This window comes from Didymosphaeria variabile (assembly GCF_027946475.1).
Source record: "Didymosphaeria variabile strain IMI 356815 chromosome Unknown scaffold_3, whole genome shotgun sequence".
NCBI classification, from domain to species: Eukaryota; Fungi; Ascomycota; class Dothideomycetes; order Pleosporales; family Didymosphaeriaceae; genus Didymosphaeria; species Didymosphaeria variabile.
Genome location: NW_026611622.1, coordinates 2930061 through 3475478, shown reverse-complemented (window position 1 = coordinate 3475478; position 545418 = coordinate 2930061). Strand labels below are relative to the sequence as shown.

The 545418-nt window shown below is 50.2% G+C and overlaps 156 protein-coding genes and 2 non-coding genes across 158 annotated transcripts; 77 read left to right on the top strand and 81 right to left on the bottom strand.

The window, feature by feature from the left end:
• Window positions 1-4270: 4270 nt before the first annotated feature.
• Window positions 4271-5047, top strand: N0V89_004465 (uncharacterized protein; the record flags this gene model as incomplete). Its single annotated transcript, XM_056213250.1, has 1 exon — window positions 4271-5047. The coding sequence occupies one exon, from the start codon at window positions 4271-4273 to the stop codon at window positions 5045-5047; it is 777 nt and encodes a 258-aa protein (XP_056073558.1).
• A 752-nt stretch (window positions 5048-5799) lies between these two features.
• Window positions 5800-6792, top strand: N0V89_004464 (uncharacterized protein; the record flags this gene model as incomplete). Its single annotated transcript, XM_056213249.1, has 1 exon — window positions 5800-6792. The coding sequence occupies one exon, from the start codon at window positions 5800-5802 to the stop codon at window positions 6790-6792; it is 993 nt and encodes a 330-aa protein (XP_056073557.1).
• A 97-nt stretch (window positions 6793-6889) lies between these two features.
• N0V89_004463 (uncharacterized protein) lies at window positions 6890-8607 on the bottom strand (the record flags this gene model as incomplete). Its single annotated transcript, XM_056213248.1, has 6 exons — window positions 6890-7018; window positions 7071-7109; window positions 7476-7539; window positions 7592-7946; window positions 7993-8083; window positions 8149-8607. 6 exons carry the CDS (start codon window positions 8605-8607, stop codon window positions 6890-6892), a joined length of 1137 nt encoding a protein of 378 aa, XP_056073556.1.
• Window positions 8608-11365: 2758 nt separating this feature from the next.
• KAR3 (kinesin-like nuclear fusion protein) lies at window positions 11366-13921 on the bottom strand (the record flags this gene model as incomplete). Its single annotated transcript, XM_056213247.1, has 4 exons — window positions 11366-11539; window positions 11595-13219; window positions 13306-13428; window positions 13888-13921. The coding sequence occupies 4 exons, from the start codon at window positions 13919-13921 to the stop codon at window positions 11366-11368; spliced, it is 1956 nt and encodes a 651-aa protein (XP_056073555.1).
• Window positions 13922-16627: 2706 nt separating this feature from the next.
• Window positions 16628-18563, top strand: N0V89_004461 (uncharacterized protein; the record flags this gene model as incomplete). The annotated part of the gene is made up of 5 exons (XM_056213246.1): window positions 16628-16733; window positions 16782-17956; window positions 18008-18157; window positions 18203-18301; window positions 18351-18563. 5 exons carry the CDS (start codon window positions 16628-16630, stop codon window positions 18561-18563), a joined length of 1743 nt encoding a protein of 580 aa, XP_056073554.1.
• A 1124-nt stretch (window positions 18564-19687) lies between these two features.
• On the top strand, window positions 19688-20769 carry N0V89_004460 (uncharacterized protein; the record flags this gene model as incomplete). Its single annotated transcript, XM_056213245.1, has 2 exons — window positions 19688-19722; window positions 19776-20769. The coding sequence occupies 2 exons, from the start codon at window positions 19688-19690 to the stop codon at window positions 20767-20769; spliced, it is 1029 nt and encodes a 342-aa protein (XP_056073553.1).
• A 2900-nt stretch (window positions 20770-23669) lies between these two features.
• Window positions 23670-25310, top strand: N0V89_004459 (uncharacterized protein; the record flags this gene model as incomplete). Its single annotated transcript, XM_056213244.1, has 1 exon — window positions 23670-25310. The coding sequence occupies one exon, from the start codon at window positions 23670-23672 to the stop codon at window positions 25308-25310; it is 1641 nt and encodes a 546-aa protein (XP_056073552.1).
• A 405-nt stretch (window positions 25311-25715) lies between these two features.
• N0V89_004458 (uncharacterized protein) lies at window positions 25716-26483 on the top strand (the record flags this gene model as incomplete). The annotated part of the gene is made up of 1 exon (XM_056213243.1): window positions 25716-26483. The coding sequence occupies one exon, from the start codon at window positions 25716-25718 to the stop codon at window positions 26481-26483; it is 768 nt and encodes a 255-aa protein (XP_056073551.1).
• A 394-nt stretch (window positions 26484-26877) lies between these two features.
• N0V89_004457 (uncharacterized protein) lies at window positions 26878-30943 on the bottom strand (the record flags this gene model as incomplete). Its single annotated transcript, XM_056213242.1, has 3 exons — window positions 26878-27545; window positions 27602-30216; window positions 30516-30943. The coding sequence occupies 3 exons, from the start codon at window positions 30941-30943 to the stop codon at window positions 26878-26880; spliced, it is 3711 nt and encodes a 1236-aa protein (XP_056073550.1).
• A 698-nt stretch (window positions 30944-31641) lies between these two features.
• N0V89_004456 (uncharacterized protein) lies at window positions 31642-33431 on the top strand (the record flags this gene model as incomplete). The annotated part of the gene is made up of 2 exons (XM_056213241.1): window positions 31642-31791; window positions 31824-33431. The coding sequence occupies 2 exons, from the start codon at window positions 31642-31644 to the stop codon at window positions 33429-33431; spliced, it is 1758 nt and encodes a 585-aa protein (XP_056073549.1).
• A 285-nt stretch (window positions 33432-33716) lies between these two features.
• Window positions 33717-35223, bottom strand: CPA1 (Multifunctional pyrimidine synthesis protein CAD; the record flags this gene model as incomplete). Its single annotated transcript, XM_056213240.1, has 2 exons — window positions 33717-34988; window positions 35041-35223. The coding sequence occupies 2 exons, from the start codon at window positions 35221-35223 to the stop codon at window positions 33717-33719; spliced, it is 1455 nt and encodes a 484-aa protein (XP_056073548.1).
• Window positions 35224-37554: 2331 nt separating this feature from the next.
• Window positions 37555-38457, top strand: N0V89_004454 (uncharacterized protein; the record flags this gene model as incomplete). The annotated part of the gene is made up of 3 exons (XM_056213239.1): window positions 37555-37828; window positions 37880-38100; window positions 38155-38457. The coding sequence occupies 3 exons, from the start codon at window positions 37555-37557 to the stop codon at window positions 38455-38457; spliced, it is 798 nt and encodes a 265-aa protein (XP_056073547.1).
• A 526-nt stretch (window positions 38458-38983) lies between these two features.
• CEL3A (glycoside hydrolase 3) lies at window positions 38984-43954 on the bottom strand (the record flags this gene model as incomplete). The annotated part of the gene is made up of 11 exons (XM_056213238.1): window positions 38984-39381; window positions 39431-39637; window positions 39686-40101; window positions 40153-40456; window positions 40508-40707; window positions 40760-41186; window positions 41239-41436; window positions 42695-42993; window positions 43177-43515; window positions 43575-43816; window positions 43871-43954. 11 exons carry the CDS (start codon window positions 43952-43954, stop codon window positions 38984-38986), a joined length of 3114 nt encoding a protein of 1037 aa, XP_056073546.1.
• Window positions 43955-45464: 1510 nt separating this feature from the next.
• cdc42 (GTPase Cdc42) lies at window positions 45465-46284 on the top strand (the record flags this gene model as incomplete). The annotated part of the gene is made up of 4 exons (XM_056213237.1): window positions 45465-45484; window positions 45540-45659; window positions 45762-46140; window positions 46195-46284. 4 exons carry the CDS (start codon window positions 45465-45467, stop codon window positions 46282-46284), a joined length of 609 nt encoding a protein of 202 aa, XP_056073545.1.
• Window positions 46285-46961: 677 nt separating this feature from the next.
• On the top strand, window positions 46962-50070 carry N0V89_004451 (uncharacterized protein; the record flags this gene model as incomplete). The annotated part of the gene is made up of 4 exons (XM_056213236.1): window positions 46962-47490; window positions 47537-48600; window positions 48755-49681; window positions 49735-50070. The coding sequence occupies 4 exons, from the start codon at window positions 46962-46964 to the stop codon at window positions 50068-50070; spliced, it is 2856 nt and encodes a 951-aa protein (XP_056073544.1).
• Window positions 50071-50678: 608 nt separating this feature from the next.
• Window positions 50679-53180, top strand: N0V89_004450 (uncharacterized protein; the record flags this gene model as incomplete). Its single annotated transcript, XM_056213235.1, has 3 exons — window positions 50679-50684; window positions 50958-52554; window positions 52612-53180. 3 exons carry the CDS (start codon window positions 50679-50681, stop codon window positions 53178-53180), a joined length of 2172 nt encoding a protein of 723 aa, XP_056073543.1.
• Window positions 53181-54646: 1466 nt separating this feature from the next.
• N0V89_004449 (uncharacterized protein) lies at window positions 54647-55530 on the top strand (the record flags this gene model as incomplete). The annotated part of the gene is made up of 2 exons (XM_056213234.1): window positions 54647-55214; window positions 55268-55530. The coding sequence occupies 2 exons, from the start codon at window positions 54647-54649 to the stop codon at window positions 55528-55530; spliced, it is 831 nt and encodes a 276-aa protein (XP_056073542.1).
• A 216-nt stretch (window positions 55531-55746) lies between these two features.
• N0V89_004448 (uncharacterized protein) lies at window positions 55747-56850 on the bottom strand (the record flags this gene model as incomplete). Its single annotated transcript, XM_056213233.1, has 3 exons — window positions 55747-55899; window positions 55953-56020; window positions 56340-56850. The coding sequence occupies 3 exons, from the start codon at window positions 56848-56850 to the stop codon at window positions 55747-55749; spliced, it is 732 nt and encodes a 243-aa protein (XP_056073541.1).
• A 5936-nt stretch (window positions 56851-62786) lies between these two features.
• On the bottom strand, window positions 62787-64684 carry N0V89_004447 (uncharacterized protein; the record flags this gene model as incomplete). The annotated part of the gene is made up of 3 exons (XM_056213232.1): window positions 62787-63238; window positions 63279-64310; window positions 64468-64684. 3 exons carry the CDS (start codon window positions 64682-64684, stop codon window positions 62787-62789), a joined length of 1701 nt encoding a protein of 566 aa, XP_056073540.1.
• Window positions 64685-69618: 4934 nt separating this feature from the next.
• N0V89_004446 (uncharacterized protein) lies at window positions 69619-70506 on the top strand (the record flags this gene model as incomplete). The annotated part of the gene is made up of 2 exons (XM_056213231.1): window positions 69619-70335; window positions 70387-70506. 2 exons carry the CDS (start codon window positions 69619-69621, stop codon window positions 70504-70506), a joined length of 837 nt encoding a protein of 278 aa, XP_056073539.1.
• A 1113-nt stretch (window positions 70507-71619) lies between these two features.
• Window positions 71620-73840, bottom strand: N0V89_004445 (uncharacterized protein; the record flags this gene model as incomplete). Its single annotated transcript, XM_056213230.1, has 4 exons — window positions 71620-71992; window positions 72704-72999; window positions 73055-73746; window positions 73795-73840. The coding sequence occupies 4 exons, from the start codon at window positions 73838-73840 to the stop codon at window positions 71620-71622; spliced, it is 1407 nt and encodes a 468-aa protein (XP_056073538.1).
• Window positions 73841-74591: 751 nt separating this feature from the next.
• Window positions 74592-76368, top strand: CCT8 (T-complex protein 1 subunit theta; the record flags this gene model as incomplete). Its single annotated transcript, XM_056213229.1, has 3 exons — window positions 74592-74650; window positions 74711-75081; window positions 75137-76368. The coding sequence occupies 3 exons, from the start codon at window positions 74592-74594 to the stop codon at window positions 76366-76368; spliced, it is 1662 nt and encodes a 553-aa protein (XP_056073537.1).
• Window positions 76369-76892: 524 nt separating this feature from the next.
• Window positions 76893-77654, bottom strand: ISY1 (NineTeen Complex (NTC) component; the record flags this gene model as incomplete). The annotated part of the gene is made up of 1 exon (XM_056213228.1): window positions 76893-77654. One exon carries the CDS (start codon window positions 77652-77654, stop codon window positions 76893-76895), a length of 762 nt encoding a protein of 253 aa, XP_056073536.1.
• A 1461-nt stretch (window positions 77655-79115) lies between these two features.
• Window positions 79116-81015, bottom strand: N0V89_004442 (uncharacterized protein; the record flags this gene model as incomplete). The annotated part of the gene is made up of 2 exons (XM_056213227.1): window positions 79116-79205; window positions 79528-81015. 2 exons carry the CDS (start codon window positions 81013-81015, stop codon window positions 79116-79118), a joined length of 1578 nt encoding a protein of 525 aa, XP_056073535.1.
• Window positions 81016-81707: 692 nt separating this feature from the next.
• On the bottom strand, window positions 81708-84506 carry N0V89_004441 (uncharacterized protein; the record flags this gene model as incomplete). Its single annotated transcript, XM_056213226.1, has 1 exon — window positions 81708-84506. One exon carries the CDS (start codon window positions 84504-84506, stop codon window positions 81708-81710), a length of 2799 nt encoding a protein of 932 aa, XP_056073534.1.
• Window positions 84507-85677: 1171 nt separating this feature from the next.
• CWC24 (RNA-splicing factor) lies at window positions 85678-86610 on the top strand (the record flags this gene model as incomplete). The annotated part of the gene is made up of 1 exon (XM_056213225.1): window positions 85678-86610. One exon carries the CDS (start codon window positions 85678-85680, stop codon window positions 86608-86610), a length of 933 nt encoding a protein of 310 aa, XP_056073533.1.
• A 977-nt stretch (window positions 86611-87587) lies between these two features.
• N0V89_004439 (uncharacterized protein) lies at window positions 87588-91939 on the top strand (the record flags this gene model as incomplete). Its single annotated transcript, XM_056213224.1, has 4 exons — window positions 87588-89364; window positions 89424-89803; window positions 89883-90495; window positions 90876-91939. The coding sequence occupies 4 exons, from the start codon at window positions 87588-87590 to the stop codon at window positions 91937-91939; spliced, it is 3834 nt and encodes a 1277-aa protein (XP_056073532.1).
• A 226-nt stretch (window positions 91940-92165) lies between these two features.
• N0V89_004438 (uncharacterized protein) lies at window positions 92166-93674 on the bottom strand (the record flags this gene model as incomplete). Its single annotated transcript, XM_056213223.1, has 2 exons — window positions 92166-93417; window positions 93667-93674. 2 exons carry the CDS (start codon window positions 93672-93674, stop codon window positions 92166-92168), a joined length of 1260 nt encoding a protein of 419 aa, XP_056073531.1.
• Window positions 93675-94524: 850 nt separating this feature from the next.
• Window positions 94525-95259, top strand: N0V89_004437 (uncharacterized protein; the record flags this gene model as incomplete). Its single annotated transcript, XM_056213222.1, has 1 exon — window positions 94525-95259. One exon carries the CDS (start codon window positions 94525-94527, stop codon window positions 95257-95259), a length of 735 nt encoding a protein of 244 aa, XP_056073530.1.
• Window positions 95260-95926: 667 nt separating this feature from the next.
• On the bottom strand, window positions 95927-97446 carry N0V89_004436 (uncharacterized protein; the record flags this gene model as incomplete). The annotated part of the gene is made up of 2 exons (XM_056213221.1): window positions 95927-97234; window positions 97285-97446. 2 exons carry the CDS (start codon window positions 97444-97446, stop codon window positions 95927-95929), a joined length of 1470 nt encoding a protein of 489 aa, XP_056073529.1.
• Window positions 97447-99375: 1929 nt separating this feature from the next.
• On the bottom strand, window positions 99376-100089 carry N0V89_004435 (uncharacterized protein; the record flags this gene model as incomplete). Its single annotated transcript, XM_056213220.1, has 2 exons — window positions 99376-100013; window positions 100083-100089. The coding sequence occupies 2 exons, from the start codon at window positions 100087-100089 to the stop codon at window positions 99376-99378; spliced, it is 645 nt and encodes a 214-aa protein (XP_056073528.1).
• A 2648-nt stretch (window positions 100090-102737) lies between these two features.
• Window positions 102738-103358, bottom strand: N0V89_004434 (uncharacterized protein; the record flags this gene model as incomplete). Its single annotated transcript, XM_056213219.1, has 1 exon — window positions 102738-103358. The coding sequence occupies one exon, from the start codon at window positions 103356-103358 to the stop codon at window positions 102738-102740; it is 621 nt and encodes a 206-aa protein (XP_056073527.1).
• Window positions 103359-104521: 1163 nt separating this feature from the next.
• Window positions 104522-105901, top strand: N0V89_004433 (uncharacterized protein; the record flags this gene model as incomplete). Its single annotated transcript, XM_056213218.1, has 1 exon — window positions 104522-105901. The coding sequence occupies one exon, from the start codon at window positions 104522-104524 to the stop codon at window positions 105899-105901; it is 1380 nt and encodes a 459-aa protein (XP_056073526.1).
• Window positions 105902-107258: 1357 nt separating this feature from the next.
• N0V89_004432 (uncharacterized protein) lies at window positions 107259-108304 on the bottom strand (the record flags this gene model as incomplete). The annotated part of the gene is made up of 2 exons (XM_056213217.1): window positions 107259-107353; window positions 107539-108304. 2 exons carry the CDS (start codon window positions 108302-108304, stop codon window positions 107259-107261), a joined length of 861 nt encoding a protein of 286 aa, XP_056073525.1.
• Window positions 108305-111654: 3350 nt separating this feature from the next.
• On the bottom strand, window positions 111655-114507 carry N0V89_004431 (uncharacterized protein; the record flags this gene model as incomplete). The annotated part of the gene is made up of 3 exons (XM_056213216.1): window positions 111655-111711; window positions 111771-113057; window positions 113104-114507. The coding sequence occupies 3 exons, from the start codon at window positions 114505-114507 to the stop codon at window positions 111655-111657; spliced, it is 2748 nt and encodes a 915-aa protein (XP_056073524.1).
• An 852-nt stretch (window positions 114508-115359) lies between these two features.
• Window positions 115360-116367, top strand: N0V89_004430 (uncharacterized protein; the record flags this gene model as incomplete). Its single annotated transcript, XM_056213215.1, has 3 exons — window positions 115360-115525; window positions 115726-116154; window positions 116207-116367. The coding sequence occupies 3 exons, from the start codon at window positions 115360-115362 to the stop codon at window positions 116365-116367; spliced, it is 756 nt and encodes a 251-aa protein (XP_056073523.1).
• Window positions 116368-117425: 1058 nt separating this feature from the next.
• On the top strand, window positions 117426-119422 carry N0V89_004429 (uncharacterized protein; the record flags this gene model as incomplete). Its single annotated transcript, XM_056213214.1, has 3 exons — window positions 117426-117630; window positions 117767-118032; window positions 118313-119422. The coding sequence occupies 3 exons, from the start codon at window positions 117426-117428 to the stop codon at window positions 119420-119422; spliced, it is 1581 nt and encodes a 526-aa protein (XP_056073522.1).
• Window positions 119423-120417: 995 nt separating this feature from the next.
• Window positions 120418-125011, top strand: N0V89_004428 (uncharacterized protein; the record flags this gene model as incomplete). Its single annotated transcript, XM_056213213.1, has 3 exons — window positions 120418-121060; window positions 121116-124277; window positions 124329-125011. 3 exons carry the CDS (start codon window positions 120418-120420, stop codon window positions 125009-125011), a joined length of 4488 nt encoding a protein of 1495 aa, XP_056073521.1.
• Window positions 125012-125892: 881 nt separating this feature from the next.
• N0V89_004427 (uncharacterized protein) lies at window positions 125893-126813 on the bottom strand (the record flags this gene model as incomplete). The annotated part of the gene is made up of 1 exon (XM_056213212.1): window positions 125893-126813. One exon carries the CDS (start codon window positions 126811-126813, stop codon window positions 125893-125895), a length of 921 nt encoding a protein of 306 aa, XP_056073520.1.
• Window positions 126814-127162: 349 nt separating this feature from the next.
• On the bottom strand, window positions 127163-128700 carry N0V89_004426 (uncharacterized protein; the record flags this gene model as incomplete). The annotated part of the gene is made up of 2 exons (XM_056213211.1): window positions 127163-128669; window positions 128696-128700. The coding sequence occupies 2 exons, from the start codon at window positions 128698-128700 to the stop codon at window positions 127163-127165; spliced, it is 1512 nt and encodes a 503-aa protein (XP_056073519.1).
• A 303-nt stretch (window positions 128701-129003) lies between these two features.
• Window positions 129004-129288, bottom strand: N0V89_004425 (uncharacterized protein; the record flags this gene model as incomplete). The annotated part of the gene is made up of 1 exon (XM_056213210.1): window positions 129004-129288. The coding sequence occupies one exon, from the start codon at window positions 129286-129288 to the stop codon at window positions 129004-129006; it is 285 nt and encodes a 94-aa protein (XP_056073518.1).
• A 1344-nt stretch (window positions 129289-130632) lies between these two features.
• On the top strand, window positions 130633-131792 carry N0V89_004424 (uncharacterized protein; the record flags this gene model as incomplete). The annotated part of the gene is made up of 2 exons (XM_056213209.1): window positions 130633-130681; window positions 130732-131792. The coding sequence occupies 2 exons, from the start codon at window positions 130633-130635 to the stop codon at window positions 131790-131792; spliced, it is 1110 nt and encodes a 369-aa protein (XP_056073517.1).
• A 293-nt stretch (window positions 131793-132085) lies between these two features.
• N0V89_004423 (uncharacterized protein) lies at window positions 132086-132983 on the bottom strand (the record flags this gene model as incomplete). Its single annotated transcript, XM_056213208.1, has 2 exons — window positions 132086-132526; window positions 132567-132983. 2 exons carry the CDS (start codon window positions 132981-132983, stop codon window positions 132086-132088), a joined length of 858 nt encoding a protein of 285 aa, XP_056073516.1.
• A 1200-nt stretch (window positions 132984-134183) lies between these two features.
• ALP1 (Basic amino-acid permease) lies at window positions 134184-135788 on the bottom strand (the record flags this gene model as incomplete). The annotated part of the gene is made up of 1 exon (XM_056213207.1): window positions 134184-135788. One exon carries the CDS (start codon window positions 135786-135788, stop codon window positions 134184-134186), a length of 1605 nt encoding a protein of 534 aa, XP_056073515.1.
• A 1048-nt stretch (window positions 135789-136836) lies between these two features.
• N0V89_004421 (uncharacterized protein) lies at window positions 136837-137481 on the bottom strand (the record flags this gene model as incomplete). The annotated part of the gene is made up of 2 exons (XM_056213206.1): window positions 136837-137208; window positions 137266-137481. The coding sequence occupies 2 exons, from the start codon at window positions 137479-137481 to the stop codon at window positions 136837-136839; spliced, it is 588 nt and encodes a 195-aa protein (XP_056073514.1).
• Window positions 137482-138830: 1349 nt separating this feature from the next.
• Window positions 138831-139455, bottom strand: N0V89_004420 (uncharacterized protein; the record flags this gene model as incomplete). The annotated part of the gene is made up of 3 exons (XM_056213205.1): window positions 138831-139119; window positions 139170-139265; window positions 139319-139455. 3 exons carry the CDS (start codon window positions 139453-139455, stop codon window positions 138831-138833), a joined length of 522 nt encoding a protein of 173 aa, XP_056073513.1.
• Window positions 139456-141123: 1668 nt separating this feature from the next.
• On the top strand, window positions 141124-142042 carry N0V89_004419 (uncharacterized protein; the record flags this gene model as incomplete). Its single annotated transcript, XM_056213204.1, has 3 exons — window positions 141124-141186; window positions 141238-141396; window positions 141446-142042. The coding sequence occupies 3 exons, from the start codon at window positions 141124-141126 to the stop codon at window positions 142040-142042; spliced, it is 819 nt and encodes a 272-aa protein (XP_056073512.1).
• A 759-nt stretch (window positions 142043-142801) lies between these two features.
• On the top strand, window positions 142802-143633 carry N0V89_004418 (uncharacterized protein; the record flags this gene model as incomplete). The annotated part of the gene is made up of 2 exons (XM_056213203.1): window positions 142802-143486; window positions 143587-143633. The coding sequence occupies 2 exons, from the start codon at window positions 142802-142804 to the stop codon at window positions 143631-143633; spliced, it is 732 nt and encodes a 243-aa protein (XP_056073511.1).
• A 146-nt stretch (window positions 143634-143779) lies between these two features.
• N0V89_004417 (uncharacterized protein) lies at window positions 143780-146224 on the top strand (the record flags this gene model as incomplete). Its single annotated transcript, XM_056213202.1, has 2 exons — window positions 143780-143786; window positions 144252-146224. 2 exons carry the CDS (start codon window positions 143780-143782, stop codon window positions 146222-146224), a joined length of 1980 nt encoding a protein of 659 aa, XP_056073510.1.
• A 740-nt stretch (window positions 146225-146964) lies between these two features.
• N0V89_004416 (uncharacterized protein) lies at window positions 146965-148300 on the bottom strand (the record flags this gene model as incomplete). Its single annotated transcript, XM_056213201.1, has 2 exons — window positions 146965-147793; window positions 147840-148300. 2 exons carry the CDS (start codon window positions 148298-148300, stop codon window positions 146965-146967), a joined length of 1290 nt encoding a protein of 429 aa, XP_056073509.1.
• A 641-nt stretch (window positions 148301-148941) lies between these two features.
• On the top strand, window positions 148942-151014 carry N0V89_004415 (uncharacterized protein; the record flags this gene model as incomplete). Its single annotated transcript, XM_056213200.1, has 3 exons — window positions 148942-150089; window positions 150193-150311; window positions 150356-151014. The coding sequence occupies 3 exons, from the start codon at window positions 148942-148944 to the stop codon at window positions 151012-151014; spliced, it is 1926 nt and encodes a 641-aa protein (XP_056073508.1).
• Window positions 151015-152971: 1957 nt separating this feature from the next.
• Window positions 152972-155446, bottom strand: N0V89_004414 (uncharacterized protein; the record flags this gene model as incomplete). The annotated part of the gene is made up of 1 exon (XM_056213199.1): window positions 152972-155446. One exon carries the CDS (start codon window positions 155444-155446, stop codon window positions 152972-152974), a length of 2475 nt encoding a protein of 824 aa, XP_056073507.1.
• A 4186-nt stretch (window positions 155447-159632) lies between these two features.
• Window positions 159633-163243, top strand: N0V89_004413 (uncharacterized protein; the record flags this gene model as incomplete). The annotated part of the gene is made up of 7 exons (XM_056213198.1): window positions 159633-159635; window positions 159688-159753; window positions 159807-159865; window positions 159917-159935; window positions 160004-160232; window positions 160284-160300; window positions 160352-163243. The coding sequence occupies 7 exons, from the start codon at window positions 159633-159635 to the stop codon at window positions 163241-163243; spliced, it is 3285 nt and encodes a 1094-aa protein (XP_056073506.1).
• A 793-nt stretch (window positions 163244-164036) lies between these two features.
• Window positions 164037-165560, top strand: sgf73 (SAGA complex subunit Sgf73; the record flags this gene model as incomplete). The annotated part of the gene is made up of 4 exons (XM_056213197.1): window positions 164037-164064; window positions 164211-164360; window positions 164408-165010; window positions 165061-165560. The coding sequence occupies 4 exons, from the start codon at window positions 164037-164039 to the stop codon at window positions 165558-165560; spliced, it is 1281 nt and encodes a 426-aa protein (XP_056073505.1).
• A 3119-nt stretch (window positions 165561-168679) lies between these two features.
• N0V89_004411 (uncharacterized protein) lies at window positions 168680-169713 on the top strand (the record flags this gene model as incomplete). The annotated part of the gene is made up of 2 exons (XM_056213196.1): window positions 168680-168685; window positions 168751-169713. The coding sequence occupies 2 exons, from the start codon at window positions 168680-168682 to the stop codon at window positions 169711-169713; spliced, it is 969 nt and encodes a 322-aa protein (XP_056073504.1).
• Window positions 169714-170204: 491 nt separating this feature from the next.
• N0V89_004410 (uncharacterized protein) lies at window positions 170205-171633 on the top strand (the record flags this gene model as incomplete). Its single annotated transcript, XM_056213195.1, has 2 exons — window positions 170205-170210; window positions 170248-171633. The coding sequence occupies 2 exons, from the start codon at window positions 170205-170207 to the stop codon at window positions 171631-171633; spliced, it is 1392 nt and encodes a 463-aa protein (XP_056073503.1).
• A 3254-nt stretch (window positions 171634-174887) lies between these two features.
• N0V89_004409 (uncharacterized protein) lies at window positions 174888-175394 on the top strand (the record flags this gene model as incomplete). The annotated part of the gene is made up of 2 exons (XM_056213194.1): window positions 174888-174890; window positions 175005-175394. 2 exons carry the CDS (start codon window positions 174888-174890, stop codon window positions 175392-175394), a joined length of 393 nt encoding a protein of 130 aa, XP_056073502.1.
• A 1894-nt stretch (window positions 175395-177288) lies between these two features.
• Window positions 177289-178195, bottom strand: N0V89_004408 (uncharacterized protein; the record flags this gene model as incomplete). Its single annotated transcript, XM_056213193.1, has 2 exons — window positions 177289-178051; window positions 178191-178195. 2 exons carry the CDS (start codon window positions 178193-178195, stop codon window positions 177289-177291), a joined length of 768 nt encoding a protein of 255 aa, XP_056073501.1.
• Window positions 178196-179069: 874 nt separating this feature from the next.
• On the top strand, window positions 179070-180459 carry N0V89_004407 (uncharacterized protein; the record flags this gene model as incomplete). Its single annotated transcript, XM_056213192.1, has 2 exons — window positions 179070-179317; window positions 179370-180459. 2 exons carry the CDS (start codon window positions 179070-179072, stop codon window positions 180457-180459), a joined length of 1338 nt encoding a protein of 445 aa, XP_056073500.1.
• A 341-nt stretch (window positions 180460-180800) lies between these two features.
• N0V89_004406 (uncharacterized protein) lies at window positions 180801-182725 on the top strand (the record flags this gene model as incomplete). Its single annotated transcript, XM_056213191.1, has 3 exons — window positions 180801-181013; window positions 181065-181466; window positions 181985-182725. The coding sequence occupies 3 exons, from the start codon at window positions 180801-180803 to the stop codon at window positions 182723-182725; spliced, it is 1356 nt and encodes a 451-aa protein (XP_056073499.1).
• Window positions 182726-183149: 424 nt separating this feature from the next.
• N0V89_004405 (uncharacterized protein) lies at window positions 183150-184627 on the top strand (the record flags this gene model as incomplete). Its single annotated transcript, XM_056213190.1, has 2 exons — window positions 183150-184006; window positions 184063-184627. The coding sequence occupies 2 exons, from the start codon at window positions 183150-183152 to the stop codon at window positions 184625-184627; spliced, it is 1422 nt and encodes a 473-aa protein (XP_056073498.1).
• A 1006-nt stretch (window positions 184628-185633) lies between these two features.
• On the top strand, window positions 185634-187307 carry N0V89_004404 (uncharacterized protein; the record flags this gene model as incomplete). Its single annotated transcript, XM_056213189.1, has 1 exon — window positions 185634-187307. One exon carries the CDS (start codon window positions 185634-185636, stop codon window positions 187305-187307), a length of 1674 nt encoding a protein of 557 aa, XP_056073497.1.
• Window positions 187308-189432: 2125 nt separating this feature from the next.
• N0V89_004403 (uncharacterized protein) lies at window positions 189433-190735 on the top strand (the record flags this gene model as incomplete). The annotated part of the gene is made up of 2 exons (XM_056213188.1): window positions 189433-190416; window positions 190481-190735. The coding sequence occupies 2 exons, from the start codon at window positions 189433-189435 to the stop codon at window positions 190733-190735; spliced, it is 1239 nt and encodes a 412-aa protein (XP_056073496.1).
• Window positions 190736-191496: 761 nt separating this feature from the next.
• On the bottom strand, window positions 191497-192607 carry N0V89_004402 (uncharacterized protein; the record flags this gene model as incomplete). Its single annotated transcript, XM_056213187.1, has 5 exons — window positions 191497-191651; window positions 191747-191863; window positions 191921-192140; window positions 192224-192464; window positions 192540-192607. The coding sequence occupies 5 exons, from the start codon at window positions 192605-192607 to the stop codon at window positions 191497-191499; spliced, it is 801 nt and encodes a 266-aa protein (XP_056073495.1).
• Window positions 192608-248208: 55601 nt separating this feature from the next.
• Window positions 248209-249005, bottom strand: mrpl16 (39S ribosomal protein L16, mitochondrial; the record flags this gene model as incomplete). Its single annotated transcript, XM_056213186.1, has 3 exons — window positions 248209-248372; window positions 248420-248893; window positions 248951-249005. 3 exons carry the CDS (start codon window positions 249003-249005, stop codon window positions 248209-248211), a joined length of 693 nt encoding a protein of 230 aa, XP_056073494.1.
• A 313-nt stretch (window positions 249006-249318) lies between these two features.
• rfc1 (DNA replication factor C complex subunit Rfc1) lies at window positions 249319-252817 on the top strand (the record flags this gene model as incomplete). Its single annotated transcript, XM_056213185.1, has 4 exons — window positions 249319-249390; window positions 249472-249572; window positions 249622-252423; window positions 252475-252817. 4 exons carry the CDS (start codon window positions 249319-249321, stop codon window positions 252815-252817), a joined length of 3318 nt encoding a protein of 1105 aa, XP_056073493.1.
• A 595-nt stretch (window positions 252818-253412) lies between these two features.
• On the top strand, window positions 253413-254257 carry N0V89_004399 (uncharacterized protein; the record flags this gene model as incomplete). Its single annotated transcript, XM_056213184.1, has 2 exons — window positions 253413-253582; window positions 254131-254257. The coding sequence occupies 2 exons, from the start codon at window positions 253413-253415 to the stop codon at window positions 254255-254257; spliced, it is 297 nt and encodes a 98-aa protein (XP_056073492.1).
• Window positions 254258-254797: 540 nt separating this feature from the next.
• Window positions 254798-254938, bottom strand: N0V89_004398. Its single transcript has one exon. It is a non-coding gene; the product is annotated as a tRNA-Asp (tRNA).
• Window positions 254939-255539: 601 nt separating this feature from the next.
• MRS6 (Rab proteins geranylgeranyltransferase component A) lies at window positions 255540-257473 on the top strand (the record flags this gene model as incomplete). The annotated part of the gene is made up of 4 exons (XM_056213183.1): window positions 255540-255613; window positions 255672-255790; window positions 255841-256956; window positions 257136-257473. 4 exons carry the CDS (start codon window positions 255540-255542, stop codon window positions 257471-257473), a joined length of 1647 nt encoding a protein of 548 aa, XP_056073491.1.
• Window positions 257474-258765: 1292 nt separating this feature from the next.
• N0V89_004396 (uncharacterized protein) lies at window positions 258766-259684 on the top strand (the record flags this gene model as incomplete). Its single annotated transcript, XM_056213182.1, has 2 exons — window positions 258766-258768; window positions 259115-259684. The coding sequence occupies 2 exons, from the start codon at window positions 258766-258768 to the stop codon at window positions 259682-259684; spliced, it is 573 nt and encodes a 190-aa protein (XP_056073490.1).
• Window positions 259685-262351: 2667 nt separating this feature from the next.
• On the bottom strand, window positions 262352-262865 carry N0V89_004395 (uncharacterized protein; the record flags this gene model as incomplete). Its single annotated transcript, XM_056213181.1, has 2 exons — window positions 262352-262455; window positions 262505-262865. 2 exons carry the CDS (start codon window positions 262863-262865, stop codon window positions 262352-262354), a joined length of 465 nt encoding a protein of 154 aa, XP_056073489.1.
• Window positions 262866-263665: 800 nt separating this feature from the next.
• SMC5 (Structural maintenance of chromosomes protein 5) lies at window positions 263666-267256 on the bottom strand (the record flags this gene model as incomplete). Its single annotated transcript, XM_056213180.1, has 6 exons — window positions 263666-264044; window positions 264095-264702; window positions 264759-264886; window positions 264983-265007; window positions 265055-266872; window positions 266924-267256. 6 exons carry the CDS (start codon window positions 267254-267256, stop codon window positions 263666-263668), a joined length of 3291 nt encoding a protein of 1096 aa, XP_056073488.1.
• Window positions 267257-267590: 334 nt separating this feature from the next.
• FUM1 (fumarase fum1) lies at window positions 267591-269088 on the bottom strand (the record flags this gene model as incomplete). The annotated part of the gene is made up of 3 exons (XM_056213179.1): window positions 267591-267777; window positions 267825-268842; window positions 268890-269088. 3 exons carry the CDS (start codon window positions 269086-269088, stop codon window positions 267591-267593), a joined length of 1404 nt encoding a protein of 467 aa, XP_056073487.1.
• Window positions 269089-272965: 3877 nt separating this feature from the next.
• DBF2 (serine/threonine-protein kinase dbf2) lies at window positions 272966-275071 on the top strand (the record flags this gene model as incomplete). The annotated part of the gene is made up of 4 exons (XM_056213178.1): window positions 272966-273518; window positions 273569-273993; window positions 274041-274920; window positions 274971-275071. 4 exons carry the CDS (start codon window positions 272966-272968, stop codon window positions 275069-275071), a joined length of 1959 nt encoding a protein of 652 aa, XP_056073486.1.
• Window positions 275072-276638: 1567 nt separating this feature from the next.
• Window positions 276639-280173, bottom strand: NEW1 ([NU+] prion formation protein 1; the record flags this gene model as incomplete). The annotated part of the gene is made up of 4 exons (XM_056213177.1): window positions 276639-276683; window positions 276757-277211; window positions 277263-279450; window positions 279505-280173. The coding sequence occupies 4 exons, from the start codon at window positions 280171-280173 to the stop codon at window positions 276639-276641; spliced, it is 3357 nt and encodes a 1118-aa protein (XP_056073485.1).
• A 1443-nt stretch (window positions 280174-281616) lies between these two features.
• Window positions 281617-285916, top strand: RAD7 (UV-damaged DNA-binding protein rad7; the record flags this gene model as incomplete). The annotated part of the gene is made up of 7 exons (XM_056213176.1): window positions 281617-281657; window positions 281792-282164; window positions 282217-282600; window positions 282650-282738; window positions 283898-283982; window positions 284035-284761; window positions 284811-285916. The coding sequence occupies 7 exons, from the start codon at window positions 281617-281619 to the stop codon at window positions 285914-285916; spliced, it is 2805 nt and encodes a 934-aa protein (XP_056073484.1).
• Window positions 285917-286535: 619 nt separating this feature from the next.
• N0V89_004389 (uncharacterized protein) lies at window positions 286536-287313 on the bottom strand (the record flags this gene model as incomplete). The annotated part of the gene is made up of 4 exons (XM_056213175.1): window positions 286536-286888; window positions 286939-287022; window positions 287123-287136; window positions 287276-287313. The coding sequence occupies 4 exons, from the start codon at window positions 287311-287313 to the stop codon at window positions 286536-286538; spliced, it is 489 nt and encodes a 162-aa protein (XP_056073483.1).
• A 300-nt stretch (window positions 287314-287613) lies between these two features.
• On the top strand, window positions 287614-288465 carry N0V89_004388 (uncharacterized protein; the record flags this gene model as incomplete). Its single annotated transcript, XM_056213174.1, has 1 exon — window positions 287614-288465. One exon carries the CDS (start codon window positions 287614-287616, stop codon window positions 288463-288465), a length of 852 nt encoding a protein of 283 aa, XP_056073482.1.
• A 134-nt stretch (window positions 288466-288599) lies between these two features.
• Window positions 288600-289075, bottom strand: N0V89_004387 (uncharacterized protein; the record flags this gene model as incomplete). The annotated part of the gene is made up of 2 exons (XM_056213173.1): window positions 288600-288877; window positions 288970-289075. 2 exons carry the CDS (start codon window positions 289073-289075, stop codon window positions 288600-288602), a joined length of 384 nt encoding a protein of 127 aa, XP_056073481.1.
• A 264-nt stretch (window positions 289076-289339) lies between these two features.
• Window positions 289340-290626, bottom strand: RFC5 (Replication factor C (RF-C) subunit; the record flags this gene model as incomplete). Its single annotated transcript, XM_056213172.1, has 4 exons — window positions 289340-289367; window positions 289419-289742; window positions 289793-290415; window positions 290537-290626. The coding sequence occupies 4 exons, from the start codon at window positions 290624-290626 to the stop codon at window positions 289340-289342; spliced, it is 1065 nt and encodes a 354-aa protein (XP_056073480.1).
• A 375-nt stretch (window positions 290627-291001) lies between these two features.
• Window positions 291002-292150, bottom strand: N0V89_004385 (uncharacterized protein; the record flags this gene model as incomplete). Its single annotated transcript, XM_056213171.1, has 2 exons — window positions 291002-291709; window positions 291776-292150. The coding sequence occupies 2 exons, from the start codon at window positions 292148-292150 to the stop codon at window positions 291002-291004; spliced, it is 1083 nt and encodes a 360-aa protein (XP_056073479.1).
• A 1176-nt stretch (window positions 292151-293326) lies between these two features.
• Window positions 293327-296138, bottom strand: STE11 (ATP binding; the record flags this gene model as incomplete). Its single annotated transcript, XM_056213170.1, has 3 exons — window positions 293327-295606; window positions 295657-295814; window positions 295871-296138. The coding sequence occupies 3 exons, from the start codon at window positions 296136-296138 to the stop codon at window positions 293327-293329; spliced, it is 2706 nt and encodes a 901-aa protein (XP_056073478.1).
• A 2268-nt stretch (window positions 296139-298406) lies between these two features.
• On the top strand, window positions 298407-300305 carry N0V89_004383 (uncharacterized protein; the record flags this gene model as incomplete). The annotated part of the gene is made up of 3 exons (XM_056213169.1): window positions 298407-299105; window positions 299152-299254; window positions 299302-300305. The coding sequence occupies 3 exons, from the start codon at window positions 298407-298409 to the stop codon at window positions 300303-300305; spliced, it is 1806 nt and encodes a 601-aa protein (XP_056073477.1).
• Window positions 300306-300840: 535 nt separating this feature from the next.
• Window positions 300841-301635, top strand: N0V89_004382 (uncharacterized protein; the record flags this gene model as incomplete). Its single annotated transcript, XM_056213168.1, has 2 exons — window positions 300841-301202; window positions 301251-301635. The coding sequence occupies 2 exons, from the start codon at window positions 300841-300843 to the stop codon at window positions 301633-301635; spliced, it is 747 nt and encodes a 248-aa protein (XP_056073476.1).
• Window positions 301636-301886: 251 nt separating this feature from the next.
• Window positions 301887-305897, bottom strand: N0V89_004381 (uncharacterized protein; the record flags this gene model as incomplete). The annotated part of the gene is made up of 5 exons (XM_056213167.1): window positions 301887-302772; window positions 302908-302979; window positions 303034-303348; window positions 303407-303516; window positions 304092-305897. The coding sequence occupies 5 exons, from the start codon at window positions 305895-305897 to the stop codon at window positions 301887-301889; spliced, it is 3189 nt and encodes a 1062-aa protein (XP_056073475.1).
• A 719-nt stretch (window positions 305898-306616) lies between these two features.
• On the bottom strand, window positions 306617-307227 carry TRM44 (tRNA(Ser) Um(44) 2'-O-methyltransferase; the record flags this gene model as incomplete). Its single annotated transcript, XM_056213166.1, has 2 exons — window positions 306617-306994; window positions 307075-307227. 2 exons carry the CDS (start codon window positions 307225-307227, stop codon window positions 306617-306619), a joined length of 531 nt encoding a protein of 176 aa, XP_056073474.1.
• Window positions 307228-308066: 839 nt separating this feature from the next.
• Window positions 308067-309612, bottom strand: N0V89_004379 (uncharacterized protein; the record flags this gene model as incomplete). Its single annotated transcript, XM_056213165.1, has 2 exons — window positions 308067-308403; window positions 308459-309612. The coding sequence occupies 2 exons, from the start codon at window positions 309610-309612 to the stop codon at window positions 308067-308069; spliced, it is 1491 nt and encodes a 496-aa protein (XP_056073473.1).
• Window positions 309613-311778: 2166 nt separating this feature from the next.
• Window positions 311779-313431, top strand: N0V89_004378 (uncharacterized protein; the record flags this gene model as incomplete). The annotated part of the gene is made up of 5 exons (XM_056213164.1): window positions 311779-311902; window positions 311952-312014; window positions 312064-312146; window positions 312193-312590; window positions 312642-313431. 5 exons carry the CDS (start codon window positions 311779-311781, stop codon window positions 313429-313431), a joined length of 1458 nt encoding a protein of 485 aa, XP_056073472.1.
• A 2250-nt stretch (window positions 313432-315681) lies between these two features.
• Window positions 315682-316379, bottom strand: N0V89_004377 (uncharacterized protein; the record flags this gene model as incomplete). The annotated part of the gene is made up of 2 exons (XM_056213163.1): window positions 315682-315867; window positions 315915-316379. The coding sequence occupies 2 exons, from the start codon at window positions 316377-316379 to the stop codon at window positions 315682-315684; spliced, it is 651 nt and encodes a 216-aa protein (XP_056073471.1).
• Window positions 316380-317910: 1531 nt separating this feature from the next.
• N0V89_004376 (uncharacterized protein) lies at window positions 317911-320230 on the bottom strand (the record flags this gene model as incomplete). Its single annotated transcript, XM_056213162.1, has 7 exons — window positions 317911-318017; window positions 318072-318219; window positions 318443-318646; window positions 318697-319101; window positions 319640-319903; window positions 320095-320118; window positions 320168-320230. The coding sequence occupies 7 exons, from the start codon at window positions 320228-320230 to the stop codon at window positions 317911-317913; spliced, it is 1215 nt and encodes a 404-aa protein (XP_056073470.1).
• A 366-nt stretch (window positions 320231-320596) lies between these two features.
• Window positions 320597-322034, top strand: N0V89_004375 (uncharacterized protein; the record flags this gene model as incomplete). The annotated part of the gene is made up of 8 exons (XM_056213161.1): window positions 320597-320643; window positions 320690-320868; window positions 320916-321028; window positions 321082-321198; window positions 321249-321321; window positions 321370-321473; window positions 321545-321822; window positions 321872-322034. 8 exons carry the CDS (start codon window positions 320597-320599, stop codon window positions 322032-322034), a joined length of 1074 nt encoding a protein of 357 aa, XP_056073469.1.
• Window positions 322035-330307: 8273 nt separating this feature from the next.
• On the bottom strand, window positions 330308-330524 carry N0V89_004374 (uncharacterized protein; the record flags this gene model as incomplete). Its single annotated transcript, XM_056213160.1, has 1 exon — window positions 330308-330524. A coding segment is annotated over one exon (217 nt), but the record flags the coding sequence as incomplete, so codon positions are not given.
• Window positions 330525-335179: 4655 nt separating this feature from the next.
• Window positions 335180-335938, bottom strand: N0V89_004373 (uncharacterized protein; the record flags this gene model as incomplete). Its single annotated transcript, XM_056213159.1, has 1 exon — window positions 335180-335938. One exon carries the CDS (start codon window positions 335936-335938, stop codon window positions 335180-335182), a length of 759 nt encoding a protein of 252 aa, XP_056073467.1.
• Window positions 335939-337711: 1773 nt separating this feature from the next.
• N0V89_004372 (uncharacterized protein) lies at window positions 337712-338317 on the top strand (the record flags this gene model as incomplete). The annotated part of the gene is made up of 4 exons (XM_056213158.1): window positions 337712-337735; window positions 337787-338116; window positions 338167-338194; window positions 338247-338317. 4 exons carry the CDS (start codon window positions 337712-337714, stop codon window positions 338315-338317), a joined length of 453 nt encoding a protein of 150 aa, XP_056073466.1.
• Window positions 338318-339043: 726 nt separating this feature from the next.
• Window positions 339044-343489, top strand: N0V89_004371 (uncharacterized protein; the record flags this gene model as incomplete). Its single annotated transcript, XM_056213157.1, has 6 exons — window positions 339044-339692; window positions 339738-339842; window positions 339893-340159; window positions 340412-342781; window positions 342829-343175; window positions 343232-343489. The coding sequence occupies 6 exons, from the start codon at window positions 339044-339046 to the stop codon at window positions 343487-343489; spliced, it is 3996 nt and encodes a 1331-aa protein (XP_056073465.1).
• Window positions 343490-344913: 1424 nt separating this feature from the next.
• N0V89_004370 (uncharacterized protein) lies at window positions 344914-347338 on the top strand (the record flags this gene model as incomplete). Its single annotated transcript, XM_056213156.1, has 2 exons — window positions 344914-345136; window positions 345258-347338. The coding sequence occupies 2 exons, from the start codon at window positions 344914-344916 to the stop codon at window positions 347336-347338; spliced, it is 2304 nt and encodes a 767-aa protein (XP_056073464.1).
• A 958-nt stretch (window positions 347339-348296) lies between these two features.
• Window positions 348297-349056, bottom strand: ATP7 (ATP synthase d subunit; the record flags this gene model as incomplete). The annotated part of the gene is made up of 4 exons (XM_056213155.1): window positions 348297-348326; window positions 348382-348468; window positions 348519-348914; window positions 349045-349056. The coding sequence occupies 4 exons, from the start codon at window positions 349054-349056 to the stop codon at window positions 348297-348299; spliced, it is 525 nt and encodes a 174-aa protein (XP_056073463.1).
• A 400-nt stretch (window positions 349057-349456) lies between these two features.
• EGD2 (GAL4 enhancer protein) lies at window positions 349457-350240 on the bottom strand (the record flags this gene model as incomplete). The annotated part of the gene is made up of 3 exons (XM_056213154.1): window positions 349457-349790; window positions 349841-349899; window positions 350001-350240. The coding sequence occupies 3 exons, from the start codon at window positions 350238-350240 to the stop codon at window positions 349457-349459; spliced, it is 633 nt and encodes a 210-aa protein (XP_056073462.1).
• Window positions 350241-350925: 685 nt separating this feature from the next.
• On the bottom strand, window positions 350926-351484 carry N0V89_004367 (uncharacterized protein; the record flags this gene model as incomplete). The annotated part of the gene is made up of 3 exons (XM_056213153.1): window positions 350926-350976; window positions 351050-351307; window positions 351359-351484. 3 exons carry the CDS (start codon window positions 351482-351484, stop codon window positions 350926-350928), a joined length of 435 nt encoding a protein of 144 aa, XP_056073461.1.
• Window positions 351485-351852: 368 nt separating this feature from the next.
• N0V89_004366 (uncharacterized protein) lies at window positions 351853-353906 on the bottom strand (the record flags this gene model as incomplete). Its single annotated transcript, XM_056213152.1, has 3 exons — window positions 351853-351980; window positions 352764-352955; window positions 353009-353906. 3 exons carry the CDS (start codon window positions 353904-353906, stop codon window positions 351853-351855), a joined length of 1218 nt encoding a protein of 405 aa, XP_056073460.1.
• A 243-nt stretch (window positions 353907-354149) lies between these two features.
• N0V89_004365 (uncharacterized protein) lies at window positions 354150-355642 on the top strand (the record flags this gene model as incomplete). Its single annotated transcript, XM_056213151.1, has 2 exons — window positions 354150-354232; window positions 354421-355642. 2 exons carry the CDS (start codon window positions 354150-354152, stop codon window positions 355640-355642), a joined length of 1305 nt encoding a protein of 434 aa, XP_056073459.1.
• Window positions 355643-356068: 426 nt separating this feature from the next.
• On the bottom strand, window positions 356069-357054 carry SAR1 (COPII coat GTPase; the record flags this gene model as incomplete). The annotated part of the gene is made up of 6 exons (XM_056213150.1): window positions 356069-356385; window positions 356434-356543; window positions 356597-356635; window positions 356684-356704; window positions 356759-356784; window positions 356836-357054. 6 exons carry the CDS (start codon window positions 357052-357054, stop codon window positions 356069-356071), a joined length of 732 nt encoding a protein of 243 aa, XP_056073458.1.
• A 5107-nt stretch (window positions 357055-362161) lies between these two features.
• N0V89_004363 (uncharacterized protein) lies at window positions 362162-363260 on the bottom strand (the record flags this gene model as incomplete). The annotated part of the gene is made up of 2 exons (XM_056213149.1): window positions 362162-362604; window positions 362651-363260. 2 exons carry the CDS (start codon window positions 363258-363260, stop codon window positions 362162-362164), a joined length of 1053 nt encoding a protein of 350 aa, XP_056073457.1.
• A 4962-nt stretch (window positions 363261-368222) lies between these two features.
• Window positions 368223-368921, top strand: N0V89_004362 (uncharacterized protein; the record flags this gene model as incomplete). The annotated part of the gene is made up of 1 exon (XM_056213148.1): window positions 368223-368921. The coding sequence occupies one exon, from the start codon at window positions 368223-368225 to the stop codon at window positions 368919-368921; it is 699 nt and encodes a 232-aa protein (XP_056073456.1).
• A 260-nt stretch (window positions 368922-369181) lies between these two features.
• N0V89_004361 (uncharacterized protein) lies at window positions 369182-370032 on the top strand (the record flags this gene model as incomplete). Its single annotated transcript, XM_056213147.1, has 2 exons — window positions 369182-369655; window positions 369706-370032. 2 exons carry the CDS (start codon window positions 369182-369184, stop codon window positions 370030-370032), a joined length of 801 nt encoding a protein of 266 aa, XP_056073455.1.
• A 964-nt stretch (window positions 370033-370996) lies between these two features.
• On the top strand, window positions 370997-373424 carry N0V89_004360 (uncharacterized protein; the record flags this gene model as incomplete). Its single annotated transcript, XM_056213146.1, has 5 exons — window positions 370997-371031; window positions 371082-371481; window positions 371535-371606; window positions 371656-372030; window positions 372396-373424. The coding sequence occupies 5 exons, from the start codon at window positions 370997-370999 to the stop codon at window positions 373422-373424; spliced, it is 1911 nt and encodes a 636-aa protein (XP_056073454.1).
• A 6830-nt stretch (window positions 373425-380254) lies between these two features.
• N0V89_004359 (uncharacterized protein) lies at window positions 380255-385128 on the bottom strand (the record flags this gene model as incomplete). The annotated part of the gene is made up of 2 exons (XM_056213145.1): window positions 380255-384827; window positions 385007-385128. 2 exons carry the CDS (start codon window positions 385126-385128, stop codon window positions 380255-380257), a joined length of 4695 nt encoding a protein of 1564 aa, XP_056073453.1.
• Window positions 385129-385550: 422 nt separating this feature from the next.
• On the top strand, window positions 385551-386098 carry UBC13 (Ubiquitin-conjugating enzyme 13; the record flags this gene model as incomplete). Its single annotated transcript, XM_056213144.1, has 3 exons — window positions 385551-385715; window positions 385741-385873; window positions 385923-386098. The coding sequence occupies 3 exons, from the start codon at window positions 385551-385553 to the stop codon at window positions 386096-386098; spliced, it is 474 nt and encodes a 157-aa protein (XP_056073452.1).
• Window positions 386099-390122: 4024 nt separating this feature from the next.
• Window positions 390123-391133, bottom strand: N0V89_004357 (uncharacterized protein; the record flags this gene model as incomplete). The annotated part of the gene is made up of 1 exon (XM_056213143.1): window positions 390123-391133. The coding sequence occupies one exon, from the start codon at window positions 391131-391133 to the stop codon at window positions 390123-390125; it is 1011 nt and encodes a 336-aa protein (XP_056073451.1).
• A 3133-nt stretch (window positions 391134-394266) lies between these two features.
• Window positions 394267-395741, top strand: ARG4 (argininosuccinate lyase; the record flags this gene model as incomplete). The annotated part of the gene is made up of 2 exons (XM_056213142.1): window positions 394267-394321; window positions 394402-395741. 2 exons carry the CDS (start codon window positions 394267-394269, stop codon window positions 395739-395741), a joined length of 1395 nt encoding a protein of 464 aa, XP_056073450.1.
• A 431-nt stretch (window positions 395742-396172) lies between these two features.
• On the bottom strand, window positions 396173-396443 carry N0V89_004355 (uncharacterized protein; the record flags this gene model as incomplete). The annotated part of the gene is made up of 2 exons (XM_056213141.1): window positions 396173-396367; window positions 396423-396443. The coding sequence occupies 2 exons, from the start codon at window positions 396441-396443 to the stop codon at window positions 396173-396175; spliced, it is 216 nt and encodes a 71-aa protein (XP_056073449.1).
• A 1652-nt stretch (window positions 396444-398095) lies between these two features.
• N0V89_004354 (uncharacterized protein) lies at window positions 398096-400691 on the bottom strand (the record flags this gene model as incomplete). The annotated part of the gene is made up of 2 exons (XM_056213140.1): window positions 398096-400625; window positions 400687-400691. The coding sequence occupies 2 exons, from the start codon at window positions 400689-400691 to the stop codon at window positions 398096-398098; spliced, it is 2535 nt and encodes an 844-aa protein (XP_056073448.1).
• A 2424-nt stretch (window positions 400692-403115) lies between these two features.
• N0V89_004353 (uncharacterized protein) lies at window positions 403116-404990 on the bottom strand (the record flags this gene model as incomplete). Its single annotated transcript, XM_056213139.1, has 4 exons — window positions 403116-403405; window positions 403461-404032; window positions 404527-404585; window positions 404646-404990. The coding sequence occupies 4 exons, from the start codon at window positions 404988-404990 to the stop codon at window positions 403116-403118; spliced, it is 1266 nt and encodes a 421-aa protein (XP_056073447.1).
• Window positions 404991-414386: 9396 nt separating this feature from the next.
• On the top strand, window positions 414387-415719 carry N0V89_004352 (uncharacterized protein; the record flags this gene model as incomplete). The annotated part of the gene is made up of 3 exons (XM_056213138.1): window positions 414387-414762; window positions 414829-415538; window positions 415591-415719. The coding sequence occupies 3 exons, from the start codon at window positions 414387-414389 to the stop codon at window positions 415717-415719; spliced, it is 1215 nt and encodes a 404-aa protein (XP_056073446.1).
• Window positions 415720-417749: 2030 nt separating this feature from the next.
• GIN4 (serine/threonine-protein kinase gin4) lies at window positions 417750-421941 on the top strand (the record flags this gene model as incomplete). The annotated part of the gene is made up of 5 exons (XM_056213137.1): window positions 417750-418396; window positions 418446-419198; window positions 419252-421242; window positions 421304-421579; window positions 421724-421941. 5 exons carry the CDS (start codon window positions 417750-417752, stop codon window positions 421939-421941), a joined length of 3885 nt encoding a protein of 1294 aa, XP_056073445.1.
• A 1173-nt stretch (window positions 421942-423114) lies between these two features.
• RPL24 (60S ribosomal protein L24) lies at window positions 423115-423948 on the top strand (the record flags this gene model as incomplete). The annotated part of the gene is made up of 3 exons (XM_056213136.1): window positions 423115-423165; window positions 423307-423450; window positions 423664-423948. 3 exons carry the CDS (start codon window positions 423115-423117, stop codon window positions 423946-423948), a joined length of 480 nt encoding a protein of 159 aa, XP_056073444.1.
• Window positions 423949-424489: 541 nt separating this feature from the next.
• N0V89_004349 (uncharacterized protein) lies at window positions 424490-425859 on the bottom strand (the record flags this gene model as incomplete). The annotated part of the gene is made up of 2 exons (XM_056213135.1): window positions 424490-425376; window positions 425430-425859. The coding sequence occupies 2 exons, from the start codon at window positions 425857-425859 to the stop codon at window positions 424490-424492; spliced, it is 1317 nt and encodes a 438-aa protein (XP_056073443.1).
• A 914-nt stretch (window positions 425860-426773) lies between these two features.
• On the bottom strand, window positions 426774-428108 carry N0V89_004348 (uncharacterized protein; the record flags this gene model as incomplete). The annotated part of the gene is made up of 1 exon (XM_056213134.1): window positions 426774-428108. One exon carries the CDS (start codon window positions 428106-428108, stop codon window positions 426774-426776), a length of 1335 nt encoding a protein of 444 aa, XP_056073442.1.
• A 1619-nt stretch (window positions 428109-429727) lies between these two features.
• On the top strand, window positions 429728-431474 carry N0V89_004347 (uncharacterized protein; the record flags this gene model as incomplete). The annotated part of the gene is made up of 3 exons (XM_056213133.1): window positions 429728-430460; window positions 430525-430801; window positions 430853-431474. The coding sequence occupies 3 exons, from the start codon at window positions 429728-429730 to the stop codon at window positions 431472-431474; spliced, it is 1632 nt and encodes a 543-aa protein (XP_056073441.1).
• A 1037-nt stretch (window positions 431475-432511) lies between these two features.
• On the top strand, window positions 432512-432847 carry N0V89_004346 (uncharacterized protein; the record flags this gene model as incomplete). The annotated part of the gene is made up of 1 exon (XM_056213132.1): window positions 432512-432847. One exon carries the CDS (start codon window positions 432512-432514, stop codon window positions 432845-432847), a length of 336 nt encoding a protein of 111 aa, XP_056073440.1.
• Window positions 432848-433282: 435 nt separating this feature from the next.
• Window positions 433283-433368, bottom strand: N0V89_004345. The gene has a single exon. It is a non-coding gene; the product is annotated as a tRNA-Tyr (tRNA).
• Window positions 433369-435235: 1867 nt separating this feature from the next.
• Window positions 435236-436704, bottom strand: DPH1 (Diphthamide biosynthesis protein 1; the record flags this gene model as incomplete). Its single annotated transcript, XM_056213131.1, has 2 exons — window positions 435236-436467; window positions 436527-436704. 2 exons carry the CDS (start codon window positions 436702-436704, stop codon window positions 435236-435238), a joined length of 1410 nt encoding a protein of 469 aa, XP_056073439.1.
• A 2877-nt stretch (window positions 436705-439581) lies between these two features.
• N0V89_004343 (uncharacterized protein) lies at window positions 439582-440976 on the bottom strand (the record flags this gene model as incomplete). Its single annotated transcript, XM_056213130.1, has 4 exons — window positions 439582-439700; window positions 439860-440276; window positions 440327-440470; window positions 440523-440976. 4 exons carry the CDS (start codon window positions 440974-440976, stop codon window positions 439582-439584), a joined length of 1134 nt encoding a protein of 377 aa, XP_056073438.1.
• A 967-nt stretch (window positions 440977-441943) lies between these two features.
• N0V89_004342 (uncharacterized protein) lies at window positions 441944-442438 on the bottom strand (the record flags this gene model as incomplete). The annotated part of the gene is made up of 1 exon (XM_056213129.1): window positions 441944-442438. The coding sequence occupies one exon, from the start codon at window positions 442436-442438 to the stop codon at window positions 441944-441946; it is 495 nt and encodes a 164-aa protein (XP_056073437.1).
• A 752-nt stretch (window positions 442439-443190) lies between these two features.
• N0V89_004341 (uncharacterized protein) lies at window positions 443191-443910 on the bottom strand (the record flags this gene model as incomplete). The annotated part of the gene is made up of 1 exon (XM_056213128.1): window positions 443191-443910. The coding sequence occupies one exon, from the start codon at window positions 443908-443910 to the stop codon at window positions 443191-443193; it is 720 nt and encodes a 239-aa protein (XP_056073436.1).
• A 774-nt stretch (window positions 443911-444684) lies between these two features.
• Window positions 444685-445418, top strand: N0V89_004340 (uncharacterized protein; the record flags this gene model as incomplete). The annotated part of the gene is made up of 2 exons (XM_056213127.1): window positions 444685-444762; window positions 444810-445418. 2 exons carry the CDS (start codon window positions 444685-444687, stop codon window positions 445416-445418), a joined length of 687 nt encoding a protein of 228 aa, XP_056073435.1.
• Window positions 445419-445665: 247 nt separating this feature from the next.
• ARG8 (acetylornithine aminotransferase) lies at window positions 445666-447224 on the top strand (the record flags this gene model as incomplete). The annotated part of the gene is made up of 3 exons (XM_056213126.1): window positions 445666-445806; window positions 445860-446099; window positions 446151-447224. The coding sequence occupies 3 exons, from the start codon at window positions 445666-445668 to the stop codon at window positions 447222-447224; spliced, it is 1455 nt and encodes a 484-aa protein (XP_056073434.1).
• Window positions 447225-455511: 8287 nt separating this feature from the next.
• N0V89_004338 (uncharacterized protein) lies at window positions 455512-458706 on the top strand (the record flags this gene model as incomplete). The annotated part of the gene is made up of 4 exons (XM_056213125.1): window positions 455512-456012; window positions 456072-456395; window positions 456801-458564; window positions 458623-458706. 4 exons carry the CDS (start codon window positions 455512-455514, stop codon window positions 458704-458706), a joined length of 2673 nt encoding a protein of 890 aa, XP_056073433.1.
• A 901-nt stretch (window positions 458707-459607) lies between these two features.
• Window positions 459608-460090, bottom strand: COX12 (Cytochrome c oxidase subunit 6B; the record flags this gene model as incomplete). The annotated part of the gene is made up of 3 exons (XM_056213124.1): window positions 459608-459706; window positions 459763-459875; window positions 460045-460090. The coding sequence occupies 3 exons, from the start codon at window positions 460088-460090 to the stop codon at window positions 459608-459610; spliced, it is 258 nt and encodes an 85-aa protein (XP_056073432.1).
• Window positions 460091-460371: 281 nt separating this feature from the next.
• On the top strand, window positions 460372-460901 carry N0V89_004336 (uncharacterized protein; the record flags this gene model as incomplete). The annotated part of the gene is made up of 5 exons (XM_056213123.1): window positions 460372-460482; window positions 460539-460554; window positions 460622-460684; window positions 460738-460750; window positions 460814-460901. 5 exons carry the CDS (start codon window positions 460372-460374, stop codon window positions 460899-460901), a joined length of 291 nt encoding a protein of 96 aa, XP_056073431.1.
• A 573-nt stretch (window positions 460902-461474) lies between these two features.
• N0V89_004335 (uncharacterized protein) lies at window positions 461475-461990 on the bottom strand (the record flags this gene model as incomplete). Its single annotated transcript, XM_056213122.1, has 2 exons — window positions 461475-461615; window positions 461667-461990. The coding sequence occupies 2 exons, from the start codon at window positions 461988-461990 to the stop codon at window positions 461475-461477; spliced, it is 465 nt and encodes a 154-aa protein (XP_056073430.1).
• A 328-nt stretch (window positions 461991-462318) lies between these two features.
• SEC31 (protein transport protein S31) lies at window positions 462319-466275 on the top strand (the record flags this gene model as incomplete). Its single annotated transcript, XM_056213121.1, has 5 exons — window positions 462319-462527; window positions 462573-462692; window positions 462744-465826; window positions 465882-466180; window positions 466228-466275. 5 exons carry the CDS (start codon window positions 462319-462321, stop codon window positions 466273-466275), a joined length of 3759 nt encoding a protein of 1252 aa, XP_056073429.1.
• A 385-nt stretch (window positions 466276-466660) lies between these two features.
• On the top strand, window positions 466661-467448 carry N0V89_004333 (uncharacterized protein; the record flags this gene model as incomplete). Its single annotated transcript, XM_056213120.1, has 2 exons — window positions 466661-466666; window positions 466771-467448. The coding sequence occupies 2 exons, from the start codon at window positions 466661-466663 to the stop codon at window positions 467446-467448; spliced, it is 684 nt and encodes a 227-aa protein (XP_056073428.1).
• Window positions 467449-470404: 2956 nt separating this feature from the next.
• N0V89_004332 (uncharacterized protein) lies at window positions 470405-472949 on the top strand (the record flags this gene model as incomplete). Its single annotated transcript, XM_056213119.1, has 5 exons — window positions 470405-470899; window positions 470948-471494; window positions 471752-472527; window positions 472576-472801; window positions 472855-472949. The coding sequence occupies 5 exons, from the start codon at window positions 470405-470407 to the stop codon at window positions 472947-472949; spliced, it is 2139 nt and encodes a 712-aa protein (XP_056073427.1).
• A 331-nt stretch (window positions 472950-473280) lies between these two features.
• On the bottom strand, window positions 473281-474491 carry N0V89_004331 (uncharacterized protein; the record flags this gene model as incomplete). The annotated part of the gene is made up of 4 exons (XM_056213118.1): window positions 473281-473734; window positions 473783-474056; window positions 474105-474338; window positions 474392-474491. The coding sequence occupies 4 exons, from the start codon at window positions 474489-474491 to the stop codon at window positions 473281-473283; spliced, it is 1062 nt and encodes a 353-aa protein (XP_056073426.1).
• Window positions 474492-486681: 12190 nt separating this feature from the next.
• On the bottom strand, window positions 486682-487661 carry N0V89_004330 (uncharacterized protein; the record flags this gene model as incomplete). The annotated part of the gene is made up of 2 exons (XM_056213117.1): window positions 486682-487443; window positions 487584-487661. 2 exons carry the CDS (start codon window positions 487659-487661, stop codon window positions 486682-486684), a joined length of 840 nt encoding a protein of 279 aa, XP_056073425.1.
• Window positions 487662-490126: 2465 nt separating this feature from the next.
• RRG9 (Required for respiratory growth protein 9 mitochondrial) lies at window positions 490127-490882 on the bottom strand (the record flags this gene model as incomplete). The annotated part of the gene is made up of 1 exon (XM_056213116.1): window positions 490127-490882. One exon carries the CDS (start codon window positions 490880-490882, stop codon window positions 490127-490129), a length of 756 nt encoding a protein of 251 aa, XP_056073424.1.
• Window positions 490883-491319: 437 nt separating this feature from the next.
• On the top strand, window positions 491320-492812 carry N0V89_004328 (uncharacterized protein; the record flags this gene model as incomplete). Its single annotated transcript, XM_056213115.1, has 2 exons — window positions 491320-491366; window positions 491417-492812. The coding sequence occupies 2 exons, from the start codon at window positions 491320-491322 to the stop codon at window positions 492810-492812; spliced, it is 1443 nt and encodes a 480-aa protein (XP_056073423.1).
• Window positions 492813-493754: 942 nt separating this feature from the next.
• N0V89_004327 (uncharacterized protein) lies at window positions 493755-494513 on the top strand (the record flags this gene model as incomplete). Its single annotated transcript, XM_056213114.1, has 1 exon — window positions 493755-494513. One exon carries the CDS (start codon window positions 493755-493757, stop codon window positions 494511-494513), a length of 759 nt encoding a protein of 252 aa, XP_056073422.1.
• A 167-nt stretch (window positions 494514-494680) lies between these two features.
• N0V89_004326 (uncharacterized protein) lies at window positions 494681-496280 on the bottom strand (the record flags this gene model as incomplete). The annotated part of the gene is made up of 6 exons (XM_056213113.1): window positions 494681-494932; window positions 495303-495321; window positions 495382-495660; window positions 495806-495819; window positions 495868-495951; window positions 496038-496280. 6 exons carry the CDS (start codon window positions 496278-496280, stop codon window positions 494681-494683), a joined length of 891 nt encoding a protein of 296 aa, XP_056073421.1.
• Window positions 496281-496821: 541 nt separating this feature from the next.
• On the top strand, window positions 496822-497507 carry CYC1 (iso-1-cytochrome c; the record flags this gene model as incomplete). The annotated part of the gene is made up of 4 exons (XM_056213112.1): window positions 496822-496837; window positions 497092-497123; window positions 497177-497335; window positions 497388-497507. 4 exons carry the CDS (start codon window positions 496822-496824, stop codon window positions 497505-497507), a joined length of 327 nt encoding a protein of 108 aa, XP_056073420.1.
• Window positions 497508-498578: 1071 nt separating this feature from the next.
• PDK2_2 ([Pyruvate dehydrogenase (acetyl-transferring)] kinase isozyme 2) lies at window positions 498579-500130 on the top strand (the record flags this gene model as incomplete). The annotated part of the gene is made up of 5 exons (XM_056213111.1): window positions 498579-498620; window positions 498675-498699; window positions 498749-498945; window positions 499000-500015; window positions 500067-500130. 5 exons carry the CDS (start codon window positions 498579-498581, stop codon window positions 500128-500130), a joined length of 1344 nt encoding a protein of 447 aa, XP_056073419.1.
• Window positions 500131-501433: 1303 nt separating this feature from the next.
• Window positions 501434-502180, bottom strand: N0V89_004323 (uncharacterized protein; the record flags this gene model as incomplete). Its single annotated transcript, XM_056213110.1, has 1 exon — window positions 501434-502180. One exon carries the CDS (start codon window positions 502178-502180, stop codon window positions 501434-501436), a length of 747 nt encoding a protein of 248 aa, XP_056073418.1.
• Window positions 502181-504568: 2388 nt separating this feature from the next.
• On the bottom strand, window positions 504569-505495 carry N0V89_004322 (uncharacterized protein; the record flags this gene model as incomplete). Its single annotated transcript, XM_056213109.1, has 3 exons — window positions 504569-504775; window positions 504827-505402; window positions 505466-505495. The coding sequence occupies 3 exons, from the start codon at window positions 505493-505495 to the stop codon at window positions 504569-504571; spliced, it is 813 nt and encodes a 270-aa protein (XP_056073417.1).
• Window positions 505496-505839: 344 nt separating this feature from the next.
• On the top strand, window positions 505840-507770 carry N0V89_004321 (uncharacterized protein; the record flags this gene model as incomplete). Its single annotated transcript, XM_056213108.1, has 5 exons — window positions 505840-506143; window positions 506263-506428; window positions 506557-507121; window positions 507246-507273; window positions 507445-507770. 5 exons carry the CDS (start codon window positions 505840-505842, stop codon window positions 507768-507770), a joined length of 1389 nt encoding a protein of 462 aa, XP_056073416.1.
• A 115-nt stretch (window positions 507771-507885) lies between these two features.
• N0V89_004320 (uncharacterized protein) lies at window positions 507886-509316 on the bottom strand (the record flags this gene model as incomplete). Its single annotated transcript, XM_056213107.1, has 2 exons — window positions 507886-508256; window positions 508320-509316. 2 exons carry the CDS (start codon window positions 509314-509316, stop codon window positions 507886-507888), a joined length of 1368 nt encoding a protein of 455 aa, XP_056073415.1.
• Window positions 509317-510600: 1284 nt separating this feature from the next.
• EGL2 (Endoglucanase EG-II) lies at window positions 510601-511662 on the bottom strand (the record flags this gene model as incomplete). The annotated part of the gene is made up of 1 exon (XM_056213106.1): window positions 510601-511662. One exon carries the CDS (start codon window positions 511660-511662, stop codon window positions 510601-510603), a length of 1062 nt encoding a protein of 353 aa, XP_056073414.1.
• Window positions 511663-512269: 607 nt separating this feature from the next.
• N0V89_004318 (uncharacterized protein) lies at window positions 512270-514581 on the bottom strand (the record flags this gene model as incomplete). Its single annotated transcript, XM_056213105.1, has 3 exons — window positions 512270-513954; window positions 514082-514435; window positions 514494-514581. 3 exons carry the CDS (start codon window positions 514579-514581, stop codon window positions 512270-512272), a joined length of 2127 nt encoding a protein of 708 aa, XP_056073413.1.
• Window positions 514582-515075: 494 nt separating this feature from the next.
• Window positions 515076-515782, bottom strand: N0V89_004317 (uncharacterized protein; the record flags this gene model as incomplete). Its single annotated transcript, XM_056213104.1, has 3 exons — window positions 515076-515540; window positions 515598-515655; window positions 515727-515782. 3 exons carry the CDS (start codon window positions 515780-515782, stop codon window positions 515076-515078), a joined length of 579 nt encoding a protein of 192 aa, XP_056073412.1.
• Window positions 515783-516053: 271 nt separating this feature from the next.
• On the top strand, window positions 516054-516818 carry N0V89_004316 (uncharacterized protein; the record flags this gene model as incomplete). Its single annotated transcript, XM_056213103.1, has 1 exon — window positions 516054-516818. The coding sequence occupies one exon, from the start codon at window positions 516054-516056 to the stop codon at window positions 516816-516818; it is 765 nt and encodes a 254-aa protein (XP_056073411.1).
• Window positions 516819-519210: 2392 nt separating this feature from the next.
• On the top strand, window positions 519211-519993 carry SHB17 (Sedoheptulose 1,7-bisphosphatase; the record flags this gene model as incomplete). The annotated part of the gene is made up of 1 exon (XM_056213102.1): window positions 519211-519993. One exon carries the CDS (start codon window positions 519211-519213, stop codon window positions 519991-519993), a length of 783 nt encoding a protein of 260 aa, XP_056073410.1.
• A 1421-nt stretch (window positions 519994-521414) lies between these two features.
• SPO22 (sporulation-specific protein 22) lies at window positions 521415-525206 on the bottom strand (the record flags this gene model as incomplete). The annotated part of the gene is made up of 16 exons (XM_056213101.1): window positions 521415-521717; window positions 521773-521948; window positions 522004-522298; window positions 522346-522483; window positions 522539-522708; window positions 522755-522846; window positions 522892-522964; window positions 523123-523447; window positions 523499-523721; window positions 523770-523805; window positions 523855-523906; window positions 524000-524087; window positions 524136-524209; window positions 524258-524516; window positions 524580-525094; window positions 525146-525206. The coding sequence occupies 16 exons, from the start codon at window positions 525204-525206 to the stop codon at window positions 521415-521417; spliced, it is 2880 nt and encodes a 959-aa protein (XP_056073409.1).
• Window positions 525207-525746: 540 nt separating this feature from the next.
• Window positions 525747-527704, bottom strand: RDS2 (Transcription factor; the record flags this gene model as incomplete). Its single annotated transcript, XM_056213100.1, has 5 exons — window positions 525747-525822; window positions 525871-526067; window positions 526117-526883; window positions 526939-527203; window positions 527429-527704. 5 exons carry the CDS (start codon window positions 527702-527704, stop codon window positions 525747-525749), a joined length of 1581 nt encoding a protein of 526 aa, XP_056073408.1.
• Window positions 527705-528551: 847 nt separating this feature from the next.
• N0V89_004312 (uncharacterized protein) lies at window positions 528552-532088 on the bottom strand (the record flags this gene model as incomplete). Its single annotated transcript, XM_056213099.1, has 7 exons — window positions 528552-528827; window positions 528883-529824; window positions 530315-530611; window positions 530661-530852; window positions 530936-531534; window positions 531665-531787; window positions 531959-532088. 7 exons carry the CDS (start codon window positions 532086-532088, stop codon window positions 528552-528554), a joined length of 2559 nt encoding a protein of 852 aa, XP_056073407.1.
• A 1315-nt stretch (window positions 532089-533403) lies between these two features.
• Window positions 533404-534926, top strand: N0V89_004311 (uncharacterized protein; the record flags this gene model as incomplete). The annotated part of the gene is made up of 2 exons (XM_056213098.1): window positions 533404-534798; window positions 534855-534926. The coding sequence occupies 2 exons, from the start codon at window positions 533404-533406 to the stop codon at window positions 534924-534926; spliced, it is 1467 nt and encodes a 488-aa protein (XP_056073406.1).
• Window positions 534927-537675: 2749 nt separating this feature from the next.
• On the top strand, window positions 537676-539054 carry N0V89_004310 (uncharacterized protein; the record flags this gene model as incomplete). Its single annotated transcript, XM_056213097.1, has 5 exons — window positions 537676-537967; window positions 538022-538288; window positions 538424-538535; window positions 538597-538778; window positions 538846-539054. The coding sequence occupies 5 exons, from the start codon at window positions 537676-537678 to the stop codon at window positions 539052-539054; spliced, it is 1062 nt and encodes a 353-aa protein (XP_056073405.1).
• A 2685-nt stretch (window positions 539055-541739) lies between these two features.
• N0V89_004309 (uncharacterized protein) lies at window positions 541740-542374 on the bottom strand (the record flags this gene model as incomplete). The annotated part of the gene is made up of 2 exons (XM_056213096.1): window positions 541740-542155; window positions 542209-542374. The coding sequence occupies 2 exons, from the start codon at window positions 542372-542374 to the stop codon at window positions 541740-541742; spliced, it is 582 nt and encodes a 193-aa protein (XP_056073404.1).
• A 1279-nt stretch (window positions 542375-543653) lies between these two features.
• N0V89_004308 (uncharacterized protein) lies at window positions 543654-544446 on the bottom strand (the record flags this gene model as incomplete). The annotated part of the gene is made up of 2 exons (XM_056213095.1): window positions 543654-544235; window positions 544285-544446. 2 exons carry the CDS (start codon window positions 544444-544446, stop codon window positions 543654-543656), a joined length of 744 nt encoding a protein of 247 aa, XP_056073403.1.
• Window positions 544447-545418: the final 972 nt, after the last annotated feature.

The following is a 545418-nucleotide window of genomic DNA, read 5'->3' as shown; positions in this document are numbered from 1 at the left end:
CAGTGTGCGCCTACTGCATGGCAGTGCATGCAAAGCATACATATCAACCACAACCGATGTATGCGATTTCTACTGGACAACCTGCCTGCCAGCTCCACTTCAATCTATCTAGCGCCTCGGTTCGTTCGGCAATCTGCGTGAAACTCCGTTGTCCGCTACACCTCCTTCACCCAGCCTCTCAGTACATGTCCTTGCGTCATGCGCGCATTTCTGCAAGTACGAAAATTCTGCCTCGTGCGACATTATAACATTCTCTCTTCCCGGGATATGGATCAACATATGTAGCAGCGTGAGGATTGGCCCTTTTCTAGAAGCAGGCTAACAGCCTCCGTTGTGCAACAATATATTCCAAAAGTCGGCTAGCTGGGTATTTCCGAACAAGGAATTCTGGTGGCTCAAGCCGAATGTTCCGCGTTTACGAGACGCACGGGAGGATGCAGCGATCGTTGCAGCGATCGTTGCAGTAGCAGCTCGCTCCGGCGTGTCTCACCACGAAGCTCAATATCAAGAGCGTCCGCAAATATTGTGGGATTTTCATTGTTTTAGTTAGAGATGCCCGAGAGGATGCGCACAGGATAAGAGAAGGTACAACTGCGTACTAGTGCTGCAACATCAGAATCGGGCTACCGTACCTGCTCACGGAGGAATTAAGGATTAATCGTGCCGATAATGCAGCTCTTCGCTGAGTGAGGATTCCGGGTATTGCGCACGCCGGACCGCTGAACGGCTGTTTCTCGTCCGTGATGCCGTCTGGCCACCCAAGAAGGTCAATAATTAAGTCTGTATCAATCCTCACTGGGCCCATTTCGAACGAGAAAAATACTTGTGCTGTTGGACTCCTCTCTATGCCTCGATATAGGTAACATGATCTACTACCTGTGATCAAATGCATATTCGGGTACTCTCCACATCGTCCTAGATCAGACTCAGACGTTAACAAGATCCAGAAACCACACACGGCCAGTTCTGATCCGAAAGGTAACTTAGGAACGACTCTGAATGTTAGAGATTATCAGTACCTGTTAACGCAGCGTACACAAACTTGTTACGCTTGCGCCAGTAGAGCCATGATAAGCGGAGTCTGCGTATCACCAATCGCGTGGAAAAAGCATTTTTCTCCAAACCAGTAACATATTCGGCAGCGTCTAGTAAGACCCTTGACGTGCCCTCCTGACTTGGTTGTCAGAAGGGAACCAACAGCCCAGGGAGCTTGCCAATCCTGTCTCACTCCACACCGCTGCACTTTATGCGCTGCACCCACCATCACACGACTTTTTCAGTAGCGAACATTGCCCAGTGGTATCCGCGATACGTGTGCGCGTTATTGCCGGAGGAGCTCACATGGCTGCTACAGCATCCTCAAAGATGACTATTCCCCACCAACCAGTAGCAGAAAACCCACACGGCTTTCAAAGGTCTGAGCTGCACCGGCCACCCCTACCATTTCCCGTGTATCAATGACCGCATTCAATAAATCACTCGATCTGGAGCCTCCCAGGTCGATAGACTTCAGTAGTCATTCGTCGAAGGCACAACATACGACTCTGATGAGTTGGCTGAAGGTCTTTCATAGTTCCGAATGCATGCCTGGAAATTGATGCTGCAATAGCCATCGAAGACACGCTCGTCCGAAACTTCTCGGCACGGTACCTCAGTCTGCGGCTACTTCAGCCACAGTACGTATATATGAAGTTTGATCCTTTGCAAGCAGTGGGCGTTACAAGTAGACGCTGAACTACAATGAGCAAGCCAAGGTTTCGAGCACCGCAGCTTCCGGGCAGCCGCGGCCGCCGACTTTGTACTTGCATCCCGATCCTGTGCATGTTCCGATGTCTCTGGATCGTAACCCGGCGCCGCACTCGGCATGCCGCATTTCGAAGGTTGAACAGCGGCGGTTTCGCGTGAAGCAGGTCGGTGCAACCAAAAGGCGTTGGTATCCACGAAGTCCTGCGGTCGATCGGAAGATGAAAGAAACCATGCCCATCCTCTCAATTGCTTCGTACGGGGCAGTGTGCCACGTGCAACCTGGGCTGTTCGACGAGTTTAGTGGGTTTGCCAATGAGAATCCAACGAGGCAGCATCCCACACCAAATGGTAGGCTGAGCAGTCTGAGCCAGGCACGGGCATAGGTAGCCCAGCAGTCAGGCATGCCGCCTCCGCGAACCGTGTCCACGGTTCTTGCTATGCGAAGCTCCGAATATCTCTTTAGCACGGCAAAATTGGTAACGTTGAAGACTTGGGCCCACGCAGAATCTGGGCGAAGGGATGCCTGCAACGGGAGCCAAACACTCACACAAATGACATGGCTGGTTTTCAAAGCGCTTTGAGTCTGTACCACCAGTTTACACTTATCGATACACGACGGTCGTGCGGCGATCAGCAAGCAGATGCTGTAACATGACTGCGGTATCCGCGGCCAAAAATCACCAAACGAGAATTCCTGGCTGCATACTCGGTTTAACCTCCGGTATTCTGACCGCAAGTGGTTATGCGCATTGGATTTGCATCACATATGTGAAGCAGCACATTACGCAAACCTCTTGAGGGATACTGGGGCCAGGGTGTGTGTGGGTCGAAAAAGGATTTTGCGCGATATGGGAGCTATGTGTGCCGACACAAGAAGATCGCTGGCAGCCTCTGTCGCACGAATGCGACCATCCGACGCAAAGTCTGGTCCTTCAGCTCAATTGCCATGGCATGGAGATATTCGCTCGAGTATCTTTCATGTACACGTTGCCCCAGTCAAGGAAGGGTATCTGCCAGCAGACTGGACGACTGCGCAAAACACGGCGCGCAATTGTACAACAGCGCCTTGCGGCAGACCCGAATCAAGGGACGAGTAACGGGCCAGATGTTGCTTTGCGCGTTGGCGCCACCTGTTTCCAACTCATGTTGCTATCCGGCCATGCATGGATGCACAGAGCGCTCTTCTCCTTCGCGTTCGCGTTCCCTAGCTCGAGACTTCAGAAACCTAGCATCTGCGAGTTGGTCCGAACAAACGAAAAGCGGCTTGGGCAGTGGTGTGGACTCGCGAAGACGTGGAAGCGAGGTGGTGTGCGATGTTGTTATTCCGCGTTCGGACGTCGGTCCCCTACGTAATCGGGTCGTGATGATGTGCACGCCTGCGGACTTCCCTCCAACGCGATAGGTGGGAGCATGGGGTTGCATCATGCCCTTGCTGGCGCTGCAAGACATTTCAGCTTATGGGACCTTGCTTGCCACGTCGAGGCATCTTGGGCCAACACTGCTCTTCACGGATGCACAGCAGGAGAAGCGACCAGCACCAATCCGACCGCCGACGCACCAGGCCTGAAGCACTCGTGCCTGCATAGCGTCGAATACCTCGTCCAGCAGGCCGAGGAGGGCTTCGCTGGGAGCGCTCGTCTGCCACGTCGCCCGCAGCGGCCGCCGGCAGCATACTTCTCTTCGCTGCACCTCTCTCGCGCTGGGCGTGCCGGCAGTATTCTACCTTGTTGACACATGCCTTGCGGCCATCCCAAGGCCCCCAGATGACGGCGACGGCGACGTGGATTCAGGGTCCTGTTGCTTCCGTACCTTGACGGCGAAGCCCTCGGATGCGCGGCGGCTCGAGGCATCCAGCGTCGGTCGGACAGCTTCGTCTTCGCATGAGCAGTATGTATATATAGGGACAGCTCACTAACATGTCGCCTGCTGCTCTCCCGCGTCGGTGGACGCACCCGGCTACGCCCTGCCCTTCAGTCAGTCCCCTCCCTTTCACTATCGGGCTGCTGGATGCGGTGCTCGGCGTGCTGGTGCCAGCACGAGCACCGCAAACGTGAATTGGCATAAGCACATTGGGGCCATCTGTCTGACGAAGGCCTGGCTCGCGTCTCTCCTTTCGGGCTCCCACGATACTCGCGAGGTGCAGCGCAGTGGAGATTTGCTGCTGACAGCGCGCAGGCTTACTGCTGCGCGATCCTTGCGCACGAGTAACGAGTCTAGCAACGAAGCGAAGAAGCGAATGATCTTCGACTCAGCGACGTGGTACAGAACATCCACAACCACCAGTCGGCATCTTTGGCGGGGACAAGTCCACGTACCGCCGGACGCAGAGCTACCCATATACCGCCCACGGAGCGACCGCGCTTTCGAGCAAAAGCAGGACTCTCCCTCAAGCCGCAGGCCCGGCGCATTCCTTCTTGCACAGTACATCCACATTCGCTTTGCACGCATCCCAGAAGCAATGCCGCCGGACAGTTCGTCGTTTACGGCGCTAAACTGCCCCCACGATGCCGTACTACCTGAATATATGGGGTTGTTCAGCCTCGCCGCGCCGCCCAATACGGACCTCTGGCGAAAGCCACCATCGCGAGACACCTCGACGGCGCCTATTCTCTACACCGCCTTGCGCAACCCCTTCATCGCTGCCGAAGTCACTGTCGCCGCCGACTGGGAGCTGGAGTGGGATCAGGGCGGGCTCGTCATCTTCGCAGGCGCGCCGCCCGGCCGTGTCGCGACATCCCCCAGGCCCGACGCCGATTCACCTGCTTCTTCCACCCCGTCGGCCGCACCCAGTAATAACGCACAACCGCCCACGCAGGCCCCAAGCGCCCAAGCGAGCCCAGCACCCACATCGCAGAATGCGGGGCAGCACCCCGGCCCCGTAGCTACTACTGTCGCACAACCACAGGCTCCACCGCCGTACATGCCGCCTGCACCCGCCTCCAAATGGGTCAAAGTCGGCCTCGAGTTCTGCAACGGCGCCTGCCACGCTACCTCGGTCGTCGCAACCTCAGACGGTGCCGACTGGGCGCGCGCCGATATTGTTCGCCGGCCGGAGCTGCGCGTCAAGATCGAGCGCATTGGATGTGCCTTGTGGGTGTGGTACGAGGACGAGCTGGCCGGGTGGAAGAAGCTGCGGGAAGTGACGTGGTTCTTCTGGGGCGTTGAGGACAAAGCTGTCAGAGTCGGCGTCTATGCGAGTCGGCCGGCTAACTTTGGGACGAGCATGTACGAGAGGAGGCAAGGGTTTACTTCGAGTCCGAGGAATTTGTGCGTCGACTTTGAGGGCTTGGAGATATTTTGAGAGTGCGACGAGGACGGTGAGACGAGCTGTGGTTGGGCGGCTTTTGCATTTTGCATTGCGTTTCGTTCTGTTTCTTTGATTCGTCTCGTCCTCTCGTCTCGTTTCGTCTCCCCTTGCTGTTGTCATACCTCGCATCACGGCTTCATTGTCTCTTTGTAATTTCGCCTCTTCGTGCCTTGTCTATTACCTAGCATCTTTTCCCTTCTGTTGTATGTATTGGGTACTTCTTTCTCATTCACCTTCGTCTAGTCCTGCTTACCCCCATGATTACACCATACCCCTTTTCCATTCTATCATCTCATCATTCACATACCTACACGCGCATAGTGTTGTCAATTCGACTTGCGTAGTAAAATAGGGAATTTTCCCCTATGCCTCGGCGTTGTCGGAATCAATGTATTCGGTATCTTGACTGATCCTCACACTGTCTTCGTTCTTATCGTTTGGCTATCTGACATGTGCCATTCGAAGTGCTCTTCGGCTTGCACATTGTGATGCCGATCAACATCCTGTGAGGACGTCATAGCACGTCACAGCATCTTCTACTATGTGTGCGGCTCAGCCCTTGCTCTTCACGTACACGCCGTTTGTCGCTGAGTCGTGATGCTGGTGGGCCTCTACCTAGAAGACTTTAACTGTGACAGTGACGGCGTTTGTCGCAATCGGATAGAAGCAGTACATACGCCTGCATAATTTTGCAACTTCCTAGTTGCTCCTTGGAGAAGCGATCATTGATCGCTCACTGTTGCAACATGCGGCTACAATTTGTGTTTCTCACCGTAACTACTTTCATGCTCATCGGCACGCATCTGGCGGAGACTGTGCGCAAGATTAACATCACTACGCTCGTCAGCGTAGGTAGTCGTACGTCTAGTGACCATGTCGACCCTCAGGATAAGCGAGATTCCGACGCCTCTTCCACCGAAACAGACGACTGTAGCGCGCAGATCGTACCCATAAGCTGTTTTGCTGTTACCAAGAGCTCTGCTTCAAGTGCTGCTTCAAGCAGGACATCGAGCACGATATCAAGCACGAGCAGCACACCCAGCACGACGGTGGCCACGCCGACAAACTCAACATCTACCACGTCAAGCGCGGCCTCCACCACTACAAACAGCGCCGATCATCCCAGAGATTGCTTTGAAGCCGGCAAAGTTTGCGCGGACATGTTTGGCAATATAACCACGCTCTGGAACGTACTCCCCGCCAACGTACCCCCGTCTAGCCTTGACAAAAATTTCACCAACATCTTCTGCGACCCCATAAGGCGCGAGGAGCGCGAGGAAGTGCAGATGGTCCATTGCCGCGCATGCTCCGATGTTGACTCCAGCACGCACGACATCTGGGACTCCTTCGAGAAGACGGTGAAGGGGTTCTGTACTGCTCCCTCGCCCTCCTCCGTCTATGTGCTGTCCAAGAAATTGCTGGCTTTTGCAAAAGATCTAGTGATTGACCCGTTGGGCGTGCAGCCTGAGGGGTTTGATCCCGTCGTTGAGTTCATGGTCACAGAATGGGAGTGGCTGGGGGCAAATAAGACGACAAGTACGGATACGGCGACAACGACCGGTGGAGGGGGAGGAGGGGGAGCTACGGCTGTGCCCACGAAGGGTTTGAGCCAACTTCCTAATAATTGGCCTTATACGAGGGCCGCGGTTGCGAGGAGGCCGGGCCAGACCGCTACGTTCACGGTTACCAAAGAGGGTGGGGAGGCGGAATTTGTGGTTGTGGAGGAGATGCTGTGGTGAGTATCTCTCCTTTCCTGCTACCATCTTTATACCGCTTACGTGCCTCCGTTAGGAATCCTCGGCCGCTGGACGGCGTGCATATGATGCAGAATCTCACTCAGAGCATCATAACGTCGACGGAGGGTGTGATGAGGCCAGTGTCCAGTTTGGCCAGCTCCAGCATTTTGGAGACGTCGGCTGAGGCGGTCTCATCATCTTCGTCGTCATTGTGAATCAACGCTATCAACTCGACAATTATGATATGAAATTAAGACTTTTGGGCATAGCTTCGAACGTACCTCACAACGCGGTCCGTAGAAGTAGCACCAGGTGGTGAACTGATTCGTGTGCGCTTAGCTCAAGAAAAGTAACATAAAACTGTGCCCTATCTTCTTTGTAGGTCTCTACAACCTATATGCAATACTTTTATGAGCTTGAGAAAGGACTCTATTCAGCTATAGCTAAACCACTACTTAATCACGAAAAAATTTAGCCGGGTATTTGAACATGATTCTCTAAAATGTGCTTGCGGAGCTAAGCGGGCAAAAGGTTCACCAACTGGTGGTAGTCATAAGTTCTGATCGGCAATTATGTTACACCTTGATTATCACCTTTCCAACGTGCTTCCCCGACTCCAAATACTCAAATGCCTCTCTCGCTTCACCGAACTCAAACGTCCGATCGATCAAAGGCCCCAGATTCACCTCCTTCTCTTCCAAGAACTCGACTAGTTCCTGAAAGTCCACCTTCGAACCAACTCTTATTCCTCTGTTGCATTGTCAGCTTCGCTGCAGAACAATTTGCCTGTACAAACACTCACTGTATCCTGGCCAACTTTCTCAAGACCAGCATAAGCGCACTCGGATCCCACTCCGCCTTCTGATCATTTAGCATTCCCACCAAAGAAACCATCCCATGCCTGTTCCTCAGGCTTTCGAGATCAGCAATCAGGGAGGCGGCGCCCATGTTGTTGATTACAATGTCCACGCCTTTGCCGGCAGTGAGCTGCTTCACTCGCGCAGCTTGATCGGGATACGTTTTGTAATTGAAGCCCTTAATGAGTGGGCTGAGGGCAGAGATGCTGGAGAGTTTGGCATCGGAAGAGGAGGTTATGATAGGTGTAATATTGGCGACGGTGCAGAGGAGCAGGGCGAACATGGAGACGCCGCCCGTACCTGAAGGACGTCAAGGTCTAATCTTATGGATCTTGAAACAGCTCACCTTGAAGCAGCACAGCAGTATCTGGCTCGGGTTCTTTCGGACGGTCCAGCGCCGTCCACGCGGTGACGCCTGCGCATGGAAGTGTAGATGCCTGTACGCATTAGTTCCTTGCTTCGCAGCCTTTAAACATGCATGTACGTCACCAATCAGACATACCTCTTCCCAGGACAGATAGCCCGGCACCTTCACTAACACCCCCTCCTCAAAAATGACATACTCGCTCAGCACCCCTGGCCCCGCCGCCTGTCCCGTGACACTTCCCCCCAACGTCCTCACCTCCCCATCTCTCTGCTTTCCATCCAGATCGTCCAAGTTAAAACACGGACTCACTCGATCGCCTACCTTGAAGTCCTTTACAGCGTCTCCGATGGCAGCTATTTCGCCGGCGCAGTCCGAACATGGTCGCCCGGCGTTTTCGTGGTCGGTGGGGTAGCGTCCACTGAGCATCGCGATGTCGCGCCAGTTTAGGGAAACGGCTTTCACGCGGATGAGTACTTCGTGGGGCAAGAGCTGCTGGGGAAGGGACTGGGTATGGAGTTCAATGGAGCGTGGGAGGGATCCGGAGGTTCTGCGGTAGTCGCGGTAGGTTGTAGGAAGGGCTTGATTAGGCGCCATGGCTATGAGCAGTTATTGCGGTAGATGTATGTTCTGTCACGTTGCGGTATCAATTTCAGAATTTCGGGAACCTTGTCGTATTTGTATAGTGTGTTCATGCACATCTGTTGACGTAGATTTGTAAGGTGTGTAAGTCGACTACTTCTTGAGGTATAGTTCTGACTTCCGAGGACCCCGCTTCTGACCAAATGTAGTCGCCTACGACATGGTCCCGTAGACTTCTGTTGATAGGTGTTTGGCACTTTAGCTACGTGAGGTAAAGGCTAAGCTTCTCCAAGCGAAGTAGCCGAGCTAGGCATCTAGGTAGCTAGGTAGCTAGAATCTCAACAGAAGTCTACGGTATTTGTCTACAAAAATAACGGACTTAACGTCCTAAACTCCGTCACGCTTTCCTTTAGCTACACCAAGGACAAGTGCGATGAAAACCTTCCTCCCTTTACATCCGAATATCTACCAGTGGCATACCGATAACCCATAATACGATAGAGGTCCCATGCTGCGCCTACGAGCACGGCATTTGCGAATGCTGACAGCTTCGCAGTTACATCATAGACATATACGATAATATCCCCGGTAACTTCATTCCTTTCCATCCAATCCGCTACCAGTAGCGTGTCCGATCATCCGTACTATGGTGGATTTCCCATGCTGCGCCATTCCCAGGGTGCGAGCCTAGAATGGGAGCGTCAAGTCAACAAAGCTGTACAATGCTCGTCATGACAACTTCAATGAATTAGTAAATGCACACAAGAGGGCAAAATAACAGAAGAGTTCAAAGCTCAGACTAGCGATTGTTTGTGGGTTTATTTAGGCTTCTATCTCTGGAGCCAACATGCGTTACAGCAACATGCTGCGCAAGTACTATAGAGGCGCACAACAAGCACCTATAATACCGAGAAGTCGCTGAAAATGGTGGGTCCTTTCGACTATTGTGGAGCCTTTCAATCATTTTAGTATTCGGCAGAATATGATGCTCACCGCCCTTCTTCACGACTCTCGACTGCCACTATCGCTTTCGTCGCCAACAAGGACCTCCATGGAGCTTGACCTGCTCGGGAAGGAATACAGAAGTAGCTCGAAAGAGCCTGCGGTATCGTTCAGTCAACGAGTTAGTGGAGTGAGAATCTACTTAACATTGATGTCAATTGTTTCTCTCATGGATTGTCTAGCATGCGCTGTCGGCGGGGTCAAGGTGTTATCGTCAGACCTAGGTGTGGTCGAAGAAGAACCCTGATTGACGTCGCCGTTGGTGCTTTTATCGGAAAGAGTATGTTCGCCCGCTGGGTTGGCAGCATTTTTTGATTGAGTAGCTGGTTTCTCACCGGATATGGCAGTGGAATTGTTGGCTTTAGACATGTCGAAGAATGAGGAAGATGGAATGTTCTTGAAGAAATTGACGAGACTGAGCGTCGGAATCTAAGGTGTGTAGGTCGAGGGAGGTCGGCATCTGAAACTTTTGGCTATTTAAACCTTTTCCAACCCAATGGTAGGGCGTACCTTCGAACTGGCTACGCGCTGTCATTACGTGCCAACCGCGCTTTCAGATCCGATAGCAACCTAATCAGAGAGAGCTTTTCTGGATCAAGGCAAATGCTGGCTTTGCTCAACGTATTCAGGAGACGGAATCTACTGCTGACAAGGATATCCAGTCCCTAAGTAAAGCTACATACGAAGGCATCAATTGCTTCTTGCACAATTGACATGAAAGTCTGGAAGCACATCTCTCACATAAACCGTTGCCGTCCAGTGCGATTAAGTGACACCGCGCTTTATTGGTTAGAACCCACTTCGGCTAATGCTCTCGAATGGGCCCTGCGGTACACTCGTGAGGTGAGAAGCTCTCCGGCCACGTTATTGGGAAACCAATTAGAAAAGAAAGCTCGAAGTTTGAAGAATTAGTGCGGTCAACAAGTGCCCGAAAAGTTCAAGGCCGCTTTAGCAACAGCTGGCCCGCACCTTACGCGCCTCGCTTTCTGGGCTACACGCCAGAGTCGTAGTACATCATCCGGGAGGCACTATTAGGCGCTCAATCGTATGATTGGGGGCTTGAAGGTTTTAGCAGCTTCCTACGCTTCGTATTCGACGTTGATCCGAAATCCTTAAAGCAGCAAAAATTTACAAGAGAACAAAGAAAAGGTGCTTTTCCATGCCTCATTGGATCTGAGCGCCCGATGCAAATGACAGAAGGGCGGTTAGTGTCAGCAAAACCACTCCCCTGGGACCCGTGTGTACGGTTCAGGAAGCAGATCATGCTCCAAGTTGTTTGGCCGGGGTGTGTCAGTCTGCCCCATCATAGCATCACGTGGATAGTCATTTCGGGAAGGCTTCTCTGGTCGCCTCTCATATCTGCCCTACATAGTTGCTTTATACTTTTACCGGCTGCTCCGCTCATGTCTCCAGATCATTCTCTACACTCCCCTGAACACTCAAATATCGTGTTTCACAGCATCAAACTCCTTCCCACTTAAGCACAAGGGTCATGAACGGCAAAAGTGGTTGAATGGCAGGACGTTCTTGTAGATTCTTTCAAAGGTGTCTTGTCCCAAATTCATGATCGCAAGCAAGTATCTCCGCACGCCGAAGCGCTACACTAACGCCATTTACACTGTGCAGCCGTGCCAATCCATCCAGTCCGATCCTTCACGGGCCCATGCGCATAGGCGACCTGAACACTTCATATAGTCGCCACGATGGCGCCTCCAAGCATGGTCAAATTCACAAATACACCAACGCCAGACCCAATTCCACAATCAGGTCTCTACCCGCTCGCCTTCGTCTGCTTCTTCGCCGTTCCAATATGCGTGTTGTGCACCTTTGTCGCAAACTTCAAACTCGTAATCGTCTCCTGAAGATGCGCCTGCAGCGGAGATACCATAACGAACATGAGCGTCTTACTGTTGCCACCGAGCGAGTATTGCAGAAGATACGTGAGCTGTCACCCTGTTAGCATCTCCCCCATCCAACACTCCATGAAGGGGTAGACTTACTCTCGAATTCCTGTACGGAATATGACTCCCCTCCTTCGACGACCCAAGAGCATTGATCACGTCACCCAGACAACTGAGACTCTTGTTGATATTCTGGGTCTCCTTGAGGCGCGCACCCTCGGCTTTGCTGTGGTCGAGACGCTCCGAGCCAGCGAGATCAACGAGGTTGAGCGTGCCCTCGCTGCGCTCGCCTGTGACACTGTTCTCCCCCACGAGCTTGAGTATGAAGACTGAATGAGAGCGGGAAGACCGCATGTTCGCCTTCGTTGCTGCGACGGTCCTGTTCTTGTCGGCTCGCTGTAGGATCTCTTCTACGCGGTCTGGTCCGTCTAGGGGTACGGATACCGCATTTTCCAGCGTAGTCTGCTTCTTTGCGGCATCGTGGCGCACTTCGATCTTCTTTTTGTCGAGGTCTTCGGAACGGCCGAGGAGATCGTTGTAAGTTTCGTTATAGACTTCGACGAAGGAACCCTCCAATTTGTATTGCCAGCCCTTCTCTTGCAGGCGTGTGGCTTCGGCGTAGATCTGTGCTGTGGCACGGGGTATCATACCGTCGGCAGAAGACATGGTGAATGTCTTTCCAGAACCTGTTTGTCCGTAGCAGAAAATGCACACGTTGTAACCGTCTAATGCGCTTTGTACCAGCTGGCTAATTTCTTCGAAAACTTCTGCATTTTGCGATGTAGGGCTGAACACACGATCGAAGGCGTAGGCGTATGTCTGAGTGATGTTTGTGCCCATCGCGCTGGTCTTTTCAGGCCCTTGCACCGCAACCTCTTTGCTGTCGGTGTCTGCATCAGGGAAGCCAATCTTCGCGGGACTGATCTCAGAATCGTGGGTAGGGCGAACACGGCACATCACTCTGATGTTGCCTTTAAGCTCTTGGACTTGATTGTGAAGCTTGCGTCGTAAGGTCTCTTCCTGGCGAAGTTTCTCCTGGGCTGCTTCGGCGATGGCGAATGCCTCTTCCATTCGGCGATGTAATTCGTTATATGCCGATGATTGCGCCTGGCTGTCGGATTCCAGGAAGTCGATCTTCTCCTTCATGGCCTTATTTGACGCTTCGAGCGTCAGGTTGCTGGTGGTGGCGTTGGTGAGTTGACCTTGCAAAGCATTCCTCAACATCCTCTCTCGGTCAAGTTCGGATTTGGTGTTGGTCAACTCGCCTTGTAGCAGCTGGTTCTCGCGTTCCTTCGTATCAGCTTCGAGCTTCGCAGCCCTGAGCTCTGAATCGAACTCCTTCTGCACGTCATGCTTCTCTCGCTGTCGCTTGCCGCGCTCTTCCTCTAGCTCTGCCTTAAGCCTTTTCTCCAACGTTTGCAACTCATCTTTGTGCGATTTGAGGAGCTTGTCAATCTCGGCCTTGAGTTCCCTCTCCACCTTATCTACAATGTCTTTGTTCTCGTTGCGTGAACGTTCAAGCTCTCTCTTAGATCGATCACAGACATCCTGCATGTCATTTTGACACTTCCGTCGGAGGTCGTCCAATTCATATGTGTGACTTCGCTTCACGTTGTCCAGTTCCATTGTGATTGTCGAGTTGAGACTCTTCAGATCGGCCACATTAGTTTTGTACTCTTCTAGTAACCTTTTGTATTCTGTGATGCTGTCTTCCAACGCAGCATCTGGTGATTTGAGTCAGCAACAATGTCGGAATCAGCCTACACTCTGATGTCGAGTTAGGCCTGAGTATAGTCGGTCCTGCACTTACTTTTAGTTTCGTAGAGTTTGATGCTCTCCTGAACTTTGGACTGCTTATCCATGTCGATTTCCATTTGTTCCTTCCACGCTGCAAATTGCGCTTCGAGTGAGGCTACGCGGTCATCATCGAAGACTGGAACACGGTCATTAGTATACTTGTTCAGGTACGGTGTGATTGGAGTCCGCGGCCTTCTTGGAGACTTGATCAATGGTACAGGAGGGGGTAGCATAGCCCGAACTGGCGTATGCCGAGGGATTTGAGACGGATAAGAAATGTCCAGATCCTTGCCGACATTTGTGCCACGTCCCATACGACTTTCACGGCCTTGATCGCTTGGAGCCCCCAATGTGAGCGCTCCAGAGCCTTTCAAGATATCGTCGCAGTCGGTATCGGCAGGTTCGTCTGGCAATGAACATTGTGGACGCAGAGTCGCAGGAGATGAGATGGACCGCTGTGCCGACGGTCGAGGCCGACCCCGAGGTACATTGAGGGAATACATGCGATTTTCGGATCCTCGTGATGAATTCTTCTGCACTTGGAGCATACCCAGGCTCTCTTTGGGGTTTGTAGAAGATGAAAGAGGGTGCCCACCTTGGGGGTCTGGTTCTGGTTCATGCTGCGCCATTGAAGTCGCAGGACGCTGAAATTGCGACCTGCTACGGTTGTGATTGCCGTAAGATGACTTCGGTCTCGCAGGGTGCGCGCTAGCTGCTCTTGCACCATGGCCAATGCTGCTGCTCGAGCTTGCGGTCTTGTGCTTAGATGCTCTGGTCGACGCGGAACGTGAAAGAGAGTTCGAAAAGCCGCGACTCCCATTGCTGACGGTGTGTTTGACGGCGTTGGCCGTACGCGAAGTTTGAGGCGCGGCAATCTTCGAGCCAAACGACTCGCCGGCGCGTTCAGCGAGTGTCTTTCGTTGCTTTGATTCCGGTTCAGGAACTACAAACGTCAGATATCGGTCGAAAACACGTAAGGACAAGCTTACGGCCACTCGGTTTATGTTTAATGCTTCCATGAAGCGGAGGGCCCATGGCGCTGCGGCTGTTCTGCGCGGCATTTGTCAATTCGCTGAGGCCAGTTGCGCGTGGTATACTGGTGGGCGACGTAGGATCTTCTTTGAAAATCGTTGGTACCCTCGACGGTGGCTTCAAGCCCGAGGGCTTTGCGAAAGTCTGCAACTTGATTGTGAGCGACGGCAGAGCTGCACAGCAACGGCGTACATACCTGATTGTCCGTCGCGGTGTCCATTGCGATTGTATCCAAGCCTGGTTTCACACTATAATGTCTATTAGCAAAGCATGTTCTGTCCGCGCGACGGTCAAAGAGACGGCGGTGGTGGTAATCGTGTTGGCGGATCGCATGTTTAGGTACGGTTCCAACGTAAACACTGCTATCCCTGTCAATGCCAAGAGCGCAATCAGCTAGTCCCAAAACGATGTGGGCAACCGCAGTCTCAGGTGAAGACGACGAAACGAATGTCCTGCGCCTCTGCTGTCACCTTGCGAATTCTGAATTCAAGTTTGCGACGAGTCCAGTGAGATGTCGATGACGATTTCTGCTCGCAATGCTCGCATGCGATGCGGCCTCGAATGGATATCATCTTGAATGTGCATGTGCAGAGGCGAACAAGTACAAAAGAGCATGGAGAACGAGGTGTACGATCTCCATTATGTCTACCTCGATCGACGATATAGAATGCCCATCATATGATCTCTTGCCATAATCGTGTCGCTCTTACGAATCCATCTTTTGTGGTCCACTGTCTTACGCCCCGCATTTTACGCATTTTACAGCTTATCACGACTGCAAAACTTGGTGCGTGACAGGGGATGGATGCTATGAGAGTAGAATGCAAAGCTGACTGTTCAAGATGGAATTTGAAGAACAGTAGGACGGTGTTGTGGAATGGTAAGAGTTCAATGTCTCCCAGGCGAGGTGGGCGATAACATCTCTCGCCCGTCTCTATGATCACGTGGGGACATGCGCACCTGCACCTGGGCACTGTAAGATGTGCTGCAGAAAGGAACCAGAGCATTGTACCTCGAATGGACATGCAAATAACAGTATACTGCCAGATGGATGTCTCATCAAGGTTTCCCAAGACGATAGGCGAGGTTTTGTCGTAGATGGACTCCATTCCATCATCGAACGATTCCGCCGCTGAGCTCGTGACCTTCGACGCATGGAAGCGTAGGGATCGGCAAGTCTCCCGTGTGACTCGGACGTGCGCCGGACCGCTGCTCACTCGCCACAGGCTGTGAGACCGACGAATCACTGCCGGCGACAGGCGTCACATGCGCGCGTTGGCTTGGCGTGCCGCAAAGCCGGCTTCCATGGACAAACACCAAAGGTCATGGCGAGGTGCGGAGTGCGGTCGCGACGGTGCTGGAGGTTGCGGGACCGAGCCACACACAGACGGGACAATCGCTGCGGGTACCGGGATCCGGCGGTTGAAGTGGGCGGGCCTGCCCATAGGCTGGAGTGAAATGGCTCCAGTGCTAACCGCCGTGCTACGAGAACAGGCCCGTCCGTGGGCTGCACAAGCGGCCACAAACCTAGACATGGAGTCGAGACGACCTTGCCTTCGCGGCATCGGCTCCTTATGCACCAGAATGCAGGGCGCAACGCTTACAATGCCTCTCTTCACGGGGCGTTTGATTGCAGAAGACGGACGCCGCAGCATGCGAGTCTGCCACGGCGTGCGATCAGCATCGCCGTGGAGCGTCCAATGAGGCGCGCAATGGGAAGTGCAGCGGGCGTGTCCAGAGGCCTGGCCAGCGGCGGCTGGGGTGCCAGGATGAGGTGTGCTAGAAGCGAGTCCAAGAGTGCCATAAAGAGTGCGGCAAGGTCCCTGCCACGGCGGGAGTGGCACACACCTTCAGCTGCCACGAAGCCCGTCGATTCGCCTCACAGTCTATCAACTTGTCATTCTCCCGAGTCGCCGCATAGCTGCGCTTTCCCCGGAATCGCACGTTGCCACAGCGTTGATTGCAACTTTGGTGTGGGGGACCGCTGATGACAAGCTTAAAGTGAACACTCATTTCCGCTTAGCGAGCTAGCCCAGCCTCGTCCAAGACGGCAGCGATCCTGAGCTCCTTACACCTTCATCCGCGTCCTGCACACCTCCGCGCCCTCCGCGACCGTCGCTCAGTCTCGCGCAGCGTCCAGTCTTATTCGCCGTCGAGACTCGCATCGCCTGCGACTCCGAGTTGCGCTTGCGATCGGTTCAGCCCCCAACGAGGTAATCACCACGCGACTACACGTAAGGAGCGACCGCATCCACAACATCATACCGCATCCGTCGCACATCTGAGGCCCCCGTAGCTCAACCATGAGCCACGAGCCATCCAACCAGGCTGCTGCAGACGCCTCTGAGCAGCCGTCAGTCGCGAAGCCCGCCGCGAGCGACGTCACCACCCAGCACGCCAACGGCACCGGTATGTAGAATGCGCAGGCCCTGCTGCGTCGGCACGTACTTACGTCAGAGCTTGCGCTGAAACCCCATCTAGCATCTAATACCATCCCCGCAGCGCCTTCGATAACAGCTCCGCCGCAGTCATCTTCCGAGGGCGACAACACATCCAAAACCATCGACGGTGCCGAAGCATCTGCAGCACCCGAGGACCAGCCCAAGAAGAAGCGTTCTTTCCTCAACATTCCTCGCTCCAACTCGCAATCGAACGAGGAGCAGACCCCCACCGGTACCGGACTAAGCGGCGCAACCGTGGCGGACTCGGAGAGCATAGGGCGAGGCTCGAAGCGGAGCTTTCTGGGCAAGCGCCGAGCGGGAAGCACGGCGAGCAGCAAACGATCGCAGCATGCCGCAGCTTCGGAAAAGGCTGAGCCGCCGCCACCTGTCCCGGTAGCGGAAAACCGCGAGGGTTCGACGAGAAGCAAAGCGAAGAAATCGGGAGGTCTGCTATCGTGTCTGCCATGCTTTGCGCCCAAGGACGCAGCTCCAACAGGAGAAACGACAGAAAACGTCAAGAAAGTCGAGAAGGCGCCGCCCTCGCGCAACTCGCAGCCTGTGCACAAGGGTGAACCGACGACAGAGTCAAGTACTGCAGACTCAAAGGAGCCTTTGGATGAGAAGAGTGCTGGTGAGACCCTGGGTGCAGGTCGTGAAGGGTTACACAATGATGGTACGGCGGACACACCATCCCACGACGGTCCTCCCAAGATTGTGACAAGAAGCTCGTCTAAGAAGCAAGCAGAAACGCCACTTCCACCATTACCTAACCAGCCTGGTACTTTGCAGACGGGACCAGCAATCAGTGTTCAAGGTCCTACTCCCGGAACGACTCCCGTGCAGCCGAGGCCGTCCCATGAACAGCAACAGATAATACATGACCGGACCGAGTCACAGGAGGAGAAGGATCAGGATATTGAGATGAATGATGTGCCTCTCGCCTCAACTGAAGTACGACATGAAGGCGACGAAGCTTCTACCGACGTCCAAAACGACGTCCCGCCCAAGGTCGACCTTCCTCCCCCCCCGCCACTTGAGCAACGTCAGATTGCCGTTCACAATCAGACCTCAGACACCAGCATGTCTGAACCTCAACAAAAGTACCTTTTGGGCCCCCTAAGACCAGAGTTCAAGGGGAAGAAATGTCTGGTACTGGACTTGGACGAGACTTTGGTGCACAGCAGTTTCAAGGTAAGACCCGCAACGTCGAAACAGTATGGCACAGTTCTGACCTCAATATAGATTCTGGCTCAAGCCGACTTCACCATACCTGTAGAAATTGAGGGCCAGTACCACAATGTCTACGTGATAAAGCGACCAGGTGTTGATCAGTTCATGAAGAGGGTCGGCGAGCTGTACGAGGTTGTGGTATTCACAGCTTCCGTCTCCAAGGTACGTCACTAAAATGCGCAATCAAACAGGCCTAACATGCTCTAGTACGGTGACCCTCTCCTTGATATACTTGACATTCATGGTGTTGTCCACCACCGCCTTTTCCGAGAGAGTTGTTACAACCACCAAGGCAACTACGTCAAGGTAAGCTTATACTCAGCTGAGCATGCAACGTGACGCTAACCGCGCGCAGGACCTCTCACAGATTGGCCGAGACCTCAAGGACACCATCATCATCGACAACTCCCCCACGTCCTACATTTTCCATCCGCAACACGCCGTCCCGATCAGCAGCTGGTTTTCTGATGCTCACGACAATGAACTTCTCGATCTGATCCCTGTGCTCGAGGACCTTGCCGGCGCTCAGGTCAGCGATGTCAGCTTGGTGCTTGATGTTGCGTTGTAGGAGTTCTGTTGTCATTTCGATACCCACTGTTGATCTTCGGCCGCGTCATACTTAAACCCGTACCCGGAATCTGGCCATGGCTGGACTCTGGACTCTATCCTTCGCCTCGGAAGAGCATCCCTTGGGTTCCTCTTCCGTACTGTACCTTTTGTAATAAGTTGTAATCTGCATAATGGGGTGGTCATGCATGCAGCATCTTGGGAGGCCGCAGAAGGAAGAATTGCATCTGTTCTTCTTTGCGATACACCCCTCAACCGTGCTGTGAGCGCGTCCCATCTTCAACACGATCATCTTCACCAAACAATACCCTTATGTAGCCGCCAAGCAGATCGATTTTGTCCATACAAAAGTACCTACCTTATACACATAGTCGCATTTTGAAAAGAGGAGACAGCAAAAGAGAGGGAGCTGGTGGGACTGAAGGCGTTTGGGAAGGACTGCCTAATTTTGGTATTATCGCTTCATGTATACCCGCTACTGGGTTGCAAGTAACTATCACATCTCCTATGTACACGTTCCTTTTCTTCTGAGTGTTGCTTTACTAGCATGGCTGGCGGGAGCATTTCACATATTGTTGGCTTACTTTTTAGTTGTGGAATCAGCGTGTTTGATCGGTGTCAGCCCGCCCTCTACTGATAGCATTTGTGTTGTTGCGTTTTTAATTCAGAGGTGGTGAACGTTGAGTAGCGCGTGGGGATGCATAGAAAGTGGTTGAGGGCTTGTAGTAGAGGTTTGGCTCAAAGAGACTTTAGCAGCGCGCAGGTAGTTGAATACCATACCAATTTTGAATTCGCTCTCGCTCGTTCCAACACGTGCAGTCTCAAGTTCGACAACTGCAGGACCAAGGGTGGCGGGGATTCGAAGTCTTGGCATACGCCAGCAACCGAATTTCACATGCACGTAGCAAGCCCACAGTGAAACATGACTCGCTGCTTCTGTCATCGTCGACCGGTGCCCATGCGACAGAGATAACTTCAGGCGAGCTGCATACGAAGGCGCGCCCCCTGCTGCGCTGAGACCGACCCAGCTGCTATAAACCTGTTTGCCCCACGCTGAAGCTCATGGAGCGGTAGCGACAGCTTGGAGTGAAGTATCGCGGGCAAGAAAGACATCGAGCAGCAGTCATGGAAAAATACTCACAGTTTCGGGATAAGGGTAGGTCGCTCAAGCTCAGCTGCGTATAGTAGAGGAATTGTTCTGACAGCGTGACAGGCACCGCAATCGCACCCTTCCTCCCCGTCCCTTCGCCCCCGCCAACGTCCTCTGGACCCCCATACACGCCCTCCTCTTCGCCCTCCGCCTCTTGCCCGTCCTCTCCCTCTCCCTCTCCTACTTCCTGCTCCTCGAGATCCTCCCCATCCCGACCATAATCAAGAAATGCGTCCTCTGGCTACTCCTCGCGGTGCCAGGCGTGTGGTGGGTTGACCTGCAAGTCGACGGCGTGAAGCGCGGTCGCCTGTCCGATAAACAAGCTGCCGGGAGTCTGCCGAAGGAGGGCGACATTGTAGCGAGCAGCTTCACGAGCCCGTTGGACCCGCTGTACCTCGCTGGTATATTCTGCCCGGTATTTGTAAGGACGTGGCCTGGGGAGAAGGGCGTGCAGGTTATTACGCTTTGGGGTGCGATATGCATGGCGTTTTCGCAGCCGCAGCTTGAATCTCCCAAAGGCGTGGAGCTTGTGCAGTTGAAGGAGCTGAGTAAAAAGTACCCCGACAGCATCATCTGCGTGTTCCCAGAGAGCACTACTACGAACGGCCGGGGTATACTCCCGCTAAGTCCGGCGCTCTTGACCGCAGGATCCAAGACGAAGATTTACCCTGTCAATCTGCGCTACACGCCTGGCGATATCACCACACCCGTGCCTGGCGGCGCTTTCAACTGGGTCTGGAAACTCCTGTCCAAGCCTACACACCAGATGCGTGTGCGCATAGCACGACCGATTTACAATTCCCCCTCTATCGACACACCGAGTACTACGAAGAGCGAGAAGGCGAGCGGCGTGGATATGGGGTACGAGACAAACATCTGGGATAGTCCGCATTTGCGGAATGGGGTGCATGTTGGAGAGGAGAAGGGAGATATGGGGCAGCAGGTGTTGGACAGGGTGGGAGAGGATCTAGCACGACTGGGCAGAGTCAAGCGTGTGGGTCTAGGTGTTAGGGAAAAGACGGAGTTCGTTAAGATTTGGAAGAGTCGGAGGAGGTGAAGGTTTTATCGGAGGCATGGATCCATAGAGTGGTGTTGGAATGATGTATTTATAGGTGCTTGCGAAAAGATGGGAGACGTCATCTATCTATAACTCTCGATGGCGGTAAATATGAGGCTATTGATATGTACCCGATCCCTTAGTCGATGGTGATTTTGCGGATCCTGGCTACTGGTCTCTACATGCAGTGCATGTCTAACCCCCGGTGCACCCGCAACGGTACCGCCTTCCGCACCTTACAAACATGTCTGAAGTTCTAAACCGAACACACGCGACCTCGGGAAGTCCAGCTTCACATGCACACTAACTACATTGGTCCCTTCCAGGAGGTATAAGTACCTTCTCGGATCCCTCTATACCGCACCACAGTTCTACCGGCTTCATGTACTAAAATTTGCAATGGAGTGCACCCATGAGGCCCTCTAAAACGAGAAGTGCTTCGATCTGATGGGAGTCCAGTGCGCGCTCGGCAACTCGCCAAAACCGTCGGCACCTGTGACATATGCGCGTTCGCGTGGAGCTGGTCCAAATTGTCAATTCACAATCCGATGTGCTTGGGTTCAAAGGATTCTGTCATGGCACTATGTGCTTGGTTGAGCCGATTGAACTCTACTTGCGCACTCCCTCCAGACGGTATCAATGCCTGCTCGAGCACTTCGCTACAACACCACATGTCCTCTGCTTTGAGCACTAAAAAGACGGTTGGACGAGGAGCGTGGGATGCTCTAAAAGCGGCACGCATGCTCACGATGGGAGTCTGGCGCGTCCCCCGACGTGAACTAAAGGATTGGACAAGAATGCTACCTTAGGTAGGTGCTCGTTTGTGGGGCTGGTCCAAAGTGTGGACTATGTTTGGCTTGTGTTTTGTGCGAGGTCGTGTCCCAAGACAATTCCATTAAAACCGATGTCCTTGGTGGTGTTGTCGAAAAGCGTGGTTGGCAGCCGCGATGTCCTCGGAGGCGCCTCCAAGGAAAATCATGTGGGCAACATGTCTTTCTGTTGCTTCGGCGAAGATAGGCATTTAATACGTCCTCGACTCCTTTGTTCTTGGCCACGATTCCACTGCTTCTGAGCATAAAAGCAAAACTGAGACCAATCTATGAGGAGCTCTAAAATGCTACTTGGCATTGGCATAGGCGTCTGGCGCGTCCTTTGCCCTGACCAAAAGCCATGGATGACTACTTTATGTGGCCGCCTGCGAGCTGCTTCAAAAACGGCATGCAGCTTAAACTATGTGCTTTGTGGGAGGTTGTCCTGAGAACAATTCACTAGGTGTGCTATGTGCTAGGGGCGAGGCTGTCGAAAATCGCCGTGGCCAGCGTGATGTCTTTGGAAGAGTGCATAGCGAAAGGCACACCAGCGCCATTTTATTTCGGGTGCTTTACGAAGGTATAAGTACTTTAAGAGGATATTTGTGAGTGGGATGCACTTCTTTCTGGTTTCTGCACTCCAAAGGCTCACAGATTTTAAGTATGAGGCGCTCTACAAAGGCGCATGCGAATGGGACATGGAGCTGGGCGTGGCTTGGGGCCAACACTTTTCAATCAAAATTCAAGAAGGTACGGAAGCATTCGCTTACTGGAGCTGTCCAGAAACCCAAGGACCCCAAGTTGATGTGTTTGGTGGGAGACTGGGTTGAAAGGATACCTTCTCCGGATTTTGCCAACTTGATGTGAGCTGGAACGAGCTCTACGCGTCCGCTGTCTGCGGAAAGTATATATACCTGCTTAGTTCCTTTCTGCAAAGACACGTTGTTGCAGCTGAGTGGGCATCAAAGCCGTGAAATTTTAGACCATGCGGTGGTCTTAAAGATACGATCGCATCACACCATGAGACTCGGGCGTGGCTTGGAGTTACTCTGTATAGTCTAAGAAGCATAGGACGAACAGGACAATGTGCTCGGTGGATCTTGAGCAAATCATACGGAAGAGATTGCCATGTCCTCTGCGGAGTCTTGATTTCAAAGACTTTCCTACAAGCGACATGTGCTCACGTGGAGATGGTCCGGTAAACATTCCTGCCAATTGCAAGCTTCAGTACCTCTAACAAGGTATAAAGTCCGCCTTGAGTGCTCAACTTCAGGGCACACTTCTATCTCTAGGCACAGAAAGAAGTGCTATTCGACTATATGGGGTGCTCTAAAAACTTCTTGACAACAACCCCATGGAGCTAGGTGTGGCTCTCCGTTGACCAATTTCGTCTAAAACGCAACATGAATAAGAACAATGTGCTTGGTAGACTTGGCCCAAGATTGCGAAGAGGAGACCTGATGTGCTTGGCGGGAGAGTGTGTCTCAAACATGCCTGACTATTCAGCAATGTGATTGCGGGGAGGTGGTCCAAATCGACCCACACTGCACAATTTATAAATGCCGTGGATCTGGGCGAGTATAAACACGTTCTCGCTTTCTCCTTCACGAAAAGACACTTGAAGCTCAATGAGCATTGGAAAATACGACAGCCAGGTAAGATGGAGTGCCGCATTTCGACGACTTCTCCGTCGTTGCTTGACGTAAATTTTCTTCTTCTTCGAAGCACAGGCAGAGGGAAAGAAGTTGCACCCTCGGTCTGATTGGATGAGCTCCTTCGCTCTCCTACCATCACTTCTGAGACAGCTCAAACTATGCCCTCCACCCAGGTCTTCCATCTCGATTAACGTCGGGATTATTGCTCATCGATGTCGATACACTCATTTCTTCGCTCGGAACATTTCTCGCATGGGTTACTATCGGCTAATAACGATCACGTGCCCTCGTATACGGACGCGCTTTCTCGCGTATCCCTGTCAGCCACACCCATCTGCAGCCCACAGGGGTAGTCCGGCGCCGCAGCAACGTACAAGTTCTTCTCGATGCCTTAAAATCTCCACCTTACGCTGCGTTCAGCGCCTGCGCGCGCACAATGGCTTCTGCCGTCGACATAATAACGTACGTCGGCATCCCCCTAGCCGTTCTAGGCGTCCTCCCAACCATCTACACAGCATGGAAATCGTTCTTGACGCTTCGTCAAGTCACACGAATGCTACACAGCAATGGTGTCACGGCCATTACGCGTTCGGCGCTTCTGTCCGGTATAGTGGAGGTAGAGATTCCAAGGAGGAGCATTATCCCACTGGATCGTAGTGATCCGAAGTACTTCAGCTTGCGAGAGACGCCGAGCCGTTTGAAGGGTGGGACTTGGACGCTGTTTGAATGGAAAGAGATGGTGATTGGGGTGAAGAGCTATAGGTTGCAGTATCACGACGAATTGGCACAGCCGCAAGCTGAGATTGACTTTGAGGCACTAATCGCGTTCCTACTGGACCGAGGCGCGGTGCCTAGCCATGCGGGATGGGCGGATTTGAGGGGCGCAGGACTATGGACAGTCGCAGGTACGAAGCTACTCGTCAGCCCGGTTGGCGAGGAGGAAGTTTTGAGTGTGGCATTTAGCGATGACAGCGACGGTATCCTCAGCCTAAATCTGAACTGGAAGAAGGAATGGGATAATAGAGGACGAGACAGTCTGCCACCTTATTGGGTTAGAGTTAAAGCACCGAATGGAGAGGACGATTTGCTAGCGAGAGTGAACGAAATAGAAGAGGCTAGCAGAGCAGATGGCACTACGGAAGAAAAGAAAGGCGCGTTCTTGGATGATGCGAGCGCTGTGAGCGAAGACATTAAGCTGCAGTGTTCAATCCGCGTCAGGATATCTACTGCAGGTATCCAGGAATCCTACTATGACGACGAGTCGAGACGAAAACTCCAACTACACCACCTCCGCCCTGCTCCACCATCTTCATCATCAGCTTCAACAGCAGGTTTCTGGTTCTGCTGCGCAGCCACGGCCTTCCAAGCACCCCAAGGCGGCCTCTGGTCCTTCTGCATCCCCCAAGACGTCCTCGCTCTAGCCCGACGCTCCACGGTCCCTTGCGGTATCATGGTCCTCCTCGACACGATGAGCGATGAAGAAGTCCCCGCATGGCGCACCCCGTACAATGACCAAGCCGAGCGCCTCGAACGGCAACTCAAAGCCCAGCAACAAAGCCACGTGCTGCTAGAAGAAGGGCGGCTCCCCCCTACACAGAGGGATGCAGCAAGAAGAGACAGATTGCAGAGAGAAGCCATGGAGTTCCACCACGACTTCAGGAGACGGATGCTGGTCCAGGAGGAAAGAAGAGAGGCGGAGTTGTTGGAGGCGATTCAGAGCCAGAAATTGCCCATTGGAGTCGTTGCGGGTGCTAACTTGAAGTTTCTTAAGAAGCAACTAAGACTCAGCTCCGTGCCCACGCTGGCCTCGGTTGTGGAGCATATTCTGTACGGCATGCTCCAGGACAAAGCCTTCGCTCAGCGGCTCAGTGTCATGCTTGAACTATGGAAGAATTGGGCACAATCAGGGGGAATGACAAAGAGTCATTACTTGGCTGTGAAGGAAGATCATGTCACGTTTGCGTTGGCGAGCTGCTTGCTGGCCGTCATGCGCGACATGGTCAGCGAGCCTTCGGGAAGCGTGGTAGGTGATTTACAAGAGTGTCTAAGGATGTGGAAGAAAGTCAGGCTCGGGTGAAGCATGGAAGCCCTGAGGAAGTGGAGGGTTCGGGATTAATTTACTGATGTGGTGTTGAAGAGTGATGCAGTATGTGACCACGCTCATATTATACCCTTGTACAATAGTTCATTTATTTGTACGCTTAATCTAGCTCTTCCGCGGGCGATCGACGGCCAAAACGCACGCCAGTCTGCTCATCGATATGCATATCGAGACCGACACATTCACAAATTATCTTTCGTAACAAGCGTTCGTTCAACATGCTCTTCACGTCCATCCTCGGATGGAGGTTCGCACTCATCCTCACGCCAACACCGCAATGTCTGTTCTTCAATTACCTCCTTGATCAAAGCCTGAATTTACTATTCTCCTTGTCTTTGCTTGCACTCAGGAGCCTCAACCTTCGACATCTCGCCACGCATCATGTCCACTAACGACCGCCAAACATTCGAATGTACCATATGCAAGCAGCACCATAACACCGTACCCGACCTTCTCCCCACCGGCCACAGTGGCCACAAACCACACTGCCTCTTCTGTCTCGCCCACACCCTCTACCGTATCATCATCCCCGCCGCCCCCGTACCCCGACCCACACCCGAGCAAGCCGAGAAGAACAACATCATCAAGACGCGGAAAATCGTGCTCTGCACCATCACGCCCGTCGTAGTCCTCGCATACTTTGCGTTCCGGTGGCAAGCCCGTTTATGGCACCACATCGCTACCGGCGTTGGCGAAGGTGTGGAAAGGTGGCACGATCGCGCGCTGTGGGTCATGCTGTGCATGGTCGTGCTTTCGCCCTGCGGGTTTGTGATGGGGTTCGTGGGGGCTGGGGGATATTATATGTACTGGTGTGTTAAGAAAAAGCGTGCGAAGCGCAGGAAAGCCATCGGTACTACAACTGGATTGCATGCTGTACGCCTCCAAGACCGACCCTTAGCCGACCTCCGATATCAGGATCTCAGGGAAATGAATGAGCCCATCAAGATCGTCATCACGCCGCCGGAGTCACCGCCCCTGCGTGCGAACAGAATGAGTCAAATGTTAGGTGTGGTTAGTGACGTATTCAGGAGCGGATACGATGGGAGAGCAGTGAGGAGGGAGAGTTTTGCGATGGAGGAGCTGGGTGAGACGCAGGAGGAGGATAGAGATGCGGGAAGTAGGCCGACGACAGAATGGCCCGTCATGTAGCACAATGCTGTAGAGCTCGGATACTTTCTTGACAACTAGAAACATGCGGAAGTCTTTCTTCGGGATATATAGATTTGGTGTAAACGCTATGGAACAGTGTGCCGTACGGCCCAGACGATGTCTTCCCGACATCTTGTCAAAACGCAGAGAAAAGAACTCCCAACCGATGCAAGTCATGCGTATCTATACAATGCCATCGCTGTACAAATTGCGGCCCGGTGAAAGAGCCAAACAAGCGCTGTAAAACCATACAAGGCTCGGGTATCGCCAATCGCACTAAGATGAAGTTTCACTCAGCTAGGGTCAGTCATGTGTAGTACATCGCCCTCATCTTCCTCGTCGGTGAGCTCCGCTGACTCCCCGTGAGAGGCTCATCGCTGCAGAACAAGCATTCCTACGTCTGCTCCTCGCGTGGGCTCCTGGTCCCTGTCTCCCTCTCTCGCCTGACCGCGCCCTTCAACGCCCTCAGTCTTTCCTCCGTAGTCTTGATCGCCTCATCGATCTGGCGCTCCTTCATCCCTTCGGCGACTAGACGACTCTGGATCTCTTGGCCCTGCAACACTCCTCCCGAAGTCACGGAGCTATGAACGCGGTCAAGTGCAACCCGCTCCTCAAGCCATTTCCACAATTCCGCTTCCTCGGATCGCCATATCTGCTCGTAGGCCACTTGCCGCTGGGCGGTTGAAAGGTGAGTGTGCGGACCGACGTGCGAAGCTGAGGAGCGGAAGAACCATGTGTAGATCAGGAGAGCGCCGAGGATGAGAATAATGTTCTGGGTAGTGAAAAGGAGGTCGATGATGCTGACAAGAGGACCTGGAAAGAGGCTGCGAAGAGGGTCTAATGGGCCCCAGCTCGGCTCTTTAGGTTGAGCGGCGGCTGGCGTAGCTGCCGGTATTGGTACGGCGGCCTCATCCGAAATCTGGTTCTTTGAGCGTTTCTTTCCTTTGCCACCTTTGCCGGCCGCTTTTGGAGCAGCGTTTCTGACGACTGCTGTGCGTAGCGCAGCGCTGAGTGCAGTGGCGTAGGTCATCTGGCCATCGTTCGCGCCCTTTTCAATCGGACCTATACACGTCAGTATGGCTAAACCGGGAAATATCTGGCTGTATGAACAAACTGACCCTTGAGCCAACTCTTGCCGCTCCATTCCACAGCGAATGTCATGATGATCCGTGTGCTGTTGTTGGGTCCCCACATAAGGCAATACCTCGTCTTCACCAAGAACACGTTGCCGCTTGGTACATCTGGTGTCTGTGTGCTGCAAAGTACAGTGACCGCCTTCTCCAAGTTGTACTGCTCCAAAGTCGAGTTGATGTTGCACCTCGTCTTGCTAGGCCCAATGCCACCGCCGAGGGGCTTGGTATATGAGAAGGTCATGGCCTTGTGGTTGTCGTCCAATCCCTTCCCATCGTCTTCAAGCTGCAGATCTGTTGATTTCTGGTCTTCAACCAACCACTTCTTCATAAAGGCCCCAGAAGCAGGACCAAACATGAGACTGTAAACTTTCCCGAGTGGTGCGGGGATAGTTGTATCTATGAGGAGCTTGTCGTAGTGCTGGTCGTTGTCGCCACAGTCAGTGGGTGCATGAGTTGCAGCACCCGGGTAGTCTTGAGCAGTTGGTGCTGCATTTGCTACAACTTCGGCCGGGTCAACGAGCTTAGCAGAGCCCCCACTGACGGCGTGCGCTATTGAGGCACTGGGTTTGCGACTCTCGCCATGTATAGACTCCTGCTCACTACCGGCAATGCTTCCTTCGCCCGCTTCAGTAAAGCTACCAATGCCGTCTTCTTCCTCATCCTCATCGTACACCTCATCTTCGGAATCCTGATCGGACCCTTCATCGCTGACGACAGATTCGGCTTTTTCTGTCTTGTCGCCTGTCCCTGATCCATCGAGAGCGACGCCGTTGAGCGACGACTTCAGGTTGGGATGTGAGATTTTCCAGATTCCGATAATTAAATCGTATGTCGAGTCTCTAGTAAGAAAAGACGCAAAGACGTTACGCGCGTGCAGGGTCTGAATCACTATCGCATTTGGAAACACGACTGCAGTCGACTTTTTCTCCACCGAAACGACTTCATCGAAACTGATCACCAAATTCGTCACCCAACCAAGAATATTGCTTGAAAAGCACAGATGACCCTCCGAAACGTACAAGCGCCCTTGCAGAAGGATCTCTTTTTGAAGGGCGGCGCTGTAGTCTTCGATTAAATAATCATCTTCGGGAACACTCTTAAATAGGGCGTGGAAGTCCTTGTTCCGTTTGGAAGAAGCAACAGCAAATCCAGTTCCATTGAGGCGTTGTCCACTCAGCGATGCTTGCGGTGCCAAGGTGTGTGTGCTGGCGCCAATTGCAGCGGCTATCGTATTACCAGTGGTGGCGGAGCTGCCCCTATGCCGTCTTCTTCGTCCACCACTTATGCGGCTTCGAATACTGCCCTGACGCTGTATAGACGCCGGCGCTGGAGAATCAGAAACTTCTGTTTGTCGCGGTGGAGACATTGCCCCAGCTGATGCTGTAGTTAACCCTGAGTTTGTGGTGAGTGACCGGGGCCTATCGCCATTGACAGCTGTCGATGGTTCTGCAGCATATGCGGCCGATACCGCCTGGGCCGCAGCCATGTCTGCTGCCCTCGCCGAAGCCTCGTCAGCCTTCAGAGGCAAATGTGTCGCGGAAGACATAGGACTTGGATCCGAGCTATCCGAGATTCCAAGGTGTGCCAGACTCAAATTTCCGGTTCCAAGCGTTTCTACAGCGAGTTTTCGCTTCTCAGTACTAGCACTGTCCGTTGGCTGAGCGTTGTCAGGGCCAATGACCTCTTCTCCGCCTGTCTCTTCAGCTCTTTTGTCGTCTGATTTTGGCTGGGTCGTGGATTTATTCTTGGTTTGGTTGGCGCTGTTGGCGATAGTAGTGCCCAGTGTATTGGCTGCGTTTTGTGCTGCTGAAAATACAGAGGAGAAAAATCCACTGGGAGACTGAGGCGGAACGGCAGTACCACCAGGGGTCTTAGCTTCCTCTATTGTAGGCGTTAAAGGCGCTGCGATAGAATTGGACAGTTTACTAGGGGGATTTGTGGCTGAGCGCGCTCGTCTGTGGGATATCATATTACCCGAGGGTGAGACGACCACATTCGGGTTTGACTGGGCAGAACCGTGCTTACCCCCGTTCTTCACGCTTGAGGTTGACGCAGGGGAAGCAGGTCGGACATCTGTCGGTGTCGGTGGTGTCACCAGGGTGGTGGGTGCATCTATCAGATTTGGTGGGGTCGCAGGGATTTGGGTGAAGATGCGTTGGGGGCCAGGTTTTGGCAATGACGATGTAGACTGAGTGTCCCTATTGTCGTGGATCTGTGGTGGTGATGCCTGAAGCTCACTATCATCCACAAGTCTGGTGTCCCGCTTCTTTCCTCCGAAAAGCACTCCCAGGCCTCCACTAGTGCTCGGTCGCGCAGCTTCAACTGTATCGGACGGCGGCTTTGGAGCGGTTGACCGTCGTGCAGGCACAAAAGCTTCTTTGAGCTTGTTCACGGGTGAAGTGCCCCGCTTGGCTGAAGCAACGTCGATGGTCTGAGCGTGTCGTGGGGTTGGCGGCTCCTCGGAGGAGGCGATAGAGTCTATAAGTGTGGCTTCAGACTGCGCCACAGAATCGAGGGTCTCAGAATTGATCAATGGCGAGGAAAGCGTGAGATAGCCGGCGTGGGAAGGGTGCGGTGATATACCAGGCCGTACTGGGGAGCTAGCATGTGTTAGCGATGACGCGCAAGCCGAGTGCGTAGGTCACGGAACAAAGCAATAGCGAGTGCAAAGTCCGGACGGCGCGGATTATCAAGGGTAGGAAATATAAACGATTGTCGGAGTAGAAATGCTTGCGGTGACGATGTGGGGAAGTGGAACAAGGCCAGAACGCTGTTGGTGAAATGTGTCAAAGCTCTTGCCGAACTGCAGCTCCTGCACTTGGCTTCGCCCGAGACGCACCTGCCACAGTTTCCGCGACTTCGAACGGGAGAGAATTAAATATAGCACAGAAACACTTACGATTCTGTATCTGAGTCTTCGATCAGGAGACTGCTCGGAACACTCTTGTGAAGCCCCAACGACTCCTCGCTCCGGAACCGCGGGTCGTCACCAGGTGCCCTGATGATGGGAACGTCCGGCAGGGGCGGCACGTCTTGGTTCAATTCTCCCGGAGAGATGTCGTCCTGCATGGATTTGCGCCGTCCTTTGCGACCTTTGAACATTCTCGACAGCTTGCGGCGGTGCGAAGACGTCTCGCTATTAGCGTCTTCGGAGCCGCGACTCTTCCTCCTGTCAAACACGCCGTCGCCAGAACTCTGCAGGTCGCTGCCAGCATCGCCGTGGCCGTCGCTGCTTGTGACAGATGTCGCAGAGGAGCTAATGTTGCCTTTGGAGAGCGCCCGGTGTACGGGCGCAGCGAGCGAGTTGTCTCTGCTATTTGGGTCCATGGATGGCGTCGTGCTGCGCGCCCGTTCGACGGCTGCCATTGTATTGTAATACTGTTGTCTCAATGCGCAAAGGCTAGGCTGAGCTCAGAGAGTATCCGACGTATGGGCTACCATGCAAACATAGCGGTGTGTAAAAGGGACAGGTTGCAGCTTCGTGGATCTGTCGTCCTGGGTGGACTGGAGTGGCTTCGTACGGCTTGTATGCGATGTTTTGCGGTCTTTCTCGCAATGCGACCGTCAATCGGTCTCGATAGATAGACAAAGGTCGGTCGCACTCTGCTCAGCAGTAGCAATTATATTGGTGCAGGGTCCCTGGATCTGGGGTAAGGCGGTGGTTGGCGGTGCTGTTGCGGGGAAACCAATATAGCGATCAATGACCGGTGCTCAATGAACCACTCCTAAGGGTCGAGAGAGGTGTGCGAAAAGATTCGGTCCGTATGCAGCAAGTCACACCTGGGGCGAAGAGAGAGGGACTCGGTCAGGTCGGGCTTGTTCAGGCGTATCAGCACAAGTGTTCGAGGATGCGAGGCTGTGCCACAGCTGCAAGTGCCACCGCAGGCGTGATCTGCGTCATGGGTTGCTTGGACTTGGACCCTAGTGCACCACGGCTTCACCGACGCCAGATGTCACAAGTCCCAAACCTCGTCCACGCGTAATTTGCAGCGACTGCGACATGAAGCAACTCGACCGCAACAGCCATGGAGTCTGCGCCCCTTATCAGAGCCCAGGAGCACGTCCGCAACGCCTCCGCAGCGACGTATGCCGGTGATCTTGCACGCGCGGGGCAGGAACATGAGCTTGCTGCTGCTGCCTTTCACGAAGCCTTGAGCTGCACGACCAACGCTGAGGTGCGTACGATGCTGTCTATACTGCTCCCCAGGCTCACGTTTACCAACAGTCCCTGCGCCTCATCGCTCTTCTCGAAAACAATCATCGTACGCACGCCAGACGGGTTAAGGAACCCCCGCGCAAGGCAGAGAGGAAGAAACTCGAGGCCGCAAGTGGATCTACAGAGTCTACCACCGCTTCACCACCGCCAAAGAACCCAACGGGTCGAGCTGCCTCACCGCCTGCATCGACTACGTCCCCAACACGTACGCCATCCCGTCGCCGCCTGCCACAGTCGTCCATCGCAAGCAATCTAGCCGAAGCGCGTGGCATAGGTCCGCGTCGAGGTACACCCAGTAATGCCTCAGTCTCTGTTACAAATGCGTTGGCTGGTCGCAATGAGCATGCGTCTACACCAGTGCGGGACATGCTCTCGCGGAAAGCAGAAGCCAGCAAGCGGAACGAATCGCAACCGTCTCCCAAGCAGCAAGAGGAAGTCGCTACCACCAATCAAAGTACCTCCTCCGCCACGGAAGAAGGTTTCAGACGGTTCTACTCAGCTTTTGGCAGTGTCATGTCCGCTATCACACCTCCGCTGGCTTTCACAGCCCTCCCTCTAACGTTTTCCCCTGCAACCTTCGACCCCGAACCTCCGATTAAGGAAGTTAAGCCTTCCCAATCAAAGAGCAGGAACCACTCTCCCGAAGCCGTCCGCACCGTCAAATCCTCAGAGCCCGACCTCGCCGCCCTCATAAGCAAACCTGCTCTCCGCGCCCTCCGCGAAGACGGTAGCGCCCCTTTAGGCCCGAACGAATCCTTCTACCTTGTCCCTACCTCCGGCGGCACCGTGTCCTACGCCAATATACTTCAAAACCCCAATGCACCGCGCCACCCACATCATGCAGCCCAGGACCCACATCTTGCGTCTATTGATGAAGCGGACAACGAGTCCAGTGGTCTCCGAGGCTCCTCGCACGAAGAATTCGTCGACGCCCGCGAAACAGTAGGTCCGCCCTCGCCAACAGCGTCGCGTCGTCCTCGCTCGCGCGAACACACAGGCACAGGCGCGGGTGTGACCGCCATGCGAACTATACCCGCAGGCCGCGGCTCAGGTCTCAAGACATTCGAGGAGATCAGCCTCGAGAACGAAACGCTGAAAGCCACCGTCGATAAGCAATCCAAGCGCCTCTCCATGTGGGAAACTACTTCGCAGTCTTCGTACAACGCCCTGGCGCAGTCCTTCCGCGCCCGCAAATCACCATCCGATCCAACTGCACTCGCGCAAGCCCTCGCCATGGGCGCCAATGCCATTCCGCACCCACTGCCATCGCCAACAGCTACCCCCTCCGCACCGACGCAATCAGATCCGCAGCTTGCGAAACGCCTCGCCGAGCTGGAAGCGCAGGTTGCGGAGCGAAATGCGAAGATGGACGAGCTAACGAAGGATAACGATAAGCTAGAGCGGGAAAACAAGAAGAACGCCGAAGTTTTGGGGAGGTACAGGGATCAGTGGGAGAAGTTGAAGGCTGGGGCGCGGAAGAGAGATATGGAGAAGAGGGCTGCGAAGACGAAGACGGCGAGTGAGGCAGCCAAGGAGGATGAGAAGGTCGAGGAAGAGGAGGTGGTCGAGACGGAGGAGCCGGGCTTTGGGAAGGCATAAAGCAAATCTTGCATTAGACGAACACGGCGTTGAGGTTGAACTTGTGATACCCTTCTATATAATTGCAACTGTATCTATAACTTCGTGGCATGTTCACAGTGGAGAAGTCACATGTGCAAAGCATTGCAAGTCATTCAGTTAAATCATGAATGATCATTGTGAAGAGCCCATAGCTAATATATACAAATTTCCCTTTGCACCCAACAGACATAAGAAAGCAGACCAGAAAATTCCCAGATGACTGAAACCCATCGCTGAGGTTACGCAAGACAATCGCCGACAGATTTACGCAGCGGCAGCGATCGGTTGAGGAGCCGGAGTACCCTTCGTGTCCATGGTAATCTCCTGAAGATTGCCAACAGTGTGGGCGCCCTCAGAGTCATCGGGGTGTGCAGGGTGCACGCCAACACGCTCCTTGCTGAGCAAATCCACCAACAACGGACTGGGCTTGTTGTTCCTGTCAGAGAACATAGCCTGCTGGTCCTTGTACTTCTTGACGCTCTCGATGTACTTGTCGAACAGGTATCCAGAGTCGAGCGGTCCGCCCTTGGCTTCGGGGTGGAACTGCGCGCTGAAGATGGGGCGGGTGTTGTGAATGAGGCCCTCGTTGGACTGGTCATTCAGGTTGGTGAAGTACTCCCTCCAGTCTGCGGGGAGGGTCGTGGGGTCGATGGCGTAGCCGTGGTTCTGCGAGGTGATGTGGCACTTTCCGGTGGTGAGGTCGAGAGCCGGGATGTTGTGCGCGCGGTTGCCGTACTTGAGCTTGATGGTCTTAGCCCCCGCAGCGAGGGCGAGCAGCTGGTGACCCATGCAGATGCCCATGATGGGGAGCTGAGAGCTCTCGAAAAGCTTGCGTAGGTTGTACACGGTGGAGGTGCAGTGGGTTGGGTCACCTGGTCCATTAGAGATGAAGACACCGTCGAAGTGGTGGGCGACCTTGTGGATCGGGTAATCGAAGGGGAAAGCGGTGACGCTGGCTCCGCGGGAAACGAGGCTGCGTAGGATATTCTCCTTGACACCACAGTCGATCAAAGCGACGTGCATATCGCCGAGCGAGGAGCTCACGTGGAACGGAGCCTTGGTGCTGACCCTGCGGACGAGGTTGATAGCCTCAGGGTCAACGAAGGCCTCATCCTCGTCGGCGTCGTACTCTTCTCCAATGGTAATGCGAGCCAAAGAAGAACCCTGCTCACGGAGGTATGTGACAACCTCACGGGTGTCTACGCCGGAGATGGCGGGGATGCCCTCGCGAGCGCACCATTCGGAAAGACTTTCGACAGCGGTCCAATGGCTGTGCTTCAGAGCGTAGTCCTGGACAACAATTCCAGACGCCTGGATGTGAGGAGACTCGAAGTGACGGAGCAAGCCATGCTCATCACGGGCCAAGGATGGCACACCGTAGTTGCCAATCAAGGGCTGAGTGAAGACGAGGATCTGACCGCGATAGGAAGGATCGGTCATCGACTCGGGGTATCCGACAAGCGAGGTGGTGAAGACAGCCTCACCCGACATGTTGACTTTGGCGCCAAACGACTTTCCGGAGAAGATGGGTCCATTCTAAATGGCGGTGAGTGACGCGTTCATGATGTCCAGGTTCGGGAACCCTTACCTTGATTGTGAATGTAGCCCTCTCAGTAGAGATGGGGGTGGCCTTCCGGTGAGGCGTAGGGACCTGTCGAGGTGTGTTGTTCTGAAAAGTAGCCATAAAGCGAGCTTGTGCTCGGTTCTTTGTCGCTTGTCCCAGGACACCAACCGACCTGACTGCGGTAGGCTTGAAGAACTGCAACATCATCTTGAATGGAGGTTGTTGTGAGTGAATTGGATGTTGTAGCGGGTTCTTAAGGAAAGCTCTTAGTTAATTGAGGCCTTCCACAGGTGGTCTATCAAAGTCGTTAGTCGGCGCCACAGAGGCGTGTTCGCTGGGCAATGGCATACCAGAGATGTAGTCCTGTGGTGACTCAATTAGCCGTGGCCTTCAAAGAGGAAAAGAAGAGATGCATGATGAGTTGGTCGATCATTGAGCACCATGGCCGTCGGCGCAGGCGCAGAATTGACGGTGTGCGTTGATCCGCGATAAGGGAGTGACGGAAGAGTCATTGTTCACGTACCTGGGAAGTGAAGATTGAAACAGCACGCATAAGCGCGGCGAAGATTCAGTCGGTGTATATCAGGACAGGGCGGGCACGATGGACCCTATGGAAGAAGTATGAGCTGGAGCTTGCGATGAAGAATGAGAGAGTGTGCAGACCCCGCCGGCGGTGAGTTGAGATAAACCCTCGCGCTAGACCAACGGGCGGCCCAAGCTTTGCGCGTCATTCGTAAAGTTTTGCTGTAAAATCCGCCATCACTCCTTTAGCGTCTTCTTGATTGGACATCGTTCGCAGCGGGACCGGCCCGAGATTTCATTTTGATATGCCACGCGCCCTCCGATGTCGAATTGTCCGCATCGGCGCCAAAGTTTGGCCGCGACAGTGTGCCGGCGTCTTCATTGTGGGGAATGCTAGCGCACATCGCATGGGGTGCAGGACTCGTATCGTGGAGCTTTTCGGAACCTGCTTGTTACAAAGTACCCTCCTACAAACACAGCGTTGAAGTATTCTTTGCACTGGGTGACGCGTTGACAGTCATGATACTTAACCTTTCAACGAGGTGAAGCCATGGCAGGAATGACGTGGTGCGTGGCGGGCCTCGAGACGGATCTTCTACTACTCGATCCAAAGGCGCATAGCGATGCTCTTCGTCATGTCGAGGCTTCTCAAACCACATTTTCTCATCTGGCTACCTTTCCATGGAAAGTTTATTGTTTAACACAACTTTGGTGATGACTTATCTGGGTTGTATCAGACTGTAAAGTCGAGATAAGCTTTAATCACAAGGCTGTCTCGGTCGTCGAGCAACGACTTAGACCATGGAGAGCCCAAGCGATTGGAAACTGATGTGCTAGCCATTCCTGAATGCATTGTGGCCATCAACATGCGGTAGATCTTCCATATATCCACGGTGTCGCCAGTTCAATGCATCGGAAATTGTTGTCCCTACGAAGGCCAAGCTTTGCTCCGAAGGTTGGTAACACTTTCCGGCCCGGCTCTCTGACCCTAAGATTGGCAACAAGGAGCGCACCATTTTGGGGTCGAATTGGTTATGGAAGGATTACATCTACGTATTCAAGCAAAATGGTTGTCTGTCTAAGTTTATGACTAAACTTTGGGCGGAACATCTATACGGTTGTTTTGTAGAGGATTGATGCTGAGAAGTTGAGATGTGTGCCTGTTAGCGTCTCGACTTCGGAGAAGAAAATTTCTCCATCGCCAATCTTCTGTTAAGACCTTTCAAGAATCAGTATCTTGAGACAAATGCGTTGCCTTCGATTATAATAGATCTTGTCTCTCCTTGTCCTACATCTGAGACATGCGTAGAACGTACCTTTTACTAGAAGGTTTCCAGTCCCATGGTATGTTCTTCTCTCCGTAAACTTTGCCCTAGCTCATGCTACATGGATAGCTCAGAAGACATTACATCGATAAAAAATTCCCCTTAATTGGGCTCTTGCAGAATCGTTTCAGCTGTCGATGTTTTCAAATGGGGACATGCATCAGTCAAACTAACCAGGATTCTTATCTCCCCGGTAGTGTGGTTTGAAACAGTGTAGTAGTTCGAGAGGATCTAGTAGAAATGGCAATTACGGGAGACTACGTAGGTATCTCTCGCGGGGCGTAAAAAGCCGAGAACAAGCACTTGGCACACAGCATCTTTATCGCGACGCAACACAACAGCGTAGCATGTTCATCTATAGTCTTCCTACCCAGTATTCTTGTACGTCAGGAGAGTAGTTCCTATGTTTTTGATTGTCTTAATTTGCTCTCATTGTGTTATTGTAGGTAGAAAGGCGAAGTCGTTGAAATTCGACTTATCATGCCCTGCAAGTGACTATATTCTTTCTACCCAAGTCTCGCCAAGGTCGGCGCAGCTGTACAATGCGATCCTTCCCGTACGGGAATCCTAAAACAGACAATCTAGCACCTAAGAAATCGCAAAGCGGATTTTAGCCGGCGGGGTGATGAATAGCTCAGCTGAGTGATATGTTGGCGAATGTTCTTCACTCTCTTCCTTATACATATGCAGAATGTCTGCGAAGCTCCATGACTTCTTTACAAGATTTAGGCATGGCGCATACGCCCCTATCACCAGTGATGGTAGCAACGAGGAAGCGGGGTGTGTTGTTGAGGACGATAAAAGTCCGCTGAATGAGAAACAAACTTCACTCGGAGGTTATTCGCGATCTTTTGTGAAGCCGGTCCTGCAAAGCTTTCTGGTACTCGCGCTTATGCTCATTTCGTATCTGCTTGGCACATATTCATCAACGTTTGACATACAGTCGACTGGCTTTATCCCCACAGGTACGTGAACGACTGTCACCATCACCGACTGATTTGCACTGACGACTGCAGTCCCTCTCAAAATTGGCGCAAATGTCTTTAGTGAAGATCATGCTTGGGTCGGCCCCGGCAAAGAATCCGACATACTCTGGGCCGAATTATACCAGATCACCTCCGACGACAAGTTCATCCAAATCGGAAACCCTGAGACGTACGGCATAGCTCCCGGGCAACAAGACAGCAATGGTGTCAATTTCTACTCAATCAGCGTATATCATCAACTTCACTGCCTGGTAAGCTCACCCATCTACCTTGCCCTACGATCACTGCCTGCTAAACATGTACAGGCCATGTTCCGAGCGCTCGTCTATGACGAGTCCTTATCACAGATTGATGGAGATCACAAAAGAGGCTTGGTCCATGGTTTGAGCCAAAACAAAACTTGGGAAGATTGGTATCACATTGGGCACTGTTTTAATTATGTGAGACTGGCGATCCGCTGTACTGTGGATACTACTTTGGAGTGGCCGCCAGGGAAAATCAAGCCGAAGAAAGATATGGCTACGAGCAAGGGAAACAGACAGTGCAGAGACATTGATTTTTTGGATAACTTTGTTGAGGAGAACAAATGGATCAATCCTTCAAATTAGTCTTACGAATTGCGAAGTACATACAATGATCTATGAGCGCTAATTCTGCAAATTTTGCTTATAATCCGGTGCAAAATGACGATAACCTCGCTCAAGTGTGAACGCGAGTATGTGTTAGTCGTTCAATCCGTGAGATCTCCACGAGGTGGAATGCTGTTACGCATTGGATACGCTAGGGCTGCAGACCGAAGATCCTAGCAGCCGGAAGCGAAAGTTGAAGCAAAATGTCTGGACCCAGGCTTCCAGTGGGCTACCAGTTTCAATTGGATCTACCAAGATCCGCCTAAGGACTAGGGAGGGTGCAAGAAGGTATATCCTTGAAAAGAGGAACATCCGGCCGGGAGAGCTATTTTGCCGTCGCCATACTCTTACTTGCGTATGAGCAAAGTCACTTGCTTAATGTTTCTTTGATGAGATGAACCGATACGATGGGCTTCAAGAGGGTAAGCTAGTATGGACCTGGTAACCCAATGGCATTCCTTCGTTATCCCATTCCACATAATCTCCCCTACCCTACTAATCTAATCTAAGTAGTAATCTTCCCCGTTAACCTAACATCCCTCGAACTACTCCCCACAAACACCCCAAACTCACCCGTCGGCACCACCCACTGTCCTCCATCCCACACACTCAGATCTCTCCTCCTGAGCTTGAAAGTCGCCGCGCCGCTCGCTCCAACAGCCAGGTTGATCTTGTTGAACCCTCTGAGCTGCTTCGGCGGTGCGCCCGCGTTTGCGGGATATCCGATGTAAAGCTGCGGCACCTCCGCGCCGGCTACTCCTCCACTATTGGTGATCTTTGCGGTGACGGTTGCAACGGTCTCGAAGAGGTCGGCTGGGCCGCCAGGGGCTTTGGTGCCCGTGGCGGGGCCGGCGGTGGGGGCGCCAGTGATGGCGAGGGCGTCGTAAGTGAAATTCGTATATGCTGTTGAAAGTTAGAGAGTGTTCTTCAGATACTGGAGAGAGGAACATACAGAGACCGAAGCCAAACTCGAAACGCGGCGTGATGTTGTTCTTGTCAAACCTGCGGTAGTCGATGAACAGATCCCATGACGCATCGTCACCGCTCGTTACAGCAGTACCGTAGTCCGAAGGCTGCTTTGCAATTGTGTAAGGCAACTTGCCACTAGGGGATGCGGCGCCATAGAGAATGTCGACCAGGCCGTTACCTGACTCTTGACCTATTAAACATCAGTACTGTGTTTATGGTGCATTGAATTTCAACCAACCTGGCAGTCCAGCCCACACCACAGCCACAACGTTCGGGGTGTCGATGTACGGCTCGAGGATTAGGGGTCCAACGCTGTGAATAACAACGATAGTCTTCTTATTGACAGCTGCAACAGCTTTGACGAGGTCGTTGCCGTTGTGCCACGGGTTGAGGTCTTTCCTGTCGCCAACATTGCCTTCAACGGTAATGTACCCTTCTCCAGAGTCGGAATTGATGTGCACAATGGCCACCTCAGCGTTCTGAGCAGCCGAAGCGCCTTGCTGTGCATTGTCGGTCGTCGACGTGGTGATAGTGGTACCATCTTGCTGAGCTTGTGTTTTGATAGCATCTAGGGGTGCGATGAGGTAAGGAAATTCTATGGCTCCACTTCCCCATCCTACGGCAAGAGTACCGTCATTGCATCCACGGTCGGCACTGTTGCTAGGTTAGCTTGAGATCGAATTATACGAATGATCTTTGGATTACCATGCGTTCGCACCCTTCGGCGCTACAATCGAGTCGCTGCCGATCACAGCGATGCTCTTAGGCTTCTTCAACGGCAACGCATTGTCCGTGTTCTTCAACAGGACGATGCCATCACGCGCCATTTTCCGAACATTATCCTTGTGGTTGCCACCGACGTTGTAATTTCCGATCTTCCATGAGTTGAATGTCGCAGTAGGATATCCTTTGTCCTGTCCAACTTTGTACCACGCTGCTAGGATGCGCTTGACCATGTCATCAACCCGTGATTGCTGAACTTGGCCACCTGATACTGCAGATTGGAGTGCTTCGCAGGTGTCAGTTTCTTGAAGGATGAACAACGAGATTGCTCGCTCACCTGGGCCCCAGAGGACGTTGCCTTTGTTGAAGTCACTTCCGGGCATGGTCATATCCAAGCCTCCGTTGGCGCTGCCGGCCGTCGTGTGTTGGGCGTTCCAATCTGACATGACATAACCCTTGAAACCAAGCTCGTCCTTCAGCAGCTTATTCATGATTCCTCCGTTCTCGCAGGCGTACGTGCCATTAATCTTATTGTAGCTAAATTGTTGTTAGGATTTCCCGCACTTATGACCGTTTCATCTGTACTCACGAGCACATTACGCTGGCCACCCCAGCCTGCACCGAGTCTGCGAAGGGCCACAGATAGAGTTCATGCATGACCCTGTCTGGAATCGCGCTGCTCATGGTCTCACGGTTTCTCTCCTGCTCATTGCCAATGTAGTGTTTTGCGCAAGCTTGTACGCCAGCCTCCTGCATTCCCTGAATCGTCTCTCTCATTGCAATTCCAACAAGATAGGGATCAGCACCGAAGCCTTCCCAATTTCGTCCACCCGTTGGAATCTTGCCCATCGGTCCAGCAACAGGACCAAGCTGTACATGGATACCGAGCTGTTTTGCCTCTTGTCCGAGGAAGGTTCCGCGTTCGCGAATCAGATCGACGTCCCAGGTTGATGCTGCATGGATACCGGCTGCGAAGGAGGTGGCGCCATTGATGTAACGGACCCCGAGAGGGCCATCTGGTGCAACGTCAAGATCTATTGCAACCGCTTCGCTGGCAGTACGCTTTACCTTGCAGACAGAGTGATGGGTATCCGATCGAGCCAGCTGCTTTTGTGTTTCCAACACAATTACCAGCTTGCCAACCGGTGCCGCTGACTATTCCGACCTTGTCACTCAGGGAGAGCTTGGCAAGAGCTGTCGTGGCCTTCGCGTATGCATCGTCCCAGCTGATGGTTGCTCGTTTTGATGGTTGATCGGAGGGCAGAGCTACTCAAGTATTAGTACAAGACAGATTCGCAATATTAAAGCAGTCCACGCCGCACCAGAAACTCGCGACACTACAGTCAAGGTCAGCAGAGGAATCAAAGGCCCGCGCATTGTATATAAGCAAAGTCGAAACCCTTCAAAATCGACTTCGTACACAAGTGCATGTGCGCCATGGCGCTCAACAGTTTAAGTACCAACAGTTACTCAAGAGCGGAGATCCACAAGCCGACATAGTTGCACGGAACAATTGAGCCCCCTTGGGCGGCACCGAAACCTGAGTGACCACATGCTGAGCGGCTCAAATCTCCAAGAATTTCTTGGAAGCGATGGGTATTAGCTATATTGCGATCATGGCAGTCGCTCGCTGGGTATATTGAAGCCTCGTATGGATTTAAGCTTGTGGCGGCCCGCTGCTCCAGAAGTTCATTGGCTGACAGGGGTCGGTATATATACGATCGACGGCTAAGAGACGTCATCTGAACATACTGTATCAAGGACGAATGAACATCGTCACCGGTTGAGGGAATGAGTAATAGTAAGATTATTCCTCATTAGCATGCGTTATGTCGCCGCTTGGTGCTTCTGCCAAACTATGTAGGACCGAGCGATGACTATAACAATATCTGCCGCCTCCCGAAAATGCACTTTCTATCGATGCTAGGCGGGGCTGGGGTTGTGTGGGCACCGAGACCAGCACAAGGCTGATGTTTGATTGTACCAAAGTGGTACCAGAGGCTCGCAAAGCTAGAAAGGAAGCTCAAATGTCTTACTACTATGCTTGTCTGCCTTCATAGGCTAACCTCAAACTGAGCTTCTCGTGATACGCAATCATTGGTTAAACCGAAGAAAAATAGGCGCAGTTAAAGACATCATTCTACTTCAAGATTAGTCTTGCAAATGTACGTATGTCTATCAACACTTACAATGCCTAATCATAACGCTAAATTTGATATCCTGTTTTCACTTATGTACTTCATCCATGAATGAGGTGTGAAAAGTATGTCGACTTCGGGTTTGTCGGTGGTTCGATGGCTGTGGTGCGGAACAGCTCACGCGTATTCTCCGTACATACAATCGTCATCGACTTTCAGACAATAAGCACACGACGGCCTCTCTTCTGTGCACTTCCGTTTCCTTGACCGACAATTGAGGCACCCGTTCTTCGAGCGTTGTCTCGGACCCGGCGCCTCATATTGACACGTCCACAGTCCCTTGAGGCACTGGTTGCAGGTGGGCTTCGCTTCATTGCAATTTATACCTTTCTCGCGGCAACGAAGGCATTTGCCTTTAACGGGCTGCACAGGCTCCGAGATTAAGTCTCCCACCGGCGCCTTTTGGCGCGCTTTTGAGGGTGACTTCGCTTGCTTTGACTTCATTTTCTTTTTCGTAGTAGATCCGCTTGCTTCCGATTGAGCTGCTTCTTTTTTACGTTTCTTTTTCGCAGAGACTTTGGAGACTTCGGGAGATGCAGAAATGCCAGAATCCGGACCGTGAAACACAGAGTCCACCTCCACATGATGATCAATTTTGCTCTTCTTTCGTTTCTTTAGCTTGGCGCTGTCTTGCGTACCGTTGGCAATTGTAGTACCATTACTCGATGTAGTTCCAGGTAATTGACTGAGGGTGAAAGTTAGCTTGGTGTCGAGCTTCTGGGCCGAGCTCGGTCGTCACAAGAGAGCAGCTCAGATCGTGCGAATGTCATTCTGCCCCTATCTCTGAGCCCAAGGGAATGGTACTTACCTATCGTGGTTTGCTGGACGACTCTCGACATCTCGATGTATCGGGTTGTGGACGTACATCACATTGACAGCCTCACGCTTGGTCGAGAATCTTACGTGTACCGCACCGCCACAGTCGTACATCGGTAGCCTCGATCCATTTGTCATCTCCTGGTTGTTGCCGCTATCAGCGTCTTCTGGATTGTTATTCTTTTTCTTTCCATTGCTCTTCCGGTCGCGATTCTGGAGACTGTCCAGGCAGACATATTTAAACCTGACACCGTCGGCCCCGTCTTTGTTCCAGGCTTGACGCTCGGTGTATTTGAATCCGTCGATTATCTGGATTGACTCGATGAAGCAACTGCATAACAGTCAATGGATGCTAGAGACCTCGGGGTTGATTGTTGCACGTGACCGTACCGAGCAATGGCCCTTTGTAATTTGAGCCTCTCCTTGCCCTCAATTCCATGGCAGAGAGCATGTTCGACAGTGATGCTTTGGGGATAGTCGGCCGGTTCGAACAGGGTATCAAGACGTGGCTGCTGCGTCACAGGCACTGTTATTGTGGATGCTTTTCCGAAGACAAACTCGGTAACAATGTCCACAGGAATAAGACTAGCTGCGTTCTTCTCGAACTCGTTACGTAGAGCGCCATCCAAGGACTATATCGAAATGGACTTAGCCACGACTGCATGCATAGCGGGAGGACTTGTTACCTCCGAGGATGGGCAGCGGTAATAGACGTCGGGCTTCAAACCGCGGTGATAGCGGAGATCGAGTTCATCATCAAGATCGTCCATAACGGCGCGCAGGGAGTTCAAATTTTCGTCAATGTCACGGATTGTCTATCATTTCGTATTGACGCGTTGGGAATTCCTTGAGATCGGGGAGCTAGCCGATAGGAAAGCATGAGCTCAAGTGCCAAGCCACTAGGTGAAACGAAGCTCCGAACCGAACCCTCTCTCCGAGCTGACAGCGAACCCGACGGTGTTGTCACGGATCTGCACACGTAGAGACCCTGCATAGGGCTTTTCACGCGACTTACTGCAAGACGCCCTGAGGTCGTCGAGATGTGCAGGCGCGTCGCGGAAGTCGATGGCTGAGGCGTGGGCCTGATCACGTAGCGCAGGAGCGTGCTGGCAATCAGGGTCTGGAACCCAAACTAAACGGCCAATTCACAACTGCTGGAAGACCCTGTTCACAATTTTCGGATGCCAGCTGTGCACATTCGCTGTTTCGTGCCTTTGACGAAGGTTCGGATTTTCATGCAGTGGGGTAGCATCGAAGACGTGGATTCCTCATGTGCTGTCCAATGCATCGTATACGGACGCAGGCCACGCAACCAGGACGCCTCAGGCATCTTAAGATTGCCAGACGTCGCTGTGTAACGCCGGTAATACGAATCGTCCCACACTCAGACGTCCATCACAGCATCCAATCTACAGCATAAGACACCCCCAGCGGTCACACGAGGTAGTTTGTTCGTCCTCAAGTTGGAGCATCAGCCACAGGTTGTTCGTTTCTCCTTCGGTATGCTCCGCACGGACACTTATACACTGTACATACATATACGTAGCACTTGACGGTGCTTGCTACATTCATGTTTTCTTGACCTCGTGCAGCTCGGCGCACTTTAAACAAGTGCATCTAGCACCTCGCCGTGGCTGCCAAAATGAGTGCTGTTACGCGTAAGATGAAAAGGCACGCGGGGAGGATGCGATTTATGAAGCGCGCACATCAGGCTAGGGGTCCCGCCGAAGCTCAGCGGCCGTGCATCTTGCTTGGCCCGACCTCCGCTGTACTGCAGCTCTCAATCATTCACTCTCTGCGCCTCGTAGCGACAAGGCAAGCCCTGTCGAGCGCGAATTCCGAAAAGTACTCTTCAGCTTCACATCGGTACTCCGGTCGATCGCCGCGTCACGTTGTTGGCACCGCCTCGCCCGCTTCCTTGTTCCAAACGCCCTCGGCAGCCGCTTTGAAACCTCGACTCTTCCGACATTGCGAGTTTCAAGACCGCAAACTTACGTAGCACGCGCCTCTTGTGGTCCTGGGAAGACTCACAGGTATGCTGCCGCTGTTCGCCAACGCCACCCGTTGCTGTGCGGCGTGACCCATACTGACTGTTTGGCACCAGGCGCCCTCGCCCACCACACCCCTCGTTTGGATAGCCAACCCGTAGCCTTTGCAGCCGCCGAATTATTACCCAGCATCTTCTATTACCCTCGCACGCGACCGTAGCCATCCTCCCACAGCTGCCGCCTGACGCACTCCTACCGACATCCTCCCACAGCACAGCCCCCCTCTCACAACATGGTCGTCGCAACCATAAAGTACGTGCTAGAGGGAAGTCAGCATGCAGGAATGATCACTGACTGGCCGCATTAGGTGTGTCGTCGTTGGAGACGGTGCTGTCGGCAAGACATGTCTCCTCATCAGTTACACAACCAACAAGTTCCCCTCGGAATACGTTCCTACCGTGTTCGACAACTATGCCGTCACTGTCATGTGAGCCTCATCCTCGAGATCCTGCAAATCGGTGCTCCCTCATCACGCTGCATACGACCCAAAGCACCCCCCATAGTGGAGCATTGACTGATTGAATTGTAGGATCGGTGATGAGCCATACACTTTGGGACTCTTCGATACCGCTGGACAAGAAGATTACGATCGGTTGCGCCCGCTATCATACCCCCAGACTGATGTATTCCTTGTCTGCTTCTCCGTTACCTCGCCAGCGTCGTTTGAGAACGTCCGAGAGAAATGGTTTCCGGAGGTACATCACCACTGCCCTGGTGTTCCGTGCCTCATCGTTGGCACACAGGTAGATTTGAGAGAGGATGCATCAGTCAAAGAGAAGCTCGCTAAACAGCGGATGCAACCTGTACGACGGGAAGATGGCGAAAAGATGGCGAAGGATCTGGGCGCAGTCAAATATGTGGAATGCTCTGCGTTGACGCAGTATAAGCTTAAGGACGTTTTCGATGAGGTGAGCTTCCCCTTGATCTAGTATTCTAATTTTGATATGCTGATCTCAATGAAGGCTATCGTGGCAGCGCTCGAGCCTCCTACAACGAAAGAGGGAGGCAAAAAAGAAGGAAGAAGGAAGGGCAAAGTGTGCATTATTCTCTAGAAGGTGAACCGTTGATGATACTTCTATTCTCTACCAATCTTTTTGAAGGCCTGGCGTGATTTTGGATACCTTGCGGCCGGAGCCAATGAGTAGCGATGTTTCTTTCTTATTTATGAACTTGCACCCTATCCTTCTTCCAATTCAAGATCTCAAACATATCCCTTCTTTTGCCGCTATACCATGTTCTAGCTTACTATGCTGGTCTAGAATGGTGCGTGCCGGGCGAGGGCTGCCCTCGACGAGATAAGGTGAGACTGCCGAAAAGGCGTATGTCCTTTCTGGCCATTATTTTCCGTCACATCTTTGTTTACGTGCGCTCGCGTGCGTGCGTGCCGTTTGTTGTTGGTTGCCCCGGACGAGGGTTGTTTGGAGGTTTAGTGAAGACAGCGCACTATGCGGGCGTAGACAAAAACATCTCGAACGCGACGAACATCGTCGCGACACTCTCTTCCGCCCTTTTGCGCCTCTCTTGGATAACTGCTGACACCCGTTCTATTGAGCAGAATCTAGGTCTGCCGCTCTTGTGGTGGTTTATCTCAACCTCACGCCCTAGGCCTCAATCCGGTATAAAAATTCGAGTGAGCGCCCCTCATTCGCGTCTCTCCTGCTAGGTTCCAGTACTAACAAATAGACCTGCTCCTTCCGCTGCTGTACCCACGTTTGTATGTGCAATAGCTATGGCGTCACCGTATGAGACGCAGAAGAAGCGTCCCCCACCCATCGAGATACCTCAATCGTATCCGCAACGCCAGATTCCGGGCCCCAATGCTTTTGCGATTGCTGAGCGGGCCGCCGCCGAAGAGCAGCGAAGGCGAGCAGAAGGCGGCCAACAACTACCAGTGTCTTACTCGAGCAGACCAGGTCATGGCGGTGAGCAACAATGGGGGGCTTCCGCTGCTGATGGCCCTTCAAGCCTAGTAGTCTCTTGCTCAAACTCGACGGCTTCCAAGCTATCGACGAAAGGAAATCACTCGAACCTGGTTGATCACGTCCGCAAATCGCCGCGGAAATCAGCGTCCGTGACAAGCCGCTATGAATCAACAACGCAATCTAAGTATAATGAACGGAGCTATCCTAGCTTCACATCTACTCAGAGGCAATTCTTGGGTCTCCCCGAAGAAGCCACGTCAAGGGCTGAGATCGAAGCACAGAAAGAGCGCAAGCTTTTCAAACTGATGGGTCAAGTGCCTGACACGCCAACAGACGGTAAGTCGCTCTCACGGGCACGAATTATCAGAACTAATTTTGCAAGGTACTGCGCCTGCGTTGGACAACTATGTGAGCATCAACGACCTGAGACCGGGCAGGATCTCTCAAGTGAGCAAGCATTCAGAACAAGAGATCGTCACTCGAAGCCCGAAGAAGAAGATCTTCGGCGTGAGCATACCATTCTCTTCAAGGCCCGTTGTAAGCACTGGACCGACACCGCCGATGCCCCTGAAAGCGGCCAGGTTGATGGGAACGAGTCCATCTGGGAAGAACAGGAAGTTCTCCCCCTTAGCAAGGATGGCAGCTGGAGTTTCCGTACCGAGATCGGATACATCCAAGTCTCTGCCTTCGAAGTTGTTCAATCAACCCGTTCGTCACGGCCGTCGACGTAGCCCCGTGCAGTTGTCGCCTAGGGGTCGAACAGGCCGCAGGCCGTCTCCGCCAAAGTCCCCGGCGAAAGCGACCGTTTTCTCACATGAGCAGACGCTCGAAGCGCTGACAGGCTCCGGAGAGGTTGAGGCTCCACCAATTCCGCCGCGCAAAGATTCACTACCTCCGCACATTCGACAGCTTTTTCCTGATCTTGATCGTAAAATCGAGGCTTTAAAAGCCATGGAAAACAAATCTCCTCCGCGCACCGTGAGTCAGCTTCTTCGACCGCCAACACCAGAAACGGAACCGGAGGACTTCCATGACAGCGGCATGAAGCTGTTTCTTCCTTCCGTCCTGGAGATAGATCCTATTCCTTCAAAGGGTGGTGGAAGCCCCAGCAAGTACTGTCCTCCGGGTACCGCTGACAAGCCTGGGTTCGTTGAAGGTGAACCACTATTCTCTGCCCACGGCGTTATTGCGTACACAACTGAGGAAGACGAGCCGAGTCACAGCGCTCCGCTGAAGTCGCCGGACAACACCCCGCTCTCTGCTGTGCGTGCTGAACATCGCAGTGCTCCAGCGACTCCGATCACTGCAACCACCGCCTGGCTCCATCGGAGGGCACCCCAGGCGGACGGCGCCCCGCCTGACCAACGTTCGCCGAAGCTGGAATACCTTCTTCCTACTGTTTATTCGCCACCGAAGCCTGCAGTCCGCAAGAGTGAGGCCCAGCAGGTAAGTGCCCCCAGTCGTGCCTTCCTTCACACGCAGAAGCGACAAGTGCCCCACCTTCACCTTCCCATCAGATGGTCACCGTCCTTTACTTCCCGTTTCTCCGCTTCCTGTTCTACTTTAATTGACGCTTCCAACTGACTGACTGATGGCTCAGACTGAGGATCCCTTCCAGCCCACCGATCGACCGAGATCTGACACTCACACACTTTGTTCTGAGCGTGGATCAATCCCGATTGTCTTCCAGGGCGACGTGAGCGAGATTGATCCACATTCTGCTACAGCGAGGTCGGTTTCACACGCTGCAAGTGCATCTCCCGTGCTTGCTCCCAAAACGTACGGCGACGTTAGCAGGCCCGATCCCGCCGCGCGCATCATGGAGGAGCTGCGAATCAAACCTCGCACTGACGGACCTGCGACAGCCCCCACGCATGGCATTCTTCAACCTGAGCACTCATCTTCGCGACTTACAGACATGCTGAACGGTATGAGTCCTAGCAGGGCTGACTTTCACGGATACGACTCGTCAAGTGCGGTCCCTAGTCCGTTGCACAGAACTCCACAGGCTACTCAGGGCGCAATGGGTCCTCAGCAACCTGCTACCAACGTATTCATATCCAATACAGGTCGGACTCCATCCGCATTTCCTACTGCGCCTGTACCGCCTCCACCGAGGGCCGGGATACCCCTACATGACCACTTCTTCATGACAAACGAGCATATCGATGTGGTCGCCATGTCTATATATGACTGGGTGTCAAATTGCAACGATCAGGCCAGCAAGTCAGCATCGTCCAAGCACGAGCAGCTCAGGACCACTATTGAGCAGCGATTTGATGACATTAAGTCGCAGATCAATTCTGTCGGTGAGAAGGCCGATCATAACGGCAACCAGAGTCACAATCTCAGCGTTCAGCTGGACAAGCTTCGCGACTTCATTAAGGCTGAGGTCGTGGAGCCTCTGACTGCGCAGACTGCGAAAATGAACGCGATGGACCATGGCATCAAGGAGCTCCATAAGGCGGTGCAGGATCTACAATCACAGAGCCAGGCATCTACAGCTACGTTTCCGTCTCCCCACCAGGTATGCATCTCCTGTGCCGCAACACTTTCACCTTTACTGACCTCGACGTGTAGTCAAAAGAATCGTTCGTCAATTCGCGCTCGCAGCCCTCTTTCCCGCCCTTTTACGATGCCAACGGCCCTGGCAACGGTCCCATTCCTCCAGTGCCCTCAGGTCCACCTGGCTTTGGGCGTTTCGGGAATAACACTCAGCTAGGCCGTACAGCCTATGGTCGCGAGAGTAGGGAGAATAGCAGCTACGCGTTTCCCAACACCGGCAACCCTTATCATTCTGCGGGTACTCCGTTCATCAATGCTTACGGAGGAGGGGGGTACCAGCAGCCGATGAACAACTACCCTTCGGTGCATGATCAGCAGGCCTATGGGTACAACCAAAGCCTGCCAAAGTGAGAAGTTACAAGCAATGATTTGCACACTGCTGACCGCGGAAGGACAACGTTTGGTCAACCGTGAGCTTCGTACAGGGCTAATACTGGTTCCAATACCGTGAGTCTTTCACGAGATAATTGATGATCCTCGGACAGGGACACAAAGTCGAGCACTGTCGGCGTTTGTATTGCCCATGCTAGGAAAACACAGCTCGATCTTTGATTATGGTTGGGCAAGGCTGACATTGCAGCAAGGTGATGTCCCGGCCGGTTTGTACTCTATTGCGGATGACGATCTCCTACATTGGAGGACGGTCTTGGCCACGAAAAGTTTTTGTATTATAGTTTCTTTGGAAGAAGGCATGGCGTCTCTTTTCGAGTCTCGACGCTACCACAGTAGCGTTGGCCATAGGGCGCCCTTGGCGTCAGCTTTGGTGGAGGGCACGGATGTCTGGGGTACTTCTTCTCGATTCACACTAAAAAATTGACGCATGCGTGCAAAGATGCAAGCGGCACCGTCTTCTTTACAAACGGAGAGCGGAGCAAGTGATGTCAGTCTACCACAGAATGCCTCTATCGGTCCCTGGGCGAGGTTATGTGTGGATTCAGTGCGAATGTGCAGCCCTGGAGATGAACGTGACCTGCATATTACGCCTAATCTTGGCCCACCAGTCTAGTCTCCGAAAGCAATCGTGCCCAAATCAAGCAATCTTATAGGTCGGGATGCTTTTGATGATGCGCGTGGAAGCAATGTTGGGTTGCACAGGGCCGTAGGGGTAGACTGAAGGGTCTGGAGGGCACAGCAGACAGCAAATATGTGCGAGCGAGAGCAGTGAAGGTGAAAGTGCATGTCACAGCTATCTCCAGACTATCGACATCAAGATAGCCTTGCACGCGCCATCGCAATAGGCAGGCGTCCGGACAGGCACTTTGCTCGCGGCTAACCCGAACCGTGAACCTGCGGCGCCACCGAACCATCCACGCGGTGAGCGAAACACGACGGTGCCGCCGCAGCGCTCCATCAACACTGCGAAGATGACTTCGCAGCAGGGCCGCCCTCTGTCCCCCACCCAACTCTCCGCCCTGGCGGCCCCTCGTTCTGCGCGCATCGAGTCACACGCCGACTCGCAGAATGCGATAAGCAACTCCTCTATCGCGCTCCACTCCACCGGCAATGCAACCTCGAGTCACTTGAACGCGCACCTCCCGCCTCTCAACACGCACGACTCATCCGACCCGTCGCTGCCACGCTTTCACATCCGCAACCCCTCCGCCCACGGCCTCTCCCTGAACACCGACGTATTATTCATGAAGGCTGCTGAGCGCCTCGCGAACGAGTCGACGAACGAGGAGGGCAGCACGGGGGAGTCGCTGCGGCACTCGGCCACTGCGCCCATTGCAATACAGGAGGGCTATTTGCGGAGTACCTTTTCTGCGGGGAGCATGACCGGATCGCTGTCGCCTGGCTCAGCACTCTCGTCACCCGCATTGAACGCTCTGGTCGACCTCACTCCGCTTCCCTCGCCGCTGGTCATGAGTGATTCGCCGGGATCATGGACTAGGGGCGGCGTTTCGTTTCGCCCTCGCTCAAGAGGCGCGTCAGGTTCGTCACGAGACGACTCGTTCGCCATGTTTAGTAGAGGAGGAGCCACCTTGTCGCCCTCACCTTCACTGAAAAAGAAAGGATATCAAAAATTGAAGACCGCCGGAGAACAGGCAGTCGATGCAAGCATGCAGACCCAGCACAAGAACGAGGCAACTCGCGAGAGGAACAGGAGCCTTAGCGAGTTCAGGCCCGACACCATGCACAATATCGGTTCGCGACATGTCACGATTTCAGGTGTAGCACCCCAAACGTCTCAGCCCGATGCAACGTTCGAGTCTCGACTCCACCGCGAGGCATATCTGGCCGCACAGCGAGGCCTGGTACCAGCCACAGTTCCTGCGGGTCTGCCTACACCACCGGCTAGCAATCGGAGCGTCACTGAGAGTGAAGAGGAAGAGGTTGGAGACGACGACAAGATCGACTACATAATTGTGAGACAGGGCCCGCAGATGGCCAAGAAGCTCTGGCGCCCAGTACGCCAGCTTGGTCAGGGAACATTTAGCAAGGTCTGGTTAGCAACAAGCGAGAAGCGTCCAGCCAGCGACCCACTTGATGAGACCACACTCGATCCCCGCAAGCTTGTCGCCATAAAAATCGTCGAGCACGGTCCGGCAGGCGGCGCGGACGAAGAACGCGTAGAACTAAGCCTGAAGCGGGAAGTTGAGATGCTCCGCTCGGTCTCTCATCCTTCGCTCGTCCATCTACGAGCGTTCGATAATGGTGCATCGCAAGCGCTGCTTGTTTTGACCTATTGCCCCGGTGGTGATTTGTTCGACGTTGCCAGCACGAACCGCGAACTACTCGGTGTGGACCTCGTTCAGCGTATATTCGCTGAGCTGGTCAGTGCTACGCGATATCTTCATGACAAGCTCATCGTGCATCGCGACATCAAATTAGAAAGTAAATTACACCCGTCCCGTCAGTCTTCCCCAAGCAACATCTACTAATCGGTCACAGATGTCCTCCTTAACATTCCCGTCTCTACAGTACCTCTACTCAAGAACCCACGTTCACATCCGTACCCCATTGCAACACTTACGGATCTGGGTCTCTCGCGTCGTGTTCCTGCCCCGCCGGAATCACCTCTTTTGACTACTCGCTGTGGCAGTGAAGATTATGCTGCTCCTGAAATACTCCTAGGCCAGCCATATGACGGCCGTCAAACTGATGCCTGGGCGCTCGGTGTCTTGCTCTATGCGCTAATAGAAGGTCGCCTACCATTCGATTCCCCACCTGGCAAGCCTGCACGCAGCCGGCCTGCTCATCGTATCGCACGATGCGATTGGATGTGGATCAGGTTCGGTGACGATGACGGCGAGTGGGACACGGAGAAGGGCAAGGAGTGGGAAGGCGCGCGAGCTTGCGTCGAGGGTCTCCTGAAGAAGGTGTCACGAGGACGCAAGAGCCTTGAAGACATTGAGAAGATAGATTGGGTGCAGAACGGCATCCAGGTGGAAGGCGGTATGAGACGCAGGATTGAGGATGAAGAGTCGGAACAGACCACGTCCGACATGAACGTGAGGTAACCGTTAGTAAGGTTTCCTTACTGCTAATTCAACGCCATCGCCTACCACCATCGATGGCAATATGACCATCTCTCGGCGATGGAAAGCCCTGTATTAATAATGCAGTCCCTAATGGGACCAAGATTTCCTTGAGTTCATTTCGATTGGAAGGAGGAGGTCTGCACTTGGCGGGTCAGGTATCGGTGGGCTGGAGGACGGAACATAACGAGATACCATGGGCGGTGGGACACACGGTTCGATGAACGGGATGGGACGGACGCCTCTGGTACTCTTGGTCTGGTCACTCGCCCTGGGACACGCTCGCTTTTTTTGCTTGATCGGCTTCAGCCATTTTCTTCCTTGTACCTTCTACATACTTCGCTTTGATATCCCCTTTGCTCTTCTTAGCTATGCGTTGGGGGCTTGTATATCCCTTCTCGTCTTGTCGCTTCTGCTCCTTCCCCGCCGCCTTTACCTCTCTTCTGGCATTAGACAAAAAGAACGTTTCTACTGGGCTCGGGCTTGGATTCTCTATTGGATGGGAGGATGTGTGTTGGTAGTAGTCACTTGATTGAAAAACAAACAGAACGTCAGTGTGGAAGATAAGTTCCCTCGTACGTCTGCCAGTGATGTCTTCTCGTTCCACTTCCACGAGGACGGAGCGATCTAGACTTGTATGAGACAAGCTTCTACGGGACTTGATCTTGATGCTCACATGACTTATCTAGATTGTCCAAGACTCGGTTCTTCGCAAACTCCAGATCATGTACCTAGCTGATCTCAGCTGCTTTGTTGTTGTACCGCAGTAGCTGAGGTGTAGCTCTAGTCCGCATCCGCCCGACGAGATTATTGCCTAGCTTCGTAGCTCCACCACCACCAACAAAGCAATCCCCTTTCCCCAATCGCGGCTATCGCCCAACCTGTGGCGTAGGCCGCGTGTTAGGCGATGTACCCCTCTTTGTGACGCCATGTGTGGCAGTGCGCGTACGCTACGCGACCAAGCTTTCTGCTAAGCCTGCCATTGCCCAACCGACAGCATAGTTACCATCTGTCGGCAGCTGAGATGGTCCTGATGCTACTCTCCATCTGGCCAAGCCACCTCGTAAATACCGCGCAAGCTCGCGCAACCTGACGGCCGACCCGAGATGCAAGGCATTGGCGAATGAGACCAAGAGCTATGCCACGGTCCTACTTCCACGTGCGGTATCGAGGCGATAGTTCGGCCTTGTGTGACGAAATGCGGCCGGCGGGGTGACACCCTGCTGATATGGCACCATCCAAGCTGACAGTAGAACCAGCCTGATCTAGGAAACAGGTTTTAGGACTAGCACTTGGGCTTGACTGAGGAGGGGTGGATGAGGGGTAGCAATTGGGAGGTTATAAAAGAGGGAGCATGTCAAGCTATTCCCAAGTCTGATCGAAGCAGCTTACTCTTCTCTACCCTCACCCCAAAAGAATCAGCTTTCAGATTATAGCAAACTATCAACATGTCGGGATTCATGGACAAGGTCAAGGACAAGGTGAAGGATAAGGTGGGCAAGAACAACGATAACGACGACTCGTACGGCTCAGGCGGCCGCGACAACGACGACTCGTATGGAAGCGGTCGCAGGGACGACTCGGACACGTACGGGAGTGGCCGTCAAACCGGTACGAGCGATACTTTCGGAAGCTCCGGCCGCGACAACGACACCTATGGAAGCTCCGGCCGCGACAACGATACCTTCGGCAGCTCTGGCCGCGATACAAGCGATACTTTAGGAAGCTCCGGTCGCGATACAAGCGATACTTACGGAAGCTCTGGCCGTGATACAAGCGATACTTATGGGAGCTCTGGTCGTGACAAAGACACCTACGGAAGCTCTGGCCGCGACAACGATGCCTTTGGAAGCTCTGGACGCGATAATGATACCTTCGGCAGCTCAGGCCGTACTGGTGATGATAAGATTGGTTCATCTGGACGTGGCGATGACTCTTACGGCTCCACGGGACGTTCTGGAGCTGGGGACGACAGCTATGGATCCTCTGGCCGTGGTGATGTGACATCCTCTGGTGGTAAGTCTATTACCTGTCCAACAAGATCGACTTGTCATGCTAACAATCGACAGGCTTCGGAGGCGATTCGACCACCTCAGGAGGATACGGCTCGAGCCGCAGAAATGACGACGACAGTTTCGGGGCCGGCAAGACAACTGGTGACTTCGGTCAGTCGGGCGGTGATAGCTATGGAGGCAGTCGCCGCACCGGAGATGACGACTTCGGCAGTGGCAACACAGGCTCAGGCTTGGGAAGCGGAAGACAAACAGGTGGCGACAGCTACGGCCAGGGTGACTCCTACGGCAGCGGACAACGTCGTGATGACAACTACTAGCTTTGTGGTTGGTTCCTTCGCCATTATTGATGACCATTACGCGTCTCACTTTGTAGGCTTCATGTAGCAATCAAGTATATTATCAATGCACTTGCTGGTCTCTGGAAGGACCCATAAATCTGTCTATACTTCTTGAACATTAGGTCGAAATTGCGGATCCCTTGATTACATACATGGGTACAGCCATTTCAAGTCATACTTTGTGTGACGGAGGGTTCAGAGGACATATCTGAATCCCAAAGCCCTGCCTCCCAAAGCTGCCCCTCCAGATCCACCGACACTGCCTTCATTGTCAAGAACATCACGAACCGCGAGCTTCTTGTTGTCTCTCTGTAAAACTAGTCGTACGACCAATGCCAGTATAGCAACCTGAATACATAGTCAGTAGCAGGTTATTCTAATGCAAAATGGTAAAGACCTACAGAAAGAGCAACCGCAGCAGTCGCACTACCGCCTGGAAGATACCTTGGCCCATCCGTAGATGGATACACTAGACAACCAAGGTCAGCATATGAAATCATGATAATAGAAAAATAAAAACGCCGTGGTTTTCATTCTTTGCTTGATGTGTGTTGGATTGAAAAGCTTACTGTAAGGCCCATAAATGTTTGAGCAATTCCCGATCATGTTAGCAATTGAAATGCATGCTGATCTTTTGACCAGAGGGCGCGGAAAACTGTTCGAGACCCAGGTGAGGATGATCTGATAGGCCGAAACGGCACCCATAGGCATCAGAAACATCGCGAAGAATCTCACGCCTGATGCAATTCGTCAGTGTAACATGATGCGAAGAGCTCGGAGCTGCTTACCAGTGTTGAGTGAAGAAACGACAATGATGTTTCCCACTACGGATATCAGCATTAAACAGAAGATGTGTATGCTTCGGTCGTTGTATTTTCCGGCAGTGTAGGTTACTACGAGCGAAACCAGGAACGTTCCGATCCACACTGGCGCAGTGATGAGCAATGTCTCAATGTTCCCATAGCCAAGGGTCTTGACGATCGTCGGGAAGAAGTACTGGAAGGACTGCGACAGTAAACTTATGTGCTGAAGCAAGGTGAATAGGTACAGTCGAGGATCTTTAAAGGCAAGTATGACCCCATCTTTGATGGATGAGGCACCTCCCTCGTCCGACTCTCCGATGTCATCGACCAGTCTCCACTGGGCATATGCTTTTTCCTCGTCGGAAAGCCATGTCGTTGTGGCAGGATAGTCTGGGAGGATGAATGCCGCTGTGATAGCAACACCAATAGTAATGACTCCTTCTATGATGAACAACCATCTCCTGATGGTATTGTCAGCCTGGTTCCGCATGAGCATGATATGGAATACTACCTACCATCCAGCAATGCCGTGAGCACCACTTAGATTGCCCAACACCCCTGCCCCAAGGAGACCACCAAAAGCATTCGCTAACGAGGATCCCGCGTAGAACCAAGCGATTCGGTGTGCCAACTCACTACGAGTATACCATGATGACATGAGAAAGATTGCACCTGGGAAAAAAGGTGCCTCGGCGAAACCTAGAAAGAAACGGCAGGCAATAAGACCGCCAAATGAGTGGACCGCGGCCTGCGATGCCGATATCGTTCCCCTTGTACAGTGAGCTTGCTGCCAATAGCGAGGTAATTATATCAACAGCTCTTACCAGATTGTCATGGCAGTGCCGAGGTACCAAGAGGGACGCAAACGCGTTATAAGCAGGTTCGAAGGTAGCTGCATCAACAAGTAACCGACGAAAAGGATACTAGTTGCCAAATTGAAGTCCGTCCCCTCCATTCCTGCAACACATTACTTATTTGTGATGCATTATCGGGGAATCTCTTACCCAAGTCGGCCTCTAACGTGCCCAGTCTTGCTTGCGATAAATTGCTATTTACGTTCAGCTATTCGATGTACCTTCTAATGAGCTGTAACCATGATTTGCCGTTGAAAACTTACTTTCGGTCTAAGAAGTTAAGGAGATACCTGTCGTGGAGTTAGACTCGGGTGTGATGGGGCCAAGCATATCAATATGATCCAAGACCTGCGTGATTCCTCTCGCTACCAACCGCGCACCAACGGAGGATGGAGCGTGAATTCCTAGCTGACTTACATCAATATCAGCAATGGCAGCAGGTGAATGTCAACCTTCCTCAGGAGCTTCTTCGTAATATTAGAATGGTATTCAGGCATCGAGTTAGCAAACTGCATTCCGAGAGTTGCAGCTGTGTCGTCTCCAGGACCAATTTTGTGCTCAATACCATGCACTTGGGCCTTGTCGTCCCCATCCGCGGTAAGGTCGGCCATTATGTAGGGACTCGATCCTGAAATCTTTGTATATGCTTCAGAGGCCAAGGGCGAGATGAGCAAGTTGCACGTCGATAAATGATATGAATGAGGCTCAAGTTAATTTATTCTACAACAGGGAACAGCACTGAGTGAGCATCCGCACTTCTTGCCGTCATTTCGCGCTAGTCTTCGGGATCGGGGAAGAAACAAGCGAAGAGGGAAGCAGAGTGTGGGGAATGCGGAGAAGCCAAAGACTGGCTAAGCTCTATCACGACTCAGAGAACCCACTATATCGACGCGGGCTGCGATACTATTTGTTGCGAACCTTGATCGCTGTATCACATGTACACGCGCGAATCCGTCATCAGTCGAAAGATCCAAGGCGGCGAGGATAACCTCGATGCGAACCGACCGCTGCCCGCCTAAACGCCGTCTCCTCGGTTTACCCAGTTAGGACATGTCCCATTCAACATCGGAGTGTCACAAGATGATCGAGCAGTACAATTGTCCTTCTAAGCGTTGTATTATTATCATTCCTTGAGCATCTATGAAGGAAACGAGGATTTCGGCAAGAATGGCCGCAAAAAAACAATTGCGAAACTACAAAATGTTGTACAAAGCGTATTATCTGAACTTCATGGCTTACTCCCTGGTACCTCCGAGATAGGTAACAAATTCCGTTTACTTTTTCGAACCAAAACAACAATTTGTTGGCGCCAATATAGGAACATAAGCATAAGTACCACTGGAATCGCGACAGTCCAAAACACCCAGCCTCTTGAATTTCCTGGAAGGAAGTCTCCGCCCATGGAAAATATCGCTGCAACCGTGGATAAAGGTATAAAGAGCATGGTCAGTACGGTGATTTTGGATAAGCTTTGAGCATTTGCATTGGAGATGCGCGCTTCTTGGATCGTGATGTATTGCAAATATCCCGTTGCCAATGAGTTCGTCAAGCCGTCGACCACACGTGTAAGGTCCTGGACCGATCTCCATCCGTCGATCTCCCACTGCGATGGCGTCCATCCCATATTCGGACTCAGCGGCATGTTGGAACTGGTAGGTAGACCAAGTGCGATCATATTGTCTTCAATCTCGCGACAGAAAGCTTTCATAGCAGCGCAGCTGCCCACGACGAAATCGAAAAATTGGTGGTGCCATCTTGACAGGGGCCCTTCCGAGAAGCTGGACAGAAATTTCTGTTGCATTTGACATTTTTGGAGTCGGAATAGATTTAATTGTCTTCGTCGCAGAAAAGCGATCAATGTCGCGATGACGAGTTTGCGGGGAATCTCCACGGCGGACATCGGGTCTGTTACGCCTTTGCCGTCGTCATAATCATTGGACAACATCATATCCAGTGTATCATCGAACAAAGATCTATACTCCGGTATCTCGTAGCATCTCGACCACTCCAACACCTTATGTGGAAGTTCTTCTTGAACATGCGTCTCAGGGTATAGGAAGTGCTTCGGTATCGAATCCTCGTCTCTCAGTCTGGATCGCAGAGGCGCTAGCTGCATCGAAGGAAGGCAACGGACGAAACCTTGGAGCGGAGGGTCTACGAGGAGAACCGCGTCCCAGGAACCATCTTCGCGCGGGTGAGAGCTCCAGAAGGACATCTGATGATGACTTCGGGGTTCATCGTAGAAAGGCCCTTTTGGGTCGTACATATTAAGGTAGCGAGAGACATTGGTGTTGAAGGCGAACGTAGAAGTGTTACCTTCTGCCCCTGGCGGAACATTGATTTCAACTCGATTTGAGGTTGCATAACGCAGGCGAAACTGAGAGCTAGTGAATCGGATGAATGGACTCCGGTGATTGAATGCCGACACCGCTGGGTCGTCGTATTGGCCGGCAAAGAAGCTTGGAGGTATTCTTAACCGTGATCCTAATGCTAAGATGTAGTTGCAAGGCAGATCTTCTAAAATGAAGAGTCGCCGTTTCCCTGGGTCTTTAGAGCCAAGGTCCAAGGTAGACGAAGTATCGAGAAGGTAATGCCTAAGCTGCACCGAATTCTGGAACGAAGTACACTTAGGCTGGCATCCTCGTTCGAAATCGAGGACGGCACACCTTCCGATCTCTCGCTCGACCGGAGATTGATTCGGGATCGCTTTCGCAAAGTTTGGGAAGAAGTCTCGGATTCGATTCTGTATCAATCCCATGTACTCGGCTTCATCATCATCAATGAAGGTAAATGATGATGCAAAACTGGAGGTACTCGGGTTGCAGGCCTTGTGTCCAACGGTCATGATGTGAGTTGTTTCTTAGATTCAAGCACCTTCAAACAAGAATTTCAACCTTGTAAACGTTCCGAACTCGTCGATGTTGGTTGGATGTTCGATTATAGGATATTACGAGAAGAGGAAAGTATCGCAATGAATGATACAATCCACCATATTGGCCTGACAAGGAATGCAAAGCGGGACCGTCATTATAAGGGACCGTCCTTGAGACCAAGAACACCTTGGGAACCGTATGCAAGGGGCAACTCCTGGACACAAGTGCGTATAGAGGCGCAGTCGTCGCGAGCATCTCTTCGGCGCAAGTCCTTCGATAGGGACAAACTCCTCGATTTCAAGTTAGCATTTGGAAAGTTTGCGATGACCAAAAAGCATTAGCTGTTGGGGTTTCAGCCATCTGTACCTTGGATTGGACCTTAGCACTAAGTTTTGTGCTTCGGTGGATTGGCCCTTCGCCTGCTGGTAAGGCTGAAACAAGCCACACTCTGAATCGTGTTTCGATTACAGTTCCAACAACGCCACAGAATGAGACAAGTACAAATTCTCAGGACGAGCTTAATTGTTTCGCCCCAAATGGCAAGCCGTCCATCGACCCCCGGACATAGTTCAGAGCATGATGATTACAACGTTTTGGAAGTAGGCCGTTCCAATATGTCCACTTCAGGAAGTTTAGCTGGACTTTATGCTATCACTTGATCTTTTGCTTTCCGATGAGGCGATTACAGTACGCAAATAGGCATCAGGCGTCGTTTGAAGGTGTCCGCGTATGTACATAGTTGAATTGTGGCGTAATCAAAGCTTAGAGACAACTGTTTCACTTTAGTTAGGGCTAATCTTGAACACCGTATGCTACACCAGCATAACTATACATTGCCCGAAAACTTTCATGCCAGTCCACCTCAAGGCTCTCATCAATATCGATAACTCGTCCTTTCGAACAGACAGACTGCCGTTCTGATACACTGGCACTACCCTCGAAAGTCTTTCTATGTGCTAATAATTGGGCTTTTCACAATGTTCGTTATTCCAGAATGCGCGAAACATCCTTCGAAAATTTGTACTTCCGCCAGTAGCATCTGCCGAAGATTCCTCTAAGCTCTCATCCCTCGCACCTATCGGTGACTAGTTCGACTCCAGCCAGTCTTTCCTCCAGGTAGCTTCATCCATCTACTCCAAGCGAAGATTTGACCTCGGTGAGGTATCAAGCTCAGCCTCGTAGGTTTTTGGAACGCCTTGGTACCCTCGCTCCGTTATGAAACCTGCAAATGTCATGCCGGACCCACCTTTGACATATGATCTCCAAGCTTCGATATCTCGGACGCTCAGTGCCCACCCCCACTCGAGCCATGGGTACGACGATGCGCTCTGGCAGTTACGCATGTCGAGCACAACTTGAAAATCCCTTGTACCCATTCTGATCTGCGCAGCTCCTTGCTTGATGAAGCGAGCAAATTGGCTGTCAAGACCCATGATCACGCAGTATAGCAGCTACGAACGCGGAGATGTGTTCCCCGCGAGCAATCGTAATTTGGCACGTGTTCATTTGCTGTAGTGTGCATAAGCTATCACCAACTTCGAGGATCGTGAAGACTTATTCATCACTTCAGGCGAAAGTTCGGAGCCTCTACCCGAGTCTTGAAGGGCTTGACGAGAGAGAGCGTCGGAAAGAGAGGTAATGACTGGGTTATCGTTGTAGTGGATTTCAGCACACTAAAAGCGGACCAGAAAACATAACGTGATCATTTCTAGTGGGCAAAAAAGGGGTTCACTTTCGGTGTATCTCAGTCTGGGTGGATGTTTGGCCACATGTTCATCTGCGCAGACTTGGATAATCTTATAAGCTTCATCATGCACTGTGCGGCACGTTACGAGGATAGCCATGGGGAGACCCCGAAAGATGACGGTAACCGTCTTATGGATGTTGTCTGCGTTGGAGGTCTTCAAGGTATAGTGCTTGATTTGCATTGGCAAGCGCCCGTATCCACATCGTTTTAGCGAACTACGTCGGGTACTGCAACCTTACGAAGAGACATTATAAAGCATCAACTACTTACACCGTAAGACGGTGTCTCCTTCGGCAGGTTTAGAAAACGGAAAGCCGTCACGCATTGAGAAACGACTGCTGCCATGGTGGCGGTAGCTGGTGCTCGTCGCCTCGTATTGGAAAGGGAGTGTCTGACGAAGATGAGAAGGCTCTAGTAAGTGAGAAGCGTTTGGGGCAGTTGTGGGGCACGTGAGGTAAACCATCATGTTCACCTACAGCACTGCGCTTAGATTCGATGCACTGAGTTAACCCAGGATACCCAATTGCGCGACCGAAAGTATCTCAAATATCTATGCCTAACTGTATCATCCATCCCTTCAGACAGCAGTACCTGGTTCAATTTCAGTCCATGAGCAGTGGATGTTTAACTGTATTTCTTGGTTCGAGAAGTTGCCTGTGGTGTCGCTACTGTGAGTCGAGACTACACATGTACCGTATGCAAAAGTGAAGTGACAGCAGCCGTGGACGTCCCAATCCACCTACAAAAGCGCGTCACACTCTTTTCAAAGGACTCATCCCATCGTTCGTCTCTGGATTCAACTAGTCCAGTTTTTGATAAGTATAACTACGGGTACATCTTCTTCGTGCCTGTAGATTCCCAGCAACATGAAGGGATTTATCCCAGATAGCCGATCTTGACGACTCTTCCCTTGCTTATTTGTTTTTCGATATACAACAACACAACACCTTCATACCACCTAAGGCCCGCTTCGCCACCCGCCACCCCTTCCACGTCCTCTGAACCCTCCTCTACCGCCCCCTCGTCCTCCTCTGAAGTCTGATTGTTCCGTCCATGGGCCAAAGTCCCCACCCGCTTCGACCACACGGTCCTCGTCATCAAATGTAAACCTAACCTTCTGATCGAGCCTACTCGCCTGGATACCGCGACCCTTGCGCTTCTCTTCAGGTGCCCAATCACGACTAGTTTCCCCCTCGAGGTCCCTCCTCCGTGCATCCGCGCGCTCATCTGAAACAGGAAGAAAGTACAGTTTGGGTTTCGTGGCCGTGGAATTGAACAGCTCGTCGAGTGTTTTGAATGACGCCTCGGCATTCTGTCTCGTTTCCTGCGTAGGCGCTGATCCAGGTGCTGCAACTTGGTGGCTTGCCCTTCGCGGGCCCTTCGGCGGATTAAAAGCCGCAGCTCCAGCACCTACTTCCTGGAAAACAGCTGTGTATCCCCCCCTCTTCACTCTCTTCATAGACGACCTCGAATTTCTTCGCAGGAATGGGTCGACCTGCAGCCCGCGCTTCCTTCTCCGCAGCCATGGCATCTTCTTCTTCCTGGATCCACGCAGAGCATTTCTCGTCGGGCACGAAGTCTACCCAGAGGTCTTTCCTATTTCCCTCGGGTGGCCAGATTGTGCCGTGTAAAGAGGCGCGAACGCGGGAAGCGGCGGTGGTGGAGGCGAAGCGGACGAGGGCGTGAGTTTTCATATTGTCGAGAAAGAGGGTGGATATGATGTCTGGGTCTGGATCTGCGGAGGGAGGACAAGCGAGGGTGACGAGATGTGCGCGGAGGGGTTCTGGGCGGAGGGGGCGCATGAGGTTGCGGATGTAGAGGGAGGGAGTTGCGAGGTGGAGGGCTGGGGTTATGAAGCGGTCGTCTGGGAGGTCTGTCGGTGCGTCTGCTGAGGGTGGTTCGGAGGTTGGCTCGAGAAGTTCGCGATAGCGGGGCGCTTTCTCTTTCTTCCCCGAATGGTCTGTCTCTGACTTCTTGGATTCGACTTCTGGTTGCCCACTGCGTTTTTCTTCTTCCATAGCCTTCTCGTCGAGCTCCTTTTCTGCCTCTTCGGGTGCCCGCTGGTCCATGACCGTGTCTTCGTCTACGGCAGGGGCAACCACGTGCACAGCATCTTCACTCGGCCTTGGCTTTTTCGCGCGTACTTCCTGCGCTGATAGTTCAGGCGTCAGGCTCCTCCTCTTACGCTTCCTAGTGTCAGCCTCAAGCTCCTCCGTATTCAATCTTGACTGATCCGCAGTCGTGGTTGTTGATCGCTCGGATATAGAAAGCAGCTCTGGCTTCTCTATTGACGGCTTTTCGTCCGGAGCGGGTGAAGGTGTCTGAGTAGGTCTTGCGAAGTCGGTTGCGTGTGACTCGGTGGGTATTTGCACGGGCTCTGCTGCTACTGGAGCGGGTTGCGCATCTTCCTGAGACGCGCTAGCCGCAGCATCTTTTTCTCTGAGCGTCTGATGCAGGGTCTTCTTGTGCAGCCTCTGGCGCGCTCATTTTCGGCGAAGCTTCTGCTGCCTCTGTAGGTTGTTCGGTCGTGGTAGGTTCCGGCGCGGCTGCAGCAGCTTCATCATCCGCCTCGGGAGGCTCTAAAGACGCTTCTCCTATCGCAGGCTCTACAATGATATTAGCAAGCAAATCCCAAGCACCGTACACGCGCGCCTCCGACGTACCTGCTGCCTCTTCCTCCTCAGCCTGCGCAGCGGCCGGCGCGTTCTCAGTCTCTCCTTCGTTCGCATTCTCTACATCCCACTCCTCAAGCTTCTCGATGATCTGCGCCTTCCTCGTCAACCCCGTGCTCGGAATATTTCTGTCTTTGAGCACTTGGCGCAGCTTTGCGACGGTTTCTTTGTTGTAGTCTGTCATCGTCGAGATGCTAACCAATTGCGAGTATGTGAGAGATCAGATCAATCGCATGCGAGCGATAATTGAAAAGAAACCGAAGAGTTGTGCAGAAGTAAGAACGTGGGGGTTGGAGCAGAATCGTGTTGTGGAGAAGGCTCAAGCTTGTGACGGATGCAGCTCGGCGTTTTGAAGCACAAGGCTGGGGCAGCGCGTCAGGGTGCGCTAACGGCATGGCTTGCATAAGCGCAAGGGCAAGCCACGCTTTGTGTGCCACAACGATCTTCAGCCGCCTGAACCGTTTGAAGGTACAGGTAAGCAAGCATGCAATGTCGGTCCAAGTTGCTTTGTTCGATCTAAAGCGTTGTCATGAAGGAAACTGACGCAAGTGCAGATCTCGGTAGATCCGGGCTCGAATGAGTAATTAGCATCAATAATGGATTGGTTCAAATTGTTAGTTCCCGAGTTTGATGCTCAAGAACTGGTTCCTATAATCCTACATCTTATTCAAACATGTCGTACCAGAACCTGCTCGCCATAGCAATCCTCATGAGGGTATCCAAATGCAATCCGGGCCGTCCCAAGACCTCAACCCAACCTAACGCCTGCAATGCAATGTACCCGATAATCAAGAAACCAAGCGCAACTGCTGTACGCTAGAGGAAACCAAGTCGTTGATATGGTTCCCATTCAAATAAAACCATTTGAAGAATAATTTTCGGGTGGTGGCCGGTCCCTAGGTCGTGCGATGTTCTGAACGTTCTGTCCATTCACACCGCCAAACATATCCCAAGCTTGGTTGTTGTTATACGTCGGTTGCGGTTGTTGATGCGGAGCTGGACGATAAGAAGTCTCTTGACGATCATAGTATGGGTTTGTCTGCATACCCGGTGACACTATGCCGTGTTCCTGTCCAGGCGTCGCAGCCGAGGAATGGCTGTACGAGTTCCCATATCGGTCGTTCGTGCGGTGGTACGGGTCCGACTCCTGTCTTGACAAAGTCGGGTTAGTCTGTGCATTAGACAAAAGGCCTGCACGGTCAGAGTGATCAGACCGTTGTACGCCTATTTCCTTGTCCAACGCCGTTTCGGTCGCAGATTCTCCATTCCCAGCAAAAGTAGGCCCGCTATGATACCCGGTGTCGGTTGACAGCGGGTCGAGCTTAGTTTGATAGGATGGGTCATCCTTGCGATGCCGTGCGCCGACGAACAGCCAGCGGAATCCACGTGCACAGGCTTTGACCATATCCCACGGGTTGAAGGTGGAAATAAGCGCACGAGCCGGGCCGTGAGCGTATTTCTTCGGCGCTTTGGGAACTTGGTCTTCACCCGCTTGTGGGAGAGGCTCGTGACGTCGTGCAAGATCATATGGTTTCCAAGGGAAGGCGAACAGGTGCAAAACCGCGAAGATAGACATCTCGACACATGTCAGCATTGACGGGATACCGATCCTTAGATCAGGTCCAGCAATCTTCTTAGTCGCTTTAAGAGGCCCGCTGTCGGCAGTCAAGAGTGATATGATCCAGCTCTGCCAGAAACAGAAGAAAATGACGAGTTTGATGCAGAGCACCTTCATGAAAGGTCGGTGGGGGGCCAGGTCTTCCTTGAGCTGGATGTAGAACTGGATCAAGCAATACATGGCGATCGTAACGGAGACGGCTTCGAAGCCCGCGACCCAGATATATGCGAATCGGGGATCTTTGGAGCTCTGGCAGTAGCGGCCAAAATGTTGGGTAATGACGGCAACAACTGTGAAGAACGGACGGATGAAGCAGTATTGGAAGATGCTGAGCCAAACAACCTAGTCGCTGTCAGTAATTGATCTTCTCCCACATTACGGCTAACCTACATTGAACCAGGTGAGTCCGCTTCGCGGTCTGCGCAGCCAACCCTTGTCCTCGCCGCCTGTGCACTTCTGCATCCAAGTCACTGGCCACACCCAATTCTTCGGTTGCACGCTCCGGAAGTAGTCCTTTTGTTCGTGTAGATTTGGTGCGATGTAATGGCACATCAAGGTAAAGAAACTCGCGATGGCGAATGCTTCATAGCAGTCACGTAGAACCTCGAAGTATACGGCTTTGTGGTAGTATAGGTAGCTCAAAAAAGAAACGGCGGCATAAATGGGTATCATAAGTAGGATCCGTATGATGCTGTTTTCATCAGTCGAGGTCTTGCAGCCCATGAAGTCATACACACTGTTTCTGTTCGTATGGTTTCAAGTAGTGCGTCGCATGCCGCAAGATCAAGAAAAAGGCTATAGCAAGTGCGAGTGCACCAAATGTCGCAGAAAGGATCAGACCGAAGTGGTGGAACGTAAGGCTCTTCCATAATGGTTCCTCAACGACTACGATGCTGTCAGTCCAGCTATCCGCGTGTGCAGTATCGGGTCGGCTTACTTGTCTCGTGTTCGAGCTTCTCGCTTTCACACTCCAAGCGCTTGCCCAGCTGGTGCGCTGCTCTGGCAAAAGAGCCGATGATGGGTGCTGCCTCAAGAGGATCGGGCGCCTCTCTAGCGAATATGCGGGTAGCCATGCTTGTAGGAGGGCGTGTAGAGCATCCGGTCGTGAAGGAAGCGGTGACGCGGGAGAGGAATGCGCGTAAGCCGGCGCAGGAAGGTATGCGCTTCGTAGTCCCGCGCGGTCGTTTGCAGCGTACACTTCAGGTTTGAAATGCGTGGAAGGACGTTGGAAACAATGCAGTTCGCAAGGGGTCCAGTGGGTTTTGGTGGTGGAGAACCAAGTTAACAAGGAGGCTTTGAGGAAGGCGCGAAAGGTGACGAAGCAGCGGGTCGCAGCGCGCGGCACGTTTCACGATTGGGCATGGCAGGGCACTTGTTATGCGCCTATAATGGGGATCAACGGCCCTGCAGGGGGCGCAGCCGCCACAGGTGGCGCTACTATTTCGATGCATTCAATCGTTTCTGGTAGACACGTTGCGACGTGAATGCTCAGGTGCTGACCGTACGTCATGCGTCAAGCCTTCACAAGCCTGCGGGGCGGCCATGGCGCTCCTGGGCTGCATCGCGGAGAAATGCTTAGCGCTGAACGATAAGCAAGGTAGATCTCTTCCTTTCTTCGGAGGGTGTGCTCTACCCTCCATGTAAGAAAACACGCTGTGGATATGTCCGTAGCAGCAAGACATGGTCTTCAACCGTGCTACCCTTGTAGGCAGATTGCGCCAACGCCTTCACTGCACGCCATCTCACGCAATGAAGCATGTATCTCATAGACGAAAGATTATTTCTTGTCCGTGTGCTGCGATCTATGTTCGAATCGCACCAGGCACCTATCTGTCGCAGCTACATCTACTACTTCCATGACCTCGCATTGCTGAGAACGTCTGCTCAGCATCTCCGTCCGCAATCAACAGTCTACCACGAACGCTTCAAAATGACCACGACAGACCAGGCCACAATGGAGAACGATCCGCATGGGCCGCTGCACATAGGCTCTGCTTTTCTGTGAGAAGGCTCCGATGAGCCCGCATTCCACCGCACCTGCCTCAGCCACTTCGCGAGGTCCTCGCCGTACACCAGGTAAACTCTCCTATCGAATTCGTTAGGCTTGTTTTTTACGGTTTCATTCTGAGAAAGATAGCGAAAACGGTGCCCTCAGACATCCAAGGAAGGTTATGCGCTCATCGACTTCCAAGATGGGTTCAAGTGAAGCTAGCGTGGAAACTGCGAATGTGGAACATTTTTCATCACAGGGCGTAGGCAGTACTGAAGAGAGAGAGTGTACTTACAGCCACGTATAGGCCAGCTCGGAGGCGCTGGTAGGACTCTTGGTGTCCAATCCGGTGGGAAAGGTGAGTGTCGAACTGAAGAAAAACCATGCGCTAAATAGTCGGTGGATCTCGGTGACCAAATAGGTACCATTAGGCGATTGTCACGTGACTAAGCCGATGCTAGCTCCTAGCTCCGTCCTCGAGCTCACTGCAACCACATCATCAACACACCGGCTTCTGATGAATTCTCGGCACATATCACTCAACATTGGCCAGCGACATCTCCCAAGACCTACCATCAGTTGTTCCTGCGCCGATACACAATACAAAAGCCTTGATCCTGGATGGCGCAGGCTGAAGTCCGTACCAATGTTTCAACTCCGCCGCGGCTCGTAAAAGTACTACCCTCAGCGGCCGTAACCTCGTCTCCGCACCACTAACCACTATCTGCTTATGCTTAAATTTAAGATTGATCCACTTGCCCGGGGTTGGGGGTTCAATCCGGGGCTTGGCTTGCCACCTGACGATGGTGGGTTGTTTGAAGGCGGAAGCTGCCAAGCAGAGGCTGCCATGTTTAGGGGCTAGGGTCGGTTTGTCCGTGACAAGAGGTGGGATCACAATGGCCTTTCGAATCCTGTTCCGCTCGTTCATCGCACAACATCCGTGGGCACGCTTAGGATCTAAGCCGCTTTGCACCACATCAGCCCAGGTCACAATGACGGCCTCTCTTCGCAGAGCTTTTCGCTGTCAAACTCGGAAGATACTCTACTTTCTCGGTACATTTCTATGCACTCCGGGCGATATCCCAGCGTACATCTGGTTCTGATCTACTTGCAAAAGCGGACATTTACACACTCTTACTATTTTGGTAATTGCTACAGCGCTTGCTCGTGTCAGGCAATCCTACGAGATCTTGGCTTGCACTGCCCCTAGGTCTACCTATACGAGCATGACAGCCACGGATGGGCCCGTGACCGAATTAGTGTATGAGAATGTCTCCAGAGACACCAAACACGGCGTGGCCAAGCGTGACAGCGCCAAATGGTAGGCCTTCACCTTGCCTTCATTTCCGTTGCGGGCTGTGAGTTCCTCCAGCCTGATATACCATTTATAAAATGAAGGTAGTCCTCTCCATGACTATCTCATCATCGCCTTTCATTCTCCAGCTTCATTCCCTTCGTTTTCGTGATATTCAGATACCCCATTTCGTTCTTTCAAGTCGTTCATTTCGCCATGAAGCTTTCCACACTCGCTCTAGCCGCTCTGGCTCCTTTCGCTCTCGCAGCAGACTGCCAGAACGAAGACTTCGACCATGACCCCCTCAACATCTCCACCGCAACTGCCAAACGCGCCCTCAACTCCCTCCGCACAAGAGACCTCCAGCAGGTCGACATGTATTGGCACATCCTGGTGTCCAAGAACCCCGAAGGTGAGGACTGGGGCCCCTCAATCCAAAGCCAGGTCGACTTCCTCAATGCCCACTACGAGCCATGGGGTTACCACATGAATCTCAAGTTCACGACCTATGTGATTAGCGAGGAGTGGGCAAAGGACATCGATGTCGATAAGGAGAATAAGATGCGCTCTCTGCACCAAGGCGACTACCAGACGCTGAACATATACCTGGTCGAGGGTGCGGGCGGCGGCGTCTGTTCTCTACCCGACGGCTCTGGTAACCCCATCAGTCAAGATTTGCTTGATTTTGATGGCTGCTTTGTGCCGCTGGAGGTAGGCAGGAGCGCGACCAGCGGGACGTTGGCCCACGAGATCGGGCATTGGTTCGGTCTCTTGCACACCTTCCAGGGCGGATGCGACGGCGATGGTGACTACTGCGACGATACAGCGCCGCAGAATGAGGCTAGCCATGGCGCTCTGGCTGTCCCTGGAGACTTGGGTAGCTGTCCTGCTCAGGATCAGTGTGGCAAGGGTCCCGCTAATGTGAAGAACTTCGTAAGTTTGCCATCACGGTATAAAGGTTGTCAATGGCTAACACACAAGCAGATGGACTACACCGACTGCAGCCAGGAATTCACTCCCTGCCAAGGCGGACGTATGAACGTAGCCTGGTCACAATATCGTGTGGGCAGAGCCTTAGCTGAAGGCGTGCAGGTGAAATGGTAGAAGAGCCTCCTTGGCCCCGGTTTTCCGGGCAGAACCGCGGTGTTTCGTTTCAGCTTCTCGTATTATTCTTGTCGCATGTTTTAGCTTGGCTGCCTGCATGGTAAAATGATTGGGGGCTAGACGTCTGCGCGTTTCACTTCGGGGTGTAGCTGCAGGCCATAGCCACTTTCGATATGTTATACCACATTTGCTGCATAGCGATGGCGTTTTTGGACTTTTACTATGTGTGACCTTGGTAGTTTCCGAATTGAGAGTATCGACAATGAAGGCCTCATCCAATATAAATATAGTTTAACACGGCTTCACAGCCTGGGAAGTTGATAAGACTACCTTGCAAAGCACTTCACGCAGATAGTTCTTTTATTGATGGAAATAGTGCAGACGCCAGTCGCCACCCTCCGACCCCTCCGACCCTCCACTACCCTCCCCAACCCCTTAATGGCCCAGCCCACGAGCGTGGCTTCGGCCCACATACGGATTCGGTTTCCTCAACATCCGGCTGCAAGACGATGTGGGTCGTCTGCAGGTCCTCGACCGCTCCTCCAACTCTCGGATAGACGTTACGCCCACGTCTGGCGCGCTTGTTGTGAATCTTGGGAATTGATGAGGAGGTGGAGTAGGGGTAGACGTGTGCCAAATTCGCTGAGAGTGATTAGATGGAAGAGTTAGGGGGAGGTAATAGTGTGCCGTATTCCTTTACGGCGAGCCTGACTACCGCTTGTGTCCTTGAGAAGGGTAGAAAGGAAGGTGTGGGAGAGATAAAAAATTATAGCCCAGTTACCGTGGGAGATTGGATGCAGGGAAGGCACAGAGGGATACGATTGGGAAAGGGAAGGAGATCCCCTCCCCAAAGACATAAGTTAGCTCAAATAAATAACCTGAAGTATAGATCATGACTGCGTAGTTAGAGAAAGAGACAAATAAATGAAAGCGGGAACTACTTTAATGCATTGCTCCATACGCAGGCATTGACTAGAGCTCCACGACAATCTTCTCGAAACTAACCCCCTTCATCTGCCTTTCCATCGCTTCCTCACACTTCTCCAAACCCCTCCCCACAACCACAGCATCCGGCTTTGCCTTCAGTACCACCTTCTCTAACACATCACTAACCTACCGCCCCCGCACTGCCTCCCCTATATCCCTATCCCTCGACGGAGTGTTGTCCGCCCAGAGAAGCTCCCCCTGCGCATCCTCTAGAATCCCCGGCGGATTAGGCTGCACGCCTGACAACCGCCCGCCTAGCGCCTTGTAAACAAGCGTCCATCCAGCCGCAGAGTCTGCCGTGGAAATACCATCCGCTACACCAAGATACTCGATGCCTTTCAGCGCGGAAAGAATGCCATCTGTGACGCTGGGGGGGTTGTAGTTGAATACCGCATGTACGCCAAGTGCCTTCACTTTATCTATGTTTTTCGCGCTGCACACGGTGACGACGTTGACACCAGATGCTACTGCTAGCTGTACGGCGACTGCGCCGACGGAACTAGCGCTGCCCCAGACGAGGACGGATTTTTCACTGTCTTTAGGGGTGGAGGGATAAGGATAGGGTAGACAGATGGTCTTCTTGTTATAGAGGACGTTGGCGGCCGTTGATATGGCTAGGGGGAAGCACTGAAGCGTCTGTGTAGGAAAGAGAGTGAGGTATCTTCTGCATGAGCAGACCATTCGTCACTGAATAGAGTTAAAAGGCGCCATTGGAGAGGTTGTTGGTGAGAAGGGAGTAGTGACGACTGGTTAGGTCGAGTAAGTATACCAGTCGACAACTGGCGAAGGGAGCCGGCCGTGTGCATACCTCTCGTCCGACGCCTTATTGTTGGGGTGCCAGCCACGTGCCTTGCTTCCAACAATGCTCAACAAGGTAACTTGATGGTAGCGTCGATAGACTCGGGTTCAAGCGACGGGGCGAGGCTAGAGCGGAGAGGGCCTTTGGGATGGTGCTCACGTGGTGGGGGATGGCAACAGGCCTGTGACTTTGTAGCTTCAAAGGACGGAAAAGAGGGGGTTGCTGTTTTGGTGATGGTTGATGAATGGTATCGACACAGAAAGAGACGCGAACGATGAATACAGAGGGTCGAGCTCGGGTTTGGACAATGCATTGCTATGCGAGACAGATTGACAAAACAAACCAGATACTGTACAGTTTTCTACAAGAACTTTACCTAATTTACAACCCGTCTATCGCGAGCTGGATTACCGCTCAGCCAGCATGTTCTTGATCGAGCGCCAGTAATCTTGCTCCACCTCCTTCTGAATCTCTTCCTTCGCCAGCCATTTGAAGTCTTTCAAGCCAAGTTGGTTTTCCTTAAGGTTCGCTTGTCCGGCCATGATCCGGATCTTCATGAAGAAGGTCTTGAGGCCGAGCTCGTTCAGACCCGCGTCTGTCTTGAGCGACTTGGTGTAGTCTTGCTGGTAGTGGCCGATGGGAACGTTGCCCACAACCCAGGTGTTCATGTTCACGCCTGCCGAGTACTCGAGAACGCGGTGTGCGGCCTGTAAATCATTAGCTTGGTTGATGTGAAGATGTGAAAAGTGTGACGACGCATACCTCTTTCAGCGTCTCCTTCTGTAGCCTGTCCTGCGGGAACATCCATCGCCCCTCCTTGTCCTTTACAAGCAGATACAGCGTTCTCTGTAGCGCACGGTTCAAACTCTTGAAATCGTTTTTCTTGTCGGCCTCGGTGATTCTTGACATGGGTCGCTCAACTGCCTCGTGCTCGACCTTCTTCTGCGTGACAGCACTGCTCGTAGTCTCACTTGACCCTGGCGGTTGGTCCTCGGCACCAGTCGTCTCAGCATCTTCCAGTAGCCTCTCCACCTGCCAGTTGAAGTCGCTCTCCTTCGCGCCGACGAGCACTTCATCGTTCCATGCCTCCTCGCCGTAACCCTTGTATCGACCAATGTCCCTAGCGGGTGTTAACCGCTGCTTTATCTTCCGCTTCCATTCTCGATCCGCGGGTGTTCGATCCTTGTAGTAGAAATATCTTGTGAAGGGCAATGCTGAACGCTCGTTGAGACGACGTTGGTAGAGAAAGAAAGCGGATTCGAAGGGGTGAAGGTCGCGTGTGATCTGGGGAGGGCGAGAGAGGACGACACCGGCATTAACACCGTATGCGGTTTGTGGAGATGTTTGGGCGACGGGAGGGATGTGCTGAGCGACCTGGTCCTCGGTCTGAACAGCGGCTGCGGATGCGTAGTTGCGGGAGAGCGTGTCTCTACATGAGCGGCATATTGGCTTGCCTGTTTCCATCAGCAACAGCTTCCTAAAGCCTCAATTGAGATGCATACCTGCTTTGGCGGCAAGGCGCCTTGTCGTCTGGTGTCCGGCGTTCATCTGGGCATGACCGTGTCGCGTTGTAGAATGCGCTGCTGGCCATGCCATCTCGAAAAGTTTCGGGACGGAGGTGCATTGGGCTTAGCGCGGATCACTTAGTCAGCGGCATCACTCTATTTTCTTCTGAGCCGAGCGTGAGACGCTCTCTTCTTCAATCTCATGGCACCTATCCTTATCCCCAGTATACTCTACAGAAATGAGATGTTGGTCATTTACCGGTGCCTAGAACAACTGAACAGTCTTTTTCGCTAGCCGTACCTTCAAATTTGTTCAAGGTGTACAGCTAGATAGATCCTGCTCACATTCAAATCAGCGTTTTGACGCGCGCCTTGCTTTGGGATAATCTGCCTGCATCAGGCATATTGCGTGTTAATCGTTCTCGTATGGATTAATCACGCTATTGAAAGCATTCTTTATGCCCGTATGCATTGTCACAGTCTCAGCAGTGAATGTGTATGTAGTTGACAGTGCGGGATAAGAGGTTGACGAGACGTGCCTGTGCACACTCGAGCTCGTGCGATATAATCAACAGGATCTCGCCGAAGTTACAGTCGAGCCGAACGCGGTCAAATTGCCAGCATTATCTAGAAATCGACGCTATGCAACTGCCCGCCGTTCGAGTTCTGTCTTTGTATAGATCGGCGAAAGTCCGCGCCGACGCCAAGACCAATTTTTGAGAAACAGAACGCGTCCCGCGAAGCTCCCAGGCACCACACCGCAACCCCTCAGATACCCCTCTACACACCCCAAAATGTCCCTCTCAATACCAAACGCTCCGAACGCCGGGCTCTTCAAGCAGGGCTACCAGAAGTATACCTCTCCAATACCCCTCACCTGTCTTGCATACACAGCTAATCACCCCCACAACAGCTACGATGCCGAAGATGGAGCAGTCATCCGCAACATTGACGCATGCCGGACTATCGCCCAGACCGTTCAGACCTCGCTCGGACCCTATGGCCGCAACAAGATTGTCATAAATCACCTGCAAAAGATGATATTAACGAACGATGCGGCGACAATACTGCGGGAGCTCGAGGTCGTGCACCCTGCGGCGAAATTGCTCGTCATGGCGTCACAGCAGCAGGAGGCGGAGATGGGCGATGCGACAAACATGGTCATCGTCTTGGCCGGCGAGCTGTTGAAGAAGGCGGAGGAGTTGATACGGATGGGTCTGAAGACCAGCGACATTGTACTAGGATATGAGAAGGCACAAAATGCTGCACTACAGGTTCTGGAAGGTATGGCAATCACGTTGAGCGCACACATTGGGATCAAGCTAATTCGGGTTTTTAGAGCTTGTATGCGACAAGGTTGACGACATCCGTTCACAGGAAGAACTTAGCAAGGCAATCCGCACGGTCGTCGCAGCTAAACAATCTGGTAGTGAAGACTTCCTCGCAGACCTCGTCGCCGAGGGCGTCCTCGCAGTCCTCCCCAAGAACCCTGTCAACTTCAACGTGGACAACATTCGGGTGGTAAAGATTATGGGAGGCAGCTTGGAGCAGAGCAAGGTCGTCAAGGGCATGGTTTTTGCTCGGGAACCCGAAGGCAACATCAAGAAGGCCACTAAGGCGAAGGTCGGCGTCTTCTCATGCCCCATCGATATCTCTCAGACGGAGACCAAGGGCACGGTGCTACTACACAATGCGAAGGAGATGCTGGATTTCACAAAAGGCGAGGAGCAACAGATCGAGCAAATCGTCAAGGAGCTGCACGACTCTGGTGTCCGTGTCGTAGTAGCAGGCTCCACAGTTGGCGAGCTCGCCGCGCACTACCTCAACCGCTACAACATCCTTGTCATCAAGGTCCTCTCCAAATTCGAGCTCCGCCGCCTCTGCCGCGTCGTCGGCGCCACACCGCTCGCCCGCCTCGGCGCCCCTATGCCCGACGAAATGGGATCGGTCGACATCGTAGAGACCCTCGAAATCGGCGGCGACCGCGTGACCGTCTTCAGACAAGAGAACGAACAGACCCGGACAGCCACCCTCGTCCTCCGTGGCGCAACCCAGAACCACCTCGACGACGTTGAGCGCGCCATCGACGATGGTGTTAATGTAGTCAAGGCAATCACCCGCGACGCGCGCCTCGTCCCCGGCGCCGGTGCAACCGAAATGCAGCTCATCGAGCGCATCAAGTCGCTCGCGGACCGCACCCCAGGTCTTAGCCAGTACAGCATCCGCAAGTATGCCGAGGCCTTCGAAGTCATCCCGCGCACGCTCGCAGAATCCGCCGGCCTCGACGCCACCGAGGTCCTCGCCCGCCTGTACGTCGCACACGCCGCGCAAAAGAAGAACGATGAGTGGACCGTCGGGGTGGACATTGAGAACGATGACGGCACCGGCACGCTGGACGCAAAGGACGAGGGTATTTTGGATCTGTGGGTCAGCAAGAGCTGGGCTATCCGGTTGGCGACGGAGTCTGCGAGGACGGTATTGAGTGTCGATCAGATTATTGTAGCGAGACAGGCAGGTGGGCCTAAGATGCCCGGTAAGGCGCAGCAAGGGAACTGGGATAATGACGATTAGATGGAGGAGTAAGAACAGCTGTGGTATGTGTATGATGATAACCTGAATACCATGAGTCGATGGCCACGATCGTCGCGATGAAAGAAAGACTCGTTGCACGCTGAAGCAACATTTGGGATTGAGCTGTTCAAATGAGACCAAAGCAAATCGTTGACAGTGCTTTCGAGAGCCAATGTGAGCGTAGAGGTTGAACCGTGAGAAGTCATAGGCACATAATCGAAGACAAATAATATTCAAGTCCTTTACATTCATGCTACGATCTTACAAAGGAGAAGTAGCTCCGGTTTGGAAGACGGCCTGCCTGCTAAACGACGCCACACTGGGGCGTCTACTATATATGTTTCGCCGTTGCGCTATATTTATACAGAGTGAAAGTCGTCGAACCCTCTCCAACCCATGTAAGAATGAAAGGGTATCAGTCTGTTCAACTTTTGGTCCCTTCGTGTGGGAATGCAGTAAACCCCCTGAGAACTCCGGATAGTCGTCGAAAATGCAGATAATTTGACCGGTTCAAGTGTCGTCGTTCAACCCAGCTTCTCCAATAACTTCCTCTTCCGGCGCTCGATAAGCTCGTCATTGACCTCTTCGAGCGTAGGCACACTCCACCGCGCACCATCTCCCGCGTCGCCAGGCAGATCCTCCCACGGCTTCAGCTCCCTTCCTGGCTTTGCATCGATGTCATCGGGCAGCGCTAAAAAGTCATCCCACGCCTCCTTCTCCTTCGCCCTCTCATACGCCAACAACGTCCCATCCTCCTCATCTAAATTATACCCATAGTACCCCGCGTCCACCCTCTGCCTCAGCTCGCTCCTCTTCTCCCTGTTTTTCGCGGCACCCTCGTCGTCCTCCGGCCTTTGCTGCCTCTCGAAGAGCTCTTTCACACCAGGCAGCTCCCTTGCTCTTCCGAAATAGCGATACCCCTTCCCGCCGCCAGGTACTTCTCTCCCCTCCTCATCCAGCACCCGACCCCCGCGCATATAATTCGGCCCGCCCATATTCCGTATCTGGCTTTCCCACATGTGCTTCTCGCGCATCAACTTATTAATCTCATCGTTCAAGTCGCGAATCTGGTAGTCTGATAGTGCAGGGTCCTGGATCTTTGTCACTTTGCGACTAATTTCCTTGAGGACTTGTCCGCGCCATTTCTCACAGACTGGAATCGAGGTCACGCCTGTGATGAGCTTGGGGCGCCGCGTGCGCGAGATGTCGATTATGCCTGCTTCGGCGGCTTGCGCTGCGCGGAAGCGGAAGAGCATCGAGTGCGCTTTTTCGCTGTTGCGGGCCATGATTGCGGTGGGTTTGGAGAGTTCGGGCTAGATGTATTTCGTGGTGGTTTACGATTCGTGTCTTGGATTGCGCGATCAGGTCGTTCGGCGTGTGGTGCGTGGTAGAGAAGTATCGCGTTCGCTCCGTCGGGGATGTACGTCGTGCTATTGCCCTCCCCAGCAAGCCAACCTCTTCCCTGTTCCGCCCTTTCCCTATTGTAATGTGTGAACACAGAGTCGCTGCCCGCAGTCGCCGAATGAGAAGCAGTTTACCGAGAAGGCAAGGAAATATGCGCCGGTGTGGACGGTGACAGTAGGTTGATGTGAGGATCGTGTGGTGACGACGCGTTGAAGTCGGTTGGGCGAAAGTTCGACAAGCGCGCAGGGCGGTCAGTTGGGGCAGAAACGGCTGGTGTTTGTTTGACCCTGCGCGCATGCGCCTTCGAATAGCGCTTTACCAGATTGGGTGCCTATGTTCATGCGATGCGCTACACGTCATCTGCTCTAGATTGCGATAATGATGTGGCTGTCGTCCATAACCCCTGAGTAAGGCACGCTTATTAGGTTACGATTCTCCATAGACTGAGAGCCCATGGGGAATGGCGGTACAAGACTGCTCTATGGGCCGAGTCTGATAAATTGTAGTCGGGATCACAAAGTGTGTGCACGGTATCAAGCAGTCGATATAATGACTTCCGTGCAACGTTGGTTCGTCTGCATCCACTGAAGCCAGCTTCACTTTCACTGCTTGCAACAAAACGTGTTTGCAATTTAGATCTTTCTTTCTCGTTCACCTCGACCCCTATTCTGACAATCGTATCTTTCACAGCAGTCACCACTTCCGCCCTCCGAAAAAACATTACCAAATCTCCCTCTCCCCTTACACCTCCCAAAAACAATACATGAAAACAAGTAAACGACAGACACGAAGCGAACCAAACGCTAGAAAGGAAAAGATTAATGACAGGCTTGCCAGTAGACTAAAAAAGAGTAGAGCAAAACAGACACGATGTAAGAGAATCATCAGTCATGCTTCTTCGCCGCAAAGGGCAAGGCAAAAGCGGAAGACCAGTTCCATCCCCATTCTACCCTCTGAGCCCAGCTCCGGACAACCGAACGCCAGTTCCAGAAGAACAGACTCTGGAATTCCTACTTCCACTGCCGGGAGCCTCGAAATCGAAGCCACACGAGGAGACAGCACCCTAAAACCGAGAGCTGAAGAGATAACGACAAAGGAGACCGGGGCGCAAAATGCTTCTGGTTTGGGTTTGTAGTGACTATAGGAAATAATTGACTGTCAGTCAACAGGTATAACTGGTACGGCGCTGCCAAGGAACAAATACGTTGCAAGAGATGCTTCTTAGGGAAAATAGAGGTGATCGGCGAGGAGTCTTAACCCGCGGAGGAGTGCTGCGCTTCCAGCTCCGTTTGGTGACGTATTTGCTCGTTTCGCGATTCGGTACGCGACTGAGAACGGGGAGCTCACGGAACTGATAAACGAGGGTCTGGAATGGAAGCTGCCATGGCGGCCTTTGACGGTGTGAGTGTGGAGTGATCCAAGATGATGTTTACCTATAGTTATGTAAGCAAGCAAGTCTTTTCTAAATGAAGTAATTAACTTACCATCGCAACAAGCTCTCACGTCCACCAAGCGGTCTGCAGCACGCTCATTTGACTCAACCAGTTCTCGGCTAAGGTCTGCAGCCGAATTGGACGGCTCCTCGTATGTAGCAGCTTCTTGTGCACTTCCCCTGCTGTACCTGCTCGAGAACGAGCCCCGCATTGCCGAGCTAGAGCGAAGCATAGTACTAAATCGTCCGACGACTGAACTCTGCCCGGGTTCCGTTGATGCAGGTCGTTGACTTGAAACATGTGACTGCCTGAGCGTCGGTACCTCAGCATGGTAGGGAGAGGAAGTGCGTCGAGTGTCGTAGGTAGCATAAGAAGCCCGCGAGCGACCAGTTTGACGGGAGGAACTCCTATATCCTCCATTGAACTCGCTCTGTATCTCGTTAGGTTCCGAAGGTTGACCTTCGTCACCATCGTCGGTTCGCTTGAGCAGGTAGAGAAGGGCGTTGAACCATGTCTCGTGGCGCTGGCTGGTAGTGGCAGTGAACTTGATAGTCCGACCGGGTGAGACGACTACCAGACTCTTGATATGAAGGCCTGGAGGTAGAGGATTATCGTCAGAAACTTCATGTACCTCCCGAATAGCCACACTCTTTGCTTTGAGCTGCGCTCTTCCAGCAGTTTGCGGGTCATGTTCGCTCCAGTACAGGGTACGCGTGTACGGATGCACCCAGAAGAAGCGGCGATGACGAGTCTCGGACATGGTTTCGCGCCCTGTCTTTCGCGTGTACTTCCAGAGGAACTCGCCACACATGGTCTGCGTAATGGCCTGGATCATGCGTGGGTCTGTCATGCTGGGGTCTAAACCGGTCTGGCTAAAGGTCATGTTGGCGGGAATATTGAATCGGTGATCAATCTCAGAGCTGAACGAGGACATCGAAGATCGACGCGTGACTGGCGACGTAGCGCCGCTCCGGGTTTGCGAAGGGTGTCTGGGACGAGGTGTAGTACCACCGGCTCTGGGACTCGCAGCAATGGCTTTCGTCCTGATTGACGGAGTCGAGGGCCGGTTCCTGTAAGCCGAGGCTGGCATTACTGGCGGACCCATAGCGCCCGGTGCACTTGGGGTAGTGGGTGTTAACAGTGGTGGTGGCGATTTCAGAGCAGCTGCGGCAATGACTTCCTTATGATCTGGTGGAAGAGGTGGGGGAGTACCAGTACGCGAGCGCATGCTAGAAGAACTGCCCGGACGTCGGGGAGCGCGACCAACTTCATTAGAGTTGCGCCTTCCAGGCGATGCAGGAGGAGACATATTTTTCTCTACACCAGCCCCTGCAATGGTACCAGAGTGTCGCTGGCTTCGGGCGAGGAGGAGCCTATCGATTTGCTCCGCAGATACCATTGTCTGTGTTCCTTCATCGGAAGTTACACCCTTGGAATGCTTGGGGAAGGGGTAGCCATCCTCAACGCTACGATCCCTTTGAACGTTCGATGAGATCTGGCCTAATGGCACGCGTCCGTCTTTGCTAACTGGACGCTGTGCTTGGGCATCTTCGGTCTGTGCTCCAGACGAAGAGGTGATCATTGGGATGGGGATCTTTCGGTGGGCTGTCTGTGGTCTCGAAGGAACGTCTGGCTCCGTTTCCAGCGCAACGATAGCAGAGACCGATATCGTAGGAAGCACGCGGTTTGCGGTTGAAGGCCGACTCGGACTTGGGAGAAACTCTGGCAACGTCGGCGACTCTGGCTGTGTGTTGTGCAGGATAGTGACATCAGAGAACCGATGCTCGGGGTAAAAAAGGTGCACGTGCATTCACAGGTTCTGTGTGCTGGGCAGCTATCGATCCAACGCCCCACGGTAGGCGTCCAGGCTCGTGAGGTACAGTTGTCTGGTGGGTCACGGGGGACAGTTGTGGGAGAGCTGCCTGCGGCAGTTGCACAGGCTCAGTAGCTACAGACGAGTGTTGAGACAGTGTCGAGGCGGCGGCGGCCGAAGGCTCCGTAGTTTGACGTGACATTGTCGAAAACTGAAAGGGTGTTGATTCCGGTGCTGCTGGCTCCGTATGTTGTTGGAACAGAGAAGAGATGCTTGACGGCGGTGGTGTTTCAGCAGTTGGCACCGTAGCTTGATGCGCAACAGGTGCGAATTGTAATGCTGTAGGACGGGGGATATCCTGGGGTTCTGTGGCTTGAGCAGCAACCATTGACAGCTGCGAAGGTGCAGGTCGCGCCGACTCTACTGGGACTGTGCCTTGCGAGAACAATCCAGACATTTTCATTTGAGGCAATTGTGGGGCCTCTGCTGGATGAGAGTTTTGGCTCGATAGCGAAGACAAGCTCAGCGGATTTTGTCTTTCCTCCACCGCATGCACCTCCCTTGAACTGGTCTCATGGCTTTCTAGGGGTTCTGTCGGTTCTGTCGCTTGCGTAGAAGTGGATGAGACGAAAGATGACAATGCGTACGATCCGCTTGGGGAGCGAGACTCAACCGGCTCCGTTGCTTGTCTAGCAATAGACGACACACCGAAAACCGGGGGGAACTGTTCGTGTGACAACAGGTGACACTGGGTCGGTGCCCTGAACCGCGAACGATGACATATTGAGCGATGGCGGTAAAGGAGACTCTGGAACAGTTCCTTGGCTTGACACATTAGACATGTGGAGCGAGGGAGGAGGAATGGATTGCGGAGAAGTATCTTGTGCTGAAACAGTAGACACGTGCAACGCAGGCGGAGCGTTATGCTGAGGGGTAGTGTTCTGTTCGGATAGCATAGACAGCTGTAACGATGCGATAGACGTCTCGCGCGGCTCTGTTCCCTGTGCAACCATATGTGACATGCCTAAGGATTGAGCAGGGATCGTCAGCGGCGTCGTGCCTTGAGTGGCAAGCGTAGACAAGGCAAATGATGACAAAGGTGCCAACTGTGGTACGGTGCCCTGAGTAGCGTAGGATGACATCGCAAGTGATGGGGTCGGCGTTGACCGCGGCTCTGTGCCTTGGGTTGCAAGCCCTGACATACTGAACGACGGCAGAAGCGCGCTCAGGGGCTCGGTGTGCTGCGCTGATATGGAGGAAGCATTGCTAGCTTTAAACGGTCGAGGTGGTGTCCACGGTTCCGTCATCATGCCAGAATCGACCATTGGCGGTCTGGATAGTATGACGGACTGCAGTGGCGAACTGCGCAGCGTGGACTTTCTGAAGGCTTCTGGAGAAGACTCTGGCGACAGTACACTGGATCGATTCGGCGTGCCCTCCACAATACTGCCATCATCACTTTCTCCTCCACTCATGTTTTCCAGCTCGGCGAACAAGCTCTTGCCCTGGACCGGCGTGCTATTGTTGCTCTGAACGAAACTCGAAGGTGAGTCCCTCACTGCAGGAGACGAGTCCAGGAACATTTCCTGACTTGCTCGTGGCGTGGATCTGCGATACGCACCGGAGCGAGACTTGACCCTGGAGCGGAAGTTTTGAGGCTGCACAGGCGTCCTCATCTCCTTATCGTCCCATTCGTCACCAGAAGTAGAAGCCGTGCTTTCGTATGAGTCGCGGTGTGACATTGCCAGCGAAGACGGTCGTTGTCGTATCGTACCCGTAGTCGATGGTCCAGCCTCAGTCTCTGTCAGATCGTCGCTGCTATCGCCATCCAGGGTCTCCGCTCCAGTCTGGAAAGCATCGGTTTCCGTAGTGGTTCCATCGCGCTCATTGGCGGTCTCGAATGCAGCATCAGAGGTCTCGTTGGCAGTCTCGAAGCCCTCGTTAGCACTGGTCTCTGCAGCAGAACTGAAGCCTCCCCAAGCACCGGGCACAGCTTCAACTGATCGAGGTGCTCTGCTTGGCGTGGCAGGTACACCATCTTGCTCTTCCCACTCATCGTCATCTATGACAATCTCTTGGCTTCCGTGTCGGAGAGCTCCGAGGCGATCCGGTCTTGGGGGCTTCTTGAAGACGTCCTTGTCGTTCTTCCTACGCTTGCTAGCACTTCCGGGACCGTTCAAGGTGTTGCGGTTGGACTCAAGCTCATCACGAGCATCCTGAAGCATGCGCTTGAGCTCGATCTTCTCCGTCTTTTCTCGGTGGATGTTATTTTTGAGCTGTTGAATCATACGATGAGCGTGGTTGAGAGAGTGCTTGAGGGTTTCAGACTCAAGTTGACCATGGCGAGGCGTAGGCTTGATTGGGGACGGAGGAGGCGAGTGTTCAGGTGTTATTGTATTACCACCATCTGGATTCTCGTCCGGAGAGGTATCTTCGGCAGAACCTTGCTCTTCCGCGCGCAGGCGGTGCTGGACAGCCCGCGCAAGTTCATGGTTTTGAGTAGCCAACTCCTCCATTTTGCGCTGAAGAGCTCCGCGTTCCGTTTCTCCCATGCTAACATTTCGCCGCAGGCCTGACAATTCGGTCTCGTGTTGTTTAAATTTCAGCGCATGGTCATCAGTGGCTTTAGAGTATAAGTGCTTCAACTCTTCAAACTCCCGCTCGAGGGTTGCCTTCTCGGACCTGGCGAGATTGAGAGTGTGACTCAAGCGCTGCTCTCTGTCCGCAGCTGCTTTGGTCTGCGTCTCAAAGTCGCGCAATTGGGTCTCCAAGTTCCAGTTGACATCCTTGAGCCTAGATTCACTCTCGTCAAGAGTGCGCATGCGTTGCGATAGTCCCTCCACCTCAATCTCCAGTTGTGACCTGTCCAGGTTGGCGGCCTTGAGAGCCTCATCTTTCTCGAGCAGGACGGATTGCAGGTCTTTCAGTTGCGCGAGAAGCGAGGTGGAAATTTCCGTAGCCAGAGCAATATCATTAATTCGGCTCGGTTGTTGATTTCTCTGCTTTCGAGACGGAACGCTGACCTTTGTCGGAGATTGGTGTCCTTCACTAGTGAATTCCGAAGCACCTGCAGTCGCGTTCGTTTCTCCACTTGGCACCCTGGACTTTGGCAGAAATGCGCGGGCAGTCTCCCTGCCAACCTCATTGAACTCCTTTTCCAGCTCGACGAGCTTCGAACGTAGCTCGGGACCAATATCACTGGCCTGCTTTTGCTCTGCTACTTCCCTCAGTCTGTCTTCCAACTCCTTCCTCTGTTGAAGAAGCGCATTGCCCAGATGTGACGTTTCTTGTAGCCTGCGTGTGGTTTCGGCGAGGTGGGCCTGTAGCGCCCGCTCGGCTTGCGCAGGTGAACCGCCCACGTACAGCGATGACTTGTCGAATGCGGCATATCTATGCCTCTGGGCGTCGTGCGAGCTCGTAACGAAGGGATCCGCGCCGTTGGGGTCCTCCACGGCAAAGGCGCCTGGAGGTGGATTCGCTGTTGCCATTAGTAGTCCTGGAAGTCCTGCGCTTAGTGGCCCATCGCCCGAAGTGCTGATGGCCACTCAACTGGGGAGCGGGGATCTCGCAAGAAGGCTTGTCCGGGCAGCGAAGGTAACTAGGACTGGGTCCAGACGAAGCGGAGACGGGAAGCGATTGAAAATGCTACTGCCGTCGCAGTGCCACCGGCGAAGTGAAGCGTGTGGGTAAAGGTGAAAGAGTGTATGTCGGTCTGATTGCTTGGCCAGGTGCGACGCGCAGGGCAGGGGCAGCCGACACCGCGGTTGCTGGAGGAGCACTGGAACGCGTCGCTGTCACACAAGGGTCGACAACTGTATCGCGTCCCCCGCAGCGCTTAGAGAGGCAAAGAGAGAAAGGAACGGCGAGGGCAAGGCAACGGCAGAGCAGCGGCAGAATCAGCGCGGAACGGGTGTTGTTTTGCATGGACGAGATGAGCGTCTGTGCGCGACTTGCAAGGTCCGCCAGCTCCACCAAAACAGCCCGCCGACGCAGCATCAATTGGCTGTCGGCCGTTTCCTTGCGCCTTCGATCGCTGAGCTATCCGTGGGGTGCTACGCCATAGGCCTCTTCAAGGCGCTTGGGAGGGAGAGATTCCTCCAGCGCTGCTATTATTGGTTTGACGCGATCAACAACAACGTGTATACACGGACTAGTTTGATGACTCCACTACACGCGACCACAATAAACACCATCCTTGAAAGGGGCCGCCAGCAGTCCATCCTGGTCGACATGTCCGCAACCCGAACGACATCATTGTTTGTCTGTCTGCCCGCAGTTGCCCGAGCCGAAACACGTCAACACCTTTGACAGGTGCCGCCCAACATGGGCATGGTCTAGCAAGATGTTGCGTGGTTGAGACATCACGTGTCTGTCGACATCTTGATCAAATACCAGAGGGGACTCAGATAGGTAAAACCCACAGTCCCGGCAGCTCGCAAGCATACCGCTCAAGCTACATGCAACCCCGCTCGACAGTCGACAAGTGATTATCAACCATGGGACGGCAGATCGGCGGTGGTGAAAGCGGCGACGCCACATTTAGTCATGAGCATGAGCGTGGATCTGTCAGCCACAGGCGTGGCTCGAGCTTTCCATATGCGCCGACCACCTCGACAACTGCATTTAGGTGTACGACTCCTCCCCAAGACTCACCACACCATGGCAGACACAGAGGTACCCGTTGTCAAGTTCAAGAAGCGAGGTGCAAAAGCAGCACCCCGAAAAGCTGCGCCGCCGCCACCACGATCCGACTCGGATTCTTCAGGTTCAGATGATGAAGGCGAAGACGGTCGCGTCGTAAAGAGGCGGAAGGTCAACGACTATGCGCTAAAGGCTTCCACCGCAGACCGTCCGCTCAAGACAGCGATCGAAGGCACAACAAAGTACGAAGCCAACCGCGCCGCCGTGATAGAAGCCAACGACGACGCCACCAAAGCGTCCAACTGGTACGAGAACGACAACGCAAACGATGCGCTCAGCTCAAAGAATCTGCTCGGAAGCACGCGCTCGCTTTCAAGACCACAGTCTTTGGTTGAGAAGGATCCCAATGCGCCGGAGCGTAAGGTTGGGCCGCAAAAGTCGTCATCAAATGTACGCACAATCACCATGGTGGACTATACACCAGATGTGTGCAAGGATTATAAGCAGACCGGCTTCTGCGGTTTTGGAGATGGCTGCAAGTTTCTACACGCTCGTGAAGATTATGCGGCAGGTTGGAAGCTGGACAAGGAATGGGAAACGTCAAACAAGGGCAAGAAGCCAGGTGGTACTGTTGTCGCGTCGGCAAATCGCGACGGGAAGAAAGACGAGGATGGCATTGACCTGTCAATGCTGGAAAAGATACCATTCGCATGCATCATCTGCAAGCAACCGTACAAGAACCCTATCATCACAAAGTGTGGGCACTATTTCTGCGAAGCATGCGCTTTGAAGCGGTATCGCAAGGATCCTACGTGCGCAAACTGTAGCGCAAAGACGTACGGCGTATTTAACGGAGCGAAGAACCTGCAAAAATTGCTCGCTAAAAAGAAGGAATGGGAGGACAAGAAGAAGGCTGAGGCAGAAGCGGAAGCAGCGGAGAAGGGTGATTGAATTGCTTGGACTGGAGCGCGCTCATAACGCACTATCAAGTAGTATCACTGCGAACCTCGACAACATGATGGAGATACACATACCCCCTCATCTAGCTCTGCGCCCATCAAGGACATTGCAGACATCGAAAGGTTGGTCTGTTGGCACGAGGTGCCTCGAAGGCACAAAGATTCAATGGGTCCAGAGAAAGCCTTTGGAGTAGCTAGCAATGATATGACGACGGCAGACTCGGGCCGCGAATGAACGCAGTTGACAATATACTTTGACCTACTACAAGCCGTTTGGTGACGTTAACATGCACTCACTCTCCACAAAAAACGTAACAGGTAAAACACGTCTCGTGACCCTGGCCTATGCGATGGAGGCTGAATGTAACCAAATCTTGGATTAACATCATAGATGGTGAGTAGCGATTTCGAAGGTCTCGGGCTTCAAGCTCGTCACGCGATTTCGCATTGTTTTGTTTGGGACGCGTTAACGTCATCCGCACCACGACTCATGGCATCGGCTCCAACTCCACGTTCCCTCCATGGATCAGGTCTACGAGACGCCCTCGTTCCGTTCATCGGCTGCATTTCAACCGTGTTCCATTCCTAAGTGCGCATCTTCATCAATTGACGTACCGGAATTTGTGGCCTTTCAATCAATGTTCTTGTGCTGCCCCGCTCCGGCTAGATCAAATCGTCCTTCTGGTTTTTGGACACGGCGAGAACTCAACAATACGCGTGGACCACAGTTCGGCTAAACCCTATATCGCATCACCTTTGCGTGCTAACATCGAATCTTCAATCCACCTAGAGTAATGTGCATCACGTTCTAATAGTATCGGTTTGGGTGGCATCTAGCTCGCTATGGCTGATCCTGCTGTCTGCCGGGCGCGTCTGCTCTCGGACTTGTCTGGGCAGACTCTATGCGACAAGGAAGCAACATCCCTGGATGGTCGTCTTTGCGCTTTTCACTCCCGACAATGTCAGGCCATGTACCGCGGCTACAAGAAGCGCAACCTGGAGCTCGACGCACTTACCGAGAACCAGCCGCCTTACCTCGCCAACACCAAGACATCGATTGTAGTGCAAGATTTCAAGGACGTCGAAGATGAAGCCACTCTCCAACAACTTCACGAGTATCTGTTTAAGAAGTATGTCTTGCTCGACAGAGTCATCAAAGCTCGTAAGCTTCACCATAGCCACTTCTACGCTGTGGACATGGACTACGGCCACGAAAAGTACCTGACGAAGCTTCTCAATGACAAGCACGTGATGGCAAGAGCTTTGGAACGCCTTGGTAAACGCGGTGCAGAGGTTGTGCACAGAAAGAAAGAGTGGCTCGGTTGGGTCAGGATTCGCCAAGAGGAAGAAGAAAGCCAGCGTGAGAACGAGAGCAAAAAGGTCAAGCTCGAAGCTCTGCTCTTCAAACGCCACGAGAAGGATCTCCAGCGTCAGCAACGGGAGATCGCTGCCAAAGAGGACAAGAAACGTGAAGAGGAGTATCTACATGGCGCATTCGAGCAACGTCTATCTGAAATGTCTGAAGAGGAGCAAGATGACTGGGACCCAGTTCAGGATATTTTCGGCTACGAACGCGCTAACTACGTCGACCTGATCAAACTCTTCCTAATGCTTCAAGATCATAGTACCTCGACTGCGCCGAAGGAGGATGGTGACCTCACTGCTGCAGCTGGACCCAGCACGTCCGAGCCTGAAAAGGAGAAGCCTCTTTCTAAGAGCGCGAAGAAAAGAGCCAGGAAGGCCAATGCGGAACAGAAGAAACTTGAGGACCCCACTAAACCATCATCTGACGAGAAGGGGCCCAAAACCATTGAGATGGAGACCAGATCTCAGATGCGAGATAGGCTGCGTAAGCCTGTCAGGTATGAGCGACCCATGGGATTCTACACACCCTCGCCTAGTGGACCCACCGGTATACACGCCGAAACAAAGCCTATTCCCGAGGATGAGCTTGAAATTTTACTGGAAGAGGTCGTTGAGGTCAAGCATTTGCTCTTTTGTCGGCTCCTACTGTCTCACGCAACTCTACTGCCGATCGCACTTCGATCGGATAGCATTGAGGATTTCCTGGTCGATGACGATGTGACTCGAGAACATTTGCGTGATCTGTGCCTGAAGCTTGAGCGTCCAGGCCTGCAGGATGTTCGAGATGCTTGTGCTGATTTTGTACGTGGAGAAGACAGAACATCAGAAGAGCACGACGCAGTCAGACCGGAGGACGATGACGACAATCAGAAAGACAACATTCCAGATAAATATGCTCTCAGATTCCGCGACAAATCCCGTCTCCCAGAGAAGTACCAGACGAAGCGCGAAAAGGCTGCCAGGATTGCTAAGCAAGAGCAGAAAATTTGGGGTCAAGAAGGAAAAGACGCCATAGTGGAGTTTGACGATGACGTGGATGAAACCGGTTATGAACGCAAACGAACGCGCATCAAAGTGTGCGGTCGCTACATGTACAATTATCCATCCGAGAAGGCCCTTGGCCGCGGTGGATGGTACCACTTCTCCGTCATCGCGAAGGACTCCAGTTTGTACGATGCAATTGAGCTCTGTCGCAATTGGAATGAGTTCTTTGAACTCAACATCCTTGCTATACATCATTACTTTCCGGCGCCTAAGTGGACTAGGTTCGTGGGCGACATTATGCGCCAACAGCTGCTACAGCTTGGTTTTATCCCGTACTTTGTGAGTGACCACGCGGAAAAAGTGACCCATTACTTCCAGACTGGCTCTCGTGGAATGGGTATGTACATCCTCAATCGACACTTCGGAACGTTGCTGACCTGCCCTTTCTCTTCAAAGCCCGTCGTTCTCATCAGTTCACCGAGATGAGAAACTTCATCTGCGGAAATATCAAAAGAGATGATGCTGTCAGCCGCCGCTTCATTCAGTACCTATCCATGGAGACATGGGAGATACGCGCTCTGGTCCGTGACCGAAAGACAGGCAAAATCCTTGTTCGACCTCCAGAAGAGGAATTTTGGCTCCTCCGCGAGAAGGCTGGTTGGGGTCGCGCTAGTAAGAACGAATTTGAGACCATCATCGAAATTGGTGCCGAATTCTTTGAGACCGTGGAAGACTCCAGGAAGTGGCATTTCGGCTTTGAAGAGTACTACGATGTCTACGTCTGGGATGCAGACCCTGGAAAACCCTACTTTGCACTGCAGCGCAGACTTGAAGAGGTAAGTACTATATATCTTGTTGTGCAGTTTGCCCTAGTCACTTGGATGGCGTGCAAGTACTTGATGCTAACTTCCATAGCTTCTGGCTCGAGCCATCCGCGTCAAGGACGTAAAGGACATGTTCAAGATCTGCGCTCCAATCTTTGAATCAATTACAATCGAGAAGGACACCTCGAGGGTGCGCTCGATCAAATCCGGGGAAGAGGTCGAGACCATGTGGGATTTCCTGAGAGCCAACGCGCATGCGTTTCAGTACAATCCTGGCAATGAGAATCCGCAGACCATGAATGAAGGGATCGACCAGACATTCGTCTACACTGAGGCGGATGAAATCGAAGATTCCATTCTATTTCCTGAAGAGGGTACCGGTGAGATGAAGGACAACGTGTTCCGAGCGAATCCGAGCTTATTGGAGATGTTCGAGAAGAAGCCCACGATCGACCTTCGACGCTTTGCGAGGGACCTCGACTCTGATGAGGAGCTATCGGAAGACGACACCCTGGGTAGTGACGACGGTTCTGACGTCGACGCCGTGGATGACGATGGTGATGAAGACTGGGAGACCGATGAGGATGAAATGGACGAAGACTCTGACGGTGACTTCGATTACTCTTTTGCAAACACAGGGGATGTGGAGACTGCGATGGAAATCTTGGAGGACCAATTCAGGTCCAAGACAATCTACGCAAGAGGTACGTTACCAAGTCGTGAATTTAGCGGTTTCCAACCCAAGCAGAGATGTTTGATAACTCATCCAATGAACGCTGCACGCTGCTAATGTCGCTCAACCATGTGGGCGAACCCGACTATTTCCTCTCTATTTTCAAGAGCCCCGCGTCTGCTTATCATATACCGTCCCCTATCAGGAATCATCCACCGGATCTTATGGCGACCATGCGCTTGAGTATGAGGCGAGTCAAAGAATATCATTCTGATGACGATGCCATGGAAGCGGATTTCATGGGGATGTTGGACCGTGAGAAATCAAAGGTGATACAGCCGCTCGGTCAATGGTAACACTTTACCCCCACTGACATATAATCCAAGGTATTCAAACATAGTTGGCATCAAGGCGACCTATCGCACAACGCTATGAGGAAGGAGATCCATTGGCGATTCATGGCTTCCGTTATGGACGACATCGTTATGACCAGTCTCAATCGCGGACCTTTCGAACTCTGCAAGTTCATGGAAATGGCACCTCTATTCGCGCAGGAACGAAGAATTGTCGACGACGCTTTCAACGCTTACGCTGCAATCGCGCTTTTCTTCGACACCCAAGCCTTTCTCAACTCGGAGAAGGGCCAAATGTTCAAAGACTCCAACCTCATCGACCAAGTCGAACGCGCAAAGTACGTCCCCGACCGCCGCACCCACAAATCCAACAAAACAATGCCCAAATCTTTCTGGGAAGGATGGGACCGCCTCCGCCGCGACAACAACCGCGAGGTAAACGACAACACCTACGATATCGTGCCCCTCGAGTGGCGCAAAGCCATGCGTCCCGCTATAATCCGTCTCTTCAAAGCTGGCATCATTCAAAACTCTTACGCCGATGGCGCCGACGGCTTTGCAACCGCTGGCGCTGAGCCAGGACACCCACTAGATCTCTACATCGATTGGCGCATGAACATGCCCCGCGCACAGGTCCTCTCGCACCTCGTTGACCCCACGCCCTTTGACCGCGCATACCTCCTCGACAAAGCACGCAAGTTCAAGGAAAACCACCATTCAGCGTGCTTTTCCGCACTCCGCATGTGGTCCGCACCGCACTTCTACCCGCTCATGCTCGGCATCGATAAGCGCAAAATGGTCGCCTTCCTTGACGACCGCGAGCGCCTCTGGGAATTCAAGTTCATCCCCAAGGACATGCCGTATAGCGAGTGGAGTGTCCATCAGCAACTGAGTTTAAGGCTGGAACCGTGGCGTAAGATGCTGAGGAATGAGAAGGTAATTGTGGCCAGGGATTTGATCTTGGTGATGGGGGAGGATAGGGGGGAGTGTAGGCGGTTGAGTGAGGGGGTTACCTGGGCGGTTACGACGAAGCCTTGGAGGTTGGAGATTGACTTCTGGAGGAGCTTTGTGGGAGTCGATCTGAAATTTCTCGAGGACTTGGATGAGAAGTGGTTGGAATGAGGGGAATGGGCAGGGCTTTAGTGTTGTTGATCTCAATTGTGAATGGAGTCGGATCTCTCAAGATTTTTTAGATATGCAAGTATGAAGTCTGCGATTAGCTTCCATTTACGTATGCATAAATCCATACTAAGGTCGTTCATGATATCGTATTCCTCATTCACAACTTACACAGTGCAATATCGGCACTAGAATCCGCACGATCAAGCCCGTTGTTTATCCCATCCACCTAATACTCCTTAATATGAATCTGCTTCACCTGATTCACGACCCTATCCAACAAACTCACCAGCTCGTCCGCCACGAACCCCGGCTTATCAACCTGCACAAAATGCCCGCTCCCCACCGCCACAATCGGCCCAATCGCCTTCCCCTCATCCGTAATACGCGTTAACCCCTCGTTATACCGCTGCCACACAGGATTCACATATGTCATTGTGAGAAGTTTGGGCACCTTCAATGCCCCCTGCTCCGTTTGGTCGGCGAACGTTTCCCAGTCATGACCCACGACCGTCATGTAAGGTCCTTCGCTATGATATCCTTCTAGCTTTGGGGAGTCAGCGTGAGGCAGGAGAGTGGCGAGGTTGCGTCGGCTGAGGCCTTCGCGGCTGGGCACATCCGGGTGAAACATTTTCGCCATGTTAATCCTCGCGCTCCTTACATCCTCCTTCTTCGTCCCAGGAGGTAAGATGTTGCTATCGAAAGTCGGGGCGTCGGGGTCGGGCCATATCGACACGAAATCCGTGTTCGCAATCACGCTGTCTAGGAAGAGGAGGCCTAGCACTGTGCCAGGGTAGGTTTGCGCGAAGAGACGTGCGAGCGCGCACCCGATGCTGTTGCATACGAATATTAGGCAGGGGAATTCAGTGGGGTTCGAAATGTCGAGGTGTTCTTTCCAGATTTGGAGGGTGAATTGGCGGAGACTATGGACGACGCTCTGTACATCGTGGCCATGGGAGGGTCCTTCTTGGGAGGGGTCGTCGGGATCGCGGTCGCTATCTCCCTGGCCATAACGATCGTAGGTCAGGAGTGCTGGATAGGGGAGCCGGTTTGTTATTCTCTTTTCGAGAAATTTTTGCAGAGAGGCGTCCCAGGAGGCGCGGGGCTGGACCATGCCGTTGAGAAAGACGACGAGAGATTTGGAGAAGGGGTTGGGACGGTGAGGTCTCGAGGCGGAGGCGGGGTAGTACGTGTAGGCTATCTTTGCTCCTGGTTTGCCATCTAGTATGCAGGATGATATCTCTGGGTCTGGAAAGGGGGGCAAGTCTTCCTCTGAGGACTGAAGTGACGGGTTGTCGTCATGTGGCGCTAAGTGATGAGTTAATGGTTTCCGGCTCATCGATGCTTCTAGAGTCCCCAGCTCTTTCACAATGGATTGTTTTCGTGTCATGAAATGTTTTGCAACTTGTGTGATCTGGTATTGCTTGGATCGAAAGGCGTGGGAGAAGTCTGTGGTGGGCGTTGAATTATCCAAATGCAGACTAGGCAAGCAAGCGTGATGCAGTGACGCGCAGCGGAAGAACTCGGGAGTCTCCAGAACGTACAGCAGAGTAGATTAGTGTTACAGAGACTATAGAAAGGAGGAAGTGGAACGTTGCTCGCGCCACCCCCTGCGCCGTTGTTTGCGCCAGTATATGTGTGGTTGTGATGCTGTTGTATTGCATGCCCCTCATGAGGCTTGACCCCGCGACCAAGAAAGCTTGAGCGCGGGGGCCGATCCTTTGGTACACTCCGTCATGGCCAATAGTGGCCAGGCGTTTATCAGGCATCCTTCAGGCATGCCACTTTGGAGGTGAAACCTAATGTTGATGTTATGCGGAGAGACATTCTTAGCCTCTCTTTGTTGGTCAACGTGGGCGATGGGTAGATCCGTGGGTACCAAGATACAGCGTACAGAGGTTGGGCTTGATGAAACAGGTCGTCGATTGGAGGCTATAGCGCTTCGACGATCAGTCAGTACAAGACGACTTCCGATGTTTACCTCTGCAAACGCTGAGTCTGGACTATCCCATTCCTGGGGCTGGTCCGTTCACGACGTGCCAAGGTTCGCAAACAGACCGGGGTGCATGCAGCCCTCGAGGCACAACGTTTCCATGCTCGCAAGCACAACAACTTGCCGAGTGCCATTCACAAGCAGCGGGGGAGCAAGCGCTCCCATAAGCCAAGATGCGACCGGACGCCCACGTGTGATGGCGCTGTCGTGGCATGTCAAAACACCCAGATCCAGACATGCAAGCGATCAGCGACCATCAGGCACAATATGCAGGCCGCTCGATGACGTTGCACCCGTGGGGAAGGCTGCTTCCAGTTCACTCCCCATACTGACATGCCCGCTAACAGCGCCCGCTCGACCTGGAGAAGCCTCCACAGCGACACCCCAACAAGCGCGCAGCATTAATCTCCGCCCGCCCTCGATCCGACGTCAACTGCCGCTCGCTGTCGACTCACGATCGCGCCCGATACATTCGCCTGCATCGCGATCGCGCTCCCGCACGTCACCCCAATCACGGTAACCCGCACCGTAGTAGCTCTCCGCACGCATAAGATCCCTCCTAGTGCCGGGTAGTGCGATAGCCAGCCGTCATACGATGGTACATTACGTCTCTCGCAGCAGTCAGACCGACATCCAAGGCCTCTGCAAAGACCCGGCGCCTCGTCCGCAGGCGCTCATTTCACCTCAAGCCGCCACAGGCACACCTACACCACCGGACGACATGGCCCTTGATAAGTCGCAGTTCCCCGTGCCAGACGCTCCCCAAAAGTCATACCCACCAACGGGCGACTACAACACAACCAACATGCAGCCCAGCATGCTCCTCAAGCGCAAAGCGCGGCCCGTCCTGAAGGCCCGCATCTCCATACCCGGTCCAGCCATATTCGACGAGAACCCTCGATCACCACCACCCACCGAGGCTGTAATGTCGCCTCTCCCCGCCGCGAACAAACTCCACGCCGGCCACACACCCATACTACCACGCGCTCTCTCGCCCCTCCCACCTTCCGAAGGCCCTTCCTCCCCCGGCGAAGAGTACCTGAGCGGCCCGCTCACGCTACCTCCACAGCCAGGCGACGGCGCAGACGACACCATATCGCTGCACGTGTTGGATCAGGAGCTGGAGAAGCTACGGATTGCGCAGGAACGCTCAAGCTCCCGTAGTGATTCTGCGGAGCCGGAGGGAGAGGTTAGGCATGAGGACGACGCTATGCCGCTTAGCCGGCGGACGTCGAAAGAAAGCCGCAAGACGCCTCCCGATGAGGTTATTGATGGCGTATTACTCAAGAAGCAGAGGATGAACATGGGCGCGCCCTTGGGGCAGGCTTAGAGAGGTGCGAGTAAGGGATGCGATCGCGTGTTGAATATATGTTGCAAGTTGATGCAATTTGGTGGCGAGTCAGTCTGAGAGCGCGGCGCTGTTTGGAAATAGAGAACATCGACGCGGAGAGTTTCGTAAACGACATGGATATTTACATGGCATAACTTCGGGTTGCGACGGCGTTTATATTGTGGTAATAGTTGTTTTGGATGCCAAAAGTTCGGCTATGAAGGTTACAGGGAAAGGATGATACCCGCATCCCCGTTTAGATAGGTAGGCTAGAGAGAAGGCTTGAAGGGCTGTTCCCCTTCGTTTCCGACGGCACACTGAGTGCTCGCTCGCTCTACGAAATCCAGTTTTGTAACGTGCGCTATCGCGTCATTTCGGACTGCCAACGTATGATCATTTCCTCTTCCGCTCTCATCAGCTATATACATACACTACACACCCGTACCTGCAAGAAACATGCTAACGCATAGGTCAGAAAGCCACCCAGCAATTCATGAAAGCGCAATACAGCACATGAACCGCCCAGTAACATACTGTTTTCTTCGCTCTAACGCCTAGTAACAGAGCATTTCATTGTTGACTGATTAGAGTCAACGGGCTCTCTTCAAGCATACCCCTTCTCCAGTGCATACACGCTGTGGTGGCCCGCTCATCTCGTTGGGGCGTCTCAAAAGTCCTCCATACTCCCAATAATATCCATATCATCATCATCCCTATCGCTCCTCTGCTCCCTCTGCCTCTGCTCCCGTTCTTTCTTCTCCTGCTCTTCCCTCTCCCTCCCATTGACCAACCTCCTCCTCTCTCCCTCACTCAGCCCCGCCTTCTCCGCCGCCGCCATCCTTACGCTCAGCGGCCGACTCTGCATATAACTCTCCATGTAGCTCGCCCCCAGACTGCTGGGATACCCTAGGCTGCCTGTCTGATCAACATCGTCGACGCCCGAGCCTGAAATCCCGCCGACGTACGTGCTGAACTCCTCCTCGGGTTCGTTGGCGAGCTCGGGGGCATCCGCGTAGATGGGCGCTGCGGAGGCGTGGCGTGGGATCGTAGTCGGGTCGCTGGGGGGCGAGGGATCGAGATAGGTTCGTGTGGTGGATTGCGGAGGCTCGTATTCGAGATGGGTGTGTGAGGGAGGCGATTGGCAGATGGGGGAGTGCCGCGGCGAGTCGGGGAGGGTATGGCCTGTGTGCTTGGTAGGCGAAGCGCTGGGGAGACGGGAGGGGAGATCGAGGCTGTGGTGTACGGGGTCTTGGTGCGAGATATGTATGGGAGCGTCGTCGCCACCCATCAGCCGCGGGTCTATCGTGTCTTCGAGAGAGACGGTCGAATTAGAGGCGCTGGAGGCAGTGGTCTCGCTGGGCGACATGAGCTGGGGTTCCGCGACTTGGTCTGCTGGCAGGACAGTTTGGCCATCTATGACTAGGCTCACGCGCTTCCTTCGGCGCTTCTCTCCGCTGTGTCGCAGCGAGGACTTCTTGATTGTTGGGCGTTTCGACTTCTTGGCGGATTCTGGTGGCTGGTTTTCCTTCTGTGGTTCCTTCCTATTACTGCCACCCTCCGTCTCCATTTTGTCGCTATAGTGACTCGATGATCCTGACTCGCGCTGTATCTCTTCGACATCTCCCGTTGACGATTCCGATTTTGCCTGTTTCGGTGGAGAGCTCCCGTCAGCCGGGTCTTTCTTCTTATGCCGTTTCTTCTTCTCTTTCTCCTTGGAAGTCTCGCTGGCGTCGAGCAGAGGCAAGAAGATGGGCGTCACAAGCCCAAACAGCTCCTTCTCCCGCTTGTGCACCTTTGTCCGCTTCGCCTTCTCCTCCCGCTTCGACGACTCGGCAGGCATTTCAGGGGATTGAGCGGGTGAGGGCAAAGCGTGATCTGAAGGCGCATTCGAGTCGTGTGAGTCTGCAGGTCGCTGGTTCCTGTTCGCGGCCTCGTTTGTCTCGCCGCATTCCATTTCACGGTACTGTGCAATGAGCTAACCGAGTTAGCCCAGTCCTTGTCTCGCTAAATACAAAAGATGCATACCTCGTGCTGGTACATGTCCAGCTCGTGCTGCTTCTGTTTCATGTAGGCATTGATGTCGGCCTCGAGGCGCTGCTTCTTGGACTCAATGCTGCGGGCGAGGCTTTCTAGTTGCTCGGTCGAGCAGCCTGGGAGCTCGGCCAGGCGCGGGTCGACTTGCAGCATTTGCTGCGGGTACCTGGGCGTGGGCTGATGACGGGATCACGGGACGGGTGCGCGGCGAATAGCACTCGGGTTATTGTCTACGGCACGGCGGCGGCGACTGATTCGGCGGCGGGTGCGATGTTCTGCGCGCGTGTCAGTTGCCTTTGGCGGCGACGTGAGCAGGCTGCCGCCTTTGCGCTGCGCAGCATGTACCGCTGGGGACGCATTCGGGAAGGGTCTTGGTGAATGGGGCGGTCACCGGACTGGGCTTGTGGCTGTCGTACCTGGTACTTCTGACTCTGATAGCCAAAGGATGCGCCGGCGGGCTCACGTGGGGCGCTCTGGCGGGGCGAAGCAGGCGGCACAATCGCGGACTCGAGGACGTCTTGTGCAGCGCAGCGTTCCGAGGAGCGTCGGCGATGGCAGCAGGTAGGAGGGGTGTTGTTTTCTCCAAGCACCCTGGGCCTCGGTCGGAATCGGCACACGATCTGCTCTGCTGCACAGTTGGCGGTAGTGGGGGATCCCGGCTTACTAAGGTGGGGCGTTGGAGAAGGTGCAGCTGTTTGCCGTCTTCTGGACGCGCGCTTCCCCATAGAAAACCACGACGGCCGTCTCACGACCTGCAACAGCCTCTTGTATCCCCTCGACAACCTCCATTATCAGGCCTCGATCTGCACGCAAAACGCACAGCTGTCCTCCCAGCCTTCACCGCTCCGTCGACCCGGCTAAAAGACCCTGCGTCCTGCTGTTCACATGCCACAGCACTTCCGGTCCACAGGGCGTGGTCCAATGCAGCTACCCGGACGCTCTCGATGCACCGATCAGCGGCCCGCTGTAGCTGATCAATTCCGCTTCATCCATCCGTCCCCTCGTGTTCCTGCCAAGTACAGGTCGATAACGCACCTCTGCTGCTGTGCCACCGAACGGTATGCACCATGCATGCGCAACGGAGATGCGCACTGTTGGGATGGCAGGGACGAATAGCCTTGTGTGGCTGTTGACGTGCATGAGCGTTGAGAGAGCTGACCGGCGACGATGTAGTCACTGGGTAAATGTTCAAATCCCCGTCTCGTACATGTGCAGTGTGTCCCAGGGTGATATGCATTCGGATATGTTCTAGATCTCTCTTGGCATCGTAGCTTCCGGCCATCCATGGTATACCGTAAGTTTCTTGTGCGTTAGAACAGTGGTCTTATCAGTGAGAGGGTCGAGACTAGGGCAAAAGCTACCCCAAGAGGAGCAACACGACAAGTTGCAACGTCATTCAGGGCTCGAAGGCGGAGCCGCCGACTATACTGTGGACACGTCCTGCGACTGTGCCATAGTTGACGACGGGGTCTGGAAAGTCAGTAAAGAGCGAGAGACTTACCGAGTCGTTCACGAACAAGCCGTCCGGGACAGCATGTGCGAAAATACGCTGCTGCATGGGATGGGGATCTCCGCGATCGCGAGCAGAACGGCACATTTGTGGAGATACAGACTGAGGAGGAGGTTCGACCATGGGACATGATTTTTATGAGGATGAGGTAGGAGCGCTTATGTAGCTCTCGGTGAAGGCGTGCTTGATCGTCAGCTCCGTAAAGGGCACATTATCATTGGCAAACAGCTGATCCGTGTCACACATACGAACCTAGTGCATAGATTTCAGCATTGTAAAGCTGCCACAGATTGCAAAATACCTTCAAAAGATATAGAAACACTGGCTAACATGACTTAATTGTTGCACTTCCTCGTCCTAAGCTGCCGCACTAACGCGATACAGACTTGTCATTGGTTGTACATCTCAATGCATCTGCTCGTCTGATCATGTCCATCGACTGAAATATGACGATTTGGTATGTCAAGTTAGTGGTCGCGTAAAAGGGCTTGCTCCTTGTGGAGGCAATGTCAACGCATGCCGTAAGGTACGGTGAAAAGAGAAGAGATGGCGCGGTCTTATAAAATATCGGTCTAGTCTTCTCTTTCCTTTTGTGCGTCAGAATGAGATTCTGAGAAAGCACCATGCCTTCCCCACCGGATGCCCTTCATCGTTTTGTCCTCGTCTTTCCCCGGCCAGAGTAATTGACCCATCCATACTGCCTTGATGCAAAGGATTGCTACCAGTAGCCACATAACCACGAGTAGTATAGTGAGGGCGCTGCTAACGCCACGAATAGCGTCGCTGTTCAGAGCTCCCGCAATTTGAATCGTAGCTAGTGTTAGGCCTGCGTTTGGAAAGATAAACGCCCACCAGTTCAGGGTGAACGTCATACGCCGCAGACCGGCGATCACCGCGATGGTCGAGATGCAAAAGAACCAGAATGCAAACAGGATAATGAAAAGTCCACAGAGGATTCCAAGGGTCTTGATGAGGTCCCCGTCAGGGAGCGCTAGCTGTGTGAATTGTGCGGCGGGTACCACGTTGGAGGCCTGCGTGGCGAGCGAGATGAGACCAGCAGCCGTGTAGCCAGCCGGACCCACAGAAACGTACATCCCTGGGCGTGTAGGTGGTGACGGTAGTTCGCCGGTCATGAGCCGTTGCGTGTAGAGTGTGTACATGAGGAGTGCAACGACCCACGCAAGTCCTTGGAAGGCGACAGCGCCGACCCCTGCGCCCCTGGTCAACAAAGTCCTATGACTTAAATGTACCATCTGACGAGTTGAACTCACACATATACCAGCCATGGTTCGTCGGCTGGCTTGGAATCATGGTGCCCGCCATAGTCCCCACTACTAGGAGTGGGTATATGGGAAAGATCCAGGCGGGGACGGCGTCGTGAACATTGAGCTTCACACTTTGGAAAAAGACGTAATACTGTCCTACACCCACGACGAACACTACCCCGCAATAAGTCCAGTAGCATATCTCGAGTGCCTTGACCAGCCACGGTCCGCTCGCAGGGACACCGTACGACTGAGCTCCATTAAGGATCAACGAGACGGACACCCAATAAGCACCGAAAAAAAGCCCTTCAACAGGATGTAGCAGCGAAGCAGCGAATTTAGGAGGGACAAGGATGAATCGAGTCGTTATCAAGGCCGTGAATAAAAGAAACAGTACCAAATTGGTAATGTAGAAGATCTTGCCAATGGTGACAAGCCCGGGGAAGGTATTCGGAGTGTTGGCCAGAACAACAGCAACAGCTCCCGTGGACTGCAGAACCCGAAGGTACAAAGTCAGTGTATGTCTCCAAGAAGTTGGGATGGTACCTTCGCTCGTGTCTCAGCTAAGCGAACAAAAGACTCTTTCGTTGTGTCTTAGATACACAAACAAGAGGGTTTCTCTCCGCCATTGCTGGAAGACACATCCACTTTGTACCTGAGAGACTTGCCATTGTACAAGCGAACCTGCAGCAGGGTTTGGTTAGACATCTCCAGACATCGCGATTGCTTCGGGCTTACCATGGCCTGCGTGCAGTCTGTTAGCTTTCGTGTGCAATTCGATGTCAGATGCTGCAATACCATGTGAAATGCGCGATACGGTCTCTCAGCCCGACTCTTGCAGGCGGCACATCGTTGGCTTCAGGAGCGTTCTCGCTGTCGTGGTCGTCTTCGCGCGTTTTATCCTGGAAATGCATGCTTCCGTCCTTGCCTGTTCAAAGTGCATTCGCAGCGGACGGAATAATCTACAGATGTGCTTTATACCCTGTTCGAACAAACTTGGCTCCGAATCATTCCTGATGTCATTTTAGACGTTCACAGTGTTCATGTCCAATGATGTTCCTAGCTTTCTGCCCGAAGCGGACGGCGCGACCTAGCGCACGGAAAGCGGCATCGCGAACCTTGGAACCACCTACACGCGCTTGCAAAGCAACTTCAAACATCCAAAGTGCTGTAAAATCCCATACAAAATAAATTACTTTGCTATACCGGTCATGCCATCGAGAGTATTTAATGTCCCCATTCCTTGCTGACGTATTTGCTGAAGATCGTACGTTCCTTTGGGATAGTGTATTGAGAGATACATTTACTGACCTAAGGCGAACGATGTTATGAGTGTCACATCTCCTCCTCTATACTAGCCGGAGGAGGTCGAGTGGTAGGCGCAATTTGAGATGTCTCCGGCTGGTCCTCGTCCTGTTGTAGCATGTCAGTGAAAGCGGCCGTGGCGCTCTCTGTTGCGGAGAGGTCTAGGACTGAATTAACCATATATCGCGATGGCCCGGGCAAACGATTCTTGTGGCTGATTGTCTTTGTCCGTTTGAATGCAACTGGCGAACGAACGTGTTCCGGCTTTTAGTGTAATTCCGGTCAAAGTTCGTCAGTTTCTGTCTGTAAACCGGTCTCTTTTCGCGATCTCCCCCGGCGCGCGGAGACTGCTGATATAATTTTCTTCCAGTCATGATCGCGAAGATTAGGGGAAAACCCTGTCTCACTCCATAGCTTTCTAAGTCGAAAACATGACAGTATGAAAGGGACAGGCTAACGGCTAGCGTCACCTGGCAGCGTGGTGGAGGTAGTCGTAGTAGCGGCGACGCTTTCCAGATTTCGATATGGTCAGGCCATTCATTCTCGTTCAGAGTTCTACGCGCCGTCAAGGACTCGTTGAAGCTCGCTTGACGGTATGTGGTACCAGGCTTGATCCTGCCGTGTTCACTCCAAGGTAGTAGAGCCACGTTGCGTGCAATGAGAGAATCTCGGTTTAACCCATTTGTCGCGGTGTTCTGGCCATTGGGTACTGACTTATCGACACTTTCCGTAGCTTCCTCAATGCATGCATTATAGACTGAGGCCCTCGACAACGTTCGTGTCCCGATACCTTTGCGTTAGTATTTTGCGTTAGAGCTACCAGAGGAAGATGTTCGAAAACAGTCGACTCAAGTGGTGCCCAAAGTAGAACAACATAGTATGTTCGACCTTAGATTCGTCTCATCATATTATGAGAGTTGTGCTACTGTAACTTTCTGGATAGATTCTGTACTACTGGATCTGTATATGTATTTTCTTTTCTTACTTTCTCGGTCGTTCAAACAACAATACCACTCGCCCGTATTGCTCCCGTGTGCAATATGAGACTTTCACCCTCGTTTCTCAACATCAAGCGACCGCTTCACCCCACGCATCATTCGACCACGCACTAAGACATCTAAATGTAGAAGGCACAAGCTTACGCAGGCTGCAATAGAGTTGAACGAAAGAGTCCATTTTCCGGTTTTCGAGTAATCGAAATACTGAATTTGATGCCCGCTCACAAGACCACACAACCGTTGTGGAGCACTCTCCCTCACCCATTCGGATTGTCAGTCAGACCGCCATGCTATTGCTTGTAACGCCATGTATTCCTTCTCCTCTCGTTTCATATAACGCTGAGCTAGTCCCGGTGTTACCATTAGCTATCCAGCCCTCTCATCGGTGTGAAGTTGCCAAGGGAATACGACAGAGTCTAAAGTAGGATCAACATTGGGGTGAGATCTCTGTTCGCCCGATGGGGCAAGATCTTGTGCTTCGTTGATTGGGTATTGAACAGGCTCGTGACTGTACTCGAATAAAGGGTTCGCATCGTGTTCCGAAGGAGGCTGATCTTCGTGATGGTAGCCCGTGATGCCAGCTTGGTAGTCCTCCTCTTGCAAGATATACTGATGGTGTGGCAAGAATGGTGTAAGCGGGTGCACTTCTGTTTGATCAACGAAACGGACACGGCGTGCTGGCTTCTGTGCTCGACGGGTGTCGACTGGTAGTTGCGAGATGTTGGGTACACAATTGAGGCTGCCCCAATATCCGAGCGCAAGAGGGTAATTGGTCTGCTTACGTGGACCAGAGCTCTTCAGTATAGTGCGATGTTGTGTATGCTGATGACTATCGGCTTGAGCGTATTTGATGTTGATTTCCTGTGAGATCTGTTGCTGAACTTGGCCCACATCAGGTTCCGGGATGGGATGCCAAGAAGATGGCAGTGTGCCGTGAGCCGGGTCTGTGGGTGGTGTGTTCCGCGGAAAGGTGGGAACCATGCCCATGGCGGACTCTGTACCACTATGAGTCGCACATTTGCTGTCTAATACATGATCCGGAAACTGACCGACAGCTGGCCATGTGCGGCGGTCAAGTCTGCCAGAGAACTCTGGGCTTAGACCGGAAGAAAACATTGCCATGATCTACATTTTAAGCGTTAGCCATGGTAAATTGGACAATGAAGTTGCTGTATTGTACCTTCGCGATCTAAGCGAGAATTTATCGCTTGAAAAACCTGGTAGTTCTCAGACCAAACACCGTTTTTCAGATCGGTGTTGATGTCTTGATCAGAGTGTTGAAGTTGACCATCGAGAACCCCTTATATAAGCAACGAAGACGCTCACCCCAGTACGACTGACGCTTTGTCCGGCGCATCACGCGTGCAGATGGTCTGGGCTGAGAGATGAAATTCTTCCAAAAAGATTCTCACACAGCTGCAAGACTTTGGAAAGGGTGTGCAACATTCACTTGCTTTAGGTCTGGATGGGGATATATGGACCCGATGCGACAGCACAGAATCTTATGACGCTCATCAAATAGTTTGCACGAAATCTTCGACGCAACACTGTTCCTGAGATTTCGCGATTTGTCAATTGTATATGCTGCACCAAGTTTCTGGGACGACTTGATTAGCACGTTGGGCAATCAGAAGCTCTAGGATAGTAGAGAAAACATTCGAAGAGCTACGGTGAATATTATGTTGATAACAGTATTGAGGCAGTCAAAAGCGGTAGTCTGGTATTTCGAGCGGCATCTGATTACTCGAAACACAGTGCGCTCACGATGTTCTCGATATGACCGTGAGCCTGTTAGCTCACAATGAGGCCTGTGAAGGCTCTCAAATATTTCAGTGAAAGCCATGATGTGACTTCGATACGATTTCATCAGTGAAAAGGCGTACCTCAACGAGCAAAGAGGACCATGTGAGTCTTCACATGACTATAGCGCTCACTCAATCCATGAAATTATAGTAGTTGTTCCATATAAGCCCCTGTATATCCTACTCGCAGCAAAGCACACTCATAAACCCACAACCAATACCCTTTTCAGAACCACAACCGAAACTGACCCCTGATCGGTTTACATCACGTCGACCGGGCCTGACTTTGAATAGTCCTTCTCTCAGAATTGCAACGAAGCTCTACTTGGGTGGCAGTTTCTGGACGATATGAAGGTTGGCACCTCAGCTACGCATGGTGGCACACCTTGGCGTGTTGAAGAAGACACCCAGATTGAAGATGGAGTCCGTATCGGTCTTGAGTTTCATCAGATCTGCGCCCTGTTCCCTTCTCGTTCTTCTGAAGCAGTGCGACACCGCATCTCCCGGGCCCGCCGAAATATCCAAGCAGGGAATCCCGTCGTTCCCAAGACGGCAATTCAAAACTTGAAGGGTGGCCGTCCGTGGACAACGGAAGAAGATGAGACGCTTGATAAAGCAATCATCAACAGCGCTGACCTCTCACAAATCCGTACACTGTTTCCTGGACGCTCCGCCGATTCTGTGCGGCACCGTTATAATCGCAACCTCAAAGAGCTGAACTCCCAGGATGCAGACCTACTTAGGGAGGATGCTCAGACAACGGGCTCGCCACTTATAGCAGAGCAAAAGGCTGATGGTTCGAGCAAGGCTGCTGCCCTCTGGTCCCCAGAGGATGACCAGAAAGTCGAAGATGCTGTGTCTGCAAACTTCGACGACCATGTCGTCCTGTCACATGAAGCTATGTTCCAATCTCCGTTAGCACATTCCATGCAAAATAACACACCGTCACGTCCGAAACAGGACCACGAAAAGGAGCTCAAGTCAGTGAGCTTCGCGGACGAACTTCAAGTTCGGCGGATCTCTCGAACGCCAGGGTCTATCCCTTTGGTGAAATCCTTCCAAGCGCAAGCCTTTCAAGGTTCGGTGCGCCCATCTACTCCACCAAGACCTGTTGTCGAGCCACTGACGCCGCCTTTCCGTGCACAAGAGCTTCCAGCGATTGACGGACAAGAGTATGCCTTCGGGATGGCCCCATATCAGCCATACCCTGAGGAATCTCACATTCTGCAGGAAGACTCTTCGAACGAGGCCCAGATCGTTGATATGTTCTTGCCGAATACCCGCGCTTTCTTGCGGGGTGTGCCAGAGAACCAATCTCCTGGTGATGCTAGCCAAGAGCGAAATCACCCTTTCCTACCACACGGCAGCATCGACAACATCCCTCTTACCGCTCTTGCCAATCCCTCGGAGCCATTCATGTCTTTCCCTACGGACAATGGATATGGTCAATACACCTCTTCTGTCGACAATCATCCAGACCTTCGCAACGGCTTCGACTGGGCTCCTACGTCGCATCGCCTTGTCACACCCCCAACCTTGGTGACTTCGGAGCAGCTTTTCACGGACCCCTCGACCCCTCCATCCTACTTCATGGATATGGACGATACGCCGTTCATCTCGGATGATCAATTGATGGATGCGTTCTGGGACTTTCAACCTGAATTGGACGAAGACATGCTAGATGAGCAAGTGCCTGTCACTAGGTCAGATCTTTCGTTTGGCCCTTAGTGTAGTTAGCCTTGCAGAACGTGTTCTGGACAGTACTACACGGGAACAAGAGGGAGCCCACCTACCAAACCGGACATATGCCGTTCTATGAGCTACCACGGTCGAAAGACTATGGGTTTTCTTTTCTTCTTCTTATGGGGCGCTTTTATTTGTTGAGAAGCCCAAGCGTAAAGAGACACAGATAAGCAACTCTCCTCAGGTTTAGCATCGGCTTTAGAATTACGAGCTAGACTTATTGGTATTCAATGCAGAATCACGTCATGAACGTTCAATTTTCCCTTGCGCCACTCTCACTCACTTTATTTTCCGTAGCAATTATCATATCTCCTCTCATAATCACATGGACCGAGTGACCGCTCTCACAGTATCGAGAAGTCCTACTTCGGTACTATGTGCTAAGCTAGATATACCCATGCCTGGACATACGAGAGCCCTGAAGCGGGGAATAAGGTCCCAAACTTCTCTAACCCCGGCTCTGTGACCAGCTTGCCTATCGGAATCTTTTTCTGTCCTTCCGTGATCGGAAAACAATCTCTTCAATTCTGGTGCCGGTTTCCTCGACTGCTCAAGCCATGTGAGATATTTTTTAATGACTTCTTTCTTTGTCGCTCCTGCAATCCACAGCATACACATTGCGTGATAAACCTATGTATCCTATAACCTTTTCTAGGGTTTCTTTTGGTAGGGTATATCTGCCTTATTTCGCTGTATTGTACGGACTTCACGAATCCATTCATTGCGCGCTTTTTCTCCGCCTTGTCTGCTGCTTTTTATGACCTGAGTAGTTGACGCGACGCAATAGTCCACGAATGGCTCCGGCTGTAGAGTGCCATAGAACGGTTAGAGTTACGTCTTCTGCATTGCGTTTGATCATTCACCCATTTACTAGCCTTCTTGATCTTCCTTCCGCCGCGAACACCTCGTGACATGTCTCTCAAAATTGTCCCGCCTTAGAAAGACCTTCTCAGGAATGGAACATCCTTGGTTAGGGCACCGGAAGCCACGTGATTCAGTAGCAAGGCTTTTTCGATGGACGGTAAGTTCGTGACGTTTGAGATCGGTTTTCAAATGGAAAGTGCTAGGGCAGATGGCGCATGAATAACGGCGAATGTGTTTGCGGTGAATATGAGCACTGGAATGAATATTAGTAAATGCTGGCGCTAATGTGACCGAGTCGAGATTTGATACCTACTTGAGCTGCCCGGTAGTCGTGAAAGTGCGGTCACAATGTGGACATGATGTCTTGCCTGCTGATTGTGTGACTTGCGTATCGCTTACCGAAGCTGTCATCGTTTGCTGGTGTAAATCTGGAATGTTGAAAGAAGTGGGAGATTGAGAGTGACCTTTGGTAGACCCTTCAGATAGAAGGGGATTTGATGAGTCCTGTGAGCTGGTGCTTGATGACGGTGACGAACTGGACGCCTCTTCCAACGCGCTGCTTCCTCTTGAGCGCTCTTCTTCATGCGCAGAACTTCCATTTTGAGTAGAATCCTGCATTTCTTCGTCTAGTTGTGGTGTTACCGGATCGCCTAATCAGGTTAGTTTCGCTATCTTCAGGAAAACGTTTAAGGAAACTTTCAAAATATACGCGGTTTTTAGGTACATGCAGGATAAGCACCTTGCTATTGTAGACATACCATCGATGATCATAGGACGCTCAGAAGATGCTTCGTTCCGGTGCTTGGATCCGTCTGCTTGAGTCACAACTTTTTCATGACCAAGCTTCTCGCCCCTCCGCCCAAGCAAATGCTTGAAAATCACTGGGTTAGGCTCATGCTCAACCGCCCATGGATTGATACACTTCCCGACATCATCCCTACTTTCTTGTTGCTTACTTTGTTCGACCGCGAAGTCAGCTGTACCAGGAGGAAGCCGTGACGGGAGAATTGTGATCTCTGGGATCTCGTCCAACCCTGAGGGTGAGCTGGTTGCTGCCGGCAAATCTCGTAGGTAAGAGGTCTTATCCAAACCAAGTAGCTCTGCTGGCGTGGCGTGCTCTAGAGGTTTCAGCAATCTATTCAAGGGAGACGTCGGGTCTCGCTTCAGTCTTTCCAGTTCGGTCTCGGTGAATTGAACTTCCCTCCATCGCGCAAGTTCCGCTTCAGTGGGCTCTTCGCTTGCTGCCAAAGTGGTCGTAAGCGTTGTGGCTGCGGTGCGCTCGAAAGAATTAGTGCCATATTTCTCGTCATGAGATATCGCTGTCGTGCCCCCGAGATCGCGTAGCTCTTTCTTCCTGACCCTTCGTTTGCGCCTCCAAGTTGCATACCAGAGAAGACACAAAGGTCCAGCAAATAGAACGAGCACGCCAATGGTTATTCCCACTGCGACACCCGTCCTCTCTCGTCTCTCTCTTGCAGAATAGTCATCAGGCGATTGCTGAGGAGGCCCAGGACCCGAGTCCATGTTTACGGTATTGATGCCCAACCGAGGTCAGGTATCTTTGTTGACTACACTCAACCTGTCACTGAAAGTCCTACAGTCGATCGCCCCGTTTAGTGAAAAGCTATGTTCAGCTCTAGGCATAGAAGTCCGTTTTTGCACACATGCCGCTGACGAAATCGAGAAGAAGTCTATGGGGAAACGGATGAAAGAAAGGGAATGGTGTATATGTGCCTACTGGTAAGGCAAAGAGGCCTAAGCGCAAGGCTGAGCTGGGAGGCATACTAAATTTCTGGATCCAGAGCATGATTGGTGGCTGGAGCTTAACCCGTTGTACCGGGTATTTGGGTATATTAAGCATATCCCTGACACTTGGCCCGCTACGTGACCAGAACCTGGCCTACGGGGTCAGACGAATTAACTTTGCATGCAGTGAATATTCGTCTTTCCCTGGTGGTTCCTGTGACGTACGCGCGAGGTGCGGCTCTGGAATGTCTAGATTTTGTAGTGACGGTTCGAGAGTCTCGATGTTGAAGTGTTGTGTCAAAGCCTCGTTTCATTCCTTTAGCCACTAATCATGCTGAAAACGTACTAGCAAGGCTTAGGTAACTAGGGTCTTCCGGGCGCCCCTTCTCTCCGTGGATTATTCTCTCTTCGCAGATTGTCTTCACTGGAGTATGGAGAGCTACATACCGCATGAAAATTCTCCACACGTATCTGTCTTCTTCACCTAGATTGGGGTTTCTAACATTTGTAGATTCTCCGACCGTGATGCTACACTAGACATTAGCGTTGATGGATGACTCTCGCTTACGCTTTCCGATGTCAAGGCGCTCTCCGGGGTTGATGAGGCTTCGGGAGAAGATGAGTGCATTCATCGTCGCTGCTTCTCCAGGCGACTGCGCACACAGTTTTCCGAACTAGGGATGGTTTCTCGATCCCAAGCCTCTGTGGAGTCATCGGAGGATTATCCATGCGGACCTCATTAATCGCAGTCGCAACAATGCGATACGGATTCTGCGTAGCAGTAATGAAATTATTTGCTAGTGTTGGTCTTGCAATGCAATTGGTCATGATGATATCTCTCAAAAGTGGGGATCCCTGATACTGATCGGGCTCCCCTGCTTGTAGGTCAATGGCATTGGGGACAGTAGAGTTGTGTTGGTAAGAACAATCTCGTCTTGTGCCACCTTGTGCTGGATGTTAGAGACATGATGAAAGAATGGCCTGGTATTGGACTGGCACAGCATTGGATCATGTCAGTGTTTTTCAGTGAAAAAAGTACTCGGGAACGACTTCTACCGCCGATGGATCGATGCTAGAAAATGTCGTCGATTTCCAGGAAAGGGTATATTTCCGCTCTTTATCCTCTTCTAGGTTGCGATGACCAAACTCGACAGTCTTCCAGGCAATTTCATAGCTAGACAGGCCCACAACTTCTAACCACTGCTTAGTAGGTGAGCCAATGCCTGCAGAGGCCGAGACCGCGTTCGACACGTCGATTTGCTGCAAATTCCGAAAATGGGGCCAATCGCTGGGTCATGTCCAGGAAGTCAGTCGCCATCATTCCGAGGGTGCAAGGGGCGGTCATCAACATGGACAGAGTGTAGCTTTGCGGAGAATATGGTCTGGGAGTGGTATTGCGGCCTCGCTAATCGACCTCTTCGAGTTTGCACTCGCGGTCGCTACTCAAGCTCGGCGTGACAGAGCGTCTGCGACCGCGGCTTTTGCTTGACAAAACTCCCTCCAATTTTGCAGCGTGCTATGACTCGATAGGCGCCTCAGAAGGGGTTATGTCACATCGATGATTGGCTTCCGAGATAGAACCTTTCATCTTGCCATGATCTTCGATGAGTTTCTCGAGATCTCCACGCGAACTCTTTTCAAGACTGCCGCGTTCATACAGTGGATTGGCGAACGTTCTGGTTGAGTAGTCCGGCACGCCGTGAACAGGCGAGGTATGTTCGGTGGAGGACAAGTTGCATTGTGGTGAATGGCTGAAAGGATTGTCCCAGGAGATGTCATCTTCCACGCCTTCCACAGGTACATAAACAGGCTTCTGAATCACGTATAGGGGAGCGACCCTGCTATCGGGCGTTGTAACTTCCTGAGTGGAGCGCAAATTCGGGCGTTGGGTGTGTATGCTACTGCCTTGTTGGGAAGACGACAGTTTGGTGGACGAATTCCTTCGTTCCGAGCCTACTAGGTTTTCAAACGAGAATTCGTGCCACCTCCAGGAAGGATAGAAAGGGAGTTTGAACAGATCTGCCACCTCGGGATACACATCTTGGGGGGGTCCAGCCACTTACCAGACGCGGAATTTTCAGCATGTCCTGCGGTCCGTCCGTCTTTTTCCATCTTTGAGACATGCTTCTTGTAACGATCGTGGGAGGACCTATCGTACACGGGCGGATCCCAAATGACTTCATAGTCCGAAGGTCGGGCTTCTGGCTCTCCAGAAGATAGACTTTCGCCGAGCCGGAGGGGAGTTTCTACGTTCCATTTAATAGGCTTAAGGGGTCCAAGATCATTTCATCCTAGATTAGTATCTAGAAACCATACAGCCTGAGCGTTCTCAGGCACTAGGGGTAAGGATGTGGCCTCTTCTGAAGAGCTGCATTCAGAACCGCTCAGTGTCCAAGGCTGTCCGTGCCTTGTTTCCAATGATATCTCTTCTAAAGCCAGAAACCGGTAAAGTCAAACAATCAACATGATTATGGGCGAATGACCTAAAAACAGAAAGTGAGCGGTAAGACAGCGGCGTCAGCGGTCACTCACGCCATGATATATGTCGGGCATGGTCGTACAAGGCTGAGGTTCGCTTGTGGAGGCATACCTCACCCCTGCCCGCCCGATTGGTCAGACCCGCTGAACCGTCATCGACGTGAAGTATGTGTGAGCTATCCACCAAAATCCTCAAGAGGCATGCTACCCTTCCGCGGGTTCCGGAGGCATATTTCGACCTTATCTTTGCGATATGTGTATCTACAAAATACAGCGTGACGTTTTAGTCGCTGCTCTGTTCGATGGGACGTTGATTAGTACATTCACAGATCGTGCGGGTTTTCATGATACCATTTCGTTACGAATTTCATGTTCATGTCCGACCAGAATCTAATTCGCGTCAACCACCGAATGCCTTCGTTCTCTTATGCACACCAGTCTAATATATGTTTAAGCGCTTACCCTTCCTTCCTCTAGTGGAAAAGGCTCGGTTGAACCCCGTGTCCTGGACGCCGTCATCATGCTCCACGAATGATAATGCAGAGGGGATATCAAAACAAATGCTCCAAGGTGCCAAGATCTAACAAAAGAAAGTATAGAAGAGTCACCACTCAAAACAGATACAATGCTGATCATAGGGATCGTAGAGGTTATTTCTCACTTTTTTCCAGCTCTTTGATGTATTTGACGAATGCTTTCTTGTGAACCTACAATTACCACGGTCAGCATCCAGTCAATTTTGCGGAGTAGATCGTGCACAGCTTACCAGTCCAGCGAATTTGCCATCTCGCAAGACGCAAACATATCGCAACCCTAGCTTGACAAAGCATTCATAGACAAGGTCCATTGGGGAATGTATGTCAAGTGCAACGGGCGCGGGGTCAATATACGGCGTGAAATCGCTGTTCTCGACCTCTTCACTACTATCGGACACGTGTTCACGACCGGCAGCCCAATCCACGAGCGGGGACATTAAGCACAAGGTATTATCCTCATCTTCTAGTTTGTCGAGGGCAAACTCGAGGTCTGGTGCTGGGATGAGGCCAACGAGGACACCGTGCTTGAGGATGGGAAGACCACCGTCAATCTCGCCAAGTATCTGTAGGTGCTGCTGCTTACTTCTGAGTTCAGACGCTGGAACAAGTGCGGATTCGGAAATGTCTATAATACGTTGTTCGCGGGGTCGGGGGGTGATGTCGCCAAGCTCAGAGGTGAATATGGGCCGCACCTTGTTATCGAGGAAAGGATAAGCGTTCATATCTGTCAATAGGTCGTAGATACTGAGGGGCTCAATGGCGTCGGCAGTCCATTTTGCAACCAGGATGCCGAGGGAAAAAGGGAGCACATGTTCGAGGCTGCCGGTAAGCTCGAACAAGATAACGGCCAATGTGACCGTCAAACGCGTCACACCAGTCATCGTCGCCCCAGCTGCAACCATTGCATACACCCCAGGCACGACGCAGGATCCAGGCGGCTTTGAAGGGTCGCAATGCCCGAATAAGCCGGCGTCCGCGAAGCGAAGAGCGAATAGCTGAACCGCATGGCCGACCATGCGGCCCGCAAGGCCACCGACGACCATAGACGGCACGTAGATACCCGCTGGAACCTTGATACCGAAGGTAATGACTGTAAGTCCGGCTTTGATGACGAAAGCTACGAGCAACACTTTAAGAACCTCGGGTATGTGTTCTTTGGTAGGGCACAGCCCATCGCCGCTGTTGGTGAAAGTATCACATGGACTGGCGAGCTCGAATAACAGCTCTGCAACCGGTAGTTTCAGGTATCGGTTCCAGAAACTGAGAAGTCCAGTGACTAAGGCGACGAGAAGTACTTCCAACATGGGATACTTCTTGATAACAGATATACGTCTAAACGTACGCGCCCAGATGCGGGATGCTTTGATAAAAAGCGCACCAAGGAGACCGCCCAGTGCGCCAGTGATGATGAAGGGCACCAACTCAAAAAACTTCCAATCTAGTATATAGCGAACTTCAAACAAGACAATCTTACCGGTGCCGTAAGGATTGAGAAACTTCAACGATAGAGCAGCGGCCTACCACGTTAGATTTACGGCTGAGACGGCGAAAGGACGTACTTACAATGCAACAAAAGAAGGTACGGAATAGAGTTTTCGATGGGAAGTAGTAGCTGACTTCCTCCAGACTGAAAAGAACACCACCAATAGGAGCGCCGAAAGCGACGGCTACACCACAGGCGGCACTGGCGCTCAGAATCTCGCGACGCTTTCCGTCATTCTTGCTGTACTTGCTGAATAATCGGCAAGCGATGTTTCCGATCGCCGTGGATATGTGCACATAGGGGCCTTCTTTGCCAAGAGACATGCCAGATGCCACACTGAGTATAAGTCCCAGCGTCTTGATGGCCAAGGTACGCGCACCGAGATAACCATGTAGAACGAAGCCGCTGAGAATGACTTTGACTTCAGCCACGCCGCTTCCGGCAGCTGAATAATACACCATTGGAGGGCGTAGTTGGAGCTCGTTGTACCGTGCTTCATGAGTCGTGTCCGGTTTCGCATCATCTTCGTCTTGCAGTGCATGATGCACCTCAGCACCTAAGTTTTCATCTAGGGTTGCTATTGATATCGCAGAAGGAACGACCGTTTTGGTCATCAGCGTCAAGAAGCAAGATGCCAAAGCGAGCACAATGACACCGATGACGAAAGCAGCGAATTGGGTGGTCACGGTGTCGAGGCGGTCACTGCGAATGACACGCGACCAGTGTAGCCAGTCCTCGCACATGCTTGCTCCATCGCAGCAGACCTTCCTGCTCTTGTACCATCGTTTTGTGCAGTAACCCTCTTTCCAGTCGTAGAGGGTGTTCTCGGTCATGTTGACAAAGTATGCAACCAGTGCTGTCAAGCAGCCAATGATGGCCACGAGAATCCAAGCCTGTGCGCCGTCGAACCACGCGGATACCCTGCCTCGAAAGTCCTTGCGGCTCCGGAGGGCTTTGACCCGGTAGGCATCTGCAATGCTATCGTGCACCCAGTCGGTCGAGGTGAACTGGTCGTACCATACGCGATCGTCGGCGAAGACAGAGAGCTTCGAAGCCTCCATGGCCTGGGTGCTGTCCCCTCGTGTAATGGCCGGTCGGTCGCCCAAGGCGCTGACGAGTCGCTGGGAGAAGTTGTGATTGAAGGAGCCTTGACGGCTGTGATGACGCAGGCGGGTGCTGGTGACGAGCTGGCTGGATTGCCGTACGCCATACGGCGGCCGGGGCGTGCCAGGCACTGTAGCCGGTACGCTTGCGTACGAACGCGCATTATGTGTGTTTCCCAACAGAGACGAGCGTTCTGTCACATTGTGATGCGTGAGATCGTTGTCGGAGGCTCGGTTCGGACGAAGTGGACGGAACGTGGCCGTCGGCGAGGTAGGGGTTGCGCTGCTAACGGTGTCGTGTCGTTCCTGTCGCTCAAGATCGGCGTCGTCGGTTTCGTCCCGGTCGTCGACGCTGTGGTAAGATATCATGGACTTGGGCATGTCGACTAGGCATAGAGCTCACACAGGGGCTCTGTCGGAGCGCTTCGGTCAAGAAGGCGACGTGAGGGTGCAAGGTGAAGGTGGCCTGGGGCTGGGAGAGTGATCTGGCGGTGACAGCGTGACGGTGTAAGGTGTTAAGATCCGCAGACGGTGCCCACCAGGTGCCCCATCCCACCACAACAGTAGGCTTGGCGATGTAGGATGCCCTGGTCGACAGGTGAAGCGAGTGGTTGGTTGGACTCGGGGTCCCGCAGACAGTACGCACTAGACAAAGGCCGAAAGGTAGCCGTGGAAAGGACGCATGCTGAGACGTGGAAGGTAGCCTCGATAAGACTCGCGGCGGCTTTCCCAAGGCGTCGTGTGACCCCGTGTTCAAAACAATGGTTTCGGTCGGTCGCTGCTTTCGTCATCCAGGGCGGCGCCTGACGTGCGCGGATCCAGGGTCCAATATGCAAGCATGCCACGGAACGCACGCTACGCCCAAGGCCAAGGCCGAATAACTCGGCGAAGATTCACCCTCAGGGCTCTGCCTGCAGATGAGATGAGCTGAGCGACTGCGGCCCACGTCCTCGAAGGCAGCCGTAGAGCTGATCATGCGAAGTACGTGAGGCCGTTGCATCCATCGTGGCTGCCCATGCTCCCCAGTAGCGCGGCGCTATCTCCCCCAATCCCCCCACCCTTCGCGAACGCGCATGTCGTGAACTGGTAGCGGTAACAGACGGAGCAGTATTGTTCCGGCACCGCAAAACATCCACCGTGACCCCATACATAAACAGTGTTTTCTTTGCAAGATCGAGGCGTGATCATTGCACCGCTTGCGAAGGGCACACAGTAGGAAGCTGAGACGCCGTCATGGTCAGTACAGTGAGGGGCATTGTCCGAACTAATCCCGAAGATCGTCTGTTGACTAGGCCAAAGGCTGCTATTTGGGATAAGATCCTCTTGTTTGGCGACTCTATCACCCAGGACTCGTTCAATCAGCAGCGAGGATTTGCCTTGTCGGCGGGCTTGCAGCATGGTGTGAAGCCCTCTCTTGCACGATGATCCCGGTGCTTCTGACGCCAGTTCATAGAGTACATACGACGATTGGATGTCCTCAATCGCGGTTTTAGGTAAACCGGCGGCCCCAGCAATTCGACCTGCACTGACCAAACAGCGGTTACACCTCCCGCCAGGCACTGAAAGTCGTCCCACACATCATCCCCTCCACATCTGCAGCCAGCATCCGTCTCCTCGTGGTCTTCTTCGGCGCAAATGATGCTTCTCGCCCCGAAGCAGAAAACAGGCAACACGTTCCTCTCCAAGAATACGTCAGCAATCTCGAGAAGATCATTACGCATCCTTCAGTCACGGCCCACAATCCCAAGGTGGTACTTGTCACCCCGGCTCCCATCGATGAGCACTTGGTCTGGGCCAACGATAAGAGCTTGGGAAGAGCCGATGTCTCGAGGAGAAACATCGACTTGAAGAAGTATTCCGAGGCGGCGGCAGCGCTGGGAGAGAAGCTAGGGATTCCGGTTGTGAATTTGTGGAAAGCATTCATGGCGAAGACAGGATGGAAAGAGGAAGAATGGAAGGAGAACGAGCCGATTCTTGGATCCTTAGAGCTACCACAGAATGAAGAGTTGGTGAGGTTAATGCATGATGGTAACCACAGTATGGTCGAGGTCTTGAAGTATCTGAAACTAATTAGTCTAAGGTCTCCACTTCAACCCGGCTGCTTATCAGATCCTTCTTGAGGAGTTTCTGAAGGCGCTACGGGAGCAGACTCCAGAGCTCTCGCCGGAGAATATACCTTTGCTTCTTCCGCTTTGGAATGACGCCGAGGCTTGGGCTGCATGGGATGCTACGCACAAGTAGACGAGACCATTGCGGCACTTAAGATGTCATGGTGTGATCGATATCGAAACCGGTGTAGATGAAAGGCGTGGTGGTTTGAGATACAGGGCACCGAAGCCGATTATCGGCAACGCTCTAAAACGCATACAAACGTAACTACATCATTGAAACAATAAATACCAGAGCTTATGACAAAGTGTCATGTTCCGGTTCGCGGTTGCCTCTTCTGTTTGGACGACAGCATGATGCCCGTGCTTCCCAAGATATTTACCTAGGTAGCAGCCTTGTCAAACGTTAGATACCCTCCTAATCATCGATCAAGGAGACGACTGTGTCGGATTCATACGGATTATTAGTTCCATCCCAAACCGCTTGAGCAAATCCCAATCAGTAGTATGTGAAGGATTATCCGTAGGTAGATCAATCAATCTTCCGATTTCCCATTCATATGAGTCCACTCCAAGACGGATCCTACAATGAGGGTAAACGAGCGCGGAGGGTAGTGCGATTCGCCAGGCCAATCACGTGTTAGCGCGCTCCGGGGAAAGTGCACGGGCGGCCGTTGCGACTTCATCGATCCCCGCGCGGCGGCGTTCACATCTGATCTATACCTACGTTCTCAATACGTTTATGACACCTTACCGAGGCTTCTGAAAGAGTTGATGACCATCCCTAGAGCTTGTTGTAGTACCAATTCGCTCGCCACCAACCCTAAACTTGCGCTATTGGCCGACCACAGGAAGTTAAGCCAACAGCCAAACGAACGCGGGCGGCCGTTGCCTTGCAAACGGCTTCAGCTGCCTTCCATAGCGTCGATCGAACACCATTGGCATACCGATTGCCTCACAACACGCGGACATCAAGATCGGCACCTCGTCTACGCATCACCCAGTTGCGCATCCGCACACGCGCACCCTTGTTGCATTCCCGTTCCACACTCATTGCAACAAACCATACTGAGTACGCTATTGGTAGTGAGTGGTCGTGGGTACCACGACGGGACTTGGTGGCGGCGGTGGAAGAAGGCAGGAGACTCCCCCGCGCAGTGCACGTCAACTGAGGGATGCTAGAACCTGGCGATGGATCCTGAGAGCGCCGCTTTCCAGCCTCGCGACGACTTCTGGCGAATACAAGACGATATGCTCCGCATTCACCAATCCCAACAGGAGCTTTCGGATCGTGTTTCTCGCCTGGAGCGCCGAAATGAGGACGATTTGCGCCTGAAGAACGTCTGGGGCGGCACTTCGCCATTCCCCTCAGTGCTGGGAGGCACCCCTCAGCAAGGTGCGACACCTGTACAGTCCTATGTCCTAGTTGGGCCTCACAGTGTGTTACCTAGGGAAACCTAGGCCACAATGTTGTTCCAATTTTTGATGTGGGACTGTATAACCCCTCGTAGCATCATGTTGATGTGCCATAGTTCCTTTGCAACAGCCGACAGCCGACAGATTCAGCAACTTCGACGATCACTCGTCCGCTTTGATCAATGACCTGCACCTTGACGCTGACGAAGAGCCCCGCCGTCTCGGAACAACTTCCCGTGCGAACAGCGTGCGCTTCGATGAGACGGCGAACCATGGCCATTGGTCTCGGCCGTCGATGGAGTTCATAACTCGTACCAGCAGCGGCATGGGTGGCCACGCAATGAGCGAGCGCAGCTACTCGCATAAATCGCTTGGGGGGCAGGTACGTGACCTCGAGGAAGAAATGGTGATAAGGCTTCGCTCCACGCTCCGGAGATTGGATGCTTCGCAAAGTCATTGTCTCTCACTCGAACCATACTGACCTCTTTTTCATCTTGTAGAGCTCAGCAGGTCAATCTGTCCATTCGGCAACATCGGGACGGGCTAACAGCCTAACGGGTTACGGCTTGATCGGGCCAGAAACTCCTGGTTTGGCTCCTGGTCTTTTTTATCTTGGCTCGGCCCCTGCCATAATCCGTTGCTGGCTCACTACTACGTTCAAGCATGACACCATGCTATACGCTGCAGTGTGCAGTGGTTCTTACGCATCGTTCCTCGACCTTCGGCTTGTCGAGAAACTTGGTTTTCAAGACCACGTCACACGAACCGATAATAACCGCCGTGCGATCAAATTGCCCATGTACCTGCCGGAGGCTGTGCCAGTATCTGCATCGCCGCATGCCAGCAGTCCTGCACCCCAGCTACCCTCACTGACTATTGAGGTCACGGTTGTTGAGAATTACAATGGTGAGGCGGACAGTAAAGCCATCCAGATCTTCCTTGGGAGTGACATGTTACGAGCTCACAACGCAGATATTCTGCTCTCTTCTAATCAGCTTACTCTTTACGACGACGATGGAAATAAGCTGCGTATCCCTCTGGTTCGCCCGGAAGATGAGCATACGTTCAAGTCGTTATACATCACAAGTGGACACCATGACCGTACGCACACGCAACTCGGGGTGGCAAAACCCCCAACGCTACCAACGAAGTCTCCAGTATCTAAGGAGTCGGGTGACACTTTGCCTGCTGGAAATACGAGCAGGTCTGCTGCGGCTGCTTTCAAAGCCACTGATTCAGCGACTACCAGCGGTTCTGAGGATGGTTCGGTAGGTCGACGTAGCCTCGAACAACGTCCGCGCTTAGGCCTCTCAACAAGTTCACGAACAGAATCCAAAGATGCGCAGGAGTCGAGTCCAGGCGGTGTTGCGGCACGTGCGGGATCTTCTCCGGCTATTTGGAGCAATTGGCGACGTGACACAGAGAAATCCGGGTCCACGGATTGTGCCAACGTGGGGAAACCCCCGGCTCCGACCTACCAACGACGCGATACTGGTATCAAGGTATTGAAGAAGCCAGGAGCGCGCACGCTGTCCACCAGTATATCGCACGGCTCTTCGCCTTCTGCCACTGGCCAGTCCCGCTTCTTCGACGATGGAAAGCGTAGAGAGGATATTCCAGGTGAGGGCGAGGGCCGTGTGCCGCCGTTGAAGCGGTCAGCGTCGGGCGAGAAGCCGAAGGAGAATATACCCGGTCTAGCAAAGACTCGGTCTGCTAATCCAGTGGGTGGCGCTTCCGCTTTCCCGTGGCTGAATACCGGAGGCTCCAAATGAGGGCAACTCGAATAATATGTATGTCTATTATGAGATACCTAAGCATTTGTTGGGTGCGCAAGCTGCGTCATGTTGTGCCTCAGTCTAAACACAAAAACAAAAACTATTTGCCAGAAAAGCTCGAAATCGTGCCAGTCTCCACGAGAGTGTACCGCACAACACATGCACCAATGAGATACTATGTCACTGATATGGCACTCACCGCAATAGCACTAACGCGATGTCCGTGCTGGTCGACGGCTGTGGTCTCAGGCTCTACATGCTATGCAGCCGGGCCGGACCGCATGCAAGTGAAACATAAGTAGTGTCTGACGTCCAGCGCCAGATCACAGTATGATGGCGGCGGCATTGTATGTGACAGTTGCTGCTTCAGGTAACTATAAGCGCGCGACTAAGCCTTTCACAGCCTGCCACCAGGCCACTGGGCGGTCCTTTTAATGACGGTTGACTTGTCTATGAAGGCGTTTGAGTGACTTCTGCTATGCGGCACACACACGTACCTGATCTGAGTTTGCTTGCAAGGGTCTGAGCGGGATGCGTGGCGGTTTGTGGAGGATGCTCATCGATGCCAAGCCAGGTGCAGCTCATTTTGGAGGCGGTAACGCCGCCAAATCTAATAAATCTTCACGCCTTTCCCACACTCTTCCCCGCGAAACATTGCTGCCGCCGCACAGACGCCCTAGGCTGCTGAATTTCCCGAAGTCGCAGGCCGTAGTCCGCTGGTGCAGTCACGCGTCACCTACGCAAACGCTGCCCGTCTGCCTGCCCGTGAGCTTTCCGCTCCGGCAGGCCCACCGGCGTTCACCACGGCCTCCAAGAAGCGAAAGACTGCGACAGGCGCCCTGCACAGCACTTCACCGCACGACCAGGAGAAGGGCACGACTTCACATTCACCGCATGAGGGCACCCGCCTAGACTCGCCGCGCTCGTCCCCACTCCCCGCCTCGACCACCTCGCGCAATTCAACATCACCGCCTCGTTTTCTACCTCCACACATGAAGAACGAGATCCTCGACGCGGTAAATGAGCCTTCGGCGACTTCAACCCGCGACAACCCACCTTCCGTGAGCTCTCCGAGCGAGGCGTACGCGAACATGACGCTCGACGGCGACGACGTAGACCGCAATCGCTCCTCTGAGCAGCGTCTGCACCCCCGGGCTTCTTCTCCAGCAAAACGGTTGCATTCAGACATGGACGACAATAGCATGGACATTGACGGGGCCGCACCCGCCCGAAGAGGCAGCGGCCAGTCGAGCCCGCTAGCCGCGAAACCCCCACCGGAACCCTCAGCTCGCAGCCTGCGATCGACGTCCGTAGAAATGGCCGACATCACCTCCAACGGCGCCAGCGCGGCCAGTTCCGACTCGACGTTAGGCTCGAACGCGGACTCGGCAGCCACCAGTGTATCTAACACGCCGTCCGCAGACGTGCCCAGCTTGAACGATCAGGTTGACAAGGTGCTTGCCTTGGCCCGGAAGCCGCTGCAGGATCGCCAGGTCGGCTATGTTGTCTCCCAGAAGTGGTTGCAGCGCGTATGGGCACGCACACCTCAGTATGCCGACAAGCAGCACGAGTTCAGCAAATCTGCGTTGGAGGGCGAGATTGGGGCTGTAGATAACTCTGATCTCGTTGATACAGGTACGTTTCTGAAAGCGCATGTGGTGTACGTGAGTTTCGTTCTGATCATTTTTAGCCGCTCTGTCCGACGATCTGGCCGACCAAAAAGGCGAGGATTTTGTTCCGCTCCGTCCCGGCCTCGTGTACGAGCACGACTACGAGATCCTCCCTGCCGAGGCGTGGGAGCTGGTCATTACGTGGTACGGGGTCAAGGAGGGCACACCAGTAATTCGACGTTATGTCCACAACACTAGCTCGAATGAGTTCTCGGAGAACCTCCAATACGAAATCTATCCACCTATTTTTACAATTCGCAAAGTCCGCAAAACGTCACCTGCGACACACGAACCTGCCAAGAAACTCGTGGCAAGCAGAAGTGACAGCTTCACCGAGTTTATTAGGGCGGCGAAGCAGGCTGCTGGTATTTTGAAGGAAAATGTCCGGATATGGAGACTACTCAATCCATCAACTACCGCCTCGGATCAAGCGGCTCCTCAGTCAACCGGTATCCTTACACCCGAAGCGTCCCCTCCTCCACCTGCGACTCTTTCCCTCGTCATTGATGCGGCTAGCTTGACTAGCCTAGACATTGGCACTCAACGGGAGGAAGTGACTGGCAAGGATGAGTTGGCCAACGAGTCGTTCAACGATGATCTGAATCTCGGTGGAGCAGGGCTTGCAGAGGATCAAATACTCGTACTGGAGGAACAAGATGAAAATGGAGAATACATTACAGGAACGCTCTCAAAGCCTGCCAAAAAGAGTAACCTCAGCAACAAAACTGGTCTATCGAAGAGCGCACCGAACAGCGGTCGAAGCACTCCAGCTCCGTTAGGTCCTATGACACGGGGTCGAACCCGGAATGGAAAGACACGAGGAACCACTGGCCTAACGAACCTGGGAAACACCTGTTACATGAATTCTGCTCTTCAATGTATCCGTAGTGTCGAAGAGTTAGCGATCTATTTCCTTGCTGGCGACTACAAACGCGATATCAACTCCGACAATCCTCTCGGGCACGGTGGTGCCATTGCCAAAACGTATGCAGGTCTCCTTGCTTCGATCTACGATGAAGCTGGTCAGTCTTCGTTCGCTCCTAAGAATTTCAAGAATACTTTGGGTAGAGCTGCTCCGATATTTTCAGGTTATGGGCAACAAGACTCGCAGGAGTTCCTGAGCTTTCTCGTGGATGGTTTACACGAGGATCTGAACAGGATCAAAAAGAAACCGTACACCGAGTATCCCGAGTCCGACGATAACACTGTACACGACCCCGAAGCAATAAAGGCGCTGGGCGACAAATTCCGCGCTATTCACCATTCTCGAAATGACTCGGTAGCCATGGACCTGTTTAACGGCTTCTACAAGAACACCATGGTATGTCCCGATTGCAACAAAGTTAGCATCACTTTCGATCCGTACAGCCTGGTCACTCTGCAACTACCTATCGAACAAACATGGCAACATACTGTCAGATTTGTTCCTCTTTATGGGAACTTGTGGGAGGTTGAGGTCGATATCGACAAGAATGCCACCATCAAGCAATTGAAAGAGTATGTGGGTAAGCGGTTTGGTATCACCGGGAATCGCCTGATGATATCAGAAGTCTACAGTCATAAGTTTTACCGACACCTGGATGACCAAGATACCATTGCGGAGTGCAATATCACTGCGCGGGACGATATATTTGTCTTTGAACTCGAAGATGTTCCGACCAACTGGCCTAGTCCCAAAAAGAAGAACAAATATACCTCGAACTTTTGGAGCAACGACTCTGACGTCGATATACCCAAGGCTGACCACGCGCACCATGATAAAGTCATGGTACCTATATTCCATCGTAGGCCTACGTCCACTTCATATCGAGCACATGGTTGGGCGTTGGATCTATGGCCGTCGTACATATTGGTCAACCGTGCCGAGGCAAAGGACTACGATGCTATACTCAAGAAGGTCATAGCCAAAGTTGCCCAGACGACTACTCGCGATATTCTTGCCGAAGGCAACACATCATTGGCAAATTCCGGATCTGGGTCAGATGTGGTCGTGACGACGGAGGAAGACGCATCTCCAAACGGCGATCCTCGCATCCAGGACGGATCGGTTGAAGGTGAAGACATGGTAGAAGTGACCATGACTGAGCCCACAGAGACCCCCGCCGAAACCTTGAAAGCTAATAACAACCTCCCTGAGGTGCTCCGATCTGACAGCTTCCTCCCGCCTTCTTTCCGGAATCTGTTCGAGATGAAGTACGCACGTCCCGGCAAGGAGTATGTTCCTACCGGATGGAGCGGCCTCGATGCCAACAAAAACTACGACCCTATCTCGAAGCGCGTTCGTGTTCCTTCTACTCGCGCCTCTTCGGTCCAATCCATGGAGGCTGGTAGCGATGCTACGTCGAGCGACGCAGATGAAGATGAGAACATACAATTCTCTGCCGATGCCCAAAGCTCGATAGAACTAGCGAACCAGAGCAGCGACGAGGACATGCAACCATCTATCGAAGAGCCCCCTACTTTTTCGCGCGGTGGGCGACAAAAGAACAAGAAGTCGCGGAAAATGACAAAGCAGGAGCGCAAGCACATGCGGAACAAGAACTTCAACAAGGGCAAGAAAGGCAAAAACCCGTATCATATGGAGCAGCCGTCCCAATCGTACGATGAGCCAGAGGATGAAGATGACGAGCGGTTAATCAAGATGGGCGAATGCATCATTCTAGACTGGGATTCTGATGCCTGGGACGCTCTATTCGGTGCCACTTCCTACGAAGATTCACGAGGCAGAAATGCCATGATTGATGTAGAGACCTGGGAAGACAAGGAGCTTCAGGCAAAGAAGGCTAAGCGGGCTGCTCGAAAGAAGAATGGTCTCACGTTGGAAGAATGCTTCGCTGAAACATCCAAGAGCGAGGTGCTTTCAGAAGATAATGCGTGGTACTGCAACCGCTGCAAGGAGCTTCGCCGCGCCACTAAGACATTGGAGATCTGGACTGCTCCCGACATCCTTGTCGTACATCTGAAGCGATTTAGCTCACACCGTGTTTTCCGAGACAAGGTAGATGCGCTTGTCGATTTCCCTATTGAAGGTCTGGATCTATCAGAGAGGGTTGGACTTCACGAAGGCAAGGACTTAGTATACGATCTTTTCGCGGTTGATAATCATTATGGCGGCCTTGGTGGAGGCCACTACACTGCCTACGCCAAGAACTTCTTCGACGGGCAGTGGTACGAGTATAATGGTAAGCTTCGCCCACCCTCTGAACACGTTTGTTCCTCCTGACATTGCACAGACTCTAGTGTGTCGAAGAAATCCAATCCCAACCAAGTCATCTCGACAGCCGCATATCTCCTTTTCTACCGCCGCCGCTCAGCCGGCCCTTTAGGTCCCCCCGAACTTCGAAGCATCGTCAACAACTGGCGGAACCCCGACTCTGAAGCGGCCGGCGCCTCAGAAGAAGAGCCCACCTCCCGTAACGTCTCACCTTCGGGAAACGGCTTGCGCCTCGGCGGCTCGTCCCGCAATGGGTCGTCGAGCGCTTTCGGAGCCGGGACCGCAGCGGTAGTCGGAGCCCTGCGCGGGGGTGGTTCGGCCTCGGCAGCCGGGAGCCTTCTGCGGAACGGAGTCGCAGCAGGGAACCTCGATGATGAGAACCCGCCGGACTACGATGAAGGGTACGCGGATGACGACATTGCGGGCGCATACCCGACAAATCTGGAAGACGTATACGCGCCGTTGCACAACCGGTTCAATCAAGACGCTGACTGGAGCTTCAACAACGTCGACAGAGATCGCGAGGATGGTGACAGCGATGCCGTAGCCTACGACGAAGAGGATCGAGACCGTATAGCGGAGGACTTTGGTGAAGATATGAGCTTTGCGCCTGGAAACAGCTCGCCGGCAGACATGGAGCATGTTACACCTGTACGAGTCGACGATGCGGAGCTGGCCGAGATTCGACTCAAGGAGGACTAGGCGACGTGATGCGCCGATCCGTTCTTTCCTTTCTTGATGCATTTCTTGGTTTCAGGAGGAAAAGTATTTGCGTATCTTTCCAGCACCCATTACGTGGGTCTGCTGAGAGCTGTTCCACGTGTATTGCATTGCGTTGCATGGCACTAAAACTACGATTGTCTAGATATACGATGACCACGCCGCAGAAGACAGGGGATGTACATGAATTACGTGGATTGGATTCGGAACGGGAAAGGCTTTGTAGCAAGGGGCTCGCGGCGTTGTATGCATTAGAGGGCGCGAATGAACAATATTCGTAGAGCTCAATGATTTTTTATTGATTTGTTTGACATTCCTGTCTCGCACGCAGAGATACTGGGTCTTGATGTACTGCTAACCCTCTACATGTCATACGAATCAAAGCCGTCAAAGCAAACTACTTTTTCCACCACCAACTCACTCCAGCCTAACAACCCACCCATCACCCACCTTCTCACCATCGGCATCACTCCCTCCCCAAAACACAACACTCTTCCCATCCTGCATGACATCTGCGCCAAAGAACGCACGGGGTCCCGGATGCAGCTTCCCTGCCTCAGCATCCCCCAGGTCATCCGGCACGCGCACCTCTACCTCGGCCCATGCCCACTTCCCACTATCCGCCCCAACGCCCGAGCGTATCGCGTCTTTGATCTTCGCGGGCTTGATGGCGTCTTTGATGTTTAGCTTGGTTTGAGGTGAGAGGTCGCTAGAGGGGAGCTGGAGCGTCCAAGTGTCGCTCCATTGGGTGGGCTCTTCTGGGGCTTCTTTTTCATTGTCGGATGTGATGGACGACAAGTCCTGCTCGGTGAAATTTACGCCTGCAGTTTTAGCGGATGTGGCAGTGGGTTCGGAGCGCGCACCTAGAAGATAGACGAGGTAGTTTCTTCCGTAGCCTGTGGTGAGGGGAAGGATGGCGCCTGCATGGCGGGCTCTGGGGCCGGGGACAAGGGGTTGGTGGGGAAGGTTAGGGTCGCCCATTTAGGGTCTTTGGAATTCACGGCCAGGGTGTGAAGTTGGGAGGACATGGGGTCGGTAGAGGAGATTAGGTAGAGGTAGTTGTTGTGGAAGCTGGCGTTGGAGGGAGAAGTAGGTGCAGGTGGGGGAACAAGAGTCTCGTAGGGACTTGGAGTTGAGGTTGCTTCCGAGGATAGGGAGGGCGTTAGCTTTGAGATGGTGGATATGCCGTCGGTTGGGGTGCCGATGAGGAGAATTAGGGACGATGCGGAAGGGAAGATGCGCACTTCGGTCTCCTGACGCAGGACGGGTCCGTCTGAGGCAAATGAGTAGAGGATCGACCAGCTCTTCTCTGAAGGGCTGTATAGCCAGACGTCTCCGTCGTCGGCGGGTTGGCCTGTCGAGGAGGTGCCGCCATATACAACCACGCCGCCCTCAAACGCACATGCCGCGTGGTTCATCCTCCCACGAGGCACTCTACCGCCTTCATCCTTTGCAAGCGCAGGGATCAGCTGATACTCCCACACTTGATCCTCTCCAGGCGCCAGGTTCACGACATGCATGTCGTTGCTTGCTACCTCGCCGTCGGCAGTCTCGCCGCCGAAAATGTAGGCCTTGGAGTCGATGATGGTGAGGGTGTGGTTAGAGCGGATCAGCGATCGCTTGTGCAGCTCATCGTCGTGCGCCACGGCGATGCGCGTGAAAGTCGCGCTGAGGGGCTGCGTTGGCTTGGTCAGGAAGTATGTTGCTACTCCGGCTTGCAGTGTGGTTGAGAGGACTTCTTCGGCGGCTAGGGCGATGCCGGCGCCCGCTGCTACTTCGGCCATTGCGATCTTGATGGCTCTACCCGATGAGAAGATGTGAAGTTGTAACCGTACAAGATAATTGTCGTAAATTCAATCGAGTTTGTTGTCAACGTGACACCTGTCCGCGAGCAGTGTTGGTGAGATGTGGTAGGTGCGAATGATGACGTCAGTGTCTAAAAACGCGTGCCACTTTCCAGCCTGTACAACGTCTCGCTTGAATAATGTTCCAGAATAGTCTCACGGGAAGTTGATAGCCGGAGCTTTTCAGTGGGATTACAGGTCGACTATGGGTATCTGGTTCCACAGGTCCAACGCTAGTAGCGCTAATGCGGGTGCCGATGCTCTACCTACCCCTTCTCTGCCAGAGACTTCATCTTTCAGTAGAAGTGAGCCACACTGGTTCGTCACTCCCAAGAGGTTTCGGCATGATTTCGTATCCTACATTGACGCCACTGATCGAGGCCGAATGTGTGATCGCTTTCAGCTCCCCAAGTGCAGTCGATCTTGACTCCGTGTACTTCTCGGCTACCTCAGAGGTAGGAACGGCGTGGTCTTCAAGCGGTTCTCCAGGCGACTGGCCCAAAGACCGTAAATATTTCATCACACCGGCCAGTGAAACGTGTACCTCGTAAGCACCGCCACGTATTGTCCGTTGGTATAGTGCGGTCATAATACCCGTTGCCAGGAGATATCCAGAACTGTGGTCAAGCGCTTGGCAAGGAAGAACTCGTGAGGGCTCGCCATTGCCATATCTTTCTGCCTCGGCAGCATTTAAACCAGATGCTGTTTGCACAAGCGAATCAAATCCACGGTTCTTTGCCCAAGGGCCTTCCTCCCCCCAAGCATTCAGAGTAGCGACCACCAGGGTTGGGTTATACTTCGTGAGCTCTTCTGATGAAAACCCCTGCGCTGCTAGACTGCCTGGACGATAACTCGAAAGAAAGATGTCGGCGGTGCGTATTAGTTCGAGTAGTTGCGCTTTGTCTCGCGGATTCTTGATATCGAGCTGCACTGTACGTTTTCCCCTCGCCATGTCGATATCGAGCTCTGGTTGATTGGGCAACGTCGGCGATGTCACCCAGATGACATCGGCACCGTGTGCGGCAAGAGTCCTACCAGCAACTGGCGCAGCTATGACGCGGCTGAGTTCGACAACACGCACCCCTTGCAAACAATACTTTCTCGCCTCTGAACCAAAAGGTAGAGGAACGGGCAGAGTTTTACCACCACGTTTCCGTACTGTAATTGGGAAGTCTGCGACGGCTTTGGCCTGGGGAAGGACATCCCACTCCTGAAACGAACGCAGCGTCAGTATGACGGCTTCGTTCTGAAAGGCGGCACTTTCGAGCTTTACAGAGCTCCATTCCAGCATTTTCGCAGCTACTTCTTCTCTACTGGCGTGCACTGGTAGACCTAGAATCCTGAGAGCATTGTTTCGGTGGTGTGCAAAGCCGTCGTGCATTCGCACATGCCCATCCGCAGTCTTGTGAAGACCACCAAGTAGTCCTAATGGAGAAGCAAGACGCTTCCCGTCCAGTGTGTATAATCGTTCAGAAATGAACTCAGCACACGAATGCTCCTTTGATACCGAGACCTGGGGTATTGCCTCGCCGGTCCGGATAGACCATATCAAGGCAGCTGTAAGTGCTGAGAGCGCGATGGAAGCATGAGCAAGGTGGGCGACCCTGAAGGAAGACGAGAAGATATTGGTATCCTCGATGAGGTTCAGCGATCGCAGAGCGTCGCCTGGCAGTCCAAGCGTTCTCCAAATATACGTTACAGAATCAAGGGTGGAGAAGCTCCGTCGAGTCTGCACCATGGCACCTGCTGGCTGGTAGAATTCTTTCCCATGGGATGGTGCATGCATGTTTGTGACGCTGTTTTGTTTCAATACCCACGGGACTGCATCTTGGAGTGGGATAGCGGCGAAGGAATTGATGACTACCTATGTTCTGGGTTGCGCGATGACGGTTACACTTATACCTTGTATAACCGTTCCGTAGAGCGGAGCAACATGCGTGGGGCTGCCGAGGGAGGCTGCGTCGGCTACGTGGCGGTTGACTACCTAGGTACAATTGCACCTAGGCAGAGGCTGTGGGCCGCATGTGAGGGGACATGGAGATGTAACATATTAGTAATCAATTTTACGTGACTGGTCTCATCGCGCTGACTACTTCAGCCCCATTCTTTCTACATCGCCTTCCACCCGCATTAGTCCTCCATGTTCACCCGCTCGACGTATACACTTCCTACCGGGAAATATCCGTCAAACAGACTGTAACTTTTCCACCACTTCGGAATGCTGCCGTCCAGCTCGCGCAGTTCACTTGGCGCGCGACTGGCCGCCTGGGTGAACTCAGAGCTGTTGGCAAACTTAGTGATGGCCGTGTGTGCATTTTCGAGGGAGCGGAACACATAGAGAATGTGGAGGTCGTCAGTCGTTGGTACACCGGCGCGCACGATGGCATAGCCGAAGTTGTGTGTTACGTTGGTCATTTCTGCGGTTTGAAGCAGAGATCCGAGTACAGTGTGGAGTAAAAGAAGTAGGCGAAAGAATATTGACATGGCCCTTTTAGTAGTTGAACGGGCGTTTGCTGTTGGAAACAGACTGCGTTTGTTGTCTCACGTGCTGCAGTCTGCTACTGTTCTAGGAAGATTTCCATGGCCTGGGACGTAATGAGGCGCTTGCATTTGATGATTACATTGCATCCTCATAATGCGCTCTATGACGGCAACAAGTAAAAGCATTATTGTGCAACATGTGCCGCAGTGCTCAGTGTCTACATACCATGAACGGCATGAATGGTGGATCCGATCAGCAAGTGAACATCTCTCCCATCTCCGCCTCACAGCAAAGGCACGGCTACCTTGTTTCCCGAGCTGGCAATCAAGATATCGTTCCAGCAGTCCTAGAATTGTGTTTCCATATTCCACGGAGAAGTACCTGCCTATAATGCTTTCCTTCAACTAGTTCGAGTTTTCCCTACCATCACCAATCCAGCGCCTGTGACGTGGTTCCTGCTTGGCGCGTTAACGGACCGAACCTCTTCGGCTGGAAGAGCTACGAATTCCACGACGAGAACGGAGACCCTCAGGGTAAATTGGCTGCATGCGGGAACTTTCGGCGATCCTTGAGTATATAACTGGGCTCAGTAGGACTTTTGGCACTGACGATTGGAAATAACGAAGAAGAATCGTGTCATGACATGTAAATTTAACGATGCTCTTGGCTGCGTGCAGGTTTGGTGCCGAAGAAGATACTGTAATAGATGAAGAGCGACTAGCAAGAGCCATGAAATCGCGAGGCTGCTTCCTGGTACGCATAAGTTCTATCAGGAGATGCCTTCAACTACTGTCGTGCAGCAAACCTCACAAGCCTGTCAATCAGAAACAAACTGCCCATGACGTGACCTTCCCTCTTCAGTAGCACCCTGGATTGTTTCCTGATTTAGTTCAGATCACCTTCAGACAAACAGACGGCGAGTACTTCATGTTGAAGTTCCAGTGAATACGACGTAAAGCACCTTCTCCGACTTGGGCAGGAAGGTATGCCGAGCAGCGTACCCCGAACGGGCAAAACTCACGCGTGTGTCCTGATGATCTGGACAAAACCCCCACATACGCGTTAGTATCGTAACTCCAGGCCCAGCTATTACCTACTCGTTCCCACGTAGCCCCACCACTCCCAACGGACCCTAGTGAACACGATACTTCATGTGATGCGGGTGACTGTGCTCCGAAAGCCTTGACATAAATACCGTGATGCCTTACATGGGCCGCCGACACGGAAGGACTATCCTGTGAACTTGTTTCAACGTACATCTACGGTGCTAAGGCAACATGGGAAGCGCTCAGAATCAGACGTGGCTGCAGAAGCTGGGCGAGCAGTGTAAGCCCTCCCAATCTATTACTCCAAGTCATCAAACTTCAACGATGCAGTGAATGTCGACGTCGACTGGATGGACCCCGCTTTCTCCAAGCGCATGGCCACCGAATTCGGCATCGTACCAAATGATATGACCAGCAACAATATCTGGGCCAACGTACAGATGTCGCACCCGGACAACAAGGCCCTGATCGAAACCTCCGCCAGAGAACTCAAAGACCAGGGCTGGCTCGCCATCTACAACCGGATCTGCGTGGGCATGTGCAAAGCGAACATCGACAACATCAAAGGTCGCGTTGCGCTGCAAATCGACCCGCACAAGGCGTACAACACGCAGGCGGTGTTGGACCATGCACGAGCGTATGCAAGAGAGTTCGACAGAGCGGGCATTTCAAGGACGCAGTATTTCATCAAGATCCCTGCGACGGGGCCGGCATTGAATGCGGCGCCGATCCTGGAAGCTGAAGGGATAAGGACGCTGGGAACGGCGGTGTTCAGTCTTGCGCAGGCGATTGCGTGTAGTCAGGCGGGGATGCTGTACATCAGCCCCTATCTGAACGAGGTCCGCGCGCACAGTGATACGAGTCTGTGGCCAGATGTTGAGGACCCAGCCACGCAGCATCCGAACTCAGCGCGGATCTGGCAAATCCTAGAAACGTACAGAAGGCTGTACAAGGAAACGGGCAAGGAACAGCCACTACTGAAGAACGCAAGCATTCTCTCGCCTCAAGAAGCAATGGCTAGCGGCGAAATGGGCTGCCATTCCGCCACCCTATCGCACACCTGCATCGAAGCCCTGTCAAAGCTCACTTACGACGGCACGAAGCAGCCCGGAATCGGAGCGCCGAAGCCGCTGCACGTGTACCAAAATCCGGGACCCACGCCAGAGCGCTTGAAGAGGCTGATGCACATGGATCCGCTCGCTTCGGCGGATTGGGATGGAAAGTTGGCGAGCACGGATGTGGATTATCTTGCAAACAGTGGGGCGGAGCTGGAAAAGGCTATCAAGAAGGACCCGGTGAGTGTAGCGAGGCTAGAGGACGCGTTAAAGCTTTTTCAAGGTGCTATTGACGAGAGTCGAACGAAGATTGAGGATGTTTCAAAGGAAGTGTGATTGGTTGCGGACAATGGGATATGGGCGCGTGAATGGGCAGGCACGTTGAAGGCTGCACATGCAAGGTCTGCCATAGTGTGATTGCTCGACATGAAGGCCGACTATCTGCAAATCGTGAATGGTTTTGCATAGGAGAGAATAAGTACCGTAATTCGTCAATCAGTTAGTACGTAACGAAACTCGTATCGATCATTTCGTAGACAACGAAAAGCCGTACCAGCAGTTTCGCAAATTGGACCACAAACCGCCTCTCCAAATTCAGTTTTCAAGAAGTAAAAGGTAAGATCCAAAGCTTAACCACTCATGGTCAAAAAGTCCTTGTAGCTGTGCACAGCAACACCCGCAAAGTTTCCTGAGCTCTTCTCTGCACTCGTGGCAACCGTGACCAAATCACTCAACATGTTGTTCAACGTCTTGCCGGCATAGCTGATCAAGCTGACATCAGAGCATTCGCTGCTGGTCTCGACAGACAGCCAGACGGGCTTGGAAGAATCGACAGCCTTGACAGCCTTGAGTACCGGGTCGGCAATGCCAAGGAGCGACTTGGCGGTGTTGCGATAGGTCATGAAAGTAACATAGTCCAAGTTGTTCAGTAGGCAGGTGTCGAGAGTGGAGTCCTCGCACTCAACCGTGTTGGCCCAGAATGGGAGGTCGGCGCCAAGAGGGAGGTTGAGGGGCTGAGCGACTTCCTTGACCTGGCTGACGATGGAGACGAGCGAAGAGACGTACTCGGCCTTGTTGGGAGTCAAAGTCGTCAAGAGCCCAGGGCTCGACGTCCAAGTGGATACCGGCAAGCTTGGCGTCAGAGGAGGCGCTTGCCTGGTACTTCTTGATCCATTCGAGCTCATGCTCTAGAGTGGGCCCATCCTCGCTCGTCTGGCCGACGATCCACTGCTTGTCACCCATCAAGGCTTCGACTTTGAGGCCTGCGGCATTGCACTTCTTGATGAAGGACTGCCAGGGTGCGTTGCCCATGTCGCGGTCGATGAGCGCGAGGACAGTCTGGAAAGGATGGTCGCTGTTGGTCATCAGGGAAAGGAAGGTCTGGACCTGAGAGTCATCCTGGATGATGTCGGAGTTCCATAGCCAGATGGCGCGTTCAGAGCCTGCTGTAGAGCGCGGGGCTGCGACGGGGGCGGAGAGAACTGGCGCTGCCAGGGCAAGGAGCGGAGTGCACCAGTGCATCTTCATTTTGATTGTAGGTAGAAAGGAGTGGCTACGCAAAAGTTGCGTGAAGAGTGTGTCGAGAAGGAGCGACAAGAAAAGGACAGTGAAGCCGGAAAGAGGGATGGCTACATGGGTAACTACCAAAAGGGAAATGGCAGTACTTATAGGCAGTTAGCGACTACACACAAAGAGGAGATGAGATGAGATGGGGGCTAGGCCCAGAGATGCATGTGAGATTAGATTAGAGGGCGGACGGACTCTGCTGGTGTTTCGGCTAGGCGAAACAAAAGGCGCGAAGCAGCACCGCCGAAAGCTTCGGGAAATTTGTAGCGCGCGTCTCCTGCAGCAGTTGCTGCCCGTCTCCACCGGTCCAAGGTCCGGGCTTACTCTAAATCTACGAAGGACGCAAGCCACACCAAAGTCGTGCACCCATGGCAGATTGCCCTCCCCTCGTCTCGCAACACCTTTGCTCACCCAAAGCCCGGTGTGGCGCTCGGCTCTGGTCATGAGACCACGGGCGCCTACGGAGTGCGCCGCGGGGGTTCCCAGAATAACAGGCGATCAAAAAGCAGCGCTCGACGTCGTGGAGCTGCTTTGTTTCGTGTTTCGTAGACAAGGCAAACATTTGCAGTCTTTGGTTGATCCCCCAGTTTTCGCGAGCCGCCCCTAGCCCGAACCAGCGCCATCCAATCAAACAACCGACAGGCGCCGGCTCGCCATTGGCCAGGGGCAGGGGTCCGCGGCATGGTGCGGCCTCCGACAGCTCGTGGCGTGGCGCCGGGTGCATCTCCCGCGCTCCTGGGACTGTCTGCTGCCCTCGTGGACGTGCAGTCTTCGTTGGACCGTTCCATCACATCAGTCGCGAAGTCTGTCTGGGCGGCGGCGTGCATTTGTGGAAATTCGCAAGACTTCGTGGAGTGGCAGACGCCGTGCTACGTCGGACAGCTTGTGGAGATTGATCACAGACAATCTGGGCACAGGCACTTCAAGAGGTGGCATCCGCTATTCGACGACGCAGTGGGCATGCGTCTCAACAAGCTCGTAGATATTGCGGTGCATTGTCGAGTATTGACATGTCGTCGGGAGCGCCTTCGAACACGCTAAGCCTGGCTTTCGCAAATCACATCATCTGATGTATACACAGTCGACGCTCCAGATGTTCCGTGGAGCAGGAACTCGTTCCATCCTTCGCTAACGCTTCTCGATCAACCCCATTCGACGGGCCTAGAAGCAGAACCAGGTGCCGATTCTCTTTCCCCAGCCCTTCACTCCCCTCTTTTCGAGGTCCTCCGGCTCCATGTCATCCTTCGTATACACATCTGTCACGAGGTCCATCTCGTGCGCCTTCTGGAATTTGGTTCGCTTGGCCACTTTCCATCCAATGAGCATGAGCGCAAAGACGGGCAGCTCGATGTAATAGCTGACAAAGTCTACCGGTGCGAATGTCGGGCTGAAGCAGCTCCATCCTTGTACGAGCACAAGGAAGCTGTTCAGCACTACGGCCATGATCGGCCCCCAGGGGTATGTCCAGTTCTTGAAAGGCAACAAGTGTTCCTTGTTCTGAGCCTTGAGACCTGCGCGGAAACGGAGAGAGGCGATACCGATGCTGATCCATGACAGCTGATTGGACACGCCGACAATGTTCTGCAGCCATGTCCAGAGCTGCCCAGCCCCAATGAAGCTCGCTCCGAACAGAAGGCCGGATAGAATACTCGTGAAGAGCACAGCGACCCAAGGAACTTGGAAGCGGGTCAGCTTCGTGAATACTCCGGGTGCATGGCCATTGACGCCCAAAGTGTAGAGGAGCCTGCTTCCGGCAAATAGAGCATGGTTACCAGCCGAGATGACGCTGGTCAGGATGACGGCATTGATGAACGATCCTGCGACCTTGGAGCCAGCCATCTGAAAAGCAATGGTGAAAGGAGACGTAGCCGTACTCTTCGTCTTGAGACCTGGGGTTGTGTATGCTACGTTGAAACCGATCATGATGGTTGCAAGAATATAGAAGAGCAGGATGCGCCAGAAGACATTCTTCACCACGCGTGGTATTTGTCGTGCAGGATCGCGAGTTTCACCTGCGGTGATGGCAATGGATTCGGTGCCTCCGTAGGCAAAGGACGCCGTCACAAAGACAGATGCGAAGCCTCCAATGCCGCCGACAAACGGCGCGTCGCCGATGTTCCAGTTTCTTGCGCCGATGTATTCATGCGCCGTGTTACCGCCGGCATTGACTGCGATGCTGAGAATGATGAAGATGATGATGGTCACGACTTTGAGCAAGCAAAGCCAGTACTCCACTTCGCCGTAGGCTCGCACGTTGATGATGTTGGCCGCCACAATGATAACCCAAACGATGAGTCCCAACGCGTACCAGGGGAATGTTTCGGTCCAGTAATTCATCAAGAGTTGTAATGCGACAAGGTCTGCGGCTGTTGACACGACATCGTTGAACCAGTAATTCCAAGTGAGGGCGAAACCGAAAGCGTCATCCACGTAGCGACCAGCGAAGGTGCAGAAAGAGCCAGCAACGGGAACAAAGGCAGCCATCTCTCCCAGAGACATCATCGTTACAAAGACGATGGCTCCGACAATCCCATAGCACAAGACCAACGAGGCGGGCCCACCAGTCGCAAGAGATTTTCCTGTTCCCAAAAACAATCCTGTGCCAATCGTGCCTCCTATCGCAATCATTTGGACTTGTCGAGGCGAAAGCGCGCGACGCAGCTTGTCCGCAGCCACGACATGTTCGTGGTCGTGGTGGTAGTCGTCATATTCTGGTGCCGCTGGATGCGCACCTTCATAGTACGGTCCCTTTTTGGTGTCTGCCATGTCGACTCGATGTTATCGAGGGAAGGACGAAGGCAGTGAAGAAGCCAGGAAGCTTCATGGCTGACGTGCGAAGCTTGACAGTATCTCTCGCCATGGTGCCTTCGAGCACGCAATATGCGCCGCTGCGGATTGGTTGTCACAGCGTTGCACGGGCCTAGGCGAGGTAGCATTTGATCGATTTCCGTGCTGGCCCAGCGCTTGGCCTGCCACCTGCCTAAAGCGCCTCGCGCGTAGAGTTTTCACTTTGGTGCTCAGGATCTGATGACTACGTGGGCGACATTGATGCATTTCGAGAACGCTCCGGACTTTGTGTTTGGCTGCTCGGCGCCTTGCGAAAGTAAGCGCAATGCGGGGAAAGTCAGCCCCACAGTATCAACGGGTCTGGCTTCATAGTGTCCATCCCAGCCAAGAAACCCGGTAACAGTTCTTGGACATCTTGTACTAACCAAGATCTTACAGTAGGTTCTAGGGGCCTCCCTTGGTGAAGACTAGGTACCTGCCTGGGCAGCGCTCCACACATGGAGGCGCAACGGCTAGTGTACATCCTGGCCTCGATCACCTTTTCAATTCGCATGCATGTGTCTTAAGACTAAGCTGATCCGTTCAAATGGACGAGCCCATCGCTCGATGCTCTTGTGTTCGTACTTTGGCTCCGACTCACTACATCGTCGCCTGCAAGCTCGAAAGATCACTGCGCGGATAAACAAGATATTACATTCAGAACCAAAATACAAACGATGTGTTGCGATAAAGAAAAGAAACACATGTACAAGCCATCACGTCACCACTTTCATCCGTGTCAAAAACGTCCGATTTATCTTACTATGAGCGAATGATCCATCACAAGCTTCCCTTGCACTAAAATCTCCCCCCAAGAAAGTCGAAAAACAGTTACAGTACATCAATACCAGTTGGCCGCGAAGATGAATAAGATACCGGCGAGGATAATAGCTCATGCACGATCACCAGTTACAAGGTACCAGATCAGTGGGAGACCAGATCACCGTGTCTAAGGAAGGTTCGTCAGCAAGTCCCTCAACTTTATACCCTAGTGCTCCAGTTTACCTTTGACAAAACCACACGAGCCCTTAGGGTCGACGATAAGGTTAAAGCAATCCTTATGCCCATTGTCCTTCCAAATACGATGGGCGCGATGATTCTTATCATCGATGCAGATGGTCTGGTCACGTCCACACGAATTGAAATTGTAGCACCCGTTCTCGTTGTTGTATGACCCCGTTTTGATGCGCTGACACTTATCGCAGTCGTTTATACGGAGATGGTATTCTTGCGTGAAGATTGGAAACGGAACAGGACTTGGGTCCGGGATAACAGTGAATTGGAATTCGAGATCCCAAGGCGCATCGCTACGGAATGGCGGGTCTCGGTCAGGACACTCTCCTTGAGAGCAGCCGCTGGCCTAGATTTGGTCAATACACGTCGATTTCCTCCAGGCTCAGGAGTGTGGGTTACGTACACGACTGAGGAGAGCTCTGGCTCCAGAAGGAGCGTACTCAGCCACAAGCTGCTCGCCAGTCATCTCGCTTGATTTGTTGATCCAATCTGCCGGAACATCGGGTTGCTCCCATCGACGAGACAGCATGGCATTGCTGGCTTCGGAATCCGTGGAGACTGGAGAAGCTCGGACAGAGGCAGCGATGCTAAGAATGAGGAAATGGTTGAGGAACTGCATGATGCGCAGGTCAAGAGGCTGGTCTTCGAATAAACGGATCGAAACTAGAAAAGAGTCGAAGATGTTAGTATGCTCAAGTAGTCGTGAAAGTATACTCTGCAACAAAGGCTTTGAGAAAGCGAAGATCACTCGACATTTATATGTTCATCGAAACGAACCAACACAGCCTTGTGATACGCCTATGGGCTGCTAGCAGTTACTTTCGCCTCCTTCTCTAGAGTGTATGGCATACCAGGCGTTCTGTCAACCGTCATTGAAGTTCACTCTGAAACCTCAAGAACGCCCAATTCTTTAAGGCGGGAAGCATTGCATTTTTCAAAGAGGTGGTATAACACTCTACACGCTTAGACCAGACACGCAGTGATAGGGCACCGAGAATCAGGCCTTCTGTCGTATTCCTTTCTTAGCTCTCTTAGCTCGACAGTGCGCCCCCAGCTCTTTTCTCCGGCCCCCGGATGATCCCTCCCTTCCGCGCTCTTTGTATGGACCACCATCCTGTAGCCCCCAAACTCAAGGGCTGAAGCTACACCCTACTACTAAGCGCTTGTACAATCCTAAAACGTGGGAATATGAGGATGAACGACTATGGTATGCAGATCTAAGGTGTTCAGATACCATGGGCACAATTCCTCGAACAGAGATCTTAACGAGATCAAACAATGGTCTTTATAATGGACAAAGTAGCAGTCTGCTTGACGTGGAAACTACATTCTTGGCTGTAGGACTAGACTCGTGCCGTGACAAGGTACTATCCCTGGTTACACCCAACGCCACCCAACATAACAGTTCAGTCTCAAACTGAAAACGTTCCCAACTATTTTAAACTCGACAACTATCATCCATGCAGTCATCCAGGCATGACGAGTGACATCGGCGTTGGTTCGGATCTTTAAAGGTCTGAGTCCTAGTCGCTCAATCACGAGATGAAAGGTGAGTACCGATAAAGGCTCAATCACGGGCGTCAGTATGCAAGCCGAGCAGAATTCGGACGATGAAGCGATATTGGGGGGGTGCTGATTTGTTTTGCTGTCTAGCGAGTACGCTGTAGTAATCGAAACTTGGCGATCATTGTGCTACGGATGGTGTTGAGATCATTTCTATTCTTGTGTCTGCATCGGCAGGTTCTACACATGTAGTTACATGAGGTCTTTTCTACCCGTAGTAAGTCTTTTCTGAGTCTCCCGCCTGGATCGACAGTGTGCGCACGGTATTGTCTCTCTCAATGTGTGAGGACTTGATCTCCTTGCATTGGCCCGAGCCTCATTGTTTTTGACACTGCACCGTGCTTTGTCATGACTGTGCATATGAACAATCCTTAGCATTCAGCTCGCAGCTCTCAGCTCCAATATCTAAACCCCATCATGCGCCGGGTTGGCATTAGATGCCAGACATAGATTGTGTCTGCCACCGTTACCCAATCCGTTCACAGACTGATTCGTCGATCTCTCCTCAAGTTCAACATAGGGATTGTACCGGTACTCATTCTCATCTACAGCATTTTTACTCTCGGATGTCAAGAAAGTCTTCTTCGTAGGTCGACTGCCTAGATAGCTCTTTACTCTAGGTACAAAGGAACGGAAAATGGCGGGGACTGATGGCAGGCAACCACAGATTATACCACCAGTGATCTCCCCTTCACTGTGATGTAGTCAGTGTCATGTAATATTGAACATGGACCGAGCACTCACGCCCACAGAGCGGCCGGGACAAGCAGCGTGACATCGTTCTGGTTAGCGATGAAGCGTGTAGTAGCTACCAGCCGCATAATGCTGGCTACGCATGCGCTACGCAATCGACGTTAGTGTGCGAGTTTGGAATAGACGTATTAATGACTTACAATAGCCCAGTCGCGAATATGCTCGTCACACCGATTTTCTTCGCCGTGCTGAGCTGCAGCTGCCAGACCTTCCATATTGGCAGCACCAAGATGCTCACATCCGAAATAAAGTTTACAACTGCTCCAATGATGAGCATCGCAGCTAGGTTGACACAAGAGCCTTCTTCGAGTGGGTGCCATATCTTATGCCTCGGATTGCACGACCAGATCGTCACGATGTTGATAGCGAAGTAGAAGAGCCCGTCCGAAAAGATAAGCAGCCATAGCAGATAGTAGGTCCAGCCGCTGCGGTGGGGACAGAGGAGACGTATAAGCTGCAGAAGGATCGAAAACTTCGTGAAGAAGATCGAGATGTTGTAGATGATTTCGAGCTCGTTGGCTATCTATGTGCGCAGAGGTCAGAGACTCGGAAGACTGGTCCTACAGGTAGATGCAAGGTCACCTTCAAGAAAATGAACAGATGAGTGAGTGAGATATCCCATAGGTGATTAACACCAACACCGTAGCGAGTTGCATCGAAGCAGAGACCGATCCAGGCGACATTGCTAGCCCAGGCTACGATCATAGAGTCTGGAGTCTCATTAGCTCAGAAGAGGGAGGTAGAGTGGACCGAACTGACAGTCGTCCCAGCCGTGTGCTCTTTGAATCAAGAATCGTGACCATGTTCGCATCAATATCAACAGAGAACTCAATGTCAGGCACAAACCCAACACTGCTTTAGCCAATAGAGTATAATTAGGCGGGTTCTCAAAATTCGACGTGAAGCCAGAGGGAGGAACTTGTGAAGGTGTAATGTTAGGGTTCGTTATATCCATCATTGCAGGAGCGGAATAACACCTGTAGACTGCAGTGGGGCAACCTCGTTGCGGACCTTGGATTCAATGTCTGTGAATTTATTTTAGAGGGGAGAAGCAGCTGATGATTAGAAAAAGGCGCCCAAAATTAAGGCAGCCTTGCACAGCCTTGCATGCGTGTTGGTCCAATACTTTCCCATTGAAGTTGGTTTGATAGGTCGACGTATATTAGACAACCGGGGTGTAATCGCCACCCGTGTGGAAGTGTTCTGGCCCCCCAAGATGCGTTCTCGTGCTCTCTATAATACTGCCGATCAATTCCATAGAAAGGAAGGATGCGGTAGTGACAGGTCTGGGGTTGGCGGGCTTTCCTCATATGTGTCAGAGACCCAGTTCGACGGGTACGATGTATGCTTCACACGGGCTCAAAGTAGCAAATTTCGGTGATAGAACCTTATAAGTGTGTTGTGGATGCACGATTTGCAGTGATTGGGACCGATGGTCAAGGAGGAATTGGGGGCCAGTGAGCGAGCCTCTCCCACCTACCGAAGAGATGCTGTAGTTCGGCCGCGGCAAGCAGACCAGACTGAGCGCATAATGAACTTCGATATATCAACGGCGTTACAGTGAGCTGACGCTAAGTCTTGGAAAAGCATCGGACACCCGTTTTCGGCTCGGCAGATCCCTCCGCCGAAGAACGCTTGGCCTGAGCTCGATCCCAACATCTCACCAACAGACTTCGCCGTGTTATTGTGAACTTGGACCCAATGTACGAACCGTCGTAATTTGGTCGATCTTATTTTCTGATCCATTGCTCGCTTGTATGTGGCAACCGCTGCATAACCGGAGTCACCGCCCTCAAATCACTATGACGACATGACAAGAGCACATCATATGCCCGCTGGCTTGTCTAGGGACGCGGGGTGTATACAGCGCTGACAGTAGCTTTACTCGACCACAGATATTCATCTTTGTCATTCAACCAGCAACTCTTCCATAAGATCCACCAGAATGGTCTCATTAACTGACAACAAATTCGACCCGAACACAGACATCCCAGACCTGAGCGGCAAGGTAGGCCGACTGCTCTTCACATCGAATAGGTGATTCTGACATATCTTTCAGATCTATGTAGTGACAGGCGGGTCCGCGGGCATCGGCTTTGGCATTGTCGCGCACCTCCTCCAACACAATCCCGAGAAGATCTACCTCCTCTCCAATAAGGAGGTGCACGCCGAGGAAGCGCAAGAAGAGCTTGCAAAGAAGTGGGGAGATGCTAACAAGGTCGAGTGGCGGAAATGCAATCTCGAGTCCCCTCAAACAAACCGACGAGACAGCACGCAACCTAGCCAAGGAGCTTACCAGGCTGGATGGTCTAGTCTGCAACGCGGGGTTGGGTGTTGGTCCATACAACGAATCTGAGGACAAGTTAGACACACACATGCAGGTCAACGTCTTTGCGCAGGCGCACATCATATTGACCTTATTGCCGGTGCTGCAGAAGACGAAAGACTCCCGCATTGTATCTCAGTCGTCAGACCTACACCGCGCGGCACCATCTTCTACCAAGTTCGAGTCGGTCGAAGAAATCAACACGGATATCGGTGCAACATTCCTTTACAACCGCACCAAGCTCGCACAGATCCTCTTCTCCCATCAACTACTGAAGCGCATTAAAGCGGGCCGATTTGGCACAGTCACCGACACTGAAGGTCTACCCTGGATCAACTCTACCCATCCCGGTGGTATCAAGACCGACCAGCAATTCCAGGCTGAGGAAGCCTACGGCACCATAGGCAAGATTGGCGTTAGAGCTGTGCGTCCGTTGCTCGGCGACCCTGTGGACAAGGGATGCCGCCCGGCGCTGTTCGCTACGGCGAGTCCCGATATCGTGACAGAGCAGATTCAGGGGAGCATATATCGTACCTGACCGCAAGCCGACGGACCCATCAAGGCAGGCGAAAGATGAGAACTTGTCGGCGAACCTGTGGAAGCTGACGAAGGAGATACTTGAGAGCAAGATTGGGAACTTGGCCTATACTATGTAGATGTCTGTGGTTCGGGACTAGCTTCGTAATGATTGATGGCGCATTCGACATGCCTATACGCGCCTTATTGTATCTGCTTCAAGAGGAACATATTCTACTACCGTTGATTGTAGTGACATGTACAACAGGGCGTGACTGCGCCCTAGCACAGACGCGTACATACTGTTTCCCACCGGGAAACCCGTAGCGGATGCTGCGTAGGCGTTTACAGCGTCACGAAACATCATGCTACTAATCATTGCGAAAAACAAATGTATCTCATTTAATGAGGGCAGAAAGCAGATGTGGTGCTGACAATAGGGCGCGTGTATACGCTACGTCATCTGGTAATCCTTGGTTAGAGTGGGGCTATTACTACATGTGGAAAACAACGCAGTAACCGGACCCCGCAGCGTGTAGACGGCTGCTGATCCTAGAGGAATAAAAGGCTGAGTTATTCTGATCGTCTGTATCCAGAAAAACGGTATCGTCGCGAAACACGATACAAACCAGTTCTTCTTATCAGCAACATCCTTCACACCCCGTAAATACGCATCGAGCCAGCGTCAAGCAACAGTACCAGCACAGACTTCCTCGCACACTATTCAATACACCACCTCTGGCCCCATTTGCTATTAAAGCCACTGTAGCCAACAAGCACCATGTCCAAGCTCGCCGATTTCAAACTCCTGTCCTTTGACGTCTACGGCACCCTCATCGACTACGAACGAGGCGTCCTGCAGAATCTACAGCCCGTACTCGAGAAAGCCGGCAAAACGGAGATGGACCCCAAGCACATCCTCAAGATCTCTCAGCCATTGTTCAAGGATGAACAGATCAAAAACCCCCGCAAGAAGTACTCGGATTTGCTCGCCACATGCCACCCTCAGATCTGCAAGGAGCTCGGTCTACCTGAGCCTACGGCCGAAGAGAGCAAATCGTTTGGCGCGAGCGTAGGCACCTGGCCCGGGTTCGAAGACAGTGTTCCAGCTTTGCGACGATTGAAGAAAACGTACAAGATGGTCGTGCTGTCCAACGTGGATAATGAGTCATTCCAGGTGAACAACGCGAATTCTCTCGATGGCTTTGAGTGGGACTTGGTGCTTACGGCTGAAGACATCGGCAGCTATAAGCCAGATCCCAAAAACTTCGAGTACATGTTGAAGACGGTGAAGGAGAAGTTTGGCGTAGAGAAGCATGAGGTGCTACAGACGGCACAGAGCCAGTTTCACGACCATCACCCGTGTAAGGACATTGGGATCACAAGCGCGTGGATTTACCGGCCGGGCGCTATCCTGGGTAACCGAGATGACCCTGTGTTCAATTGGAAATTTGACCAGCTGGCTGGTACGCAATGCCCGGGTACGAAGTCGATCTGTCTTAGACATAAACACTTCGTACCATGTCCACTCTCATGACTTAGCTGACTTCGTACCTGCGCGTCTAGACATGGCGGATGCGGTTGACGAGGAGATAAACTCGGGCCGGAAGTAGTGAGCCGCATCCAGAAGTTGGGAAGGAATCAAGTCAAGTCCAGCTGGAGGATGGGAAGGAGAGAAGTGAGGGGGTGGGAACGTGCATGGTCGACGAGGCTCCACAACCTCTTGGGAGTGGACAGTAACAGGGGGTCGTGCGTGTTAATGAATCGTCGTTCGCATACCGTTCCGTTCCCCTCGAGCGAGACAGACGGGTGACATTCACCTCCGGTGGATCACCCCAGTCGATAACGCGTGCTGTGGAGATGGGAGGATCGATTGGCGAGCTTGGCAGCCCACTTCGCACCTCGCAAAGGTAACTCTGACAGTCGCACTGCCGTCGGCGCTCTGGATGCTGGATGCTCTCATCCTGACGTCTCCCACTTGTCGCCCGCTGCGCCCCTTACTCTACGCCGGCCACGGCCTGCTGCAGGCAGCCAATATTCGCCCAGCGCCCGATTGGCCCAGAGTCGATTGCGCTGCGTGCGGCACGGGCCCTCAACAGACCCGTCCAGGCGAACGGAGATCACAATTCAAGCTTTTGCTAAGCCTTTGCCAAGGGGAGCTAAGCGCTGACTGGCAGTGACGGCCCTGCGGCTTAGCTGAAACCTACCGACGCCCACTCCCGTTTCCACAGGTAATCGTGCCATGCCTTCGCCTCGATCTTCCTCTTTGTACAGACGAAAATCCGGTCTGAACACACCTCAGCCTGACGATATGGCGCCTAGGGCGGCCACGCCTTTGCTTGGGGAGGAGAACAATGGTCGAGACACGCCTACGCTAGACTTTGGGCCTTCGACGTCGTCTTCTGCACCGTTGCTGCCCATGGACGAGCCGGGCATGCCGCGAATGAAGAACTTCACTTACAGAAGACGAAGTATCTGGATCAGAAACCGACGGCGGATACTTATAGCCATCTTGATCGTGGGTGCGCTGGCTCTGCTCGGGACTTACCTGGCGCCTACCAAGCGGAAAGCCGACCCTACGTTGCAGCTTCCGGATGGACCGCTCGTCGTCAAGCTACCCGGCTATGGCAATTTCCAAGGAACGAAAGTCGTCAAGAATAGGAAAAACATCGTCTTCGACGATCCCATCAATGCATGGTTGGGCATCGAGTACTCGACACAACCTGTTGGCAAGTCACGGTTTGCGGCGCCAGATTGGCCAAAGGAGTTCAACGGGACGAAGAACGCCACGCAGTACGGGAAGGCATGTATGCAGAACTGGGGTTGGAATCCACAGCACCATTCAGAAGCTTGCTTGACGTTCAATGTGTTCCGGCCGCAAGGTGTTTCATTCGACCGGAAGCTGCCGGTGTTTGTCTTCTTCCACGGAGGCTCATTTGTGGTTGGGGATGGCAAAGCATTAGATGGCGCAACCTTCGTTTCGAAAAGCAAAGAGCCGCTCATGGTCGTGACAGCACAGTACCGGTTAGGCGCTTTAGGAAGCTTGCCGAGCAAGCTGTTTGAAGAGGAGGGCTTGCTGAACCTAGGGATGCGAGACCAGAGGCAACTACTCGTGTTCCTACAGAAATACATGGCGGATTTCGGAGGCGATCCGGAACGCGTCACGATAGGCGGGCAGAGTGCAGGAGCGCATGCAGTCGGTCTTCATCTTTTCCACGACTACGGTGACACGAAAGGCAAGAAGCTCTTCAGCCAGGCTATTATTGCTTCCGGCGCACCAACTGCACGAGGATTTCCCGGGCCTTCGTACGCACTCAACGAACGCTATTACAATGAGTTCATGACTTACGTTCAATGCCCCAACAAGGTCAACAGCACCAACGCCGAAACCCTCGATTGTCTCCGCAATGTCCCAATGCGCAAATTGCGCTTAGCGTCTGGGAAGATATACACATCGTCAAACTACAACATCACCTGGCCATGGCAGCCCAGCCACCCAGGTCCCCTCCTAGAGAAATCAGGCTCCCAATCCGGGATTGACGGCACCTTCTACAAGGCCCCTCTCCTCATATCCTCCGTCACAGACGAGGGCAAGATGTTCGCGCCCAAAGATCTTCAATCCAACACACAATTCGTAAACTTCATGGCGAACCTTCTGCCTGGCCTCACCAAAACCGACCTCGCTGAGCTCGACGCGCTCTACCCCGACCCAAGTAACGGTGAAGGGCCGTACGCAGACCATGTGGGTAGATTCGTGAGCACGCAGTTCGAACGCATAAGCGCCGCCTATGGGGACTACTCGTACATCTGCCCCGTGCAGGAAACCGCGCATCGACTCGCCGCCGCCGGGGCGCCCGTTTATAAAGCGCGCTTTAACACTCCCAATGGCGCGGCGCCGCATATGGGCGTTCCGCATGCGTCGGATCACGGGTATTTCAACGGACACCGCAACACGCAGTTCCCTGAGGTTGCGGATATTTATCATAGTTACTATGCCAGCTTTGTTGTCAGCGGGAATCCGAATACATACAAGATCGCAAAGGCGCCACAGTGGGATCGCTACTGGCACGAAGGGAGTGCGCAATTAGCCGTAGGAAATACAGACAGGGGCGGCGTCGTCATGGAAGAGGAGAGGAAGGGCATCAGGATGAAGGAGTGCAAGTGGTGGAGGGACGAGGCACGGATGAAGAGGATCAACAAATGAACATAGTGCATGGAAGTTTGTGATGGAGTGGCCTCTTGGGATGCATAACGGGGTTGGATGGCGTTCTGATAGATGTGTATTCTGTACAATTTCATGATTGTTAGCGTGTTCACATTTTCCGTTGGAGGACCTCCTTGTCTCCAAAACTTCATTTTTGTGTTCGCACTGATGTTCAACATCTTCTGCAACTTCGGTCACAGATTAGTCTACGCCCTCATGGAGAGTCCCCTGTTCCTCGTCGGTCTTGAACGCAAACATCGAGACCGTCCCTGAACACTCAAATCCATCGTACAAAGGTTCGTAATGTCACATAACCTCCTACACAACTTGACGTGAGCTTGGCGACGCTGGTGAGGTCGGGGGCCCGACCCCGTCTGAATCCTCCTCTCCCTCTTGCATGCTTCCGCGTATAGCGTGGCGACGGCCAATGAGCAAACAGCCTGCGTATGGACGGCCGCTGCAAGGCGAAGCTTTGCACAACGTAGCTCACTGCAGTCAAACTTGCAGGCGTCTCACTGAAGCCTCGCCTTGTTTCGATCATTCCTGTGATCGCCCATGTATCTATAATAACGAGATCAATGGGGCGCAGTACGACCATACGCCAAGATTGTAACGAGGATGGTATGGAAGGCAGAGTACTGTAGTAATCGATATTATGCAGAATAAGCCAGCTGCTTAAGCCATGACTCAAGCTATCCAGATATGATACAAGAAAGGGTTACCTTCATCGCAGTGCACCATCAAATATACGAGACCTTGACGCCCATACCCACCGTACGGCGGACCTTATCCAGCCCATTTCGCAAAATGCGCATGATGCGCTCCCGAAGGTCCCTTCGCCCAAACGCCAGAGCAAAAGCAAGAAGAAAGAGTAGAGTACGGAAGAAAGCCATGGGGTTGGCCGTCATCGAGTGCGCGGTGTTCGTAATCATGGCTTGCATCGACAACAGTAGGGCAGTTGCGCGGTGGTACAGGCCGGGCGGTGGACTGACCGCTTTCTTGGCTGGTCGTGATGCTCGCGATGATGTAGAAGGCGCTTGGCGAGGGGCGCTGGGGCTACGGTACATTTCGTCGGAGCCTCTGGGCTGCCGCCTGTTTTCTTCTTCGCGTTTTCTTCGCTCGTCTTCTGCCCGAGACTGTTCCAATCGGCGAGCCTCAGTTTCCCTTCTCCGTTGCTCTAGCTGCTCTTGTTGCTGTTGACGTAAGCGTTCTTCGCGCTTCTCTGCGTCTTCCTTCTCTTCCTTGAGCGAGTGAAGAGCAAGCAAGAAAGCTTCTTTGCGCTCGTCGTCGAGCACTTCGGACATGGATATAAATTCCCGGGCGTAATCCCACTCGTCATTGCGCGGGAGCACGTGGAGAGTGTACAGCTCGAGGAGCTTCAACCGGGTGTTGAGGTCCCGCGGTGTATTCGTGCCAGTGTTCTGCTGGCTGGGCCGGCGCTGGAGGTATGCAGAGGAGGACATGTGTGAGGAGATGTCAAAGGTAGGGTTAGCCGATGCCGAAAGATAGGTCTCCAGCTTGTGTTGGTTCAGCCGCTGGGACGGTGAATGTGTGAGTAGTAGAGTTGCCCTGTGATCTGTTAGACGAGCTGTCAGGGTCGAAGGGAGAAGCGCACAAGTTGACGACGACCTCGGCGTCGACATCGCCCTCTACGCCAGCATAACCGTCGCGCGCAACATCATCCCATACGCTGCCATCGCGGCACTTGGAGACCAATTGCTTCCATCTCGTGCTGCCAAATGCCAGCTTTCCCTCCTCGGCACCCAGCTCGACAACGGCATTGAGGAAGGTGAGGTAGAAGCTCCACACCTTGACCCGCGTGCCCCGCGACGCGGTTGCTATGGGCGCATAGCCGGACAGGTCGCCGTCATGGGAGCCATTGGCGTCGTCTTGGGTGGGAGGGGTGACGATGGGTTCGATCGTGGACAGCGCCTCGGGCAGGCGACGCGTGAGGAACAGCTGGGCGGCCTGGCGGTAGGCTTTGGCAATGTGCTGGGAGTGCTGGCGAGATGACAGTGACGAGACCGAGGCCCCAAGCGTACGCGAGCTGCCCAGGTCCTCGTACATGGCAGCCATGGCGGCGGCGGGAGTGTCGGTGGTGGTGAAGCTACTGTGACGAGGCAGCGACGGCTAGACGAGCCATGTCTGAGGTGTCCTGAGGCGTTGTTGACCGCCTGCCAGCGGAATGTGAAAGCTCAACGGGCCGGCAGCCGAGGTTCGGACGTCGCGATGCCCCAGCCTTGGCGCTTCCTCGCTCGCCAGCCACCTCCACGCTGCAAACACCACGGCATCTATCGCGATGGCGCCCCAATCGTCGTTTGACCGTGCGCAATCGAGACTCTGACTTGGAGCCGTTTGCGCTTGTCAAACGCCGCTTGAGAGTAACGAGCAATTTAGTGTCTTGCTCCGCTCTTGCTGGTCTCACTGACTTCCGAGAATGACTCCCGTATCGCTACAGCTGTAATTAGAAAGCGCGTGTCTCGTGGACCCTCTCTCTTGTCTCTCACTCAATCGTTCCTGGTCCTGCGCTAGGCAACGTTCTGGGTCTACTTACTTGTTAGCGAATTGCCCACGTCAAGACTTGCTGCTCTACAGCGCCACCAACTCCACTGCCAGAAACCAAAGATCCGCAAATCGTCCGCAGTCCTCTCCATTGCCCATATCGAAAGCAACAAAGCGTACGGTGCCCCTCCGAGCGCAGTACCGTCTTGGCAGCCATGGACGTCGATGCTGACTCGTACCCTCACGAGCTACTGGGCCTACTAATCAGCATCTCAGAGGCTGATTTCGTGTCGCTCGACTTGGAATTCACCGGTATCCCGTCACGCCTGCCCGGAAAGGAGCCCTGGAAGCCTCATCGGGGAAGGAAGACGCTGGAGGACCGGTATCAGGAGACTAGGATTGCTGCAGATCGCTACCACATCCTCCAAGTTGGATTGACTTGTGCACGCTTCGACTATCTCGAGAACAAATATGTTTTAAGGCCATACAACATATCCCTCAGCCCGCTGCTCAATGAGCACTACAAGCTCGACATTGAGCGTGAGATTCATATCCAGAGCGGCGCCGCCACCTTCCTACTTGACCATGGTTTCGACCTAGGAGCTTCTTTTGCTCGAGGAGTACAGTATCTCTCGCGGGAAGAGGCTTGTAATGCTCAGCAAAGGATGAACGAACGTCTGCACAGGAAGTCCGAAGTTGAGGACATGCAGCTGAAGCAAGGAGACGTCCAATCTTTGGACTTTGTGAGGCGCGTTAGGGAGGCCATCATCGCGTGGAAGAAATTGAAGGATGACGACAGACTAGAGATCACGACGCATACTGGCCTCCTCAATCCGTCTCTGACTCCAGCCATATCGCGATTCGAAAAACGCTTAGTAGGTGATTGTATTCTTGATCTGGCAACCTCGGCGCTATTGGACGATACTGATCAACCTTTCCAGGTCCACCAGCTAGTTCGAGCCGAATTTCCAAATCTCGTCACCATAGGGAGGCAGGAATGCATTCGGATCATAGTCTATGACGAGCAGCGGGACGAAGAGAACAAACGCCATATCAAAAACCGTGTAAAAGAGCAAATCGCCAAGCAGACAGGCTTCCGGTGGGTATTCGAAGCTCTCGCAGCTGATGGTGACCTACATAAGGCAGATCCGTATCACTTTGGTAGATACACCAGCACGCCGATCATCGCTGAGGATAAGACGGATGTCAAGGAAAGATTCGATCGAGCTCACGATCGTCTTCAGAAACATCAGCCTGTATTAGTAGGGCACAACATGTTCACAGACCTCGTCTATTTCTATCGCTCGTTTGTAGGCGAGCTGCCAGAGACGCTCAACGGGTTCCGTTCGGCGCTCCATCGGATGTAAGTACCGACTAGAAGGTTGTCCAGAGTCTTCCGTCTCATTTTCATCTGCCATGTGCATACTAGAATCAGTGTACTGAGACCAAACGCTTAATGTGCACAGATTTCCGAAAATTGTCGATACGAAATATCTTGCAACACACGCCGAGGGAGATCTGAATGCGTCTCCCACCTTGCAAGAGATTGCTGAAAAGCTCGGCAACCAACCACTCCCAGACATTGGTAAGCTCCATGGCCTTGCATGGCTATCATGCTTATCGTTACAGCGACACACCCCAAGCACTCAAAGTACCATGAGACAGCCATGTTCCATGAAGCAGGCTACGACAGTCTATTGACGGCAACCATCCTCCTGCGCCTGTCGGCCAAATTAAACGCCGACCGCCAACAGCCAGATGACACTTCGGAAGCAAGCTTCAAGACCGCAGTAGAGCAGCCAAACGGGCATGTCAAGTCCCCAGTACTTAGCAAGTTTCCTGTACCCCAACCACCAACAGATCGTCAGCAACCTTCGCAATCCGAGATACTAGTCGTGAAGAAGAAAGCGAAAAAGTGTAAAAATCGCAAGGGCAAGTCCGACAATGTCTCTCCAGCACAAAGCCGCTTTCGGACTCGCAACGCCTTCGAACAGCTCAGCCTCGATGACCAATCGTCACCTTCGGACGATGACCAGGGCGGAGTCGTTGTTGACAACTCCGATACAACACACTCCTGGCAAGACGAGGTATACGAGCCGGATACAAGCGGCTGGGTACCAATCGAACAGAAACAACGCAAGCCTATGGAGATGATTCCCGCTTGGGACGGGGAGTTCTGGCAGTCTTTCGGCAACACGCTGCGTGTTTACGGCACAGAGGAAGCAGTCTTGAAGCTTGCCGAGTGGAACACCCAAATACCAGATTCCAAGCCTGAGGGCACTGTGTGACCCCACTTAAACAGCTTTGAGGTTTCCGACCCTTTGTCTTCTAGCTATTCCGGTTGGTCGACACATCGCGTGCTCCTCCTTTGCTGTACATAGACTTGTTGCTGTGCATCGCGCTGGCGTATGTGGACCGTGTCATACATTTAGCGAACTGGCGTGGGCTTCAGCTTGTGCCGAGCAGGAGGATAAGAAATTCATCGTCGTTCGCGCACCCTAGTGTCATCTCTTTATGTCGACCGGTGTGTGGCTTTCCTCTCATGTTCCTGTGTCAGTGACGGAAATGCTGTGCTACTACTTCCATTGAAGGATCGGTAGTCTAGAAGTCCAAGCTATCGATATTAGGGTCGTGTTGTCTCTCGCTTCCTTGGACCATTTCGTTCCTTCGTCCCATGTTCACCTTCGCTGCCCACTGCGACTTCCCTCCCCAACATAACGGGAGTAGCACCTTCCCAGACCCTTCGACGGCGACTGTGACGCGATCGCAACACCGAGCATCAAAGCGCCTCTCGTCACTTCCAACCACACGCAAGCAGAGAAGTGGATGGCGGCCACGCAATTTTCGACCAGACCTGTCGTGATGCGCAACAGAGCAGCCTAAAAGAGCCTTTGTTGACGCTACCTTAAATTAACCCGGATGCATACGGTATCTTGTGACACTCAGTCAACATTCACTTCCCACTTCACTTTCCCACAATATCAAGTCCCTCTCCTCTTCCCATCAACGGCTCCATTTCTTCACCGGAATAAGTACTACTCTCTATCTTCACAACGTCCCACCACTTCCACACCTCCCCCACTTTACGCAAGATCCCACCCCCCTGTATCCACATATCCTTCTCGTACACCCCGATCCTCAAGTCCTTGCACACATCCTTCCTCTCATCGACCTGGGACTCCAACCACTCTCTCGCGCCCTCGAATGTGTCGAAAGGACCTTGGTGCGGGATGTACATCAGATCGGTGGGTTGTACTAATGGTACCAGTGGTGAAGTGTGGCCGTAGAATGCATTTCCTTCCGTTTGGCAAAGTGTTTGAGGGAAGAGTCATTGGGGGCGCAAGGAAGGACTTGGCTGATGGCGTAGGTGAGGGCGGTGCGGGTGGTGGGCGGTGGATGATCATGTAGCCCGTTACTGTGGAGTTCATCTTCGAGGCGGTGGATTGCATCATTGCTTGCAGGGTAGAGATTTCTGATGTACAGCTAGTTGGTGGAGAGGCAGTGAAGTAGCGAGGATGGCATTAGGTCTATTACGGTATGATTGGGTGCGCGATTGTTTGGGGTGCTGGTTGGTAGCAATGAATAGCAGCACATGGAAGGAGTAGCAAGCGGCTGTGCAGCTAAGAGCTTTACGCAAGCAGGGAATCTGTGTCTCACCGCATAAACAGTAGTCGCCCTGCTGCATGTCTCGTTTTGAGGAATGTACAGATAAGGAAAAAGGCAAAACCAATGTACGCGAAGAAGAAGCAGCGCAGTGTGCACAACAAGATCATATTATTATCCCGTCCCATCAGCCATTGCCCTTTTCTCTTTTGCCGTTTGGTATTCAACATTGAGCATCCATTCCCTACTTGATCCGCATCCTTAAAAGGTATCTAGAACTACATCGAGCGACCGACCTTCATTCAGTCGACAAGCTCGCAGCCTGACTTTCATAACATTCTGCTCAAAAACAAACGGAAGGGAATGAAGCAAGGAGTATTAGGGAGTAAAGTGAGTGTAAAAATTTCAGATCGCAATAATCTCAATTACAACAGAGTACAATAACTCAGAACACCATTTCCAAACATGACAGTAAACCCAGATGATGCAAAAGGGGAATATAAAAATGAAGGTAGACAAGTGGCGTAAGCAACAGGGTGGGTTGGGTGTTCGGCAACCACGACACTAAAGGTAGTAAGGTCGGAGAAAGTATCGCACAGTGGAAGGGGAGAGAAAGGAATCCGATCCGCTACATCCGGCCTCTTACTGCGCACCAATCTCTTCCTCGGCCCATCCGGGAAGACCACCGTCACCCTGGATGGCGAGGCCATAGCCACCATTTCCACTGCCGAAACCACCGATACCGGAGCTCAAGCTACCGAAGGAATTTTGTTGAGGGGCCTGCGATGATTGCACAGGTTGGTTGAAGGGTCCTTGGGTGAACACCGGCAGGCTGACTGCACGCGAATGCTGAGCGCGAGCGTTCAGGTTTGATGGAGCCAAAAGGCCACCGACGGTCGTCGCGCCAGACTGGCTTGAGGTTCCATTGATGAGGCTGAAGCTGGAGGTGCTCTGGTGGCCACCATGAGATGTGTGTGGTTGAGGCGACGGGTTCAGGTCAGCGCTGTAGAAAGCTGACTGAGGCGAAGGGTATCCCTGCTGCTGTTGCTGCTGGGATTGTTGTTGTTGCTGAATGCTCACTTCGGCCTGTTGCTGCTGCTGGTTTTGCTGGGCTTGGAGATACAACATCAGAGGGTTGTTCACACCCGTGTTCAAGATGGTAGAGGGGGTAGGCGCCTGGACGTTGGGGAACTGCCCGTTAGTGCTTCCACCAGAGACAGGTGCGGCAGATCCAGTCGGAGACACGGAAGGACCGGTGTTGCTGCGGTTGGGTTGAAGACCGCTGGTGGGTGAGGGCGACTGAATGCCATCGCTGCCAGGGTGCTGGGGTTGACCCTGGTTGTTGTTCATCTGACGCGGCGGGTTACCGCAACGATCCTTACCGAAGTTGACCTTGAACCGCTTGTACTCCTCGCGACCTCGTACAGCCTCGATGGCTTTGATGGCATTGGCAATGTTGGTGAAGTTGACGAACGCACAGCTCTTCTCGCGCAGGGTGTTAACCAACTCAATCTCGCCATATTCGGAGAAGTCCTGCCTCAACCGCTCTTCGGTCCACGATTCATCCAGGTTTCCGATGTAAACGTTGCGCGATGCACCGCCACTCACAGCGAGAGCGATGGCAGGAGGAAGGGCACCAGAGTGCTTACCCCATCCGATCTTGAGACGGCGATTGTGGATCATCAAACCCTGAAGATTGCTCAGCGCGTAGAATGATGCAGCAGAGGTAGGGTCGATGAATGTCACGAAGCAGATGTGCTTATCGGGGATATATCGGATGTGATGAAGCAAGCCACCGCGGACAACATTGCAGATCTCCTCAATGGTCGTCTCAGGGTGGATGTTGCCCAGGTAAACCGTTCGGTTGCCAAGGTTGTTCACGCCTCCAGCGGAAGTCGCAACCGCTGCAGCGGCAACCGACTGTTGAGCAAGAGCGTTCGAGATCATGTCACGATCGGCGCCGTTCAGGACGTGAGCGTATCCAGGGGCAATGCCAAGGTACTGTGCCGCATTCTGCTGCTGCGTCTTCGAGACATATGCGCATCGATCCTTTCCGTAGTAGACGCGCCTGGGAGCCTGCCACTTGGGCTCTTGTGGAAGCTGAGCGACCGCCTTGATCGCATTGCCGATAGACAAGAAGTGAACAAAACCAATTGCCTTCTCACGCACAATTTTTACAGTGTCAATAGGTCCGAACTTGCTGAGATCTTCGCGCAGCTCCTCCTCAGTCACATCTTCGGATAAGTTGCCCAAGTACACGTTGCGAGAGGCGCCTGACTGCTGCACAGCAAGCGCAACTGATGTCGGTACCTGCGACGGCTTGCCCCACCCAATCTTAATGTCCTGGCCACGGATCGACAACTTTTTCAAGATTGCGTCAGAGTGGAAGTGGGTGGCCGAGCTGCTGTCAAGGAAGGAGATAAAAGCACAGTTCTTGTCCGGGAGGAGCCTAACTGACTCGATCTGGCCACTTCTCACGTGGCCAAGAATCTCCTCAGCAGACGTCTCCGGTGGGATGTTGCCCAAGTAGACCGTCCTGCTCGTTCCGGAGACTAATCCGGGAGCGATGGGAAGGGATGATCCAAGACCGCCGAGGCCCTGCTGTCCATAACCAGGGAATCCTCCAGTGGGCGACTGGGGTCCGGCGAAGAAGCCGCTCGTCGGAGAGACGAGGCCTTGGTACAGGCCGGGCGAAAGGGGGCCCTGCTGCATCTGCGGGCTGCCCATGGCATTCTGCTGGCTCTGTTGCTGCTGCTGCACCTGATTCTGTCCGGCAAAGTTGGCAAAGCTCTGAAACTGAGGCGAGGTGAAGGCATTCGGGGAGCCGGGCTGGAAAGGGCTTCCGAGAAGCAGCTGAGAGGGCAAAAGCGGGGTGAAGTTCATGTCGAAGCCAGTGCCAGGTGTCTGCAATTCGGTGTTGTGGTTGCCGGGAGCGAGTCTGCCAGTGTTGATGCTAGGAATGTTGGATCTCTCGGGGTGCCTATCGGCATAGCCGCCGGGTTGGTTCGTGTGGAACGCGCCGTGCGAGAAGCCAGTATTTCCATTCATCTGCTTCTGGAAGCTCTGCTGAAGGCGAGGTCCGCTGGGGGCGGACGGGGCGCCGTCGAGGTGCTGCATTCCGTGAAGGTGCGGGGGCAGGACGAAGTTGTCCCGCGCGTTTTGAGATAAGACAGCCGTGGCGACGGTGTATTACTGCGTCCGGAGCTGTAGGAGTCCCGGACTGTGAAGTATGTAAGGCAGAAGATATACGGGCAACCGTGCAGGTCGGCTGCAGCGAATGCAAAGGCAACGGGTATTAAATCTTGTGGAGAACAAGCTGGCATGGTCAGCGATGGATGTGGTACGGCATGCAAGAACCAGACTCACGGAGCAACTCAATGGCTAATGCGGCACTCAATACAAGGTACAAGGCTCCAGATGGAAGATGAAAGGGGCCCAGCAGGTCGGTCGGTTGTCGGTGGACCTGGGTGACGCTGAGGGTGCAATACCGCTGAATAATACAAGCTGAGCAGGCGTATACAACTACAACATGCCCTGGAGGTGAAGGGAGCAGCAGCAACGGCCGGTGGTCAGAGGGCCAAATTACGGACGGGGGAGCTGTGCGTGCGGAGGTGACGGGCCTCGGGGTTTGTTTTGGAAGATGCGAAGAGGCTGAAAGAACGACACCACAATAATAATGAAGGCGCAGGGAGGTGATCTTTGTCCGCGACCTCGATGCTGTGGAGAAGGATAAGTAATGAGCGGATGGGAACGAAGAACAGCAGGCTGGGAGCTGGAAGAGGACGAGCCCTGGAGAAAAGCTCAGGAGCCGCCCAGAGACAGGAGGCAGGCGCAAATGAGGCCCCCCCCCGATTGGGCGTAGCGCGCCTGCTTATTTTAAACGCGCGTGCCCATGCGCATCCCAAATCATCCAAACCACCAGCTGCACACGAGCGGCGAGCCCCAGGCCCAGACGCCGGTGCGCCACACGGTTGCTGGTCTGGCGCAGGCCAACGGCGCTCCGTGTCACTCGACGCAGGCGGGCAGATGGCGCAGGGCTGCAGCAGACGTCGCGTACCTGACTACTGCCACGATCCAGTTCGCATCTAGTGCCAGCCCCGTCGACATCAGGGGCAGAGCCGCAATGCACCCGGTCCACACGCGCCATCGGGCAAACGCCGCCCGTCGAAATGCAATCATCAGTGACAACGTGGCGATTGCTCCGAGGCAGCTGTCTGTTCGCACTGGCAAACGGCAGCCGAACACTGGGGAGCGTGCGGGCCGAACCATGGGCAGACCGTGTGAGACCGTCGGCCAACGTCGGGCCAATCAGGGCGCACGCTAGTCTCGCCAATCCCGTCACGTGCCGTCAACCTCACCTGACTGCGCCGCTACGATAATCTCGTTGCCATCCGATCCGCCAGCCCGGCCGTCATCCTCATGTCAGACCTGTATCCTTCGATTGCGCAGTGCGCCGTCGTGGCCACTGCGTTGAAGGTTCTCCTCTTCCCCGCCTAGTACGCCGAGTCGTGGACATTTTCCCGGCCTTTGCTGACTGATTTCGGCAGCAAGTCGACCGACTTTGAAGTGCATCGCAACTGGCTGGCACTGACCCATTCGCTACCAATCGAGCAATGGTACTACGAGGTAATTGTCATCCGTCACCACTCAACCTGCTGCTGACGTGCCCTGCAGAAAACCTCAGAATGGACTCTCGACTACCCGCCGTTCTTTGCCTACTTCGAATGGCTCATGTCCCAGGCCGCTGTCTACCTCGAGCCTGCCCTGCTCAACGTCGAGGCGTTGGACTATGATAGCTGGCAGACAGTCTACTTCCAGCGCGCGACCGTCATTCTTACCGAGCTAGTCTTGGTCTACGCGCTCCATCTGTACGCCTTCCAGATATTGTCGCTTTCAAGTCACTGACTTCTCCAGCTATGTTAAAGGGTCAAAAACAGAGGCGACTGCACACGCAGCGGCCCTCTCCGTGCTCTTTTCTCCTGGACTGCTAATCATCGACCACATCCACTTCCAGTACAATGGATTCATGTACGGCATCCTAGTCTTTTCCTTGGTACTTGCACGCAACCAATCCACACTATTGCTTAGTGGCCTTACTTTCACGGTGCTTCTGTGTTTCAAGCATATCTACATGTACATTGCGCCTGCATACTTTGTCTTCCTCCTCCGTGCCTATTGCTTGGCGGATCGCCCATCATTCCCATATCTCAGGATCCGGTTCTTCAACTGCATCAAATTAGGATTCGGCATCATCTCCGTCATTGCTGCAGCCTTTGGGCCTTTTGCCCTCTGGGGTCAGCTTGAGCAGGTGTTCCGTCGCCTGTTCCCTTTCTCCAGAGGACTATGCCACGCTTACTGGGCACCGAACATTTGGGCGTTGTACTCCTTCACTGACCGACTGCTGATATACTGTAAGAGACTCATATATGAATTTGATCGTGACTAACAATCTCAGTGGCGCCATACCTTGGTCTAGATGTCGACCGAGAGGCTATCAATAGCGTCACGCGTGGGCTTGTTGGAGACACCTCTTTCGCCGTCCTCCCGGAGGTCGTGCCATTGACCTGCTTTCTGCTCACTGTGGGCTTTCAAGTAGTAAGTCGGTCACTTCGTATACCATATTCAGCTACTTACCACACATAGCCCTTTCTCATCAGGCTCCTTTTCCGACCAACGTGGGAAACGTTCATTGGTGCAGTGGCACTTTGCGGTTATGCATCATTCCTCTTCGGCTGGCATGTCCATGAAAAGGCCATTCTCCTTGTAATCATTCCGTTCAGTTTGGTAGCGCTCAGAGATCGTCGATACTTTAGTGCATTCAGACCCCTGGCTGTGGCGGGACATGTATCCCTGTTTCCTCTTCTCTTCACTCCAGCCGAGTTCCCAGTCAAGACCGTCTACACCATATTATGGCTTGTAGCTTTCCTGCTGGCTTTTGATCGGCTCGCACCAGCGTAAGTGCACGCTTCTAGTTATAGCGCTACGCTAACCTCAAGGCAGATCATCGCAACTCCGAGTGTTCTTATTCGATCGCTTCTCATTCTACTACATTGCTCTATCCATACCCCTAATAGCGTACTGCTCGCTCATACATGGCATCGTATTTGGTGCCAGGTACGAATTCCTGCCGCTAATGTTCATCAGTTCATACTCCGCCATAGGAATAGTGGGGAGCTGGATAGGATTTTCTGTAGTATACATGGACTCTTAGACTACAATTGGGGCTTTTGAATAGTCTCGAGAGGAATTAAGCCACCGTTGTCCATCTCTTATTCTGAGAGTAATCCATCGTATACCTTTGGCAACAAACTTCTCTGAGTCCTATATTCCTATCAAATCTGACCATTGATGGGCGATCTTGAACAGAGTGTATCTGATATGGACACCCTGTGAATCGTCCTGTGTCCTAATGATGCAGTAGGCAACGGCGCGGATGTCTCGGTTATGGGCTGGCCCTGTAGAGAGAATAAGGCCGAGAGGACGGAGGACGATCGACAACCACCCCATGATGAGATAATTGCCCCTGATCCGTCTTGATAGTGCAGAACACCAAGTTTGGATCGTACATCAAGTCTATATACTTTATTTGTCCGTGTGTGGACGGATGCGGGCAGTTACGCGGTAGGGGTAGTTTGGTCGTGGAAGTGGGTCAGGCTGCTGTCTGGGGTGGCTCAAAGCATAGAGGCGTCATGTGTAGGAGACCCTCCGCGTAACCCCAACATCTCATGAATGTATCAAATTGTATCCTTCCTGTAACTCTATTAACTGGTCATCTCGGCTCCAAGCTTCCAAACGAGTCCAAACACGCTGGTATTTGGAGTGCAGAGGTGCGCATGGCGCCGAAGTGGGAGAAGGAGCGTTTGGGGTGCTTGTCCCAGTAGAGCCTAGTTCGAGGGACGTCCGCGCCGCTGGGCATTTTTGAACTGCTACCCTTCGACCCTCATTCAATCGCCTGTCTCTTACTTCCTCTTTTCCACCACCCTACCGTCCTCTGTCTCCCCACCACGCCCTCCGAACGACGCCGTCAGACAAACTACGCGAAACGCGCATCTTGACGCGTCTCGGAACGCTCTTCGGATCGATTGCGGAATACTACGACTCTACCTAGGACTACCTCTGACGCGCGGGAGAGCTCGACAAACTCTGCCTCGCGTTCCAAAGAGGTGGTCGACGTGTCTTATCGCGGAACATCGCCCCATAAGTTCCTACAATTGCGCGTAAACGTGCCCGCGACGGTGCCGAATTCTGCGACGCGACAACTTAAGACTTTCGAAGCTTCCGATGAGCTGAGACTAGGGGCAGAATGGTATATAAAGAGTCTAGGACATTCTGAAAATACATGTCACTGACATTGGCAGGTTCAATACAAACGGAAACCGGTCAAGACCGAGCCTCTGCCGCCGTTCATCGATGACAATACCGAGGTGCGCCTGTGGTGGTCATATCTTTCACAACATGAACTAAGCGCAATGGACAGGTATGGGAGATTGAGCAGACTGGAGAAGTCTTCGTGGACTATGAAAAATTCCTGAATAAGTAAGTATCGGTCATGGGCCCGTGGTGTGATGTTGCTAACGTGAATGGTAGGCGCGACTTTTACCTACAGGTTAGAGCCCCACCAGTCCCGACCTTGTGTTAATCCCTCTCCGCATATTATACTAAACGCTGTTACAGCGGGTTTTCACGTGCGAATCAACTGGCCATTCCGGCTACACGTTCTTTGAAGCAATGGAGAGCGAGGTACGTCCGGGTCGCTCCTTGGAAGAGGTCCTCAAGAGCGTGACCATAACCACGCCACAGCAAGAAGCGTCCCAGGAAATCGACAGCATATTCCCGGAGGGCCTCAGGTCGCGAGTGTTGGCATTTGTCCAATTTGAGACTACACCTCGTATGGACGACTTGGGTAAGTTTGAGACCATATTCCATTGTCGACACTTACTGACTTCAATCATAGTCAATCAGGTCTACGATGTAAGTTGGGGGTTTCCTGGTTGTTGAAACTATTTTAACATGGGCTTGTAGCATTTCCGTGAACACTACAATGTCGGTGATCGTGTAGCCTTGGACACAGAAGGCGGCCGTCGATATGGCGTAATAAAAAACATGACCGACACATCAAGGCTTCACAGCATGTTCAACGGCCAACTCAACGAAGACTTCCGCTCATACACCTACATCATGCAAATGGACGACGGGGAAGAACTTACGCGCTACAAGGCCTCCGAACTCATGCGAGATCGGAGAGTCTATTCCAAGATTATCCTGAAGCAATTCTTGCGCGGTGCTGTTTCCCGAGAACCATGGCACGGAGCCCCATGGATGGTTAAGGATCACCTAGCGAAGCGGTATAACATACCTACTAAACTTCCGGATGCTAAGACTCGCGAGGCCGTAATAGCTGCCAAAAAAGCTGCGAATGCAGAAAGGGCAGCAATTGCTCAACGTCTGGACGATGCTTCACCTCCGATGAACTACCCAAATTCCGGATACTCCCAGACGAATGGCCTAAGGCCGCACGATCAGGGGCATATTAACATGGGACCACTTGCAGCAAACCACCCTCATGTGAACGGTCAGCTGGTTGGTCACCCCGTCACCGGTCAACCACCACTCATGTACCCTGGGCCCCCTCCAATCCGATACAGCGGATCGTTGCCTATGCATTACAGTGGACCCCCGCCTACTCAGTTTAATGGACCACAACACCCCCAAAATCCCAATGTACCACCTCACCTGGCTGCCCAGGTACGCCCCAATTTACCGGCCCACCTTACGCAGCATGTTCCGGCACAAGGTCATGGTCTACCTATCGGTCTACCCTTCCAGAACAACTTCATGCAATATCAAGCGCTCGCGAATCAACCACTGAATGTGCCTCCTCATCATTCAGCCCCTGCTACTAAGCCGTTTGAACCGATCAAATACCCTATCGACGATCTAAGGATCCGACAGCCACGCGTCACTGTCACGCGGCCTCCGTTAAAGTTTCTATCAGACGATGTTCCAGACGGTGTTGACGCACCTGGGGACGATAAGAAGACAGGAATTCTCATGAAGAACATTGGTCCTTTGTTGACCATATGGGAAACTATCAACGTCCATGACACCATCTACTCGCTCGATTCGTTCACCATAGACGATTTTGTTGAAGCCATGGGATATGCATCGGAAGACCCAGAGTGCGAATTGCTAGTCGAGGTGCACTGTGCTGTACTGAAGCAATACGTCAACGACTCTGGCAAGCTACAAATTCAGCTTCCCAGTATGATCGATGAAGAAGAGTCCGAAGACGAGGGAGAGTCCAGCAAGGAAGCAACACCTGAACCAGAGCCTCCAAAGCGAACTACTCGCAGCAGCCTGAGGAAATCGGAAGTCGCTGAGATTGTGGGAAAGCCGCGCACGCCCACACCGGAGCCACCAAAACAGATTCATAAGGCTGCCGAATTCGTGGCAGACTTCGACTGGGTGGAAGTGTGCAAGGAGAGGAATTTCGGAGAAGGCGGCTGGCAAGCTATCCTGGTGGGACTGCTTCACCAACTGTCATACAATCCTTCGCACAAAGAAGACTGCGACGAGATCCTCTCCAAGCTCGTCCCTCCCGAAGGAGAACCTTCCGTCGAAAAAATTGCGACGAACTATCTCGGTCTTGACATCAATCTGCGCATTGCTGCGTTGGACATGGCCTTGCGCCTCACAGTTACCACAGAACAGTTCCGCGACCAGCTACAGAACGCTGCCCATGACATGACCAGCCTTCGCAAAGAGAAGATAGAGTATCAACGAAAGCGAAAGGAACTGTATGTGTATCATAAACTACTCGTTATTAACCATGACTCACCTGTGCTTAGGGCCGATGAAATGTTCAAGCTTGACATTGAGCGGAAGATCGCGCTCCCTCTGAATACACCAGCGTCGCCCACCGATGGTAAAGCCACACCGGATGTGTCTATGGCTGATGTCACCGATGTCAAAGAAGATGAAGAAGATAGCGACTCAACAGCGGAGGCAAAGAATAACGCTCGCAAAGTTCGCAAAGCCGTGAAGGTGACGAAGCGCAAGCGGGATAGCGAGGTGGCAAAGAAAGAGAAGGCCAAGAAGGCCAAGGCGGAAGCTGCTAAGACCAAACAGCAGAGAGATTGGGAGAAGCTTCTGGACGACATTGAAAAGAAGAAAGAGGAGCTCAGGGAGTGCGAGGCTAACATCGCCGAGCTGGACGATGATTTGCGCGAAGCCTCGGTGCATCGCTCTAAGATTCTGGGTAAGGACCGCTTCTTGAACAAGTACTATTGGTTCGAGCACAACGGCATGCCTTTCGGAGGCGTGCCGCAGTCATCAACGGCAGAGTACGGATACGCCAATGGACGTGTATGGGTTCAAGGACCGGACGAGCTTGAGATCCAACCCAACTTGGAGGAGCCCGCTTTGTCGCAGGATATGGCTGAGTTCGGCTGGACAGTTCCCATGCGCAAAGAAAGGGAAGAAGGTCCGACTCACCTGAAGACTTCCGCCGACTGGGGCTACTACGACGACCCTGAGGACATCGAGAAACTCATGGCGTGGCTCGACGAGCGTGGTACCCGTGAGAAGACTCTTCGCAAGGAGCTTCTCCTTTTTCGGGACAGGATTGCGGAATACATGCAAAAGATGAAGGCGCATCTAGAAGCATCCGGGGAGGGGGAGGAAGAGGAGGAAGAAGAGGAAGAAGAGGAGGAGGCTCCCACGACCCGCTCGACCCGCAACAAGGCAAGCGCAGCTGCTGAGAAGACGGCTGAGGAAGAACAGCCTAGGTGCTTGCTCTGGACGAACAGCATGATGCGCGAGCGGGAGGGTTACAACCACAGCGAGGAGTACGAGCCTCCAAAGCGAACCAAGAAGGGTACCGCGAAAGTCACCAAAGGCAAGGGTCGAAAGTAAACAATCATACACCACCCATTACGTTCCCTATTCCCCCTCGGTCTTCGTTTATGAATCACGACGGCAAATGGCGTTTACGGCATATCCCTTCTGTTGGGTCCCGAATTTTTGGGCTGGATATGTGTGCATCTTCTCGGAGTTTGATCAAATCATCCATCACGGCGCTTAGGAATTAGATTGGTGGACATTTCTGTGTTAGCGTACGGCCTGGTGTGTCTAAGTAGCGGGACTGTGAGCTTCGGCCTGTATAAAGGCATTGCCATATGCACGGGCAGACCCCAGCCGTGTGTGTTCGTCGTGCGTGTATATGTATTTGTAGAAAACGATCATCGAGTCTGAGCTCAAATGTCTGCATCTTTTGCATGCGTAAAGCATGATCCTGCGGTCTAGAGCGTTTGCTTGTCGACTTGTGTAGACGAATGGCCTGACTTTTGGCTTCGGTGCCTTCACTTACTCTGTCTTAGTGCCAGCTTGTGACATGCCTCGCTCACAGAGCATACTACAGTGAATAATGCAAAGCCTACTCGAAAGTCTAGGGCTCGGTCCATACGTCAGAAGCAATAACTACTCCGTTTTGAGTTCGGATATTGGCACATCACGTGACTGTGCCGGAGCGCTCGAATGTCGCACCTGCAGCCTGTGGCATTGGATTCATCAGTGCACACGACACGGCAGCCGCCATCACCGCATCCCATCGCCGACAAACGCTGCAACCTCTGCACTGCTCTCCCCGCTCAGCAGCATCGTTTACGACACCATCGAACGCCCCTAAGGCCGCCGCAGCACCTCTACGATGGCTGCTAACGGCGTTGCCCGCAAAGGTGAGTTCGGCTGCGGCGCCCCCCACACCTCCGCAATCGCCGACAAACATCTGTACACAATGCGGCGCGAACCACCCCAGCGCATGCAATAATACACCAAACCGTGTAAAGCACCGTGTCACACGAGTATAGTTGACGTGCAATAGCACCTCCGGCGTCCGCGAAGAACAGCCTGATCGATTCAGACGTGATAAAGGATGCCATGCCTGAGAAGAAGGATAAGGTGGTCTTGAAGCTCAAGAAGCCGGTGCCGAAGCCTACCATACCGGGAAACTGGAAAGAGAGCGATGCTAGCAGTATGCTATTTCCTGCTTGAATGCAACTGTGTGCTAAAGAACTTTAGACAAAGATATTCCTACCACAGGAAGCAACTCCCCAATCGTAAACGGTCAAGAAGAGAAGACCATCGCCGGGTTTCCGAGCGGCCGCCCCGTCGAAGACAAAGTAGACACGGTGCAATGCAAGCACTGTCGCCGCCCCGTACTCCGCGCCTCTGCCGCGATCCACGTCCGCGACTGCCTGAGCAAGAAGCAGGAGAAGCTGAAGAAAAAGAAGGAGGCCAAGGAAGCCAAGGACGCGGCCGCCAGGAAAGAGAAGGGCGAGGACGATGATACTGGCAAGAACGCGCGCAAGGCAATCAAGGGCGCAGTCGTCGATGGAGAGGGCGCAAAGAAAGGAAAGAAGAGGAAGCTCGAAGGAGACGATGGGAAGCCCGGTTCCAAGAAGAAAAAGAAAGACGAACCCAAGCAGAAGACGGCTAAGCCTAAGGGGCCCGTGGATGTCGAGAAACAGTGCGGTGTCGCGCTACCCAACGGCGGCTTCTGCGCGCGCAGTTTGACGTGCAAGAGTCATAGTATGGGTCTCAAGCGGGCTGTGCCCGGACGGAGCCTACCGTACGACATGCTGCTTGCACAATATCAGAAGAAGAACCAGGCGAAGCAACAGCGTAAGTACATTCTCAGCAATTCCAAGGATCCTATGTTCATACTGTCACAGGTGCCGCCATCGATGCCAATGCACCCCTCCCCGAAGACCTTGAGCCCTCTGGCGCCGTCGACTCGGACGAAGAGAAAGAAGCCATCATGGCTGCCCTTGCCCGCCACCGTCCTCGGCCCGTGGTCACATACACACCCATTTCGCTCCAATCAAAATATCAGCATCGTCGCATGAAAGACATGCTGCGTTCCTGTCTCGGCAACCCTCCCGGAACCTCCGTCTACCCTCAAGACTCCAACACAATGGGTGCTGTGCGCGGTCTTGCAATGTCCAATGGGATGTTGCCCGGTAGCGCCACGAGCGAAAATTTTCCCAATAGTGCAGGTGGAATGGGCAGTTTCGCGCCACCACTGAGCGCTGGCCTGGAGGGTTCGGGAAGTAGGAGGCAGAGCGCGATCAACATGGGTGGTGCGGGTGGCCCGAGGATGATTGCGCCGGGGCAGTTGCCCGGGCCGAGTCCGCAGAGGAAGGGTAGCGTGGCGAGTGTGGGCGCATCGTAGGTTGGTCTCCCTTCGCAGTGTGTGTGGCTCTTGAAGAAGGATATAACTGTTGTTTCCAGAGATTGGGGCCCATTTGGGCAGACGAGGCGTTTTGGGCTTGGGATTCAAAGATACCCTGGTGGGCGTTACTTTGTGTCATCGGCTGGAAGATAAGGCGTTGTCATTCGTTCGTAGTCTTTGGATCATTAGGGCGCATGAGTAAGAGCACTACGGTGGACTGTTGGAATGGGCTTGATGTGGCAATCAGAATGGGTGCAACCTAAGTCAAACTAAGATTGTGACATTCAGAGATAAGTCAAGCAAATATGCTAAAGAACCCGGCGGGAGGAGGGCTAGGATCTTTTGGGCAACGGCTTGCAGCTATACACTACTCTCTGGCACTCACAGCATGAAGTCCTCAAAAACCCGATACAGCTCACCAGTGCCTTGGCTGCAGCCCTTGTTCCTGGCATTGCAGTTATTTGCCTGCTATAATTGAAAGAATTGAATGCGCAACTTACTTGTAGAATGAGCACTTCTTACAATGAATGCATTTGCTATCGTTGTTCCATGTTCCACTGATGTCCTGGATGCCTGGAGCTATTCCCTTCGAACAGGTGGTCCGGATTGACATATTCTGTGTCCACTTTGATGGAGTCCAGTCACGGTTCATCGTCGGAACTTCACGGCTGTGGTGCTTGTTGGTATTGTCTATGTCGGCGAGGGGTGCGTGATCTTTCAGGACAGTGTAGTATGGCCAGCTAAAAAAGATAGCCGCACACCTCTGGATCGTGACGAAGCTCTAGACGATTGCCCTTGCTGTTGAAAAGAGGTGTATCTTCGGCAGCTAGACGTTGCATCACGTGCTTCACATGATCACCTTCGTTGCGCTCGCCCTTGATCTTGACCTTGTCGTCGAGCCCCATTTGAGGTATCATTGTGATGCCGTCCTCGGGCCAATAGTCGTCACCCACAAGGCTGGAATCAGAATATGGCTCAAACACTCCGTTTTTGATGATATGATCGTCATTGCGCTCGTCTTCTCTTTCACTTTTTCGTGGGGCAAAGGTTGAGGTACAAAGGGAGAGAGAGGTACCGTGGCAGCAAGATGATGAGGGGAATCGTAGAAGTCATCTTCAAAGGCGTCGACACTGTCATCGTCGTGCACGTCAACGCCGTGGCACGCTCAGAAAGGCAGTAAAGCGAGTATGCAAGCAAGTAGACGCATTGTCTGTGCTGCTAACCCGCAGAAAAGATTCGCAAAATTGATATTCGTCGGGGCGGGTAAGTGAGTGAGTGGAAGGTGAAGTAGTTGAAAGAGATGCCCTTGGGTGGTGCGAGCTAGGTTGCCGAGGCTCTCGGGCGTGGAAAGCAACTGCCTCTTGTCTGCGAGTGACCTCACGCTGGAGCCAATAGCTCGGGCCTCAGAGGGCGAATTGTGCGTTGGGTTTGGGTCGCCTTGAAAACCGAACTCGAACTCACTCACTGGATCGACGGGCCTACGCGCGGGAACACCTGGCTAGTTGGGTATCCACTCCCTTAATAGGTAAATGCGCCATGGAACGAGCATATGGAGCAAGCTAGAATTTCGAACTCATAGACGAAAGCAAGTTTCCTAATCACGTCACCTACCCGCACAACCATCCTTCTTTGACTTCAGAAATTTCATAGAGTCTAGCATAACCTCAATTCAGTAACTTTCGAAGCCTGGAATGAAGACCGTGCGATCACATTCTGTGAAGATGACCGCGCTAAAGTCATTTCGTGGAGACATCCCGATTGCTACGTCCATGCTGTATACACCGATGCACTTCGCGAAACATAATATTAGTGGTTTATAAATGTTCGTTCGGCACCTTTAATACCTTCCTTGTAAATCTTCGGTTGATCTGAATACTATAGATAGCTAGGTATTAGCCTAATTAACTTTGTAATAAAAGTTCAGTACATGTATTAGCTAGAAATCTGTAGATAAAAGGTACCTAGTGCTATTAGAAGGTTGTGGGGACTTTGTAATCAACTATAATACTATAAAGTTGCCAAGCTGGTATTACACGCGATACCGTCATAATTGACGTAAGGTATGCCAACACGGAGGCCATTCGAAAAGGTATGTTTTAGATGTCGATGATCAAGTGATATGAATCAGTCACTTGATCGAAATTTACACAAATACAGAAACTTCTGTCTCACTCGTACTTCATGGCATGCAGCGAGAAACTACAACTACGAGTTCCTTAGTCAACCAGAAAATTGTACTCATTGTAGGGCATTTCTTTTGTCCATGTTTGCCCCTGAAGCTTCATCTCTCATGTTGATTATTCCCAGATAGATTCTCAAATGCACAGAAGTCCTCGATTATTCTGACGACAAACCCTTGATTTTGACGGCTTTGTATACCATTGCGGCTCCATAGAATTGTTGTCGCTTTGCAGCGGATGTTATCCGTCCTTGGTTGCACTGTTCGGTATTCTTCCGCCCCGCGTTTCAGGATCCTTCATGCGCAACTCGTGCATCACTCGAATTCTAACCTTCCGACGCGCACCGTTCAGGTGCGCGATCGCATCACTTTAGCCTGTAAGTCTACTCACGTCTCGTCAGGTTGTTTGTCATGCAATTTGTGTTGCGCGAGCCAATCGAGCGTTCGGCTTGGCACGATGCATTCTATGGGAGAATCCAAGCGGCCATCCTTCATAGCAGCCGAGTCGCATGAAGTGTGAGAAGAGTGTAGGGTTTGTTCTCTGGTGTGATTGCAATGACGGGGTTTTAGGACACACTTAACATTCACAATCCCCCAGCCTCAGGTGAAGGGTGGGATTCCTACGTCGCTACAATTTCTATTTCATTTGTATCCAAAAGACTTACGAGCTTACCGATTCACTTTGATCCAAATCCTTGGTCATGCTGCTCGTAAGCACGGTGAGCTTGGGCCTCACTACTCTCTGTCTATCAGCAACGAGCTCGGCGAAGATTCTTTACGCTGGTGTGAACTCTGGTACGAGTATCAATTCATACAAAGTTACTTACAAGTATCATTGACAAATTCACAGCTGGCGGCGAATTTGCGCAACAGAACTTGCCTGGTGCCTTTGGCACTGACTATCAATTCATTAACCAGAGTGCCATTGACTTCTTTATCAATGCCGGTGCTAATACTATACGTTTACCATTCTTACTAGTGAGTGACCACTCGAAATGATTATTCGATTAGGAGAGTGCTACGCTGAGGACCCTCAAGGAGCGCATGTGCCCTCTAGTGACCGGCCTGGGAAATACATTGAATGAAACATACTTCTCTGAGTACCAGACGGCCGTCGACTATATCACCATGCGCGGTGGCTATTCAGTGATCGATCCACACAACTATTACCGCTATAACGACCCCAGTTCTCAACCCTCTTCTGGATCTATCATCGGAAACACCACCGATCCCGAGGCCTCCACAACAACACAGTTTGCCACATTCTGGGGCGAACTTGCTAAACGGTTCGTCACAAACCCGAACGTAATTCTAGGCCTCATGAACGAACCACACGACATGCCCACTGAGCTGGTTCTGTCAAACAATCAAGCAGCTATCGATTCGATTCGACAAGCTGGCGCCCAACAGCTCATTCTTGTTCCCGGGAACGGTTTCACTGGGGCACATAGATGGCTTGACTCTACCTGCTTTGGTTGCAAACCCAGCGCTGACGTCTTGACAGCTATCAAGGACCCAGGCAACAACTTCGCATTTGACATGCATCTTTACTTCGACAATGATACGTCAGGTACACATAACGAATGCACTACCGCAGCACCGGGAAACATCGCCGCAACAACAACATGGTTGCAAGAACATAATTACACTGCGTTCCTCTCCGAATTCGGGGCGGGCGCAAATAGCGCATGTTTCCAAACCGTCAATGATACCCTTTCATGGTTGGAGTTTCATCCACAATTCATCGGCTGGACATACTGGGCCGCGGGGCCGCTTTGGGGGGATTACTTCCTGAGTGTGGAGCCGGGAGTGGGAGCACAAAGTAACAGTACATGGCCTCAGGTTCTGCAACCGCATGTCAAGAGCTATGCGCCAATGCAGAAGTGTGGTCTCAGTACGAGTGGTCTAGGAGGTTTACTTGTGGATGTGGCGAGAGAATTGGAGGGGTGTCTGGGACTAGGATTGATTGTGTGATACGGTCGATATATCGAACCTGACTAGTTGAACATGCAGAAGACATAAGTTTACCTGATACCGTACACTAGCGTTGCAACTGGCGGCTGAGTATCATCAATTGAAAGTCAAGAACAGGAAGCGGGGTAGTAGTACGATCAAAATGGCCTTACTGAATCAGGCAGGTACTTTCATAATCAACAGCACTTGCCCTAGTGGTGTTACCATAGAGTTTTTCAATTACCGGCTGTGGCAAACTAAGGGGACGACCAATCACTTCACGCGCAGCTTCCTCTCGACCCACTCCTTTGTTATACACCTTTTCTGATTCGATCGCTTCCCACCCTGGACAGCCAGCAATTGAAAAACTCTACGGTAGTATTTCTTGATCCCACAGTGGGGGCCGATATCCTTCCATATATTTAAGCATTGCCAAGTCTAGCTCCGGCAGAGGTAGTCGTTAATTTTCGATCTTTCGTAACATGGCGCGAGACTTGGCTACTTGTGTAAGTATGATTGTAAAATGTGTGATCCCAAACTAAAGATGCAACTCAGTGTGCCCAACTGAGTGCCATCAACGGCCTCGACGTCGCTTTTCCAAACAGTACATTATACGCTGCAACGGAAAGTGCCTACTGGTCAATACAAGAGGCTTCGCTTGCTCCTCTTTGCATTGCAAAGCCAAGGTCATCCAACGACGTTGCCAGCATCATCAAAACCATCGCCAACCAGGATTGTCCGTTTGCCATCAAATCGCAAGGCCATGCTCCCGCAGCCGGCTTCGCGAACATTGACGAGGGCATCACTATCGACTTGATGGGTCTCGATGCTGTTACGACAAATGAAGATGCTTCTATCGCTCATGTTGGAAGTGGCGCAAGCTGGCTGGACGTCTATGCGCATCTGGATCCTGTCAATAAGACAGTGGCAGGAGGCAGGAACGGCGGGGTAGGCGTTGGGGGTTTAACGCTCGGAGGGGGAATCAGTTACTTCTCGCCTCAAGTAGGCTTTACCTGCGATTCGGTAACCAACTTCGAAATCGTTCTTGCAAACGGCGAGCTTGTCGAAACCAACGCTTCATCGCAATCGGACTTGTTCCGCGCATTGAAAGGCGGATTGAACAATTTTGGAGTGGTGACCAGAATTGATTTTCACACCCTACCTATCGATGAAATTCTGGGTGGACGTGTGGTGAACGATATTTCGCATCGCAATGAGGTTTTTGATGCATTCAGAAACATTGCAGACGCGTATCCGTACGATGTACACGCTTCCATCACCACGTCCGCAATATTCAACGCGGCGACCAAAGCATGGACACTCCTCTCGGCACCCATCTACACGAAACCGCAGACGAACCCCAAGGTGTACGCTGAATTGTTCGCTGTTCCCAGCATATCTAACACTGTAAAAATCACACAGCTACATACCCTAGCGAACGAAAGTGCGATCGCGCAGACAAACCAGATCTTCTCTACTGGGACGTATGGAGTTTCCACTCAGCTTCTTGACCGTATCTTCGACATCTGCAACGATACCTTGCACGACTTCAACGTCCCTGGCTCCCTCCAATGGATTACGACATTTGAACCGCTGCCTACGGTTTTCGTCTCGCGAGGAGCACATAACAACGTGCTTGGAACCTCTCCTGATCACGGCAATGTGATGATCCTGCTGTTTTCAGCTTCGTGGTCCGACCTTGACTCAAGTTCCTCGGTACATGCCAAGCTCGAAGAGGTATTGCGCAAGATCAATACGGTCGCAAAGGAGATGGGGCAATTGCGGGAATTTGTTTATGCGAATTATGCGGGCATTTATCAGAAGCCAATCTCAAGCTATGGTGTGCAGAATGATGCTTATCTGCGCCATGTAGCAAAGAAGTACGACCCGCATGGGGTTTTTCAAAGTCAGGTGCCTGGGGGTTTTAAATTATTCGACTGATTCACACAGGCGGCACACACCACACTCCACAAGTGCTGATAGGAACGAATAAAGCAATGGTGCGTAGCTCTGGGCGTGCAACTATATGTCGTCGTCGATCGTAGTCTTCACAATGTGTCACACCTGGGCAGTAATGTGCTGATCCGTCCGCCGATACTTTCGTTATCCCTGTTTGTGGCAGAGTCTGGACCAACGGCCTTCGCTGGGCTTCTCGGCAAACTTTTCGGGCACCGGCACCTCATACAACGGGCCATCAAATCCTTCTGACTGATACAATCTTCGGCCTCGCTCCGAGCCTTCGACGACAGCCTAGATGAGTCAATTCGGAACTCTCCTCCGGTATTAGACACAATGGGAGATTTACCTCCACACCCAATCGATCCGCATACGCGGTGCCCCACTTGACTAGCATCCTCCCTACACCCTGGCCATGGTGTGCCGGATTCACCATGAGCATTTCGAGCGCTGTCATGCATTAGTAAGAAACAAAGGTCTGCGGAAACAAGGTTGAGATGTCGGAGCTTCGCGACTTACCAACTTAGCGACGGTTGTTCTCCTCAAGGATCTTCTGTCTCGGCGCGAAGAACGCGCGGAAGATTGTCTTCACGAATACTTCTTCTTCTTCGTATGGCCAATAAGGACCACCCAATTGAGGCTGAGGAGGGACTTCTCCAGCCTTGTAGATGTTCCATTTCGCTGCACCGATCATTGTGCCCTTTTCTCTGTCAACGACCTTCAGGAAGTGACCATTGGGATCGTGGCGAAAGATCATAAGCATTTACTCCGCTCCTTTCTTGCGTCCATTGGTCGTCTCGTGCTCGTGGAATACAACTTCAACACATTCGTGATCGTGGGCGAACGCATCAGAGATGATCTCAAAGAAGCGAGGAATGTCTTCCTCCGTGCAAGGATGGACTTCGAAGTTGGGCATGTTCGCGTTCGATCGTGATGGGAATGCAATAGATTGGAAAGTCGAATTAAAAGGAGTTCGAAGAGTGTAATGGGATCTAAGCGAGGTAAAATGCGAAACAATTTGTCTGCGGTCAAGCTCGGGACGGCAGCCTCGTTTTGACAATTGGATGGCTCTAGCATCGAATTAAGACACGTACAAAATGATCACAATGACACATTTTCTTGAAGTATCGAGATATAATCCTCACCAGGTTAGCCCCGAATCCTGCAGTAGCAGACAGCATGGGAATCTGCCGACCCGCATGCTGAATGACTCGAACGACGTCTTTTACATCACCTCGTCAACCCAGCCGTTTGGCAATGTGATGGCTGCCGGAGGGAATTCCGAGAACATTTTGAGACTATGTCCCTACATTCACGGCTCCCAAGGAACATACCTTTGCACGGGAGTCCAAACTAAATGCTAGGAATGGAAAACCTGATCTTCTGGTCGGATAGGATTCATTCGTCACTACATGATCAATGCTTTTTGCGCTTTACTATGCTCCAAAAGCAATAGGATGTATGTGAGGTACGAGTAATACGTTTGAAAAGGCGAGAGGAGAAGCGAAAATCTACGCACATCTTAAGGTAATGCTGTTCAAATCCAGGCACGTGTTGCATGAGACTGCGGTGTTGGCCCTACGGAGACGGAGAATGTGGGTCTGAACATGCTACATGTAGGCCGCATTGCCTGAACTAGACCTTTGAACGTCCGTCATCTTCATACCGCCCCCCTCGCCCTCCCGATCCTATCATTAAAACGGGCAATTTCTTATCCTACGCTCGGCAATGAATATGAGGCATCAACATCTCCGGCGCGAATCACCAGCTAATGATTCAGAAGTCAGACCCAACGCTGTTGATCATGCGGTATATGCCGTTCGAAAAGACCGTTGAGCAGCCGAGTCAATTAATGCTCAAATGTTGTGCGCGAGGCGGCTCACACTCCGCAGGTTTTGGATCCTCTGCAGGAATACACATGGGTCCCTGATGAATCGGGAAAGCAATACCAAGCTCTCATATGACGAGGTACACGCACCGCATGGCACAGTGGCACGGTGGCATGAACATCGAGGGCGCCAACATATCCCTGGAAATGCCAACGAAAGTGAAAGTAACGCTACAGAATGTCCGAACATGGGTCTGAGAACGCTCATCATAGCTAGGACATACTGAAGAGATGAACAGAGCCTCCTCCTAGCAAAATGCATGCGGGCCCTCTACTGTAGGAACTGTGCACGTACTGGTTGCTTGCTCGTTGCTAATATGCCAGAAAGCGGCCCTAGGGGGTGTTGAAATAGTCTTCTGCCCATGTCATGACTATTCTGATAGGTACAATCATCTCAGCTAGGGTGAATTGATCTCTAGATTCTAATTGTGACCTAAAGGAATCACCCCTGCGATGATTTTAGGAGGGTGAGATGTATCTAACATAATTTTCCAGAAATAGAAGGTGTAACAGAGGTCCTTGCAATGGTGAGTTCGCTGCGCCTGAATTTGCACATAAAATATATTTTTACCATCTTCAAAGCAGTGTTTCTACGCCACCGAGACTTCAGCAGCGCATGTGATTGTGACTTGGATGGGTATGGGAAACAACAACATGACACCCGAGTACCGCGCAGTATTGGACCCGCACTCCACAGAGTGGGCGATCAGAGTAAAGGGCTCCAAGATGAATATTGTTGGATGGTTCACATACACTTTTCTCTTCTGGCTATTGAAGTCATGCTGAACTATCTAATTCGAGGATGACGTACATTCTTGGTTCATTAAGAGCGGCCTCCCGGGAAATACGCTGATACAATGCTTAGAGACGGTCTTCACAAAATGGACATCAGGATCAAAGTGGCCTGAATCTTTCTTGGAACCACCTTCCTCGCTTGTACCTGCGTCATCGTCTTTCAGTGTCGTCCTTTCAACAAGAACTGGCAGATTAACCCGAACCCAGGCAGTAAGCTATCATCACACTGGGTACACGCATAACTCGCTAACATACCACCTCTATAGACCAATGCCAACCTGCTTACTCCTTTATTCAAGTATATTTCATCATGGCCTGCAACACAGTAACATTTCTGTATCTAATGGCGATCCCCATCCCGGTTCGTCTCCCACTCCAGTGCACTCCCCACTCCGCTAACCCCACCACAGATCATCTGGAAAGCGCGCCTTGACACACGCACCAAAATCTCCCTCCTCATACTCTTCAGCCTCTCCTATGTCGTCGTCATCTTCGTCATCGTCCGCTGCGTCACCCTCGTCACTGCTGACGAATACGGAATGTCACAATCGGGACCATGGTCCGTCCGCGAATCCTCCTAGCCGTTCTTGTATCTAACGAACCCGTCGTGGTACCACTCTTCAAACGCTGTTCCCATAAAATTACTGGTCTGGCAACGACGCGCTTGAAATAGTCAAAGGGCGGGAGCGACCAGCTTGATTCGCAAGATCGGAGGGGTAAGCCTGTGGAAAAATTGGTTGCTATTGGTAGTCGCGAGGAGAAGAAAAAGAGGAAATACCAGCACCCTCTTTCTTTGCCGGCTACGACTAAGTGGGGTAGCGATGAAGAGATCACGCTGGATCAGCAGATTACGGGGACAGGTGGATGTGCAAGCGATGAACACCAGGATGCGAAGAGTGACATGTCTGCTGAAGACAGAGATAAGAAGTTGAAATCGAATAATCTGGGAAGGCATGAGAGGCACAATATCAGAGTGACGGGGCAGGCGAGACCGGGTCGCCTGGACGACCTCTCGCGGGATATTGTCGTGACGCAGGAGTGGAAAGTCAGCTCGAAGTACTAGGAAGCAATGATTTTGATAAAGGAGCGAGGCTACATGGTTGGGTGGGACTGTAGTAGCGACCTTGATAGACCTGGAAAAGGGGTTGGGCCATGTAACAATCAGAGTGCGCGTCACCGAAGAACTAGTCGCAACCTGATCACATCCAAGAACGCGCTCTGGATTCTAGTGCGTGAAGTTCATGTTCTTTTGTCCTTTGCGCACGAACCATCTAATATAGGTCTAAAGCCCCCTTCCTTGATACATCCAAGACCAACTCCATTTTCTGTACCCCTATCCCGTACAAATCTTCCCTCCAAGAATCACGACCGGCCTCAAGTCTGCAACTTAAACCTCTGATGCAACTGATAAAACCCCACAGCCTCCGCAACAGGTAAGCAAAGGGCTCCATTGTCCTCGCATATAGTGCAAGGTCTCATATCGAACGGCATCAACCCATCGCAAGGCGCCTTATCAGCCGTTCCCAGCGCCGCACAGTTCTGACACCTGGAGTACTGCGGTCGTCGTTTCGTCGATCCATACGGTCGACAAGGCTTCCGAGATATCTGGCAAGGTGTGCAAACAGGGCGGTAGGCGGGGTCCCAGTCACAGGACACATCGGTACGGTAGGAGCAGAGATAGCAGCGAACTTCTGCTGTGGGTACTGGTTTGGTGAGTGGAGACTCCGGGAATGCGATTGAGGGCAGAGGTAGCTCAGATAGGGGCGACGTATGGCCGATTGGGATTGGCTTGACCGAACTGTTGACACCATGCTCCCGAAGAAGTTCGGCACTAGCATATATGCAGATTGCCAAATGCTTTTTGAAAGTCACGAACCTGCGAGTGTATTCCATCCCGCAAGTACATTCCCAGTTCTTTCTGTTCCTCCAAGCGCCTTTGCCGGCCCGAGGCTTGCGATTCCGTTTTCCTTCTTCCTCAATCGCTTCTGGGAGACTCGATGAAATAGCTGCATGGGTACGAGGTGGCGAAGGAGCGGTACGAAGGAAAATTTGCAAGGCTAGAATTTGGTCTGGTTCCGGCGTGTCATCTCCCACTTCCGCGTCTGTATGAATGTTATCGTCCGGTTTGAAAAGTGCAGATGAGCGTGTTGCTATTTGCGCCATTGTACCAAGTTCCTTTGGCCTATCTTCACAAACAAATTTTGCCGTGACTGCTTCCGCAGGTGTTGTTGCGGTTTCTGCTTCATCTGGTACCAGCCCAAAGACCTTCCGGATAAACGTCGTCGGGGACTCGACTGGTGTTGGGTAATCATATGGTGTATGTGGTTGACAGGCTGAAGCTGGAAGCGAAGACCGAGATGGCAAGACTCTCTCTATCGAAGTCGATTGAAGATCTTGCGCATCCAAAGAGTTTGGGCTGTCCATTATGTTAGAACGAAAGTATACAATGCCAGTGCTGTTGGACCACCGTCTAGCTGTAGACGGCGTGTCCTCTGTTTTCTACGGTCCGCTTCGTTCGGGGCAGTCGAGACGAATGAACGGTCTCCGTGAAGCCGCATATAGTGGGCAGAGCGGCGGAAATTTGCTTTGTGGCAGCAAGTATGGGTCATCCGCATTGGACTCCCAAGAGACTGCGACTGATGATGCCTCAGCTACGGATTATGCACCTGATTATGTGGAGGCACTGGAGACGGGCCCGTTAATGCAACATCGGGCGCCGACGAGTCCTGCACGTTGCCTCTGATGAATCCTTACCTGTTAATGACTACGGGGGTGTTGTTGTAGGCTGGTCGTATGAAATCAAAGCCATTTTTCATGCTGCGCAGATTTGTTGGTGGTATTTGCTGAAGGCTGTGGGTGGGTGATGAGCTTGCGGGGCCCTGACACTCGGTACCGTCAAATGCGATTTTTGGCACATTGACTTTGTGAGGGGTGCGTTTAAACATCCATAGCTAAACTCACGCTCTTGGACTCAGTGCCTCGCACCACATGCGCATAACCGCCTCACGACTTCGCTCTTCATCATCGCCAAAGTCTTGAGCAAGCTGCATATTCTCGCGAACCTCGGAACGACCAAAGGTGATGTCTTTCTTGATGGTACTCCAGAGCTCACGTATCGAAGCTTGTGCATACTCGAAATCTATGGTGTCTTCATTTACTAGTAGATATGAGGCGTGAACGTCGTTGTCCGGGCCACCGGCGTGTGTAGAGACGCAGACTACGACACCCGGAGAAGTCTGGGTACTCGTCTGGACTTGGCGCCTGGACCGAAGCTCACCAACGTAGATGAGGAAGTCGCCAGCCTGGTAGGTCTTGCCGTTTGCGACGTCGAGCATGCGCTGCGGGCTCCAGAGAAGCGGCATTTGGTTGGCCAGAAAAGCAAAATGCGCGTCACTCTGGCTCAGAGGGATCGATGCTATAGCGACTTGCGGCGCCGCGGCGGAAGTCCCGTTCGAGCCGGCTTGAGGTGGGCGCTGAATAAGACTATATGTGCGGTCTGGGCTGATAGTGGATACGTGTAGCAAGTGCTGGTACGAATGCGCGTAGTCTGTTTGAGCGGTTTCGCTGTACGGAGGAACGTCGCGGAGCACGCGGTGGGAGAGTGTCCAGGCGCCCGCCTTGTTAGCGCGAGGATAGCTGGACTCGATGCCGGCCACGATGGCCTTTACAAAGTCGAGCGACGCCGAGAGCTGTGCGCCCTGGTTGGGAATGTAGTATAAGCTGCAAGTGTGGGTCAGTAAAAGTAGGGTGCAAAGTTACAGCGCAGAACGCCGAAGCCAGGCGCAATACGACCCACGGGTTCGACGGTGCCGATGCCTTTGGCGTGGTGTTATGCGGAGGATATACATACCCGTGATACTTCATGACGAGAATGGTGTATTCGTGGTGATGTTTGTCGACGTTTGGGTATGGTGGGCGCTAAAGATGGCGGCCCGGGGAGCTCTTGCCGTTGGACGAGTAGCGCGCCGCTTGACGCGTCGCGCCTTCCCTGGCTTTATCGATAATACGCAGGCCCACAGGAGGCCCCCAGCGGTCCATTCCCCGAGTCCGATCATGGAAACATGACCTCCTTACCACCTTCGCTTCCTCCTCGGGGTCTCAGTTTTCTTTTATCGCTCTCCATCCTGTCAGTCGGGGTAGCTCGATTGTTCGGGACGTACGTTGACCACACTCCCTTGTTGCAACATCAAGCACTTTTGCTTGGGAATTCCTGTTTCCATTCGTTGACCTCTCTTGTTGAGCTGTACACTAGTCAATGCCAATGACAATCCATCCTTGAACGCTTCTCTTTCTTTGATCCTGGCTATGGGCTTCTTTCTGCGTCGCTTCGCCATTGCTTGCACAATCACGACCCTCCTGTTTCTAGCTTACCACCAGTTCACCCTACGAAATGAGCCTCTCCCTACCAACGAGACTTCGTCGTCCCTGGTCACTAGCCCGGTCGTCTGGAAAGACATCGCTCAACGGTATCCCGTTACCTCGATGATACCCTTACCGAAGGGCACACCCTTACCCATCCCCTCGTGTCCAACACCACTTCGGCGTCGAAACAGAGAACAACAGGCAAGAGAGGCTACAGAGGCAGACTGCAGTGAAAGACGCATTCGCGCATTCTTGGGACGGCTACAAGAAGCATGCATGGTTGCAGGACGAAGTCACTCCGCTCTCGGCGAGCTTCAAAAACACTTTCGGAAACCGCGCTGCTACATTGGTGGATGCTTTAGACACATTGCTCATCATGGGTTTGGACGAGGATTTCGGTTTGGCGCTTAGGGCGGTACAGAAGATCGATTTCAGCACTACGGCAGAACCAGTCCTGAACGTATTCGAGACCAACATCCGATACCTCGGTGGCCTTTTGAGTGCCTATGATCTGAGTGAGGGGAAACATCACGTCCTGGAAAAGGCAGTGCAGCTCGGCGACATGCTGTATGGAGCTTTCGATACTCCCAACCGCCTTCCCATCACACGCTGGGACTGGGTCAAGTACGTGTCCTGATACCCATCGCATCGAGACCATATGGCTAATCTTGTAAAGTGGCGCTCTTCACATGGACCAGGAGGCTCCAATGAGCGCACTGAGTGCGGAATTGGGCTCTTTGAGCTTGGAATTTACCCGCCTCACGCAGCTAACAGGTGACGCGAAGTATTACGATGCTGTTCAGAGGATATCCGATCTGATCGAGAAGCAGCAGAACTCGACTGCCATTCCAGGACTCATTCCTATCACCGTGAGTCCCGTTGACAACGACCTGACCGCATACAAGACTTTCACGTTCGGCGCCATGTCAGACTCGCTGTACGAATATTTTCCCAAGGAATTTCTGATGCTTGGCGGGCGCCAGGAACAGTATCGCACTCTGTACCAACATGCCATTGAAGCGGCGAAGCAGCATCTCTTTTTCCGCCCATTGAACCCTCAGAACCAAGACATTCTCATCTCAGGCAACGTGCGGATGAGCAGTCTAGGCATGGTCAAGCTCGACCCAGAGGCACAGCATCTCGCATGCTTCGCAGGCGGCATGGTTGGCATCGCCGCCAAAATCTTCAACCGCACCGACGAACTCGATGTAGCACGGAAACTGGTGGACGGGTGCATCTGGGCTTACAACTCCACACCGATCAACATCATGCCTGAAACCTTCCACGTCATTCCTTGCCAGGATCCAAACGATTGCGAGTGGAACGAGGAGCGATGGTATCGTGGCATTATAGACCAACACGTGCTCGATAATACGAAAGACGCAGCACAAATCATTGAGGAGGACGGGTTGCAGCCTGGAATGACCAAGATAGGAGACAGGCGATTCTTACTGCGACCAGAAGCCATCGAATCCATCTTCATCCTGTACCGCATAACTGGTGACTCAATTCTTCAAGATGCGGCGTGGACCATGTTTACCGCTATCACCAATGCGACTGAAACGGCTATCGCGCATTCCGCCATCGAAGATGTTACTGTTAAACAAGCTCAAGGGACGAGGAAGATCGACGAGTGCGAGAGCTTTTGGATGGCGGAGACTTTGAAATACTTCTATCTCATCTTCTCCGAGCCTGGACTCGTGAGCTTAGATGAATTTGTTTTTAATACAGAGGCACATCCGCTGCGCAGGCCGCAAGCGAAGTAACGGCATCCATTCGAAGCTGTTCGGAAGGAGGGTGTATCACAAAGAATGGCATTACAGGAATATTGACGCTCGGGTGGACAAATATTTACCATACTTGGATTGCATTGAACACACGTAAGGAGAGCGCACATATCAGGAGGCTGAATGCCTCCAATAGATATCCGGAATAGATCACAATGTTGACTCAAGCACGTGGGCCGCGACTGTATACTCTTCGCGCGAGTGAAGCTGCCCTTCTTGGGTTTAGCTTCCTCCGTGTAGCCTCGACTTCTGCCTGCGCACATCCTCGCTTTCCATGCAACAATGCCCAATTGCTATAATTTTTACAGCATCTCAATCCGATGTCGTTGGCGCAACTAAGCACAGAGGTTCAGCTCCTGATCGCAATTAATCTTTCACAACTCGACCTCTTGAATGTGTCACTCACAAGCAAGCGCTTGCACGCAGCCACGGAGCCTGCACTGTACCAGGAGTATCATCCCCCGTCTCTGCGTCGCCGTTCACTCTCCCTCTTCATCAAAGCGTTGCTGAAAGAACCGAAAAGGTTACACTACGTGAGATACCCATCAGTGCCGACGCATCCAAACTGACTTGTGGGGTTTTAGGTACACAGTCTGCGTCTTCCAGAATGGGAGATACTAGATGCACAGAATGAAGAGAACAGGTTTGAGCCTGAGGCCGTGCAAGAAGAGGCGATGTCAGAGGGGAAGAAGCTGTATCACTCTATGACCGTAGAATGGGACCCTAACAGAAAACCCGGTCAGGATCTCAATCAGTACGACTACGAATTGCTTACAGGTGCGGCGGCGGCCACTGGACTTGTAAAGAACACTGTGCCGTATGCAAATGGAGGAGTCTTAGAGTTAAGAAGTGTGGAGAAGAGCTACGATTGTTACCACAGCACGTTGTACTACTGGTACTACTTCGCGACTACCGAGCTTGAAAGCTTACCTTTGGACGACAAGATCTGCCATCTATTGAGAGCCGGGGTGGATGACGCCTACATCGTGCTTTTGCTAAGCCTTCTGACTAATCTAAGGCGGCTATCACTTACTTGTGTCCCAGGAATGCGGAATGGATTGCCGTGGGCGAGGGCGTTTCAGCAGTACTGCAAATTGCGAGAGTTCACGGCTAGACCAGAATCATTCTACGAGCCTGGGTATTACCCTTTGTCAACCTTTGTCGATATCCTGACACTACCAACGATGGAGCTTTTCACGACTCACGGTTGCGCAAGCTGGTGGATGAAGAACTACTGTGAAATTTCTACACGCAGCTCCTTCACGTTGAGTTCAGCTCCGTTGAACATACGATGTTTGGTGCTGGAACGATGCGTTCTGGCGCACGGGGATCTGAAGCTACTGTTGGGAGTATGCCGGAACTTGAGAACCTTTCGATACTCGACAGGGAGGTGGCGAGATCGGACAGCAACCTCGGCACAGATCGTTGCCTTGTTGGCCCCATTCCAGGTACTTTGTCCTTCTCAGGATTTACCCTGACTTTGCGTTGACCTTTGTTTCTATAGATGACTCTGGAGGAGCTCCTGCTCAACAAAGACAGCGCCGAATACTACGCGGGCGCCCATCCCGCGGACAGATTCGAAGATCAACCTTTCCGCTCACTGGCCCAATTCACCTGTCTGGAAAAACTCTGGGCGCCGACAAACATGTGGGCTAATCTGCCAGGAGCATGGGAAGAAAGTCGAGATCCTGGCCTGACGAACACTTTTGCTGGACTTCTGCCTCCCTGCTTGAAAGAGCTCAGACTCTTCGACTCACACGCTCAGCCCGTTCTGAAACAGCCAGTCCTTGATAATTTGCTCCAAGTAGCGGGCTTCGAGCTGCGCGAACTCATGTCTATCGAGGTGGTGTCCAAGCATGATCATTCCAAGAAGGACCTAAACATCCTGGAAGAAGAAAGAGAAATACGCCGAGATTCTGGATCTGTTTTCACCTACAGATTCAGATGGTCCCATTTTCATTCTTTCGAGCTACCAAAGACGGCGGAAGAGCTGGAGCCGCGTTGTCGCTATGACAGAGGGCCGACTTTTTGGACTGATGATCGCTATACCACGAGATCATGGGAGTGTTTGCAGGCGCCGGATATTCTAAGTTACGAGGAGGTGGAAGAGCAGAGAGCTCTGGAAGAACAGGCCATTCTAGCCGAGGTTGAGGATGCACCTACCTGTAATGACGAGATTTGGGAGTTGGAAGAGACGAGGATCGAGGAGGTCGCGATGGGGTTGCGGTATGTCCAGGACGCGTGATGGTAGCCCCGATTCCGGGGCAAGGGCCTATCCGGGAAATCGCAGCTACACCGTTGCGCAATTGAAGTACCAAGGGCACTCCGTACAGCACATCCATGCGCACATACATCTTGTGTACGTCACTCACGTGTTGCGGGGAAATACCCAGCCCATCCATTCCCAATTAAGCAGGTGCGTAGCCGTCACCTCGGCCGATCTCCTTTTTAACCTCTCCACCACCGAACAACCCACGAGGGTCAATTCGTGGAGAATCTTCCGGTCGGACAGGTAACCATAACCGGGCTTGTGGGGCAACAGCCCATGGCAGAGCTAATGATGGTACCTGACTAGGTGCAGCGGGCAGCGGTACAATGTACAGCGAGATGCTACTTATCCAGGGCTTTGCTGCCATGTCTACGCGTCGACTCACGTCAATACCAGCGTGATGGGTTTCCTACAGCTCGTGTTGCCAGCTGCAGCAGCTTTCCAAGCTGCCGCTGCTCATGTCGCGTCGCCAATTGACATTGCAGACCGCGTCTTTTCGCGACAGGCTGCAGTCAATGGCAGCTGGCCCTATGGACCGTTTTCAACAAAAGACCGCGATATCGTCAACTCTCGCGGCGAAGCAGTGGCTTGGGCGGGGGTCAATTGGCCAGGTTCCGGCGAGACAATGGTCCCTGAAGGTGTGGAATGGAGTTCCGTTGAAGAAATCCTCGACCTGGTCAAGAGCGTTGGATTCAACTTCATCCGCCTCACATACGCCATTGAGATGATAGATCAAATCTACGAGCGCAACGGCAGCGATGTTCCGCTTGAGGTCGCCATGATCACAGGTCTTGGTTATGAGAATGGCACCATGGTGACGAACGAGATCGTCGCTAAGAACAAGGGCTGGACCAAAGACACTGGTCGTTTCGAAGTCTGGGATCGCATCGCTGAAGCGGCACTTGAAAGGGGCCTGTATATTCATCCGGACGTGCATGTGGGAAAAGCGCAATGGTGCTGCAACAACACGGACGGCAACGCCTGGTTTGATGACTACAACTTCCCGGTGAAGAATTGGCATCGCGGACTGCAGTATGTGGCCAATTGGGCGAAGAAACACCCGAACGTCGTTTCGATGTCTCTCCGGAACGAGCTCCGTCGCGCCATAAATAGTACCGCCCCAACTTCGACAACCGGGTACAATTGGTTGACGTTTATCGGCAACTACACCGCGGCTACGGATGCCATCTACTCGGCGAACCCGGACATCTTAGTGACCTGGAGCGGCTTGCAGTATGACCAGGATCTGTCAGCATTGTAGGTTGTTCGCACATTACCAATGTGTGCAGACTGCTAACGCAAAATTGCGACAGGACATCTGGTCTGAATCTCAACACAGCACCGCTATACAAGGGCGACGCGATCCGCGACGGCTACCGTCGCAAGCCAGTCGTCTTCGACCTCGGCTCCCACCCCTGGGGTGACAAAGTCGTCTACGAACTGCATCTTTACAGCATGTCCGAGAACCTCGACACGGGGAATTGCCCTATCATTGAAGCAGAGCTCTACCAGTCTGGCTTTAACGCGCTGGGCATAGAGGCACCAGCCGCATGCAACATCACGAAGGACTGCCCGAAAGCTTTACGACAAACGCCCGTTATCTTGTCTGAGTTTGGTTCAGCGCAGGATACGTCAATCTTCAACGACACGCTGCAAGGTTGTCTTAGACAGTTTACTACCCAGAATAATGTGAGCTGGGCTATGTGGAGTTTGGCTGGAAGCTATAGGATACGCAGTGGCGGACAGGGCGTAGCCGATACTTGGGCTCTTACCAACTACGAGTGGGACGGGTGGCAGTTCGAGGAGGGCATCGAGAAGTGGTGGAAGCCGTGGGCGAAGGCATCGCTGAGCCAAGCGCAGGTCTCCGTGACGAGCTAGCGGTTAGAGGGTTTCTTGTAGCACCAATGCATCCCACTCCCATGTACATGTTTGGCTCGTCGATCGCGCCTTGCTACGTCAAGTCGAGATAGCCCCTCGTTCTTGTGCAAGTGGTGCTTCATACGAGCATAGGAACATAGCGTGCAGATTGGGATCTCGAGCACATGCAGCCCCGGAGCAATGAGGCACGATGCAGGGCAGTCCTCGCCAGAACTTCTGGAGCGTTTCATGTGCATCTAGGCTCGGGAGCTATCCGGCCTGTGTTGACGCGAGGCTTGAGATATCGATATCTTACTAGTAGATGCGCACAAGCCCATTGGCGAATCGGGTGGTTTCACCAGATCGACGGATCGCCCGCATGGGCCCCGGAGCCATCTCGGCGGACCCGCAGTCGCAACTCGCAGCATCCTCCACTATCAACACTTTTCCTTAGCACTATCCGTATACTGTGAGGCTGCGAGCCATCCTGGTATCGCCGATGCCCATTGGCGGCCCTCCAACGACCAGATCCTGATGGCCTTTGTGCGCCCTTCGTGAACGGAGCACACCACGATCCACGAGCGAAAGCACTCGAACGTCGGCCAAGGCGCAGATGAGTAGGTGTAGGAGGCGATGACGGCGCCTCTCAAACCTTTCTCGGCATCCGTAACAACCGTCGCTTCCTGCCTGACCAGAATGGCGTCCACACGCCCGTTCAAAATGCTTGCTCTGACCGGAAACCAAACTCAGCTCAAACGGACCGTCAGTTCGCATCACTGTATAATTCTGCAGTAGAGAAGCGTCCGGGGCTGACTTTGGTTTAATAAATTCCGTCGCCTTTCCCAGCTTTCGGCCGTTCCTCCACACCAACAGTTTTATCCCTGCGTACTGGAGGACATACAACGTGGGAAGCCACAATATCCTGCCCGCCAGTCTCCGAGCCTCACTTACGACCAGCATCGCGAGCAGGTATACAATGCAGCCTGCACCGGAGCGACCTACTCTTGGCACACCTTCCACAACGCCCATGATCAACACACCGCCAACCTCGACCCGTCGAGTGACGCCCTCTGCATCATCAATCACTGATGATACCATCCGCAAATCATTAGATACCATCAAGACTCCAAGGTCACCTTACCTAGGCAAGAAACCTGCGCCTAAACGGACCAACAGTCTGCAAATACATAACATGGACAATCATTCAGACGAGGCCGATAAGGACAACAATGCTTCTTATTTTGATCACAGCCCTGCGCCTTCTCAATTGCTAGCGCAACGCGGACGGCCTCTATCGTTCTACGACATGAAAGAGCAACAAAAGCAGAATCGCCAGGGAGCTCCACCATTGAATTTGCGCAATTCTTGGCGTGGAAGTGGTGAGATGCCGTACAATTATGCCGATATTATTGGAGATAATCGATACGGCTATGCTCCCCCAAGACTTGGCCGGAGACAGACCCAGTTAGCCATAGGTGGACCTTCCACCCCAGAAGCTACAAAAATCTACTTGGGACTTCCATGGACAATGTGGATGAACAGCGACGTCAAGAACATGTTCGTCGCATCGGTAGGAGAGTGGGTTGGCACCACGCTATTCTTGTTCTTCGCATTCGCAGGCACGCAGGTTGCCAACGCTCACTCCCAAACATCCAACGAATCAACAACAACGAATGCTACAGCTGGGTTTAGTCCAATCGTCATGTTGTACATCTCTGTCTCTTTTGGCTTTAGCTTGATGGTGAACGTATGGATCTTCTTCCGGATCTCCGGTGGCTTGTTCAACCCGGCGGTAAGTTCACTGGCTCAACCATTTAGAGGTTTACAGACTCTCACGTTGTCGCAGGTTACTCTTGCTCTATGGGCGACTGGTGCCGTCGGTGCCACTCGCGCTATATGTCTTTTCGCGTCCCAGATAATCGGTAGCATCACTGCGTCAACCCTGGTTCTTGCCATGTTTCCCACGCCATTGAACGTCCGCACGACTCTTTCCGAAGGTACCTCCCTTGCCCAGGGTGTCTTCATCGAGGCATTGATGACTGCTGAGCTTGTCTTCACCATTCTCATGCTTGCGAAAGAGAAACACAAGTCTACTTTCATTGCACCTGTAGGGATAGGGTTGGCTTTGTTTGTTGCAGAATTGGTCGGCGTGTACTATACGGGTGGATCACTCAACCCAGCACGCAGTCTTGGACCTTGCATTGTTACGAACATGTACGATACTGAACACTGGATATACTGGGTTGGGCCCGGTATTGGCAGTCTCCTCGCAATTGGTTTCTACAAGTTTATCAAAATGCTGGAGTATGAGATGGCGAACCCAGGGCAGGATGGAGATGACGACAACGATCCAACGAAGAATCCCAACCACGAGGTCAGAGAAAAGCAGCGATTAACAACAGCAAAGGTACTACAGTCTTTGGGGTACCCACATATGAGTGATACGCAAGGGCAAGCATCCATCGAAACGATGAGGCAGGTTGAGGAGGGCGGATTCTGCGGTAGCCGTACAACGTCCATCCTTGACATGGCGGATGAACCAGAGAGGAGGGTGAACCCCGGCCTAGCCCTCTCGACAGTAGCTTCTATGAGTGACATGCATAGTCCTATTCGGAGCGGTATGCACAGTCCTGTTCGACATGGATACACGCCTTCGGAGGCGACGGCTTCGGATAAGAGGACACATGTGGGGAATGCATGATGGAGATCATCGGACATTGTAGCGATAAGAAACAGATAATATGAACTTTCAAAACTGCTCTTACACCACTTTCTACAATCGAAATTACGCTTGTTTCTGCGATCGGCAATAACGCAACTAGATATCACCTTTCTCTCGTCTGCGACCAGCACGTCGTTGCCAATGGGAAATGCTTTATCGATTGAGTCTACTGTCCTTTAATACCACGGGCACATCTGATCATGTACTATTATCGTTTGCGAAAAGAATGCCCCCCACCCGACCATGGTACAGATGCCCAACCTTTATTAATTATATGATATATTCACTCTATTACTGGCTAGATCTTGTTGAATACTAGCTAGATCTGGTTGTGGATGACGTTAAATTAGGGCACTAAGCTATTAAAATAGGAGTACCAACGCATTTTAACTAATAGTTGAGTAGATATATACCATAGGTAATCAAAATAGGGAGCTGTACCATGGTAGGGTGGTGGCATTCTTTTCGCAAAGCACCGATAGTGATGCTCTCAGGATCCACCTGCCCTGGCTCCTTTCATCTCGTATCTTGCCAACTTCACGGTAGCGTCACAGATCAACCTTCTCAGCGCTTGCACTTGCGAGCGAGCTTCTGGGGCGCTAAGTGGAATTACTATTGCATTCTTCCAGACTCCCATGCCGTTACAGTGATATCCATACGTTCTGTGCATGAACTTTGTGTACGGGGTGTTGATCAGCTGCTGCAGCTAGCACATGTTAGCTGTTTCCCGGGCGATGTGATACCCACCTTCTTTCTCCTAGCAGTAAAGCAGCTGACTGTAGCTATCATACGTAGCGTGCGATGTGATATCGGTGCCTTGCCAAAGCCGCGATGGCAACCAGGCGACATCAGTAAACGTCGACCCCTGTCACGCTGTACCGTTTCCACTGGAGCACTAAATCCATGCATGCATGTGGTCTGGTGAATACCACCTTTTAGGAACGAGATGGCGATTGATTCGGGTAATTGCATGCCAATTGGCCACTCTTCGCGTGTCTCTACCTGATCTGCGAACATACCTATGGTACTCATGAGCACGCTGACCTTGATGGGTTCAGCGGACTGGAACTCTGTCAAATCTTTCCATATTTTTGTAATGATCCACTTGCAGGATTATATGTGCGGTACACGTTTCAGGACCGCTCCCGCCAAACATGGCAGAGCTTTTGAAAGGCTAGCTGGCGTTTTAGCACAGACGTAACGGACGGGTCGGACACGACTAGAGCTTAACGAATAGACCAACAATTAGCATTCCACTCTGCTGTGCCACAGAGGACTATAACGACCTTGGAATGTTACCAACGTAAACATTCTCGACGAGGCCATGTCTATAGCCGAGATCAAACGCCGCTCGGCAATTGCCTGCTGCGTCTGTCGAGGCCGGCATCGGACCGAACGAAGCCGACAGTTGGTCAAGGACAATTATTCTGCGGAGCGGGCTCAATCGACTGCTCTTATTGTAATACATAGCCCGCGGCATGTCCCAGTTCAGCAACTCGGCCCGCAACGCCTGTCACCCAATCGCGTTGTGCTTGACGCGATGCGCGGCGCGAGGTCGATGGCAAATTTGAGATGCCGCACCCCTTCATTATGCGCTGGATACTCCGTTATTCTCTAAATATCTATCCGCCTTTTCGTCGCCATGACCTCACTACGTACGGTATGGCAGCATGCGCGCATGAGCCTTGAGATTATCAAACCTGCGATAGAAAGCCGACCGCAAGCGATTTGCACATACTCAACGACAACACGAAGGCCAAGCACTCGTGTAGGTTCAGGCAATCGTCCTAGGTCAACCCCGTCTTCAGGTTATAAATCAGGCGTATTGATCGTTGCATGCGTACGAGACTCGAATTTGTGGGCTACATGCAGTTTCTAAAACTAGTTGTAGGCTATCGCCGGCGGATATCTATTTCACGAGCTGCCAGCTGTGCAATGCGAGACTGCAAAAACAACACCGCATGACCGGCGGTCCTTGATTTCGTATGAGGAAGTACAAAAACACATCACGGAGGATGATTGTTGGGTTATTATCAATGTAAGTATAATCCAACGAAAAATGCTGAAGGCGTTAAACTGAGTGATTAAGGGAATGGTCTACAATATGACAAACTTCCTGGAAGCGCATCCAGGAGGTCGATCTGCCATATTGCAACAAGCGGGAAGAGATGCGAGTGCAAAGTTTACGCTTTTACATCCGCCCGATGCCATCGGAACACTTCCTCCAGAATACTGCATTGGACCCGTTGATCTTGAAACTCTTCCGGCACCAGAAGAACATGAGCTGAGTGAGGATGAGATACGGCAGGCAGAGGCAAGACAGGAGATGCCTCCAGTCGCGAACATACTTCTGGTGCAAGAATTCGAAGATTGGGCTGAGCGCGTTCTCAGCACAACAGCTTGGGCGTACTATCGGAGCGCGTCTGATGAGGAAGCTACGTTTCATAATAATCGCGACGCCTGGGGAAGATATTTCTTCCGACCAAGAATCATGCGAGATATGTCACACGGCTCAACTTCAACAGCGTTCCTTGGGATGCCGACCTCGATGCCGATCTTCATCGCGCCTGCGGCAATGGCCAAATTGGGACATCCTCTTGGAGAAATCAATTTGACTAAAGCAGCTGGCACGTCTGGTATTATCCAAGCAATATCCGCGAACGCGAGCTGTAGCTTAGAAGAAATGTTCTATGCGAGATTGGAAGGTCAACCACTTGTCTTCCAGCTCTACCTCAACAAAGACCGGTCTGCTTCTTCCGCACTTATCAAACGCGTTACTCAGCTTGGCGCCAGCGCTATCATTCTCACTGTAGATGTATGCTGGCAGTCGAAACGGACGCTCGACGTGAGAGGAAGGTTAAAAGAGATGACTGAAACGCCTCCGCCGATATCACTTACGGCACCGGTTGCTGGTGGGAAAGATAAAAGCGTTTCGGAAGCGATTGGTGGATACCAAGATTCGAACCTAACGTGGAGCGATATTGGGTTTGTCAGAAAGCACACGCATTTACCGATTATCGTCAAAGGCGTACAATCCGTGGAGGATGTACAGTTGTGTGCTGAGCATGGTGTCGAGGGTGTCATTATTGTAAGTTGAGCACTGTACCCAAACTCTCTTCCTGAAGAGATCCAACGCTGAAATTGTCGTTCAGTCCAACCATGGGGGCCGCCAAGCAGACTACGCCCCGGCACCCATTGACGTGCTCTACGAACTCCGTGAATTACGCCCAGATCTTTTCTCTAAGATCGAAGTCATGGTAGACGGCGGTGTACGCAGTGGGGCCGACGTCGTAAAAGCCCTAGCTCTAGGCGCAAAGGCCGTCGGTATCGGTCGGCCGATCTTATACGCAAACGGGACACATGGCGAGGACGGTGTAGCGAGAGTGTTACAGAGTGAGGATAAATGAATTGATGGAGCTTGAGTAGCGCTGAGATTCCCACAGTCTTCCAGGAAGAAATTACAAATACGATGCGGAACATAGGCGCTAATACGATAGGAGATCTGAAGCCCGAAATGGTCGGCCCAATGGGACCGTGGGTTGGAAAAAACCGGCCGTCGTACGCACCTATTCATGGGCTACGTGGGGAATTTCGGTAAAAAGAATTAACTGTTTCTTCTTGCTCGTTGTTGTTTGACATGCAGTAGTGGACCACGGGAAGCTCCTCAACAGACTTCATAGCGTATAAATGTATATCGTGAGGCGAATGTATATTACAACTTAATGTATAACATATGACAGCAAGGTCGTAAAAGGCGTTCCTGTCACAACTTCTGTCCAAAATTGTAGACTTTAAATTCTTATCTCTATATGCAACACGTGCAGGCATAATTGAATAGCTTGACTTTTCCCACTATAGACCATGATGTTGTTGTACAACGCATGGGTTAAATTGTGCGTAGCTTCCAGGACCCCTAGAACAGGGGAAACAAGCAGAATTATTCTTCCAAAGAAGGTTGTGATCACAAAAAACAAGTCTTGGTGCAACATTCGAGTATCTCAAACCATTAAAATATGAGAGAATGCCTCGATACAGCAAACAACACAAGTTGGTATTAAAAGAGCGAGCTGCTCACACTAGCCACCGGGTTATTCTATCAATTCTGGCAATACTTTTCCTGCACCACAGTATGTCCGGCAAATTGAAAGACTATTACTACAATGACCTATCAGTAACCTGTCCTCGGCTTAATCTCCTGCGTCTGACCCTTTGCGGCACCTAGCTCGCGCAGCATCCCTTCTGCTAAGACTCCCACATCCGTGATGATAGAGATCATGTCGAAGCCCTGTGCCCTGCGACTGTTGGCATCCTCTCCATTTGTGCCTGGGGCACTGGTTAGCTTCACACTCAGGTTTTTCATTTAGAGACAATTCATTTCACGCCGCGTAAGTAGTAAAAAACATCTCTCGTAGACGTACAAAAAATGGCAGCCTTCTTGCCCGACGCATGCGCTGCTTTGAGTGTTCGCTGAATCGCAGCCTCATGCTCCTCGCCGCCGCGCTGAACATCCATCTGTTTCGCCAGGTCGAAAGGTCCTAACAAGCTAGCCATTAGAAGTAATTCAGCGCGGAGTCGTCACTGCAAGAGCTCACCAATGAACAAAACATCAATCCCATCAACTGCAGCGATTTTCTCTACACACTCTACACCTTGCCTGGACTCGATCTGAACGATCACGAGGAGACTGTCATTCGCATTGTCGTCATACTCTGCACCGAAAACGCCTGGAACGGAGTGTGCAAACATTGGGCCGTAGCCTCTAGTGCCGATGGGAGGATATTTGGAGTACTTCACGATTTTTTTGGCATCTTCCTAGAGGCCGATGAGTCAACTAACGTTGATTCCCTCACAATCTTCTTGTGGGTTCGAAAAATAGGCTTTCTCGAATTGCGTACCTCTGAATGGCACATGGGCGTCACGATGCCATGCGCACCAGCATCAAGAGCCCGCTTGAGCATCCATTCTTCGCCCCATGGCACGCGAATGATTGGGCTGGCGCCTTCGGAAGCTACAGCGTTGACGAGCTCATAATAGTGAGTGTCGTTGATCAAGCCGTGCTCGGCATCAATCAGAACCCAGCTGAACTGTCCACGGCTCGGCCGTAGAACCGTCTTTGCCACACCGGCGCTCGGAATACTGAAGTAAAACCATGATAGTCAGCTATGATCCGTCTGTGGAGTTTGCGTTCGCAATGAGATGGAATGGGCTTACGTCAGCCAGAAGCCATATGCAGGGTCCTGCTTCTGAAAGGCCGCTCTGACGGGTGTGTTGAATGGCATGTCGTTGGTTCTTTTACGCTCGAAGGTGCAGTACGCGTAAGTGCAGGGTGGGAATGTGGTTGTCGAAACGAGCAGGAGGGTTGGTGGAGGGGCGTTTGCGCTGTTGTTAACCCTTAAGTGGGCCCTTCGGCTATAGATGTCGCGATTCTACCCCATTATGTATTTGAAGAGCCGCTATTGGATACCAGCGTAGAGTAATCCCCACACTTTGTTATACCTCCTTTCTCTACACATATCTATAGACTAATTCCACCTATAGCTATAATCTACTACTAAGGCCACTAAAATATAATTTTTAAAAGTAGGTAAAGACTATTCGGTAACCCATTATAACGGGCCTCTAGGACTCTGTCACTAGCCGTGGCCCTATTAGGGTTCTGGTGAGAGATGAGTAGCGTGTAGGGTTATATAGATTATATGTAGTATAAACGTTAATTAATTACTACTATAAGAATATATTACTAAAGACTTAATAGTAATCTTCTATAAGGAAACTAGATATAGAGAACTATATTATAGATTAATAATAAAGGCTTACCTAGTAGTAATCTATTATCTCTATATACTACTATCTAATAATAGCTCTATAGGCTCTACCTATAGATTCTATAAATCTAGGCTCTATAGCTCTATCCTATAGATCTATAGATCTAATTATATAACTTCCTTATATATCTATATTATACTTAGTATCTAACCTATAATTATATTCTTCCCCCTTATAATCTAATTAGTTACTACTATTATTAATATAATTCCTATAATTCTATTATAGTATAGTAGCTATAATACTATCTTCCCCTTTTAAGTCTTTAGCCTAAAGATTAATCTATTATAGGGGTAGTGCTATATTAGTAGGGTAAGCCCTATTATAAGTTAGGTTATTATTACCCTTTATACCTTCTTATAAAACTAATAAACAACTTATACTTACTAATAAAATTAGTTATTATAGATTTTTTACTTATTAAATCTAGAAAGGGTAGCTAGTCCTAAATAGGTTAAGGTTAGTTCTTAGGCAAGACTTACTAAGGGAAGAAAGAAGGGGTTCTTATTAATATAGAAGTATCTTATAAAGTATAATAAGTTAATAAGGGAGGCCTAAGTAAATCTAAATAATAGATTAAAACTTAGGTTAAATATAAGTATAAAGGTTTATCTTTATATTTCTATATAAGGATCTTACTTAGTTACTTAGGAGCCCTAAATAACTAAGTAGGTTACGTAATAACTCTTAGCTACTTAGTTATTTAGGAACTCTAAGTAGCTAAGTAAGTTATGTAACTACTATCTAAGTAACTTAGCGTATTCTTATCTTATTATAATTCTAGTTATTATATCTTTTACCTTTATAAGCGCCTAAACTTCCCTACTATTATCTAGTTTATAATATTATCCCTCCCCTTCTTATTCTTTACCCTAAAGAATTATGCCTACTAACTATTATTCTATAAAGCGTTACTACGACCTTATTTTTACTATTAAAAACTATAGCGTTATTATAGTATTAAAATGTTTATTTTATTAGTTATACGCCTGTGTTTATAAGGTCTATATTAGTTTAGGAAAGTGTAGTAAGTATTAGAAGTAAGGTTTAAAGTATAATATTACTATTACTTAGAATAAGTTCTTATAGTTAGTTACTAAGAAGAAGAAGTTAGAAGCGTAATTAGATAAAGTATAAAAAGAGTAGAATACTACTTTTAAAGCTATATATACGGCTTAAGCAAAAGAGGATTAGTTAAAGAAGTAGTTATTATAGAATAAAAAGCGTACTAGTAAAGTTATTATAGTAGAAAGCGTAGCGTTAGTAGAGTTAGATAAAGATTCTATTTAGCCTACTTAGCCTACTAGTCCTATAGAGCTTTGTCCCTCTATCTAGTTAGTAATAGATAATTTTTCTTCTAATTTCTAGGAAAATATTCCTCCTATATCTAGTAGCTAGGTACGTCCTTATACTCTTTATTATATAATAGGGTTCTAAAGGTTTTACTTATATTCCTTAACCTTTTATTAATAGTTATCTAGATTACTTTTTAGTTCCTAAGTGTTTTTACTATCTAGGTATCCTTTCTACTTAATAAGGTACTATTAGATTCCTTTATAGGTTCTTATGTGTATAATACTTTTAACTTTAAATTTAGTTTCTTCTTTAGCTCTATAATAGAAGGTAGTTTTAACTAGTGTTTTAGGGTCTACTAGTTCTAATAGTAATATATAGAATACTAGGTGTATTTTTATATCTAGTAGTAATTCTAATCTATAGTTTACTAGTAATACTTATTTAGAAATATAAAATAGTCTAACCTTAATATAATCTAATTTCTTATACTTTTCTTTTATATATAAAGGTTCTTTATAAGTAGATATACTTTATCCCCTTTCTTTAGCTAAGGTGCTATTTTTTGTTTCTAGTTTATATATAAAATACTTTGCTATTAAGCTTTCTTAAGGTTTTCTTAGAGTTTATTATATATTTTTTTATATTATCTACTATATCTATGGCTTCTTTTATGTTAATATTTGTTAGTAGTTATTAGTTAAAGAGATTTAGATATTTTCTATATATAGTATAGTAAGGTGTTTGCCTTATTACTATTAATACCTTATTATTATGTGCTAATTATGCCATAGGTAATAGTAAAACCTAGTTATTTTTTTATTTATTATAGTATATTTATAGATATATTTCTATAATTTAATTTATTCTTTCTATTTTCCTATCTGTCTATAGATAATATGCCGTAGATAGTTTTTATTTTATTCTAATAAGTGCTATAAATATTATCTAGAAGTTTAATATAAAGAGTTTATCTCTATTACTAATAATTATTTTTAGAATACTATAGTGTCTAACCTACTTATTCTAAAAGAGGTAAGCTAGCTCTTTAGCTATTATATTCTTTAGATATAGAATTAATTTAACGTAGCTTATAAAGTAATATATAATTACTAAAATACTATTATATAAGGTTTTTATAGCTAGGTTAATTAAGTCTAGTATTCCTATAATAAAGTCTATAGCGATATCTTTAAAAGGTGCTATTAGTATCCTAATTAGTTACATTTCTTTATACTTAAGGTATATGCTATATTTATTTTTCTGGTAGTCTACACATTTGTAGATATATGCTATTATAGCTTTCTTAATTCCTTTAAATATATAGTTCCTCTAAATTAACTCTAATATCTTTGTGATGCCTAGGTGTCCATACGTTAGGTTATTATAGTATTATCTAATAATCTTAGTTTATAGTTACTTTAGTACTTCTTAGTTTATAACTAAAAGTTAATTAAGTTCTACTATTAGTTTAAGAGATCTGTTTTTATTTTTATAAAGGATTACTAAGTAGGTTTTAACCTTTTCTCCTACTAGATTACTTTGTCTACTAAGTGTATCTACTTATCTATTTTCTTTTCCTACTATATAGATAATTTTAAATTTATACTATCTAGTAGTCTATAACTATCTTTATTATTGTAGTGTTAGTTCTTTTATTATTATAAACCTAAGTAGGTTTTTATAATCTGTATAGATTTCTAGCGTTAAATAGCTAAGAGCGTATATTCTCTAGTATTTTAAGGCTTTAATAATAGCGTAGAGTTCTTTATTATATACATTATATTATATTTCTGCGTCGTTGAATTTACATAAGTAATAGGCGATTAGGTGCTATTTACTATTTTATTTTTATTTTGCGTATGCTCCTAGTGTAAGATTACTTACATTAGTTTTAAATTATAGTAGTTTGTTGCTTCTAAAATAAATAAGAACTAGTTCTATAATATATACTATTTTAAGGAGTTAGAATAACATTCTATACTTATTTATCTATTTAAAAGGCGTGTCTTTCCTAGTAAGGTTTATTAATAGTATTATAACCTTTACATAATCTTTAATAAACTATTAATTAAATCTATAGAATCCTAAGAATTCTTAGATATTCTTTATAGTTTTTAGTATAGGCTAATTTCTAATACTTTCTATCTTACTTAGTGCTATCTTAATTCCTTCTATAGTAATAATATATCTAAGGAATTTAAGTTATTTAACGTTAAATTAGCATTTCTTAAGTTTAATCCTTAAGTATACCCTATTTAGTGCTTTTAGTACTATCTATACATACTTAGTATAGTTAGATTTATTCTTAGAAAAGATAAGAATGTTGTCTATATATATAATAATAAATATATCTAAATATTTACAAAGTATATTATTAATAAGTGCCTAAAAGGTTACTAGTGCGTTAGTAAGTCTAAAAGGTATTACTAGGTACTTAAATAGTCTATAGCGTAATTAAAATACTATCTTCTATTCTTTACCTTTCTTTATTCTAATTAGGTAGTATCTATCTCTTAAGTCTATTATTATAAAGACTTTTACTTATAAGAGTCTATCTCTAAGCTCTAAGATATTAGGTAATAGGTACCTATTTTTAATTATTATATTATTAATTACTTAGTAGTTAATGTATAGTCTATCTAATCTATCCTTCTTTTTAATAAATATAAAAGGGCTTACTACTAGTAACTTTAATAGTCTAATATATCCTTTTACTAGGTTTATCTTAATAAATTTATATTCTTTTTAGAGTTCTTCTCCTATTTTACTATATAATAGTCTAAAGGGTAGCGTCTTCCCTTCTTCTAGGTTAATTATATAATCCTAGGGTTAATATTCTAGTAGGTTTACCTTTTCTTCCTTCTCTATAAATATATATATCTATACTTTATACTCTCTAGGTACTTCTAAGGGTGTACTTTCTTCCTTCTTCTTATACTTTATAACCTAGTAGTTCCTACTAGTATCTACTAAGGATAATTTCTATTTTTTAACTTTCTATTATAAGTTTATATTATTAATAACACTCTTATCTACCTTTAATCTCTATTATTGCGTAGGCTTAGCTTATAATACATATTTATAGTATTCTAAGAATAGCGTTCTTAAACCCTAATTAATGTGTAGGTTGTACTTCCTTAACTAGGGTAATCCTAATATAACATTATACCTAGATCTATCTAGTATATTAAGTGTAATTATCTCCCTATATCTATAGATCTAAAGTATAGCAGTAACTTTATAAGTAATATATAGTGTGTTTAGCATTTAACTTCTATTTATAATATAGATAGGATAAGCTTCGTCCTTAAGTGTTAGCTAGAGTCCTACTTATAGTATTACTTCTTAGGATATAAAGTTTTCTAATACACCTAAATCTAATAGTGCCTTAATCTATATTTTATTAAGCTAAACTAGTAGCTTAATTAATACCTTACTATTAATAGTATTTAACTCTCTAATAGCATCTCTTTACCTATCTATAAGTCTTTAAGGGTTCCTTAGGCCTTAGGGGCTAGGATCTAGTCTAAAAAAGAACTATCTTTCTTAGGAGCTAGATAGTCTATATTCCCTTATTATTATTTTTTCTATTCCTACCCTTCTCTTCTTCTACTATAGTTATTTTTCTACTATAGTTTCTTTTTAGAAGCTTTACCTTTCTATACTATACTTATTTCTATTTAAATATTAATAACTATTCTTAGTTAGTTAGGGTTCTTACTAAATCTATAGATGCACTTATTATCCTAGTGTCTACTATAATTAATATTTAAGTAAGTTTACTATCTATCTTAGGTGCATATTTTATTATAGAGTATACTAGTTACTATATTTTACGTATTATTTATGCTTAGAAAGTATAATCTTTCTCGCTTATTCTATAGATATTCATCGCATTTATTAATTAGGTAATTATACTATTCCTAATAGTATTACTATTTATTTAGTAGTTATTTACCTCTATATAGCTCCTTAGCTCTATAATAGGTTAGGCACTAGTCATATCTACATTTAATCTATTAGATGTTTAAGTGCTATAGGTTTTAGTAGTCTAGGTAGTACTTTTATAAATAGTCTAGGTTCTTATTATAGAAGTGTTTACTAGGGTTTTATTATACATATCTATAGTCTACCCATTATCTATCTTCTTTTATAATAATTTCTAGTTAGCGTTGGTTGTAAGCTTCTAGTGGTATAGAGAATAATAGTAAGATTATTATAGGTAATAATAATATATCTCTATTTTATAGTTAAATTAGTAGTTTATCTAAGTATTCCTATACGTTTACTCTATTAGTAAAGGTTACTTCTTTACCTTTAAACTATAGGTAAGGTGTTAGTGTCTACTTAACTTCCTTATCTACTATTCTAGATTATTCTTCTTCTGTGTCCTCGTAAAGTTATAAATTAGTTAATAACTCTAATCTAGATTTATTATTAAGTATAAGGTTATTAATAGCGTTTATAATAGTCTATTCTTCGTCCTTAATTTCCTTTATTAGGATAGTAAGTATATTTAACTACCTAATAACCTTATTCTTAGATCTATAGTTCCTGGCAATGTAGCCTAGTTTACTATATATAAAATATATATAAGTCTTAGTCCCTTAGTGTTAGGTTCTATCTAAGATATACATATTAGGCTTATAAAAGCCTAGTCCTTTTCCTTTTCCTTTACCTAAGTAGTTAAACTAGACATCTTCTATTAGCTAGTATCTATAGGAGTCTTATAATTAGCGTTAAGGTCCTTTTAGTAGTGCTCTATAGACTATAGGTACTAGTCGTCTAAAACTAATATTTCTTAGGTTACATTAAAATTCCTATTACAGCGTAAACTATTCTCTATTAATCCTAATTAATTTATTATATAATTTATTAAGGGTTCTAATAATTCCCCTACTACATAGAAGTTCTTCTTATAGAGGTTTCTTAAGACCTTATTTATATATTATTATTAGTAACTTATTGTCCTAGTTAAGTTATATAGCGTTCTTACAGAATTCTACTATATACTTAGCTACTAATTATTATTATATTATAGTTTAAATATTTCGTGCCGTAATAGGTACCTTATTAGTAATTCTAAATATCTATTTAAGGTATTTCTTAAAATTAGCATAGTCTTTAATAATATTAACTGCGTCTATATAGTTATCTATATATTCCTTATCTTTGTTATTATAGTCTATTTCTAGATACTTAGTTATATAGGGTTAAATCTATTCTCTAGCATTACCTTATATATAAGTAGCTATAAAGATAACCTTTTGTTTATCTTTAGGTTGTTTATAGAGTTTAAAGAAGTAGAGGTCTAACTAAAGAAGCTAGATATTAGTATACTTTCTATTACTATAATATAAATTAGGTTTATATGCTTTACTCTTAGAGTTGCCTATTAGAGTAATAGTATTATCTAAAGCTATAGAAGAAGTAGGAGTCCTTATAGTTATATTAAGGGTATTTAAGATATTAAATCTAGAAAGGGTAGCTAGTCCTAAATAGGTTAAGGTTAGTTCTTAGGCAAGACTTACTAAGGGAAGGAAGAAGGGGTTCTTATTAATATAGAAGTATCTTATAAAGTGTAATAAGTTAATAAGGGAGGCCTAAGTAAATCTAAATAATAGATTAAAACTTAGGTTAAATATAAGTATAAAGGTTTATCCTTATATTTCTATATAGGGATCTTACTTAGTTACTTAGGAGCCCTAAATAACTAAGTAGGTTACGTAATAGCTCTTAGCTACTTAGTTATTTAGGAACCCTAAGTAGCTAAGTAAGTTACATAACTACTATCTAAGCGACTTAGCGCGTTCTTATCTTATTACAATCCTAGTTGTTATATCTTCTACCTTTATAAGCGCCCGAACTTCCCCACCATTATCCGGTTCGTAACATTACTATACCTTATTCTTACTATAATTAGTTAAAGATTCTATATAAAATTTTACTATAAGATATACCTAGGCGCCTTACCTATAAGGCTTATATTAGTTCTAATATTTATAGTTCTTATAATATTAATAGTATCTTAGTAGCTAAAAGTATATTATCTACTACTATAGTTCTATCTATATTAATTATCTATAGTGCGTAGTACTAGTTATTCCTAAGCTAAAATTTAAGCTAAACTTATTAAGGCTAAGAAAGCTTAGAAAGAGATTCTAGATGCCCTTACTACTACTTAGGTAAAGGTATTATAGTTATAGAAATAGAAGGAGCTTCTTAATAAGTAAAAGGATTATATAATAGGGCCTCTAGGACTCTATTACTAGCTGTGGCCCTATTAGGGTTGTGGTAAGAGATAAGTAGCGTATAGGGTTATATAGATTACGTATAGTATAAACGTTAATTAATTACTACTATAAGAATATATTACTAAAGACTTAATAGTAATCTTCTATAAGGAAACTAGATATAGAGAACTATATTATAGATTAATAATAAAGGCTTACCCTATAGTAATCTATTATCTCTATATACTACTATCTAATAATGGCTCTATAGGCTCTATTTGTAGATTCTTATAGATCTATAGATCCTGGCTCTATAGCTCTATATCCTTAGCATTTATAGATCTATAGATCTAATTACATAACTCCTTACGTGTTTATATTATGCTTAGCATCTAATCTATAATTATATTCTTCCCCTATATAATCTAATTAGTTACTACTATTATTAATGTAATTCCCATAATTCTATTGTAGCGTAGTAGCTGTAATAGATTATTAGTTAGTATTCTTAGAGGCTAAGCTAGATTAGAAAGAAATAGAGCTAAATACTACTAGTTTATAGAATAGTTCTAAGGAGGGTAAAATAGTTTTTTAAGATACTACTTATACCTTCTCTAATAGTAGTAATCTTTATAATTTACTATAAGGTAGTCTAACTCTTAGTTTAATATCTCTAGGCTTCCTTTAAGAAATTAGTTTAACTAAAATTCTTCTAACTTCTTAAGGTAGTTAAGATTACTTTCTAGTTCCTAGGTATTATTCTATAGGTTCCCTTTCTTATTATATCCTAGCTATTTAATTCTATAGTAGCCCTAACTATTTACTAGTTAGTGCCTATTAATATTTATTACTTCCTACTCTTCTTACTATTCCCTATATATATCTATTTTATAAACTATAGGTTTTATATCCTATAGTGCCTTCTCTAGTAAGGCTATATAGAACACTAGGTATATTTTTATATTATTTAGGAGTTATAGTTTAAACGAAACTAGGGTAACCTATTTAAGGAATTTTTTTTTTTTTTTTTTTTTTTTTTAGAGTAAAGCTACTATTATAACTACCTAATAGTAAAGAAATGGCTAGTTAGTACTATATATTAACTATAAACGGCTCTCTGTTATATTCTATATATAATAAGATAAGAAAAGAGATAAGAAATAAGAAAGGTATAGTTTATAAGGTTCTAGCTTACTAAGGTAGGTTACTAAGGCTAACTAACCTAAATACTAAGGCTTACTAGCTTAATAGTTTCTCTACTACTACTAGAAGGTCTAACTAAGTTATAGCTCTATGCCTCTAAAAAGCTATAATAAGTAGTATAGTATACTTCTTAGTTAGGCTAATACTAAGTATATATTTATATAGAGGTCTTATAATATTAAAATTAGTAAAAGGAGATAATAGAGAGGCTTCTACTATATCTATTAAGTACCTTAGTAGTAGTAATATCTAGTTATTAGGAAGTAACTTATAAGATAATTAAGTAGAAAAGGTATATAATACTTTAAGTAGTAATAGATATTCTATTCTATCTATAAATATTCTAAATATAGTAACTAGATAACTAATTAAGGGTAAAGGCTTTAATCTAGCCTATACTAGTAAAGAGTTTATCTCTATTAATAATATAAATCTAATAAAGCTCTACCTATATATATAGCTTATAAGTATTATACGTAGCCTTTAACTCTAACTCTAATAACCCCTTATACTTAGTAAAAGGATACTAAAGCTTATAGTCTTAGAGAACACTTTTATAGAGCTTATTAGTAAGTTAAGTATACTATTATTATATAATACGTTACTAACTACTTATATAGGTAAGCCTCTATAATAGATAGCTAGGAATAAGGAATTTATTACTAACTAATAAAGGGAGATTATGGCGTTTCTTAAGAACTAGATAAGAGGCTATACTAGCTTTATAGTATAGGTAATAGTATATAAGGCTATAAAGCTAAAGTAGCTTATTAATATAGAGATCCTATTAAGGGTATTAGCATAAATAATCTATATAGGTGGCTATTAATAATAATATAGTAGATATAGTTAAGAGTACTATAGTATATTACTTAGGTTATAAGGTATTAGTAGGTAAGAATAAAAGGTATAGGAGATATTATTAGTCTACCTAGAGAGATTAAGTTACTATTAGAAAGTGCTAAGTATACTATAAGAATATTAAGGAAGTATATTAGTATTTAATTTACTACTAGTTAATACTACGTTAGTATAGAAAAGGTATAAAAAGGAATAAAAAAAAGTATAAAAAGGAATAGAAGGTTCTCTCTTATTATAAGTGTCCTATATAGTCCTATGGGCCTAGATCTAGGTCTAGACCCGTTAAGGATCTTATATAGTCTAATTTTTAGGTAGTCTAGTTTATTTAATAGTTATTTACTAGTAATATTTTTTTATAGTAGCTAGACTTTTTCTCCCTTCTCTAGTATAGGCGTAGGCTTATACTTAAGATTATAATATTTATCTATTTTCCCCTATAGAAATATAGCATCTTATTAGAGTTAGGTATAAATTTATATAATTTCCCTTACCTAGTCTTCTCTATCTATACTCTAAGACCTTATTATTCTAGGTACTTAGTATACTACTAGATTAAATCTATAATTTATAAAGAATAGTAAGACTCTAGTAGCGCTATATTATAAGCTATTATAGGCTAGTTATACTATAGGGAGTAACCCTACCTAATTATTCTATTAGTAGTTTAAGTAATACCTAAGGAATTATTCTACTATTTAATTTATTCTCTTAGTTTAACTATCTATTTATAGATAGTAAGCTATAGATATACTATACTTAATACCTATAAGAGTAAATACTATTTACTAGAATTTTAATATAAAGCGTATATCTTAGTCTATAATAATTTTATTTAGGGCACTATATTATATAATTACTATAGAGGTAAATTAGAATACTATATATTCTACCTTACTAACTTTCTTATGTAGTAGGAAGTATGCGTATTTAGTTATTTTATTAATAATTACTATTATGCTATTATATTTAACCTTATTATCTAGGTCCTTAGACTTTAGTAGCCCTATAATTAAGTCTATTATAATAACCCCCTATAGTCTATTAGGTACCTCTATAGGTTATAGCTATCTATAGGGTATATATCTATTTAGCTTATTTCTATAATAATCCGCATAATCCCTAAGGACTTCTATAACTATTTATTAGGCTTATAGGAAATAATAATCCTATATTAATTATTCTAGCGTTTATTCTATTCCCTAGTAACTATGTGCTAGTGCTTTATAGAATTATTATATAAATTCTCTCTAGATTTTTACTAGAATAAAGATCCTATTAAAGACCTTATATATATTATCTTTATACTTTATTCCTACTAGTAAATAGCTTATACTTTCCTTATTAATTATAGTTTCCTTTTTAATCTAATTAAGCTATATACTAGCTTATATTTCTACTATTACTATAAGCTTAGGTGTATTATATATAATAGTGCTATTAGTATTAAACTTAAGTAAGGCCCCTAATACTTCTACCTTTCTTTAGAGGTCTAGTTATCTACTTAGGGTATTAGCTCTAAGGTTTTCTATTCCTCTAGTATATATAATTTTAAAATTATATATTAATAAGGTCTACGCCTATCTTACTTATTAAGGGGTAAAAGTCTTATTAATTATAAACCCTATTAGATTCTTATAGTCTAAGAATATAGGTGTCTAGTACTTTACTCCTTAGAGGTAAGTTCTCTATTCTTTAAATACTTTAACTATTACTAATATTTCTTTATTATAGATATTATAGTTAAGTTCTATAGCCTTTATTTTTTTAGAAATAATAGCTATATAGGTGTTTTTTATCTATTTTTAGATTTTACTAGAGTAAGTATACTCCTATAATAAAATTTAATATATTAGTTTTAAGTATTACTAGGTAGTATAGGTTAAAGATCTATAGAATAGGTTCCCTTATAAACTCTTCCTTTAGCTAATCTATTACTTATTAGTATTTATCTATCTACTTAAAAGGGACCTCTTTCTTAGTTAACCTTATAAGTAGTTCTATAATCCTAGTCTATTCTAGGATAAACTTCCTATAATAGTTATAAAATCTTAGAAAGGACTAAATATTCTTAATATATTTAGAGGTTCCCTACTTAGAGACTGTTAAATCCAGAAAGGGTAGCTAGTCCTAAATAGGTTAGGGTTAGTTCTTAGGTAAGACTTACTAAGGGGAGGAAGAAGGGGTTCTTATTAATATAGAAGTATCTTATAAAGTATAATAAGTTAATAAGGAAGGCCTAAGTAAATCTAAATAATAGATTAAAACTTAGGTTAAATATAAGTATAAAGGTTTATCCTTATATTTCTATATAGGAATCTTACTTAGTTACTTAGGAGCCCTAAATAACTAAGTAGGTTACGTAATAGCTCTTAGCTACTTAGTTATTTAGGAACCCTAAGTAGCTAAGCAAGTTATATAACTACTATCTAAGTAACTTAGCGTGTCTTTATCTTATTATAACCCTAGTTATTATATCTTCTACCTTTATAAGCGCCTAAACTTCTCTACTATTATCTAGTTTATAATATTATCCCTCCCCTTTTTATTCTTTGCCCTAAAGAATTATGCCCGCTAACTATTATTCTATAAAGTATTATTATAACCTTATTTTTACTATTAAAAACTATAGCATTATTATAGTATTAAAATGCTTATTCTATTAGTTATATACTTATGTTTATAAGGTCTATATTAGTTTAGGGAAGTGTAGTAAGTATTAGAAGTAAGGTTTAAAGTGTAATATTACTATTACTTAGAATAAGTTCTTACAGTTAGTTACTAAGAAGAAGAAGTTAGAAGTGTAATTAGATAAAGTATAAAAGGAGTAGAATACTACTTTTAAAGCTATATATATAGCTTAAGCAAAAGAGGATTAGTTAAAGAAGTAGTTATTATAGAATAAGAAGTACGCTAGTAAAGTTATTATAGTAGAAAGTGTAGCATTAGTAGAGTTAAATAAGAATTCTATTTAGCCTACTTAGCCTACTAGTCCTATAGAGCTTTATCCCTCTATCTAGTTAGTAATAGATAATCTTCCTTCTAACTTCTAGGAAAACATTCCTCCTATATCTAGTAGCTAGGTATATTACTAAATTATTATTATAGAGTAGTTTTTATTCCCTCTAAAGTTACTTCTGGCTACTCTAGTATAGTAGTGGTAGTTATAGACTCTCTTCCTTACTTATTTAAAAAGTAGCTAGTAGTTCTTTCTTAGCTTACCCTCTAGTTCCTATATATTCTCTAAGTGTAGGTAACCTTTCTACTTAACTAACTATTCCTATAGGAATTTATTATCCTAGAAGTCCTTTCTTCTAACTTTATAGTAACCTAGGAGTATTTTAACTTTAAATTCTATTTCTTCTTCTAGCTAGTAATAGAAGGTAGTTTTAACTAGTGTCTCTAGGTCTACTAGTTCTAATAATAATATATAAAATACTAGGTATATCTTTATATCTAGTAGTAATTCTAATCTATAGTTCACTAGTAATATTTATTTAGAAATATAAAATAGTCTAACCTTAATATAATCTAGTTTCTTATATTTTCTCTTCTAAGTTTAAAGATTCTTTATAAGTAGATATACTTTATCCCCTTCTTTAGCTAAGGTGCTATTTTTTATTTTTAGTTTAAGTAGGAAGTTACTTACTATTAAGCTTTCTTAAGGTTTCCTTAGAGTTCGTTGTGTATATTTTTTATATTATCTGCTATATCTATGGCTTCTTTTGCATTAATATTTATTAGTAGTTGCTAGTTAAAGAGATTTGAATATTTTCTATATATAGTATAGTAAGGTGTTTGCTTTGTTGCTATTAATACCTTATTATTATGTACTAGTTGTGCCATAGGTAGTAGTAAAACCTAGTTATTTTTCTATTTATTATAGTATATTTGTAGATATATTTCTATAGTTTAATTTATTCTTTCTATTTTTCTATCTGTCTGCAGATAATATGCTATAGATAGTTTTTATTTTATTCTAATAAGTGCTATAAATATTATCTAGAAGTTTAATATAAAGAGCTTATCTCTATTACTAATAATTATCTTTAGAATGCTGTGGTGTCTAACCTATTTATCTTAAAAGAGGTAAGCTAGTTCTTTAGCTATTATGTTTTTTAGATATGGAATTAATTTAATATAGCTTATAAATTAATATATAATTACCAAAATACTATTATATAAGGTTTTCGTGGCTAGGTTAATTAAGTCTAGTATTCCTATAATAAAGTCTATAGTAATGTCTTTAAAGGGTGCTATTAGTATTCTAATTAGTTATATTTCTCTATACTTAAGATATATACTATATTTGTTCCTTTAGCATTCTACACATTTTTAGATATATCTAGTTACAGCTTCTTTTATTCCTCTAAATGTATAATTTTGTTGTATAAGTTCTATTATTTTTATAATGCCTAGGTGTCCATATATAGGGTTATTATAGTATTATTTAATAATCTTAGTCTGTAGTTATTTTAGTACTTCTTAATTTATAACTAAAAGTTAATTAAGTTCTACTATTAGCTTAAGAGATCTATCTTTAGTTTTACAAAGAATTATTAAGAAGGTCTTAACCTTTTCTCCTACTAGATTACTTTATCTACTAAGCGTATCTGCTTATCCGTTTTCCTTCCCTACTACATAGATAATTTTAAACTTATACTGTCTAGTAGTCTATAACTATCTTTATTATTATAGTATTAGTTCTTTTGTTATTATAAACCTTAGTAGGTTTTTATAATCTATATAGATTTCTAGTATTAAATAACTAAGAGCGTAGATTCTCTAGTGTTTTAAGGCTTTAATAATAGCGTATAGTTCTTTATTATGTATGTTATATTATGTTTCTACGTTATTAAATTTGCATAAGTAGTAGGCTATTAGGTGCTATTTACTATTTTATTCTTACTTTATATATGCTCCTAGTGTAAGATTGCTTACGTTAGTCTTAAATTATAGTAGTTTATTACTTTAGAAGTAAACTAGGACTAGTTCTATAATATATACTACTTTAAGGAGTTAGAATAATATTCTACACTTATCTATCTATCTAAAAGGTGTATCCTTTCTAGTAAGGTTTATTAATAGTATTATAACCTTTGCGTAATCCTTAATAAATTATTAATTAAATCTATAGAATCTTAAGAATTCTTAGATATTCTTTGTAGTTTTTAGTATAGGCTAATTTCTAATACTTTCTACTTTGCTTAGTGCTATCTTAATTCCTTTAGTAGTAATAATATGTCCTAGGAATTTAAGTTATTTAACATTAAATTAGTATTTCTTAAGTTTAATCCTTAAGTGTGCCTTATCTAGTGCTTTTAGTACTATCTATACATATTTAGTATAGTTAGATTTATTTTTAGAGAAGATAAGAATGTCGTCTATATATATAATAATAAATATATCTAAATATTTATAGAGTATATTATTAATAAGTGCCTAAAAGGTTACTAGTATATTAGTAAGTCTAAAAGGCATTACTAAGTACTTAAAGAGTCTATAGCGTAATTAAAATACTATTTTCTATTCTTTACCTTTCTTTATTCTAATTAGGTGGTATCTATCTCTTAAGTCTATTATTATAAAGACTTTTACTCTTAAGAGTCTGTCTCTAAGCTCTAAGATATTAGGTAATAGGTATCTATTCTTAATTATTATATTATTAATTACTTAGTAGTTAACGTATAGTCTATTTAATCTATCTTTCTTTTTAATAAATATAAAAGGACTTACTACTAGTAACTTTAATAGTCTAATATATCCTTTTACTAGATTTATTTTAATAAATTTATATTCTTTATAGAGTTCTTCTCCTATCTTACTATATAGTAGTCTAAAGGATAGCATCTTCCCTTCTTCTAGGTTAATTATATAATCCTAGGGTTAATATTCTAGTAGGTTTACTTTTCCTTCCTTTTCTATAAATATATATATCTATACTTTATACTCTCTTAGTACTTCTAAGGGTATACTTTCTTCCTTCTTCTTATACTTTATAACCTAGTAGTTCCTACTAGCGTCTACTAAGGGTTATTTCTATTTTTTAACTTTCTATTATAAGTCTATATTATTAATAGCACTCTTATCCACTATTAATCTCTATTATTACGTAGGCTTAGCTTATAATACATATTTATAGTATTCTAAGGATAGCGTTCTTAAATCCTAATTAATATATAGGTTATGCTTCCTTAACTAGGGTAATCCTAATATAATATTATACCTAGATCTATCTAGTATATTAAGTGTGATTATCTCCCTATATCTATAGATCTAAAGTATAGTAGTAACTTTATAAGTAATATATAGCGTATTTAGTATTTAACTTCTATTTATAATATAGATAGGATATGCTTCGTCCTTAAGTATTAGCTAGAATTCTACTTATAGTACTACTTCTTAGGATATAAAGTTTTCTAATACGCCTAAATCTAGTAGTGCCTTAATCCATATTTTATTAAGCTAAACTAGTAACTTAATTAATACCTTACTATTAATAGTATTTAGCTCTCTAATAGTGTCTCTTTGCCTATCTATTAGTCTTTAAGGTTTTCTTAGGCCTTAGGGGCTAGGATTTAGTCTAAAAAAGAACTATTCTTCTTAGAAGCTAGGTAGTCTATATTCCCTTTTTATTATTCCTTTTACTCCTACCCTTCTTTTCTTCTACTATAGTTATTCTTCTACTATAGTTTCTCTTTAGAAGCTTTACCTTTCTATACTATACTTATTTCTATCTAAATATTAATAACTATCCTTAGTTAGTTAGGGTTCTTACTAAATCTATAGATATATTTATTGTCCTAGTACCTACTATAATTAATATTTAAGTAAGTTTGCTATCCGTCTTAGGTATATATTCTATTATAGAGTGTGCTAGTTACTATATTTTACGCGTTGTTTATGCTTAGAAAGTATAATTTTTCTTACTTATCCTATAAATGTTTGTTATATTTATTAATTAGGTAATTATACTATTCCTAGCGGTATTATTACTTATACAGTAGTTATTTCCCTTTATATAGCTCCTTAGCTCTATAGTAGGTTAGGTACTAGTTATATTTATATTTAATCTATTAGATATTTAAGTGCTATAGGTTTTAGTGGTCTAGGTAGTACTTCTATAAATAATCTAGGTTCTTATTATAGAAGTTTTTTCTAGGGTCTTATTATGTATATCTATAATCTACCTATTGTCTATCTTCCTTTATAATAATTTCTAGTCGGCGTCTATTATAAGCTTCTAGTAGTATAGAGAATAGTAGTAAGATTATTATAGGTAATAATAATATATCTCTATCTTATAGTTAGATTAGCGGTTTATCTAAATATTCCTATATATTTACTCTATTAGTAAAGATTACTTTCTTACCTTTAAACTATAGGTAAGGTGTTAGTGTCTACTTAACTTCCTTATTTACTTTTTTAGATTGCTCCTCCTCTATGTCCTTATAGAGTTATAAATTAGTTAATAACTCTAATCTAGATTTATTATTAAGTGTAAGGTTATTAATAGCGTCTATAATAGTCTATTCTTTATCCTTAATCTCCTTTATTAGGGTAGTAAGTACATTTAACTATCTAATAACTTTATTCTTAGATCTATAGTTCCTAGTAATATGGCCTAGTTTACTATATATAAAATATATGTAAGTCTTAGTCCCTTAGTGTTAGGTTCTATCTAAGATATATATATTAGGCTTATAAAAGCCTAGTCCTTTCCCTTTTCCTTTGCCTAAGTAGTTAAACTAGACATCTTCTATTAGCTAGTATCTATAGGAGTCTTATAATGCGTATTAAGGTCCTTTTAGTAGTACCCTATAGACTATAGGTGCTAGTTATCTAAAACTAATATTCCTTAGGTTACATTAAAATTCCTATTATAGTATAAACTATTCTCTATTAATCCTAATTAATTTATTATATAATTTATTAAGTATCCTAATAATTCCTCTACTACGCAGAAGTTTTTCTTATAGAGGTTTCTTAAGACCTTATTTATATATTATTATTAGTAACTTATTATCCTAGTTAAGTTATATAGCGTTCTTATAGAACTCCGCTGCATACTTAGCTACTAATTATTATTATAGAATAGTTTAGATATTTTATACTATAATAGGTACCTTATTAGCAATTCTAAATATCTATTTAAGATATTTCTTAAAGTTAGCATAATCTTTAATAATATTAACTACATCTATATAGTTATCTATATATTCTTTATCTTTATTATCGTGGTCTATTTCTAGGTACTTAGTTATATAGGGTTAAATCTATTCTCTAGCATTACTTTATATATACATAGCTGCAAAGATAACCTTTTATTTATCTTTAGGTTATTTATTAAGTTTAAAGAAATAGAGGTTTAACTAAAGAAGCTAGATATTAGTATGCTTTCTATTACTATAATATAAATTAGGTTTATATACTTTACTCTTAGAGTTACCTATTAGAGTAATAGTAATATTATCTAAAGCTATAGAAAAAGTAGGAGTTCTTATAGTTATATTAAGGGTGTTTAAGATATTAAATCTAGAAAGGGTAGCTAGTCCTAAATAGGTTAGGGTTAGTTCTTAGGTAAGACTTACTAAGGGAGGAAGAAGGGGTTCTTATTAATATAGAAGTATCTTATAAAGTATAATAAGTTAATAAGGAAGGCCTAAGTAAATCTAAACAATAGATTAAAACTTAGGTTAAATATAAGTATAAAGGTTTATCCTTATATTTCTATATAGGAATCTTACTTAGTTACTTAGGAGCCCTAAATAACTAAATAGGTTATATAATAGCTCTTAGCTACTTAGTTATTTAGGAACCCTAAGTAGCTAAGTAAGTTATATAACTACTATCTAAGTGACTTAGCATGTCTTTATCTTATTATAACCCTAGTTATTGCATCTTCTATCTTTATAAGCGCCCGAACTTCCCCACCATTATCTGGTTCGTAATAGAGACCTCTTATAGTTTAGTTTATTTAATTTTAAGTTTCCCTAGTTTAACTATAAACCCTAGAAAGATAGTTTAGATTATATAGAACTTATATTTCTTAAGCTTAAGGTATAGCTTAGCCTTATTTATTTATTTAAACACTTCCTTAATATACTCTTTATATTGATATTTATTTATTAAATAGATTAGTATATTATCTAGGTATACTATTATATATTCCCCTAGGCATCCTCTTAAAATAGTATTAATTTATTATTAGAATACTACTAGGGCATTAGTAAGCCTAAAGGGTATAACCTTATATTTAAAAAGTTCTAGCTTAGTTTAGAAGGCTATCTTCTATTCCTTACCTTTCTTTATCCTAATTTAGTAGTATGCATTTTTAATATCTAAGTATATAAAGATCTTTATATCTTATAGCTAATCTTATAGGTCTAAGATTAGTAGTAATAGGTATTAATCCTTCTTAGTTATAGTATTAGTTTTCCTAAAATTTATATAAAATTATAGTTTAGGGTTATTCTTCTTCTCTATAAATATAACTCTATAGGCTATAGAAGATTTAGAAGGTTAAATATACCCTTATTTAAGGTTATTTTTAATATACTATTTAGTAACTTTATATTCCCTTTCTATAGTTTTATAAACTAGTCCCTATATAGGTTATTTTCCTTCTTCTAGCTTAATTTTATAATCCTAATCTATATATTCTAGTAGGTAACCTTCTAGTTTATTAAAGATGTCTATAAACTTCTAGTACTATTTTAGGATACCTAAAATTTATTCCTTACTAGTAGCTAGCTAATAGGGGTACTTAATTTTCTTAGTTCCCTAATAGATAGTTAGGTTAACTTACTTTAGCTATAGTATTCTAAGGATTATATCCTATTAGTTATCTATTTTAGCTAAATCTATAATAAAATTATTAATTATTAATCTATCTAATAGGAAGATACCTAGTGTAGTTTCTATATTAATTTACTCCTAGAATAGTAGTCCCTTAATATTATATAGAGTCTATTATTCTCTTTTATTTATATAGTAGAGCCCTTTTTCTTCTATAAAGTCCTTTAATATAAAGTTTCTAGTAGCTCTACTATTAATTATAGCTTAGATAGGTCTCCCTTAGTATTCTCTATTAAGTATTATATATAGTCTAAGTATCCCCCTAAGGGCTTCCTTACCCTTTAGCTAATACTTAGCCTAGATTTTTATTACTATATGCTTTAGGCACTTATTCTCTAGGTATTTATACTATAGTTATCCCTTAATATATTTATATAGTAGGAGGGGTCCTAGAGCTAATACTAGATATCTACTAATTTTATTTTCTAGGTACTATCTATATACTTTATCCTTTTAGATAAGATTATTATAAGGGTTATCTATTATTTAGATTAGGAAGGCGTAGTATTTCCTCTTTAGTACTAGGTGTATTAGATAATTATCTACTATATATAATATCTATAAGAGTTTGTAATACGCTAGATATTTAGTTAGTGTTTAGGGGTTATTTCCTTTTATAGGTTTAATTTTGTTCTCTAAACGTTCTTCCTTAATTAGAATCTAGTATTTTATTATAATTTAGGGTGTGTGTACTTTATCTACCTACCTAATTTTATTAGCTATTTAAGCCTAGATTTAACTATCTAGTATCTCTACTACTAGAATTATATTTCTTTTAACCTACTTATTAAAGCTAGCAAACTTAGTGTTTCTTAGAAACTAGATCTTTTAGTTCTTATAAACTTTATAGATTATTTCCCTATATAAGTTTCTATAGTAAAAGTGTATTCCCTTAATTTACTATCTAAAGTTAGCTAACCTAATTATCTTAGCTACCTTAAGGGCTAGTTCTTCTAGCTAGAAGTACTCTATTCCTCTAATATAGATATTTTTTCTAGAAGATATAGGTACTTCCTATATAAGTAATAAGGAGAAGGGTCCCTCTCCTTAGAGAGTTAACTAGGATAAGATATTAATTAACTTATTTAAACTACTCTCCTATTTCTTATTATTTAACTTACTATTTAAGTTACTTATATTAAAGAATTTTAGAACTTAGGTATTTTATTCCTTAAGCTATAGAATTATTTATTCTTTTTAGGTTACTACTAACTTTTTACCTATTAGCTAGTATCCTATATCTTTCTTTATTTTTATATATAATATATATATATCCTAGGAATACTTAGCCTAATAGGTAGCCTTATATTCCTTACTACTAGCTAGTTTCTCTTTAATATCTCTTAAGGTTTCTTACTTTCTTAGTTCCTCCTTAGTACCTTTTATAGACTTATTCTAGCTTTTACTTAGGTAGTTCCTAGCTATATAATCTTTTTTACTATAGCTAAAGTAGGTACCTTCTTTATATTACTTTTCCTTTATTATATTCTAACTTAATCTCTTTTCTTTATTAGTATCTAAGACTATTAGGTCCCCTTTATTATAGGTTTTATAGTTTTAGCTATTTATACTATATCTACTTCCTCCCTTATTATCTTACTTCTATAGAAATAATTCGTTATCTACTTAGATAGCTTATTTAATTATTATAGGTAGAGTTATTAGTTTCTCTATTCTAATTATTTTATACCTAATATCTAACTTTAGTTCTTTATAGAACCTTTATATTAGGGCCCTTTCTCTATAGTCTAAGACCTTATTAGCTAGCTACTTAAATACTAATATATAAGCTACCACTATCTTAGTTTATTAGAGTTTTAAAAGTTTTTATTTAGCTATACGTTCCATATTAATATTACTAAAGGTTAACTATAGTTTTTCCTTAAAATAAGTATAACTTATAAAGATAAGATTAGTTTCTATTTTCTAGTTATTAACTTAGCTTATCCTCTAATCTATAAGGTAACTATTAAACTAGTCTATTACTTTTCTAGTAAAGTAGGTAGCTATATAGGCTACCTTCTAGTCTTTATTCCTAAGGTAATCTTAATTTAGGTCTAGGTAAAGAGATATTAAGGCTAGGAATCCCCTAAGTTTAGTTTAAGTACTATTAAACTTCTCTAGATCTATAAGTTTTAGTAGTCTATTCCTTATTTAGAGTTCTATTTACTAGATCTATTCCTTTATAGTATTATTAGCTCCTTCTCCTTTTTCTTCTAGTATAGCCTTGACTTACTTAAGTAATTATTTATAGGCTTCCCTAGCCTTAAAGTTTTTCTTATTAAGGTAGTTAAGTTATTCCTTTATCTAGACTAGGTCTATTAGGTCTAATAATATTAGTTAGTTTACTATAGGAGCTATTATTAATACTAGTAATCTAGGTACGTACCTATAGAGACTCTTAAGATATAATTATTAAAGTGTAATAGGGCCTCTAGGACTCTATTACTAGCTATAGCCCTATTAGGGTTCTAGTAAGAGATAAGTAGCGTATAGGGTTATATAGATTATATATAGTGTTAAATATTAATTAATTACTACTATAAGAATGTGTTACTAAAGACTTAACAGTAATATTCTATAAGGAAACTAGATATAGAGAACTATATTATAGATTAATAATAAAGGCTTACCTAGTAGTAATCTATTATCTCTATATACTACTATCTAATAATAGCTCTATAGGCTCTACCTATAGATCCTATAGATCTAGGCTCTATAGCTCTATCCTATAGATCTAGGCTCTATAGCTCTATCCTATAGATCTAGGCTCTATAGCTCTATCCTATAGATCTATAAATCTAATTACGTAACTTCCTCACGTGTCTATATTATGCTTAGCATCTAACCTATAATCATATTCTTCCCCTACATAATCTAATTAGTTACTACTATTATTAATGTAATTCCTATAATTCCGTTGTAGCGTAGCAGCCGTAACAAACCTATTTAGATATTCGGCAACCCACTAAGCCTAATTAGGTAGAGACTTTACTAATTCTAGAATCTAAAATTATAGACTTTTAGTAGTATATTCTGTCGTTTAGAATCTTTAAAAATAATTAAGTTTAGGTAAGCACTTGCTTAGATATTTAGCTTAGAAGTATTAGTGAATTTTTAGAAAAACTTTAATATCTAGCTCATAAGTAGGGTTATAATTATAGACCTTTAACTAAAAATATACTATATTAAATACTCTATCTATCTAGAATTTTAGATTTTAGATTTTCCTATTTCTTGGCACCTAGGTTACCAAATATCCAAATAGGTTGCCGAAAATTAAGAATGGGTTACCGAAAAGTCTTAACCTATAAATAGCCTATTTTAAGATTAGGTTACTAAATATCTAAATAGGTTACTAAAAATCTAGAATAGGTTACTAAAAGGTCTTAACCTAAAAATATTATAATATACTTTATAAGTAAGCTAGTTATATAAGTAAGCTAGTTATTAGGTCTAGACCTAGATCTAGGCCTATAGAACTACATAGGACACTTATAATAAGAGAGAACCTATTAAATCCAGAAAGGGTAGCTAGTCCTAAATAGGTTAAGGTTAGTTCTTAGGCAAGACTTACTAAGGGGAGGAAGAAGGGGTTCTTATTAATATAGAAGTATCTTACAAAGTATAATAAGTTAATAAGGGAGGCCTAAGTAAATCTAAATAATAGATTAAAACTTAGGTTAAATATAAGTATAAAGGTTTATTCTTATATTTCTATATAGGGATTTTGCTTAGTTACTTAGGAGCCCTAAATAGCTAAGTAGGTTATATAATAACTCTTAGCTACTTAGTTATTTAGGAACCCTAAGTGGCTAAGTAAGTTACGTAACTACTATCTAAGCGACTTAGTATATCTTTATCTTATTATAACCCTAGTTATTATATCTTCTACCTTTATAAGCGCCTAAACTTCCCTACTATTATCTAGTTTATAATATTATCCCTTCTCTTTTTATTCTTCGCCCCTAAAGAATTATACCTACTAACTATTATTCTATAAGGCGTTGTCACGACCTTATTTTTACTATTAAAAACTATAGTATTATTATAGTATTAAAGTGCTTATTCTATTAGTTATATACCTATGTTTATAAGGTCTATATTAGTTTAGGAAAATATAGTAAGTATTAGAAGTAAGGTTTAAAGTATAATATTACTATTACTTAGAATAAGTTTTCTTAGTTAGTTACTAAGAAGAAGAAGTTAGAAGCGTAATTAGAGAAAGTATAAAAGGAGTAGGATACTACTTTTAAAGCTATATATATAGCTTAAGTAAAAGAAGATTAGTTAAAGAAGTAGTTATTATAGAATAAAAAGCGTACTAGTAAGGTTATTATAGTAGAAAGCGCAGCGTTAGTAGAATTAAATAAAGATCCTATTTAGCCTACTTAGCCCACTAGTCCTATAGAGCTTCGCCCCTCTATTTAGTTAGTAATAGATAACCTTCCTTCTAACTTCTAGGAAGACATTCCTCCTATATCTAGTAGCTAGGTATATCCTTATATCTTCTATTATATAATAGGGTTTTAAAGGTCTTATTTATACTCCTTAACCTTTTATTAATAGTTATCTAGATTACTTCTTAGTTTCTAAGTGTTTTCGCTATCTAGGTATCCTTTCTATTTAATAAGGTACTGTTAGATTCCTTTATAGGTTCTTATATATATAATATTTTTAACTTTAAATTTAGTTTCTTCTTTAGCTCTATAATAGAAGGTAGTTGTTAAATCTAGAAAGGGTAGCTAGTCCTAAATAGGTTAAGGTTAGTTCTCGGGCAAGACTTACTAAGGGAAGGAAGAAGGGGTTCTTATTAATATAGAAGTATTTTATAAAGTATAATAAGTTAATAAGGGAGGCCTAAGTAAATCTAAATAATAGATTAAAACTTAGGTTAAATATAAGTATAAAGGTTTATCCTTATATTTCTATATAGGGATCTTACTTAGTTACTTAGGAGCCCTAAATAACTAAGTAGGTTATGTAATAACTTTTAGCTACTTAGTTATTTAGGAATCCTAAGTAGCTAAGTAAGTTACGTAACTACTATCTAAGCAACTTAGTATATTCTTATCTTATTATAATCCTAGTTATTATATCTTCTACCTTTATAAGCGCCTAAACTTCCCTACTATTATCTAGTTTATAATATTATCCCTCTTCTTCTTATTCTTCGCCCTAAAGAATTATGCCTACTAACTATTATCCTATAAAGCGTTGCTACAACCTTATTTTTACTATTAAAAACTATAGCGTTATTATAGTGTTAAAATATTTGTTTTATTAGTTATATACTTATATTTATAAGGTCTATATTAGTTTAGGAAAGTGTAGTAAGTATTAGAAGTAAGGTTTAAAGTGTAATATTACTATTACTTAGAATAAGTTCTTATAGTTAGTTACTAAGAAGAAGAAGTTAGAAGCGTAATTAGATAAAGCGTAAAAGAAGTAGAATACTACTTTTAAAGCTATATATATAGCTTAAGTAAAAGAGGATTAGTTAAAGAAGTAGTTATTATAGAATAAGAAGTATACTAGTAAAGTTATTATAGTAGAAAGCATAGCTTTAGTAGAGTTAGATAAAGATTCTATTTAGCCTACTTAGCCTACTAGTCCTATAGAGCTTTATTCCTCTATCTAGTTAGTAATAAATAATCTTCCTTCTAATTTCTAGGAAAATATTCCTCCTATATTTAGTAGCTAGGTACGTCCTTACACTCTTTATTATATAATAGGGTTCTAAAGGTTTTACTTATATTCTTTAACCTTTTATTAATAGTTATCTAGATTACTTCTTAGTTCCTAAGTGTTTTTACTATCTAGGTATCCTTTCTACTTAATAAGGTACTATTAGATTCCTTTATAGGTTCTTGCGTGTATAATGCTTTTAATTTTAAATTTAGTTTCTTTTTTAGCTCTATAATAGAAGGTAGTTTTAACTAGTGTCTTAGGGTCTGCTAGTTCTAATAGTAGTATATAGAATACTAGGTATATTTTTACGTCTAGTAGTAATTCTAATCTGTAGTTTACTAGTAATACTTATTTAGAAATGTAAAATGGTCTAACCTTAATATAATCTAATTTCTTATGCTTTTTCTTTTATATATAAAGGTTCTTTATAAGTAGATATGCTTTATCCCCTTCTTTAGCTAAGGTGCTATTTTTTGTTTCTAGTTTATATATAAAATACTTTACTATTAAGCTTTCTCGAGGTTTTCTTAGAGTTTATTATATATTTTTTTTTATATTATCTGCTATATCTATAGCTTCTTTTGCATTAATATTTGTTAGTAGTTATTAGTTAAAGAGATTTGGATATTTTCTATATATAGTATAGTAAGGTGTTTGCCTTATTACTATTAATACCTTATTATTATGTGCTAATTATGCCATAGGTAATAGTAAAACCTAGTTATTTTTTTGCTTATTATAGTATATTTGTAGGTATATTTCTATAGTTTAATTTATTCTTTCTATTTTTCTATCTATCTGTAGGTGATATACCGTTAATAGTTTTTATTTTATTCTAATAAGTACTATAAATATTATCTAAAAGTTTAATGTAAAGAGCTTATCTCTATTACTAATAATTATCTTTAGAATACTATAGTGTCTAACCCACTTATCTTAAAAAAGGTAAGCTAGCTCTTTAGCTGTTATATTCTTTAGACATAGAATTAATTTAATATAGCTTATAAATTAATATATAATTACTAAAATGCTATTATACGAGGTTTTTGTGGCTAGGTTAATTAAGTCTAGTATTCCTATAATAAAGTCTATAGTAATATCTTTAAAAGGTACTATTAGTATCCTAATTAGTTATATTTCTCTATACTTAAGGTGTGTGCTATATTTGTTTTTCTAGTAGTCTACGCATTTATATATATACACTATTATAGCTTCCTTAATTCCTCTAAATGTATAGTTCCTCTAAATTAATTCTAATGTCTTTGTAATGCCTAGGTGTCCGTACGTTAGGTTATTATAATATTATCTAATAATCTTAGTTTATAGTTACTTTAGTACTTCTTAGTTTATAACTAAAAGTTAATTAAGTTCTACTATTAGTTTAAGAGATCCGTTTTTATTTTTATAAAGAATTACTAAGTAGGTCTTAACTTTTTCTCCTACTAGATTACTTTGTCTACTAAGTGTGTCTACTTATCCGTTTTCTTTTCCTACTACGTGGATAATTTTAAACTTATATTATCTAGTGGTCTACGACTATCTTTATTATTATAGTATTAGTTCTTTTATTGTTGTGAACCTAAGTAGGTTTTTATAATCCGTGTAGATTTCTAGCGTTAAATAGCTAAGAGCGTATATTCTCTAGTGTTTTAAGGCTTTAATAATAGTATAGAGTTCTTTGTTATATATATTATATTATGTTTCTATGTTATTAAATTTGCATAAGTAGTAGGCTATTAGGTGCTATTTACTATTTTATTCTTATTTTGCGTATGCTCCTAGTGTAAGATTACTTACATTAGTTTTAAATTATAGTAGTTCGTTGCTCCTAAAATAAATAAGAACTAGTTCTATAATGTATACTATTTTAAGGAGTTAGAATAATATTCTATACTTATTTATCTATTTAAAAGGTATGTCCTTTCTAGTTAGGTTTATTAGTAGTATTATAACTTTTACGTAATCTTTAATAAACTATTAATTAAATCTATAGAATTCTAAGAATTCTTAGATATTTTTATAGTTTTTAGTATAGGCTAATTTCTAATACTCTCTATCTTACTTAGTGCTATCTTAATTCCTTTAGTAGTAATAACGTGTCTAAGGAATTTAAGTTATTTAATGTTAAATTAGTATTTCTTAAGTTTAATTCTTAAATATGCCTTATCTAGTGCTTTTAATACTGTCTATATATGCTTAGTATAGTTAGATTTATTCTTAGAAAAGATAAGAATGTTATCTATATATGTAATAATAAATATGTCTAAATATTTACAAAGTATATTATTAATAAGTGCCTAAAAGGTTACTAGTGCGTTAGTAAGTCTAAAAGGTATTACTAGGTACTTAAAGAGTCTATAGCATAATTAAAATACTATCTTCTATTCTTTACCTTTCTTTATTCTAATTAGGTAGTATCTATCTTATAAGTCTATTATTATAAAGACTTTTACTCTTAAGAGTCTGTCTCTAAGCTCTAAGATGTTAGGTAATAGGTATCTATTTTTAATTATTATATTATTAATTACTTAGTAGTTAATGCATAGTCTATCTAATCTATCCTTCTTTTTAATAAATATAAAAGGGCTTACTACTAGTAACTTTAATAGTCTAATATATTCTTTTACTAGATTTATTTTAATAAATTTATATTCTTTCTAGAGTTCTTCTCCTATCTTACTATATAGTAGTCTAAAGGGTGGTGTTTTCCCTTCTTCTAGGTTAATTATATAATCCTAGGGTTAATATTCTAGTAGGTTTACCTTTCCTTCTTTCTCTATAAATATATATATCTATGCTTTATACTCTCTAGGTACTTCTAAGGGTATACTTTCTTCCTTCTTCTTACACTTTATAACCTAGTAGTTCCTACTAGCGTCTACTAAGGGTAATTTCTGTTTTTTAACTTTCTATTATAAGTTTATATTATTAATAACACTCTTATCCGCCTTTAATCTCTATTATTACGTAGGCTTAGCTTATAATGCACATTTATAGCGTTCTAAGGATAGTGTTCTTAAACCCTAATTAATATATAGGTTATGCTTCCTTAACTAGGGTAATCCTAATATAATATTATACCTAGATCTATCTAGTATATTAAGTGTAATTGTCTCCCTATGTTTATAGATCTAAAATATAGTAGTAACTTTATAAGTAATATATAGTGTATTTAGCATTTAACTTCTATTTATAATATAAATAGGATAAGCTTTGTCCTTAAGCGTTAGCTAGAGTCCTACTTATAGTGCTACTTCTTAGGATATAAAGTTTTCTAATATACCTAAATCTAATAGTGCCTTAATCTATATTTTATTAAGCTAAGCTAGTAGCTTAATTAATACCTTACTATTAATAGCATTTAACTCTCTAATAGCGTCTCCTTACCTATCTATAAGTCTTTAAGGGTTTCTTAGGCCTTAGGGGCTAGAATTTAGTCTAAAAAAGAACTATTTTTCTTAGGAGCTAGGTAGTCTATATTCCCTTATTATTACTCTTTCTATTCCTACCCTTCTCTTCTTCTACTATAGTTATTCTTCTACTATAGTTTCTTTTTAGAAGCTTCACCTTTCTATGCTATACTTATTTCTATATAAATGTTAATAACTATTCTTAGTTAGTTAGGGTTCTTACTAAATCTATAGATACACTTATTATCCTAGTGTCTACTATAATTAATATTTAAGTAAGTTTGCTATCTATCTTAAGTGCATATCCTATTATAGAGCGTACTAGTTGCTATATTTTATATATTATTTATGCTTAGAAAGTACAACCTTTCTTACTTATCCTATAAATATTTGTCGCATTTATTAATTAGGCAATTATACTATTCCTAGTAGTATTATTACTTATTTAGTAGTTATTTGCCTCTATATAGCTCCTTAGCTCTATAGTGGGTTAGGCACTAGTTATATTTATATTTAATCTATTAGATGTTTAAGTGCTACAGGTTTTAGTGGTCTAGGTAGTACTTTTATAAATAGTCTAGGTTCTTATTATAGAAGTGTTTACTAGGGTCTTATTATATATATCTATAATCTGCCTATTATCTATCTTCCTTTATAATAATTTCTAGTCGGCGTTTATTGTAAGCTTCTAGTGGTATAGAGAATAATAGTAAGATTATTATAGGTAATAATAATATATCTCTATTTTATAGTTAAATTAGTAGTTTATCTAAGTATTCCTATATATTTACTCTATTAGTAAAGGTTACTTCTTTACCTTTAAACTATAGGTAAGGTATTAGTGTCTACTTAACTTCCTTATCTACTATTCTAGATTATTCCTCTTCTGTGTCCTCGTAAAGTCGTAAATTAGTTAATAACTCTAATCTAGATTTATTATTAAGTGTAAGGTTATTAATAGCGTCTATAATAGTCTATTCTTTATCCTTAATTTCCTTTATTAGGATAGTAAGTATATTTAACTGCCTAATAACCTTGTTCTTAGATCTATAGTTCCTAGTAATATAGCCTAGTTTGCTATATATAAAACATATATAAGTCTTAGTCCCCTAGTGTTAGGTTCTATCTAAGATACGCATATTAGGCTTATAAAAGCCTAGTCCTTTTTCTTTTCCTTTACCTAAGTAATTAAACTAGATATCTTCTATTAGCTAATATCTATAGGAGTCTTATAATGCGTGTTAAGGTCCTTTTAGTGGCACCCTATAGACTATAGGTACTAGTCGTCTAAAACTAATGTTTCTTAGATTACATTAAAATTCCTATTATAGTGTAAACTATTCTCTATTAATTCTAATTAATTTATTATATAATTTATTAAGGGTTCTAATAATTCCTCTACTACGTAGAAGTTCTTCTTATAGAGGTTTCTTAAGACCTTATTTATATATTATTATTAGTAACTTATTATCCTAGTTAAGTTACACAGCGTTTTTATAGAACTCTACTATATACTTAGCTACTAATTATTATTATATTATAGTTTAAATATTTCATGCCGTAATAGGTACCTTATTAGCAATTCTAAATATCTATTTAAGGTATTTCTTAAAATTAGTATAGTCTTTAATAATATTAACTATGTCTGTATAGTTATCTATATATTCCTTATCTTTATTATTATAGTCTATTTCTAGATACTTAGTTACATAGGGTTGAATCTATTCTCTAGTATTACCTTATATATAAGTAGCTACAAAGATAACTTTTTATTTATCTTTAGGTTATTTGTTAAGTTTAAAGAAGTAGAGGTCTAACTAAAGAAGCTAGATATTAGTATACTTTCTATTACTATAATATAAATTAGGTTTATATACTTTACTCTTAGAGTTACCTATTAGAGTAATAGCATTATTATCTAAAGCTATAGAAGAAGTAGGAGTCCTTATAGTTATATTAAGGGTGTTTAAGATATTAAATCTAGAAAGGGTAGCTAGTTCTAAATAGGTTAAGGTTAGTTCTTAGGTAAGACTTACTAAGGGGAGGAAGAAGGGGTTCTTATTAATATAGAAGTATCTTATAAAGTATAATAAGTTAATAAGGGAGGCCTAAGTAAATCTAAATAATAAATTAAAACTTAGGTTAAATATAAGTATAAAGGTTTATTCTTATATTCCTATATAGGGATCTTACTTAGTTACTTAGGAGCCCTAAATAGCTAAGTAGGTTATATAATAACTCTTAGCTACTTAGTTATTTAGGAACCCTAAGCGGCTAAGTAAGTTACATAACTACTATCTAAGTGACTTAGCGTGTCTTTATCTTATTACAATTCTAGTTGTTGCATCTTCTACCTTTATAAGTGCCTGAACTTCCCCACCATTATCTGGTTCGTAATAGAACCTTCTATTCTTTTTTATACCTTTTTTATTCCTTTTTATACCTTTTCTATACTAACGTAGCACTAACTAATAGTAATCTAAATACTAATATACCTCCTACCTCTAGCTAACTAATCTTATAGTATACCTAGCACTTTCTAATAGTAACTTAATTTCTCTAGAGAGACTACTATTATCTACTTATACCTACTAATACTTTATAACCTAAGTAATATACTCTAGTATTCTTTATTATATCTACCTAATAATACGCCTACTCTAGTACTTATTTACCTACTATAATAGCGCCTATTACTTTTATTCTTATAAGAATAGCTATACTACTAGCTCCTTTATATTTTATAGCTATAGTAGCTAAGCTACCTTATAAGCCTCTAACCTTTTAATAAAGTTATTTTTATAAGTTATAGTCTTACTACTTAGATAATTAGCTAGGTATATACTAAGTAGCCTCTTATACTTACCTATAGTGTTACTAGGTTAAGGTAGAGCCCTTAGTAGACGCCTTAGACCTTAGCACTTCCTAAGTAAGCCTAGCGTCTTACTTAGGGCTTAGTAGCCTTACACCTCTATAGAGGCTCCTAGCCACCCTAGATAGCTCTTTATTATAACTATCTTATATTTAGATTCTAACTAGCTTATTATTTTATATCTCTTAGCGTAATGCCCCTAATAGAGCCCTTACACTATAGTTATAATTATTATAACTAACCTAGTAGTTATAACTATATATATACCTAAGAGCCTAGAGTAGATAGCTTATATTATAGTAATACTATAGATAATATATAGCTCTTAGATACCTTATCCTTTAAAGTAAAGTACTTACTAATAAGGATAGTAGACTATATCTCCTTAATAAACTTCTATATTAGATAGATATATAATACTAGAATTAATACGTATATGGCCCTTAGACTAAGTATAAAGAATAAGAAGAGGTAGTAATTATACCTTTATAATAATAATAAATAGAGGAAGCCTCCTTATAAGAAGATTTAATACTCTATATAAAAAGTGCTATTAGATAGATATGCCCTATCTATATTCTCTACCTATAATATAACTACCTAATAGGTATCTATATACCCCTATAGCTTTACCACTTACGGTATATAAATAATAAAATAATAGTAATAAGTAGCTTTAAATTATAATATAAGAGACGTCTAGTGTACTATAGGTAAAGTATATAAAGCTACTTAATAGATTATCTAGCCTCTACACTTTAACACGCTTTACTACTTACTATAGTTAGTAATACTTAGAAACTTTACTTATAAGATAGCCTAAGGAGATTAACCTATCTATATAGTAGTAAGATAATTTTATACCCCTAGTAAATTACTCTAGTGCGTATTAGTAATAACTTTACTCTAGTAATAGTATTACTCTATATATATTTATAGTATAGCCTATTTATCTAACTATATAGGGATATTAAATTAGGAAGTTATATAAAAGTAGAATTAAGAAAAGTTAATACTATAGAGTTATTATAGACTACCTTATTTCTTAACTAAACTAAGTATACACCTACCTTTTAAATTTAGTACTACCTACCTAACTTACTCCCTTACCTACTTACTTATAAATAGATCCGTCTACCCTATAAGTAAATACTTATTTATTACGATTACGGTAGGACCAAGTAAGGCAAGTGGGGAGAATAGCACTTAGAACATTAGTAATAGAGGTAAGCTAGATAAAGCCCTATAGGCTAGCTAAATAGGTAGCTTATATTATCTATTACGTAATAAGGTCTAGTATAAGTAGAAGACCCTAGGGACCTTAGAGCCTAGGTAGAATCTCCTAGATAATAAAGAATAGTATATAGTCTAAAGGGACTTTAGTATCTTTCCTATTCTTTATAGTTAAAATCTATAGTTAAAATTAAAGCATATCTTCTATACTAAGATCTATTAGTCTTTTTATATAATTATTACCTTACCTTCTATAGTAAGGTTAGGATATTCTCTTACTCCCCTTTATTATTTATTTGCTCTTATCTACTAAATACCTATAAGACTAGCCTAGGTTAGGTACGTAGAAACCCCTTATAACACTTTAACTACCTAAAGGTATAAGACATAATAGTAACCCTAACTAGCTTATAAGCGTTAAGAGTAGTAGCTAGAAGTTCTACTTCTAGGCCTATAACTAGTATAGCTATAGTTATAGCTAATTAGGCTAACTAGATTTAATAACTCTAGAAATAACTAGCCTAAGTTATAGAATAACTCTAAGGGTAGGTAATAGTTACTACCCTAGTTAAAGGGATATTTAAAATCCCTAAACTCTTTAATAGGGACTAGAAGAAGTTAAAGCCCTTCCTTATAAATATAGAGCTATACAATCGCTTATATAAGGCTACTATAGGTAAAGAATAAGACTATATATTAGCTATAGAAATATATATAATAGGCTAGGCTACTAGATAGATACAACCCCTAGCAGATAACTATATAGAAAATAAGGATAATATTAAGAAGTGTTAAGAGGACACTAAACTAGTCTTTAAGAATTAGAAGTTATTCTAAGAATAGATAACTATTATATTTAGTAAAGTTAATAAAGTAAAGTAGGCTAAGTAATAGATCTAAAGGCTAAAATAGACTATATTAACTAGTAAGTACGCCTTAATATTTAAGTAACTCTAAGCTAAGATAAACTAGGATAACGTACTACTCTAATTAGTATTCTATAATAGTCTAAAAGAATTAGTAAAAGATAGCCTTATATACTATATAGAACCTAATAATCTAGGAGCACTAATAGAATTAGCTATATATATAGATAACTACCTATATAAGTAAAACTAGGAAAAGTAAGAAGTAACTAAGCCTACGTACTACTAGAGAGCTAATACTTAAAAGAGGTATAACTATAGGGATAAATAGAATAAAGATAGTAATATAATTATAGGGGATAAAGTATAAACTAAAAGGGAATACACCCTATAGTAAAGGAAGTAGGACAAAATCTACTAATAATACTTTAAGGATAAGGCCTACCTAAGCTATAGAAAATAAGGGTATTTTAAAGCTAATTACCCTAACTATAGGGAGTAAGGTAAAAGAGCTAATATAATTAGGATAGCTATAGTAATACTATAACCTAAGATACTAGAATTAGGTAAGATTCCTAATAATACTATAATACTAGATTCTAAGGAGGAATCTTAGAAAACCTAACTAACTAATCCTAAAGGGTATCTAGATAAAGATAGCTACTAGATTACTAAGAGAGGAATAGTAGTATATAGAGTAACTAAGTAGTAATACTAGGTCTATAGGGAATTTAAGTACTAGGCTAGGTAATACTATAAAAAAATAAAGATTATAGGACTAGATATATACTAAATATACAAATAGGTAGTAACCTATTAAGGAAAGTTACTAAACCCTACCTAGTAACTTAAGATAATTAACGTATATATATAGAAAGAGTTCTAGTAATACTATATAATAGATTATTCCTACTACTAGGATAAAAGGGGCTAGGTATAAGAAAGCCTAGGGGATAAGGAATACTATAGGTTAGATAAAAATAAATATAGAGATAGGAACTATTATATATATTAATTTAATGTCTAGAAAAGAGACTATAGGCCCCTAGTATAGAAGGTATATTATATAGACTACTACCCTATCTATTAGAACTAGAAACACTTAATAGGTAATTAGCCTAAGGGCTCTAACTAATATAATAAAACCCTATAATATAAATATATAGACACGTATCTAAAGTAAAAAGATATAGACTATATAGGAACCTAAGAATAGATAGACTATAAAAGGTAAGAGTACCTTAGATACCTTAGTAAAAAGGAATCTATAGTAGTAGATCTATTAGATCTAAACTATAAGTTTATACTACACTAGAAGTATATAATAATAGGCTATTAGCTATATAAAGAAATAATTAAGGAATCTAAACGCCTATGCATACTTATAGTAAGCTAATAATAGAGAAGGGTAATAGTAGAATACCTAAGGGATGCCTTAAAGGTAAGGTCTAAAATATAATACCTAAGAGGGAAGGTATTTAACCCCTTTAGGATAGTACTCTAATAACTAAGAACTAACTATTCTATATATAAATAATACCACTATAAAGGCATATATAATAAAAAATAAAAGTAATTAAAAAACTAGTATGCTACTAGGTAGAGAGCTAAGCTAGTAAGGGCGTTCTAAAGGCTTATAGGGTAGAGGCTAAAGGCACTATAAAGCTATAAATAATAAAGTAAATTATAATTAGAGGGTTCTAAGTAATATCTCTAATAGATCCTAGCGTAATAGAATATCTAATATTACTAGAAATAGTAGAAAAACACAATCTACTATATAGAAATAAAGAGGTACTAGCCTAGTTAGAAATAGTAGATAGTATACTCTCTAGGGGATATAGTAGAGGCTGGCTATACCTAGAAATAATACTACTACCTATTAGAATTAAGGGATTTAAGAGCTAACATAGCTTTACTATAATAGATTTAGAAAGCTTAGAAGCTATTATAGAATATAACTAGCTAGTTATATATAACCCTAATATAGATTAGGTAAAATAGACTATAAGGAGTTAAGGGGTAACCTTAAAGGTTACTAGTACCTAATATACTAAGTAGGTATAACCTATAACCCTAGAAGCTCTAAATAAGTAGGTTAAAAGATAGGCTAAAGGAATCTTAGCTATCTAGATAGCTAAGATTCTAAAAGAAAACCTAGAATAAATAAGAATTATCTAGGTATAATGCTTAGACCTCTAAGAAAAAATAAAAGAGATAATAATTCTACTAGAATATAAGAAGTATATAGAACTCTTTAAAGAAATTAAGGGAGAAGAACTCCCTAACTACTAAGAGTAGGATTATAAAATACTACTAGAAGAAGGTATAAAACTATAACTAGAATAGCTAAGACTAATGTCTATAGATTAGGAATAGGAACTAAGGGAATACTTAAAGAAAAACCTATTAAGAGGGTATATCTAAGATAGTTAGAGCCCTATAGTATTCCCTATCCTATAGGTACCTAAGAAGAATAGTAAGCTATAACTCTATATAGACTATAGATAGCTAAATAATACTATAATTAAGAACTAGTACCTACTACCCTTAATAATAGAGCTAATGGATAGACTCTATAGAACTAAATAGTTTACTAAGTTTAATATATAAGACGAATACCACTATATATAAATAGCTAAAGGCTATAAATAGAAAACTATATTTAGGACCTAGTTTAGTCTCTATAAGTATATAGTTATACCTTTTAGGCTAATAAACGCACCTATAATATTTTAAGTAGTAGTAAATAAAGCACTATATAAATACTTAGATATATTCTATATAGCCTATCTTAATAATATACTTATCTATTCTAGTAGGACGCTAGAGGAGCACATAGAATATATAAAGAAGGTACTTAAGAAAATAAAGGAGTATAAGTTATTCTTACACCTAGATAAATATAAATTTTATATTATAAAAATAGAGTACCTAGAATTTATTATTTTAAGGGAAGGAGTGTCTATAGACCCTAAGAAGATAGCTACTATATAGGAATAGCTAGTTCTTAAGTTAGTAAAGGATATCTAGTCCTTTCTAGGGTTTACTAACTTCTACTAGAAGTTTATTAAGAATTATTCTAAGATAATAGCACTACTAATAGATCTTATAAAGAAAAAGAATAATAAGGTTATCTAGCCTATAACTAGTAGACCCCTAGAGGCGTTTAAAAGGTTAAAGGGAATATTTCTTATAGTACCTCTACTCTAGATATTTAACCTAAGGAAACCTATAAGGATAGAAATAGACGCATCTAACTACGTAATAGGAGTAATCCTCTTATAGCCAGACAAAGATAAGAAATAGGGACACCCTAGTATTAAAGAAATAACGCGTTACATTATAAATAAATATGCTATCCCAAAACTTAAGCAAAAGGTTATAAAGGAAATAAGCAACTATTTAGTATATTATAAGAATAAGCCTAAGAGACATAAGCCTTATAGACTCCTATAACTACTACTATTAGTAGAAAAGCTATAGCAAAGTGTAATAATAGATTTTATAGTAAAACTCCTAAGATCGCTATAACTAGGAATAAAACGTATATGCGATACTATTATAGTTATAGTAGATTAACTTATAAAAGCTGCTAAGTTTAGGCTAATAGAAGAATCTATATTAGTAGAGGAACTAGTATATAAGGTAGATAATATACTATTTATAGAATATAACCTACCTAAAGAATTTATTATAGACTATAATAAACTCTTTATATCTAAATACTAGGACACGTTTACTATAATATTAGAAATATATAGAAAACTCTTAATAAGCTTCTACCCCTAGATAGATAGATAAATAGAACATATAAATTAGATACTAGAATAGTATCTATAATTCTATATAAATAAATAATAGGATAATTAGGTAGAACTCTTACCTATAGCGTAATTAGTGTATAATAGCTCTAGGTTAGGCATAATAGGATACTCCCTACACTATACTAACTATAGATATAAACTAGTTATTTATTAGAATCTAAGAGATATAGAAAGTCTATCTATAGGAACTTTATAAAACCCTATATAAAAAAATTATATAAAAGGCCCTCTTAGTATCTAAGAACGCAAATAAGTAAAGGATTAAGGGACTAACCTTTAAAGAGGGGGATAAAGTTTTCCTATTATAAAAAAATCTAAAGACTAAATAGTAAAGTAAGAAACTAGATTACCTATAGGTAGGCCCCTTTAAAGTATAAGAAGTTAGAGGACTAGTTATAAATAAATTACTTCTACCTATAGGTACTAAAGTATATAATACCTTCTATAAGAACCTTCTAGAACTAGTACTACTAAATACTCTAATTAAGACCTAGCTAGAGCTAGAAGATAATAAGTATAAGATTAAGGATATTAGGGACCTAGAAATAGTTAAAGGTTAGTAGAGATACCTAGTTAAATAAAAAGAATAGCTAGAATAGTATAATATATAGGAGCTAATAAGAAACCTTATAAACTATAAGGAATTACTAGAGGACTTCTACTAAGGAAAGGGACACCCTTAGAAAGATTATACACTAGTATAGTAGGGACTAGGTTAGGAAAAGTAGTAGTAAAAGATAAAAGATTAAAAGAAAGGTTAGCCTATAGCTAGGTAGAATTAGTAAGTAAAGGTAAAAGTAGTAATAGTATATAAGTACTACTAGAAGCCCTACCCTCTACTAAGCCCTTCTCTTATAACTAATCTATTACGTTAGTAACCTAGAGGTTATAATAAGTAAAGGAATATTCCTTTACCTTAACCTTAGCTAACTCTAGTTTAAAGTAGGTAGTTTTAGTATATACCTAAAGAAGAGCTAGCTACTTCTACTCCTTTTCTTTATAAACTAAGGTCTAGTTATCCTTAGAAACCTATAAGCTATAATTAGCGTAAGCTAAGATATAATCTATATATTAACCTAAGGTTATATGTTACGATCACGGTAGGACTAAGCAAGGCGAGTAGGGAGGATTATACTTAGGATATTAGTAATAGAGGTAAGCTAGATTAAGCCCTATAGGCTAGCTAGATAGGTAGCTTATATTATTTATTACATAATAAGGTCTAGTATAAGTAGGAGATCCTAGGGACCTTAGAGACCCTAGGGACCTTAAGAGGTCCTAGGACCTTAGAGTCTAGGTAGGATCTCCTAGATAATAAAGAATAGTATATAGTCTAAAGGGACTTTAGAATCTTTCCTATTCTTTATAGTTAAAATTCTATAGTTAAAATTAGAGTATATCTTCTATACTAAGATCTATTAGTCTTCTTATATAATTATTATCTTACCTTTTATAGTAAGGCTAGGATATTCTCTTACCCTATTATTATTTATCCACTCTTGTCTACTAAATACCTATAAGGTCTAACCTAGGTTAGGTATATAGAAACCCCTTATAACACTTTAACTACCTAAAGGTATAAGACGTGATAGTAACACTAACTAGCTTATAAGTATTAAGGGCGGTAGCCAGAAGTTCTACTTCTAGGCCTATAACTAGTATAGCTATAGTTATAGCTAACTAGGCTAACTAGATTTAATAACTCTAAGAGTAACTAGCATAGTTAATAGGATAGTTCTAGGGATAGGTAATAGTTACTACCCTAGTTAAAGGAACGTTTAAAGTCCTAGAACTCTTTAATAGAGACTAAGAAAAATTAAAACTATTCCTTACTAATATAGAGCTATATAATTACTCTTATAAAGCCACTATAGGTAAAGAATAAGACTAAATATTAGCTACTAGAATGCACATAGTAGAATAGGCCACTAGATAGATGTAACCCCTAGTAGACAACTATATAGAAAATAAGGATAATATTAAGGAATATTAGGAGGACACTAAACTAGTCTTTAAGGATTAGAAGTTATTCTAAGAATAAATAACTATTATATTTAGCGAAGTTAACAAAGTAAAGTAGGCAGAGTAATAGATCTAAAGGCTAAAATAAACTATATTAATAGGTAAGTACGCCTTAATATTTAAGTAACTTTAAGCTAAGATAGACTAGGACAACGTACTACTCTAATTAGTATTCTATAATAGTCTAAAAGAGTTAGTAAAAGACGGCCTTATGCACTATATAGAACCTAATAATCTAGGAGTGCTAATAGAACTAGCTATATACGTAGATAACCGCCTATATAAGCGAAATTAGAAAAAGTAGGAGGTAACTAAGCCTATATACTACTAGAGAGCTAATACTTAAAAGAGGTATAACTATAGGGATAAATAAAATAAGGATAGTAATATAATTATAGGGGATAAAGTATAAACTAAGAGGGAACATACCCTATAGTAAAAGAAGTAGGATAAGATCTACTAATAATACTTTAAGGATAAGGCTTACCTAAGTTATAGAAAGTAAGGGTATTTTAAAGCTAACTACCCTAACTATAAGGAATAAGGTAAAAGAGCTAATATAATTAAGGTAGTAATAGTAACGCTATAACTAAAGATACTAGAATTAGGCAAAGTCCCTAATAATACTATAATACTAGATTCTAAGGAGGAATCTTAGGAAACCTAACTAACTAATCCTAAGGGGTATCTAGACAAAGACGGCTACTAAGTTACTAAGGGAGGTATAGTAGTATATAGGGTAACTAAGTAGTAATACTAGGTCTATAGAGAACTTAGGCACTAAGCTAGGTAATACTACATAAAAATAAAGATTATAGGACTAAATATACACTAAATATATAAATAGGTAGTAACCTATTAGGGGAAACTATAGAACCCTACTTAGTAACTTAAGATAATTAATGTATATATATAGAAAGAGTTCTAGTAATACTATATAATAGACTATTCCTACTACTAGGATAGAAGGAGCTAGGTATAAGAAAACTAAGGGGATAGGGAATACTATAGGTTAGAAAAAAATAAGTGTAAAGATAGGAACTATTACGTATACTAATTTAATATCTAGAAAAGGGACTATAGGCCCCTAGTATAGGAGGTATACTATATAGATAGCTACCCTATCTATTAGAACTAGAAATACTTAATAGGTAATTAGCCTAAGGGCCCTAATTAATATAATAAAACCCTATAATATAAATACGCGGACACGTATCCTAAGTAAAAAGACATAGACTACATAGGAACCTAAGAATAGATAGACTATAGAAGGTAAGAATACCTTAGACACCTTAGTAAAAAAGAATCTATAGTAATAGATCTATTAGATCTAAACTATAAGTTTATACTATACTAGAAGTGTAAGATAATAGGCTATTAGTAGTATAAAGAAATAGGTAAGGAATCTAAATGCCTACGTATACTTATAGTAAACTAATAATAGAGGAGAGTAATAATAAAGTACCTAAGAGACGCTTTAGAGGTAAGGTCTAAAGCATAATACCTAAGGGGAAAGGTATTAAATTCCTTTAGGATAGTACTCTAATAACTAAGGACTAACTACCTACTATATAAATAATACTACTATAAAGGCACATATAACTAAGAATAAGAGTAATTAAAAAACTAGTGCGCTACTAGGTAGGGAGCTAAGCTAGTATAGGCATTCTAAAGGCTTATAGGGTAGAAGCTAAAGGCACTATAAAACTATAAATAATAAAGTAGATTATAATTAGAGGATTCTAAGTAAAAGCTTTAATAGACCCTAGTATAATAGGATATCTAATATTACTAGAAATAGTAGAAAAACACGATCTACTATATAAAAATAAAGAGGTACTAGCCTAGTTAGAAATAGTAGATAGTACGCTCTCCTAAGGCTATAGTAGAGGCTAGTTATGCCTAGAAATAACGCTACTACCTATTAGAATTAAGGAATTTAAAAGCTAATATAGCTTTATAATAATAGACTTAGGAAGTCTAGAAGCTATTATAGGATATAACTAGCTAGTTATATATAACCCTAATATAGATTAGGTAAAATAGACTATAAGGAGTTAAGGAGTAATCTTAAGGGTTACTAGTACCTAATATACTAAGTAGGTGTAACCTACGACCCTAGAAACTCTAAATAAGTAGGTTAAAAGATAGACTAGGGGGATCTTAGCTATCTAGATAGCTAAGATTCTAAAAGAAAACCTAGGGTAAGTAAGAATTATCTAGATATAATGCTTAGATCTCTAAGAAAGAATAAGAGAGATAACTATTCTACTAGAATATAAAGAGTATGTAGAACTCTTTAAAGAGATTAAGGGAGAAGAACTCCCTAACTACTAGGAGTAGGATTATAAGATACTACTAGAAGAAGGTATAAAACTATAACTAGAATAGCTAAGGCTAATATCTATAGATTAGAAATAGGAACTAAGGGAATACTTAAGGAAAAACCTAGCAAGAGGTTATATCTAAGATAGTTAGAGCCCTATAGCATTCCCTATCCTATAGGTACCTAAGAAAAATAGTAAGCTACAGCTCTATATAGATTATAGATAGCTAAATAATGCCACTATTAAGAACTAGTACCCTCTACTACTAATAATAGAGCTAATAGATAGGCTCTATAGAACTAAATAGTTTACTAAATTTAATATATGTAATAGTTATTATTACATATAGATAGCTAAAGGCTATAAGTAGAAAACTATATTTAGGACCTAGTTTAGTCTCTATAAATATATAGTTATACCTTTTAGACTAATAAACGCGCCTATAATATTTTAGGCTATAGTAAATAAGGCACTATATAAATACTTAGACGTATTCTATATAGCCTACCTTAATAATGTACTTATTTATTCTAGTAGAACACTAGAAGAATACATAGAATATGTAAAGAAGGTACTTAAGAAAATAAAGGAGTATAAGTTACTCCTATACCTAGATAAATGTAAGTTTTATATTATAAAAATAGAGTACCTAGGATTTATTATCTTAAGGGAAGGAGTGTCTATAGACCCTAAGAAGATAGCTACTATATAAGAATAGCTAGTTCCTAAGTTAGTAAAGGATATCTAGTCCTTTCTAGGGTTCACTAACTTCTACTAGAAGTTTATTAAGGATTATTCTAAAATAATAGTACTATTAATAGACCTTACTAAGAAAAAGAATAATAAGGCTATCTAGCTAATTACTAGAAGGCCTCTAGAGGTGTTTAAGAGGCTAAAAGAAATATTCCTTATAGTACCCTTACTCTAGATATTTAACCTAAGAAAACCTATAAGGGTAGAAATAGACGCATCTAACTATATAATAGGAGTAATTCTCTTATAGCTAGATAGAGATAAGAAGTAGAAACTAGTATTCTACTATTTATAAAAGTTCTTAGGAGTAGAACTTAATTATAACATTTATAATAAGGAACTACTAGGGGTAGTAGACGCCCTTAAATAATAGAAAGCTTAACTTATAGGAGCGCGTTTTAAAACTAAGGTATAGATAGACTACTAAAACCTTACTAGCTTTATATTAACTAAGAAGCTTAACTAATAATAAGTATAATAAGTAGAGTTTTTAGTAAACTTTAATTTTGCTATTTACTATTAACTAGGAACGCTTAACGGCGCTATAGACGCCTTAAGCCAAAGATTAGACCTAATAGAGGATAAGGCTAACCTCTATAACACTATATTATAAGCGCGTAAGGATGGAACGTTAGAATATAACTAACTAAAAATTAAAGCTTAAGCAGCCTCTTTCTAGTACATAGGACTAGAGGTGTATAACTTATAAGACTACTCCTAACTCTCTAGGGAATAAAGAGAAGAGTATAATCTATTCTAGAATAGTTTTAATAAAACCTAGAGGGACTACTAATAAAGGGTAATTATTAGAGACTAATACATACCTATCTTAATTAGGAAGCTATATAAATCTAGGGAATAGGGGCACCTAGGTATTAAAGAAATAACGCGTTATATTATAAATAAATATGCTATCCTAAAACTTAAGTAAAAAGTTATAAAGGAAATAAGTAACTATTTAGTATGTTATAAAAATAAGCCTAAAAGATATAAGCCTTATAGACTCCTATAACTACTACTATCTATAGAGAGGCTATAGTAAAGCGTAATAATAGACTTTATAGTAAAGCTCCTAAAATTACTATAACTAGGAATAAAACGTATGTGCGATACTATTATAGTTATAGTAGATTAACTTACAAAAGCTACTAAGTTTAGACCTATAGAAGAGTCTATGTTAGTAGAAGAACTAGTATATAAGGTGGATAATACGCTATTTATAGAATATGGCCTACCTAAAAAATTTATTATAGACTATAATAAACTCTTTATATTTAAATACTAGAATACGTTTACTATAACGTTAGAAATATATAGAAAACTCTTAATAAGTTTCTACCCTTAAATAGATAGATAAATAGAATAAATAAACTAGATACTAGAATAGTACCTTTAGTTCTACGTAAATAAATAGTAAGATAATTAGGTAGAACTCTTGCCTATAGCGTAATTAGCGTATAATAGCTCTAGGTTAGGCTTAATAGGGTACTCTCTACACTATACTAACTATAGATATAAACTAATTATTTATTAGAATTCTAGAGATGTGGAAAGTCTTTCTATAGGAGCTTATAATAAAGCTTAGAGAATAAAGGAACTTTATAAAATCCTATATAAAAAAATTATATAAAAATCCCTCTTAATATCTAAAAACATAAATAAATAAAGGATTAAGGGACTAACCTTTAAGAAGGGGGATAAAGTTTTCCTATTATAAAAAAATCTAAAAACTAAAAGGTAAAGTAAAAAACTAGATTACCTATAGGTAGGCCCCTTTAAAATATAAGAAGTTAGAGGACTAGTTATAAATAAATTACTTCTACCTATAGGCACTAAAGTATATAATACCTTCTATAAAAACCTCCTAGAGCCAGCACTACTAAACACTCTAATTAAGACCTAGCTAGAACTAGAAGATAATAAGTACAAAGTTAAGGATATTAAGGACCTAAAAATAGTTAAAGGTTAGTAGAGATACCTAGTTAAATAGAAAGGATAGCTAGAATAGTATAATATATAGGAGCTAATAAGAAACCTTATAAACTATAAGGAATTACTAGAGGACTTCTACTAAGAAAGGGGATACCCTTAAAAAGATTATATACTAGTATAGTAGGAACTAGGTTAGGAAAAGTAGTAGTAAAAGCTAAAAGATTAAAAGAAGGGTTAGCCTATAGCTAGGTAGGATTAGTAAATAAAGATAAAAATAGTAATAGTATATAAGTACTACTAAAAGCCCTACCCTCTACTAAGCCCTTCTCTTATAACTAATCTATTATATTAGTAACCTAGAGATTATAATAAGTAAAAGAATATTCCTTTACCTTAACCTTAGCTAACTCTAGTTTAAGGTAGGTAGTTTTAGTACGCACTTAAAGAAGAGCTAACTACTTCTACTCCTTCTCTTTATAAACTAAGGTCTAATTATCCTTAGGGACCTATAAGCTATAATTAGTATAAACTAAGATATAACTAGTATATTAACCTAAGGTTACGTCTATAAAATAGTAGAGTTTTAACTTCTAATAATGCTTATAACTAAGTAATATCTTAAGGCTTTAGGATTTAACTTTTAGCGTATAAGTATAATATTTCTAAACTAATAAGCGAGGGGCTTTAGGCATGTTTAGGATAGAAAGGAAAATCTAGGTTAGGGTATAACCTAAGTAGGTAAGAGGGCTAGTGCACCTTTATATATCTAATAGGCGCTAATAGGCTAGCTACGCTATAGAAAGCTAGACTAGGGTATTAGAATAATACTCCTAAGAAGGGGGATAATGTTATAATTATAGTAGGACTAAGTAAGGCAAGTAGGGAGGATTACACTTAGGATATTAGTAATAGAGGTAAGCTAGATTAAGCCCTATAGGCTAGCTAGATAGGTAGCTTATATTATTTATTATATAATAAGGTCTAGTATAAGTAGAAGACCCTAGGGACCTTAGAGACCCTAGGGACCTTAGGAGGTCCTAGGACCTTAGAGTCTAGGTAGGATCTCCTAGATAATAAAGAATAGTATATAGTCTAAAGGGACTTTAGAATTTTTTCTATTCTTTATAGTTAAAATTCTATAGTTAAAATTAGAGCATATCTTCTATACTAAGATCTATTAGTCTTCTTATATAATTATTACCTTACCTTTTATAGTAAGGCTAGGATATTCTCTCGCCCTATTATTGTTTATCCACTCTCGTCCACTAAATACCCATAAGGTCCGACCTAGGTTAGGTACGTGGAAACCCCTTATAATAATACTCGTATTTAACCTAAGTTTTAATCTATTATTTAGATTTACTTAGGCCTCCCTTATTAACTTATTACACCTTATAAGATACTTCTATATTAATAAGAACCCCTTCTTCCTTCCCTTAGTAAGTCTTGCCTAAGAACTAACCTTAACCTATTTAGGACTAGCTACCCTTTCTAGATTTAATATCTTAAACACCCTTAATATAACTATAAGGACTCCTACTTCTTCTACAGCTTTAGATAATAATACTATTACTCTAATAGGTAACTCTAAGAGTAAAGTATATAAACCTAATTTATATTATAGTAATAGAAAGTATACTAATATCTAGCTTCTTTAGTTAGACCTCTATTTCTTCGAACTTAACAAATAACCTAAAGATAAATAAAAGGTTATCTTCGTAGCTATATATATATAAGGTAATACTAGAGAATAGATTTAACCCTATATAACTAAGTATCTAGAAATAGACCACGATAATAAAGATAAGGAATATATAGATAACTATATAGATATAGTTAACATTATTAAAGACTATGCTAATTTTAAGAAATACCTTAAATAGATATTTAGAATTACTAATAAGGTACCTATTACGGCATAAAATATTTAAACTATAATATAATAATAATTAGTAGCTAAGTATATAGTAGAATTCTGTAAGAACGCTATATAACTTAACTAGGACAATAAGTCACTAATAATAATATATAAATAAGGTCTTAAGAAACCTCTATAAGAAGAACTTCTACGTAGTAGGGGAATTATTAGGACCCTTAATAAATTATATAATAAATTAATTAGGATTAATAGAGAATAGTTTGCACTATAATAGGAATTTTAACGTAACCTAAGGAATATTAGTTTTAAATAACTAGTACCTATAGTCTATAGGGTACTACTAAAAGGACCTTAACGCGTATTACAAGACTCCTATAGATATTAGCTAATAGAAGATATCTAGTTTAATTACTTAGGTAAAGAAAAAGGAAAAGAACTAGGCTTTTATAAGCCTAATATATATATCTTAGATAGAACCCAACACTAGGGGACTAAGACTTACACATATTTTATATATAGTAAACTAGGCTATATTACTAGGAACTATAGATCTAAGAATAAGGTTATTAGGTAGTTAAATATACTTACTATCCTAATAAAGGAAATTAAGGATAAAGAATAGACTATTATAGACGCTATTAATAACCTTACACTTAATAATAAATCTAGATTAGAGTTATTAACTAATTCATAACTTTATAAGGACATAGAAGAAGAATAATCCAAAATAGTAGATAAGAAAGTTAAGTAGACACTAATACCTTACCTATAGTTTAAAGGTAAAAAAGTAATCTTTACTAATAGAGTAAACATATAGGAATACTTAGATAAACTACTAGTTTAACTATAAGATAGAGATATATTATTATTACCTATAATAATCTTACTATTATTCTCCATACCACTAGAAGCTTACAATAAACGCCGACTAGAAATTGTTATAAAGGAAGATAGATAATAGGTAGATTATAGATATATATAATAAGACCCTAGTAAATACTTCTATAATAAGAACCTAGACTACTTATAAAAGTACTACCTAGACTACTAAAACCCGTAGCACTTAAATATCTAATAGATTAAATATAGACATGACTAGTGCCTAACCTACTATAGAGCTAAGGAGCTATATAAAGGTAAATAACTACTAAATAAGTAATAATACCGCTAGGAATAGTATAATTACCTAATAAATAAATACGATAAACATTTATAGAATAAGTAAGAAAGGTTATACTTCCTAAGCATAAATAATATATAAAATATAGTAACTAGTACACTCTACAATAGGATATACACTTAAGATAGATAGTAAACTTACTTAAATGTTAATTATAGTAGATACTAGGATAATAAGCGTATCTATAGATTTAGTAAGAACCCTAACTAACTAAGGATAGTTATTAATATTTATACAGAAATAAGTATAGTATAGAAAGGTAAAGCTTCTAAAAAGAAACTATAGTAGAAGAATAACTATAGTAGAAGAAGAGAAGGGTAGGAATAGAAAGAATAATAATAAGGGAATATAGACTACCTAGCTCCTAAGAAAAATAGTTCTTTTTTAGACTAAATCCTAGCCCCTAAGGCCTAAGAAACCCTTAAAGACTTATAGATAGGTAAGGAGACACTATTAGAGAGTTAAATACTATTAATAGTAAGGTATTAATTAAGCTACTAGCTTAGCTTAATAAAATATAGATTAAGGCACTATTAGATTTAGGCGTATTAGAAAACTTTATATCCTAAGAAGTAGTACTATAAGTAGGACTCTAGCTAATACTTAAGGATAAAGCTTATCCTATCTATATTATAAATAGAAGTTAAATACTAAACACGCTATATATTACTTATAAAGTTACTACTATACTTTAGATCTATAAACATAGGGAGATAATTATACTTAATATACTAGATAGATCTAGGTATAATATTATATTAGGATTACTCTAGTTAAGGAAGTATAACCTATATATTAATTAGGGTTTAAGAATGCTATCCTTAGAACGCTGCAAATATGTATTATAAGCTAAGCCTATATAATAATAGAGATTAAAGGCGGATAAGAGTGTTATTAATAATATAAACTCGCAATAGAAAGTTAAAAAATAGAAATTACCCTTAGTAGACACTAGTAGGAACCACTAGGTTATAAAGTATAAGAAGAAGGAAGAAAGTATACCCTTAGAAGTACCTAGAGAGTATAAAGCATAGATATATATATTTATAGAGAAGGAAGGAAAGGTAAACCTACTAGAATATTAACCCTAGGATTATATAATTAACTTAGAAGAAGGGAAAACGCCACCCTTTAGACTACTATATAGTAAAATAGAAGAAAAACTCTAGAAAGAATATAAATTTATTAAGATAAACCTAGTAAAGGGATATATTAGACTATTAAAGTTACTAGTAGTAAGCCCTTTTATATTTATTAAAAAGAAGGATAGATTAGATAGACTATACGTTAACTACTAAGTAATTAATAATATAATAATTAAAAATAGATACCTATTACCTAATATCTTAGAGCTTAGAGATAGACTCTTAAGAGTAAAAGTCTTTATAATAATAGACTTATAAGATAGATACCACCTAATTAGAATAAAAAAAGGTAAAGAATAGAAGATAGTATTTTAATTATGCTATAGACTCTTTAAGTACCTAGTAATACCTTTTAGACTTACTAACACACTAGTAACCTTTTAGGCACTTATTAATAATGTACTTTGTAAATATTTAGACATATTTGTTATTACATATATAGATAATATTCTTATCTTTTCTAAGAATAAATCTAACCATACTAAGTACGTATAGACAGTATTAAAAGCACTAGATAAGGTATATTTAAGAATTAAACTTAAGAAATGCTAATTTAACGTTAAATAACTTAAATTCCTTAGATACGTTATTACTACTAAAGGAATTAAGATAGCACTAAGTAAGATAGAGAGTATTAGAAATTAGCCTATACTAAAAACTATAAAAAATATCTAAGAATTCTTAGAATTCTATAGATTTAATTAATAGTTTATTAAAGATTACGTAAAAGTCACAATACTACTAATAAACCTAACTAGAAAGGACACACCTTTTAAATAGATAAATAAGTGTAGAATAATATTCTAACTCCTTAAAATAGTATATATTATAGAACTAGTTCTTATTTATTTTAGGAGCAACAAACTACTATAATTTAAAACTAATATAAGTGATCTTACACTAGGAGTATACGCAAAATAAGAATAAAATAGTAAATAGCACCTAATAGCCTACTACTTATATAAATTTAATAACGCAGAAATATAATATAACGTATATAATAAAGAACTCTACGCTATTATTAAAGCCTTAAAATACTAGAGAATATACGCTCTTAGCTATTTAACGCTAGAAATCTATATAGATTATAAAAACCTACTTAGGTTTATAATAATAAAAGAACTAATACTATAATAATAAAGATAGTTACAAACCACTAGATAATATAAGTTTAAAATCATCTATATAGTAGGAAAAGAAAACAGATAAGTAGACGCACTTAGTAGATAAAGTAATCTAGTAGAAGAAAAGGTTAAGACCTACTTAGTAATTCTTTATAAAAATAAAAATAGATCTCTTAAACTAATAGTAGAACTTAATTAACTTTTAGTTATAAACTAAGAAGTACTAAAGTAACTACAAACTAAGATTATTAGATAATACTATAATAACCTAATGTACGGACACCTAGGCATTATAAAGACATTAGAATTAATTTAGAGGAACTATACATTTAGAGGAATTAAGAAAGCTATAATAGCATATATATGTAAATATATAGACTACTAGAGAAATAAACATAGCACACACCTTAAGTATAGAGAAATATAACTAATTAGGATACTAATAATACCTTTTAAAGATATTACTATGGACTTTATTATAGGAATACTAGACTTAATTAACCTAGCCACAAAAACCTCATATAACAGCATTTTAGTAATTATATATTAATTTATAAGCTATATTAAATTAATTCTATATCTAAAGAATATAATAGCTAAAGAACTAGCTTACCTCTTTTAAGATAAATAGGTTAGACACTATAGCATTCTAAAGATAATTATTAGCGATAGAGACAAACTCTTTATATTAAACTTCTAGATAATATTTATAGTACTTATTAGAATAGAATAAAAACTATCTATAATATATTATCCACAGATAGATAGGAAAATGGAAAGAATAAATTAAACTATAGAAATATATCTATAAATATACTATAATAAATAAAAAAATAACTAGGTTTTACTATTACCTATAGTATAATTGGCACATAATAATAAAGTATTAATAGCAATAAAGCAAACACCTTACTATACTATATATAGAAAATATCTAAATCTCTTTAACTAACAACTACTAACAAATATCAACGTAAAAGAAGCCACAGATATAGTAGATAATATAAAAAAATATATAATAAACTCTAAAAAACCTTAAGAAAGCTTAATAGCAAAATATTTTATATATAAACTAGAAACAAAAAATAGCACCTTAGCTAAAGAAGGGGATAAAGCATATCTACTTATAAAGAATCTTTATATATAAAAGAAAAAGCATAAAAATTAGATTATATTAAGGTTAGACTATTTTACATTTCTAAATAAGTATTACTAGTAAACTATAGATTAGAATTACTACTAGATATAAAAATATACTTAGTATTCTATATGTTACTATTAGAACTAGTAGACCCTAAGACACTAGTTAAAACTACCTTCTATTATAGAGCTAAAGAAGAAACTAAATTTAAAGTTAAAAGTATTATACACATAAGAACCTATAAAGGAATCTAATAGTACCTTATTAAGTAGAAAGGATACCTAGATAGTAAAAATACTTAGGAACTAAGAAGTAATCTAGATAACTATTAATAAAAGGTTAAGAAATATAAGTAAAACCTTTAGAACCCTATTATATAATAAAGAGTGTAAGGACATACCTAGCTACTAGATATAGGAGGAATATTTTCTTAGAAATTAGAAGAAAGATTATCTATTACTAACTAGATAGAGGGATAAAGCTCTATAGGACTAGTAGGCTAAGTAGGCTAAATAGGATCTTTATCTAACTCTACTAATACTATACTTTCTACTGTAATAACTTTACTAGTATACTTCTTATTCTATAATAACTACTTCTTTAACTAATCCTCTTTTACTTAAGCTATGTATATAGCTTTAAAAGTAGTATCCTACTCCTTTTATGCTTTATTTAATTACACTTCTAACTTCTTCTTCTTAGTAACTAACTATAAGAACTTATTCTAAGTAATAGTAATATTACACTTTAAACCTTACTTCTAACACTTACTACACTTTCCTAAACTAATATAGACCTTATAAACACGGGTATATAACTAATAGAATAAATATTTTAATACTATAATAATGCTGTAGTTTTTAATAGTAAAAATAAGGTTATAGTAACGCTTTATAGAATAATAGTTAGTAGGCATAATTCTTTAGGGCAAAGAATAAGAAGGGGAGGGATAATATTATAAACTAGATAATAGTAGGGAAGTTTAGGCGCTTATAAAGGTAGAAAATGTAATAACTAGGATTATAATAAAATAAAGACACGCTAAGTTACTTAGATAGTAGTTATATAACTTACTTAGCTACTTAGGGTTCCTAAATAACTAAGTAGCTAAGAGTTATTACATAACCTACTTAGTTATTTAGGGCTCCTAAGTAACTAAATAAGATCCCTATATAGGAATATAAGGATAAATCTTTATACTTATATTTAACCTAAGTTTTAATCTATTATTTAGATTTACTTAGGCCTCCCTTATTAACTTATTATACCTTATAAGATACTTCTATATTAATAAGAACCCCTTCTTCCTTCCCTTAGTAAGTCTTGCCCGAGAACTAACCTTAACCTATTTAGGACTAGCTACCCTTTCTAGATTTAATAGTATTATATATAATATTAGGCTCTAATAGCCTAACCTTATACCTAAAGTAAGGATACTAAAGCTTATAGTCCTAGAGAATATATTTATAGATCTTATTAGTAAGTTAAGTGCACTATTACTATATAATATATTACTAACTAGTTATATATATATAGAATATATAAGTAAGTCTCTATAGTAAGGGTCTAAGAATAGAAAGTTTATTACTACTTAGTAGGAGAAGATTAAGAACTTTATTCTAAGTAGGATAATAGGTAAGCCTAGCTTTATAGTATAGGTAATTATATATAAAACTATAAAGCTAAAGTAGCTTATTAATATAGAGAAGCTATTATAGAAATTTATATAAATAAGCGTATAAAGGCTATTAATAATAACGTAGTAGATATAGTTAAGAGTACTAGAGTATATTACTTAGGTTATAAGGTATTAGTAGGTAAGGATAGAAGGTATAGAAGATACTATTAGTCTACTTAAAGAGATTAAGTTACTATTAGTTAGTGCTATGTTAGTATAGAAAAGGTATAAAAGGGAATAAAAAATATATAAAAAGGAATAGAAAAAGATTCTCTCTTATTATAAGTATCCTATATAGTCCTATAGGCCTGGATCTAGGTCTAGACCCGTATTATAAGCTTAATAATACTTTATATACTTACTAGTACCTCTATATAATAATTAGTAATAAAGAGTACTAAATAGAGCTAAAAGATAGACTTACTTATTTAAAGAGGCTATTAAATAGAAAGTAGTATTCTTTACCTTATTATTAAGCTTAATTTAGGTATTCTACATTTTAAGGTAGACTATTAAGATACTAAAGAATAGAATAACTATAGAATAAGCTATTTAGTAAAACTAACTCTTATATAGCTTTTAGGGCTTTTAGATATAGTTTTTATCTATAACTTAAGCCTTTTAATTTACTTTTATAGTAGTATAGAATATCTTATATACTTTATAGGTATTCTAAGCCTTTTATATTAAAACTTACTTACTAAAGGTTAAAATATTCTAAATATATACTATAAGGAGCTTAAGGTAGGCTTTATACTTAAAAGAAATCTAAATAAACTAGTTAGTACTAAATTATACTAAATTATACTAAATTATACTACTTAGGTACTTACTATAAAATATAAGCTATTCTTCTTTAAATAGGCTTTATATATTTTATAGCTATAGCCCTAAAAGACTAATAAGTTCTAATTATTATTATAGGGGTTTATTAAGTATACTAACTAGGTATTAACTATACCCTAACTTTTATAAACTATAATATACCTAATATAAGGCTATTTAGTAAAAGCGCCTTTAAATTAAATATTATTAATATAGTAATCTCTTATAAAGCGCTTTTTAGGAGGTATTATAATAAGTAGTAATAAATTATAATAAATTACTTTAAAATATTATTATTATTATTATTATTATAGCTAGATAAGTATAAAATTAACTTCCCTATTAGTAGTTAGTATTAGAAAATACTAAATTATACTAAATTACGCTAGATTATACTAATATATAAAAGAATTATAGAAAATACTTACTTAAAGTTAGTAGTAGGAAAGTAGAAAATAAAAAAATAAAGATTTTTAGTAGATTTTATTTTTTAGAATATATAAATATTTTAGTATACTAAGGTTTTAGTACTAAAATAAGTAAAAGAAACTAATAAGTTTATATAAAAGGCTATTTAGAGTTAAGTTACTCTAAATTATATTAATATAGGCTAAATAGTACTAGTTAGGCCTATATAAGGGCTCCTTATATCTAAAAAAGCTAAAAAGCTTTTTTAAGGCTAAGAAGCTACCTAAAAGGGGGGTAATATTAAAATCTATAATATATAAGTATTAAATATTCTATTTAGGTACTAACTAGGTCTAGAAGGTAGGGCTTAGTATTTATAAGCTTATTTTAAAGTATAAAGAATAGTAAGCTATTTAAGAGATTTAAATAGTAAATTATCTATTTAATTATTTACTACCTACTTTAGATCTTACTAATATTTACATTACTACGTAACTATAAACCTAATAGTAGGAGATTATAGAGAGTTTAGGTATATAAAAGGCTAAGTAGGTAATAGTAATAGTAATAGTAATAATAAAAGTAATAGTAATAGTAATAATAAAAGTAATAGTAATAGTAATAATAAAAGTAATAGTAATAGTAATAACTAGAAACTTAGTGTTATATTAGTAGTAGAGCTAGATATATTATAATATAAAGTAAACTAGTATCTAGCTATATATTAGTAAGCCTTTAGTAGAGGTCTAGCTCTAATATAAATAAGATTTAAGTGAATAGTAATGCCATATAAAAGAAAAAGGGTGACTAGTAAGTTATAAAGTAAATAAAACGCCGGCCTTAACACCTATTACATTTTAATCTTAGGGCTAGTCCATTACACTTAGACCCTATACAGATAATTATTCCACCTAAGCTAATACACTACCTATCTAGTACATAGTACCCTTAATCGTAACAATTACACTCTCCTTATTAAATTTATCTATGTTTTACCTCACTCCGCCCACTCGGCCAGGTGCCCCTTACACCCTTAGTGAGTAATAATGTTATTAACTGCACTCTGGCCTCTTAGGCACCTAGCCCCTTACAGAACATACATATCCAAAGACGTAACACAAATGGCAAATATTTGGTGTCAAGCTCGTTATTTGAGAGGATGGAGAAGGCTGCGCCGCACGAGACAATCGGTGACACATGGTCAACCGTGTCGGCGTTGAAATGTATTGATTCCGCAACGGCAAATAGCAGAAGGAAGTTGTGTACATTTCATAATACAGAATACATACAGATCTATGAGGGCGAGGCCGATGGTAGGCGGGCAGCCGTCTGCTCTAGAGGTTCAAGAGGAACCTTCCTCCTAGGCCTTTTGAGATCCTCCGCGGTAATGCCGTTAACGCCCACCTTTGTTATGCCCATCTTGGGCGCATCACCCTTCTTCACAAACTCCCACAGCCCTGTTAGGGTCAGTAATGTCTTTTCGCTCAAGCAAGACGGGTCTCACCAGGTAGCTTATTCCCTGCCAATCGAAAAGCATCTCTTACGACCTGCTCGTGCAAATCTCCCTTGATCTCGAAGACGACCTTGCTCACGGCCAACCGCGTCGCCCAATGATCGAAACTACCCTTACCCTTTCCCATTCTGCTTTCGTTGCCGCTCGTGTAGACACCAATGTTGGCCGAGACGCGCTCGTAGAGACGGAACTTCATGCCTCGCAGGCGCTTCTTGATGGTCTCTTCGGCAATGTGAAGCTGGGAGGAGGAGATGCGGCGGTCGTGGTCGCGCATGCGCAAGCCGTAGTCGCCCCATACGACGGTGGTGCCCCGCATGCTACCGCCAGTGGGAACACGACATCGGCCTTTTCGCGATTTGCGGGATTCACCGGCTTTGGGAGCAAGCCAGTTGAGGCGGTGCGGTGTGGAGGAGAATGCGCGGGCGGAGGGTATGCGGACTTTGGGGGTTAGGACGGTCGGGAGCACTGGTCGTATTAGCACACTGGAGCTCTTGAGACACGATGAGGGCAGGTGGTCTCTACGTCGTGTCCGAGATGCCGAGAGGGTCATCCGGCTCAATTGAGCGGCCAGGCTCATGGTGGCTATCCTGGGCGGCGGCATGGTCATCTGTGATGCCGGCAGCAGTCAATCTTGATGGAAGTTCTGGCGTGTGGCTCGTGCGTGGCTTGAGAGGCACGGGCCAAGTAGGCAAGGCCGGGGGCCGCCGCGTAGCGTGACGGCGCGCGACTGCCTGCCCGTCATTGACGCGTTTTGGTGCCTCGTCCTCGTCCTATCAACCAGCCCTCACGCCGTCAACGCACACGCTTTCCACGCCGCACCCTGTTTGCTACCTGTCTTGAGTGTACCTGCTGCATTGGCTTTGTAGCTCTGGTCAATCCAGTGAGGAACGATGCCGGCGGATATCCGCAGTTTTTTTGGCGGCGGAGCACAGGCGAACCAGGGCTCGCAGAAGAAGGACGAGGTGCGTGAATCAGTAACACAATCGAGGCGCACACCAGTTTGGTTGACACTGAGACGTCAAAAGACTGACACATTACGTTAGAAGCCTGCGCCGAAAAAGGCAGCACCGAAGAAGCCCAGTCGTGCCAGCCGTGTGGTCGCCGACGAATCCGACGAGGACGACGACGATGTAGTAGAGGCAAAGTGAGACTGATTGGAACTCATTGCGGAACAACTAACTGAGCATGTGCAGACCCATGAAGATTTCCCCAAAGAAGCCTCCACCGAAGAAAACCAAGAAGGAACCGTCCCCCGAGCTTGAAGAGACAACGACGTCAGAGTTCTTCGCTAGCAAGAACAAGCCCAAGCGTTCGGAACCTTTCAAAAAGAAGCCCGCGGAATCTACACCAAAAACAACACCCGTGAAGGGGAACGGAAAGACGTCCAAGAATTCGACGCCAGTGACAAACAATAGAGGTCCAGGCAGGCCGAGGAAGCGGGTCACCGCGTATGCCGCAAAGAATGACGAAGACGAGTTTCCGGACGACGATCTCGACGAAGCGGACGATATATTCGGAGAAGACTTCAAATCACGAGGCAAAGACGACGACTATGTTGAAGTAGCAGCCAGCGACGGCGATGATCTACCTACTGGTCTTCCACATAGGGGAACGCCGAAGAAGCCTGCGAAGAAACAGAAGACGGTCAAGGATGACGACGATATTGATCCAGAGGATGAGGATGTTGACATGAAGGACGTGGACGCGGAGGACGGCTTCGTCGAACCAGATGAGGATGAACGAGCAACCAAAAGCATGCCGAAGAAGACATCAACTGCGGGGAAGAAACGGAAGACTCCCGAACTCGATGGTGAGGGCGAGCATGACGATGAGGAAGAGGAGGAGATCAAGCCGAAACGCGCTCGTCCGAAGAAGGATACACAAGCCAAGGCGCCTGCAAAGAAGAAGGCCAAGAAGGAAGACGCCGTTGAGAACAAGGACATACAAGCCATCTATGACAGCATACCCCTAGTGCGACCACCGACCCCTCCCCCGAAAGACGAAACAGCAAAGTTCGACTGGAGACAAAAGGCCGGCGGCGGGAACGCAGATGCCGCACCGGCCGGCGGTGATTCAGGGTCCATGCCATCCGGAAGCGAGACTTGTCTCGCTGGTTTGACCTTCGTTTTCACGGGCGTTCTGCAGCGATGGGGCCGAACTGAGGCTCAAGAGCTTGTCAAACGGCATGGCGGGAAGGTTACCGGACAGCCGAGCAAGAACACAAATTACATTGTTCTCGGACAGGACGCGGGGCCAAGCAAATTGCGGAAGATCAAAGAACTGAACATCAAGACTATCGATGAGGACGGACTCACAGCACTCATCGAAAAGCTTACGGCAGCTGGCAATCAGGGTGACTCAAAAGCACAGGTGGCGTTCAAGGAAAAGCAACGCAAAGAGGAAGAGAAGATCAAAGCACAAGCAGCCGAGATGGAAAAGGAAGAGAAAGCCAGGCTGAAAGCTTTGAAGACCGCAGAAACCGCTAGGAATGCCAAGACTTCTTCCGCCGATAGCTTCAGCTCTGGCAAAAGCTCAGAGCCAGCGGTGGACTCAAGATTGTGGACGACGAAGTATGCGCCATCTTCACTCAATCAGATCTGCGGCAATAAAGCTACAGTGGAGAAGTTGCAGAGGTGGTTGCAGAGATTTCCAAAGAGCTTGAAGACCAACTTCAAGCTAGCCGGACCCGATGGCAGCGGGTCCTTCCGTGCAGTCATACTGCACGGTCCTCCTGGCATTGGGAAAACCACGGCGGCGCATCTCGTAGCCAAAATGGAAGGATACGACATCGTTGAAAGCAATGCCAGTGATACTCGCAGTAAAAAGCTTGTGGAGGAGGGCCTGCGCGGCGTTCTGAGTACGAACTCACTCCATGGTTACTTCGCAGGGGACGGCAAGAAGGTCGAGTCGGATAAGAAGAAGATGGTCTTAATCATGGACGAAGTCGATGGTATGTCTGCAGGCGACCGGGGTGGCGTAGGAGCTCTGGCTGCCGTTTGCAAGAAGACGGAGGTCCCCATGATCTTGATATGTAACGACAGAAGGCTGCCGAAGATGAAGCCATTCGACTATGTAACCTTTGATCTGCCATTTCGCCGACCGACAGTCGATCAGATTCGTTCTCGCATCATGACTATTGCATTCCGAGAAGGATTGAAAATGCCTGCGCCGGTCATCAACGCCTTAATCGAGGGCAGCCACGCCGATATTCGACAAGTCGTAAACATGATATCCACAGCCAAACTCGATCAAGAAGCTATGGACTTCAACAAGGGCAAGCAAATGTCCAAAGCATGGCAGAAACACGTCATCCTAAAACCATGGGACATCACGCAGAAAATTCTCGGAGGCGGCATGTTTGCTGCAAGCAGCAACTCTACATTGAACGAGAAAATCGAACTCTACTTCAATGACCACGAGTTCAGTCCCCTAATGCTCCAAGAGAACTATCTTGGTACCAATCCCATCCAGGCATTGCAATACAATGGGCCCGATAAGAAATTGAAGCTGCTGGAACTAGCTTCCGATGCCGCTGATAGCATTAGCGACGGAGACCTTGTCGATCGCATGATCCACGGGTCGCAACAGCACTGGAGTTTAATGCCAACACATGCAGTGTTCAGCTTCGTACGGCCGGCCAGTTTCGTTGCTGGAAGCACAGCTGGTCATCAGACTCGTTTCACGACCTGGCTCGGTAAAAATAGTTCTCAAGGAAAGCTCACGCGCCAGGTCAAGGAAATACAGGCTCATATGCGTTTACGTTCTTCTGGTGATCGACACGAGGTCCGACAACAGTATGTTCCTGTCCTCTGGCAGCAGCTCGTTAAGCGGCTCGAGGATGAAGGGAAAGAGGCTGTCCCGGAGATCATCGAACTCATGGACAGCTACTTCCTGACAAAGGATGACTTCGATGCGATCGTGGAGCTGGGCGTAGGTCCCATGGTACAAGAGAAGGTCAAGATCGCTTCTCAAGACAAAGCAACCTTCACCAGACTGTAAGCATATTCCTCCACTTTTATCTTGAGACTGACTAATACGATGCACAGTTACAACCAGCAATCCCATCCGCTGCCCTTCATGAAAGCCTCGAACGTCGTTGCGCCTAAAAAAGCGAGCAAGGAAAAACCCGATCTTGAAGAAGCGATCGAAGAATCCGACGAGGAGGAAGTTGTCAATGAGATCAAGGAAGAAGACGAGGACGTCGATATATCCAAAGACAAGTACGTCAAGCAGCCTAAGAAGAAAGCTGCAAAGAAGACTGCGGCGACAAAATCTCGTGGCAAGAAACGCGCTGCGGAGGATGACGACGATGGTGAGAGTGAAGAAGGTGTCAAGCCTCAGGGCAGAGGCAAAGCCAAGGGTGCTGCGAGCAAGGCGAAAAAGAAGTGAGCTCACTTATAAGGGATACTGAAGCCGTGTCGCCATGTAGACGTCTCTTGATGAACAGAGAGTGGCGAATCGTAAAGGTTGTTTACATGGGCTTACCATCTCACATGACCTAGTTGGTCCGATGAACAGGCAAGGTTTCGTGAACATCTTCGGAGCAGGGCGTCGTGGCTGGATAACGTGTAAGTCTTAGAACCCAGATTAGTAAAGAAGAGTATCCCAAGAGTTTTCCTATGAATGGAATATGGAAGTTCGGGTTCAATTCATATTGCTAGGCTGTGAGGTCATGTCATCGTATGAGGACTCTGCAGAGTAGAGAGCGGCCAACAATTGCACGTGAATCTTTCCCGACGGAAAAGCATCTCATTGGCCCGATATCGCGCCTTCCGCAAGTGGGATGCTCTCTGAACACCTCAAGCTGCATTGCGCTGAGATTCCTGTCGTGCTACCACTACTTGTGCAGATTGTTCAGAGCACTTCAGCCGCCCTGTCACATATATTTGCCCCGCTCCTGGCCGCTGCTTCCAATACTGGTCCCAGGAGCAGGTCGGATTCTCAGACAAAGAGCTAGTGCCAGCATCAAGATCGATTTCACGATATGAGCGGCCAAAGGCATGATCCTGTTGCGTCGGCGAAAGCGCAAGAAGCTACGCACAAGTTTGGTTTTCGTAATGCTACTATCGCCGATATTCCCGCACTGCAGAAGATGATTGGGGAGTCGTTGAGGGCGCTGGGCAAAAGTTATTACACGCAGGCGGAGCTTGACGGGTCGATTGGGTATTTGTTTGGACCCGACACGCTGCTACTGCATGTGAGTGCTTCCTGCTTGACCATGCTCAGATGTCATTCGGTCTGTGTATGTGTTGATAGAGAGAGGGAAAGGAAGATAGAAGGTGCATGGAACGAAGAGCACTAACGCTCATCTCATAGGACCACACTTACTTCGTACTCCATCCTCTAGAATTTCCCGATGTTATTAGCGCTTGCGGGGGGTGGTCCTTCCGCCGCACGTTATACGGCGCCGACACTGCTCCCAACAGGCTGCCTGAAGCGCGCGATCCCAAAGTTGAGCGCGCGAGTATCAGGGCTATTTTTACGCATCCGGACTGGGCAAGACGAGGCCTCGGGACCATGATGATGCGGTATTGTGAGGGCAAGGCGAGGGAGGGCGGGTTTACGGGACTGGAAATGGGAGCAACGCTGAGTGGCGTAGCGCTGTATGAGCGGTGTGGATATACGAGGAGCGGAAAGATAGACGTTGTGAGGTAAGTCATTGCAGGGAACGATTGAGAGATTTCTCTTCTAATGTCAGGGAGGTGTCCGAATGGTGAGGGCATTCAGATCGTGCACATGCTCAAAGATCTACCTGGCTTGAGTGACGCGTCAAGAGAGTTGAGCGGAGACGAGAAGCTAACGAACAAGGTCGAGAGCGTGGAGGCTTAGGGCAGAGCCACTGCGGGTCGTTTGCAAGATGGCGAAATTTCTCTAGATATAGACCGGTCTGTTATTTCAGGGGTTTATCGGCTGTATCAGTGCTGGATTACCGCTCGAACTTCCTCCCAAGTCCAGTAGACCTACCAAGATGCGCTCTAACGACAATGCGCCCGTACAATCCTTCAGATAGTCGGGGTATGCATGGAAGAATCTAGCCAGACAATCACCGCCCAACCGGCAGCGTGGATGAGGACTATTGATTTAGTCCACGGGAAGATCTCACCCATTCTCATACTCAAAACTCAAGGTATGCATACTTTGAATAGCTTATTATATGCGTGTAATCCCGAGCCTGGTTCTGCAATGACGGGTAGGTTGATGCAGAAGGAACCTACCATCTATAAGAGGCAGCGACCAAGGAGCGTCTGGCAGGCGCACTCAGGCGCCCCCGAGCCGAAAATCACAAACTTAGTTCCTTACATCCGGAGGTCGACTCCTCCACGCGCATGCACGATTCGAACCAACTGCCAAAAAGAAACAAAGGATGCACTCTCCCTCGGGGAATCGAACCTATTGCGGAGTTAGAGACAGATGTTGAGAGTGCCCAAGACGCTGTTTACGTACCCCGGTCTCCCGCGCTCGTTACCTTGCGATGACAAGCGGAAATCATGACCACTAGACCAAGGAAGATTTGATTATTGTGTCAGTCACGCGTGCGTGTAAATCTATATCGGCTGAGCGCAGCGGTCGTCGCGGACACGGGCTAGCCACGCAAGACTGCTGATTCTGTGGAGCCGATGGTTGCTCACTCGGCGGCTAAGATGCTCCAGCTGTGGCATGCACACGTGTGGTCCCATAACAAAGTCACAACCCGAAAATCACGCAGACGGCGACTGCGCGGAAGAAGACAAGATTACCGCACACGTACGGGCCTTGGATTGCATGATGCACACGCGATATTCCTTCTGTCGGGTGTCACAGCTAATCAAGTCACAATGTATCGCCACATTCGAGCCGCTAATTCAGGTGAAATCCATAGCGGTAGATACCGGACGAAGAGATCTCTTCTCCACGCATGTCCAGAGACAATGAAGCCTCGGTGCCTTGCGAACAGTCCCACACATCAAGAACTGTTTCTCAGCGAGCGCGTTGTCAAGGAAAGCTCGGTTCACGCGCTGCAGATTTTCAAGTGTCGCATGCTTAGTCATTTCACGCTAAAGAGCGCTTGGCGGCCACCCAGCTGCCAAACTTTTGCCGCGCGCTGTCACTCTTTTCTTTCCCATGATCCACCATGGACACTCTTGACAACACCCACTGGGACGTCGTGATCGCAGGCACCGGCCTGCAGCAGTCCCTGCTCGCCCTGTAAGCCTTATGCACTTGCCACTGTTGTTCCGCAATCTGACTGACGCAGCACTTGAAGAGCATTGTCTCGCTCGGACAAGAAAATACTCCATGTCGATCAGAATCCCTATTACAGCGGCTCTGCAGCCGCCTTTAGCATACCAGAAGCTGAAGAGTGGGTAGCAAAAGTCAATCATGGTAATATTTGCCCACCCGTCTTCACCTGATCGATTCTAACGCCGGCCTAGGCGTTTTCCACGCGGCCTTCGCTGAGGCATCCATCCACGAGCCAGAGCCCTCTGAGTCGGATTCAGCCGCGCTATCGCGAAAACCCGGGAGGCAATACAACCTGGCGCTCGCCCCTGAGATCATATACTCCGGTTCAGCGTTCAGGCGTTACCTAGTCACCTCGCAGGCCCACCATCAGGTTGCGTTTCTTCCTGTCGGTAGTTGGTGGGTGCACTCTGCAGATGGCACGAATGGGAAGGAGACTGGTAGCCTTGAGAAGGTACCCAATACACGAGAAGACCTGTTTGGAAACAATACCCTTGACTTCCCGGCTAAGCGTAAGCTCGTCAAGATCCTTCGCTTCATTCTGGATTACGAAAATGATGATGAGAAGGTCAAGTGGGAACAGTACCGAGCGTCACCTTTTTCCGACTTCCTCTCAGCCGTCTTCAAAGCCCCAGCCGTCTTGTCTACACCCCTACTTGCTCTCACTATGTCAACAAAGAGCCTTGAAAGTGTGACCACCGAATACGCTTTGCCTAGGATCGCCCGGCACTTAAGGTCAATCGGCACATTGGGCAAGTTCAGCGCGCTCATCCCCAAGTATGGTGGTTTGGACGAGTTTTGCCAGGTCGCCTGTCGTGCGTGCGCCGTTGGAGGCGGAGTGTACGTCTTGGGAAACGGTCTCTCCACCTCGAGTGGCTTTGTGTCGACCGTACAGATTCCCGTCGAAAGCCCGTCGGACACAGAAAAGGACTTGGCAAACTCCAATCCGGTCAGCAGAGACGGCTCAGCAGTGCGCCAGAACATGACTGCAATGACAAATCATGTATCCAGTGTAAGGCTCCATCTGAAAGATGGTGAAGCTATCACTGCGCGTTGGGTGGTGGCCGAAAGCGCACGAGACCAGGCAGAAGGCTCTCTTTGCAAGTCAGTCAGCATTGTGTCTTCAGCCCTATCGAAACTATTCCCGCCTGTTATGGTGGAAGAGAGACCGTTTCAACCAGGGTCTGCCATTCTAATCTTCCCCTCGGGCTCTTTGTCCTTGCCAGATGAGTTGGATGGGCATCAAGGTATTCCTCCTGTCCACGTTCATATCCACTCCAGCGAGTCAGGAGAATGCCCCGCCGGTCAGTGTGAGTATATCTCTGCCTGCTCTTCCATCCAAGCCATTCTGATGATTGATTTTTTGAATACTTATCTACATTGTCCGAATTACATTGACGATAGATATCCTCTGACAACCTGATCTTGGCAATGCTTTCAGCTCTCATCGACGTCTCGAGGTCGTTCAACAGAAGCTGACAATCCATAGGTGTACTGTACGCATCCACGAGCTTGAGCGGCAAGCGAGGCTTCGAGCTTCTCAGCCATGCAACATCTCTCCTGCTATCTAGTGTTGATGTTTCGCCATCGCCGAGGATCATCTGGTCCATGCAGTACGAACAGCGTGCGATGCCTTCCATGGAGCCGTTACCATTGCTAGATGGTGCGGAAACTCACTTTCTCGGTCTACCTCCTTTACCACTAGATCTCGTCGTTGACGATGTCGTGTTCGACCGTGTACGAGCAATATGGCAGACAATCACGAACGAAGAACCTGAGCAATTCTTAGTGTTTAAGGATAGGGAAGCCGAGGATGACGACTTGTGAGCGAGCGGCTACTGTCGCATGATACGAAGACAACGATGGAAATGATTTTAGTGACTTTATCCTTATGATACCCAGAATAGTTGTAAAGCATCTTGCGTTTCCCAGGCTTACTGTGCATTCTTTCATGAACACCCTCAAGCCGATCGTGGTCGGCCCACTATGCTCGTTACTCTTCGTTCTTCCGTCTCGTTTTGTCGCCTAAGCGTACTTTATTTAGATGATTGGCCGCATATGACTGCGAGAAGTGGCGACACTGGCTACGGCTTAGCACGAAGCGCTGTTAATACCGTCAGATGAACACCGACTGTTCGAGTGTACCTCGCAACAATTAGCGCCGAAATACCGCTACAACCGGATCTCTACCATGCTTGGAGTCACCCCTGAGGACTCTTTTAGGGGCGCCGATTCGTCGACACCTGGTGATAGAAATTCTGGCCGACGAAGACGGCAAGGAAAAGGGCCACGTCAATGGGTACGCAATGCTCCATACGTTTTGATCAACTAATCTCAGCGCTATACGAGAACGGCCGTTGAAGCAGACACTCGTCTAGCATCTGGCAGCGTTCACGACGGCGATGTAGCACAAATATCACCAATGTCGAACATATTCCTATCAGTTGCATCGCGCACTCGCGCAATTGCAGATAAGCCAAGTCTCCCCTATGGGTGGACCAATGATCTTCAAGCTTCTGTCCTGCATCGCGAACAACGGCTCCACTAGTCGCCCAACTCCTAAAAGGGCAATTATTAACAACACCAGAGACCAGGGAGTACTACGCATTAACAACGAGAATAACCACAACAAGTTTGCGGATATAGGCACCTTTTCACATAATAGGGTCTCCAACTAAATCCAACCCTATGAGAAGCGTCTCAATTTCATCAATAGCAAATTGAAGGAGAGTAATATCCTACGCAATGGTCATAAAGAAAGTTATAAGAACGTCGAAGCGGCTCCAGGTCTGTGAAGACGGGTTGGTTTCACTAAAGCAGGGTGTTGAAACAAAGGCTAGCACTCAGGAAGTATCCAACCAGTTGACGCACGCACTGATAAAGCACTCCAACATATCATCTATCGAGTTAAGAGAGGCTCGGAAGACCATATCCCAAGACATCAAAAGCATATCTAACACCCAAATACAATCAATCTTTGAACAAGTCTTTGGGACCAATTCTTCGGGTACGAAGCCTAATCAGAGTCAGCAGTCGTTGTGCACACAGGTGGACACATTGACATTTGACCTCAAGAAGCTTAAGAAACAGCACGCAACATATAGCCCTTCTCTCCACAAATGGTCAAGTCTCTGGGAAGAATGGTCATCAAAGGCTAAAAGGTCACCGTCATGGAAACGAGCTTGAAAGAGTTCAAGCACAGTACTCATAGAAGTCCCTTATACACTGCTTCCACCCTTACAAATCTACAAGGACAGGTCACGGCTTTGCAGATTAGGCAAGACAATGAGAGGGAGGTCTCAGAAAAGCAGGACAAGCAGTTGGAGACTATGCAGCAGAACCTAAACAAGAAGAACCAACAGATTAAGACGCTAGAAAAGCATCAAGACCTCAAGGGGAAGGATTCAGAAGAGAAAGAAAAGAGGATCAAAACTCTCAAAAAATAATAAGAAGCAGGCACATAAGTAGATCGAAGCCCTACAGGCGAAGTGCAAAGAAACCAAGATATGCGCTCATGGTCTTACAGAGAAGCTTGAGGCCTCTATATTAGAGGTCATAAACTCTCAGGCGGAGTTACGCAAGGAGCTCAATAAAGCCCAGAAAGAAATCAACCAACAGGGGTTAAAGGCTAAGGGGCTAGAACAAGGTTTCGCGGTGTTGCAAGGAGATTTGGATAGACTTCAAGACAGTAGCAGACATCTCAAGGGGAAGGTCAACAACTCAGAAGCAGAGACGAATGCCTTCAAGGAGAACAACATAACAATCAACCAGCAAAGATTTGAAAATCTTACGAAGGGCTTCGAGGACTACCAAAACCAAACAAGCGCCCATATCACCAATATCAGACAGGAGATTCAGGAGCAGGGTCCCAACATCGCAAAGCTCGATCAAAAGCTTACAAGCCTAGCGAGAGTGACATACGAGCTACAGGACGCTCAGAGTGCGCTAAAGGAAAGGTTAAAGGACATCATCAAAGAAGAAATTCAGTACGTGCAAATCGCGGATGTCAGCCTGCAACATCAAGTCGATGCGTTATAAGAAAGCTATGACAAACTAAATAACAGGTTTGATTCTAGGACGCAGGAGAATGAAATCACAAGAACACACAACGATCAGAGGGTTGAGGTAACAAGACGAACAAGGTGGACGTATATATAAGGAGTGACATCGGTAGGGAGCTTTTTAAAGAGCTCAATAGGAGAAACCATGCCTACGTGCACAGAAGCGGCCTCTGCGATGAGGCGGCAACAGCTTCAGCTTCGCAATCAATGGGCCCAGCAGCACACCCACCTATAGTTCGGATTCAATACCTGCCAAAGAGTCCACATACTAACCTTCAAGCCGCCTCTACCATGCCCTTAACCCGCATGCCTCTACCTGGACCAAGGATACCTACATCTCACCAGACATACCATTCAAATCAGCAGATGGACAGCTCATCTCAGCAATCTGCGCCTCATCCAGATGCCCTGCAACCAGCTCTTACCCCGACAGATGGACGCCGCTAGACACTTTCCTATCCACTGATATCTTGAGGCCAGCGGCAGGCTTCTGAACGTTTCAACAGTTGGATTAGCGACTAGACACTAGATGATGGGATAGTGCCAGTGATCTTACATCCTATGGAGACGTCTTGTTTAGGGAGATAAGACCTTATGTAATTATTAGCGATCCGGGCGACTCTCCAAGAGCCATGTTAACCCATGCCTAGATGTAGTTCAGAACAGTCTTCGCCTAAGCCGGGCCGGATTTCGACTGTTGAGGGCAGCGTTTGTCAGTCATTTCCAAAGAGTGCACCTTAATGACTGCTCCTGCTTATTTCTATCGCCTTTATTTGTCGGCGGCCGAGCGGCCCACATTTACTTCGTTTGCTACAATTTCCCTCACCGTTGCCAACGGCGACGACAATCTCTCACTGTCTCTGTCTGCAACCGATGACAGCCGGTGCTTATTAAACCTTCTATCTCCCAACTTCTTTTCTCCCACACTCTCCATCTTCACGGTCTGTACAACCACATTCCCTACCAACGTCTCAAAAGTCGATCCCAGTCTCGTCAAGCTATGAGGCTTCTCGCAATTGCCCTCGGAGCGTTGCTTGCTCTCGCGGCCGCCGTGCCAGCAACCGTGAGTAGGCGATTCTCCAGTCTATAATGCGTCATTAAATACGGTGCAGGTGGCCGAAACTAACCCTCTGTTCGCTCGCGAGGATGGTCCAAACAATGACTGCTTCCCCGAGTACCCTGCCACCTCTACTATTACTTCAACAGCTCCACCGACTTCCACACCAGCCCCACCACCACAATGTGACGCAAGGTGCATCATGTACCATTGCTGCTACCCATGGGGCGAGTGTTACTGTCGAGCGGAGGCGCTTGCCGAGTTTGAGCAATTCCACTCTCAACTCGGCAACTCTACCACCACTTCCAGTCCTCCTACAAGTACGTCCCCGTCGCCACCCCCTCCAGGCTGCGATCCTAGATGCAACAAATACCACTGCTGTAACAGCTTTCACGGATGCAATTGCATGGCCGAGACGCTCGACGAGCTTGACCGAGCCGAGAAGGAGGGCACCGTTCTGTCCATCGACGACGCCAACGGCAAGATTAATCCCATGGAAGTTGACCTGGGATCTGAAGCAAACGCCGATTACACTTGTCCGTATCCTTGCGGTCCTTTCGGCTCGAAGTGCTGGTAAGTCCCCTGGGGACAAAGTGGAAGTGTCTGACTGAGAGAACCCCTCTTCTTTGTGTCAGTCTTTTGTTTGCTTAGCTGAGAAACGAGCGAAAGTACCATCCCCACTTCTTGGAAACATACACTGACTTGGTACCTTCGGGTTTCGCAGTTGGTTCGGATCGCCCCCGCATGGTACCATGTGCATCTGCCCCAAAGGCATGTTTCCTTCGCTTGATAAGCAGAACGAGGCGGCTGTTGAAGAACGTAGCATGCTTAGTAAGCGTTGCTCAACCAAGTGCCGGGAGCTGAGGGACGGTCTGAGGGATTGCAAGAAGGCCTGCAAGTTCGGAGATCCGGCATGTGAATCTGCCTGCGAGACGAAGACATGCGGGAAGCCGGGGATTGAGAACTGCAATTTCCCGAAATGTGGCAATTAAGTCGCGTCTCGCATGGTGCCGAGGTCGAGGACATATAAGTGAGGTGTCTCATAGGACCTCGGCATAACACGATCAGGAAATGGAAGAGACGAGCGGTGGTACTACATTATATGATGTTTCACTATCAGTGCCTACAACACATAGGTACCTGATAGCATAAAAGCATTTCACTCATATTTGACCGTCGCCTCTATGTGATCCCTATGAAGCAGCTCCACGTTTTATTTCGCGATTTAGCTTCTAATTCCACCCACGTTTGCAATCATCAGCCCAACAATGTCAGCATTGACCAGGCAGCAAACATCTCTGCGCCACGATTCGCAACTCCTTTTGATTACTCAAATCAATGTTGTTGATGCGGTGCAACTTGCACCGCATGCCATCCAGGGGCTTTCCCGTCAGACAAGTGAGATAACTCGTATGCGAGCCCGGATCGTCGCAGCTGATAGACACGTTGCCGTACATTTGCCTGCAGTGCTCCAATCAGAATACAAACGGGGGTGATGTGCGGCTAGAACGAGGCCTAGCAGCGCTCTTGCGAGCCAGGTCTGCGCTCATTTTATCGTGGCAGAGTGACTTGGAAGGGCGTGTGTACTCACGGTTTATTCACGTTGGAGGCGAGATCAAATCTCCACATCTTCAGACTGAACGGCATATCGACCTGCTTCTCTCCCAGGGCTTCCACGATTGTCCCGTTCCCTGTATCAATAATCAGCATTGCACCACCGCCTTTACCAAGCCCACTTACACTTCTCCACCCCAAAATACACACTAACCATCCCCGTACCTTTCCCCTCGTCCTCGGCCTCCCCCTTCTGTTCCCGACAAGCCACAAACGTCCCTGGCAAACTTGCATGTTCCCAGCCAAGCTCGCACGTCGCGATCCAGCTGCCGTGCGGTGCTGTCGCATCCGGTATCGAGACGTCAAAAGAGAGCGTGGTATTGAAGATGGCGGAGACGGGCCAGGGCATGTGTGGGGGGCCGAAGCCTGGGTATTCTGTCATGTAATGGTAGTCGAGGCGGGTGATGGTCCATGTTTGGGTGTCGTTGTCGGAGGAGGGGGATGAGACGGCGAGGGGTAGGAGGGATAGTAGCGGTGGAATCTGCATGATTGAGAGTGTGATAGCGAAGAATAGAGAGACAACGAAGGCGTGGATGGAGGCCAGCAAAGAATTCAAAGGCCTGATAGTCTCCTGGTAACGGTAAAACTGACAGGCGAACCTTGTGGGTAACACCCAGAGCATGGCCCGTCGCATCACTCCACAACCGTTCGTTTCTGCTGTGTTGATTCCCAACATAAAGGATCGGCGCGCAACCCGAATAGATCTCTCATCAAGGCAGGAGAGGTTCGCCACATTGCGCTAAACGGCAACTTTGTGAACAACTACCAGCGGTTGTACCCGTTGCCGTCGTGATATATTCCACGGTAAAGAAGTCGCTTAGCAAGCCGCTCTCCACCGTCGTATGTATTGGCGCTATCCCGCTTTCTGGTATGAGTCTTGTCCAGCAACGTTTTATGCGACAACGACACGCTCAAACGTGATGTCGATGCGGTCATATACGACACTGAATGTGATATGCTACATGCTTATCTTATCAGTACGGACATTCGAAGCGCAGTACTACAGGAGACACGAGCATAATGGTCACAGCTGCTAGCTCACGAGATAGGTAGATACTCCCAGTTTCGATAGGATAAGAATACGTTGGTATCGTAGAACTGTGACATTGGTACATTAACCCAGAATATAAGCCATATCTGTGGGATGGAAAGATGATTCCAATGCCATGTAGAACCCAAATGCCCAGCGCTAACATGTCCACGATCGCCCGTGTGCGCCGTGTCGCCCACCTTTGCGAGAAAGGTGTCCCGAACCCAAATGCCCTTTTGTGTGATATTGAATCCTGCTTAAGAAGCAGCTACTCCCTTCCGCACCCGCATCGCCAAGTCAGCCAGGCTCCGGAAGTCAAGGTTCGTGCGCTGATCAGGCATGTACTCGCCACTCGCAATGCAATGAACCTTCATTTTGGGATGGAATTTCAAGTCGTTGAGCAGCTTCGGTGTAACAAGGAAGTACTGGCTCGTGCGCTCCCGACAAGCAATGTCGACCATACGCTCGTGTACCATGCGTTCATTGCGCGGATCCATACCCTGGTTGATCTCGTCCACTACGCGGAAAGGCGAACGCGCAAGGCCCTGGAGTGCCATGAGGTAGAAGATAGTCGATACAGCGCGTTCGCCACCGGACTGACGATGGGAATCAAGAATGGCCAGCGGCTCTCCTTCCCTGCAAATACATTAGCAAAACAATAGATCACGCTATACAAGATGACCCACCGGAAGCTGACTTCGATTTGGATGGCCCATTTGTCGAAATCATCGTCTTTCTTCACGGAAACTAGTCCGGCGCACCCAATCTGTTCGAAGTTGTGAGCGAAGCCGTCACTAATAGTTGATACTATCGTGTCCAGTTCAGGCTCCCACTGCTCGCGGATGTCTGTAATCCTAGTTCGGTTATACTCCAGCTTATCTGCAGCATCTGCAAGGGTTCGTTCGACTTTCTGGATGTCTCGCTTCCGATCTTCATAAGCCTTGATGGCCTGCGGATTCCCATCAGCCATCAATTCGAGACGGGAGTTAATGGCCGAGATTTCGTTCTCCAACTCCTCCATAGACAGGGTTCTGTACTCTTGGATAAGCGCTCCTTCTCCCTCCGACGCGCTACTAAGCATGCGTTTTACGCTCTCCGATATCTGCCGAGCTTCTGCCTTTTTGGAATTGTGATCGGTCTTGAACTTCTCAATTGCGTCCCTCTGCCGCTGGATTGCCTCAAGAATTTCACGATTGTCGTTCTTGAAGCCATCGACCTCGGAGTTGGCCTCAATCATACGAATTTCGGCTTCAAGGAATGATTCATGTAAGGCACGCAGCTGCGTCACCTCTTTCTGGTACAGGATGAGCATCACAGGCTTCTTGGCTTTGACGACCGGGGTTCACTTACAGCGTACGAAAGAGTGTCGCGTGCCACTGCCAGTGCCACACTCTCCTGTCTTGTCTGGATCTCTTTGATGCGACTGTTTGTGTCGCGGCTTAAGCTCCTGGTTTCTTTCAAATCGGTTTCTTTCGCAGCTGGTCAAAGTCAGCATCAAGTCGCTTCAAATTTGATGTCTAGCTTGCCTATCTTTCGCGGCAGTGCCTCCCACGCTGCGTGAGCTTTCTTCATACGATCCTGTTCGGCGTGGATTTCGGCCTACTGACGGTTAGAACCCACGTTAGAAGACAGTGAGAGTAGATTACCCTCTCAGCTTCAGCTTCGCCTTGATCCTGCTTGGCTGCATCATAATCTTTCTTTTTGGTTACGTGAAGACCCTTTCTCAAGACAGCCTCACGCTGAAGACCCTTGATCGCATCGTCCACTTGCTGCATTTCCATGGTGGCGACAGGCTGACCAGTGAAATTCTGTGCTTTCCTGATTGAATTGACGCTGGTGGATGAGATCCCGTACTCGCGACGCCGGGTAATGCTATAGAGCTCATTTCCACCAATCCATCTTTGAAGCTTTTCACTCCCCTCTATAGCATTGTACTGTTCAGTGGTGATCGGCCGGGAAGCAAACGCGGTCGCATGGATCTTAGCATTATCGCATAACATCGCTAGTACGGCGTCGGGTCCTTCAATAAAGTCGCTTATCCACCCCTCAAAACCGAAATTCGCAAGCTCTTCGGGTGTGAGAGGGGACTGATAAGAAGAACGCGGTAGAGGAACTGTGCGGATGGTAATATGGTGCAAGCCTAGCCCACCTGCATCCTTCCTGCCTACAAGTTTGTCCTGGACTTTTTGAGCGTCCTCTTTGTTTGTGCATGTGATGGCTGTCAAATCTCCAAGACGCAGCAGAGTCTCAATAGCGTCAGCGTTTTTCGGATCAGGCACTGAGCATTCGACAACTGGGGGCCCGTAGACCTCGTCTCTCAAAGAGAGCGTGCCTACATTCGCTTTGAGCCAAGTCCATGCTTTATGAGTATCCATGGATAGTCTCGATAAAAGACTGTCCTGCTGGCCGCTTCGCGAATTGAGGTGCGCCTTTTCCTGTTCCTTGGACCGCAATGCTTCTGTATCTCGAATGGCGTCTTCGCGTATTCTTCTTAGCTCATCTAGAAGCATAGCCACTTTTCGATCGGCCGCAGACTTTCGAGCGCGAACACCTGCATTGCGTGAGACAAAGGAGGCTGGGTCGTAATCCACGGTGTTGCTCTCCGCTTGTTGTCTCAGATTGGTGATTTCATTCTCTAGCCGCGTGATGTCTTGCCTCCGCTTCTTCTCAGCTTGCTTCTCAGCATCGATTTCGGTTGCAAGGTGACCCAAGGTTTGCTGATCGTCATCGATCTTCTTCGCAAACCTTTCCACAGCGCCTTTTTTAACTTCGAAGTTGTGTTTGCGCCTTATTTTGATCTGTTCGATCAGAAGCCTATCATTCTCCATTTCCGCCTCGGCACGGTGAACAGGCTCGGCTTCGTCCTCGTATCTGCGCAATTCGATTCGAGCGTTACGTTCTTCTTCCTTTATCTGATCAATCTCGGCTCTGAGTTCTGTCCATCTAATAATGGGACGGCACTGTTCAAGGACTCTCGATTTAGTCAGAAGCTCCTGACGTTGGTTATACCGTTCGACATCTTCTCGCGTAGCGTTTTGCTTGGATTGCAAGGTTTTCAAATGCTGCTGTTGATCTTGCTGCTGGGCTTCAAGAACCTTTTCGTCGGTCCGCAGCTTTTTAAGCTCGTCGTGCCACTGTACCATTTGACCAGACGCTGCAGCACGCAATGTCTCACCAAGCATCTCGATGGAATCCATTTTAGCAAATTCTACCACACGGTCCTGGGGTAAAAATTGACAGAGATTGTTGATCTGTATGGAGAAAGCTTCTGCCAGGGCCCTGACCTCCTTCTGCGATTTATGGACGTCATTGATGTAGAACATTGTCTTATTACCGTCCCTTTGAATCCTTCGACGTATAGTGGGGTTTTTCTGGTTGCTAGAGCCAGCTAGCTCAATTTCAATCTCTGCCTCGGTGTAGCCATGCTTCACGAATTCGCCGATCTCTTTGGCTCTACCAAGATACTATAGAAATCAGCTAGACCAATAAAAACCAAAAAAAAAAAACGTAGTTACCTGTGCAGACCATCCCAGACCTAGACAGATGGCACAGACCAACGTACTCTTGCCTGTTCCATTTGGGCCAATGATCATATTGAGGCTGGGACCCAGATGGAACTCGGCGTAGGTATAGGTGACAAAATTGGTAAGCTTGACTCGCACCAAAGATCCAGGCTGGTGAACATCTTCGTTAGGGTAGCTGTCATTGCGGCTGATTGAGGGATCGTCGGACGCGTCGCGGATGGAGCGCGCGCGTTTGTTGGCCGAGCTGTAAGGGACGTCCGACTGTTGCTCGTCGTCGCTCTCAACTACAGTCGAACGTTTCCGCTTCTCCAAAAGTCCTGGCATTCTGATGCGACAGACCTCAAGTGAGGAGGGCGGCGTTGCGTTGGTGTTTGATGCTGTTGAGTAATGAGCGTTGACAGCTCGACGCACAGACCCATGCACGTGACACCGCGTTTAGCGCAGGAGCCGCACAGGGCTATCGATGCACAGTTACACACTGACCATGATTGCGCGGCTACCACGGATACCGAGCAGGAAGACCACCGATTCAGCAGAACTCGGTATTGAGTCAACGCCAACCAAGATTTTGCGAAGGATCAGGTGGATATCATCTATTTACACATGGGCCGACTGCTATACGCTTACATATATGTTGTACTATTTACGGAAGCCACATCTAATTCTTCTCCTTGGGCGCAATCATGAGCTCCGGTCGGACGTGCTTGTCGAAGTCCTCCTCACTGATCGTCTTGAGCTCGAGGGCACTCTCCTTGAGAGTGATACCCTTCTTGTGCGCATTCTTGGCGGTCTTGGAGGCGGCATCATATCCGATGACGGGATTAAGGCAGGTGACCAACATCAAACTACGTTCAAGTCAGCAAATGTTGGCATAGAGAGCAAAGAGACTCACCTCTCGTTCAGCAAAGCACCAATGCGCTTCTCGTCCGCCTCCAGGCCTTGCACCAAGTTCTTCTCGAAACTTCTCATGGCATCAGCCAGGAGACGAGAACTATGGAGCAGGTTGCGGATCATGACGGGCTTGAACACGTTGAGTTCAAAGTTGCCTTGGGAGCCTGCAAAGGTGGTCGCGGCGTTGTTTCCGAAGACCTGGGTGCAGACCATGGTGAGGGACTCGCACTGAGTCGGGTTGACCTTGCCCGGCATGATTGACGAGCCGGGCTCGTTCTCTGGAAGCTTCAGCTCGCCAAGACCGCACCGCGGGCCGGAGCCTAGGAAGCGGATGTCTTGAGCGATCTTGAATAGGGACGTTGCAAGAGTGTTAAGCTGGCCGTGAGCTTCGACGACAGCGTCGTGTGCCGCAAGAGCTTCAAACTTGTTCGGCGCAGTGATGAAGTCGTGTCCAGTCATCTTGCTGACTTCCGACGCAATGTCCTCGGCAAAACCCTTGAAAGTGTTGATACCAGTGCCGACCGCAGTGCCACCCTGGGCGAGCATCTTGAGACGAGGCAGGGAAGACTGAACGCGCTCGATGCCGAAGTCGAGCTGCTGAACATAGCCAGAGAACTCCTGGCCAAGTGTCAAGGGTGTAGCATCTTGCAAGTGCGTCCTGCCAATCTTGATGATGCTCTCGAACAACTCGCTCTTCTTCTTCAAAGCATCGCGGAGGCTCTTTAGCGCAGGGAGGAGCGACTCCTCGAGGTCAATAACAGCAGCGATGTGCATGACGGTCGGGAAGGTGTCGTTGGAGGAAGCAGACATGTTGACGTGGTCATTGGGGTGGACAGGCTTCTTGCTCCCCATCTGGCCGCCGAGGATCTCGATGGCGCGGTTCGAGATGACTTCGTTGGCGTTCATGTTGGACTGGGTGCCGGAGCCGGTCTGCCAGACGACGAGCGGGAAGTGATCGATCAGCTTCAGGTCGGCGACTTCAGCAGCGGCCTGCTGGATAGCCTGTCCAACCTTTGGGTCTGGTCATGGTGAGTAGAAACACAGCAGGGTGAGGGGGTGTACCTACCCAGGCCGAACTTCATGTTCACGGTGGCCGCCGCACCCTTCAGAATACCAAAGGCCTTGACAATAGGCGGCGGCATGCGGTCCTGCGGCTGGTTGATCCTGAAGTTCTCCAGGGAGCGCTCCGTCTGAGCTCCCCAGTACCTGTCGGCCGGGACCTGGATCTCGCCAAAGGCATCGCTCTCTGCCCGTGTAGAAGCCATTGTGGTGGTCGATGTGAACTGGCGGCGCTGCGGGGCGTGTTGTGACTGCAATTGAGCGTAGCGCGGGGCTGTCGACAGAGGAGCTCGCCCGGTCTGCGCCGGCCGATATGTGGTCGCGACGGCAGGGCGGGCTTTCGCATGTGGCAGAGCAGAGCGGAGGCCCGCCTCGGCTGCGCGGGGCTTCAGCGCACATCGGAACATGGCGGCGGTCAGCAGAGAGGCGACGATGCTGTTGTATGAGGTAGGATGGTTTCTTGGATGCCGCAATTGCAGACAGGAGCTCTTGTCGACTCGCCGCGCCAGACAGCTCCAGCTTCGAATTTGCGGGCCGGGGGAGGGCTCGGGCGTTTTCGGACCACGTGACGGCCCCGTTCCGACGGAGCCCTGCGAGGTTCCGAGCGACTGCGGATAATTTGGGAAATTCACTGGTGCAAGCAAGACCAACACCTGCTGCTGACGACGATGCAGGTAGCAGTGCCCCCTTCTGAAACCACCAGACGCCCTCGTCGTATCGTACAGTACAGTGCGGTATACCATGCCATACCAGGACATTGCAAGCGCACCGCACCCTCGTCCCTCGGCGCCCCGCCTGGTCGCGTCTGCGGTGTTGCTGTTGCTGGACAGCGGACGCGATGCCGCCGCAGACGCTGCGGGCCTGTCTCGGGCCCTCCGGCGTGGTAGAGCAAGTCGAGCGGTGCATACGCGCGCCGTCCGTTTGTAGCTCGTACATGTTACATACGCCGTGGCCGCCGCAGCCGGAACCAACACCAAGCTCGCGGCAGGAGCTGGACCTCGAGCTGGACCTGGGCCTGCCAGCCACGAGACGCGGCGCTCTGCCACGGATTTAATTCAGCGTGCAACGACTGGCGCCTGTCCCACCTCTGCCCTCGTCTCAGTCCCAAGTCACTTGCCCCCGGAGCAGCTGACGGCCTCTTGCAGCCTTGCTTTCAACGTCCGCATAATAGTGCTCTGCCCGCTCCTGCCCCTCATTCCGTTGATTGCAACCTCTCCCAGCCGCCATCGCGCACCTTCCCCCTCAGACCTGCTCTCCTTCACCGTGCCCCACGCACCGCCCACACTCACACTCCGCTCACGGGACTTCTACTCACCGCCCGCCCCTTCACTCTGTGCTCGGAGCCAGATAACGCTGCTGCTCCGCTACTCCACCTCTGCGCCCCAAACTTTCCACCTCCGCTCCACTCTGTCTATGCCCTGTTGTCCCTCGTACTGTGGTACTTGGTATTGAGACCGCCTCCCAACATAGCCGAATCGCCTACACCGCGCCGTCCAACGGTCTCAACATCCTGTCATCAGAATCGACCCTCAGCCAAAAGGCGCGAGGGCTCATGCGCCTTGCGCCAACAAATCCGAATGGCAGACCAGTTCTCTCCTTTGGCAGGAGGACTTGTCCCGCAACATCGAGACCATGACATTCCTGTGCCGAGCTATCCACAGAATTACGATTTCAGTCCCGGCTACAACGACCCTCAGCACATCCCACACCACTATGCCTTTATCCCTCAAATTCCGCAGCAATCACTGCCAAGCGGGCAGCGTCTTCAACCCCAGCACGCTCAGTACCAATATCCTTACCCGGTCGGCGGTGTTCCGGCAGCATCATACATGGGAAACCCTAGTGCCATGTTTCAATACGGCCCGACCGGAACGAGAGCGGTAAGTACATGTACTTTGGCAAGGACCCGTCCACCGTCATCTTCTACCTACGTAGGGGAGGAACCCTGGGCTACAGTCCATGTAGGCGGGCAGTACGTAGGGACAGAGCCTGGTTCTTCTCGCTTCTTATGTCTGCACGTTGTTACGTTGTTGGTGGAGGGAACACCAGGATGCACATGCACGCATTAACAATATACCATCTCCAACATTCCAGTAATCATCAGCCACCATCACTTCGAATATGTCTTCGCTACAGCACATTGGTCATTCAGTGCGTTGATCACAGGCATCGCTAACTTATCATCTCAAGTGGCCGGCTTTCCCACCGCAGAACCACCGACCAGAATCGAACGCTTATCCTCGATTCAACGACGAACGACGTGTGGACGAGATGTTCAGTACTCAGGACATTGGCCGGCGTCCTCATCCAGACTTTGGCTTCTCGAACTACGTAAGTCCGGGCCACCCGAGCCTTCAGTGGCCACAACAATCACCTCGAACTTTCGCCCGACGTCTTGATAGGCCCGTGCCTTCTGACAATTCGTTCCCATCTGACCCATTCGGTTTTGATACGGCATTCGACGGGACGCACAATCTTCAGAATCTTCGAACCAACGAGACCCTTCAACCTGATCTGATGTCTAGGCGAAGCTTACCGAACCAACGACCTTACCGGCGAGGTAGTCAAGAATTGAGTGGCCAAGAACGTCACCATTCATCCAGACCTGCCGATGGTCCTATCCATCTGCCGGATCTCAGTCCATCGCCGAGAAACTCCAATAGACGGAGTTTTGAACGATATTCGACCGATCTACATAACGGTGCACCTGAATCAAACGGACCAACACGCTCACCAGCGTCTCGTGCCGCAGGTACGTCTGCCTATGTTATCTCTGTACTGGAGTGACATGGCGCTTCAGATACGAAAAAGTCCTTTCTTCTTTATGTCAGTATAACATGTCGCTGATGGTAATAGATCGATTGGCTCGTCGGCAACGTACGGTAGGACACCTAAGCTTTCGTCGCATATCAAGCCAGATGGACCACCCCAATGTCCCTTCCACGGAGCAGCTGCGAGAACTCCGGGAAAAATTGCGACATCTGTTACCCAGCGAGTTGCCAAAGGGAACTGACGCAATGTGCGACATCTGTCAGAAAGACTATTCGACAAAACATGTGGACCCTTCAGAAGACGTTGAGGTAGCGATTCAGCTACCTTGCAAGCACGTTTTTGGTGAGCACTGTATAAACACTTGGGTAAGTCACCCGCTCTCCCCCGCAGCACGCCGCTTGTGCCACCGTGGAAAAGCATGCAGAAGCATCTGCAAGAGGATCAACAAGGAGCGATGGCGATCTATAGCGTTGGATGTGCTCTACTCATGGATCATTCATACCCGGGCAACTCAAGCCTCGATATGCGTGTCAGAGTGTCCCTTCATTCTATATTCACTGGAGCTTCGTCCATGCACCGGCTAATTCGATTCAGTTCGAGACGTGCAAAAAACACAAGAACAAGATCACCTGTCCGATGTGTCGGAAACTCCTTATCGAGCCGCGACAACGTGAAAGTGCGCAATCCCCTCAGCAGTTGTTGGAGAGATTGAATAGGCTGCGGAGAGCAGAGAGCGGTCGCCCGTTCTTGGAAGGTATGTCTAGAGCGATGGTCGAAGGCAGAGTAACAGGAGAACCCTCACCGGCCTAAACCGGACGCGTTCATTTTCTTTCCATTCGCATCAGCATAGGCGGCGTATCATGATGGCTCTACTGGCGTACGAGAGCATGGCATATCATCCCTTTCTGGAACGGTTCGTTGCTGCACGTAATGACGGGGGTATATATACGAGGGGTAACTAGGCAGTCTGATGAATTGCATGAGTACAGGATAAGATCCCACCACGCTTTGAATATGGCGCGGAAGGTAGTGCTGAGGCTGTGGTAGTTGGCGATGACGAAAGCCGACAGGGATGTGCGGGGCATTCCACTTGTTGCCAGGGTTAGATCTGGATCTTAGTCCACAAATAAACACCACCCCGCGAACAACACTCTGCAGTGCACAACACATCTCGCATTCGCAATCCTTGTCGAATCAGCTGAGTCTTGCGCTTGCTGCCTGTTCTGTTCATTCTGTTGCTGCGCTGATCTGCGACTGCCATTTTCCTTGCGTCGCTCTGTCCCAGACCGCCCTAAAGCGCGCATCACAACCATGGCGAATGCACCAAACTTCCAGCTGCCTGTCCCTCCCCCGCCGCTCCATACTCGCTCCAGCGACATGGACCGTCCCGGAACGCCCTCGCAGGAGGCCTTCATCAGCCCGCAGCAGACGCCACAGGGCAGCCCGAGCAAGCATCAGCACCCGCCCGGCGCTTTCGACCTCCCCCACGTCTTTGAGAATGCCATGCGACTGCTTCCGACGCTGGGCTCGCCCAAGTCCAAACCAGGCACACCCACATCGCCCAATAAGGCGAATGTGCAAGCAGGCGACGATGTCGACTTCTCGGCAAGTGACCTCACCACGCTGGGCCCAGGAAGCCCCACACGCAAAGCGAACAAGGAGAACACACCACCGAGCACTCGTCCGGGCCTGCAGAAGGAGTCCAGTTACATTACGCACGCAGCACAATCGCGCCAGGAACCGTACCGCCCGCGTGAGGCGGAGCAGTCAGGGCGCTACTACCAGACCCAGCGCCTGTCGGCAGAAGATTTGGAGAAAGCAAGGAAACCATCGGTCAAGCGTCTGGCAAATGTCACACAACTGTGTAAGTTATTAAGGTGACTGGCAATGCAAAACAGGCTTATAAATTCGTAGACTTTCTGGACCACTACTACGATCTCCTCTCATACGTTCATACTCGCCAGAACCGGCTCGCGCAGTTCAAAGCCCAGAACCCGCCACCTCCTGCAACTCCCGAAGCGGAATACAATGAGGCTCTCACACAATACCTTGGACGCGAACGGGCCAATTTGAGGAAGCGACGCACACGGTTGAGGCAGGGCGACTTCCAGATCCTAACGCAGGTTGGACAGGGTGGCTATGGACAAGTATATCTGGCCCAGAAGAAGGATACACGCGAGGTGTGCGCACTGAAGGTCATGAGCAAGAAGCTTCTCTTCAAGCTTGATGAGGTTCGCCATGTGTTGACAGAACGCGATATCTTGACCTCAGCCAAGAGCGAGTGGCTGGTACGGCTGCTCTATGCTTTCCAGGATGACAAGAGCATCTACTTAGCTATGGTACGTACTCCAGTCTCAACAGGCTAATCCTCCACTAACTCGTCCAGGAATACGTGCCTGGCGGCGACTTCCGCACGCTGCTCAACAATACCGGCGTCTTACACAATCGTCATGCTCGCTTCTACATTGCTGAGATGTTCTCATGTGTAGACTCTCTTCACCAACTCGGCTACATTCACCGAGACCTGAAACCGGAAAATTTCCTCATCGACAGCACTGGACACGTGAAGTTGACTGACTTTGGACTGGCCGCAGGTATGCTTGCACCGGCAAAAATCGAGTCGATGAGAATCAAGCTTGAGTCTGTTGGGAATGTAGTGTCTCCCTTCGGGCGACCCATGGAAGACCGGACGGCTGCAGAGCGCCGCGACAATTATCGGTCGCTTCGAGAACGAGATGTCAACTATGCCAAGAGTATCGTCGGCAGTCCTGATTACATGGCTCCTGAGGTGTTGAAGGGTGAAGAATATGATTTCACGGTCGACTACTGGAGCTTAGGTTGCATGCTTTTCGAGGCCCTCGCAGGATATCCACCATTCGCCGGAGCAACCGTGGATGAGACGTGGCAAAATCTAAAGCAGTGGAAGAAGGTGCTCCGTAAGCCCGTATACGAAGACCCGTCCTACTTCCTTTCGAAGCGTACTTGGGATCTAATCACCCGGCTTGTGGCGTCCAAAACATCTCGCTTCCGCGGTATCTCTGAGATCCATGCCCATCAATATTTCGCTGAGGTGGATTGGACGTGTTTGAGAGACCAAAAGGCCCCCTTCGTCCCGGAACTAGACAGCGAAACAGATGCTGGTTACTTTGATGATTTCGGTAGCGAAGCGGACATGGCCAAATACAAGGAGGTTCACGAGAAGCAGATGGCGCTAGAGGCCATGGCCGATCGCGATGAGAAGATGAACAAAGGCCTCTTCGTTGGATGTAAGTCATTATATATGACCCTTTACAGACATCTACTAAACCCCTAACAGTTACCTTCCGGCACAAGAAGACCGGCGACGAGAACGGCAAGCCTGCAAGTCCGCGAAAGCCGCTACCTTCTGTGGACGAGAACTTTGGCACTATCTTCTAACCTGTGCCACAAGTACTATCGAGCACTGGCTGCATCGATGGAGAAAACCCTTTATTCTCTTCCCGGTCTGGTTCCCCCTCTTGATCTTCTGTTGCAGAGCTTATGACATCTCGACGATGCAACGAGCGGTAGAAGCCTGTGATGAGAGACTTCCGTTTCATGATCATGATTCAGTACAATGGCGTTTTGCGGGGTTATCATAGGCAGTATGCATTATGGAGTCGTGATGGTTCAAGCGCTTGCAAATGTAATAGTAGGAATGGAATGCAGAAAAGTCTTCACTGATTGATTGATGTAGCCCGTGACTGAGACTTGGTCACGAGTAAAGTGAAGAGTGCGTCAACTAAGCCGGTTGGACGCAACATCATAGGCCCCAAATGTTCAGCGTACATACTCACTGGTTCTCAGCTTGCCTCTTGCTTTGACCCATTACTGTCATTTAACAACAGAAAATCGGTGTCTGGCACTTGCTGTCGCCGACTACGTGGAATAGCGAACATTCTCGTAGCCCTTGAAGATAAGTTTGTATTTCCCGTGAACAAGGTCGGTAGTTCTACTCAAGGCATTAGAGCCTATCGTATTGTTAGTGTTCGTCATATGTTTTGTATGCATGCTTGAACCGGTCTTCATCTTATTTAAGGAGTTCATCATCGCCTTGGATTTCATCTCGTCCGTACCCCCATCGTTTCCTTGGACATCATGTATGCTAGACCCGTGGGCGACGTTCTTCGAACCTATCATGTCTTCTTTCCCACCAGCCATGTCCTGAGATCCGATCATCCCCTTCTCAAGCATGCTCGATCCAGAATCAATACCTTTCGAGCCCATGCTGTTCTTGGATTCGACGATGTTCATACTGCACTTGGAAGAGTCCCCAGTGTATCTCCATGTCCTCAGGCATCATTCCATGCTTCGAGCCCATGGTCGAGGCGGAGTTCAGCATGTTCTTGTTTGCAGCGGCGTGCATCGTGTTGGACTTTTAAAGTGCCGTGCACGTCGAGCATGCTGCGAACGGACAGCATGTGAGTAAAATCCGGCATGAGCGTGGGCATGGGCCTGGTTTCGGCATTGAATGAAGGGGACACCATGTCATGGGATTGGGCCTATGGCTGGATGTGAGTGGATGTACATGGCAAAGAAGAACGAGGAGGAGAGAAGCGGAGGCCAACGGACGTTTTCCATCTGATCCATGTGTTCCAACAGTCGAATGGGAGACGCAAAGCTGACAGCGAGAAGACTGGTAGCGATGGCGAAATTGGTGAACTTCATTTCGTTCTTTCATTCGAGAAAGCCATCTTTACATGCAGGAAGAGGAAGTCAAATGAACCCCAACAGGTAAACGACCGCACTGGAATGTCGAGAATATTCGTGAAAGAAATTGGATACGTTCTTGCCAACTATCTATAGATCCTCAAAGCTTTTCCCTCAAAATGCGATATTTCGACGCAAAACGATGCAACAGGTGCTGTACTTCATGTCTCCCGCGCATAGAAACCAATCTAGATTAACGCCACCCAATGCAAGTCTATCATGCAGCGTACGAAGTGGCGCAGAATCGAGCGTCATGTTACTCATCGGCCTCGTCATCCGTGTTGGGTGTGTGCGGTGTCCCCTGCGAAGCATTAGTCATTTATTCTTGTAGCACAATTTCATAGTCACACGGGTCGGGGCGGGCCGTATCGTACCTTGGGGCTGTTAAGCCACTCGATGTGCCGCAAACGCCTGCGGACTTCTTGCTCCTTCTTCTCCTTCTTTGTCATCTTCTTCTTCTTGCGCGCGCGGAACTTCATATCGTCTTGTGCGCCTTCCGCGTCGCTCATAACGGGCGTGCCCGCGGCACTCGGGACTGTGCTGGGGACCGCGGAGCTGACGGCGGAAGAGACGTTGCTGGAACCTGGGCGCGAGTCTTCGAAGCGGTCCATCGAGACAGCGAGGTGGCCCTTGTGTGCGACGCGGCCGTCGGCAACATGCCATTGCTCGGGGCAGAGCGCGCCGACGAACTCTTCGTTGTGGGAAATCATAATGACACCGCCCTTGTAGTCGCGGATGGCGACAGCAAGACCGCCGAGGGAGTCACGGTCCAAGAAGTTAGTAGGTTCATCGAGGACGAGTAGGTGGGGGTTGTTCCACATGGCACCCGCTAGATACTGGTTAGCTGCAGAAGATATTCAGCCGGTAGGAATCGACTTACCTAGTACGACCTTTACTTTCTGTCCCCCAGAAAGACCAGAGATCTCATTGTGATTAGCGATCTCAGGGTCCAGGCCCAAATCCTCGAAATGCTTTGAGATGACCTTGGGCTCTAGCACACGGTAACCGAGACCTTCACGAGAGGACTCGTGGTCATCGAACTCCTGAATCAACTTCTGGAAACCCAAGCCGGAGAGAGTCTCTCGGGAGATCATGGTGTTGAACTTGGGTAACATGTTGAGCCACTTGACCTCATACTGGAAACTCTTTTTGTACTTCTGACGACCGATAAGGGCTTCGATCTTGCGCGGTCCCTTGCCGTCACCAATATCGACTGGCTTTTCCATTTGAACCTTATCCTCGGCAGTGAGCACGCGAGTCTGCTTCATAAGCACCTCACGATCGTCACCGTTAGCGTAACGCCACTGCAGATACTGGTTGGGTGTCTTCTCCATGTGCATCTCGACGTGCTCCAAAGCGTGCTGCTTGATGTAGCCGATACGCAGGTTCGGGTGCTTCTCGACCTTGCCTTCCTGCGGAATCGTCTCACCAGTGAGAAGTTTGATGAGTGTCGACTTACCGGCACCGTTGGCACCGATGATGGCAACACGGGAAGAAAGCGACAAATTGCAGGAGACATCGTGCAAAGACGGCTTGGAAGACCCTGGGTACGTGTAGCTGCAGTTCGTCATGCGCAGAATCGATCGAGTGTTGGACTTGACGCCGCTAAGGATGCCGGGAGGAGGGAACTTGAACTGTACTTGGGATGCGGAAAGGGTGTAGTAGCTCTTGCCCTCAGGTTTGACCTTGACGAAGGCAGCGAGGTTACCGCGGTAGTGCACCAACTTCTTCTGTTCGTAGTGATAGATATCTGTGCAAACCTCATCCAGAAATCCGGAGTCGTGGGAGACGATCAAGCTCGTGATTTCGGTATGCTTTTTGAGGTATTCCTGCAACCAGGCGATGTTGGCAACATCCAAATGGTTAGTCGGTTCGTCCAACAGGAGAACGTCAGCACGCATCAACATGGCGCGAGCCAGAGCGAGCTTCATCTTCCATCCACCAGATAACGAGCCGACCTTGTGTGACTGTCTTCCTTCAGGACCGGATGTGAAGCCAACTTCCTCCAAAACTTCGGATATGCGCTCCTTGCTTTCATCTGCGAAACGAGGATCCCGAACAATGTACTCAAGAATGCTAAGGTCGGCATCCTCGCCCTGGTTGTGCTCGACGAAGCAAGTCTTGACTTCATCTTGGGGCGGGAAGCCCTCAAGCTTGCCGTTGGCAATGCTGCGCATAAGAGTGGATTTACCCGCACCGTTACGGCCACACAGACCGTACCTGTGACCTTTGAGTAGCCGTAAGTTGGTGTGTGACAGAAGGAGCATGCCTCCGTAGCCTAACGAGAAGACCGCGTTGACAACTTCGACTTCTCCATCATCTTCCTTGATTGGTTGCCCAAATTTGCGATGATCCTCCTCAACATAGAATTGCTGCACTGCTTCGGCAACCTTCTCTGCATCTCCAGGGTCCATCAAGGGCCCAAGGTAAGGCGCGATCAGCTGAGAAACCCGGTCTAGCTGGCGCTCGTTAACTACCTCGGCAACCATGTCAGAGATGTACTGCTTTGCGAAACCCCAGGTTACGGAATCGCCAGGGAACATGGAAATCTGCCCAACAGCCTTAACCTGCTGATCAATGACCCTTTGGATGTCTTCGGGATGTGTGCGATCGATAGCACCACTGGCAATGTTGCCATCTTGGTCGGCCATGGCCTTGTCCATGACGGCTAGCGCGTTGGACGCGATCTCTCGCACCTCAGGCAAAGAAGCGCGGTCTTTGACGTTCTTGACACCCGGTTGAAGCTTGGGCAGGAAAGTGCGAGCCTCGATGGGATCGTGCACGAGCTTCGTCAGGTTGCCCACAACAACGACCGTCTGACGGAGGACCTCCTGTGACGTGGAGGGGTTGTTCAGCGATCGTTCAAGCAGCGGAGTAACCATGGCAAGGACAGGCGACGTAACAATGGCAACAAAGGTGGTCTGCGAGAGAGCGTGGATCGCTTTCTGTAAACTTTGTGTCGAGGGGTCTTCAATCGACTTGATAAGGAGCGGTATCCGCGGAGCGATATCATCGTTCTGTAGGAGCGTGGTGAGACTGTTCATCGTCTTCAGGGCTTGTTTGGCAACCTGCGGTACGGTTAATGTTATAACCCAAGCAGATGCTGCTGGAGAACGGCTTACCTCTGATTTCAAGTCATGCATACCGCCCTCAACCACAGGGATCAGCTTTTCCAACTTCTTGCCCATGGCTTCTCTCAGGATATCTTTTTCCTTCTCTACCTCGAAGCTCTCCATGCCCATCTTTGCCTTGTCGGCCATTCTTCCGATAAGCTCCAAGGCGCCCACAGCGCCCTGCCATTTCCCCGACTTCTTGCCCAGGTACTTGATCAGCACCGGTAGCAGGCCGAATACCTTGGCCTCGGCACTCAGGTTGTTAAAGAGCGAGTCTAGCGCATACTGCGCGCTCTCTCGCACTGTGCCCGTCTTGTCGGATAAAGCATCCAGCGCCAATACGGCCGTGCTCTCCTCTTCAACGAGGAACACGATCTCGGTCAACCTTTGTACTGGCGGCATCTTCTCAAACAGAGCGCCCAGCGCATTCATCGCACCCTCGCGCTTGCCAGGGTTCTTCTTGTCGCCGGCCGCCTTCTTGACCTCGTCGAGGACGCCATAGTCCTTCAGGCCGCGGAAGCCGACCGAGTTTTGAAGGAGGGTGCAGAGCGCGTAGGCGGCTTCTACCGAAGAGTGGGAGAGCTTCGCAGTGAGCACGCTGGAGAGGAGGGCAGCGACATCTTGGTGAGAAGGGGCGGGGGCGTCGCCGGCCTTGTTCACGACGATCGCGGGAGCCATGGGAGGCGACTCGGAATGGGGCATGCCCGCGCGTGTGAGGGAGGACTGGGTAGGAAGTCTGCGAAGTGTATGCGTGGGGCACAGTAAGTGGGAATTTTTAGGAGGGGCCCGCCGTTATCGATAGGGGCGGATGGTAATCTCCTTTACCCGATTGCACACTCGCTTCTCTGCTGCGCAAATCGCGCTCTTGTAGGAAACAAGAAGGTCAAGTCGAGAGTATGCAAAACAGGGCGAGGAAGGGAATGCGCAGAGAAAAGAGCGCTAGGAGCGGGTTGGGACGACCTGACGCCTAGGTTGGGCTCGGTGAATGAAATAATAATTCTCTGTCCTCCTGCTTAGCTAAGACGCCCCGGCAGCCACTTGGGCGGAGCGCCCATGCACGTTCCATGGCCAGAGGAACAAGGGGTCGTAGGGCTGATCTTAAATCTCTGCCATGCCTCGCCCTCGGTCTTTGCCACGTAATTTACACAGTACGTCTTGCGACCGCGTAGAGTTCCACTCGTATCCGTTCTCTGGTCTCTCCTCGGGTGCCGTGCATGGCCTCTGACTCTGGCTGCGCTTCGGTGACGTCAGTCTCGAGTAGAGAAGCCCGCTCTGAGGACCTGCAAACAAACTGCTCGGTACAACCACCATGGGTACTGCATACGCCCGTGTTACTTTATCTTCTTCTCTCAGGGCCCGTGAGCCCGCAGGCCTGAGGACATGGCAAGCACCGCTGTAGCCAAGTCTTGCTCCGTCGCAGAATCTCGTTCTTGCAGATGGCAAGAAATCAGATTGAGGAGCACAACATGTTTCAAGCAGCTACCCAAATAGAAGAGGATGAGCTCTTGCTTTCGTGCGTACGGCAAGTGCTTTGTGATCGCAGCTCGAGGGATGCTCAGTTCTGCATCTCGTCGCATAGTGTTCCTGGGATAGTAAACAGCCTATACCTGCATCCTTCCCTTCACGTGCGCTATGCAATCGCCTCAGTCTTCGCCAGCAAACCGACCTGCTTTGCGCTTTCCCGTTGACGTGGTTGGCTCACCGGTGTGCGACTTCCGAATACAAACTGAAGGAAGGAGAAACCCTCCGCCTGACCCGCCTTCATCTCTCAACCCAGCTACTCAATCACTTTTCTCACTACCTTTGCAGTCGCCATCTCTACACGTCCTCTGCTCCACCGCCGTTAATCGAGATCCATCGCTCCAATCGACGACGACGGACGACAGCTGCAACAGGTGAGAGTCTCGCGGGATCTTCGCTTCAGATTCCGTTGGCTCAAGCATATATGCACTCAGTTGATCGCCTCCACCGTGACTTTACAAACCATCTCCTCCCTCTCTATATTCGGCTGCCAACAGACTCCTGCCATCTATCCTCTGGCGGTCCTCGCTCATATCGAATCGTCCGGCTACACCTAACCCACCCACCACTCGATCTCACCGTCGACAGCCATCGCTCGCCATGCGTCGCAACCAAGTCTACGACCCGGCTGTGATGAGGATGTGAGTCGACATTGCGAGACAAATACAATACCCTCAGAAGCTAAATGAAGACAGGCTGGAGCGTGTTCGCATTCCTGATAAGTATGTTTTTCGTGCATCCGTTCACCCCTCCAACTTTCCTAATAACGGTGTAGGCTCAAGTGCGATCGCTGCAACAAGTACAAGGGCCAGAAAGCATTCTCCAACAAGCAACTTACCGACGCGCGCTACGCGGTCAAGAACCAAGGTCAGTCCGCCCACTACAAGATCAAATGCATGCCATGCACCGGAGGGCAGCCTGTGGAGCTTGAGTGCAGCGTCTGCGGTCTGACCAAGGGGCTGGAAGCGTTCGCCAAGTCACAGCGGAGCAAGGACAACAAAGAGTGCTTCAAATGCACCGAAAAGCGATTGGACGTCGACCCCGTCAACGAGGACGCGTACGAGGATGAGAATCGTAGTCGCACCTTCGATGATAGCTCGGAATTCGTACCCACCTCGGTTTTCGACGTCTCTTCCCAGTCTGATACAGTAAGTGAGCCCTCTGTTACTTCTTACAGTACAACACAATTGATACACCTAGTCCTCCGAATGGGTCGAGACCGAGAATGATGTGGGTGGCGGGGTCGGGCTCTCCGAGGGTTTCGCACGTACCATGTCCATTTCGAATTCTTCTCAGGCCAACACCCTTATCGAGACTGAATTCGAGCGCGGTAGCCAGATATCTCATGATGAAGGCTGGCGTACGGTCGGGCAGCGGTCCTGGCACACACCATCGGGTCACTCTCAGACTACATCAATCACCTCCAATACTGGTTCCCGTGGTTTCAATCCTAACGGCTACGGCAACCCTACGGCGCCCCGCTCCGTGGCTGGCTCCCAGCGTTCGTTCAACTCCAGTGTTGTCGAGCAGTCCGATGTTATCTCCATGAGCGCCAATGGCAACTTCGCGAAGATCAAGGCCTATGTAGGTACTGCCAAACTTCTGCAGACTTTTGTCAACTCACATGTTGTAGATGGTTCCGAAGGAAGAGTGGTCCTCCGATGAGGAGGATTCTGACCCCGATTCAAAGGCGAGTGACGACGATGATAGTGACGATGACTTGTGAGCTCCGCTTAACCGGCAAGGCATCTTCTCGCTATGGTAATTCCAGGGCAAAGCCTAGACCACTTCTTCCATATACACGCAGAAAGAGGTGGTCTGCACATAGTCTAGGACCAGCACTTATCAATTAAGGTTTCTTTCTTGTCTGCTCGGTCGTTGATCAAAACTCTTCTTCAGTTATCAATTTCCGATTCTGAGCTCCATCCCATTATTTAGCAGGAGAGGGCATGCGGATCGGACGTTTTTTAGACAACGTCTCAACCACACGGTATTATCTGCTCTACATTCATTGAATGTCCACCAAGGCACCCCCTCAATTTCATGGTGGCATTTACGGCTCACTGCAGCCCAGTGCGGTATAAATACAGTTGTTTTCTTATGTTTTTCAAGTTGAAGCCCGCAAGGCGAGTTATGATATCCGAACCTTTGAACAAGGAAAGGTGTGCCTTCATAAGACAGAACTGGATTCTACATGTACCAGGCGACGGAGGTGGAGTACGGCAATAAAACTAGAAGCATCCAATTAGAGTAGCATATCCATGCAATACAAGGCAGAACAAACAGTGGCAATATCAAATCGACGAGGCAGGCATTAGTGGTTTTGGCAACAATGTATTTAGATACCATAGGTAGCCACGCGGTAAACGAAATAACACGGACTCACCAAAAGTCGCCGTTTCTTGTCTCAGACAACACTATATATAATAGGATCTACTCTTCTTACAGGGTACACTTATAGAGAAGGTCTTAAGCTACGACAGGTGCCTTTCTATATAATTTCTAAGAATTCCCTCTTTACAATTATAGATTTAGAAAGGATTGAAAATAGAGCTTGTTTTAATGTTCGCCCAACTTGGCGGGCGCTGAGCCCGTGCTTTTTCGTTCACCGCGTGGTAGAGCGTTTGCAGTGTATCTTGCCAAGCCCATTTAGTCCGAATTCGCCACGGCGTCTCATGTGACCGCGCGATTACCGAGAGACAGGACGCGCCTTCCTTCTACACCCCGCAGTACTCCTTTGTCTACCCTGACGCTTTTAAACGCTCAAACGAACTGCTTACCCGCAACGCTCTTTGCATTTGTTCAAGCAGAGCCAACAAGTCAGACAATATGTAAATAATCTCGCCACCTACTGCACGTAGTGGCTAATCTGATTTTTAAGGTCTCAACGACGAGGAAGGGGTGGCGCCGGCGGAAGGGGGGTTGGCATTCGTGGCCCTCATTCAGCGCTGACGGATTTTCTAGCAGTGGGCGGTCTTCTGAGTCGATTTACCCGTAAATTATACTCACGTTAGCTAGGCAAACAACATCTCCGCGCAAGAGATTCGCGATTCATACCGTCAACGACAACAGCAAGCCGAGGCCGATGTCGATCAAAATGGAGAAGATGAAGATAACGACGAGGGACCTTCAAACGCGGAGGAAGACCTGCAGGCAGAGTCTTCTGCAATGGCAGCCGAGCGAACCCGCAAGCGCAAGCGCGACCAAGAAGAGGCCATTGCGAAGATAAAGAAGGGCAAGGCTGCAAAGAGCGCTAAAAAGAAGAAAAAGAAGGATTCAGACGATGATTCGGACTTTGACGACGTCATGGACATGTACAAGAAGGCAAAGCCACTGCCTGGCCAGCTGGAGAACTGCGAGTTGTGCAGCAAGCGGTTCACGGTCACACCGTACAGCAAGGCTGGCCCAGATGGCGGTCTTCTGTGCTCAAAGTGTGGAAAGGAGATGGCGAAAGAAGCTAAAGCTACCGTAAAGGCGAGCAAGCCGACTGTGCGCAAGGGCCGAAGGAAGATCGAGAGCAATCGCTTGGACGGCCTGGCTTTCCGTGGAGCGAAGACCTTGCAACAGATTTGTATCAATACATTGGCAAAGCACGCCGATGATATTGATGAGTTTGGCGACATGCCTGAGCCGATCCTGAACAAACTGAGCGAGATCTTCTCGAAGAAGCGTGCGATGAAGCCGAATACGTTCAAATTGTTTCTGCAACCTGACCTGGACGTTGTGGCTATCCACGAGGCAGCGTGTGAGTTACTCGCCGTTTGTTATTTCGTGGCTCTACTGACCTCTAGCAGACCTGGAGACGGAAGACTATGATCAAATCTTCGCGGTCGTTCCGCATGTGAAGAAGCTGTCTCTGCGCAACTGCTGCCAGTTCAAGGACAGCAACGTGGACTACATGATCGAAAAGGCTAAGCACCTTGCCCACATCCAACTCCTTGGCGCGAACCTTGTGTCTAACGACAAGTGGATGGATCTCTTCATTGCCCGTGGTCACGATCTTAGATCGCTAAAGCTCGAATGGCTCGATGCTGCATTCGATGATCAAGCAGTTGAAGCCCTCACAACTTTCTGCCCGAACATCGAGCGCCTTAAGCTAGAGCGGTGCAAGCAGATCGGACCTGACAGCATCGACGCCATTGCACGTCTCGAGAAGCTACAGCACCTCACGCTTTGCTATCAGAAGGACATTCCACGCGATCGCGTTGTCAATCTCATCGCAAGTGTGGGTTCCAACCTCCGAACTCTTTGCCTTGAGCACTTCGTCGATGCCGAGAACGACAACGGACCCACCGACGACGTCCTCGGCGTTGTTCACAACACCTGCATGCACCTTGAGAAACTTCGTTTCAGCGAGAATAACGAGTGCTCCGATGCCGGCTACGTGAACCTCTTCGCAGAGTGGTCCAATCCCCCACTCCGGTACATCGACGTCAATAGCACTCGCGACATCGACAATGCAAACCCTGACGGTCCGGAGGATCCTGTTGGTCTCTCATCTGCAGGTTTCCACGCACTGATGCAGCACTCAGGTTCTAAGCTCGAGTATCTCGACATCTCCTCGTGTCGGCATATCAGCCACGAGACGTTCGCGCACATGTTCTCGTCCGAGAAAACATGGCCGTGCCTACGGGAGATCAACCTCAGCTTCTGCCCTGTCGTCGATACGCAGGTTGTTGCGGGTATCTTTAGGAGCTGCCCGCAGATTAAGAAAGTTGTAACGTTCGGGTGCTTCGAGGTGCAGGACGTGGTTGTACCGCGAGACATTGTACTTATTGGCGCCCCAAGGGCACAGGATGCGATTGAACAGTTCGGCCAGGTGGTGATGGACTTCCAGAAGGAGTTCAATGGCGTGGAGAAACCGCTGGAGATGAATCGTATCGTTCCCGTCATGTCTTGAATTGCGAAAATGGGGGAGGTTCTTTGAGAGGCATAATGCATGGTTATCATGCGATGGTGGGAAGGCATGTCAACACGCGCTAGCTCTGGGACAGCATCTCCTCACTGAATCTGGGGATGGATGGGTAATCAAGGGCTGCCTTCGCCTCGGTTTGTGTTTGGTAAACTTACAAGTATCGTAGATGCGACGCATGCCTCATGGCTCACGAAACATCAATGGCATAATTATACCTTCCATGACAATGAAGTGCGATCAGTGTGACATTAAACTCTTCCAACGTTGTGAAGACATTGACACGCTTAGTACCACATCGATCCCAATGGTGTGGCGAACATAGCATGAAGCTTCTGTTCACGTTGCGAACACAAGAGTATACACAGGACGCACAAATCGGTAGAGCATGTTTCACTTCGTGAACAGGGTATCATTGGGGGAAGCATGCTCGTTATGACCCTCAAGGGGACCCAAGAGCTATACATTTATAGTGATCATCCTTTCGTTTCGCCGTGAGCAACCATGTCCGAACCCTTTGAATGATGCGTAAGCCAGCAAAAGCCCGTCATGCAAACGATCCTGAAACCATGTCCATACTCCGGGTGCGTCCGATACCTTCTTAGTCCTAAGAAGAAGGAGCGGCGCCGCCACGTCCACGTCCGAAGCCACCACGAAACTCGGGTTTGAAGTCACCGGGGGCACCGCCCTCGCCCTTCTCGCCGGCGTCACGACGGCGGTAGCCGTCGCGGTCGCCACGTCCACCGCGGCCACCACCACGGCGCTCACGGTCGTCCCCGCCCAACATACCACGCGGGGGAGCGTGGGTGCGCTGCTGCTTGATGTGTGTCTGGGGCACAATCTCGGCAGGGAGGTGAAGCCACTCGCGGAGGTAGTCGAGACCCTCGGGGGTGAGGGTGTAGTAGTAGTACTGCCACGAGAAACGGGTCTTAACGTAGCCTCGGGAGTCAAGGGACTGCACTGCTTGGTGTAAACGTGTATTCTGCTGCTGGGGGCGGGACGCTACTGACAAGCCTTGATCACAAAGAGGTTCTTAGTGTCGATGTCACCGTGCTTGGGAAGGTTGAAATCCTTCTTAGCAACGAGTACGCCCTCTGTGGTGACCGTGTGTCAGCCTATCCTTATGTGCAGCAAGATGCCACCAGAACATGTATATTTTGCCATAGCCATGGCGCGAGCGGGGTATATACTAACCGCGGAAGAGGTACCTGTTAAAAAAAGAGTCAGCCAAAGCTCAATTGCAAGTTTCGGTGAAGAGGGGTAATGGAAGGCTCATGTTCAAGGTGGACAATCTCTCGCGAAATTCCAACTTCGATTGCGCCCGTGTGCGATGCTGGAATGACTAACTCGTGGATCTTCTTGCGATCGGCCTTGGGGATAAGCATCTTGACGTGTGTCGACAAAAAGACTGTGGTGCTGGTCGGTGGTGAGGTGGTCGATGAAAAGAAAGAAGAAGGAAGGTACGATCAAGTTTGTGGGCGGCTCGCTAAACAAAGCACAGACCAGCCCAAGACATTGATCCCGGTCCGATCGCTCCTGCTCGCCGTGCTCGCAGCCTCCAACGCCACTTCTGCTTTTTCCTCAAGATAATCTGAAAGAACACAACGATTGACACACGACTTACGACTCGACGATCGTTTATCGTATCCTATGACGCAGTGACCAACAGCACGGAAACAACAAATATGGCCCAGGCCGCAGCACCTCCTGGGCACTATTGCGTGCAGACCTTCAACGAGAGCGGCGAAGCCCCGGTCAATATCCTCGTCAACACCGTCCGAGGCACAATAGCCTTCACCAAAGCGAAAGATGCACCTTTATCATCCATATATGAGACCCTCTATGAGCGCGCCCCATGGCTCACAAGCACCTCCTACATCCTCACTACCCACTCCCGCCGCACCGTTCCCATCACCGCCGGCCCCGTCTCCTCACTCCTCAGCTCGGCCTCCGACACGTTCATATCGCTGCGCCTGACCGTACCGCTATGCGGTGGTAAGGGAGGCTTCGGCTCGATCCTCCGCGCCCAGGGTGGCCGTATGTCGTCGCGCAAGAAGAAGCAGGGCGAAGTAAATGGTTCGTCGCGCAACCTGGACGGACGACGATTGCGCACCGTAGCGGAAGCGAAGACCCTCGCGGAGTACCTCGCTATCAAGCCAGAGATGGACAAACGCGAGAAGGAGGAGCGGCGCAAGAGGTGGGAGGATATTGCAGCGAGCACGGAGCGCAAGCAGGAAGAGCTGACGAGCGGGAGGACGCAGGCTCGCCTGGACGGAAAATGGGTTGAGGGTAAGGAGGAGGCTGAGAATAAGACTAGGGAGGCGATAGAGAAGATGTTGTTGGCGCAGCAGAGATCTAGCTCGGAGGAGGAGGAGGAAGAGGAGGTTACGGAATCTTCAAAGTCGGCTGCTCAGCGGACGATGTTCGGTTGGGAGAATGAGGATGACGAGTATCTAAGTGAAAGCGAGGAGGAAGAGGGTGTTTCAGAAGAGGATAAACCCAAGTACGAGGGCAAGGGCAAGGGCAAGGCTGTGTAAATTAGACTTGTGTGACTTCGTCTCGCTACACATTACTACCAGGGCGTATGGCGTTCAGGAAGCATTTCGTTGTCATAGTTCAGATACCCAGACAAATCTACAGTCAGACTCAACATTTGAGAAGCTCAAGCCCCTCAGGCCCCAATGTTCCGATCCATATCCATATCTCCGCCATACCCTTGCGCCCTCCTCTGCTGCACCGCATCCCCTTCCTCCCCTAACCTCTTCGTTTCTCCAAATCCTCCTTCACTATTCGCCTGTCCCTGCACATCCGTCTTCCCCGCACCACCCCCACTTTCTTGAATCGTCTGTCCGTATCGCATCTTCTCAGCTGGCGTCACGCCCTGTGTGTTGGGACCGCTGGAAGCAGACTTGTTGACTGGGTCGCGGGGTTGATCTGTGGTTGAGGGATCTGGGTGAGCGTTAATATAGGCGAGGGGACGGTAAGGGACGGATGGGAGACTTTGGGGAGAGGGAAGACGTAGAAGAGGGGAAGGTGCGCACCTCCCAATTGGCCGGCCTGTTTGGAGTGCGGCTCGATGTAGCCCATGCTGCCTTCGTACTGCTGGGACTCGCCGCCGGGCTCGGTTGTCATGAGGTTCTTCGACATATTGTGGTATGATTGATTCGCGGAGTCAAGATATGGAAGTATGTCAGTGGATTCGGGGTGATGAAGAGCGTGGAAGTCAGTTGAAGTTTGTATTGAAGCTCAAATGGTTGAGCTTTGAAAGAGGCTGAGGGAGCTTAGAGCTGATGATGACGTCAAAACTCTCCACCTCCGAAATGTCGTCCCCTCTCAATGCAACTCCTAAACGCCTTTGCTATCTGAAGCATGCTATGGAAAGGTTTGAGTGGACACAAAATTGTGCGTCTTCTAGTCGAAATCGATGCCCATGAGGAAGCTGTTCGAAAGTTAGCAGATGCACATCAACTGAATGGTAGGAGAAAGACACCTTTCATACAACCGCATATACTTCGCGACAAAGGCTTCCAAGTGGAAAATGACTTTGCTTCCCGTCTTGCACCTGTGCTCGTAGAAAGCCGCCCATTTTATGACTTCTGGCTTGAGCGCGTCGTCGGTTTTGGGGATGAGTTTCCATGTAAGCGTTTTCAGTATGGTCGTCGGATCAATGCAATGCGAGAGGAGATCGTAAAGCGCTGCGCGGACTTGGAGAAGACGAGCTGGACTCCGTTCTTCGACAATCTGGTTGGCAATCTGGCTGATGAGAGCTTCCCAATCCGGAGGAGGGATGTGTGTTGTGTCTGTGATGTTCTCGCTGTGCATTCGTGAGTAAATGTTCCCTCGAAGAAAGGCATCAGGTCATACTTCTGCGCATGGACGGCCTCAAACATAAGTAGAGCCTTCCTCAAGTTCCTCCCGCTCTCTTTCGCAACCCTCTTATTCAACCCCTCAACCTCCTTCCACCCCTCCTTCTTCCCCACTACCTTCAACACACCGCAAATTTCCTCCTCAGTTGGCGCCGCAACCCTCACCAACAACGTTCTACTCCGAATCGGCGCGATAATATTGCTTGTCGAGTTTGCCAACAGAATCAGCCTCAAATTTGGACTATACTTCTCCATCGTCCGCCTCAATGCCGCCTGCGCATCGCGAGTCAAATGGTCTGCCTCGTTGATAACGACAACCTTGAAACGCTGTTTCGCATTCAAGTCGACCTGCTGCGTCTGCGCGACTTCCTTGAGGAGATCCTGCACGACGACACGGTCGTAGTTTCCGACATCAGACGGTGTGATTTCGAGATGGTACACGGAGGCGACGATGTTGAACTCAAGTTTACGGTTGGACGTGGTTTGGAAGACGCGCGCGTCGATCTTGATCTTTTCGACACCCGGGCCGTAGAGCTCTTTGAGGGTTGCAACGATGCGAGTTTTCTTGCCGGCGCCAGAGGGACCGTAGACGAGAAGATGGGGGAAGTCGCCGCTTTGTGCCTGTAGTGCGTGTTAGGAAATGGATGTTCGGTCGTTGTGTGGATATTGGTTCACATTAGAGTCACGGTTGGGGGAGGGGGTTATACAGTATGGGGAAGGGTTGAGTGCAGGTGTCACTTACAAGTGATCGCAGGCGGTCTGAGAGATCTGAGTGGTAGCTGAGAGCCTCGAGGCTTCGCGGTCGGTGCTTGTCTACGAGCAATGCCATCATGTGGGTATGAGTGCAAGTTGGATTGCGACTTTGGTCGTGCTAGAGGCGCGTCTGCGCGGGACGCGATGTCGCGTAAAGTGGTGGCTTGGCGCAGCATTTGGCATACGGCGTGTGCTTTCTTCTTTCCTTTATTCACGGAGACAGTTTATATGCTATATAGTGTCAATTTCAGCGTAGTTTTATATGCGACCACATAGGTCAGCTCTCTGCCGCCAGCAGCGAGCCTGCGGGTACGCTATGAGCTCAGAGATCCGGCGGCGCATCGAATAGCAGATTATGTCACGACAGGTCACTCGGAACCTCCAAAGAAGGTCGATACAATCTCGATTCCTAAGGCTTTGCTTCTAACATTATTCCTCTAGCCCGTTTATGCCGCTAGGAAAGATCTATAACAACTCTCCCCTGCATCTTCTGCTCATCCATCTCACGAAACACATCCGTTAACTTGTCCAGCTTCTCCACCCTGTAATGGGTCTTCACCACGCCTCTCGCCGCAAAGTCTAGTGTGTCGATAGCATCCTTCCTCGTTCCGACCGCCACACCAACAATAGTAATCGCACTCATAATTAGCTGTGCCGGCGTTGCCTGAATCGGGATGGGATCGCCCTCAGGCACACCAATGCACACGACCGTTCCGCCATGGCGGAGCAAATTTATGGAGCTCGCGTACGCTTTGTTGTTGGATGTCAGTACAATCACGGCGTGGGCACCGAGCCCACCAGTCAGCTCCTTGACTGCGCCAGCGACGTCGTCTGTGCCGTCAATGGGGATGAAGTGCTCAGCACCAGATTCAAGTACGAGATCTTTCTTGGAGGAGTGGTCGATACCGATTACTCGGAGAGCCATTCCACGCGAGGCGAACTGCGTGCCCAGATGTCCCAAACCGCCACCTGCACCAAGGATGACAACGAAGTTGCCGGATTGGGTATTACTCTTTCGGAGCGCAGAGTAGACTGTTACTCCTGCGCAGAGCATGGGAGCTGCTGCTGCCGAGTCTAAGCCTTCGGGGATGGGAGTCAAGTAGTTCGCTGGCGCGAGAACATATTGCTGAAATGTACCGGGTGTGTAGTATCCTGACACTTTCTGCGGGGGGTATCAGCTCATTCGCGCTGAGCAGCAACCTAGAGGTAGGTCGTCAACTGGACTTACACCCTTCACACAACTGGCATCCAACCCCACCCTGCACGCATCGCAAGTCTCGCAAATCCCTGCCATCCACTTGATCCCCACCCTATCGCCTACACCGACCGTCGAATTGTCCGTCGCAGGGCCCATCTTCACGATCTTTCCTACGCCTTCGTGCCCACCGACTTGGCCAGCTTGAGTAGGAAAAGGCATGTGCTTCCACGACTGAGTCATGATACCCATATCGGAGTGGCAAACACCCGAATGCGAGAGATTGATCAAAACCTCTCCTGGCCCAGGTTCGGGCATATCTAGCTCCTCGATCTTGGTCGAGATAAAGCCTGGCTTGTCATAGACGGCGGCCTTGTATTTCTTCGGTAGATCAACCAAGGCGGCCATTGTAGGCTTTCTTGTGAAGTCGAAGCAATGAAGAGTTGTGAATGAGTCTGGTGTGCGAGTCGGGTTATCCTGACACGACAGAAGGAAGAAAGAGCAAGCAAGCAAGCAGGTGATCCTCAGACGGTGAGTATAGAATCTGAGCGTGAGAAGAAACTGTGAGTGATATAAGAGAGGAAATTGATGAGGTCGGCAGCACGGGTATATGAATGAACCCCTCCTCCATGGTGGGAAGCTGCACCTGGCGCGTCGCCCTACGACATGCACATGTATCATTGATGTCCTTATTGAGTCTAGCTCTGAAGAATGTTCTCCCAAGACCGGATCGCTCATCGGATAAAGAGCCTCGGTACCCGAATGCGGGTTCTGCTTGCGGGGCGAAGGACAATCAACGGTGAAGCCATGGTCAGAGGTGGTGGAGCTACAACTAATTACCCCGCATGTTGAACCCTTACACACAGAACTGGACTTCGCTAGTGGGTGTGTATCCGAGCCTGCGGTACGGCGATTAGACTGACTCGACGACACGAACAGAGTAGACATCATTTCTGTGGCAACAAGGCTGGATGCTGCGGCTCACAGCGAGCAAGTTGACGATGTAAACGCCGCGGACTGACCACAAATGACCTATTACCAATCCGAATCGTGTACAACCAGAACACGGTGGATAGGCACAAGGCAATGGCAGCTGCAAATGTGAAATCGTCGAAGATGTCCATAGCTATGATACACACGTGAGAGTCCACACGCGCCAGATATTCAGCGAAGAAAACCCCGCGCAGCGGCCTGGACCACAAGCCCCCGTTTCTCAAACATAGTATCGTACAAAGCATAGAGGTGCGACTAAGCGCTGGAAGACGAACGAAGAACAACCTGTAGAACCCCAGAAGCTTTGCTCCCTCCAATTATTTTGGTTCCCGATGTTATGTTCCTCCTCATTGTCACGTAAAACCATTACCATGCAAAAAGATATCGACAGCGTCGAAATATGCCAAAGAATAATGAACAGCCGTACATGGCTTCTATGAAGCTTGTTCGGTACAAAAGGGGCTGGCGAGAAGTTCATCGGCGCTTGGGCGCCGCTCGTGGTCGATCAGGAAGGTCTGCGACAGGAAGGCACGAGCATCTTCGCCTGCGGTTTCAGGTATGGCGGGGTTAGCTTCGCCAGGACCACCAATCTTAAAGATGGCCTGGAGTTGGCTCAACGTGGGATGCGGGTGCGCTCCGGTGAACATCTCCACAATTAGGCAACCGAGTGACCATATGTCTGCTTTGCGGGTGTACGCCGTCTGACGAACGACCTCCGGTGCCATCCAGAACACCGAACCTTGCAGGGGAAACGCGCTGAGCGCCTTTCTTGCCGCCGTTGAGCAAGGTGGATGTATCAACGCGCTTGGAAATGCCGAAATCGGAAATCTTAACGGATCCTTTGTTGTCGACAAGGATGTTGGCTCCTTTGATGTCACGATGGATGATGTCTCTTGAGTGAAGATAAGACAGACCTTGGAGAATTTGTCGTACGAAGTTCTGGATGAGAGATTCACCCAATGGACCGTAGTTGACAAGCATGGTGGCAACGGACCCTCCTGGGACATATTCTAGGAAAATGTTCAAGTGTTGCTCGTCGGAATTTGAGCCAAGATACTGCACGATGTTCTTATGTTTGAGATCCCTGAGCAGGCCGATTTCGTGTTTGAGCGCTTCCACCATGTTGGTTTTCCTCTGATCCGTCTGGGCGGTTCCAGAAGCAGATGGGAGTTCAACTTGCTTCACAGCCATAAGCTCGCCCGTTACGGCGTGAAGCGCCAGATAGACACTACCGAAGGAACCTTGTCCGATCAGAGCACCCTTCATGTACTTGACATTCTCCCAGGAATCTTGCTCAAGGTAATCGGCAAGCTCGTCGTCGTACTCCTCGCCATCCTCGGCGATAGCTGCGGAAAGTCGCTTGTTGAGTGAATCGCCGGCCTCTGTGTTGCCAGCGCTGCTGCCGGCCAAACTGCTGCCACCGTCGTCGAAGTATGACTGCATGGTCGTATGACCTTCAGGGTCGGTGACTTGAAGGTTCTCTGTAGTACTCTCGCCGCCAAAAGACACGTACGATTTTCGGTTCGGCTCGAGAGGTGACTCTTCCTCCAGTGGCTCTAGGACTGAGGATGCTATCGAATCACGGTACCCAGACTGAGAGGGGAGGCCAAGGCGCATAACGGAAAGAGGTCTCAGCGGGCGTGCCTGATTGTTGTTGTTCTGAAGCCAGTTGTCCGCGATAGATGGAAGAGGAGGAGCATCCTTTAGGCTCGAGGCAACACTAAAGTTTGAAGCCATAGACAAGCGGGAAGCCGCTCGGCTAAGACGACGAGACCGTCGAATCGACATTCTTATGGTCTTATCAATCTCGCCCTTTTCCACATCTGGAAAGTATGATGTAAGATCTGAAGTGATGAGCTCGCTCGGCGGTCGTGCACCGTAGAACTGCTTAAGTTTCCGCGCTCTCGTCGCAAAGGCCTGCGATCTGGACGGACCTTCCAGATGTTGTGCGGTGGAGTGAATATGTCGTTCTCGCTCCCTTGCTGAGGTAGGCGAGAGCGGATAGCTGACTGCGGCCAACGACTCTCCCGTGATCTCTTGGATCTTCTTCTTGCTTCGCTCACTTGTAGGCACTATGATGTTCTGCGTCTGCTGCAGGTTTTGCTGTTGGTAGATTCCCGCGGCCGCCTTCAACTGATCCTCTTCAGGTTCTCCAGTATGGATCTTTCGTAAGATGAGACGCCCTCTCTCATGTCGATTCGAGTCTTTGCACAACCGAATGACTTCGATATCGCTCAGTCTGTGGCATAGCTCGGGCTTGGGCTCTGGTCCATCCAAGATATAGAAACAGTAGTTCTTGAGATGGCCCTCGTTGAGCTGCCCCTTTCTCAAAGTCTTGAGCATAATCTCATCCGCGGTTTTGCAACCTTCAATATTTATTACAGACGACCGGCCCGTGTCGTAGATGACTCGGATCACAGCCTTGTCGGATGGTAATATGGCGCTGTTAGTGGCGCTCTCCGACATGCTCTGATTTCGAATGTGGCTCGCGAAGCGGGCGGTTTGGGGAGTTTCGGTGGGCGTGGTTCGTGGATTGCGATACGACATATTGGCTGCGCTGTTGGCTGCGCTCAGGGGCAGGCTGCTGTATGACGATGCATAGTTCTTGCTGTCCTGAGGACTGGCAACGCCGTAAGTACGTTCGCGCCTCGTGCCACGAGACTCTTGATCAACCATAGGAGAGCTGGGACGTGAAGGTGACTTGGCACCGCCGTAGGCATAAGAACTCAGATCGGAAGCGGTTATCTGCCGAGACATGCGCTTCGAGGCATTTTGGTAGCCAGAAGGAATGGAGCGCGCAGAGTGCGATGGGCGAGGCGAGGCAGACGAGGGCGGGGTATAGGCGGCATTGTCCAACATGGCAAGGGATTGCTGCGTGGGCATTAGAGACGTTGCTTCTTTAAAGTGCAAGGGGCACATACCCTATTTGACACCCGTCTGGAAGCCTTCTTGTACTCCTTGTTGCGGAGCTGCTTTGCTTGCGAGCCGATACGGACCCTGTCGCCGACCTTTTTAATGCCCATATCTTTCAGGTGTGTCTGGTCCATCTCCATCAAATTCTCGCCGTTGATGTTGTTTTCTAGGCAAGTCAGTGGTTGTCTTGTGAACTAGGACTGGGTCCATGGGTCCACATACGTTTGAACAGCTCCACATATTGAGAACAGTTGATACGCTTCAGCCAGTCTCCGACCTTCTCTTCGTCCCAGTGTCTGACTGCGTCCGGGGCATCGTAGACTTCGGAAAATTCCGACTCGGTGGGCGAAGCATAGAGCGAGTGGTCTGCACGGGAGGCAGCACCTTGGTTGCGGTAGCTTGACAAGGTGGCGCTGTACTGTGTGGACGTTTGCGAAGACGAGCCCAGCGCGGGGGCCGAATACGATGGTTTGGATGCGAGCATGGCCATGCCTTGTACGTCGGTGGGAAGGATGCGGAGGGGTGCGGGTGACAAGGCGGGTGGGCTGTCAGACGTGACGCTTCTCGTGCCGATGAGACGGCGTGTCTGTCTCGGGTCCAGGTAATGCCACTCAAGCAAGCATAATGGGGTCGCGAGCGGAGGCAGGCGGCGTGTTCGTGGATGGCGTGACGCGTTCCGCTCAGTGGCAGATGGTCAAGAGTGCCGGCGAGGTGCAGTTGCGGGAGGTTGCACGACAGTGGTGCGTGTTGGTACGAAGGGCTGTAGCGGAGCGGGTGCCCTCGAACGCCTGCGAGTGCCGGGGAGGGCAGGAAGGTTCGATTATTCAGCGCTACTGGCGTCGAGCCAGGCTGGTGAAGGAGGGTCGTGTGGGTGTAGGGGTGGTGAGCGAGGCGGTGGTGCTCGGCGTCCGGCGTTGTACACAATACACAGTACGGTGCGGTGCAGCAGTGAGGGCCCTTTATTATTAGGGGTCGGTGGCAGCGTGGCGGCGGACACAGCGAAGAAACACGCGGGAGTCTCAGACAAAACAACAGAAATCACGAGCGGCGGGAACGACGTAGAAAAGGCGGAGCGGCCATCAAGGAGCTGTGTCTGACTGAAAGTCGATGGGGGATCAACAAGCCAATGAGGGCGCCATATCTGACGGACTAGGGGGTTTCAGGTCATGCAAGAAGACTCCCAGTGCTCGCGCGGGCATAGCAATCATCCCGTCCCATCTCTCCGCAATCAGCACTCCACAGTGATTTCCCATGCGGCGCTTCACGAGATGAATGCTTCATGCTGCCTCTGAAAGCATTGTCGTGTTTGCAGGCGACGTGCAATGCTCGACGGGAGCGCCTCACCAGAGCGCCCGGGCCCTCTCTGCGGGACCCTGAGCCCTCCTTCATCAGCACCAACGGCAGCCTGTCTTCGGCACCTCTTTCCTGGCTGCCTGCCAGTGCCCGGTCTGTCCGCCCCAGCCCAGCAAGCACGCCGCTCGTGCCTGATCTACAGCCTCAACCTTAGTCACCGCATGCGTTTCACGCTGCGCGCCCGGAGCGTTCAGATACTACGCCGTGCCGCAGCCGCCGACGTGCACTGCAGACACATAGCCACATCAACTGCAGCGAGCGCTTCTGCTCTTGCTTCCCCGTCTCTCCATAGCCATATCCGCGTCACCGCCTTGTTCGTTGTTTCGGCCGCAGGCAAAAGGGCTGTCCCTGCAGCCAAACTTGAAACCATGGCGCCAGGCCGGGCGGCGCACCATCTCAACCGTGCAACATGCTCCGCGCGCGTCTTGTCCGCTGTTCGCTGAAACAAAAGACGAACAAACAAACATCGTGACGCGGCAGTTAGGACATGTTGTCTAGCTGTTGCGATGCCTCGGCCATGTCGCGTAGGGAGTCTCGTAGGATCCCGCCTAGGTACCGTGTCCGTCGGGCGGTTAGTGACAGCGGGCAGCCCCACGCACCCATCGACTACAGCAGCGCGTGCAGTGCCTTGGGGGGTAGCGCGCGCCATGGTGTGTCTTGTCAAGACGTACGAGATACCAACTGCGATTGGAAATGCACATGTGTCGTTCGCAGTAGCCCCTGAGACCCTGAGCTAACAGCTGCTATCAGTATATACTGATGACCCCCCTCTAAAGTCCGATACCTGATGTCCATCGGGCATGATGACGATCCGCGGCACAGGCACATACAAGCCTGCGAGTCCTTGACAGCATCCGAATCCTGCTCAATCTGTCGTACGGACAATGTACACAGTATGGTGATGGTATCCAAGTCGATCTTGGCCAACGGCTTTTCTTAGAATCTTAGAACAGGGCTGGAGGTGACGTGCACATGCCGATGACGCAATGCGCCGCACGCCTGTTCCTCGACCACGAGCTACACATGCCGTTACCAAAGAACCTCGCCGCACGTGCATTCTCACCAGTCAACTCTCTGCATCATAATAATACCGCCACAATTCAGCGATCAGATTGGCCAACCGTTTCCTTTTCGTGACAGAAGCAAGGTGTTCTCCTGAGGAGCGAGGCCGAATCTCGTCTCCACAGCTCAGCCTGCTTACCACCATATATCTTAGCACCTTTCTCCACCAAGCTTTTAGTCGTCTTTTCCCGCAGCATATTTCGACGCATATTGCATGGGCACCACACAGTAACTGCAGCTCGTCTTGCTGCACCATCAACGTCTCCACCCCACAACCAATCAACATCGTTTCCTGCCAGTAAGCGTCATCGGACAGGCTCCACCGCTGGTGTAAGCATTCACCATGGACAGCAGCTACCGCAGCCAGCCGGACCCTAACCAGGCACCGTGCCCGTCTTCCTATGACCCACGCTCTCACTATCCGTCATCTTATCAGCAAGACGCAAGCTTTCGCGAGCCCCAACGCCCTAGATCTCCTGCATCGTCCAAAGCTACAAACGACGGATACCCTCAGCCTTCCCAGCAACCACTCCACAATGCGCTCAAGAATGCTTTCGACAAGTCCGACTCAGCGGGCAAAGTCGACCCTCAACTCATTGCGCAGATCACAGCTGAAGTAAAAAAGTCCGTGTTGGACGAGATCAAGCTGGGAATGGGTGTCACTGCGCAGCAGCCCGTTGCACCGCCGCAGTACCCCCCGCAATCGCCCATCTCTATGACATCGATTCCTTCACGCAACGTGTACACTCCGCCATCGCCAAAACAGGCAGACCTGTGCAGTCACGGAAGTGCTTCTCCAGACCCCCTATCACACGACACTCTCTTCGACGGTGCTGGAGACACTCCAACGCCTAAGCACGAACGCAGTGCGCCTGTCGACATTCTACGCGAAAGACCGATCCCCCGACCCGCAGCACCTCCGAGAATGCCCACGGAAAGTGACTTGACACCTATTGAGAGAAGATGGCAGCGGTTATTCGACCCGCAAGGTCAGCCCACTCCCCGCTTAGGCGAGTTCCTGCGAGGTCTTGCTATCCATCTAGTCAGTGGTGGTACCTACAGTTGTTAATCATTGCTGACTTCTATAGATTGACGACTATGAGCCAAAGAAGAGCCTAGTCATTACACCTTCCAAGATGCTGCGGTTCTACAATGACGTCAAACTCACTGAAGAGATCTACCCCTGGGACAGTATGTTCGTGCAGCAAGACATGTAGCCACATACTGATAAACGATAGCAATATTCGGAAAGCTGCCTTACTCTACGCTGTGTAAGATCTACCGGGACATGCGCTGCGAACACCATCTTATTCAGGAGCATACCGCAGCTCAGCCTGATATTCCTGCTCTCACTCCTCAGGGCTTTCAGGAATGGATGACAGCTATGATACAATCCTACCCTGATGCGGAGTACGAACGACTCTCGAGAGCGGTGCTTGATATGCCGATTAGCAACGCCGACGATTGCAAGGAGCGCTTCCCGAAAGAACTTCCTCGCCGCCTGTTTCCCCACATTGAGAACCTGCAAGCTCAGCAGCGTTGCGCTGCTGCTCTTTCCCCCGAGGGTGTCGGCCCTCTTCGTCGGGCTCCCACATTCCCGCCACCGCCACCAATGAGCCAGAGCGCAAGCGTACCGCCGAGCCTTGAACGAGAGCGTAGCCCATACACAAGTCGGCCGGATCCGAGAGCTGTTGTATCCGAAGACGAAGATAATGTCCCCATCTCATTGCCTTTGGAACGAGAGAGGAAACCATATGCTGCCGCGCCTGGTGGAGGCAAGGTGTACGAAGACGACACAAGTCGAAGCGCACCTTCAGAAGTACCCTTGCACGAACAACGGCGGCGGACCCAGTCAACAGCTAGCCAACATCCCTACGTACCACCCGACCCATCTCAGTATCCTCGATCTGCTACGCAAACCAACGGCCGACGACCTAGGAGCCCCAGCTTCTCCAACTACGGCAAGAGCTCTGATCCCAACGTATCCGGCGGATACTATACCTCTCACATGTACGACGAGAATGAGGAAAAACGGAGATTTGGTAAAGACGCCGAGACAAGGAGGGAATGGGCGGTGCGTCAAGCGGACCACAACGCGGGTCACCAGCGCCGCAGCACCGCCGGCACGGACGGCTCCTACGACTCACAGCCTCGGTCAGTTTACGACGATGATTACTATCGAGGCAGAGGCGGCACCAACGGGTACGACAGCCGCAGCGGATACGATTCGTGGCGGTATTAAGAAAGAATCACTCAGCAACAAAAGCTAGAAACGTGCTCGAATCGCTAGTGCTCACGACGTTACGAACCTGGATACCCTCATACCCTCTCATCCCGCTTATTTCTCTTTTGTTTGAGTAATGCTTTGCTGGAGATCTTTCATTGGTCACCCTCGGTGTGTCAGTCAGTGTGGGTCGTTTGGCGTTGTCATACCCTATTGTGTTCTGTAAGCACGAAGTGTTTTGCAAAGAGATCTATCTTAAATATAACAGAGGAAATTTTGACAGCTTGATCGTAACTCGTTCACTCGTTCCTCCAGGTATCTATAATACGCACGTGAGTTGTGTGGTGCAGGTGCCCAGGTGTCTCACACCTCAGTTCACAGGAAGGTGCGCATCGTGAAGTCGCACTTGCCTTTGCACTACAATATAAACAAATCTAACACCTACGCTTCGCCATGCTCCGCCACATAGCTCCCTCCAACCAATTACACCTTTCACCCCAAACACAATAGCTCCCATCGTTCCGCACTTTCTTCTCACCACACAATTAACACAATGCGTAGGTCCTTCCCCTTCCCTCCCGCCTCCACTGTTAATTTCCGTACAGCCCGCACGAAGAAACAGAAGAAGCAAGCTCCGCACCAGCCTGGTGCGGGTGCAGTCCAACATCAAAATGGACAGCCGCTGAGCAAGAAGCAGCGGAAGAAGCTGGTGAACGAGGCGAACCAGCAGGCACAGAGCCAGGTCCAGGTCCAGGTCCAGCAGCAATCAAAACAGAATCGAAGGAAGAAAAAGTTGCTGGCGAGGGAGGCGGAGCAGGATAAGCAGGGAGAGGCTGCTGAATTGGAATCAGCGACAGTGCCCAAGTGGGTGAAGGACTTGAAGCCGAAGGAGTTTGGAAATGGCAAGGTAGTGAAGTGAGTACTTGACGCGCTGCTTCTTGAGAGGTCTGCTAACGTGCATAGCTCACACCGTGGTCTCGACAGCCAAGAGTCCCAAGGTTATGAGCCCTCCAAAGATCGCGCATGGAGCTCTGCCTCTGACATTCATCCAGAAATCCGCGCAGAAAAGACGTCGATCGAGTCCATCAGCGATCCCTATTCTACTTCTATGGTAACATCTAGCGCACCCGCGCCCCTCGTACTAGAGTCCAGCGATCTCGGAGCTCCCACGCTCCCATTAGTCGATATCGTCAAGGTAGCCGCGGGAACGAAACCGTTTATCTCGATCATGGTGCCTCTATTTCCTTCAAAGGATGAAATCGCCAGTGTCAAGCGAAACCTCGATACAGTCTTTGGAACCGGATGGGCGTCTGGAACGGTTGAGAAGCACGATACGGCTGAGAAATGAAGTACAAGAGAAGGTTAGGAGGGTGGGATTGCGTGTACAGTGAAGCAGAATCAATAGTATAAGAGCATTCAACGGAAGTATCTCCAGCAGAATATCTACTTGAACATCTCACGCAGAGAGTCTGCTCCTCTGTACGTGGGCCAAGCATGATTCTGCCCGATTCACATAGATATATTTCATGCGTTAGATGCATGCATCTAGTATAGCTAGTATTAGGTCTTCTTTTACAACACTCTACATGTTGTATATGCTCACAGGGTATACGGCTCCTGCTTCCAACTCACTCTCTGCACCTCTCTCATACGATCATATCTCAACACAGAATGCAGCAGCACTTCTGCCCCAGTCGCACAGTCCTCCTCATTGCAGAACTCTTCGGGATTGTGACTCACGCCCTCCCTGCACGGCACAAAAATCATGCTCGTCGGGCATCGTTTGCTCGTATATACGCTATCATGTCCAGCTCCGCTCGTCATCTCCATCATCAGGCTCCTGCTATCCGGCCCGAGCACCCTGTGTGCCGCCCTGGCAACAGCGTCGATGCAGCTTGGGTGAAAGGTTGTGGCCGGGCTATCAAAATCTTCTTTGATGTCGATGCTGCAGGGGAGACTCGGTGTTCCGCCGTCGTTGAGACCACCAAGGTTCTCTCCGGCAGCGATCTTGGGGAAGTCCTCTTTCACAAGGGCCAGCACCCTCGCGACTGTCTCGTCGGCCGGCGCGCGGATGTCGAGTGAGAAGCTGACGTCGCCTGGGACAGTGTTCGTGCTTCCTGGCTTGAGATTCAGGATACCAGTGGAAGATAGCGCACTGTTCGCAGTGGCGAGTCGGTGGCTATGCAGAATCATCTTAGAGGCCGCGAGCAGCGCGTCGGCGCGGCCTACAAGATCGGTGGTACCCGTGTGCGTATCCCGGCCCTTTACATTGATGGTGAGCCACTTGTACGCCTGGACGCCTGTTACAATGCCAACTTTCTTATTGGTGATCTCTAGGAGCGGGCCTTGCTCAATGTGTAGTTCGAAGTGCGCGGCCATAGGCATGGCTTCATGCGAAGCCGGTACGGAGCCAAGGTACCCGATACGAGAGAGTTCTTCGGCCATGGTTGCGGTGCCGGGATGTACTTCGCGGAGGTTGTGTGCCCTATTGTGCGGTTACAAAGTCAGTATGAGTTAAGACAGGGTTAGCGAATACCTTGCGCATGTATCAGCCCAGCGAGAAAGAAATCTTTCTTCGAGGCGGAACACATATCCACCTTGTACCCGCTGTTTCGCTTACGTGGAAAGTGGAATGGAGCCCGCCCATACACCGGAGGAAGCCATAGAGAGGGGAAAGCGGGCGCCTTCTTCGCTAGGGAGGGGTTAGCATAAGAAGTCAATGGAGTTAGGCTGGAATTTGTTGTACTTTGTCCAGTTGACGACCCCAACGGGATACTCCGTCTCTATCCAATTTTCATTCAGTACCTTCAGCATCTCTATGCCTGCGTGAACACCTAAGATGCCATCATATCGACCACCAGTTGGCTGCGTGTCGAGATGCGATCCTACGAACGTGGGCGGTTTATCGTTCTTCAGCCCGGGCCGTACAGCGAATATGTTGCCCATCTCATCGACAGTGACCTTGCATCCGAGATCTCCGGTCGTCTTGACGAACCAGTCACGGGCTTGCTTGTCGGTGTCTGAGAGTGCGAGGCGCGTCATGCCTGTTTCTGTTTCGGCTCTAGAGCATTTGTTAGCAAGCTCAGAGGCACCGGTGAGTCTGGGAGCTGATTGCGTACTGCCCCCACCGTTTTCCAATGCCCCATTGGCAAGTGTGGTGCAGATCTTCCATCAAGCGCTGCTTGTTCACTTTCAAGCTCTTGAGTGCGTCCTCGTCCAACTCTTTCGTCTGTAGCCGCCATGTTGAAGTCTGGCTAAAGAACCTCCTCGGGTCATATCCGGACAGCGATCTCGATACCTTGGAGGCTCTTCGTAGCTGTCGTTGAGGAATGTTTGCTGCTGTGAGAGTTCTCGATGCATTCAACGCCCTGGACGCAGCAAATCCCGTCCTACGCGCCGCCTGTAAAGCCGCGTGGAAGCTGCAAGCTGGCGCCGCCATGCTTGGGACGAGTGGTTGAGAGGGAAGAAGGAAGAGCACTCCATCGCGGCAGGAACTACAGCATGACCTATGGACGCGTTCGTGGCGTGAGGGAACGCGATAGGTACGATAACGCGGGGTCGACCCCACGCTAAGCTTCCCGATGGCATCTATCGCCGAACCAGGCCGTCGGGAAACTCTGGGCCCCATGCCTCAGAACTCGAAGAAGGAGAAGGGAGTAACATGCATGTTTAGTGAGGTATGAGAGTGCTCTTAGTTCATGGTAGCCAATTGGGCATCTGTTAACTGAATTTCAATTCCAATCAATGAACCCCTGATGCAGGCTTCATCAAGCCGCTTCCTCTCTTTAACCACTGTAGCCTCACCTGCTCGATCGATGTTTCACCTCCCATCTCCTTTTCTACAACTTCGCGAACAAATTTAAGCCGGTCTTCTTGACTACCTTTGACCTCGTCACCGTCCCTTCTTCGCCCAATGATGGCAATGTTGCGCGTTGAAGGTATCCTCAAATGCTCTTTCTCCGGAACAAACGACATTTCCGCACAGAGATGCGCAACATAGCTACAGAGCGACATGTACGCAGATACCTGTTTCGCCGAGTTTGTGGTAGCAGATGGGAAGTGTTCGCGGCGGTACGGCGCCCTGAAGCGCGTGCCGCCGAAGTCGTGACTGCAACAGGGTATCGCCATGAAAGGGCTGTCCGAAAGGTAGGCGAGAACGGGTGTCCATGCAGTCAGTTCGTCAGCGTGGTTCGAAATGATGAAAGTTCCCTTGGGGAGGAGGCCGTTGTGCCAGGGTGGTGACCCGCTGCCTGTCTCTTTGTCGACCTCAGGGTTTTGCAGGACGCCTGGAACGAGCAGCATCTCTTTCACATGCTGCTGGTACACTTCGCCAAATGTACCCCAAGTTTTGCGCCGGCGTGCATCGAAGCCCCAGCCCTTCCATCCCTCCTTGTTGAGGATGTATACCAGTAGGCCGTTACCACAACCGATATCGACGAACCCGGGAGAAGCTTGCTGTGCCATTGACCGCCTTAGAGTCTGGAGCTCCAACTGTACTTTCTCCGCATCTGTAGAATCCGTGCTGCTTGATCGGTCGTCCGGCTTTAGAATCATTCCGCCGTACATGTCCGTCCATAGCTCGATCAGGAATGCCGCTATCCCCAAATCTTCAAAGACGTGTTTATTCGCGGGCGTTTGCTCAACCCAATTATCAATAAGTTCTTTGGCATATTTGCCTTTCAAATAGGTGTACGTGTCTTGGAATGTCTTCTGCGGGATGATTACATCGTGGTGGACGCGTTTCTGGTAGCCTTGCATGCGTCCACGAGCGTGCTTGTGGATTATTTCCAGCATCCTCAACGCAGTCCGTGACATACGGTTCTCCAGCGGCTGTCTGGGGAAGAGGTCATAGTATAGTGACAAGGTTCCTGGCGCTGTATCTGGTGGGGGCTGGTTTAGATATGAGTAGAAAATCGCAACACCTCGCACTTTGGGATGGTAGAATGGTATGGAGTCTGCATCTGAGACGTGAGGAATGTAGAGTACGAGGTACCTTTCGGCATCGGATTTGCTGCTGCTGCTGCTGCTGCTGCTGTTCTTCGCTGGTACTACGACCTGCTCGGTAGAAGTGTACAGATGACACGTCTGTTGCAAGGCCTCGTCCAACTTAGGGTTCCTAGGTATCAGCTTTCGGGTGACGGTCCACTCAAGCTTGTAACCTGGCACGCCGCCAGGTACCAGGCGCGGTTGATGATCGGGCTTCAGGTGCTTTATAATACTTGCGAGCTCATGCGGATGAGCGGCTTCGGCGTTGTACGAAGCATCCGTGAAACTTTTGTACGATAATTCCGCCCGTGACAGGTGCGATGCGGTCAGATTGGGATTCTCTAGCAGGTTCCGACTAACGTCAAGAAAGCATTGCGGAGGAAAGCTTGCAGGTGCTGATTGCACAATGGTCCATATCTCGGGTGGAAGGCCAGACTCAACGACAGGCGTGTCCTCCAAGTCTACGGGTTCGAATCTGCCCCCAACCATGGGCCGAGTGTCTTCTGGCGCATTTCTGTGTCGAGGCTCGCTGGGGGTGGTGTGAGTCGGGGTTTCGATAGCGAATTGTTGGGCATCATGGTCGTCTCGCTTGTAGGGGACCTTTGGCCCTTCTTGTACAGCCATGCTTTGTGCAGAGCGGTTTCAGGTTCAAGAAATATCCAAAAGCAGTTAAGCAGATACCGGGGCTTCTCGTTGCCAAGATGGTTTTCGCACTGTCTCGTGGGCACACGGTACCTACACAGTAGGTAGCTGGAGCTAATGCGTCCAGCCGGCGGAACCGTTGAGATGGTTTCTCCGACACCCGGCCAATCAGAAAGTGCTCCTCTTTCGTTATCCGCCCTTCACCGCCGCCTCATCAGTTAAAATATTTGCACGAACTACTGAAGTCGGCAGCTGTCCGGAGAATAGCCATGGCACTACGGGTAGGGAATGCGTCGGAGAGGTTGCAAACTAACATCAATTCAAGCTTGACTGATCAACGTTCCTGCCATCTCTTCTCACGGTTGATAATCAGCATTGAAGTTTCTCGGTCACCGACACTTTCACTAGCGTGTGAGGTGGCCCACTGTACCACGATGGTTTCTTCAAGCTCATCGCAAACCTCAATCGAACTCCAGCATCAGGCTCCAAGGAACAGGTCCTAGTCAAACAAAATAACGATCCAGCAGAGTTTCTCCCACGTCTCTCAACCACCGTCAGCGTCTTCGGAAGAGGAAGCGCTCAAAATCATCATGTATCAGTCCTCAGGCGGCTGTCTAGGTTTGGCCACGCTGAGCCAAGTCTATCGTCTCTATATCCGTGACACGTCCCTACAACCTCCCCTTCTCCCAAACCCTCTGATCCTACTGCCCCTTTGCCGCGCCGCCTTTGGGCTTGCTTTCCCCATAATAATGCGCCATCTCGAGCCCCGCCCTCCTGAATCCACACTTAACATAGAATCCCTCATTCGCCTCAGAACAATCCAAAATGCTCTTGTAACATCCGACTTTGTCAGCAACGTAATCGAGTGCCTGGATGATGCGCAGACCGAGCTTCTTGCCCTGCTGGTCTTTCGCGACGGCAATATCCTCAATATGGCCTACGAGACCCAGGTTGTGGATGAATTTGCGCTCGACGATGAGGGCGCCGGTGCCGACGACGCGGGAGGAAGGGTCGAGTATTGAGAGGAGGAAGTATTGGTCGTTGTGCTGGGTGAGCCATTCGTAGCGCTGGTTCCATTGCTATGCACACATGCCGGTTAGCTATCATTCTCGTTGTCAACCACCGTTTGGGGGCCTCGCGCGATGGAGAGCGTGCATACCTCTTCTGTGACGTCGCCGACAGTGGTCAGCACGCGCAGCACGTCGAGGAAGCCTTTTGCGTAGTCGCCGCGCTGCAGCGGCCGGATTGTGTAGCCTTCGGGGAGCTGTGAGACGACTTCGGGCGAGATGAGAGATGCGCTGAAGAGCGGCATTGAGTCGTCGGTGACGGGTGTGAGGAGAGACATGCTGCCCTTCAGAGTTCAACTAGCCAAGCTGAAGGGTTACACTTGATGTGTCGTCGCAGCGCGAGCGTTGGCGTCAAGGATGCGTTCGCGGGATGGTGGGGTAGGCGGTGAGGCGGACGCGTGGCTGTGTTGGGAAGGGTGGTCAAGCGGGGGGAAAGAAAGGCTGAAAATGATGCCGCAAATTGCAATTGAATGAAGGGGAGCGAAAGGAGGTTTTGGTGGCGTCTGTGCAAGTACTGTGTATATACAGGCTAGTGGTGGTTATTTTCGTGCTGAGACACTGGAGCTGAGATGGTCGCCTGCGGCTCAGGGCCCTTAGTGTGGCACTGTGTGGCTGCTAGTCAGGAACCAATAGCTCGGACACGCCGTCGACAACTTATTTCATGTTTGCTTTCTTGCAGGAGTTCAAACACTGCCAATCTTACTCATGCACATTTCCAATCTCTTCGCATGAGGCCATCGGACTTGCATCCGCGAGGCTGGCCTACGAGCTTGATGATCCTTCGGCAATCCCGCTAGTCAGCGGGAAGCTTGTCGGATGGAACCCTTCAGGCCCCTCCACAGCACCTTCGCTGTCTGATTCCTATCAAAGATGATCTCAATTGGAGAAGCATTTGTTATTATGGTCGGAGAATATGTTCTCATTCGAAGTGAAGCGATCATATGTGATCGAGGCTTGTTTTCAAGCAAGTGAAAGGATATCTACAATATAAACCGTAACAAAGTCTAGAATCTCGGTGGTGTCGGCAGCACACTCGATATGCATTCAATCCATCTATCCTATGTGCTCCCGACTGTCGTAAAATCTAATTGTACCTACCGCGCCTCCTGTCCACTACGTAGCCGCTATTCTGGCTAGCAGCGGAAGCCGTGACAGTCACGGTGACTGGAGGTGGCGTAACGGTAACGGTGGCCGCGTTGGTGCGTTCGTTGCTCTCAGCATCCGCCGGAAGTGCCTCAGATGCATCGCCGGGAACGGTGGTGTGGTAGTGGTGATGGTTGTGGCGGCTCTTGCTCACCAAAGTCGTTGCGTTGGTTGGGAGGACCGTGGACTCCGGGCCGGCCGAGGACACAGGGATGGCTGTCGACTCGACTTCTTTGACGGTAGCAACAAGGCTAGAAACAGCACTGATGGCTTCGGAGCTGCGTGGCATGTCAGAAAAGGAATGCATGTTGAGTAGTCAGGAAGGCGACTTACGCAGCGGATGAGACAACAGACGCGGCGGCGCTGGTGGCAGATGCGACAGCAGAAGTAGCATTACCAGCACCTGGAGCAGCAGCAGCAGTGCAGTCAGGTCCAGAAACAACTGTAGCCTCTCCAGGGCCAGCTTGAAGTGGGTTGCAGCCAGGGAGCTCCTCAACAACACCAGCCTCGTCGGCGAAGGCCGATTTAGCAGCACAAGTTGAGATGTCGGCATCGTCATTGACGTTCTCAGCGCCAAAGCACTCCCTCATCTGGTCGTCACCACATCCGCATCCGCAGTTGCAGTAACCATCGTCAGAGGTGGCCTTAGCGAGGACACCCTTTGCCCAACCGTTCCGGAAATCAGCGTGGAATCCGTGACCGGTTGGATCACCTTGAGCGAGGACCCATGGGTTGTCGTTGGCGCTGTACTGTCCATCGAAGGCCTTCACGTCCCACCAGAACTCGATGAAGATGCTAGGGAAACGAGCAGCTTGGAAGCCTTCTGGGCAAGCATCAATCCCCGCGCCACCAGCAGTGGGGTAAGCCATGTGTGCGTTTGGGTTCTTTGGGTCGATGGTTTTTCCGTTCCAGCAGGCAGGGAAGGTGAGCTGGGTGGTCAAACCTTGTCCGCAAGATGTAAACCCAGTAGGGAAGCCCTTGGCAGTGATTCTCGAGTAGTCCTCGCCAATGCAAGTCCAGTCGATGCCAGCCTCGTTCTTCTCGTCCTCGGATCGCTTGAATGGGTCACCAGCCATCATGGCGAAATCCTCGGGAAACTCAGAGATGTTCTTTGCTTTGGCGTTATCGTTGTCGCCAAACTTGTAGTAGACCTTGAGGAAGGAGTTGGGCACAGGGTACATGCCAGTGCCGTTTCCGTTCCAGTAGAGAGCAGGGCGCCAGTACAAGCTCTTGTCGGGCTTGATGCGTGCAGTGGTGCAGTCAGAGCCCTGCAAGCTCTCGTAGGAGACATCGGCGCTAAGAGCATTCCCACCGTCAAAGTCGTGCATGTGGGGACTCTGTTGGCCAGGGAAGAGGGCGGGATCAAGTCTCTGCGAGCTCATGGCAGGGCCGTGACGATTGTAGAAACTGAAGTATGGCCCATTACAGTCAAAGGCGGAGGCAGTGGCAGCCAGAGCGGCCGTGACAGCGAATAGGTTGGAATGCATTGTATACGTTGTTTACTTGAGCGAAGTTATTGGGTAGAGAGCGGCAGGTTCAGGTCAGTCGGATAGGCCAAACACTGAAGGAAGAAATAAGTCTCAGACTTTTGCAATGAATGTGGGATGAAGAAAGAATGGATGGTACTCCAGTACCGGAAGCCAGAAAGCGAGAGAGACCGTGGGGTACACTGGACCCCGGGGCGTAGACATTGTATTTGTACGTCGGAAGTCGTAGCTGCGGGTGCCCATGCGAGCGCAAGATCAGACATCTGGATTCGCTCAATGTCCACATGGAGGCGCGATGATGCCGGGTGCATACGAAATGCGGACTACATTTAATCAAAGGGGGGTCCGACGCTCCTCCCCGTGGCGTCCTGCCCACTCTGGCAGCTGTGGCTTGCGTGGGTGGCAGCGTTGGGGTCGGAAACAGAGAGATGAGAGGCAGTAGGACGAATCAGCTGCGGCGTGGGTGCAGAATTGTGGAGAGCTTTGAAACGCGCTGTGCAAACGGATGGCGCTGGGATCGCCCGCGGGTTGGACCTGTTCTGCTAAACGGATCGCTCGTCGCTAACTTTGACGCTGCACTTCTGCAGGGGCTTCATGTTTGCTCTTCGTTGTTCCGAAGGCCGGCTGTTCCTGCATTGGCCCCGTGCTTGTACTCGCTGTAATCACTCCTGGCTCCATCATCAGCAAGCCGGGCATCCTACACTCGAGCCAGCTGCAACCGTAAACGAACGCCGTAAGTGCTGTTCCCATGTGCGATCCGAAAGCTTAGCTCTGGTGGTGGATGACGAGCCATAGCCGATACTGTAGACGTTGTGCAAACTTGATCTACCCGAAGCTAGAGTGGAGCGACATGTGCGTGCCTGTCGATCAAAAATCCGAACATGCGTACTAGATGCACATCGATCCGAGTACATATCATGGCTGTGGCTCTGTCGGGTCCACGGCCCACTGCGCTCACGTGATCTGATACATCACGTGCTGTCCCAGATCCCCAGGTCTGTTCGGGATTTACTGATGAAATGGAGTTTGCATTCCTCAGGCCTCCATCAAGGAGCCTTCGTTCCCCCGTCACAACCATCACTCGCCGGCCCGAATCCTATTGCAGCGGCTACACCCTAAGACCCATCCAGCCATGCGCGCAGGCTGAGAAGCAGAACCCTTCTCTCCTGGTACTGCGCAGCCGAGCTTTGCGCTGCAGGGATTCCGGTACCTGTCTTGCGTCATACGCTCCATCACGCCTGGTTCGGATTCGTGGAGAGGCTTCAGGCGTGGTTCTCTCTATATGAAAATGTGTGATCACCACATTGCATTATCCCGGCTGTCGTCTCTCGGAGACTACACTTATCCGTCCACCCGAGCATGCTCTGTGCGACTGGGCGTTCCCGCCATGGGCCACCAATAACCAGCGCAGTATATGGGATAGCCTACATCTTGCGACGCAGCTGTTGCTGTCATAAGTGGCACCTGCGGTGTTACTCGCCAGCGCATCGCAAGACGATTCGATTATCAACTCGCAATATATCTAACCGGACAACAGCACCGCATGTCGACCACGAGGAAAACCTCCCACAGATAGAACTACGCACATGTGATCCCAGCTTTGCGAACAGAAGTTTGTGGTCTCGGAAGCCAGAGCGTAGGTCGACCAAGTCCCACGACGACAATCTGCCTTCCCGAATCATGTGTGCAAGCGAGACGCCTGAAGGTCTAACAAGGCTCGTATCACGTTGCACCCCTGAGGTTATGCTCCAGAACTAGATTTTAGGTCCTGTCCCTCTGCAATAAGCAGCAGCCATCGTCGACATCTGGAAGCCGGAAAAATCCACGTCAACTCGTATGCTGGTGTTAAACCGGACCATGCCACTATAGTTCGGAATGCAAGACTTTAATCAGATGGCTAGTGTCCTCTTCACATATTATAGTGTCCACGTGAACCGGTAGCTCTCGCTTGTCAACCGGGGTCATCACTACCTTGCTGCCGTCGTTTAATATACAGACCCTTGTATATTGCGGGGGAAAGCCAGGCGCGGATAGCCGGACAGCGTGGGCCGGGATCAATACCCACACGAATGTGGTGCCACCCGAGCTATTATATGAGGCTGCCCGCGCGCGCAACCGCGCGCTGTGCGTTTCGCGGTTATCGGTCGAGACCACCTCGCTGTCAAGATGCCCAGGTATCCTCTCCAAGATACTTGCCTGGCTGTGATTACTTTCACGCCAGTACTGGCCACGATTTTCGTCGCACTCAGGCTATACACAAGACGAAAGCTCAATCTACGACTAGGATGGGGTGAGTGGACTGCGACATCTCACCTCGCAGTGCTAACGGTGTTCCATAGATGACTGGCTAATCGTCTTCCCCACCATACTATCTCTCGCCCTCATTGGGCCCTCCTATAGGCGTCAGTAGCATTGCAGTCTCGATTGCACATCCCTCTGACATCTTTGCAGATGTGAAGATGTGGCACGTAGGCATACATATATGGGAGATTCCACCAAACGATATCGAGCCCAATTATGACGAATATCATCAAGTGCGCATTCCCCAGCCGTATCAAATCATATGTCTAATTGCTCCAGGTCCTGCTCGCATTCAACCTCCTCAACATACCTATCCTGCCGCTCGTGAAAGCTTCTATCATTCTCCTCCTCTTACGAGCTGGGTCAGTCATCGAATGGATGAAGAAGACTCTATACGGCATACTCATAGTTACCGTCGGAAGCGCGCTGATCCCGTGGTGTCTGTACATCTTCATCTGCCCGCCGCAGACGGGGAACACATGGAAACCGCGAACTTTTGGGGGACTACACTGCATGGGCCGACATCGGATGGGCGAGATGCTAATCTGGGTTACATGCGCGAATCTCCTTACGGATCTTCTGATTTTTCCAATTCCCTTCATCATTGTTCGCCGCATGATGAGTGCGAGACTACGATCACGGCTAGTGGTGCTGGCGGTCTTCACCTCGAGCTTAGCGTGAGTTACTGCCGACCCATCTTCAAACGTCTCTCTCTAATACAAAATCAGTGTCACGGGAATTGGCGCAGCCAAGATCTATCTTACGTATCGCGACCGACTGTTTACTTCGTTCAAGACCGACTGGACCTACCCGATTGACTATTGCATTAGCCACATCGAGAATAACGTCGCCATTATTGTGGCTAACATTCCGATTTTGCGCGGTCTCGTTACACGATGGGTTTTCAACTTTAAGACCAAAGCCACACCCATGGAGCGTGAGTTTCGGAGTGAATGGCAATGGAGCAACTCGAACTCATCTACGGTTACCCATGTGGCAAGTCGGAAGCGGAGGTTCCTCAACAAGATCATACCTTGTCTTACGGATGACTTCTCTTCCTCGCTCGCCCGCTCAGGCGACTTCTTCGACTCGGGAAATCAGGGCCGCCTCAAACCTGCGGTTCTACGAAAGAAGACTCGGTCTTTTAAACCCAGATCCCGTAAGCCAAGTCGCAGGAACAGTGTTGATAGATACGAAAAAGCCGATTGTCTTGAGAAGGGCGACGTTCTAGAGACAGTGACGACTATTGGAAGTTTAGGGAGCGCACCGACGCTAGTGGACATTCACAAAGAGATCGAATGGAGATTGAGTGAAGCAACCATGGTGTCTAGCCCGAGGCGACCCGAAGAGGCTACGTTCATGTCTAGCACAAGGCGTAACTCAGAGACAGCGCTCATGTCGAGCCCCAGACGGGTTTCGGGCGCGACACTGAGTCCAGTGCTTAGTCCGATTATACCTTTGAGCCCGGTGCTGCTTAGGGAAGAGGAGGATGAGGACGAGATTCTAAGATACCCATGATTTACTTTTCAGCATAGCATAACATAACATAGCGTAGCATAGCGTAGCATATAAATCACGAAGCTTTCATGAACGTGCTCAGGGTTTCCGCGCACACACGGTCGTTAGAGAAGATTGCAGTATTGTCTTAGAGAAGTTCTGTTATAAATGGCCGAAACATCGGTCCAATGTCGTATTCTCAAGCTCCATGCATGATCGTTGAGCATGCCTCCTGCACCCCAGAGTCCATCTTTCGTCTCGCATGGCAGCACAGTCTCCCTCAAGCACTCAGACCACCTCACGCTCCTTGCCGGCGCTCAGGCCCGTCGGCCGAGCGCTGGTGGCGTTAGCGCCAGTTGACCGGTTAAGCAGCAGTATCACGTGTAGTACGACAGCTACGGACAGATTCAATTCAGCATGGCTTCCGTGCTCAACTGTCGACGGACGCTAGGCTAGCAGGTATTGATGCTGGTGATTAGGAGTAACTGGGTTGCTTCACTTAGTTTAAGGGATGTGTCGAGCTTCTGTAAGTACATCTGTAGGTTAAGAAAGCACGAGAGAATGTTGTTGAGCTTCCCTATCATTGGCTCGAAGGACCTGTCACGAAAATTAGTGATAACGAAGATCTCGGTGTACATATGCCACTATGGGCCACCTCGGGCAGTTAATAGCAAATGACCTTTGCTAACTATGCTGCGACCAAAGGCAACCGTTTTAGCCTTGGTGTGGGTGAGAATCTGTGATACAGGGGAGAGCAAGCTTCCGTGAAGCTCCTTCGTCGTAATGGTGGCCCTGCAGTAGAGGCCCTCGGCAGCTGTGCACCGCTGCGCGTGACATGCAAAGATTCTGGGGATCGAGGGGTCGATTAAACTCCAGGTGAAATTCGATCCGGCAAGCTAATCTCTGCGGCGCGGCTCGGTATCGATAGCTCTTCCGTACGCTACTCTTTACAGTGCTGCTTCTTCGTTTACGCAATCCATGCGTTGTGCTACACCATAGCGCAAATGCTGTGGGAACAGGTTTCAAGATAATGAGGGGCAACTTGAACTTTCGGAGTGGCCGGCTTGTGATTCTGGGATTCTGGGATTCTGGGGTTCTAATTGCAACTTACCCCGCGGTAAATATGGATAAAGTAGCGAAAGATCCCTGATATTGTGGATCCCGACCCCAGCCACACAATTTTGTACATTCAGGCAGTTAATATCCCTGTCCATAGTGTTCCTAGCCGATGAATAACTGAGGTTTATTTGCTCCTTCGAGAAGCAATGCTGGGATGTAGGACACGCGTGGCCTAGATGCGAACGATGGCGTGGTCAATTGCTAGGCAAGGCGAGAGGCGGTAAAAATCTTCCGACAGCTTGTGAGCGATCACGAATGATGACGGGCATGTAGTTGATGCAGGCACGCGGAGTCGCAGAAGGGGAAATCCTCCGCCCTCAGGTGGGGGCAATCGTATCGATTTGACAAGCCATAGACGACGCCAGAGCCCCAATTCCCTGAAAAATTGTCATTCAGAAATCCTTTCGCCTCACGCCATCACAAGCCGTAAGGAACGGAGGCTGAAGTGAATGCTGCCTCGTAAGAAATGATGCCCAAAACGATACTCGATGCGGTGCGGAGCAAGCCTCCAGATGCAGAAAGGAAACATGACAGCCCATCATGAGCGACACGGAACGCCATCAAACCCTCTCCAGACCGCGTGGCAACGTGGACGAGCATCTCAAAATTCACTTCGCAACCCAATAACCTTTTGATAATTGTGCTACAAGAGAGAGGACAGAGACGTTTCAACATAAATCGGTGTGGAAAAGGTGATTTACCGCCTGTGCACACGTAGGGTGGAGATGGCGCATGATTCGTCCGTAGTGAGGCCTGTGCAACGGTGGTGCATCCGAAGGTAGATGCCCTAGCCGGCCATAGGCGGGTTTTGTGAGAAGATTATCCATGCATGAAATAGACGGATGGCGCGGTATCGTCTGATCTGGGGTCCCTAGCCGAAGGTGTGGGCGACGGAGGGTAGAATTGGGGGGTTCGTGTCGACCGTGAATGGCAGAGTGGACTCACACCAATAGCATGCCGGCGGCGACGACTACCGGGAGGATGCTGAATGAAGGCGACAAAGTTTTCGCCGATGAGGTGTCACCCGAAATGAGCTGCTTCTCGTCGCTGCGAGTGCATTGTGTTATGGATGTGAGCTCGGTTGGGCAAGGGACGCGTGTGAAGTTCGCGCTGTAGGATGTTAGACAACACCTTGTATCTAGGTATGCTTATTTACGTGGGGAAGCCTGCGTCCTCGTACCAATCGAAGCGCCATTGGCAACCTTTCTGTAGAGCTTCCGGTAGCTTCTTGCAGTCATCCTTGGAACTGACACCAGTGTTGTCGGTACCGAAGACGGTTTGATCCACACCGTACTGGCGGGCGCAGGCGTCATGTGAGGTTGTGTTGCCACCAGGCACCTGCCGGAAATGAGCGACGCAAATTACGTTTGATCGGATTGACTTACTGCCAAGGAAAACCGGTTGGCGGTATTGATATCATAGGCAGTGTTTGAGGCCTGGACGATCATGGTCTTTCCTCTGAGCGGATCGCTGGTGAAGTCCATCCGGTAGCATGCGCAGCACCATGCGTCTTCAATCTTGCCACCAGTGAGGCCTGGCATGATGAAGACGCCTGCGAAACCATAGGAGAAAGTGTCGTTGATGGCCCATGGCTGTTGGTTAGAACAGAGATATGCAGAGCCACCATTGCATCCGGTACCAGCCTCGATGTCGGTAGGCTTGTCATCGATGCTGCATGATAGCACAGGTCGGTCGAATGGGGCTTTCTCTTTCCAGCCGCACGAAGGTTTGCAGCAGTCCCAGAACCTTGTTGTGACGGCCTCTCCCGAGATATTCAGGCTCGCAGACCTGGCGTGAAGAGCGAACAAGATCAACAAAGCAAAGATGTCGCGAAGACAAAGAGCCGTCATTGCGTGATGGGAAGTCTGATGCGGGCGGGAAGATTCTGGGGCATCATTTATTAGCAAGGGAATGCGACAGTGCCCGAGAGATCTAGTCGATCTACACTAGAGACGGATGGGTTATATAAGAACCGGTCGCAGGGAGTAATTAATGTGGTCCTGCTATGGCAATGCTAGGCCGAGAACATCGCTCACCTGCTCGGTGTGAGCATAGCGCATCGCCACGCAGGGATCAGCAAGGCCTTCACCACCACAGTAACGAGATTTGATACCGGTAGCATTTGACTTCGGCCGCGAACCCTACTGCCTTCGGCCTTGCCCAGACCAGTGCACCACCTTCTCCGCAACCGAAAGCCGCACTGTAGTATTGACCAACACCTTTAGCCAGCCCCCATTTTACACCAGCTTACCTGCTGCTTCTGGGGGTCCTCGTTTACGGTGCGTAGTTTTCTCTTATGCCTCAAATCTCGGCTATTTATCGTTCAACCAGTAAACCGCGCCGCTGCGTCTGCTCGCGCAGCTTGGACTGTTGTACAATGCACCAAGGTCACATTACAAGGGCTCTCGCGCGTTTGGCGGTCTCCTTCGGGGCCTTATTGGTAAGGACATCCTTGTTTCCCCGCATTCTCGACAAGAAAAAAGCGCCGATGTAGCTAGGTGACATCCTACTGGAACAGAACCAAGACGCATGTCCAAGAAAGCTTCAGAAGAAATTCATCCGTAGCGTTCCACGCAGAGGCTCCAGAATGGAACGTCCAACGATGCTAGCGAAAGCGACAATTCCTATGTCTACTACTAACAAAGTACGAATGTGGCATTACCGACAATGATAGCGCGGTGCCTAAGCAAAACTTCCTGATCGAAGCTTCCCTTCGAAGCAGCCGCTCTGGCAAGCAGCAGAACATCGCCAGAAGATTTCGTTATCCGCGAAGTATGTTCCCTTTAGCTATGCGCCTCGTAGCTCCTACATGTGCATATTGAACGCTGAATGGTGACACTATGGCAGGCGTAGCCTCGACAGTCATTCGATCGGATAGCTAGGCTTTTTCACTGTTCCCAGCTTGGCTAAGCGTGCCATGTCAGCACCCTGCGTCGGCACCTGCACCGCGACCTTTCCACATTCACATTCGACCTACTCTTTGTCATCCATTTTCTTGGGCCCCATCGACTACAGCAGTCACACCCTTTACTGCTCACGGACATGAAGAAGTAGGCTCCACCTAGGTTCGCCCGCTTGCCAGGTCCTTTAACGACGAGCCCTTTGTATGGGTCAACTGGTAATGACTATTAGAACAGTGACTATGCGATTATTTAAACGAGACTATCCAGCAATGTATTATGCCCTGCGATTGGTAGATATAACGCTTGAAGTACTGCAAGTGTACTGTACAAAGTCCAAGAAGCCATTATCTGTAACAGACCTCTTCTCGCCTACAGGATATGAACTACAAACCTTGAACCTCTCTGTCATCCTGAGCTGCCAGTGTAAATAACAGCTTGTCTCGTACATACACTTTCAAGCCCACCCACACTTTTAGCTTCAGAAGAAGGCATTCTCGTCCAGAACGCTCATGACCAGCTGATTTCCATAGAACCATTCCCCTAACCAACCTTCCTCATGTCTAACTTCTAGTGGCGTAGTTACACCTATACGACTTGTTCTCTGCCCAGCAAGGTCGAGGCTAGGAAAGATATCTGAACCGAGCCCAAGTAAATCGCCCTCCACGGGACCAGTGTTGAAGTCTAAGAACAATCGCGCAGCTTTGCAAAGAATGTTGTAGAGATGATGAGGCTCTGTTATCGAATTTGACTTTGCTAAACCTGATGGCTCTAGCGATGCTGCAAACCGCTCCAAATATTCTATTTCAGACGTATTCATCAATTGAATGGCATGAGTGAGTAGAATACTGAATGGCGGGAATGGGCAGTGGACGATGGCCCTGTGACACTTCACTGTGAGTCTGACGACATGCAGTAGATGAAGAAGCTTGCAATCACCAATGAAACGATATCACGACTTACCAATGGACGTATCTAGCCAACATCAATGGCTCGTTCCGGCAGCTCCGTACGGTAACAATGCATTCCTCATGTGCGCGAAGAGCTTCGCGCGCAACCTTGAGACATTCGTCAGAGATGCTGCACAAGGCCCCTGCCGGTGCAGGAACAGCACGGAGCACCAGAGTGAGCAAAGAGTATTGACAGATTAGTTCGCATTGCATATAGACTGCTCCTACTGGGTCCGAACTGTCGTCAGCGAGGTTGTCGGCACTTTTCTATGGTCTGACATTAGTGACGAAGAGTCGTGATCCAAGGGAGAACGCACCAAAATTGCAGCGCGCGTATCGATGATGCACTGGTGCAGTTCTGTAGCAAGGGATTCTGCGATGTATGCGCGCTCGGTATCTTCACGCATCAGGCCTTTCGGGCTATACAGCTCATCGTAGGCCCGTCCCTGGATCCTAGCTGTCCTGATGCCCGGGTCATCAGGCATTGGCAACAAGGAAATATCTTCGTCACGTATCGTAGAAGATCGTCCGAGCCGGAGCGATATGCCTTTATCTAGTCGGTAGACTGCCCAGAAGAGATTATTTTGAGCGAGCAATGAAAACCTATCTCGCTCACGGTAGAGCTGGTGGCGGTTATAACCGAGCGTTACGCAATGATTCGAGGCAGCAGAGATGAATGTCCAAGCTTGCATGACTTTCGAATCTTCGACCGCGTTATACGCCTACTTCAGTCAACATGTTGCCATATGTTTCTAACTTTGAATGTTACCCCTAGTGTAAGTGTCGCCACGACATCCATTGATGAGGGGCTTAACAAAGGAAGCCGCGACAGCGCGGTAGTGAGATTACGCCGACAAAGCCGCGAATGCTCAGCGTAATCTAGTCGCCCTGACACAACAACGTGTTCGAAAAAGACGTAGGATAGAAACCCGTTGGCAAGTATGAAGTCAATTTCGGAATATTCATGAACTGAAAAATATACGTTCTGGCAGATGTTAGTAAACCTGTCAAGGGGAAGTATGTTTGCAAGCCAACTGATTCTAGCGTTAGAGGCATGTTCTGCTGCTGGTCAGTACGTGGATTTCGGCCGTAAGTACAAGCCGAACCTTTCGCCCATCTCAGAACGATCACAACTGATTCTTGTGGCGGCATGGAGGTGTCAACGCGTGGTGCAGTCGCTTCTTCTTGTGAAGATCGCATGCTCAGAGCTCGGGGAGGGGCCTCGAGTGTATGCAATAGCTTCTGCAACGATAGAAGGACCTGGTTTGCTTCAGGATCAATTGATCGTGAGGCTCCGTCTCTCACAATAGCTTTGATGAAATCGATCATGTGCGATGAATGGCCCCATGCAATCTCATCGTCTGTTTCAGGGATCTGTTGTGTATCTTTGGGGAGCGATGCTGAGTTGTGCTGCATCCTTTGGAGCATTGGTAGGGTCTCAAGCTGAGCCCCGGGTCCGTTGAGTTGAAGAGCCTGCAGCAAGTATTTGATTCCATCGATATCTTCAGCGATGCCGTCAATCTTCTGCTCACTATAAGGTCAGGTTTGTGTTGTGGTATACCCAAGGCTAGAACAACGAGCATGCGGACCTACTATTTTGCAGATATCAATACTCTTTGTTTGGGGCTAGCAGAACTAGAGGCCACTGCGCTATGGGTGCAAGACAAACGTGCAGAAACACAGGGGGCACACGGAGAGCCGCGGTCGCAACCGACCTTACGGGTACGACACTGATCACACTGTTCCGTTTCGTGAGCCATCAACTGCAGCGGATTCGACCATACTTACTGAGCGTCGACCGACTCGAAACGTCCTTTCCTGGCGTTCCGCCGTATCTCCGCGCCTTTCCATGGTTGAATTGAGGCGGGCGTGCTTGTGAGACGGTTGCAGGTCGCGGCGCCCTCGACCAAATGAGGTGTGCTAGGCTTCGTAATCAGGATGAAGCTTCGGAGACTTTTGGCGGCTTCGACATCGTTGCGGAAACGCGCGCAATTCCGACGCTCCACGTCATTGGCTGAGGCATCTGTCCTTGACCCTTCCCGCTGACGGCGAATCATCCTCCCCGCAATCGCATGCAAATCCGCGCATCTACGCTGATGTCGAAAGACCATTCACCCGTTCGCACAAGTCCCACATGGCGTTGCACCCGTACTATAACTAACGTTGGGATCCCGTCCATCATGAAGTCAAGGCAGCGAACGACCACAGCAAAGCACCATGAACCGCGCTCCGGGCATCTTGATCACTGGCGCAGCAGGATATATGTTTGTGTTCTGCGTATTTGGCAAAGCGCCACTGACTGAAGTGTAGCGGCGGCTCCATTCTTGCCGACTTCCTGTCGCACACAAATCTGAGCGCAGCAGCAACTCTGAACGCCGTCGTCAGAACCGAGGAACAGGCCCAGGCGCTCTCCAAGCTTAGCGTCAATGTACTTCGGTTCGAGATCAATGATGAAGCAGCTGTGACGGCCGCGGTCGAGCAAAACGAAAGTGAGATCCCTGGGAGTCTTGTCATTGATCCCGCTAACACGCAATAGTTGATATCATTGTCCATGCAGCGAACTCTTCAGACCCTTTGCTCGTCATCAACTTGATTCAAGCACTTGGACGGCGCCGTGCGGCGACCGGAAAGCCTGTCTACTTCATACATGTGAGGTCTTCAGACATCAAGCTACTAGATATACTACTGAATATGACGAACAGTCATCAGTCACGACATTATTCTCGGAAGAGGCTGGGTGGCCGCATGGAATGCTTAAAGACACCGACTCGATCTACGAGAAGGAAAAAGAGCTTGGTGGAACTCATCCAGTCCGACAGGTCAGTGAGTCTACTTGTACAGTAATAGCAACAGCTGATGGAAGATACAGACCAACCTTGTAGCAGTTGAAAAAGCCGAAGAGTGCGACGTCACGAGCTTCATTATTGTGGTACCGAATGTTTGTATGTGGTCCCCGCAAGGCCATCGTGGTGCTATGTTAATCTAGATAGATGGAAGGGGCAATGGCGAATGCAGGAAAGTTTCCATCCTCATTCCAGCGCTCATTCAAGCCGGAATCAAACTGAAGAAAGTACACAAATTCGACACAGATGGTGTAAGTTCGACATCACCTGGGCATATACTTGTTCACGGGGCTCGATGACTGATCCGCGCAATCGATTATAGAGTCCTCCTGCGGCGCATATCTCAGATATTGTCGCGCTATACGGTATTCTGGTGGATAGGATACTGCGAAACCAAGACGTTCCCAACGGCAAGAATGGCTACTATTTCGCGATGGCTCATAGAGCGCCGTGGTGGGCCTACATGCAAGCTATTGCCAATTCATTGTACGCACGTGGACTCGTAGTGGACCCGGAACTGGAGATCTGGCCGAGTGATGAGGAAGCCGCGGAGGCTTTGCATTTCCCAGCTCAATTCATTCGAGCCATGGGTACTGCCAGGTAAGAGCCCCTTCCACCACTTGACAACCCGTCTAACAGGCATTGCGAGTGGCGGCCTTGAACCCGTCAATTCTTACCGACTAGGATGGCAACCTTTGTGGAATGACGAGGCGTTCTTGGAAAGAGCAGACGAAGAAGTGCAGGCGGTATTGGACTTGGACACAATCCGGACCAGCTTGTTCGATCAACTCTTGCGTCCTGCTATGGACTAGTCGTAGGTCCAAGAGATACGACAATTTATCTAGCACACCGAAGTAGTCGCAATATTTTCTAGGGCAGACATAGCTTATCGGTGCTTTGTAAAATTTCTGCCCCCACCTTCCAATAGAACCAAAGCAGATAGCATTTTGAAGGTCCTATATAATATAGTGGACGAAGGGGCCAGGGCCATGTGATCAAGCTACTAGACGCCCTGTATCGTATCCGTCAGAAGAGCGAAAAGCCCCAACTCTTCCCTTCTAGAATGTGCTCTTCGGCAGATGCGCAGAAGCTGGAACGTGGTCCAAGGGGGTACTGAATGCGTTCGACTTATCCTAAATATCCAGTGGCCTAAAAGCAGAGGATTCTGTAAGAAGAGTAGACGTATACTCGATAGATGCCTTGGTCGAATTGTTGTTTGTAACGGCACATGGAGACTGGCCGGCTTATTGCTTACCTGATGAGCCTGGCGTGTGATAGTGGTTTCGGAGAGGTTCGTGTACAAGCGACACCCGGAGATCGACTTACGTTGCAAACTCTGCCAATCGGTGACGAGCTGATAGCATGTGCCGCCGCAGATTTGTTATGTTATAGAACACAGCATAGACTACGTAATGTGTCCACTCACTGTCTCCGTCCAACACAGTCCGGCCTACGTTACATGGACGTTTCATAAGATTACTTTGCAATACGTAATTCTATCACGGCTTGATGTAGCAAACGAGCTAGTGGAGATAAACTAAGGGAAACATCGATCTGGTACCTACCTCAGGGACCAATCTCTACGTTCGAAGACGCATGAGCTGAAAATGATCCCTTTACCAAGATATCGGTCTATCATTCTATCTCTCCGAGCTTACGTTCGATATGAGGTTTATAGATCGCATGCATCGGCTGAGTCAGCCCAAAGGGGAGCGGCAGAAAATGGCTGGCTGAACAAGAGACGTTCGTGCTTATCCAACAGCATACGTTCTCCTGGTCTCTAAGAAAGTGCACGAGCGCGGCAGATAGGCGGCCTGGGATGTAGCCGTTGATCTGTATGCGAACGGTCGTAGAGAGCCAGTCTTTGAAGAGAGGCTGGAACATGTCCCTCATCTGCTTTGGACCTTCACCGTAGTCGTTGCTGCTATACGCAGTGTGGGCATGTACGGTTCATGTATATGAGGTAGTCACACCGTTCCTAGCTCGCATGGTATACGCCCAACACTCGTTCTCGCGAGCCGAAGACGCGCGTGCATCGCTCTCACGAGGTTGTTAATCGACCTATACTTGTTAATCGATTCTGATGGTACATCACCAAACTAACGCTGAGCAAAGTGCCTCAGCCTTGGAGTAGGGTGGTCCTCATGCGGAAGGTGCTGATGTTGGAGGTTTACCATCGAGATCGCCAGTCTTGATAGCTTATATTTTTGGGCTCAAGCAAGTATAGCTGACTCTGGGTCAGCCTTGCGCTCGCCTCATGTCGATAACACGGCCAGGATCGTATTTCACGGGGCGATCGACGTTGGCAAAGGGTGCCGACTGTGTGACCAACTGCAGGGAGAGTCACACGAACAAGTCTCTATTGCATGTGAGCGAGACGGGGATACGTTGACCAGTGGACAACCATTGTTGGTGGTTGAAGGTACCTGTCGGACCTAGCCTTGCATGCTGCATATGGAGCATTTGCGCAACGTCATACAAGAAAGCTCGCTGCAGAGAAGCCCGAGACTTCCTGCCGATGTCGTCGATCTCGGTAGCGACGCTGTAGGGTCGCTTGCTCGCGTGGGTGGAAGCACCGGGTGATTGCATATCGCTGGTCCAGGGCTGCATCTGCGCTTTCTCGAAGGGTGGCTGGCAATGTGCCTAGATGACTATGGGATATTTCAGGCTTCGAACGCTGGGAAGAAGGGTCAAGACAACAAGTCATAGTACTCCAGATGCTCTATGATCTCATGAGCTGATTGCCAACTATCGCAGATCGCTGGTGCACCTGCGGAGGACATAATGTCAAGCATAGGACGCTGTGGGATGATGAGGAAGCGTACCTGCCGCGTGAATGTGTCGTCATAAGCTGGGCAACCTGCGAGCCCCCAAACCTCACTGCCAAAGGCCCCCGCAAGACGGCATCGCAGTCTGACACAGATTCTCTGGCGCCTGCTCTCATTGCCGGCTGATGCTCACTGCATGGCTGCTTGCATCATCGCCACATGAATGGTTACATCCTCCGGCCGTAGATTAGGTTTCCGATAGACTTCCGCATCCTTACGAGCAATCATTCGTACTCGAGTGCCCGTCAACGATGAAGGCCGCTCGCGCCGAGGTCATTCAATTTCGATGCCGACAAGGTCTTCACGGCGCTTCAGCACATGATCGCCCGGCATTATCCGGTTTTCGTAAGCACCATCCAATGTGAGATGTTATGGTCGTGACTCGACATCAGGGATTGTGCATCCAGTGTGGGTCCTGACCTCGATCCTCAAGACCCTTCGAACACCCTGCAGATCGTACTATACTACCGTCAATGCCGTGTGGTGCTGACGGTCGTATTGCAGCTAAGGAACAGGCCGCACAGGCGGAGAATGCGTGCCGTCCTGGAGTGCGTGATCCATCAGACTTGGGAAAGCGAACGCGGTTGACCGTTTGAGATTGCAGCGCGGTTATCGATGCACCTGTAATAGCACGGCGATGTCGGTCTCTTATTGGGTGTGGCCAGAGCTTTCATGTTTGAATTTCCATAGAGTCGGGTTTATCTCCGTCAGCAACCGAAGACGAAGCCACGGTCCAGTTGAAGATCATACATGGGACAGTGACATGGCATAGCGAGCGAGCATGTTCATGAGAATGTGACAGGCGTGCTTGGGTGCAACACACGCATGCATTCAATAATCGACGATGACATGCACCACGGTCCGAAGGGCCTGTCCTAGCCTAAACCTTTTGATTGGAGGTGCAAGGTCGAAATGCAGTATTTTGTGAGAAGGGGAAGGCGTCTAACGGGCTTCAAATCAAATTTGACGAGCGTGACGACGACCCGCAGATTATTTGCACGTGCTGTAATAGACAGTTTTGCCCAAGCAATCCTTGACCGAACATCTGCAGATCTTATTCCAATGATTCCTTAGACGCTAGGGTTCGAAAGACCGCCATTGTCCCTAGTGGTGGAAATGGCGCGCGAGATCGAAATGCCTGCAAAAGTCGTATGACGTTTGGGCGATTCGTAAAATAATGCGGCTTACCGCGCGGAGCGCCCTGGATGCCAGGAATTCAGATTGGTCTCATAGGCTCTGAAGGCTGATCGAGGGCGGTAGGACCATAGTTTTGGGAATCCGCCCACGCTTTCACTCTGGGAGCCACATCGAATTTCCTTCGCTACCAGGTAAATGCAGCTTGCTGGAGGATTGCTACGAGGCGACGCGGGAGCGTACCCATGTGGCTTTGAAGTGCAGACGGCTGGCAACCATGCCAAATGGAGTTTGAAGCTATACTAGCGACGCGATATCGTGAAGACTGAATAGCTCGTTAGGACATCAAGACCCTGATCAATACCCAAAGGGTACGCCAAGGCTGAACGGGTGCAAGGGGCAAGAAGACGCGGACGTTGGCTAGCTTGACATTCCGGCGCACATTTAGGGAAGTGGAACATATCGGCCACTTGCGCCCTACGATAATGTGAGGCCCACTGACAGTGAAGGGGAAAGGACAATCGGCTCGGGTTCAACAATGACCTGAGTTTCAGGTATCTTCCGTCGTTCTGCTGGTGGCTAGAAGGTTGCATCCTCTATACGCAGTCAAGACCTCATGCATACATAGTAAAATCCACAGTGGGGCTGACGCAAGCGTGGCTACAACCGAATGCGGAGATAATGACGAGCCGCTCGTGTTTCATGGAGCGCTGGTTTGGGGTCCTTAGAGTTTGAGTAGTCCGAGGGAACACCGGACTTCTAGATAGGTGGCGGCATGGCGCAGGAAAGTGTGGAAAAGGCCATTCAGCTACACATGTCGAGCAGGTAAGTCGAGCGTGGGCATGTACTCAGGCGTTGCTCGTGTGGGCGCGATGGGTGTATTCCGGCTGATATGAGACTTGGCCCCGATGCTGTGGTCAGCCAAGAACATCGCGATGTGTTGGATAGCCAGGATTCGAGATGGATCGACGTCAGCCGTTCTTTAACCCTTGCTGAGGCGGTTGACGCCCTCGGACGACCAGCTCAAAACGGCTGTGCATGGATCAGGGGCTGGGTCGGTGGAGCAGCTCGTGGTGGCTGCCTCTTTTAGTCTTGGGTTCATTATTCGGTTCCCGTTCTGTCAGGCATCGTTCCCTCTGAGTGGTAAATTTCTTTTCACCACCGCATCCCTGCTAAGGATACAGTCGATGTTGATATCGACTGGTGGGCGCAAAAGGCGATGAGTGACCCAAGAGGACGTCGTGTAACGGAAATCGCCGTGGAGCTCGCAAGGAGCGCAGATCTGATGAACCCTGGGAGCTGCAGAGCTGAAGCTTAACCAATGTCAGGGGTGGCTATAACCCGCTCTTCGTCTCGGGTATGGTCCTCTGAGCAATTTGACGCTACAGTAACAATCAAACGTTCCGAGATCAATTTTGACCGTACTGTAGATAGCGATGGGTTATTGAATTGATGACAAGCGTGGCAAGTTTGCTAGGCGATATGTGCAGGCCAAAATCGAGGAAACCAGCGACGGCAGCATGTTGCAGTTCCAGATTCGAGGTTAATTGAGAAGTCAAGAATCCTGAATCAGTCATTTGCTAATCTTGCATAGTAACGAGCCCGATAATTGTTGTGTGCGTAGGACAGCAGTGAACAGCCAGGTCGTGCTTGTCAGGCAGAGTCATGGCGTTACTAGTGTACAGCCTCACTAAACTCGAGTATAACCGGGAACTATTTATTCCAATTATGCCCCAAACGCACGGAAACGTCAAGCGACCGATCACCGCCGATGGAAGTAGACGAGACCCAGTTCGCCTCCTTGTCATGATCTTCAAGAGACCTCTTCAATCTGTTGGCTCGAATCTCACATGGCGCTATAACACTCGGCGGACTTGTACGACGAGCAATGCGCGATTCGCGCAAACTGAGAGGCACTTGACTTCAACTCGGAGTGTCTAGGTAGCTCATGCACAGTGCGAACTTCAGTCTCGTGGCCGACTACGGTAGGATGTCGTCGGTAAGCGAGGCTTTCGGTTGGAACGATTAGCTGACATGGCACGGAGGAAACTGGCTGCAGAACAGCCGGCGTAGAAGCGGAAAAGAAGGCTCCTCGACTGTGTATTGAACGAGCCTGGTATTGCAGCAACTGGACAACGAAGACCCATATAATACACGGTGAAGGACGAGGCTGCAGATCAATAGTCCGAAGTCCAATCGCGGCGCGCGTGGGGGACGACATGATGCTGTATTGGGAATGGTCTGCTGGTCCATTTTATCCGTAATGAAGTGCCGACCCTTCGTTACCAGGTGACTCGTGAGATTTGCAGAACCACGCAGCCGGCATACGGTCTTTGCTATTGAGCCAACAATGTAACCCGACAACTGAGCTCAGAGATGATACAAAATAGGCAGGCGATTTAACCCTTCTTGGGGGGTTCTCGACGGTGAAGACAGGTCTCCAGAAGGCATAACATGGCTTTGGCAGACTCGTATGGAACCATGACAAGTTGAGTGAGCACTTGACAAGCTGAACAGACCGAGGCAATTGGATGGAGACGATGATGAGCCAGTGTCGGATGGCATTTAATAAGCTTGCCCGCCCGGAGCGTTGAAATGAGGGCTCGTGCCACGGGCCACGCCTCGGTATCCCTGCGGCGCTCCCACGCCTCGCTCTGACCACGACAAGGCTTGGAAGGTTTCTCTCCCGGAAGATCATGCGTTGCTCCCTGCACGACAAATTGTCCGGTGCACCGAAATCGTGCGAAGAAAATGCCTCGCGTGCTTGACGGTCTCCTGGGGGTGAGAGCTGAGCGAATACGGTGCATGCGGATGATGGGCAGGCGCGTACGGAGCGTGGAGGCTGTCAGCTCCTGTCACCCCAGCGCTGGCGGTGGTTGCGCCGACTGTGCAAGCGTACGACGGCGACGCATCCCGACGAGCTCATGTCCTCAGGCGAGGTCGCAGCGGTGAGCTTGGGATGCCCCTGGCAGCGAGACTGTTCTGTTCCCCAGCAGCGAGGTTGTGCGACACGTGGTGTTGCGGCGCGGAAGAGGGAGGCTTTGGTGGTGTAGACAGCGGCTAACGGAGGTCGAGCGGGCCCGGCGTGTCAGCGAGCAGTTCCAGAACAGACGGGAGCGCACTGTGGGTGACGGCAGCTCGGCTACGACACTCGGACGCGGTGTCGAGGCGAAGAGGGCGAGGGCCAACGTGGCTTCAGGGTTTAGTGCATGCGCTTGTGCTGATCGACCCGCCCTCGAAGAAGACATGGTCGACCGACAGGCGGACGCCAAGGGCCGGCGACAACCCGCCACAAGGGCTCGCGTAGCGCGAACGGAGAGGCTGCCGGAAGCGTCTTGGGTCGGCACGCCGGCACCAGCGACCGCGACCGCCAGCGTGCTGAAACACCTTACGACTCGCCGGTGGAGAGCGTGCCGTCCACGGTGCTGCGTGCTGCTTGCTGTGGGCGTGATCCGCGGAGGAAGGGACATGGCGGCCGGTAGACACTTCGCACCACGGCGGCGACGACCTTCACGACGACGACCACGGCGACGAGGCTCTGTCTGCCCTCTCCCGCGCTGTTCCTCCGCCATGGCCGAGCAACCTCACCACGCAGCGTGCATCGCGGACGCCGTCGTCGCCCTTAGCGGCCGGTGTAGCGTCCGACGTCGTCGCTGTCCGCGGCTTGCTTGCTGCTTGCTCGACACCGCCTTGGCCCTGACTGGACGGCATTAGGGAGCTTCGACACCCACCAAAGCGGGACGACTCCCCCACCGCCGCCGCAGCGCAGACGATATGACAGGGAGCACGCCCAGGGTCCTCCAAAGGTGCCCTCTCTGCTGTACTGTGTATCATCTCTGCCCGCGCGTCTCAGGCTGCTCTGTGGCTCCGTGGTCGCTAGCGGCACCCCGGACCTGGCTCGCTCCCTTCACTTCGCTCGACTCGTTGCAACGGCCCACCACGTAATCCCCCGTCAGCCCTGCCCGCGCCTGTCTCGACGCCTTGCTCTGGCGCTCTGGCTGCGTGAGCTTGTGTGAGGGCCATCCTGTCGAGCTTACGAACAGACATCGTCCCACTGCTCCACCCTGCGCAGGAACACGCAGCTTCTGACTCTGGCTCGAATCGAAAACGCACACGGCTCAGCAGGAAGCAGGTGCTCGCGGACGCCCGTCGTCGATCGATCTCACACGCGAGGTCAACGTGCAGGCCATCCCTACCGGATTCACCCACACCAGCCTCCAGCACCAACTCTAGCCGGCCGTCAGGATCAGGCAGCTTTGATCGCCGACCTCACCACCCATTGCCTCCTAGGGTGCTCAGTTATTCTTCCGGCTGCCGTCTTCTTATCCGCAGCACTGCGCGGGCGCTCACCACTGCCTCACTGCCTCTGTCTTCTCCACCGCAGCAGTGGGGACGGCTGCTTTCTCGAGGAGGGATCCCCAGCCTGTCTCCTGTGTGCGGCGCTCGTTCCCTGGGAAGTCGATCTGCGGTGCATCACGGCCTGTCCTTGACTGCCCGGCAGGGCCCCTGGTGCGCCTCCACCGCCTCAACACCGCAACAGGCTCGATAGCCGGTGCAGTATAGATTGGCAGCCTAGGGTGCGCGAGGACGGATCGCTTAGCCAAGGCATTGCCTGGGGCTTGCGCATCCTCCCTCCTGAACCGCTTTCGTTCGTCATCTGCATTACCGTTGCAGGCCAGGCGGCGCTCCCTAACTCTTCTGAGCGGCTGGCGGCGTGGAGACAACGGTCCGCCTCGTCCACCGCTCAATAGCAATTTGCAACATCCTCCGCACAGGACACACCAGCCAGGGCCCCTCGCTGCTGTCTGACCCACCCTGCCGGCAACGGTTTGGTCACCGCGGGCCCTTCCAGTTGACGCTGCCTGCGTGCTGAATCTCGCCAACCGCCCGTCGTACTTGAACGCTTGCAGGCCCAACAACTCGTCCGGCTCTGCCACGCCCCGACGTCCTGGCGCCCATTCTGTACATCTGCTGGTACCCGTCCTCGTCTCTTTTTTCCTCTCGTCATCGCCTCCTCATCTCGCCCTCCATTACACAAACTTTCTTTGTGAACCCGTGACTTCTTCATGGCTATGCATCTTGCTAGTATGGTACACGGCAGCGGGAGGGAACGTGAGGCGCACGACCGTCACTATCAACACCAACAGCAGCAACTCCCACAGACACACTACTATCCTCAACAACAACACCACCACCACCAGCATCCTCAACCGCCGTCATACGCAGCAGCTCCCTCCCAGTACTCGACCCACATCCCGCAACAAGCCGAGTACCAGTACCAGCGGCACCCGCAGTCGCCACCTTCGCCACCAGTGGAAGAGCAGAAGCCCTCACTGCCATCAATATCAAGTCTGCTGCACATTGCGGATGGTGACAAGGCGGCGTCTGAGACGGGTAACGGCAACCCGGGCACTTCTTCCTGCATACCGCTAACGGCAGCTGTAGCCGGACAAAGTCAAAGTCCCAGATCACAACAACATTCCCCGCAGCTGGGACAGGACCAGCAGTCTAGCTCGGCAGGAGCAAAACAGCAACCAGAGAGTCGTTCCGAGCAAGCCTTCGGTTCTACGATCGTGAGCCACCCCAGACTGACCCTTCCTCCTACGCCGCCCATGCATCCGGACTCAGTGGTTGACGGCAATCAGTCTCCGTCGACCGCTTCAACACATTCTGGCGCCGGTTCTTACTACCTCGGCCAGTCACTCAACAACATGGAGCCACACCAGCAACGACAAATCGGTCCTCACATGTCCGCCATCAAGCGAGCCTCCCTCCCACAGTCCTCCATGTCGCCTTACAGTGCTTCTTCCTACGCGCCGTCGCCATATGCCTCCTCGCCAGGCGCGGCGTCGGCGGCTTCGTTCTACTCCCCGGAACCTCACCCATACTCCATGAGCATGTATGGACAGCGACCATTGCCTTCGAACTTCCAACCTCAAATGCCTCTGCCGCTGCCTACGCCTACTGGTAATGGTTCGAATCCATGGCAACACCACCACTACATCAGCACTTCGAGTCAATCTGCCTTCCCACAATCGCAAGACCGGTACATCTGCTCTACATGCAACAAAGCCTTCTCACGACCCAGCAGCCTGCGCATCCACAGCCACAGTCACACTGGCGAGAAGCCGTACAAATGCCCGCAACCGGGCTGCGGCAAGGCGTTTAGTGTTCGAAGCAACATGAAGCGTCACGAGCGAGGCTGCCACGCATCGACAACTCTTACGACATGACGACTCCAAAACTTGTGCAGTTATTTCATATCCTGGCGTTCTGATCACGGCCTTGCTTGCCTTTAATTATATCAGGATCTCGCGCGGTCGCAATCGTTCGTTATACCATCTATGGGTCGGTGTGAGTCCACTGGACGGCACCACAACAGGCGTTCTTTGAAGCGGCATCTAATGTTTCTTTTACTGCATCACCATGGCGTTCGCTGATTTTACGATACGGGCTTGTACCCATAGCTTTTTCATTGTCAATACTTAGGAGATGTATGTCGCCTTTTGATCAACAACGACCAGGCGCCTTTTGGGCCAGTCGCAATGTTTCGGCGAGTGCTTTTGCCGCCACTGTACTATATGCATCCTGCGCTTAGCAACAACCGCTTTGTCGCTCTGCGAAAGCAGACCAAATCCAGAGATTTCACCACCACTCCGCCTGCTTTCCGTGAGATTACCACTTGGCTCTGGCGGTGTAAGGATGCTCGCTCTGCAACGCATTGACACCTGGCCCAAGCTCCTTGTAGTGGAAACCGCAACGTCAGGTAGAAATTGGACAGTTAATCGCACGTTCATAGTAGCCGTTGCTATGTGCCATGCCAGGAGCACCCTTGAAGCGCTGTCCTGTCATTCGCCGGCGCCGTTCCTGAAAACCCATCTCGAGGGTGCGACGAGGCCGCGTAGTCCTTGGTTGCATGAACAACTGGGGAATACGCTCACGCTACACTTGACGGTCGAGCAATTGCCAATGAGCATCGCACGCACGCATGAAGGCCGTGCCGGTGGGGCGATCAGATTGTCATTTTCAGGATGTTACGGGCGACTCGCCGAAGCTAGACGGGCGGAAACGTACACGCGTCGATGCCTGTCTGCTGTGTGTGGTGTTGCGTCGATCGGTTTGGAGCATTGAAACTTATTCCCCTGAGACCGTTTCCGCTCCCGCATTTACCGACGCCAGTTATTCAGCCTGCATACAAGACAAAGAGCTGCCTCGGGCGGTGAAGTCTGAGCTGAGATTACATGCTCTGCCGTCGTACGACACTGCCAATCTTTGTTACCCTCAGGGTACGAGCACGCGCTGCTGCTAGGCCTGCCAGGGGCCAGGATCATCCAGTCTTTCACCAAGTCCATGGGAAGGGTCTATCAGTGTAACGTGCGTCCTAGTGGGGAGAATCATACCAACGACTACTAAGTGCTGGAGCATCAGCAATCACATACTACTATGGTAAGATCGGGCTAGGAAGGCGTTCTATAGGAGTCATAACAGTGATCGATGCAGGGCTGTCAGGAGTCAGTTCACCCCTTTCGCTCGATAATGATTTGCGTGGATCTCGCCCATCTTGCCCGAGATGCAAAGGCCAGACAATCTGCTATCACCGTTGTAGATAGACGTTACTCTAATGCGAAGTGCTCGCAAATCTAGACGCCCGCTACCCACCCGGCTATCGAACCGGAGCCCCTCCTGACTTTACAACTAAAGCAGTACTCCTCTACTTCGGGCGATGTGAACCCCTCGTACTAAAATGCGATCGTTCGCGAGCGTGTACCTGCAGCCGTGAGAGAAAAAACATCTCGGTCTGCCTGTGCCGAAGATCTTAATCGGGAGGACGATCTGCTCGGACGGGACGTTGTAACCGTTGAGAGAGGAAAAGGTATACGGCATGCACAACCCTTCGGATTTCTGCACATGCACTCACAATCGCTTTGGGATGTCCAGGGAGGCCGGTGGCGGTCTTGCGCTGAGTAGCCTGCTGACACGTCTGGTAGCGGTACGCATGCGTGTGAGGATCCCCAGGAGCTCGAGCTCAGTGCACTGTAATCTACTCCGCGTTCGTTAAACTTGACGAGCCGTTGCAATGGATTGGAAGGAATGTGAGCACGTGTGGAAGGATTGCGGAGGCTCATGCTAGACCAACCCGAGGCCGAGCCCGAGGCTACTGATGGAGCACGCATGTCGTTGGCAACAAAAAGCAACGAGAAGTCGTCCCAAAACCCTCTGCCGCGTCTCACTAATGAAGGATATCATCATGGACGAAAGGGTTTGGCGGGCTCGACTCATCAGGCGAGCGAGCGTTACGGGGACGCACTGGCCGGCGTTCACCCGATCCGCAGACATGCTGATCTGTGCAGCCTTTTTGCACGAGGCGGGTCGGGGCTGCAGCGACTTCCGGTATAGAGTACTTGGGAGAGCGAATTTCGGCGAGGTGTTGCGATGCCGTCGGCGGCCGCGAAGGAGCACATGAGACCGGGATCGCGGGTCATACCATGCAGCCGGCACGCTCAGCCTTCGCTGGATGCGCATGTAATGTTGGACGGGGAAGCACGACAGACGGCGTGCTAGTGTGATGTGATGACACTGCCATGGGATGGAGCATGGCAAGAAGCAAGAAATGGCAGCACTCGTACGATTACAGCGTCATGCTCCGAAGACCAGTGTCCCGAGAGAAGAGAAGAGACGGCGCAACCCATATCTGCTTCTCGGCGGATTCCTCGCAGGCACTCGACATACTACACAGCAACGTCGCACCTCGATGCCCACGGCAACAACCTTCGTCCCGGCTGCAATCCTGTCTAACCCACAAATGGAAGATTCCACGAGACCGTTGCGCCTCCTCTCCGCCCGGCTGCTCAGCAACGTGGGAGCCCACCGCAGGCCGGGCCTTGCGCAGGGATCGTCTCTGTACTCGTAGTCTCTCTGGCCAGGTTCCGGCGCCGCCTCCGCCAAGGTTTGGTGACACAAGGCGCGGTCAGGTGTCGCGCGAACTCAATCGACGGCCGCTGCAGCTGTCATGTCGCATCAACTTTGTTCCATTGTTGCTTGCGACAGCTAACCTCTCAAGTGCTGCCAGCGTTCCCAGCACGTCGGTTTTCGACAAGCGACGGCGCGCCTTGGTCCCAGGAGATCGCTGCACCTTCTGCTCATTGCGACGACTGCCTCCGGCTGAACGCCGCGAGTCAACGCGCCAGCGCCATGGGTGGCTGCTACGAGTCGTGCCGCATCGCGGTGCATCGTACTCGGCTACTGGAGAAACTACGGTAGGGACTGGATTTAAGAGAAGGCGCATCAGCCGCCCGGCATGCACGTAAATCAGCGCGCCGAGGGTGATCTCCACCGTCTCCAGGCCAGCTCCCGGAAGATCAGTGCGGGCAAGTTCCCTTCTCTGGGGGCTGCTGACTCATGTGCGCGGAAGCCATGTAGAAAGGGTAAAAGGAAACGTCATCCATTCGGGCCTAATAGACGCCTCAGAACGCAACCTGACCTTCATGCGAGCGCTTCTCGGAGGTATGCGGTGCGTTGCTGCCTGAGTGGGGCAGTCGTCGTGGATCGGTGCGATTGCGCGGGGATGGTCTCACTTCGCCTAGGGGAGCTGCGCAGGGAATATCGCGGGTCGTGACCGTCGTTGCGCAGATGAGGGCCATGGGCGTGCGTTTGGGCGGGAGATGAGCGTATTTGGCGACCTTGTGTGCATCGAGGCTGTGGCTTGCAGTCTTGTATAGGAAGGACCGGCGCGCTGGGAATTGCTATCTTCGTGAATGCACGACTGGTAGTTTGCGACATTGTTCCATGTGGTACGCATGCAAGCCTCGTCGACAATCAGCGTGAATCGTTGAGCTGTGTGGTTTCATGTACAATCTACAGGTATACGACACGTACGGATGACAAGCCCCAGCGACCAACTTGCCATTGTAGTCCGAACGTCACAGCACGTGGCAAGCAAGTGTGCCACCGATATTACATCTCCGCAGTGCTGTGCTATAGTGGCGCCTGGTACCTCACAGCTCCAACATCTCTTGCTTGTCATTCAACCCAAACCATGACTTCCACGAGCTCCTTCCCGACCCCTCACCTGGGAGCCTGGCCTTCTCCATCTCTTCTCGAGTCACGCTCTGCCATTCTTCCAGCGGAATCCATCCAATATATGCGCGGTCCCCAAAGCCCCCAATCCAATAAATCTCTTGAACAACAAAGCGCACCCACTTGCTAACGTGTATCCTGTTGCCTGGCAACCACGCAGCAGCGTCAGGATGCTTCTTCACGAAGCAAGCCGCTATGCTTTCTTCCTTGACCTCCTCGTCCGTGAGCTCCTCTAGGTAGCCAACGAGGCTGAAGCGAGGCACAGAAGCTACGCTATACCAATGTCTATAGGGCGCATGCCACCTTAGCGATAGGGAGATATTGGACCCAGCTTGTACGTTCTTGAACGAGGTCGCTATCGGGAGTTCGAGGATGGTAGGGTTGCCCGTGTCCGGCTCGCAATTGGCGAAGTAGTCTGGCAAGCCAATGGGTGAGCCTCCAACATCTGAGGGGCGATTCTCCGTAGTGTGTGTGTTAGGGAAGATGGTTGACAGCGTGGCAATCTTTTCAATGTCGAGGATCCGGCGGGCTAGGACGGCGGACTCATGTACGGTGGGTATCCTATAAGAGGCTGCTGTATCGTGGTACACTTCGTGCGCGGATTTGTCGTGCCACGATGGCACGGCGGACGCCGAGGCCAAGGAGATGACGGGAAGCAGGGCGGTTCCTAGGCGCATAGTGCTTGCTGTGAGAAATGCAGTATGTGCAACGTCGTCGAGTGATAAGTATCATGCCCTCACCGCGCAGGTTGAGGAAAGATGTGTAGGTTTAGATGAGGTTGGATGAAGGATATCGAGGGTCGCAGTAGTGTATCGCATCACAAGATCACCCGAGCGCCTGCGTGGGGGACCCGGTCAGCTTAATTGTCAATTTCTGCTGTTTGAAAGCCCTTCAAGAACATTATTGAAAAGGCTGAGCGTGCAGCAACGTATTGACTTCGAGGACGATAGATGTACAAGTGCCGTTGCTTGAGCCTGACGTTCGCCCGTTGCTTCTTCGCATGTCGTTCGGCGATTGCAGTTGCCATCTAATCAGATCGCCAAGACCCCTCCCACACTGATTTCGACCACAGCATCGTCGCCGGCCCACAGAGCCACCGCCTGACCACGACAACCAGCGCACCCCGTACGTATTGCATCTCCATTATAACAAAACGTTCCGGCTACAGCAAATTCCGGTCCGACCGTTTTGCGCTCTCTCCAATCTTTGAGGCGTCGCACATGTGGCTAACATCGTCTTTCGCCACACAGAAATAACTTCGATTACCGACCGCGCATCTACTCCCCTTATCGCACCGGTATACCGCAATCATGGGTAAAGTCCACGGATCCCTCGCTCGTGCCGGAAAGGTCAAGTCTCAGACACCAAAGGTACGCATACCGGTTATATATGGATCGTAAGGAAAGAGAATCTGGAGCACGGCTCGGATCCAGAGGAGAGCCAAATCTTGGAGATCTGTCTGAAACTGCGCAATACATGATTTGCTGCTGATTGGACACGGTTCGCTGATACTCTAGTCTGCAGGTTGAGCCTCAAGAGAAGAAGAAGACCCCCAAGGGCCGCGCCAAGAAGAGACTCACATACACCCGCCGCTTCGTGAACGTCACTATGACCGGTGGAAAGAGGAAGGTGCGTAACCTCAAGCCATCGGATCTTTGAAGCATCGGACACTGACGCATCTCCAGATGAACCCCAACCCCGGATCGTAAACGATGATGGAAAAGGGAACGCAAATATGTGGAACGCACACTCAATCTTTTGTTATGGACTCGGTTCTCTCCGGATGAACTATGACTCTGGATCAGAGGAATTGTGAGGCTTGGCACGGCATGGATGTGACTCCGGCATGTCTGTTCGCTGGAGGTTCCACGGCTTTGGGAGGATAGGGGCATATTCATGGCGTCCATGTACATTCGACTTTCTGAGCTGCATACGAAACGAGTCATCGTGTTTCCACTTCGCAACGCTTTCTTTTGGTTGTCGCCGACAGTGTAAGCCTTGTCTATTGTTTCGCCTCCGTGACTGAATGAGCCAATGTATACAAGAAGATTCGTGGCGATAGAGCTGTTTTGAAATCATGCCCTTCTGGTCGCGAACCTGTCATTCCTTGAAGTAGCATGGCGGTTCGCTGATGGGATCAGAGCAAAGCTATGCATTGCACAGCATGGAGCCAGATCTACAGCATTCGAGCCCTATCGAATGCACGCCACGCTTCAGAGGATACGTTTGAAAGTATTTGTCTCCTTACATCGAACGCAAAAGCACTCTAGACTTGCCTTCTCTCATGCAAGAGCTCGGGCATAGCTTCCGTGATTTCGCGTCATACCAAATTTAGCCTATGCGCGCCACGCGACGTCACATCCCAACCTCAGCTTGTGAAGCTCCACACAGCTTCATTCCAGCACAGCAGCGAAGCCACCTATTCGCGTGGAGCATAACAAACTGCAATCATGTTCAAGCGCTTCTTTGGAGAGGTAGGCACAGTTTCAATTGGTTTAAGCCAGCTTCACTAACAAATTCCACAGCATGGCGCGAAGAACGTCGTGACCCTCTTCCACAAGCCGTCGAGCACCGCATCCACCCGCGTACTCACCATACTAAAGCAAACGAACGCGCAAGCAGTGGCGCACGCTACGGAGGACCAAGCAAGCTCCCACCAGGCGCAGGACAAGACTGAGCGCATGGAGTTCGAGCTCGACGTGACCGAAGCGCCGCCCACCAGCGACCAGCTCAAATCCATTCTCGATTACCTAGGTGGACCTGGAGCTGCATCAAAAGTCGTTTCGGGGGCACAGGATGAGGCAGATGCTATGCGAAGGCTCAAGGCAGACGGCGAGACGTTTTTGCGGCCCGTGGTGAGTGTGGTCGCGCACCTACGTTGGGTCGAACTGCTAACCGGCAACAGGTGGTAGACTGGAACCAAGGCAAAGCAGGTATGTTTATCACTCCAGCAAATTCTCATTGATACAAAACTAAACTTTGCAGTCATCGGAGACAATGAGTCCGAGATCTTGTCTATGCTCCGCTCTATCCCAAAGGAGACTGATAAGGCGTAATACCGCAGCAATGATTCAGGTTTGTACATAAAGTCCACCGGAATGGTCATGTTTTGTTGAGCATGCAGGTGTAGCGGGTCCACCGTACACGTGCCAGGGTTAAGAGCAAACGCACAGTGGGAAGCGACGGGTGGCTGCACGATATTGGCCCAGGCATCTCCAATTCGAAGCAAATATCTCATTGATTCGTCTAGTACCGTGGATTCACCATAGTGCGAGTGTAATCATGCCCATCATTTCAGTTTCCAAAGCCCCAGCCTGACGGCAGAGCTTCCCCTGCAGCTGCGATGAAAGCTTAGAATGTCCTATACCATCTGATCCGGATCTGTCTCGTCTTCTCTGTGTTTTCATTGTACCGCTCTCAGGCGGCTTGTCTACTTTGCTTGGGGGAGTCGGTGAGGTTAGTTTGGTGCTGTCGACCACAACCGCGATTTCAGCTTCACCGCTGAATTTTGGTCAAGCGCCCACGGTTGCCAGGCGAGCGACGCGTGCCTTCCTGATTCCCGCAGTCCCCAAAACTCTCGCTACTCTGCTCTGTCTAACTTCACCCCGCACCTTCCTTTCCCTCCCGCTTCTCCTCAACCATCACTCTTTCCTTTCTGGCGTTTCGGCGTCCCGGCGTCACGTTTGCCTGTAGGCCTCTCTCAAACACGCTGTTCTCCAACCCCTCGTTTCTCTCTTTCGTGGGCTCGTCCCTTGGCGTATCACAAAAACAGCATCTCCATCATGGTGGACATCGAACGTCCAGCGTCAACGCCAGCGCCAGCGCCTGTGTCGACCCCCGACAACGAAACCGCCATTGTCGAGGCCGGTCTGAACGACGCGCCGCCTGTCGCTTCTCCTGCCGACTCAGAGAAGACCGTCATTGCTCGCGCGCCCCCGCGTCTGCGTAAGATGGTAGCGCGGCCCGGTACAGGAGCTGCAGTCTTCTCCACCGACGGCGGCCGTCTACCGCGACGCTACCCTCCAATTCCACCCCCACCGGTAATGGTCCGCAGCGACAAGTTCCAGGGTGTCATCGATTTTGCCAACTACTGGCGCAAGAGGTGTCCGGACTTGTACCCTTGCTTCTTCCCGAACTGCGGATGGGGCATCAATGATCTTTGGGACGACGCTGATATTCATGTCGAATCACCTAGCTTCCTTGAAGAAGTCCTTCACTTCATTCTCCGCGATAATGCAGCGGGAGCAACGAACTTTGCCATGGCATGGTGTCAGCGAAACCACGACAAGATGGACAAGCTAGCGAGTGATATCAGGCACATAGGCTACGCCAAGGACCAATATTCTATCATCGACGAGTTCTTCACCGAAGGCGAGCAGGACGAGTGCCCGTGCCAATTCCTGTTTCATGCTTTATGCGTCTTGCGGAGAGGTATGCATTCGTATGTGTCAAAGTATCATGCAGTACAGCCTGTAGGCTCTGCTGGACTGCCGAGCAAAGCTGAGTCGTGGTCTCCCACGGTCAATGAGCATGCTGTAGTTACGGAGCTCAAGCAGCAGCAGCTGGGCTCCGTCAGGCCGCGTAATACGTCCCGGTCCCGTTCACGCGCACATGCACTAACACATTCGCAGAATCGGCGTTTGCTGGCTCGCCATTCGCAGCACCTGGGTTCATTTCGTCTGCACCGAGTGGTCCACAAGTGCGGCAACCGTCCTTCTCTCTCTCACAGCCACATAGAGCTTTCCTCCCCGAAGATAACGCCGTCTCCATGGGCCATCATGTCGCTATGATGCCAGGGCACATTGTTGGGCAACCTCGCCTCGCGCACAGGCTTGATAGATCAGGGTCCAACCCTTATGCTCAAACACCACAGATGCACGGCTATGGTGAAAACGTCCGTATGCCTTCCGTTGAATATATGCGACATCCCTCCGGTCCTCCACTAAGCGGTACTATGCATCGTTATGGACCGACGATGCCGATGGGTCCAGGCATAGTAAACCCTCTTCATCCCGCGGCACGTCTTCCACTGAGCACTACGATGGCATCACCACCCATGCATCCTCATCAGATGGAGCACTTGCAGATGTTGCCCCGAGTTGCGATGTTCTCTCCGCCGGGGCCACTTCCCCCGCAGCTACATGACCCAGCGTATCAGCAGTATGGTCCCAATGCGGCTGATTCACGTGTTGGGCCATTTGTAGACGTGGCAAATAATATTCAATACGCACCAGTTCGTGGCGCCGATGCACGCGGAATGCAGCGACGCAGCAGTCAGTCCATTAAGCCGTCTGGGCTTTTCAATCCATATGGTGCAGAGCGGCCCGATAAGGCCGGATTCGCGGCGACGGGCGCTCGGAAAGGAGGGCGTGGTAATTATTCGAGCAACGTGGGTCGAAGCCGCAAGTATTCAGCAGGAACGTTCGACCGGTCTCTTTACGGCGCTTACCCTTCAGACCTTCCCGAGAATGCTATGAGGTATGGCAGTGGTCAGTTCGGTGAGGGTCCACAGGCACGAAACTTCAGCAGCAACTACACCTTCGAGGCCGATCCGAAAATAACCAACGACGAGAAGTTTGGCTGTGATTACAATTTCATTGGTCCGAAGAACAATACCGTTCGCCAGCTCTACGTTAAGAACCTGCCTGGCGATGTCCAAGATAATGAGCTCCGGACCCTTTTCCAAGAATGTGCGGGTGTTAGGCCAGCAAAATTGGAGATCAAATATGGCGACCACAAAGACTTCATTCATGCTTTTGCCATCTTCGATAATACAGATGATGCAAGGAAAGCATTGAATACCAAGAATCTGAAGTTAAGGGATCAAGGATTGCACATCAGTGTGGCGCGGCGTTACTTTCAAGTCGGTGCGTCTTCGCAACAATATCCCCGTGGAGGGTTTCAAGAGTCACGTCGCCCTGGAAACGGTGATGGCATGCCATCAGTAAAGACGATCCAGTATTCACCTCAGGATGCTAGGAGCGACCTGCACCGTGTGAACAAGCAACAGCAGCCTGACCCTCCGGCGACACGCGGAAGCCCTGAAGCGCAAAAGACCAAGAAGAAGATTCATACCGGACGCGAAGATCAGCAGACCGGGGTCACGGAGGGCGCTTCCGCGAGTGCACCCTCGATTACCAAGGCTGTTGGCAGCACGAAACGGGATGAGGCCTTGACACAAGGTCTAAATACCGCAGATACCGCAGTCATTCTCACTACCGAGACTGTTGAAGAGAGTCCGGACGGTGTTGCACAAGAAGCACCTCTCAAAGGGGTCACTACGGAGGCCGTCGCAGAGGAAGATGTTACAGAAGCATTTGAAGTTCATGAAACCCCTAGTGTGCAACTAGCCCCCGCGAGCATATCTGATTCAATACCGGCCGATTCACAAGGCCCTCTGCTGAGCGCACCTACTGAAGTGGCCCTGCCTCGAGTTGAGCAAGCGCAAGAGGTCTTGCAAGTAGAGCCGACTGTCGCGAAATCTGCTGCTGAGGACTCGCAGGTTCATGATCTTGCTGCGGTCCCCCAGGCACAAGACGAGACTCCCTCCGATGATGATCAGAAAAATGACCTCAGTTTTCACTCCGCCCAAGAATCACAGCCAGACGGCGATGTTGAAGCTCAGAAAGATCCAGGTCCGAGCGCCATCACTACCGAGGAAGAGGTAGCTGCTAGGGTAGCTTTAAAGGACGCTCAACCCACAGTCGAGCACCATGAGGCTACCCAACTCCCTGACGAAGATGAGGTGGTCAATCGGAGTGCTGCCATGCTTCTGGGGCCGCACAACAAAGATGTAGCAGTAACTTCGGGGGCATTTCAAGCTGATACCGGGAAGAAGCAGGGTGTCAAGCAGATCGAATCGCTCAACCCGTACTCAAAATCCAGCAGAGCTCAGCAAAAAAAGGAAAAGGTGGCCAAGAAAAAGGAGAAGTCAAAAGACAAGAAGAAGAGCAGGGCCGAGACAACAGGCAAGCCAGAGCCTCAGGTCGAAGGCAAGGTGAAGGAAAAGGGAGGCGCGCAGAATAACGACGTCAATAAAGATTGTCCCTCGCAGAGTGAGCAGAGTGAGCAGAGTGAGCAGAGCGATAAGCCTTCAGGTAAGCACTCGCGTCGCGCGAGTTTTGTTGCGCCAACTCAGAACTTGAAAGCTCAACAGTCTGTGCTGGTTCAGGGAACCGAAAAGGTTATATTGGATCATGTCGCAAGTCCTCCGGCTGTGCAGTCTCATGAGAAAATTCAGACAGATACGAATCTTGCCGCAACGATCGCAGCCCAGCCTACCCAGTCTGCTGCGTCACATAGCGACCAAAAACAAACCAAGGAACCGGAAAGGAAGCTTAAGATAGTCCCTCAGCAGATTGCTGTCCCTAAGTTGGAGCATCTAAATCGAAAGTCGCCGCCTACGAGCGCTTCCACACCCCCTCACACGGCTTTCTTCTCGGTGAACTCACCTACATCCGGGAAAGCCCATGCAGCAGGAGCGTCCAGTGAACCGCCTCGATGCGAACAGGAAGTTGAAGGTATGTATTGCCGCATCGATGAATACATACCTTATTAACCACCGTAGCCCCGTCCGAAATCGCTGCGCCACAAGATTCGGCCTCTATTGCCAGCTCTACCACGCTTCGTGGACCTAGTCCTCCACTAATGTCGCTTAGTCCGATTGCGAAGGAGTTCCATACGCCCTTACAGACGCCAGCGGCCCTGAGCATGGGGCTTGCAGAAGCTGCCAAGAAGAACAAAAAAAAGAAGAAGAGCAAAAAGAAACCGGGCAATATGGAAGGCACACACTCAGGACAAGACGAACCCTTCCATGACCAGCTCAGTCAAATCGCAAACACGCAAACTGGGTACTATGCGCTTCGTGGGACCGAACTTCCGGCGCAGGAGGTGTTAGAGCGGAGGGAGGACAAGGTGCGTCGTGCCCCCGTCTTCTAGCTCAGGCGCCCCCCGGCTGAGAAGATTCGAAGGGACCCAAAGGCCTCATCCGACAAGTCCAAGCATATGTGAAAGAGAAAGCGTCCAGCTACGCTCGCGTGCCCGAAAGCACTTGGAGCAAAGACAACCGAAAGGAAGTTGAGAGAATGACGCCTGAGGAGAGTGAGCACATCGTGAATGGGCTCGGGGTACCAGTAAGCAGAGGGATGAAGTATTACGCTCAAAAATGTGTACGACCTGGAGCGGTCCAGCCTGAGAGAGCGGGCAATGTGCCTCACTTTGGTGAGTGAGTTGTGCATTGTGTTCGGGCGTCCAGGCATTGTTTTCGGAAATGGGATATCTTGATGCGGGCATGGTTTCACAAGGAATGACGGATAGGAACTAAACAGTGGGACGGTGCGTGGAAATTTTGGTCAGGTAGCACAGGATGAAGATGGAAGGAGAAGGGGGGAGGGTGTTGATGATTTCCGTCTCTTTGCCGTCTCCGAGTGTAAATGAAGGACCAGCCCCACGATTGATTTAGTCAGCAGTGATGTGTTGACGACTCTGTAGCTCCTAGCACAACATTTTGCGAGGTCATTATGACGGTCGTTGTCAGTATAATAGTGCGGCTCTGCGCAAGGCGGGGTCGGGGTAATGTGGTGGCTGTGGCAGATGCTGGTGTGGCGGAGGAGTACGGTCTTACCGCTACTTCGGAGGGTGCCGCCGGAGAGACGGTAAGTGATTATACGAAAGGAACAAGGAAGAGAAGCAGTCCATCGCGAAGCATACTTGCGTAGCACAGGGGCAGGTCCGAGCTGTACTGCAGCCTGCAGCTCCTACACGTAAACGCCTGTGGTTGGACATGGTGCATGAAGCCAGTGGACAAGGCAACAAGTACTCCACAAGACTATGTCGGTGCCGGATGTAAGCTAGCGGAGCAAGCGATAGAATAGCGAGGACGCTTCCGTCTCTGGAGTTGCGGCGACGCGATGCACAGGGCTGCTCGGCGGCGGTCAGGAACTGGAGGAGCGGGCAAGTCATGGGCGGTGCGACGGCGTGCATGGGTCCATTCTGCTTTGGGGCCAGTGGACCCTTCGAAATGTACTCAGAGCGGCCCTCACTCCAACAGCTCCGCTATTCTTATTACTACATGCCCTGCGCCATGTAACCGCACACTTCCATTCCCTCGGTCCTGCAATCCAGCATCCTCGATAATTCTCCAAAGCTCGTGCAATCCCAGAACAGGCAATACCCTGCCAGTGCTTGTTGCTCGCCTGACCTCGGTCACAAAGAATCCCACATTGCATGGCTTACTCCAACTACGACACCCGTCATACCTACACTCCAAGCCATGAATCTTCCTTTAAGACGTCCCGCGACACAGACGCATACGCGAGGCGTCCGCAGCCTTCTCAGCCAGCCATGAGCAGCTACAGCGAGTCTGGCACATACCGCTCCACACCCTACTACGGCTACGAACCCCGCTACACCGCGCCGCCGTCCCGCGTGCCACCACAAACCACACGACACAGGAACCGATGGCCGCCCTCGCCCAGCTTCGAAGACGAAACAGCCTCGCTGGGACGAGAGGTTCGCTCGTCGGCGGGGTCGGTGGTCGAGGATGGTGAAGCGAAATCGCGGGGCAGTGTCGATCAGTACCCCATCATCGAGGACATCGAGCTGCCCACCAACGACGAGCGACGCTTCGTTCTCGTCTCGGACCCTGGCGAAGATGGCGGCGCAGCAAGAGACCAGAGGCGTACAAGTTTCGTCGAGCGGGGGGAATATGCCGCACCTGAAGACCGACCTCGACGACCCGCCGCTGTTCACAAACCGCACGTCTACCCCGTACGCCTATACGAAGCCGCAGAAGGAGTCGCTGGTACCGTCGCCTGGCGAGTATTTCTTGTCGCCCGAGGCCATCGCTCCCCTCCTCATCCAGCATTCCGAGATCTGTACTGAGCGGGGAAAGCCGAAATGCTCGCGATCAAAATACCAAGCCCGCGATTCAAATACCCGTCCGTCCCAAGCACATCTCTTCTTCTCGACCGTCATCGCCCGTCAAGAACCGAGAAGATATCTTCGAAGACTCCGACGCCGAGTCAGATACATCCCACCTCCGCACCGAACGAAGACCACAACGATACAGCTTCGTGAAAACGGACCTGCAGAAGGAGGATCTTAGGGCAAATGTTCTGGACAGCCAGGCCAAGTCGGAAAGGAGGAGACCGGACAATTCTCCACCACTGTTGGCACGGTGTGATGCATACGCAAAAGCAGGCAAAGAGACTACTTCTTCGTCGGGTTCGTCCAAGTCACACACTCCAGCATCCGACTCGCCGAGGTCTTCCTCCTCGTCACTGCATGCAGAGTCCAGAAAATCAAAGCCAGCTCCACTCGACACAGACCGCTTGAAAGATTCTAGATACGCATCTTCTCGTCCAAGCTCGCCACGACCAAAGCATGACCCATCACCTCCACGCTCACCCCGTCTGCCGCCGCGTCGACCGCCCTCGCCCAATGCCTCCAGGCCGTCATCAAGATCCGAGCGACCTCCTTCTCCGCTATCTTCGTCACATGCTCAAGCTCAACAGTTTCCAAGAGTGCCGATAACAGAGGCTGATTGGCATGCCACCTACCCTCCCGCGACTGACAGATTGAGACCAACCACACGACCTGAACGATATGAAACCATGCCAGTGCCCATGCCGCAGATCAATGTTAAAAGTCCCTCACCTGCAAGAGCGCATAAGGCTGGAAACCCACTACCCTACCCAGTTGACAATAGGCCCGCGGACGCTTTCATGCCACCAGAAGAGCAATTTCAACATGACCACGCTTACGCTTCCTACACGCCTATGACGGCGTCTCCAAGACCAGATCATTTGGACTCACCCGTCTTCAGCTCAGCTCGTGAGCGCCAACCAGTCCGTCCTCAGCCTAGTAATCGGCCAAATACTACAGATGAGATACCTAGGTCGCCGAGGGTGAGGTCTAACAGCGTCCGGTCACAGAACGGTAACGATGGAGGACGTAGAGAAAGAAAGACTACTGTGCCTCTGAGTCTAGATAAGCCTCTTCCGTCGTGTCCGCGAGCTGAGCCATCTTCCAAGTACAACGATTGGTACACACTGCAGGATTGCCCCGGCTTCGACATCTGTCCTAGTTGCTACCAAGGCGTTTTCGTCGACACGCCTTTCTCGAGGTACTTTACACAAAGTCGTTGGTACGAGCGACCCGTGGACCGATTCTGTGACTTCAGTAGTCCCTGGATGCGGCTTGCATGGCTTTTGACGATTAAGCAACGTCGGCAGTCTCCTGACCTACTGTACAATCTTGCCACCATTTCCGACCAAGAACGACCGTGTCCGGGCGATCGCGAGCTTGGTACAGACCATACTGTATGGTACGGAATATCCGACCCTCGCGATGGCATCCACGTTGCCAACTTCGCCATCTGCCCCTGCGACCTCAGAATGGTTGAAGAGCTCTTCCCCAGCATAAAGGGCTACTTCACGCGAATCCCTGCGACGACCGGCCCCTACCCCCTACCCCCAACATACATGTGCAGCCTCCGCGTCAAGTCCCGCCGCTTCCCAAAGTATCTCGACCTCCTCGTCGAGCTCGACGCTGAAGCCCAAGCGCTCAACCAACATCCGCACATCGCCCGCTTCGTGCAGCTCGCGCGCGAAAACGCCTTCAAAGCCGAGTGCCAGCGCGACAAGCCGCTGCTCCGTAAGGCATGGCACTTCATCCCCGTCCTGCCCGAATGCACCGTCTGCCAAGAATGCTTCGACGAGCTAATCTGGCCACATCTCGTACCATCCTCTTCCTCCTCACCATCCGCGCCATCCACCATACCTAAGCTGTTCACCCGCACCATTCAGCCCGTACCCGGCGAAGGCCCGGAGCTCGGATCTAGCTGCTGCCTGTACAGTACGCGGATGCGCAATATATTTGAGACTGCCGTTCAGGAGGAAAGTTTTGGATATTTGGAGCACAAGGTGCTGGAGAGGAAGAGCATGGAGGTGAGGCTGGGAAGAGAGAGGAGGGATATTCTTGGGTGGATGGACGGATTGGAGAGGGGGACATGGGAGTGGGAAAAGGCGAAGGGCGAATTGAGAGAAAACGAGGGCGAGTGGAGGGTGTGGGAGTAGGATAAAAGTGCGACTTGGGTAGTTGGATATATATGTCAGCATAAACGATTGAATGATTAACGAATTACGCATGCAAGAAACTAATGAATCTGAGTGCGTTGTGTGCTTATGCGCTGCGATCTGGTTCATACTCGACAATACAATCCACCCGTCTATATAATTCATCAAGTTCTCTATATGCTCTGAGCTCTCGCAAAGCACATTAGCCCTTTCACACAGGTTGCACGGTGTTTGACACTTGCGTTTCTTGCGTTCACCAAGCATGGAGTGCAACGATCATACACTTATGAACCTCTCCTCACAGACTCAAGTTCTGTTGACTAAGGGCGCTGAGGCTTTGGCAAGGCTGACTAAGACTGAAGCGTTTAGCTGAAGGGTTAAGTGATTTCATAAGGGTCTAGTATAGGCCATAGAGTCTTTGAGACAAGGATAGATACTGTAAATCCTGTAAAGTATGGTCAAGTAATTGGTCACTTGTATGTGTAAGGTGGAAAATTGTCCGCGCAGATGGTGTACTGGCGCGACAGTGGCAAAGGGAATGTGCGGGTGAGTTGAGGTGAAGGGCAGATGCCGTAGATACAGGGAATTGCGGGAGGGAAGTCTAGGAGCATCGGTGCAGTGCGTCGCCTTATTGAGAATGCTGTCGACCGATAAAAGCGATACTGCTACAATGAAGTGCAGCTTTGCCCCGGGGGTCTCCAAGTACGCTGCGCTGCCACAAAGTCTGATAACTACGCAGATGACCGTAGACCTATCAAAGTGGCCCGATCGTGCTGTAGTAGAAGAGGAAACATACCCAGACCTCAAACAATGATTTTGCAGCGAGACAAAGCACACGGCCGGAGTGATAGGACGAAATCCAGTACTGTGTTCTATGATAGCATTGAGACCTTGAAACTATTCACACGTAGGTAGTACAACCCAGACCGGGGAATTTTGAAGAAGCAAAGGAAAACGCCTAGAGCACCGAAAGGTCTCCGAACTTCTCCTAAGAGGGAATTAGCCATCCGCTTCCTGAAATTAAATATCGACGTGAGACTTACCTTGTAACCCGGTACGGCCCAGCGACCCTTGGAAACGAGCTGCTCGGTGCGCTTGTCAATGTCGGGCTGTGCGGCAGCAACCTCGTCCTGTTCCTAGATTAGCGTCTGCCCTGCCTCCCATTCCTTCATGTACGTACCACAGTCAGCTCATCGAACGCCCTCGCCTCCTCAATGTTCTTCAGCGTCTTCTGCAGGTCGCTCAATTCCCTGTCAACCACGCTCTTGGTCTCCTCAGCGCTCTTCACGGCCTGCGCCTCAAATGCCTCGATAGCCTTGACCTGCCTTCCGACATCGTACGTCTGGGGCTTGAAAGCATTGAAATGCTTCTCGATCTCGTCGACGATGGCCGTGTTCTTGAGCACGGAGCGGTAGTAGGAGAAGTCAACGGTCTGCGGCTGCTCGGAGAGCACTGTCACTTTACGGCGCGCATCGTCGTTGCGCTTCTTGAAGGACTGAAGGGCGGCGGCGGTTTGACCCTTGAGACCAAGCTGGGTGCCGATCTTGGTCCAGTCAATTTTGAGGGCGGCGCTGCGCTGCGAGGTGTCAGTTTTGGGATTCTCTTAGTGCCGCACTTCGCGTGCAATTGAGCCTAGGGGAGCGCTCCCAGAGCAGCAGTTCAGCTGTACGGAGCTTTGGACGGTGCGAGAGAGGAGAGAAACGTACTCCAACAGCCATTGTGATGATGGATTGGGACGGATTTCGGTGGGGATGGGTCGCGGTGAGGGAGGTCAAAGTTCCGCAAGAGCGAAGGAGAAGGGCTTGGCGCTCATTATGTAAGCCCCAGCATTCGCCCGAGGTCGGGCACTGACGGGTGCTTTCAAGAGCTGAGAGCAGCTTGATGCTTCGGGTACATCTTCATTTATAGTTTGAGACTACGTGCAGGGCGCCATACTGACGGATTGAATAACAACAGAATCATCACGACACGAAGACTGCAGCATTGTCATAATGAAGCAACCATATCTTTGGTGTGTGGCTTCTACATGACTCTAGAAGTGCCAGAGGCTCCCGAACGCTCAGACAAAGCCATTCGTGTCCCGTAAGCGCGGCCGTTACGCGTTACAAGCCTACCAGCCTATATGCTGAGCGCCATGATGGAATTGACAATATCATTGTCGTTCTCTTTGAGTGCTTTGACGGCCTTCTTCCTTGACACGGACGCCTGCTGCATGACGAGCTCAATGTCCTTAGCCTCAAGACCAGAGTCGTCAACCTCCTCGTCATCGTCGTCGTCGTCCTCCTCCTCGTCTTCCTTGGCGTCCTCGGGAGCCTTGCCCTTGCCGTGGTCGTGGCCCTCGTGGTCATGGCCGGAGTGGTCGTGGCTGGCGGCCTCCTGAGCAGCAAGCTGCTGGGCAGCGTTGGCCTGGGCGGTAGAGTTCAAGTCCTCGATCTTAGCCTCACCGAAGATGCTGCACGCCTGTTAGTGACGCAATGCGGGGTTGTTTTAGGTCAAACATACATGTAGGTGTTGCTGGAGGGCGACTTGTAAACATCGGGCTGGTTGATAACGAAGAGGATCTGGGTGTCGCTGTCAGCGAATTTTCGAACCGCGGTAACGCGGGTGCTGGAGAGCTCGTTGTGCGGGGATCCCCAGCACCCATTGCGCAGGTCGTACTCACTCCCTTGGGCCGGCGGAGAGTGACACGGGTGATGCCCTCGATGTGCTTCAGGCCGAGCTTGCCAATGGCCTTGCGTGCCTTCTTCTCGTTGCGCGAGTGCACAGTGACCGAGGCGCCTGCAGGGACGCCAGTCTCGGCCTCGGCCTCGCCCTCGGAGTCAGAGTCAGACTCTGCATCTTCGACCTCGACGTTCTTCTTCTCGGGCTCGTCCGGGAGTTCCTCAATGCGTGGGTTGGCCATGTTGACGTTGATGTGTGTGGAAGTTCGTGTGGAGGGATCGCAAATTGGGCTAGGTTAGTGCTGTGGTTGAGCTTAAGCGAAAACTCACTTTTGGCGCCCTCACAAACGAACGCGGATTTAGACACGGACGGAGCAAACGATCAAGAAACCCTATATCAATTGATAGATGCTGTATCCTATTGTATGACTATTTTCCTGTTTCAATTTTGTTCCGCACCGCCCATGCAATTGTGGATCTACCTGGCATTTGCGCTGTGCATCACGTCACCTCCGCAATATATTGTAGCTAGGGACACGGAAGTATATATGTTGCATTGCTGTTGAACACTGCAGATTGATTTAACCAGGCGACTGGCAGACAGATTTTCAAATTCACGTTCGTGGCATCTCCGTCGCGCGCCAGACATGTGGTGCAAAAACCGGATATCAATTACAGAAATGCTAATGTTGGGTTCATGAACTTTGGGATTTTGACTCTTTCTACATGCGCTCACATGAGAGAGTCGACTTAATCTCCAGATCCGAATTGCACCGTACCAAACAGGAAATCATTTGCCCCAGTTAGGATTGGAAATTTTGGATGCCGTGAATAGCCCTTCGAGTTGCTCATGACATGCGGGTGCCCTCCGCTGTGACCTGGGACGATGCACCCGCCTTCCGTACCCCCCGACGCCGTTGATATCATCTATGCTGCGCTGCGGACCTTGGCGAGAGACTTGCGAACCTCGAAGCGGGCCTATAAAGCAGTCAGTGGTATGCTCTTCAAAATACGACGCTCTATAAAGTGATGTAGAATTATGGTAACCAACCTGCTTCCTGAGCTTCATGACTTTGAAGCGCTCGAAATCGTTGAGCTGCCTCCTCTTCTGGAATTGAGCGCGCTTTTTGGACCAGCTGCTCTCTGACCACTTCTTGTCAACCTCCTCCTTCTCCCACTGCTGGGCAACGAAGCCACGTCCGGTGCCGCGGGGAAGTTTGGGAATGACGATCGGGGTGAGGGAGACCTTGGCGAGGGCGATTGCGTGGCGGGGGACAGGGGCGTCCTTGGAGGGACCGTCAACGAGCACCTAGCATCCTGTGAGCGGCGCGCAAGAACCGGAATTTCGATAGATGCATACACGCTTGTGGTCGATGATCTCGACGATGGTGGCTAATCGTCCATCGAACTGGCCGCCGCTGAAGACAACGACGCGGCCGACCTCGACCAGCCTCCACTGGCTCGTTGTGATATCAGCGTCACCCATTTCGACGGTATGTGCTACAATTGCAGGTCAGAATCTGGCAGTGTATGTAGCAAACAGTGTCGTAGGCGTACCGGTCGGAAGGAGAGTCGTTTGCTGTGTTGTTAGTTGTCGGTCGAAGGTGTGCTGTGCGGCTTGATGATCGAGTGTGCAAGCCAAAATCTAAGCGAGGACGGCCGTGCTTGTTCTGGACTAGCGAACAATCACGTGGACTAGCGCGGAAAGTGCGGCCCTCTTTAACTTTTCTTTTCCTGCAACGTCCCTCCAACTCAACTTCAGCTCGCGCAAACTCGACAAAACAGCTGCATTCTCGTTCGACTTGCAGGTAGTCCAAGTCGTCGGTGTCACCCTTCTAGCGGGCAGCTTCACGCTCATCGCGACGTGTATGCAGCGTTCTCGTTCTGTCCTGCTACTTTACTGGTATTGACGTCGTAGCGCGACAGGCTCTGTAGCTCGTAGAGGTATGCCTGCATTTCTTGCATCTCTCTCTTCTTCAATCCTTCAATGATGAGTCAAATTTGCGATTGAGTCCTTTGCCGGAGACCCTCGCCGGGGTTTCTTAACGGCCTAGGACCCATGATATTCACTTTCTTACATATTCTGAGTGCTTTCTCACGTTGACTATTGTCACTGCATTCGATTATATGTGTCAAAGCTAACCGTCAGCAAATATAGATCACATCGCGTTCGATGCATCGATAGCTTTGACTAACCCACAGCCCCAATCCTCGTCAACTACTTCCTCCCGTGGTAAGTTGCCCCTATTTGGTTGTTCGTTACACGTCGTCATCTTTCCAATGATTAAAAACCTTTGCCTAGATAGTAAATGACCCTTTGGGGCTGATTTTACTCTTTTCCACCAAGATCACTGAGGAAACCATACACTCACATTTTCGCATTGCCCTTCACGCAGGACTATTACTAACGTACCAAAGCAGGGTTGTAACTCAAAGTTTGGATATGCTCGCAGTTTGTTAGATGTAGAACAAAGTCTGCTGCCTCAGTAGTGGTAGTAACAGGACACGGGCCTCAGATCTTGCCTGGAAACGCATCGCGTCCGGTGTTGAAACTTGGGCTATGAACTTGATCGAGTATTGTATTTGGCATGCGTCCAAAGGCTGTCTTCTTACGCCTCGTAGCTTAGCTTCTATAGGCACTTCAGTTCATCCTCATTGTCCCTCCTCACTCAAAACCTCCAGTTCGTCGTTACGTGGTCTTCTACGCTGCGGGCTTACAGTCATCTTTCTTCCATAGCTCCTATAAAGGCGCACCAGCATCTCACGTCCGACATTGTTGAGTTGGTTTCGAGGGTCGAACTTGGCTCCACCATATGGAAACGGCACAATCTTTGCTTGAGTACCCTCCTCACCTTCCAGATAGAATTCCAGCGAAAATTTGTCGGCTTTGCGGAGCAGATCCTTCAGCAGCACTCCCTTCCCCTCGTGTGCATCCGCCCATCGCCACAGTGCCGAATCTACAAGCCAGTCAATGGATGTCTTGGAATTAGCGTGTCCTGGGATGACTGACCATAGAAATCGAGAGATTCTTTCGGCAAATTCTGATGCAGTATTTGAGCGTTAAACAAAAGTTGCCGCACAATGTTGAGGTTGCACCCGCACTCTATGACCGCCTGTCGGATAAGACTCGTACTGATCATTTGTGCGACGCCCAATAGCACCGCTAAAGCAGCCACCGCTCGCTCATTGTTTTCTCTGATAGCCTGTACAAGGCCGGCTTTTGCGATCTCACCGGCCATGCTCCCTTCCCAGTCGATCTCTCCATTCACAGACACTAGCACATAAAGAAGTGACACCTTGTCGGTGGTCCAAGGTCCACGGAGCACTTTATCCGGGATATGGAAACCTTCCGCAAAACCAAGATACGTGACCTTCATGAATTTAAAAGGCCAGAGTCCGTCAAAGGCTTCCACGCCAAGTGGTTGGGCACTGGCGTCTTTCCATATGTTACCTCTTTGCTGAATGTATGAGCTATGTGCCTTCGCCACATATGCGCGGAAAAACTCCCAGGTAAAGAATCGACACGCCAGAAGTTGTGATTGAATCACAGGATCGCTGGTCACCTCGCGGTCTCGGTAGTTGCTTTTGTGATCCACGGTGTGATAAAAAGACTGTAGGACAAACTCCACGACGACGGCTTTCGATGACAATTTGCGGCCTAGTATGGGCGAAGCACGAGGGAGAGAAATGTTCATGCTGTACAGAAAAACCATCTCCAGCAGCTCCTGTGGCAGATCCTGCAGGGTCGGCATAGCTGTATCTGCGTTCTTCTTCGATCTGACGGGCTTTTGGGCTGGTCGAAGCCGTTTGCTCTGCGATGACGAAGCCTCCAGTGCCTTTTGCAGATTTGATTTCGCGGCTCCAGGTCTCTTCCTCTTTCCCCTGATCCTGACGGGCGTCAAATCCATACCTCTCCACAGCACAACAAATAGGCAGCAGCGATGTCGTCAGCGAATAAGGATTCATTATGATTCTCGACTGGGAAGCGTCGAAACGCGCCGGGAGAAGGTTAGCTCGTGGCGCACGGTCGCTCCAGCCACTTGTGGCTGTCAACCGCGGACTTCATGTTTCTCCCCATGATCAACATCATAAACAAAGCGTTCAACGATACCCGTGGACTACCAAGTCAATTTTCACGATCACGCGACACGATGCAGGTCCACGCGGTACCTGACTCCGAGCGTGCGTTTGATTCGACCGGTCGCCGTCTGCCATGGGGATTTGATTTTCCAGAGTAAGTCTATTGTGATTTTCAGATCACTTTCGCTGCGCGCACGACGATACCGCTTGTCGCATGGTGCGGCGATAGCTTCCAAGTACTCGCGCGGTATGATTATTGCTTGTTTGAAATTCTTCCGTCACCTACCCACCCACGACGTTTCTCAACCTCAGGTCAACCGCTAACTCGTGGCACTTCTTCAGCTCAGAGAACTCAAAGCGCCGCATACCTGAAGAACGAGGACCCTTTGGCAAAGCGCGCAAGCGTGGAGTGAGCCGTAGCAAAACCCCCAACATATCGAACGCCCAAGATCTCGCCAAGCAGGAGAACCTGAAGCACATCGACGACATCTTCGCACAGTACAAGGCAGATGACAAGCAGAAGTCGCTTCGGAAGAGCTCTGCCTCACAGCTCCCCGTGTCCGCATCTGCGCCGAATCTTTTCGAAGCGGGAGGACTGTCCTCATCGTTCCAGGCTGGCGCTTCTACAAATGGAGTCAAGATACCGAAAGAGGCCATACTGTATGGGTTTGGCGAGGGTCAACAATGGGCCGCAATCAGCAAGTTTGAGGATATCTCAAATGGCAAAATATACGAGGAATACGAGCGACAGCCGCAGGACCCAAAGTTCGGCCTATCTTTCGTACCTCCACGCGAACTGCAAAAAAGCAAGCTCTCAGCCTCTCAGATTGGAAAAATCAACGAGTATGTAGGAGGAGACCACTGGGTGAAGGTCACTTTCGACTCGGCGGAGGCTGCGGATCGCGCCATTCACTGGTCCCCGCACACCATCTGGGGTTACGAGGTCTATGCGGAGGAGTACAGAGGAGTTGGACCGAAAGACGGCGATAGGCCGATTCCCGCAGGCTCCCTGTCGCTGACAGCCTCGCCAGCAACGATATCATCCGGGACCGTGCATGGCGGTGCCTCTCAATTCTCAGCGACTGCCTCCTCCGCAACAGCGACCAGCTGCGCACCTGCACGACGGACATCAAGGCCTCGTCTTGGCGAGTGGGACCCATCTTTCGACTTCGACGTCATACCTGCACAAACATCTCAAGCACTAGCTCCGACATCACAAGACCAGTCGCTCGCCCATATAACATCGGCTCAACACCGCCACTCCGGGACCTCAACGCTCCGCCTCAAGTCCAATTCCAACCTCAAGGTAAAGCTTGGCGAGTTCAAGGAAGGCAAAGTCTTCTTGCCTACGCGTCCCAAGTGGCAGGAAACTCTTGGCCAGTTCCCCGTCATAGGGTGGTTCGTTGGCTCCGGCAACGGTCTCATCGGCGACCAAGTCCCCCGCAACGCGGATGGAAAGTTCGACCACACGAATGCGAGTCTATACTGGCAGCTGTGGTACGCGATCGATTCCTGCACGGGAACAGACTTCTGCGGCGTGAAGGAAATTGAGTATGACGAGTAAAACGATATCCACTCTGGGGCATAGCATTGGGCGGCGTATGGTTTTTGATGGTCTCCTCGTATAGTCAGCGACACAATATTGTCGCGTTGTGCAATTCTTTTGGTCTTGTATAGGTCCAGTCTTGGAGCGGTTTCACGCTTGATGGAAAATTAGTTCACGTCATGTACATTCACTTCAACTTTCTGTGCACCTATTTTTCATCTCCCACACTCCAAATCACGCACGTAGGCTTTCTCGAAGATTAGAAGCCATCGGTGATGATGAAAATTGGCATTCCTAGATACAACGCCAATTCATGAAGGTTAAATTTGCCTCACGTAAGAGAACCATCATACATCCAACCTCATCCATTCCCTACGCCTCATTCAAACCTTATCATATGTCCAATTCAGCGGACGGCGCGCCTCAGTGCCTCGCTCGTCCTCTCTAGACGTACTGGCTAAGCCAGCGGATTCCCTCGCCGTAACCTTGTCGCATGACGACACTGCACATGAAGACCTCGAGCGGCCGAATGCCCTCAAGCGGCACCTTGCCCTTGCCAGTGGTTTGGTACAAACCAAGGGCTGCCCTCAGCTGGTCCTCGGAGATTGCGTCCGGGTGATCGATCTTGTTTCCGAGAATGACGAAGGGGGTGTTGGCGAGCTCTTCCATGGCCAAGAGAGCGTCGAGCTCGGCTTTTGATTCGGTGAGACGCTCGTGGTCCTTCGCATCGACAAGAAAAACTATGCCGCTGACTTCGGGAACTGTGAGATGTTAGGAAGACATATTTGGGCACATGCTGGCATATGTACAGTAGTCACGCCAGAGGCGGCGAGCTTGCGCGTGACCTCCAAGGTCAAAAGTCGTGAACTTCACGTTGCCGATCGAGAGCTCTTCAGAAGTGGGGTGGAGGGTCGGTTGACTAAAGCGACGTTTTAGTATGCAACCTCTACTAGAAATTTGTGAAAGCCTTACAGAACTGCCACCCTGTCATTTTTGAGCATGTGAAGAAGCCTGTCTACATAAGCCTGGATGCCATTTCGTGGCAACAAATGATCCTACGTGGTTTTTCCGGCGTTGTCTCTGCCTCCACATCAGCCTCGAGTATACATATGAGGGTTTTGGGTGAGCACATACAGTCCGAGAAAGAGCAGCTTGGCGTGCTGTTACCCTGCGTCAGCGGTGCGCATAATGTCGCGTGTGACGCTATTCACCTTGTTAAGCAGGCCCAGTGATGCCAGAACATCGTAGACTGTGAGCAAGATCAGTATCCATTCCGGTAAAAGCAACGTTCTCGGTGGTGTTGTGCCGAGGGAGTTTTCCGGGCGCGTTGGGAGAGCCCGCCCGTTTGACAGTAAAGATGCACAGCCTTCATTCCCTTGCCCAACGTAATGCAGCTGTCGCTTCTGGACGGTCTCGCTTTGCGTATACATTGGGCGGGCGGGGCTTCGTAGGCGTTGTGTTTTGGCTTGCGTAGACGAAGTGGGAACGTTTGCTTACACCTAGACAATTTGTTAGTAGACATTCCGTGAATGGTGTATGGGACGTAATTCACCAATTTATGATCCACATGGTTATTGTATGTTATTACGGGTATTTCGAGGTTCGCGGTGAGGCGGCGGAGGTGATGTGGTGAGAGCGGGCGTGGAGATACACTCTAGTGTGCTGGGCTGGGCGGCGGCGATCCGCACTTCGCCATGGCCGTACGCTAGTCCATGTTACATAATCCGTATCACGTGCAAGTTAGTCACCCAGATGTTCGGGTCAACGGTGCCATGATATCACGAAATTACTAACGAATAAGATCAGCAGGAATTAAATCCTTCTCTTGGTAAGCCTACTTCCATATAGGAGTGAGGAAAGGCCTGCGTGCGGCAGAAGGAGGTCCTCGGGCTCTGGCAGCTTACGCTTGGATCCTGCAATCTCAAACCGAAACTTTCCATTCAAGTGACAGGTTGTAGCATTTCAGGGATTCACATGAATAGCTAGTCGTGATTCATCGCCTATCAGTCCAGGTACGAAGGAGCGCAAAGATGGCCGCACAGCAGGCGACAGAGTGTAGTAGCTATAATCAAGAACGCGCAAGGAGTCGAGAATATCCTGTCGAAGAGGATGTCGATGAAGACGCTTGTGTAGATTATCAAACCAAGACCAGTTCAAATTGTGGCTTGATGCTCCAATCCACGAATGAGCTGTCCGTCTGCACAATCCAAAGTGCTGCGCATTTGATGGAAGACTGACACGTCGAAAATACTGTTTGTCCACTGTCGATAGTATGCAGCGAGGCCCAATCGCGAACCCGGTGTGGTTTTTGCTGCCTAAATCGAAGTAAGTGAAGAGTCAGAAGATCTTGAGCAAGGGGGTCTTAGGCGGAGGGGGCGTAGGACATGTTCTTCAGTCTCGGATGATGCGGAAGGTATGACTTTGCGATAGATAAAGTGCTGTGTTTCATACATAGAGCGTAATTGGAAGTCCGTAGTGGATTGATGAACGGTATCGCTATGTAGGACGTAGTAGTCCTACAAGACAGGCACGGCGAAGACTGGGGGCTAACTGCATGAGGTTTCCCGGACTCTTTGTCGTTCAGCACTAAGCACTGCGCTTGCTGTCAACACTGATTCAATATGATGTAGAACTACAAGAAAGTTTCCTGTTTGAAGCTTTTTGAGCATGCATTTCTACGTGAGATGGGCCTATTTCCGTGTGACAAGCAGTGGAAGGCCTCCTACACAAGACTATTGATTTGGCCATGTGTACGTCTTTGAAACACCTGGAGGGGCATCCACCTTCAATGTCTCGTGCCAATGATGTCTACCTGGAAAGATTACAGGCATGATGACGTTTGTGGGATCTGAAGACAGGTCGAAGGAACTCGGCACTGCAGGCCATCGGACGCCGGTGTTTCTCGGCAGGGTGCCGTCGTAGACATGCATGGCCAACTCTAAAACAACCTTAACACCAAGTTTAAGCTGATTGCCGGGCTCTTTGAACACCCTACTGACCGCGTGGAACTTTCGTAATCCGTTGCTTGGCGCCAAATCGAATCACAGGTGGAGCGAAGGAGCTGAACTTGATGTTTCCCGATGCTACCGCCATCCACCACGTGCACTTAAAAGCCGAAAAAGTTATGCTTACTGCTAGCGGGTGATCGCGGAATGCTTATTTCTCAAGTGCAGTGTTGCTTGGGGCTTGAGGCCTCGGAGCAAAGCGAGGCTACCCATTGAGTCACACAAATACCGAAGGATGGGCCAGGGGCAGCATTTCGCCTTATGGTGATCGCAGGGCCAAAATCGTTATGGATGACGACAGAGCCGTCCAGACGCTACTTGAGGTTCAGCTTCTTCATGTAAAGCTGCACAGGAGGCAACCGGGTTCACAGGTATGGAAGCAGCGGTGAGGTGAGGTTCTATGTTGGAAGGTGCGAGGCTGTGTGATGACCAAGCCTAAGTGGCGGCGCTAGCCACCGCACCCGCCGCGCTGTACCCGCCATTGCGGATCCTGGCGTCAACCTTCACGCCAACCCTCGTCAGCTCTACATCAGCACCAGCCTCAACACCAGACCGGGGTGCACCGCCAAGCATTCGGTATTCCACGCTGTACAAGACATATCCACACTACACACGGAAACACGAAGATCCGAGTTCTCATCCCGCCCAGGAGCTCATCCGGCAGTGTGCTTGCGAAGCTCATACACTGTGCTCCTTCTCTGCAGCGGGATTCCGTGTGCTGCGACCGGATGCCTATCCCTCGCAGTGATCAGGAATTGTGACTTCAGCGTCACCAAAACGGTCGAGGCGCGAAGTCAAGAAAGGACCTTGCTACCTTCCACCTGTCTGTTGCAAATCTTGGGGTGATGCATCACAACGCTGGTTTCCGTTCACTAAGACAGATGACAGTGCACCGTGGTTGTCTTCGTGCCTGCACTGTGGCTGACGCTCGGACCTAGCGGTGCCTTTCCCCTTGTAAAGCTGCACATGCCTACCTGAGTACATCGCCGAAAAGGGACCCCACTACGGATCTTTGGCAGCTAGACTCTCGATCCAGAGCTGAGATATCATTGCGTCTTGCTGACCTTGACGGGCGGGAGATCTGCGTGCTAGGCGGCCTACCTACTTCCACAGAGGGGAACCAGGAGCGCTTGTAGGATGTACACCGCAGCCCTAGGTTGTGGTCTCTTCTGTCATCCGCCTTTCTTATGGTTATTTACTTGCTCAACTTGTATTCTTTCACCTCAGTCATGCGATTCAGACCCCAATTGTCGGCCTTCGTACTAGCTATCCCGGGCGTGCCCAAGGCACTCAAGACACAATCTCTTTTGTCCACATGACATCGTGGCGCCGAGTGGCATTACGATCAGAGACAAACATTGACCTGCACGGCCCTAGCTTTCATCAAAGGGTGGCACTTCACACGTTCCGCCAGGCCAACCACAAAGTATATAAAAGGATCAAATTCCCAACTGCTACTTCGTGTACGCATCATCTCAGGACGTGACTCCAACTACTTCCCGCGCCACACAGACGGCGTCGATGACCTTTAGCCTCGACCTATCCAGCTATTTATCGGTGTCAGGCTCGCGACCCTCACGAAGAACTCCTCAACCGGCCGAGCATACTTCTTTTGAAAAAGAGCTTGATCGATTTTCCACGCCGACTTTGGCTGGATCCAGCAATTCTGTGCCTCAGATCATCGACCCCCAACAACTCGTTAGCGAGGCAACGGTCACGATCTCCCAGCGTAGCAGGGGACCCAGGAACGCCACAACCTTCCATGTCTGCACGCTCGACAAGCTCCATCGATCCCGACCCAAGTGATTTCAGTAACCCTCCTGCGAGGAGATATCGTGTGCCGTCTATTTACAATATGCCTAATTCTCGTTCTACTATCACTACAGTAAGTAGGTCCTTGTTTCAGTTATATAAAAGCGCCGGCCATCCGTCTGCCTTGTTGAAATACGGGATCCAAAAGATAGTTTGTTGAGTGGACTGACGCAACCCTGATTTTTATTGTTGGTGCTTGTACTGCCTGTTCTTGATGGAATAACTTACCAAAGGCGCACATCAGGATGCGTGACGATTATACAACACTAACAACTTGTAGGCTGAGAAGGAGCAAATGATCCAAGCGCTCAACACCCACCGAATCAACACTCTGAGCGGGCTTCGGCGCATCGAGAAAGCATTTGCAGAGCTTGGCTCATCAGATGTAGCTGCTCCCATGACTGCAGCATGTGAGTATCACTCTCCTAGGCAAACACAAACCGCTTACAGTTCGCACAGGGTCCTACTACGTCAACTCCCACGGATTGCTGACTGAGTTACGCGGACTGACGAAGAATTATCCTTTCAGGTATTTGAGAAAACTTGTTCTCCGGTCCATTTCCACTGACCAACGTGCTTTGCTATAGCTCAGAGTGCCTGGAAGAAGCAAAGAGGCGGGTCTACTCGGATCCCGAATCCAACGCAAGCTGGAATTTCTGCTGGCTAGTCTTGAACAAAGTTCATCGAGAGTAAGAAAGTATCACTCCTGATCTATGAAACGGTGCCCTGACATCTCACAGTCAACTCATCATCCCATATGCACAATCCCAGGCATCACAGCCTGCGATGTGGGGAGGCCAAACTCCATCCTCTGCCAGCGTTGCCCAATTGACAAATGCTTTTGTGGTAGAGTGGCATTGGGCGATCCAACAGATGCTCACACATTGGGAACAGCCTCCTAGTCGTTGAGCTGAAGGCCACGGGCATCCGCCTACCAACATCCATTCAGTGAGTGTGCGTTCGATTACACAGTGGGACATGGACTGTGCTAAGCGTTCACATACAGTATCGTGTCGCTTGAAGACACCCCAGGAACGATCCTGCCGTCTCACCTTCTTTTCTACTCTACAGCGTACTCAATCTCGGTACTCATTCGATCTTTGGATTCCTACAGTCAATTCCTAAACGTCGCACTTCGTCTGTTCATTCTCATGTCCTTGCACTCGCCATCCAACTCAGCACCTTCGTTTCGCTTGCTCTTTCTTCCGCCACAAGCACTATACCTGAGCTGGAACATGTCATCTTGTACTATGACCAACAGCAGACGATATTTGACGTAGTATCGGTCTGTGTAACCTATGTTTCTATGTCATGCGCTATCTGAAACCTTTCCCTAGTGTAATTTTCAATCCTCCATAGAAGTTGGAACGTAATCTCTCCTTGCTTTCTCTGTATGGTTACTTCCCTTGGCTTCCACCATTTACTCCTTTTCAATCTCACAAGATGTTCAACTAATCACGCGTGGGGCCTGACGGATTGAGACCGCTGGGCGGCAACGACCTTATGGTAGGTCAAGAATTTTCGAACCTCTTTCGAGCTAACTAATGGAATCAACCGCTAGAAGTAAGAGCGCGGCCAATATCAGGGAAACAATATGTCCCGATGGCACCCACATACCCATTGCCGAAGATGGCAACTGTGCGCCTTCTTGTATCACTCCATCCATTAACAGCCTACCAACGGGTAAGCTAAAGTAACTTTGGTCAAATAATGTAGATACTTACGCGACATCCGGCATATCGAAACAGGCGAACTTTTTCTTGTCCCCATCCATGATCTGTTCGTTCGTTAAAACGGCCATATCATTGCCGAAGTTCACGAGCGGCATGTTTGGAAAGAATCCCTTCGTCTGGATTACATATCGCGCCAGCGCATACAAAGCGTAGTTCTCGGCATTGTTCAATGCATCATAAGGGTTCTGTGTGGACAGAGTGGCAAGGAGCTTGGCGCGCGTCACACCGTACGCGAATTTCAGGACTCGGATGTTCATTGGCCCTTGCTTGTCGTCCATAACTCCTGCTATAACAGATGTTTTCATCGGGCCTGTCGTGGGGGCCAAAGTCCACTCTCGAGTGGCGTTAGGTTGAAGGTTTGGGGAAGGCTTCATCACTACAGCTTCTCCAACGTTCGAGATGTGCATAACCATCCGGGCCCATAGCGTAGCTGCTTGGGGGTCAGTCTGGTATTGAGAGCGCAACCATGTACTCACCTCGATTATAGTAGTTGATTAGGTACATGTTGGCCTGGTCATTGCTCGATTCATCCTTCACCTGTTCGTCCAACGGGTCCAGCTTGAAATACCTCTGGCAGAAGTTTATGTGCGGTTCATTCCCAACATTATATGCCGCGTGCTTGCCGTCTTTTTTGTTCCCCTCGTCGCATATATTATTCGGATCGTCGCATCTCACGTGTATATCCGGATTAATTAGATCATCCCCCTGCAGATTCGCATACTGCCCCGCCCGTCTCAAATTCGCTCTTATTAGATCTGTGTAATTTTTTATTTGGAATGGACGGCCGAAGAACTCAATTTCGCACTCCTTTTCGAAGTCGGGGTCTTGTGCTGCGCTGAACAGTCTGTTCATTTCATCGAAGCCGTCGTGGATCCATTTCAGGTCTTTGTCTCTGCAGCCTTCTCCACCAGTTAATGATGCGGCGTAGTTGAGGAAAGGTTCCTTCTTGTCGACGTCGAGGAAGCCGTCCGATTCGTCTGAGCCTTTTGGTGAGCCGCCCGGTGCTGCGAGAGCGAAGCTGATGATTGTTGAGGAGAGGAAGACGGGGAGCGCGAGCAGTGTCTTTAGAGTAAGCATCGTCGGCATGACTCCAGGACTCTGAGTATAGAGCAAAGCGGGTCGGTCGAAAGCAGCGGCTGCTGATAGACGGTGGTATTTCTTTCCGGTAGTCAGCGTCTACGGTCGGCTCATATTTGGTGAGTGCGGGTGGGGCCAAGGTCTAGCAGTAAGAGCAAATGCAAGTCACGTATAGTGCAGGGCCGATCTCTTAAGATGCAATTGTGGTTCGCATGAGGTATGGGCAAGTCGGAAACGCTGTGTTCCAGAGCGCGACACGACAAGCCGGGACCTGGACCGATCTGATGTAGCTGGCGGGACGGTGGGCCGAATATCAGGAGCTTTCATCCTCCCTCAATGATTAGTTGCAGTTCTGGCCGGTATCCAGTTCGTCCCAATTGACCTTTTGTTTCGTGGACTTCCATTCTTCGCGAGTGTTCAAGAAGCCTGCCCGACTGGAGTGAATGGTGATAGTAATAACATAATCTGATCGCGAATATGGGGGGTCCATGCTTTAGCGCCCTCAGTCGTTACGCGTCTCAGGTGTAAGGGAGGAGACGAGCAAGGTTTGAGGCTGATCTGAAACGCAAGCCTCGATTGAGCTTTTCGCGCGCACAATCACCTCCATTGCCTGAATATACAACTCTTTCTAGTGTTCAGCTGAGATTTGCCGATATGCGACCGTTCTTCGGGCTCTTTTGAAGAAAGTTCTTGGTCCTGTGACCATCCGAACATTTGCCGATATCTTCCTGTTTCTCAGCGCACTTTCGGACACAGATCTAGAGGTGACGCTTATAAACATCCTATTTTACTAGTCAAGGCAGTCAATAGTCAAGTTTCTATGAGTTTGAGTGAAAACAGAGGTTGGAACTAATCTCGAGGTCGAAATTGCTTACGTACCTAATTTGGACTAGTGTGCTGCCGCTACATCACACTGCAGCCTCATGATTTTCCATCGTACACCAAGCCGTCTAGAAACTAGAGCCAGCAAGCAAGCGTCTTGTTACGGCCGCAAGCCGACATCTATCATGCTTCTGGGATCTGACAGGAGGGCCGTTGCTCGACAAGGCAGCTCGAAAGCTTCTATAGCGATAAGCTCAATCTACAAGCGATCAACCAGACCTAGATGGGAAGGTGATTCAGCTAAAGGAGCAATGCGCAAGTACGATTTTGAGAAATTTGTCACACAGCGAATGGATGGATGGTAGCCTCGGCTGTGCCGCTTCCTCTCAGTGTTTCAATTTAACTCCGGCACAATTGAGGTTGCTATGCTCCGTGGTGCACTGCCATATAGCACGTAGGTGCTGCGGTCACTTTTTACAGCCTTGAGGTCTCGTCTCTCGTTGTTCTACGGTAGATTCGCATATATATTGGTCAACATCGAGTCCCAGAAGGGTGCTATAGGACTAAACGATCACCGTTCGCAGGGGCAGTCACACGACACTTTCTAGGAGCCCGATCATCATCTCGCCACGGAACTGCGTATTACTATTATCCAAGCCGTCCGGGACTTAAAAACACCGCCGAGACTCTTCTGACCCCGCCGTCCGCTGATTCGCAGAATCCGGCTTCAGAACCAGGCGAGCACGCGGCGCAACGCGATACCCACGAACATCTTCCATACGCTTGCGCTGATAACATATCAAATACACCATGACCAAACTTACGACTGCAGCCTCGATAGGCATCGGTGTCCCACTAGGCGTTATTTTACTCGCTTGCATTGCCGGTATCATCTACTCAGTGACGGCGAAGCGGAAGACACCAAGAGGCGACGTAGAATTGAGGAAGACCGACCCTGAAGCGCCGTCGGTGCCTGCGCCGAAAGTGATCCGATGGAACCCTCATGGTGCGATGGCAAGCCGGTCCTGAGATCTGAGCAATGCGCTCACATCTCGGCAGCTGCGTGACCGCGAACGACGTACAATGTCAAACGGAACAAGAAGGAGCTATCAGATACGAGATTCGGACATATCAGTGGACACACATTATGGCTCGAGGCTTCAAGGACGCACTATGGATAATGCCTCACGAGGCTTTGGGGGAAAGCAAAAGTTGGGCGTTTTATATCTGTACGGGCGACTATAGGAATGGCACGTCCGAAGTTTGAGTTCTGTATTGCTCACCCTAGGGTAATAGCACCAAATTTTTGACGAGGAATGCAATGCTAATGACACAGCTGTGAGTCTTCCCGGAGAGCTGACAATCACTAAAGACCGGGGTTGTCTTTTGGTCCAGGTTCAAAAGTTGTCGAAGAGGTCCGTAGCAAGAGGGGACGCAGTACGATATATCAAGGTAGTGGGATTTGAATAGATAACACCTAACGATTCGTTTCTGCGTTTCAAACCTCCTTTCGCAACTCATATGGGATCTTGTTCCTATACACTTTCCACTCGTCGCGCTCCGTATCCAGAAAACGAGGCTGCCCAAAGCCTGTCAATTCATGATTTGGCACAGGGTCGAACGTCGAATTCAGATGATGGGAGTATTCATCCGCTATGGCATCGCCGTTGATCCTACGCACGGAAATTAAACGCTGATTGGCTTCTACGTCTCTACGTTAGCAGACGCAACAGCAGTGCGCGATTTCTCCTTGTTCGTCTTTTCCTCTGCAGTTGCCACGCACCGTATGAGCCGTCGTGGTCGACCTTGATCACGTAGTCAAAGTGTACATGGCAGGTTATGAAGTCGCGAGTGAACTTGAAGAAGTCAAAGTGCATCGACTATACTCTGTATATGCTCGTCGCAAAGTGCTCTGTCAAACCATTCATTGAAACGGGGGCCTTGGAGTCCACACAGTCCTTCTCCTTTGCTGAGCACAAAAGTCTGAAGGCTTCGCGGAAGAAGATTGCCGAGATAGAGGCTCGGGCCGGAGTTCAAAGGACCTGGTCATTTCAATCTGGTAAATAATGCTTACCATAGCCTAATGGTACTTACTGACTAGCAACTCTAGCGGCACGGCTAGGTACCTCAAGTTCTGGAAGCCATTGAGAGGGCCAATCCGACTCGGAACATCGCCGGAATCATAGAGATCATGAGGATGGCGAGGATCAGTAATGCTCAAGGACTGTAGCTCGGGTTGGTGCTCCTGAAGTTCCCGGATGAATAGGGAATAATTTAGATGGGGTACGTCCCACTCCGAAACACTCCTAAATGCAAACGCCCCCAAGTGCCCACACGATTGAACCAGCTTCACGAGATATAAGTGATGTACGTCAATATCATCAAGGCGCATTGTCCGGACTCTAGACTCTCTTGCAGCGCAGATCCAGTTCCGATCCATATCATCTAGTAGGTCGAAGGTAGCCCTACGAAGGTGTTTGTCGTGCCTGCACAGGATGAGATCAACCAGTGACGGCAGTCGAAGGATTCCGGAAATGCCACAGAATTCGATACCGGCCATATTGACTTTCAACTTTCGAAGATGTTCGAAATGATGCGCGTTGTTGTGCGGGAATCCTCGAATTCCGGGAATCATCATCCTCATACCAAACGGCTTCACTCGTCTGAGCCAAGGGTTCCAAACACGGGGTAGATCATAGTCTTGGTCTGAAGCGTAACTTAACGCTACTGTCTGAATATTCGGGGCCAATGCAAGGATCAGTGCAGTCTCGAGGCCGTGCACCGTATCTTCTCCACTTTGGAAGAATTCAAGTATCCTTTTACTACTTCCGCTGACGCGACTGTTTTGTATTTCTTGAACGAGACGTCTGGGACTTTTCGGTAAAGCTGCTGGACTGCAGCGCAAAGATACTCGACAATGGGAGCTGAGCGCTTATATGGTTCCACTTTCGAGACTCCCGTGTCTCCCATCGACGGCCCGATCTCTTTCAGACTCTTCAAGTTTTGGGCCAGAAGTGGGTTTTGAACAAGCGTTCTGATAAACAAGGCCGAGGAAACGTAGTCGGACTCGTGATCATAGTGGGCATACATCACACCAGTTACGACTCGGTTCAGACGTCGGCACACTAACGATACAGAGCGATAGTCCGAGAGAGGCAGTCTTTGCACACCCCATGATATGCGAGGATTATTGTTCGGATCTGACTGTAACGGTGACATGTACTGCACGATTTTGAGCAATAATTCGTCTGGCAGGTTGCATATGCAGTTCTTCTCAGGCATGATGAATTGGCGAGGTGGTACGATTGGCGTCGAGAATGACTATCACAAGTTTCCAGTCCAGTGTCGACGAAAGTTATGGAGTGTGAAGGCGGAAGGAAGCCCTGGAATACACCCTCCTCGAGAAGCCAAGAGAGAGCCGGGGAAGAGCGGGCCGACGATATGACTAAGCAACCCAAAAAGGTTGCTGGCAACAGCTGGTGATCACACATCTAATGGTGTGGAATTGAATGCCAGCCATAGCTTGCCACACGAAGCATATACAAGTTGTGTTTGGATAGACTGTGCTAGTAACTTGAGCCATTGTGACTGTTCCAAGCGCTGACCTGATGATGTACCGCGGGCATTCACCTTCCCTGAGAGTACGTCGTACCTGTTGCTAGGCAGCGCACTCAGACGACCGGCAAAGCTTCCATCGCGTGTCTTTTGAGATATGTCCCACCTGGAAGCCGTGTGACAAGTTGGGCACCTATGGCGGCCTGTCCTTGCCCTTGGTTGAAAACGCTTCCAGAACCTGAAGGACTCTCCGTCTTGCTTGGATTTCGCGTAGGGATAGATGGCAGAAACGGCTTCTCTGAATGTGCGACGTATAGCCTGTTGTGCACGTGGCCCCGGAAGCGTGACGCGCTTTGCCAAGACGCGTACCTGCGATTAGCGGGATGACGACACAGGTCCCGCGTGATGGTGCACTTTTGCATCTGTCAGCCTGGGTTTCTCACTTTCCCATCTCTGCGCGAACCCTGCACCACTTTCACTGCCTTTTCTTGCCGTGCCCCGATGCAAGCACGCTCTGGCACTGAAACGGCGGCCTCGACGAGGTAGACTTGCTGCGGCTCAATATCGACGTCCTCAACCACCCACACGGCCGCCATGGGCCGCACTCGTCCTGGCATCGACACGCGCAAGTCGTCGACACTGCATTATCAGACGTTCCCCATAAGAGCACCTAGCACTCGCGGTCGCCCACTAGGCTCTCAAGCCTCGCCCTCGGGCAACCAAAGCCACGGCTCCGACTCAGACGACAGCCATCATGAGTCCCCGCTACCGACCCGGCAGCTCGCTGTCCTGGCCGTCATCGCTCTCGCCGAGCAGACAGCCCTCAACTCGATAAGCCCGTACCTTCCCGAGATGGCGAAATCGTTCCCCGAAGTGAAGGATGGCCAGGCAGGCTTGTACGTGGGATTGATCGCCTCGTCGTTTGCGCTTGCCCAGTTTGCGACAAACTTCTTCTGGGGATGGCTGTCGGATCGCATCGGACGAAAGCCGGTTGTGATAACTGGGACCTTCTTGACGCTTCTGTGCTTTGTAGCCTTTGGTTTCTGTCGCACGCTGTGGCAGGCAATACTGGTGCAGGTCTGCATGGGTCTTGTCAATGGTAACGCCGGTGTGGTCTCAACCTGCCTGGGCGAGATAACAGACCGTAGCAACCAGTCCAGAGCATTTACCTATTTACCGGTCGTATACGGTCTCGGCGCCATCACAGGCCCTATTGTGGGTGGTGTGTTGGTTATGGAGCACCATCCTTTCCACAAAGATCGTCCGAATCCGTACCCATATATTTTCCCCTAATCTCTTTGCCGCCGTCGTGCTGGCAATCGACCTTATCATCTGCATGGGCTTCTTGGAGGAAAGCCTGGAAGAAGCGAAACATCTTCCTCCATTAGGAAAGCGAGTTGGGAGCTTATTTTCATGGTTGTGGCAGTTCACGAGTTCGACGCGACCCACGTACATCAAACGCTTCATGCGGAAACAGAAAAACCGGCACCACAACACTCATTTAGATGGTGTTCAGGAAGAGGACGAAGAGGAAGTGTCGGATGTCGACTCGGATGAGTCGCCTCCGGTCTTGTTCCCCCGAGTCATCGGGCGAGGTGCTCACCAAGAAGGAAGTTCTGAACCGCGATACTATCCTGTTACTCGTCACCTACTTCATCTTCCAGCTTGCCAACATATCTTACAATTCATTATACCCAATTTTCGCAGAAGAGGAAGAGCCTACAGGTCGGGGTCTCAACATTGAGGGCGTCGGACTCTCATTAGCATTCGCGGGCGTTATCACCATACTGTTTCAGATCGGTGTCTATGGCAAGCTCAGAGAGAGGATCGGCAACAAAGTCACTTACCGCATCAGTTTGGCGGCCTTTGTCGTTGCGTTCATACTCATGCCGTGGGTTGGATACAGAGAGAGTAATCCTTTCCAAGGGCTCGGAACCGGAGCCGGTTGGCTGTGGGCGGAGCTCGGGGCGATACTCGTCATCAAGACGGTAGCAAGCGTCGGTGGTCTGACATCTGCGCTACTCTTGGTAAGGGACGTTGTGGGGGTACATGGCGGCGACGCTAACGCGAGCAATAGATTACAAACTCTGCACCCAACCACAATGTGCTCGGTACGCTGAACGGCCTCGCGCAAACGCTTTCGGCAGCTGGACGCGCAGCTGGCCCGTTCGTCTCAGGCTCCCTCTTCACCGCCGCGACCAAGATTCAACCGAAAGGCGAGGCGCTGGCGTTTGGCATCTTCGCCGGTGTCTCGTTCATCGGCTTTCTTCTCAGCTTTGGCATTCGCGGGAGTGGACTCGAAGCCGATGGGTGGAGTTCCGAGGACGAAGACGAGGAAGACGAGGAAGACGTTGGTGACGAAGGAGGGCATGCCAACGAGCGGACTGGATTGATCCGCAAGTGATTGCAAGGATGTAGCGTTTCCCTTGGAATGTTTATATTGAGCGCCACGTTCTGATTGCTACAGCATTGGCTCATCGGAAGAGGGCATGTAGGATACGGGCGGTACTATTCTGTGGATACTTGATGGCGCGAGTGTTGATAACCATGACGAGGAATGTAATAGACTATTGCACGAATGCGCAATCTCAGTGTTGATGTGCTAGCTCGCATCTCGTTTCTCGTTGGTAAGGCAGGCTATGCACGTGGACTTAGCCTCCCAGTTCCACGGCTGCGCCATGGTAGGAGTCCCAGCACCCACCCGTCGCAGATGTTTCTTGCAGAGCAGTGCACCATGAAGCATCGCAAAAGGTACCCGGGATACTTGGTCGGGGGTAACGCCCCGCTGCTTACTCGGCCCCCACGACGCACTAGTCCATCCCGGTGGCACGGTTCCGCCGCAGGGTTCCAGATTCGGACCCAACGACAAACACCTCATGTGTACAATCACGGAGACGATCAGCTCGCAGCACGTTTCCGTATGGAGCAGTGGAGCGCCAGCCACGGTCGGTTCAAGAAACGTGAAGCTTCTCAGCTGCGCTCCGCCATGCTTGGCCAACGGTGCAAGATGCACCACACGTGGTCGACGCAGGCACTTGCATTGGCTTGAACAGGTCCCTCTCTAGCAAAAGAGCGTCAGCTTTCTCTCCCAGCCTGGCCCTGTCGCCTAAAGCTTCGACGATCTTGGCCCGCCAGCCTCAACACCCAAGCGTACAAGTGCGGGCAGCACAGGCCAGGGGCAGCGGCGCGGCACCGTCCCATTGGCCGTCCCCGGGGGCTGCGTGCGAGCGCCGTCTAAAAAAACATCGCGTGCCTCGAAGCCGCACTGCGGAGGAGCGAGGTGCATCGTTTAAAGGGCGCGGCCGCCCCGTGTCGGGCTGGGCCAGTCAGCTTCGCGCCATAGGAGCTCGCAAAAGACTTGCTTCACCATGGGTTGGTCATTCCACGGCCACAAGAGAGACGTGTACGTCCCACCCGACGAGGCCATTTGACATCACCACTGACGAGTGCAAGCGACAAGGAAAAGCATCTCAAGCGCCTGCACAAAACCGTGCCCTGGATCGAGGACCCTCTCGCCGGCGCCGATCACGAACATCTTGTATTCTCGCAGCGCCACGAAGCGAATACCGTCGAACTCTTCTTCGATCTGTTCTTCGTCGCCAATCTCGCAACATTCACCACTTACCACTCCATCACAGACGGCGATTATCTGGTCGCCTACGTCGGCTTCTTCGGTATACTATGGTCGTCCTGGTTCCAGGTCACCCTTCACGATGTGCGCTTCGCCAGAGACTCGTTATACGAGCGTTTTTGCAAGACGGTGCAGTTCATTGTTTTTGTGGGACTGGCCCTAGTCGGGTCGTCCTTCAATCCAGGCAAAGGTTCAAACGGGGGTAACAAGGCAAGCAATACTGTGAGTCTGTCGCATTGCATCTTGCCACCACCATCACCTCACACGAATTGCAGAACTTCCGTATCCTTTGCTACACCCTCGTCGTTAGCAGAGGCCTGTTGGCGATCCAACATATGATTGTTCTGGTAAAATTTCTTGTCTCATCCGGGTGAACAGGGATGACTGACCATCTAGTTCTACCTCGTGCGAGCGAGCTTCTCCAAGCTGTTCCTTCCGATGGGCCTCATGATCTCTCTGTACCTAACTGCCGCCGGCGCTTTCGCTGCCATGACACCCGCCTTCAAAGAAGGAGATGAATCACATCGAGGCGTTTACGTTGTTTGGTATGTAGTCATGGTTGTAGAAGCTGCCGCAGTCATAACCATCTCGTCTGTGTGGAGAATGTTAAGCTTCAAAAAGACGCATTTGATGGAGCGCATGAGTTTGTTGACGTTGATCGTCATTGGAGAGGGTGCCATTGGCGTAACGAAGACCGTCTCACGATTGATGGGCAAGTACGGCCTAGATGTCGAGGGCTGCTTTCTCGTCATGTGCATCATTGCGCTTTTGGTAAGCCCAAACATCGGTCAAGACTGACATGCTATTCTTTCGTGCAAGGCTTACCCTCGGCAGGTCCTAATATGGCAAGTCACCCTAGTACAAATTGGATGCGTTCTTTCCACTGAGCGAAAAAAATATATACCGTCTTTATCTACTTACAGCACAAGACAAGAATCTTTCCTTCCCTTAGCCGAGGCAATGTATCATACCCAGTTCTTTGCGACGTACACTGACTTCGTACCCTCGGGTTTGGCAGGGCGCTTTACTTCGATAATTTTCCCCACGGGCACTACGGAACGATACGCCAACAAGTTTGGTCTGTCCTACATTTCCCGTTCCAACTCGCTATCGTTGGAGTCGTAGAAGGTAGCCAGCAAGTCGCCCTAGCTCGTTACGTTATCAAAAATTGGGCCAAGATCGATACGTCTATTGGCAAGTACTGCTTCACCGAGAACCTAGACGGCGCGAAACTTCGCGATAAGCTCGTTGAGCTTCTGGACTATTTTTACTTCACAAGCAAGACTGAGACGCAAGAATTCCAGAAAATAACCGAAGAGACCATATGGCAAATCGGCAACACAACAGACATATGCTCCAAGTCGAACGCAACCGAGTACATCAACAGCAATTCAATTCCCACACAGTTCTACAACATGAGTATAGACATGTTCAATGGTGTGTACGTCGGTCTCGGAATGAAGCTACCAGCGGACAAACTCGACAAGCACACCGCAGCGGAGATTGCCCTCAAGAGCTGGAAGCTGGTATATTTGTACTACTGGGTCTCGTTCTGCATCCTGATGGCTTGTTCTATCGTCTTCCTACTCCTCATCCGCCGCCACCGTCACGATCTCTTCGACTTCGTTTCTATCGGCTCGCGCATCATGAGCCTCGTCATTGGAGCTATCCTCTGCGCCATGATTTCCAACGAAATCGGTCTATACCAGTTTCTCGGCTCGCCTGCCGTCCTACCGGTTTGTCTCAGCCTCATTTTCCTTGTCCTTTGCTTCGACAAGCTGAGCGCTGTTTTCTGCAACTGGCATCTGCTTAAGAACGGCCAGCCGTATGCGAAAGAGTACGACGAGCACGGTCATCACGAGCACGGTCACGGCGAGGCGCAAGAGAACGCCGCGCATACATCGGGACATGCACACCATAACTCCGCCTTGCTTGATCATCGCAGGTCCGCGGCTTGGAGTATACACGGCGAAAGCGAGGATACCCAACCACTCACCAAACACGCGGCACATAGAAGTACAGAATATTATGGCGCGGAGCACGGGGGCTACCCAATGGAGCCGTTGATCAGTCCGCCGCTTGTCAGTCCGCCTCCCGTGACAGGACATGGACATGTGGCGGGAGGGTACATGCCCGTGGGTAACAGCCAAAACTATGGAGCCTGACGAAGTCTAGCGAAAACTAGCTCTGGATTTCTTGACGCATCTTTAGCATGGAGTTCGGGATACTTCAAGACTTAGAATCTCTCAGGATCTGGTGTGCGTTTTAGATATGAAATCATGTTACTGTAGTCCTATGTGGGACTGCCGGTCTTCAAAACAATCTCTTGGCCTACATTGTGAGCAAGCCTATCAGTTGTGGTGCCATCTCAGGCGTCAAGGAACGACTAATTGTATGTTTGTAGGTTCAAGTCGGACAGGTGGCATGTGCGGCCCGCTTCAACCGTTGGCGTGTTTCCCGGCAAATCGAGGTTACAGATATGCACGGGCACGGAAGAATTAGCGACGCGTGACAGTACATTGACAGATTGCGATCAAATTAAACAGTCTGGGGTAACAGCTTATATGGTCGACCATATAAAGGCTGCATCCGGCTTGCATATACTGATTCCTGGTATTGTGTAGTTCCTGCAACCTTGCATTTCTTTTCCTGGACCTTTTCTCAAGATGTTGAACCTCCTCTTAACGGCGCTCCCGCTCATCCCTCCAATCCGCGCAGCCCCCGTCTTCAACGCCGCCGCCGTAAACGTAGGAAAGCTTCGCGGCGTCGCAGACCCAGTCTATCACCTCTACCTGCAAGTGAATCCTAAGAACAGTAACTTCATTCCCTCCTCCCCCACTCATCTTCATCCATTGACTGCCGCGAAAAAGCTTCGACTCCCGTCCTAGGGCCTGAATCCTCTGCCCACACCTTCACTATCTCCAACACTATTCAGAGCCAGAATACATCTTCATACCTCAACATCCAAACTGCGAGTACGAGCTACAAGCCGCTTTTGTGGGGCAAGAGCGCGGATACCACGGCATGGGGGTTAGAGGGAGATACGATTATTACGATGACGGAGAGTAGCTACGGGAGACGTAAGTATTGTTGGCGACGGGTGGCGGCGTGCTAACTGGCGTGCAGAGCTGAATTTTCTGGCATGCAAGAGTACAGAGAGTGATTATTACGACTTGTATTTGCAGACAGGTAGTGAGGTTCCGAGTGGGAAGACGTGTAGTAACTACCAGACCATACATCTGCCGTGCTTGTGCTAAAAGCGTGGGATTGAATGGTTTTATCAAGGGCAAGCCAGTCTACAATGAATGGGTTGGCAGTGCACCACCTCAACTATATAGGCTTACCCTTCTCAGAATCTAGTTCATCGAATTTCTGCGGGATGCAGCATTGAGTATTGCTACACCTAAGAGGTCTGTCTTGCCATCTTCAGCACTTCCTCAACCACAACATTCGGCCTTCACTGCATGACCAGCTGCAGCTACCCTTCTCACTTATTCTTATCTTTCTCCTGTTTACCATCCATTATTGGATCGCAACTGGCAAATTCTGGTCCATTTCGGCAGGACCAGCACATACTGCACATCCTCATGCTCCCACCCCGCAAACGTACACTCCCCACTAAAAGGATCATTCGAATGGCGCATCCCTTCCATAAAGCGCCGGCCTCTCTTGAATTCAACAGGATTCTTCAGGTCAGAGAATTCCCAGATGACCCACGTCTGGAGGATTCGCGAGCATGTATTTGCCTGGCCAGACCGTACGATATGACTCGCGAAACAGATCGGGAATGCTGTGAACGTAATGCTACGGATCAATTCGCCGACCTCAGGGATATGCGCCGCAACGTAGAGGATACCTAGGGCGGCGGTGGGTTTGTGTGCTTTTTGGCGAGACGCTTTATTGAGGATTTGCATGGCTGTGGGCGGCGTAGGAATGTACTGAGAGGATGACATTTGATGAGTTGGGGCTATCTAGGATGGGTAGAGGGCTGGAGGGGATGTGATTGATGTGGTCATCTGTGGTTGCTGGAGAGAGATGTGATCCATCGCTTGCAGGGAGCAGGGGAACTTCATGTGCTCTGTGGCCTTTTTTATGAGGAGGACTTCACGTTTGCCGTATATCCGGGGAAGAGCGAAAAGACTAGCTCTAAACGTCCACCAATGTGAATGTAGTAAAGCCTCCAATTGATCGATGCCAATGCCACCGGACCATTCATATGGAGAGAATGTTTTCCTTAATCAGACCTCACCCTTGTCTGTGTTATCAGGGTACTCAAGAAGCCACCGCTGGCCGCACTCGCTAACAGATGCGCTCTCCGATTCTTCACTAATCCTGTAGAGCTCCGCTGACCCAGCTATACATCGTTTGAAGCCTTATCCTATTCATCGGCCTTACCAGGCAACCTTACAGCCTAGCTGCCTCCGAGGCGTTAGGGCGGGAGCCTGAGCCTGTGCGATCCGGTGACGACCTAGGACTTTCTGGCGTAGAGAGTGAAGAAACTAACATGGGAGGGGCATCAGGGGAAGATGGCGCTGAAGGTATCTGAGAGCGTGTCTGATCCTCGCGCAAAATCCCAGCCTGATCTATCTGTCCACAGAATTTATCCACTGGAGAGAGCTCACGACGTCCTTCCTGTGGTTAGCATCAGTAATGAGGGAATTTCGATTGACTTACCAGAACCTGGAACCGTCTGCACATGTGCATTTGGAGTAGTAGGTCCTGACGATAAGGATCCAGTCCTGCTCCTCAGTTTCTCAATGAAGTGATAAGAGAAATGTCGTTCATCTTCGCTATCATACGCATCGTGTCTACCGTCATCAGTCGGAGTTCCAGAACGATCGGACCACCATTGCGTGACCATGGTCTCTGTGGTGCCCAGATGTTGAGCCACTTGCTCATCATCAGGGCGATGACCAGATCCCGTGTTATCATCGGGTTTAAGCTGAACTGTCTCCCATGCCCTGGAAGAGCACGAGTTATCTTTATTTACTACAATTTCGGAATAAGCAAAACTGGAGAAGTAGCTCAAGATACGGAAGGCTCTCTACTTACCACCAGCATTCCTAGCTTCGGCTCTCTCACGCGCTTCGACGCGCTGACTGTACGGCGTTCGTTCGTAAACAGGGATCTGCGGGTCTAAGTGGTTGTTGCTCGAGTGAATGGAGCTTCTGCACGTATAGCTCTTTCCAACTTCGATATTGGGAGAGTTGCGGCTCCCTATATACCTATGGTATCCAGAAGGCGAAGACTTAGCCTCCGTTTCGTGTCGAGCATGGCGCTTTTCCCTTGAACGAGCATCAACCTCTGCTTGAGCTTTTCGTGTCGCGTGTTCCGCGGCTCTAAAAAGGACCTTCAGTCCACTAATTCCTTGGTGTCGACCCTCTCTATTCTGATCTCTGGCGCGTTCACCAGGCCTTCTCTGATCATAATGCTCCCTTCTCGCACAATCTTCCCGTTCAGCCTGCACACCGGCGTGCAAAGGAGAACCTGAACTCTGCGCTCTCATGGAGGATCTCTCGCCTTTAGGTTCATGCCTACGCGGCTCGTCGATCATCGCTTTCTTCCCCTCGCTCTCAGTCATCCGCTTCTTGTCCTCCCTGTTCCCGTTCTCATCCCTCGTCTTCTTCCTCTCATCTAACGTACCTCTTCCCCGCCTTTCTTTCCTCCGCTGCTTCAAATCATAGCTTTCCATTCCCCATTGGTACCGTTCTCTCATGTGGTCCCCGAGACCAAACATAGGACCCATCTTAAATCTGTACTCCGGAAATGGGCCAGGAGACGCATCTCTCCAGCCTCTTTTTCCACGAACAAGTGGATTGCCGTTACGATCGAGCCTCTGCTGGCCACGCGAACTGCCTTCTCCTGGAGAATCAGACTGTAAGGGGGTGGAGCCGTCCCTTCTCGTGGCTTGGTGTGAAGCATGCTTTGGTTGAGCAGGGTCTTGGGCAGGCGGAGGCGCTCCAGATGCGCTATTCGTCATCAAGAACTCAGGATCTTCCTCGTGTCGCTTTGACTTCTCCCTCTCTCCCATCTTCGACGCACGATCTTGATCATGGTCCTGTTGAATTTCTCCCCTCCGTCCCCAATGACTACTTTCCCCTTTCTCAAGACAACTATCGATACCTACTGCCTCCCTCGAACAACGCCTTACCTGCCCGTTTCCTCCAGACATGTTAACAGCCTTTTCCCTGGCTTGTAAAACTTTTTCTTCCTTTTTTAAGCGATAAATCCTAACTTCTTCAGCGACGGCTTCTAGTATCAGCCTCCGCGTGCTGTACTGACTCAGTATTGGATGTCGCTGACGTTGGCCCGAGAGCAGGTGCTGCACGCGCGCTTGGACTTCGTGGCGGTAACTTTCCGATTTGGGGGAGGGTGTGCGCATGTTGGACATTTGTGTGCATTGTTAAAGGGCGTTGAGGCGTTGACGAGTGAGGTCACATTTAGCTGGGAAGAAGGTTCGCTGTGCGTTGGCTGTGAAATTAGGTCAAGGACTGATGTGAATGATGGTGCGCTGGACATGGTAGGATATGCGATGTCAATTGTAGGGCTGCTGACATGCCAATATGGCTACAAGCAAACCCGCCGGCGGACGCTTCTGCTGACGAAGTCAAACCTTGAAGAACACGCACTCGAAAGCTGGATTAGACAGCCAAGCTTCAATGCCTCGGTGGTTAACCTTGCTTCCCAATTTTCCGATCTGGAATTACCGCCGTCATCTTCCAGTTCCAACTCTACGAGACCCACCCTCGATACGACCCTTCCGGCATCCGCTTCAGCGAATCCAGCAAAAGCGTCTCCTTCTGTTGAGCCCCGCGTCATTTCTTGTAGGCCAGCAAATAGAAAGACAAACTGCATCAGGTATCTCTCTCGCTTCGAAACCTGCGATCAGCGAATAGACCATTTGTCTTAATGAGCCCGATATATGTGAATATTCTGACGGGTTGGTGGGAGTCAAGCTGTGGTAGACTAGACAGTCACTTCTCAAGGGGTTGGGTTGACTGGACCCTTTACTGTCAGCGTACCTTGGCCGGATGCGTAGATATTGGAAGTCGCTGGCGTAATGTCGACGTTCAGCACCTTGAAAAGGGCATGCATTCTTCCACCTGCGCCGCGAGAGCAACTTACCAAGCAGATCTTATAAGAAACCGATGCCCCACTAGAAGCGTAGTCTCTAGGTAGTTTCTAAGTTTGCAAATTGGCAAAATTTTCGACCGTGTAGGTCTGCTTCTTCGTCGATAAATGATAGCCAAAGCTTCCAGTCAGCGCCTCAAAGCTTCTTTTAGCCCAGTCAGCGGACCAGAGATAGTGTTTCACTATTTTGTTCTCTCATGTTCTGCGAAATAAGTGCCGTTGGTGTGCCTCTGGACGGCATTTGCGAGCCCAGACATTGCAGGCAAGTGATCTATGTGATTTTGGATCGCATTAACGGGCGCTGTCCTCACGTCAGGAGGAGTTCAACTCCCATGTGGAGAGCCAGAGCATGCGAGGAGAAATAGTGAGCTCTTGAAGAGTCCATCACGAGTCTCGAGCACACCCTTTAGGGATCTACCCGATCGTGGTTGATCTTTGTCAAAATCAGCATGAAAAAGGCTAAGACGGAGCAGCCTGTAATGTGTTCGAACATATACCTGTGTTGTCGCGCCGTCAAAAGGTAGACTGGGAGCGAAATTTTTCTGCGGCCTGGGCACCCGATAAACAAGTCAGTATCGCTGTCATTAAAACTGAGGGTTGCAAATGTGATGTGGGAACCGGTATGGACATCGCACATACTGTCCGAATCTCGTTCCCCGTCTTCCATAGAATTCGAGTTGATGCACAAGGAGTCGATCCGGACCTCAGGGACATTGAGTGCTCTAGCTACGACTGCAGCGTCTTGACAGGTCTTCGGGAGCTCATCAACAGGAATCCTTACTTACAGTCCAGGAGCGTCGACAAGGTGATAGTAAAGAAGCGCGCCGAACCCCAGCAGTAGCTCAAAGCAGCATATTCGCGCGTTGCTCCCGGACACGGTTCGTATAGACATGGTTTTTGCTCATCGGTTCCGTCAGCGTTAACACATGTTAGAAGAGCTCCCGAAGATGTAAGGCGGCTCTCGGAACGCTGCTCCATGCAATGCTTCAACCAGCCTTTGGCTCGCTTGAAACAGGATGGGGCAAAAGCATCGACTGAGATGTGAGCAGGAACCGGAAGGAGCAGGTAGACCTCCATCAAAGTATCTTTGAAGACAATAAAATAAAGACCTAAGTCATGAGCGTCAGTGCAGAGACTAATCGATGTCAGCTGCCCTGTCGCATCTTGGCATCGTAAGTCTTGCGTCGGCTGACCGTTCCCCACACTGGCTTTTCCCTTCAGGATCTCGAGTTCGTGAAATCCGTCGGTGTATTCTATGATTTTTTCCGAACAGAAGAGCGCACGGTGACAGCCGCCCAATGGTACGTGTTGCGGAGATTTGCTTAACTCGTTTCACGCTCAATTCCGCCCTTGGAAGGAAATCGCTACAGACTCATGCAGTGAGACCTGAACGAGACGGAAGATAACATAAACACCAAGGAACGGTGATTAGGGAGGATGCTGCGCATGACAATATTCCCTCGCGCAAGGCGCAAACTTCACAAGCGTCGCTAGCAGGGTAGGTGTAAAAACATGTCCTTGTATTGTATACAAGGTACGGAGCTAGTTGCGTAGCAATTAGTCGGAACTCATCAACTTGAGGTAATCACGCCGCCCTCAGCTTCTGCAAATCAGGTCGGGGCAATGCCGCATCTGCTTAAAAAGTATGCAAGGTACAGCAAAAGAGGTCCTAATAACGGTACCTAACCCTGGAATCTGCCCTACATACATCAGTTTATTAGTACGACATGTCGCTAAATACTCCTAATCGTACATGGGTATCCTATATCCCGCTAAATATTAGTGAACTAGATATTTCACAAGACGTATTATCTTCTCCCTCAAGAACCTTACCATGGTTATACACGTGATCAGCACAACAACACTAGAAGTAACTCTTCCCCGTCAACCGCGCCTTCCTCTTGCCCTTGGCTTTCTCCCCCTTCCCGCCCTCCTTCTTCCTCCCTTTCTCCTCCTTTGCCCATCTATGTATCTCCTCTTCATAGTTCGCCTCATACGGCCGATAAGCCCTCGTACTAGCGGCATCCTCATCAAACTCGATCTCCGGAAGCCATCCGCCGCGCTCTTCCCAGCTTCGAACCCCGTCGAGGAATTCCTCGATGCGGCTCCGCTCCCGGGATGTCTCGAAGCCGCAGCCACAGCCACATCCGACTACGCATTCGCCCTCGTCGAAGCCTTCGTCATTGGCCAAGCAGTCGAAGTGCGCAACGTGCCCGCATGCGGGACATAGGTAGAAGCGACCTGAGACACGGATCCAGCAGATGCTACAGCTGTATATGGGCTCGTTCTGATTTTTCTTGGTAGGCGAGTTGGCGGTATTGGTGGGTACGTTGAGGGACGAGCGGCCGGAGACGTTCGATGTGCCGCGGGAGAGGGATGGCCGAGAGGCCTTATGTGCGTAAGGAGAGAGCTTGCTGCCCCCGAGAGGTAAGTTGAAGGGATCTTGGGCCTCAGTTGCCGGAGTCGGAATGCTGAGGCGAAGGTATTGTTCGGATGCCGTGAACACGTCTGCTGGAGGCGCAGGTACTTCACTCACTGGCTGGAAGGAGGTGCCGGGTTTGAACTCGAGGGCTTCAGGGTTGAATGAAAAGCCTCGTGGGGAGGGAAGAGGTGAGCGTCTGAATTGCTGTGGCAAAGTTAGGCCTGGTGCGAGAGTAGAGCTTCGCGACAGCGTGCGTGAAGTCATTCTGGACCCGCCGCGGTCGCCGTCCTTTTTGAGTGCAAGATGCATCGACCCAGCCTTGGATTCAGATACCTCATCGAACGGGAAGTACGAGACCAGGCCGTTGAACTTGAGCACCTCTGCTCGCTTACTGATGAGACCCCAGCACCCGAGCAATTCAGCATACTGCTCTCTCCAAGCGCGGTACAACCCCTCCTTCGACATGTCCAGAAGTGGCGCGCTGACGCAGGCCTCGTTGTCAAACTGATCCTGGTTCTTCAGCGTGACCTTGATTCTGGAGCTACCATCGTCGTTGGCGCTAGAAGGTATCGGCGCTGTTTGCTCGGAAGCAACGTCCGGCCCAAGAGTGTCATAATCTGAATCTGAGTCTGAGATATAGTCAACGTTGACCTGGTCTGCTTGGCCAAAGCTTGCTCTCTTTCCTTGTTTCACACGCGGTGCTGCAAGCCCTCGTTCTTGACTACCGCTGCTGTAGAAAGTTGTCGTACCCCACGTCACTCCACTCGCTGGTAAGGAAGTAGAGAGATCGTCTGTGCGGGACTTGACAGGAGGCGATGCCGAAATGAACGACTTGCCCAGGTTCGCGAGGGCATTCGAGAATCCAGCGGATGATATTTTCTTGCCAATAGTCTGGGTTTGTTCGGGACTCGTAGAGTATGGCGTGTTAGCCATAGTCACGGAGCGAAGAGTGGGTGCCCTGGAAATGTTAGGTGGAGTGTTGCCGGTAGAGTACGGTGTCACAGGCTCGGAGGGCAAAATATCACTACCCCAAGGTCCGTTTGATGAACCGTGCGAACCATAAGTATCTAAATTCTTAGAAAGACGATGCCAACCAAACTCATAAACAGGGGTAGCGAATTTGGAATGGGCGGGTGTAGATGGCATAGGAACGGTGGGTTTGAAAAGACTCCAGGCGGCACCCGGGGATGCGAAGTAGTCGAGAGAAAAGGCCGGCGCTTCCATGGACATGGGAAGATGAGACTGCCTCATTTTGGCCATAGCACTAGGAACTCCTTCGCGAGCAGCTGGTTCTGAAAATACACAGGACAGCATGGCTAGCATCTGGGTATCCGCCAAGCGTTCGAAATGGTCAAATAATGCGGGAATTAGCCAGGTGACGATAGGATGGTGACCCCATTTTACTCTTCCTCTTAGCTTTGGATTAGTCACATTGTCCGCCTCATCGAACTGAAGGTCCAAGCCACTATCTTTTCTTTTTATCCTAACGAGTGCCCGTCGAGCAAGCACCAAGACCTGATCTCTCCTGTGAGACTGCGGCAGGATTTCCAATGGAACCTCATTGGTCAAAATGAGCCTGCAGAGCAACCAGATGTCCGCCAAATCATTGAAGCCGTGTTTCCTAGCAACCTCCGAGTTATGCAAGCAAACCGTTGGACCGTCGCCAAATATCAGATATTCCTCCGCAAGTATTTTCTTACTAGGAACGAACTCAGCAACCGAGTCACCCCGAATAGTTATGATAGCTTTTGTCCGATAGGCGCTGATCGGATCGACAGACGACGGTACGGAAGTTTTCGTATTTAATCGCGAGGATATCTTCTGCCATGGCAATGGAGGCAAAAAGTCTCTAAAGACAACCTCGCTTTCGGAGCCTGAAGATGTCGAAGGCGATGAAGACGATTCCCATGAAACCAGTGAAGAGCCGGGAGACTCTGAACCATACGTCGCTGTAATCCGACCAAACGTTTCGAATATGTCATCTTTGGAGGGATTCTGCTTCAAGTGTCTCGGGAGTCGGATAGGATCCGCCATCCCAAGCAACAATCCCGAGGAAGTCATGGTCTGGCCAATTCTTGTCACGGCAGGCCGTGGGAATCGGACCGACAAGAGCATTCCCGTCAAGGACCATCGAACTAAAGTCTGAGCAGGAAGAGGGATGTTAGTATTTGAATGTGAAGAGAGCATAAGATCTTTGTTGAATTCACCCGTTTCAGAATCATCGTCCTCCTCTTCCTCACTGGAGCTCTCCTGCATAGTTCCCTTTTCGGGCTCTTCTGAGTCTGGTTCGATAATCTCTTGAAGATCGGCATCGCCTAGTGCGTACGATAAAATAGCGGCCAATGCTGGTTGTGACTTATACGCATAGTTATTCGCGATCTGTTCCAGGACTTCTCTAAGATGGTCTATCATAGCTGGGGCGATAGCAGCTGTTGTCTTCTCGATAGTGATATCAAGCGGAAACAGGTACCGGTCCTCATTCAGCATGTCCGCTCCACCGGGATACATATCTGGGAATACAACCGTTAGACGAAGGAAGACGGTCTTGCGGATAGGTACTTGGCCCTCCGCAGCCAAAGTATCCATTTCACCCCATGGCGCCTTGAAGGCCACCACAATCCTGCGCTGGTGTGGATCAAACACCTCGAAGGATACGTTGGGATATTTTTGGCCCACAGCTTTGACCTCAGCGGCCAAATCAAATTCCTCGTTGGCTTCAGGGGTTTTGGAATCACCGTCGGTCTTGCGTCTCTCGATGTTGACGTTGTGCATCCAAGTAACGCTAGACACAACCCGTTGAGCCGGATTGCGTCTCACAGTGCGTGCAGTCATAGTAGCACGAGTCTGTCCATGGAACAAGCTAGACAAACCCGCCTTTGGTGGAGCATTGTTCCTGAGCAGAGTCGAAAGAGTACCGCCGCGGGCGTTCCCTTCCTGCGATTTGTTGGTTTGATCGTCATCTTTCGGAAACACTGGTCCATTAGCGAAGGTGATATATCTGGCGCCTTTTCTGGTGGAGACCGGTGGATCGGGCACCGCTCGACCCTTCTCGAAACCCACGGCTTGTTTCAGCGTATTGGCAGAGACGCTGTAGAGGCGTAATTTATGGTCAGTCGCCCAGGTCACCAGTTGGAAGTCGCGATCCTCAAAGCCTGTGTCACAGGTCCCGCGTGACCGCCAAAGAAACTCATGAAGGCGACCGCCTTCGCAGTCGTCATTGGTGAAGACGTGTTGGGGACTCTTGGTGGATGGAAGGGATGTCTCTTGCTTGTAAAGACTAAGGGATGCGCTCCCATGCTGCGGCATAGCGACAATGCCATTGGGGAAAGGGGTGTGGCGAGCACGCAACAACGGGTAATCCGTCAAGATGGTGCGAGTCGGTCGGTCAATAGACTCGACGATGCCAGCACCATCCCACTGCTTGATAGTCTTATCAAGGGAGCAAGTCAGAATCTTGGTGGACTCAGTGCGGTGCCAATCGATTCCGTAAACCTTGTTGAAGTGTGCATGAATCGTTGTAATGGGCTGAGCTCCGCGTCGCATGTCCCAGATGCGCACATAACGATCATGCGATGAGGCTAAGATGTGCTCGTTCTGGCGATTCCATTTTACCTGTGTAGCTCCTCCTTGCCAGTCGGCGAAATTGTTGCTTGGTACTCGAAGATGAGACGAGAACGCCCCGCTAGGGACAGCGGGGGTACGCAAATCCCAAGCAAAGATCTTGGTATCGAGCGCACATGTTGCCAAAACATCCGGATGGTGAGCGGAGAAGTTGATGTCGGTGATGGTCCCCTGGTGGGCATCCAGAGTCAACTGTATCGGCGCATGATCCGAGCTTGATTTGTGATTCAGATTGAAGATGACCGCTTTGTTGTTGTTGGTCGATGCAACCCACTCTGCCCGTGTCGCAAACGGAGACCATTGCACGTCTGCTACTTCAAAGCCAATGCGATGGCGAATGAAGCGCGGCGGAGAGTATGGGTTATCGAGGTCGATGATCAGGAGACCCTCGGTTCTATCTTCAGGTCAGCAGACCCCACAGTGGGACTGATAGGATGGAGGAAACATGGGCAGACTGTGCGGGAAAATGTACGAAGCTGCGATAGACCCGTGTATGTGACTTTGGAGAAATGCATGCTGAAGTAGCACGGGTCTCATGCAAGATGCAAGGGTAGAGACGCCGGAGGCACTTACCCTGCGAGGACAACATCGCGCCCGCTCGGGGAGATGGAGGCGGCGGTGTACTCCTCATTGATGTCGAATGTCACGTCCTTCTCGAACGTCAGTGATTGGAAGGGGTCCGCCGGCCCAGCCATGACGGCGGTTGCGGTTGCAAGCAAAGCTCGGCACGTGAGGAGGATGCAGCTGGAGCCCTGGAGTGGACGCGGCAAGGGTTAGGGGAGGTACTGCTGTTTGGAAACGGGCCGAGGGGCAGCGCCAAGGCAGCGCTACGGCGGCGTTTTCCTCCGTCGGGTATAGATGCGTCCCACGCTTGCCCCGATCGCCTTCCACCAAGCCGAAAGCGTAAGTTACAGCCCCGTCCGGAGAAGCCGCCGTGCTGACGCAGACCTGACAAACTGCAAGGGCGGGGCAACATGACCGCAGCAACCTGGTAAGCAATCTTGACTCCAACTTCCTCGCTGGCGGTCCGACTGCGTGTTGCCCTTCGCATCCTAGGCTCACTTTTTCTACAGCCCCGACACCAACGCCGACGACAAGGCCCCGCTTCTCAGCAACCATGGCCGCCCTTCCAAAGCGTATCATAAAGGAAACGGAGAGGCTGTCCAAGGAGCCAGTGCCGGGCATCTCGGCAGTCCCACACGACGACAACCTGCGCTACTTCGACGTGACTATCGATGGCCCCGCCCAGTCACCCTACGAAGGCACGTTGTTGCCTCCTTTCGTGCGACCAACACTGACTTGAGCAGGGGGGCGTGTTCAAACTGGAGCTGTTCCTTCCGGACGACTACCCGATGACGCCGCCCAAAGTTCGCTTCTTGACCAAGATCTATCACCCGAACATCGACCGCTTGGGCAGGATCTGCTTGGATGTGCTCAAGAGTGAGTGCCCATCCTACTATGTGCGCGTCTCTGTATCTAACATGCTCAGGCAACTGGTCGCCAGCTCTTCAGATCCGTACCATACTCCTGTCCATCCAGGCTTTGCTGGGCGCTCCGAATCCGGACGATCCACTGGCGAACGACGTGGCTCAACAATGGAAGGAGGACCAGAACCAAGCAATCGCGACGGCGAAAGAGTGGACCGAGAAGTTCGCAAAGGCATAGTCCACGTCAACGGCCTGTCGATGATGGTCAAGGAGGATGACCGTTGGCTTCCCAACCTCATCTCGTGCGCCGACGCATGGTCCGTCGCCTGGGGTGACGAAGGACATGTCTTCTCGAGCTTTGGTTCTTCTAGTGACAGTCGCTGGAATGATGACTCGAAAGACGAGGTCAGATTTCTCATCCCCTCCAAGCCCCAGTTTCACCGCAACTGGAAGTGCAACAACGTGCTGTATTACCAGCTGTGTTGCCCTTACGACTGTTTGTAAACTATATTCACGATGTTCACGGCTTGCGAACTTCCTCGGTCTTTAGACTTGCATAGCGATTCCTAATGGTGGCCCCATTGCACGGCGACATGCACAAGTGTCTTCTGAGCTGGCACTAGCGACTGGCAATTGGTAATGGTGTTCAGGATTGGGATTTTGGTGATATCCCCGTATTTGCACCATGAGATCTCTCATGAGGAAATGAACAGCGATTTCAGACATGCTGATTTGATTGAAACGTGCATTCACTCCTCGCAGTAGTTGTATGGTTCCTGGAAAATGCTCTGCTGTCGTCTACCATCTACGATTCAGAACCCAACGTAACATAAAGAGATAGCCGTAAGGAATCCAGTCCGCTCTTCCTGTGTTGTCATCTTCTCAGTGCGCCTATGATTGCTTTATGCCGGTCATTGTTCCGCGCAATGCTAACAGGACGGGCAGCACGTAACTCTTACAGAAAGGCTGTCTTCTCCGGGCACTGCTTGCTCCGGAAACCGGCATTTCGTACGTTAATGGCATTGCATTACACATACATCTCCAGCGACCCGAATGTCGAAATACCAATATAAGCACAGTACGCGGCCGAGTTTGGAAGAAGCGCACTGGCGAGGTCTTCTAGAAGCTTGCATTGAACTGGCCCTCTCTCCTATCAATGCAGATAGTCTCGGAATGGTATTTTGAACCGACGTTGGACTTCTGATGAAATGCAAATTGTGGTGACCCCCCTTCCGGTTTTCGTTCTTCACACACGAGATCGCTCCATCAGGCTGTGTAACTCCATTGGCGGCGCGAGCTATCGCTCATCGCCCTCGGCTCAACGACGAGAAATTCCATATGGGCCAGTGAAACTTTCCAAGGAGCGAAAGCTTTCAGACACCCTATACACTCTCAAGCTCTAAGCAGAGAAGAGGTAGAAGTGGATGGCACCAGGGTGGAAGCAATGCCAGAATCGGAGTGCCCGCGTGGGCTTTGAATTTCCATGAGTAGCTTACATAAAGATGTTAGGAAAAGCCGGGAAGCAGTCAAGCTACACAGGCCAAAACCGAGAAGATCCGAAGGCTGAAGATGATGCTGGAACCTCCCGAAGAAATGTAGCGTATTTTTTTGGTAATGTTGGGCGGGCCCATTAAGCTAGGCAGTATGGCGCCTGTGTCATCTTTCCACCAGCACGTCGTATCTAGGGCGGCGGGGATTACATCTGCGGCAGATATGCTTGGGTGTTAAGTTTACATTGCTTGACACGGGACCGTTGTACGTTTCCTAGAAAGCACGGCTGTTCATTGAGGATGATGATTCCATTCGGTCGGCAAGTCAATGCTAATCAGGTCATTCTTCCGGCCGAGGCGAAACTGAACGGCGTGCTGAGTGTCGAACGATACAACAGTTGCTGAGCCGGGCAATTTGCGTGGGATCATCGAACCGGACCTGGGCGACAGGGTCCTTCTTGGAGTGTCAATACGGAAGAGGTAGCGTCAACGAGCCCAACTGGATTCTTTCGGTTAAGTTAACTGATGCCGCTGTACACCGTATTCGACGACATAGTCTTTGTGACGAAGAGCACGGTGGGTCTGGTCCTCTGTGAGATGGGATGCACAACAGGCGAACGCCGTATATGGAGTCTACGTCAGGGACCCAGCGGTCTTTCGCTCGTCTAGGGGGAGTTGCTAGTCGTCCTGCCGAAACACACCCACTTTCTTAACTTATTTTCCTTGATCATGCCCATGCTCTGGCTGGTTCAGTTGCAACGGGCGCACTCTGTATTGACAGGTTGTTTTAGCCTGTCGCGATAGGTAGAACGGTGGTGGTGGGAGTTAGCGGTCAGCGTCCCGTCGTTATAACCTCGTGGTAACCTCCGCTGATAGGTTTGCCGAGGCGCAACAAGAGCAAGGCGATACCTTGAGGTACGTATGCTGATGAGAAGCTTGATCGAGGCGGTGGAAAGGAGCACGCTCCATATACATACGCACTACTAGAGTTGGCTAATCTGCTGTATGACAATTGTGTCGTGCTGTGGCGAGGAGGCGGGTGTAGATGCATGGTGGAGGAGCGAAGTGGTCAAAAGCTTGGGGCGACAGGTCGTGAAAGCAACACACGGTGGTGGAGAAACGCAATTATGAGCTACTAGTCTACCTGCTAGTTATCCACCCACCCTCGAATTGCTCGCCTTCATTCGGTCGACCACCACTCTCATACCGCGTACGCTCGTCTAATCTCGACATCCGTCCTTCCTCACCACCGACCAGAAGATCCCAATCGCCTCTGGCAAACCCCCAGGCCATGTCGTTCTCTGGCTCTGCCCTCCCACTCGTCGTGGTGTCCTGGGCCACATCCACATCAAGGTCCGCTCAGCGTTCCGCCGCCGCAAGAAACCCTATGACAACAGCCGCAGAACCATGGGAAGCCCGACACTCCCGAAGACACGTAGCCTGGTATTCGCACCGGCGGCGACTTCAATTTGGATTCTCCCTCGGCGACATGCGTCATCGGGACTCAACATAGCTTCTGCAATGATAACTAACCCCTACTGCAGCTCCGTTATGACATGGACACGCAGCTATCTCTCTTCGTGCGTGCGAACTTGTGGGTAAAATCCGTCTCCAAAGTTTCATAACAAGATGGCGCTTCGTTCTTGCATATTCCGGGTGTCTAGGTTCGGCGTCAGTATAGGATCCTGTAGGCATCTGGATTAGGATAAGACGTACTGGACAAGTGGAGATAGTGGCAATGCATCCATTCTTGCAACCCTCTGCAATAAGCGCGCTCGCGACTCATACGTGTACGCGATGCGCAGAAGATCGTATATCGACAAATACGTCGTCGACATGTTGGCTGGACTATCTCTTTGCGGGGATTACTCCTTGTAGCGGAATGGTATAAGGCTCTTGCGTTCAAGAGCCTTAGTATCAGAGAGCAAGCAGCGTTAAGCTATACAGCGTAAATGAGGATCAAATAAGCAGGGACACACGACATGCTCTCTCATCGGCGAGCTACAGCACATGCAATATATACACCCCAGACTTCCCCTCATGCTCGTTTCAGCGCAGCGTGTCCGCCATACGCGCAGCGGTGCGCAGAATTCGGCCCTTCCCGGCGTTTAGCGGGGCCACGCGACCGTCCATCATCCGACGTGTGGGCCCTACCAGCACGCTCAACCGCTTTTTCCGACATGTCCGATTAAGACGCGTAATTGTGCTTGGGCGTGGTATGAGGGCTCTTAGTTGCATGGTATAGGCTACGTGGGTGACTCAGAGACGGAGGGTCCGCGGTGTGGCGCAGGATTCGGGCGTCGGAGATGGGTGGAAACAACCGACATGGCCGCAGGATCAATCATGTCAGCGTAGAGGCAAAGCACAGAGGTGGGAAGACGAGTAAGCAGAGAATGGTATGGTAGTGTATTGACTGTACTTCGGTTGTGTTATGCATTACAAAGGGTACGGTAGAAACATTTGAAGAACTAATTACAGTTCAAGGACGAAATGGGTCTGGCCGTACGACTGTATAGTACATTGGGAAGGGCTTAGATTGCGAGGTGCAGTGCAAGGAAGAAATATGCTGCGTATCTCCTGGACAAGCCCTGACCTGCAGGATCTATGCTCCTATCCATTCGGTCCAGCAATTTAGGCTGTCTCCGCCACCGTCCGAGCGAGCCTTAGTCGAACTCACAACCATTCCCACGACGTGAACACGACGTCTAGTATCGCCAATCAGGCTTTACTTGATGTCGAGCATTAGCCTCATTGTACCGCTGGCGTGCCGCCTCATAACAACGCTTCCGAATCGCCGTCTCGATATGGATATCCGCCAGCGGAACGAACCTTTTTTGCCAACAATCGAGAAGAGATGCGCTTCTCAAGTTTTACGTCTATTATCTTGTCATACCACTTGTTGAGCTCGTGAGAACAAGGTGGCACCGGCCTCTCAAGCTTCATATTATGCTTCTGAAAGTCAATGGAAGCATCCAGCGGCCGATACTCTGGAGGAAGTTCAGCACGCCACGCCTCGTTGTGCTTCAAGTCATGCAGAGAAGGAATAGCTCCACCCTCTAGTTTCTTCATCTTGATGAACTCGGCGTTTGACATGACGGGTAAGATACCCAGTGCGAACCACTGCATCGACGCTCCAATCGAGTACACATCACCACATGGCGTTTGTTTGACGCGCCGCTCTGCGAATGGAGGTCCAAACTCATAGGTCCCGCGAAATGTTCCGTTCTCGCTGAGCGGCAAGAGCCTACTAACATCACAGATCCTGAACGTAGGCAGCAGTGGAACGTCCTGACTTTGCCACCCAGGCGGCGAGAAGACGAGAACATTATCGGGCTTCAAATCACCGTGGACGTGTGGCTCACCAATGCGGTTATGCAACCAGTCCAACCCTAGACTCATGTCGCGAAGGAACTTCCACAGCGTCATTTCTGGTACTCCATCTCCGCCCTCTTGCATTCTTAGAGCCTTTCGATACGATATCATGTCCCCATATTCTGCAAGCTCGAATACGAGCGCCGGGCCAACAGGCTGCCACTCCTGGAAGTGGGTTAGGAGGGACACTATGTGTTCGTAAGGAGGTACCTTTTTGAGGACTGCGATTTCCTTTTGCAGAATCGTCGAGCGGCCGGAATTGGCGGTCTTGACGGCGACGGAGTGGCCAGTGGTGCGTTTTTTCCAGTGGGAGACAGTCCCGTCTACCCCAGCAGCGACTTCGCCCTTGAACGTGAAAGTAGAGCGGAAAATTTGGGCGTCCTTCCACTGGGGGTTGGTTAGCGCAGACATGTTGGGAGAACTCGAAGTGAGAAGAGCCTGAGCCTGCAGGTGCGTCTCAAGTAGCATCCGGTCAAGGTCAGGGGACGCTGTCGGATATAGCTACCTTGCCCGTATTGCGTCAAGATTAAAAATTCTGAGGAGCCCGGTATGGCGTACAAGATGATCTTATAGCAAGACATCACTCTTGCATAGTGAAGAAGAACAAAATCAGCATTGTGTTGGCTCGATGGTAACAATGCTGGAAGTCAGACACTCGCAAGCAGAACAAAGGCATTCGCTTTCAAACGTTGTGAACTGCGAAACTCGACTTCTCCAAATCCGGGGGAATGAAGCTCTTTAGCATCTGTATCATCTGATGATTGATTCTATTAGTGTGAGACTCCGTTCTGCACTTTATTGCTTAAGGAGTTCTAGTAGTATATTCTACACGTTCCAATATAGGCGAGGCTGTAGCTGTTAGTCCTCTATAGTACTACCTAGTTCAAAGAAGCTAGTATACCCTGTCGTATCCTCCAAACCCTTAATAGTATCCTAAGGATTTAGAAGTTAGTACTTGTTATGTTAGTATGCATTCTACGTGTCAGACATGTGTCCTTCTTATGCGCCTGAGAACTTGAAACCTAGCTTAAAAGTATTCTATAGTTATTTATATTCTAGAATACTGAGCACATACCTTTAGAGGTAGTCTAACATAAGTAATACTTCTAGAACACTAGAAATACTTCTTTGTATATTAAAATGCAGGTCCTAATAAGTAAAACAATTATAGAGAATTTTGAGATAACGAGGGTTCTATCAGTATTAGTAATTTGGGTCCTGGATTGTACACGAAATGGTGTCGGACTTGGATTAGTTGCGATTTATAGATTATGAGGCATATTTCTATGGGAAGTTCTAGTTGAGCAAAGGATGCAGAAGCGTGCTGAACGAGGACTTTACTCTGCCACACTATTAGCTTAAAGAAGGTACTAGACAGAACTGGATCTTACATCGACGCCCGGCTCTCTCATAGACGCGGTTCAGCTTTTAGTAGTCTGCACTCTTGACTGGGCCTTTAAATGTCAGTAACCGCGCGAGCTTATCCATAGTATATACCCACACTCTTGTTCTGCGAATCTCATACAGCGCTGAGACTGACTGCCGCTCCGTTCTGCTGGATGATGCTCTTCGCTTGTATATCTTCCGATAACGTGGCAGGACCCAGCGCGCCTTCGTTGTCCAGCCTGTTCAAACCTGCACAGCTGTTTCGTTCCTCATAAATATCCTCTGCTTCACGTCTCTTCGTTGCGCTTCTGATTCGCTTGTATTAATGTGAACTTTCCGCCCCAGTGAGTTTGTATTATAATTGGCGGTGAACATTAGGCCGTCTGGCCCCCTTGCAGAAACTACGCCTGCTTGGGTGGACTTGTTAGAATTGTGTAGCATCCCTATGAGTGTTTTGATACGTACCTGCACACGTCGCTCACGTGTCGATACTGACACGGTACATGCTTGCGCGATGCGTTGGTCTAGCAGGCCATTATACGGGTATAGCATAAACTGCATGTGCCGCCTGCGCCTGTGGACCGGACCGTCGCTAGAGCTCATGCTGGAAATTGTTGGTCGTCCCTCGCAAGTGTAGGTGTAGTTGTTTAAGGCGTCTACCTGTCCGCATCAAATAGTCACGAGGTATCAGGAGGACGCTGTCAGTTACATAAGGAACATGCGATAGTGCGAAGTAATGAAACCACTGAAGGTTGCGCTAGTACGACCGCGTTTGACGGAGCTAGTGGACAAGGCGACGCGATTCGCCGTTATAGAAAACGTGATGGCCATGTTGACTGTGCCCGTTATTGAGTATTGAGAGTAGCTCGTCGATCGCTTGGGAGCAATGCCAGTCCAGTGGGAGATATTCACCGTAAGGTAAACGTCCTTGAGCTTCACAAGTCTGGTAGCGAGAAAAGATGTGAATGGAGTGAACAGTCCCAGGCCAAGTTTATATCGGTACAAAAGTTGTCGAATATACCGGTCCAGGGCACACGGTTGATCCTCCTGCTCTGACGTGAGGTCGCTGTAGACTAGAGCATAGCTGCCCAGGTGGTGAGAGCGATGGAGGCCATATTGATCAGAGCTAAGCACGGAAGAGACAATAGGAAGCGCACAGCTCCCCGGCATGGAAGTCAAGTACGAACATCTTGGAACGGTAGCAGAATGGTGTAGCTTCTTCGTGTATCTGCTGGTTTACCTCAAGTAGCGCTGGATCGATGGGAGACTTGAAATGGAATGTATGCGAGTACCTCACTCTTGGCATTGTTTGGAGGTATGTAGTAATCTTGTTGTCGCGCAGGTTGCGAAGGACCTCGATGTAGCTAGAGTCGTCCTCATTGATGTACGATCGGGCGTAACCAGACCCGTGGTCGTCCTTGCCGATGACGAGTCCGAGTATCCCCATCTGACATCGATAAGGTGATCTTCCCGAGGTCCTCGTCGAGGCCTCGACCGGAGGAATAGGAGTCGCTGTCCTTGAAATACTGCGATCCCCAGGGCCCTAGGAAGTTAGCCAGAAGTCGTCCACATCGAGCCATGAAAAGATCGGGGAGGAACTTCTACAAAGCATCGATACTGCATCATCCTTCCCGACGTTCCTGGATTCGCCCCTTTGCCATTTGAGCTGCCATCATTTGGTGTTTTAACACGTGGCGCACCGCTTTCACGCGGAGGATACCTGGCACATCTCTACAGGTGTGGGGGTCAAAATATAGTGTAATGTGCAAAAACCAAAGGGTATCTCTCAGCCTGACTTGATCTGCGAACACGAATTCGTATATCTCATGGCGCGAATCGAGAGAAAGGTCGACAAATTCAGCGTCAGTATGGCAACGACCGATGTTCGACGACGACCGATGTTCGACGACGACCGATGTTCGACGACAATGGCACAGAGCGATGGTTGTTGGTGGCGAAGTTACAAGAGAGGAGTGGAACCCCGTCTTTTCCGCGCTCGGGAAGCACGCGCCACAATTACCTACCTAACGCCACAGCACATCCCTGTCTCCGATACGGCGGGCGCATACAATTTTCTGGGGACACGCATACAGTCATCAACTGATATCGCAACGCACACCTCAAATCGCCGTTACACCTCCTTCATACACACACAATCATGGCGTCGCAGAAAAAGGTAGCAGAGAACATGCTCTGGGGAGGCCGTTTCACACGTACGTATTCTCAAGGGCCTAATGTGCCTTATCATTCATGCTCCATCATACATGTGTGATCACACACTGACAATGCGTAGAGGGCCTTGATCCCGTAATGGAGCAGTACAATGCATCCCTACCTTACGACCGCCTCTTTTACGCCCAAGACATCGCCGGTAGCATTGCATTCGCCCGCGCAAACCTCAACAACGGCATCCTAACTTCAGACGAATTCGCAGCCATTGAGAAGGGCTTCGCACAGATCAAGGAAGAGTGGGCGTCGAACAGCTTCGTGGTAAAGGACAACGATGAGGACATACACACAGCGAACGAGCGGAGGCTGAGCGAGATTGTCGGCAAGGACATCGGAGGAAAGCTGCACACGGGCCGGAGTCGCAACGAACAGGTCGCGACGGATATGCGATTGTGGTTGAGGGAGGAGCTCAGGACGCTAGAAGGATACCTTGTGCAGCTCATCAAGACGAGCGTGGAGAGGGCAGAGGCAGAAATCGAAGTGCTTATGCCGGGCTACACGCATCTCCAGAAGGCGCAACCCGTCCGCTGGTCCCACTGGGTGCTCTCCCACGCGACCGCCTTCTCCCAGGAGCTTGAACGTCTCCGCGAAGTCATCAAGCGCGTAAACCGCTCGCCACTTGGCTGCGGTGCCCTCGCTGGTAACCCCTTCAACATCGATCGCCATGCCATGGCCAAGGAACTTGGCTTCGAAGGCCTCCTTCCAAACTCGCTGAACGCCGTGGGCGACCGTGACTTCGTCTTCGAGACTCTGCAGTGGGGCTCTAGCTTTATGCTCAAGATGTCACGGTGGGCCGAAGACTTGATCATCTATTCAAGCTTGGAATTTGGCTTCGTGCGACTAGCAGACGCATACTCGACAGGCAGCTCGCTCATGCCACAGAAGAAGAACGCCGATTCACTCGAGCTAATCCGAGGAAAGTCCGGTCGCGCATTCGGACACATGGCCGGGCTGTACGTAACTATCAAGGGCCTGCCCACGACGTACAACAAGGACCTTCAGGAATCCGTCGAGCCGCTTATCGACCACATCAAGACCGTCGGTGACTCGATGCAGATCGCCACGGGCGTGTTGTCTACGCTCACAATCAAGCCGGAGAAGATGATGGCGGCGTTAGCGCCCGAGATGCTGGCGACTGAGTTCGCCGACTACCTCGTCAGGAAGGGCGTGCCGTTCCGCGAGGGCCACCACATTTCCGGGCGGGTCGTTGCGTTGGCTGAGAACGAGAACGTACCCATGGACAAGCTGAGCTTGGAGCAGCTCAAGGGTATTGACTCGCGGTTGGGCGACGATGTGGTTGAGTGTCTCGACTACGAGCGTGCTGTGGAGCTGAAGAATGCGACGGGCGGTACTAGCAAGAGCGCGGTGAGGGAGCAGATCGAGATGCTGAAAGAGCAGCTATAGTAAATCTCTTTAGCGGAATGGACAGGTGGATAGACACTTGACACGAGCCTCACGGACGGATACATACCCTACGAAATGTCGGCCTTTGGTTGGGAAGGCGCATTGTGATGTTTTGTATCAATTCCGTGCGGTGAGGTGATCACGACAGCAGAAGAATAATGAAGAATTTGAAGTAGCAGTTGATTCAAAAAGGGGTATCTGTTACAACGCAATCATCAAGAATGCGCCCGTCATCCATCTCATGCTCCCCACAAACAAAGTCCATTATCATACAGTCCGTAGCAATGCATTACCTCGGCTGATGTCTTCATGCTCCCGACTGGCCAGCTTGTCCTTTCTCGTCGCGCTCAATTCAGCCTAGACGCCCAAATCCCGCCTCATACGATGACCTTAGCTTTGGTTAATGGTGCATCTCACTGCGGCGGGACCACCTAGACTCTACTAGTATGGTGAGTGGTGCGCGTCTTCATGCCACGGCGCCGGGAGCCGGCTTTGCCGCAGGTCAGACAGCTGATAATGATGTCGAAGAGAGCGACGATGCCGTTGATGATGGCGGTGCAGACGGCGCCGATGGCGTGGACAATGGTCATGATGACATTGCCGATGGTGCGGAAGATGGATTGGATCTGTCGAAGATGTGAGCATGGTAGCATGGGGGCAAGGGTGAGGGAGATGGCTTACGCAGGAGAGCACGGCGCCCATGGTGACGGTTGTGCGGGTGGTTGTTGGTGGTGTGTGGTGTTTGTGCTGTGGTGTGTCAGCAGCTGGCGTTGCTTGGATGGGGTGGTCAGCGTACGTGGTGTGGTTGGGCTCGGTAGCTGGAGCTGGATGGGTGTGCTCGGTCGTGTGTTTGTTGATGGTGTGGAGGACTTCTGAGGTATGTAGGGTATTGACGCTCACGAGTGTGTACCGCCTTCTTTATAAACGGCGCGCATTCCTTCCCTCTTACCTGGGCAACGCACCTGACGTCACACCCCAATCACAGTCTGCTCCCTCGCACCACACTGACCACCGCACGGCCCAGCACGCCGGGCTTCACCATGCAGGCTCACCCGCAAACGCACATGCCTCTCAAAACCTGCTCTGCGCGCCTGCACCCAAGCGACCACCCACGCCGCTTTGTCTCGACGCCGGCTAGCGCGCTGGACCGCCGCCCGAAGCGGAAGCGATGGACGCCCGCCCGCCCGATTAGGCCATGACGCAGTCGCCGCATCCCTGCAGCGCGCCCTCACGCGCCACAGAGCCACAAGCTTATTTGCCCGCATGACGGAATGAGAGGCAGCCAAAATTTCCGTCCAGGGACGTGATGCGGCACACGCTGTGGCTGCCATCGCGATTGCGCGCGCCATCGACAGAGACCAGGGCACATTGGGAAATCCGCGACGGATACACCTGCCGGCTCCGATGGCATCGTGCGAATAGACAGCAACTGCGCATGCACTCCCCTCCACACCATCCCAACACGCCAGCCTCCTCGAGGTCATGGCAACCACAAACTGCACAAACTGCATGCCCACGACCATGACGTATCCCCCAGCCCTCCGATCCCGAAGTCACCGCTCAACCGATATCACGGAACCCGTGAGTCGGTGCAACTCACCCATGCCTTGTTTTGCACCCCTGCCACCGTGGCGTCACCATGCGCTTGCCTTGGCCGCCAGATTGGCAATCTCGAGAATGCCTGCTCTGCATCCGTGCTGCCGTTCCAGACCGTTTCGCAAACATGAACGGGCGGCTTGCTATAAACCAGTGGCACGTGTGCCGCGTGGCGAGCTTAGACGAGACATCAGCCACGTCTTGGAGCTTGAGCTGCCAAAGTGTGGCTGGGCGCATTGTCTGACAGCCCTGGAGCGCTTGTTGAGCACCTGCTGAACTACCCGCGAATTAGTACCACCTGCAACCATCACCGCGTCAGCTGATAGCGCCTCTGTCGTCCTTGTTCGTGCTTGCAACTGCGATCCAACACATCCCATTGCGTCCATGCTCTATGTACACTTCATAAAGCTACGCCACATCCTGTAATACCATATACCCGTTATCATGCTGGCCATACAAAGATAATCTAACCAAATGCGCCAAGCGGACGATCGCGAGCATGTTAATGCAGACCCGTTGATGGTGCCGCTACGCAGAAGATAAGAAGCATGTGCAAATAATCCACCAATGCTCGTCATGTCGTAAGCTATCGTCAAAAGTCGTAACGGCGTAGACGCGCAATTATGCAAAAAAGGAAAAAAGAAAAAAAAAAGGGGGCCAAAAGGGTCAGTGTTCTTCGTGCGTGCTGTGTTTTCGTTGAGCTTGTTAGAAGCTGTCGTACGGAGACGCGCTCGTAATCTTAATCCTCGCCCCCATCATCATGTCCCATCTTCATTGTGTCTCGTCGTTACGTCCATAGCGTGGGCGCTGGTCGGGGCAGTTGGAATGTGCGACTCGCTGACCACTGTTTGTAGCTGCCGTCTTGATCCACCAGAAATCCCGCCTCTCGGCGTACTCTTAGGTCGAGGAATCGGGCTCACACTAGTGTTTTCGTACGTTGGATATCTCACCGGCGCGATAGATCGAGAAACACCTGCGCTGAGCGGGCTCGATTGCCGTGCTGCGCGTTCGCCGCTTGAAATTCGGGTGACAAGTGGGGGCACACCACTGCTCGTGAATCGGCTGCCTCCTTCTGGGGTATACAATGGGTTACTCAACGTTCTTTGGCGCGTTGGTGCAAAGTCCTCGGCAAAGTCTTGGGTGCTCCAGCTCGCACGATGCACACGTGCACCGTACGGCAGACTCGAGTATGACATGTTCGAGCGGATGCTCGGAGAACGTTGACGGCCTACTGCGGTCCCATTCAACGAGTCGCGTTTTGGTAAATCCAGAGCCAAATGGGAAGATTCGCCGCTGATTTCGTTCATGAACTCTTCATCCTCGTCTTCGACCTTGGCCATTCGTCGAATGCTGCTTACAGTGAAGTACGGTTCTTTCGGTAGCCCCGGCTCCATCGCGACTGGTTCAGCTACAGGTTCCGGCTTGGGCTTTGGTGGTCGCGGGATATCCTTCACCTTGAATTCCAGATGGTCCAAGTACTTTCCACGGATCGATACCCACCGCTTCGGATGAAATATGTCACGATTGCGCATGACCGACATGTAGCTTGAGATGACGCCTAGCATGATACATATCAGGACGGCGATGGTAAGGAGACCTTGGATGACGACGATAACGATACCAATGGCTGTTGCGGTGATTCGTGGGAGGCCAAACCGGATGTCGAATGCAGCGGAGAGGGCGACTGTCACAACTTTGCTGAATCCAAGAAAGTACACAGCAATGACGTTCAGTCGCTGGCCTTCGAATGGGCGGAGGATGACGAGCCCGATGAATGCGATGAACTCGACCGCCAGGAGACCGAAAACCTGCACCATTGGCGACCCAGACGCCGCGGCCAGGAAGCAAGCTCTCGCAAATTCGTACACGAGCCAGACTGCGAAGAACCACCACCTCGTTCTACGAAAGCGGGCAGTAAGCCATCCAAATCTCTTGGTGTAACCGTCATCATCGTGCACCGACTGCTCTTCGGATGCGGAACTGATTGTCCACCATCGAATCGAGCCGGCATACGTCTTGTCCTCCGAGCGTGGGAAGTCGCTGTTCCGTTCCAATCTGTACCAAGGGATCACTTTGAGCAATCTTTTCTTTTCGATATTCAGTCGGTCCGGTTCGGATGTGTAACGACCGAACTGGATTCTGTGGAAACACGCATACCCAGCGAGTCCACCCAAAGCAAGCAGCATGGTTACGAAGACCACGCTGGCGAGAGCGACCGGTCTAGATGAGCTAAGGTAGCTGAACTGGAAAAGAGTAAGAAACATGAGCATAAAGAATCCAATGAAGAGTGTGCGGAGGACGGCAAGCATGGTGTATCCGAGCCAATGCCTCCGAAAGTAGAGCAGGCGGTCGCGCTTCATCATCTTCATCACACTCATGCCTTCGACAAGGAGTTTGAAGGCCACAACGGAGACAGCTACCCCTGCAACCAGGACAAGGAACCATAGGAAGCCTGTCATGAACGCGTTCGAAGCGGGAATGTTCTCCTGAGCCAGCGTACCGGCGAAGCCAGAGAAATTTCCAGGAAGAGGGAGTCCTGGCTTTACAGGGTGGCCGTACCAAGAAGATGCGCTTGAGTTAGTTGCGGTGTCTCTCTTCGACATCAATTTCTCGAAGACCTCTCTCTTTGTCAGCAGTTGTCCAAATCGATCAACGAGGGTCTCGTTCGACCCCAGAGCGTCGGGAAAGTCGGGTAGCTCGTTTCTCCGGTAGATCTTCTGGATATCAAAACCACCGCCGAGGCTTGGGTTCGCAACGCCTGTTCCGGCCGCACCCATGTGCGATGTATTCCCTTGGTTGCTACCGATGAAGTTGTTGATTGTATTCTGCATAGCCTCGGTATAGATTATCCCACCAGCCCACGCGTAGTTGCTCCAGAAAGCGACGAGCACACTAGGCCAGTTCATGGAGAGCGCCCCACTGAAAAAGATGTGCTGCCAGACGGCAAAGACAATCAAAACCGAGAATGAGTGAGCATAGTGCTTACGCATATCAGGCACGTTCTCCCCGTAAATGGCGGTAACAAAGGAGGCAACGACAGCAACCATGGTGAATGCTCCGAGGATGGAACTAACCCATGCTGGTTGAGAAAACGAACTTCCATTGGTCACCACACCGGAATAGCAGCCAATTTCGCTCTGGGTCGCATTGGAAAAAATCCTCAGAATGGCTTGGCCTTCGAAGTCTGGGATAGATAGAGCGATCTCGGGGATGCCAGCAACGTCGTTCTGGCTGATAGGGATGATGCCGCTCGCCTCGATGGGTGTTCCAGCCATGACCGGGCATGCGCTACAGAAGGTTAGGACTGTTCTCAGGATTCCACTACTGTCTTACCTTGCGATATTCGCACTGCATGGATTGAAAGTCAGGTCGAACCTCGATTCTCCGTAAGCAAAAACACCGATGTACACTGTTTGAGTTAACCCTTGTCTCCACGTCAGATAACGCTGTGGCATACTCATGATTGTTTCGTTCTTCAAATCTGTCTCGCCACCAAGGTGGAAAAGTATGGTCATATTGTCTCTGTAGTATGCAGCATCGAAGCGGGTGACATTGATACTGCTTCCGCCCATGCAGTCACCAAAATCCTGGGTGTACAGCGAGGGCCTTCGGTCATCTCTGACAAGATATTCCTGACCTCCTATCGTTCCAACTACATACCCTTCTTGTATGGCGGAAACGAATGGACCGAGAAATGCCAGGACCACGAGCAGGAACGTATAGAGGGACGGTCGAGAAGCCATGTTGTACAAAGATGCCATCCTAAGCCCGACGGCGGTGCGGAAGTCGTTGTGCTAGCGAGCTGTCGCGGCGCAGGGCGAAGTGATACCGTTGTGTTACCTTTCCCGGGGTGAGGCAGAGGCACAAAGCCTGTCTTGCTTGAACGAGCGCAGCAATGTTCTCCCGATAGGGTAATGAATGCTCGAGCCGGTATACAAGAAGCTGACCGCAAACCACCGTGATCTAGTTGCAGTCGAGAAGCAACGTCATGTCGAGGGAAGATGAGAGTAAGTGACAGGATCCCAATTCCGGGAGAGGTTGCGTGGTTGGGAAGTAGGAGCGGCCATTGCGGGCGTGACTTGCACTTTTAATCCAGCGCGGACAGCAATGTCTGGGGAAAGCGCGAGCCTAAGACACTAGTAGTGGAGAAAGGTACACTTTCGGCACTTGGCCTATAGTGCTCCACGGAACCGACACGGTAGCGTCTTGATGTATACATAGTAAGGCGATGGATTGAATTTACCAATCGAGCCATGGCAAAATCATTGCAACAATCGCCTCAAATTTCTTCCTGGATGCAATACCATTACGCTCGTCATGCGAACATGAAGACATTCACAGTGCAGCCATGTCTTCGGTTGCACAAACTTGCATGCAACCAATCGAGAGCTAAGTTGATGTCTAGCCACACCAAGCTAGCGCTGGGACAACCTGTCATGGCAGATGCAAGACGATGCCTTGGAACCCGGTCTTTGGGATCGCATCCTGGCGTGCGATCATCATACAGCCCTCCGGTAATGGATGGCATGTTCGCCTCCAAGTTTTGCGAGCACTTGGCTGCCGACATCCGCAATCGCATCTGGATTCATTACTTCCTGAAATGGCGTTTGCCGCAACTACACGCTCCCGTTTCGCACCTACAAAGTGCGGTGAGCGACTTTAGGATCCTCGATCAAGATGGGCCTTCGTCTATGCACTCATTACTTCTGTGGAAAGCCTTGGTCTAGAACGTGGGATACGTCTTCTATCTCGGCATTGATACACCTTCTTTCTATTTTATAAATCGAGAAAACGCGGTCAGCATCTTTATGCTGGCATTCAATGCATGCGCCCACGCAAATGTGTCATGCGTGTCGCTGTGGGGTCGCTTCTGCCGTCATCCCGGGTATGGCCGCTGATCTATCGGCCGCACCAGCCCTTGTCATGCCATGCATCACCAGCCTTGTTTGTTGTCCAGTTGACCTACTCCAGTGCCACAGCTGCCGTCACCGTAACAGAGCATGCCATGCCCCTCCAGCCGGAGTGTGGGCAGTGTTTCATGCAGGACCCTCGATTTTGCATGTTGCTGCCGGAACTTGAAGGACCACTCAGCTGAATTACATGCATCATATGAACGGAAAAATACCATTTTGATGCTCGCAAGGATACCCTATTGCCCGTTGTGATGATACTTAGCTTAGGAAATATTTTTCTCCATCTCACGGATCCATCTACCTTCGAAAAGGTCCTAGCTCGGATTGATATATCACATAAGAATGCCAGATCTAGGTACCCATATCTTCATGCCTTGAGATGACCGAGTATATGGCGTAAGATGCGCGCCGCGGCTGACAACGCCAAAAAGGGGTGTTGGCGAAACGCTCAATTTTGACTGGGTACCTGGCGCTCGGGACCTGAAGTACTTCGCTGTACTGTCGGTGGATGATCTCAAGCAAGTCCTCATCCACAATGTTGTCAACGACCTTCGCAAATGCAGCGACACAGGTAGCTGAAGTATCTCGACCTGCTGAGGACTCAGGAAGTTCGACAATGGGTTTCTCCTGGCCAATCTAGAAATTGAAAAATATGGTACGATATCCTCTTCACATATCTTCAACCATATAGCCATGCAGCCAATCGTCATGATGAAGTAACAATGTATAGTATAAATCGGCAACGTTCTCCTCGCAAGGGTAACGCTATCTCTGCAGCCCCAGCGAGGACAATAGATCTTACACTAGAGCAGAAGGCTTCAACAGCCTGGGTATCATTGTTGTACAAGTAGTCGATCCATATTCTTCAACCAGACACCGGGAATGTCCCCTTGACCCTTACACACAGCTCCCCTTCTGTGCTCTCTAGGGTCCCAATTATCTCCACCGTCTTCTTTGCCTCTTTTGGCTGTTCCTTCTTCGTAAGATCCTTCCACGACGGTAACCACGACTTCGCAGGCTGTGGATCTGTGTCCTGCGGTGGCGCAGCCTGAGGAAGATTCGGCCTTGAGTAGTTGGCGCGCAGGATGTAGAAGTTCGTGCTATACGTGGGTTTGGCGTAGGTGACGCTCATCGATATCGGTTGGGCGACGGAGTCTGCGCAGAAGCTATTAGTACTCCGTCAATCTGATCGAAGCCAAGAGCAACCTACCAATTGATACGTCAGGCCCTGCGACCATCCTGGACATGCAGTCCTCAAAGATAGTCGCAATCGCTCCACCGTGCGCCATCATGGGCCACCCGCTCAACGCCGTCCCAATCCACACCACAGCAACCAACTCTTTGGTCTCTGAATTCCAGAATGCCCTCTGTACGCCCAGTCCCTTGCTCCCAGCCAGTGCATGCCCCGTTATCGTGCGTGTCTGCTTTCCCTCGTTGTCCTTCGATTCGGTGATGTGTGTCTTGACATCTAGCTCTACCCATCCATCCTGTTCCTTGGCTTGGAAAGATTCGTCTACAGGCTCAATTCGTGATCGCATGAATTTCACCACATCGAGGTCTTCGATGTCTTTGTTAAGTGCGGCGAGCGTGAACTCATCTTCGCGGCTCCCCGGGACTGGAAGCGAGGGGCTGACGAAATTGCGGATTGTGAGACCGGCAGAGACACCGCCGAAGAGGACGAGGCCGTACCACGCGTAGAAGAGGCGCGAGCGGCGTGGCTTTATAGCTGGTGCGCTGGAGCTTGGAGCGGTGGTAGGCTGCGAGGATGCATATCGTTTTGGGCTACATCTTTGGTGACCAACTCGCTGTATGATGTAAAGGGCGTTTATGCGAAAGCGTGGGCGTATCATCATGGGTAGTCGCGCCTTACCGCGGCGGTGGATGCTGGGGATCGAAAAGTTGAAGCTTGACGGAGGCCCGCATGCACCGAGGCATGAAATTCTTGGCATTGGGAACTCTCGTTTACATGGGTTATTGTCACTCGGTCTCGCTTCCTAAGCGTTCTAAAAATTTGAGGGGAGTTCATTGAATACCTCGGAAATACGACAAGTACATTTAATGGATCGCCAGCGCACACTCGTTGATAGACCGCGTTTCCCCTCCTATCGAAGCCTTTGACCTTGGGTATCATCCAATCACCGTCGCAACCCAATCCAAAGCATGTCAACCTGTATCTTTTTATCTCAGATAGTCCGAATCTACAAACGGCCGACCGTTCCTGCGACAAACAAGTGTCAGCGTCTAGAGGCACAGCAAGAAAGTCCCCAATTACATACCACCCATCCACCGGGATTGTCTGAAGGTCCTTCACCTTGATGCCCTTGAACATTCGAATCTAAGTGAGTGACCCTTCAGCACACTATACATCTCTTTGGAGTTCAAAACCAACATTGACACCCATGATATCGATGTCCTGCCCGCGCTTCGGCAATTGCGGGTCGAAGAATACAGCGCTCCCACAACGACCACAAAACTGATGGAGATTCATCTTTGGCCCAAAAGTGTACGTCTTAAGCGCCTCCTGCCCGTTCGTGATCCTGAAGTGCTCGCGGTGCGGGTACACAAGCAGATAACCATTCCTCGTACAAATCGAGCAGTTACACTCAACAATTTTCTGCTGCTCTAACGGTGGCGAAAGTGTCACCGTGTACTGAACGATACCACAGTGGCAAAGCGCATTGTAGGTCCCCGCATTCGAAGCGTCGAAGGGAGCAAGGTCCAGGAGGTCTGCGGCACTCATGCTGACGCGTATATGCTACAAAGAGGTAGTCATGGACGGTTGTGTCACAGCTGATTCAGGGTATTTTGGGTTCTTATATACGAAGGTTGCTGACATACTTGTAGTTAGGCTACCAGGATGAGGAAGCCCTGCAGGAAAGCTTTGATTGAGGCTCCGGAGAGTTTATTAGCGCCTAGGTACATGCATGTCTCCGGCCTTCCTTATTCGACGTTACTTTACGTACATTGGCTGCATCGTGACTTTGTGCAGGACCGTGCAGTGGACTCCACGAAAAAAACATCCGACAGACCTCGATATCAGGCAATGTACGAGAGCTCTGCATAACGCGTAGTTAGAAGGACCACTTCCAATAATATCAACGACGACACCCTCACTGTATTGAGAAGCAGGGATGTCATAAATCTCGCACAAACCAGCAAGCCATCGCACAAATGAATCACACGCCTCTCACCCGCCCAAGCACCCACGCATGTTCCACCGCTTTCGCCCATAGCAGCGTGACACTTCCACCAGGACCACCACCAGCGCCAGCCCGTACGCCCATCTCAGCCATCTCAACCCAGCCGCCAGGTTACAACTCTCTCGCAGCGTCAGTGAGACACACGCCCGCTCCTACGGGACACGCCCTAGACAATTGTTATTGCTAGGCATTGCCCGTTTGAGACACCAATCGGAGCGCCCGGTTAGTGATGTTGCACCATGGTGAGAGGAAGGTGGAACGAGCTGTGCGACGGTGTAGGGCTGTACGAAGGGATCCGCGCGAGGGGGCCGATAGGGCGGATAGGGCGCACGAGATCGATGTGGTGGTAGAGGACAGGATCGGCATGAGGTTGTGGGAGGTTACGCGGGGTTTGTGCGAGATGCGTTTGAAGGATAGATTTGGTGAGTGTTGGTGTGAGCATACGGCTTGTTTGGAATGATTTGATCACGGGTTGTGCCCTGACAACTACTTACTACTGATAAAGTTGTGCAGATTCAGGTGTAGGAAAGCGAGCTCGAAAACCTCATAGAAGCTACGAAGAAGACTGGGGTTGAGAGCAATGAGAAGAGGGGCGACGACGAAGGATGGCAGACCGTGGAAAAAGATGAGTCAGGTACTTTCGTCGTTGAACAACCAGAAATGGTAAACGAAGATGAACAAGGCCCCTTCACCCATACGTGACGACGCAATTTGAACGCTCGAAAGAGCAAAGAGGACAAGGAATAGAGCCCAGTGGTAAGGATCCCAACGGCGGCTTCAGCCGTGAAGCCATTAAGTATTCACCCTCCCAACACAAAGGTACGTATCGAGAGCTGTCCGCGCGTCAAGAACCGACCCCCACACATAAAGCTGCGCAGAACCCGGCAGCTGTTAGTTCAGGATCGGAGACGGCGGCGGCGGCTGAACGTCGAAGGGAACAATCCGTCCTAGGCCATGGCAACTAGGACATGAGGTAGGTAAGCAAGATTATGCGGAACCGTATTGTCGGCAGGCAATTAAAACTGCATCTGAAGGTGTAGTAATGCATTGTGATGGCTGGAGTATGGACTGTTAGAGTTTAAAGCAAGAAACAAATGTTAGATACAGTTCAAACAAGTCGACTGGATGTTGAGTGCACGCACTTAAGCCCCAACATACGCAGACTCAAAAAGATCAATATGTCCTCATCTCCCGAGACTTATGCAACTTTATCCGTGAAGTATGCTCGCTTTTCCTCGCGATCACACCGCTAAACATGCGCAGACACCATGTTGTGATCAAACCAGTTGACTCTTCAAGCAAGGGTTTTACTGGTATTCTTTTAATCGGAGAGAGTATATCCCCTTTATCACTCGACAATATGTTCTCGAAAGTAATCTCAATTGGTAGTCACAGGTAAAGGTCAATTTCTTGGCCCTTATCGCTTTCGTGCATTGGACGTGTATGAAGGAAATGCTTTAGAGCGAGGAGGGCGCCTATCAAGGGCATGCAAGATGCGAATAGAGCATGAGAAGCTCAGAGGTAGGAGCGAACATGCATCGCATTCAGTCGGCAACGAGTACTAAGCCGCCGTTTGAGTAACGAAGAAACATTTCCTAAAGGGTCGTATTTCCATTATTCTGGACGGCCATATAATCATACATTAACCTAGCGTATGGAGTTGATGCCGCGTCTCACATCTCCCATGGCTGAGATGATCTCAGACAAGACTTGCACTCCTGTCTCATTCCCACCCTGATCACTATGAGGCAACACTCTCGTCTTCTCAGCTGCAGGACACATCAGTAGAAGCAGCGCACTCAGCTCTACCATATCCTCAAGACCAATATCGATCTCTCGGACTCACACAACTCTTGGTCGAAGTGACTAGATATTATCCGATCAAGTCAACAAACAACCCCACCGTGCAGAACACTACCAACGCCCTTGATCGCCTCCAACTCACTACACCAAAGCGAGACAAGCTCAAGTCGGCCATCATCATCTACGGGCCAACGACGGATGGCTGAGTAACTATGGACAAGCAGGTTCACGACAGCTCGATGCGGAGAAGCGCGTGCGGGTATGAGACTTGCTGTCGCGTGCGATTCCGTCTAGTGCCACAGGAAGCGATGAGTAGCAGGTAAGTCATGAAGACACGTATCTAAGTTCTAGTGATTGTACGGAGTCGAAGCCGGCACATCCGTTCACGCAGTGTTGAAGGACAAGCGCTGGGATAGATGTGTGTGTTTGTCTAGGGCTATGATCCAAGAAACCATCGCAATCTATGCCAGCTGCCTTTCAACGCCAACACAACGGTATGCCACATGCACTCAGCCCCTGCGTGCGCAAGAACGACACATGTTTATGTGCATTGCGTCACCCCAGGCTAGGCGCCGTTGCGAGGGCTCTCTTTCTTTCTCCCGACCACGCGTGGACATGGTCACCCTGACGCCTTCTAAGTTTGGTTCTCCCACCAACAGGTCCGCAACGACGCGATGGGAGATTCTGGCGTGCATGGCGGGACTCGAACGTATGCGGAATGAGGGCGAAGGAAAAGGAGGGCTGACCCTGGACTGTGAGCGCGGCATGGAGATGATGAAGAGATCCCGTAGTAGGCTCGGAAGCCTGTTCCTGAGCTTCTCTACGATAGTACTCGTAGGAATAGGACATGACAGTGGCTTAGCAGACGCAACTGGCATGCTGTGACATGGAAGAACACCGGGCTGATCACTGCGAGGAAAGCTCCGCTAGCTTAGTCGCTATGTCCTCATTTCTAGTGTGAAGAGACCAAGCTGTATGTGTTTATACAAGGGTCCATTGTCATCTGCTCCAACGGTGAAATCCTGCACTAAATTCTTTGTGCTGAGTCGAGGTCGCCCAGCCTTAGCAGGCATAGCCGGACTTCACCGGCGCAGAGAGGCATAGAACCAGCGTAGTGTGTCATCGGTGTGCGTGTAGATCAGTAATGTTGTAATCGTGTCAACTGTATGGGACGACGGCTGCATAATATGTGCTCATGTATGCCCTGAATGAGCGCAACATAGCTCGCTCAAGTCTCTGGACATTTTAGTATGCTCCTGTGCGGTGGAGCGTACCCCGGTAGCCGTTTTTCCCGTAAATTTAGAGCACCAGTTGCTTCACTTGGCTTGTTGTTATCGCTCAGGATTCAAAACATTTGCGTCGACTCAGCGGATTGACATACCCACACCAAAGGCCTTCAGACCACCGCACGACAGAACAAACGGGCAACCAGCCTTATCCTACTTCATGGCTATTCGCCTTCCAAATCGGAACTATCGCAAAAAGGAATTGCATGCATCGCAGGATTCTGATGTAAGAATAAGGCGACTTTGGGGCCAGCCTGGTCAAGCGCCCAGCACCGGGCGATAGGACTAGTCACACGCGATGCCCAAGCCGCCCTCGCGTACGCTGCGTCAGACGGGTAGGTGGGTCCCAGTTAGTGGAAGACAGAGAGGGTGCTGAGAGATTCCGGTACGCTCGTGTAGGTGGATTGGGAAGGCAGTAAGCAAGCCGCGTGCAGTCAGCATTAGAACAAGCTGCCGTATGTGCACCAACAGCACCACGAGCGCGTTCCTGAACCGATCAACCATAGCGCCTTTACCTGCGGCTAGGGCTGAGAGCACAGGATTGCGATGTGATGGATTAGCTTGAGCGCTTCGGAGGCAGACTGAGGTCGATACGATGGGCGGCATTTGTTCAGGCAAAGTCGCTGCATGCGTCCAACCACACCGAAGCCCTGAAAGCTATCTACCGATTACCTGATCGAGAGCGTACTGCAGAGCGATCAATCATTAGCTTCAGACAAATCGGTGGGCAAATGAAGAGCTGCTTTGCGAGCGAAGCACGACCGTGGATCGTTGTTCAACGAGCTTCGTGTCACTCTGAGACGATGCAAAAAGCAATGGGCGTAGAATGGTATCCCGAAAGCGGTGTGTACTCCGTGAGAGGCGAAGTGGAAGTCACCAGATCCGCGTGGAGTGTGGATCGCTCGCAGGTCAGTGTCAGCGGTGGGTCCTGGACCATAGTGCTTTTGAATTGGATGGTATGTATGCCGGCTTCGTGGTTCATCCTTGAGAAAAGGAGTGAACGACTGAGACGTAGACATTCGCACTCGGAGAAGAACCAGGCGTGACGCTGTACGTGACTGTTTGGTCAGATACTACCAGTCAGCCTTCGGTTCCCTTCTCCGTTACGACACGCTCTCTGTGCGAGTGTTGAAAGCGGGTGTTCACGCGATTGGTGAGTGTTTCGCAATAACGAAACACGAGACGCATGGTACGAAAGGGAATGCGAGGAGATTGGTCCACCGTGCTTGGAGAGATATTCTTACAACACTCAGATATGGGCTAGCGGCGAATAGACCGAGGAAACAGACTCGATAGTGACAAACATCGAACATGACAGGCAAACGGTTTGAGGCGCTGCCTTCGCGATGGCGAAGATATCGAGACCAATATCTTTATTGGTGACGTATACAAGGATTGATCACTGTGGTCGTGTTCCAGCCTTTTTAATTATTGAACTTAAATAATGTTGCTGTTTCCCGAGCGCAGTCGGCTTCAACACAACAATGCAGCCTAACTCGTGTGAGTTCAATCACCGTCTCGCATGAGGTAGTTAGTCGTGAAGCAATCATCAGACCATTTCTGTGGAGCTGGACCTAATGGATGATGAATAGCGTCCTCGTCTGTATGTAGATCGGTTCACCAGCGCATCTGAACAATCTGGGGCCTTCCCTGTTCCTCCCACACTGCCGGATTCGCGTGATCCAGACCAGCTCCGGGGCGGGCTTGGATGGCGTCCGGCTAACGAAGCGGTAGATTGTTAGCCTAGACGCGGGAATTGAGATGAGCAACTTGCTAGCTCTCGATGTCAACGAAAGCCCTGTCTGGCTTACAGTGTTTCGGCAGCGCAATAAGGGCATCGGCTTCTTTTTCGCAGTCTGCATGCCGAGTCTGAGGGAGAGTCGCACCGGCCAGGTCTCACAGGGAGATTGATGCGGTTCAGGTCATCCAAGGACACTAGCTCCAGCGCTTGCCGCTTGCACGGCGTATTCAGTCAGTGCCTTGAGTACGGCCGACAAGCTGTGGTATTGCAAGTCGGCTGGAAAAGGGTAAGAAGATGCGAAGTGTGCAAGGCTTTCTTTTGCGATGATTAGCATATCCAGGAAAAAGTGTTATTAGTGACGAAGGCTCGGACGGGATCCAATAGGAAAAGGCTGGATGACGGCCTTCGCAAAAGCCTAGAGCATAATGGCCCAGATGCTGGGCAGAGAAGGCGACGCGAAGCGACGAGATATCCATGCAGCGGTACGCGGCCTAAACGTGCGTCGCTGCAAGGCGTTGTCGCTGAGCACGCAGCAGGGTTTGGCGAGTCCCAGCCAACTCAAAATTGCGAGGGACTATTGATTCGACGAGTAGCCGCAGAAGATGCCTATTGCGGCATGCTTCGCACAGAGACGTGTTCCGAGATGCAGAGCTGCATGTCAGGACGTGTGGGGTGAGGGGCCGTCATTTCCTTTACAGAAGGTTATTCGAAATGCACTGTCCCTGCGGTGCATGTCCAAACGCAGTCGAGGCCAGGCGGGCTCACCAAACGGGCGACGACGGACACGAACAGAAGCGTTGGGTGGCAGGCGGGTCAAGGAGGCGGAGGAGCGATTTAAGCAAGCATGGCACCCGGGCGGCTGGGAGGTGAGGCTTGAACGTGGCCGCCGTACCGCGGCGGGGACAGCGAGTAGAGTTTGGCGGTGGATGGCTGCTGCGAGTCCCAAGCTCACGGGACGGGCTTGGTCGGGCGGAGGAGATCAGGAGTTCGGATCCACAGCGAACAGCGCCAGGGGCGGATGGGGAGAAGGCGATCCGTGTCAGAACGAAGTCGTGCAGCCGCGGTGCGACAGGGGGTGGCAGACGAATGGGGTGGGCCCACGGGCAGCCCGAAAGCAAGCCCAGCGGACGGCGCCGAGCGTGCGAGGATGGCGGATGCGATGCAGATCGATCAGCGGTGCGCGGGGCGCGGTGACGGTGACGGTGGATGGGCGACAGTGGTACCGCGATTTTGAGCCCGACGTATGAGATGTGGGATGCGTCTGGAAGAGACAGCGATGGAGGTACACGGCACCTGACAGATGTCGCTGCAGGCTGGGGACACGGCGCAGGCGGAGCGGGGTGCGTGCGTACGGAGCCGGGCAGCTTGCACGCGAACGCGAGGTCGAAGTCATCAATCTGCAATCTGCAATCTGCTGGCGCGCGACTCCGGCAGAGGGGGTGCAATTCGTGGGCGCAGGGATGGCCGCTGCAGGCCCGCATCGCGAGCGCGTTCGGCACGGCGGAGAGGCTCTGCGACGACCGACGAGGCCGTCGTCCTGCTCGCTTATGCGGCGGCCGGGCGCGTATCACCAGCTGCGGTGCGTGCGGTGCGTGACGGTGCGTGACACGGGCGTCGAACGTCTGGTGCTCTCGACGCGCTGGAAATGAAGTCTCATGCAAACGTCGTCCTCCGACGTACCGACAGCACGTCTCTCCCGGAGCGCGTCCTGGCTCTCTCTGCTGTCTTCGTCCACCGCACACACCCAGGGCCGGGCGCCGCTGTCCACCGCAGCCCACGGCAGCCCACCGCAGCTGCCACCACGTGGACAAGTCATCCTGGACGTCATCCTGGACGTCGCTTTCTGCAGTCCGCGCTGCACCGTCCGCGCTGGCTCCGACACGTGCCGCAGACAATACTGAGCACGACGGCGCGCTAAAAATACCCAGCGCCTGACGAGCGACACAAGGGACGTCGCGGTCCCTGACGCATGCCGGTCCTTGTCCTGGCGTGCGTCGATCGACTGCGCTCTCCATTGTCGTCTGAAGCCTCTCCCGCCTAAGCGTCATGTGTCGGCCTGCATCGTGCTCGGCTAGCGCGAGCCCGCCGACCTGAACGAGCGCGCTCCATGTCAGCTGGAGCAGCCTGAAGCACCGTCGCATTGGTCGCCGAAGCACCGGCATCCCTGCGCCCAGCCCGTACAGTCGATTCCACCACCACCGCGCTCGTGTGGGAAGCGCTGCGCAGCTGCCTCCACGCCAGCGCCCTCGCGACACGCTGCGCCGGCCCAATCAGCCCGAGCTGGCCCCCAGGTCGCCGAGTTGGCTCCTCGCGCGCTTTGTATGCGCGGAGCCCTTTGTCTCGCTGGCGTGCACGGAACCCGCTGGCCAGACCACGCGCCAGTCCCGACCCTTGCGCGCTGCCTGTCGCTCGTCCTTGGTACTTGGAAAAACAAAAAGCTTCCTCTCTTGCCCGCGTTGCTGTGCCGCGACCCTGGGTCAGGAGCGCCCGCATCGCCACCCAACACCACCTAGACGCAGGACATCAGCGAGTCCCGCCGAGCTCAGCGCCTCCAGCACCATCATCCCAGGTGCCATGCCCGCCTGCTCTTTGACCTGGCCCAGCCGGCGCCGTCCTGGTCCAAGCCGTCCCGCACGCCAGCGACTCCGACCAGAGGGCGAGCGACAGGGTCTGCTGCTGGCTGGTGCCGTGATCCCAGCTCCGCATTGTTGCTCCCCCATGCTCGTCTGCCCTCTCATTCGCACCTGAACGGTGTGGTAGCTTGATTATTCACCACCCTCGTTGCTTCTCCCGTGTCTCGTTTCCCCTTCCCTGTTGCGTCCAGGCGCGGTGAATAGCGCCGTCGACCGCCCATCTGTAGCCTGCTCTCGCCCTCCTCTCCCATCCCGATCCAGATTGCCCCAAAACGCTCGGACGAACCCTATCGCCTGGTTAGGCTCTTGATGCCCTGGTGAAGCCCCAGCCCGCTAGGAAGCCACGCGAACCACAAACCCTGACGCCTTAGCCCGCCTACATATACGTGACTCCACCCGCTCACTGCGACCAAAGCCTTTGGCCCAGCACAGTCCAGCCTTCTCCGCCATCGCTCCTTGGGGCGCCCAGGAACTGAGCTTAACAAGGAGGGATCGCCGCCGCCCGCGCGCCTCACATACACCGTCTGTCTACCCCCAAAGGGCCACTGCACACGGGCTCCACCATCGTCAACGTGCAACACCACATCTCGCGACGCCTCCGTGGTGGACCCCAACCGCACCAAGTCGTCTGCGTTCGTTGCTCCGTTTGGAAGGCGACCCCAGTCCCAGTGCCGTGGAATCTGAGCCGCCAGGACCATCGCTACTAGCCAATCCCAGCGCCATTGTCCTCCGACAGACGACAAGCCCACCACCGCCGTAGCAGCAGGTCGAACCTCTTGTCCAAAAACCATCATTCTCACAGCCCGTACGACAGCCGCAGTAGCACTACGTCTGCGCAACCAGGAAATCGGGCCCTACCGAGCGCCGACTGTGTTGGAGACAGCGTTCCACGACTATCTGCTTTTGCTGCTCTGTACGCCCTCCTGATTCGGCCTGCGACGAGCGGCACCACTGATCTTGCGTAGAGACTGAGACTTCTAGAAGACTTCCGGAGTGGCGTGCATCCGTTGGTATCACCATTCTCAGAGCCTGCGCAGGTACCATCGCCGGCACCGTCCACCCATCGTAGCTTTCGACTACCTGGAACGACCATTCGCCATCTGGAAGACCGATATACTAGTGGGGAACACCGTAGAATATCTAGACCGGTTTGCGTCTGTGTGAGCAGGAGACCATTTTCAACGTCGTTGCTCCTCCACTACCTGCATCTCATTAGCACTTTGTCCTCCTCCACAAAGGCACTTACCTTCCACGTCACGCCTCGGGGCTACGAGCCGTCGGTTGCCCTCCGTGGATTCTTCTCAATCCTCACGTGGATTCTATTGGTCCGACGCGCACTTCTCCACTCCGCCTTTTGCAGCGTCACAGCTGCAATCCATACCGACTCCTCCCTCTTCAGAAGCTGGTAGGTCGTTAGGACCTACCCGGAACACAACCGCCAACGTGGCTGCTGCAGTGGCTCATCCGACTTCGATGCATCCTGGGCCAACCCAGATGGGTGTACCTCCAAGCTTTTCGTCTAGGAGGGGACACGCCGCTCATTTGGGTAATTTCGAACTGCCACCTCCATCCGCGCACAAGTTTTCTTCCTTCAATACTATCAACGCTTCACAGTCGTCACAAGCTCCAACGACTATCGCTAGCGTTGGCAACCTGCTTACTCCACCGAACAACATCCCCGGTGAAGTATTGAGTCCTTCTTCAGGAGTGTCGACAAGCAGTGCCCAGCCAGCAACAATGTCTTCCTATAACCAAAGCGGGGGCTACATGTACTCGCCAGCTTCCCAGCCGTCGAGCCATTATGGATATGGTGCTCCACCGCAAAACCAATATAACCAAGCCCGAGGAGGTGAGTTTACTTCCCTGCAGAACGGTCGTCAGTCTGAAGTACCAATGCTCACACTTTTGGGTAAAGGGCTGAATCCGCCACCGTACGAAATGAACCAGCAGCTGCCGCCATTCACGCCATCGTCCGTGCCGTCCAATATGCCTCCGATGCCTGCACAACATCAGCCTCATCACTTGATGAACTCACAAACTCCAGTGTCGAGTTCAGGACCTCAACAGTCACCCGCACATGCTCAGGAACCTTTCAGGCCACCACCTACACCAACTTACTCATATCCCCCCACCACGACACCACATCAGGCCACATTTTCTTATTCGACAGGCCCATCACCGACACATCAAAGCCCGATCAGCGGAGGTGGACCCATACCAAGGATGTCGCCGGCCGTGTCGCATGGCGCGATTCCCTCGATACCATCTAATCCGGCGCCTTCGCCCCACCCTTACCAACGGTCCTACGGCAACTACGTGCCGGCTCCCAGCCCAGTGTATACGAACGTGAACAACCCGAACGGCCAATTAGCTCTGGTCGGCGGCGTTCACCCCGGAATGATGCAAGGATTCAACAGTGGACATGCAGCCGCTATGCCACATTTCCTCGGACCACATCAACATCAGCAACCACCTGCCAACGATCGACCATTCAAGTGCGACCAGTGCCCACAAAGCTTCAATCGAAACCACGATTTGAAGCGACACAAGAGGATACATTTGGCAGTCAAGCCATTCCCCTGCACGCATTGCGATAAGAGCTTTTCGCGAAAGGATGCGCTCAAGGTACGTCGCATCTCCGTTCCTCTGTTTGAGCTAGAGTACTGATCTTTTCCAGCGACACATCCTGGTCAAGGGCTGCGGCAAGATTGCAAACGCTGGAGACGACACCAAGCGGGAAAGCCAATCGCCGGACGTCAAAGCCGAATCCGTCGATACGAAAACCATAATACATGGTCGCGCATAGAGCAGCTCTCTTGCCGGCCGTCTGGCCTCTCATTTCACTTCTCCTTGTATTAATTACCCTTTCCAGGTCTGGACCGGACAACAACGCCGTCGCGCTGTTCAACAATCATGGGTTCGAGGCGCCCTTGAAGAGATCGCCGACATTGGAAACCGACCAGAGGATGGCCATGCTCTTGATAGGAGTTCCGGTCTTGGCGCATGTTTCGTGTATTCGGTCCTACTTTTGCAGCAGATACCTCTTAGTCGGCGCTTCTCAGGATTATGTGTACTCTGTGCTACGTTTTTGGGATATTGTATCTTGGTCAGAGGAGTTGTTGTTATGCATCCGCGTGTCAGGGGCACCGACGCGCGATGTTTCAGTTTTCGGTTCACTTTGGGGGACTGGCTCGACTTGAGGGAACAACAGTCCGAGGCCATGAACCGGGGGTTTTCCGGTGTAAGGGATTGTTTACCTCTGCTTCTACGTTACGATATCTGGTGCTCATAGCTGGCGCAAACTGTAAGGTATTAGGCTAGGGAACGGTACAAGAGATAAACCCAAGAGGGTACGAGGAAATACCGCGCTATGAATCGACGTTTTGCCACTCGTCCTCAACGTTCGTGTTGCAAAGTGTGACGAAATCGTAAGCTCGAGCGTGCCGAGAGGCTACCCGGTTCGTGGTTGCTCATGCAGGACGGTCCTGATCTGTAGGTGGCTGCGTTAAGGTTATTTCGTGGGCGGCGGGTCGGTGCCGATCTCGTGACCGGATCCGGGTTGGGAGCCGCTTCCTTGGGTTTTAGATCGGACCGGCACCGACAACGTCAACAACCTTCACGCAGACTTGCAGTCCACCATCTCGCCCCTCTCGTGATGCTCGCAACATCAGCCTCCAACAGATTATCAGCCTGACGTATATCCTGGAACCCTTTGCAGAGGTGTAAGCACCCAAACGACATCGTATTAGTGTACGCTGTCGACTTGGCGAGATACTGCGGGCTACTCCAACGAAGTACCGGCCGAGCATCTCCTCACATTAATTACCACAGGAGACAAAATCTTCTGGAGAACGCCGTGGAGCGTTCTCGAAATGTCGAATTCTTGTGCTTCCCCAATTTGTCACGTTCGTTCGCCACCCGTCTCTCCCTTTGGATCGCAAATTTTCTATCGCTGGCGAGATGCAATGAACCACTTCATCTTATACCGTAAGAGTGGGCAGCGCGCTCAAGTGAAGAGCGAGAATGCCAACGTTGGGCGCGGGTCAGGAGATTCGCACCGCTCGAGCTTGACATTGTAGGCTGACTACCTTCGTGCCTCAGCTTCTAGATTCGTAATAACAGCCTTAAAAGCAAGGTGGGAGTCATCTCGTTCCTTTGAATGCAAACTCATTTCTTGTTTACCTGGCAACGCGTGCCAGCCTTCTCGATCGAGCCACAACAAACAGAGCTTCACCCTCGCCCTTGGCACATTCCTGCCACCATCGAATCAGACGGTTAGACGAGAAAAGACATCACGAGCACGTCTCTCCCGGAGAATCCAGGTAGCAGCACCTGCCGCCACCCTCGACGCCGTCGCTCTTGCCTGCCTCGAGCTCGAGTGCGTACGTACCTACCGCCGGCGTTTGCTGCTCGACCGCGATCGCCCAGTTTGCCCGTGCCCTCGACCCGTCAAAACACCACCGGCCCACCCTCCGATTGCCTTCTCCTCCGCAGCAATTTTGTATGCATTGACAGCAACTTGTTAACTTTTTGGTCTTGGTCGGGTCAATTGGTGACTCTCGCCGCCCCTCTCTTACCGGCGTTCGTCCACCGACTGGCAAGCAAGCACAGCTTTCAGCCCGAGTCATCGCATACATACAGCAGCCGGGCTATGGAGGCAGCTTAATCGGCAGCACGCTCACGACAACTACGGCTAAGACGACTTCGATACTTGCTTCTTGGTGCTCTGCATCTTATTTGTACATTTTGGACTATCCATTCACGCCACCATCTCATAGCCTGTCCGCTTAAACCCAGCTTCCATCTTGCATTCGCGGCACTCCCGCGCTTCGTAACATGGATCACAGCTTTCACGGACGCCCACCAACCCGCCGACGCGCTGCCCTCGGCGACGCCACCCTGCGTGCCAACGAGGACCACCGCTTGCGCTCGCCTCGAAGCATTGGCGACAAGCCCATTGCGCACGTCGTGCCGACCTCCTCCCCAAACCAGCTACCGCACAATGAGTCGCTTGTCCCCAACGGAACACTCGCAGTTCAACACGAAGCACTCCCGTTGCCTTCACCCCAGCACAAGCGACTCTCTGCCGTGATTGACGAGTGCCGGCCCCGCAACACAAAGCGCGATTCAGAAATATCCAACGCGAGCACAAACGCGTCTACCGGTGGCCGTCGTAAGACACATATCGGCCCGTGGCAATTGGGCAAGACAGTCGGCAAGGGTGGCTGCTCTCGTGTGCGCATTGTGCGGCACAGTGGTACTGGGAAATTTGGGGCCGCCAAGATCATATCAAAGAGCACTGCAGAGAAGGTACGAGCTCTTAGCCTGGCCAACCTCTGCGAGAGCGCGCAGTATGATCCGACCCTCTTTGCCGGTGGCAAGGTCATACCCTTCGGGCTGGAGCGCGAGATCTGCATTATGAAGCTTCTGGATCACCCATATATTGTAAAATTGTTTGATATCTGGGAGAACCGGAACGAGCTGTATGGTTTCCCCATCAATGTTAAGCTTGCAAATGCTTACGGTTGTTAGTTACCTGATCATGGAATACGTCGAAGGTGGTGAACTCTTTGGCTACATTGGCGAGCACGGTGGTATCGAGGAGGTTGAAGTAGTCCACATCTTCCGGCAGATCATTGCAGCCCTATGGTACTGCCACCGACTCAACATATTCCACCGCGATCTGAAGCCAGAGAACATCTTGTTGGACAGGGACACCATGACGATCAAACTAGTGGACTTCGGCATGGCTGCGCTGCAACCGCACGGCAAGAAGCTGACAACTCCCTGTGGCAGCCCTCATTACGCTGCGCCCGAAGTGATCAAATCTCAGTCATACGATGGGGGCAAGGCTGACGTCTGGAGCTGTGGTGTGATACTGTATGTTTTGCTGACAGGCACGCCGCCCTTCAATTACGACGGTCATGACGCGGAGCACGAGAACCTGAAGCCTCTCTTCCGAGCGATCACCCGCGCCGACTATGTTATGCCAGAGGGTCTCTCCCGGGAAGCGAAAGACCTGATCCGAGCCATACTTGTACCGGATCCCAAGCGTCGCATATCAATCGCGAAAATCTGGGACCACCCCTTTATGCGCAAGTATGATCGCGAATTGGGATTCCATCGCACCGAAGAGCAGATCAGGCTATGGATTCGTCCGTGTGCACCCGTTGAATGGACCCCTCTGACTCGATCCACCATCGATCGCGAGATCCTCCGTTATATGCGCACCCTTTGGCACAGCGAGAAGGAGGAGGCGATTATTCAACGCCTTCTCAGCAAGGAGTAAGTTGGCTTGTGTTACTGAACATCAGTGGTATCATTCTAATCGTGCGTAGTAATCAGAATCATGAAAAATTCTTCTACGCTGCCCTTCAGAAGTACCGGAACGAGCAAATCGAGAACTATATGCCCAGCCCTCATCATCCCGTGGGTTACTCACATAGCGACCATCATCATCAGGCGCGACGTTCGCCGACTGCGAAGGACATGCTGCAGTTACCGTCCAAATATCACAAGCGCTCACAGTCAGGATATTCGATCTTGAACGATGAGCATCTTTATTCGAAACATAGTTTCTACGAGCCACCTTCATCCGATGTCAGCTACGATCCGTTCAGGGCCTCGAGGGAGCCAGTCCTTCCCAACCATGACCTCCACCAAAACATCACAGTACACCGAGGACCGAGCTCTGCCAGCCGGAGAATGAGGCCAACTACGGCTTTGGGACACCGTACAGGTAGCTCATTGCGAGTCCAAGCCCTCACCAACTCGAAACGAGGGTCAGTGATGACGCGGGCTTCCTCCAAGCGAAGCACGCCGTCACAGCGATCTGCGCACATACGTCGCAGCTCCGTGTCGCGCTCTTCTCTAGCGAGTTCTTACCTCCCCAGCAGCCCACCTGTGTTTATCAGGCCGAACACCTCTGTCAAGCGAGGCGTGAGTTTTTCCCACTTGAGGCGACCCTCCGTAGCGACCGCACATACGGCGGAAACCCCCTCCATGCAGTACACACCTGAGCAACAAGGATCCTCTAGTCATCGAAGAGGCTCTATAGGGTCGTCTCTGCGGTCAGCTAGACCTAGTACTGTGGGCGACTCCCCATCTGTGAGACCGCTACCAAAAGTCGTAGCACGCCCAGCGATTCCGCGGTTGCGTGTACGTCAAGCAGACAGTCCCAGCAAATACATTCAAAGCGCAGCTCGCAAAGTCAGCACTGAGTTGGAGAAACATATGGAAGAGGCCTTCAATCGGTCTTCGATCGGGTCCAGTATCTGTACATCAACAACTTCAGATCCGCGCAAGGATGCTTCTGGCTTCGAGACTCCGCCGACTACTTTCTCAAACCGAGATTCCGGTGCGACTGGTACAGCAACACCAGATCAAAAGACGATGTATCAACATCGGCCACTTCCACCGGTCCCTACCGAGACGCCTAATACGTTCCTTCAGCGAAAACTTGCCGAAACACGTGCCGAGATTGCTCGTCGACTCGAAGAAAGCGGTGATAGCACAGAGCACTTCAACGAAGTACTTGACAATTTGGACCGTCTGATGTTGCCTGCTACCAATGTTGCGAAACGGACCTGCTCAGCGCCTGCCAAATCTCCAGAACACCCTGCTCCGCTTCATGTAATCCCCGAAGAAGCAAAAGAAGACCGGTTCGAGCCCTATCCATCGAACTATAGAGCTTTTACTGACCCTTTCGGGGCTAGTGGTCACGGACGTCCAGCCGACGATGCAACTATTCGTCTTGTTGAACAGTCCCCCACTCATGTTGCTCCGCTTGCCATACGGAAGAAGAGCGAGGCCAGCCGCTCTACTAAGAGCGAGATTGGTCCTCTTGGAGTTCTATGGCCTGGTCCTATCCGCCACACTTCCGCTCCTTCGCGTCAACAAGCAGAGTCCAGTGCGCTTGCAGTGGGCACGAACCAAGTCGCGCCGTCGAACGGCGTTCCAGAAAATGCAGAGAAGAAGGAAGCTACGGTGAAGAAGAAGAAGTCCTCGTGGTTCCGTCGTACGCCCGAGGAAAAGGACCGTCCGCACGAGGCTCAGTCGAAGCCTGTATCTGATCGTTTGCAGATACCTGAGGCATGGCAAGGCTTGGACGACCGCATCAAGAATGATCCTCCAAAAGCCAGTACCCCTACTCCAGACTTTAGCAAGCAGCATATAAAGCACTCTGATGGGAGCGCTGCAAGCGAATTCCCTATGCGCGGCTGTGGCACAACCGTCGGTAAGAGCGAGGGTGGCGGAGCTTTCAAGGGTTTCTTCGGTTTCTTCGGAAAGAAAGCAAAAGAGGACAAGAGCAAGCGTCCGCTGGAGTTGGGTAAGTACATTGTTGTTTCACCAGGGATTGTGACAACAGCCCGCTAATCAATATTGTGCAGATAATTTCAGCACGTCATCGATTCTTTCAAACGTCGATGCGGAGGACACTGGAGAATCTCTAGCACGTCCAGGGCATCCGGATTTCCAGATGAACTGGCTTTCACGCTTTCTTCACATCAAGCCCGCGAATCGGGCCTTGTGCTTCCACATCCGCCGTGGGAAGGTTCGACAAGAGCTGGTGTATCTACTACGTGACTGGCAGCGCTACGGTGTCCGAGATGTCACGTGTGACCGCAATACCAATATCATCCACGCTCGCGTGGATAAGAACAACCGTAAGTTCACAAAGCTTCTGTTTACGGCATGGAGTTTGGAGCAAAATACTTTCTCGCTTGAGTTAACGGAAGCTGTTCCTTTTTTTTGGCGTAATGTGTCACTTGCATCTTCAGACATTCAAAGCTGACATTGGTATGTTATAGGTCTCAATCTCAAGCCTGTGGCATTCGTCATTGAGCTTTTCGTCGTCCTAGAAGACAACAAGCGTGCAAACCTGTGCCTTGCGCGCTTCACCCAAATCCGCGGCGCCGCCTCCAGCTTCCGCCGAGCTGTCGAAGTCATTGAAGACATCTGCCGGGAGAAGCATATCCTTATCGAAGACGAGCAGAAAAAGGCCGCCATGTGTGAGATTGTGAACTGATTAGGTTGCAATGCGGACGTCGGTTTGGATATTGTGTGGTAATACTTGTCTATGCACCATGCATTAGGGTTGTATACTGGTCAGACATCTCTTCAGAAATTGCGTGGCCTGTTGCTACTTGAGACGGTTCGATGCCCATTTGCGCGTTGGGTATGAACATTGGCTACCGTATTGAAGACCCAATAACCCCCTTTCATGGCCATTGGAAGAAGACACCTCGGTCTTAACACACGCTATCGGGATTACCTACAACAACAACAACATCGTGCAGCGCACCGACACCATACGTTTTGGCAATACATCTGTTCGACGCACCACTACCACCCAAAACCTTCGACTTCCATTTCGATTTTTCCAGCGCAGCATCCCTCATTGTGGCATTACTCAGTCAATCAAACCACACACGAGAGCAGTGCAACCGGGATTCGAAGAAGTTAATTGATGGCACTTACTTCAATTGTGTAATTTTTCCATTCCCCTTTCCCCGGTTCGACTTTTCTTCGTGTCATGTAGGTACTGCTTTCTCATCTTGCTGTCTATTCTGCATTGCATCCTCTCTAGAGGGACATCGTGCACCTCGCTCTAATTCAGTCTTTTTTGGGCCTGGCGAACTGCGGCATGTGCATTTGCATTGAGAGAGCAGTAATTCACTAATGAAAGAAGAGCGAGTTGAGATGAGTGGATGAGCACAATAGTAATGTATGTTGATAATGAGAGCATGAATCATATAGAGAGCTTCATTCCAATTGCGAGAAGGAGAGTACTCGAAAGTGTCGTGATCTTGAATACTGGTGATTGGCTCCTCGTCCGTGGCAAAGCTTGCAGTGTCATTGTGCCAATTGTATCGTAGGCACCGCGGCCCATGTTGCTCGGAGAAGTGCAGAATGCTTTAGGATACCATTGAGGTTCAGGTCAGGATTAGATCGGAAGATTACTGGTACTCTAAATTCGGTTCTAGCTTTCATGTTCGGTCTTTAGCGCGACAGGTCGACCTCTTCCTTGGTGCAGAGGCACGAGAGCCTCTTAGTCAGGCGCCAAGCCCAGCCATCTCGGCTAAGCCACTCTCAGCTCTAGCGCCCACCGCGCGCACAATCGAGTTTCGGCATTACAGCACCACGCCTCCCACGACAACTCTCCATACTGGCCAACAGGTACCGCGTCACCACCACCAACATGCGTACCTACGACGACACTTTCTCCGGCGAGAAGATTTACCCGGGCAAGGTGCGTTCCACCGACCCTGCCTCCGCGCACCATACTCGCTATAGGCTCGAAATTCCGCAACGGCACCCTGAGCGCTTGGAACAGAGAGATGCAGCGGGTATTGGGGCAACTGACGGGGACGTGTGCTGATGGCATGTTTAGGGCAAGCTGTATGTCCGTGGTGACTCCAAGATCTTCCGATTCCAGAATGGCAAGACCGAGAGCTTGTTCCTCCAGCGCAAGAACCCCCGTCGGATCGCTTGGACGACCCTCTACCGAAGGCAACACAAGAAGGGTATCTCTGAGGTTAGTCGACGCAAAAGCATGTTCGGTGTCTTGAAGAGCGTTACACGTCACGGTTGGGATCGATGCGCCGCATGACATCAGTCAGCTCGTGCGGGTCGTGGACACCCCCCTCGCACAGCAGCAAGGTGCACAACCGACCTTGACGTATTGATTCCACTTCATCACCAAAGCATGTGATCAGTCACTGGACAGAGCTAATCACTTCGCCAACAGGAAGTCGCCAAGAAGCGTACTCGCCGCACTGTCAAGCACCAGCGTGCTATCGTCGGTGCCTCCCTCGACGTGATCAAGGAGCGCCGCGCCCAGCGCCCCGAGGCCCGTTCCGCCGCCCGCGCTGCCGCCATCAAGGAGGGCAAGGAGAAGAGGGCTGCCGCCGAGTCAAAGAAGAAGGCCGAGAAGGCCAAGTCCGCCGCCGCCGGTGCACGAGGCAACGTACAGAAGGTCTCGAAGCAGGGTGCCAAGGGTGCCGCACCCAAGGTGCAGGCAAGGACTCGCTAAGGGGCTGGCTAATTGATGGAGGGGTTGTGACGCGGAAGATGACAGATGACAATGCACGGGCGTGGAGTTTTCGATACTTCCTTATACGGCGGGAAAAGGTATACGGATCATCTTTTCTGGGTCAGTGGGCCCGATACCTGCTATAGGGTCTGGCGATAGGGCACAATGTCATTCATGTCCTCATGATAATGCAAAGATCATGACAAGTGCTACAGGCGGATGCTAATCAACCGTAAACACGGTTAATGTAGAAGTTCGGACATTCACAAATACTTTCACCATGTTTCGTAACTAATTATCACAGATCACACTTCAGTTGCATCGCAACAAATACGTCGTACAAAGCCATATGGGGTATCATTCATCCGTCTTGTACCTTGAAGAAAATACGTGCTCTCGTGACAACCTCCCACCAACAGGTCGATGCTGGCCACCGCTGATTCATACCTGCCTGTAATGTCAGAGGCGCACGTGCTACCAGATAATCATACTATGAACGTTCCTGAGAGTCTAACGCAACTCGTCCGTGCTTTTCACAGCCTCAAAGGTCTCCAAGGTCAATAACCTCGATGCTATCATCATCATCATCGTCCTCCTCGCTATGCATCTCCTCCACCTCCATCCGCCAAGGCCGGTCCTTCAACCCAATCTCGCCAAGAGCAGTATGGATACGCTCTGCGCTCATCCCTGACTTTTCAAATGTCTGTCGGGCGACCCGCTCCAGATCCTGTGCGTTTTCCGCTTGAGAGCGACGATGGCTAAAGTCTTCGGGGGTGGTCCATTCATGGTATGCTAGGCGGGAACGGTGATGGCTGAAGTCTTCGAAAGTGGGCTTGTCCGCGTATTCGGCGAGATCTGCGGTCGAGGACGCCATGTTTTCGTACTTGTTGTAGGAGATGGAGGCCCATAGGTTATTGTCGTTGCGGTCTATTTCAACCCACTCATCGAAGGCCTCACGGCTGGCCATTTCCAGGCCCTTCTCCTGATCCCACGCTTTTAAGATGGCCGCGAGTTCCGGCGCAACTGCCTCTACCGGAAACTGCGGTATCTGGGTGGCCACCTTCTCCAGTGTGTCGCAAGCCCACTGCATTCGCTTGTTGTCGTCGACCTGGACACACTTCTTGCCATCCTTCTGCTGAAGCAAATGACTTAGAAACGAAGCCTTCACAACATCGCTGGAAGCGCACAATGTTAGCCACAGCCCTTGTAAGTTCGTAGCCGCCCATCTGAGCCCATGGAATATCGCGAACGAGCGTAGCTCGTTGAAGAGCAAGCTCATGCTACGGGACCCCAGCATAGAGCCCAGCGCACCGAATCTGCTCGTCGTACTGGACAGGACAGCGATCGCAAGTCCAACGATCTGTGCGCGGATTCCTACATTGGACTCCACTATAGCTTCGACAGCCGTGTCACGTAATCTCTGTGAGCCTACGCAGTCTAATTAGCTGTGATGTCGCGCTACCGTCAGGACCAAGACATACCTGTTGCCTCGAGCCCCACGATTCCCAACAGGCTCAGCGCCTGGCCTTGCACCCCCGCCATCCCCGTCGCGTGCAGCAGCGTGTACCCGCCACCCATAAAGACTTGCCTGATCTTGAAGCGCCCCCACGCCACAGCTACGAACGCCAGTATCGGGCCAAGCGGGCCCAGCGGAAGGATGGAAAGGAGAGGTCCGGACAGTGTAGTCAAGGCAAGAGGTAGAGCGTACCTCTTCATAAATTTAGGATGCGTGGCGGCAAATGTGACCGGAGCCTTTGCGATGGCTTTGGCGGTGGACATAGCAGTGCTAGTGTCGCTGGCCGGACGTGCGCCCAAAGCATTACATTTGCTCTTGCCGTGATGGCGCTGTGGCTGACTGCTCGCGGGCGTTTCCAATGACAGGTCGTGTTCCAGGTTGTTTTTCGGGTTCATGGTGAGGTGGTGCTCCAGCGTGCGGTCAAGATGACAGAGCGTGACAGAGGTTTGTGCGCGACGACGCCAAATAACACAACTGCAGATACATAAGTCGGGGTGAAATGACCAATGCGGCATCATCTCCCTTTTGGGATATAGTCGCAAACTTCGAGCTGACCGTGGGTGAAAGACGAACAGGTGACGTAGTGACGGTGCAAAGGTCGAGAAGGAGCGGTTGACGGACTCTTGCTACTACCGGATTTGACAATCATATATAGCTTAAGGACTGGAAGCGAGCGAGGACTGATCATCTTAGGAAGAGGTTCATGATTATGTGTATATGAAAGTCTGGGAGACCGTCATAAAGACCACAGAGGACGAATGCAGAGACGAAGTTATATACTGACCACGGTACATCGCATGAAAGCGATAGTATAATGCAGAAACGCTGATCGTATTCTGGATAACGACGGAAGACGACATTCGAAATGTGGACTGTGCGCCTGTCTACACACATGATCAAGATTGCGACTAATAAATGCCTAGAAGACGGCTGTTGTAAATATAGTGTCCATCATCAGATGGCACCAAATTAAGATTGATACAAAAAAGTAGTGCACCATCAAAGAAAGTGGCTCGGAAATAGCTCACCAACCTGTTAAGGGCTGGTTCATGAAGGTCTTCTTCCCTCATAATACATTTTCACTAGTTGGCTCTAGCTCTGATCCCCGACAGCACGTCTACATAATCCCTCGAAAACCAGATGCCCTCAAAAAATTAAAAGATCAATCGTTTAACGTAAGTACAATCACTGCATATGCATCATCTGCCTCTGCCTACACCTGAAGCGATTCCTCCGCCGGTGCACTAGGGTCGTGATGTGTATATCAGGAGGGCGTGTTGCGAACGGACTATATCAATAATGGTGACATTTACAATTTCGCTGGCTGTTGGAGGATTCTCAAGTCATCTCGAGTGACTTCGGACAAGGACTTCTTCCCCAAGTTTGCCAGCGAATTATCTGTGTCCGCAAGAAGACAGTTGAGGACATGTTTGACGCCTACTTCGCCACCCATAGCGAGTCCATAGATGTACGGACGACCAATCAAGACAGCTTTGGCGCCTAGTGCAATCGCTTTTAGGACATCACATCCCGTCCGTATTCCGCTGTCGAAAAGGATCGTCAGGTTCGAGCTCTTGATTTTCTCGTCACCGCCGATCTCAGCAAGAGCATCGAGGGAAGCGATGGCGCCATCGAGCTGTCGACCACCATGGTTAGATACTATGATACCGTCCATACCATACTCGATAGCTCTATGGGCATCTTCAAGAGTTTGGATGCCCTTGAGTACGATTGGGCCATCCCAGTGTTCCCTAAGGGAAGACAGACGGCTCCAATCGCTATAGCTTCCTGACGCAGTCAAGCTCATAAAGAGCTGAGATTTCTTCATGACGGTAGCATTAGCAAGTACCTTGGCTGCTCCGATCAGGCTTGCTGGTCGTTTGAGGATACTCCAAATTTCGCTTATCTTCTCGGTGGCACTCCTGGTGTCCTCTGCTTGCAATCTCTCATACAATTGGTTGAACGCAGGATCAGAGAAGCCGTTCTGACAGCCTTGTCCGTACGCAAAAGGTAAATAAGACTCGTCGAGATCGCGGGGTCGCCAACCGAGCATGAATGTGTCGAGTGTCACGACCAGGACTTTGAAGCCATTTGATTTAGCGCGCTTGAGCAGACTGGCTGTAAACTCTTCGGCTTGTGGTACCGGCCAGTAGAGCTGGAACCATCTGTCGCCATCGCCGTTGGCTTTTGCGACTTGTTCAATAGTCCTCGTCGCAGCTGTGGACAAGATCATGGGTACTTGAGTCGAAGCGCAGGCACGTGCGGTTGCTTCTTCGGCATCCTGGTGAGCAATTCCCTGGACGCCTATAGGAGCTGCAAGTATTGGGCTCTTGTAGTGCTGTCCGAAAAGTTCCACTGAGAGATCCCGATGGGTTGCCTGCACCAACATCCATGGACGCAGTCGGTAGCGCTCAAATGCCGAGAGGTTTGACGCGTACGTTGACTCGCTGCTAGCGGAGCCGTAAATGTACATGAAGTTGGGCTCCGGCAGTACTCTTCTTGCTTCCGATTCCCATTTTGATGGCCTGGTGGAAAAGGCTGGTTTTCGAAGGCCACGGTAGATGTCACGTTGGAACTCGACGAACGCATTCGGATCAGGTTCGTACTGCATTGCAGCTTTCGAACCTGAAGTATCGTCGCTCATGGCGTTGAATGTTGAGATAGGATGAATCAGGTAGGGGGGTGATGGTTGTGTAATGGAGACGGTGTGGAATCCAAGGCGATCGTACCGGTACCGTGCTTGCCGAGGCACGCAAGACTAACCCTGGTCCGCATACGGTCTAGTATTTGATCACCTCCCCAATTCCCGCATACACTCTGGAAACTCATGCTAGGTTCCAGTAAAGACTCCAGAAGTGTGAATGTGCCAATTGCTGTTGAAGCGATATCAGGCGCGCAAAATTTGTACTTGCGCGAAAGAAGCTCCACGCGCAATTACCCTTCCAGAGACTTGTGAGGCACGATAACGGGGAATAACAGGACAGCCTAAGGGTACGACAATCACATATGAGCAGCGAGTCTTACCGTGTGTCCACATCCAGGTGCAAGGATAACATGCCTTCCAGTGTTTGACGAATGGACTCTTATACAGCATTTCAGCTTGGTGAGTGGCAGGTTCAAATCCCAAATCGTAGAACTCACTAGCTTCTTTGTACATAATACAAAGAAGCCCAGCGAAGCAAATCTTCCCCAGGAAAGCGCACGTGCAACTGCATTTAGAGATGTTTGCAGTTGATTGAATACGTGAAGAACGATTTTTAAATCACCGACCGAACTCATTGAAGTCCCTTGGGTGTTCTGTTCTCAATGTTATTGTTCGCAATATGCTCATACACTATTCAGCTTGCTTGGAGGTAGGCCACAACTTCATTAGGCAAAAGTGATTTCGATCATGATCCCTGGCCTACGACGCTCAGAGAGTGATGCGTGGCAGCGAGAAATGCGGAAGCTTCCACCCAATGCCGTAGTAACGAATGCTACGCCTGATTCGGCCACTTGACAAGAGCCGGAACTTTGCATCACCAGGCAGGTGCTTGTTCAAACGTCCACAATTATGGCTGAGAGCTGCTCGTCCATCTATCGGCCACAGCTCGTCAAAGACTTCCAAGCTTCCTTCCGGAGACGGGTCGAGAGAGCATGTTGTGGCGATCGTAGCTAACATCGAATGCATCAAATGGCCATGCGAGGGTAACTCGGTGTGCTGCTTGCTACGCGCCATCAGTCGATTCCCCACGTAAGGTGCGATCTAATCGCCAGCAGATTGCGCTTGAGTCCTGCACAAGCGTAAAGCTGGAGATGACCACATCGCTGTGTTGTTGATTGATAGATGCTGGCCGTCTTCACAGGCTCGTTGCAAGAAGCCTCGGTTAGCGCTAAAAGCAGCCTGGCGTCAAGAACAACCCCACCGCTCACCGCGCCCCCGCTCCCCTCGCCCTCCGCACTCCTCCCACACGAGCCAATTATACAAACGCAAATAAGACCGTAAACAAGGATATATGCACTTCCTCGCAACATTGACCGTATGAGGACCTCACTATAAACTTGGGATCCTCGTGTTGTTGGATGGCGATCTACGTTTCATCGGTGGCTCCGCGTATTTTACGACGTCCCCTGCACCAATGTCCTATAGAGGGCTACCACTCCAGCTTCAACCACTTCAAGATTGCGTAAGCTCCATACCAGGCAGAATTCCTGGGAATCGTTGAAAGAGTCGCTCAGGATCCCGCTCCCGCTGGCAGACGTCTCCTCTGGCAGCTCTTCGAGATGACCTTCGCCCCAAGTAACATCCTCCTCTTGTTGTTAGCGGAAGCCGCTGTTTCCTTCTATTTCTTTCCTCACGTGTTCCCTAAAAATGCGTTGGCATCGTTTTTCCTTCTCTTCGTTACGGTCCAAGGCACTGCCTGGTGCTTCTACAAACTTGTCATATACCCTTTCTTCCGTAGTCCGCTTCGTCACTTACCACACCCCCCGAAAGGATCCTACCCGTTGGTTGGCCACGGACTGATACTCTTCAAGCGCCCACCTGGTGAAGCATTCCTCAGGCTATTGAAACAGACCGAGAATGACGGTTTGATCCACTTTCGTGGGTTCTTCCACACTGACCGTTTGCTTGTGGCAAGTCCGGCTGCTATTGCAGACGTGCTTGTACACCAAAGCTACGACTTCGAGAAACCGCCGTTCGCGAGAAACTTCCTGAGGAAATTCTTAGGCGATGGGTTGTTGATGACCGAGGGTGACGAGCACAGGCATCAGCGCAAGCACATCATGCCGGCTTTCAGCTTTCGCCATATCAAGGAGCTGTATCCTGTATTTTGGTCAAAGTCGATTGAGCTTTGCGAGGTGGTCAAACGTGAGCTATTGGATAAGCCCGATAAGGTCCTCGACATCGGGCACTTTTCAACGCAAGTTACCTTGGACATCATTGGACTTGCTGGTCTCGGTCGTGATATAGGGTCATTGAGGAATAGCGATGACGCGCTGGTCCAAAACTACGAAGGTATCAAGCCCCAAATAGTCTCTTCTACCTATCATTGCGCCCTTTTGTTAATGAGCTATTGCAGAGATATTGGAACCGAGCACTGAAAAGGCCGTGTACTTCGTGTTGCATCTGCTGTTCCCGCCATGGGTCATGACGGCGCTGCCTTGGAAACTCAACGAACGGGTCAAAGTCACTACGGGAAACCTGAAGAGAATTTGCGGTGAATTTGTGGCGGAAAAGAAGAGCCGGATGAAGATGGAAAGTGAAGATCACAAGGATATTCTGAGCATCATGCTCCGATCAAATAACTTCTCGGACGACGGGATTGTGGATCAGCTCTTAACATTTCTCGCCGCAGGGTATGTATCACTTACTTCGAATTTTCATTATACTGGACTGATACAGCACAGACATGAGACAACATCTTCAGCTCTAACATGGGCAACTTACCTACTCTCAATGCACCCCAACGTACAGACACGCTTGCGGAGAGAAATCCACGAGAACATACCCGATCCAAAGGCATTATCAGGTCCTAACTTCGCCATCGCCACCCTCCTCGAATCTCTACCGTACCTCAACGCCGTTTGCAATGAAGTTCTCCGCATGTTTCCCACCATTCCCGTTTCGGCACGAATGGCCACTCGCGACACCACTGTCTGTGGCCATTTCATTCCCAAAGGCACACTCCTTCATATCGTCCCATGGGCTACAAACCGTGACCCAGCGCTTTGGGGTGCGGACTCTGAGAAGTTCGTTCCGGAACGTTGGATTGATGAGTCGGGACGCACCACCATGAATGGCGGCGCTGATAGCAACTATTCATTTCTGACCTTTCTGCATGGACCGCGGAGCTGCATTGGGGAACGTTTTGCGAGGGCGGAGTTGAGAGCATTGGTGGCTGCTTTTGTGGGTGATTTCCAGATGCAGATGGCAAACCCTGATGAAAAGGTCCGCCCTGGCGGGACCATAACGAGTAAACCGATTGATGGGATGAGATTGAAATTAGAGCCCGTGACATGGGGCCAGTAAAGATAATTCGAAGATCAAGCGCACACAGCTTAAACTTATCGGGCGCTGTGCGGTAGGACGTGATGCATCAGGATGTATTGGGCATAGGTACTCGCGAATTTACGATCACTGTTAGTAACAATAGCACTGGCGTCGTCAAGCTTGACGCTGCCTGCATAGCTCTTTCTGAAGCCCACTATCACTGCCCAGTTACCATCTATGATTCAAAGATTCGAGCGGTGTGGTGTAATGTCGATTCGAGGTTGGTTTGCTAGAGATCTGCAATGGATCGCATGGACGAGCATGTCGATGGTGAGGAAGATTGTTCTGCAACTACATCGTAGAGACGGGTGTACATACACCAGACGCCAACCCCACGTTGGACTCACAGTGGACTGCGCGACGGAAACCCACCGACGGGAAAGTCGCGGGCAACACCTTTGCGCACTCCGACGGTGACCCACCGGATAACCAGCGGGCAACCATCGCAAAACAGCGCGGGAAACAAGCGGTCCGACGTGTCGGAAAACTCGTAGCAGATCCTGCTAAAAAGTTTGGCGCTCAACGCAACCAGGGCGTGAACGACACGCCCTGCAGGTGTCATCGGTCGTTTCGTCAGCAAGAGCTTTTGTCAGCTCCACTCGATGTAGCCAATCATGCGCCAGCACAAGAGGCCGAAAGGGGGATGGCGTGATAAACGCAAGGCTGAAAGGCGTCAATGGTGCAGGACCGGACAAAATGATTGGCTGTTTCGAGAGTTGCTCATAAGGGGATGGATTTTGTAAGCTAGGTTTTTCTTGAGGCTGGTAACGGGAAACATGCGGGAATGTGGTGTCATAGGAGCCATATGCTGCACAGTGAGGAAGTATAAAGGGCTGGGCAGAGATCGACCGTCAATTCTTCATCAGACAACAGCCAACTACCACTCAAGCAAGCTAATCTTCAATCGCAATTCATCAATCAATTCACAGTTCAACTTGATCACATCAGATCTTCGAACCACCTCCAGCAGGACAACTGCATTCGGTCTTCGATCAACCAAAATAACAACCACCAAAATGTCCACCTCATTCGAACGGCCCTCCGCTGCCTCATCCCGTCAAAACTCCATAATCAGCACCTCTTCCATCCTCGGCAAGACATGGAAGAAGGTCAAGCAGCACCATGAAGGCATGAACGATGCCTTCGCAACCTACTATGGCGGCGGTCGTCGCTCGCACGAGGCCTGGAACACTCCCCGAGGCAGCGTCTGCACCAGGGACAGCGACTCTTCAGACGAGGTCGAATACAAACCACTTGTGGAGAAGACTGGTTTTGGAAAGAAGATGTTAGTAAAGGCCAAGGAACACCACAGGAGCGTGAGCGCCGCCTACCGGACTTACTACGGCAACTAAATTGCAACTCGATCTGTTTGGGAAGGAGAATGCGACATACGGGTTGTTTAAACGCGAGATACCATTTTGAATTACCGGTTCTTCTTGTTTGGAATTCGATCGTTTCGAGCGAGGCGTTGGGATTTGAATAACGGGGCGAAATGTAACTACATGGGCTATTGGTAGTAATAATACGGGATATACAAGAAAAATCTAGGAAAAACATTTAATTCATCAAACATCGTGTCCGCTATATATTTGTCTATTACTATAGTCCTCTACGCGATATGAAGCAAAGACGAAAGCCTGACTAAAAAGTGGTCGCACGTTCTTTCCAAAAAGACATTTAATCCACCCATCCGACTGCGACAGTACCGGAAAGATAAAAGATACTTATAGTGCGCGCATATACAGGCAGGTTCGGGGAAAAAGAGACAAAAAAGAACCACACAATGTTCTCCGCTCCCAGAATCGAACTAGGGACCTTTCGGTTACAACAGATATTACAGCCGAACGTGATAAACCAACTACACCAAGCGGAGGAATGCGCACTATGGACGCGCTTGGTAACTCTGGAATCGATGGTAAGATTCCAAAAAATATAATATATATTCCACGTTTTTCATTGAAGCAGTGCGCTGACCTTTTCTAGAAGGTCGATCTACCCCACTTTGTAATAATGACGGTGCGTCGCACAAACAGCGAATAAGGAATGGGAGATTACCATTGTCCATTCGTGATGGCTACATTTCTTCTATTTAGTTCTCGTCTTGCTACATTGATCTTGGAGCAGACACGGGGAACCGAAGAGATGCAGCTCTCCGAAAATCCTAGACAGCGTCCTCCTTGCGTCGTAGGCATTCGCTTAATGTGCAACCGCCTGCCAAATCCATTAGACGCTGATTTGTGCGCTCTGTTGACTCAATGCAAGGTCTTGTTGAAATTGAGGACTGTACCAAACGTATCGTAGATAGTGCAGATCAGGTATTTCAGCCTTACGCCAAAGGTACCCCAGCCTCGTTCAATCATGACCTCCTCGTTAGAGCTATATATTGCGGTGAACGCGACACATGCCAACGCTTATCTCAGTTGAACCGCTCAGGTTTGCACCATCTCCCTGCGTTGCGACATGAACAGTGAAAGATCCGAGGGTTGGTTCGAAGGCGAAATTTGAGATTGCCGTGTCATTTACCGCGTCCGAGATTTCTTTTCTTATTTTTTCTTTTCTTTCCTTATCACTGAACCACAGGCATTGCTCGCCGACACATTGGCTCAATAAAATGAATAACTGCCAGTTGAAGATCTGACGTTGTCTTCGACTCATTGATCCGTCCAAGAAGAAACGGTAGACCTTTACAGCATTTTCTTCTGAGTTTCACTCGCCACGCTCCAGTCAAATCAACTGGCATTCGCAGCAGCCGTGCGGTCTCAACGTTGCTGTGGAAGGGCTACAGCCTGATTACTCCAACCTTGTGCGTTTCTACTTCTTCTTCGGTGCCATGAACTGCAATGGCGATAGTCAATTGTGGGAAATTTTGAAACTCTCAATAATTAATTCGAGGTCATTGGTTTCTGGACTTGCTGTTTGTTGTTCCATGTTTTTTTCTGACTTTTTCTCGCTACCCTACAGTGCTGTCTGTACCTACGACAGCCTTGTCAGTTCAGCCTCCTGCGATTCTAACTCCTCGTCGGAGATAAAGAATGAAGTGCAAAGCCTTACCCCAATACTTGGTCGAAACCAGGAGCAGAAGTCTTTCACATACCCCGCCCGTATCGGTACGACGCCACCAAGATTGACACTCGTCTCATCTGGAACTCTTCTTGAAGAAGACACATTGGACGTTCGCGGAATGTGATATTCTTGCGCGAAAGATTGCAGTGTCGTGCTTGCTCGGGTGAAGAATCAACGCAGCCCCTCGTCTCAGCCTCAACCACTGTCCTCATTCGTCCATCATCAAAAGGCTCTCGCCGTTAGCAGAACCTTTCCTCGCTCTTTGCGCGAGCGCCAAAGTGAACGGCGAACTCAACGGTATCGCTTTGTCTAGAGACAATCGACATGGAATGGTTTTGTGTCTGCGTTGCCTGATCAAGAGCGGATTTGCTTGAAAAATTGGCCGGCGGGAGAGGTTGATACAATGGACATCCAGAATGATGCAGGCGAACGACTGATGTAGACATAGATTGTAGGTAGGTAGGTAGGTAGGTAGGTAGGTAGGTAGGTAGGTAGGTAGGTAGGTAGGTAGTAGTAAATTTACGTCCAAGACATAGATTGTAGTCGTGGTGAACGACTACATTGATAGTGATCATCATCCATCAGCTTCCATTTTTTCCATATACGCCACCGAACCCTGAAGACGCTTTTACCCAACGCCGTCCCATGCATGGCCTTACATTCTCTAACTCTCACCCTTACCCTCTGATCTCTACCTCCGCCCTAACATGCCCCTCGGTCGTCCTCCCTAATCCCTCCCTGGCATAGAAGTCCATAGGGTACAAATTTCTTCTCACTTCCATCTCACCAACCTCTTCCTCTAACCATGGCGCTGATCTCACACCCAGCGCAACAAGCGCCTCATACGGGCTCAGCAGCGGCCTCGGAAATGCGTATCCCCAATCGATGCTCAATCTCGGACACGCGATCTGCACCCAAGCTTCTACGTCGTCCATCATCGCGAGCTTGCCCGGGAATATCTCGGAGAGGAGGAGATTAATGGATTTGAGACCTTGCCGCTTGAGCTCGTTCTCGATGAGGGTGAGGGTGTGAGGGTTTCCCTGCCGACCGAGGCTGCCGAGAATTATACCCCATGTGCGTGCCTTCCTAGCTGTGATGATTGCCGTGCGGCGGAGGGAGTAGAGCGATGTGTGCTGGTATGTTTCGTGTGTGAGGCGGCGGGAGTAAGGGTCGTAGCGGTAGGCGGGGAGGGAGGGGTTTGCGATCATGGCGCTTTCAAGGTGGAAGCGGCCGTCGCCTAGGTAGAGGAGAAGATCTGGTACGGGCTCTTCTCTGCCTTTTGCGTCGAGCTGACCGTGCATTATCGCCATGGAAGGGGATGTGCAGCCAAGGATTTCGCCTTTGGAGAGAGGCGCGATTTGTGGGACGATGGCTTCGAAGCCTTCTCTCTTCAGAATCGAGACGATGCCGTGGATTGTTGCATTAAACTGGATGGTCCCGACCAGCGCTATCGTCTTGCCGGTGGGAAAATTCTGTGTTATGGTGTTCACAAGATTCTGCGTGTCGATGCCTATTGCGACAAAGATGTATAGCGTTGCAATCTTGGTCACTGCCACAGGGATCAAGCAACTATGCGCATAGTGGATGAGCAGATCGCATCCCAGCGCCCGCGCGGTGAAGTCATCGATACAGCATGCGCCATACGTGACATCGCCCATGATCAGCGTGGTGGTGTCGGGGCAGAAGCGCGTGAGGATGTCGGATATTGTGGTGGCGAAGAGGAGCAGGCCTTCGGGGAACTGCAGGGCGATATTCTTCGCACCCGACGATCGGATGCGGTGTATGCATTTATGGATCTCGAAGTTGTAGTTGGGCGGGAGAAGTGCGATTGCGGCGTTGATGTCGGGGTCGTGGAGGATAGAGTCGGGTAACGAGTTCAGCGCGCGGGCGGTACGACGAGGCTGGGCGACTGTGTGTTTGTGTCAGAGATTGACAAAAGCCTTGTATGGCGTCCGGGTGGTCTCACACCTTGTATCGCCGAAGAATCCTCAATGTTGGCGTTCGGCGCTGCCTTGTTGCCCGCCTCTGCCACTGCCTTCCTGCCCACAAACCGGCGCCTGGGCTGCTTGGGTGCAGCATAAACCTCTTCAGGCACGCCGTCCTCAGCTGCCGGACCCAGGTTTGTCTGCGCTCTGTCGTCCTCCATCTTGCCTTTCGCGCGTTGGTGTTGGTGTTGGCGGCGGGGGTGTCTTTCGTGCGGGGCGCCACCCCAAGCGCAACCAGGTGGGGTGAACTTTTTCTACTAGCCTTGGTGCCTTGCTATCCCGGCAACTGAAGCGCGTTCGTCCACCGACATCATCTCCATCAATGAAGTAAACAAATGGAGTGCGGATATTGTAATCGACGACGTATTCCTCCAGTTATCGCCAATGTAGCTAGCGTCGAAAACTGTCCGTATCACCAGAGCGCATACGTCGACCAGCATGTCGCCTACCAAATGCACAACCATCGAGCGCTGCAACGCACGCTTCCCAAACGCGCCTCCATCACGCCGGTCCTAGAGCCTGCCGAGATAAGACTATTGCTAACCGACGGATCACCCCTTCGGCCGACTTCGACTGATGGCTTGAGGTTGCTGTCCTGGTCTTCCTGACACCAAAGTAATGGCACACTCATTATTGGACGTGGATCAACTCGCGACTCAAAACGCTCTTCAGTTATCTCACTTGTTTCTCTCTCAAAAGTGCTGTGTAGATAGTGAGCGTTGGGTATCGACCTGGATAGAACGCATGAGCAAGGATCTCACCCTTGTTGGGATCTCGGTCGGGCTCCTCAAGTTGATTCAAGACTTTGAGTTGACTTGTTGCTTCTCTCGAGTCGCAGGCCTAGCGAATGGTCATTGAAGATTCGCACGGGCCTTCCGCAGGTAACTTTTGGAAGACTCGAGAAGCCTACGAGGAGCTCGTTTTTCCATGAGGAATGGCCCCGACTTGACACTGCGGCACCACAACCACAATATTACGCTAAGTAGAGTGACTCCCTACACATTGAAGACCGCTCTATGATGCAAAAGCCCAGCCACGTGGGAAGATTATATCCATGGATCAATTGCTACGGGATTACACATGAAAGAAGGCACTATGTTGTAAGCGGCTAGCTTGTAGCTCAATAGAACGTTGCGCTGGCTGGCAGACGTTAAGCTTACGCTCGCGCAAGACATGCCCATGGTACGAATGTTCAAGGGCGCACCCAAACTACGGTCAAAACAGTTCCAACGACACAGCATCTCATGTCGCTTCGCATCGTAGTCTCAAATTTCGCAGATGCTGTGAGCGGCGTCAGGTAACAACCCTACTACAACAGGTGTGAACGAACCTTGGCAACTTCCATCTGCAACTTATCACAACGGCTCTATCCGTCTCGAAAGTATGCTACAGGACTACAATGTACCCCTCTTCAACTCTTTTTCGTTCACCGTCTTAGCATTCGCCTCATACACCCGTAACATACCTCACTTTGAGTGAATCCACCCGCATCGATAGAGATTTTGGCAGGAGAGATGTCTCCCATTACCATAAGGCCGCTGTCTCGTTCCTTTGGTGAGACAGGGCTGTGCAGTCCCCACCTTCACTAACCTAATTTTGTAGGTTCCACGTTCGTGTCGCCGCAGCCGTCGTGAGATCGACGCATATCCACAATCGAATTGCACCTAACGAGGAAGCATCAAGAGAACAATCCCATGTCAGCTATCTTTGCCTGCAAATTTCATCGCCTGCATTACCAAAACTGGGAGAGAAATATAAGACACGCCGTGCGTTCCCAGCAAAAGCTTAACGCGCATCCACTAAGCTACTTTAGGCGAAGGGCTGGGTAAGATTGCCATGGGGGCCACCGCGTCAACGAGGCTCCCAATTGCGTAACACAAGAGGATCAGCGTTGAAGCCTGTACGCCGGTTCAGCTTACTAGCTGTTGTGCAGCACAGCCCCTGCTACGTCGTGTTTAACAAGCAGGACGCCCGCTTCAGTAAGACAGATCGTAGTGTAGACTGATACATACATTCTTGTGACTTCAATCTTCTCGTTTTCCAAATCCTTCTTCGACGTTGGTGCTCAAGCAAAAGCAAGTCTGCCTACACACACCAAGCTAGGCATCCCACATACGTCTCTGAAGCAGGGAAACAACAAACGCCACACATTGGAAGCCTTTCACAGAAACAAATTCGTTACGATACAGAAGACCGTACCAACACGCAAACATTACTGTAGGCCGCCAACTATCCAACATGCATCATGCCTACCATCACCCCTCCGACCGCCGAAACTTCCTGGACCCGGAGTCTCACCGCGTCTACCCACCCACCCACCTCAACGTTTGCATCCACTACCGGCGCGCCACCTGCTGCCAACGGCTGATGCTACTCATGTGTGCCGTCCTGATGTTCTTCGGTCTCATGGCTGTTGTCGGTATGGTTATGTGTGGTGTGAAGTATGGGCGCCAGCCAGCTATGAGCGTAGTGAGGTGTTGGCAGTGGATGTATTTGTGGCGTTAGGAGGGTGGAAACCTGGGATAGGGTGGGGATGAAAGAATTAGCGTGAGAAATTCTGGGGGCTCCAAGGCGTTTAGTGTGGCGTTTTGGGGCCAAGGAGTTTCGGCTGATGTGCACCAGAAGGGATATTTCGGATGTGTCCGCATTCGGGATGGAGCGTGGTTTGAGTCCAAGGCAGACGTGTTTAAAGAGCGTACAACCGGTGGAGGATATGAGCTGTATGATACAGGCCCTCCCATGCAGCTCACATGTAAGGAAGTATCATGTACGATTTTCCTATGGCGCATCCTCAGATCCTCAGGTCTGTTTGGGTATGAGCGGCCTGAGGGTGATATTGTTGAGGCTAGTGTCTCCCTGTATTGGATCCAGTCGTCGAACTTGCTCTAGACCTAGGCGCGAAATCCAACGTCATCGGCAGAGGTCGTCGCGAGTCATCGCGGGCAAACCCTCCGCGAGGCATAGTCCGCGACTCGTGATGCCTGGGCAGCGACCGAGGAGGATAGGAGGGAAAACCACCTCGAGGTATGCTTTGTGAGTTATACGTCTGTGGTGATTTTGGTGCAGCATTCGACCAGCCACCACGGGGCATGCTTTGTGAGCTGTACAGTCTCCGGTAGGGAGGACTGTTCCTCGACCAAGTAGTGGCAGTATTGAGCTGTCTGTTGATGTGAGAAGGAGGACCATTTCTTCTTTCCCAAGACTGGCTCTGCCGCTTTTGAACATTGGCAGCACGTTGGGCTTGCCTCTCAAGCATAACTCGTATTATTCAGTCTTGTGTATCATTTCAAGATATAGTGTATTGGGATGCACTTACCTCTGGGTGCCTTTGGTGCATTTGCCGGTGCCTCATTCTTAGTCTCATCTTTCAACAGAGTATCGACTTGCTCCAGGAGCTTATCTCGTTCATCTTCAAGAACAGAAGATATACAAGCAGTAGAAACCATCTCGCTAGCTCTTTTCTCCTCTTCAATTTTGGCGACTTCCTCTTCACTGAGGACGTATTTACTGTCGCAAACATTTGCGACTTCATTCTTGAGAAAGGCAATTTGCCTCAGAGCGTGACTTCCCCATTCATCCAAATCGAAGTCATGCTCCTCTCTTTCTTCTACCTCTTTGTTCAACTTTGCTTTCATGTCTACCATGCGCGCTGTGAGCGTTCGCATGCGTTTATCGAATCCGGTGACGACCGCAGAAGCATCCGACGTCGTGTCCCGCGGAGCTGATACATGTCCTACATGCCGTTAGCTTAGAATTCGTATAGTGTAGCCTAGGGCAAATCACCTTCTTTCGAATCTCTCAAAGTCAACGTTTCCTCTATCTCGATCTCCGCCTGCGCCCCTGCTTCAGACTTCGCAGCCGTTCTCTCCCCAGAACAATAATCCCCTTGCTCTTTCTCATACATCGCAGCGAGGGCGGACTCAGCCTCTAAGGCAGACTCCACATCTCCCCCCCCCAGATTGAGAAGAGGGCGGCTTACTCGGCGGAGACGATGGCAGAGACTCTGTTCGAAACCTATGCTGTATCTTGAACCTGGTGATAGGCTCAGTCGCAGCGTCATCTTCGTCACCCGGTACGATGGTGGCTCTCTCGCGGTTGGTGTTCCGAATGCGCAGTCGAGACTTGATGGTAGCTGGTTCTAGATCCGATTCAACATTGCGCTTTTCGCGATCATTTTTCTCCCTAGGAGCGGCGGGCGTAGAGAACCGATTTGGAGGAGTCTGGGTAGACTTGATGGTTGGCTGTGGATGGGGAGCCATGGGCGGAGTCTGCAGAGCAAGTGCGGTAGGCTTCGGAGCGAAGCCGTCCTTCTTCTCCTCCTTGAACGTCTCTCTGAGGCTCTTCAACCCCTTACGCATAGAACTCTTGAAGCTCCCGAAACGCGTTTGGGAAGCCTGGGTAGACTCGATCCTTGCACGATGAGACGGAGACATGACTGGGATTGATGCGGAAAACGTAGCAATGGATGGTTCTGAAGCGATGATAGACTTTGCGCAATCGAGTATTCTGAGTAGAGCATGTGTGAAGAAGAGAAGGAAAGGAACATTGGATATGGGAAAAGGAGTGCGCTCCTCCCTACGTACATTGAGCCTTCGCTACCACGCAGCGCTCGCAAAAATCCACACATACCCGCCCAGCAACCACCGCATACAAAGCAGAAATCCACCGCTGGCCACCAATAGCTCATCTCCTGTTACCGCACATTATCCTTTTGCGATATTCCGAGCCGTTTTCGTGACCGTATTCGTGAGGTTCGACCCCGTCTCCGTCACCTTTCCCACCTGATGCCCAGCTATACTCGTCAATCCACCAGCAGTAGATCCCAACTTGCCCGCCACTCCGCCTACTTTCGCGCCGACGTTACCGACTGCCTTGCTCACCTTTCCCAGGCCTTTACCGATGTTTGCGAAGGCATCGTCTGCAGCGCTGACCAGGTGTTAGCAATCAATAGTTTGAGATGCGGATATGGACAGAGAAGGAGACGCAGGAGTTGTTGAGACCCACACAGCCGAGCATTTCGGCCTCGACCAGACATGGGACACTCGACCGCAGCATTATCAATATCTTCTTTTTCATTGATTGAGTGACTGAATTATCAAGATGCGTCAAAGTCTTAGCACAAACTCCAAAACGCTTGAATGAGACCCCATTGTCATAGATACAGCGCCTAGATAAGAAAGGAAAATGTGCGCCGTGCATCTTAGCTGAGGTTGACGCCGAGAATGTCGTCCCCTTTCGTTTTTCATTTTCATATGGCGTGAGGTATGTAGAACAACAATCATGCACTACTCTCTGTTAATAAAGGAGATGAGTGTCAGACCGTATTGGGTTATGACGAACAGGTCGAACAGGGTGAAGTTGTGGATGGGCGTGATGAAAGGGTTAGGGAACGGTCGCAGCTTACAATAACGACAGCGTCAGGTCGCCCCGGATAGACGCCTTGAGCTCGATCTCTATCTCCAGGTTGGCATCTAGCTTGAGCTTCAGGCCATCCGTATCATCCAGGGAGCTCTTCTGCTTCTCTTCGGGCATCCGGTAGGGCTGATTGGGATCGGAGCCGCGCATGGGGATCTCGCCTCGCATCGCTCGTGCTTTGGTGACGGGGCCGTCCATGGATGTGCTGTCCGGGCCAATGCGGTCGAACATTTGCATCTGGTTGAGCTCGCCGTTGGCGTCGGCCTCCTCGAGAGCTTCCAACGACGTCGTCTTCATGTACTTGCCATCCTCGATGCCCTTGTTGATGCGCTGTCGTCGGGCACGGCGCGAGGAGGATCTTGAGCGTGCGGTCTGCTCGCCGGTCTCTCTTTTCGCCTGCTTCTTTGCATTGACGGCCTTTTGCTGCTGCATCGTGGTCCGCTCGTGCGGCTGGTCGTCGTAGTTCTGGTCGTCGGCCATGGTGTGTAGTGTGTCGCGTTCTGTTGGGGCTGGGGATGAAGAGTCGGCACACAGAGAGTTCAGAGGATAGGCAGAGGGTTCAGAGGACACGCAGCGAGTTCAGAGGAGACGAGGAGCAAGTCGAGGTACTGTCCAGGCCCAGCCCGCACCCCGAAAACAAGATTGACGCAACGAGCGACTGGGGGTTGCGTGCACAGACCAGTGCGGCGTTGGATGGCACGCACGGCATCCCTGCGGACCCCTCCCATCCTGATCGCGATTGCCTACGTCATCGGAGGCGACGAGCCCACGCATCAGATCGCATGTGCGCCTGCTTCCGGGGGTGCCGGCGTGGCTGTACCGCGGGTGCAGAAAGTTGGCACAAAGCGGGAGGCTGGTGGCTGGAATCGTCCGAAAGGGGACGCGCGCATCCAAGTGCGGGGCCGCGGTCAGAGCTTCCTGCAGCGCAGCTTGCCTGGTCCCCAGCTTCACAGGGCGTCACGGCATAGCACTTTCAGAGGCATCGAGGATCCATAACAGGCTGAGATTATGGCTACATAGCTTTTCTATGCAAATGCAAACATGGATAATTACATTGTGAGCGCCGTGTCCCCAACGCCGCAGCGACGAACCAGCAATAGCTCAGTCACCATCCAATCGTGGAACATCGTCCAATCGTGCAACATACGAAAGACGAAGACGTGTCTTCGCCGCAAACATTTAGTTGCTGTTCAGAGTCAGCTCTCGTCCAGGTGAAAGAGTCAGTAGGAAACTTACAGCAGCCCAAGCGTGAGGTCGCCGTGAATCTTCGCCTTCAGCTGGATCTCGATGTCCAGATTAAGCTCCAATCGCAACCGGAGCTGCTCGCCCTTGCTGTCGCCCTCCTCCTCACCACCGCCGCCGCCGCCAGTCAAGCCTCCGAGAGCCTGGCCGGCCGTGTTGCCGACCTGGTTGACAGCGTTGCCGGCCGTGTTCTGCACCATGTCGGTTGCGCCGCCAACGAGTTCGCCGCCAGGGACGTTCTCGCTGATGTCGCCGAGGGGGCCGCCTTTGCCGCCCTGCTGCTGCTGCTGCTTCTTCTGGCGCTGGCGGTTGCGACGGCCACCGGAAGCAGAGACGTCGGAGCGGGCGACAGACTCCGAGTCGGAATCACCGCCTCGTCGTCCACGGCCACGAGACTGGCGACGTCTTGACTGAGACTTCTGTGGCTGGGGTTCAGGCTCCGAGTCTTCGGCATCGGCGTTGTTGGTCGATTCTTTTCGTCCTGCGTCCTCTTGCTCAGCCTCTCCTTCAGCATCACTATCGGGGGCGGGCGTGGCTTCAGGAGTGGGCTGTTGCTGCTGAGGCTTCTTGTTGCCCAACTTCTTCGGCGCCTTTTTCTCGGTTTTCTTACTCGTGCTTTCAGCCTGGCCAGATCCTCCTAGTGATGCGTTGGCATTGGCCTGTCCGTCTCCCGCGACCGAGTTCTTGGTCTCTTCGACTGTGTCCGCCATGGTGTTGTGTGCAATTCAGTTGGCGGTCGGGTATATGGGGTATGTGTGTAGTAGTGCGATGGAAATAACTTGGGAGGGATGCACGAGCGGCGCAAACTGTTAAGAGGAAAGCCGCAGAGAACAAGGAACCGGTTTGAACGAGAAGGGGACATGACACCCATGCCACACGAGCCACTCTTCTATGCACTCTGACGCAACAAGTGGCACGCTCAATCCCCCCCGCCAATCCTGCGAGGCGTCGCCGAAACTTGCCTTCATCCCTGCACGCAGCGTTGTGTCGGAACGGGGTAGCGGGGCCCGGGAATCATCCCATGCATGCCTCCAGGTCCACTTGCCGCTTTCAAGTTTCGCGGCCAACGTCTTCCGGTGCCTCGCTACACACACCGACAGCGCTTAGCCTGGCATCATGTCGACGTCTAGGCGCGGTGGAAGCACGGTCGACTTATCCGCGCCGCTCATCGACGCATTCCATCACTAACCGGATCGCGATGGACGGGGTGGCTGGCATGTCGAGACCTGTAGATCGTTACCTCAGCATTCCAGGCTCCGTGGTGGCGCACACATGTGAAGCTGCAAATGTGCACGACATTTGACGTCGGTATTATCCGTGTGCCGTTCAAGTCTGTTGGTGAAGAAGCCGTGAACCTTCGAACGGAGGGCACGATGCACACGCAGCGTTCTGTTCGGAGCGATGTGTCTGCCCGCTCCGAACAAATCGCATCCTCGTGAGCGCTGCAAGCTACCTTCCCGGCACCCTCAACCACCGACGACAGCATGGCAACGCCGGAGGCTCAAGATGCTGCAACCAAAGAGCGAATCGTCAAGCACATGAACGCTGACCACGCCGACTCGGTGCGCTGCTCACCTCGCCAGAATAGAATGAGCGCTGAACCATGCAGATTCGTCGATATCTCGAAGCCTTCAAGCAAAAGTCACTCTACCAGGTCCGCAATGCGCGCTTGACGGATGTCTCGCTGAACGACTTGAAGTTTGACTGCGGCGGCCAGCAACTCATCCTTCCGTTGGATCCGCCCATGAAGACGCTCCGAGAAGCACGCGAGCGCCTTGTGCAAATGGACAAGGATGCCCTTCAAGCCTTGGGTCGCAGCGACATCCCCATCAACAAGTACATCCCGCCGTACGCACCGGGTCTCCATTTCATCCACCTGCTCAATTTCACACAATGCCTGCTCACCTACATCGTCTTCTCTCGCAAGGCCAACTTCAAACCTGGATCACTTGTACACGACCACCTGCTGTCTCGCGTCGCCGGTTTTGGCGAATTTTGCTTGACCATCCAGCCTTACTTATTCTGGATCATGATTGGCATTCATGCAACCGAGACAGTGTTCATGGCCAGGAAATTGAACAGGCACGGACTAACGCCCTACGATGGCATCTGGTGGGCTTGGATGGGAAGCTGCTTCGTCGAAGGCAAGACGTGCTGGATGAGATTGGACACAGTCATCGATGAGAAATTGAAGGACAGGGAGGCGAAGAAGCATTGAGATCTCCCGTGCCATGATTATGACTCACGTGGAGTACCAGCGTATGCCTTTTGCCTTGCTTCATTGCACGCGTGGGCTTTTCAGCGTAGGGCGGGACGCATCTCCGAACTCGGCAAGCGCCATCGATAAGGATGATTTTCGGCGTGGAGTCGGAGTCACAGCAAATGTAGAACCTTGCGAATACATGATACCCTAAGCACAAATTTGCACTTGTTTTCCCTGCTGTGTTGTATTGTACGAGCGTGCGATGGCTTTGCGATTCTCTTCCAAGCGTTTTGCGACAGCATTGCGCCCGTCGCATGCCAATTGCTGCTCTGCGCGATATGCTTCTACAGCCGCTGCGGTGAAGGGCTCAAGCCTGCCACAGGATGTGAAGGACTCTATAGGGGTACGGTTGCTCACTCTGAATATTGCTGGCCTTCAATGCTCACTGATTGGCAGCGAGAAGCCTCTCTTCCTACGCCAGACCCTCCATCGACCTCCAAGACGGCCGGTCTCGTCAATCAACAGCTTCCGTACATGGTCCCGACCTACGTGCGCCCTCCTCCCATGTTCGAGAAGGGCGAAGGATGCTACTTGTATGACGTTGAGAACCGAAAATACCTAGACTTCACCTCTGGTATCGCTGTGAACGCATTGGGGCACTGTGACGAGGGCGTGGCTCAAGCACTTGCTGAGCAGGTACGACATATAAGCGCAAGATGAGACAGGATGCTAACGATATATTCTTAGGCACAACTTCTCATGCACACGTCCAACCTATACCACAACCCCCTCACCGGTCTCCTGTCGAAGCAGCTCATCCAGCTCACCCACGCTACAGGCGGTTTCGCGTCCGCCACACGCACCTTCATCTGCAACAGCGGATCCGAGGCCAATGAGGCTGCCATAAAGTTTGCACGCAAAGTCGGGAAGGAGGTAGCCCCGGGCGAAGACAAATACGACATTGTGTCTTTCAACGGCTCGTTTCACGGTCGAACTATGGGCTCCTTGAGCGCAACGCCAAATCCAAAGTACCAGAAGCCTTTCTCTCCTATGGTCCCCGGCTTCAGATACGGAACATTCAACGATGTGGAGGCTGTTAATGATTTGGTCACTGAGGGCACTTGTGGAGTTATCATCGAGCCCATTCAGGGCGAGGGCGGCGTCAACGTCGCGACGCCCGAATTCCTGCTTGCGTTGCGTAAGCGCTGCACTGAGGTCGGCGCCGTCCTCATCTATGATGAGATCCAGTGCGGTCTAGGAAGGACCGGCACATTCTGGGCTCACGCCGGGTATCCAAAGGAGTGCCACCCCGACATTGTCACCACGGCCAAAGCTTTGGGCAACGGGTTCCCCATCGGAGCAACAATTGTAAACGACTTTGTGTGCGATCACATCAAGACGGGCGATCATGGCACGACCTTCGGCGGTAACCCTCTGGGCTGCCGTGTAGCTTCCTACATCCTGTCTCGCCTGTCATCTCCTGAGATCTTGGAATCTATACCCGCCAAGTCAGCAGCTTTCAAGAAGCATTTCGCCTCATTGCAAGAGCGTTTCCCTAACCGCGTCAAAGAGATCAGGGGACAAGGCTTGATACTCGGGCTGCAGCTTGACGATGACCCTACGCCGATTGTAACTGCGGCGAGGGAACGAGGACTCCTGATCATCACCTGTGGAACGAACACATTGAGGTTCGTCCCACCTCTCATCATCACCGAAGCGGAGATCGGTACGGGTATGGCGATTGTGGCCGAAGCCATGGAGAGCGTCTGGAGCAAAGGCGAACAAGTACCGGGTACACCTGGCCAACAGGAAATGCGATGATCCTCGAATGTGAGTGGCTTGCTCTGCATATTCCAGGACGGCGTTATTGGTATGGCATGTTGTTTGTGGATTTCTGAGTGTATGAACAAAACTATCATGACACGGACAGCAGAATATATTCTAGTCAAGAAATTAGAATTCTACTCGCCTCGCGCGCTTCTGTTTCTTCGAATATCTCTCCCTGCTTCCACACTGTCTATTTGCGTCTTCAAGTCATTCTCCATACTATGCAAACCGAGGGTGTGTCTGGTGGACGTCTACCTAGAACCTAGCGCCACCTCCACCCTTTGCAGCGCCTGCTCATACATCTGATCTGCCTGTTTGGATGGCCAGCTCGCTTGTGAGCCATGCTCGGAATTTTCTCTTCGTTGACCTGATCATGTGGAGGAATCTGGTTTCAGCCTAGCGATGAAAGGCTGGACCAGCCTTCGTATGTTGCCAGCTCAAAACTAACCTCAGCTGCGGCTGAAAAGACGAGGTGGAATTCATCTCTTCCCTCTTTGATGCAAGGCGGACATATGAGTACTGATGTGTATTCTGAAGGTCCGATTCAACTTTGAAAGAGTCATATTGTCGCTGAATGTTCTCGGCCATAACAGACGCTTCAAGCGAGTGATCACCCCAAGTCATTACAAGAAAGCCAGGAATTAAAATGGAAAAGCAATGAGACATTCCATCGTCTGACCCCGAACCAGGAGGTTTACCTTTCAACAACCATAACATCAACGATTTTTCGGACTTAATCACTCCGGCTACCTTGAAGGCGAAGCAACTTAACGACGTATCAACAGACAAGGTCGAATATGGAGAGCCTCTTCAACTTCAACCCGGATTTGACGACGATCCCCTAATCTGCTCGTTGCTTCTCAGCCCGTTTGAAGGAGCTCTAATGCCTTTCGAAGCAGTATCCTAAGTCTGGGGCCATGAAGATAACCCTCCTTTCATCACTTGCAACTGGACTGTTTCATTCATGGTTAACGAAGGCCTGGGACTCGCCTGTCCGCATTAAGTCACGCATAAAATGACGGTTACTGATAGTCTCTATCGCTTGCTGTTACGTCTGCGCGATCTCGAAGGCGTACGCACACTCTGGATCGACCAAATCTGCATCGATCAAGGCAGGGATCCTGAGAAGCTACAATAAAAATTGAGACAGGTCCGAATAATGGCAGAAATACATTCCGCCGCCGATAATGTGCTCACATGGCTTGGAGAAAGGGATTTCGAAGCGGCGGCAACGTCTGGAATGATGCAATGGATGAGACTCACAACGAATCTACCAGAACTAGAACTCATGCCACTGACAGACTATCTGGTCGCAACAGAATATTTGGTTGCAACAGAGAATTTCCCAGAGGAAGAAACCTGGTTGGTCACGAACAAAAGACTGAATTCGCGAACAAAAGACTGAATTCGCGAACAAAAGACTGAATTCGCGAACAAAAGACTGAATACCTGAAATCCCTTCTTGTCCGTGTTCCACCAACTGTTGTCACTGATGAAGATTCACTTTCTCGAAATCGCACGCTCAGAACCATGCTCGGTAGCAGAGCCTTCGCGGCTCTTCTAACAAGGCCTTGTTTTACAAGAAGCGCAACGATCAATTGTGGCTCTCATGAAGTGTAATAGGATATCCTCTACGAGGCATGCAGATCCATGCAAGCCAGACGAATGTTGATTGGGAAGGAGCACAATAGGGTCACAATAGTCTTCGTCGTTGAGACTATTATAAAAAAAAAGAGATTTACGACGGGATTGGGCAAGATTGAAGCGCATGAACAGCGGTGATCAAACAGCGAGCAATCCCGACGATTCAGCATGGCTGCGCTCAGGGATACTCCTTGAACAGAAATAGATAAAGCGCCTATACCCCCTTCTTCGCCCAACAGCCAGCAAAGATCCACGAGTTCAAGTTCTCGCCCTCCTTGGAATCTCGCATGATGACAACCGCTGGATCGCATTTCCAGGCTACAACCGGGAGGTCATCAATCTTTACACTTCCCTTGTCTCATACTGGGTTTCTGGTACTGAGAAAATTGATAATTCATTCCTGAACCATGTTCAGGATTCGGACCCACAGCACAAACCTCACTCTTGTGTCCAGAGTGGTGTACCTCTACGATGGCAACCCCGCTTGTAGACGTCGCCGATTTCTCAGCTTCAGGGGATACAGTACCTAATGTGTTCATGGACGAGATAAATTACCAACGGGATCTAGAACCCTTCCCGTATATCTCACCTCTTGCCATAGAAGGCTTTTGTATCTGTCCAAGACGTCGAACCCGATCTTTCGAATCGCGAGCGCCGTGCGGAGATGATTCGCCAATTTGAGGTACCGCATCCGACGACGGAGCTATCGTATCCAGAAGCGTTTCGGAAAACGGTGTCTCCCAAGATCCCGGAAGGTCTTCGGCCCCTAGAAAGAGCAAAAGAGATGCCGACTTTCTGGCAGTACGTCAATAACCTCAACACCGAGGATTTCCTATCAGTATCAGACTCCAGCATCACCCGTAAACGCTACAGGGCAAGAGACCTGCAGCCCCATTTTCCCAACGCATCAACCTCCATTGCAATCAACTTCCAAATCCAGCATCACACATGTGCGCCCCACACAAACCTCACGGTCTTACTCTCAAGGACCCTAAACACTAATGGCGACGCTGCTCCTAGTAGAATATAGATCTCGTCCCCTGAGACAGTGAGTTTGGGGCAAAGTTCTATGAAGCCTGTTGTGGAGACGAAGAAAGCCGGCCAGGGCCAGAGTGTCTTTTTTCACGGGGAGGCGGTCCATGGTAGGCCCACGCAGAGGAAACTTGTGGTTATCCGGTAAGGGTCGTTCACATCTGCCCTCGTCGCTATGTTGTCAGGCAGCAGCGTTGCACAAAGCGGGGTAGTTGTGGCTCCCACCATTGCACATGTTCAATTCGACAATTAACAATCATTCCTTCACTGAGCTTCGGCACGTGCTACATCAAGTCCGGAGGGACTGACAATGCGAGACTGCACAAAACCTTCTGAAGATCTATCAAGACGCGCCGCTCGAATTCCAACAGTATAATTCTATCCGTCTGCTCACCGTGCTTCCGGAGAGGTCCGCTGAAGGCTACGTGCAGTGCACACTATTTAACGCGTCCATGAAACAAATGGATGGAGCTCACACGTGCCTGTCATACGTCTGGGGAACTGGATCGGATTCCTCGAACAAGGTGGACACCCTTACAAAAGCGTTACCCGGTCCTCCCTGTCCGCAGACCATGACGTACGCGTACTTCAGCAATACAGCAAGTACGACACCGACGGACTGTATATCGGATTGCTCGGACTATAAAATCGTCATTATCAACTGGAAGCCCATGAACATACTTCAGAACCTCCGTGACTTCCTGCAAATAGCCTGTCAGAAATACGCAGGCCAGCCATTATGGATCGACGCTTTGTGCATCAACCAGAACAGTACTATCGAACGGAATCATCAAGATTCGCGAATGGGGGGAGATATATTCCCACGCAAGGCAGGTGTTAGCATGGATTGGGCCCTGTGATTCAGGCGTCAATTCACTTGACGTGCTGCAAGATAAAATCTTGAAGATTGTATCTTCTAATGGAGTAGAAGGAATGCTTCCATTGAATGGAGGTCATGGTCAGGACAAGCCAGCTCATCAACATGTTCGATTCTCGCAAGCAGTTAGAAAGTTACTGGAGCCGTGCATGGATCACTCAAGAACTGGCAGTAGCGGCAGAGAACAAGAACTGGGATGGCATGCTCGTGGTTGCGAGCGAGTATCAGCATGTTTGGAAGGATGGTACGACGACGAGTCCAAGTTGACATGATGACACCCCTCACCCCGCTGCTTAGGAAGCCATTGCTCTCCGAAACGAAGATGGGGTCGGGCACTGGAGACCCTGTGCTAGCGCCATCGTCTCCACGATAAGCGAGCCGGGAGTGCATCTCACGTGGAGCAAGAAGGCAGCTGCTACGCTTGATTCCCCTCACCGACTTCTGGAGCGCCGGCACACGCTCCGTGGTGCCTCATTCCACTGTTCCACTGCATCGCTTCGGCGGCACCTTTCCCAGGCGCGTCGACATAGGATCTGCGATGCGTTCGGACTCCTGCGACTGCCCGCGCGCTGCGGGTTGTCCATGCACCCGGAGCGGGACCCAGCGCCACTGTTGATGGGCTTGATGGACTACCCCCCTCGCCTCCCAGCCTCACCAGCCCGTCTGTCCACGATGGCTCTCGCCCTGGGTCTCGTCGTCGTTGAGTCGACGCTCAAGACGCAAAACATCCCTTGCACGGCCATTGCGACGACACTCGAACGGGACATATCTTGGGCTAATGCCTTTGGTCGTGTCTCAGAAGAGACGGACCCAAGCTAACACACCAACGCAGCAGGGGAGCCATCCCGATTGGGCGCTGCTAATAGAGCGTGCGTGAACGCGTGTCAAAGACCTCATGCCTTGCAGGACGCTTGCCAACGGACAAGATTCTTGCACCCTTACCAAAGCAATTAGCCACTCAACAACGTTGCCAGGGTCGACATTCTTAACACTGGCCAGCTGCACCCGTGTGAAAGTGGAGAGTCAAGCTTTCGTGGCTGGAGAGAACTACATGCAGCCACCTCGGTCCCTCGACTTCGAAACTGACGCTCTCTCTTCGTTCCACTGGAATAGCACCTTAGGCTCGAGCGCGCACCCTTGAACTGCTTCAACTTCAGCTCCTTACTTCGAACCTCGTGTGCGCCTTCATGGCGGCTGTGTGATACGCAGTCAGTTGTGCCAGGTTTCGGGGTCCTCAATTGGATCTGCAGAGACTATCGCATGCAAGGACTGTGACACCAATACCAAAAACACGTAGCCATGCTTCCGAAAGACCACGCGCTCACCCCTTCGGCGGTATCGTCCGCGGATATCCCGCAATTCGAATTCAAGAACGACCCACCAAGCGGTATGTAGGAATTCCATCCCTGCCTTCGTCCTTCTCGCCATCCCAAGGAAACGGCACCACATTACCGCCACTGCAGAACCTCGTCTTGATTTCCATTTCCCCCCTACCCTTGTTCAGGGTCCACCTCATCCGAGGTACCCTTGCTCCATAGCAACCCCCTTGTCTTCAGCACTTGTGGACAGCTTGTTGACGCAAGCTCTACGATCCGACATTCACTCAAAGATGCCTTTGCAGAAGCCGCCTCCTAAATGTCGACCAAGTGCTGACCAGAAAGGACGAAAAGACAAGCACACATTAAATCAGCCACGGAAAACACTTCAAACCATCAGCGAGTTCACACCTCAACACGCGACCACTCAAGCTTCCACAGGCTCCTTGTTATGGGCGAGTAATGACGCTACAATCCATGGCGATCCACTAAACGTAGCATCGAGGCATTCGGGGAACAGTCGTAGGCGAAGTCTGCCAATTCAGAGCCCGACAAGTCAACGTGACTACACAGGTACCCCAATAAGTTCATCGGCTATTTCCACACTGTATCGCTCAGGCACACCTCCCAATAACTCACAAGGTAACGCACGGCATAATACTAGGCGGCGTTCGATGCCTTCATCCTTCGAAACGCGAGGGCGTTCTTTGTCACCAGTTGCTGAAGGTGAACTATCGAAACAGCCGATGCCTCAGGAGGACTCGCAGTTACCAGCATCCGGCTGGAACAAGTCTGGAAGAAAGAAGCCCAATAGCGTATCACGTGGGACAGAGCAACACGCAGGAGGGTGGAACGCGCGACGAGAAAGAGAGCTTGCCAAACGCGAGCGAGAGCTTATCGAAGCGAACGCTCGACGTACAAGAGAACGCCTTGGCCTAGCTATAGGGAGTGCTTCGACGTTACCAACGGCAACACCATTTCCGTCAGCAAAAGCTGATGACCTCATTGCTCAGCAATCTCGCTACTATTCGCAGCTGCCTTCGCTCAATCGGCCTACGAGTACCAATGCGATAAGTCGGAACAGTCGCGGTAGAAACGGGAGACAGGTCAATGACAGTGTTATTGATGGGTGCCTGTTCCAGGACGTTGCGGCCCGCGTTCCAAACGGCACTGCCCGGCAGCCTATGCTACGCAGAAGCCTGTCTGCAACATCTGACCTACGATGGAACACTCATAGCAAACCCGTCAACCGTGGAGTAGCCCCAGTGATGCGTTCAGCATCCTCGATCTCAATGCTAAGCTCCGCCCTGACCGAACGACAACTGTTAGATCCTCGATCCTCTAGCTCTCTACAGACTTCGTCTAACTCAACACGCTCATCATCTTCAACAAAGTCCAGCGTCTCTTCAACTACAACCAAGCCATCTCAGCGATCATCATCGTTCACGTACACCAGATCTCTTGACCACCCCCTGCGGCAGAATCCCGTTAGGAGCAGCCCGGAGCCCTGTCCAGCACTCAGCCCGGCGCATGTTGAGACTAAAACACCTCCGCCTTCGATGTCTCATGCTTTCTTAGGATCGCAGCTGATGGCTCAAGCGACGTATCCACAGGAAATGCTAGCGCCACAGAACCCCATTGCATCACGGGGGCATTCTCGCCCGCGAAGTGGGTCACAGTCAAGGGTATCTGCTGTACACATACAAAAAGTCGCGGACAAAGGTGATGTCATCTACCGCGAGAACCCTGACAAGAGAGTATTGTCCCCGGCAAGCGGTCGTAACGCGGTCAGAAGATGTTCCAAAGAAGAAGTGGAGAGACGAGTTGCACGGGAGAAGATAAAGGAGAGAGTACGGCGGGCTAATGAGCTTGAAGACAAGAGGGAGAGAGAACTAAATGGGGAAGGACAGAAGAAGAAGAAGAAGAAGAAGTCGAAGGGATTTCTTTGCGGGCTGTTTCGGAAAGCTTGATAGTGTACATAGCGCCCCGGTACGCCGCGTGCATCTCGGGCTAGAAAGCCAGACGATTACGCATAAGTTGAACCACGAACAAGGGCGTAGGTGCCGGAGCCTGGTAACATGTATATATCCTCGGCTAGATGGAAGGAGAGCAGGTGGGAGGATATGACGACAAGTAGCTTGAAATTGCATGCATAACACAGAGCTCCACGAGTGGCTGTTCAACGAAGTTTAGTTTTGCGCAACGTATACCTTGCTGGGTTGCCGACTGTTGTTGACATTCCCGTTCTTAGTGTCAAAGAGAGCTCAGCTTCTCGAGGCGGTGAGGAGCTGAAGTCGTGCTTTCACGAGGCACGACTTCACCCGACGCACGTGCAAGCCACACGCATCATGTCACTGGCATGCTCCGAGCGGATCGGCACCGAACGTTCACACTCGGCTGGGCTTCAGATGGACCCTGACACGGCCGGAGAGAAGAGGGCTCACCCGTGCGTGCATACTGTGTACATTGACTGTGCCGCACAAGGGTCCACGAAGGAAGGAGAAGCGAAGGCGTGGGGTAGTGAAGTTGGCAGACACCAGGTGCGTGTGGAGTTGATTGGGAGTCAGGTGCCGACACCAGTTCCGACACCTGCCTTGTAGAGCGTTGCGTGCCATACAGAGCAGCAGGTACGTGGTTTGAAGTAGAGCCGCCACGAAGGAACGGGGTTGGTACGGGATGCGGGGGAGGGCCCTGCCTTTGCAATTGTCCGAGCGGAAGACGCCCGCAACGACGCAGCGCGCAGACGCCGACTGTTGCTCCGACTGTCGTCTTCTTCGGACGCCAGACTCGGAGCGAGCGCCGTGAGCCGCGAGGCGTGCAGACGAGGTGTTGAGACAGGAGGCCGCATGCCTACCGGTGCTAGTGGACAGCTTCCGCTTCTGGATCTTGTTGCAGCGCGCCCAACTGGCTTTTCCGCAACGTCGCGACAAGGAGCAGGGCGGGCGGGCGCTGCGAGGCTGCTGGGGCTGGAGACGAGCATTGCCCACACACACGGAAGACATGGTCCTACGTGGTGCTCTCGCGTACTCGTACCTTCTAGTGCGTCGCTCCAGGGCTGTACGAGCAGTTTAGCATTGCGTCCGTGCTGCAGCTGCACCGTCCAACGGCGAACTGGGACCTGCTCGCCATAGCACCGTACCGCTACAATCCCCTGGTGCCCGTCCCCGCCGCAAACCTCCCCCGCCGCGCTGGCTCCTCCTCCTCCATTGCATGCCTCTCTAGAGGACGCCGACCACACTCCCCCGAAGAAGCAGTGCTTCCAATGTCCCCCGGCAGTCGAGCCCCGCTCCCGCTCCTAGACGCCAGTGGCTCGCTGTCACACGCCCTCCACAGCAGCCACCCAGTCGCACAAGACGTACCGCCGCCCTCCAGACCCGTCTGCTGCTGAGCCGCCTCGCCGCCCCGTGCCACCATGTCGCCGTCAGCGAAGCCTCCGAGTGCTGCTGGCCAGAATCGGAGTGCCAGGCCACTGCCGACCGAGCACAGGAGCACCCCCGCCCGCACCGAGAAGGCGACGAGCGCTCAGCAGATGGAGTCGCCGCGCAAGGAGTCGGCCCAGTCCGCCCGCCCTGCTGCTGGAGCTGGAGCCACAGGCCTGCGACCCCCCAACCTCAAGAACCGCGCCCACTCGGCGCCCATGATACCCAAGAATCACCACCATGGAACCGAAGACGATGATGCCATGCAAAGCTTGGGCGAAGGGGCCGAGGACTGGGAGATTGCCGGCGACGAGTTCTTCCAGCGATACCACTTCCCCGACGCCGTCCAGCCCACCAAGCTCGAGATATCCTCCAGCTCCGTAGACTCGTCCTCCGACACCGAGGGGCCCCTCTCCCCCACGAACCTCAAAGGCCGCCATCCGCTGCAAATGGATGCCCCTCCCAGCCCGCGATCGCCCGCTCCATCTGCAGGTGTAAGTTGCTCTTGGGGTCTCCATATTCGCGTAGCTGCAGCACTGACGCAACCGTCTAGTCCGGCACCAGCGACTCCGCGTCCATGCAGGACATCAACGTTGCCGTACTGGGCGCCCGCGGTTCGGGCAAGTCCACCTTCATACGCCACGCCCTCAATTTGCCCAATGCTGGGCCAGGCGCAGTCTGCACCCGCAAGATGACCATCGACGGCGGACTATACGTTGTGCGATTTCTCGAAATGCCCATCAACGACGTGCAGGTTCGAGACCAAAACTGCATCAAATGGCCAGATACCCTCGAAGATTCAGTGACGCCACGAATTGACGGTGCCATCACCATCTATGATGTCACCAGCGAACAGAGCCTGGCACGCGTGCCAGAGGTATTAGGTCAGAGGCAGCTCCTTTGTCGAACATTGGACACAACATGCTAAAGGCTCGTGTTAGGCCTGTTGTCCCGATCGGGACTTCCATTCGTACTAGTTGGGTGCAAATGCGACCATCACCCCGCCCATCGTAAGGTCGAACCTGCAGTTGTGGAGAAGAAGGCGAAAACCTTCTTGGGCGAAGTGAATACCTTTCAGACATCCGAGGCCTCGCCTGACGCGTACCGAGGCTGCTTGTCCGTGATTACGCGTGCAGTCATTTCTTCTAAGCGACGTGAGTGAAAACCTTATTCCACATGCCATGTAATTCCCGTAGACACCATTTGCAGGTGTCTTTTGATCCAGTCGCTGCTCACATCTTCGTATGCCTTATCACATCTACGTTCTTTATTGACAGTCGAGGCAGCTCGATCACAAGCATCAATGGCTCGCCGACGAGCAAATTCCTCGGCAGTGAGATCCAGCACTGCCAGAGATCCTTGGGATCGTAAACATGAACGCGCCAACTCCGAATTTTCGACAAGATTACGACCAAGCTCTGCTGAAGTCAAAGGCCACCGATACAAAGCAAGCGAAACCAACAAGACCTTCTTCAACTTCGAAGAAGAATCACCGACATATGAATCCAATGATTCTGATGGCCAAGCGTCCGATAGAGAAACTCTGGCCTGTGAGCTGCCTTCGGACGAGAACGGATATACTTTCGATCAGCTTGTGGATCGACTCCTAGCGCAACCCATGGACAAGAAGGATACCAAATTCGTCCACATGTTTCTTGCTCTTTATAGAAAATTCTCAACGCCAGGCCAACTGCTTGAGGGGATATTGAAACGATTCGAGGCACTCAGGAGGCGGACACCCCCGGTTCTCCGAATCATAGCGCAATTACATTACCTCACCATCATGCAACAGTGGACAAGTCACTATCCCGGAGACTTTGCCTATCCTTCAACGAGACGCACGCTGCGGAGATTTGCCACAGCCCTCGCTGGTAATCGCGAATTTGCCGTTGCAGCGGCAGAAATACTCCACGATTATGAGGCTATCACGGAAGATGACGACACAGAATGGGCGTGCAGCGATCGCCTGCGTGCTCAAAATGAGCAGATCCCGACGTTCCACACTGTCCTGGACGAGGACTCGGATGACGACGACTTCACCAAAGCGCTTGGCCACATGTCCATGTCGTCAGAACGGTTATCGATTGCGCGGAGCAGCATGACTGGACACTCACGATCTACACAAGGAACAACAGGAACGACTAGTTCAACGCAGACACTACTTCACCAGGTCGAGATGAATGAACGGTTGGCGAGGCATCTTGTTCCAAATCCGATAAAGCCACTGACAAAGCTCCAATGGCGCCAGTTCATGGAGGAAACCGAAGAAGCCATAGCCAAAGAATTGACGAGAATTGACTGGATCATGTTCTCGTCGATCCGGCCTCGTGATTTGGTCCGCCACGTAAGCATGAGCGCGGAAGAGAAGAAGAGATTTAAGAGTTTGGAAAATGTTACACGGATGACGGATCATTTCAACCACGTCCATTTCCTCGTACAACACTACATCCTCATGCGAGACAAGCACCGGCATCGTGCTCTCATGCTCGAGAAGTGGATGAAGGTAGCCCGTGAGCTGCGAAAACTGAATAACTACAATTCTCTCGGGGCCGTCCTGGCCGGTATCAATAGTACAGCAGTGCACCGCCTCGCAGCCACCAGGGAACTCGTTCCCCAGCAAGCCAATCTAGACTTTATGAAGCTCGAGATCCTCATGGGGCAATCGCAATCCTACAAGTGCTACCGACTAGCATGGGACAACAGCGCGAGAGAACGCCTGCCATACCTACCTCTGCACCGACGAGATCTAGTAACGGCGTCGGAAGGTAACGCGACATTCGTAACCGACAAAACCAAGCAGCCCGAGGTGTTCACGCCTCATCCCGGTACCAGCGTATCTCTCGGCGCGGCCGGAAACCGGAATTCAAGAGAGGCGCCCCCAGGTGGCGTCACAGGTAAAGAGCGCATCAATTGGAAGAAATTCGAGCTCATGGGGGACGTGATTGTGAGAGTTCAACGAGCACAGGGAACACCGTACCCGACATGGCGGCAGAACGACGAGATCAAGAACCTTCTCCTCGACATCAAGATCATGAAGGACGAGGAGGTGAGTTTTGCTTTGCTCTTCATTGTTCTTGGGGAAAAACTAATGTGTGGGGGTCTAGGAACTGTACGACCGCAGTCTCAGCCTCGAGGCCGCAGGCGCAGGCGAGAAGAAGAAATTTGCCAGCTGGTGGCGAGAGCGTTAGTGCCTCCGTTTCTACCTTACTTGCTTGACAGAACCCCCTATTTTCTTGTACGACTTCTATTCTCGTACCGTACGCTAGCCCTCGACGCCACCCGTCCAGCAATGCACCGGTGTTGATTCCCGCTTGCTACTGCCTCTTTACTTCTCTGTTTCTCTCGACACAGACGACACCACGCAGTGTTCGTTCGTTTCCTTGAAATCATTTCCTCATTTGCCGACATGACAGAAATGCAGAGCGTGCACTAAAAGGTGGTGTTTCTCGCAGCGAGATTGTCCCTGCCCATCCCGCACCTGCCGCCCGTGCAGGACTACCAGATCGAGGGCACGAGCTATATGCGCATCTGAGCGAGGCGCGGGGCATACACAGCGAACGCGACTCCCTCCGCGAGGCGAGGTTTCACGCCGCCATGCATGCGCGATGATGACGGTTGGCGTGGCCTTTTTGCGTGCTGCGTGGTGGTCTGGGGGAAAGGGAATCCGGGAGGGGGGTGTGGCTTGGATTGGCTTGGCTGGATCCATTGGATTGTGATTTGTTGTCGTATGTTTGCATGATACCTTTTCGCACATACGGGCTCGGAGAAGCATGTGGGGTTGGATTGTGTTGGATAAGACGGGGTGGAGCATGGCGTGCATGGTGTGCAAGCGGGGAATACCTGTCGTTAGCGATGCAAAAGTCGCATCATGAAGTAATGAAGTGCTTGTAATGACTACTAGTTTACACAGAGCGCGATTGAGATGCGATGGATAAGATCGATCAAAACTGGGTTGCTGTTGCTGCTTTCTCGAGTGTTATGGTACAGATGAGACTCTATTGTTCTGTCCAGTTTGTGATCCACGATCCACGGATTCCAGCCTAAGAGGAATTCCGTCTTCTGTTGCGCACAGCGTAGCTTGCGAATTGTCTACTGGTCGAGCCTGCACGGGAAGATGCCCTTCTCACGCTGGTCGTCCCATCGCTGTGTCCAGCCGCTGGGGCAGAGCGATCGATAGGCCAGGAGGAACTACGTGCGCGTTAGCGTCAATACCCATTGCGTGTCCTGGAGTGAAGACTCCGTACCTGGCGGCAGGGCGCAAAGTCCTCGCCCTTGGCGGTGATGCACTTGTGGTAGTCGACGTAGTTCTGCCAGCAGTGCTTGGTCTGGTTCTGGTTCGGGAAGCGGGCGTCAAAGCCTGGGCCATTCCGTTAGCTGTACTGTTCCCACGACACCTCTAGCTCCTCGCAAGGGCATGCGGAGCTCGGAGGGAGTTGCGAGGAGCTTCGCAGGAGCTCGGTGGGTGGCATACCGGCTGCAGTCATGTTAGCATAGCTCCGCGTGTGTGCGGGCGTCGCGGCGCGTACCAGTGACAAACTTGAAGGGCTTGGTCTCGGTCTCCTCGTCGGACATGGTTGCGGTGGTTAGAAGAGTGTTTTGGGTGCGGTGTGGAGGACAATGGCTGCGCGGAGAGTGGTGACGAGTATGAGGTGAGGTTAGCAATCGGACGGGCTGACAGTGAGGAGTGGTTCGATTGCGCTTTGTCGGCTTAGCGGCTCGGCGTTTTGCGTGCGTGCCTTGGAGCTCCTGCGTCCTCAAACGACGTGTGACGTTTGACTGCTCCCCAACCTACGACACCGACCACACGCTGCACGCGAAATCTCCGCTCTACGACTCTGATCGATACCTTCAACATGTTCAAGGCTACCACCGTCAGGGCTATGCAGCCCACCCGGATGATGTTTATGCGCCAGAGCGCCCCGATGTACATGCGGCAAACGGCGCGCATGTTGAAGCCCGTCCCTGTACGTTGAGCAAGCTTCTATTTCTTTTCCTCAACATTGTAACTAACATTACGCAGAAGGAGGAGCAATCTGGTAAGCAATTGGCCCGCTATAGCCACAATTGGAGCCGCGAAGATCTGATCTAACTGGGATGCTGTAGCTCACGGCGTCTCCCAACGCCTGCGCCAGCTTAAGAAGATCCCTGCTGAGTTGATTCCTCTCGGTACGTTTCCCTCTTTATTATACCCTGGGAAAACGATAGCTAATTGGCCGCAGGTGTTGTCCTTGCGTAAGCTTTCCCGTTCCTCGGTTACGACTGTGTATGGTGTCGGCTGATACTAATACTATACAGGGTCGCCGTCGGTGCCGCCATCTTCTCGCTCGGCCGGAAGCTCATGGTCGACAAGACACTCCGCCTCAAGAGGCAGGCTGGGAACTAGACGCGTTGGACTAGTTTTAGGCAATATTAGAGGCGGGGTAGCTGGGCTGGGGGAAGGCCCTTGTACAAATCTAGGACCAGGGAGATTGGCATCGTGCTAGAGAATCAAACATCACTTTCGTATGTCTGGTACATCATACAAACGCAAGTTCTTTGCATTTCGTTAAAGATGTAGTATGATGTGTGGTGTGATATCCTGGGGGATTCGAGCAATTGACGTCTGAATTCAATAAAGGACCGCAAACAGATCCACAATTTCTTTGTTGTGATCAATGCTTTCACCAACAGCTTCCAGTGTACGAGATACGCCAGATAACGATCCTAAGTGAGCGAGAAAGCGGTGGCTTTGAAAAGTTGAGGTCTGAGAACCGACCGAAAGGATAGATGCCGACTCAGACAGCTTCTCAATTATGAGCGTGTTGGTTAGATGGCGATTCGTTGTACGAAGCTTGTCATGTAGAGAGGGAAAAGGAGCCTGGTAATTTAACCCGCAGTCCCATCGTCCGTGGCGCCCGTCCTTTTACAGATAGGCAATAATTCCTGGTGATCGATCCAGGTCAAAGGAAAGAGGTATTTAAGCTGGCTTTGGACCGGCCTCGTCGAGTCCCTCGAGTCCTTGCATGGGATCCATCGGACCATCTTCTGAAGCATCTGGCGCCTGCTGAGCCGCTTGGCGATCTTCTTCGCTCACAGCATGTTTTGCTATCCAGCCCTCCTACATCCGTGTTAACACATACTCATACCAAAAATAAGGGATTAAACGCACCTGCTCCCAAATGGCTGTCTTGCTACCCAAACCTTCACTTGCATCTTTCTGGGGCTTAGCGGCTGCAACCTTTATAACCTGACCATAAAGCTCGCTCCTGTCCATATTGTCGATAGCGTCCACTGCATCCCCCGCTGATTCGAACTCAACGTAGCCGAATCCTCGGTGTGGATCGCTCGAGGATGGCGCCTCCGGTTTTGGTAGGTTGACTTCTACGATGTCGCCAAACGGCAGGAAGGCGTGATATAGAGTTTGCTGCGTCACGGCATGGTCGAGGCCACCTACGAACACGGTGGCCTTTGATCTTGAACTGTCTGCTGCCATAATTCGTGCGAGTCGACTGGGTGTATTCGTGAAGTCGTGCGATGCAGCTCTTGATTGGTAGTGAACTGTGGTAGGCGCTCGCGAAAACGCCACGTGACCGGCCCACAAATACGGGTGGTGCTTGCCAAGTCCGCGGTGATGGCAGGAAGGACAGGTGTGTTGATGGTGAAGCTGCCTAAGAATCTCGCCCCAAGTCCAAACACAATCCGTCTTTCGCCTCCCTCTTCTTCTCGCACATTTACCCCTCTAAACTTCGATTTCGCTTTCCCAAAATTTTGCACACCGGAGCCTTGTTTGTCTGGTCTGACAGCTGCGAGCGACCGCCGCTATGGTCCGTCTTCGAGAAATACCCAGGACGGCCACCTTCGCCTGGTCGCCTGGGTCAACGCAGCCATTGATTGCTACGGGCACAAAGGCGGGGGCTGTTGACGCAGACTTTTCAAATGATACCACGTTGGAACTCTGGGAGCTCAACTTAGACAGCGCGGAGCAAGGTATCGAGCTGCATCCCGTTGCTACTGTCAATGTAGACTCGAGGTAGGCAAATGACCAGAACGGGGGAATTAAGCTAAGGAAGCACAGATTCAATGGCATTGCTTGGAGTCAGCCCAGCGAGTCGTACCCTCGAGGAATAATAGCGGGCGCATTGGATAGTGGGGCATTAGTACTATGGGATGCGGAGAAGCTGCAGAAGGGAGAAAGGTTGCCATACTCTTCCCGCTCACGCCAGAGATCATGGCTAACGGTTCATAGCGATGCGCTCATAGAGCAGATCGACAAGCACACTGGTCCCATTCAGGCTATCCAGTTCAACCCCTTCCGACCGAACATCCTCGCCTCCGCTGGCGCGAAAGGCGAGCTCTATATCCACGATATCGATGATCAATCGAAGACATTCCGCTTGGGCAAGGCGGGCGCGAACCCAGACGAGTATACTTCATTGGATTGGAATAAGAAGGTTGCACACATTCTTGCAACTGGCAGCAGCGGAGGCTTTGTTACCGTTTGGGATGTGAAGGGAAAGAAGGAGAACCTCACATTGAACAACTTTGGCAGGAAAACAGTGAGCTCAGTATCATGGGACCCGGATGTTCCTACGAGGCTAGTGACAGCCATTCCTGCGGACCAAAACCCGTTGGTCCTGGTGTGGGATCTCCGTAACTCGAACGCCCCAGAGAAGACCCTCCAAGCCCATGACCAGGGCGTGCTTTCACTATCGTGGTGTGTGCAGGATAGCGACATCCTTCTGTCAGCGGGCAAGGACAACCGGACGATCGCCTGGAACCCGCACACGGGCGAGTACCTCGGTGAATTTCCGGTCGTGACAAATTGGACCTTCCAGACGGCCTTCAACCCATCCAATCCAAACTTGCTTGCCACTGCATCATTCGATGGCAAGATCGCCGTTCAGTCTCTCCAAAACACCGGAGCTGGAGCTGAGCAAACCAAATCCACCGCACAGGCTCTGGACGGCGAGGACTTCTTCTCGAAGACACATGTTGAACCACAAGGCGCTTCTTTCTCCTTGAAGACGCCTCCTAAGTGGCTCAGACGGCGCGCAGGTGTCTCATTCGGGTTTGGGGGTAAACTGCTCAGATTTGGCATTGCAGACGGCAAGTCAAAGGTCAGCATATCCGCCTTCGAAGTGGACTCGGATATCGGCACAGCAAGCGAAGAGTTCGCCAAGACTCTGGAGCAGGGCGACCTTGCCGCGATTTGCGAATCGAAGATTGCGAAAGCGAGTACCGATGAGGAAAAGGCCGACTGGAAGGTCATTGAGACCCTCATCTCCGACAGCCCCCGGAACCACCTCATAGAATATCTGGGCTTCTCGGGCGCAGAAGATGACGAAGTGGTCGAGGAAAAGAAGGAGCCAGGAAAAACTGATGGCGCAGAAGAGGAGGGAGCTTCTTTCTTCGATCAGTCGAACGAAGGAGGCAACTTTTTATCCGATCTAGCGTCTTCAAAAGGCGCAAAGACAAACAACCCGTTCTCGATCTACTCCGGCTCCGAGTCAAATGCCGACAAGAAAATCACTCAGGCACTTATGCAGGGTTCTTTCGAAACAGCAGTGGATATTGCTTTAAAAGAAAACAGGCTCTCAGATGCCTTCATGATCGCCATCTGCGGTGGCGATAAGTGCATTGCGAAGGCACGAGCAGCCTACTTCAAGAAGCAAATTGACGGCCCGAACTACACTCGCCTTTTGGCTTCGATCGTTGGAAACAACCTCTGGGACGTTGTTTACAACGCTGATCTGAAGGACTGGAAGGAAGTCATGGTCACGCTCTGCACATACGCTGACAAGAATGAGTTCCCTGACCTCTGCGAGGCTCTGGGTGACCGCTTAGAGGAAGCGATTGCTGGAGAGACAGAGTCCTACCGGAAAGACGCCTCCTTCTGCTACTTGGCAGGCGCTAAACTCGAAAAGGTTGTCGTCAATTGGGCACAAGAACTGCAGGAGAACGAGGCCGCAAGTGTAGAGAACTCTACCGGCGACAACAGTTTCTCTATCCACGCAAAATCTCTGCAGGACTTCATTGAGAAGGTTACTGTTTTCCGGCAAGTTACCAAGTTCCAGGATACGGAGCAGCAGAAGGAAGAGGGCTGGAAGCTCGGTCCGCTCTACGCGAAGTATGTTGAGTACGCTGACATTGCCTCTGCACATGGCAAGCTGTCCATCGCCGAGAGATACCTGGACCTCCTGCCCGAAAAGTACCCCGCTGCAGACGTTGCAAGGGACAGGATCATGAAGGCCACGAGGAAAGCGACACCGCAAATAGCTCAACGACAGAGCCAAGCTACTCCCGTCCAGCGTGGCTCGCGTGTCGTACCTACCTATCAAGCGCAAACGCCTGCGCCAGCGGTCCCCGTTGCCGCCCCATTGCAGCAGCCGGGCTCTCAGTATGCCCCTGTCAACCCTCTGTCAGCTCAGGCGCAGGTTGCTGTACCGTCACCGTATACTCAAGTGGCGCCTAGCCGAAATGCCTACACTCCTGCAGGCTACCAACCAAGCGCTCCGTCTATCCCTCAACCTGGTGGTTTCAGCGGTTACCAACAACCTCAAGCGAATCCTCTTGCCCCGCCTCCGCGTAATTTCTCCAGCTCGCCATCAATTGGACCTGCGGCTACTCAAAAGAACATCCCAAACTGGAATGACATGCCAGAAAACTTCATCGCTCCGCCAAAGCCAGCATCACGTCGCGCCACTCCTCTCAACGCTGTTAATTCTCCCTTCCAAGCCCAGCAAGGTCCCCATCAAACATTTGGAGGTCCTTCGCCGACGTACCCTCCCCAGTCGCGACCAACTCCTCCACCGCCACCGAAGGGGCCTCCGCAAGGACCTCCTCGTATCTCGTCGCCACAAACATCCGCAGCTACTGCTCACAGTCCATACGCTCCAGGGCCGCCATCCAACGCGTACACCCCGCCATCGTCAAGCTTTGCTTCCCCACAGCAACCTCCTGTGCCCCGTGGTACTTCGCCTTACAACCCTCCACCGTCTGCCGCTCCGCCCTCTAACCGTTATGCCCCAGCGCCCGGATCGACGCCTTCAGGACCACCAGCGGGTATGCCACCGCCACGGCAAGTCGCACCGCCGCCGACCCAGTTCGGAGGTCCCTCGCCTTATTCCCCAGCACCATCTCCGTACGCACCAGCACCAGCTGCGCAAGCACCACCTCAGGCGGCGGCGCCACCCCAACGAGGTCCGCCACAAGGTCCGCCGCGAGCTGGCCTTCCGCCGGGAGGTCCGCCTCAAGCCGGTCCTCCCAGGCCAGATTCACGTCCAGGCACCGCTTCCTCGCAGCGAGCAGCCACTGCTGCGCCAAAGCACCGTATGTCTCACCGAAAAGAGTACCATTTGCGATGTATTTGCTAACAAGTTGACAGCTGCTGGCGACCGGTCACATATTCCTGATGCATCCCGTCCCATCTACGAGATCCTCAACGCAGACATGCAACGCGTGAAAGCTAAGGCCCCAGCCAATTTCAAGGCCCACGTTGCAGACACCGAAAAGCGATTGAACATCCTCTTCGATCACTTGAACAATGAGGATCTGCTTAAGCCAGACACGGTTCAAGAGATGAAGGAGCTTGCGGAACACATACAGGCCAGGCAGTATGACCAAGCGATTGCGCTGTTTACGGATTTGATGACGAACAAGACGGAGGAGGGTAGCAATTGGATGGTAAGTTGCCGCATGTTGGATGCGAGTGCCGTGCTGACAATGGACAGGTTGGTGTGAAACGCTTGATTCAGTTCAGCAAGAGCACACCACATTAGAGGGGACAAGGTGAGTTGTTTCAGAGTATAGTGGGATGCAGCGAAAGGGATGATGCGCATTAGCGACGATAGATGTGTGGATGATATGATTCGAGATTGGCATGACTTGATATCCTAGTGATGACTGAAGTGCGTGTGCGCCTCTGATTGCTGGCGCGCTTTCAACAGTGTGTGCCTTCTACAATGTATCGATGACGCGCAATGCGCGCTTGCAGATGCCCATGTCTCGCTACTCTTCAACCCAAGGGCGTGGGATACAGGCTAGTGCGCCATTCCACTAAACGTATTGACATTTGGTCCGTTGAGTGGGAGAGGGCTGGTAGGCTAGTCGTGATGTCATTGTTTTACAGACGCGACACGAGCGCCAACGCGATCGCCAGACACGATGCAGGTACGATACATAACTTGGGACGCGCCCTCGTTGCTGCTAGTTAGCTTGATCTAACCATACGGCACATTGAACAAACCCTGCCCCTTCCTTCTCTTACTTTGAAGAGTGCGAACGCAAAGTGGAGCAAGATGCCGTCTAGCAAGGGAAAGCCAACGGATCCTAAGTTGAGAGAGAAGGTTAAGGAGGAGATCCAGAATGAGCCGAATAAGGATGGGGGTGGCAAGGGGCAGTGGAGTGCGTGGAAGGTACGTTGTTCTTTTGTTCTCCCTAGAATCGAGGATAAGCGTGGGTTGGTGCGAGGATGCTTGGAGGTTGTTTCGTCTTCTTGTCCGTTTGAGACTTGTTCATGGAGGTGGACGTATGGCCGGCTCAGCGCACAATTCGTGTCATCGTATGCGCCGTCTGCAAGTTTCATACTAACATCCCAACGGGCGTCCAAACTCTCCAAAGAATACGAAAAGCGCGGCGGCGACTATGAAAACTCGCCCGGCACCAAGAACGAGCCCCAAAAGGGCACACCGCAGCCAAAGCCCTCGGGCAAGAAGCAAAAAGAGGAGAAGAAGGCGAATAAAGAAGCTGACTCGCCGCCACCCGACGACGGAGGAGAGAAACAGGAGGAAGAGAAGCCGAAGGCTAACACGGCGAAGAAGGCGAGTCCGGCGGCTGGAAAGAAGAAGGAGAAAAAGCCTGTTGAGGGGACGAGAAAGAGTGCGAGAGTGGCAGGAAAGAGAGCCAGTGTTGGAGATGAAGGGGGTGGGGAGAAGAAGAAGGCGAAGAGGTAAATGCCTTTGAAAATGAGGGTCATGAGTTGTCATCGCAAGTTTGTGTACTTCTCGTGGTTTTAGATTTGACGCACGCTGGAGACCATTTAAAGTGGAGTCGAATAGAATGCCCTTGCAGGTCGTTCCACTGTGCGCTACCCTTACGTGTGATTTGGGTTTGATGGTTCGTGTAGTGTTGATGTTTCCAATGAGTTCTCGAGATGTCTTTCCGAACGGGTCCAGACCAACGCTGGAGTTGCGCCTGCAATGGTGTGTTCTGCCTGCATCAACAATACCGGATTCGAAGATTAGTGCTGTCCAAGATGATGAATGCCACGGCAGCGCACTACCTGGTGAATCAGATGGAGGCATGCTCATCGGTAGCAGTCAACAGCAACCAGATGTAACTGAACGGCACGAACCCATCTCGACATAACCACCGCGGCTTTGACGATTCTCATGTCCTGTACGTGTTTGAGCAAAGCTGTTGAACATTATAAGAAGAGCTAGTCGACACTCAGAATCGGGTCATCACTGTGTTCGTAGCCTGGCCGACGACTCCCACCCAACGCGCGACATGCTGATAAAAGTTGTTTCCTGTTCCCTTGTGGTGCGCACGGTAAACCACTCCAGGCTCCGCGTAAGCTATGCTACGGCCCGGGAGTACATGAGTGCGTCATCTTGAGGGAGGCCGCGAGGTTGTGCGTGGTTGCCCGATTCGCATGTTGGCGCGGTAGTCCGTCGTGGACTGCCTCAAGCGCACCACAAGGACACTTGGAAGGAGGCGAGCTCGTCCTCATTCCGAGAGGTTAATTCGATCTGCAGAGACATCCAATGATCCAAGCTCTTCACCGATCAGCACTGTTGCGCCCGCTACTGTGACCCCGGGCTCACGGCGCCGTCCCCCGAACCGTCGCCCGACACTGGGGTTCCAGACGGGCGGCGAATTGCAACCCACAACTCCACCTCTGCCATCTTGGGTCCGCCCACCGAGGATTTCTCCTTATGCACGCACCCACGCTTGACACGGACAAGTTCTCGCTCTTCGAAACCGGCTCTTGCGGCGATGATCGCGCCTTGGGGCACGGCAGATATCCCCTGTTGGGTCCTCAATCATGGATACTAGAGACTGGCCGCGACCAGGAATTGATCTTACCACAGGCACACCATCGAGATCTGCCAGACGCGTACTCCAGCTGACAAGACGCGAAGCATGTCCACAACGCCAATATGTGCTGACAAAGTTAGTCGCGACGAACTAGCCCTCAATCCGAAGCAATGCAAGACGTACGGATGCACAGCCAGAGTGCTCAACCTCATTTGCCCTTGAAGATGTCTGTACACGATTAGTATTAAGCAAAGCCCGTTCGGAATCCACATACCTAGCTTTTGCTGGAGCGGTGGTCTCATTGTATATGCGGACTCGTTCTTTACAGAAGTCACGGTCGGGGTTGGCAGGAAGGGTACGGCAATCCGACTGATTTGTGGGGCCTTCGCCTGGTCAGCTTCTGGTTGAACCTTATCGTGACATATTTATCAGCTCACACGGGGGCTGAAACAGTCCTATGTACGAAGAACCCGGTTTGATGTCGATACTGGCTACGCCAACCACTATTTTCGACCCCACAGTGCCCACACCAGGGCTATAAGCGGCAGCCTCGCTCAAGGCCGGATACACAGCAGTCTCTTCGTCATCACTCATGGTATCCTCGGCCACAAGAACAACGCTCGCGGGGTCTTGGATAGCTCGGTTGTACTCGCTCCAGTACGAACTGTACCCTTGCGGGTCAAGATTAGCACCGGACTCGTCATGCCGTCGACCTAAGATTAGCGAACTCGACGCATCTCGCAGCAGCATTGAAACAGAAGCATTTCAAAACTGCCTCTGGCATCATCGACCGAGCTGCTGGCGAGTGCATGAAGATGGATTGCGGACTGCTTACAGAAGTGTATCGTCAGGATAAGCAGCATAATGAATACGCTGGTAATGGAACGTTGGCGAGTGAAAGAAGCCTGCCGCTGCAACAGTAGCAATCCTGGCCAGGTCTTCTTGGGTAGCCAGACGCACGCCATCCAAAGCGGGCAAGACAGCTACCGATGGCATGGCGTGTCAACGGCTGTTGTCGAAGGATTTACACGAGCAGAGGCACGCGTGAGATGTGAAATCCAAAGTAGCTTGGGGACATGAAGCTGGAGGGCTCGGACTCGGACAATGGTGACTAGGCCACGGGAGGCGATGCAGACGAAGATATGTATGTGCAGTACCTGCACCAGACATTGCAGGATATTGCTTTTTGCTATTCGTCGAAGGCTCACGGGCGGCCACTGAGCCTCCGCTACACCGGTCAGAAGAAAGGAACGACTGCTTAAACCATCTACTAATAGTGACGGCGTTAGACCAAACGGTCCTACGATTGGACTGGCGGCCACATCCACCGGGCCAACAGTCACGGCTACTATCAGGGTACATGCAGCCGGGGATGCGCAGGGACCGGGTCGGGGGTAGATAGTGGGATGATCGCAGCACTGAAGGAAGGAAGCCTGGGTCAAGCGGTGTGAAAGGTGTACGGCTAATGACAGCCCATGGAGTGGTCAGCGAGGCAAGGCTCCGGGGGCAAAGGATGGACAGGCGCTGTGTCCACTCGTGTGTTCGGCAGGACGAGGCAGACCAGCCGGAAGGGGACTTGCTGACGGATTGCTGCAGCCCTGTGAAAGTGCCGCCCACCGTGTCCATGGGGGCACGGGAGCTAGGCCACGGGAGCCTGAGCCAAGCGCATTCCCAGGTGCTCGTCTCACGCATCCTCCGGGTGCATGCTAGAGCTCGCTGCCGCTGGTTCTCTCATACTACACCCCACCCGTCGCTACGGCTGCCCCAGGCCCACGCTCTGCGACTCACTCGATTCAGCAGCCCAGCTGATGAGCCTGCGGCCCTGGCCGACCGTCGCACGCTGTCAGCCGCACATCGCACTCCGCCCTCATGGCTGCCAGTTCGCAGTACCACAGAGGCGCTACCGCTCCCCACTCGCACTACCACGCTCTGCCTGGCAACCAAGAACACCTGTACACCGACCTAGCAACATCGTGGCATGGCTCCAACGGAGCCTTCTCGCGAGCTCCCGCTCCTTCGGCCCTTCTCCAGCGCTTTAGCTCCCCGGCCCACCGCCCGCCGGCCCACTATCTCGACTACGCCGGGTCCAGCGATCACCTCAATCCCAACCTCAACCCACCGCCATGGCACGCAGCATACACCCGGCCGAATCCCCAGGCTCCTCAGGGATGGAACCCAGACTTCAGCGAGGGTGCCCTCACCTCGCGGTCGCTGTCCTACAGCGAGGCTGAAGGTCGACAGTCCGTGCTGCACGTCGACCCCCGGTCTTCGCGCCCGTACGAAAACGCTTCCACTGTCCCGCTGAGCAGCCCTGCTCACGAATATCGGCCTCAAGAGGACCACCATGCCCCTCATGTGACTGCGGTAAGTGCGAACCTTCACCTCTGTAAGCGTTGACTGACCCCACACAAGGATGGTGCCGTAGCCGCAAATGCCCCGCCATTCCCAGCAGATGCCCGCACTTTGGCTCCCATGCTAAACTATGCCAACTCAGACATGCATGTTTCTCCTACGCATGCGTCGCCGCAAGCTTCTGTGACTTGGGCTCAAGAAATTCCTTCCGACGTATCTCCAATCGCTCCTCGGCATGCTTTTGGCCACACTGGCCATGCTCTTCCTCCAGGTGTAGCGCTGGGTAGCCAAGCGCCACTACAGGACACAACTTGGGCCATGGTCAGCGCTGCTCCCAGTGCTTCAACCCCAGCCGTATATGAGCAAATGCCAGATGCAGCACCATTGTGGCCTGTGGAGCCAGATCCGCAGAGTTACGCACATGAACAGCATATCCTCCCGCATCCCGCAACCCTTGGGGTCACTCCTACCCGAGGAAAGCGCTCGCTTACAAAGAAAGCTGTGGCGAAAGTTCCTGCCGCGTTTGTTGCGAGATCGCAGAAGTCGAAGGTGTCGAAGAGGAAAGGGCCTCTGGACGAACAGGCTCGGCGGAAAACACATGAGATGCGTAAGCAGAAGTCTGCCTGCATCCGGTGCAGATTCTACAAATCCGGTGTACGTTATGCCTACCGTTGCAAGACGTTCTTTGACTGACAACGTGCCAGTGCGATCACGGAGATCCTTGTCAAAAGTGTCAAAAGGTCGCGGGAGGGGCTAGATCATTCAACATGCCCTGCTGCAGGATCCGTCTTGAGGAAGCTATGCTGGTCCGCCACTGTACGTGAAGCATGGCCTCCCTACAGATCGCACACTAATGCCACACAGGTAATGGCCGGTCTAACCAGGAAGAAGGTGAATTCATAGGTTACGAGTGGCTACCAAACTGGGACCTCCTCAACATGGATATCATTTGGAACCTTCCAGGGACTGGCCCTATTCACATTCAACCAATGCGTATTACGATCGGGCAATATTGCCCGAAACGACCCCTTTTGGATGCGGCAACGAATGAGTGGAGCACCACTCAGGGCCGGGTAGTTGTCGAACAGCCGCCGTACGCTGTTTACGATACACAAAGTCTGGTTCCGCTTCTGGAAAGATACATTACGAATTTGCAACCCGCTGTTGAACAATGGATCTTCGCACGGGTCGCTCATGATGAGATAGCACTCCTCACGTACCAGGAAGTTGTCCGCCTACGAGGCAGACTCCTTCCGGGTCCGCAGAACCTGCTCGACCTCTGCATGAGGATTCAATGTCTCTCGATCGTGTCGCAGGGTTATGGCACCGTTTGGTCCACTGATGTTCCTGGTATTCAGGAATACGATTTCAGCAAGTTAGGTCGCAGCCAGTATGAGGCTTACGACAGGAATTCTCGCGATCGCCCGCTGCCAGGAGCCATTAGCCAACAAGTCGATGTCGCTGCTTTGAAGCTCCTGAAGAAACTAGAAACAGCCTGTCACAAATTGGTGAACAACAAGATATTCAAGCCGAAGATCAAGCCCTGGTATGAATTGTATCTTGCTTTGTACGTCATTTTCTGGAATTTGGAGTACATCCATCGCAGTGCGGAGACCTACATCATGTCCAAAAATGGAACGGTAAGCGAAACACGACATTCCTGTTACAGCCCTGGCTAACAACATTAGACTGTCGAAAATCATGTAAACAACGTTGTCAGTCGACAGATAGAGAAGTGGGAGTACTCTTTCGAAGTACTTATAACGTACTGGAAGACTGCAATACGCGATTATGTGCCTTTCAAAGTAGCGCGAGAGAATCCCGAAGAGCTGCGTAAGAAAGGTCACCTGGATGCTCAAGGATATGAGTATGTATTGAAGCTGGTGAACATCATCGATAGAATTGGAGGAATCGGTATGTGCATGTGTAAACGGGGTTTCGGCGCAATGCTAACGTACCCTTGTTAGCTCATTCTACATCACCATACACCGGCCTTCGATCCACACACGACTCCCTGTCTAGTAAATGGATCAGGACTCTTCTGGAAACGTCCGGCGCTTAGTGGCTTCTTACTTTCATCCGTCGGTCGCCTTTCGTTCTTCTGGAATCATTCTTCTCCTTCTTCGTTTCTAATCATAGCCACGGAGCAAACGGAAAATTGGACTAGGACACGTTCAATCGGTCATATGCATCTGTGGCAGCAAGTGTTTCAGCTGAATTTTGGTATATTGTGTATGTTACACACGATACAAGGGCATCGTACATGTGATACTGAAATATGCCTCCCAATTAGTACAAGCAAAGATCAAATTACCCTTCCGAATGAGCATATGCCAGGCCGATTTGAAAGAAAAAGCCACCCGAAGACAGGAAATGACGAGATAAGAAAAGGCTTAGCCGTGGCTCTCACGACCGCTGATCTTGCGCCAGGGGTCAAAGTCGTGAACGGGAATCTCCTGACGACGGTCAGGCGTGAAAGGATCGTCGAAGTTGCGCTTCCAAGATTTAGGCTTATCCCATGCGTTTTCAGGATCTCGAAGGAACATTCGCAGAAGATGACGCGTGCTAGGCCCTTCCCTCTTGCCATAAGCTGCACGAGCGTGCATAACACTCAGATTGTTAATGAGCTGAATGTCGCCTTGCTGGCGATCAAGCTGGGCGCAGACCTTCCGGGCCGCTTCTTCCACCGCGTGAATAGCGTGCATTTGCTCCTTAGAAAGGTCCGGCATCCCCGGATCGCGAGGGATGTAAGGACCACCTAGAAGCGGCGCCTTGACGAGTTGACACATGGGCTTTCCCTTCGAGAAGAACAGGGTGGGACCGAGCTCCAAGTAAGAAGCTGCGTCTCTGTAATACTGTCAACAGCGTACTTCGCAGTTCGCATGAGGCACTCACTTTTGCTTCAGCTCAAATGGCCACTGAGCCTCCGCCATGGTCTCAAGCACAGCCGGATCCTTTTCTAGGAGCTCGTTGTAGATGCTCCAGAAAGAAGCGACATGTTGCTCGCCACCGTTGCCAGCGCCACCGTCATCCCGCACGTGCATGGCGAGAACGTCACCGGAGAATCGGTCGCTATGGAAATCCATCTTGGTCGTGATTTTTGAGCCGGCCAGACCGATATCCTTAGCCCAATGCGGGACCTTGCGAAAAGTTGCATCGAGGACGTGGCCTGTTCTCTGTCAGTCTTCAGGACCGCTTGAAGATTAACGAAACTCACTTAACGTCTGGTTCGCATACGAGTCTGTGGCACGCAGAGGGCAGGTATGGGCACAGATACCGACAAAGGCAATGACAGCCTCCTCATCATTGAACCTAGCCGCATGCAGACCGCGAATAACAGCAACGCCTAAGCCATCATGGACTTCTTTGCTGACGGCAGCCAACCTCCTGGAGAGATTTTCGCTCAGAGGGAAATTCTTCTTGCTAATTTGTTCGGATTGAAGGTTCTGCACTGGTTTATTGTCAGGTACCGTTAACGTTCAGTAGCAATCGTTAGTCACTTACATTTGATCGAGATAACAGCAGATCGAACTTCGGAAACTTCGGCGGCGCCAAGGTTCACCACATATTCGGTTGGGTTGAGCTCCGAGTTCTTCCAAACCATTGGACCTGCTACGGAAGGTGCGAGCTTATCCGGTGCTGAGCCGAATGAAGAATTGCTCCGAAGAGACTCCACCGAAGATCTCGCGCTCAAGCTCGAGACTGACATTGTGGATCCTGGTTAGAACGTTGGATGTGATATTTGAGTGTGGTTAGTAGTGAGTTATCGTTGGTAGTTGGGTGTTGTTGTAGGTGCTGTTGAAAGCCGTTGTTGAGATTTCGAGGTAATTATGAAGATGTTGATGCAGGTCTCAGGCACCCGGATATGGCCCTTTATATGCACAGGGCCAGGATCTTTGCCGCATGGAAGACTAAGGTAGCGAGGCCACGCCGGGCGCCTCACAGCAGAGCTGACTGAGCCACGCAGATACAACGAGGTTCTTTATTCCATGCTGGGATGTATTATAGACCGCCAATGCTCGTAATCCCGGACACGACTCCCGAGGACGATCGCAGTCGAGGCTGGTGAGGAGCTTGTTGCTCCTATTCGTCGGTCGCATTCACATTCGAGCGTATTAATGTCAGCTTGCAGGAACTGTGCAACCGAATCCTCCAACGACAATGTGCCTTGAGAGCGGGTCCGGAAACACATTCACAACTCGGGTTGATGTCTCCTTATTCCATGCTTTGCCACATGGGCGGTTCGTCAATCATTTGGCAATCACTACGCCGCTTTTAACGCTCCCGCGCAAGCGGGAGTGCCGTGAAAGGTGCTTCGTAAGGGTAACATGCGCCTACCACACGACTATCCCAGCTTTGCCTCGTGAACAAAGAGCCTTGCAGATTACTTGGCCCCCTCCAACCGAATGACTAGTAGGCTTTGACTGCACAGCCCAGGACCGACCGTCACTTGCAAGCGGGCGTTGAGCGCGCATTATTGCACGAAAGTCTCTCTACCGGATCGCGATCATCCTCGCATCATCAGCCCTATAGGTCTTACCGTATGAAGCGCCGTCTGGATGATCATACCACGTCGACGTTTCCATGTCCACAGGCAGGCACCCCGCAGCATCAGCTCCGCGCCAAATGTTGCGCCGCCACTGCCGTCAACTAGAATACCCTGCAAAAGCTCGTCAGCTTGGCCGGGTACTCTGCCAGCGGTGGTGTAAGTATTGCGTTTGGGACGAAGTTTTGGCTGCTTTGTGCGGCTGCTATCGCGCCACAATCGACATGCTGCTGGGCCACGCACCATGCCCGTGTCCTCCACCCCACGTGGGGCGTGTTTCTTTCTTGGGAAGCATGCTCATTTATCGACAGAACATGTTTGGAGAAGTTCAAGAAAGAGAGGGAGCGATAAGATGGCTCGTCATGGGGTTCTGGATCTGCAGGCAACAAAGCAGTCATGCTGCAGAGAGTCCTCAGCACTACTCCTCGGTGACTGTCTGCATCCTCAGATGACGGACGGCTCTTCGTAGGCAGAGTGGACTCCTGAGCGTCCACGTCGATTGAGGCGGGATTGTACGGCTAGACCGACATGGACGGAGCTTACCATTACTGCCTGCTTCTGTCTGAATGGCTACTACGGCAATTAGTCGCTCGACCTTTGTCTCCCGACGTGACGGTCGGTCAAGTAGGTGACTCTCCGCCTTCAGCACCATGCATACCTCAGCATTAGCGCGCTGCACAGTGGGAGCAGGGGTCGTTGCCGCCATGAAGTTGAACAGACCTCGTACATGGTCAAGACACGCCACAGGAAAGCGAAAAGCGCTTCACGCGGCGCTCCGAACAAAGCGCTGACGCGATGGTGGTGCCTCGTTACTATGCCGAATTCAGAAAGGTACTTGTGGCGCGGACCGGTGCGCTCGCCGCCGGGAGGGACGGATAGCGTCTCACGGTTGGTCCTTCGCGTGGCGCTAGCACCCATTCGGCCGTCCCACGTCGCCATCGGTGACTGTCGCGGAACGTGGTGACGGTCACTTGTCCATCGCGTGCACGAGGCGCCATGGAGTGCAGATCGACCATCCTGAACAGCATGACTCAACGTCGAGGGCTGCCTTTGGACGGCCATAAGACGTTGAATCGTTCCGGATGATTTCCACCCTCTGCGTGGTAAGCTCAAGCCGCATCTTGCTCTAGATTTCGACCATCGATATGCGACTCGACCCCTCCTAGACCATTGAGGTAGACACACGGGCCTTACCAAGCAAGCGAACCGGGGCGTAACACGTCGCTTACAGAACCAGTCGCCTCGGACATGGCTTGCGGGTACCGCAGTGAGCCATCGGTAGATCCCTGTCGCAATGGCAACATGCAGCCTTGCTGCGACGATCCAACTTTGGCTTTCTCAGCTGCCCATGCTCCCCCTTCGTTACGAGGTTTCTGTCGTCTATTGCGTGCACATACTTAGCGCATGGGGCAAAAGCTCGTCATTTCTGCGAACACTCGACCATCCTTCCACTATCCCAGGTGATAGCCTATCCTACTTTTGGAGTGCACTTCTTCCTTCTTCCTTCTGGCCATCCAGAAACCCTCCGATTACATGTCTATTCGCTTGGAAACCCTTTGGGCAGATCAATCTTCTCGTTTTAGGATTCAGGACGAGGATACGTTCCATTACACCTACTTGATCAAATGTTGCCCAGAGCTGAGCGGAAGCTTACCGACTTCGGACCGGATCCCAGCCTTCAACGCTAGCCAAAATGCTTGTTTCCCCAGCTGTCCCACATTGATCAATGGCCACCTTTGTCCACTTGGAGTTGACGACTATTCTACACCACCAAGGGACAAGAATACGCAGAAGAGGCGCGCATGCCATGCGCTGATGGACCCACATAGTATGCCTTCGACTACTCACAACATCTCTCACGCCTTGCGTCTCTTACCAGACCAGCCGCTGTATAATCATTCACCGCCTTTGCTACCAACATTGTATGGATTTATGGAAGACCGGGACCATAGAGTTTGAGAAACAGTAGCCATTTTGCCTCGTTGACCGGTCAGAGGACATGGTGTCTTTGCCCACGTGCAGCGATCGGTGAAGACGTGGAGTCACTTGCCGCTTGGCATTCGCTGCGATATCCTGTCTGGAAGGCTCTAGCGGTTGCAGTGCACCACTCGGCATTGTCTGGCCCAACTTGAAGTCCGCGGCAATGCAGGCTGAAATGGCCCTTGTCAGTCCAGGGCAGTTGGCTCGTTTCTAGCTTACACTGTTCCCACAATTTTTACCGATGATACTGGTATAACCACTATTGCTTGCGCCGCAACATAGCCCAGCCATTTCCAGTATTATGAAATAGCCGCCAGCGGCACTTCGCGCCGCAGGACGAGACCATGCCACGGGCTGGTTATCTCGCAAGGGAACAGTAAACGCGCTGTGCCGCCTCGTCCATGCCGGTTTTGGTAATGATCTTGAGACCAATGCTGCCCGGCCAAGTCTTCTTAGACGTAATTGAGCTCTTGTCGGATCCGACACCCTTGCATCGAAAACCACAGTGGTACAGAAGGCATACTATGGACCACGGTTCAGCTGCACCGAGTTGGCGCTGCATATACTCACAGCAAATCACGCCGAAACGAGGCTGTTGTGGTGCGTGGTTTATCTCCCGCGGTGCATACTAATGCACGGTGAAGCTAGAGCAAGCATGTCAGACCTCAGCCCTACGGCCCAGAGAGCTCCGCAAATGTACGCCCGACATGTGCTCTAAGCATACCTCGGTCGAGATAGATTGTGTTGAGGTAAGAAAGCGTACGTGTTCAGTCACGTTCGCTCATGCCAGGCCCTGTTCATGCAAGCTTAACGTTCAGTCGCTGCGTATGGCGTCTTGCTCCGCATGCGAGGCGTCGTGTTTCCCCACTTTGAACCGTTGGCGTTTCAGCCGGCATACATGTGGTCCATGGACGTGAGGGACAAACCTGCTGTGCGACCACTCTCCAGCACACTAGATCTTTGGCAACGGTCCGATAGAAGGTTTGAGGAATACGAACGGAACACATTCCAAATAGCGAACGGCCAACGGCCCGTCAACGTTTCTCGTTTTCGTGCAATTGATGAGCGTGATGCTTGTAGCAGGCTTGCTCGCTTGTCGGTGAAAACCCTGCTGGCACCGGAATGGCAGGTTTGAGCCGCAGGCTGTGCTGGCCTGACGATCTTGACTTACCCAATTTCTTGCGTTCAACCAAGGAGGACAAGAATTTCGAAGCCGGACTAAAGAGCGGGACATAACACGCTAGATCGAAGGCTACCTTCCAACTATCATTGCCTCCGCTTCGCGCATGTGCTTATCACCGAGCCCTGCTGCAGTTCCCTTCTATGATAGGTCGGATTGTCCAACCGGCTTTGCAGGATCGTAAAGTACTCCGGCTCCGCAAATCCCATCCATGATCATAAGGGAGGTCAAGAAACCGCATGCCGCCGCAAACGTGTGTTTTCGATAGGATTGCAGACACTATGTTAGTAGGACCTAATGGTTACCGGTGCTCGGGCGCGCAGTTCTATTACTACAGAAGTCCTATCGCAATACACCCTCCTCGCACGGATACGCGGCACATCAGGCCTCTTTTGGGAACAGCCTTTATGTACTCATAGCGTGCGAATGATTGGTCGGGATCCTTCTCCGACGCCCTCCATAGGTAGGAACCACGAAGCGGTACCTCACAATGACTTGCAGCCGCCTTCCGAGACACTTCAACAGACCAGATCTACGGATCTTGTGGATCGTGGGGATTTCCACGTCTTCATCGGTGAACCGATGTACGACATAGTGGTCGACCTCTCTAGCTCCCGAAAGCTTAGCATCGTAGTCAAATCGAACTGCATGGGGCACTTTCTAAGTAGCGGCGTAGTCGAGGTATCCATGAGCAGCTGTAAGAGTTCTAGGTCTTTGGTGGGGGCTGTCGAGTCATCTACTAGCAGCGTACGCCAGCACTAATACACACAACCTTCATACATATGACCACGCTCGGAGCTATCCTTCCGCTCATGCGATTGGGCATGATTCGTTGATCTCCATAGAAAGTATATTATTCACGGATGACCGCGATCCAGTGCCCAGTTCAGGTTGTGAATGTACGACGCGGTGGTCTGGACTCATCTCATGCCTGTGTCTGAAAGGGGAGATCTGTACGAGTAAAGCAGCGATAAAGCAACAAATGGAGCCTCCACTTGTGGTGTATGGTATATTTTCGGCTGTCTTTGCCATTCAATGACGACGAGGCTCTGCTTTCACGCTCGAAACGAGTCAACTTCAGATAGTCTTGGGCAGCCATGGATTCATGAGAAGATTTGCCTATTAGAGCAATAATCCACTCGATTTTCTCGACTCAGCGGGTGTTGTTCGTACTGATATGGTGGTGCTCTGGGAGATCTGCAATTCTCCATGTTCTATCGGCAAGGCCAAAGGCGGACCTTACACACGGCACTACACCTCCGGCCTGAAAGTTAGGTGGAATGAAGACCCGCGCTGTTAAACAGCGTCATGACACAAGAGAAATCGAGGCGTTCATCTCGCCACCTAAAGCATGCAGATTCACTTACCGTACAAAGACGTCGGTGTACTGGTTTACCCAATCGAGCCACAGCAATCCAAGTATAACTTTCAATCGTTGCCTGTGATGTCGTTACACAAGAGACTACTTTACTTTAAGCCCGCGCCAGATCCAAAGTTTGACCGGAAATCATTCTCTCAATGCTCCCGTAATAGTTCCATGCTGATATCCAGAATTGTACTCCATGTATCAGAATATATAAAAGCTGCCCTTATCGAAATTTGGCGGTCCGCTCACTCTTTGGAGGATACTTGTAGCAGGAAAGAGACGAAGACATAGGAACACCAGCAGTCTTACGGCACTGTGAGAGTTCCTGCGGTAGGCATCGAAGGACGACCTACATAGCTAGCGTATCATCGTCCCTTGACAGTGCAATGTCGGCTCTCGAACTGAACTCAACACAGAAGTGTACTCACTGAGTTCGGCTACAACATGACTACAATCTTCCGGAACAGCAATTTTTGACTCCACATCAAAGTCAGCTAATACGCCCTTGCCAAAGAAAGACTGGAGGTGAACAAGATCTATTACACGTCTGCTCGTAAGGATACAATCTCCTTTGAGACGTGTCAGTATCTGATGTACGATGTACTATGTACTGGCGAGGATATGCATGTCTGAAGGTCACCGTAAGCGCTGGAAATCTAAGAACAAATACATATGTGGCTCACTCAAAGCCATAGACAGAATGTTAGACGAGGTCCATATCAATGATTACTTCGTGGCTTGAGTATATAGGGGACGTTCATCCACCGAGGCGCGCTTCTTAGGGACTTCAACAATCCACGAAAGTCATAACTTGATCTTCGGGGTACATTTGTTAGCACCTTGTTTGATCTCTCCTCCATTCACTTTTCGAGGTGCCCTCGAAAAGGCTATCTGGGATCAGCTCGAGACAACAGGCAAAGACGACCAGATGGGCCTAGAAAATTGCGTCCTCGCTGGTATGCGTGCAGCCCGTTTTCGGTCCTCCCTGTTGGTACTTATTCGATCTTAGTTCTGCCGTGTCCAACGTGACCCGACCTACGTTGCTCCTCTTGCCCGCTCCAACAACCGGAGCTACTTCTAGATACTTAGCGTACCTACCGAAACCTACATTCATCAAGACTGTCCTTTTGCCACGTAAGCCATACAGACCATTAAGCAAGCATGCGACAAAAAGCTCTAAACACGCGAATGGTGAAGGTCAGCCCTCGTGGCTTCAGTTGGGTACTCCGTTATACCGTCCCCATTGTTTGCATTGACCCGCTTTTTTGCTAGCCTATGAACTTTGATTGATGCCATGCTAACATTCAATCGTTGTGTAGCAACAAAGGCTCTCTTGTGCCCGTGCCAAAGTATACCGCGAACCATCCATTACATATATCTACCAATTCCACCACGTGGTCGCCCCACACAAGGGCAACAGGATCTCGTTCAATCTGAGCCACGTGAACGGAAATCCGTTCACCGACGTGAAGTGGTACTTGATTGTTACTGGCACCGGGTAAGTTACGTCAAGAGGTCGATGTGTTCTAAATATGCACTGATTACACACGATGGTGGTAAATCCATTTGTAAAGATACGGTACTGTGCAGCCGGCGATAACGGGAGTGGATGCGATTGGCACGAAGGTCCGGTCGAGCAGTATGTTCGGACTTGTGGTGAGGTCGATGATGTTCGATTTTATTTGCGTTAAAGGTGCGGGAAAAAGTGCCGGTGACACTGTCGATTTGCAGCGTGGGAGAAGTGAAGATAGCTATACCCTCGGGTGGCTGCTTTTATGTTGCCAGAATAGGGCAATGAGGTAAAAATTCTGCTCCAGAGGTTGTTAGTTAGACACCTCCTAGGTGTTGGCATGCCTGGAACCCTAAAGTTCGCACGATGGGAACGAGCAGGCATATTCTATGAAGCTTCCAGGAGACGTTAGAACTATATAGCCGTACCAGTCTTACGAAGTTCGGATTTATTAGTGCTTGACGTCTACATATAACCTATCCTGAAATATCACATTTTGAGCGATCTTCTGCACTGGTGCGACTACGATCATTGTCTGTAAAATGACTGACCTCACAACGTCCAAAGTCTTCTCGAGTCTGTCAATTTTGAAGTAGTAGACGATCCAGCCTGAGCCACATCGACAACGACCGGCCACCACGGTGTCCTTTGTCTAGCGAAGTCCAGAGGCGCTGAATTCCTTGGATGCCCACTTCCACAATGAATCAATGTGCAGGAAGACGCGCCTTTCAAATATGATAGGTCTCACGTCTACCAGTCGAAAAAATCTGCTGTGATCCATCAGACCCAGCAACATGCAATGTCTGTCATGCAATCATGACAGTTTTGTTATCCAGCCTCGACTGTAGAACGATATGTGTGCATCTGTACGTCATAAGTACCAGTCTAGTCTCACTTCCGCGGTACGATATTCCACGTAGTGTCGCGCACTCATGAACGCTTCCAGTGCTGCTCATCCTCCCAGCTTACCTGGCTCTTCGAGTGAAGGAGTAGTCATCCAAGGAAACACAGCACCCAGTCAAATTACTTGCACTTCTGGAGTATAGGTGTAGATATACATATTTGGGGTACATCGATCGCCCGATACTCTCGCGATGACAGAGCAATCCGGTCGAGGGTACGTTCGCGATGTGATATCGTTGTCAACGTCTTCTCGCATTGAAACTCTTTTGGAGTATCAGTTAAGCTTGTAGGAACGCTCGAAGGTATCATGCAAAGTCTATGAGCATAGAAGGCGCATTTTGTTTCGGTTGACGACGGATTCGGACTCGGAGAGGTTTAATGGTAACGGTGTCAACGGTACCGAAGATGATCCTATTTGCCTAGACGAACAATATGCGCAGAGTAAGCATCTGATCGACGTAGCAAGGGAAGGAGTTCTTAGTCTTGCGGAGTGGCCGGCTGCTAGCGCCTGTCTCAGGCAAGGCAGATCAGAGCCAATTGAGCATGTGTCGGAGAAAACTCGTATCGAGTTTGTAAAGTTAAAGTGTGAAACTGAGCGTTACGCTGGTTTCGACGATACGCGGTTGCAGAAATCGGTGGCGGTTGACCGATTCGACGTCTTCGCCAACGTGTTGTGACTAGTGAAGGAGTTCGTATCGAGATTCGTATCGAAATTTAGGCGCGAACAGAGGCCTGTCATGTTGCCCCGCCTTCGAGATGCTTGAAGATAGGTCTTACGAGTATCGACCTTGTCACAGATGCCTTGGTCCGATCAATTGTTTGTGATATTGGCCATCTGGACATTTCCATCCGTCCAACGCCTGTGTATGTAACCATGACCCACGACGTTTAGCCTTCGAGATAATACTTTAACTCCGTTATGTTTGTGGATCAATGTAGGCACCCGGTCGTAGCCAGATCGCATCCCATGTCACGCGCTTGGATATGGTAGCCGACGGTGTCCTCCTCGGGCGAAGGGTTGTCGGTTATGATCACCGCGATATCTCGGACGTTCGCTGGACTGTGATGCCCATGGATGCGGAAGTTGCGACCAACGCGGAGCTGGAAGGAACGAAGAGGACAGTCACGACCGCGCGCTGTTCGAACATAAACACGGAAGCAACTTTATTCGTTGATACTCCTGTACTATCGATCGAAAGCTTCTTGGTGCGATATACAGCTGGTTGTGTTTCGTAGCACGATCGCGGTCTCGATCGTATATTTCGCGGATAAGCGTGTATGGATGAAAGAGACCTTTGAAAATGCGAGCGAAGGCACAGACAGTGCGGAGTCTCGTGACAGGAGATCGGATCATCGTCGCGTTCGCATTGTGAGGTGTGTTGGCTCCCCAATGATGCTAGAAAGGGTGTTTACCGACGCGGTTGCATAACTGTTGGATCGTCGCGCACCTCGATACGTTACTGCTCAGGTTCGGCGAGGCAATCGTAGTCATCAGCTGCCGGACTGATGGGTTATCCATGAGAGCGTGAGCTTGAGATAGTCACTGCGTACGAGACTTGAGGCTCTGCTGCGTAGGTCGTCACCGGTGGCGAAGGGAGGGGCGTCTCTGGCCGTCTGCGCGAGGAGGGACAGGACGGCGCTGCCGAGGAAGTTCGGTGACAGCTCTTGAAGTAATTGAGCTACGGTGAAGACAAAGAATATTACGACACGAGGATGCAGCACCGTTCAATATTGAACGTTCCAGCAAGCCTTGACAGTTCCACTCACTGCTATGCCCAAGCGCCGCGAGAGGCTAGCGCCATGGAACAATGACAGCGCCGCCATTTCGGATGCTCCTTCGTATCGAATTTGCAGGTCAATGCGAGGGACGAGCTGCTTCGCTGCCACTGGTTGTAGATGGTATTCGGTAGTGATATCAAGCGCGTAGGAACGCCCCTTGTCTGCCGTTGAGGCTAGCCGCAAGGTATCAGGTAACAGATCAGGGAATCTTCGGAACCTGCTATCCGTCCCCATCGTACCGAGTCCCGTGGTCCAGGGTAGGTTCACTCAGATTCAACCCAAAAGCCTTCCAACAAGCAATACCCTGGGTGAGTGAACTGATTGTAATAAGCTGGAATCAGTTCAGGGAGAGGAGAGAGCCCTTTTCGATTGGTGCGATCGCGATGTGCTGTTCTTCCGAAGGGTAGCCACAGTGAGCTTGTGCGCGACAGAGCTTCGCGCCTGTTCGGCGACTTGCCCTCGCTCCGCTTCAGTCGAGGATACTTGTGACGGGAAAAGGTAAACTTCGTGAACCCTAAACCTTCTCAGATTGTTAGAGAGGCGATGTGTAGCATGCCCGTAACGGACCATCATGTCATGATCAGCCAATGGTCGTGTTTCCATTGTCGAATTCGCCCAATCTACACCACGTGGAGAGTGATAACGGTCTCGCTACACCTGATGTTCATTGCTGCATTCTGCGTAACATTACAAATACGAAGACAAACGAGATGTGTATCATTGTTATGTTACTGGCTATTAAGACCGTGACCGTAGCTGACATCTCGACTAGTGCACGAATGCCCTTGCTTGATTGGCGCGGATTCATCGGGAATTGCTGTGTGAAGTCGTGCCATACTCGTGGTACGCATTACCGTGTAGTTCTTAGTACATACGCTTGATTGCCCGTCTCAAAAGGCATGTCTGTGCACTCCGCGGGAGAGGCAACCCTACATCATTCTTCATCAGCAAGAACATGACCAGCCCCACCCCGCCGTACGTTATTTATGAATGTCGTTGCTCCATCTATCGTTATCAGCCAGAATGTCGTGCACACCGGCCTTCATTTTCTCAATCGAGAATGCAAAGCCTTAAGAACCCAAATTTGAGTGCATTTCTGCATTCGTGTACCCGCTCGCGATACAACAATGTACTCAGGCTCCCATTTACAGGTAAGCCGAAAGTCAAGAGCCGCTCATGTATACACGAGTGCCGATCTATTGAAGCTGATGGTAGACAGTTCCGTCGTACATCTGCCCGCTGTTCGGAGGGACGAAGAGTCCATCAGGTGCGTAAAGATATGGCGCTGAATCGTGTCCGATTCCAGAATAAGCCGCTGCTGAAAGATCGGGTGCGTAACTCATGTCAGCAACAGCTGGATGAAATCCTGAAAACCCTGCTTGTCGTACGCCATCTTGTCTAATTCCAGAAACCGGCATCTTGTTGGACGCCCATGGCTTGGACCCAGGTAATGAAAGTCGAACCGCGACAACCTCATAGCAACCAACAGCTACCTGGTGTGCCCGCTCGGCAAGTGAGTCTTCCATGGCATGCAGCCAGCGGATGATTTTGACGCAGTACCCTGCGAGGACGACATTGTCTTGTTGCATCGCGGGCGAATAAGAAAGAGCTAGGAGGAATACAGCAAATGCTTGCATTAAATGATGTACAAGTGTCCACCAAGGTCCGAATTCGTACACGAAGCGAGGCTGGGGTTGATCCGGTAGTAAATCCACCTCCATTTTGGCTGCGTCCACGCAGATCCCTGCCATCCGCCGAGCAAAGCTTGCTGACGCTGCCGCTTCTTTGTGCTGTTTCTCAATCTCACTCAATCCACTCAAACAAGGGCGTGTGAGTAAGATCTTGGCGCTACAGTATTGAAACGCCAACATCGTGCGCTGGCGAAACGCAATATTATCCGACGTGGTCATATTGTCAAAAGGAACTTGGAAGTTGAAGTCGACGGGGAGATTGGCAGCCCAGTCATCGATTCGTCTACCAATTTGTACAATATCCTGTTGAAGGTCGCTCGGGGAACGGATCACTGTTCCGGCCGAGTAAAGCGAAGTCAGGATGCTTTGCGTGGTGATGCACAGCTGCACGACTGCCTTGAAATAAGACCCCGAATTAGCTTCCGTCCCGCCAAAGCCCGGAGATCTACTGGGCTTGCTGCCGCTCATAGGACGATTTTCAGAAAACGGGTCGCTGTGCGCCACGGGAGAGGCAGCTGAGACTATACTGGACCTTCGCAACGCATCTACGAGGTTGACGTCCTCCGACATCTGCTGTTCAGAAAATGGTACTGGCAACGGCACGGAGCAACAAGAATCAACAATCACACTTGGTCGACCAGTGATAATGCTGAGCTGCCGTTCCACGTAGTACAGGCTCCACCAAACACGAATCAACACCTCACGCTTGGCTCCTGAGGCCGATGGATCTTCGTTCCGAACGTGGAGACCGAGTGCAGTTGCAAAGCGGAGCGCAATACCGACAACTACCCATGCTCTGGCTTGTATTAGCATACACGTTCGGGTCCGCGACACAATACCTACCGGCTGACCTGCCCGACCGACAGGTAATAGAAGGCCAGCAGACCAGCCACTTGGATTTGTGGCAAGTCAGGGTGCTGTCCAAGTGTGGATTCGTTCCATGCAAACGCGTGTGCCCTTGCTTGGTATATGAGGTGGTCCCGTTCATCTGCCTGCCAATTGGCCTTGACGAGATGAGAGTATTTCGCCGCGATGGCAAACACCAAGTTCAGTATCGCTTGCCATTTCGAACTCAATCTTGGAGCTGCGCCTTGTCTCAGTGCATCAAAATATTTCCGGCATTGGTCTTGAAATAGTTTTCGTGGAAGAATCGGGAAGGAGTCATGCACTTTCTCCATGTAGACATTCAACAATTGTTCAGCCGCGTCGGCCGTGGGAAGCTCGTACGGGTCGACACGAAACTCTGGATCGATCCTTCGACTGTCGAGGTAGAAGGTGACGGCGCTCACCTGCTCGTTGTTGGCAGAGCGTGCTGACGAGCCTCGTTCGGAAGTTGTTATATGGCTGCATCCTCGTTCCAACAGGAGGAAGCTACGAAGCCACTGAACTTCCGAGTTCGCCCCTAAAAAACCTGTGGCGCGCGCTTGATCGGTCTCATGCAGGTTCTCGTCAACGAGGTCCAACGACGGGGCATTCAGTCTATGTAGTGGTTCGCCCATGTCGGCATCGATCATGTATTCGGATTTAGTCGACTCCTCATCGTTGGTATCGGGATTGGAAACTGTCGGAGTCTGACGAGACTCGGAAATGTCTTCGTCGGCCTGAAGATGCGTTAGTGCCACAATGCAACGATGACGGCAAAGTTTGAGGGTTGGAGGCCTCTGCTGTGTATATCTTGAACCAGCATGAGAGCACTCAGACTTTGGCAGCATCAACTGGCGTGTTCACGAGGGAATCATACAGCTTCGAGCAGTTCTGCTATGCGCGCTTTGTCTTGGTCGTTGGCAAAGGCACGCAGCTTGTTCAGCAGCCCGGCCATGTGCCCGCTTCGTTCGGTTACGCTGGAGTCGTCAGATGACGGTGCCACGAGGCAGGAAAAGATATTGCACGAACGTTTTGAGACGGTCTTTGCGAGGCATTATGTACACGCACTCTCGACCGGTGGTCTCGCAGTGCTTGCATTGCGGAACATCGCCAGTGCATTTGATCTTGTGGGAGCGGCAGGCTGTGCATGCACGACTGACTCTTCTCCGGTCCTTTGAAGATTGCGAGTGATTGATCCTTTGCAGGCGAGGTATCGCGACCTTCCTAGTCGACGGGCCCGGTACGTTGGCAGACATGATTGCGCACGGTCTCTAACAAAGGATGCCCAGGGCCGCGGTCATTGGATCGGGGGTGGTAGGTTGCGTTGGGAGGAGAAAAAAGACACGGGATGGCTCAGCCGGGCAGCATGACGAGGCACGGTCGCGGAAGAGCCAGGCCAATGCTGTATTTTAGTGATGCGGGTTGGGAAAACAAAGCTCGGGAGGTGTTGCTGGGCTTTGCTCGCCAGAGACGATGCTGGTATTATGGCCGGTGACCCACCAACTCGTCAGTACTCGGACGTTCTTACCGTGACCAATTGGCAGCCATGGCCTTTCATCTCTCACACCTACCGCGCTCTCGAGGGCTCCAAGGTAGCACTGGCGCAGCGTTCTCTCCGTCATCTCGTGTTCGCGGATACGATAGGTAACACTGGTGCAAGGGCGCCACTTCCACCCAGGCTCTTTCCGATGCCGCGCTCGCGGGCAACGTATAGACATTCCATGGACCCCGTGTTCGTGCCGTTGGACCTTTGTATGACGTTGTGTGCGACCTGTCCATGTCGAATCCACCTCAGGCAGCACTCCTACAGGAAGCAAGACGAAGTTCTAGATACACTGTGTCACCGTGAATATGCAACGCGCCAGACTCGAACATTCTCGCTGTATCTTGCAGCGACTGTGCTGGTGGGCTGGCGGATTACGTCATTGCCGCGAGCTTGTCCAATGGGAAGCCGCCCCCGGGATTTTCACGGCTGGCCAATGACGAACCGACGCCGCCTTCTCATCAACCCCCAGCAACACTAGCATCGAACGGCAGCTCTTTTGGCGCATGCTCCTGTACTGTCTCTGTTCCTCCGATGGCGAACCCCAGGACTTCGGATTCCCTGATCGTTTGCTGCAACCAGGGTGCCATTGTCGCAGCGCGATTCACATCTGAAGTCGCACGATTCTCACTCTTGCACAGGTTCCCTTTGTCACCTGGCAACTGCCATGCTCGTACATAGTATGTATTGCGGCTATTACTTGCATCCATGGAACGCGATGCGCGACCTGCGCGTCGGATCAACGATTAATAGCCTTCATCGGCGATGCCACCCACATGCCGGAGCACGCTCTGCCTTTCCATGGCGCTTCACGCAATGCAGGGTCGCGGGTTCCGACAGGGAGCGAGATGACCCCCGGCGCAGGACGGCGTCATTGCCACGCGGGAATAGAGTACAGGCCCGCTCTGGATCGAGGTCGCGGCGATGCATCGGCAGACCGTCTCCCGCCGGCTGCACATTGTTGTTTCCCCGCCTCCAAGCGCTTTGTTTCGTTGTCCTTCTCCCGCTGGACATGCTGAGGGGGTTGCTAGGGCTGAGCTACGCAGTCCTAGTTGCGCAGGGTCTATCTGTCGATTGACCTACCAGAGATTAGAAGGAAACTTTCCCTGTCCAATGATAGTGCAGGTTCTAACCTGGGAACCTTCCTTGGAACCTAGGAATGGACTGCCTCACGTGATCCACGCGAACGAGATCCTGCGCCCGGGCATGGACACAGGCACATGCGAGGATTTGTTGCGAAGTTGACGGTCCAGACGCCAGTCTTTTACTACCGTGGTGACACGTTGCGAGCCGGCCGATCGAAGCTTCTGCGAACGTGCCCTGGCGTACTCCAGGGCTCCAGGGCTGTCTGACACTGACACTGGCAGTGTCCGTGCGGATCGTTAGTCATCATGTAACCACAGGAGTGACGAGAACTCAAAGCTTCATGTCGACACCGTTGCGTTGGGTGACGGGATCAAGATCCTGTGTGCATCTATCACAGAGAGGTTGTTCGGAGTATTGCAGTAAATTTGTGCAGTGTTAAGTTACACCATGTATCGGTCGTCCTGCACCATGGCTTCCATCTGCCCTACATAGAAACTAGCGCTGCTTCTCTGATATTTCGCTGCAAGCTACCAGCACAATGTGTTCTGACATTCGTCGTGGCGCTGGACATCGTGCAGAACACTTGTCCAAACACGACACTGTAAAAGTGTCTTGTCGCTGAACCGGTGAAGATTCACTTCGAGGAGCTCCATGCCCGCTCGGATCTCTTGCACGGCTGGTGGCAGTGGACATGATAAGCGCGTCTTGAACGGCTCGCCGAAAAGGGCCTATACCAGCAGCTTTGGTCTTTAGCCCCGCCATCGCAATCCCGAGTCCACCTTGTTGTTGGCTCATATGCCTATGCGATCCGAAAAAGGTACATTCGCCTTGCGCGACGATTGCGTCCCAGATTTTCCGTCTACGATTGGTATGAGGTCCTCCTCTGCCCAACCAAAGTCGTCGCCGCCGAAGCTGTCCTTTACGACTACTTGATTCCTGGACCCTGATTTCCACCTCGGTTTCTCCCCATTCCTTGATCGACCTACACCCATCTCTCTCCATTTCTTCGGCGGCTTGACTCCTAGCTCAACAAGATTTGTCCATATCTGTTCACCACGCTTGTCCCACCTCCGTAACTTGTCCTCCTGTTCTTGATCTGAGGGTCGCCATTTGCTCCTCAAGATGCGCTTGATGGCTTCCGGGGAGACCTGGAAATACTGCGCGAGAACGGGGGTGGTGAACTTTGTCGGCTGAGTCTTGTGTAGATGGCGTATACCTTCCATGGTGTCAGGGGAAAGTTTTTTGCGAGGATTCCACGCCTCTCCGTTTAGCTTTCGTTTCACGGCTTCCTTCTCCACTTGCCATGCCGGGCGCTCTTTCTCTGTTTCGGCTGCACCGTGCACTTCTGGCGACTGATTCGTCGCCCAAACTCTTGTATTGTCATTGAATGCTCCGTATGATTGTAAGCGACGGCGCGCGGTGGAGAAGGGTCGTGACGATGCAGCGTTGCGAGCCGAGTTCGTACTGGGGAGGATATTCGATTCAAGGTCGAAGATCGAGCGAAAGAAGAGACTCAGGGTCGCTCTTGAACAGGCGGGACATTTCATGGCTGGCATGGGGCACGGAAAGGAGCTCAAGAAAAGTTTCGGGAGATCAACGGGTATCCATACGCCAAGAACTGCTACATCACCAGCCACCACAGCCACATTTCTAAAGCGAGACGAGGCTGACGTCACGAAGTGCAGCTTGTGTGGTCCCAGCACGACTTTCACGTTCCTGCTCCAAAGCATTAATTGACATCTCTGATCCATTGGACACATAGAGGGTCATACATGAACAGTGTTGGGCGGGGCGACAATCTTGCATACCGTAGTAAGTTCACACGTGGTCCGGGCTAGTCGGTAGCATCTGACTGGTGACGGTTCGATTCAAAACGCCGAGATGCTTGCGCTTCGGTCGCAGAGTCTGTTTCGCCTCGATTTCTTCATCTCTACTGTCCATTTTGTGAATAATTCCTGGTTTGATTCTGCCTTTGACTCCTATCATGGCCTTGCACAATCCTTTCAGACGGCGGTCTGAGAACACAAGATAGTAAGTTCCAGCGAGTCATGTGGTTAGAGCGCTTCACTGACCGCTCTAAGCTGCTGGGGTTATGAATTTGAATGGACTGAACGTCATCTCACAGAAGAACAAGCCACAGCACTCAAACATTCGTATGATGTGCTAGGAGAAGAATGTCTTGATCGTCTCAATGAGATTTCGCCACCAACCAGCGGAGCGCTTCCGCGGAGAGATGATCTTCCGCGACAGAGTAGTGTGTCAGGCGCAGACAAAGAGCAGAAGGAAGAAATTCCACTTCCACAGCGAGATCTTTACATCTTGCTAAGAGATAATCATAAGTCTGATTCGAAACTTCAAGAGCTCTGGGACGAGGTGAACACCGTTCCGCCATGGGTAGATTGGGTACAAATACAAAGAGGACAGGATGTCTTTTACCGATACGGAGGTCCAGCTCTTACCGGGCTTACCTATCAATCACTGTTAGGAGGCATGGGCGCTGCGCGAGTGGTGGAGACATTGGTACGGACCGGGGGTTTTTCCACCAAGGTAGCGCGACGGAGACTCTTCGAGACGACACAACATATCCTCCAGTGCACAAAGTCGTTGAATTCGATCCAGCCGGGAGGCGCTGGTTGGGCTTCGTCTATACGTGTCCGCCTACTTCATGCTGCTGTCCGGCAACGGATTATGAAGCTCGCAAAGCAGCGACCGAATTATTTCAACCTAGAAGAATGGGGTATCCCCGTGAATGATCTGGATCAGATAGGCACCATAGGTACATTTTGTGCTACTTTGATCTGGTTAAGCTTCCCACGCCAAGGTATCTTCCTACGCGAGCAAGAGAAAAAGGACTACGTCGCACTATGGAGATACATTGGTTACATCATGGGCACGCCCCACGAGCACTTTGAGACCATCGAAAAGGCAAAGACTATCATGGAATCACTCCTCTGGAACGAGGTTCATCCCTCCGATATGTCCAAGGTCCTCGCCAATAACATCATCCACTGTCTCGAGGGCCAACCACCGACATTTGTCTCTCCAGATATGTTGATTGCCAGCGCTCGATGGCTTAATGGCAACGATCTTGCCGACGCATTGGGGTTACCGCGTGTGTCCTGGTACTACTGGTCACTCATGGCCGGCCAGTGCCTCTTCTTCATGGGCGTCTGTTATTTCTACCGCGCTATACCCAGCCTTGATCATGGTCATGTCGAGCGACTGAAGCGCATCTTCTACAATGTCATCGTGAACGCTAACTATGGTCTTGCTGGTGTGGAAACCACGTTTGACTTCAAGCACGTTCCAGAGTATGATACGGTTACGGCTATGGGCAAGCCGAGAGAAATCAAGCTCAAGAGCTCGGGAGTGGAGATGAGGAATCTAAGGGCCTTGGGTATCTTCTTCGGTGTTGTGGGGTTTGGTGCCTGGGTGGCGATTAGGGTTACGTCGAAGTTGCTGAACATGATATTTTAGCACAATGGATACAGGGTAAACTCGGACACCGTTACAGCAGGCATTAACAGAAGCGTCCGAATTTTCTCGGCGCCCGCTGTGTAGGTATTGCATCTGGTTGCGGGTACGTTCACCCTCAACATACAAGTTTTTCTTATCTACGAGCATGTACAAGCTGGGCGCCTTCCGATGCTTCGCAGGTTTACATCACTATGTTGACTTCTTATGAATCTGATATGAGGCCACGGACGCGTATGCGGGCCATGCGTTGTTTCTTTCACTGGCGGTCACAATGAACAACCGCGGGTCACTACAGTATTTCTCACTAACCCGCCTTCACCTCCGCGAGCCCTTTGTAAAGCCTGAACTACTTCAAGGTCTTCGCACCTGCTTGCTCTAAAACAGCGGACTTGCCACGATCAATCAACTTCGTGAGTCAGAACCAGTGCAACCGCCATTATGCACCTACCACCAGATCAGAAAGATTATGATACCTTCGGCGTAGATCTACGCACCAGCGTTCTCTTCGATCGTCATGGTGCTGTATGCGGCTGCCCGCAATTCTGGTTTTATTCCACCAACGCACAGAACGCCGACTCGCCAGTTTCTGCCCAAGCTCTACACTATGACCTGTGTTCGGGATGTCGGTACTCAGGGTGTCAGTGTCCTTTCCCATATGCGCCTGTCTCAGGAGCCACAGCCAGGGAAACCGCCACGATTACAAACCTACCAAGTCACACAAACAACACGCCCCGTCGTCCGAAATTCATCGCCGAGCCTCTCTCAGCGCCTAGCCGGCAGTGCAAAGAGACGTGCATCTTCTGGTATCATGGCACGTGCCGTCGCGGTGCGGACTGTCACCTCACTCACGAATTGAATCACAACTGGCCAATCTCCCGTCCTCCGGGGTATACCCATGATCGCAGCCGTTGCGAGCTTAAGTTCTGTCCATTCCGTACTGACATGACGGAGATGATGCAGCGGTACTATTCCACTGCGCGTGTTGGCGAGAGGCTTGAGGATGAAGTGGACGTTGACCAAGACACATTCACCGTAGCAGGCGAGAAAACTGATTCGGAGAGTAATGAGACATCTGAGGACCAGAGATCGACTGATTCGGACTCTAGTTCGGACAGCAGCGAGGTGGAGGACGACGGATCTGGGGATGACTCTGTGGCTCACAGTACGCCGGCTCCGTCGAACCATACAAAGGAAGCCATCCCTTCTTCATTGTCTGCAACACCACAACATGCCTCACTACAAGGTCTCGAGCATCTGAAGCCTGTTATGTCGCAATTAAGCCATATCAGTGCCGATGCTGGCAAAGAAGAATACCAAGTACCAAATCCAGCGACTGTCTACGCCAGCAAGGAGCAACCCAACGCTGATCCAGTGGTCAGAAATCCAGGGCAAGGCTTGCGCAAGCGCATTCAGAAGAAGAGGAAGAAGAGCCGGGCTCGTCGTACAAAAATGCTGGCTGAGTTGCAAGCACGCCAGGCAGAAGACAATGCTGTCATCAGCGATGTCCCGCGGCCTGTTACGGTTGACATTGTGGCAACATCAAGGTCCTCAGTCATTCCTTCGCCACCAGGATTACCACGGGTTTCTCTTCCTACTACAACATCTATTAGCCACGCCGGGACACAGCGGCGCAAGCGCAAAGTATCTGGTCAAGACCACAGCGTGTATATTGATATCGGACCCACCAAGAAGAGACGTTAGCATGAGAAGGAGAAGGAGAAGGCGGAAGAGCTATTAGCTATGCAAAGGCACCATCTTGCTTAAAAACTTGGAGCACTTGAGCCGTCCCTCTCAACGATCGGATCGCATACCACCATCCCACGAATCGCAAAATGGGTACGTAATGCCCGGGTTGCGGCATCCCCGTCTCAGCTGACTTGATCCTTCGCGTTTAGGTCTTCGCAGACCAAGTTCTCTGCCTTACCGTCTAGCCCGACTCGCGTCGCCGCAAACTCCGCGTGAATAGCTTGGTAACTGCTTCTTCCGGTATCACCAGGGGGTACTGTCGACCTAATTGCCTGCGGAATGGTTGTACTCCTATCTGTAGATTTCTGCACGAGCTGGTGCCTGGACAGAAAGTCAATTTGCCAGTAGTTGTCAATCATGACGATCATTGTCCGCTGCATCTTTCTCCAGTAGCGTCTGCAAGGCATAGGAGGGGTTAGAAGCTCAGGGATTACGGGTTTACTTGAGGAAGGCCAAAAATCTGCGGTGGCTAAGAAGTACTACGTTCAGAGAACAGACACTGCATTTTGCACCCTCCCCATAGCTCAGTCCTTTTTGGCATTCCAGCTTTTCGTCAACTACGTAGATGCATAGCGCGAAACGGGTATAATCACAACTCGTGTTCAGGTCTACTCACCAGACATACGGCTTATTTTCATAAGTCCAAAACGTCCCGCTATGCTGTATTCCTTTACTCTGAATTACATCTACCATCTTCGTCACGCTCTCTTCGGGCGTAATGATCCCCTGCACATCCCAACTCACATTAATATTTGCCATGTCCCTATCTCAAGGTCAGTCACTCACCCAGCACCCCCCCCCACCCTACCGGAATTGAACTTACGTTGCCACCTCACCCGGATGCATTGCTAATATTATGGTATCATCGTCCTTGCGCTTGAGTTCGGCAGCCATGTGCCGTATCGCCATGTTGAGGGCAGCTTTGGAGGCGGCGTAGGCGGCGAAGCCGTCTTCCATCTCGCGGAAGTTGCCGTGGGAGCCACTGTCCGACGACATGAAGGTTATGGTGCCGATGGGAATGCTTGTTTGGAGGAGCTTTTGTGCGCAGATGATGGGGCCGATGGTGTTGGTGTGCAGGTGGAAGGCGAATTCGTCGAAGGATCTGGTGTCCATCAGCATTGGTGGATCAGGAAGGGAAACGAGTTGGCATGTTATAGTCAATGGCAAGGCCATGTTTCCAGGGCGTGACTTGACATGGTGGATCAAGGCATCATGTGAAGTTGCTGAAGAAGGATCGAGGTACGTACAGCTCAGTCGCTCTCTACCAACATCAGCGCAGCCCTTGTATCATTAAGCGCGCGTCTCTTACATTGGGGTATCGCAGGACACCGGCGTTGATGACTACATAATCTATTTTGAGGTTGCGGATGCCCATGAGCTGGCCGACGAATTTCTGCGTTTGATGGTGGTCAGTCGACTGCCCACGGCGCCTCTGACGTAACCAAACAAGAAGCACGCGTGCAGGTGTTTGCAACGTACGATGATGCTATCTTCACTTAGGACGTCACATATATACATCTGACAGCGGCCATGATCGCTCCCAGCCTGGCCCCACAGCGCAGACGCATGCGACGCCCAGGGCTCGCGCACCGTGGCTATGATTCGCTCGCCGCGCTGGAGCAGCTGGCGCACGAATTCGAGGCCGATGCCTCTGCTCGCACCGAGTATGAGCCAGGTAGTGGATTCGCGATCTGCGTACAAGACGTCGGGGATCTGATTCATGACCGCGTGTGTGGCGCAAGAGGCTGGTGCAGCAGAGCGAGCTGCAGACCGAGACCGAGGTTGTTGGTACGTGGGATGCGGTACTCGAACTTGGAGGGATGTAGTTGGCCGGGTGCTAACCGAGCGCAAAGGGTGAGTAACCGGTCACGAGACGGCGGAGCAGCCCTGGAGCATTGTCATGATGGCGTACCGCAAGAGCCATGACCTGTTCTGCTGAGCTGTCATTGTGTGCGCACGACAGACGACGGCCAGCCAGCAACGGCCACAAGGAGCGCTCATTTCCGCCAGCCCACGCCCCGGCTTCGCCCGAGCCACTTTTGTCGATTTCTTTCAGCTGCATCGCCATTGGTTGCTACGGGGCCCGCTCGAGCCCTTCTGCGCGGCCTAGTGCCAAGCCGGTGACGCTCAAAAACTCTCTCCTGCTTTCCCATCATCAGCTTTTTTACTTCCCATCTCGCAAGCCAGCCTCCTCGACCTCCACTCCTCCGCTCCATTACTGCACCAACCCAACAGCTACTTCAGCTTCCTCTCTTTATTCACAATGGGCTTCGAACAGGGTATGTGCGCACATCTGCTGCCAAACGTCATCCAGCTGCTCGCATCGCCACGTTTCTATCCCAGACATTGAGCCATCGCGTCGCATCGGATACTGCTTTGAGGAGCGAGCATAGCCTGAGGACGCAATCCCAGGCTTGCTTGCCAACTTCCGTGGTCCCCATGGCCATGTGGCGGCTTTGCGCTCAACTTGCGGGAGAGACGGGCGCAACCGAGCTCGATCTTCATCAAGACCATTGCTGACGTATCTTCACAGGCGATGCTAAGAAGGGTGCCAACCTCTTCAAGGTACGACAGACACCAAAGTGCCGTCAGTGGTATCCGAAATTAACGTCCGGCAGACCCGATGCGCTCAATGCCACACCCTGAAGGAGGGTGAGGGCAACAAGATCGGCCCCAACCTACACGGTCTCTTCGGCCGCAAGTCTGGCCAGGTCGAGGGTTTCTCGTACACCGACGCCAACAAGCAGAAGGGCGTTGAGTGGGGCAACGACACCCTGGTAAGTTCACTTCGGACGTGCGCCCAGCAAGTTGACGGCTAATCCCGCCCAGTTCGAGTACCTCGAGAACCCCAAGAAGTACATTCCCGGTACCAAGATGGCCTTCGGTGGTCTCAAGAAGCCCAAGGATCGAAACGACCTCATCACCTTCCTCCAGAACGAGACAAAGTAAACGCAGTGCGCGTACGGCTGTTCTCCTTCGATTCTCCCTTCGGCATGGTCCTCTAATTCCCTCTGGTCGAAAAGCTTTTTGTTCCGACATGTACCATCAGCAGACATGATAGACGTACGATTAAGGCGGTGGTGCGGTGCAGTGCAGTTGTTTGTCTTGTATACATGTAATATATATGTGGTGTTCTGCGCAAGACGGTTTCTCTTATAGCTGCAGCATGGGACTGGTCAGGACTTGGCCGCACTCGAAATACCAATTCTCCTCCTCTTCCAACACGAGCGTTTTTCTGCGTGATCAACATGCATCTTCCGTTGATCGACACGTGCATCACAGACACCAAGCATGTCCCCTGAATTGACCAGACAGCGTTGGAGCATTCGGTTGACAACGTGTTCCTGATGGACGAGACCATGGTATCAGCGGCCAATGCCCAGGTGCCCAGGTGGCTGCGCTGTCACGTGGCGCTCCTCACGTGGGTAATTCGGAGCTGTGGAAGATTTCGTCGCCAGATGTTGATTCCCGAGGATGACCGGAAAGCGACAGCTCTGTTCGCTTGCCGATTGCATCCCTGCAGTTGTATTGAGCCTTGTAGACAGAGAGGCACAACCATAGACGTGAAGGACCAAATTACATTACAAGCTTCAATCGCGTCAGCTACGCGGGATTGAGGGTATCACGCGCGCACCCGCTGCTTTTTCTCTCCACGTGAAAGCTTCCGGCGCGGGAGACTGGAGGCTCAAAGTGTGGGGAGCGTTGGCTGCACCATCCGTCTCCGCCGGCAGACCAATTGCCGTTCGCGTCACCAACACCTAACATCTTGCTCGTTGCTCTCGTGTCTCATTCCTTTAGTTCTGTCCATTCAGTGTAATTCGCCAATCGACCACTCCGCAACGCGTGGTACCTCGGTCCAACATCTCATTGAGTCAAGCGTCATAGCGGGGCGGAAGTGCTTCGGCGTTTACCGCTCGTGCGCCCTCTGTCGCATGCTTCTTTGATACATCGATTGAGCCTCACCTACACCTTGGCGGACACGCAGCGCAGCAGGCCGGGTGGCCTTTTTAGCTTGACATCATGTCGTGGAAACGGACAGAGAGGCTGATGGACACCATCAAGGTGCGGCATCGCTTCTTTCCAATCGTCCCATGTCCCACATGCTAACAGCAGCAGCACTACAGCAACTTTCCGGCGACCAGTGTGTATATTGAAACCGTAACCACGAATCCTTATTAACCTGTACTTAGGTGTATCCCTCCGCCAGATGGTGCAGTTTGGTGAGAAACCTTCCACGGGGACCCTCTTCCGCGCGTCACAATTCCTCTCCGAAGAGCTACCCATACGACTTGCCCACCGCGTGCAAGAGCTCCACGAGCTTCCCGATGGCCTCAATGAGATGCCTTCAATATGCAGAGTGCGCGACTGGTACGCACAGTCATTCGATGTACGTGCTAGGCTGCTCCTTTACAACACTCTTGACTCATCTGATCTACCACAGGAGCTTACCAACTTGTCTCGACCGAACATCACCTCCGAAGTAAAGAATCGGCTATTAAAACCAGCGAAGAAGACCGAGTTGACGTCCAAGGGCACGCAAAACCCAAGCATCAAGCAAGGCCAGTACAGGTCGGCGCCCGAGAATGGCAGTGGCAGTAGCAACGGCAACGGCAACGCCCACGCCAACACCAACGGCAGGGAAGTGAAGGGCGCCGCAACCGCGCGAAGATACTACGCCGCCGCCGACGACGGTCAGGACTGGCCCATCGAGCTAGCCGCCTACAACACAAAGTTTGCGGAGACGCTCGAGAAGATCAAGCGGCGGCACGACAGCGTCGTCACCACAGTCGCACAGGGCATCTTGGAATGGAAGCGCAAGAAGCAGCGCATGCAGATCGACCACAACATCCAAGCGTTCCTCGACCGCTTCTACATGAGCCGCATTGGAATCCGCATGCTGATCGGTCAGCACATCGCACTTACCGATCAGCGCCAGCGTTCCGATCCTAATTACGTTGGTATTATCTGCACCAAGACCAACGTCAGAGAGCTTGCGCAGGAGGCAATTGAGAATGCGCGCTTCGTGTGCGAAGACCACTATGGCTTGTTCGAGGCGCCCAAGGTCCAGCTTGTGTGCAACCCCGACATCAGCTTCATGTACGTCCCCGGCCACTTGTCGCACATGCTTTTCGAGACGCTCAAGAACTCTCTGCGCGCGGTGGTGGAAACACGAGGGCAAGACAAAGAGGACTTCCCGGTGACAAAGGTCATCGTCGCCGAGGGTCAGGAGGACATTACCATCAAGATCACGGATGAAGGAGGCGGCATCCCGCGGTCAGCAATCCCCCTCGTGTGGACGTACATGTACACGACTGTGGACCAGACGCCGAGCCTGGACCCTGACTTTAACAAGAGTGACTTCAAGGCGCCCATGGCAGGCTTTGGCTACGGTCTACCTATCTCACGGCTATACGCGAGGTACTTTGGCGGCGATCTAAAGCTTATTAGCATGGAAGGGTGAGTCTAATCCCGCTCCTCCAGCTTCACACTAACTAACAATTTTCACAGCTATGGCACAGATGTTTACTTGCACCTCAACCGTCTTTCCTCATCCTCCGAACCTCTCCAATAGCAATTACCAGTCAGGAGAGACGAGTGGACATCTTCGGAGATGATCCGATCCTCTCAAGGACGGGCACAAGGTAATCGGTCTATGCGGCTGAAGCTCAACGGGCAGGTGGGCATGGAGGTTAGTGAGAGGAGGCAGGTCGGCGATGCGGAGGAGATGTTTTTGGAGAAAGGGCCGGGCGCGCCTTGGTGGCGGAATGTGGGGATGGAGGAGGGGATGTAGATCTTTGTGTGCTTTGCAGAAGGGCTGAAAAGGAAAAGACAGAAATAGATGCTGAGTGTGAGGGCATTCTTGTGTCTATATACGAGCATTTGATGGTGGGGATTCTAAGATTCGGCTTGGAAGCATGGAGTAAAACGGTACACTTGTGTATATGGGCACACTTAATGTTAGTTGCGACGCAACGTTTTGCTTGGGTAGGTAGAATGAAAAGAAACAAACAAGAAGCCGCGGATATGCAGTCAGAGATCAATGCGGTCCAGATTGGATCTATTACTCAAAGCTCAGGTCTGCATCTTTGGTACTTCCCCGTCCATTCGGTCCAATTGTTACAGAACTAGGACAAAGGTTTAGGGGCTGCTTACCCCGGAGCAACACTGCACCGGATTTTCCGATGAACCGCTATACTTCGATGATATCTCGCTATCATATGTTTTACCCATGCAAGGACTCAATATGGTATATCTACATCGCTCTCTTCTCTGAACCGCCCTTCCCTGCTCTGCTCTGCCCTGCCCTCTCCCTCCTCAAAGCCAAACCCCCAACCAGCCCACCAGCACCATTCCAACCCACAAGATGCGCTCAATCCAGGCCTCCCTCGCCGTTCCACCAGAATGCTTCCCCACCGTCGGCAACGGCGCCCCATTTGCCGTCCCAGCAGCACCACTAGGCAGCCCGCCCGAGCTTCTAACAAGAGTGACGATCGCCGTCACTGGCTGCATCGCGCTCGTACTACCCTGTATGATGGCAGCTGTGCCAGCCGCTTCCAGACTAACCACACTGCCCGACACCGTGACCGCCGGCCCCCCAGGCACAAGCGTCGTTCCCGGCGCAAGACTATAATAACCCGCGCGGTTGGCGGTGTACACGTGTCCCCAAAGGGTCAGCGGTGCAGCAGAGCTGGTGGTGACAAGAGTGCCGTAGGAAGGGTGTAGGATTGTGGTTTGTCCGTTTATGACGAGGGCTGTGGCGCTGCCATCGAGGGAGTAGGTTGTTCCCGACATGGTTATAGGTGGAGCACCGGGGCGTAAGGACTGCCCAGGAGACAGCACGTAGCCTTCAGGAAGGAGTATGTTTGGGTCGGACACTATGGGTGGGAGGGGGTTATGACTGCCCCGTTGGCGAGGGTGATGGGGAGGAGGACGGGGGCGTCTGTGATAAGGGCATCGGCAGGGGCGAGTGGAACGATTTGGGTGCCGGCGAGGACAAGCTCCGTGCGTGAAGCATCTGTTCGGATGGCGACAGGCGTGTTGGATATTGTGACTGTTCGGCCGGGCGCGACGGTCGTGTCGCCGACGATGAAGTTGCCGCCTGAGGGCGCGGGGTTGACGACGAAGGGTGAGTCTCCGATAGTGATGGTAGCTACGGGCCGGTTGTAGGGCGGCCTTAGGGTTACTGTCTGCGTGCCGCCGATAACGACTTTGGTTTGTCCAATAGATGTGTGGACCGCGACAGGCGTGCCTCCCACGGTAACAGTTTGGCCAGGCTTCACTGTCGTGGAATCATCGATGATGAAATCACCGCCCGACGAGCCTGGTCGGACGAGAACATTCGAAGGGCCAGCCGGGAGTGTTATGATTGGTGGTAAGACCGGAAGGCTACTCGCTTTTGTCTCTACCTCCTGTGCAGGCGGAACGTTGATTGGAAACGAAGGAATGGTCTCCCAGCCGGTCGCTGTGATCTCGACAATGGGAGAGCATCCGCGGCAGGGAAGGGTTATTGTGAAGTTGGGTTCTGGGATCTCGTGGTGGCCATCGGGATCGCCGGGATTGGTACTCGGCGCTGGCACGGGACGAAGGCCTTCCTGTGTGGAGGTCATACCCGTTGGTAGCATTGTGGGGACGACATTGGTGGCGCTGACGGGGATTGTCCCGTTGTTGATTGTAGAAAATGTATTGAAGGGCGAGGAAATTGTATTAAAGGTAGTTGATTGCGGTATAGATGAGATTGGTGCGGAGGGTATCAATTCTGTGTGTGCTGGAGATGTAGCCTTTGATGGTACTGTGCTCTCAGATATTATAGTAGGAGGCGCTGCTGATAACGGCTCGCCTGGTAGAGAAAGCGCTGTTGATATTATGCTGGAAGATCGAGGTGCCGATGGTATGAGACCTGTAGGGAAACGTGCAACGTTAGGCGGCTCTGACGGTATTATGCTCGAGGTTCGAGGTGCCGACGGTATAAGGCCTGTAGGAAACTTGGTCGAAGTTTTGAGTGCAGAAGCTAAAGGAGCGGTTCCTAGCACGGGTAACGCCTAATTAGAACCTACATTCGCAGGAATGATATTGGGTGGGAGGCTACGTACGAGGAACCGATGGTGTTATAGTGATGCCGCTGAGTGCTATCATACTTTCTTCCGATATAGCCGTTACAGCTATTTGGTCACCTACAACTAGGTGTCAGTAAGAAGCACAGAAGTTCTTGTGGAGCACAATCATAAAGCGCTGGTCTAGGGACTCACCCGCTTGTGCCAGTGTAGCAGCAACATACATGTATGTTGTGTAACCAATACACAACGTCCGACATAGATGCGATCTCGCGGCTCGTTTGCGATGAGCACTTGACATGGCGATAGCGACTGCGACGATCAAGAAGAGCGACAAAAAGGCCGAGGGATAGCATCAACAGAAGGAGGAACACGCAAATTCGCTAGCCATATAGGAGGCAGGACGCTGCCTCTACCCAATCACTTGGTCATATCTTGTATCTGGTCCGCAATCAATTTTCGTTCTAGAAAAGCGCTCCGCGTCTCGCGTATCAACTTGCGCAATTACGTCCTCACGGCTGATGAGAGCACCAGGTTTCCGAGCTAGCGCGACGCTTTCTGCATATATTGATGTTGATTAGACAGGTACCAAGCTTTCGAGGCATCATTCGTGCCGATGGGAGGTGCGCGGAAGAAATGGTAGGCGAAGATATGATAGGTCACACTAGAAAAGGCGAACTCAACCTTCCAGTGGTTGTGTAAGCGCACCTCTTGCCACAGGGTGCTATAACGTGCAGCGCCGGTAAAGATGTGGTTGGGTGGGCGAACACGAGAATGTGCGGCAAAGTGCATGATGTGGTGGTCCGCGGCGGATGCGACGATACAGTTGTGTAACTTGCGGATTGGAGTTATACCTTCAGTGAGGCTGTATTGTAGGATGTACGACCTTTGTTATCACCAAGCAGAGAGATCTTCTTCGAACCAGAGCGTCGAAGCAACCGATTGACGTATGCGGCGTATGCGGGGATCGTATGCATGGTGTTGGGAGGTTTGCCGTGGTCGGGCGTCCGGACCGCAACCGACAGGGACAATCAGCCGGTACAAGGTAGGACGTCGCACAGGCTAAGCGTCCCGAGACAGGGCTGGAAGGTGTGCACGTGGTGGCACTTGTGTGTGATTTCGAAAGCGGTGCAGCACCCATTGTTAATAGTTGAGTGTTGTAGCAACGTTGGAACGAGCTGCGGGCGAAACGGGTCGACGGGATTGATTTCCTGTTCCGAAGGCGCTAGTATGAGCTACCTTCAAAGAGCTAAGACTTCTTCACGCTCTGCCCGAACGATATATATCATCATTGTCACCCTAAAAACATGGGGCATGAGTACATCTTGCATTGCGATGGCTCACTATTTGCAACTTTGCGACGGAAAGTCAACACACTAGAAACAGAACAGCACCAAGCACGACACTCTCTAACAATTCAACAAATCGTGCCGAATCCACGCAGTATTGAGGGTCTGATCATTCGTATGCCCGAAGTTCAGAATTGAGAAGGAATCGAGGGCTTCCAGAGTGTCTTGAAAAGATTGATCATGTCCGAGCTCAGCTCCTGGGGCTGCTCATAGCCTGGAAAATGACCTCCCCGCGGATGTTGCTGCCATCCCACGATATTGAAGTCCTTCTCCGCCCAACTTCGCGGTACCATGAATACCTCCCTTGCAAAAGCACTCACTCCGGTAGGCACCTTTACGAACCTTTCCGTACCAGGTGGAATCTCACCCGACGTCGCTAGCGACAAATTTTCAAAGTACATCTGAAAGGCGGTCGTTGGGCCTGGGAAATAATGCAGTAGTGTCCACGTGATTATCTCATCCCTAGTCCATGGATAGCCGTCGGACCTAACGGTGGGGGGTACAAAGTCAGTGTAATGTTCAATTCAAAAGAATGGGCCGAAGGAGGTATGAATCCGCTTGAGAGTTTCAGACATTTGTGACAGCTGAGGCATCCACTTTGTACCCGAACTTACCACATCTGAAGTTTATCGGCCATCCAGGCAAGCATGCCCACAGGAGAGTCGTGCATAGCGAAGCCTAGGGTGCGCGGTTTTGTGCTCTGTATCTGGCCGTAGCCGGCTTGCCCTTTCTGGAACCAATTCATTATCTCCAGAGAGCGCTTCTCGAAGTCGGAATACTCTAGCTTGTTGCCGTCCTCAGGAGGCTTGACGAAAACCTAGCGACAGCCTATGTCAATCGACCACTCTGCGAGAAAAGACAGACTTACGTTGGTAAGATGGACTGACTGTATGTTTTCTGGGTGAAGTCGAACCATGGATGATGCTATCATCGCTCCCCAGTCCCCGCCCGCCACGACATATTGCTCGTAGCCTAGTCCGGTCATGAGTCGATGCAGCAGCTCTGCTGAATGCCAGTTCTTGAACCCTTGCTTGGTGGTGTGCGACGAAAAGCCAAACCCAGGGAGAGAAGGTGCTACGACATGATGACCTGCAGATCGAAGCGGCTCAAGTATTTTTGTTACTTCTGTAAAGTTTCCTGGCCATCCGTGCAGATAGATCAACGGAATCCCATCTTCTCCCTCGGAACGTTCGTGGATGAAATGGATGTCGAAGAGCCCCCACTCTTCCAACTCGATAGTGACTTTGAACTGAGAGAATTCGTTGAGTTTGAGTTGCTCGAGTTCCCAATTGTATTCTTCGAGCCAGTATTTGACCACCTCTTCGATGAAACCTACAGTAATGCCGTTGTCTTCTCCGCAGGTACTTTCGATATTGCCAGTTGGAAGGCGAACTAGCTGCAACTTTTTCTTCAGAAGTTCTAGTTCTTCCTCGGCGATATCAACCTGTCATGAGTCTTAGTCACTGCTTTGGCTGAATCGAAAGGCCGTCAGATACACCTGACTGACCTTGAAGGGCTTTGGATGAAGAGCAGGCATTTGTAGTGAGTAGCTGAAGATGTAAATGCGCAGACTGTGTTGTTGTGTGAGAAGTTGTTATGTGGCTCGTCATGCGGGCAGGCGCCGATCGTCACGAGAGTAAGCACCATCGTGGCACTACCCCGCTAGAACACGTGGTTTTCGTAAATTCAACACAGTCTTTGTAGATGAATCTTTTCAGACTGATATGAGTACTCGGAAGGTGGCAGACGGTCGTGTACACTTAGCTGGCAGCTCGTTGTGGAGTAAGCCTAAATAGGTAGCGCCCGAACCCGCCCGGAAGCCAATCGTCGCTGCTGCTTACGCCAGTGGTGGTCTGCGGGGTTTCCAACCGACCAGCCAAAATGGTAGTCAAGGTCTTCCATGGTGCAGTCGTCCACTCTATCAGCCTAGGAGAACTCGAGATTGTGGAGAATGGAACGCTTGTTGTTGACGCAGCCGGTGTGATAGTCGCATTCGAAAGGTCAGGAAATCAAGAGCTATCCATCCCGGAGGACCCCCAAGTACACCATCTGGAGCCAGGAGAATTCCTCATTCCTGGCTTCGTCGACACGCACAACCACGCGCCGCAGTGGCCGATGCGCGGCTTAGGGCAAGGCCTACATATCCTTGAATGGTTGAATCAAGTCACCTTTCCCATCGAAGCGCGTAAGCAAACCACCGAATTCAGCATGGGCATGTCTGTATCCAACAAAGATCATTGAGACCCGGATGAGGTATCCGTCCACTCTGTCTCGACTCACACTAACTTTGTGCTCGTGCGTCAGGCTTCGCCGATGCCACTTACGCTCGCAGGACGTACGAGAACACGGTCTCTGACTTCCTCAGACAAGGCATCACTACAGCATCGTATTACGGCTCGCGGCATGCAGAGGCGACGTGTATTTTGGCCGAGATATGTCTTGAGAAAGGGCAGCGCGCCTTTGTCGGCAAGTGAGTTGACCATGGGATCGAGACCTGTGTTACCTCGGGATACACAATACCTGGTCACATGTACCGTTGGATTGTACCCTGGTGTTACCTCAGGATAAGCTATCCAACAATGGCTAACCTTTGCCTAGGTGTAACATGGACCGCAATGCCCCCGAGTATATCTGCGAGCAAAGCGCCGACGTCTCTTTGCGCGAAACCCAGGATTGCGTTGCGCACATTCGAAAACTGCCAGGCTGTGCCGAACCGAAACATGCATTGGTCAAGCCCGTTTTGACTCCTCGCTTCGCCATTTGCTGTACTTCGAAACTTCTCTGCGGCCTCGGGAATATGATGAAGAAAGACAAAGACCTGGCAATGCAGACGCACTTCAACGAAGCGCAACAGGAAATCGACGCTACCAGGGGGCTATTTCCAGTCCTCGCTGCAAAAAGTGAGGCCGATCTATATGAAAGCTTTGGCCTTTTGTGTCCAAGATCTGTTCTTGCACACTGCACCATCATGACCGATTACGACATGGAAAGGGTGAAGGCGCTTCAATGCGGCGTAGCTCACTGTCCTATTGCAAACATGACAGTCGGTGGTGGTTTCATGGTCGCTCCCGTACGAGATTTCCTGCGACGCGGCATCAAGGTTGGACTTGGCACTGACAGCGGTGGTGGATGGGCCTCACAAATGCTCGCAGTCATTCGCCAGGTAAGCCGACCATTCAGTACGAAGCGGATGTGTCTTTTTGGCCTAAGAAGTTTTCTTCCTTGCGTGGATGAAGCATACACGGGATTCTGTGTTGACTCACACTAACTTTCTACCCGCACCTTAGGCAATGATCGCTTCCAACGCACGAGAAGGTACGTAATGTCGGGGTACAATGTGGGCGTTCATGCTGGGCGATGGTCTAAGACTCCAGGCCTTACACCTCTAAATCTGAGATCTTCAGACATTAGTAGCTGGCTAGAACACCTCCTTCACCCAATTCCCTCATCTGTAGAATCACACTGACTTTGTAACACCACCTTTAGTCATGTCTCAGGGCGAGGACAAAGGTCTTTCGTTAGAGGAAGTATTCTACCTTGCGACTCTCGGAGGTGCACAGGTCATGTGTCTCGATGATAGCATTGGCAATTTCCAGGTTGGGAAGCAGTTCGACGCGTCGTGGATATCGACCACGACAGGTTTACAATCAGCAATGACACCGCGTGAGGAAGGAGACTCGTTTCGGACGATCTTTGAGAAGTACATCATGTCAGGTGACGACCGCAACATAGCACATGTTTATGTGCGTGGTCGTAGGGTGGCGGGATCCCATCAGGAGTTGCGGGAAGTGGAGGGTTGTAAGAGGGAATGAATTTGAATTGTGCGGAAAAGCACTAAGCTTGAAACGCACTGTCACTTCACTCTCACCAGACTGGCAGATACCAAATAATGCACATCTAAACATGGAATTTCGTTCCATATCACCCCTATCCTGCGGAAATAGCAGCGTCAACAACTCTACTGGGCCTATCCAACATTCTCCCCCTCTCATCAGTCACCCTGACCATACCCGGACTGACAACCGTGCCTCTCCTCCCGACTTCTTCCCACACCCACTCATACAGATACGGCTGCCCAAACAACCACAGACTTAGATCCAACGCATTATTTATAACGTCCACCAGATTCTCGTCTTTGTCTTGGTCGGCGTAGGCGGGGTTCGCCCAGGGGAAGAAGGTCAGCGCGAAGTGCTCGGCTGCTTCGCGGATGTCGGATTGACGAGATTGGAGGGACGAGGTGGGAGGTGCATGGAGGTGCGCGGCGAGGCGCTTGTAAAGGATGTAGGCGGCTTGATCGTCTGTTTTAGGTATATGTCAGTAGGTGGAGGGCAATATTTAGGTGGGGATATGGGTTAACCAACCTGGTGACTCGAACGAGCGCTCGTTCTGCCTGAGGCCCGCAACCTCCGCAGGGAATAAAGTTGATTGATGTTCAGCTTCCGGCGCTACAATGTGCAAGATGTAGCCTACAAGAGCGTGCTTTATTGCTGTGGTAGGGAAAGAAGAGTGCTCCAGTTCCTCGGCAAGATTCATCGATGAATCGCCAAATTTCTTGAGGTCGTTCTGCATGGTCGGCGTCAACGTTGCGTGCACGTCGCGATAAAAGGCGTTCACATGTTGAAGAGTCTGATCGAACAATGCGGTGACTTTGTTCTGGACCGTTTGCTCGTCTGCGGCCGGCGGTAGCACACCAGCTAGGAAGTCTGAAGAATGTGACAAATCAGAGAGATCGATGCTATGTTTCAATGTGGGCATCGCAGCCGCGAGGATAGGCGGTGGACCGACTTGTGAGACCTGGACGTATGAGGGTTGGTCTCCCTTCGTTATGAAATTCGTAGACGACTCGCTGTGACCATGCTTCGACGGTCTCCGGCGCTTGAACAGCATGAAAGCAGCAAAGAATGCAATAGCCGCGCCAACGATAGCTGTGGCAATCGCAATGCCCGCTACAGCTCCTGGTGACACACCTCCTCCGCCTGATCCACCGTTGCCATCCGCATACCCTGCAGCAAGACTCGGTACAGCCTTGGCCGCATCGGTGTTCGTTTCTCTTGTGCTGGTCGATTCAGTCGTCGGCTCTGATGTTGCTGTTACTATCGCGAATGTATGTCGTGTCGAACTTCGTCCTGACTCTACTGGCTGCGTTGCATCTGGCTGTGTCTTGTCGTCCGTCTGAGACGGCTTTCCGTCGTCGTCTTCGGTGCGCGACGTCCTCGTAGTCCTCGGTTTGCTCTCTCCCCCTGAAGCAGACGTCGTGAAGAACCCAATTGTCTCCGGAGCATCAGCACCAGGCGTCCCTGCTGCGATTGATACCATCAAACAGGTAGCAGGATCCGTATAACACGTGTAAACACTCATCTTTCGCAGCGCATATTCAGCCCCCAAAGCTCACAATTCAACCAAAGCGTCAACGTCAACGTCGCGAACTCGGAAACATCGAAGAGAGAGACCATAGAAAAGTGAGGAGACAAGTATCCACACGCAGGTGCGCCCACCCACAGCTGATCGCACGCCGTACAATCCTTCGTGCGCGGTCCCTGCGGCTGAGCTGCTCCTAAGCCTCGCTGATGCTCCGCATTGCGCATACTAGCACCCCAGCTTTCCGCCCCAAGTGCGGACTAGCGACAATGAGTGTCATTCCAGGCATGGGGCCATTGGTGCGGAGCGTGTCGCACATCTCATGTTTCGTGAGAGGGATCATCGAGGATGCCGGGCGCTCGTATTTTAAGATCGGGGGCTAGTGTTGTTGCGGTTAGTGAACGTTGGGAAAGGAAGCGTCAGCTGTGAGCCTTCTCCACGCCTTGATCACCTTCGTAAACTATGGCCGATGTGGAATTGATTGACCGGCTATTGCATTGTACAAACCTCACGCGCAACCGTCCGTGTGGCTTGAGGCTGCGAATGAAGGCATGCTGCACCACTATCACAACGCCAGGAGGGTGTGCTGCACAATTTACGCTTAGATGGGTGGCGCATGTACGTCGGACCTCGAAAGGTCGCCTTTTCTCGGTCTGGACAAGTCAGACGGGCCCGAGCTGCGCGGTGTTTCGACTCCAAGGCTGCCCGTAACTGGCGTGCCTCTCGGGCGATGCTAGCGACCTCGAAAAGCAGATTTGCATCATCTAAGCTTTCGTCGTCGGTAGTAATATCTTCACCTTCTCTAACATTGCGCGTCTGTGGTTCCAAGTTAGTGAAGACGCTATGCTTAACGGAAGTATCCAGAGATCAACCTGGAGACAAGACGCAGTATCGCAACGGATGTTGCTTATAGTAAGCGCTCGGATCGGACTTGAGTAGGGTCCTTTGGGGGCTCACTGGCACTGTCCTCCGAAGTGGATGTCGTTTCACACTAGCTTCTACCTCTTATATCATCATCATCAGAGGTTCAGCTCTTGATGTCGAGCACTATGGTGTCTTAAAGCGCGTTTGTATACCACGCCGCAATGCAATCAAGCAATTAATGGGAATGTCAACATACAAACAGTGCATCAGTAAGTGGAGACGTACACAGCGTTATGCGGCACGGTTTGGTTTCGGATGGGCGATGCAATAGCTAACATAATGGATCGATTCATTATCCATACGTTGTAAGTCCCTCACCATCTTCCACAACAGATACAACGGACCAAAGCCCTTGTGGACTCAAACACCCTTCCACGCTCCCACAATACAGCTCTTCACCAAACTCGTATCTGTCCAGCTACTCCCACTCTGCGTAGGTGTCTCATTCAACTCATACGTGCTCGCGAATCCTCCAGCCGCCCACCCTGTATATCCAATATACACATCCGCATTCTGATTCAAATACTTCAACTGATCGCACATGTACTTCTGGCAACTCGCGGTGTTCCCCCCACCCGTCTCTGTCAGGATAGCAAGTCGCTTATTCGTACGAAGCCAATCGGCCAAAGGTTGGAAGGCGTTGGAGATGTTGTCTTTGACGCACTCAGTGTGCGTGCCCGAATTGTCCGAGTCGAGGTACTTGTGTACGTCCATAATCAAGTTCGTTGTGGTGTTGTCAGGATTGGTCACCGCAGCCAGCGCTGCCGCACTCCCACTCGGCACAAAGCTTTCAGCAGACGTGTACCCGTTTCCGGGAAGAAGAATGAGATTCGAAGTCGCACCCGCGCCACGGATCGCAATCACAACTTCTTGCACGGTAGCAGCCCACGCTTTGATATCCGGGATGTCGTGCGGCTCATTCATGACGCCGAATGCAATCTTGCTCTGCTTTCCGTACTTGGTGGCGAGCTGCTTCCACACATCCGCGAGCTGAGCATTTGTAGGCCCGCCCTGGCCGACGATCTTGCCGTTGTATCTGGCATAGTTGTGGATATCAATAATACATAGCACAGCACCGGAGCTAAGGCAGCCTTGCACAAGGCGGTCGTACTGCCCGAGGTTGTTAGGGTTGAGCTGGCCGCCAAGCTGACCGTTGACGAGGAACTGCCAGCCGACTGGTAAGCGAAAGGTGTTGAGAGTATCGTCTTTGACGAAGTGATTCATCTGGCCGACGGCATTTGCGCCGGTGACGATATCGTAGGGCTTGGAGGTGCCAGTAAGGGAGCAGGAGCCATCAGTCGTACAGCCAAAATCGAAACCTGCGATGTTGACGCCGGCATATTGGACCTTGGTTGCACGTGGTGTGGGAGAGGATGCAACGAAAGTCGCGAACGAGGTGAAGGCGAGGACGGAGGCTTTCATGGTGTATAGTAAAACGTGAAAGATACGAGGGACAACACAGTGGTAGGAAAGATGGTGACAGGACGGGGACCGAGGAGTGCAATTGGTGATGACTTGTATTCATAGTCTCAAAGAAATCGAACTGATGTACATTTATAGTGCTTGTGTCGAATACATGAAAACATAATGAAGATGTGCTTGCATTTGCGCACCTGATCGACAACTGTGCACTCCGTTTTCGAAGCGGGTTCGTGGAGTTTGAGCCGGGTGCATAAAACAGAACAGCTTAGGACGATGATTGGATGACGGAGCACCAACTTAGCGGTCTTACTATGGAAGCTTGTCCATGCTTAGGGTGCTTGTCCTTGTTCGCCACGTCGTATATTATGCCGGACGAACAGCCGCCTATCCGTCAATGCACCCTGTAAACATCGAAAAGCTGTTGTCATTTCCAAACTTATCCTCAGGCATGCGGTCAGGCTATGTGCGTCATAGATTCGCAGGCCAATTAATTTTTTACAGCTAGTAGACACAATTGTCAGTATCTCGACGTCCGTGTGCTTCTTGCAGTCACGAACAGATTTCGGGCCCTGAATCAGGTGTCACACCTGGCACATAACGTACACGCTCAATTGATGTCGATGATCTCTCCGCGCTGTCTGGCAATCTCTGCCGCATCTCGTACCTGGCGTTGTCCTCTCGTCGTTTGCGCGACTGGCGCAGCACGTGGAGCTCGTTGGCGTGGAGCCCGGTCAACCTTGTATGTGCTACCCCAAAGTGGGTGTTTCCTCTTGGATATGATTGACTTGGTAAGCTTCTTCAGATACCTGGTCGAATTGGGAACACGGATGCCCTTCTCCTCGAGGTAGTTATAGAGGTCTTCTACGTCATCCTCGGCGTCAATATAGCCCATGTCCCAGGCCTCGAGGAACTGAGCCAGGAGCAGGAAATATCTGGTGTTAGCGACAGGTGCCCACGCATTTCCGGCCTGCTTCGTGGCCTCGCCTCTAGATCCCTTGAACTGGTAATCCATCGGAAAGCCTTGCAACTGAGCTATCTCGCGGGGTGTGTATTTGCGAAGTCCAGAGGGATGCACATTCTCTCCACCACTAGTTGTGATGCATTTGGCGAGAATGGTTCGAGGATCCACAGGCTCCCGAGGAAGGCCCAGAAGCTTCTCCTCCTCAGGTTGATGATATTCATCGTGGATGTTCGCTCCGCGACGCTCGAGAGCTTCCAAAGCATCCCCTACCGTGACCCAATAAGGAAGACCGCTGTCTTTCGGTCCGCAGGCAGGCTTCGGAAAAGCTGGAAGAGGGAGGCCCTGCTTGGCGCACAGGAAAACGAGCCGTCGACGCCGCTGCGGCAGACCGTCCTCTGAAAGATCGCTGACCCTCCAACGGACATTATATCGCATGGAGATGATGTCGTTAATGACTTTCCTAAACCAAAGGCGGTGCTTCTTCAATTTGAGTAGACCAGGTGCCTGCTCGAGCGTTGCATAACGAGGCTTGACTGCCTTCAGAAATGGTCCTACCGTGAGTAAGGTTTCCATATTTTCTTGGTCGTTCTTGCCCTCATTGGTGTGGGCCTCGGACCAATAGCAGCATGGGCACGAGAGATGCAGTATGTCGACACCGTGCTCACAACGTCGTGCGATGGCAGGAAAGTCATGCGCATCCATATGTAACGGTTCTGCAGACGGGAAGTTCTCTGCATAGCCGCGTATAGCGAGTTCGTCTTTCTCCAGGCCCCACTTCACGAAGAGGTCGGCCTGACTGGCACCTTCCGAAACCCCACCGATTCCGGAGAATGCGTCCCCGACAGTGAAGCGGCGCGACTTGATCGGAGGAGACCGTTGCTCAGCGAATGTCCCATCGATTTGTTCAATCGACGGCCGCCGTTGCCTCGGCTCGCGGTCAGTACCGGACGCCAATGACGAGGCCTGGGAGGAAGTTGTAGCAGGAGGGGACGGCGTGTTCGTGACTCGATCGGTCTCGCGACGGTAAAGTTTGCGCACTTCTCCACTGTAGGATACAGAATTATGGTCAAAGACCACAGTATGCGCGAAACGACAGATGAGAGTGCCTTGGTGGAAGATCCAGTCCTTGATCTCCATAGATGTCTTTAGGCCCGCTGGTGCCCACCGATTTGCCATACGTACATCGTACGCCTCGTAGTCCTTATCCGTGAACTCGCACTTCCTCTTCTTGAGCACTTCTATGACAGATATGGATTGGAGTCCTTGAATCATATGCGGTCGGCGATCGTCTTCGGAAGCTTGGATGAGCATGAACAGTTCGTTGAGTTTGCCTGGTCGAAATCAATACAAGTCATATGAGCGCGGCGCGATGGCGCATAGTGCATTTCTTGCAGATTCTGGGTGCGAGGAGCAGTTCAGATAATAGCGACAACCGGAACCCTCTTGGCTAGCACGTACCATCGAACAGCGGGCGAAGATAACTGCACCGCCTGAGGCGGTAGCCACTTAGTCTAACTTCTTGCGTCTTCAAGTCCTCAATGATAGCATTGACTTTCAGGAAATCACCGCTCAACGTATGATCTGCCTTTCTGTCGGTTCGGTCGATCAGTTCCACGGTGTCGCCTGCGCGAATGAGGCTGCCACTTTCGAGTCGATGACAGGGCAGTTCGACGAGTTCGGGAAAGGTGTCTTCCTCGGGAGGCAACATTGTACGACCGCCGGCATCATACTCTTCATCGTCGTCGTCAATGAGGATATACTCTCGTTCAGTCTCACCTCCCCGTTTTTCATCCTCATTTTCGTCATCATGGCCTATGAACAATGGTGTTAGAGATGCGGCCTACATGCAGTTCTGCTGGCTGCCACTCACCGAAGTGTTGGACCTCAATCTCGTCCTCCAGCGGATTGCTGACTACGTAGTCCTCGAAGTTGTAACCCTGCTCGCGCCGCGGCGTCATCTTGGTAGCGAAGTCGGCAATTTGAATGGGGCAGAGAACAGAGAGAGAGAGAGCAAGCTCCGCGGTGTGCTTTGAAGTATGACACCCTAATGGGTGGTGAGCGAGTCTGCGCAAGTGATAGGCGAAAAGCCGCGCCTTCCTCGCTGCAAACGCGAGCCGAGCAAAGTCACGGTGAAGGTGAGGGCTAAGGTAACAGGAGACTTCCTGGAAGCAAACGGAAATGTTGTGGACAGATACCGCGGAAAGGTGCATGCCAAGGAAGCCATGAATGTCAAGACGATTCAACATTGAGTTCAAGGGCAGGGGGTTCAGAGGGAAGACATGTTATAGAAGATGAAAGTAAGTTGGACGAGGACAATTACGATGAGAAGGACGGGAGCGGCGGCTCGAGACGCTCGTTTTGAGGTATACTGGTAACATGGATTTTATCTGTACAAGGTCAGGAGTCCTCGAGGAGGGTCCCGCACAGGTTTTGGACGGGTATCTGACACAGCTTATCTTATCGTCTTCTCCACAAAGTCCCTCTCCAGTCGCCCTACTTCCCTCTTGAAGATCTCGACCTCTTTCCAGCAATCAAGCGGCCGTCGGTCGTGCAGCCGCAAGCACGCGACAACATCTTCCTTCGCCTTGTTCACCTGTGGATCTGCTTCCTCCAGCTTTTTCCGCATCTCGAGCTTCTGTTTCAAAGCCTCGATCTCCTTGGTGACGCTGGAGTTGCTCATCTCTTGCTTCTTGCGCTTTTCGGCGAGAGTAGAGGAGCTTGACGTAGCATCGCTAATCTTCTCAGTGACGTCCGAGAGCTTGTCGGTGAGCGAGGTGGGCTCGGTAGGGTGTTCGTGATCGAGGGTTTTGGAGAGTTCGGAGAGATTCTGGGCCTCCTTTTCGCGCAGCTTCTCGAGTTCCTGGGTAAGGCGTTGCTGGTACTGGAGTTCTTGCTGTTTGGATCTGGTAGAGTCGGTCTGCCGCGCCAACACGTCAGTTTATGTTTCTTTCAGATTTCGAGGTAGGGCTCTCACCTGTGTATTCTTCTGCAGCGAATCGACTAAGCCATTGGAGAATCGGACGGGGGTGTCTCTGCGTGGAAAATGTCATCAGTATTCAAATTCATGCGAAGGGGTCAATTGGCGTGGAGGAGAAGGACATACGAGGAGAAGACGTGCTGCGAGACATCGCTAGCGGGTTTCGAGTTCTCGGCGCCCATGGTGATGCTCGACAAAGCGCAATGCCCGATGCGTTGTTGCTGGAGCTGGCAGTTAGAAGCCGGATCGCGGCTGCCAAGTGCGTAGTGGCGCTATGACAGGAGCAGTTTAGGCTCGACGCGCATCGAATTCGCGTTCGCTGCTCCCCTCCAAATGCACCACTGAACCACTCATGTTGTGATAACAAAGGGCCAAAGCCAAGGGCACCTGCGCAATCAAGGAGCTAATGTCCTGGCAGCAACCGGGAACAGCAGCGCTCATACTAGAAGCAGCATGCTTCAATCTTCTATAACAGCATGGCTGAAGAAGCCAGCGATTGTTATGAAAGCTGACCAACCACCTCCAGCTCCAGCATCAACACCGGTACCATTCGCACATGCGCAACCGACCGTATCAGGGCCTGAACCCAACTCCGCTCCCACTGTAGACAGCGCCAGTGGGCCGTCACCGAAGCTACCCACTGCTCCTCTATTCTCCACACCTCCACTCCCTGACAATGTCGAACTCGCGCCGCTTACGCAAGAGCTCATACCCTCTTTCAAGCGCATCCTCAATTTGACGCTTCCTGTGTCGTACCCTGCCGTCTTCTTCACCGAGTCCATGGAGGAGCCGTTCCACAGTATTACGCTCATGGCTCTATGGCATGCAGCTCCGGCAGACGGTACACCCCTGGCGAGCATAGAGAAGCCACGTTTGGTCGGTGCGATTCGATGTCGCATCTTGCCTTCCGCAAATCTCTACATATCCACAATCAGCCTGCTTGCTCCATACCGTTCGCATGGTGTTGCTACACATCTGTTGCAGAGGATAGTCGCCAAGGCTGTCGAAGTACATGGCGTTCGGTGCGTCACAGCTCATGTGTGGGAAGCCAACGAGGACGGACTGGAATGGTACAAAAAGAGGGGCTTCGAGATTATTGGAAAGGAAGATGCCTATTATCACAAGCTCAAGCCTCAAGGTGCGTTCCTTGTTCGCAAGTGGATTGGTGTTGCCGATTTACTAGCACACCCGGATGAAGTGAGCGTTGTGAACAGGTGAAGAAGTTGCTCGTTATTGTGTGCTGCTCGTGAAGTGGCAGATATCATCGCATTGGGGTTATCAGACTTCCAGGGGATGTGAGAGCATGACTGTATAGCGTCTCCTCGGTCGAAAACAACCTTTTGGATCAGCTTGGAAGTTGGACCCAAAGCCAGCCCATTTTGTTTCACTAGCCCGCGGGTTGCCGAGCAAATACCGGGAGCTGAAGTCTGTTGCGGCGACCCCTGCTTTGCTGATCTATACGCAATGCACGCAATAACTCAGACTGATCGTCTAGAGCCCTATCGATGTGGATCGGATTTACATGTTTTACACATGTCCGGTTGAGACCACTGTCGGTTCCGGACGCTCAAATGAAGATCTAGGGGCTTCTCCATCTTACAGAACATCGTCTGCGTATTTTCTGAGCGTTTTTATGTGCTCTTTCCGTTATCAAGACCTGTACGGATACTCGCCATTGTGATGTATCCTTTTCTCCGATGGCGACTGAGTACCTTCACTTCTAGCCCCATTGGGTCCATCTTCACCCACAGCGGTCGTTCCACTTGGCAGGAGACTTCTTATCGCCATTCGCGCTCGTCGTCTCACTTGCCTTTCGACCGGGGTTATGTTCAGATCAATCTGCGGGTAAACTAGTACTATCACACAGAAGAGCAAACCAAAAATGTCACGCTACCCCTGTGTACGGTATTCTTGAGTTGAGATTTGCTCGGTGCGGGTCTCGTCGTTTCGATCGCGGTCATCACCATAAGGTCCAGAAAACCAGCTTGAGTGCTGTGTGGCACGCAGGCTAGATTACCTAAAATGGACGAACTCAAACTGTGTCCCACGGCTGCAGTTATAAGGTCTGCCAGTGATCAGGCCCGACATCCACGCGCTATGATATTGCGCTCCACTGCATCGGGCCGCTCCCAGTTACTCGTGTCACTCGGTTTAGGCCGACCTCCACGCCTTCTTTGTCCAGGAGATGGCTCTCCGAACCAGCCCAGAAACGCTGACTTGATCCACTTGGGCTCTAGAAGCTGCAAATACGAGATATAGGCAAGCGAACCAATCTATGATAGGCCTGGCCAAGGCTAATACACGAGCTTGCATCCTCATGGCACTGCTTCCAAGTACCTACATGCTGGCGTCCATATCTGGGCCCATATAACTCGGTGACCAGCGCATCCTCAGCGCACCTTCACCTGAGAGCTAACAGTTCCATTCCTTGCATCTTCCGTCAAGCCGGGTCTACTTCACATAAGATGCTCTTCCACAGAACAGCCCTCATCATCTCTATGCTCTGCGCAGGTTGCCTCGCAGTCAGTACCCTCCCTGCTCTCATCTCCAACACCACCTAACCCCAACATCAGGTCCCAGCATCCAAACTAGTAGATCTCCAAGGCGAAGGCCAAATCACACACACCGTGACCTGCCTTGGTCCTCGCTGCACCGACCACCTCCCCACGACCTTCCAATGGCCCACAGGTTGGCCCCAGCCAACTAGCACACCTCAAACGACACTGAAGACAACCAGCAGCGCTAAGAAGATTAGTTCGAGCAGCAAGTACACGGCGCCGCCTGAGATGAGCAGCGCGAAGACAACGAGCAAAAAGACGAGTTCAAGTGCGAAGTATACTAGACCGGTAAAGACACCTACGAAGGTCATTTTCTTCTTCTTCTCGCTTGAGGGTATTGATGGGACGTCGTGGGTATCTCTGAGTCTTTGCTAACGAGTCTCGGCAGACAACGAAGTCCTTGCAGCCCTCGAAGACGGAGTCTGAAGTCACGGGTCCGAGCAGTGCCAAGTGTCCTGTGCCGCTGTACTACCAGTGTGGAGGGTACTGGGATGGGAAGCCGTGGACGGGGTGCACGAGATGTGTGAGTGGCACCAAGTGTGAACATCAGAATGGTACGTTTGCTTTGACTTCGATTTTGACAATGGTTAATGTGAAGCAGACTTCTACTATCAGTGTGTCGCGGACGAGTAGGGTGGCTTCAGATGAAGTATGATGTATAGGGAATCCGCCCACGCACGCCACAATTGGCCATGGTCAAAGTGTCAAGCTATTCAATGTGCAGTCCGTTAAAATGGTTTGTTGATGTAAAAAACAAAGCAAAGCTGACTAGACAGCTTGGAGCTCTGACATGTATGCAGTGGGGCAAGAGCTCCGAGCTACCCCACTATCCGTACTGTAGTATCAATTTTGAAAGTCGTCATAACTATCCATTTATTTATTTCTTCCGAGCACCTCCGAACTTCTTTGTATGCGTGTATGCTTCCCGTCTTCCTTTCTCAATCGCTTCGCTGCTGATACCAGTCCTTTCACTCTCTCCTTCTACTTGCTTCCTCCTACTCCAAATCCAATCCAGACAGCTTCCTACACCCTCACACTCCCTGCAACGCGCAATGCCGGACCCCCGTGTCTTCATAATCCGCCATGGCGAAACAGAATGGTCCCTCAACGGCCGACACACCGGCACCACCGAGCTGCCCCTGACCTCCAACGGCGAAAAACGCATCCGCGCAACAGGCAAAGCCCTCGTCGGCGACGACCGTCTCATTGTTCCTGGCAACCTCGCACATATTTATGTCTCCCCGCGGCACCGCGCACAGCGCACTCTCGAACTACTCGACCTCGGGTGTCGCGAGCGGTATCCCTGGAAGCTCGAAGAAGGAAAGCCTGCGGAGGAGGAGGTGAGAACGCGCGCGCCGATACAGGTCACGGAGGGCATTAGAGAGTGGGACTACGGGGACTACGAGGGTCTAACGAGCGCGCGGATACGCGAGCTCCGCAAAGAGCAAGGGCTCAGTGGGGACTGGGATATCTGGCGCGACGGGTGCCCCGGCGGTGAATCGCCGGAGGACGTCACACAACGACTCGATGCTCTAATTTCCGACCTACGAACGCGCTTCCACAAGCACCGATTCGGAAAGGGCGCGGGTTGGAAGGGAAGTGACAGGACGGGCGCGAATGATGTGTTGATTGTGGCGCATGGGCACATACTGAGAGCGTTTGCGGCGAGGTGGGTCGGAAAGGAACTGAGGGATAATCCAAGTTTAATTTTGGAGGCGGGTGGCGTGGGGACGCTAAGCTATGAGCATCATAGGGTTGAGGAGCCGGCGATTTTATTAGGGGGTGCGTTTGTGGTGGATGTTGTGGAGAAGGAACAGGAGGAGAGGAAGGCTTAGATGAGGAAGACGATAAGTTCACGGCAGCATACGGTCTCGCACAGTCGGAAGCTGTAGTGTATGTTTGGAACAACATGTCGAAAGTATTTTCTGTTGACGCGGCCTCCACAATGAAGATACTCTGAGTTTCAATTGGTGCGGAAAGCCAGGGCTGAGAGCCATAATCGCCTTACAAGTCATCAGACTGCAGGGCAGGTCCACCTGATTCTTCATCGATTGCCTGGTGGGAGTCCTTCTCAGATGTTTCAAGCCTCACCCTGTTTGATTGCTTGAGTGCAGAGACAGCAAGAGCATGTGTCAGCCTGGCGGCGGTGCCCTCCCTATCATGTAACCTTCAACAACTTGATTGCATGTCTCTGAATAACCACCATAGCAGCACTGAAGGCTCGCAAGCAAATACTTTTGTCCCAGTGCTCGTCGCATCGCCCGCAATCATCGTGTGGGTTTATTACACTTACGCTGGAACACGGTAAGCTTGACTATGGCCATACATACCAAGCTCAGATTCAATTCGTGTCCATTGCTCGTACTATCGGTAATGATGATCTGTTAAATCCCTTTAAAAGAGTTGAACTTCACAATCTGTCTAAGCTGACCTGGGCAAACACACGAGCATTAGACCCGGAAATGCCGCCAAGCAACATTGACTAACCGTCATACCAAATTGAAAAAGAATTGTGTGCAGTCTGTGGTTACCTACGGGATACTACGGAGCTTTAACAGCTCGGTGCGGCCTTTTCCGTTCTCTTGCCTCCACCAAGTATGTAGTTTCAAGCTCAAACACATACACTCCACATGATCAGACCCACAATCATCATGTATATTCGCTTCTTCAGTTCCATCTCTGCTCGACCCACAACATCAAAATGCGTGTCACACTCTTGGTTACCTTTTCCGCCGCACTGGCAGAAGCCTGCCCTTCCGCAACCGAGGACGACATTCCCACGCCCCTACGTACTCCAGCCCGGTAGGAAACCGCGGACCGCCTTCACCGCCGGTCACAACAACGTTGCACATCCTGGCGCCGAAGAATTGGCAAGCTAGCGGAGGCTGCAAGACCGACCGGTGCGTACTATCCACTCCATTTCTGAGGTACGCTGACTTCTTATAGGTTCAAGAATAGGCCTTATCTCAACCAGTGGATAGGTGAGGCCGAGACGAGCAAATGTGTGGGGTGGAAGTATATTACTGCAGTGGGTCAGGTAGGGTGTGTGAGTGGGTGGAGCACTTTTGGATGTGTATCTGAGTATTGAGGAGGTGATATGGATTGAGACAGATTGGTAGGAGGCGAAGCTGCCGGACCTTCATGACGAGTACTTTAGCTGTCGCTACAAAATGAGAAAAGTGGTTATTGTGTCCGAATATATACTGGGACAGAGCCGAAGTGTGAATGGATGGTCCGCAACGTGATCGTGGCCCACTCAGTCTTCATCATCCCAAGTAAGTCCCTTGTACTTGTCCATCAGGGCATCCCTCAACCTATTGCCATCTTCGCCCCAATCAGCCAGCATAAGCGCCTTCTCCGCCCACAGCTTGCACTTTTCGTCCTTTTCCTGCACGTAGTAATCGACCGCATGATTGAACGCCGTGGTGGCAAGCCACTCCAGCTCGGTGGTTGGGTAACGATTGAGCTCCTTCGCATCGTGGTCAGTCCTCGCTATATCAAAGTCCATCGATGCGTAAGGCGACGTCGCAGGTGGGGTCTCAGGCATATGGGAAGGCGTCTGTAGGGGTACTCAATAAGATATATAATGAACAGGAAAAGTAACGAGAACTCACCCCTTTCCTTCCAGACGCGATGCGGGTTGCATGTTCGAGACACTTCAAGCTCACAGTCTCATCATATGTCAGAGCGAGTTGAAAAAGACAGCGGATCCACCTGGACATCTTAACAATATCAAAACCCGCAGTCTTCCCACTCGCATTGATTATCTTTTGGAGCGCGGAAAGAACCTCTGCGACAAATGTCAGTCATTCGAGGTTTGCGTAAGTCATGCTGAACACACTCACTGGTCTGATACTTGCCGTCAACGTTGTCTTTCGACAAGGAGGAGTACATGATGAGTACCAGGTCGGCAAGCGTGTCGTAGTGCTGTGGCTCTCCGTATCTCCAGCATTCTTCGAACAGATCATCTAATTCCTCCCACTGCTCACGTTTCAGTGCAGCTTCGAGCTCCAGCTTGACGACTTGGACGTGCTTCGCTGTCATGTCGGCTTTCGAGGACCCGCGTAACTTGTCGACGAAATCAGCACCGACAAAGCGAAACTCTCTCCCGTGCTTGGAAACCTGCAGATAGTTTTGAATCTGGCGTTGTTAGTGGCTAGATCATTGATGCGGTGGAGACTAAGTACACAAGCTTGCATACTGTCTTCCGCACGAGCCAGAGTCGTAAAGGCACAGACGGAAAGGTAATGCAAAAACATCAACCGGAGACAGTAGTCACCGTCTTTTTCTTGCGCATGATTGAAGTCCTTGAGTAATTTGACAAACTTCCGGATCTGTTAGCCGAAGCAGCGGATCGAAACGGGGCGCGAGGTTACCTACTTCTATGCATGCAGTCAACAAGCGGACGAGGCTTGTGGGTTGCACTTCGGCGCAGTATTTGATAGCTAAGTTGTATGAGTTTTTCGAGAACCACTCAATTTCTCCAACGTTGAACTGTTGCCTGCTCGGGTTACTGGGTCTTCGTCGCGAAGCCTTCGCATGCGCTGACGCTGCGCACGATCAGCTCTGTGCGATGATCAAGAAGTGAAGACACACCTCCTTCAAATGTTCTGCAGATCTGTTCGAATATATCTTTCTGGAAAACGCCATTCTTGATCTGTTCCGACATGAGAAGCCGTACAGTCATACTATACCCATCAGCGACGTTGCCTAGGCCTATTTAGAAAGCTTACCGTAAAAGTGCCGGTAGGTGCACACCAGTAGGTACCTGGTCGTTGTACTTCTCGAGCAGCTTTTCTAGCGCCGCTATACCCTCTCGCTTGTTTCCAGATTGCTGTGCCTCGATCACACATGCATAAAGCAGGGAAGTGTCGTTCGATGAATGCCGGCACACTGTATCAAGGCATTCGGCGGCTGCCGAGACTAAGTAGCTCTCCGTGTCATACGTCTGTAAGTAAGCTTACCGAAATCTGGGTAGTTGCCGTGCAACGCAACTTTGTACATCATATACCGGGTCATGCGATCTTCTCGACCGATATCGGACATCTTGGAGAAAATTTCCCGAGCGGCTGCATAATCATGCCGTGCCATAGTGCACATGATCATCTTCCTGTTGGACGTGAGCAATGGGACCTGCATACACCAATTTCGCGTTAAAGACCTTGCAATCTTAGATCTGTTGATCTCACCTGCCATGTCGAACAACGAATGAAGGCATATTCCACACCATGCTTCGGCTTCTTCATGCTGACCAAGGCTAGAAGTGGCCTCGATCTGTTTCCAAAGCAGCTACGTGGAATCAATTAGCATAGGCGAGTAAGAAAGGCTTGTCCCACTTACAGTCTGTGCCGCGTGGGTCACCTGCGCAGAGAACGGGGCCTGCACATTTCGAAGGACTTCGTCGAATAGCCCCAGGAGTTGATATAGCGTTCCTTCTGCAACATGTGTGGTGCAGGTAATCCATATCCTTGTGATGACAGCTTTCTCGATCCACGCCGCTTTCTCCTCTCGGAAAAGGCGGGTGCAGATGAGTTCGTCGATCACCTTGCAAGAGGTAACGGTACTGGTATCATTAAGCGACTAAACCAAAGACGGCTTACATTGTACTTACTTGTGGTCCTTAAGCTTGTGAACATGGTGTAAAATCCTGGAACATCGTCAATCTAAATGTTTGCGCTGCGAGCGGCTCAACATACGTCTTGACATTCCGCTCATTGAGTACAACGAATCGGATCACCCGATGCAGGACTGATGGAGTCAGCAATCCCTGGGGACAAGCTCAGCAGGTTACAGTAGTGCCGATAACTCGCACAGTTCTTTGCTCAACATTATACCACTCACCTAGATAGACTTTTTCGGCATCCACTTGGGTCTCTGAGTACAAAAGGTCGAGCCTAAGCAGGCTTACAGACATCTTGCCTTCATGATCCTTAGATACGTCAGCTTCGTCATCCGACTTATGTTACAGTGAACCCACTGCTTCGAGTAGCTGGAGCATATGCCATGCTTTGGTGCGAGCATCGGCGGTTTTGAGCTTCAGGTATGCTTGCACTAGCTTTTCGTGAGTTAAATAATTCCATGATGGGCGCGTTGGTATACCTATACTATGCATGATGCTCACTTTCAACTCCCCCGCTTCCGCGCTGAGCATTTCAAGCCTTTGCTCTTCAAGAATATCATGAGCACGCTCGAACCATCGCGTCGATGCCTCGCAGTCGCGTTTGCTAAGTAGATCTTTGCCTATCTCGTAGAATAGATCGGCAATGCCTTCTGCAAGAGAGGCTGTGAGGAAACGCGAGAGGTGGTTGCACTTGGTGAACATGTGCTCCGCAGTGTCCAGTCGATCCGATCTCCACGCCTTCGCAAATTATCAGTGAGTTCACAACGCAAGGTGTGAATTCAGTGAGGATGCTGCGCTCACCAGAGCAGTCCGCAGAGCATAGTACTCAACGCGCAGTCGTGCTCCCCACTCAGCTTCGTTCCTCTCATTCTCACCCTCTTGCGCCAACATCTCCTGATACTCAGCAGCGCGCTCAAGAACCTTTGTCGCATTGCCGACCTCTTTGTTCTCAATGCACCATCTTGCAGCCTTGAGCGCTATCTTCATCAGCCGGATGCAGTTCTTGCGTTCCCGGCCTTGAATGGACTGGCTACCCGCGGAGTCCAAAAGCAGGAACGAGAAGACGCGCAACAGCCCCGCTTCATGATATTTCCGTGATGCTTCTTCTGAGGCTCTGCCGTTTGTGTGAGAAAGATCACGTCGCAGACGAGTTGAGGTGTTCCACAGCTCGGTTCCCAGCTTTTCGAGTTCGTCTTGCTGTGCTGCCACGACCGAGGATGCTGCGAGCGGCAAGCCGCGGATTTGGTCTTGAAGATCCTCTGCAAGCGTTTCGTCGGGCGATGTGCTGAGGCGGTCCGGGAGACCTGACGCAAAAGCTGTCGAATATTAGAGGAGCCCTGGAGGAAGCCGCAGATGAGCCTACTTACAACAGACGGACTTGATTTTCTTTTCGCGTTCTGCTCTTGCTGTTGCGTGAAACGGTGCCATTGCTGTAGCGAATAGGGTGGATGGATGGAAAGTGGAGTGAAGAGGGTGACCGGAAGAGTGCCATGGTGGCTGTCGTGACTTCCTCATCAGCATCACGCGAATGAGGAAGCCACGAATAGCCATTTGCCATCAAATTGGAAATTTTATGCAAACAACTATCGTAAAAGGCAAAAAAGAATAGCATTCCTTTGTAAGAAGGGTATTTCAATCTCCCGTGCTACTCACGCCAATGCGACAGGAACGTTCATCCGTTCCATGTCGTTGTGCCCTGGCCATACATGATATGGTAGATCCAGAAGTGACGCAGCTGTTCCGTACAATAAGATCAGAGTCGGACCTAATCCGAAGTACTTTCGCATGTGAACCCATTACTAGAACAAAATGATGCTATCAGACCATGCGCCAACTATGCAATCACAAAGGAAGACAACGAATAGTCACAAGGAAGAAACAGCAGAACGATTACGCATTCTGCGTTCAGTCGCTCAACTCGAACCCAGACTCACCGCCCATGTGTATAGAACTCGTACAACCGTACAATTACTGAGGGATATCACGAAGCAGAAGACGGGATGGTTCCAGCATAGGCAGGAAATTGCCTACAATTAGAGAGGGGCTACCCATGCGTCAGCTGTGATCGGCATTTGAATTGGGTTTGACTCACATATTGAGCGTATCGCGCTTCACAGTGAAAGAGAAGCAGCACCGTATCTCAGGGTCCTTTGAGTTTGGATCGGGATTCTTGAGCGAGCAGCTGGTGAGGATAGCTTTTTGGTTGTTGTCGAAAGCAATTGCGCCAAATTTCTCCCAATATGACACCAATGAGGGCTCGGCGAGAATCTCGTGGAGAGCGATATTACCCTATCATCAGTCTCAGTATGTTTCCTACGCATGTTAAGTCGCCACTTACGTCTCTCAACCTGGACATAGGAACGTGTATCAGATTGGCCATCTCCTTGTTCCCTCGATATATCTCCCCAGTTCTCCGCCAGCAGCACGCTGGGATAGCCATACTGGCAAAGACGCGATCGTATTCCATCAAGCTTCTGTCGAACCAGATCTCGATGCGCACGAGGTCCACATCTGTCGAAGATTGTACGCGCTCACGGAACTTTGGCCTAAACCTATCGAGTTGTCGCAGAATGCGCACACGTGATATGGATTGCAAGTTTTGTTCCATGTACTGATTGAGCCGCGCGTAGCCTTTGACGTAGTTGAATGGCTTTAGCAAGCCGGCGTCCATCTTGGCTTTGAGCAGCTTGTTCATCCGCTCTTCAGGACTGTCCGTACCGGCAGGATCTGCTGCTGTCATGTAGTATTTCTCTCTCGCTTTCTCCAGTGGGAAAGCACTTGATGGCCGTTGTATCGAGTTAGCGGAGGCATTTTGAGCGGGAGGCGGCAGCAGTTGCGAGCCACTGTTGGACGCGTTTGGATTAAAAGGCGTGTTGTTGGTAAGGGTCCCCATAGGGTTCATCAAAGATGCATCGGAAAATAATTGGTGGAAATCACCAGTTCCATACATGTTGCCGTCCTCCATCAGGTTGCTGTTGAGGAAATCGTTGAGTAGATTGAACTCGTTACTGATCTCGGACGTGCCAAACATATATGACGGATGAAATTGGTGCATGTCTTGGAAGTTATTGTTGGACGATGTAATCCAGTCGTTGTAGTTGACAACTAAACAGTGATTCAGTTTTAAGCCTGCTGAGCGCTGAACAAATGTGTAACTTACGAGACGGGCTCTGAGAGGTCAGAGCTGGTAGCTGTGGCGCAGACACGGGTGCGGGCTGGGCGATCGTTGCTGCGCTGGCACCTCTGTCAGGAGGAGGCACAGGAGGAGGAGGCGGCGCAAGGGTCAGGCCTGCATCTTGAGCAGTAGTTTGCTGGGCCATGGGGTTCACAGCGCCTTCGGCTGGCGTTGCCTCGTGCTGGGAGCCGGATCTGTCGCCGTTGACGCTCTCCGGGTCTGTTTTGGACTTCTTGACGCCTTCGCGTGGCTCATCATGGCAAAGGTGTCCAATATTCCTCTTGATACACCGCGTGCATGGTCGTTCCTGGCCGGTCAAGGTGATCAGTCAAGAGACAGGGACCAAGGCAGCGGGTGCACTTACAAGGTCACATGTCATATGCTGATGACTAGGGGTTAGCAGACTCTGTCAAATGTCTTGGATGCTACAAAATAGAATGTATCGCAAATCGGGAGGGCCTGCGGCTCACCGAACGTCTGCAGTATATGCACGCTGGAGCGGGCATGTAGGGTCAGCAAGGCCATTGACACTATCGAGGGCGCACAGCATGACGGCCTTACCATGATTGACCTTTCTACGCTTCTTTGGAGTTTTCGTCGGGACGTCGGAGCCGGGTGCAGATGAGCCCCTGTCTTTGGATGGCGAGCTGCTCTTGGCTACTTTTGATCGGTCGTCACTCTTGCCATGGTCCGTGCTCTTGGGTGGTGCTGTCGCAGCGGAGCCATTGGCATTGAGTGTCTCGTCGGTCATCAACGACGGCGCTGCACGTGTTTTGGGCGCTGGGTGATGGTCTCGGCAGCTCCCGGCTTCTACAAGAGGTCGCGCGTGGGCGGCGACACGGGGAAAAAGCAATGCGCCTCAGCACGTTGGAACGGTAGCACCGGGGTTCTGTGGCGACGGATGCTGGACGGTGGAGAGCGATGTTTCAGCGGCACGCGAGTTCTGAGGCTGGAGTTTGGCGCGCCTCACCAAGTTTGAGGACGGCCGCTAGCCGAGGATCTGGCGGGGCTTTTCGCGGACATGGCGCCATCCTCCGTGGGCACGTCTTTGCCTTCTTTGACGTTCGCTAGAGGAGAACGGTGAGCTGGGCAACGCGCAGTTTGCAGCAAGAGGCGCACTGCTCTTTGGCAGCTTGGACGCGGGGGAACATGCGCACCCGCAGCGTCCACAGTCGCACCGCCTCCAATCAACGGCCGCCCTGGAGCTGATGGTGAACACGTCCAGGGCTGGATTAGCTCTGCATGCCTGTCTCCGAGGACCACGTCGCTGGATCACTGCATTCTATATTCGGCAGACTGCCATGGCACTTGCTCTTGACTCCATCCCCCATGTGCGCACCGCTCTGCCCGCCCGAACTCCAAGTCATGCTGTCATCGTGCCAGCCTATCCCCACGTCGGGGTAGCCACTGCTGGCCCTGCTCTAGAATATCGAAATTGCGCCTTCGTGTCCCCTGAACCTTGACAGCAACGTTGCGGACAGTCCCAGTACCGCGTCCCACGTTACTCCATGCATCAAAACCCGTACGCCAAGCCATGCACCCTCTCTGGGACAGGAAAACACTCCCCTGAATGCGAACCGAACCTGCATGCCAATACTTCATAGCGTGGCATATTCCTCTGCGCTGGCGTGTTTGAAAAGCACATCGTCCAGCGCCACTTGCGCATTCCTCATGCCAACGTCGATGCCGTCCACTTGCTCGTGGTTACCCTGCATCGACTCTAGGCTCCGCCCGAGTTGTTCGAGATGCGGTGCGAGGTCGGAATCAGGGGTATCGAGCATCGTGACATCCACTACCTTGCTTTGCTTCCAGCCAATATCCTGAGGTCTATCGCCCATGCTATTCCTCTCCAGGTCCTTCAGCAATGGATGCATCTGAAGCGCGTTAGTTGCATATTCAGCCCCGTTGGAAATAGAGTCCATATCTCACCCGACCCTGCTTCTCTTGTTGCTTCCACGTCGTCTTCCAATCACGTGCATTCTTCCTCAGCTGCTCCAAGCTCTCTTGGTCCTTCTTGAGGAGGTGCTGAGCCACCTTCACTTGTTCGGCGAGCAGTTGGTGCGAATGGCGCGCTGTTGTCAATTCTCGGAAGAGCTGTGCATGGCGCTCAGTGAGCTTGTCGATATTGAAGTGGACGTCTTTGGCTTGGGGAGGGATCCGTGAACCCGACAGCTGACGTGCAAGCATTCGAATGATAGAACCCAAAGTTTCATCTGCAGCAAATGCCCTCTGTTCATCCCGTTGTGTATTGACTATGTCCTTCTTTGCATCCCTCAACGTTTCAAGGATGTATTCCAAGACTTGTGGTGAGACATGCGGCCAAGTCTCTATCACTTCCCGCGCAATCCTCCTTGTGCGCGGTGCTAGCTGCACGTAGTTTTGCGCTTTGCTCTGCTGCGCAGATGCTTTGTCAGTGTCACGGTCGAGCAATTCATCGTTACGATTTCGTGAAGGTCGTCCACGTTTTCTTGCTGAACTTGGCTGATCCATTCGTCCTCGGTTGTGCCCTCGCACCGCCGTGGGGATGGCTTCCGCTTGAATAAACGAAAGCTCATCCACTTCCTCCTCATCCGTACCCGCATGGCTCACGCGCGCTGGCCGTCCTGGTTTCTTTGCTGCCCGTTCGCCATCATGCTCCTCGCCCGCTGCTCTCTTCCTCTTTGCGCCAGATATTTGATTCTGGGTAGTTGTCTTTGTCTTTCGACTGGATGCCCCCTTTCCGGCGTTGGGTTTGGGGCCGCGTCTGCTTGTGGGAAGTAAGTTGCGACTGCCCGACGGCCGGCCTCGACGTTTGGTGACTTTGTCGTTGCTCGATTGCGGAGGTCGACCCCGCTGTTTCGCGGATATGTCTGGCGCCGAATGCGTGGGCGCCTGAATTTGAGTCAGTTGCGTTTCTGATAATTAGGTTATTGCTGCTCACCATGGCAGGGTGGTGGGGTTGACCAGGCGCGTTGGCAACGCGTGTTGATGTTTGGGAGCGACAGTGCGCCTGCCACGACTGACGTCGGTCGACGCCCAAAGCGGAAGGCTACCCGTGGGAAACACTGCAGCAGGACAGATGTATGTTTGCAACTCCAATTCTTTAGTAACAAATTGGTTTTGGTCAAATGAACCTTGGAGGACTCTGTATTAGTGCTACATAGTATATCCATTTGCGTCAATATCGAGCTGCAGAACATAGACCGATTCTTGACTTCCATTGGTTGTATTGCGCACTTTCGGCGCTCTGAACACATATATGCTTCGATGGATTATTGCCCCATCTCCGTTCCTTCATCAAGATTTGCAATCACATCTCTATATCTCACAGCCCTCCGGCGGTTCCTCAATGAAACTTCGCACTCACACCGCCATATCTCACCCCATCCACCATCAATTCAAACACCAGACCCGCAGACTCAATCCTCATATCCAGCGTGAAGTCTAGATTGTCAAACTCCACACCCTTCGTCGTCGTCAGTCTCGTGAACAGGCTCTTAGGTACGGTGTTCAAATCAGTCGTCAGCGTGCAAACGTTGATGAGGCCCTTCCGGAAAGAGTCCGGCGCGACGTCAGCGTCGCATGCGATGAGGTCGTCTTCCACGACTAAAGACTGGCCAGGACGGAAGTTGCGCGTGTAGTGGAAGGAAATGGGAGATGAGTCGGAGACTTGTGCGCCCTATGTTCTCATCAGTGACATTGAATGGGTAGGGGGAGCGATGCACTACCTTTGCTATATGCCACTGCATTCGATCCGACACCATCCACCTCTCCCACAATGGCGACCAATACCGATCCTCAATCGGGTGTTTCGCTTCATCGAACACAGTCGCATAACTCGTCCCATAGTGCCACCGACTCCTCCGACTAACGACCATACTGCCTTCTAACCCCCTCAACACGGCGCCTCTTACTACTGCCTAGATGCGCGGGTACGAAGTCAGTGTAAGTCAGAAGGTCGGGAGTGGTAGGAGGTATTTATGTCTGAGACAAATCGACTTACAGTCCAGGAATGAATTGGATGGAAGATTTCTATTGATGGGACGACGCTCAATGCAACCGCATGCGTCGGTCTCTCCGTGTACGGCGGCGGAGGCGCACTGTTGAAATGATGTTTCATCCGGCTGTAAAGGTAGTTGGACTGGCCGAATCCGCCTACGAGCACTATACCACATACCAAGCCCCCTTTAGCTCGTATTGTCTGCACCTGGCCTTCGACTAACGAAATAACCTCCTGGACCACAGGGTCAAAGATCTCCTTGACCTGCTCAGTACTCATGACAAGGAACCCAGAATCCAACCCCGCTTCCTCATCGTCTGGGAGACCAGGAAAGGGCACGTTGACTTCGGCGTTTTCCTCCTCGTTGAAGTTGCGCTTTACAAATTCCTCAAAGTACTTGAGGCCCATGTTCCATGTCTTCGCTTTCTTTTCACGCATCATGGTGTAGCGCTCTGTGCCTATGCGGCTCTTTACGTGATCTTCGAAGCGGTAGTTGAGGAAGGCGGAGCCGCATAGTCCTCCAGTGCCTACGGCGGATTCTTCGACGCGGAGAGGGTTAAGCTGTGTGATCTTGTACGCGATAAGATCGACGGTGCCGCCACCTGATTCTTTGTGAGCAGTTTCCCAACAAGACTGAGATCCCAGGTCAAAGACATGAGCCTCTTGATGGAGCGTCATTCCAAGACACGCAAGACGGCACCCGGAATTATGCCGTAAAGGAACACAACATACCAGCATCACATACAATGAAATTATCCCCAATTTTCAGGTTATTAGGTTGGATAGCCTTCAGCGTATACACGGCCGCCGCCTCAGGTTCACTAATCAACTTGAGATCCTTCCCGCTGCCCATGCCTAAAGGTGGGGAAACAAAGTCAGTGTAATGCTCACACACCAAGGAAGTGGGTGAAGTAGGTGTCCTGGCCAGCTATTAACGTCTGAATATTCCAGACTTAGAGGTGTAAGCCTGGAGTCTAAGCTAATCGCCCAGCACGAACACCCACTTTGTACCCCGACATTGCGTACCTGCCTTCTCCGCTGCCTTCAATGTTGCGTCTTTGGCACTATCTGACCATACCGCCGGCACCGTTAGCACGAACTGCACCTTGGTCATGGACAGGAACGTCTCTCCGTATCTTCTTGTCAATGTCTCCATGGTATGCTTGTATATCTGCGCAAGATAGTCGGACACAGCTTCCGCAACAGTCTTCTCATATTTGCGCAGCTGGGCGGCAGTTTCGAGCGGTGAGACGAAATGCGGAAGCTTGTGGTTGCGGTCGAGGAACAGCTTTATGCAGCGCAGGCGCGTTTCTTCCGGCTTAAACTGGAAGCCCCATTTTATGTTCGATTTCGAACGGTCGGAAGGAGATACGTATGCGATTTCGGTGGGGACTTTGTCGGACGTGATTCCTAGAGAGAGACTGCATGAGCTTATGGTTACCAAAATAGAACGGATTGAGTACCGTTCCCACCCGGCCAGGATTTCACAATGTCTATCTCTTCTGGGCTTGCGCTGTATACGGCAGCGACGCCTGTTGCACAATCAACGTTGTCCACCAGATCGCGTACATGATCACGCACCACTGTATGTCGTTCCGAAGTCGACACCCACAATTAGCCTGTCCTGCGCAGGACTCGCCCTCAGCAAGTTGCTGAGAGCCGGCGCGGGACTGTGGTTCGTGGTCGGATTGAACGCGACCGGTATGTTGCCAGACCGGGCGCTGAAGACGCTGGCTATACTGTGTTTCCTCTCCATCGTCGCCTTCCTACAGGGTTACGATCAAAGGGTGGTGGTGAGTGCTACATGGACTGAGAACGCGTGGGGACAGCAACAAGCGGCTGGGATCTCCAGAGCTAGCCTGGAGAGCAGTTGTTAAATTGCAGGAGCACGGAGCGAGGGAGAGCGGTCGCGATGACCTTGGAGATCAATACAATGGGTGCCTGGAGCCCATTGTACAGTCAGGCGCCTAACAAGCCCGACGAAAACGTGGAAGCCTGGTGGCAGCGATCCGCATCAACGTGCTTGTGCCTGGCGGGTGGCTGAGCGCTGCTGGAGCGGAGCGGAGCCCTGAGCCCCGCTACGGGCCCGTAAACTTTGGTGGGCTGCCGTCATGGCAACACCACACTATGTGCGGCTAAGATGCTCCAAGTAACGTTGCGTTCGCGTTGGATGTTTTAGATGGTCGCTTGACGTATCTCCTTCAAGTTCAGCTCAGATATGCGCATGTCACACGTCGCATTCCTTTACCGACGATTGCGGACCAACTCTGCCCCATGACGGGAGATAAGAAGGGCAACGGTATGCGCTGAGCTTCTCGTCTCAATGTCCTCTCGCTGACCCAACAGATCTTTCGTCCCGTCTCGGCGTGAGACGGTCGAAAACCACTGCTACCAATCATTCGAAGGCGTCCGACTATACAATCAACGCCCCGCCGAAAGCAGCTCTCGCAACCGCAAAGCGTTTCAATGACATGCTACACCCCCGATCGTCCAAAGAGCGGGAACGAGCTAGGAGAGTATCAGACAGTGCCGCGACTCAAAGTGAAGCCACGGTAGCTCCGCTGACCGAAGAGGCTGGGCAAGGCGACGATGGAACTTCGGACAAACGATCGCAGAGGATCGCAGAGCTAGAACAAGCGCTGGCGACCGCTTTGGAGGAGCAAAACATGATGAGAGAAGAGCTGGTGAAGCTTAGAGATCATGGAAAGGTCTACAAAGAGTCGATCGAAGAGTATCGGCGAATATTGGCTGGCACATACCAGTTGCAAAGCCCTCCAGGAGCCCCCCATTCCGATTCGCGCCCGGCATCAGCCCGCTCAAACTCATACGAAGGCGAGAATGCGCCGCGAAAATCGACGAGCCAGCCGCGTGAGGACCTTGTAGAGCAAAATGATAGTCTCCGTACTCAGGTTGCGCAATTGCAAGATCAGCTGATGACGCAGGATGCTACATATCAGTCTCTTCTGGATCAACGGAGATCGCGGGCTGAAGCTGAGTGGGACCAATTAACAGCACGGCTCCATTCGACCGAGAAAGAATCTGGTGAACGGTTGCAGCAACTGCTGTCTCTGAAGTCTGCTTTCTCGTCTCTCACTCGGGTCGAATCGCAAGTGACAGATAGCGAGCTGTCAGAAACCTTCTCTCAACTTTTCAACAGTGTGCGCGAATGGGTCATCAGCAATTATCGCCGAGCAAAAGTGAAATTCAGCGATCTACCTCTTGACACCGCCGAAATCCTAGAGGCCATATCCCCATTGTATAGAACCGTCGACCCAGCCAATCGCCTTGCGCTGTTCCAGGCTCTGGTTTCATATATGTTGATGAACATTTTTCAGGAGTTCCTCTTCGTCGGTATACCAGAAACTGGTCCGCTAGCCACTCTGCGGCAGGTAGCATCTACCATCCGGAGCACTGGTACTGGATACCAGAATTGGCGACATGTCACTATCCGCAGTCTACAGGAGAGTGATGCGGCGTATACAATCAAGGAGGGGAAGGCTCATCAGAGAGACCTGCTGGCATCTTGCATCTTGCATCACTTGCTCGCCATCACGTCAACAACGCCTCTCCCAGAGGCCCGGTCAGCATTGGACAGTATACTGAGCGCGACGATGGAGTTTCAGAATACGCTCCTGCTTCAGAAAGCACGGTACAAAGTAGACTTCTTCCGAAAACAGGACGAACTGCACCAGAGCGTTGACGACAACCGTATGGAGCCTATCAATGAGCTTGATGGTTTTACAGATGATGACGGTGACGTTGTTGTAGACCGCGGTTTTGTGTTCTGTGTCTTTCCGAGCTTGGAAAAGTTCGGAGACGAATATGGAGAGCACACCGAAGTAAGCAACGTGCTGGTGAGAGCCAGAGTATGTTGCAGCGTACGGTGAAACTTGTTCTCATTCATGGATTGATAACCTTAAAGGTAATGTGCCAACGGAATTATTTCAGCCAGGCTCAAAAGATGCGCTCCGTGGAGCAAGCCAGTCTGATGTAGAATTGCCGAAGGCGAGAGCCACGCGAAGTTGTCATAGCCAGCTGTACAAAACGTACAAGCCGAGACAGAGTTCGCATGCAAGTCCTTCTTCGCACGCAGACTAGCTGCAACGGTACAGAGGAAGAAACCGAGGTAGCTTAAGAGTGTGCGGATAGATAGCAAAGAGAATGAAAGCAAGCATCCAGAGGCCAAGCAATAACATTAGTTGGACTCGTTGCAATGAAGAGCTACTCATCCTCGTCATCATCGTCGCCTTGAACGTCCATGACTCGTTCACCGGCTCTCTCGAGTGTGTGGCGACTCCAGGCGCGTACTCCCCGATAGATAGCCTGCGAAGTGTTAGGGGAACCATGCATCAGGATCTGGTATCTTCACTTACAAGCAGGAATGTTCCCACTCCTATCACAATAATTATCCAGCTCACTTGCTCATACCTGTCGCGTGCTGTGGTTCGACCTCTGCCACCGCCGACTCTGAACAGTTGCAAAGGGCTGGCCAGAAGGGCTTTGAGAAAGCCCAAAACGCCCATGGATGCAAGCCCCTTAGCGAAATGCTCATACCAAGTGGCAGGCTCTTCATCATTATGAGATTCGTGGTACGGTGACGACCAAGGAGACAAAAAGCTCCAGGGGTCAATGTACAGGTTGATAATAGGATCCGCTACGAAGCCTAGGACAAACACCACCGCGAGGAGGATAGCAATGGTCAAGACAACTTGTGCAGCTGGACAGTATCAGTATATCGTATACTCCGTGGTAATCAAATCCAACTTACCAATGCTTCCAACAACTTTACCGGCTCCCAGTCGTGCGAGCCGGTACTTGAATTTGCACGTAGGACACTGCCAGTAATTACGTCGGCCATAGCTAGGGTCAGCATGACGCCAAGCTTGCAAGCAACCTTCGTGAACGTATTTTGCTGACCCTTTGCACATACACGGACGAATCAAGCGTCCGTTTTCGTCCTCATACTTAACATTGCCGGTGGATTGCAGAAAACCAGGCAGATTCTCTGACGGCACATCGAAGGTAGGCTGGACAGTTTCGAGACATATGCGACATTGGCGTGGCCGCCAGTGTCTTCTTTGTCTCGAGAAGTTGGCGCCTGGGTCATCTTTTGGGACAGATTCGCCCGCTGTCGATGGATTCGGGGGCGATCGTTGTCTTGCTGACGAAGGAGTTCCTGGTGAATCTTCTCTTAAAATGTCCTCCGGCCATATCCATCCCGGCTCGCGCTCGAATCCCGATGTGGAAGACATAGCAGACAGATTGCGCTGAAAGATGTATGGTTTGGTACAGATTAATGCGGCTCTTACGGGGGTAGGTACGTGACAGAATGAAGGCTGTGAATCAAGTGCAGCATTGCCGGATTGCCTCGCTCAAGTGGGAGAATAAAGCATGTCCGGGCGATGCGCCATACTAGGCTTCAGTGACCGTCGAGAGTGACACGGTGGCAGAAGCGCAGCGCGCTCGTGAGTGAAAGAGAATGGAAGATGGAAGAATCCAAGGGAGTAGTGGACCCGTCGGGCTTGGCGAGCCGGTAGCTCCGATGAGCCGCGGCCATCGAAATGTCCCGGAACGGCATTTACTACCATCATCGCAGCTTTCCTGCATCGAGATCTACTCAACACTGCAGGTATTTCCCCTTGCTTTCGCGCAGACCACCAATATCTATACACAGTCCGGCCTTCGCCCCTGACGGCAAGTGGCATTGGTCCCTCTTGAACTCCGTCGGACGTATACGGCGAGCAAGATTGGCAGGACAGCGAAGACGTCACTGCAAGACAAGGCACCAATCAGCGTCGTGGATGCTATACATAATATACTTCGTGCACCAGTACGGCTTGAGCTATAAGAGCATTGGGCACACTAGCTTTGGAGGCACGCCAGTTCACACAGTGTCATTGACTCTCGATGCTGGGGCTGTAGCTTCAGTGAAGAGCGCCGCAGTGGAGGTTTACTAGAGCGTGGCATATCACAAAGCCACACCAAGGTCTGCGTTTATGTGAGATATCTTACTAGATCTGGTTTTACAAGGCATCATGAGTACGACATCGCCGTGACTGGAGGGTTTTTGGGTTTGTGATATGCGCTCATCACGATGACTCGTCATCGGACAATAGCAGACTACGCACTACAGCTTCGACCTCATAGTGTTTACCTTTAGAAGAGATATTGCCGATGGTCTCTCTACGGACTCGATAGCAGACGAGGCCTTCCAACCATAGTACACAACAGGCGCAGAAAAGTGTCTTACCCTATTCCTACACGACTATTGAAGTTGTCTCAGTATGCCTTCGGTATTCTTACAGGACCAGGCCATTCCGGTCTGCCCACAGAAATATCTTTGGGGGAAGTGTGCTATATAGAAGCGGGGACCTAAGCTGGGATCTTCCAATATGAGATAAGGCCCTGCGGGTTTCCTTTATCAGTTACTATTCTTGTGTAATCTGCTTGGATCATTGAGCCGATCAGTAGCTGGCGTTTTGCTCACTCTCATCACGACTTCGTTTCTTCGAATCAGTCGTATAGCAAGCATTCGTAAGGGTTCACCCTTCCATAGTCACTTAGTGACACTATATTCAACCGAGAGCTAGCGTCGCTACGTCGCTTTGAAACATCTCAGTGAATGGGCCTTCGTTCCCCCGGCGCGATTCCCACTCGCTCAGGCCGTCACTCTTTACCATCTGCTCCCCACCCAAGCTTTCGTCCACAGACGATCCACCTTCCTTCTGCCTAGATTGCCCGCCATGAGACTCTCATTCCTTACCGCTTTCATCGCTACGGCTTGTTTGGCTTCCGGCAAGGTCGCGCCTGCCTCGCCCCAGGCTACCGGAACGCTCACCTCGCCACACCACCTGGTCCGACGCTTCGATGCCGATACACTGGCCAGTGACAAAGAGTGGAAAGCCGCGGTATGTAGAGGTGGGCAACTAATTGATAGCATGCTTGCCTCGGACGAAGAGGCTGGCCGCAACATCCAAAACACGAAGCAAGCTCACCCAGCGTCGGCGCGGAGCGAGTGGCAGGGCGATCTCAAACGTGTGTCCCCACATGATGTGTGTCATTTTGGACGTTGCTGATACGCGGTTGCAGAGGAGCTGAGGACCTGGGGATGGCACGATTTCTACAGCAGCAGCGCGCACGCGGACATGGATCACTGGCAAGTGTCATCAGTTGTGGAGGCATTGGGTATCAACGGGAAGCCCAAAGCGGAAGGCGGGAACAATGTTCCGTACGATGTCCAGCATTGGGACCCAGATGCAAAAGACGAAAAGGGAAACGACATCAACAAGAGGAACCAAAAGTACAAGGTCGATGACAAGGAGTACCGCGTGGGCTTTCCAGCTCTTACTGTCTCTTGTGCACTGCTCATAACCTATAGGTCACCGAAGCGCGACACGCTTTTGTTGTGAACCCTGCTGATGGGGGTAAATGAATTTTTCTCTTTCTAGAGAGTCTATCTCATGGGCGAACACTTTCTGACAAAAGAAATAGTGATCATGGGCCAGTTCCTAGAAAGTCCGGCTTCTAGTGCTGAGAGGATCTGGAACCGCAAGCCAAAGCAGAATGAGCTCCCCAAGCTTAGGAGGCTCTCAGATGTCTTTTGGTATGTAAGGTTTATTTTGATATGCTTTAAGTAGATCGGTGACTAATTTTCATGTGCTCAGGGGATATTGGAATCGAGACAACTCAAACCTCGCAAACATCAATTACTTTTGGATGATGGAAATCGCGAACGAGGATACCGAGAAAATCATAGCTCGTACCCTGCACGGAGCGGAGAAGCGGATTCGAGGATGGCCGGGTGTCACTTTCGACATTAACTCTGACGCAGGAAAAGCTATACTTGGTAAGTGAGACCAAGTCAATACTTGAGTCTGTATCCAGCTGTGGTGACTGAACTAATCCCAACTTAGGTTCCGCTAATGGTGCGGTCTTTGCATGGTTCTTGATCCAGCACAAAGAGCAGCTTGGTAACAAGTGGATTACCAAAGTGACAGTCTTTCTCGACGATTCGGAGATATCGTGGAAGAGCGCGCATCTACTCTTCTACGTCGAAGATGTTCCCGATTCCGGGAAGGAGAAGAAACCGGATAGTGCGAACATCGCGTTTGTAGCGCCTTAAGTCTTATTCCCGCAATGCCGCGTCAAGCATGAAATGCTGGGGAGGGCATGTGCCTCGCTCTCGTTCTGATGAGATGAAGTGAGGCATCGTTCAGACATATGCTGCGAAACTAAATGAAACGAATCGAGAAGTCGTTCACGTGTTGAATATCTTTCACAACTGCGAAAAGCCTATTGAGTCCCCCTCGAAACTTGGGGCTCCTTATTGTTCTATAAATTGTGACTTCGCTTTGCCGTTTGTTAGCGTCTTGGTCAAGGTTCGCCTGTCGCCTGCTTTCTCTCCACCTCATCGTATGGTTTCATATGCTACATGCACTGACCATCACTGCCTCGTCTTTCGTGTACCGCCACCAGTGGCTGTTATCGCCACGCCCACTTACCGAAAACACTACAGATGTGTTCATGCAAATTAACCAAAAGGGGACTAGTTTTCTGATCATCCGCCTGTAGTATGCGCTCCCTGCGGAGCTCCGCTTCCACGCTCTGACCTTTGTACACCGATTCTCTACGAACAATCAGCTTTCCGACCTTCCATACGATATGGCAATCGAGCGGTGAACCGTTTCGTTGCTTCGTATCCGCGCCCCTGCCGAACGGCTTGGCGACCTCGGCGCCAGCCCTGGAAGACCATCGACCGGCTTCGTGCCCCTTCGTCATCGGTTATTAGGCATCCTTATGAGGAAACTCTTTGTTATTAGGCATCTTTATGAGAAACCCTTTGTTATTGGGCATCCTTATGAGGAAACTCATTCGAAGGCCTTGTTTGAATCCAGAAACGCCACAGGCTGCAACTGTCCACGATTGGAGTCTACCACATTGGGGCCAAAACAAGACTCAAGATGTTCCATTTATCCATTGTGTACGAATCTCTTTACCGTTGGCTACCCAAATGCATTGGACATTTCATTGTACCAACTCGGACCAAGCTGTGTATCAGGCAGAATCAGTGGCTCCAAACATAGCAGTAATTTTATTAATGCTACGCAGAATACAGTCAGAAAGCGCGATGATCATGCCCATCTTCGACCAATGCTATGGTCCAACGAGGGGCTGTTGGCGGCCCTTTCCCGACAGCACGGTCCTCGTGGCTGCAGGCCAAAGCGGTAGGTAGGGCTAGTTCCAGGACCCAAGAAAACGCGCGACGTATTTAAGCATCGCACTAGCAGTTCGTCACCACTGTAGCCACCGCGCTGAGCATTGTCACCCGAGATGGCATCGGCTAGGGGCGGATTGTCCGACAGTAGAATGGAAGATTATTCATACATTATATCCATGCCGGCGCTCCAGGTCTGCTCCCTTTCGTGGGTCCCTGGACTGTGAGGACTGGCACTGACTTTGAGAAGGGAATCGCGATTACGTTCACTACCCTGAGCATCTTCCTCACCGTCGCCCGACTCGTTCACCATTGGCGCTCATCGCATCACCTCCATATTGATGACATGTTCAGTGCCATAGCGGCGCTTTTACTCATCCCCTACACAGCGGGCTCATTGATAGACGATGAAGTCCAGTACGACATACAGATGTTTGATCTAGGTCGATCATCACACCTTCCCTCCCTGGCTCGCATCCGGAATGCGTTCAAGATGGAAGTTGCATGCACTGTGTTCCTCTGGCTCATTGTGTATGCGGCCAAGGCGACCTTCTTAACGATCTACTGGCGGATGTTTTGCAGCCGACGGACTTTGCGTAATGCATGGTTCGCGGTAGCAACGATTACGGCATTCTTCTTCGGCGTCATTTTCTTCTCGGTTTTCTGGGTGTGCGGAAGTCCGTCGAAGGTTGGCGGCTTGGGTGAGCCTCACATCTGTTACCGTGTAATCTGATAGGAGCTGACCCATTACAGAGGCATGTCGCAGCATGGAAACTGCCGCCGCAATCCGACTCCTGACTATATGGTGTGTCTTGAATCTTGTCGATCTTTCTATCTGTAAGTAAGCTCTTGAGTCTTCATAAGTAGCGCACAGGTCCGGATGCTTTGTGCTACTTTAGTAGCTGCGACACTGCGCTCGGAACCTTTAAGTTGAAGCAGCTACTTATTATTCCCAGTGATCGCTTTCCCTTTCGCTATCATGTTCCTCTCGCGCACGCACCTCGATGCGCGTCAAAAACTGGTAGTGTCCCTCGTGTTCCTTCTGGCTCTCTTTTTCGTTGCTCTTGACATTCTGAGGACATATTATAATCTCACCATTTCACTGAGCGCAACGACGAACTTGATATTTGTATGGAGAATTCTGGAACCCAATGTCGCGGTCATACTGGCCGCTATATCAGGATTTGCAAGTTGGTGTCGGACGATTCGTTCGACTTCGAGTGTTGCGGACGATGCCTGTGGCTGGATCGAGATTGGAGATGTAGGGAAAGATATCTCGAATTAACAAGTTGTTTTACGACAATATATTTTCCTTGCTTGCCCTCGAGACGGTGATTTTCATCATCCAATCGGCGGCTTTTCACTCAACACGGCCCACGCATCTGTCTTTTGAGCTTCTCAAGACTTATGCTCTGTGACTGGGTGACTGTGCTACTTAGGAATTGTAGATTGTATATTGTACAAGTGTAATTACTCGATGATCATAAAAAAGACGTACTTACGTCAAAATGGGGTTGATCTCAGCAATATGTCCGAATGTTGCTACGACATTGCCCTGGCACCTTTCCATGTCCCATCTCGTCCTCTTTCTGTCTAGGCCTTGACACAAGAAAAGTACTGCGCCCACGCCGCCCAGTCAGCCGTTGGGTCCTGCGTCGGGAAGTTCCAGCTGTTCCACTGCTGCTTCGTGATCTTGTTCTCCGTGAAGATGTTCGCAAGAACAGGCACACCAGTTGCGTCCGTGTATTCGAACTTGGTGCAATTTGACACAATGCCAGGCATGACAGGCACAGGTATTTCCTCGGGAGTCCAGATGTCACCGCCCTTGACAGGGCCAGGGTAGGTGTAACCAGGGACACTGATGCAGACGGGTACATATGCTTGTAGGCCGAAGCACTCCTTGCCGATCTCAGGGTTCCAAGCCAGCAGATCGTGGGCGGTGAAGTTGTTGTATTGGGAGACGACTGTGCCACAGTTGTCGCCGGATTGGACGAGGTAGCTTGCCTGGCCTGAGGTTGCTGTTAGTGATTGAATGTAGGGTAAAAGAGAAATAGAGACATGCAGTTGGTGGGGCGGCGAATGCAAACACAGCCCGCAGAGACACTGCAGTAATCCGAGCATTCATCAGGCAGAGTAGCTTGTCTTGCGACGAGGCCCTGCGTAGGGATAGCGATGACGGCGGAGACGAGCAGGGCGATGCTCGCAGTAAAAGTGAACGACACCATCATTACGGTATCAGATTTAAATATGGTGTTCAAAGGAATGAATGGTCGACTGATTGGGTAGCAATTCGAACGAGCGATGATGGATACTCGGTTGAAATCGCGCCATTTGAGCCTACCTTTATACTTCTACCCGCTTTCTCCAATCTCGCAATTTCATCGTCGACTTCCACCAACATCTAGGCTGGATCGTCAGGGGAGTACACTGGTGGCTCTTAGTGCGATGGTGGCCTATTAACCGAGATGAAAGTCGAGAACCAGCGGGGATGAGACTCCGTCGAATTGCTAAATCAAGAAGCTATGTCAACAAAGTTGTCTGTTCTGGTATTGGATTCATGCTGTGGCCTGCGCACGACCCGCTGATGCCTTCGAAAGTACCTCTAGCCCCAAGGAGCAGGAGCAGCGCACGGCAAAAGATCGTGTATGAAGGTACCCACGAGATAGACGGTGATAGCCCAGTCTACGCAGGGCTAGCGTGCGGGAGCATCGCGGCACATGGGCCCTGGGAAGCTTAACACTTGAGCTTATCCGAGCCTTCAGGCAACATCGCTCGAGACACTTTATTAGTAGGCCGTAGCCCTGGGCCACCGAGAATGGATTGTCAGCATCCCTTCAGTTCATGACCCTGTGCCGAGATGGTTGCATCGAGTACTTAGGATGCTCGGCAAATATTTAGTCCAAAAATCTCACTAACGGTCGGAGAGAGCCTGAAACACAAACGGCCGTAGTGTCATTTAGAGAGCATGTCAAATCTCCTGATGTACAACAACTCTGCTCTCATCCCATGTCATCGTATGGCTGCTTGATCATGTTTGCGGTGTGGCTGGGATATCGTTCGCAAACCACTTCCTCGCTAGTGTCCGGGCAATTTTTCGATGCACCACTTGGCTCTCGCATCGCGTCTCGCGCCGTCCCGCAGGGGAGGTTTCATCAATGCACACTCTAACTAAACTTATGCGCCACACGTTTCCGGCCATCCCGGCTCTTCATGCAGCTCCAGATGTCCTTTATTCGTTCTCCATCACCGACTCTACATCGTGATTCCACTCCAGCTGCTTTCGGTGCAGTACTAGACTTGAGCTGCTGCAGTACTACAAAACGTTTGAGGAACCATCGAACCAGCCGATAGATTGACAATACTAACGATAAACAGATTTTGAAGGTATCTATGGATATGCACAAACCACGTGATCACAACCTAACCTTGGAACCTTGGAACAAAAACTGACCTCCTCGCACCCCTATTATACAGCTGCCGTGTCTTGTGTACTCTAGTATTGTGAATCTAAGCAACCATGTTCACAGCAACCTTCGCCATCTTCTTTGCGAGATCGTCAACCTCGCGCTTTGCCTCCATCTCCGCCCTCTTCGCCTTCTTCGCCGCCATTGCAGTCTGAGCCTTCTGAACCAAGAAATCCGCACCATCAGCCGCGTTCCTTCCGTACGACAGATGCGGCGGCAAGATGGTCAGCGTGCCATCGCACACCTGGTCGCCGTTCGCACAGATGATCTTTGTCTTGGCCGGGTCAAAGTTAGGTATCTGGCCGTTATCCTGAGTGTTCTGGGTGTCGCCGTAGAGGATGACACCAGCGATCTGGCTCTGGACAGCGGGATCGAGAGACTCGATCGCACGGTGGGAAACGGCGGCGCCCTGGGAATAGCCTCCAGCAAGGATGACACTGTCGGGGCATTGTGCCGCCATTTGGTTGAGGATGTCGGCCATCGCTTGCTTGGACTTCGCGTCAGTGCCGCCAGGCATGGCGTTGGGCGCGAGGGCGGCGGCGTATTCGATGCCCTCCGTTGCGACGTTGGCATCGCCGAAGGCAGCCTTGATGCCGTCCGAGGTCTGGGGACCGCAGATCGTACCCTGAATGCATCGGTATGGGCTGTCTAGAGTTGTTCCTGGATGAACTCACCATGTTGCCAATCTCAGTGGAACCACGAGCAAAGGCAAACATAACATCCCTGCAACCGCCTTGGGTGAATTCATTGGAGGTCGATCCAGTCGCACGCTTCTCCATAGGTGTGGCAGCAGCCAAAGCCGTCAAGGCCAGGGTGAGGAAGGATTGGGTATACATCTTGGGTTATTAAAGGTAAGACGTTGGCAAGTTTTGGAGTGAATGAATCGAAGTATAGATAGAGAATGTAGATTTGTGCCCAAGAAGATATGCGGAGATGGTTGCTTGCTGATTGTCGTGAGTGCTGCAGATGTATACTTATAACCTTACCGGCTCATTATGCTAGATTTCATGCCTCGGTCTTCGGAAGCGCCAGAATGTAGTGGTCACTCGCCAATGGAATAGCCAAGACTGCATCATAGCGGTTCCGACAATATGATGCGGTATATGAAAAACAACGTCATGCAGAAGGGAGCTCATTCTGGGGACCTGAGGTGGGACGTAGGGCACCCCTGTGCACAATGTCTCTTGAACCGAGGAAGGCTTTCCAAACGACAGGCGGAGACTGCTCGAGAGTACCGTTGCATAAGGCCAGTTTGGGTGGGTTCGGAGCATTGACACTGGATCGCCATTTATGTTTGATATCCTGAAATTCCTCATGACACCGCTTCAGTGATTGCGCAGGGGTATGGCTGTTCAGATTGTACTTGGCACTTCCTCTGCGGCATCCGCAGCAGTATCCACGTTCAGAAAACAGATCGAGCGCAATGCGGTCTGTCAAGGGTTCATTTTTGGTGGAAAGATAACCGTAAGGCCAGATACTGATGGGTAGCTAACGTTAGACGCCATTGTCTACATTTGGATAGAAGTTACGTTTGCTTGCCGTCACAAATGATATCCGCAACTTTGTAGTGTAGTTGAAACAAGCCACAGTCCTTGACTGCCAAGCTCGGCCGATCGCAGATTCGTTTCAGGAACTTGCGTAGAGCTCGTCCGGGCGTCAAGCCACAATTAGATGCCGTTATCGCAGATGCGTGACCGGGGATCAACGTAGACAACCAAACATAGATGACAGAAATCTATGAATCGTCGAGTCTGGAGCTCCCGGGGTCGGTGAGATGGTGGAGCAAAGGTTTGGAGTCGACTCCGACT